This window comes from Nyctibius grandis, chromosome 8 (assembly GCF_013368605.1).
Source record: "Nyctibius grandis isolate bNycGra1 chromosome 8, bNycGra1.pri, whole genome shotgun sequence".
Taxonomy (NCBI): domain Eukaryota; kingdom Metazoa; phylum Chordata; class Aves; order Nyctibiiformes; family Nyctibiidae; genus Nyctibius; species Nyctibius grandis.
The window spans coordinates 11,016,044-11,578,061 of NC_090665.1; the positions used below are offsets into that span (position 1 = coordinate 11,016,044).

Below are 562,018 nucleotides of genomic sequence, written 5' to 3' on the forward strand. Positions count from 1 at the left end.
AGTGAACCAGTAAAGGTGCCAGCAACCAGTGTAAGATACTCCCACTGCAGACCCCATGATGAGTTTCCCTCTTTCTAGCCTACATCTCTATTTGCTGCCATACTTGTGTTTCAATCAGATGATGTTGTAGCTAGTTGTTTTTTTTTATGACTGGAAGGTTTGAACTTGACTTGGAGAGTGAGTCACTACATGGCAAATGGGATCCCATCACAGAGACTTTATTTCCTTGCCCAGTGTTCTTTGCAAGTGAGGTTTTGCAGAGCTTGAGCAGCTGCTTTTCCTTCTAGCTGAAACCTTCTTCCCAGTCCCATTTAAAGGCCTATGAATCAGGTGCTGAGAGCAATGTGCAGGCAGGGAATGTATATCTACCATGGGTCGGGTGGGAGAGCTAATAAAAGTCACGGCAATCAATCCTGGGAGACCCAGCAGGCACCTTAAATCAACTTGCAAGTGCAAAGCAGCTCTGAGCCAAAGGATGGGGAGAGAGGTTGTCCATGTGCTGTGCCATGTAGTTATCTGTCTTTGATAACTCCTGAAGGAGGAAGTTTGAAAGGGAATAAATAGAGACCATAAAATGACTCCTTCATGAGTGGAAAGGTGCCCTGGATCTGTGCTCCATTTAAACGTGCTCCAGAGAAGGTCTTGCTGTAGCTGAAGTGATCCCAAGCTCATTATGGGTTGGCTGGGATAATTTCAGCTGGTGAAATGCTCCTTTGGGTGTCCCCTGGCTTGGTTGCAGGTCTGGTTTGTCCAGGTGCCCAGACCCTCCTGCCCACCGAGTGTGTCGCAGCCTTTGCCATGGAGCAGCTTTCAGCCAGAACAAGGGATTTCCATCATGGCTTGTTTGCTCCTTGGGCCCGCAGAGCACCCTGCCACAGCCCTGGGACCCACCATGGGCTGCCTCTCATCCTCCCCAAGCTGGGATTTTCCAGGTTAAAGAAAATGTGGCAGTAGCTGTGCCCTCAGCATGGGGCTGGGGGCTGTGAGACCTCCCTCCTTGCAGCTGCAGCTCTTCTCCCCAGGGATGCTGGAAAGGGCTGCAAAATGCCATCTCCATTGCGGCTCCTGGTGCCAGCATCTGCTCCTCCACCTCTGCTGACCCTGCATGGAGCCGCGGGGCAGCGTCAGACAGGAGCTGAAGGAGGTGGTGAGGGGGAGGTAGGAAAACAGTGTGTTATTAGCAAAGCCCTGGCTGGCAGACACATCTGCAGCTCGGGGAGAAATAACCTGATGCTTTTTTTTTGATCTTGGGTGATTCATCCTGGCCTTGGTAAAAAAAATGGTCTCCAGCCTTGTGCTGGATGGGGGACACAGCACTGGGGCTGTGTGGCTTCTTGTCGGGGTGCCCTGGCTACAGCCAGCCCTCATCCTGCTCCATCACTGCGCAGGGGGCATGGCCAAGGCAGCACCTCCGGGCAGCTCTGCCTGATGGGGAACTGCAAAATCCCAGTGCTCCCATCAGGTGAAAAAGCATTTCAAGTCTGTGCTGGCCCTGATTAGCGAAATTATGGTTGCCATGGAGCCCGAATACCTGCTCTGAGAATGCCTGCCTTCCCTGTCCCCCCAGCAGACCTGGGGGACACATGCTGTGGAGCAGAGGCCAATTTTGCTGTTCCTTAGAAAGCTGATTGCTTTTATCCCAGTAAACATAAAAATGTTCTTTTTTTCCACACACACCCCCCCAACACTTCTTTCTCCTTTCAGCCCAGTTTGGGGTGGAGGAGAAATGCCCTTTCCCAGCAATTTCTCAGATGAGCTGTGGGGCTTCAGGTGCAGCGGTTGCTGCAGGGAGAAGCCCTGGGCTGTGAGCAGGGTACCCAGGGTACCAGCCCTGCATCCCACAGGGATGTGGTCAGCCATCCAACAGGAGCAAGGGCTCCTTGCTGGCTCCTTTGTCAGGTGCCTGTGCCCTGGAAAGGGTGCTGGCAAGTTATGACCAGCTCAGAAAAGGGGACTTGGAGATGTAGACAGAGCTGCAACTACTGGGAGAGGTTAAGATGTCACCTGCTTGGGCTGTGTGAGAGGGGATAAGGAGGTAACTATGCTGAGATGAGGTTTTTGGGAGTGGGTTCTGCTTTTACAAGGTGGAAAAAAGCCTCTGGAGAGTTAGTGACTGGAAATGCACTGGGCAGTGATGGCTAAAAAATTACTAGAGGAGGATGCCCCACACCAGGCAAGGCTGCATGGGTGGGCTCTGCTGGGTAAATGACAGCAGCACTGCTTTGGAAAGGCCACCCCACTCACCTGTGTTAACCTCCAGCTATGTTACTGCAAAATTACCCAGATCCAGGTCTGTTTGGTGCCTTGCGGGTCTGAGTGGCCCTTCCTGGCCTTGGGGACTGAATCCTCCTGCTCTGGGAGATGCATCCTCTGGACACGTCACCTCCAGGTGACCAAGGAGGAGCACCTTTGAGTAAGCAGCTCCCAGCACGCGAGAAGCCCCTTTTACATCCCTGTGGTCAAGAGATTTGCTTGTTCTCCAAGGGGAGAGGGTTCATTCTTGTCCCAAAGCTTCATAACCCTGTTCTATCTCTGCTGGCTATCCCTGCCCGAGAAGATTTTCTGCAGCAATACCGTGCGAAGGGGCTGTTCATCCGCTTGTCAGTGGCAGTGAGCAATGCACCCAAGGGGCTTTTGTCTGGTGCAGGATGGCTCGGAGGGGACAAGTGACTGTCCGTGCCTCTGTTTCCCTCTCAGATGCAGTGTTACTCTGTGGCTTGGTGGCTTTTTTGTGCTCAGGACCAGAGGGTGGTAATTAAAACTGCAAAGCAGGGGAAGAAATGGGGGGACAGAGTGCAGACAGCTCTGTAAAAGGCTGTGCTGGTCTGCCCTGCAATTACCATGAGTGATGTGCCCTTGAAGAGCCGGGAGTGGATGCAGTTGGTGATTAGGGCTGCAGCTCTCAAGTTTCGAAGCTGCTGTTTGTCTTCTCTTTCGGCCTTTTAATTCTCCCAGCAATGCTGCAGAGCTGGCCTTGCCCAGCCTCGGTGTGCCAGCCTTAACCTGCATGTGGAGGCACCCTGCTATGGGCAGGGACAACCTCCACACTGGCTGGCTCACTGGGAAGGATGCGTGCATGGCAGGGAGTGGGAGGAAGACTGGAGAGATCCCTCAGGCTGGAGTTACGTAGGGAGCCTCGTGGGTGCCTCTGGCTTGCCTACTTGCTGCTGAAATTTCCAGCCCAGCCCAGAGATGCTCTGGCCATGGAGGCGGCCAGGCTGTGGCCGATGGGTTGTGGCGAGGAGTGGGTTTTGGTGTGCTGCTGGGCAGGGTTAATATAATAAAGCACCCGATAAGGGGAGCAGGCTGAAGGGTTGTGCTCCCATGTGCAGTTCACCCTCTTCAAGCAGTGGGGGAGCAGTAGTGGAAGAGGGGTTGCCACCTCCTGGTTATTTGGTTTATCAGAAAATTGAAAACCAGAATGGGACACCCTGAAGCACTGTCAGGCATGTGGGGACTCAGGGACGGAGGGGTGTAGCAAGAAACAGAGCTGCCAAGGGAAAGAAGTGATGTGCAGTCCCTGAGAGCTACCAACTCTTCCCAAAGAGGTACGACAGCAGGTAGGGTGGGAGCAGCTGTTGAAGCCCCAGTTACGGGGGATGCTCCAGCAGGCTGATATGAACAGTGGAGGAAAAGGGGAGGCAAAGGGAGAAGGACCCCCGGTCCAGTGGTTCTGGTGTCCCAGCAAAACTGGGGCTGGGAGAGCTGGACTGTGGGAGAGCAGGACAGAGGTCTGTCACCACCTGGAAGCCAGGATCTGGCAACCTGGAGGGGATGGATGGACCCATGGTTCAGCTCTGAGTGAATCAGGCTCTGTCTGGTCCTTGCTCCTTGCAGACCATCCTTACTGTGTGCCTGTTGTCTTCAGCTGGGAAAGGAGACTTCAGGGAAACAGATGTTGAGGTTTGATAAGAGCTCAGCAGCATCTCCATTGCTTTGCTCCAACCCAAGCAACCTCCAAACACCCCAATCCCAGCAGACATCCCCTCATCCCCATGTGGGTACAGACAAATGAGCCATGGGAGTCCCTGCAGGGACAAGGACACAGGTGCAGCACTCGGGGCTCCCAGGGGCTGCCCAGCAGCAAAGCGTGGGCAGGGGCGAGGAACACGACAGGGGTGGGAGGCATCATGGCTGCATGCAGGGAACAGCCTCTGTCCCAAGGATGGGGAGATGGCTGTGCACCGAGCCTGGGGAGCAGCTGGGACTGTGTTGAGAGCCGGCTGTGTGTGTGTGCTCAGCAGGGTGGCCAGAAAATGGGGAGGCAGATGAGGGACAGAAGGGAGAGAGAAAGGATGGAGAATGAGAGAGAAATTTCCAGGAATACTTCAACCCCTGATGGGATCTCTCAGGTGGGCTTTTGCTCAGGCTCCTGGTGCCCCAGTGGTACAGCACAACCTACCTCTGCACCAGCATGGATCTGTCCCATGCCTTGGGCATCCCCTGGGGAAAAGGCAGCCTGTGCTCCATCTGGAGGCAGGGACAGAAATCTGTGCCCATCAGCTACTGTTTCTGGCTCTGCCACCCAGGAGCTGTGGCCTGCGATGTGCCAGCTCCCAGACACTGTTGCCCACCCCAGCACCTGCCAGCATTGCCCTGCTGCTGTCCCTGCTGTCACCAGCCCTGGGACACAAACCCCTGGGTTTTAGCACTGTAGGAGTGGGCAGCATCTCTTCTCCCTCCCAGTTTCAGACACTGTTTCCAGCTTGTTTTTTTCCCTTGCATAATGTCTTGTTTACACCCATTTACCCTCCAGCTCTTTGGCTTCAGTAGCTCCTCTCCTCTGCTGCGAGAGATGATGTTTTGAGGGAAGTCACATCTCGGGGCAGCCCTGGACCCCCTCCCTGCCCTCTGCATGTTTCCTCTGCCAGCTCCTCTATGTTTGCAGCCTGTTTGTTGCTGGGAGCAGAGGCAGGGCCAGCTTAGGGCCACCAAACCAGCCCAGAGCTTTGCTGGCCTTGCCCTATCATCCCTCACCTGCTCTGAAATCTCTTTGAGCATCGAGCTCTGCTCAGACAGACACACAGCCCTTTGGGGCTGGCACCGGCATGCCGTGCTGCACCAATGGCTCTGTTGGTGTCCCTGTGGCCTTTCCCCCCCCCAGTCATTGTCACCCGATGGGGACAGAGCTGGGCACAGATCCATCGCTGCAGCACAACGGGCCGCAGGCCAGGGAGACCATGGGCTAACTTTGCCTTTGCTGCCAGCCCATGCGGAGGGGCAGGGTGTTCAGGGGCCAGGCCAGGCACTCTCAAGGCTTTCAGCATCTTTGTGTCTTATTAAAATGGGGAGAAAGAATGTCCCTAGGGCTTTGGGGGATCAGTTCCCACTGTGTGCATCACCCCCTTGGGCTGGTCTGAGCACACTGTCCCCACCTGCCACTCCCTTCCCCTCCGGGTGCCATCCCCTGCTGCTCTCCTTTAGCTTTATTTCACCAGCCAGTGGGGAAATGGGGTACTGTGTCCCCTCAGCACGCAACTGGCACCTTGCAGCCCAAGGGTGCTCTGGAGCACCTTGGGGTGCGTGGTCAATGTGGGTGGCTCCCGAGAAGGGGCTGTGCTGGGTGCTCTGCGCCAGTGCCAGGCTGTGACCGGTAGCCCTGGGGACATTTGTGCCCACCTGTGTGCTGCCAACCATCTCTGGTTACAACCAGGCTCTATTTGCTTCCCTCCGCAACAGCAGTGAGGCAGAGTGCTCCTGCAGTCACCGAGCCTCCCGGGAAGGAGGGCACCAGTGGGAACTGGTGCCTCAGTTTCCCCCTTAGGCCATGGGAGGGAAGAGGGGTGAGCAGTGCTGCTCCTGTCTGCTGTGTGCTCTGGTGTCAGGAGGGGGATTTGGGGGTGCAGGACCCCAGGGTCAGTGTCCTGGTGCTGGAGGCCGCTGGATCCAGGCAGCTCCTCACAGCCCAGCTGCAGGCGCTGGGCTCAGCAGTGCAGTGAGCTGTGCTGGGGCTCAGCCTGGGTGGGAGCAGGGGGTGCAGGGCTGGAGGCAGGTCTCTCCCCGCAGGTCTCTCCAGGCTCCTTCTCCAAGATCCCTGTCCCGCCGGCTCGAATCCAGCCCCTCCGGAGGCTCTTCCAGCTCCATCCCACCCAGCTCAGCCGAACACTCTGTGCACAGTGAGGATGGTGCTGGGACAGGTTAAATCCAGGAGGGTCCCTGCGATGCCAGAGCCCTTCCAGGTGTCACCTCGGGGGGGCGGACCGGGTCCCCTGGGCCATGCCACCCTCGGAGGGGACGAAGGGGCCGATGCGCGTACCTGTGCCCACGGTGCATGCCCGTCCCGCGGGGTGCCGATGCCCTCTGCCATCGCACGGAGCCGCCTCCGACCCCCTCCCCGCCAGGCACAGCCCCCCCGGTGTCACCCCCTTACCCCGAACACCCTCCCTACCTCCGGGGGGCCGGGGAGCCCCCGCCCCGCAGCCGCCAGCCCTGCCGCTCCTCGGGCAGGAGCGGGAGGCGGCGGAGCCCAGCGCGGAGCCGGGGCGGGGCGGTGAGGAGGGGGCGGCCGCGGGGTGGGGGCTCGGGGGCGGGCCGGGGGCTCCGGGCTGGGCTCGGGCCGGTAAAACACGTGTTGGAGGAGAGAGGAGCGGCGGGTGGAGCGGGGACACGCAGCCCTGGGACGCGTGAGTGTGTGCGTGTGTGTACGTGTGTGTGTGCATATATGTGCATGTGTGTGTGTGTGCGACCGGGGGCTGTCAGCAGGACGGGGTGCCAGCGCAGAGGGCAGGCAGGAGTGCGGACAGACAGACAGACACTGGCCGCAGGGAGGGAGCTGACTCCGGCGCGGAGCGAGGGGTGATGTCCTCGCACCGAAGTGTGTCGGGAGCCAGCTGGAGCCACCTGCTCCATGGGGAAGTGGTTTGGGTGACCCAGGGGTTGCACATCTGGAAGCAGGGAGATCCCAGGGACCCACTGGGTCTGCCTGCATCTCCCCCAGATGACCCGGACAACTGGGGGCTGCGCGGGCCCCCGTGCCTGGCAGTGCCAGGACGGCAGCGGGGCTCATCGATGCCTTACTTGCCACGGCCACGCAAATGGCGAGCCCCTGCGTTGCGGAGGCTGCTGGTGGGGCTGGAGACAGCCGCGCCGCCCTCCCCTGGGACTCTCTTAGAGTCAATGGAGTTTATTACTTAATGTTATTTCCTCTCTCTTTCTGAAGAGCATCTTTTCGGCAGTGCTGCTTTCCAACGAGGAGCCAGCCCCCGGCAGAGGTAGGGTCTCAGCACCGGGCTTTACTTGCCCAGCGGTGGAAGAAGAAGCCCCCGGCACCCCCCAGCTTGCCCAGCAGCCTCTCCACTGACGGAGGACGAGAGGGAGAAGGTGGATAAGGGCAGGCGGCCTCTCCGAGCTGAGCTCTGAGGGGAGAGCAGCGGCAGGATTTCATTAGCCTGCCTCTTAAGGCAGTGAAGTCTCCATCCCCTCCCACACTCCCTTCCCAGCCCGACCCCATCCGGTGCCAGGGTGGTGGGACCTCAGCCTTCATCTGGAGCTTCCCAACAAGCTGTAAGTCCTTCTTGGGTTGGAAAATCAATTTTCCCTCTGGCTGTTTTATGGTCACCCCCTCTGAATGGCCGGTAGAGTTGGAGCCGGGATCGATTTTTGGGGTTGGCTTTGGGGCTATAACCTGCTCTGCTTCGGGAGCAGGGAGAGCGGACAGCCCTGCTGACATCCCCCTGACAACAGGGCGAAGGGGCCAAGGTGGGCTGGGGAACTGCCAGGGCTGTTTGTGGATGGGAAATGGGGCAAGGAGCACTTGGGAACCCTGGAGGGAGGTTGGGGGGAGATTTTGGATGGTTTCCCAAAGGAAAGGCTGTGGCTGGGGCAGGGTGTGTGCGAGGGTGCAGAGCCGTGGTGATCAGCAGCATCCTGGCACTGACATCGATGGGGAGAGGGGCAGGGGGAGCAGGGACAGCAGAGGGGTTGGGAAAACATCCCACAAACCTCCCTGTCTCCCCACAGCCATGAATCCCGACGTCAACTGCTCTGGCCTCGAGTTCCCCCTGCCCCAGCAAGACTTTCCTGTGGAGCCCATCAGCCCTGATTTCTGCAACAGGACTCACCCAGAGACCTTGTTCGACCCCAAGGATGCCAACCTGACGGAGGAGCAGCTACGGGATAAGTACCTGGGACCTCGACGGTCCAGCTTCTTTGTCCCTGTCTGTGTCATCTACCTGCTGATCTTCGTGGTGGGGGCTGTGGGCAACACACTCACCTGCATCGTCATCCTCCGGCACCGGTTCATGAGGACGCCCACCAACTACTACCTGTTCAGCCTGGCCGTGTCTGACCTGCTCGTGCTGCTGCTGGGGATGCCGCTGGAGCTCTACGACATGTGGAGCAACTACCCCTTCCTCCTGGGCGCCAGCGGCTGCTATTTCAAGACGCTGCTCTTCGAGGCCGTCTGCTTCGCCTCCATCCTCAATGTCATGGCCCTGAGTGTGGAGCGCTACATCGCCGTGGTGCACCCGCTCAAGGCCAAGTACGTGGTGACCAGGAATCATGCCAAGAGGGTCATCATCGCCATCTGGGTCTTGTCAGTCGTCTGCTCCATCCCCAACACCAGCCTCCATGGGCTGCAGCCTCTCTACGTGCCTGGCCGGGGGCGAGTGCCTGATTCGGAGATTTGCACCCTGGTAAAACCGCGCTTGACCTACAACCTTATCATCCAGATCACCACCATCGTCTTCTTCTTCCTGCCCATGGGGACCATCAGCGTCCTTTACCTGCTCATTGGCCTGCAGCTCAAGAAAGAAAAGATGCTGGAGGCCTTGGGAGCCAAGTCTGGTGGTGGGCATGAAGGCCACAGTGCCCGGGGGCAGAAGAAAGTCAAGAGGAGGCAGGTCACAAAGATGCTGTGTGAGTCCAATGCTGGGGAGTCCCATGCTGGGGATGGGCAGAGCTGGGGGTATCTGCCAAGGCTGTGTTGGGGAGTGCTGGGGGGAAACTGAGGCATGGCCAGTCCAGAGCACTGAGGCTGGGTTGTCCTGGAGGAAGGCTGTGGGGCTCACTCATGGGGTGTTGGGGCAAAGGCAGATCTGGTGGCTCCAGTCCAGTGGTGAGGACTGCTTGTGCCAGCTCCCTCCCAGCCATGAGACCTCCCCTCCTCAAGGAAAGTGCTGGGTGAGAAAGGGAAAGGAGGTGGGTTGGGATGGGGGAACCTGCTCCCTGGCCCCCAGCCCAGCCCTCACATGCTGGTGGTGGTGGTGGGATTTCCCAGAGAGGGACCATTCCTACCCAGCCCCGCAGCCTCTGCGACCGTCCCGGGGCAATGATGCACTGACCCAAGGCTGGACTGTAGCATCCCTCCGTCCCACTGCTCTGCGCCCTTGCTCCCCTCCCCAGCGTCATCCCCGCAGCCTCTGGCCCCCTTCCTGGCAGCGGGAGCTGGCTGCCCTGGGGTAGCTGTCTCTCCCCGGCACGCTGACCTCCGCATGCTCCCAGTCCCGTGACAGCACAGCGATGGCGAGCTGCCCAGCCCGGTCCTTCGGCGGGGCCAGGGCTGCTTCTCTGCTGCGTCCCAGACACGTGGTAACTCCGCTTCCCCCAGCACTGGGGCTGGGAGGGGGACAAAGAGGGACCTGTCCCCATGTGCCATGGAGATGCAGCGTGGCATGGATGTGGCAGGGCAGGGGACCTCTGGACGACCTATATATCACCCCCTTTCCTTCCCATCAGCAGAACTGGGTTATAAAAAAACCCCAAAACTAGAGCACAAGGAAAGGGCACAAACAGCTCTTGCTCCTTGGACTTTGCTGATGAAGGTGGCAGGGTTCCCGGAGGCTGGGTACCCACAGGGGCGTCCCCCAGCTGTGCTGCATGGCCCCGGGGCTGTGGCAGAGCCAGCCACCTGCCCATGAGGAGCAGAGACACGTGGCACAGCAGCACCTGGAGCAGCCCTGGCAGGAGATGGAGGGAGGGAGATCCTGTCCAGACCTTCAGCCCCTCCACAGCAAGTCAAAAAGGCACTGGGGAGGCCCTTCCCCTCTCCCCCTGGCTCTCTCCCATGCTTTTTTTGGGTGTTCTTTGCTATGGCCAAAGCCGAAATGTGGCAGTGCTTGGCCAGGGACTGGAGGTCCCTGGGGTGGTTGAGCCCTGTCCCCCCAGTAACACCGTCTCCTTGGCTCCTCACAGTCGTGCTGGTGGTGGTGTTTGGGATCTGCTGGGCCCCATTCCACACCGATCGCCTTGTCTGGAGCTTCGTCTCCACCTGGACCAGCCACATGCTCCACATGTTCCAGTATGTCCACATCATCTCGGGCGTCTTCTTCTACCTGAGCTCGGCCGCCAACCCCATCCTCTACAACCTGATGTCCACCCGCTTCCGGGAGATGTTCAAGGAGGTGATGTGCCACGCCAGCCAGCGCCCGCCATGGTCATGGAAATACTCGCCCAGTGTCACCCGCGCCACCACCCGCAGCACTGAGTGCGAGCCCATGCCTGGCACCAACGGGCTGCCCCTCTCTGATGCCGAGGAGTACAAGCTGGAGGAGGTGGAGGGGGGCCAGGCCACCACCCACACAATGTCCCCCTCCTGAAGAGTGGGAGGACGCAAGGGGGACTGGGACCAGCTTTGCCCACCGCCAGCATCCATCTGACTGTGGTGGAGAGTGAGACAGGAGCGATGGAGGGATCCCCGCCTCTCTGTGCTGTCCCGCTGGGATGTGGAGGCTGGTTTTCTTGGCAGTGCTGCTCCGGGGACAGAGCAGTGGTGGCCGTGCTGTGCCCTGGATGTGTTGCACCCGCTGCGCTCGGCACCGGGGCTGGCCAAGGCCAGGGCCTCCCTCGTGGTGTGAGGACAGCTGGCTTCTATGGCAGGGATGTGCCAGCAATCCCCAAAAACATCCCATCCCTCCCGGCCCAGCAGGGTGAGCCCACGGGTGCAGGTGTCAGGGGTGTTGGGCACCCTGGGCTGTTTCGGGACATCGTGCTGGATGGGTGCCCCTCTTCCTCAGCCCGCCGTGGCCCCTTGCACCCCCGGGGAATGTGGGGAGCCCTCCTCCAACCCTGCCCTGCACGGGCCGAGCCTCACTGACAATTAAAAAAAGCTGTTAGCCTGATTTGTGCCCTGATTGTGTCCCCCCAGGACCCAGCTCTGCTCGCGGCATGGGGCTGAACCCAGATCGTCCTCATGGGGGTAACAGGCAGGCCATGTGCCAGGGTCATGGGCACCAGGGGTGTCCCACCGGCTCTGCCTGTGGGCTCTGCTGCCGCGGTGGGTCTGCGGGGCTGGGCGGGCTCAGGGCATGGCAGGGAAGGCGTGAGCGGGATGGACGCATCCTTCCCGGTCCCTGGGATGCTTGGGCTGAGCTGGGGCTGGGGCCATTGCAGAGGGGGAGCTGCCGATCAATCTATCCCTAGACACGCGGCTTGGGAAATGTCACAAAATGCCAGAGAGCGTGGGCTGGCTGCGCTCCCCCAGGCTGGAAGGACCCATCGATTTACTGTCCGAGATCGATGCCGCTGACTTCCCGCTGTACGCCAGGTCCTCCCGCAGGATGAAGTATGGAGGCTCTGAAATGCCACCTGAGGGGCTGTCCTGGCAGCTGGAGCTCTTGCCTCGCACGACTTCCCCAGCCCTGGTTCCCCCCAGCCCAGCTGGGGAGGGTCCCCTGGCTCGGCGTCCCGCAGCCGTGCCTCTGGGCAGCCTGGACGTGCCAGTGGGGCTCGCCTGGGGACCCCACCACAAACACCAGAGGAGCGAGCCCCAGGCCGAGCACTGGTAGGGGCATTGCTGCCTGCTACTGCTCTGCTTCCAGCCCCTCCTAAGCACATCACATGGGGCTGCAGCCAGGCCAGCGACCAAGAATGGGCAGGATTTGGGGCTTGCAAATGCCATCCTGGCCCCATCGACCTGGTCCCTGGCTCGGGGGCAGTGTGGCCAGCTGCCCCCGCACTCCCCATCCCCACAGCAGGGGCAAAGCCCTTCCTCGGCCCCTGTGGGGTCCTGCTGTGTGCTGCTGGGTGAGGGGGGGCGTGGGGCTGCAGTAACTTTGCACTTCAGGGTCCTGCTGGCTGCTCACAGCCTTTCTCGGGAGGATGTCAGCATGGCCAAGGGCATCGAGATCCATCTATTTCCTTCCCTCTCTGGCTCCCATCGCTGATGGTCCTGGCAGGGGACAGCATCCTGGCAGCCGTGCGGGGCCCCTCGTCACTGCTGTGTGGGTGGACGTGACTGATGCCTCCTTGATGGATATTATTGCCCCATCTCACTTCACCCGGCCGCAAATCTCCGGGGAATGGCTTTTCAATAGGCAGTCAATAGCATTTTATTATGCAGTGACGGTTGCCTGCATGGAGCTTCAGGGTCTCTCTGCTGTGAGTCGGGAGGACTCGTCCCAGTGCTCATGAGCAGCCGAGTTGCGTGAGTGGCTGCTGCAGCTCAAGCTCCTTGGTCAGTGCCAGAGGACAGTGTGTGTACCCCTGGGTTTTCTTTGGGGGGTCCTGGGGCTCAGCACCGCTGGAGCGGAGTCCAGAGCAACCAGAAAGGTGAGGCACTGGCTTTGCCTTCGTCTAGCCTTGTGTCCCCAGCTGCCCTGCCGTCCCCTGATCTGGGACTCCCTGTCCTCCTCAGCCACCCCAGATTCCCCTCTCTGAGAGGCAGGAGGGGAATGTGCTGTTGAGGCCCCGGTGCGCGGGACAGCAATGCTGGGGGCTGCCCCACCACCCACCTCCCACGCACAGCGGGGCCAGGGATCGCCCTGAAAAGCATCCCGAAGGTTAGCCAGAGCCACAGCTGCGGCACGGCCAGTGGCACCTCCTGGGTGGAGATGTGCGAGCAAACTTTGCTCCCCTGGCCAGAGTTTTGTGACAGCAAGTGGAGACAGCCCCAAGTCCCCGGGTACCGTGTGCCAGCCAGGCTCACAAGAGATGCTGCAATCGAAGGCTCCCAGGCAAGTCCTTTAATCTCATAATTAATTTTAGTAAAAGCTGCAGTCAGGACATGAAACCTAATAAAAAAGGAACTGATCTCCTGGGGGAGAATGGTTTCACAGAGAGGGTTTTACACCTCTCCATCACCGGGATGGCAGTGGCTGCTGGCTCCTGCCTGCCTCAGGCTCGTTGCAGCGTGACGCATGTACTCGACCCCTGAACCAAACTAGTGTTGGTTTGGTACAGGCGCCAAAGGAGGTAAAGGCCTGAGCTGTAACCGGGCCAGGAACTCCTCTGGTTTCAATCTGTTCTCTGAAAACTCACCAAGGAGCAGAGTGACACAGTGAGCATCGATGCCTGTGAGCTTGTAACACCCATCACGCGATGAACACATGAATTGGGGGTGGCTTTTCCAAGCCTCATTTGTCAAGGAACAAAGTTGTGGGTAGAAGGAGTCTCATGCATACCTTTCCCATCGCATGTAATTTGACTATGAGCCAACCACTTTATCCCATAAATATGACAGCCTAAGTGAGCCTTCTGTGAGCTCTCCCTGGCAGGCAGTGTGGCTGCATGGCAGTGATCTCCCCTTGGGCTGGGACACCTCGCAAGGCTGCTCCTCGAGGCAGAGAGACCTTTTACCAACGGCAGATCTTTGGTAAGAGACAGATATTGCGCGTAACCTTGTAGTATGGTAACTTTGGTTCTGTCTGGGTAACTTTGATTTTTGGTAACTTTGATTTGTGCCTTGGTAACTTTGATTTTCTCTTGGTAACTTTGATTTGTGTAGTTTTGATTTTGGTAGTTTTGAATCATTATACAAATGATTGTGCCGTACAGTAACAGAGTGAACCTTGCCATCGAACTTTGTTACTTTTACAACATATCGAAACCACTTTTGGTAACACCTTTGACAGCGGTTCTTTAAGTGATCTAAATCACTCATCTGTGACATGCAGCCCCCAGGAAGGGAATTATGGAGCCTGTTTGCTCCAAGGACGATGCTCCCCACTGCTCTGTGCCCTCGGGGTCACCCTTATCCCCTGCCACCTTCCCAGTATAAATTAGAGGGATTATTCCTGCCAGGGAGCTGGTATAGAAGCAAAGAGCCCTGGGGAGGGCAGGCAGCAGAAGCCAAGGATGGGGCAAGTTGCTCCCACCCATGTAACTGGCTGGGGGCATCAACTAGTGCTTCAGGATGGCCATGGGGAAGGAGGATCCCAAAACACTGCCTGGGAGTTCTCACCAACTAAATGATCCTTTCAGGACGGGGGAAGCATCTCTGTCCCTGCAATATGGAGCACATGGCTGAGTCGGGCTCCATCCCACCATCTTCCCTCCAAATGCTTTTGTTTCCAAAGAGCCGTTCCCCAAAAGCTGTGCATCTGTCCTCCCAGATTTACAGTAGCGTCTGTCCAATGGCCAATTTCTCCCTAACCACCCACTCCCGGCCCCGGGGGGACCCTCCTGGCCCCCCATTCTGGCACAGCACCCCCACATCAAGCACCCATCACCTCCCGCCCCACTCCCAGGAGACTCCCTCTCTCCCAGCAGCTTGTGGAGCTGTTTTCCTCCTGCGCTGCCGCACACCCTGAATGACACGGTATCTCCAGAAGTTCCAATAAAAAGATTTATCACCGTAGCTTTGGGGATTAAAAAGCAATCCTTCTGTGAGGCTGCCCCAGCCTTGTAAGGCTTCTTTTTGTGCTGTGGTGGTTTGCAACAGGCATGGGGTGGGTTTTTTTTCCTTTACGGAGTCAAACTCAAGTTTTATAGTGATAGCCTTGTATATTTGGAGCCATGATAGATGGCTCCAGGGAGCGCCAGCGGATTTTTTGCCGCCCCTCTTCAATAAGCCAAGGGAAGGGTTGTTTTTTGCTTCCTTCGCACAGCCACGGTACGGGGAAAACTCATAGAGCGTGAATTTGGCAAAGCCCTTGCGTGCCTGGGAGCGAGTGGTCCCTGGCTGGGGCCGGGCGGCGGGGTGGATTCGGGCTGCCCAGCCATGGATGCGGCACGGCAGCCTTTGTCACCGAGATCCCAGCCTTTGTGAGGGGAGCAGGGAAGCAGGAAAATGTAACTGTCAGGAAAGCGCAGGGGTGTGCTGGGTTTGAGCTCAGCACTGATTTAGGCTGCCTTTTGAACCATATTTCAATTATTCCTCTTACTCCAGGATAGCAGTGGCAGTGAAAAGCTAACACCTAGTGCCTACAGACTGGTGATGGGCAGCATGGAGGTAGGCAGGAGGACAAACGGACAGCGAGAGAAATATACGTAGGGTTTGATTCTGCTCCCCAGGGACACCCATGGGCTCAGTTTTTAGACCCACGCCGAAGGCAGCCCATCTTCTTGCCTGGCTACTCTGTGGCTTCCCAAAGAGCCAGGACTCGCGTGGGAACCAGCTTCCCAGGCAGCCGCAGGCTGCGGGGAGGCGATGGGAAGGCTGGAAGAGGCAGCGTGGGGAGCACAGCCCACCCCAAGGGCCTGGATGGAGGAGCTCTGCCATGGCTCCGGATGCTCGGGCTGACTCAGCCGCGGCACGGTGTGACTGTCACCGGCGCTGGGGACAGTCTTCTCCATGTCACAGCAAACCCAACAGCCTTGGAGGGGCTGGGCCGCATGCAGGGAAGGTATGGGCTCCCCGTACCCCACCTCTCCCTGCCTTAGGGAGCGCAGGGAGGGGACACACTGGGGCTAGATGGGCAAAGGGCAGCTCCAAGAAGTGAAGGTCTGCGTGTTATTTAAGGACCTCCCTGCCTGAAATCTCGCCGCCCTCATGGCAGGGTGATGGGAAGGACAGTGCCCTTCCCCACAGCCTAGCAGCAATGTGCACGGACAATTTCAGGGGCAAAGTGGCCCATTAAAGCTACCAGGCACCTTCACAAGCATCACCTGGGGCAGGGTTAAAACCCCACCACAACTTAGAAGAGACAGACTGTCTGGTTAGCCCACGCCTTCTCCCATCGCAATGTCTTGTTGCTAAAGATGACAGAATCGATGTCAGAGGAGCCTGCGTGATGCTTAATTTGGTTCATGGGGACACTTTGGTTAAGAAATGAGAGTGATGCATAATTAGCACGGCAGTGAGTGGATTAAAGCTGGCTGGATGGCAGAGCTCTGGGGCAAGCAGGGACTGCTAACAACTGGCTGCGATTGCTGGCGGGGCTGTGGGGATCCGGCTCAGCCCAAGGCCCCTACATCATCCCTGAACATTGTCCCTGAGCAGGTCCCCAGGGCTTGGGGAATGCAAGTGGAGGACCCCAAGACTGACCTGGAGGCCAACAGTTTGCGAAGGGCTTCCCCACAGCCCACAAAAGCTGTGCTTAGGGTTCCCAGCACACATGTGCCAGGGGTCTGCCCTGGTCCCCTGTGTGGGATGCGGAGGATGAGGGGACACCACCTTTCCGGTCTGCATTGGGGTGTAACAAATTCCAGCACGAAGAGGAAGGCTGAGATGCGCAGACTGGAAAAAGCTAACTTTTATCTAGTTTTATATATATTTAGGACCAGTGAAACGTGAGCACAACTTCCCAAGGGCGGTGGTGGAGTCCCTCAAGGGGAAATGCCTCCCCATGGATCAGGTGCTTTTCTATAAGGTCAGCTCCTCTTCAAATGTGGTTTTGAGGGTATTTGCTTCTGCTAAGGACTCGGTCCATGTTACAGAGTCAGGAAGGGAACGACAGCCCTTGCTTCTCCTCTCCACCATGCCCAGATGGCACCTTCCCCTCCCTCCTGGCACCCAAAGCACCCAGCAGTACCTGGGCTGACCCCCTCCGAAATAAGTTTGCAATGAAAACAAGTAAAAACCCAAGACATGGACCTGTGCTTAGGGCTAGACCCCGGCTGTCTCTGCTGCAATGTTATTAAGCGGCAGACTTTAATTACAGGGTTTTATCACTCTTTGTGCTTATCACAGCAGCCAGGTTGAGTTTGTCTTCTCAGTTCAGGACTATTTAATGTGGCACACTGGAGAAAGCTGTCTGAGAGGCATCTGGAGGCCAAATATGTCTTTCTTGTTATCTTTCCTGGGCAGGTAGAATGACTGTCTTGCATTAATGACCATTTCAAGTTAATGCTGCTGAGACCAAGCATGAGACATCCCCTCCCGCCCCCCAGAGCTCACATCATGCACAGGATGGTCCCAGCTGGTCCTGGGGCTAAAAGCCAGACCAAAAGCTGTGTTTCACACAGGAATCAGCCTGGGGCTGCCAGGAGGGGAGGGCACAGGCCCCAGCGGGTATTTGGCAGAGACAGGATGGAGTGGCTTCCCCAGGCAAGCCCCTCTCCATGCCCTGGCAGGCAGGTACCTGCAGGCACAGGAGCTGCCAACAGGCAGCGGAAAAAGAAGACACAGAAATAAATCTGGTTTTCCTCAGCTCCTGTGCCTGACCTCTGCAGGGATGGCTGAAAAAAACCCTTTGCTTCCTGACACTTGCCTGCACAGGCTTGGAAAGCAGCTCAGCATCGCTGCCCTCCTTCATCCCCCAGCCAGGTCCTAGCCAGGGGGTATCCCCAGGGAACTGCAGGTTTATGGCAAGTGGTGGACACGGTCCTGCTTTCCTCAAGGCAGGCTTTTGGCTTGTTGGTCCAAGTTGTTTTCAGGCAACTTTCACCCCAAAAAGCATCCCCACAGGTTGCTTGTCTCTCTTGTCTGGGCCAGACCCCGTGACCCATCAGTCTCCACGTGTTCTCAGCACACACATGGGTGTCCCCTCCCCAGCCAGACCCTACCGTGGCAGGCACCTGCTTTTCATTGTCCTGCTTTCAGGGAGAAACGTAAGCCCTGACCCCACTTCTCCCTCCCTGGCAATCTCTCACTACCCACATTACTGCAGCCTTTGGGTTATCACTGACCCAAAGCACCCCCTGCACAACCAACCCAACCCCTCCAGCACTTTGGCTTCATTTAATTCCTTTTAATTTCTCATTCCGTGCTCAGAACAGCTGGGACCAATTCGGTGCTGCTGTCACCAGAAAGAAATCAAGTTAATGACAAGAAAGTCATTATAATTTAGGAGACCCATCAAGCCTCACTGGTGTATTAATGAGGAACAGGGGAGGGTATTGCTGCCGCCTGCCCCGCTCTTCTCTCCCACACCTCCAGCCCGCAGCCATCCTGGGAGCCCGTTAGCAATCCCAGGCTCAAGCTGCCTTTTTCCAGGCACTGCTTTGTATTCACACCATGGTCTGGGCCCCTCTGTTTAAGAGCTCTTTGCTCCTCCTGGTGTTTTCAAGTGATTTCTGCTCTGCTTAAAGGAAGATCTGCATCTCTCTCCAGCTCTTCAGTTGCCCAAACTCCTCCTGGCCCCAGCTCCAAACCTCTCTGCCGGGGCCGATTTAAACAACTGCCTTGCACAGATGGAAAAGCAAATGGTTTGAGCTGGGTTTCTTTCCTATTTTTTCTGCGGCAATCCCGGCTCGCAGGCGGTGAGTCCATCTGGCAAGAGCCCGAAACACAACAGCAGCCAGTGCTGTGCAAAAGCATCATCTGCGTGAGCTGGGAGCCCCCACAACGTGAGGGCTGGGTGAGGACTTCTTCAGCCCCCTGCCATGGAAGAAGGGAGAAAGATGAGAGTGATTTCTACTGACTGTGTGGAGGATGGTTGAATTAAATATATAGCTAAAGGATATGGTGATAACAGGACAGAAAATCACCTGTTTGCACCCAGTCAGGGTGGGTGAGTGTGGCGATTGAAGCAGTTAAAGATTTTTCCTCCTGGAAAGAGGATTTGTGTCTTTCTGCTGCTCATCCCTGTGCAGGTGTAACTGGGAGACGTAACGGAGTTTAACCCTGTTCCAGAAGCCACGGGTTGCAGTAGGAAACCACCCACCCTTGGAGCTGAGGTTGGTCTGACGGGTCATATCTGTGAGCATCTCTTCCCTTGCTGGGAGCACCAGCCTTTGAGAGGTTTCTGCGTCCACTTGCCATTCCTCCCAGCTCCTGTCCTGCCTCCTTGCCCCAAAAGTTTAACATGCCCCCAGTGTAACAGCTCCAGAGCTGAACAGGGCCTTTGGCCAACACTTGTGCAACTTTACTCTGCACGTGTGGGGTGGGAGAGGGTTTGGGGTCAGCAGTTTTCCCAAAAAACCTTCTAGAAACAGGTTTGGGGATGTCGAGCCCCATTCAGGGGGTCCCAATACCCATCTCTCTAGTGCCAGTGATAATTTTGGTCACAAAGCCTGACTGCGCTCAACAAATTGGGAGAGCAATTTACAACAACAGGAAAGACCAAGCCAAGCAATCTGGTATCCTTTGAATTTAGCACCCAGAGGGAGCCGGAGCATCTCCAAGCGCAAGGTGCAGGGAGATGCGGTCCCACCACAGCCCTGATCTGCTGAGGGGCCCATGTCAGCCACGTCCCCTCCTTGCCGGTGAGGACGGGTCCTCTCCTGTGCCACAGCACCGGCGGGTGCGAATTCATGGTCACACCAGGACAAGTTTTTGGCAGCTGGGGCGCTCATGGGTGTGATGTGGCCAACGGGCACTTGCCAGCATCTTCAGGACCTGCTGGTCTAATTCTCCCTCATCTGAGAGGCTGCCCTGTGCCTGGTGCCAGCCCTGCAAAAAGTCACGTCTGCCACGACAAGGATTTAGGATTTTGCAGAAAACAGCCAGGCACTTTGTCACGAGGCCCTGCATCGCTGCTGTCCCCTCGGTTCGCCGTCGCCCCTCCAGCCTCAGGAGGAGGATCTCCTTTCTGCAGGTGAGAGCAAGGGCAGAAGCAGAGGAAGAAAATTAGATCCTGATTTTGTACAAATATGAGGCACCAGGGTAAAAGAGAGGATTGAATACGAGTGAGCAAAGCGGGACTCTCCCTCCTTGGTGCGTTTTTGCACCCTCCAGTCCTTTCGGTGCTAAATGTACCTTTTAACACCTAGAGGGTGGAGGTTTAGGCTACGAAGCACTGCACAAATCCCGCACTAACGACAGCGGAAGTACAGCTCGGGGCTGTTTTAGACCCATCAAGGTTTGCCTTTCGCTGGTTTTGCAGGGGCGGGGACCTGGGATGCTCTCATCTCCCCTGCCTTTGCTGGGGGGTAGGAGCAGCTCTCAGCCCCCCATGCTTGGCCGATCTGCAGGATCATTTCATTAGCCCCAACGCTGCGGGACCTTCCTTCCTCCACCTCCTGTAAATGGGCCTTATCCAGCCTGTCTGGGCATGGAACAGAGACTCCTGCCACATGCTGGGCTCTGAAAGTCCTCACAGGTGAGATGCTGTGCAGTCACCACAGTAATCTCCATCCTTCACCAGGTGAGACCCCTCGGGGAGTGCACGGTACCATGCTCTGAGGGTTGGCATCACCTTTCCCAGAGAGCAAATCGCTCTCTCTGGCTTGGAGCAGTGCCTGCTTGGCCACCTTGTGATGCGGTTAATCCCAGGCAGTGTGCAGGCTCTGCCCTGTGCTCCACATCATCCGCAAAACAAATATGCTAAAGCAGCCAGCTAATTACTGGAAATACAGAGCCTGGCAGGAGGTGGGCAGACCCTGCTCATGCTTGTGCCGTGGCTTGTTATAAAAGGGTTGCTCTGCTCAGGTTTATCTTCCTGATCCCATGGCTGACCATCTCAGAGCTGTGCCAGGGGCAGTGCTGGTACTCGGAGCCCAGACCCCCATCCCCATCACCCATCTGTTGCATGGCCAGGGGGCTTCCCTGGGGTAGGGGCTACCTGACCCATCCGTGGTCCTTCTAGCCCTTCCCTGGCCCCAAGCTCCCTGGGAGAATCTCTCGCTCCTGCAGGTCATCACGGCACTAATTTGGGTCCTAAGGTCTTTCACTGCGAGCTCCCATCCCATGTAACTATCATGTGCCTCGGGAGCAGCTCGTGCCCTTTCCTCACCATAATATAAGCAATTATTAATGCATTAGTGTTGCACTGCTGAACCATGATGTCTTTATAGTCAATAGCATTAAGCATTTAATTACCCAGCGGGATGAATCGATGGGCTTCTTTCTTTGCTCTACAATTAAAACCGAGCAGGAGAGATGCCGTGTAATTTTCAATCTGCTTTAAGCTTCCTCTGCTGCTCTGTGCACAGGGAAATGAGCTGATGGCTTGTGAGGGATGGGAAGGAGAGGGCTTTTCCCCAAGAAACCATGTTCTCACCTCCTTCCCAGGACGCAGACGTCACGATCACACACTCGCCCAGCTTAATGAGACACCACTGGCTCGTTCAGTACCAGGTTTTGGGTCTGACAACACCGACAGTGGGAAAATTATTGTTCTGAGTCTTATTTTTAACTGCAGTCATAGGAAGTTTGAAAGCAGTGGTTGTAACTCGCACCCTGCCTGTGGGAATTTCTGCAGCGAGAGCTGGTAAGTGAAACAGCCCAATGTGCTGCTGGGACGAGGCACAAACAGCCTGAGAGTGAACCGCGCTGGGGAAGTACTTTCAGCCCTTATTTTTAACTTCCTTTTGATGGAGCTTGCTGCAGAGGCCGGGGCAGGTGGAGGGTGAAAGCTGGGTGGGCTCAGCATCCCTGGTACCGCGCTGGTGAGCCCCGAGCTCCGACCTTCCCCATGCTCTCGGGTGGTCTGTACAGCTTGACGCCAACCTGGGTCACTTGAGCTCTGCAGGTACAGTCAAGTGCAAAGTGACCCTTTCCAAAAAGCTCAGCTCGTGGCTGGACCTCCTGATGCAACCACGAAAGCCCTTGGGGTGGCTGGTCCCTCGTGCTGGCAAGTTGGGGCAGGAGCTTTGCAAACCTCGTGGATGGGGCTCAGGGGGCAACTTTTGCTGGGACAACACAGCGCGGCAGCTCCCAGGGGAAACATCAGACCATTTCCCACTAAGATAAAGAAGCCACCGGCACTAATTCCTGTTTCCCAGGGCAGTTTTGACCTGGCTCTGATGGCGGGGACATGCCAGCTCCGCTGGCAGAGGCTGGGACACGTTACGTTGGAGACGTGTGTGTGTGTGTGTGTGTGTGTGCCTGGGGGCTGCAAGGGGGGGCCCGAGAGCAGCATCACGCTGTGGGTCTGCTGTCCCCAGCTGCATTTAGCTCTGTCCTGGTTTTAGAGGTGAGACATGGGGAAGCCCCGGGTACGCCATGCCACTCTGAGCAGTGGGTGCACGCAGCTCCCAAGGCAGGGCTGAGCTCATGCCCTCACTCAGATACAAACTCAAAAAGGGGGGGGGGGAGGAGGGAGACTCCTGCTTTTCTAATTTGGACTCAACAAAGATTCATTTTTTTGTTTGAGAAGGAAAAAAAAGGAAAAACATTCCCCTGGTTTGGGTTTGCTCCAGGCAGAGCGTTTGCCTTCTGCTGGCCCCGCGCCCGGGAGCTGCCGTGAAAGGGAAACAGCCCGAAAAAAGGCTGTGAGCAGAGGGGGCTTCCAGCAGGTAAAACGAGAGCGAGCCGAGGCAAAGCCGCAGGTCACTGCACCGTGGGCCTGTGCCAAGGGGCAGATGTGCTGAGCCACAAGCGGTTTGCAGATGTTTCACTTGAACCTCTCGACAGTTTTCCCCAGGGACCTGGTGCTTGTCTGGACCCCGTTCCTTATTGCCCCGGCTCTGGGAGATGAACAGCATGCACAGAAACGCCCTGTGCAAAGAGGAGCTTCCCCCCCGGGCTGTCTCCACAGAAGTCCTGCAAAGCCTTCCCAAGCGCTGCGGGGCATTGCGTGGGGTCGTGACACGCGCTGGCTGCTGGCCCGGGATCGCTGAACTGGGATCACTTGTATCTTCTCCCCAGGTTGACTTCCCCGTGGGTTATAAAGGCATTTGCATGTATTACTTTGATACACCGCCCTGCTCCCATCTCACCGACTTTCCATCCTGATGGAGAGAGCAGGGCGCTCCCAAGCTCCCCTCTTGCTACATTGATTACTCCACATCTCTCTAGCCTCCTTCCTCTTCTTTATCTCACACCTAATGCAAGTCCACTTTGTTTCAGTCCCACTTCTCTCCCTCATACCATTTTTCCAGGGCTGCACTTGTTCCTCCTGCTGAGCAGAGCCGGAGGGGGGTCCCGCCTGGCCCAGAGGCTCTGGGTGGCTGCGTGGGCTTGCAGGGGGCTCACAAGCAGGCTGCAAGGTCCTGCTGACAGCTCCAGGCGAGGGGTATTAGGGAGAGGAACCTGGCTGCCAGAAGGGACGTCTCAGGGGAATTGCCTTCTTCTGGAAATAGAAAAGCCCGTTTTCTCTGCAGGGTACCGGGAATGATCACTTTGAGGAATACTCACAGGGAGACTAAATGCTGCATGTGTGAAACTCCTTGTGTAAGTCACCAGGACTTTTCCTTGTCACAAACCCCAGGAAATGGCACAGCCTCATCCAGGAGAGACATGCTGGGTTATCATACACCACCAGCCGGGGTGGCAAAGGGTGTGTCTGGCTCCAGGGGCCCGCTCCAATCCCTGCAGCATCCCACCCCAGGAAAGGATGCTCCCCAGAGAAAAAATCCTGTACTCTGCCAGGCCCCGTTGACTTCCATCCCTGCAGCCCTCTGTGTCCCAAGCTGACCGTTTCAAGGCACAGGACGTGAGCTGGCATGTGGCTGCTCGAATTAAATGCCATTTGTCACAGCAAGCCCTGCACCCCCTTCGTGCTCATCATCCTTGAGGGCTCTCCTCTTGGCACAGCCACGTGGGTAATGAAGAAAAGACTTATTAAAGTACCCACAGACCCATCTCATCTGAGACCTGCATTAATCAGGGCCTGGGAAGAGTTTTCTCCACCTGCTGGGTATTTGAAGCAAGCTGTGTGGCTGGCAAGAGAGAGGACAAGTCCTGTGTGCCTGGCCCTGCTGGGTTACCGTCCATCAGCCACTCTGCGGTTCCCACTGGGGCGGCTCTGGCTGGCCACAGGTGAGTGGCAGGGGAGCAGTGTGATGGGGTGAGGTGGGCACCAGTGGCAGGGAAAGGGACTTTGCCAGTGAGACATGGGGATGCTCAAGAGGTTTTAAGCAGCGCCTAGACCTGGGATGGATAAATTTGCTTTTTTTCACTGTCACCTTTGCCATGCCATGCTGGGCCACTGCTCGGACCACATAGCAGGTGAACCACGATGCCAGGGAAGCAAGGCTGGGGCTGGGGAACTCGGCGCCACATTTGATGGCTTTTCTAGCTCATTTCCCCCCTCTCTGAGCCCCCGTGGGGTGTTTGCTTGGAGGTCCCTGATGGTTTTCTGGCAGCAGATGCCTGCACATGCCACAGGGAAAACTTTCCTCTCCCAGCTGTGCTTAGCTGCTGCTTATATCTGGTGGCTATCAAATGTGGGGCTCGTCTCAGACCCACCTCCGTGTCCCAAGCTCTCCTGGGAGGGATGCAGCGGGCTGTCCTGCTCCGCTGCACCCCCGGAGGTGGGTCTGGGGGAGCCCCGCAGGCCCCACTCGGGACAGCCTTTTGTCACCATCTAGTGACGGAAACACGCAGCGGCGACCAGGCACAGCCTGAACAGGACGTTTGGGGACACTCACTCCCCCAGCTATGGGCCCTGTGGGGGGGGTCCCCCTTCCCTGGCTGGTCACCCATCTTGCCTGGCTCCCTCACAGTCCCGGGCACCGGCAGCCAGGCGAGGTGTCCCCAGCACTGCCAGGCTGAGGCAAAGCAGAGGGGACAAGTCTCTGCTGTGCCAGAAACTGCGAATCCTCAGCAAATCCCTCCTGGAGTCTCCATTAAACCAGCTAAATTCCCTCTAACTGGGGAATTAGATCAACACTCCCAAGCTGCAGACATGCTACAACAAGAGACAGCCGTAAAAGCACCTAAAAGACATTTACTCCACAAACAGGGCTGTTAAACCTGCTCTTTGGGCCAAATTACTCCTCACTGACGCTGCTCCGCAGAGCTCCCTTGGCCCTGAAATTTCTGGCAGTGCCTGCAGAGGAGCAGGGCTGTGCTGTGCCACCGGGACAGCCTTGTAACATCGTGTGTCCCCAGAATAAGGCTGGCCTTGCTGCTGCTCCAGCATCCTCCTGCCCACTGCTAGGGCTGCCCGGAGGTCCTGACCACAGGTGGGATACAGGGAACAGCCCAGCCTAAATGCCGGCATCTGCAGTGCCCTGGTACATTCCTCCCCGCGGCATCCCTGGCCGCTGATGGCCCCAGCAGCAGCTGGCAGGGTTGGGCTGTATCCGGAGCCCTGACCTGCGCAACGGTGCGTGGATTAACACGGTGCACGGACTAACGTGGTGCATGGATTAACGCAGCGTCAGTTCTCACTCCTCCGCACACGGGTCCAGCTGCAGCCTCAGGTGCCAGCGCCAAGGACAACCTGCCAGCGCTGAGCACGCTGCTGGAGAAGAGATGGAGCACAGGCCATACCGAGATGTCCCCTGCCAGGGCTGGGAACCGAGACTGGCCAGTGGCCAGCCCAGCCCTTTGCTGATCCCACCCCTGGCACTATATTATCAAACACACGCAGCGTCCCGTCTGCCAAAACTGCCCCTGGCTGAAGCAACAGTTGTCCCTTTCCCATGGCAAACCAGCCTTCCCGCAGCACGGAGAGGAACCAAGGCCAGCCCCAGCACTGGCAGCAGAGCCATACGAGCAGTGATAATACTGGATTTTGTTGCACCACATGCAGGCACAGTAAGGAGGGTGCAATCAACTCTTGCTTCAGTTAAAAATTCCTGCCAGGCTTCTACTTCCTCCATCTCCATCCCCCTGCATCCCCACGGGTCACCCTGAGTCTGTGTCACTGCTTCCCCTGGGCACTCGGGGATTGCTCCTGCAGCACGGTGGGACGTGAGCCAGTCATTGCTGTTTCATGTGCAGAGTCCAGCTGCCCTATGCAAGGGTTTTCCCCAGGTGGGATTCCCATCTGCCTGTGTAGGTGACCAGGGCTGGGACATGGGCAGTGTCCCTCTCGGTTCCAGCTCCCTCCCTCCCTGTACTGGCTGATGGTAGCAGTCTCCTCAGGCTGGCTCACTCCTGGAGAAGCTGACTGATCCCACCACCTCTCTGTGAGCGGGTGCCCTCAGCTATGGCTCTGCCTGCCTGGAAGCTGCCTCTCCTCACTCAGCAGAGGAGAAAGAGGCACCAGGACAGCCTAGGAGCCAGGCATATTGCCTCATCCACGGTGTGTCCCTTGCTTTCAGGTGGCACTGAGCACCCCAGGGATGTCCCATCAGGGCCCTGCAGGACTGCATTCATTGACGGTCTGTTTTTTTTTTCTTTAGGGCTCCCCAGGATCTCGTGTTCCCCAAGTTAGGGGCTTCTCTCAAGCAGACCTCAGAAGGGCAAATGAACTGCTACACACACGTGCGTGAGTCAGGAGCCCCCAGGAGCTGGCTGGACGCCCAGTTTGAAGTGGGAGGGGACATAAGGCAGTGGGGAATCCCCAGCAATAGACACTGCTCAGGTCCTTGGGAAACAATGGTGCCAGGCAGGGGCAAGGCAGCTCTCAGCCCTGCCAGCAGACTGGCGAGTTAAACAGGGGTGCTGCATTCTGCCCTGGGTCATTCCTACCCCAACTTTATAGCCACCGGGGTAAAACTCCACAGGGAGGAAGCTGGTGTCCTCTTTCAATGAAGGGAGCCAAAAGCATTCACCAGGCAAGCACAGGTTTATTTTTCTCCAGCCTTGGGCCTTTCCTCCCTGCCGGGAGCCAGTGGAGGGCGGCAGCTGCAAGCTGCTCCTGTGCCAACTGCGACCGCAGCGACCAGCACCTGGGGGTGCTTCAGGCTGCCCAAGGGCGCTTAGTGCCTGCTGGGGAGGGGATGCTGGGGGGAGCAGAGGGGGTGGCAGAGGCAGTGCTGGGGAGGCCCCAGCCCCGTCCCTTTGCCCAGGCCAAAGGAGGAGGGAAAAGCTCGGGCTCAGTTCCACCCCCGCAGGCCCGGCGAGGGAAGCCGGCCCCGGCTCCGGCCGCGGCGCCGCGTACCGCGGCTGCCAGGCGCATGCCCACCCCCGGCCCCAGGACCCCCGGGCCCCCCGCCCGGCCCGGTCCCACCACGTGGCCCGCCGATCGCCACGTGCTCTCCCACGGCCCAGGCCACGCCCACCCTCCGGTAAGCGCCGCCGCCCAATCAAGGCGCAAGCGCCGAGCTGCCGCCCTCTCATTGGCTGGCGCCGGTCCTTCTCATTGGCAGCGCGTCCCCCCGCTCTTGCCGCTCACCCACCGCTCAGTCTCGCGCTCGCCCGCGGATGTAACGCTCTTTCCCGTTGGCTGATCGCAAAGCGCCGGAGATTGGCGGAGGGGCTCGAGGGGCGGGGGCGGTGATTGGCCGGGCGTCGCGGCGCGCGCGGTGATTGGCTGAAGCGGGGGCGGAGGGGGCGTGGCGTAGCGTTGGGCTAGGCAAGCGAGCGGAAGGGGCCTGCGCTCGCTCTTTCGTTTCACTCCCCGGTCCGGGTCGCCAGCGCCTCGCCGCCGCTCCCGCCGACCGCCCGGGGCCCGCTCCGCTCCTCGCCTCTGCCCCGCCAGAGGTAGTTCCCCCCTCTCCTGACACATCTCGGCCGCCGCCCCTGCGCCGCCAGCCACCGCCGCCATCATGGTGAAGATCGCCAAGGTGAGGGCCGCCGGGCGGGGCCGCGCTCGGCCGCCAGGCGGGAAGCGAGCGGCCGCCGCCATGGCGGGGCGGACGGATCGTGATGGCGGAGGTGGGGGGGAGGCGAGCCGCCTTCCCGCCGCCGTCTCCTCAGGCCGCGCGGCGGTTTCTAGGCCTCCCCTCCCTCAGAGTGAAGATGGCGGCGAGGGGAGGGGCCGCGCGCTCGGGGGGAGAGGTTTCAAGCCTCCCCCCGGTCTCGTCCCGTCCCGTTCTCTTCCGTGACGTCGCACGCGGGGTCCCGGCCGCGAGAGGGGGAGCGGGGCGGGGGGGCCGCGGTGTTGGGGGGGGGCCGCACCTCGGCGCGCGCCGCCTGCGAGCGCGCGCGGCCCGGCAGGGGGCGGGGCTACGGCGCCGCGCGGCCACGTGGTGCGCCGGGGAGAGCGGCGAGCACGTGGGAGCCCCCCGGGAGCGCCCCGCGGTGAGGCGGGGGCGGCCGAGCACCCCCCCGGGCCCCCGCACCCCCGGGTTCCCCCCCCCTGGCGGCAGGGCTGCACCGGCCCGTTGGGCGCCGCGGGGGCAGGCGGGGCGGCCACGTGGTTGGGACAATTGTGCGCCGGTGCTGGCAGGGGGCTGGGGTGCCTCGGAGCGTAAACGTGCTGCTCGCTCCCGGGCGGGGAAGTGAACGCCGCCTAACAGCTCGATCTCTCTTTCAGACTCCCAAGAATCAGATCAAACAGAAAAAAATGGCTCCTCCTCCCAAAAAGGTCGAGGAAAGCGAGGAAGAAGAGTCCTCTGAGCTAGAGGAAAGCAGCGGAGACGAGGTGATCAAGCTAGAAATGAAGTCAAAAGGATGCGCGTGTTATAAACGTGTCGTGAGGGTTGGGGGGCGCATAGTATGTGTTAGAGTATCAGCATTCATCAACAATTGGCATCTGTCGATTAACTGTGGCTAAAGAATGAACTGGATTTCATATGAGGAAAGCGATGTGGGAGAAACGAGCTTAGCTGCTAACTCTGTACTTGCAGGTTTTGGAAGGACTGCTGGGATCTTAAAGCTGTTCCTAGTACTGATGAGCAAGTGAATGATTAACTACTCCAGTAGAGCATCAGCAATAAGTGGCTTGTCACATACAAATAATAGGCAAGACTAAGCATTTCAAGCTGCTGAATGCTACTAGAGAGGTCGCTGGTCTTGCTTCAGGACCAGGGAATTTGGAGATTCCTTAACGTTCCATACGTAGTCTGTTAAAAGCTAATTCAACAGAATGGGCAATTAAGGTCATTCGACAGAAGCTAAGTCTGTCAGAAGGATATGCTTTAGATTGCAGGTGCTGTATATTTGTCTGGCAGTGAAGTAATAGTAGTATAAAGGACAAGCATGAGCATCTTACACTAATATGTATTTCAGATGATCCCTCAGAAGAAACAACAAAAAGCGGCAGTTACCCCTGCCAAGAAGGCTGCTACCCCTGCAAAGAAGGCCGCTACTCCTGCGAAAAAGGCAGTTACCCCTGCCAAGAAGGCTGTGCCTACTCCAGCTAAAAAGGCTGTTGCTCCATCACCTAAAAAGGCTGCTGTCCTAACTAAAGGAGCGAAAAACGGAAAGAATGCCAAGAAGGAAGAGAGCGAGGAGGAGGATGAAGATGATGAGGAAGATGATGATGAGGAGGAGGAGGAGGAAGAAGAAGAGGAAGAAGATTCTGGTAAGTTACCTTTGAAATATGTGTTCATCCTTGTGTAAGTTGACTAAAGCTGGTCCAGTCAAGTCGCTGAATTGGTATACCTTTGGAATTGAAAGTTTAGTATGATATAATAGTCTTGAGAGGGCGATTCATTGACTAGAAGGTGGTGAGGAAGGAAAGGTGGCGAGTCAGTGAAGTTTGGAGAACTTGGGCTGCAGCTGCGTTGCCTGTGGCATGTGAAGCATCTTCTAGTCTCCTGGACTTTGCCAAAATCTTTTTGGGGAAAAAAGTACTTTACTAGTGAAGTCTGAAGGCTGAGTGGTTTGGGTAAATGCTTGCTGTACTGTTGTTGCAGATGAGGAAGAGGAACCAGCAATGCCTGTGAAGCCGGCAGCCAAAAAGCCTGTAGCAGTGCCAGCCAAAAAGCCTGCAGTTGTGCCAGCAAAGCAAGAATCTGAAGAAGATGAGGAGGAGGAGGAGGATGATGATGAGGAAGATGATGGTATGTGGGATTTAGGAAAACTTTGTCTGACTCTAAAAAAAAAAAAATTTAGAAGATGTTAAATGAATAAACGCTTATAGGGAGCTAGAGGAGGAGTAACTTAATGGATTAGTGAGAGTGATGCAAAATGTGTGTGTGTGTCTGTATTTAGTGTCCAGCTGATTTTAGCTGGCTACTAGTGTCCCATCAGATGCAGCTGGGGGGATATTTATTTCCCTATTGCTGGTAAAATTTCTTGGGTAACAGGTACTGTTTTTTAATGCAGTAAAACTTGAGGAAGAGGGTTTTATAAACACTATAAATATATTAAACTCATTTCCTGAGAACGTATAAACTTGAGGAGGCATGCAAAACGCTGTTTTACTGAACAACGTTTTCTTAATCTAAGGGGCTTAATCTCGAATGTGTCTGAAATCTTGTGATCAACTTGTTTCAGAGTCTGAAGATGAAGCCATGGACACAACCCCTGTTCAAGTGAAGAAACCTACTCCAGCAAAGGCAGCACCAGTGAAAGCCAAGGCAGACTCTGACGATGAAGAAGATGAAGAGGATGATGATGAAGATGAGGATGAAGAGGAGGAGGATGAAGAGGATGCCGAGGAAGAAAGTGAGGATGAAAGTGAGTTTAAATGTTTTTGAGACCAAAACTCATGTTATTAGATAACAGGAAAGATGCTTGAGCAAAATTTTTGTCCTGTCGTGGTCTTTCGGGCTGAGGAACAAAAAAAAGGGCTGTAGTGACAAAAGAAGGTCTTGAGTATGACTGGTGTAAAGATTAATGCTCCAGTATTGATACAGTGTAGAAAAGTTGGTTTGTACTTCTGTTTCAGTGGTGTTTGTTCTCTATCACAGAACCTGTCAAGGAAGCACCTGGGAAGAGGAAGAAAGAAATGGCCAACAAAAGTGCACCAGAGGCCAAGAAAAAGAAAACTGATGGTAGGTGGTGTGGGATCATCACATCCAACGATGCCTGTTTGAAGGACTGTTATTGGACTGTTGGGTGAGGCATGTAGCTGTGAAGGGACAGGATGCTGAGGGGGGATTTTTCCAGCACAGATGATGATTATAAGGGACTTAATACTGAAGTATGATGTCACTTTTGAGCAGAAACTGATGTGCTAAAGCTATCTGGAGTCTGGCTTCCGGTTCTTTTAACTGCCTTAAAAGAAAAACCAACCTTAATTATCTTTTCATTTAAAGGTCCCACTTCAGCTTTCTCCCTCTTTGTGGGAAATCTGGTCCCTGCCAAGGACTATGAAGAACTGAAGACTGGCATCAGAGAATTCTTTGGGAAGAAGAATATTGAAGTTTTGGATGTCAGAATTGGTGCTTCCAAGTGAGTTAATCAGTAGAATTTTGGTGATTATTTCTTTTAATTGGCAGTAATTTGTTTGGAGAGGTATAACTGTGCTGATGCTGGTTCCCTTCAAGATGCTGGGATGGCTGCTAGCGCATGGAAGCTAGAAGAGGCACGGTACTGATAAGGGTATAAGACTTGCCTGGCTTGCAGCTTTTTCAGACAGCATCTCCCTGAAGGAAGAGCTGCCACTTCAGTACAGAGCTATTCTCTACTGTTGTTTTGGTTATGTGGGCCAGTTAGCATTTATTTTATTAAAACACTATAACTTGACAAGTGGGGACCTCTCTGGTCCTGGGTTTCTGTTTGTGTTCACTGCTACTAGAGAGAGATCAGCTTAAATAGAAAGGGTACTCTTCTTTCAGACGATTTGGCTACGTAGACTTTTCATCTGCTGAAGATCTGGATAAAGCTCTCCAACTGAATGGGAAGAAGTTAATGGGCCTGGAAATCAAACTGGAAAAAGCAAAGAGCAAGGAAACGATGAAAGAAAATAAGAAAGGTACGGCCCATAGCTCTGAATACCTGTGCACATCAAAGAAGAGTTGTCTGAATCAGGGCTTGGAGCAAGCTTGCAGTATTACTGATGGCCACTCTTCTGCTTTTTAAGGCACATCTTCCTGGTTTGGGCTCTGTATCCTAAACAGCGTCTCAAATGCTAACATACAGATAGGCAGGTTCAGAGTAGTATATCTGGAAATACGATCCCAAGAAATAGTGCGTATTGCGGGGTCTAAGGAGGAGATGTGTCTCTTTCTGAAGCTTTTAGGATCTGTTTTCTGAACTTGATGCCCTTAAGAGAAGTACAATGACAGCCTAATTAACTGTCATAATAGTTGCATTTTCAGCTTTTGAAAATGGGAATGATTATTGTGATTTATTTTTTGCTGGATCAACTCACTTTGGTTCTCACTGGCAGTGTAGATGAGAAGGGATTTTTAGCTGATAATGTGAAAGTAACTGTTTCCTGTCTTTGCAGAGAGAGATGCTAGAACACTGTTTGTGAAGAATCTGCCCTACCGCTTAACTGAAGACGAAATGAGAGATGTGTTTGAAAACGCACTAGAAATCCGAATAGTAATGAACAAGGAGGGGAACAGCAAAGGGTATGTAGCTGAGAGGACTGTTGGATGTTTCCTGTTCCTCAAACTCTTGGCATATTTTGATAAGCTTGTGTCCTTAAGCTACTTTAAGGGACATGCTGCATTAGGTGTATACTGAAAATGATAATTTTTGAGGCATTTTTCTTCCACATCCTTTACCCCTCACTCATGAACTTAGTCGTTCCTGGAAGGAGACATTTGCTTATATTCTTTCCTGTGCTGTAGGATGGCCTATATTGAATTTAAAACAGAAGCTGAGGCAAACAAAGCTCTGGAGGAGAAGCAGGGCACAGAGATTGATGGTCGTGCCATGGTTATTGACTTCACTGGTGAGAAGAGCCATCAAGAACATCAGAAAGGTACTTTGCCAGACCAATAATGTGCATGCAAATGACGTTTAGGATTTGATTCCACTTGTTTCAGAAGTTTGCTAGTGATAGAGCAACTTGATAGAGCAACTTGAAGCACTGCAGGAAAACTAAGATATATCAGGAAGGGAGCTTTTGCCTCACTTGTTCTCCACATCCTATGCTTTTCATGTGTCTACTGCATGTTTCAGACAAGGGGCGACAACTAGTCTAGGTGACCAAAACAGTGTTGCACTTAGCCTTGTGCCTCACCTTGAGGTGAGGAGGGAGCAACAGCTACTCTCCCTCTAGAGAGGATGTTGTGCCTAAAGGAAGAGAGAGAGCTCTCCTCCTCCAAACTTGCGCTTACAGCACTGAGTTTTCTCCATAGGAGGTGGAGAGAGGGAGTCAAAGACCCTAATTGTCAACAACCTCTCATACGCTGCTTCCGAAGAGACACTCCAAGAGCTGTTTACGAAAGCTTCTTCCATCAAGATGCCACAGAACAACCAGGGCAGGCCTAAAGGGTATGTTGTGCCTTTCTTCTGACTTGGCATTGCAGATGACTTACCTCCACAGATCCCTCGTGCTGACTGAAATCTTCCTCTCCAAATAGGTATGCGTTTGTAGAATTTCCCACAACTGAGGATGCCAAAGAGGCATTGAATTCCTGTAATAACACAGAGATTGAAGGCAGAGCAATCAGACTGGAATTCAGTTCACCAGCGTGGCAGAAAGGGAACACGAATGCAAGAGGAGGATTTAATCGTAAGTGTTCCAATATTTGATCTTGAGACGGCTGTGGCAGGAGTGTGCCATTCAGGCAAACTTGGGGCTGCTTTAAAAAAAAAATGGAGTGAAAGACTTGCATCGTAAGGGAGTGTGCTGGATATGATGACTGATTATCTGAAATGCTGATGAAACTAATGCCGAAGTCCTCTAGATAGTCAAGTGCTGATCCAGCAGTGTCTGTACAGTTAGTGTCCCTATTGATAAGATGCAAGCATCTATTTAAAAAAGAAAAAGGAGGAAAAAAAAGAATTATTTTAATAGTACTTTGAGATACTTCGACATAAGGTTCTAACTGCAGCCCTGAGAAAGTTTTCAAGGACTTTTAAGTGTCTGAGCAGTTACTTCAGAACAAATCCCTTAGCCGTGTTCTAGGAGCCAGTAGTGCAAGTGGGATGCGATGTTAAGAAACTGATGGGTGCCTTGCTCAGACGTAACGATTTCTGAACGTATTCTCTTTCCGCAGAACAAAGCAAAACGTTGTTTGTCAGAGGCCTTTCTGAGGACACCACAGAGGAGACGCTAAGAGAGTCATTTGAAGGCTCTGTAAGTGCGAGAATAGTCACAGACCGAGACACTGGATCGTCTAAAGGGTATGTTAAACATCACCTGGGATTAGTTCAGTTGCTACAAAAAGCCTCACTAACTGGTTTCTGCAGTGCAGGGTGTTTCTAATGCTCATGAGGGTGGTTCTTTGGAGCTAGTAAATTGCATGGAACCGGAGAACAAGCTCACAGCTTCGGGTCTGTTCGTAGAGGGCAGCGCACGCTCACTTCTCAATGAGCTCCTTCCTGCCAACAAATCGTGGCAGCCTATGGATTCGCACGAGAAGGAAATTGACTGTTCAGTGCTGGCAGACTCACAATGGGGCTCCTATCGATTGTGATGAGCCACTGCTGTTCTACAAGTAACATAGTCCTGATCCCTGCGTGGTTGATTGCAGAAGTGCAGGTGTTTCCGAAGGGATTATGTTGAGTAACTGTAGGTGGTGCTGCAGCTTGTGGAGTTTGACTTTCTCTTAACTGTTCCCTAGGTTTGGGTTTGTGGACTTCAGCTCCCCAGAAGATGCCAAAGCAGCTAAAGAAGCCATGGAGGATGGAGAGATCGATGGAAACAAAGTGATCCTTGATTTTGCCAAGCCAAAGGGTGAATTTCAGCGTGGTGGTGGATTTGGTGGTCGTGGCGGCAGAGGAGGAGGAGGCCGAGGAGGAAGAGGTGGATTTGGTGGCAGAGGTGGTGGCAGAGGATTTGGAGGTGAGAAGAGACACATGCTGCTGTTCTAATGGGGCGTGCTCAAAAATTAGCCCGAAGCTGTTCTTGGGGTTATGGTGTGGCGCCACAGAGCGCTCGGTGTGAATCAGGATGGGTTTGGAAGGGCAGCGGTATCTGTGCGGGGATACCTGTAACTCTGCTTCTTGACCTGATTTTCTTTCTAGGTAGAGGAGGTGGCTTCCGAGGAGGCAGAGGAGGAGGTGGAGACCACAAGCCGCAAGGGAAGAAGATAAAGTTTGAATAAACTTCCCCTTTCCTTTCCCTTCTCCTCTGCTCGCTGAGACTATCTGAAAGGACTCCGGGGGTTTTTATTCTCCTTTTATCTTGGCGGAGCCTTCGGAGGACATTCCAAGATGCGAAGAAGTACTGTGAGCCACTTGGAAGACACAATTTTCATTTCAAGGAAGAGAGAGCAAGCCATTTTGACTGCTTGCCTATTCAAATGAACTTTTTAAAAAAAAATGAGCGATAGATGTGGGAATTTACCCCTTGTCTGTGAGTTGTCTTGAATTTATAATGTTTTACCCATGTACAAATTTTTTTTTTTCCTATAAACTTCTGTAGCATTTTTGCTGTAAAAATGCAGAATGTTTTATCATTTGTGCTTCAGCACCCTGTCTTGGACAGATTAAAGGACCTAAACTGGTTCGTGTTACTTCTGTGCCGTAAATGAAGCAGGGCTGTGAGAAATAGTCTGTCTTGAGCCTTCTCCTCTCTCAAGGTCATTAACGTCACCGGCAGCAGCTAGCGTCCTGCTTCGCTCTAGCCTGCGTCAGCTCCCAGCAGTGTACATGTGCTATGCTTAGAGTGCTTGCAGGAAGGAACGGGAGAGGAACACAGTGGCTGAGGTAAGCCCCGTGCCCACAACCATACTGTTTTATTTTTTTTACTGAAGATGTATGTGATGGTGCATGCTAGCCAATTGCTTTTTTTATTTTTTTTTTAACAAAGGAGTAAATCGGATCTTGTACCAAGGCCCTGCAGCTCAGTCACACTCTTACGGGCATTGCCTCTTTATTCCAAACTGTCTTCTCTTGACTCGTCCTTAAGTGTGAAGCAAATAGATGGAAACATGGGGTCAGGGGCAGTAGCTGTGCTTGCTACCTTGGCCAAACACCAGCCTTCTACTCCTTGGGCTGGGTGAGGGTGATTGCCTCTGCCAGTGTGGGGGTGAAGGTGCTGTGTCCCTCAGCAGTAGTTACTGGCCTCTTTTTTTTTTCCGGCCGGGCTCTTGGCTGGTGTCCTGCAGTGGCAGCTGCGAGGGGACAAGGCTGCTCTTGAGTGACTGCAGCAGGTGGGTGCAGAAAGCAGGGGGGCAGCTGCTGTTTTGGTTTGACTCAGGCAGCGTTGGCCGTGGGGCTGCGTAGCTGTTGGCACAAGCCTCCCCTGGGTACGGGTACCTGCAGGCTCAGATGTCAACGGCCTGTGTCCTGCTGAAAGGTCCTCTCTGCCACCCGCTGCAGAACTGCTTCCCAGCTCGCGGGCGATGATGTTCAGCCGCAGCTCTGGCTGTGGTCGCAGACGGCTGTTGTAGCGACACAGGGAACTTGCTGCCGTGCAAAGCCCTTGCAGCCCCTCAAACGCTGATGTGACCAGCTCTGCTTACGGATTCCTGACGTACAGCCCCCGGAGGAGACAAAGGCGTTCCCTGTGCGTTAATATTTTATATTAAACCGGGGGTTGCTCGTGGCTTGAGGGCGCCGCTCCAGCGGGAGCCCTGAGCAGGGGCGTGTGTGTCACCAGCCATTTTGGAGCCGGCTCCGCGCCCGGCGGGAAATGGGCGGAGGGCGGCGGCGAGGGCGGCCGCCAGGGGGCAGCACCGGCCCGCGCTGGTGCCGCTGCCGGGGCCGGGAGCGATGGCGGGGCCGGGGCCGGGGGCCTAGGCGGCCCCGCGGGCTCCGCTCCCGCCTCCGGGGACGTTGGTGTCCTGCGCAGAGCAGGCGGGCTCGGAGCCCTCCCTGGCTTATGTGTGAAGGAGGCAGAACAAAGGGCCTGGGGGGCTGCGCCATCCTTCCCACCCGCTGTCCCCGCGGCTTCCTCCTCCTGCAGTCAGCCCCATCCCCGCCCCGTGGGGCCCAGCCCCACTTCCACACCGGAACGTGGGCCCTGGTCCCACTCCAGGACCCTGGATCCCTGGCTGGGGCGTTCGCTGGTACCCTGGGGAGGAGTCCCACAGCAGGAGGAGGCAGCCCTGGGTCACGCTGGAGAGGGAAAGGGCAGGAGCAGCCACAACTGTGTCTGTTCAGCATTTGCCTTTTGACCCCACCTGTGAAATTTTTGGCGCCATGCAGAAGCTGGGCCCGGTGGCAGGTGGCCCAGCCTGCCAAGTCCAGCATAGGCTGTTCCCCATTGTTGACCTCTCTGTTCCCCATCACCGTATTGAGCCGCCATGCCAGGTGCCAGCCCGAGAAACTGAGCCCCCCGTGCCCAAACACTGAGGTGAGACCTATGGCCTCACCCATGGCTTTCCTCCTCTTTGCCCCTCCCAGGTTCAAGCCTAATGTGGGTTTGCCCCTGTGGATGCAGCTCGCTCTGCTCTGGGGTCGCTGCTGACCCATGGCATCTGTATCCCATTGCGCTATGTCCCCTGGCCATATGTCCCCGTGGTGGTGCTTTGGTTGTGGGGAAAAAAGACAGTGAGCAAGGTCCTGCCAGGGAGAGGGTGACAGGGACAGCGAGGTGGTGATCTTCAGCGTGAGGAGAGGGTGCTTGACCAAACAGGTGATGGTATGAAGATGAGTATGACTACTAACCACTTCAGCTGCTAACCAGTGATAATTTGCTGACAATATAGAATTTCTCAGATCTCACCATCAAAACAGCACACCTGGGAAAAATAGTATCCTCGCTGCAGGATACTGGGATGATCTTAAGTTTAGCTGGGTTTGAAATGCAGCTGGAGGAGTGCATGGATGAGAGAAAACACCATGCCAGGCGGCCACAGCCCCCAGATGCCCACTCCAAGCATCAGTTTTGCCACTGTAGCCCATTACCAGGTTTCATTCCCAACCAGCCAGGTTCTCTTGGCCAGAAGAAACCCATTAGCAATAACACGAGGTGAAGGCTTGGGGTTTGTTTTTTTTCCTTCTCCTTCTTTTAACCTTTATTTAGAAACTAGAATATTCACCAAATCTACAAGGTTTCTCTGTACAGGTCCCACCAGGTGAAGAGCAACACTGAGAGATTTCTGCACACAGCCCTGGCTCGCTGTATACATTGCTACAGAGAGCAAGAGCTGTCCCCTGCACACAGGATAAATATACAGCCTAATGTACTGTACCTGCCATAAATTACAGAGATGTCATTTTGGAAAGTGTTTCTGAACTCGCTCGTGTTGGAAGGAGGGAGGGGACGGGAAAGCAAAGGAGTGTTGTGTGCTGCCTAAGCCTGGTGGGCACCGAAAATGCCCTCAGGGCTCTACCCTGCGCTGCTTGCCCCAGGGACACGGCACAGCTGGGTGCATTGTAAATCAAATTTCACAGTATCACCGCCGGCCCCAGTACCAATGGCCAAGCCCAGGTCAGCAACAGGCTCTTTCTTTTCCTCCTCTTCAAATTTTGCAGCTCATCTGAGTAGACGAGGGGCATTTGCCGAGAAGTGGTGTGGCTTGGCATGAAGGTACCTTATTTTGGCAGGTTTATGCCCTTTTTTTGTTTGTTTTCTAACCTGGGGAACATACAGACTCAGAGTAAATGAAACGGGCCCCTTTCCAAGACACATTAAGAAAAGGAAAGAAAAAAAAAGGCACTGCACAGGGGGACCTTTGAGGTAGTCAAAAGTTTTTCCTTTCAATATCTGGCACCAGAGAGGGGGAGAGAGAGCGAACGAGTGCGCATGTGCCTGTGTTTCGCTGTGCGTGGCCAGGGTCATGTCTGTGGCTGTGCATGTCCACACGGGGACATCTGGGCATGCAAGCCGTGTGCACAGGGACGTCTGCGTGCTCAGAGCCTGTGCCCGGGAGCTGGCACAGCCTGTGGCTTTGCTCACGCCTGCAGTCGGTGGCTGGAGAGCATCTGTGGCCTCGTGCGTGGCCACATGTCTCTCCATGTTGGGTGTTTTCCATCATGGCAGCTGGCTCGGGGCTCCCCTTGACAGCTCCAGTGGCCCTTTCAGCCCAGAGAAGAAGGGCCATGTCTCGTGATACTGCTCCCTGTTGTTCTCCTTGACCTCATCCTATAGAATAAACACTGCAACAATCCTGAGAGGAGCAGATGTGCTGCAAGACACCATCCCTCCTTCACCTTGTCCCCTTGGACCCTGGTCTGTGTGCCAGGATGGGACCGATGCTCTCCAACCTGCCCTGGAGCATTATGCTCACTGCAAAACCAGGGCTGAGCCCAAAGCGGCCACGCATGGGGTCTTTGGGGGTTGTTGTCCCCCTCTGTCTCCCAGCAGCAAGCCCCGGGTACGCCTGCACCTGAGCCGGGGTCCTGGATGTGATCAGCCCCTGGGCTGCTCCAGCTGGGGCCGACCAAGTCTCTCTGACACTTCCTTGGCCATGGGCAGGGGCAGCCTGCCTCGTCCCTTCTCTGTCCTGCCAGGAGGAACAAATCCCTGAGGAATTTCAGCTGGGTGCATTCCTTTGAGTGCACGCACAGCGAGGCCAGGAGAGGGGCTGGGGAGCCAAGCACAGCCCAGGCTGGCGCTGGGAGCCACCATCGTCTGGGACCACTGTGGGAGAGACAAAGTCCCCAATCCCCTGACTGCCTGGCCGAAACCCAGCAGCCCAAATGGGGGCTCGGGGCTGGTGAGGTCTGGCCTTGGAGGAGAGCCCCTTTCCCCAGCTGCATAGTGGGGACACAGAGAGGACTTTGGTGGGGGTCAACTCAATACACACAGGGTCAATGTCATTAAAACTTTACGTGGTAGAAAAATTTGAGATAAATAAAGTCCCCTTGACTTTTGAGGGTGGGGTGGGGTGGCTCACACACTTGTAAACTACTCAGCGCCCTTGGAGTGGCTTCCCTGGCTAGCCAGGCCCTGAACATCTCCAAAAAATACCTGTGCCACATCCCTCCCTGCCTCCCCCCACCCTGCCGTTCATCATGCTCCGGTGGAGGTGGTACCTAAAGCAGAGCACAAAGCCCTCTGCCCTCTCTCTCACTCTTCATTTTGTGCTAGATTTCTTGGTTTGCTTTTTTCTCTCTCCTTTTTCAGCAACCCCCAACCCAGCTGGAGATAAGTGAACCGCATTACAGTACACGAACAAACACTATCGCAAACCCTGCCCACGAGCGCAGTGTCTCTGCCCTCCTCACCCCGGAGGGAGCTGCCCCCGAAGGACTTGCGTGTCACCCGCAGAGGCTCACCCCATCCCGGAGCAGGGATTGGTTGTCCCAGCCCCTCCAGTCCCAGCTCTCCAGAGAGACTGAGCTAAAGGACATTGAGTTTTCTCGAGCACGTCAAGTTACTATGGACCAAGTCCCACATTTGGAGCAACTCTGGAGGCAGCAGTTTATGAACCACCAACATACTCCGGAAAAAACATGGCTCCTTGTTCATCTTGCTGTTCTTGTTCTTCACAATGCCAAAAGTTTTGAAGCCCTCATGCCCAACAGGTGATACTTTAAGGACCTCCAAGCACATCCCTAGGAAGACATCATCAATGGGGTACAGCTCCAGTGTCTCCGAGGTCTTGTGCAACCTCTTGGCCAGGGGTCCATCCATGATGAAGCCCCCACCCCCTGCATAGGGTGGGTAGTTGCTTTTGTTGTAGAGGGCGCTGGGGATGTAGTACTTGTTCTCCTTCTTCCGGATCGGCTTGGCCTTGTAGAGGACATCCCCCACAAAGAGGTCCTCTCCCTCCTTCTTGTCCTCCAGGAACTCCAGGATGTTACTGGGACTCACAAACACATCATCGTCACCTTTGAAGATGAAGCGGACATTGTCGCAGTAGATGTTCAGCCACTTCAGGAAATGGACCTCTTTGAGGGTGAGGTTGAAGAAGCTGTCCAGGAAATCCCACTGCAAGATGTCCCCATAGATGTGGTTCTCGTAATCCAGCAGTTTCTGGTAGTTGGCTCTTTCCTCCTCCTTGGAGGCTGTGCCCAGCAAGAACAGCGTCCTGATGCTCTTGCCATTCACCTCCTTCTCCTGGCCCCAGGTCCTCCGGATGGCCTCGCGGCGGTCGTGCTGCGTGATGATAGACTTGACCACGATGAGCAGGTAGACGTCCCCGCTGCATTTCTCAGGGTGGTTGATCAGCATGGGGAAGTAGCGGCAGTGCCGATAGAGCAGGAACTGCTGGAAGTTGGGCTCCAGCCCTTTGAACCAGTCCACCTTGCTGAAGTTCTGGTTGGCTGAGCAGTTGGTAGTGGTGACATCCCAGGATTTTGCTTGCTTTGCCATCACGCTCTCCTCCTCCTTCAGAGGAGCTCTCTCCTTCTTGCTCTTCCAGAAAGTGCTGGTGATGGAGAAGGCGTTGTCTCTCTTCTGTGTTTTCAGGGATTCCGGAGGGGGCAGCTCTTTCTGCTGCTGGCCTTGCATGAACTGGCTGGGGGCCATTCCTCGTTGTAGCACCGTCACCGTGATCACCAGCAAGAAGGAGAGGCAAACCGTTTTGTAGATGGTCTTCTTCCTAAAGGGACAAGACAGAGGGGTTAAGGAGAGGAAACTGCAGTCTGCAAGAGGCTTGTCTGCAAAACCATCTCCTGGAGAGCTCATAATCTGTGTCCCATCATCACCTTCTGATGGGCAGCAGCCTTGCAGGAAGAGCTGTGGGACATCTCCACACATGCTCTTCCCACCTGTTTCCTGCTTGTGGGGCGGCTCTGGGGCCACACTTAACCACAGGAACCGGCACAAGGCACGTGGCAGGTGACTGCGGTGTCATCGGGTAACCCCGGGTCTGCACAAAGAGCTGGAAAGGGTTCACGGGAGAGAAGAAAATGGGTTGAGAGAGATGAAGTCAGGATGAGAGCTTCAGCAAAGCAGCTGTTTCGGAGGGAAGTCCCAAGGAAAACCCCTGTTTCAGCCATCTGAAAATTGCAGTTTAGGACAAGAGCATAAGGGATTTATCTTTTCCACACAAGCATTATCTCCAAAACACAGACGTACTGCCCATGGCCCTAGACTGGCATCACAGGTTACACAACACTGAGAAACCAGAACCAGGAAGACTACGGGAGTTGACACGAAACAGGCATCGCCATTTAATGTCAAAATGACAGATCAGGACAAAAAAATTGCCATTTGAGATGAACTTCAAGGTTCAGTGGGGAAAAGACATCCTTAACTCTGCATCCACCTCGGGAAGCAGCACTTCAGGGGGCACTGCTGGGCATTTTGGCCAGCTCTCGGGACCCATCACTTTGCTTTGCGGTGGTAAGGACCAGGATGGCAGATGTACCGCTGGGCATTTGCACCACTGCGGGTCTCCAGTTTGGGAGCAGATTTTCCCAGCCTGCAGCAAACCAGATATCTACATGCCCAGGGTGTGTGGGGGGATGGGGGTGGTAGATCAACCCCGGCCCCTTGTGGGGCCATCCCTCCTCCCTGCTGCAGACCCAGCACCCGGGAAGCCACTGGCTCCTGGGACAAACCCTGGAGCTCGGTGGGGGCTTGAGAGGGACCCTCCTGTGGTCGTTGGGACAGGGGGAAGGCTGCGCCCAGAGATTCATGATGCACCAAATGCCCCCCCCTCCCCCCCCAATCTGCTTTTCCATGCAGTTGAAGGTGGGTTTCTCACCCTACTGCCATGGAGGAGAGGAAATGCCCACTCTGCCCATCTGCACCATGTTGCCCCCGAGCGCCTGGCTCTCCTCCACAGCTGGCACATCTGCACCTAATTCCTCCTACCACTGTCCCTCTCCCTTCAGCTGCCTCAGGCTATGTCCCCGTGCAAATGAGCTCTGGGCACTGGGGCGGCAACTGGGCTCCACGTGCCCACCAGTATCCCAATGGCTTCCCGAGGGCAGCCCCGACTCCAGCTGCTCCTACACAGAAGGGACACATGAGGTGCTCGGTGGCCCCAGGAGCCCCTTTCCCTGACAATGGGTGAAAGGGACCTCAACTGGGGAGCTGAAGGAGATGGATGCAGAACCAGTCTCACAGCTCCCATGTGCCCATCCTCTTGGTGACAGATGGGTGTCCCAGCCCAGGTGCCACCCATCGGGGACAGCCCCTCAGCCTTCTGCTCCCTGTTAAAGCCAGAAAGATCCAAGATCATCTCCACCAGGCAGATGGCACCTCCACTTCGGGGGAGCTTGGGGCTGAAATCTGAAACATTTAACCCAAGTAATTTCCAGATAGCCAAAAAAAGAGAAAAAGTCCTGAAACTCTCCTGGCCCTGGGGCCGGATTGTGATCAGCGCTGCCGGGAAGCTGCTGGGGTTTTGGGGCAGAGGTGGCACCAAAGCACCTGCTTGGTGGGACACCCCGTAGCCCCTCAAGCTCCCCAGGGCAGGGGACAGCAATGTGCTTGGGGACTCCAGCCATCCTGAAATGCAGGAGCTGGGGGGGCAGGAGCTTTTGGGAGATCCTGTCTCTGGCTTCACCTCAAGTACAAAGAACTTTTCAGCCCTGTATTTACGTGGGAAAACTGTGATCGCCAGCGTGGGCTGCGAGAGCCAGCGTGGAAATAAGTAATTACGGGTAGATATTCCCCATCCGGTTTTATATGTGGCCACTCATCCAGGACTGATGAGGGAGCAGTTCTGATTAGATCTCACCATTCCCTTAACCCTCTCCAGCCCTGGCCACGCAGCTCTCAGGTTGTTCTTAGAAACCCTTCGGTCTGACACAGTGGCAACTTTAACTCCTGCACAGCCAAGCAATGTTTAAAACCCCTCATTAATACCTGGCGCTGCAGCAGAAATAACACTGGTCACCCCAGTGTAGTAACCCCCATTGGAGCAACCCCATCCTGACACCTCAGCCTTGCTCCCGCCTCATCCCATCCCATCCCATCCCATCCCATCCCATCCCATCCCATCCCATCCCATCCCATCCCATCCTATCCTTGCCTGCCCCACCACCCCAAGGACAACACGTGATAACATACCCAGCCTAAAGGATGGCCAGAGGTTCCCCAGAAGCCATAGGCAGGGAATTACTGATGTAATTTTAAAAAAATTTGCATAGGTAGGTCTGTCGCTAACTGGCACGGATGGGTCCCACCCTGGGCAGGTTCTGCCTGCCATGGACAGGAGCCCCATGGAGCCGCTCGCCCCCATTACCCATCTTGGGTCACTGCTGTTTGTTTGAGCCCAGGCAGAAGACATTGCCCTGGGGCTGAGGAGAGCTCCGGCTTTTAGTAAGAAGTGGAGGGTTGGGTAGCCCAGGTGTTGCACAACAGCACAGAAACTTATTCCTCCTTCCTTCCTTCAGCGGACACCATTTCCCAGCTCTCACTGGTGCAACGTGCAAGTGTCGCTTTGTTACAAAACCTATTTGGGGTTTTTCCTACAGGTGTGACTGTGCAAACCACAGGGACACCACCGGGTCCAGCAGCAGCGGGGAGCCCCCCGGCCGCCTTCTGCCTCGCAGAAATCCTGTCCCTGCACTGGCAGTAAAGCGATGGGGACTGGGGGACCCTGAGCCACAACCACAGGTGATTCCCACAACAAACCAAGGATTTTGGGGGGGAAAAGAGTGACAATCAGTCATGTGCACATCTTTTCTGATCTTGAGCCTTTTTTTGCTCTATGGTGTCCTCAGCTGGGAAGTACTTTGGGGCAGGGGGGAAATGAGGTCCTGCTCCCTGGAGACCCCAAGAACCACCACTCCGCAGGAGGTGAGGGTGAGGGAGGTGCTTCAGGTTCTCTGCTGTCACAGAGAAATCACCCTGCTGAGCCCCAGCGCCCTGCTCTGGGGCACAACCCCCAGCCAGTCTCTGGCAGCGTCCCCAAGAGCCTGGGGCACTCAGTGCTGTGGTGCCCAGGAATGGCAGCAACCCGTGCCCATCCCGGCTGGGCTCCCACCAGTGCCAACCGGGACTGGCTGTCCCAAGCGCCAGTGTCGGTGCCATCAAGAGGGGTTTGAAAGGGTCGCAGCTGGCTCCTCCGCTTCCCTTCTCTCCACCAGGAAAAGCCCCAAAGCCTCCCTCAGAGGCGGCCACGCCACCACCGGCTGCGCGCCGGGCGGTTAACTATAAATCCCCAAATTAGAGGTGGGCAGTTTCCCTTTCAGGTGGTGATGCTGTGGGGCAGGCGAGGCCCCAGGAGACGGGGGGTTCTCCATCCCCGGTCCCCGGAGAGGCACACAGCCACTTTTGATCCCCATGAAAACCTCTTTGATCGGCAGAGCTATCTATTTGTTTGGATTTTTCTGGCCCCTCAATGAGACCCAGTCACTGAGCCGGTGGAGGCACCGCCAGCATAGAGCTCTTTCTGTTGGCGGTGCCAAGGGCTTGGGAGAGGGGACCTTATCCAGGAGCAGCCGCTGGGCAGAAAGCACCCAAATGCCTCCAAAAAGCAGCTGGGTGCAAGCACCAAGCGGGGCCACAGCTCACGATGGCTGTCCCCAGTCCCGGGGTGTCCGGGGACACGTCCCCTTCTTACAAAAGGCGTCTGGTTTAAATACAAGGCAGTAAAACCACAGGGCTGGGGAAGAGGCAAGAGCCGAAACCCTGCGTGTTTCCCCCCTCCCGTGGGCATGTCCCCCCCCAGGCTGGCGCTGCCGTGGGACAGGGACCCCGCGGGGCAGGGCTGGCTGCCCGCACGGCCGCACCGCACAAACCAGCCCTTTGCAGGGAAGGGCTGGGAAAGGCATCCCCGGCGAAGCGGGGGGACCGACCGCCAGCCCCTGCCCGGTGCCGCCGTCCCGGTTCCCGCCGGGCCGGAGCTCCGGTGCCCCGGGGTGGGGAGAGGTTTGCGCTGGGAGCAGTTGCCCCCGAGAGCCTTCCCCGGGGTACCCCTGCCCGGGGGTGACGGGGGAGGGCCCCGCGTGGGAGCCCTCTGCAGAGCCGGGGCGAGGGGGAGCGTCGCTCCCGGGATGGGGACAGACGGACAGGGGACAGACGCCGTCCTTTGTCGCTTCCCCATCCGCAGCCTCCCCATCCAAGTTGTCCTTTCCCAGCCAGCCGCTCCCGGGGCATCCCTCGGAGGGGACACGGTGGGATGGGGACCGGGGTGCCCCTCGGAGGGGACCCGGTGGGGAGGGGAGCGGGGGGGACCCCTCGGAAGGACTCGGTGGGATGGGGGGACCTCGCAGCCCTCCAGGCTCCGGGCAGGGCGCAGCCCCGGGACGGCGGTGCCGGGCGGCGGGAGCGGAGGGCAGCAGGGGACAGCGGGTGTCAGACGGGGCAGGAGCGGGGCAGGAGCGGGGCTCGGGTGTCCCCGCTCCCCGGCAGTCACTCACCACTGGAACATGCTGGGAGTGGGACGGGGCGGCCGCTCCGCTACTGGCCGGGGCTGCCCGCGCTCCGGGCGCTTCTCTCTGCCCTCTTCCTCTTCCTCCTCCTCTTCTTTTTTTTCTTTCCCTACTTTTTCCCTTTTCCCTCCCCTCGCTCTCCGAGGTGGAGCCAAGAGGGATGGCAGAGCAGGTAGGTTAACTCTTGCCCTGCCCCTCTGCCCACCCCACCCCCAGCCGCACCAGTAGGCAGAGAGCTCCCCAGTGCTGCTAAGGGAAAGGGTCTAAGGGTGACACCCCACACCTCCCTCTGGGGACCCTCCTCACTGCTGATGGGACACCCACCAGGAGCTGGGAGCTCGGGGAGGGGCCACCCTGTCACCCCTCAGGGTCTTCTGCACCCAGTGCCCTCTCTGGGGTGCTTTAGCCCTGCCCCACAGCTGTTAACTGCAAAGGACCCCAGTTATGGGAAGAGGATCCCAGTGCTCACCAAGAGAGGTGCTTTTGGCCACTGGGATTTGATATCTAGAAAAGGGATATAGGTCTTTTCTGTCCCCCCGCCCCCAACACAGGCAGGTCACTTTGGGATGAACCCCAAAAGGGACCTGGGGCCCAACTGCAGTTTCTCATAGGGACACTGAGATCCCAGCTCTGCCTCTGTGTTCGGGGGCACAGCACAGTTTGGGATCCCTGGAGCAGTGGACCCCCCCCTCTCGTGGGACCCACACCTTACCCAGGACCCCCACTTCACCCAGGACCCCCACCTCACCAGGACCCACACACCTCCTGGGGCCCACACCTCTCCTGGGGGGGTCCAGAGGAAGGGCTGCTGCAGCAGGAAGGTGCCCTCTCCGCATGCCAGGACTTGTCTCATAGGTCAAATTTCTACCAGCACCACAGGCAGGCGGGGTGTCCTTCCAAACTCTTCCTTCAGCCCTGCTTAGGAGCAGTGTTTCTCCAGCATCCCTGCTGCAGCCATATCAGCATGGGACACCCATTGCCCACTGAGATGCAGATTTAAGACCTTCCTTTCTTCTTAAATGTAGCATTTCAGTTGAGGGTCTTTTTCAGTCATGAAAATCAGCCCCCATAATTTCTGATGTCTCCTTTTTTGTCATCGTCCCATCCCTACCTTGTATCAACCACGAAGCCAGGCTGGGAAGCCTGCAGGAAATCCTTTGGGATATTTCCTTTCCTGCCCAGCAGAGATAGCCCAGTCCCTTTGCCCCACAGCCCCTCTGCATTTTGCATGAGTGCTGAGGGTCAGGGTCTCCCACAGCTCTCACAACCCCCCTGGACACACTGTGCTTGTCATGGGAAAGGCTCTTCTGTTCTGAGGCTGGACACATGGTGGGACCCATGCAACCCCCTGGTACTCAAACAGCATTTGACCCTGCTCCAAGAAACCCCCAAGTCCAGCTCAATTTGGGGAGAAAAACAGCATTGCTTTCTCCAGACCCGCTTCTCCCTCCTTATCTCGGCTTATCACTTTCCCACCACAGGAGCTCATCAGATGCCCTGCAGCTCCGCATCCTGGGGGCTGTAAAAGATCCCCAGGAAACATTGCCCAAACAGGCTGCACCAGCTCTGCAGCACCCCACAACCTTATCAGCACCAAAGGTCCATAGGTACCTTCCCTGATTGCTTTTTAGTCTGTTTCCACTGCCCACAGCAAAATCTGTATCTGCTGAACACACGGCCCCAAGAAAATCATGGCCTTGAGATGCAGACAGAAAGGGTGTCAGGGGTATGATGAAGAGCCACACTACCAGCTTGGCCAGATTGGGATGAGAGAAGGATTCATCTCATCCCTGTAGCACAGGGATGGTGGGTGCACACCAGCCCATGGTTGCAAATTCACCCCACTCTGCACAGAGGGGCTCATGGTGGAGGGGGACCGCCCCCCCCTTCACAAACACACACAAAGGGATGTGAACAACAAAGCCCTGAAAATACAGCCACCATATCCTCCTTGCAACATGTCCTGGGGTCACGATGGGGACATGGACAGCAGCATCCTCACCATGGGGACCCAGATTAAAACCCAGAACACAGCCCTGGAGTGGCTGCTGCAGCCGCAGGGGATGCCCAGCTGCTGCGGGTGTGTGACCCGCTGCCGGGGCTCTCTGGATCCCCCATCGCCAGCACACCCAGCCAGGAGCCCAGGGCCGGCAGTGGTGCAGCATGTCCAAGGGCTGGGCTGCTCCGGCGCTGCGCAGGGCGAGGAGGGCTCCTGGCAGCCTGCGGCAGGGAGCTCTGCCAGCCATGCTCCCAGGCTCCCGCCTCTCCCACGGCTGCTTCCGTGCAGGAAAGCGGCCGGGCCGCGAGCACGGGGGCTTCCCGGATGCTCCCGTGCTGTTGCGCAGGGTTTTGGCTCAAATAACCTCTTCTGTGCAGGCAGACCCTGCTCCCACCGTCCCCTGTACCAGACAGATGCCAGGCAGTAAAACTGCCCCGGCTGGGGAATATGGGACCTGGCTGGGAATTAAAAAGATGAGGGCACCCCAGTGAGCCCGCTGTGGCACAGAGCAGCGGGAGCAGGGCAGGGTGCGGATGCGGCCGGAGCTGGCAGGGCTCCCGTGCTCGGGACTGTGCCTCGGCGTTGGGGACATGCGGGTCAACCCACACCCTCCTCCTCCCACGCACCCAGCTGCGAAGTCCCATGGGGCAGGAGTTGGGACATGGGGACACGGCCCACCGAGATGATGGGGATGAGATGCTGGGGCAAGAAGTGAAGCAGGAGACCCTGCCGGGGCAGGCAGGCGAGGGACGTGTCCTGTGCTGCTGCACGAGAGGGCTGCAGAGCGGGGCAGGATGGCTGGGCGAACTTTTACTCCTGATGTTAATTTAAGACTGAAATAATGTCAGGTCTGGGGCTACTAGTGACAGGGATAGGCACTGTCCCATGCACTCCTGGCACTGCCAGCTCCTGTTTGCACAGCTGAACCTTAAGATGAAACAGCATTTTTTTACATTTGTTTCATCATTACGTAGAAAAGTTCAGGAAAAAAACAAGTTTTCAAGCTCTCTGGATTCACCCTGGGAAAGCAGAAAGAGGCTAAAACCAAACTGAAAGTGCTTTTTTTTTAAAAAAAGTCTTCCTCCACAAACCTCCTCCTCACCTCTTTCCAGTGCCCAGCGAGAACAGGTTTTACCCAAGCAGCCACAACCCTCTGCTGAGCGCCAGACCTGAAAAAGCAAAACCTGAAAAAGAGAAACCTGGAATTTTTTCTTCACCCAGAAACGGAGCCAGGTGCAGCGGCGCTTCGCCGCGAGCACACCCAGCCACCAGCAGGTCCCTGCTGGTCCCGCCTGCCCCTGCCTTCAGCAAAGCGGCTGGATCCATCACCCTGCTCCTCCTTTGCTGCAGCACCCTTATTTCATAGGTCTGAGCCATTAGACCAACATTCGGGGGCACCAAGTGCCTGTTTAGCACCGTTGGCAGAGCTGCGGGTGTCTGGAGAAGGGCTCTTGGGTGGCGGGTGCTGCTCGGGCATGGGAAAGCCGAGCTCCTTCGCCTTGCACAATGCCGGTGACATTTCGAGGCATGCCGAGCCGCCAGGGTCCCGTGAGAGCTGTCAGGGGACCCGTGAGAAATAACCCTGGGGCACGTTATCGTTGCATTGTACGGAGAGGCAGAAGGGGAAGGTAACACACAGACCTCCCCGGGTGACACCCCCGTCACGGCCGGGGTGACATCGGCTTCCTCCCAACAGCAGCAACCTCTGTGGCCGCCGGCGCCCGGGACCCATTTAGGGACAGTCGCCACATGCTCCCCTCCCGCCCAAGCTTCCCTCCCGGCGTCACCACCAGAGATGGGGGCAAGCGACCTGTGGGGACACGAGGCTTTGGAGCTGGCATCTAACCAGGCTATGGGACACCCTTTGGGGCAAAGGGAAAGGGCGAGGACTGGGGCAATGCCAAAGTGGCTCTTTTAGATGTTCTCAAAGCAAACCACAATGTGTTTTTTTTGTTTCAAGAAGCCTCTTTTCATTTCAAAGTGGACCTGAATTAAAATGTTTTATAATAAAAAATAAGTACAAAGAAAGAAGTGAGCTTTTTTTGTGAAGTTTATGTAATCCCAGAAGACTGGCTTGTGGCAGGTTGACCCAGCCAATGTTTTCCCACTGACGGTTTGGGTTTTGTTTCACTGGGAAAAGCTGCCCTGGTTTCCTTGCTATGGGGTTCTTTTGCGTTGTTTTCTGATTTCTTTCCATTCCAGCAAATTATACGTACACAGAAAAAAGTCTCATCTCTTCTCCCGATGATTCTCACACCTCCTGGCCACTCGTGCCAGCACTGCGGTCCCTGGGCTGGGTTTCCCACACAAGCCAAGGTCCCGTTGCCCTGTGACCTGCGGGGATGCCCAAACCAGCCCTCTCCTCCCCAAACCTCCGAGTGCCTGGAGCAGGACCAAGGGTTCAGCCTGACCCAAGACCAGCAGCATGGGGTGGTCACACATTTAGGGTTTTTCCCATTAAAGGTGCTCACCTGCGATGTACCCAGGGCAGAGGCTGTGGCATCCCGCCGAGGTCTCTCTTTGTTTAGCTGAGCCAGACTCGCACCACGTCAGGACATTGCACACACTCGTGAGCAAACATCCTGGATGCGATAGGACAGGGAATGGCCCTTCCTCCTTGCACATTTGTTTTCTAAGCATCTTTCATGATGCTGCTTGGGCTGTGCCGGCAGGTAGAGAGTAAACCCTGGGACATTCACCCGTCACCACTGCTCCCACGTGGGATGCTCGGGGCTATGGCTGGGGACCGGCACTGTCTCTGTCCTGGCCCCTGCTCAGAGAAAGCCCCCCCAGGGCGGTTAGGATTAATTATTACCCTGGTTTATTGCTGAGTGAACACCACCAGCTTGGAAGCTGGGGCAGATGTCATGTACCGGCCGGGTCTGACGTGGGATGCAAGGAAAGGCAGCCATCCCCACAGAAAGCTCCTTCCACGTATGTCCGTCTGGCCATAACCCAGACCCCGAGCGCGGTGGGTTATTGCACACATTAACCCCAGGACCCCGTGGCCATTTCCATCCCAGTGCCCCTGCCAGAGCGGGGCCATGCTGGCTCCTGGGCGGAGGCGGGAGGAGGGTTTCTGCCTTCCCAAAGCCAGGCTTTCCCTCCCGCTCCATTGGCCTCGGCAGCTTGCACTGAAACACCAGAGGCTGCTAAAACACCTCGAGCCACAGCCAAAAGCAACGTCCGCTGCCCTGCTTGGAATCAAACCCCCCACCATGGGCACGATTTTTTCCGAAAACAGGGAAGGAGGGAAAGGTGCTTTGTGGGGCAATGGCCAGGCCAGGGTCCCCTGCTTGGGAGACCTCTGCAGCCCCAACCTGCCTCTGGGCCACCCCATGAGAGCGCAGTGCTCGGGGTGGGGGGACACAGACCCCACAGCTGCAATGTTGGGGAACAGGAGGATGGGGTGAGACCCAAGTGCCGTGGGCTCAGGGAAAGGCAGGGGACAGGGTGGTGGCACGGTGTCGGCAGAGGCGATGCTATTGCCGCCGTGTCCCCAGGTGGGACTTGAGCCGGGGCTGGCAGGGAAGCGCTGCCCCAGCCTTCGTGCCACGAGCCGCAGGAGCAGGGCGGGGGGGGGCACTCAGCAAACCTGGGGGTGCAAACCCCCGGGGCCAGATCCACCCAAGGGCTCGCCCCTTTGGGCTGCCCCTTCCTCAGTTTCCCCAGAGAAAAGGCCCCCCTCCAGCTTCGGGGCTGCTGCCTGGCAGGGATGCTGCCTCCTCTCCCGGGGGATTTGTGCCCCTGGGACGCCTGGGTCTCCTGGGGAGCCCGGCGTGGCCGTGCTGTTGCTTTAAATCAGCAGCTGGATCCAGCTGTGACTGTGAGTAACCCTCGCCACAGCCTTGCCCAGGCCTTTTATGCATTTTCCAGCGGTTCCAGAGGCGCTTGGCGGCAGCGCGCGGGGGAAACCGGACTCACGCTGGCGAGCAGGGAAGGGAGGGGAAAGGGAAAACATTTCCCTTCCCAAAGGAGCAGGGGGAGCCCGATGCTGCGGCTCCGGCAGTGGGCACGGGGGGAGTAGGGGGCTCATGGGGCTGCCTCTGCGGCGTGATGCCACCAGCCTCGTGGTTGGGCACAGCGAGCCAGAGGCCCTGCCTTGTTTCTCCCAGCCCAGCGTGACCCTGCGAGAAGTGCTTACCCCAGCGTGCCTCAGTTTCCCCCTCTGTACTCACTCAATTCAGCCTCACACAGAAAGCCCCGAGGTCTGGGTTTGTCCTGTGAACCCGTGGCAGGATGGCATCCAGGCACTGAAGAAAACAAGCCCATGAGGATGGAGGAAGGAGAAAGCCTAGAGGGATGGGACTGTGGGGTTGAGAAGGGAAACACGTTCATGCTGCCCAGATCCAGAAAGGAGGGAGGAGGATGTTGGTGCACTTGGCTCCAGGAGGGGAAGGGAAGGACCCATTCTGCTCACATCTCGGACTGTCCCGAAGAGCAAAGGTGGAGGAGAGGGAACCAGTAGAAGTGCCCAGGTTGGAGGGTTGGGAAAGCAATGTCACGCCGGCAGCCAGCGCCGAAGCCATCAGCCCTGCCCACAGGGACGCTCCTGCCCGCCCCAGGGACCACGGTCCCGTCCTGCTCAGCCTCACTGCCCCACCGCCCTGCGAAGCCGGCCATGGGCACAGGCTGAACGCGGCGCCGTGGCCAGGTGTGAGCCCCCAGAAGCCGCTCTCCCAGCTCCAGCCTGGGCAGGGCTGGGCTCGGGTGCCGGCACGCTGCGCTCACAGCCCCGGGAAGCCCTGCAGCCTGGCACGGGCCCAGGAGCCACGAGCTGCAGGCGCCGCGTTTTCCATCGCACAGGAGAGGAAAAGCTCTCCGTGAGTCAGACGGAAAGGGCGGCCCAGGAGTCACCTGAGCCTGGCGGCTGCCTGCCCCAGCCCCTCTCCAGCCCGAGTGGAAAAACATACGGCCCCGACACAGCGCATGCCTGCTGAGACCCCGAGCTCCATCCGGGACCCCTCCCGGGCCGGCAGGCGCAGAAACGCTCACGTTGGCCTTTTTTGGCCAAATGGGTTTAGGAGGGAGGCAGAGACGACTCAGACATCCCTGGCCCTGCCGCCCTGCTCGCCATTAATCATTCCTTCGCTGCTCCTCGTCTCCTGTGCCAAAACCTGGGCTCTGCTACAGCCACTGGTGGGTCCATCTCCAGCAAGAGATGGAGAGAGGGAGAAGGAGGGCATGCAGCTATGAAATTTTCCCCTCCTTGGCTGGGGCTACTGGATTAAGGCCACAGCAAACTCCTTGCTTTTGCGTGCGCAAGAAGGGAGGGCAGCACCCAGCACCCATGGTGCCACCCCCAGGCAGGCACCCAAGTGATGCAGGGGATGACCCTTGCATGGGCATCACTCCCCAGCCCAGCTCAGGGAGCTGGTGGGAGAGGTGGCAACAGCAATTTGCTAGTCTGGGAGTATTTTAGCCATGCGAGAGCCCTCGGGAGAGGAGAAGAGCCGGCACACCCAGCTGCATTCCTGAGGTTTGGTTTCCATGGTGGGATGTTCACCCGACGGTGAAGTCATGCTGTGGGCTGAGATGGACAGTGAGTTAATGCATGGATCCAGCTCTTCCCTGATTCACAGCAAGCGCAGCTACAGCCCCGTGCCATCCCGCGGGCTGACGGTTCTGCCGCGCTGCCACGGCTCTGCTGTTTCCAGCATCTTGGGCCGGGGAGGCTCCAGACACTGCTGCTGGGCCGATCCCTGCCTCACCGTGGGAAACCGAATCCTGCCACAGGGTGGAGGGACAAACTGATGGCTCTCATGGGTCCTTCCAGCCCATTTGTATCATCACGCTGTGCTCCCTGTAACGTTTTACTTCTCCATCCTACTGCTGCCACTGGTGACAACAGGACAGAAAAGCACCACCCTAAGAGGTCCCTCCTGTGGGGCCAAAGCCTTGAAGATCTGCCCAACACTAGGCAGAGGTGGGGAAGGACAGAGAGCTGGACAGCGTGGGAAGAGCAGGATGGAAAGCCCATCGTCCCTCGGGGTGAGGTGGCAGAAACACTCCCTGGCACCAGCAGCTCGCAGGGCCAACGCCTGGCGTGTGGCCATGGAGTTCAGCTGTGGGGCCCCATGGATCAATGAACCAGAGGTGTGGTGGAGGAACTGGCCCTGGGACAGCAGCCAGTAAGCCAATAAGATGATTACAGCCTCTGGAGTGGTTTTCTGTAGGTCTGGAGGCACAGGAATGTGGCTGGGCTGCCTAGGGCCATCAGCCGCCCTCCCCATTTCTCGTCTGAGGAGACCCAGTGCTTCAGGGCTGTGGTTATTTGTGCTAGAGGGAAATGTCTTAGCGAGGCTTTTCAGCAAAGATCAACTTCTGTGCAGTTCAGTCAGCTAAAACCCCATTAAAAAAGCATACCTGTGTATGACACAGCTCCTGATCAACCACCACTGGAGCACCTTCTGCACACACCCTCTCCGCATTGGTTCCAGTCTCCTGCCACCCCCAGCAGCCAAGGGCTTGGGGATGGGGGCCAGCTGAATGCCAAGGGGCCCTCTTCTCTCCTCCTGCACACACACTGGTGTCTTACATGAGCACGATGCCTCTGGAATACAGCAGGACACAGCTAAGGCTCAGACATGTCAGGGAGGATCTCTCCAGGGGCTGGCACCCCCGTGAGCAGGGCTCTTTGCTTTTGAGATGGACCTAGACCTTCCCACGCATGCTTGTGTTTAAGCTAAACCAGAAAACCCACCTTGCTTCTCATCTCACATGCAGCCAGATGCAGAGGTCTGAACTGGGATGTCCCCCAAGAAGCCAAGCTGCCTTTAGGGACTGGCACTGAGCCATCAGCAATGGCCCCTGCTCCAGGAGCGGACAAGCCACCTCCTGCGCCTGCCACAGCAGGTGACATCCCTGGGGACCAGGGAGATGATGCTCAAGATGCGTAAGGGGCTGGCACAGCCCGGCAGCTGCCTGGGTGTGTATCGGCCAGACCGGGAAGCGGGCAGCCAGACTGAGCCCGATTCACAGCCAAAGAACACCAGCAGCACCAGGGCTGTTTTGCACCAGTCGGGATGGAGCAGCAGCCCTGCAGGCTGGCGCTCGGGGCACTGAAGGGTGACACAAGGCAGCTCCCTGTCTTGAGGACCCCATGAAGCTTTTCGGGGCTCTCCCAGCTCTTCCCAGGCTTCATTTGTTTGACACCCAGAGCCACGTGAAGGTTAAGTGACATACATGGGGGGCAGACGGACCCATGCCTCCCCGTCCCATCCCTGACCCCACCCAGGTGTGACATAAGGGTCCCTCAAATCCCTCCGCCCTGGAAACGCCACCTCCCAGCCTCGCTCTTGCCTCCACTCCACGCTAATGATATTCATTTCGCCGCCTTTTCTCCTCCGCCGGCTCCCAGCCGCCCCCCAGCCCGGGTGACTCACACTCGGCACACACTGAGCCCTTTCAGCAGCCCTCGGCACCCCGAACACTGCCCCAGTCTTCCCAGTGCCGGCGAGCCGAGCCCCCCCCGGTGCGCGGGGCCGGCGCGGGCTCCCGGCCAAGGGCACACATCCGCACCCTCGCTCAGAGAGCAGCTTTCACGGCCAAGGAGCCGAAACCCTCCCCGGAGCAACCTGGGCCAGGAGGAGGCACAAGAAAGTGGTCGACTGGCTGGGATGGACTTAGCCCAGGTCCCTTTGAGCAACGGCCAGCAGTCAAAAACAAATAAATAGGTGTATTTGAAAAGAAAAAAAAGAAAAGGATCACAAGCTCCTAACGGGACCGTTCTTGGCTCCGACAGACGAAACCTGCCAGGAGCCTTTTCCTCCCTTCTGCCTTCACCAAACTTTCTCTGGCCAACAGTGGGGCTCTGTCTGCTGTGCAGGGACGGGGTGGAGAAGGGGCTCCTCTGTTCCTTGGCTCCCGGCTGGCAGCGGGGTGGGCACCGCCGTACAAACCTTGCAAAATCCTCCACAGAGGAGCCACTGGAAAACCCGTTTGCAGGAGTTCCTCGGGGCCAGGGCTGCGCAGGGAGCGGGCTGGAGGCACGCTGCATGCGGGACAGCACCAGCCCCTGCGCTGCACCACGTCCCGCTTGTGCAAGGGGACTTGTCGCCCTCCCCGGGGACTTGTGTCTCATGGCCTGAGGTGAAGTGCTGGAGCCTGGGAAAGTTCATGGGTGGTTTTGCAGGGGAGGCTGGGGCTTGGGTGTACCCCAAAAAGAGCCTTACCCGCCTGCCACGGCCTAGCACCAGGGCTTTTCAGCTGTCACAGCCTCCCCAGCAACGTGTGCACACCCCAAGGGACACAAAAAGAAAGGTGAACTCTTGTGACCATGGGTGACACAGCGGGGACACACAAACCCAGGGTAAACCTTCATGCATGAGGCTGAACGAGCATCTCCTGCCTCTTTCCTTCCCGCCTCTTGCTGCCTTTTTTGCCTGCGATTTTGTGTTCGATTTGTCAAAATAACCAAACTACCTGAATAAACAGTTGCAAACTCCTCTACGGCAGAGGCAGAAATGTGCGTGTATGTGTCCATCTGTCCGCCCATCCGTCCAGGGAGGTCATCGTTATCGCAGCTCTCAGCACAGACCCTCACACCTGGGCAGCATCGCAGCGGCACCAGGGGATGCTGAAGCTGCGCTGATTTACACCTGCGGAGCACATGGACCTGCATCAAGCCCAGCTCTGGGCTAGGGAACAGGGCTAAGAAAAAGGGGAAAAACCTACAACCTTGTGAAAAACCGCAAGCAGCAGGTCCTCAGGCTCGAGGGGAACCCCCGCCTGGGGTTTCCTACTGGCTCTCTGACGCGCCTCCGCTCTCGCCCAGGCACCCTCCTTGGAGGGGTCAGCAGAAGGATGCTGCCCTGGGGCCAGGCTTGTTTGTTCTCTTCCAGAAGTAGGGCCAGAGAGGTGAAATCTCGAAATCTTGGTTGGAGGAATGTGGTATCTGAAGGGCTGAGATGTGCACCGCAGCCGCCCTCCCCTCTGGGTGTTTGCCAGGTTTCGGTAGCAGTGAAGTCCCTCTTCAGCTCCCATCTCCAGCGAAACCACCACAACAAACCAAGCTGAGTATTAGAAGCCCAGAGAGAAGTATGAGGGTTTTGCAAGCTGTGCTTAACCTGGGAAAGGTCACCCAGAAGCTGTGCTCCTGGCCATGAGGTCAAGCCATCGGTGCGTGGACACCACTGCCAGCCCCCAGCAGCCACAGAGAGCCCTGTGACCGGTGGCAATGGCCCCATGGCCACAGTGCAGGGGAAGGACACGGCTCATCACCAGCCCCCTGCACGTTGCAGCGGCGAGCGCAGCCCGAGCAAGTGCTGCTGCATCAGGCTGTGGTGCAAACAACGCCTGGCAAAATGTTTTTCCACTCCCTCCGTCCCCGGTTGTCCTTCCCTCACCTGGTTTTGTTAAGGTGCAGGGGGATGGATCCTATTCACCCCCTTAGCACAGCCCAGGGAGTGCGTAGGGAGGACGAGATCCACCATTAAAGGGTTAATGGCAGCTGTGCCAGGTGTTATGATGCTGAAGGGCAGTGATGGCAGCCCCAGTGGAACAGCTGATGGATAAGGCTTAAATATATACAGACCCCTGGGAGGCCCAGAGGGACCCCATTTCCCAGGCCCAGCATTGCCCAAGCGGGGAAAGGGCTGGGGCACATTTCCCACGCCCCAGCCCTGCAAGGCACTAGGTGCTGGGGTGGGCAGGGAAGGAGGGGAGCCCTGCCCCTGCAGGTAGCTCCATCCTGGGCTGGTCCCGCACCCCAGGTGGGTCCCAATCCACTGGAGCAATCTGGAGGCACCCGCCACCCGCTCACAGGGCTGAGGCCAGTATCTCCACTGCTCGCATCCGCCTTGGGATCAGCCATCCAGCCGCAGAGCCTTGGGCCAAGCCGCAGCGCTGCCAGCAAAGTTATCTGCATTGCTTGCAAAGGGAGAACCAATACATTTCTCACCCAGGAAATACAGAGATTCTTTTCTCGATAATCTGGAAAAGAAACTGATATATGTGTGGAGGAAGGGGAGAGGCAGAAGAATGTACACTGTATTTATGGAGCTCTTATTTGTCACTGGTTCCTGCACGGCCAGGCCGGACAGCTCTATAACCTGCTCTAATCCAATCCCTCCTTTGTGCCAGAATAAATTGTCTGAGTAATACCCAGCAAAGGCACTGAAGCAACAGGAACCTGGTCAGATGCTGCCTGCATAAAACAGCGTGGCAGGAAAAAGCAAAATTCAGGCTGCGAGGAAAAGGGAGGTGCATCAGTCCATGCAAGGAGGAGCCGTGTTGCACTGTTACTTTGCACCCCATTAGCTGTGGGTGTACAACGAAGGAAAACCTGGGCTGGGTTTGTGCAGCCCCAATCTTCGGCGTGGGTTACATGTTCAGTGGGTGTGGAGGAAAAGCCAGATCCCGTAACAGCTCTTAGCTGATGCAGGTACAGCATGGGCTGGGTTCATGCCGATGCAGGATCAAAAGTTTTGTGATTTCACTGTGAAACCAATAGGATGTACAGGAGCTATCCCCCCCGCCCCGCTTCCCCCCGAACCGCACGAATGGGGGAGACACACGGTTGTCCGGACAAACAGAATCTATTTCTAGCCCTCAGGGTCACAAATACCAGCTACAAACTGTGCCTGGAAAAGAAAATAAGCATAAGCTAGTACTGCTCGTGTTAACATGGTAAGTTTTCCAGGCAATCTCCAGCTGCAGCCCCCCAGCACAACCTCGCAGGTGTCCCAGCGCAGCCGCTCTGGGGACCCCAGCTGCCCCCTCCCCACGCACAGAGCAACACTCGCACCTTCACCCTGCTGCAACAACACGTGTGACAACACTCAGGGATCACAAGAGTCAGCCCTACCAACAGCAAAGGGCAACCTCAGATTAAATAACAAGGATTAAAGCAGAACTACCCCTAAAACTCACTCTCCACATTTTTGCAGTGCTCCTACCCAGCACCCAGCCGCCTGCACTCCAGCGAGGCTCGGAGGCAGCCCCCATCTCCCCTGCCTGGTCTCTTGCAATCTCCCTGGCTACCCCGAGGCAGGTGCAAAGTGCTCTCAGGCTGGAAGGAGTTAAAATAAGGAGACACTTTTTAGTGACTATTTGCATTTGAGACAACCACCCCCACTGGAGCCACAAAGGTATTTCTCAACTGCTTTGTGATGTTCAAGGAGGTATGAAAGTGGGTGTGGTGGCAAAGTCTCCATTCCTGATTCTTACCTTGTCAGGAACAACCTCAAATTTCATATTCACTCAACCCTTACTGCACCTAAACTATCGTATGACCTTCTCCATGGTTAAGAGCCTAACAGAAACTAATTGGTGCATATACACCTACCAACATGCAGGTCAGACTCCGGATTTGAGCCGCTGTAAGAGAATCTGTGCATAAAAGTGGCACTGAGTAATAAAGCCAGCTGAAACACAGCTTTCGTGCAGATCTGGTGTTACATGAGCAAACCAAAGCTTTTAGCTTCTTTGCTTTCCCCTTCCTTGTGTTTCAGAGCACGACTCTGCACAGAAAGCCAGGTGTAGCAGCAGCGTGCTTGGGGCAGCTGCTGCTCTATCACATCAATTCATGACAAGATAGAGAAGAAAAGCTCTTCAGGATTAAAAAACTGATACCCTGCTCCTTCGGGCTGAAAAGGAGCCTGCAACAGCTCAGGCACAGTCAGGCAGTGACAGCCTGACATGGAAGAGCCTTTCCTGAACCGGTGAAAAGGGAGCATCACCTCCCAGCGTGGTTTTGCTCTCTTTGATCCAGCCCCAGCACACAAGGGAATGACCAACAAGGCAGAAACGCTGGGGGAAAAGCCTTCCCTGCAGTCCCTCACAGCTGGGAGCACAAGACCCGCCCCCCATCCCCAGTCCCCAGTACTGCAGGGCTTTTAGGTAACCTTCCCTCCTGTCCGAACTGGGGGTTCGAAGGTGCCTGGTGGGAACTCCCTGGAGATGGAGCAGATGAGCAACAGCCCTCAGCCCTTGCAGGGTAACCCCATCCTCTCAGCTCCCCCCACAAGTGTTAAGGAAACCCCAATTTCTCCTCTCTCTGTAACTGGCTGGTGTCCCGTGACTGGGTGCCAGCCCTACACCAGCCCCTGCTGCCATCCACCTAGTTCCCCCAGTGCGCAGCTGGGCTCAGAGGAGCCTCTCCTGAGTCTTACTGTGCTTCCGCCTGCGGCACGCTATGGCCTCACCACTTCCACGCAAACACACACACTTCCACCCTGTCCTGGTTTTGGCTGGGACAGAGTTAATTTTCTCAGTAGTAGCTGGTATGGTGCTATGTTTGGGATTTGGAACCACAACAGCACCAATAAGGCAGGGATGTTTTAGCTATTGCTTACACAGGGTGAAGGCCAACTCTGTTTCTCACGCTGCCCCACCAGCGAGCAGGCTGGGGGTGCACAAGGAGCTGGGAGGGGACAGAGCAGGGACAGCTGGCCCCAACTGACCAAAGGGATATCCCAGACTATGTGATGTTGTGCTCAGCAGTAAAAACTGGGGGAGAGATGGAGTGATGATGTCTGTCTTCCCAAGTAACAGTTATGCATGATGAAGTAAATGTTCCTTCTTCCTGGAAATGGCCGAACACCTGCCTGACCGTGGGAAGCAGGGAATGAATTCCTTTTTTTGCTTTGCTAGCACACACAGCTTTTGCTTTACCTGTTACACTGTTATTATCTCAATAAACAAGTTTTCTCACTTTTACCCTTCCACTTCTCTCCCCATCTCACTGGGGAGGATCGAACGAGCAGCTGTGTGGAGCTGAGCAGGGTTAACCCACAACACACTCCTGGGGGCGATAAGGCCCCCTCCATCATCTCCAACATGCCTAAGCAAGGACGTATTTCCCCAGGAGCTGATTTTCTAGCAAGGACAGGGTATTCCCAGTACAAACCACACTCACTGCCCAGAGGAAGGTCATTCAAAGAAACACGTGGGCAACACCAGTAACCGTGCCAGGCAGCGGGACCAGGCAGCTTCACAGAAGATAAGGCAGCCTGCAACCTGCTGCTTTGCCCAGTGCAACAGCCAGTGTTGGGATAAAGAGGCAAAATATGCTGCCAGCTCATCTAGCAACCCATTGCCCCATTCCCACTGCCCAGGCATGGGTAGAGAGGCATGTAATGAAGCACAGAGGTCTCAACATTGGACATGTAACACTTCAGTGGCTGACTTGCCCTAAACTGTTCTCAAAATGGTTTTGCATAAAGTACTGTCGTCAGAAGGTAAAGCTAATAAAAGATTTTAATCAGCCCCAGCACAAAAGGAAGGAGATTCCTGCATAATACCAGAGATTGAAAAGCTCCCCTTCGGGATCTCTTTGGGATCAGGTCTGTGCTGCAGGAAGAGGCTGTGGGAGACAGGTGAAGGGGCTACAGCCAGCAAGCACCAAGCATCCAGCCAATTTTCGGAGAGCTCCAGCCTGGGACGAGCACCTTTCAAAGCCTCCTTTGCCTCTGTAATGCACAAACACAATCCAGCCCTATGGAATAATTCCCATTGCAGGAAAAAATAAGGCAATCCCCCCAAACAAAACAAAAAGTTAGAGCGAGGAAAGGAAGCAGAGACAGGAAACTGCATGGACACTCTTCAGAGAGGCCACTGCTGTGGGATAAAGGGCCAGATTTTTATGCATGTGCTGAGGTTCCTTCTGAAACTCATTTCAGGCACCTGCACAAACCAATCGTCTTTCCATGAAGGCTCAAACCATCCCCTGCTGCCAGCGAGGACAGAGTGCCTGTAGAAAACTAGCTGCCTCCTCACAGCTGCTGGGGGGAAGCTGGACTGGGTTGAAATAAGGACATAGTTCCATCTCACCAGCAACAAGTAATGAAAATAATGATACTTACAGCAAGGGTATCTCTTTTATTCAGATTGGATTCCACAGACACAAATGTGTTCTTGTTACCAGAAACGTGTAAGATCACCTGGGTTGGTTTTGGTTAAAAGGCCTTGGTCTCTGCCGCATACACAGACACGATCCAGGAGCCAAGACACCCAGCTGGCACTCAAAATGAAATTGATTCTCATTGCTGCCATTTCTGGGTGACTTGGGAAGTGACATACAATTGCTGACACTGGCTTCTCCTTTAGTTACTGTAAAGGTGGTTTCAGAGAACCTCGGAAGCCCCAACAAGATTTGTCAAGGTTCACAATTTCTTAGACCAACGTCTTCCTGCAACACTCGGCATGGCTTTGTGAAAACCTGCGTCCTCACCACCTGCATCCTCAGAGTCACAAGGATAACAAGAATTAACAGAGAAACAGTCTTATAACGCCCTCTCCTTGCCTCTGCCCAAAGCACGCTCACATTTTAAACTATGGTACTGGAAACAGCCATTTAGCTACTCAAAGTTTTCAGTCCATGTGGAAAATGAATCAAACGTAAACTATTTCTCTCCCATTCTGCACAAATGGGGAACCACACTCTGCAACGGTCAGGTCCTGAATTTGCGTGAGAAGATGACACTAAACTTCAGGTCACCTCCATGTAAGCATGACTGAAAACTCAACCAGAGCAATTTTTAAGTTTTGGGAGAAGCAAGCCAAATTCTTCTTGCTGTTACTGCATATTGTGGTAGCACCTAAAAGCCTTAGTTATGGACCAAGCTGCTCATGTCCCCGTGTCACATAAGCACTGAGGTTGACTCTGAGCTATGGGACCAGTTGTGCTGGCTCACAATTCATGATTTGCCCCTTGTTGCAGTGTGGCTACACTGGCACAGCCACTCTGGACAGTCCCGATCCCTGGATTTTGGCAGAAACAGGACAGCAACAGCTGCCATAGCCAGTATTGCCAGGGCATGGCTGGAGTGATGTGACCCATGAGAACTGCCGTTGTACTTTGCCCGTGGATCTTCCCGAGGTGATGGCTCATGACTAGGAGCTCCCTGGCATGGAGCTTTTGGTACAATTAGTCAGGATGGAAATTCTGGCTGTTTCAAACAGCCCAGTTTCCACAGGGCTTGAGGATGGAAGGGGCTTAATTGAAACAGAACTGTTTTCCTCAAGTCCCAGAGCTGCCTCATTTCAGTTCCCAGATGCTCACTTGGAAGAGGAGGAAAAAGAAAGGAGCCAGTTTCATGGAAAATCATGGTAGGCCATGATCTGCCAAGCTGAAAAAAAACCACCCCAAATCCAAGTCATCTGCTTAATAGGAGCCAGGCCATTAGGATACAGCACATTTGATCCAGGGGGAAAGCAGCTGGAGAAAAGGGTAAAAATTTCAGTGAGACCTGCTGCTTGACAAAGAATTCATTTGGTGCTAATGGTCCTGCTTCTTGCTACCAACACAAACCGCGGTCCCAAAAGGCAGTGCATGAGCAGACATGAACAATATAGCGATTTGTTCTCAGGAAGCATTCAACCTCTGCCAACAGTCAACCGGATCCAGGCAAGGGCTAGGGCAGTCAGACCGGCACATGGCAGACCAAATGAGGAACCGTATCACTTGGCACAGAGCTGCTATTTCCAGCACTTACATCCCATCCTCACGTTAGCTCAACTTTTTCACTCTTCAGAGAAGGACTATGTGTCTGTAATGAAATCTGGATCTACAAAGGCCAGAATTTTTCCTTGAGAGCAGCAGAGGGAGGTGTCCTTCACCTCCTAAAATCCCTCAGTAGGTCTGATTTTCAGATGGCCTCTGCATTCAGAGCTGTCAGCTACAGCCTAATATATAATGCACCTTAAACATCTGCAGGATGAATGTTATTGTTTCAGGTATCCACCCCTCTTTATTTGTCCCGGTTTTTAGCTCTCAGCATCATTAAAAGAAAAACAAATAAAATGAAGTAACACTTTAAAGATTTTTAAAATTAAAACCAGCAAGACATACTGGAAATAATTTTTTAAATTAAATACAGTGCTAGGTCACTTAGAGTCAGAGTGACCAAAATAATGGACACTCCCCAAATCTGTGGACTTAAAATCATATCAGAGCAGCATTTCCCATATTTGAAGAAGATAGATAAGAACAAAACAAACATTTAAAGCTGTCACCTGGATTTCTTACCATTTGTGTGAAGCGTTTTCACTTTCACTGTAATAAATTGCTGCCCTAGTTTCTTGGAAACTTGGATCATATGCCAAGGACTGCTGAGAGAACTTGTAATAAAAGGAGGACATGTTGCAGAAAGTTATTAGATGTCCTGGGGTGTGCCACTCAGCCTGTTGTTTGGAGAGCATCAGATCCTTAAAGAGCGGAAATTTGGATCGTGAACCTGTAACTGTATACAATGCTCTTCCACTGCAGGGCAGAAAGCAGCCTGGAGTTGGGAAGAAACTTGCTCTGAAACATCAGATCTCAACCACTGACAAGATGCCACACTAGAAGAATTACTGGTCTGATAACACAGGAGAACAATGTTTTATGTTCTGCACCCAGAAGTTGGTTTCTTTTTAAAATCTATTAGCAGAAGATGCCCATACAGCTTGGTCAGAACAGTCTGGTCTTAAAGTCGGTTTGGTTTGCCTTGAAACGTCTCACCCATCAATAAATTCTCAAGAGTTCCACTCCGTTTGCAATTTATATGAAGAGCAGAGGTTAGGGAAGTGCAGCATCGCCTGGAGAAGCCCACATGGCTTCATCACAGAGGTATTTTGGTACTTAGATCCCACCAAGGTCAGTGGAGGTTTGCAAGGCTACAACTATAGCCTCTTTGCTAGCCATGCCCACACACCTCCTTGAGCGCAGCATGCTACAGGGCACAGCCAGGCGTGTCCAAGGTGGCCTGCAGGGCTCACACATTCTGCATTCCTTGGTTAGATTACGCTCCCTGGGGAAGGTGCACCTCCCAGCTCTCCAACATTCCCTGTCCTGGGTAAGGGCTTGTTCTAGTATTGAGCCAGATTTTGCGCAAGTGTGAGGATGGTCCAAACTGCCAAGAAGTTCTGGCTCAAAGATGAATTCAAGCCGCAAGGTAAAAGATAAGTCTGGATGTACTTAAATACCTGGGAGGAAGGTAGCCTCTGCTTTTCTGCTACCACTACTCCAAGATGTGCATGAATGCAACGCAGCACTTTTTATCTCTACACTGTAACCTCCACCATGATTTATAAAGACTAGTGGAACTTTTTCTAAAGGAAACAACTCAAAGCCAAACCAAGCAACCACTGTTCCCTCCCCATCACAGCAATATTTCTACTCCAGAGAACTTCCTTGCTTGTCTTCCCCTACATACTTAAATCCTCCAACAAATAATACTTCTGACACCAAACCAATGCCACTGGTGGCATCCCACATGCCTGGGCTCTCCTCATGAGAGACCACGAACAATGAGTGGTTCATGCCTGCTTTGCAACACCTCTGAGTAAACAATGCTACCTCTGCACAGGCAGGCCAGGCTGAACAGAAGGGAGCTGTGTTTCCAACTCAGGTGGAGACAAAACTGTTGGGGACAGAATTTGTCGATAATAAACCAGAGTGAAATGTAAACAAATGCACACCCTAAAAGTTCATGAAACCCCAAACAAACCTATCAAAGAGAGAAAGAAAGAAAAAAAAAAAACCACCTTTAGAAGCATTTTTACTCAGTCACTACCAGATAATCTTAAAGCACTTTAATGAGCCCTCCATGCAAATTTAAATAGATTTACGCAGTTTATGTCTCTCATAACACTGCGCATCATAAACAAAATTAGACCAAATTAAGAGAAGTTCTATCCCAAAGGCATGCTAGCACCACATAGCACTTTGGTCCCAGAAAAACTTCCTTGCAGATCTGTGTGTCATATGCAATAACTGTATTTGCTTATTGTAAACACAATCGCAGCCACTCGAAGTACAATCACACCCCTCGCATTCAGGCTGGCAATTTCCACTGCTCCCACTGTGAATTTACCAGGGTGGTGTTGTATCTAACAGCAGCCTTTACGTGGCACATACAAAAAATACCAAATAACTTTAAAGAGTAAGGTGCAGAATTTGCTATGTGTGTGTTACTGACCTCTATTCAGGGACCTTTCAACCCTGAACAGTGATGTCCTACTAACAAAGGCAGAATCAACCTTTTTCATTAGCTTCAAAACCTTCTGACTGGCATCAAAGAGGCTTTTTGTGAACAACATGGAGAAGAAGAGGACACATTACTTTGTTAGCCTCTCAAATTACTGCTCAGCTGATAATTTATTTCTATGAATAACCATAGTTTCTCTCAAGTATTTGGAAAACTAAGTTTCTCAAGCATTACTATTAAAAATAGTCATAGTTTTCCAACTCTATACTCACACTCACAGACTCACAGAATGTTAGGGATTGGAAGGGACCTCGAAAGACCATCCAGTCCAATCCCCCTGCCGGAGCAGGATTGCCTAGACCATATCACACAGGAACGCGTCCAGGCGGGTTTTGAATGTCTCCAGAGAAGGAGACTCCACAACCTCTCTGGGCAGCCTGTTCCAGTGTTCGGTCACACTCCAGAACATCAGAGTTGAACATGGATAAATGTACCTAGAGAGTTCTGCATTGCAATAGGCCTGAGTAAGAAACAAACAAACACACAAGCACGTACCCTTTCAGTCCAGTTCTGCAAGATGCATTTTGGTTTTCACTAATCTTGATCTGCTGGAGGGCACCTACCCACCTCCTTCAGCTGATATTTAAGGAGTGGTACAATTTTGGCCTCAACTAATGGTAAAGCCAGTGAGGTTTTGGGGTGGTTTCCCCCCCACCAAAAAAAATAGTCTGCGCTTTTCGAAAGCTGCTCTGCACCTCAGAGGATCAGGTCTGCTCCAACATGAAACCCAGCACTGCTGTAAAATAAATAAAACTCAACTGCTGGAGCATTCTGTGTTATCCGCATATGCAAATGAACATGCTTAGCACTTCAGTGTTAACAACTCGGCCATTGATATTACGTGCTGGAAAAAAGACAGCATTTCAGAGGAAAAAGAAAAGCTGCCTACCCTGGCAAACCACTGGGTGAGCTTTTATGGCTGTTTTCCATTACTGCCCTTTTGTGAACCAGAGGATGGTTTTCCATCAAAAGTGTTTATCAACTCTGAGAAGAGGTGGATGAATCTAAGCACAAGTCAGAGATTTTCTGTGATTTGTCTAGCATGGAGAGCTATGTGACGGGGGCTATCAAGTGTCTACAATCACTTTATGTCCTATGTAGTTTGGGCCTTAAAGCAACACCTGTACTCTGCCTGCTTTGTGTTAGGCCTGCGGGCACCCTGAAGTTACCAAGCGGTACATGGTAACTGCCACATGAATATGACTAGATCTTACACTGGGGGATGTCTTATCACATGTCTTACGAGGAGCAGCTGAGGGAACCAGGGTTGTTCAGCCTGGAAAAAAGGAGGCTCAGGGGAGACCTTATCACTCTCTACAACTACTTGAAAGGAGGCTGTAGCAAGGTGGGGGTCAGTCTCTTCTCCCAAGTAACAAATGATAGAACAAGAGGAAATGGCCTCAAGTTGCACCAGGGGAGGTTTAGATTGGATATCAGGAAAAATTTCTTCTCTACAACTACTTGAAAGGAAGCTGTAGCAATGTGGGGGTCGGTCTCTTCTCCCAGGTAACAAATGATAGAACAAGAGGAAATGGCCTCAAGTTGCACCAGGGGAGGTTTAGGTTGGATATCAGGAAAAATTTCTTCACTGAAAGGGTTGTCAAGCATTGGAACAGGCTGCCCAGGGAAGTGGTGGAGTCACCGTCCCTGGAGGTATTTAAAAGACGTGTAGATGTGGTGCTTAGGGACATGGTTTAGTGGTGGGCTTGGCAGTGCTGGGTTAACGGTTGCACTTGAGGATCTTGAAGGTCTTTTCCAACCAAAACAATTCTATGATTCTGCAAACATCTGATACAGTGTCACTGATCTTGCTGGGTCTCATGGCAACTACATCACATGAGGAAACGGCCTTGGCTCTTCAGTTGCCACCACATACCAAGAGACACAATTCAAGGTCTCAGCACAAGCATAAAGCTTTCTTCTGGTCCTATGGAAACGATTGGTGGCTTTACACCTCTTTACTCTATGGGAAGGTAGTGTCACTATCAGAGTTGCTTTACCTTTCAGGCCACATTCCACTTGTTTGTTTCTCAAAACAAATGCTTCTCCCTTTTCATACCTGTTGAAGCATTTCCTTTTGAAGTCTGCCTACAGCAAATACACTCCCTGCTTTTTGTGTGTCTCAGCCAAGTTCCAAGGTAAACTGCATTTCTGGAAATGTTGTTGCTGTTGTCCTAACAAACAGTTGTGTCACATGAGGGGATGTTACTGAAAAGCCAACCCCCAGTGAAGACTTCAGTGTTTCCTGGTCACTGTTACTGTTGAGAGAAAGAACAACAAACAGCACTAGCTTCACAATTCACTGGCAGAACTAACTGCTGTTTTTTTATTTAGTGGAGGGCTTCCTGATCTCTTGCCTAGCCAGCACTTCATATTCACTGAAGACCAGCACAAAGTCCATAAAGACACAACCAGTCATTGCTCAGAAGTGACAAACATAAAAAAGCAACAAAGGCCAAAGAAGATTGTCGACAGCCACATGTAAAGAGAAAGTTGCTTCTGCTCTGTTCACATTCTCATGATTTCTCCTATGAATGAAGAAAAAGTTCTTCATTCCAGTGGAAAAAATGGATTATTCATTCCACAAATTTTAAACAGCAAAATTAAGAAAAAAAAACATGTAGGAAGAAGGAATAGGACTAATTGCTGCAGATAAAGCTGCTGATCATAACCTCAGAGCTGAGCATGGATGCTGCTGAGGGCACTGGCACAGTGCTCTTCAACTGCCACAGGTCAATCACAAGTTGAAGAAATACTTTCAGTCACAGTCTCTGGTGACCAAACACAGATCTCACTCCACACAAGGCTGCTCCAGGCAGGGATGCTCTCCGCATATGGCATACATTTTCCCTCCTAGTGCAGATCCTTTGAACACAGATATCTCCCAACTCATTCACAAAGGCACAATTTTAAAAAAGCAAGTGGCAGGCTAGTTCAGCAAGCAATATGTAAACAAGACAGTTGCTTTGTCAGACTCTGTGCTGAGCCCTACACACTGTCTCCAAAGGCCATTTACTCTGACACAGAAGGCAGAGGACAAGAGTTTCTTCTCAAGGTGGCAATGTCACTTTTGAGTAAACTATCAGAGACATTGCGACTATATGCATCTCCCATATCAGTCCTGGGCTGCTGCTGAGACCTTGAATTGTAATAACAAGGCCCTTGTCTTAGCCAGCTTTAGAGACGACAACAGATGCATCCCATCAGATAATCCCTGAATCACCGTGCAAGGCGTACGCCGTGCAATGTCAATAACCTCACTCTCTTCTCAGTAGGTTGCCAGTAAAGCTCATTACAGGAAGCTGGCTCTGTCCTTCAACAATGTGACAGGTGATTCTCGAGGAAAGGAACTGTTCTCACTTCCTGTAGGACTGTCTGCCTGCAGAAAAACAGCAAGAAAGGGTCTGTCAGCTGAAAGCAGGATTTATTACAAGACAGGAGCTGCCTGAGGGCAACACTTGTTCAACCTGTACAGTGGCACAAACATCACAAAGAACATGCACAAAGGCACCTTAACCACTGATGTTGCAACTTAAAAATGTAGAATGTATTTATGGCAATCACTTGTCAGGGGACACCGAAAGAACTTGTGGAGGAACAGAAAGTCACTAGGGTTCAGTCCCACTTCTGACAAAAATCATTCCATTTTCTTCTGGTAGAGATTTTTGTACTACTCTAGCTCCACTGTGCTCCAGAAAGAACTTGGTACACTGCAAACAGCGTAAGCATGCCCATGCAGAGGAGCTGGGAATGGCTGCAGAGTAAGGAACAGGATAGAATAACCATTCAACCATGTCTGCATGGAGCACATAAGCACAACTGAAAAAGTCTAGATTTGCAAGTCCACCCTACGTTCTAGCCACACTGCCAGTGTCATCCCTGTACCAGCTAGGAAGTAGAAACCACAGAAAATCCCAGCATGGCTGGTTTTATTTGGAGGAGCTCGGTTTTGCTTTGAGGTACAGCTTTAGAGCTCGGCTAACAGCAACAGGCTACATCTTCAGGCAGGAATCTGGCCCCAGGCCTGTAGCTGCACTAAGTACCTGTGCTTCCTCTGCATTCCTCAGGCATTCCACACACTCCATGCTCCAAGAGCAGCCGTCCCGCTAGTTCAGCGAGGTTTATGTAAAAGCAACTTATTTCCAGAAAATACACCCATAATAAATATTAAAAGCAAGCTAAAAAAATGTGTCTCTAAAATAAGTGAGAACATCAAGTAAGTACAATCAGAAACTCATCTTTTTCTCATCATGCCCATCAGCTATAAAACCCTGTATTTCTCCAGCAATACCAAGAAATCCACAAACTAAAGACAGTCTTCCAGTGGGACAGAGACTCTTGATATGTAAAAACCTAAATACCTACGCAGCAGGCAAATGGGAGGCAGCAACTGCTGAAATCTACTGATTGCTGATATCTGTGCATCTGATACCATTATTGACTTACAGGTAAGTCCCACTGGGAAATTAAAGGAACAGTAGCACAGAGCTTTACTAGGGAAACATTAGGGGCTCACCTGCTTCAGATGCTTCCCTGCACCTTTAAGTGACAGCTGGGAATTTCATTACCTTTGAGAACCTCACATTTGGACGTAGGTGCTTAAAGCCCTTTTTAGTTCTTTAAAAATCTCGTCCTTATCACCTTCCTCTCACTTTTGCCAACCATAAAAACCTGTGTGAAATGCCCCGCAAGACGGACAATAACTAATAGGTGCTCTGTGACAGCAGACAACGCCACAGGATACATATACACAGAGTGAATGGAAGGTGATTTGTTTGCAAAATAATTTCTTTGCTATTTTTAGCAGGAAGATAGGAGTTTAACATTTAATTGCTGACACCAAGTCTATCTCATGGCACAGGTGGATAAATAGAAAACAATTACCCGGAACCCCAATAGAAAACTCTGGAGAAAAGATAAGTGGACACATAATAAGATGTGATGCCCACTATACATTCAGTTTTAGGATGCACAGACACAGCCAAGATAAGAGGTATATTGTAAGACAAATACTATCCAATAAAAGTTGAAAGAGGCCAAGAGTCTGGACTTACAAATTACATACACTGAATTGACAGAGAAACCCAAGTGATGTAGAACTCTGATCACACTCTGCTTTAATGCAATTTCAAAATAAGATACATTATACACTGGAAAAGGGACTCACTCCAGAGCCCTATGAGAGCAACACGTGTATGTTGCAGCTTTGATAGGACACGCACACCCAGGAGAGTAAAGCTGCCCTGGAGGAACTAGAACATGCGGAGGCGTTTTTGTGCACACGTACAGCGTGCTTTTCCCTTCTTCAGCAGGGCTCCTTTTCAATGGGCTAGTGCTTTTGTAAATGAAACGAAACAGGAACCAGGGAGAGACTCTCGGGTGTTAACACCACATTCAGGCAGGGCAGAACAGTGCTCCTATCACAGGAAACAGAAAGGACTGATACCAGAGGTAAAACACAGGTCACATGCAGCGAAAGTAAAGCCGAAAGAGCTGGCAGTATTACCTAAGGACAGGACTGTTGAAGCAAGTACTTTCTAGGTCAAAGCCTCCCTTAACCACCAAGGACTTTCCCTTCCATTGCCTCACCTGTACTCCCCGAATGAAACCACCCCATCTCCCTAGACGTGCAACTGCGTGGAACGACAGTGAGTGAGCAACACAGGCGGCTTCAGAAGCTCTTTCCAGCTCTCTTACTGATTTACTAGGTTATTTCAATTCCCTGCATTTCATTTTCCCTACTGGTAACGAGGAGCTAATGATATACACATATCTCAAATTTGAGAAGGTCTACAAAATATTATGAGCTACTGTGGTTTTGTGAAGTGTTTAAAGATAACAGTTACAGCTAAGGAGTAGAGCTGATGTTACCTTGAGATCAAATAATCATCGCTAAACTTCTTATGATACATTTGGAATAGGAATATAGAGCACGTAGCTCCTGTCATTTCCATAGATGCTGGCCCCAGAGGTGCATTTGAATTCAGCTAGTCCTACCTGCACTCCAGAGAAAAAGCTTACTTGTTACTGAAGAATGCACCTTTCTTCCCCTTCTCTCCCCCAAAATCCCCACAGTTTACACACCATACACATGTTGTGTGAGCAGCTGAGATCAACATTTCCACTTTACTGGGCTTGTGTTGGCTGGCTTAAAGCAAGCGTCCATCTTTTCCCTCCAACCTCAGGAGGCCTCCTCTCTTCAGAGCCCATTGCAAACTAGTACTGCTTCCACTTCTTCAGGTAACAACACATCCATGTGGTTCTTAAATACAAGTTTCCAGCAGAACGGCTGCCACAAGCAGCACAGCTGCCCTGAGCCCATCTTCTGAACTACCTGACATCTGGTCTACATTCAGCTGCAGTGTAAACACACCCAGATATCCAAATTCAAGAACACTGAACAAGTTACACAGCGGAGTGAACAAGTGTCTAAAGAAAGGGCAATAGTCTAATGACATCTAGAGAAAGTCTACTCTGGGACTAGAAGCTTTCCCCCAAACTTCTGAGAAACTGGGCCACTTTTCTCCACCCAACGACAGGAAAAAGCACGTCTCTTAACTGCTCACATGACAGCCTGGAAACAGGAGCAGTGTTCAGCAGGATACAATTACATAGTTGTACATCCTGCAGATGACAAGTACAATGTCATATACTCCTGGCACATTTGTAGCATACAACTTCATTCCTGGAGAGCTACTACAGTGCTCCCTCCTTTCCCACCCCAAGGCCTGACAAAAAGAATGATGACTTTTTCCACTTACTCTGTCTGCTCCTTGCAGATGATCCTGAGGAGCTGGGACGGCTTGTTTGCTGGGGTCCAGACTGAGAGAACTGGGGGGCAATGGTTGGGACTTTTTCCTTTCCAGGGCTGGCACTCTGCACTTCAGGAGTGCGAGGGATCTTGGGTTTGCTGGTGAAGGCTGAGGGAAACTCACTGTAGGGGGAGATGGAAAGGGTTAGCAATGCATGGAGAAATATGTATGCATAGTAAGTCTGCAGCCAAGTGAAACCTGCAGTACGTGCTGTGACAGCATGACTGCTCAAAATTCAGGGAGACTGCAAATGGAAAGGAACATGGCACCACAGGTACTGCCCTGGGGCATGTACTCACCGCACAGCCTCTAAACCTGGCTCTATCGACCTATCATACTCAAACCTGATTCTTTGCACAACAGGACTGAGCAGGTTCAGTTAAGTCCCCTGCAAACAACTTATAGATCTTTAGCTTGTTTTCCATTGTATTTATCACACACACAGACTCAATCTGATGTGCAAAAAACATATAGATATGCTACAGCCCAGGAATACATCCTTTTAGGGCACAAACACTATTCTTTCTCCCAGGTATAGGTCACAATCTTGGCAGATGCAGACAGCCTCCCTGGCTCCCAGCTGCGATAAGATTAGTAGAATCCCCTGAAGGCTTTGTCAAAAGGGCAAAAAGCTGCAATGGCATCTAAGAAATAAATTCCCTAAGCACATAGGTTTCTTGTTCATGCTGAGAACATAAAACAGCTGCTGATATTTCACAGTCTGCATGTGCTGCAAGAATACCATTCTTTAAAAACGTAGTCCATGACTGTGTGAGGATACACTGTCCTTCCCTGCCCCCAGCATCAATATATTTTTTCCCAGGTACAAAACTGGAGGCTACCAGGAAACAGCAAGTCCCTAAAATAATTCTGAATCTATATTCATGTTTGGTCTAGTGAGTCTATTTTCTCTTAAAAGGAGAAAAGGTTAAACTGAAGTAACAGCTACATGAAAAAGGAAATAAAAGCAGAGGCAAAGGCAGGAGATGAAGAAGGTGCCATCTAAAGACAGGCGCTTAAAATGGAAAGTGCCCGTGTTATTAGCTCCATCAAAAGAACCCTTTGTGACCATCAGAAAGGGTGATTAGGAGGATTTTGAAGACATTTAATCTCCCCTCCTCCCCTGGGAATGCTGCTGAGTCAGTGCTGATTAGCCCTTCCATACCCCTGCTTCACCTTGCAGGGAGATTTGAGCAAGTGTTTCTTTTGTATTTTAAATAGCATTAATTGTCTGTATTTTGCATACGTATATGCTAACTATTAAGGACAGAGACATGCTAACTGGTCTGCTAAGAGCCAGCTCTGCAGTCCTCTACCTATCTCTGAGTGTTACAAGCATTACACTTGTCTCATTTCCAAGGAGGAGGTGGCAGATGGCAGCAGAAACATACTAGCGAAACAAAACCAAAAGAGTAAGATTGGCTAGATAAAACCCCAAGCCGTGGATCCCAGACATATTTAAATATCTCTCTCCATAAAATAGTCTCATTGTTGTTGCTTTTTTTGTCATTTTATTCACTTTGGTTCAAGAGCTGGGTTTTCAGTTCACTGGTGCTCTTCGTGGTAATATTGTGTACTATGATATGCTAATAGAGAACAAAACCCTGCGTCTGTATTGCCATACACTAAAAAGCGTTTTTATAGCCATCAACAATATCCACAGAGTCTCACTGCAGTGACCGAGGCAGCTGGACTATAAGCACTTTGGAGACAAAGCAAAGTAACGCAACCAGAGTCACTCCACGTTACCAAAGAGAGATACACAGTGGTCACACAGGATGGTTCACATCTTTGCAAACTCTTCAGGAAAGGATTATATGAAATAAGCTGGTAGCAAACACTGTAAAGTTGAAAAAAACCTGCTGTTTCTGACAGGATGCAGAGCAGATCTCGGTCTCCATGTGCCCAGGTGTCACAGAACCTCATCTTTTATTACATCAATAAATAGGCCAAGATCAACAGAAAATAGTTAATCCTCAGAATAACACAGAAAACTGCTATTTGGCATCCTTTAGAACCTGATGAGATGAAGAAAGAAGCAGCAAAATCTACTGTGGGAAAATGTTCCGCAGTATTTGGTAAAGGAGTCATTTACGACAAGGTGTGGTAATTTGAAAGCAAGTGCTAGAAAACAAAAAAAAAACCCAAAAACTAAAACCCAACCAATCAAAAAATCAAATCCACAACAAACTCACACAGAAATCTACATTTGCATTGAGAAGAAAGAAAACTTTTTACTTGGAAAAATTGAAATAATTGTCTATAAAAAGTGCACAACAGACTGACACTGGGATCAGAATAATCAACCAGGAGGCGTGACAGGACTTGAACATACAAAGATGAGTTAGATCATTTTCTCCTAGAGAAATACACTTGGACTTTTGGCCATTTTTACCAGATTATCAGAAAAGTAAGACCATTAAAGACCTAAGACAGCCCTGCAGAGTTAAAGCTCTTTGTTATGATGATACTGGACATAATCACAATAAAAAAATAAGGGCTTTTTCAGCCAGCCACAGTTGTAAACTCAAGTCTATTACAAATTTATCCTTGATTAGCTAAAAAGCACAACAGATGTATATTCTTACATGACCAAGATGCAGCAGGGAATAGCAATGCAGGGGCAGCTGCCAGTCTGACATGCACCAGCTACAACAATCGTTTGTTTCTGTGAAAATAAAACAACTGCAACAGACATGTCACTACTAGGGCCTCATTCTCCTGTCAGACTGATTTAGCGCAATTTCACTGATCTTTGTGCAGCTAATTCCCAATTCATACTGCCTAGGAAGAGGGGAAATAGCAGTGACTGCTTCATCACCACAGCTCAGCCCTCCTTTTCTCTTACATAATTCTTCTAGGAAGGTCTTGGTATTCGCCTAGTAGGAAGGAGACATCTTGTACAGTGGTCAAAACTATGACCACAGCAGCGATTTATTCGCTCTGTTTTGCAAACAAACTGAAGTATGCTTCCAAGAACGAAAGAATGAAAAGGCAGGTCTGGCTATTGCAACACCAACATATTAACAAAAGACCCTTGACATAGGAAACCCTGTGTTCGCTTCGACTGTGAATGGCTACATTCCCATATCCGTAACTCGAGGCTGCATTTGTAAATACAAATTACTGTACGCATGCTAAGGAAGCACGCAATGAAAAGATATTATCTTCTTCTGCAGGATGCTGCACCTGTGCCTTCAGTTAGAGATCCATCTATTACTGAGATTTAGACATTTATGAAGAAAAATTAAAGATTACTGGGGACATGTCTTTTTAGTAACAGATAATGACTGTAGATAAGCAAAGCCTCTCACCAACGTGGGGGGCAAGATGCTGCCAATTTATAACTTGTTGAAAGCCAAAGCCTGAAAAATATCTCTCTCTCCATCACAAAGCAAGCAATTTGGCCATAAAATTCTCATGGTCCATTTGTATTTGTAGTATGTGCTTAGCTACTGTTAGGACAGGCAACAGAAATAAAACAAGTAATGCTGGGATAGGGGTATGACTACTAAGCACTTCAGCTGCTAACCAGTGATAATTTGTTGACAATATATAATTTCTCAGATCTCACCATCGAAACAGCACAACTGGGAAAAATAAAAAACAAAAAAACAAAACCACACCAAACCTCCCAAAACCCCCCAAACCACAGACATGCATCTGTAGGCCAGAAGGAAACAAAGCTCTAAGCAGAGAGTCCATTTTTCAGAAGTGCCAAAGCTTTAACTGACACAAATAACTAAGCACTTCTGAAAAATCATATCCATAAAGAGCTGGTAAAACCTTCCCTTTAACACATCTCCACCCTTTCTGTGTTTTACTTCTGGAATGTACTTGCTTTTAAAATTTCTCTACACTTACTGTTTAAAACTTGGCCCAATCAAATTAGCTATAGGAAAAAGCTGTTAATGTCTGAAGGACAAATGCAGGCCCTGCTAAACTGCAGTAAACCTTGGTCCAATTGCTAATGAATTCCTAGTTCTCATCCAAGATATAACATCACAGTCCTACATATGACAAAGGCTTCACAGAGGGCTCAAGGTATGAACAGGAGAAGGAGAGCAAGATCTTTCATCTTCTTTTGACAGAAATTGTTTCAAGGAAGAGTTGAAACTCATTGCTAGGAGAACTCGTAATATCACCTCCCTTGCTATACCTGGCTAGTGGATAAATCAGGGACTCTGGTCAGCAGTGCTAGCAACTCAGCATGTTTAAACGCTCTGAATCCACTTAAATGCTTACTTTTTCTTCCTTCTGCAAGTTAATTCCTGCCCTGTTCCCACAGTCCTACCTATTTCTTTACTAATAAATGATTTTTCATGGGTTAGAGTCAAGTCATCTAAGGAAGCAATCAGGAAGTTTTATTTGCAGAGGATGATCCCAGAGGTCTCTTCCAACCTGGTTGATTCTGTGATTCTGTGACTGCGTTGTGCATACATGTGAAGTTCATTAATGCCTTGCTTGAGATTTCTCCCATTCTGGACCAGATGCTTCGAAATTGAACAGCTGCCTCTGGCACAGCTAAGGGTATTTTGTTTGGCAAGCACCACCACAGTTGTCTCAGACCAGACTACATCATACATCAAATGACTTCACAGATTGTCTTTGCAGCAGCATGGAATTAGCTGGTAAGTCCCCTCAGACTCCTCTTGCACTTTCAGATGCTCCTCTGGATAAATCATACCTATGAGATTGCCCATTTACTTTGTCCTGGGTGAAGTCAGTAGATCGGGAAGAGACATCGTCACCAGCTGGGATGCTTCGGTCCATTCTATGGCCTGATGAGAATACTTTAGATGACTTCATTTCAATTGCTATTTAAAAAGAAACACAGTTCAGTGAGGAGTTGTCTCTCTACAATTTTACTGGAAACACAATCAAGTCGGTTCCTGCCATATGAAGGAAACCTTGAGATAATGGCAGGCTACTGAGTTAGTGTGGCAGAGTGCATTACAGCTCATCAGCTTAACCAAGCCAACTGCAAGTGTGGATACTTCCAGCCCTTTGCAGTTGGAAAGCAAAACATGCTTGGATCATTTTCAAAGCAGTTATACTCTGCATTTGCAACGGGCTAGGAGCGTGCAGACCATCAGTTAACATATATCAGCTAATGACTGATATCTCATTAAAGGCACAGGAATGCAACCACTTGCAGTTGTCTGTACATATCCATACTAACAGCCAGCCACTGCAGACAAAAAGAGTGTTTTACTCTTCTGTCAGACTTCAGGTCTATTACATTTGTTCAATATACCTCCCTTTCTGCCTTGCACTAATGGAGAAGGGAAGGACAGTCAGTTTGCTGAGAGTCACAAGGCACCAAGATGTGCAAGTTCAATAAGAGTTTAGGGAAAATCCCTAGCTCCTCTCCTCCCATGCTCAGGACAGGCTGCCGTCCTGATTTGCTCTCACATGCCGATATGGATGCAGATCAGGTCACTTTCAGACCGGCATTTGGCTGTCCAGCACATGTTGTCTGACATTCAGCATAATAAGCGTAATAAGATGACCAGAGTTCATCTTTAGTCCACAAGTTTTCTGCTCGCAGGAGACAAAAAGAAAAAAAAGAGCCAGGATTATTGATTCTTTACCAAAGTGACAAAAAGGGAGGATGGACCCAGACAAAATCAGATCGACTCAAGAACAGCTGAACAAATCCAGGCACGGAGGACATTAAGAACTGCTTTTATTTTTAGAAAACAAAAGAGGATCAAGGTTCCTTGAGGCTAAACTTAGCTTCCTTGAGATATGACCTTGATGATGCTAACTGTTCACATGAAGCTTTTATTCTAACAATTTTTTTACTCTTGGTCTCTTTCTATTCATTTCATGATTTGACTGCATGAAACTGAATCCCAAAGTATTAATGTGATGCTGGAAAACATATTCTGAAGTGAGCAGGTTCCTAGTACTGTATAATGACCATCAGATCAAGACCAGAACTCAAGAAACTGTGTATTTATTTCACAGCAATGATGTTTGGCAGGGCATGATGAGAGTCTCTAGAAGCAGTACAATTATTTTTACACCTTTCTGTTACGTAGTGTTCCCTGCTATATCTTAGAAGGCACTAGAAAAGAAAGGGCTTATTTTCCATTTCTAAAATACAAGCCTTTCCAATTTAAGAATTACAAAACCCACTGCCTTTTGGAAAGCAGGGGATGTCCAAAGACCCAGTCCAATTACCGTTATACAGAATGAAAGCCCTGTCACTGACATGAATAACCAAGGGATCCAGCAGTGCAGTCTCTCTTTTCTTTTCTCTTGATCCTCATTTGTAAATCCCAAAAGGTAAGAAAGACAAGCATGTATTTAACTGGCTACTTGCAAAAGCCTGAAACAAACCTCTGGCGATCCTTCAAGTAGCTCAGTGTTGTTTTACAGCCTGGGTTAGTGCAAGGAAGAATTGTTTCTGCCACACACAAAAATTATTTGTCTTTTTACATGTATAATGGATATAAACTTGCAATATGCTGTATATTCCAACCTTTCTACAAGAAAATAAGAGTATAATCTAGTTCTTTTATTAGTATCCACTTGCATATAATTTTGACTGAAAACAGCTAACAAATTGTTTTAGACAGAGGCTACAAGCAAAGTTCTGACAATATGAAACATAAAAGTTGTCAGGAATTCCTTCAGCATGAAGGCTTTAAATCAATATTCTCCATCAAAAACGAACATTTGCTTTGCTGACTTACGCAGGTTCCCTGTTTAAACCTCCACGCAAATGTCTACAAGCAAACCGTCAGACAGCATCAGCAGCATGGAAAAGGTGACAAAGGTGAGTGAATGCATTTCACTGGCAAGATATTATCAAAGTGTGGTTCAGAAGGCATGCTGGGCTCCTGGTGACTGCAGAACACCTTAGAAATCGCATCCCATTACACTTTAAAACAGCATATAGGAACAACTTGGACACCTGCTTGGTTTAATTTCTTTTAAGAAGAATGAATATGTAAAACTCCTTTTTTTTTTTTCTTTTATATAGGAAAACTGTCAAGTCAGAATGCTTTTGATTAGTTTACAGCCTCTGCTGCTCCGAGTTACTGCCCCTGGCCAGCTAACCTCCCCGTAGAACGGGCTCAGCTATACTCAAGGTGCTACTGCGCAAAGCGAGGCTTGGGGACAGCAGCTCTCATTCCTACACAACAGCGAGAACCCAAGTGCCCATCTTGAAGAGAAGTTTCATCTGCTCCTATCATACGCCTTTCCTTCAGCACGTTATATTTATCAGCTCTAGGCATTACGCAAGCAGATTCCTGTCTGCAAGACCTTGGTTACTTTCCTCAGAATCCTTTTCATTTCCTCTAGGAAATTTAAAAAAAAGACGAGAGAGAAAAAACTATGCTATTCCTTCACTGCTTCAAAGCATATTTTTCAGCAAAGTAAAGGCATGCTTTGTCTGAACTTATTAATAATTCTGTACCGCATATGCTGCAAGATCCTTTATCTAAGACTGCAGAACATTTTGCCTTAAATCACTAATTGGAAATGTTAATGAATCCCTGCAAGAAGGTTGAAACTCCCACAGCCAAAGTTCCATGATCCTGTGGATATTAGAAGTTCAGAAATGAAGTATTTCAGAAGCCGCATAACATTTTAAATTCCATCACGTGTTTCTGAGCTCTCAGGTCCAGCTGAGTTTGCATTTATTTCCGTTTAAGTTGCAAGGACAGAATCTTTAGCAGCATCACCCACAATGTAGCTATACAGCACAGGGCTTCCCATCCTCCACAACCTTTTATGGTTTGAATGTAGTTGCAAATCTAAGCAGATAACTGCAGCTGCCTTCAACTGTAATACAGAGGTCCAGCCAACGGAGCCTGCAGGTGCCAGCAGACAGTGATTCATTTAGATCCAAACAAGGGTATATTTGATCAAGCGAGGGGCTATGCCTGTTGGGAAGTGCACTGTCTCTGGGCTACAGCTCCTTCCCTCAGCAGAGGACATCACCGAGTGACATACACTATACTTCGCACATCGGAAGCCCTGGGTATGATGATCCTTGGCGCTTCCACAGGAAGCAAGATGGAGCAAGGCAAGTGAGACCATTGCTCTCTGCTGACCACATGTTACCTTCTGTAGCCGTTCATTCAGCTCCAGCCAAAATCCAACTGTGTACCCCAAAGTCTTGCATACTGCCCCAGGGTCTACAAATGGAAGGCCAGTTCCAAGGCTACATTTAAAAAAATAAAACAATCTACAACAATCTAGGCCCCAGACGCCTGCCCCAGTCAAGAAAGACAGCAACAGTTAACAACAGCATTCGCAGAATATCCTTACATGAAGGGGAAATGCAGAGGTCAGGAATGCTGGACCTGCTCCCACCACAAATGGGAGGATGACCACTCGGCAGAGACTGCAGCTTCTCATCCCTGTCGTGACACAAATTGCTATCATTTTCTGGCCTGGAGGAGAAAGGAGAATGCAGGGTGATGAATGCTTACAGTATAAAAAGTTGCATGAGAGTAAATTCTAATTTCTCCTAATTGCCTGTAATGACATAGAAGATATTGAAATTATTTTATATTTCATATTGCAAACTAGTGCTAAGGACATACTTTAACTGCATGACTGTAGCTCCCCCAAACCAGCTGATGTTAGATGTATTTGAAATTAACATTTTTTCCTACTGCAATAAAAGAGCCAAGGAACGGAAAGCGTAACTCCTTGTAGTCTGAAGACCCAAAATACCAGCAGGACACTCAAAGAAAAAGATTGTAGCAGTGGGCCTGAGAGGTCTTCAATACTTCTTCAAGGATTTAAGATTTGCTCCTGAATATTACAAGGATTTCACTTTACAGAGCAATATGCAATACAGACTTAAAGTAGACAAGAAGGACTGTTGATTTCCCAAGTGAGGTGGATCGACGAGAAACCGAAGTAGCTGAAGGACAGAACAGGGACAAGATTGCTTAGTAATAAGCAATAAAACACAGCAGAAGCAAAAGGGGTGTGAAAAGAAGTCGGCAGACACAGAAAGTTTCCCTGCCCAATATCAGGTTAAGGTAACTATACTGTATTTCTAGTTAGGAAGGAGGCAGTTAATGATTTCACAGCTAAATCAGTTTCTAAGGAAACAGTTAGCAGAATATTAAGTAGTTCAGTCCCCCTTGAGTGATCTCAGCCAGTGAGTCTTTAAAGGAGGCGGGGGGAAGGGGACAGGGGAGAAGCAGCTTTTCAGTATTTCCTGGCTCCCTCAGCCCCACACAGCAAGAGCTTGTCCATATAGGGATCCCACGACAATTCTTCTGGAGTATCTAGAGCCTTGTCTGCACTGGGAACTCATAGAAAAATTAGCATGGAATAGCTGCTACACATGCAGTGGCTATTCTGCATTAGTTTGCTGTGTGAATACTTCTATTCAGCACTAGAAATCCCCCCCCCCTTTTGGAGGTATAAACCAACAACTCACAAAGAGATATGTTATAGTATCTCCATCAACTGCTTCCTCTTTCACGATGTTTTTGAAATGGAATATGTTACCTCGAGTCTCACATGAGGAACTTCAAACAAGTTATATTTATTTCAATTCTGAATGCAAGCATTTACACAATTTTTTAATGTATTTTAACTACTCCGCTGAACCCAAAACTTCAGATAATTCAGATCAACTGTCCTGGATTGTCCCTGGGTAGACAAGCTGCATTCAAGGGTAAAAAGTCTGACATTTTTCATGCCATTTCATCTGATACAAGCACAAATTATTTAAAATATGAAAAACATCCAGTTCGGATATTGCTTTCAAATTAAGGCTCCTAAGATTTGGTCACTTTTATTGTCTTCCTCTTGCAAAGCTTCCTAATAGAGTATTTCCTCATTTTACTAAATGAATTCTTACTAAAATTAGAAGAGCATAAAAGCCATCAAAGCTTGCCGATTTCTGTTGTAAAATCTCATTCAAGAATGTCTTCATCTATTTACTGCAGTTTTCTTGCACTCAAATTAGATAGAAAATACAAACTTCTCATTCTGGGTGGTATCTCATGCTTCCTACTTAAAACATGGGAGCACCAAACACTCATATTATTTCTACCATTTGGCCAAAGCAGAAGGGAAATTCATTTTCATGTATTTTCACCATGTTACATTTTTCCTCCCTAGTTTGTACAGTGAGGCAATCTGTAAAGACTGCTTCACACCATCAAACTAACACTTCTCTTAGACCCAAAGCTACTAGAATCAATACGGTAGAAAGATGGTTTTAATTTGTATCCAGCAGTGACCTGAAGCTGTCTTGTGGAGGCATGAGCTGCACAGCTCTTCATAAGGAGATTCAAGTTTTGGCAAAATACGGGACCACCATCACTCTGGTATCCCAGAATACTGTTAAGTAAACGTACTGCCTGGGTAGATGGTGGCAAAGAGATCACTTCTAGAGATTATTTCTGATGCGTAAATTGCAGCGTGCTACATGGCACCAGGAAATAAAAGCCACTCCTCCAGGTTTGCCACCGTTTTTCTGACTTCCCATAGGAAAGTCACTTCATTTTCACAAGCTTGTTTTCCTCTCAACTGATAAAGCAGGAATGTAATGCTGAGACACTCCAGTGGTAACTAAGATTTATTCCTGAAAAAATACTTTCTAAATAGGCTCTAAGGCTGCTCTAACAGTCGATTCCACGGAATTGGTCCAGGTCTCCTAGCCCACCATTGGCAAAATACTGTGCAGGGAAAGTGGGATCTTGAACTCAGTAACACTGACCCCACAATAAAGTGGCACTGTATTTTTAGTCGTGTATGAGCCAGTTTAGGTTTTTAAGGCCTGCAGTTCTTTTGGAGGACTGCAGGAAAATGATTAGATATAATCACTATGCTACTAATATGAGCTTATATTAATTAGTTGCTGTTTTCTTCTTACACACAGAGACACATTTAATATATAGGGAGAGGGTTTGCAAAAGCTGTGGACATTGTGATAGTGCAAAAGTTAACCGCTGTGAGAAAGGACACAAAGTATAAACTCCAGATCTGCATCCAGGCTGTAGCAGGCAGAAGAAGTAGGCACCATACTCAAACAGATACCCTTTTTCCCAGGCTATTACTCCGAAGAGAAATCAAGACTGTGCAAGACAAAGTCTGCCCTGGGATAGCCAAAGGTTCTCTTTCTGCCTTGGAAACGTGTGTTTCATTCATCTTTCTTTTTTAAAAAAAAATAAATGTCTTCCAGGGCTTTTTCCATGCCCAGATCTGGTATGTTACACTTGTCCATTCTAAGGCCCTGGTAACATAATCAATATAATCCCATATGAATGGTACAGCTGCCAAAAAGACATATTTGGACAACTCAGGAGGGCTCCCAGTCAGATCACCTGCTTGTATGTATGCTAATGCCAGCACAAGACAGTGGTGGGGGAATATACATGGGTAAGGTAAAGCTGGGACCACTCTGTATCCACAACAGCAGACTTGGATCAGATTCAACTACACCTGTGTAACTACAACCTAAATCAGGCCTCACTGTTTTCTCTATGGATCTTCCACACTAAAATGGGGAAGAAATGTATTTTAAGAAATAGCAAATATGAACATGAAGGCAGAGTGGCAAGGGGGATGACACGAGACAGTCTTCAGACTTCAGGGCTGATATGTTCTTCTAAGAACAACCTCTACCTTCTAACTTCATTACACTGTTGTATTTCAGGTTACCCATTCATTTTAATGTATTTAGCTACACCAATACTGTGACTTTTGAGTACTATTATCTAGACTTTGTTAGAGTGACTTGTAGTCTCTCAGCTTAAGTATCTGCAGAAATGAAAACATTAAATCCTCATGATAAACTGCTGCCTGTATCATAGCTACCTGGATTTGATCAAATCCAATACTGTATGCGACTGAAAGTAAAAAATTATTTAAATTTGAGATCTCACTGGTATTTTGCTTCCTCAGTCAGTACAGTGAAAAGCAGAAGTCTCATCTCAGAAATTAAAAGATTAAGATATACTTGGTCTAACAGAAGGCACAGCATATTCAAGGAGCTCTATACTGTAAGATTTCTTTATTCCATTTACAATGCAGCCTTCTACTTCTGACCCCAGTCACACCAAGAGCAAGGTGTCACAGACCCTCCCGCTGGAAAAAGTATTTCTCCCAAAGCAGGAAATCTGATATACCAAGATTTTTGTCTTTCCCATTTTCTTTTTAATCTATTCTCTTACGGGTGGGTAGCGAATCTCCCCAGAGCAATATACTTTCTTGCTTATAAAGTGGAAGATCTCAGGCATTTTAGACACTCCATGCAACTTACCGATAGAATATATTATGAGAAGATGAAAGGACTATGAACACACAGGATATAACGCACATTTAAATCAAACTGATCAGTAAACATTTACTCAACTATTCCAAGTATGTGACCTCAGCCAATGGACCTTTTTCTGTCTACGCCATTCCTCTCCTTTCTTTTTTTTTGAAATTATCTTTAAGGAATGACAATGGCAATGCATTTTTAGGTAGGGAAGGTTTATTTATCAGGCATTGTTGGGGTTTTTTTTGTTGTTTTGTTTTTTAAAGGAGTTTAAAAAAATCCAACTTGGTCTCATTTGTTTGGACTTACATTAAGTACGCGGTTCTGTGGTAACCAGGCGTCACAGGTCTCTGGAGAGGCTCATCTATACTCTGATGCACACCAGGAAACAGCTTCTTCTTGGTTTTTGGAGTATGAGTCATTATCTGATACACAGGAAATAAAGAAATGAGGGGGAAAAAAAGAGAATGCAGTGGAAAAACAGGTAACTGGAGCCATTGAGAAAATTCTGTAGAAACTTTGCATCAGAAACCAAGTGGCATTCTGGTGTCACTACATAAAATTCCCTGGAATCACTGTAGGCTATTCCACGATACCTTATGTCAGCTCATGTTTCCATCATCAGCATTGCTAGACCTATGGACTCTGGTATGCAGAAGGCATAGAGTCACATTTATCTCAGATGAGTCACAGCACACTAAATGGCATTCATGCCAACTTTACACTTTTTTACTTAATGGCCTTTTGCTGCTTGAGGTAAAACATACAATGCTTGATCTGGCAGAATGCCTACAGGAGTAGTTAACTTTTCAACTTTTTTTTTTTTTTTTTCCAAAATAATTTCAGACCAGCAGTATTCCAGTATTAACTTGCTCAGCACTTTGCTTTGTGTGCCCACATAGTCACTGATGTAGCAACTAGCACCCTAAGGCTGCCTTTAGCTTAGTATTAAGCCACAGCCTGACCCCCTCCTGTGAAAGGGTAGCTCAAACTTACCTCACTTCTTCTGAACAGCAGCTAATAAAACAGACTGAAAGATTTGGACTGCTATGCAGGTAGAACCTGGCTCTTCAAGCAACAATTGAAGAAGATTTTAGAAAGTGATGAAACTGCTGAAATTTAACACTTAATCTAGCAAATTGATTTATTTCAAGATGATAGTGAGTAGTACTCACTCCCAAGTACTCAGTTGTTAGCAGCTTCTCTCCTGCAAGCTCTCCCAGTTGAGGCTGCAAAACCTCATCTTTGTCCAGATCAGCCTCCATGATGTGGTCCTCCTGCAACAGCAACACGCATGTTACTTGAGGCTGGGTTCCAAGAAGTTTTCACTTCAAATTTAGTTCTCGCTTCAGTAGTCACTTGGATCATATGTACTTTCCAGATAAATGACTGTTAGTACTGTACATGTAAGTGGTAATGTACAAGCATTTTCTATCAAAAAAGTAGATGCCTAAAGACAAACTCACCTAAACTTTTGATAAACCAGAAACTAAAGAATCTCAAGAGAAGAAAAAACCTACCCCTTTTTCCACAAACGCTTCGCCAGAAAGTACAGTATGCGTTTCAAAAGTTGTTCTCCTTCAAATTTCCAACACCAAATAATTATTCCTTGCTTGACCTAATAAAGGCTTAGGAAAAAATCTCAGTCATTAGTATCTTTGTAGAACACTGCATGCTAGTGTGAAGAGATGCAATGCTCTTCAGCATGCAATGCTTGACAAGCAGCTGGTATGAAGTCTGGAGTTTTAGTTTCTGCTCAAGTCAATCTAGTCATACAGTACAGACTGAAAAAAACAACCTGATGGCATTTCTCAGCCACACTGGAGGCTGAGAAACGGCTACTCTTGTTTTTTAAAAAAAAAAACAAAACAAACAAAGCACAAGACAGTTATCATTCAAGCAAGGAGGATGGTAGGAATCAACAGAAAACTTGTCTGGATCTTTTTATGAATCAGTATCCTCTAAGAATAAATTTAAGTTAGACTATAACAACTAGCAGTAAAAATAAAGTAAGCGCACCTGAAAACAATTCATAGTCTTTCCTGAACATAATGCTAGCATGCCATGAGATCAAAACACCCACACGTATATTCAGCCCTTTGGGGTACGTCCTTCTACCTTGACAGAAATACTGAAGTAATTTATTGCTGTTTATTCCCCAAGAAGGAAAAAAATCCCCAAAACATTTTATTACTCATTTTCAAGAAACAGAGGCAGAATTTTTAATCACTCAAGACAAAAAAAATCCTTATTGCCAGGCATTCAAAACGCCTCCTCAAGCAGTGGTTCCTGAAAGGTGAGACCATGGGTGTCCAACAGCAGCTGTTTTTAGAGCAATATGAAGCAGCTACTCAGGTTTGCAAAGAAGCTTTAAGCTGACAATATGGGGCTGGTACAAAATTCTTGGAATCAGTACTTTAGGAAACAAATATCATACAAGGCGGCAACAATCCTCTGTTGACTTTATTCCACAAAACCCAAATGTAATCAACTTCTCAAGTGAAAAGTACTCTCCCGTGCCTATTTCTAATACAACTATGGGTGATTCATCTTTCATGGAAGTTCTGCAGCTTCTACAGATCTATAAGCCAGGAAATTTTAAAGTTTGAGGGACTCCTCCAGCAAACCAAAAGTAGTCATACAAGAACAAGAGAGTATTTTTGCTTGTGTTCTGCTACGGAAAAAATTCTCCTCTGTGCTGCACAAGATACCCTAAATAAGACCCAGCCCAGATGAAGAAAATGTGCTTTGCTCTTGAAACAGGCTGTGACAGTAAATGTCAATGTTCGTCAGAAAAAGTAAATTAATCGTTCTAAAAAAGGTATATTGTAATAGTAATGTAGAGAGCCTGGCATAAACTCCATTAAAAACAATGACCACCAAACTTTGATAAACCCTGGAGCACAAAGAAAATGAAAAGTAGGTTTGCTTTAGTGAGATTTAGACTCAACTAGTTTTCAATGGCCAAAGTAAGAAATACCCTCTGCCACAGAGAGTAGCCAATAATATGGACAGTGTTCTACAAAAACAGCATGAGGAAAAAAACATTGGAATCATGTTCAATCTGCCTTTATCTCCAAGGCAAGGTAAGTCACAATCAGCTCCTAATTACCTGGGAAGCTGGATAGGTGTGAAAAATAACCCAGATAATGGAAAACCACAGATAAACACTCATAGACTAGGCAACAATCATCTGTATCAAGCAAACTGAAAAAACTCCGCACTTCAAAATATACTGTACTTTGAAAAAAAAATTAAAAGTTGAAAAGATGAGTTTTACAAATAGTCTGGTGGAAAATTTTTTTATATGGTATGTTAATGCAGCATCAAGAGCTAACAGTTTTCTTCAAGGATGCTTTATAGAAGACTCCCTACAGTGTGCCTGGGTAGAGTGTTACACGCTACAGTCAGAACATCACCCTGCTCTTTCATCCAGTTCTCTGCATGCATGATGTATTTAACTTCTCCTCACAGATTGCTTTGGTTTCCCCAGGTTCCACCTCTTCCAATATGCTGTTTGACATGTTTTTGTCACACAGAGAACTCTGGTTTCTGGTTCCTGGGAAGTACTTCTTCCTGCCAGCCTTGCTCCCTGAGTATGCAACATACCAGGTAACTGAGCCTGAATGCATCCCTCCTCTGCCTCCTCGTACAGAAAAAGCTTAGAAAGATGTGCCATCATTCCACTGCTGAAATAACACAATTGGTGCCCTGTTCACCATTGCTCACAGGCTGCAGCAGACTTTGGCAGCAAAGTCCTTTAATGTAATAGCTTGAAGTCCTGTGATTAAGTCTGTGATTAAATTCTCTTTTGATGTATTCTCTAGCTGAAGTGTATTTTCACACTGCAGTTTACTGATTTTATTGCCAGGTGCTGAGTGACGGGGGAATCAGAGGGTGTCTGATACATCATCACTGTACAGTTATCTAATATAGCTCAAGTTTGTAACTAAACTTTTGAATTAGAGCTACAATATCACATATTCACTTTTCAAGCAGCTTATAAAGATGGTCCAAGTCAAATAAAAAGCAAACATAAAGATCAAATACTGAAGATAAATTAAGTTAGTATTTAACAGAAGAGTCAAGAGAGTACTAAGCACCAGAAAATATGCATTGTGACTGTGGGTGTCAACACACCTCAGATGGCTGACATAATGAAGGTGGGTATGTACTCCAGAAGCCAGCGCATCCTGAGCTCTACACTAGTTAAAGTTCAGCAGACAAACCCGAAAGCCAACTTATTTCTGAATAACAATATACACATGGACATTTTTTATTCAGTTTATATGCTCCAGTGTCACACATTACAGATTCTTAAATTTCTGAGTGTATGATGCCCTTAGAAATCCCAGAACTGTCCTCCAACAGGCTCAACCACATCTTGGCGGCAGTGTTTAGGAGAAAGTAGTCATTACCACAAGATCTGCTCAAAGCCAAGAGAGAATTCAACAACTCTAAATTAAACACAGATAAAAGGAAAAAAAACATGAAAGGTAATAGTAACAGCGTGGGGAACCTTCACATGCTCTTGGAAACAATAAAAACTGGGGCAAAACGGGCAAACTAAGTCTGCATAAAAGAGTCTTCTTGTGATTTCTTAAATTGTGAAGGTATAAATATTGGTATTAAGTAGATCAGCAACAAATTATAATATCAGTAAGCAGTCTGAATACACGTCATTAAATTGTCAATATATGGAAATATTCTGAAATACGTTCAGTCTGTAGTAGTTTTTAAAAGTTACGTAAAAAAAAAAAAAAAGACTTCTGATAAAGTTTTCCAAAACTTTCTGTTGCCAGATCACAACATCTGATGTTATCACAGAACCCCAAAGAACAATAACTCACTGCATTTCCAAAATACAAAAGGGCTCCAAGCACTGAGTCAACAAATCTTTGCTTATTTAACAAAGTAACATTATGCATTTTGTGTAGCATTTTGCTGCCCTGCTATTTGTATACCATATTTTCTAAACTGAGGGACTAAGAAGCCAGGCCTCCTTGCAGCAGAAAGAATTACAATTCCCAGACGCAATAAGGATTTAGAACGTGCCACAACTAATGTTCCTGTAGAAAGAGTTTTAAAATTGACTTAATGAGACTTTTTAATATAACGGCAAAGCTAACGAAAAACTGGAATCAGACACTTCTCTGTTTCAAAAGCCTACTGTTATTTTTGAGTCAAATAGTAAGTGACAGAAGTCCGTTTTGATCACGATGGTTCACTGGTAAACATGCATTTCACAATGATTTGTCCTAGAGCCTTGGCTGGGATTGTAAGCAGCAGCAACTTGTCTCAGGGGTATGACTGAATAGGAGAATTCACCTTGCTTGCATTCCCAAGAGCAGGTGAAGTAATGAAAGTGTTCAACACTATCATGCAATTCGATGCCACACCTTTCATGAAGGAGTTCCTTAGCTCTGTGCTTTCCCTACAGAACACAGTATCCCTCAAAAAAGTATACCAGAGTTCAAGCAAAAATATCACTGCCTTGGGGTTCTGACGATACATCTAGGACACTCAAAGCCTTGGAACACCAGTTAAAGGGTGTTAAGCAGCATATTAAACAAAGGGAAGTTATAGTGATTAACCCCCAGAAAGCCCATATTGCACATCAAGCATTGATTTTGAGTGGGAGGAGTGGAAAGATTACTGAAAACTCACTTCAGGACTGCAGGAGGTGAAACAATTACAACAATCTAATCCTATTAGAACAAACCAGTTTATTGTACCCCATTAGAACAAAAGGGGGAGAGCCAATTGTTAAATAAAACCTCCTTGTAGCTCTAAACTTAGAAATTCCACATAGCTCTAAATTTAGGCAAAGTCACAAGGGTAATTAATTCACATGGTCACCACCTATTGTGCCACAACACAGAAACGAGCTACATAATGCAACCAGTGCAAAACTTCCCTGGACAGCACCAGGCAAAGGCGGGATCCTACAAGGTGCTGCACCTCATGGCAGCTGAGAGCATACCATACCTTCTACCACTGGGACGCTTACATATTTCTCTGCTTTCAAAACATAAAAGGCTCAACGTGCACTTGAAAATACACTCGGTCACCCTGCAGTGCCAAGGCAAGTTTTAGACTGTAGCATGGCTGTCCCTGTTCACTAGCATTTGTGTTAATGTGCAACAAGCTAACAGAACCTGGATGCAACTGACTTGGTAAGTTTTGTGTGTCTTATTCTTTGTTGGTTCAGTACAAAAAAACCCTTACTTTTTGTCTAAAAACCTGGTTTTCAACAAATATATGTTCTCCAGTAATATTTATAACACAAGAATGTTTTGCAGAGATCACTCTCAATGTCACTGACTTCTTCAGGGCAGATACATGATATAAATGTATGTGCACATATACACCCATCTAAATATGTTCAAACACTATTCCAAGGACATCTACCGTAGTTGTTCTTTAAATATTTCTCATGCAAGACTTTTTAATAAAAGAAAAGTGTTATGTGGTAGACTTCATTCAGATAAAACTCCCATGTAACTGCCTACACAGTATATTTTCAATCCCCTCCATGCACTTATGGCAACATAGCAATGGCATCATCACCAGTGAAGACTGTGTTTAACATTTTCCTCACATCATTTACACCTTGCTTTGCTTGTTAATTTAGATGATCAAATATGATGTGTTGTCTACACCTGGGATCCCATTATTCTATGCAGTCAGCTTCTTAAAAAATGCTGAACTATTGGTATAAAATGCATTTATTAGCAGAGCTAGAAATACACAGCTAACCAGTTTATATTTACTATGATATAGTTTCTCATGCTTATTTTCTGAATGTTTTTTTTTCTCTCTTTATGGGACTTATTTCTTAATTTGTAATTACTGTTTTTCTTCATTGCATACAGACAATTTATTAAATATATTTGAAAGTTTCTAAACAGCAAAGAAGTCACACCCTGAATAGATCATGATACCTTAAGAAAAAATAACAACCTGTTTATGAATTATTCTGGCAATATACTGGTTCATTTGCTTCCTTTATTTGTAACTGCTGAAATGGGTCTGCCTGAAAGCAAGATTTCTACTGCTACAGTAACTCCTCATCTCTTTACTTACTTCAAGCTATAAACCTTTATTTATCACAGAGGTGGTGACTTGCCAAAATAGGAGAGTAGAACTTCAAATGAAGATAAGGTAACAGAAACAGATCCAATTTTCCTGTTAATACACCCTGTTAATTAAAAAAAAGTAAAAAAAACGAACGAAAACAAAAAAACACACCACCCAAAAAAACAAAGCCTGGCTTATTGACACAAATATTTTCTGTCTAGAAGGTTAAGGATTTTTCTAAAAGGTGCCCAAAGGCCTTTAAACTTACTTTCTCATCATTCTCTTCCTCTTCATCGTCAGACACAATACCATCATTTAATGGTTCTTCTAGAAAGAAGCAAAACAAAATGGTATAAAAGTACCTGTGCAACTTAACAGAATCTCTAGTTATGGCCCCTCTTTTACAACAGTAAGATTTAGCTTGCTTCTCATACAGGCATCCCATTTTTTCAGGACAACCACTGCAATTATTTGCTCCTGTAAAGCATTCTAGAAATCACTGAACCAATTCATGTTTGGGAGAATGGCAGAAACAGAAACACCCTGGAATAGTTCTTTTCTCTTAAATCCCACTATGATGTCTCAGTGTATTAATCGACAAGACTTGAATGAAAGTGTGTGCACTTGCAAGTTTGTCTATTTTGTAATTAATTTTTAATAAAAGACTACTTCTCCCTGCAAACACTTCAATATTTTACTGCTTTTATACATAAAAAGATAGTACTCATGTAGAATACTTATAACTTTTGGACAAACTAATTGCCTTAAAAAAAAGTAGCCAGGCTTATACTGGAAATCTGTACGCTCAATTTATATTCACCAGACAAAATCTTTTAAAAATACCATTCACAGGTAGAAGAGGAGAGATTCTATAACCTTGACGAACAAATATTGCATAGTGTTAATATAGTGCTTAAATACTTTGTTCTTTTACAAGCTAGGGTCATAAGATATGCTGTCTTCTGCTCTTTCCAAAAGCCAAAGAAAGCGGTTCAAACTTGTTCTATTTTTACTATACAGAAAAGGAGATGAATTCTGATTAAATCTTTCATTATTTGCCTTCTCTTCAGCCTTCTTTTTAGCCACAGGGAACAGAAAATACAATAAATATTCCACCTCCTCATACTTGTCTGTATTCATACAGCATCTACAACTCCTAGGACCCATCAACATACTCTCCAAAAAGGATGGTCTCTGCCTCTGTTCAGGATAAGCCATTTCAGATCACAAAGCTACACTCCTCAACAGAGCAAGAGATGAGCAGAGACAGACCTAGTCCCTAAATCCTGCTTTACAATTTGTATCAACTGTTTATTTTTGCAGTTGACAGCAGTCTCTCATTACTGTAAGGCCACTAGCATGAAAGAAAACAGTCAAGGTCATTCTATTTACAGTCCCAAAACTTTGGAATTGAGACCTACCCAGTCTTTTATTGCTTCTTTATAATTGTAACATAAAAGGAAATTTTTAAATACATCTGACATTCAAATCCTGACATTCACTATTCACCCTCCCTCAGACCATCACACTATTGTTATTCTTTGAGAGTTTCAATGCCAAGTAAAAACAGGAGCTTTCTTATGGCTTTTGTGAAAGATTTACAGCTCAGATAACTGCATCTGTTCTTCTGACCTGAATTGAGCTGCTTGATAATAAATTCAATCTGTCGGATCATCTCTGCATTTCCTTCCTTGATAAAGCAGCGCAGAATTTCTTCCATTCCCTGGATGTAGTGGAAAACATTGCTAGATTAGTATTTCATGTGACCACAGTGACAGAGTTTTGTGAGATAAAATGTCATTGTTTTGTCAGGAAAAACAAAGGTAGTGGGAAACAAACCATTGTGTCCAGCTCTAAGCACTCCTTTTTGTCCATACTCCCAAAGACAAAAGAAATATGCTGTCTAGATTGCTTCTAGGTTTAAATACAGAAGTATCCATGATGAGCAGCAAATTTTTACAATAGATCTGCTGCTTCTGCCTTTTGAACTCAGTACACAGTAGTCAACAGAAAAGGGCAAATTTGCATTCACAGGTACAACAGCGCAAGGTTCAGGGAAGGAAAGCAAAAAGCAGGACCAACTTTGACTTTCTGTTAAACCCAGTTTCTCTCTTTGTGGCCCCTTATAAGGTTTGATGTTATGTCTTTAATCATTTAAGATGACTTCCAATCCTCTGTGCTTTGTGAGGTAAAACATCTAACAACAATTATGTCCGCATAACTCTCTAGGTTAATCCTTAAGATATAAAGATACACTGCTATCCCAGGAACGGCTTCCTCAAATCCAGAAGTCATAACACATTCATTACCATTACACTAACTTTCACAGGAGATCAGTTCCTAGTTCTGCTAAAACCTTCCTCCTGCTGCCTTCCCCAGCTAACCATGTCTTACCAGGCAGAAACAAAAGCAGCAAGAGGAACTCATCCTCTTAGTGGCTATTCACTGGTGCGGAATGAGTTAAGTAAGGGGAAGAAGTAGCAAGTCAGCTGAAAGCATCTCCTGTGCTACATCCAGGCTATGAAATGCTAGATGGACAACTCTAAAATAACACTTTTAATTTATAATTTAGATAGAATCCTTCACGCTGCTGGGGCTCCACTTCTGGGAAGTGATCAGCAAATATGGCAAAAGTGTGTGAGACATACATTAATACCTGCCTGAATACCAAAGGTGGAGGGCCTCTTGTGGATTCCCTTCTCAAAATGCCATGGCTTCTACCTCACAACCCTGCTACACACTGCTCAACAGCTACCTGCGTGCATGGCACCTTTGGCACATGCACTGATCTTTGTGCTATGCAAAGCAGCACTTCTTACCATTGCTCTGGCTTCTTCTCGGACAGATGGGATGGCAAGAAGGTGATACAGTGCTCCATTCACATAGGATTGTATCTAAGAGGAAGAAATAGTCATACCACTAAGAAAAACTCATACATTCACACCAGCTGACTATAAGCAAAATTTAAGAGTGAAGGTACAGAACAACTATGTTCAGAGAGTTTAATCAGGCTACCCTGCACTTGCAAAAATTCCCACTTGGGAAGCAGTGAATTTTTAGGATGCAAATATACTGTGATATGGTTGATCTAAATCAGTATGGCTGCATGCCGATTTCCCCACCTACCCCTTCTGAAAATGTATTCTTGCAAATTGACCTAGCCCTAAAAAAAAAAAAAAAGGAAAAAAAAAAGAAAAGCAGAAAAAGAAGGATTAGTTTCTGACAAACACTAGCGGCAGTACAAAAAATAGGACAAAGAACAGGGACAAGACTGTGTCAGCATGAACTCAAGACAGGCTTCAAGCATTGTAGCCTTAGGCAGTATGATACAAGCTGTAGCAGCTTAAAACATCCTCTCGCTCTGCTGCCTGTTACTGTCCTCCAGCAGAGGCAAAAAAAGGAAAAAAAGCTAGCATGAAAGCTCTGTGTTATGGCTAGTGAAAGCCACCAGATCTGTCAAACTGGTTTCATCAACACTTATGTGACCCTTTGTATTAGCCAGTTACTTTTGGAGTACTAAGATTTCCAGTCATCCTCTGTCTATACTCTTGGAAAAAGGAACAATGAGCTAGGCTGGGAGCAGGGGAAGCAAGGAAAGATAAGGGACTGGGATTTACACAAGGATTCCACAGCTACAAGAGCACTGCCTTCTGCCCTCGACTTTGATAACAAAACTTCTATCAGCTCCGCTGGTGCAAACTAGGTTGTAAGAGTGCACCCTCCGAGAGACATTTCAAGGTCATTCTAAGGTACAGAATTATGCAGTAGATAGCATTTCTAAATACGTCAGTCTAGGGACTGGGATGTTATTTTGTATTAGTATGTATTGTATTAACTCTCATCATTCATAAAAACAAAGCTCGTGAAAGAGTCCAATACAGGTATGCCAAGTTTCATCTTAATCCAAACAGTGCTAGTAAAGAACTGACCTACATCTTCTAATGAATTAATAAAATACGAACTAAACACTTCATTAAAATTTATTCTCTATTTTCAGTTTAAGTTATAAACAAAAAAACTGATGATACAATCATTGTATATAAAGATAGGACACCAGAGTTGATATTTCATTTTTACTAGAAGTCCCCAAACACCTTGCACAATCATGAAGGAATCATTCTAGAATTCCCTGGTAAAAATTCTGCCTTCCTATGATTTCAGCTTCATACAAAATTTGCCTGCATTTTCTCCTGCCTTGAATTTTACTTCATGGTTAAAGAAATGCCCCTCTGTAGGGACAGCTGAAGCAATGCTTTTGATATCTGCTGTCTGCTATACGAGTAATGTGCTGAAAAGTATTAGGTAGAAATAACTAATAATTTTGAGCATTTTCCCCTGAGGTAGTCTAATTTAGCATCTAAGATACAAGCGTGTCTAGAGACAGAAAAGAAATGAACCATAAAAGGGTTAAGTAGCAGGTTAAATGAAGCGGTAGATAAAAAGGTATTTGGGCTTGAATGTCACAGGTGTACTGCTTTCTTATAATATTCCTTAAAAACACTAGCAAATTTGCTTCTTTGCACCTGATGTTTTGCATAATGGGCTTGCAACACACATTTTTCATCTCATGAACTAGCTAAGCTTGAGATGATTTGGTGTGAGATGACATTTAAACAGCATCAGAAACTGCAATCAAGAAGGCACGTGGATTGCATGATAACTATGGATCTAAAAGATTTTCATTCTTAGCTGCCAACATTTGTTAAAGGAAGACATAATTATGTCTAGAAAGACCAGTGCCCAATGAAAAAAAATTACATAATTCTGAATTTTAGGAAAATGTAATGCAACTTAATTACATGAGGGTCTAACAAGAGAAACAAAACCAATTCACTTTTTTCCATTCTTCCTTTCTTGCTTTTTTAATCGTTAATTTTTCTTTCCACCTTTTCCTTAACCCAAAGTTTGCTGTACAAATACCTCATGATTCTCATGGCCAAGAAGATGAGAGAGAACTTTGAGCACACGGTTTGCGATCCTTGCACACATTTTCTTCCCTGCAAAGGGAGAAAACATAAATATGCTTGAAAAAGTACAACAGATCAGAGCAAGCTGCCTACTTCTTAAAATCAGTACTAAATATAATTTACATAGAGCAATACTGTTCCTTGTCCCTGCCAAATGCTGCTCAGCATAACTGAGCTGAAATCAGTGGAGTAACTCTGGATTTATACAGTTGTCATCTTGGACAGGATGCAACACAAAGGGATTTTTAAAAGTTTAACAAAGACATTATTTTGCTTATGGCAAGCAGTCGATTTTTCACCCTTACCTTACTTTCCTTTTTTAAAAGAAAACTTACTTTAAGCTTCTTTTAAGTCTCTTGGACATAGACAGGACCTTAATTTCTTGGGAAGAATCTCTGCATTGCAGAAGCCAAGCATGCAAGTATTTCACTCCACGAGGTCAAGGTTAAGCTCCTTGCCATTACTGATCAACTCAGTTCTGACTTTCTTTTATACAAACACATTTCTTACACAAGTAAAAAGTGTCCTTTGAAAAGGGGGCCTGGAACATAGGAATGGCAGTCCTCGCACGCAGATATGAAAAAAAGAATCAAATCTTAGAGGGTTCCATTGATTAACTGCTTTCTTAATTCTTCAGATTTTGGTCAAGCTAACCTCCATAGCTTGGGATTCTTGGGAAAGGGATCTGCTCAAAAGCATTGGTTATAACACTCAAATATCTCTGGTTACGTGAGTGCCTGCTACTAATTATAGCCACTTCAAAGAATCCAGGTATATCAGAAGAAAGGATCCACAATCTTCCCTATCCATTTCTTGCAGTAAGTTTGTAATTCAAAATGTAAGACACCTGCACTCCGCAGACAGAGATTCATGAGCAAGGCAACAGAACACTCCAGCGTGTAATCAGACAGGCAATCTGTATCTGTTAGAACATCAACCAGCCAGAAAATGAGCCCATCTTTGATCATTGCCGACTGCAGTGCACGCCTAGGATTAAAAAACAAAAAGCCAAAAAAAATTAGACCCCATCATAAATAGCTTTCAAATACATTTATAGCTAATATAAGCACATTAAAACCCTACTTCATCTACCTGCTATACACTGGCTGCCAACAAAAAAACCCCAAAACTACCCATTTTGGCAGAATCAATTGAACTAAGGAATTAACAAAGCCTGAAGAAATTGAAGATGCAGATTCCCATAGGGTTAAAGGACTAAAACATTGTTGGGTGGGTTGTTTTTTTTTGTGTTTTGTTTTCTTTTTTTAAACCTGCAAACTGCTGAGGTAAGTTTCTTCATTGTTTTCTAAGGCTTCTAACTCTACCTCAAATTGCATTTTCAATTGTCTTAAAATTGGTAAAAAAAGCCAGCTACACACAACGGACCCATAAAACAAATTAATTACTTCTTCTGCCATAGGTAGCCATAGCACTATAGTACTTTTGTACTGTTGATTTGACACATGAGATTTTTTTGCTTAAATCTATTTGCTCTTTTCTCTAGAGATTCTTAAATCACATATTCTTTTAACTCAACCTGTAGTTGCCCTCAAAAGTATACTGAATAAAGTGCCAGGTAGTCAACTGTGATCTCCTACAACAGAAATTCCTTGCTTTACAATACAAAAAAGAAGTATATACTGAAGAATACCATTTTTAATCACATTATTTCCAATGGGCAGTAAATCTAAATTACAAAGATCAAGGCAGGTATTTTCCTGGTCTTAGTACTTGGGATTTGGATTACTCCTGAAAGCTCCATACACTTTCTCAGTCCTGGATCTTGCATTAGGTCTATGGCATGGACTGAGCAATACAAGGGAACATCTGACCACACATGAAAAAAGAGTCCCTCATGTCAAGTATCTGGAATTAACCTTCTATAAGATTAACTATTATTTTTTAGAAAGTAAAACACTTCCAAACTTTAAGTAGCTTAGTGCCTAGGCCCCAAAATTCAACCTAACTTGTACTATCAACAACTTCTTTAATAGAAAAATAATTTTCTCTAAGATTGGCTTAGGATTTCAAGCAGTAGGGTATGAAGATTTATTCTCTTTCATCTCAAATATATATAAGGAACCAAACCAGGACACCATGTCAGGAAGCAGTCCAGAATTTTACCCAAAGCACATTTACATGTGCTTCATCCAGACAGGTTCTAAATGAGGCAAACCCAAAAGCAGCCCTCATTCTTCAACAAGCCCAAACAAACAAGTAAAAAAATACCCCAACACTTGCAGTCTTAATTTAGAAGAAACATGAATAAAAATAACAAGAGCTAAATACATCCATCTACCTCCCTACCTTTAGTTAACTATTCAGGGCTGAATATTTCTCCTGAGTACTGTGAAAACAAGAGTTCCCAGATCATATGTATTTGATAAATGGGAGCAACATCATGTCCTTTACTGCTTTTGCATGATATTTCTTTTGTGGTGGGCATTTGAGTCAGACTGCTAATGCAAAAGTAAGAAACAAGACAGCCCATGCATAGACAGCTCCAGGAAAGAGGATCAACAGGATGAGGATGAAATCCCTGAAAAATGTTTGCAGAAAGGATAATGAAAACCTTATGCTTTGGAACGTAACACAACTCTTTTTTTTCTATGTAGGATCTTCAGAACTTTCTACATTAGGATTTTCACTTTGTTCAATTAAAGAATACATATAAACCACACAAGGCTATGGCAGATGTACATTTACTTGGGTTTTGACAGCTGGTAGGAAGTCAGGTTAATTCAGTCAGCAAAACTAAGTTCTCCTCCGTAATAAATGACACTCTTTTCATCAGTCATCAGAGGTTCTGATGATTGTTATGGGAAAATCAAGTGCTCTCCTTTCCTCTCTGAACAGAGCCTAACTAGCCTGCATTTCCTCTCCTGCTGTCACCACTGCGTGCTGTGCTTTCATCACCTGAGGCTGAGTTTCTGCAGAGCCCCCAGGACGTTCTCGCATGTAAGGGAATCCTTGTCTTCAGCTTTCAGTCTCTCCTCCAGCATTCGCAGCAGCGTTGGGTTCTGAGAAAAGTAGACACGACCTGGTGCAAAAAGCGATGAAAGAACAGATGCTGAGATATCAGCTTATGACAGAAAAGCTCCCTCTCCTTGGAAAAGAAAGCAGGATTGACCTCAGTTTCTTCTTGACAAGCTGCAATCTTGTGCCAAGACTCAATCAACCTGCACAAATGAGTTGTCTAGCAGACCAGCTGTATTCAATCCAGCCACTTGGGGCATTAGAAGCCCCCACTTGCCAAGTTAGTATCACACAGAATCCACTATTCCTCTTTCAGTACATGCTTTCTGATCTATCACAGTTTTGTATACTCTAGAAAAAGAACAGAGATGTCCAAAGAGCCCAGGAAAGTTAGGTGTCCTACTGCTATTGACTTGAAATGGGATTTCAGTTCCTAGCAACACTTAGCTCCTTAAGTAGCACCAAACCAAGGACTAATTTGGGACAGGCAGAGATACACAGCTGCATATATATGCAACCAGACAGCAGTGATGCACAAAGATTTATTCAGGTGAGGACCAGGAAGATGCAAGAGCAGCTGCACTAACTACTGTTGCACAGCCTGGTAGCAGGCCTGACTACAGGACCTTTAATTAACAGGGATTTTTCTTCTTTTTTTTTATTTTTATTTTTTTTCTAAACCCTCATGAAGAGACTGAAGACTATATTAAAGGCAGCACCTGGCTAAGTTCCCACATAGACCACAAATCATCAAAAGAAGTCAGAAATGCTGAATGAAAACTGTCCAGATACTGAAAAACCATTTTGAATGCATTTAACAAAAGACAGTGAATCCCTAGAAAAAGGGTGCAAATAAAGGCTCTGAATTTCCACATGCAGTGACATGTACTTGTGAAGCACCTATAAGCCAGCCTTATATGAAAATGCTCTCCTTTTTTTTTTAGCAAATCTCTTACCTTTTGCCAGTGAAGCAAAAGCATTGATGAGCCTTGCTGTATACTGTCTGACTACCTCACTCTTAGAATGTAATAATTTGAGGACACTTCTCTGAAAAAGAAAGCAAATATTAATAAAAACTCACCAAAGCAGGAAAAAACAAAGTTAGTCTTCTATAATGTTTTAAAAGCTTCATTAAATTTTCACAGCAAACAAACTCTGAATGCATAACAGTATCTTAAATAATGTCAATATGATTTAAAATTTCCGTTTCTTTTTTTATTGGCAGGGGGCTGAGGGAGAGATGGAAAATGAACAAATAAGCAAATTAGAGACCCTCAACAGTCTGTTAAAACACCATTAAGCTCCATAGTGTAGCATGAGAATTATAATGAACCAACACAGTTAGCAGTTAAAGCTGATACCTAAAATTAATATTTAGTCAGTGACAAAAAGAAATATGTTAATTTTGTTGCTGAACTTAAATGTAGTAACATTACCTGAATAGGAATGCTTTTTTTTGACAACCAAGAGTGTGGGAAAGCAGCTCAGTACTTACCAAGAACACCACATTGCAAACTATTTTTGATCTGTTTTACTTCAGGCATTACTTATACATAACTTTCCTCTTACAGAAATTTACAGGGAGAAAAACAGATCGTTGATTTAATAATCGTTTAACTTTCTGAGTGAAGTTACTGTTGCAATGACAATGGGAGCCACAACGTAACAAGTAGGCCCATTGCTTCAAACAGCTGGGGAACTCAACTATGCACAAAATTCACTATTACAAATGAAGAGTAGAACTTTTGTTAGCAATAGTACTGGATTATCAGTGACTGAAGCAACCTTTCAAAATCAAAATACCAGCAATTCCCCTTTCTAAAGAAAGGTAACAATCCATTCAAATTCATGGAAATACTGTTGAACATGTTATTACAAGTGCATGATCAGATATTCCATAAAGGTATTGAGACTGAAGTCCTAAGTTAGTTCTTACCCTAGAGCAGTGAAATGGATTGAAAGTATTATGTAACAATACATAATCACTCAAAAAGGAGACATATCATCTGCTAAGCAAGAGCTAACTCCTAAGTAAGCGGTTCAGTAGGCTTCTGCTCAACTCACGGACATCAAGCACCAGGAGAAGTGACAAACCTCCACTTCTCTACAAGAACTGTATCTACACTGAGAGCTCTTGTAATGCAAAGCTTTGCCTATCACATTTTAAGACTGAGACGCAGAAGTTAAACGCATCACATGATTTTGGCACTACTATTTTTTTTTTTCCTTTCCAGAGAGCAACAAATTTTTCTGATCAGCACTTTATAGAAACAAATGAGCAATATCACATACAAGTCAGAGGAAAACCCTTTCCAGCTGACCTGACAGTTGTTGTGGCAGTCTAGGAGGTCATTACTGATGTAGGCTTGCAGGACAGTGTCTCTCTGTTCTCCAGGATATGAAGTTGTCAAGCGCTAAAATAAATAACAACATAAATAAACCAGTCAAATAAATAAATGGTAATGTGAATTGATGACCACTGAAGATTTTAAAGGTGCTGATACCCCATAGTTGAGAAACCTCTTCTCATGGGGAGAAGGAATTCAACCTCAGTGATCTAACGGAAAGAGATGAAAGGAACTGACCTGACCTCAGCTCAGTGATCCACTACAAAACTGTTACTTGGGAGCTGTCATCACTGTCCATACAGGAAGCATACAGCATTACTTCCCATAAAGTTAAAAAGCCCATCTAATGGCTACAGATGTGGTGCTTTTCTAAAATATCTGAGACAGAGTACTGGGCTGGAAGAACCCCTGGTCAGACCCAACGGATGTTTTTTTATGTGAAAATGGACATAGAAGCTTGATCAGAATTCCACTATTATCATCTTTCACGTCTGTCACTTCGACCCCATCAGCTTCCTTTTTAGCAGGAAAATGTAACTTCCTGTGTCACCTTTAATTTTTCTGAAATATCATCACATGATCTGAGTCAACCAAAATATAGGCTCTTGTAGAACACACTGATTATAAAGGTAAACTGGCAATTATTCTCTGATCCAGCAATATTTATATAAATCTAAAACAGGGCAATACATGGAAAAAGGAACTGCCTAAAACAACAGTTTCCTTGAAAACACATCAGGAATTACTTCCACTGAAGATCCCGGGAATTCCCATCTGGCTTTCCTCAGATGAGGAGAGTACTGCTACAAATACACACCTACTGCCTGAGCTTTCTTCATCATCTCAAGAGCCTCAGCAAGCTTCACTGACAAAGAGAAGTTGCCTATAATGCTGAACTGATCACCAGAACAATCTTGCTCACAAGATGGATTTTAGTTCTGGACGCCTCCAGAAGGGCCTATTTCTTTATTTCTGCGGAGGCCTTCTCCCTTACCCAGCGCAGAGCCTGCAGTAAGAAGGCCTTGAGACGATCATTCCCTGTAATCAAATCTTTCTTCAGCTTCTCATAATCCAAAGAGGGCAACAATGGCACATCCTGCATCTTCCTACAATGCAAACGGGAAAGGCATTAATCAAAACTCTCTCTTCTCATTCAGTGCAGCTGATGTTACTGAGGTGAGAAGAGCCAAAACAGGAAGCCTGCTTCAGGAAAAGAGCTTCCGCATTTTTACACCTTTGTTACTTTTATTACCGTGTTAGAACAACAGACTTTTTAAACTTGGACTTATTTTTTCACCATGCATGCAGCTCATTTACCATCATAACTTGCAGACACTACACTCTGACAACTAGCCAGTTGATGATCTGAGCATTTTAGTGGCACAGAACAGCCCAGCAACATCCTTTTTTTTGTGCTGTGCAGACCGCAAGGGCATGAGGGCAGCAGCTTGTGGCTCTTAGCACACGGTTATAAATAGACAGAGTAACAAGCTGCAGCTCCAACTTCACCTCTAAGCCCTCATGCGCACAGAATGTCTTCTCCAAGGCAAAGGTAGTAGGCTGAATGGATTTTTACAGGCTGGACTATGCTGGCTTAACATAAGACTTAATACAGGACCATTTTGCATGCACCAGTACTATCTTGCTATTTTGAGTTTTAATACTGCAATAGAAGTTTCACTTAACAAAATTGCTTCCAGTCAATGCTTTAATTTTAATATTTAAATATATTCCACTAAACAATTTTTACTCCTATCTTCCTATCCCACCACTTTTCAAAACAAATTTTATAATTGTCCCTTTAATTATCTTGTAAACAACAGAAGGATCAAAACAATGTCTCAAAAATTTAATAAAACCTTCACCTCAGATATACCATCTCTACTCAATCTTATAAGCCAAAGTTTATTAAGTCAGTCACAAAAAAAATAAACTTGGAGCACTCAAAAATCCACGTTACTGATTCCCCCTTTTCCTGGATTTGTGAGAAGCAAACCAATCACAACAACAGTACTGTACTGTGCGGAAACAGTAAAGAAAATACAGCAACTAATTCACAGGTGTGGAGCGGCAGATTTACTGGATTAGCAACATCCTGCCGAAATTAGGATGTTACTGAACCTAACCAACAGAAGAACACAGATCACACAGTATTTTCATGCAACGTTCACTGAGATCGGAGGAAGCACAGAGAGGACGAGTGATTCCCATTTGCAAACAACTGGCAATGCACTCGAGTTTACAAAGCCCTCCTCCTCTTCTCTACAGATATAAGTGAAGCTCAGCAATAAATACTTACACGGGGGCTAAAGATGCTCTTAACATTGTGGAAGCCTGGATCAGAAAAAGAAAAAAAAGAAAGAAATCACAACAGATTAGTCCAAATTTCACACGAACAGTGTTCACAGAATCACAGAATCACAGAATGTTAGGGATTGGAAGGGACCTCGAAAGATCATCTAGTCCAATCCCCCTGCCGGAGCAGGATTGCCTAGACCATATCACACAGGAACGTGTCCAGGCGGGTTTTGAATGTCTCCAGAGAAGGAGACCCCACAACCTCTCTGGGCAGCCTGTTCCAGTGTTCGGTCACCCTCACCGTAAAGAAGTTTTTCCTCATATTTATGTGGAACCTCCTGTGTTCCAGCTTGCACCCATTGCCCCTTGTCCTGTCAAGGGATGTCACTGAGAAGAGCCTGGCTCCATCCTCATGACACTTGCCCTTTACATATTTATAAACATTAATGAGGTCACCCCTCAGTCTCCTCTTCTCCAAGCTAAAGAGACCCAGCTCCCTCAGCCTCTCCTCATAAGGGAGATGTTCCACTCCCTTAATCATCTTCGTGGCTCTGCGCTGGACTCTCTCTAGCAGTTCCCTGTCCTTCTTGAACTGAGGCGCCCAGAACTGGACACAATATTCCAGATGCGGCCTCACCAGGGCAGAGTAGAGGGGGAGGAGAACCTCTCTCGACCTGCTGACCACACCCCTTCTAATACACCCCAGGATGCCATTGGCCTTCTTGGCCACAAGGGCACACTGCTGGCTCATGGTCATCCTGCTGTCCACTAGGACCCCCAGGTCCCTTTCCCCTATGCTGGTCTCCAACAGGTCTGCCCCCAACTTGTACTGGTACATGGGGTTGTTCTTGCCCAGATGCAGGACTCTACACTTGCCCTTGTTATATTTCATTAAGTTTCTCCCCGCCCAACTCTCCAGCCTGTCTAGGTCCCTCTGAATGGCTGCGCAGCCTTCCGTTGTGTCAGCCACTCCTCCCAGTTTTGTGTCATCAGCGAACTTGCTGACAGTGCACTCTATTCCCTCATCCAAGTCATTAATGAATATATTGAATAGTGCTGGTCCCAGTACCAACCCTTGAGGGACTCCGCTAGACACAGGCCTCCAACTGGACTCTGTCCCATTGACCACCACTCTCTGGCTTCTTTCCTTCAGCCAGTTCACAATCCACCTCACTACCCGATCATCCAGACCACACTTCCTCAGTTTAGCTGCAAGGATGCTGTGGGAGACCGTGTCAAACGCTTTACTGAAATCGAGATAGACCACATCCACAGCTTTACCATCATCTATCCACCGGGTTACGTCCTCATAAAAGGCTATCAAGTTGGTTAAGCATGACTTCCCGTTGGTGAAGCCATGCTGAGTGCCCCTAATGATCCCCCTATCCTTGATGTGTCTAGAGACAGCACCAAGGACAAGTTGCTCCATCACCTTTCCGGGGATGGAGGTGAGGCTGACCGGTCTATAGTTACCCGGGTCCTCCTTCTTGCCCTTTTTGAAGACTGGAGTGACATTCGCTTTCCTCCAGTCCTCAGGCACCTCTCCCGTTGCCCACGACTTAGCAAAGATGATGGAGAGTGGCCTAGCAATTACTTCCGCCAGCTCCCTCAGCACCCGCGGGTGCATCCCATCAGGGCCCATGGATTTATGGACGTCCAGATTGCTTAATTGGTCCCTGACCCAGCCTTCATCTACCAAGATAGATTCCTCCTCTATCCTGACTTCTTCTGGGGCCTCAGGGGTCCGGGGCTCCTCAGGACAGCCTCCAGCAGTATAGACAGAGGCAAAGAAGGCATTCAGTAACTCCGCCTTCTTTTTATCCTCTGTCTCCAGGGCCCCCATCTCATTCATCAGTGGGCCTACATTGCCTCTAGTGTTGGCTTTACCTGCAATGTATTTGAAGAAGCCCTTTCTGTTGTCCTTGACCTCTCTTGCAAGGTTTAACTCCAAGGAGGCCTTAGCTTTCCTAGTTGCCTCCCTACATCCTCTGACAACAGACTTATATTCCTCCCAAGTGGCCAGCCCCTCCTTCCATGATCTGTACACCCTCTTCTTCCACTTGAGTTTGCCCAGTAGTTCCCTGCTTAACCATGCAGGTCTCCTGGTACCCTTCCTTGACTTCCTACCTCCTGGGATGCTCTGATCTTGAGCTCGGAAGAAGCAGTCCTTGAATGCTAACCAACTATCTTGGGCCCCCTTACCTTCTAGTACCCTGTCCCATGGGATTTCCCCTAGCAATTGCTTGAAAAGGCCAAAGTTGGCCCTCCTGAAGTTCAGGGTTGTGATTCTGCTAGCTATTCTGTTCCTGCCACATGAGATCCTGAACTCTACCATCTCATGGTCACTACAACCAAGGCTGCCCTCAACCTTCACCTCTTAAACCAGACCCTCCTTGTTAGTGAGGATAAGATCCAGCAGTGCTCCAGTGATTAGTGTTACTAATGAGGTCCACAGTGAATTCTCTCACTGAGGTTCTGCCGTTCTTTTCCTATAAAACCTATGTTGCAACACAGAAACACAGCTAAAGAAAGAGAGGACTTCAGTTTTTATCTTTTATTTCTGTTAAAGTGTTTCACAGGTAAAAACCTCTTTTGTTATGATCTGGCTATGTTATCTTCACTGTCATACTCCAAAAATTACCTATACTTGAAGCATTTAAAAATACATAAATAAAAGGAAAAAAGTGAGTAGAAACTACCATCCGAAGCTCACTGAGGAAGTTGAAGAACTTGCTAAACACATTTAGTGACTTCAAAAATTTCAATACCTTAAAGTTGCAATAATATTCCACTGGAGACATACCATGTATTACAGCATATAAATTTGCTATAATTCTTTGTTTCGACACTAATGTTATCAGAGCGTCTGTTGCTACTAATATATACCCCTATATATAACTATTAATATGTAAAGAAAAGACCAGGTACAGCATATGGAACAGCATGCCTTTTCTCAGCGGTTCAGCGTAGGACAAGTTCAATTTAAGCCTGGATATTTCCTCCCTGATGCAGTGTGACACAGAGCATATGCAGCCACCACTGCTGCACAAGTCAAACCTTAACAATATCAACGCCATGTAAAAGTTGTCTGCTTCAGTAAATTTTTTTTTGCTAGAGCTAATTGTAGGTGAGCCAAGAATCGGCAATTCTGGCATAAAAGCACTTCATATCATACATTCTGATGTCAACCACATGCCATATTCGCAGAATATTCAGTGTCATCTCTTTGTGTTGATCTCACTCCTTGCTTTCTAAAAAATCTCTCATCACCACTTATGCCTTTAAAATCGGTCCTCTCTTCTAACCCAGTTTCTTTCAATGGGAGCTATATAATCGATGTCTATTGTCACATTTAAAACTGAGGGATTTAGGAGACAAAAAGCATGAAATACCATAGAGAATATTGAATTACACCAGCTGACATATTCTTGAACACACTACCTCGTGGGTATCCTCTGTAATACAAGGAACTGCTCTCTTAGATGTGAAATAAGCTTATATGTACATTGGAAAGTGTGTTATATTATGTTTAAGTCAATGAATGACTTCTACACAACAGACAATTAACAGGTCATGCACTTCAAAATTAACCTGTCTTGACAGCAGTTCTCAAATCAGTTTATTTTACACAATAGAAAAGTCTTTCAAAGTACGTCTACCTAAACTGTTTTCCCCTCCTTTATTTGTATTCATTTTCCTCAGCATTTTTGATAAATATCAAAAGTTAACTTTTGCTTAAACAAACTGTTTTCCCAGTCAAAACCTATCATCTTGTACCTGAGTGTGCAATGAAATCACAAATCATTTTCCTTGCCTTCCTCAGCACCCTTCTCCATTAAAGGAAATGGGGAGGAAAGTGGCTCTAGTACATTAAAGCAAAAGAAATGACAGAGCCCTTGAAGACGAGAAGGTGAGACAAAGAACAGTAGTGAGAATAGAAACAGAGCAGATCACTAAAAGTAAATAGATGTATATAAAAGCGCTCTGCTTCTCAGCAAAGTCCTTTTTACCTGCCACTTCTCTGCTGCCTTAGAAAGAAAAACACGTGCTCCAACGAAAATCTAACTAAAGGATATATAATTGGCAAAGATACATGCATCACCCTTCCACACAAATAAAACTTTTTGGCAAGTGTAAGATTTTGCAAGCTTTTATAAATTTCAAACTACAGAAAATTCAATTGGAAAAACATTTGGATTTTAAAAATTGGTCAGATCAAGCAGGATAAAGTCCCATTAATTCCCAAACTACTTTTTATGCTGGCAGATGGAGCACAGCAAAGCATTTAGTAGTTTGGTTCTGTAGTCTACCTACACCAAAAAGGCACCACACAGTGAGGCAGACCCTACACTGGAGCTCTGAGGGCAGGAGCACGGAGATGGAGAGCCTTCTTGTCCAGCACCCCCCTTCCTGATCAGACCCAAGTTTATCAGTCTAGAACCTGCACAGAAGGAAGGAAGCGCTCTCAGGCTTTTGGTGTTTCTGGGAAAGCAATAATGATGCAGTTCATATTACATGAGGTTCAACGAGGCAAAACAGAAACAGGAAAAGTTTTTCAGGGCTAGTTTCGCCTTCACTGCACCTTCATTTCTGAATCTGACTGACTATGGTCAGCACCATTGATAACCAGAAAGAATGCAACCATGTTACAGGGAGAGATTTCCTCTCTTCATCTTCGTCTACATGATTGCCATTAGTCATAAGTAAGCTAATCTGTATCCATCCAGGATGGCCCACTGAGTAAGAGACTCGCTCGGGTCTCCGGAGATATGCTTCTAGTCCCAATTCAGATATCGACTGCAGACAGAGTTTACACATGTCATTTCACATCTCTGGGCCTCAATTTTTCTCATCTGGAAAGCAGATACAGGCATCAATCTCTTGAATAAGCTGGGTTTTTTGAGATCTGCCAATGAACGGCAGTGTGCAAGAGCTAAAAATTATTATTTTACAATTAAACAATCGAAAGCTCATGGCACAACCACCATAAAGAGAAAGCCAACAGATTTAGTGTTTGATTATGACAGAATAATTCTGCAAATCAAGTTAATAACAGCTGATACAGTATAGTAGCAACTCTGGTACAAGTATTTTCCTGTTTTGGAATTTATTTAGGCCTCTATTTTAAGTAATTTTATGAGAAAATTGATTGTAGTAAAATATTGCTAGAGAATTGTATTTCTTCACTGGGCGTTTTTTGGCAGTTAGGCAACCCAGCAGCTCTCCTGTGGCTCGTAGGGCTACGATTTCAGGGTCCGCACAACTTCGGGTCAGACCGCTGAGGCACGCTGTGAAGCACACAGCCACGCAGCGCGCCGAGGGGCAGCATCACGTGCTCTCCATCTATTGCTAAATGCGTCTGAAGCGATTTTCAGTCAGTTTAATTTTCAAACAAGTGATCCAAATACAGTACTGCTGAGTGCTGCTCATGCAGTTTAACATCCAGGCTACCCTCCTACCCACCACAGACTCTTAACTTCTCATCTTTTTATCCTTGTTTTTAAAGGGGAAAGACATGTGGCACCCCAGACCCCCAGAGCTCCACTACCCTGCCAGCCTTTCTCCTCCTGGTACCGTGGCTTCTTCAGCTCTCACTCCTAGACCACTACCAGTCTGGCCAGCACCACCTCTGCACCCATTCCTTGGCTGCTTTTGCCGCCTCAAGGGGTGCCTGTCCCAGCACAGAGCTCAAGCCAATACCCCCGACAGGCCACAACAGTTTCTAGCAAGCCCCATGCCTCATCTTTAATGCTGGCAGATTTGACCAGTTGGAAGCAGCAGTCTCGGCAACAGGAAGCACTGGGTTATGGACTCAGGCAGAAATTAAGCCTGAGGAATATGACCCATACTCTACTGAAAATTTCATGGCTTCCTTCACAGTAATGTTTCTAATTCAAAGAGTGAAATACAGACCCGTCCTAACATTTAATTTTAACTTGGTTTAATACTCCTATTCCTTGAGCAGAGTGCTCTTCTCCACCTCACAGAGTGCCTTGCCCCACACAAGCAGGGAAGGGTAAATGTGCATGAGGAATTCCCTGGCAGGCAGCCCATCAAAGCAAATACACATCCGCTTCAGCAACTCCTTTCACATTTCACTAGGTAGTATTTGTTTGTTTCCATTTCTCCTCTTTGGTATGGATCAGAGATGTCCCAATCTCAGCATATTTACGAGTTAAGTACCTTTACATAACCTAACCCCAAAAAAGTTGTGTTAAGCTCTAGTTCTTGACTTGCGCATAAGCTCTAACAAAAGGAAAACCACACCTCAAATACAGCTGGGTCCTACAAATCAGCTCTTGGGCTTACTCACGTCAGCACACTTACTTAATTTAAGATATATAATCTAGCCAGTGGAAAAAGGTCATCGCCTTCACCATTATCTTTGTACACAGCAGATCAAAAGCAAAGCTTCCACGTGCATTACTTCTGGTGGGAGTGCCAGCTGAACTAGCCTTCACCCCTCTCAACACTTTGCTACCACAGAAAGCAAAAGCAAGAGATTTCTCTGGAACAAAAATCTGCCCTACCACCAAATTAATAACAAAAGTCTTTTTAAGTTCTTTGCAAAACTTTAGCCATGTGCTTTTAAAAATAGACTTCTATGTTGCAGATACATGTAAAAACACGAAGCCTTTTAAAATTCTTTTTTAGGAACAAAGGGATACATTTAACTGAGGAAAATGTTAATATTGAAGTCTGGAAGTGGGCAGAACAGAGCCCACTTTGGCCTTTTGTTTTTTTTGATCCTCACAGATCCGTTCTCTTTTCTGATGTTCATTCTCAAATCTAAATGCTGAACTCTGATACCTTGTCATTTCTGTGGCAATAGTACAAAAACTCCAACTGTACTGTGTTTTTGAGAGAGAGAGTATTTGGACGCTGGAAAGTTGGGATTTATTTATAACAGCTGCTTTTAAATAATTAGACAAGAGAAAGTAAAACTATCATCACTGTGCATTCATAGCCCTCGAAGCACTCTATAGAAAGTAAATTCTTAATATTCTCATAAGGTTAGTAGAAACATTAAGATCTTCATCTCCAGGTGATGAAACCAAGGCCACAGACTGAAAGACAAACAGAGTCAAAGGCACTGCTGACAGGTAACTTCCTCACTACACATCCATCATGTCAACCACCAGATGATGCCGCCATCAGCCAAGTTTACATAGCTCCTCTTTACTACCATTTCCTTAGATTAAAAAGCATTATTTCCTCAGCATTTTCTCCCAAGCCCTTTCCCCAGTCTTACCTTTCCTGGAACAGGTTAAATATTAACTCAAGCTTTTGAGTAACAGTATTGCTTAAATTGCCAGTCAATGAAAAGAGTGTGAAGAACATGGGGCGTACATGACTCATCTGCAATACACGACTCCCAACATTCACGGATTTAATCTTGAACAAAACCCTTTTCATGCAAAATCTAGCTTGAAGCAGAACCATTTGTCATATTTGAAACACATGCAGAAACTGGGTGTCTTAAGGAAAGGAAAAGAAACAAACACAAGAAAACAACAGCCCAAGCATAGCTCATTCTGGTAGGATCATGGGGTATGACTTATATTTGTGTTGGTTCTTGCCAAAGCCAAACCAGGTGCCATATTAAGTCAAGTAATTCTGTCACGATGCAGATTAGCCACAGATGGCAGCCCTTCATTTTTGAACCAAGCGAGGCATGAATACAAACAGCATGGAATAAAACAAAGAAGTTCAAAGGGGGAAAAAGAAATCAATATTTATAAAAGAAAACAGATGCATTTCATGTGCAAGCCAAAACCACAATTGATTTTATCAAATAGTGCAGCCCTGTATTCAAACCAACTCCACTATGCTATTTGATGTATATATTCATAACATGCTGAAGGCTAGAGCTGAAAGCCAGATTCTGTCCTTAGTTACCACTCTGAAAATGTGCTATAAGAATTCAGTGTAAATTCAATGGAGATTCAAAATTAATAATCAAAGTTATGTGATGACTATGTGAAGAGTAAAAACTGAAGTCTGAGCAAATTTGTACTTATCATTAGAACTCAGAAAGGTATGCTGAGCTCATTTGTCATACACTAATGACAGTAAGACTGCTACTTGCAGTCTGTGATGGGTCAAACTCCAAGCTTGTGTAACCTGGCAGGTCTACCGGGGCTATGCAAATTTATTTCATAAGAAGACCTGCAAATGTTTTTAATTAATTTTTTTTTCTTACTTAAACTAGAGATATGCTGTTATGGAAAGTTTCCACAGGTTCTCCAAGACATCTGAAGTATACATAAAAAAGTCACACTGTAATACTACATATAAACAGTGAGGGGGGGCTGAAAGCTATCTATGTATTCAAGACATAACTCAGGATTTGAGTCAGACAGCTTTACAAAAATTTTATAAACAACTCTGCATTGTAAGTTATTACATTCTATGTTGTATAAAGTTACTTTTAACTAAGGCTACCTGTATAAGAGCAAAACCTTTCTTTAGCAAAGATCATTTAATTAATCCTTTCTCATCTGTAATCAACTTTCCTCAATCTCAAAACAGACCATTATGAGAGGGAACAAAATGCTAAACATTAGGCAAAGGGTGTCCATTATGACCATTCACATCATCAACAGGAACAGGTTGATTGATGCAGGTGTTCTTTTAACACAGGTGAATGTGGACAGTATTATCTATGTCAAGATAAAAAGAAGCACGTAAGGAATAGTCCATTGCATTCAATAATTCTATGACCATTTCTCAAAACAAAATGTTGGTTTAAGCAGGAAGTTCAGTGCCCACAGGGGTTACTGAAATTCCAGGTGAGGAATATGTTTGAAAAAAAAGTACAGTTTTTATTGAAAGGCAAAATCTTGTTTCTTGTTTTACCCAAAGAAAGCAGAAAAATATAATAAATATGGATTATTTTAAAGTAGAATAATGACTGACATTTTTCAGAATTGGTGTCAATCACTTTTATGAATTGATTACATACAGAGTTACTTAGAGGTAGACTCATTTCCTCTCTTTGCAAAGAATGCACTGACTATGGGCAAAATTAGATACTTATGGTGTACTTGTAATATTGCCAGAATACAAACTTCCATCTGGGTTACAGAAGTCACAGGCAGTACACAGAATATTGTTTTGCTTTTTCAGTTTTCAGTGAAAGAAGATGCATTTTAATTGTACGAAACAATTCAATAATCTTTACTACAGAGAAGAAGTTTCACTTTACAGATTAAAAATTCAAATATGCAAAATAAGACGCACCTCTGAAGAGCACAAGTCAATTTGCTGTATTATCTTAAGCGATAACATTTATCTGCTTACTCAAAGGTGTTGTGGGATCAGCTGGTGTTGGCACACTTCAGAAACATCGTATGCTATAGACATGGATATTCATGTGGAAGACATAATTGCTTTCCGCATGATATAAACAAGTATAAACAAGCTGTGTTTCATGTAGAAGTTGTGGACAAAGCTGCTCTTTTGTTGACATGCTGTGTTACATATATTATGAAGCCATAAGGTTACTTAGAACTTCTGTTCTCCATGCAGAAATCCCAAGCCTTGCAAATTTTTTGGCTCTTTACAAACCATACAGTTAATGTCACCACAAGTTAAAATGCACAGAAAATTGTTACGCATTGTGAAATGAAGAGAAATATAGACTGTGACAGACTGCAGCAGGCAATGTGAAAGGATATAAAGATATAGACACTTACATATCCATCATCACAAGGGCTCATAGAGTAATATCCCTTTACAGGCAAACAGGCACACATTAAAACAAAGAAGATTAAAAAAACCAAGTGAACAGAAATAAATTGCAGAGAAATGCACAGTTATAAAAAACAAATCAAAACTAGCTAAAAATTAACAGACCATTAGCTTTAAAAAGAAAAGTATAAGCACCTTCTTCCAATCCATGCACTTCTATGTTTTAGGACCGAAATCAGTCTCTCTCTTGTGATATATTTACATTACAAGTTCTCCATTCAACACCTGGCAAACATACCTAGTCTGCACATTATTCCATTATAAATGTCAGTTAGAATAGCTATGTACCAAGCAGTGACACATTTATGTGAATATGACTTCTGTTGTTCACTACAATGAAGCAGCTAAGAGAGAGATACCAATGAACGTGATATCAATCAGAAGACCTCAGCTTCCGAGAAAGCAGCTGCAAGAGTTCTCCATACTTGCTTTGGTTGGAGTTCCTCACCAGCACATAATGAAAGCTGAGCGAGACAATTTAAGATTTTCACAGAATCACAGGATCACAGAATGTTAGGGATTGGAAGGGACCTCGAAAGATCATCTAGTCCAATCCCCCTGCCGGAGCAGGATTGCCTAGACCATATCACACAGGAACGCGTCCAGGCGGGTTTTGAATGTCTCCAGAGAAGGAGACTCCACAACCTCTCTGGGCAGCCTGAGATTTTTCAGCAATATTATCAGTTCCTCATCCCAGAAGGTTCCAAGGATACATTAAGAAAAAGTCTCTGGAAGGAAACTTAAGATTGAGTTACCAAAATTAAAAATGGTGATGATCCATGGTTTGAGTAGTTTAGTACAAAATATGCCATGTTCTCTTTAATTAGACTAAAACTTTTAACTTAGAACAGCTTTGTATCTAAAAAGAACAGTCAATTCAAAATAAAAGTACACAGTTCAACACAATGAAATAAGACCGACATTAATTATTCTGCATCTAGTCTTTTTGTGCAAACCTGCCAATACTTAGAGGACATATTTGTGCAGATGAATAAGCACATAAACACTGTATTTAGCAGGTTCCTCTTTAACAGACATATACAGAAGGTATAAGAAATTTGCCACTCTTCACTGCGAGCAGAAAATAAAGTTCTTTCTATTCTTTAACAAATTTTAAAATCTGACATTTTTTTTATTACCATCACACTCAGAATTCCCTGATGTGAATGAATCTTTTAATTTTCACGGTGCTATACACACACACAAACAGTTCCTGGTGAAGACATTTTAAAATTAAATTTAAGACAAAGGACAACATCGATAGAGACCAGTAAGTGAGCAAAAGAAACCAGGAGATAACCTGTATCGTGATGAGAGAGAATTTCAACACACGCATGACTTGAGCCAGTAAAAATGTACATAGGCATCAAGACAAAGATGACATTAAATAAAAGTTTTGACATTAAGGGAAAGTTTTAACATTAAAGGAAACCACAAAAGGTTGGACCAGATGACCTTTCAAGGTCCCTTCCAACCTGGGCTACTCTATGATTTGAGAACAATAACAGGAAAAGTTTGTGGAAATCCCCACCAGTGGCAGCACCTTACCTGGTGTAGAAGAGGAATTTATGCAAACAAAAAAACCTGCCCAGGTTGCTGCAGGTAGTTGTATCACCTGCAGCAAATTGTGAAAAAGGCATCATATACCATACCAGCAGAAAAAAAGAACTTCTCTTTGCTTACATAAAGAGGTAGGTTTGTATCTTCTTTACCATATATAAACGGTAACATATACGTATCATCCCATGGACATGGATGGAAAAGACCGATATATTTCATCCTAAGAAAAGCTTGCTTAGGGTAGATGCTGTTTGCTGTAATGTGCATATTATTTTTAAATAAAAGAGCGTACATCCACGTAATGCGTGGTGAATCCACTCTGAATGGTTCAGAGTAATAAAAAAAAGCAAAACAAAAAACTTCGTTACCCTGTCTCCTAGGTTTCATGCGACCTCCTGGTGCAGAAAACACTTTCACAAGTAAGAAACAGAATACCTGCCACCAACTATTACAACTTGATGGCATGTTCACATTTGCAGTAAAAAGCATGTTTGAGGAAAAAAGCACAAGAGTACAAGGAACAAAGGAGCCCATGCTGGTCTTTACAGCCATCCTAGAAAACTTAAAAAATTCTCCTTGTTTACAGTTTGTAAATGACAGCTTAACTTTACAGAAGAGCTGGTGCTTTTGTCCAGTGACAGAACTAAAAAAATTTTTCCACAGCTTCAAGAGTTGTGTCAAAAGAGACCTAAAACTTGCAAGGGACATTAATTCAACTAATTGTAGTTACAGGTAAATATAATCAGACTGAATCGCAGTAAAAACATAATGGGCATTTATTCTATTCCATGACACAGGAACAATATATGCAAGCAACTACACAGCTTTCTAGTCACTGAAAGATTTTCCAGTGGTTAACACACACCTTGACTACTGACAGAGACTGTGCATCTGAAGAAGCAGCTCCCGTTTTCCCTTTAATCCAAAGTTTAGAGAAGTTTATTATATTATCCCTAATCCAAGAAATTCCAGGAAGGTGTACATCTTACTTGAATTAGAAAATCTATTCATGGGTTTAAGACTTGAGCCTATGCTTAAGAGCTACTTTCGATGGGGAATGAATATACGATGCTTCAGTGACAAAGAACCAGGGCATCAAAAAGCTACAACCCATGCTTCTCACCCACAAAACAAATCACTATTAGAAAGAAAAAAAAGAAAAAGAAGTAAAATTCAAGTTATCTCAAGAGTATTAAAGGTATAAAAGACTATGATTGAACACTGTATTTAAAACTATTCTTTTCAAACTTATAATTACCCCTATCAGTTCCTTGTCTAAATGAACATTAGAAAGTCAGGAATCTGATTAGATCTTCAAATGAATGCTTCCTCAACTTGTCAGACCTGGTGCTCTGACCTCCTATTCTTAGATCCAGACCTTTTGCTTTGACAATTCTCTCAGGTTTCTTATCTCCCAATTCAGAACCACACATGTCAAATTATCATGATGGAAGACAGTGATAACATTCAACTGCAGCTAGAAAAAAACCCTTATGGTAAACCAGGGCTTTAGAGAAGCCTTGGAAACATCTCCCAACTGTAACACAGTAGTGTGGCCTCTCTCCTACTACATGCAGCAGATGCATCCTGTTAATGGATTGTAGATCAGGCTCTCAAGCTAACCTAGGAGGTCACAGAGCTGGCAAGAGGCATGAAGTTGCTCTGTGAAAGAATGAGATCCAAGCCAGCTTACTGGAGAGCACAAAGCAACAGCCAACACCAGAAGCCCTTGCTAAGTAAGATTTCGTGGGTATGATTACACTGGGAAAGTCTTTTGGTTAAGAGACGTCATTGCCTCAGGTCTTAAAGCCAGTTCAGTAAGAAAGACTCGTTCTGGGATTTGTCCTTCTGATATGAATTTCTTCCAGTATGACAGGACAGGCCTTCAGCCACGGGGAGGGGGGGTAAACCAGGAAGCTGATGTTTGTACAACAACAGCACATATTAGTAAGTGATATGTGCTACCTTTATTGTAATTTCAAAGCCTGAGACCTCGAGGCTTTATATTACACTTTCTGACAGGCTTTATATTACTACTTTCCTGACGTTAAAAATTGAGCCCAGAGTACAATGCACTGGGAACAAAATCAAGTTTGCAGACAAACAATCCTACCAAGGATATAATTCAAGGCATACTGTTTAATTTCCTTGGCCAATACTTCATTTTGGTTACTGCACTGGTATAGTCCTCCTTCCCAGTATAACTTAAAACTACCAGTGTAGCAGAGCAGATTTAACAAAATATTCTGTAGAGTTCAAGTACACATCTCAGAGAATGATGCACCTTTAGCATTTTCTGCTCTCAGAAAGTGCTCCCAAACCTGGATTGTCTCAAGTTGTGCCAGTATAACTGACTGTGAACTCAAGCACCTCCTTTTTCCAAACTACATAATGCACATCTACTCATCACCTAAGTAAAAGCGGTAGAAATTTAAGGCTGCATGTTAGTACAATAAAAAAAGTAATTTTCTTGCTAATTATTTTGTTTTCTGCTCATCTGTTTAGAGATACTGATCCACCAAAACTAATTTATTTAAGGGTCTTGTCCTGACATTGGCAATTTCAGTGAGACAGGGTCAAATCCTGAATACTCAAGGTGAAGTGGAGAAAAAAAAAAAACAAGTCACCATATTTAATGCCTGCCAAAACTCTTTAGACATTGCCTCTGGTTTTTTTTTTTTTTCAAGCTTCTCACTTATCGGGCCTACACAGTGACCTAATGGTAAGGATGAGCAAAGGAGCTGCCCCTCTGCTAGTCCCTTCCCTCTGCAATTATACAGATGACTGCCCCTTAAAGCAGGAGTTTTGTGAAATGGAGTAGCTGGAAAGACCACACTCTAGTGTCTCTAATTAGTTATGAGCAAAAAGTGAAGGGACCTTCCAACACAAATCCAGCACAGATGCTGCAAACTCATGCTACTACTTAGTCTGGATCATGATGCCTCCAGCTTTATTCGAACACTTATGCAAAAACCTGAAACCACTTAAGGATAGAACAATAACATCTACATGCATAACAATGAGGTATTTGAAATCCTTGACGAAAAAGTAATGGGATGCCTTAGTGGCCTAGTGGCAAACAGTCAGAATTTGGTTTTTAGTCCATCTCATCTGGCTTCCTGGATCAACAGAGTCAGGGAGTGGTTAGAAGTATTTTGGGACGATGAGGAAGGAGTCGCATTTTTCTTCTTAGAAGATAGGTTATACATATTTCTTTTTCTTACACTTATTTGTGTTTCTACATGTTTGCTATTCGTGCAAGAAAACAGAACTCTCTACATGGGAAATAAACAAGAAAATATGATCAAGTGTGGACAAAAGGACAAGATGAGGAAACCTGGTTATGATGCAGTGAAGGTCTACAAGCGAAGACTGATCAGCCCTCCAAAACTTGGCTAATGCCTCAGACAGCCTGAGTGTGTGGGTCTGCTTATAGAAACAACATTAGATTTCAACCACAGTAGCTACTATAACCTCACTGTCAAGGAGTGGCCTAAGCCAGTTGAGAAACCTTTAATCTAAACAGTCTCAGTGCTATAGCTGTCCTGGTCCTCCACTAGAGAACTTTGCTGGTACAGCAACTACCTTAAATAGGGTGGGTAAAGGAGCCATAAAGTCACACAGAAATAGTTATGCTGGTAAAGCCTAGTATAAAAATAGATACAGCTGTGCCAGAAGAACACAGCTTTACTCAGCTTAACCTGGCTAATTTGGGACAGAAGGGAGGCAAAAATTCACTTCCAGAAGGGAAAAAATCCACCACCAACAAATCCTCTTTCTCTGACCTATCTACGTAGCTGGAGACTGTGTTAAAGTGGCCATAGTGGCTTAAGCATAGTGGCAAAGGCGCTTCTGGAGCAGAAATGCTTTTAGAGACTCTTTTAGAGAAGCAGCAGTAAATAAACATTGTGCATAAGATCAACAATCATTTCACAGTTGAGCACCTTTTAGTAGAAGAAAACAGAAAGTATGGCTGCAAGAGATTTTGAGTGGTCACCTAATCTGTCCTGGAGGACCAACCAAGCATCAACCATTCCTGGTAAATGGTAACCGTTTGACTACCTTGTTCTTAAAAAACCACCAGTGACAGAGATTCTGGCTGAAATACTGTGCTTATACACTGCTGCTTACCCACTGCTGCTTACCTACTGCTTCAATGATCACTTATTGTTCTTAAAACTCTTTAAAGTCTTTTTTTAATAGAGAAGGAAACAGATGCTTATACCTAAAGGCTAAACCATACAAGGACAGATGTTTATGCTAAGATAGCATATGTGATAGGGGTACAGAAAGACATATGCATGTAAATCAACAAGGTGGCTTAGGTGTATCATCTAACTGCCCATCTAACAACTAGCTCTTACAAAAAAAGGGAAGTCCTCCCTTACCCCTTTTTTCCCCATTTGTTCTCATGATCCTGTCTGATGCTTCTCCTTTAGCTGGCTAAGCCAATTCACTCTAGGGTTATAGGAGCATCACTGACAGCAGAAAGGAACAGAGCATGTGTCTAGAGCTGAGCAACACCACCACCCCTTTTTACCTAAAGTAAATTGGCTAAGATGTGCCATCAAACTACACTCAGGACATGAGTTTTAGGGTCTGGGGTTTTTTTAAACATTCAGTTAGCATTTTAACAGATACACAGCTTACTGTTATCGTAACAACAGTATTAATCACACTTCTGCAGCTATGACTGCATAACCGTGTCATTCACCAGCATTTGAGATCAACAAAATCTTATGTATTGCCATACTCTTATACAAGCTTGGACACATTATATTTTGCCTTTACTATCTCATATGCATTGTTCAATATACAGCTTAAGTAGTATTGGCTTTTGAGACAGTTACTGTAAAAAAACCAAACATTAATACTTACAGTTCCAGGCCTTCTGAAGTCAGTACTATGTGCTACATTTTGTCTCATCTGATTGCTAAACAAGCGAACACAAACACTTTGAAGATACTCTGGTGTGATCTAAAAATCAGGAAACATACAGAGAGAACAGGATTATATAAAACTTACACTTTCTAGCAGACATGTTTCTACACTAAAGGTTGTTTGGTGTTTTGTTGGTTTTTTTTCCTAAGAGGGCAAGAAATCACACACTTGAGACTTATTGATGCAAGCACAAGTTACACACTGCAACTACAGTTCTGTTCAGAAATTAAGAAAACTGTAAACTCTCTTCATCTGGGAATAGTTTTACTATTCACAACACCAATGCTAAACACTTTCAGAGAGTCCAGAAGAAATACAGAATTTGTCACACCTGTGTTTGCATACAGATTTTCCTCAATCAAACGGTAAGTCCTCCAACAGTAAGTATGAAGCAGTTTTGTGCTTGATATGCTGATGTGTTGTCTAGCTAAACAGCAGAACTTATGTAACTGTCTTGTACAGCAGAGAGAATAAATACGAATTACACAGTATAGCACTTTGTGTTTCAACGCAAAACATCTCAGTGAGTTTAGGTTTTTGTTTTGGGAAATCTATACCACAATAGAACCCCCTAATTTCAGAAGAGTTATTAGCTTCCCCAGAACAGAGGTGAGAGGACTGAGATTATAGAAACGGGAATGGGGATACTTCTGTTATTCTCAAACCTATAGCGACACAACAAAACCCTTCAAATTCAGAATGCTGTAACTTCAACATGATTTTATTCAGCACTCAGCTCCGCTTTGGATTCAGAAATGACAGAAACCAAAATTCATAACGAAAGAGCACCCTCAGCTGGACACACTTGGGAAGGATCAAATGACTGCTCAGCACAAGGTTTACAAGGGAAATTAAAAAAGCATCTGCAACAAAAGATAACCAGTGCCTGGTTCCTCCACCGCAGAAGGCAAGAGGATATCATCTTGGAGAGCACTGAAGTGTGACACGGGAGGCAGCAAATGAATGACTATGTGTTTCTTATTGTTATCAAAGCTCATGTGAGCAGATACCTTTCCTAATCTGCTGTAAAGCAAATCTACACCTACAGGCAAATTCTTCCCTGCATGATGAGAGCAGACAGTGATCCAAGATGCAGAGTAACAAACTACAAGATGTTCACACCGATGACAGGAGGGAGGTACATACTGAGTTGTCAGCAGGTAGCACAGGAACTCCTAAGTCATTCTCCCAGCTAACAATTCACAGCTCCTTTAAAAGCATCTAGAGGCCATTAACATCCGCCATAAGAATAATCTTCAGGTTATACAGAAGTTATAGTATAGAGGCATGCTCACAAAGAAGAGGGCTCAAAAGATGAAGCATAAAATCAGGTCTGTCTAAAAACACCCATAAGAAAGTTGTACCTTCTCCAGTCACATACATGTGGCTCATTTCACACAGCGAATAACTCATTTGCTCCTACCCCAGTTCCCTTTACCAATTACATTAACAAGTTCAGCTTAGCAGAACAGAAAGCAAAGCTTTTCCTCACCAGAATTTTGGATGAGATGATTGTTTCCACAACAGTGTAACTTAAAACAGACCTGGCAGCAGTTTTAAATATACAACAACCTCTGATGGGCTGGACTGCAGTCAGTAATCACAGAAATGCCCTCTAATCACTGCTGATACCAAAGCTCAAAAGGAGACTCTCACAAGAGACCTGAGATGTCTTGTGAGATGGTGATAATTTCTTCAAGATTTCTGAGCCAGCACAATTCAACCCTTTTTCTGCACTACCTTTATCCTAGTACACGGGGGCAACAGAAGAATCTCTCATTCAAAGTGCTGTGTTTCATTAGCAGAGAGCCATGGTACTTACAGAAAAGCTCATAACTACAAAGTTTAATTCACATTTTAGTGACATTCTCTCTCCATTTTCTGGGGGGTGAGGGAAGCAAGTACATATCTGAGTCATCTCTTACCATCTTGCCATTGACTGTGGCCTCTAAGGCATCCACGAGCTCTGCAGTGACTCCAATGAGATTATGGTAGTCCGCCTGCATTTTGTTAAATCTTTTCAGGTAGATCATGGTCCTGTGCTCAGATTCCACTAACTGTTGATGAAGATGTTGCAACATTTCTGTCAAAAGAATTAAAGAAGAAATAATGTCACCTTTTCAACCAAAAGGACAAAAGAACCCACAAGCATTTTTACTGCTCTGAAGGGACAACTTCAACTGCTGCTGTGGAATTACTTTTATCCAAGGGGTGGAATTTCACTGCAAGGATAATTCCACACTACTAGTGTGATTTCATTTTATCACAACGGCTACAAGTATTTATTTTTTCTTTATAGCCAAAGAACCAATTGCTTCAGAGTTACAGCAGCAATACAATTATAAACAGTAAACATCAGTGAATACATTTGTGAAGACGATACTGTTTTAAAGGTCTGTTAATACAAGAAGTTCCATGCTATCAGAGACAAAACGAGGCTATGGGCATCGAACCGGAAGAATATATGACAAAATGCAGCTCAGACTTGCTTAACTGAACTTGCTACCTGCAGATGAGATTCATGCACTGTCTCCCACATTCACTAAAGTAACAGTGGGTAAAAAACATTATCACCCAGAGCAATTGGAAAGGTCAAGCTGCCACTTCAAAGATAAAATGACAGAACAGGAGAATGACAGTACCCAGAGACTCATGCCAGTGTTTGTTAGATTACACTGTGAGGCTGGGTGTTTTCTCCAGTTAATTTATAGAAATAGACCACTGATACTTAGGTTATGTAGTGCTTTGCTTATTTTAAAGTAAATACTAAGTCTTCTATCTTTTAAGGAAAATGGTACAATTCAGAGAAAAAAAAACCCCAACATTCAAGTTATCCAATTCTTCATCTGCTATTAAAATATGCACTGAATTCTTCAAAGTTGCAGGGAATTCTCTACTTCATTCTCTTCCTCTACACAAAATTTTTCAGGTGATTCCATCATTTACTGTTTGATGGTAAGCTATATTAGTTACGTTTAGTACCTTCAGTTTCTGAAAATAATTCAGATTTTTATTTTATTTCTGTCTAAACTAAAAAATCCCAAAATGTTCCACTCCTGATACATTTTGTTCCTTTGGGTTCAATTACTTTAGAGATAAAAGCAGCAAACTGAGCATCAAAATCTGTATCCTCCATCCCAGTCTCAGACCTAGCCAAATTAGCGTTCTACATGGAAGTCAGGCACGGAATCTGGAGCTGTGCACATCTTCATGACTGAACAAAACTATGAAGGAAGGCATAATAATTCTATTGTTACTGCTGATGTTTATGTATTTTGCTAGAACATTATGTTTTAAATTAGTTTGCTGAGAAGCCAGTATTGCTCTAGTGTTGTCAAAATGGCATTGTGCCCGTCTCCAAACAGACAATATTTACCATAGGACTTTCTTTAAACAATGGGCAGGAATCAGCTTGACTACAGGGTTTCAGACAGAAGTAGGATTCATTCTCACAGATTTATAAAATTTTGGGGTTAGAGTAGAGCATTCCAAACAGCCCAACATGACACAGTTTAGGTTCAAACACACCCAAAGGGAAGAAAAACAAAGTAAATTGCTAAGATGCAAATTTTGAAACTAGAAAAACTAGTTCCTGTTTGTGGCTTTGAACAGACTGTGCCCATGATCTCTGAAGAAACTATTATCCTCTTTCATGATTCACTATCACTTTCCATAAAGATGTAGCTCTCACATTCCTGTAACATAGAAGCATTGGGAAACAATTTATGTAAGTAGAAATCTTTGGGATCTTCATTTGGAGAATCCTATGCAGTACAAAGTTTCACCACACAGTTACGCTCTGTGTTTAAAAAAAGCTCAGCATATAATACCTTGCAGCTATGATAAACAAGCTCTGGAGAATTTAGGTGTAGTTCTTCAAAAACTGTCCCTTGCCATTTGCTCCCCTGCTCTCTGAACTCAGGCACGAACCTCTGCTGTCCATGGGAGCTGGCACAGGGGTGGTAATCTTCAGAAAGGATAAAACAGGGAGTGGACGTGCTGTATTAGCATCATGGTTTATCTGGTAGAGCCTTCACAAGTCATCTTCTACAATGGCAATCTAATTATATTGCAGGTAGTGATCTACTAATCATGCACCAATACCTGCCAAACAACTGACAAACTGCTTCAAAAGGCAATAAACACGTGAACATAAGAGATGCAAAACTGCCAGAAAAATACTATTCAAAGAGAATTGGTCATAAAGCTTTCATTACAAATGAAAAAGATCAAAGTCATTAGATAGAACTATGAATTCTAATGTTGGAAATGGCTTTAAAAATTTGTCACATCTTAAAGATTTTTAGGGTTTCTGAAATAGGCTGCTTTTATCCCATTTATATTAAAAATTGTAGATAACAGAACAGCTTATTTTTACTTTCAGAAAATTTAGCAAAACAATCTTTTTAATGGGATCTTTTAGAGAAAATGTGCATTAATAGATTTTAGCTATAAACTTTACTACAAATTGACAGTCAAAATAAAGCATGGAATACAGGGAAGGTATATTTTCTTACTTCTAATCTGTATTTTTTTCAAAATCTACAAGTTAAGGAAAAAAAGACAGTTATTTTACTCTCACAGCCTCCTCCCCTCTAAGAATGGCTGCTTTCTGAGAACCATTCATGAACCACAGCATTCTGCACCGGCAGGATTTGTGATTGACATCTGATATCAAACTGCAAATCAAGCCACCCTAATGATATTTTTCTTATACTTTCTAGGAGGGAGCCAAAACTGGTGTGAAATAACAACAGAAGCTGTGACAAGCCACAGATCCTGTTCAAATCCAGCAAAATGCACTTGGAAAAAAAAAAAAAACCACTAGAACAGCTCCCAGTAACATTAAGTAATCTTGCTGAGAGTGCCAAACTTTTTACAATTCTTTAAGCCATTAAAACCATCTCAGCTGCAATCAATACTCATCAACTTAAAAATCACAAGAGTTAAGATAGGTTCCAAAGACAACCCAAATTATTCTTCCTTGATAATAATCATTCAACTTTGGTTTTATTTTTATTCCACAGCCATCACTGCGAAACTGCTACCACAGCTTAAATACAATACAGGTCCAAAACAAGAATATTTTTCTAAACTAATAAAGAGTCTGAGAGCAACCATTGCATAAAACTGACCCCTCTTCAGCACCTTATTCCTTTGCCTAGATGAGCAAACTGCAATAAATTTTTATTTAACTGTGATACAACACATTTGATTCAGAAATTTCCACTGGATATATCTACAGCATGACTTTCACTCAGAGGAAAGTTGGAAGCACCAAGTCATGAAACATAAACCTACTCATAACTTACTTGCTTTTCATAGCGCAGTGGGGGAAATTTCCAGTGATGACAATCCATCTTCCAACTACAGTCAGCAGGAAAAACTACATAACCAAAACACAGTGCAGCTCATGAAAGCTAGTCTTGGCAATTAAGAAACAGGGTCCAATTTACCCTCTGCCTGTTAAATCCAGGGTTTATCAATTACAAACACTGATCTTTATTAAGAAAAGGGAGTCGAAGAGAGGAATCACAAAGTCTTGACATATCTTGCATTTTTTTATATCACTATCTTCTCACACATAAGTAATTTTACTAAAAAAGGAAAAGTATTTCATGAAAGTTTCTCATACTGGAAGAGTAGGAAGCTTTTATCATTGATGTGTAGCTGACCCAAGTACAGATGGCTGCTGGAAGAGCTGGTCGTGCACTGCCCCGTTCCCCCCTTGCCTTCCTGCCATATCCCAATAACCCATAACAGCATTCATGCAGACAGATCAGGGAGCTACCAGTCTAGGTAAAAATCAATATTTAGTTGTTTCTTTAAAAAGTTAAATCATTTCCATCTGAGTCAGGATTGAGGAAAAGGAAGGAGTGACTTTCAAAGGCAGTTCACATTTACATCACCTTGCAGCAGTGATCAAACTGCACCTGTAACACCTGCGGTGTTCCCCAGGGCTCAGTTCTGGGGCCGGTGCTGTTCAATATCTTTATTGATGATCTAGACGTAGGGATTGAGTGCATCCTCAGTAAATTTGCAGATGACACCAAGCTGGGTGGGAGTGTCGATCTGCTGGAGGGTAGGAAGGCCCTACAGAGGGATCTGGACAGGTTAGATAGATGGGCCGAGACCAACGGCATGAGGTTCAACAAGAACAAGTGCCGGGTCTTACACTTCGGCCACAACAACCCCATGCAGCTCTATAGGCTGGGGGAAGAGTGGTTAGAAAGCGGCCCGGTGGAAAGAGACCTGAGGGTGCTGATTGACAGCCGGCTAAACATGAGCCAGCAGCATGCCCAGGTGGCCAAGAAGGCCAATGGCATCCTGGCCTCTATTAGGAATAGTGTAGCCAGCCGGTCTAGGGAAGTGATCGCCCCTCTGTACTCGGCACTGGTGAGGCCGCACCTTGAGTACTGTGTCCAGTTCTGGGCCCCGCACTTCAAGAAAGACGTTGAGGTGTTGGAGCGAGTCCAGAGGAGGGCGACCAAGCTGGTGAAGGGTCTGGAGGGTCTGACCTATGAGGAACGGCTGAGGGAGCTGGGGTTGTTTAGCCTGGAGAAGAGGAGGCTCAGAGGTGACCTTATTGCAGTCTACAACTACCTGAAGGGAGGTTGTAGCGGAGTGGGAGTCAGCCTCTTCTCCCAGGCAACTAGCGAGAGGACAAGAGGACATAGCCTCAAGCTTCGCCAGGGGAGGTTCAGGTTGGACATTAGGAAGCATTTCTTCTCAGAAAGGGTCTTTAGACATTGGAAGGGGCTGCCCAGGGAGGTGGTAGAGTCACCATCTCTGGATGTGTTTAAGAAAAGACTGGACATGGCACTTAGTGCCATGGTCTAGTTGACATGGTAGTGTCAGGGCAATGGTTGGGCTCGATGATCCCAGAGGTCTCTTCCAACCTGATTGATTCTGTGATTCTGTAACAGGAATCAGAGTAACACAACACATTTGGCTTCTCTCTTTCCCTTTCCCAGACACAACTCCTGACACTGACAAATGCTTTCTACATATGATAAGCATATAGAGGGGGAAAAATACCCCTCTGAACCTAATACCTACCAGAACCATTATTCATTTGTGGAGGAAAAGAGGAGAAAATAAAGCATAGAGGACTAAACTCCTGGTTTAGGAAAATACAGTGTACAGTAAAGCTTGTGACCCTGCCAAATGAAGATGCTGACATTAGGCATCATCTGAACTACTGCATGTTTCTACCAGTATTCTTGCCTGCTCTCTCACGTGTGTAATTATCAAGCCTTTTTAATATTCTGGCTTCAGTTCCTATGAGCAGCCAAGGAGGTACACATGCACATAATTCCACGATAAGCTTTTCTCTCTGAGAGATGGGTTATCCTTTACGACACCTTACCTAGACTTCAAACATGCTTCCTGAACTTGTGCTTGCTCTCTCTGTCTCTCTAATCTCAGCCCACCCTCACATACCTTGCTAGAAGAGGTAACTGACCAGGTTGAGTTCCTGCATACAATGCAGCAGAGCTCTCAGCAGAGGAATTGCAGGTCTCAAAAGCTGCTACCAGACACCAGGGCTCCTTAGGTGACACCGAAACCTTGCCCTTAGTTGCCTTGTCTCCTTCTTGCTTACCTCATTTCCATAAAAATTATTATCCACATTCTAAACTGACATCTTTCCACATTAATAGTCATTCAGACTATAGCAAATCTTGACAGACAGGTAGCTCACACTTCACCTCTTTCTAGCCAAACTGCAAACATATGGGAGAGCTGTAAGTTAAGCACAACTACCACATAGATAGCTTGGAAAGTCATACGGGTATTAAAGTTTTTTAGCAAATGGGTAAAAAGCCAGACTGTAGCAGGTTAATCAGGCAAGGTAAACACAATTAACTCTCCAGGACACCCTCAAGAACACAGGCACCACGCCACCCAAACCTAAAGTGCTTCAGGTATGTCAGACTAATGACTGGCAACTATTTACAAAAGGCTGTTTTCAGGACTCTTTGCAATACTATTCTTCATCCATGCATTGCCTGTTAATTTTCTTTGCGTTTCTCCTTCACTGATAAAGCAAACATTCTCCAACAGTGAGTATGTACCGTGGATCCCATGTGATCTGAGCAGCATACTGCAAAAACAACCTCTCAGATCCAAAACTTGCATACAAGACAGGCCTCAAGTAACCTTTATGAAAAATCCAAACCAACTCAACCTCCAAGGCACATAACAGACCTACAAATTAAGGCTGACCTGCATGGATTCAACACCATGACAGTTCCGGTACTTGTACAAAGCACAGAAGCTGCCCAAATAAAAAATAATTAGGCCCAAAATTATTCAGGCCAATAATGTAGTTATTTCTTTTTAATCAAGAGTATGGAATTATTGCCTTCAGGAAAGTCCACCACAAGGAAAAAGGGTAACTTCTGGAAAATAAAAATCCACAAAGATCTTTCTATTATTCAATGAAAGTCTAATGCAACACAAAGCACAAAATAAATACCTGGAACTCACACTGGGAGATGAGCCTAACTTTTTCTTTAATTCAATCTACAAATAGTAAATCCTCAGTATAAAACTACAAATTAAAATAGCTCAAGAGGAAAAGTCTTTTTAGGAAACCAGCTGGGCTCATACAAATCCCCACTGATAAAGTGAACACAAAGTCAAGTGAAAAAATGAAAGCAAGGGAGCTGGGAACCTCAGTTCTATTTATTGAACTGATTTTTAAAAGGTACATATTTCAACTGGCATCAGCATCTAACAGGATTCAGTGCTGAAATTATTATTTTTAAAGAGGCCAGAATATCCTTACCACATCTCAGCATTTACCTTTGTTGCACTGTCCATTCTCCTGTTGTACGAGTAGGAGCAGTTCAGGAAAATGTGCATCCTTTCAGTATGTGTTTGTTCCAGAGTCACAGAATGAGAAACTCACCCAACTGGCAAACCCAACTAAGGCAAATATTCCTACTGTCCCAGGCAACAGCCATGCCTGATGCTCCACAGGAAAGCAAGAAGAAATGAATCAATAATAAATTCATAAAAATCTCATAAGTGCACAATGTACAATGTCGCATGGAGAGTTGAGACTTTTTGCTGGCCTTTAAAGATACTAGATCCAGCCTTGAAGTATAAGATTGGTAACTCCAGTCTAAATGTATTAACACCAAAATCAAAAGTCAAATTGCCGATTTTTACATAAAATATATGCAAATGTTTTAGGGCAAGTGACGTTTTATACACAAAAAATATTCAGGACTCAATTAGGATCCAGTCCATTACTCCATAAAGAGGAATAAGCAGAGAGAAAATTTTCTTCAACTGTTCTATGCCAGACTCCCCCACAAGCATCCATAACATGGGAGTGAAAGCAGTGTTTTGATCACTGCTCCCCATCCTGGCAAACGGGCAGGTTAGAACAGAAGGAATATAATTTCCAGCTCATCATTCAATACCACCATGGCAAGATGCTGCTGTAGAATAAAGCAAGATATAGCAGGAAAATGACTTTCAACTTTTCCTGTTAAAAAAAAAAAAAGCCAAAAAAAGATTCCAGTTCAGTTCTCTCTACCTTGGCCTTAACTGAACTGACCAAAAATGGACAAGATAATTTGTCATATAGTTAGGCCTGACAAAATAGCTTAAACAATATTGTTAGAAAAACTATACAGTCTGAAGCACAAGCCATTTAGTAAAATGATAATTTCTGGAACCCTTAAAAGCCCTGGAAAACTTTCAGCTAGTCCCTGAAATGGCTGATTTAAAAGACTAATAGCTTTACAAATGCTAAGAAAGAAGTCAGGTGAGGCCAGTGCCTTGGGGTATCCTGTACTTTATACATGGAAGCAAAGAATGGTAAATGATAAATATGCAGGTTCATATGCATCTATACATCGCCTCTACATAACTTTTTCAAAAGGTTTTTTTTGAATGTGGCCTATAAACAATGTTTCCTATCATAAAAACACTGAACTGCAATGTCACTGCAATTCTGCAATAAATCTTGGCAGCACACGCTTCCAATAAATTACACAGCCTCTTTGCAGTAATTCTAATTATCTTCAGTGTTTTCTCAAAAGGATACAAATAAAGTGAGAAGCCGGGGATTCTGTCTGGCTTTGAGAGTCACAGACAGGAACTTTTCCAATCTTGTCCTTAAATCCAATGTCCAAGAATCCTTGAAAAGAAAAACAAACGATGACAGTTGTTCACCAAATATGTACACTCTGCTGAAAGTACTGTTTGGATCACAGCAACTTTCCACTAGTAAACAAGCACAAGAAAATAACAGTTAAGGAAATCACACCTAAGAATTCACTGAATACTCATTTCTTCTGTGGTTAAACTAATTTCTGCCTGACGAAAAGCTAGCCAACAGATGAAAAAGCAGCATCTTCCAACAAGTAGCAAGAGCTTCCTAAATTTACTGCTGTATATGTGTACGTTGCAAGCTGTTCTCACAGCTCAGATTTGCCCTTAGTTCACCATGCTGGAGAGTGTACAGAATTTATTTGCTGCATTTACCAATTCAGTATCCAGACAGTGGTGCACCACAGTACGCTGTATATTACCAAAGGAACCATGTCTCCTACAGAGAGGAGTGTATATTATTTTTCAAGATGTATTACACAAACAGCCAGGAACTCCAGCTATATAAAGCATCAGACGCCTGAGAAAAAAAAATATGCTGTAAGAACACTGCTTAGTAGACATGTGACTCACTGCTGTTCTTTCTCAAACGTAAAACAATCTGTGTTTCAACACGAACATGGAATGAGCTGTACAATTCCCACAAGAAAATATGAGTGACTGTGGACTGAGAGCTTGGACACTGGGTTACTATGAATAAACCTGAGGATCTCGTCTTAGCTAAGGCATTCAAAAAAAAAAAGCTGCTAAGTATAATTAAAAAAAGAGTAGTCACATCCCATCTCTGAGGTCAACCAGTACATCTCATTATTTATAGCTAGTCCCAAAGGAAAATGGCAGTGTATGCCTTTTTTTTGGTGTTAAACTGCAGCTCCTCATCAGCTGGTACATCCAAAGTCAGCCCTAGGGCAAGTACCACTTAAGCTTTGATTTGATATCAAAAAGGGCGTGGCAGCAATGCAGGCTGAAGATATCTCCCCCCACCACAATATGTGCCCGCAGCTCCTTAGGTAAGCCAGCACAACTGTCCATGTGTTAGGACGCTGAAGCATTTCAAGCATATAACCTGCAAAATATTATACATATTGTACAAACAAATTTGTGTATGCACGTGTGTGTGTGCATGGGAGCTGTATACACACACATTCACAGGCAATAAAGCAGATCAGTTCCTGGATCCAGTTCAAGTACAACCACATAACCAGCCATTTCCGGCATAACCAAGAAGTTAAGGCGCAGTTTTGCATCACAGGAACAAGCCATCAGCCGGTGGAATGGTGGCTGTACCCTCCCCACAGGAATTGCCACCAATGCTTTGGAACATCAAACCACAGCTCTGGACGTCATCTTCTAACCATCTACCTACATGGTGCCCAGAAAGCAGTCAATGTAAAGGTGTTTTATTAACCCTACATCAACAGAATAACTGTAGATCATCATAACATTGAAAGCGCACCTGCAAATGACATCTATTTTAAAGTTCAAGCACACTAACTTTTACACTCTCTTCTCACCTTGAAAGCCTAAGAACTGAACGCTGAAGCAGCCATTCAAAGACAAAGGCTAAAACATAGTTAATGAAAAAATTAACCAGGAAAAAATGCCTGTGGCAAGAGTCACCAAACCACTAAGAACAGCTATGCTTGTCCAGCATTTTTTTTTGGGGGGGTGGGGAAGAATCTCAGAACATAGACAACACTGACTCATTTTCCGTTACAGGAGGATTACTTATAAACTTGACTTTCTCTTTTCCACATTAAATGAAACAGCTTCAGTCTCCTTATGCCTAGCTTTCATGTTTTAAATCCAGCTATGTACACACACAGTTAGTGGGGTTGGGCAACAACCTCAAAGCAAGTACATGGACTTAAACTACTATATAGTGATTTCTAGAAGCATGTGTATTTCAGGGTTGTGTGGAAAGGAAGGAGAGGCAGCAATTCTTATTTATGTACACAAAGCTGGCACACCATTTAGGACTGAAGCAAATATAAAATATATTTACGATGGTACTCTGTTATTGATAGCACTCTCACAACCCTTCCTCCAACAAATATATGTTCTTTTATAACTGTACAGTTTCTGTTATAGGAAACAATAAAAGCGATTACCAAACTAAACATCATTCAATATCTATCACCCCATGAGAAAAATCATCATAAATACCATCTCTGCAAAATAGATACTTACCTGGAAAAGTTCTTTAAATGAAGGATGTACCATGGGGTTCGGAACAAAAGGCAAAGCATAGAAGGGAAGAAACTCTGTAGTCTGGCTCAGTGCAGCTCCTTTTGTTTCCAGGTACGCCTTAAAATGAGAAATCCTTTCCTCAAGTTCAGCTTTGTCCTAGGAAATAAAGCAGCATATTTATTTAGAAAACTACCACTCTGAATGCACTGTAAAATTGGCAAATATAAGCAGAGACCTAAATACACTAATATCGAGTTTGAAATCCCAGATTATTTGTTATCTAAAAAGCAACACTTATTTAACTAGAGAGCATTATATCTAGTTTTCACCACCCAAAAAAGAAAATGTAAACCGATGTTATTTGTGTCGTCCAGGTCCAACAAAACAAGAAAGTGACAATTGCTTTTTGAACGTAAGCTATTCCTGCCCACTTCAGGCTAGATTTCTACAGCAGAGTGCCATTTCCACAATCAGGGCCGGGAGGAAACACCTATTTTAGACATGCTTTATTTCAGTGATAGATGCAGAATAGTAAAGTCCACTCACACAGCACCAGGAAGGGGAGCTGGCACACCGAACAGACCAAAAGCTCCTTAGAGGCTGGAAAACACACTGATGGCATCCAAATACTCCTGTAGCAGCTGACAGGTGTAAGGCAGGAGCTATTAAGCCCTGGCTGATCTGGCTAACTCCAGGTTACTTAAATGTCTCTTCATCGTAAAAGTCCCATGTAACAAACATTTTCTTTTATGACAGCTTAGAATTATAGTTTTCAACACAATATATTGAGCTGGTCAAGATCCAGCTTTCCCATTTTATCAGAAAAGTTTATATTTCAACACACAGCTTCAGTCCAAACCGGAAGCAAAATAAGTGTTTTAAGAATCTCCTATGGACTACAATTAGAGGTGTGAGAGTATCAGTACACTGGTATTTTCCAAGTTAAAATACTTCATGAGCTCTGAGATAAGGACATCTCCAAATTCCATCTCCGTACTTCACAATACCAGAGGTCTGGTTCAACTAAAATGCAGACTGTGGCCCAAAAACTGGATACATATTCTGGTAATTCTGGTAATTCTTCTTGCTAAACAGCCCATTCTCATCCACACCGAAAACAAATAAATGAAGTAAACCAAACAAAAGCAATTTGAAGTTTGAACTGTGAAGTAAACTTACAGGCTTTCCCATAGAGTGTTTTAAGAGGTAGGTGGCAAAGTGGATGTGAAGATAGAACTCCAGCTTCTGAGCAACTGGGTCGTTGTCCCGGAGTGAAGATGAAATATGCTCCTCCCAGAGCTGGAAGAAAACTTTCTGCTCACCATTTTCAAATGCTGTCAGCAGATCTTTCTGCAAAGGGGAAAAGCATTCAGTGAAAAACCAAACACAGAAGAGCTACATTTTTTCAACAGTAGGTTAGTGAATGAAGAATTCAAGTACCATCTGAACACTTTGAATGAAAAGTTTTATCCAAAATCTCTCACCATTCAATGACCACCTAAACATTCTTTTTCCACCTGTCTTTAATATCTTTAAGAGCCTGAATCAACCATCAATACAAGACATAAAGCCCAAATTTTCAAGAATGTCAATCTGGGGACCCACCTTTACCATAAGGGAAAAATACATGCCTACAGCGTGTGAAAATCAGTCTTATCAAAGTATGGCAAGCTAAAAACCTAAAATAGCGTGATCCAAAACCACTGTCTCAGGTTCAAAAGGACTGAAGTTCTACAAAAAAACCCAAACTTGAAGGTTCCTGCACTCAAAAATGACCACTAGCAGACTTCTTCAAATAATCAAGAATCTGTTCAGACAGTTCAGATAATCTCACTGCTGTAATAATTCACACAGTGGTTAGTGGCCTTTAACTGTTTTTAGTATTACTCAAAGTAAGTGTGAATGATGCATTACCTGAACAGGCAAAGCTTTTGAATCTCTTGAGGAAACACCTGCTGGTTCAGGTAGTGGCTTCCCTTTTATTTTACATTCCTTTGTAAATACTTTCACTGTTTCTTCAAATTCAGCAAAATCCAAATACTACAAGACAAAAACATACAGGAACAATATTTTTTTTTAGATTATTAATGCTTCAATGAGTGACCCATCTCAGGAGTCTTAGTTATTGGTTGCTGAGGCAAGACATCACATTTCATTTTGCAAACTTGATCTGGATGCCCAACATTGCTACAGAGAACAAGAATTGTTTACTTTCTTCACTGTTAACATAAATAGTAGTAATGATTAAGTACTTAAACCTCTTTTTAGATTTGTTTTCCGAGATCCACAAAAAGATTTAAGAAGTCGTGTATGATTTTGCCATTTGGTAGAGTCTTAGGCAGGAAGTAACTGTCCAGGCTTTCAACAGACAGCCTGGTGAAAGCTCGGCACAGTGACCACTGACTGCTGCTCCCGATTGCCCCTCCACAGCACTTGCATCTGTGGAACCCTGCAACATGTTGGGGCACACAAGCACACAAGGCAAGGGTGCTAGGTTGTTGGTCTGGTGTTCACTGAGGGCCCTAAAGTAGGCTACCAGCACAGTGTCGATCAAAGGAAGGAGGCAGTAACAAGCAGCAGAGATCACAGTTCGCATTCTTGTTCCAAATCATAAATATTCCATTTCAGCCAATTTATCCAGAAGGCTGAAGCACAGACTACCAGAGAGGCATTTGCCCTTTAAAGTTTGTCTCTCATTGTCTTTTTCATGGGACTGTTTCATACTAGAATATCTTCTGATTACCTCTTATGGGCAATATGGGTAGAGGAGTGCCTAGCTGGAAAATCCTGCTTAGGCATTAAACCATGGAGACCAGTGGTCTCAGGACTCCAGCCTGGGCTTTGTCAGCTCTAGGGTTTTTATATGCCTTTGCGATTTTATACACATATGGAATGAGGTAGCAGCTAAGCAATGTTTTAAAGAGCTCATCATTATCTCAGGTTGGACCTGAGCCCCAAAGTTGTCTGTGGATCTAATCAACTTAACTGTTTCTTTAATGAAAGCCTCATTTGCAATGAAGAATAGATAATTCTAGATTGATTTGAAGTTTGACTGCTGGCATTTAATGGACATTTAGCCCTTTGAATCTACAGAGCATGACAGGAGTCAGTATGATTTCAGGGTGCAGCAAACACTTTGCCAGTTAAGTAACTCCAGAATTTAGACCACAGTTACAATGCCTGGCTCTGAATACAAGCATTATGAAATTTTGCCTTGCTCATTTCAACTGGGGAAAAAAAAAAAAGGAAAAGAGAGAAAAACCAACCTCTCTCACTAGTCCGAGTAACTCAGCTTCATAAGCTAAAACGCCACCCATTGCTAAACGTTACTGCTACGTCTCATCGTTGATAAACCTAGAAAATTGTAAAGAAGGGGGACGTTAGCAGCCAGCACAGCGGTTCCCGCAGTCCCGCCACGCACAGCCCGTTAGCCACCTCATCTCCAAACAAACCGCATGAGGAAGACATCCCCCCCCCCCACACACACCGTAAGGCACGTCTAAAGAAGTTCCGAAGCCGGTCCTCACCGACCCAAACCGCTGCTCTCGCCAGGCCACGGGCCGGTCACACCGGCTCCTCACACAGCAGCCCCGCTACCCAGGCCGGGGCGCTGCGGCCGCCCCCTCAGGGCCGAGAGCACACGGCCCTAGCAGCTCCCGAGCCAGCCGGAGGGGAGGGAAGCGAGCGAACCCCGAGTGCCGCCGGCAGCACCGCGGCGCGGCCCACCTGCCCCGCGGCCCCGCGCCGCCGCCTCCCGTCTCCTTGGCAACCGCGGCCTCGCTCCCTGCCACGCCCCCTCCCTCCCCACATGATCCCTCTCAGCCGACCGCAGACCGGAAAGGCGCGTCACGTGACGAGAGGGGCTGTTCCCCGGCGGGCAGCGCCCCCTGGAGCACAAGGCGGGAGCTGCAGCTTCCCGCGCGTTGCGGTGAAGAGTCGCCTCTTCCCCGTCTCTGACGCGCCTTAGAGAGAGCTCGGGGTTAAATTCATTTTTAAAAAGGACCTGCTGTCTTAGCACACGCTTTTGTACCCCCTTGCCATCCTGGGCAGGCCAGAAGCCTTCTAAAAGCGCACCAGGCTGTATGCTTGTCTGTAGGCCCATCGCTTTCAATTGCACAATAACACAATTCCTTAATTACAGCCATTACAGCCACCGGGCAGCGTTTGCCCTCGCCGCACCTGCCACCCAGCGCCGCACCCTCTGAGGGGATGGAAATGCGGGGAGCAATTCCTGCCCTGGTTAAACTAGCCTGTGGCCAAGGCCACCAGCTCCACTTACCTCACAGCTTGGAAGGCTCATCTGAAAAAGGTGTCGGGCAGAAAAAGGCCTGGCCTTGCCCTGACTGAGTGCTGCACGATGAGCCTGAATCACAGCCCCAACGCAGCCGGGGTGAGGGACGCCAAGACTGTCCCCATGGGTCGTGCACGCACGGCTCCGGTGGGCACATGTCCGGCATGTCGTTACCTCACGGAAGCCCGACCAAAACAAACAGGAGGATTGGCCAAGCCCCTTATCGAGGCTTTGTCCCATTTTTAATTAACAGCGGTGTTCATGAACCTTTTGCCATTAACACCATGTTTTCCAGCAAGCATTTGCTAAACACAGCAAAAACGATGTTGTATCATCACCAGTGATGTCCTGCCCTGGGTTTCGGTCTCACCCCGTGCAGCCCTGTTTTCCACCATGAACACCTAAGAAGACCCATGTCCTCCGCACGTCCCACAACCAGACAGAGCACGGCACCATCTTTCTCCCTTTCAAAGTCTCCTAAAGCCGGCAGCCGAAACTGCGCGCAGAGGTTTGCATCGGCCCCACACACATGGATTTTGACCCTTAATAACCTCACAAAACCCAAAAGCTAAACTCACCAGCCAGTGCAGAGGCACTGCTCTCCACTGAGACCATTTCTCAGCCAAACCTTAACTTTCCAACACCAGCGTGGGTGAACGCAGTTCAGCCTTCCCTTGGCTTGTGATCTAAGGGTATTCTCCTCCTTATGGAATTAAAAAAAAAAAAAAGGAACAGGGGAAAAAAAAATCACCCTTGGACATTCTTGCCAGATCTAAAATTATCAGCTTGGTAGGTGAAATGGTTGGAAAGAGCGAGGTGGTGGGAAGCAGAGTTATGACAGATGGTGAGCGGGCGCTAGCGCTCCATCCATAACCTGTGGGAGTTACTTCACCACTGCTCCATGGCCAGCCAGCCGTGGGTTGGTATTTGTGAGTAAAGCACTGAGGCAGACTGCTGCTCTTTGGGAAAGGAAAGGAAGATGTTAAACATCTTATAAAGGGTAGAAGCAGCCCTGACAAATCTATACCCCCTCTCATGCCTTGCTTCTTCAAATTATGGTTGTCCCAGTAAGGACAGAGCAACAGTTTTGAGCCAGGTTTGTGCCAAACCACCCAGTTTTTACTTACTTGCATTTCATGTGATGGATGAAAAGTGTGCCAGGAAGGGTCACTTCATCCATCACCTCTGCCTGTGCCAGAGGCCCTTGAAAACATACCATTCCCCAACCCAGCATGCTTGGGAGACGTTCTCAGTTAAAGAAATCCTGCAAGGGAAGAAGCTTCTCCAGGAAACCAGGAGAAGCCTCACCAGTGTTCTTCAGGCTCCCTCCTTCCCCCAGCGCTCCCAGCAAGCACATAACAACAGGTAAGGACAAAAGGACAGAAGAGCATATTCCTTAAACCCCAGAGAGAGCCCCATCATTCTCAGCGCATAGCAGAGAAGTCTGCAGGGCACTGTGTGGTGCACTGCCATGTGTTGTTCAAACATGATACAAGCCTGGGACAGAGTCGGTGGGGTGGTGTGGTACCTGTCAGTGTGTCCTGCTGCAAGCCAGAAGGACCCAGGTGGAGGAGGCTGGCTGCTTGTCCGGAGTTGCTGCAAGCAGGAAGGGAACACGTTGGCTGAATTTGGGCAGAAGAGCCCCAGAGCGAATAATCTAGCAATGCTAAAATAAGGTGTGAGTTTTCCCAATGCAGGAATTGGTCAGCATTTGTTCTGGAAGGGAAGATGAGCATTGGCACCTTGTGCAATGCCTGCCTTTGCCATCTTCCCTTGAGCAGGTGCATTGCTATAGCAAACCTCAGCTTCACTCACAGGGACATCTTCTCCTGCTCAAGTGCTCTAGATACTCTCCACTTTGTCATATCCCTGGATTTATTTGTATTGAGAATTACAGATGGTGCAAAAACATATGGACCATGGTAAAACCATGGCAGCTTAAAGAACTGCTATGCTTCCAGGGTTTGCGCCTGCATCACGGTTCAAAGATAAAGATAGGCAAGGTCCCTTCTATTTATTTTAAAAAACAGATGCTGCATCTGCAGAGGAATTTTTGTAGCCCTGTGGCTTTCTTGAAGATGTTGACAGCCTGGAGTTTGGATCAAAGATATTCCGCCAGCTGCAGGTCCCAGACTGGATCGTAACCTGTTGCTTGATTAAAAAACAGAAGGCCATTCTCTGTGCCAGGTGGAAGATTTTTGCAGGAAATGTCTTCTTGCAGTAGCCTTTTCCAAGTAGTTGGCATTAAAATAAAAGTAAGCAGGCAAGAGGGGAACATTTTTCAAAGCTTAAACACCCTGGTATTTTCTGAGTCAAACTTCAGCTTTTAGTTGGCAAAACAAGATTTTGGTTTGGATTTTCAATGAATACTTTAAAGGAGCATTTAGTCAATAAATAAATAATAAGTCATTAGAGTTTGTAGTTGATGACATGTTATTGTTTGTTTGGGTTGGAGCATGGACTGCTCTTACTGAGATTGTTTGGGGGCAGAGGGGTTTGCTTGGACTAATGTCCTGCGCGCAGGCAGGGTGTTTGCCCAGCAGTTCAGGCGCTACTCACATACCGAGTTATGCAGCAACGCTTCCCCCGGGTCCTCTGCAAGGAAAACCGAGGCAATAGAATTGCAAAACCTCTCTGCTCTCCCCAGCATCAGGCTGTCATAAAGCTGTTCTGTCTCCCTTGGATGGGGCCTGCTTAGCTGCTGCCGAGCCTCGAGTTTCACCTCTCCCCAGGAGGACCACGGTCCAGCCCCGTGCCAGGCTATTTATATGCAGACCCTTCTCCAGTAATTTCCTGTAACCAGAGTCCCTGACCAGAAGCGGCACAACAGAGACTTTGATTTTGTGCCACAGGATGCATGAAGGAGGCGACAGGGTGAACCCAACTTTTCTTGAGATCCAGAAGCCTCTTGGCTTGCTCAGCGCAGAGTGGGGAGGAGGATGGGACTGGCTGGTCGGGTCCCCAAAAAGCTCCTTTCAGCTCCATTGCAAAATGGTGAAGGAGGCTCCCAGGCGCCCTTGCAGCCCAGTGCAGAAGGAGCCAGAGTTTCTTCTCCCAGCAAGGACTCTTGCAGATGAGGACCAGGGAGCATCCAGTCTATTGCCCTGCCATGTCACCCCCCCCATGTCCCTCAAGTGTCTGCCTGGAGAGGAGATGCTGCTCCACAAAACCTTCTTGCTGTTGCCACCCACCCTGGTGCAGGCTGGCCAAAGCCCAGCGCAGGCTGGAGGAAGGAGGGAGTTCACTAGTGCTCCCTCTGCTCCTCTGTCCTGAAAGATCAGCCCATGGTGCCTTTCCAGCCGTGGCAGAGATCACCCTTCAGAGATCCCTACAGGGACAGAGCTGATACCCAGGAGAGACCAGGTGCCTTTGCGGGGCTGGGGGTGCCTCCGTGGGGGATGACAGCAGCTCAGAGCCGTGGGCCTGAAGGGAGCCCCAGCTGGGCTTTCTGACATGTGCTCATCTAAGACGTGAGTCATTAAGCCCCCAACCAAGGTGAACACCAACGCGTGAGAGGGCTTGGCTTGCACTAACAGGAAAGCTTCCCAGCCAAAAGGGCAGGGGGCTGGGAGGAGGGAAATGCTCCTTTAAAAAAAAAAATAATACAGAGAAAATAGTCTGGGAAACTGGGTGCACAGAAACAGCAGGACAGAGAGCTTCATCATCAGGAGAAAACATTCCCAGTTCCAGTGACAGCTCCAGGGAGCCTCTACTGCCTTCATCACATGGGCACAGCTTTGATGCTGCCACCAACATAGATCGATGGCCATCTGTCCCACACCACTGACACAGACCGATGGCCACTTCCCTGATCACTCGGGGACAAATTGCAAAACCTCTGGTCTCACAAGAGGAGCAAGTAGCAGGTTTCATCTATGAATGAGCCCATGAACTCTGCTGTCCAATGCAGAAGTTTCCAGCAAATTGTCTTCAGCTGCTTCTTGTTCACCCCTGAACCCCAGATTTCATGCTTAAGCTAAAAATAAAAAAGATCTCTGTGCAAAGTTAAAGTAAACAGATAATTTGCCCAGCCCTACGGGAGCTATCTCAGCTTCTCCTCTGGGAGGTCATGGTGGGGAAACAAAAAGTTAATCCATCTTGGTTCTCATTGACAAGGAATGGAGAAAAACAATTAAATGGGAGAGCCAGCCTGAGGCTGAGAACAAAGACACTGCACCAATATTTCAGGTCTTTTTTCTTCAATCTGAAGGGGAAAAAATTGCTCCATGCTTCATCCCTTGCAGGTTATCTTTGGAGGAACAATGTCCCCATAATTTCTGCTGACAATTAACCTCGCCTGTGCAGCAATTCTTCCCTGGGTCACTAGAGCAGCTATTTATACGTTTGGCCAGGGACATTGTTGCCACTGAATGACTGCCTTCCCCTTGGCCAACCCCAGAGCTAGCCCTGTACCAGGGCTGTGGCAGCGAGCCCCAGGGTGACCCCCCCACGCACCCTGCCCTGCTGCCAGGACCTGCTTCACCTGGACCCTTAAGGTATAGACCCTCCACTGTCAATTTTCTGTACACACTTTGTGAACACATTGAAAAAACAGTCGTGTGTTGCTTAAACACACACACAGGTGTGGGGCAGCAGGGTCCACAAGCCCACAGGGTTGGGATGTCTGGAGTTCATGGTCTCCAAAGGACTTAGGCCGAAACAGGATTTGCCTCGAGTCACCTCTCTGCAATGCATGGGTGATGCCAATTCCCCCATGTGCTGGAGTGCTGGAAGAGGCACTGATGGCTCACCTGAGTACCTGCACCATATTTCTTCTGAGCAAAAACCAGAGCTTTGGTTGTGCAGCCAATGCCAGGAACTGGAGTACGGACCTCAGAACAAAACTCCAGACCTGGGCTGCTGCCAGCTGGACCATTTGCCCACACAGAGCAGGATTGCAGAGGCCAAGTCAAGCCGGTCCTGAGCTGGAGCCCAGCAGCAGGGGCTGGGGCAGCTTTTCCTCCCAAGGCAAAGAGTGCAGGCCAACCCAGTCCTACCAGTGCTGGAGAAACACATTGAACTGGGTCTGCCAAAACCAGTTACCTTCACTGAGGGAGCAAAGAGCCTTGGTCTCATGTGAAGCCACTCTGGGGAAAGATCACCACCCTTGGGTGAAGGCCTTCAGGCTTGTCCTATCAGAGGCTGCAAGCGAATACCACAAGCCTTGCGTGGTCCTGTGATGTCTGTGTTCCCCATCTCCCCCATCCCGCCACTGCTGCAGGGTTAAGGTGCCCCCAGACCTGGGCTGAAAACCCAACCCATCACCAATGCTGAGAGCAGCAGGCAGGGGAACAGCCCAGGGCAGGCTGGGGTCTGGCAGGGGTGAGGGTGGGGGACGCTTCAGCCTCCAGGATGCAAGGAGATAAATGGCCGTCGTCATCGTTATCAGCGGCGCCCAACCTTTGCATTGAGCAGTGAGGAGGAAGAGCTTCGTCTGGCCTTGGAAGGAAGGGGAGAGATAGGGAGGGCAGCACTGCTGTGATAGGGCGAGGTGGTAGGACAAGATCTGCTGAGTGCCCATCACTGTCAGCCTCCTCCTTGAAGACCCTGTGCCCTAGGAGCATTGCCTCCAACATCTCCATCCTTGCTTCTGTCCCCAGCGTGGTGCCAAGCAGGGGGCTTGTACCTCAGTTAATGAGTGGAAAGGGGAGACTGACATGTCCAGGGCCTCCTGGAGGGACCCTGGCACCTGTCAGAAGCAGCGTGCTTTTGAAGTGATTTATTTCTCACCAGGGTTAAGGGCGATGAGGCTCATTAGCCAGGAGGAACAGCAGCATGCTTCCTGCCACCTCAGCCTCTCCCTCCGGCAAACCCAGGAGCTTTAGGTCCAATTAGCCCCTGGCAAACACCCCAGGGGTGGGTCCCCCCCACAGCATCCCCAGACAGGCCCAGGAGAGCAGCACTTCCTAAGAAACCAGTGCTAGTGAGTCACTGTGGCTCAATGGCGTTATTTAAAGGAGCAGTAGTAGTCCCCAAAGGGAAACCATGTCTACTGATACCAAATCAACAAGCAACAATGAGGTGTTCCCTGCACGCACAACCTTCTCTCCTGAGAGGTGCAAACAGGCTGAAAGCCCTGGAAGCCACTTACCGTGCATACTCCTGTATGCGAAGAGGAGCCACTTCGCAGTCATCAGCCCTCCAGCGGAAGGTCAATTTGCACTTCCTAGAAACACTCCTCATGGTTGTTCCTCCCCCTGAGCACCATCCCACCGAGCTGCCCCTTCCTGCTCCCCCCTCAGCTCACAGCAACTCAGATTTGCAGTGTGGCCATCGCTTCTGCTCCTTCTCACTGCTAATCCCTTCGCGTCACCCTTTAACCAGCAGCCACCTCTGCCAACGCTCCTCCAGCTCCTCTTCCCCCCTCCCCTGGACTCCTGTCCAGGACACTCTCCGGAGCAGGAAAATATGGAGCAGCAAAACATGGAGCAGCCGTGGGGGAAAAGACAGGACAGTGGATGCTTTTCTGTGCGCGCTCTCAATCCTAAACCATGCGGTTCCCATGTGCATTTACACAGCAGAGGCACAACACAATGAGAGGCAGAGCCAGGGAAGCGAGGACAGGCCAATTCCCAGATGTCCCTCCTGGTGTCCCCAGCCTGGCACACATGGCCTTTTTCTTCCACAGCCACTGAAAGCTCCTCTCAAAATCTGACTGCCCGAGTGTAACCTTACCACGTGGCCCTTGAGTGGCAGCTGAGAAAACAGTTTGGGGCTATGTGAGGTTTTTACATTTGCTTGTGCCAACGGAGCTCCAGGAAACACCACTGCCAGAGGCAGGAGTGGTCTTACAGGCACAAGAAAATCATTTAGCACAAGACTCAAGTCTCCTGGGTGGTGCCCCAGGCAGTACACGGCTCAGTGGGAACTGCTCTGTGCGCAGAGATTTACACAGCCACACTGAGAACCAAACCTGTAGCAAGAGCCAGGAATATACTGGCTACCCTGAAACATCTGTTGTAGTATGAAAGGCTCAGCAAAAAGTCCTGTGAATAGAAGCAGACTGCTCACAGCTCGGCCAAGGCATCAACATAGGACTTCAGGTCTAAACCCGTTATTCCCAGCATTTCTACTCGGACTCTAATCTCCCAGAAATATCTGTCTGTCCAGCATGTTCCCGAATGATCTGAAATGAGGTTTTTTCTCCTCCCAATATCCTCCCCTCCACATGGTATTTTGTAAGATGACACAAGGCATTACTAACAAATTACCTGAAAACCACCACATACCTCACCGGCTGGCATCAGCAGAACATGCAGGAGTAAGGGATACAGGTGCCCATTCCAAGGGAAAAGATTCCAGCACTAGAGAGACTCACATAATGTACATTTGTCCAGCTTCCTTTTATTGCACCACAATACCAGGTCTCACTTTGAATGACCATGGGTTTGGAGCAATGATTCCCTCTTTGTCTCCAGTTTTTCCGACAGTAACGTTGTCTGTAGCCATTTCAGGTTCATTCTTGGCTCTGCTTCACAGGAGAACAGATCTGGGTCATGCTGAGAACAGCAAGCTCTGACCAGCACCCTTACTGAGACAGCATTTCAACTTCAGGGACTTCTGAATGAAGCCTAGGACTCATAATTGGCTTTCAGTCCCATACCTCTGCTCTGTACTGCTTTAGCTGTGCCGAGAACAAAGGCAGACTATTCTACTGCTATAGTAACATTCACCAAAATAAACCATCTGCTGGAAAAGCTCCCAGGCACTACATGCAAGATTTGTCTTCCATTATTACCGATGCACACGAGCTTGTGGTATGTTCACATGGAGCAAAATATTCCCAACATACATACAATGAAAACCTCTTTCTGTTTAAGTGCTGTTTCAAATGACGGAGATTCGCCCAGCATTTGGCTTACAGCTGACCAGGGCCGCAGTCTCTGGCTCACCAGTGACGCTCTGGTGAAGCGTTACAGCCCAACAGGTGAAGGGCTGGCGGGGCTGACAGCGAACAGGCGAGCTGCATTCTTTCCTTCTGACTGCTGCTCATTCCATACCCCTGACTGCAAATCCCCCCTTGGCTAATGATGCACATCAGTGTAACAACTTGCATGTCTGGATTCACCCCATCTGGGCCTGTAATATGTTTCTAGCTGCCTGCTCACATCAGCTATTATGCTCATATTTGGCGAAAGCAGTGAAAGCACACAGGGGAAAAAAAAAAAGGGATTCTGTGAAACGGAGAGAAACATGCCCCATTTCCCCATTGCTAACACCCAGAGCCCTGCTGTCAGCCTCACACTGTCAAGACAAATACCAGGATAAGCAAAGGGGGAAGATCAGTGCAAAGTCAGTATCACAGAGGTAATCTGGAAGCAGACCTCATCTGGACAGCTGCTGGCAAGTACAGACCTGTATCATCAGAGCTACGGCTGGGCCAGACTGGAGTGGGTGACCTTGCTCAGCCTAAACGGGTGCTAGAGAAAGCAGACGTGCACAGATCCCAATGACTCCACAAAGGAGCAGAGTCAGTCAAGCTGTGCTGGAGGAAGATGCACAACTTGGGTCTAGTTTTTAAGCAGAAAAGAAGGTTGTTAGGCTTCCTTTTTTTTTTTTTTTCTTTTTAAAGCAGCAAGTTTTCCATCAAAAGTTTTTAATATATTTATTTGAAAACAAGGTTTTGTGAAAGAGTACACTAAATAGCATATATCTGTTCTTCAGCCATAAAACACGGACTATCAGCTTTAGCTCAGCACAGATTGGGGTTGCATGCACTGAACAGCAGTATCTTGATAGGAAGGTCTTCATGTCTGTCTTTCTGATATCAAGCATAGTGTCTTCTTTAGAGGACATGATCCTGGAGGAGGGGGAGAGAGAAACCAGAAAAGCAAACATATTTAACTAAGGCTTCTTGTGGTTGGCCCCACACACTCAGCCAAGCCTGTCACTGACGCAACATTTACGGTTTTTAGCAAGGAGTTGTTTTCCTGCCCATCCACCAATTCAAGTGCATAATCTTTGGTCTTGGGAGCACTGGGACATGCCAGCCCATATTTGGAAATAAAGCAACTAGGTTTCTGCCTCTCAGTGAGAAACTTGCACATCAATTCAGGCACTTTAACCAAGGAACCTGAGAACTGCACCATCCATTGCCTGGAACAGATCTACAAGGATCGCTAAGGTGGGCTCAGAGAGCACCACAGAGCCCATGACTGGAGCGTCTTTAAATTCTGCTAAGAACCGCTGGGAAGACAAGACAACCCCAGAAAGCAGAGTAGTTCTCTTTTGACCAATCCTGCCACACTGAGGTCAAGTACATGACAGCTTTGTGACATAAACCACTTGCCCCTCTGGGACCATCTTTCATGAGCTGATTATTTCCAGCTCAGCTGTTGCCCGTGACCCCACGCACTGCTCTACTCTGCCCAGTGAGGCTCTACTCAAGAGTAGCCAAGCCTGCAATATCAGAGACCAGATCCAGTATGACTGGGTCAGGCCTGATCCAGAAGAGTGGATTTCTCTTTTACTGCTGCCAAACTCTTCAAATTGGGACAAAGCGTATGTCTCTGAATCTGATACAGAAGCAGTCAAATGGGTAAAACAAGAGTGCAGGGTGCTGGTAACTGCTTTAGTTGATCCAAAGAGGCTTTTCCTTCATTTGGATTAATAAAGGTGACTCTGCACACTACACTGTACCTCACATCTTAATCATCAATGTACTCGAAGGGCTCTGGTGGTTCAGGTTCCTGCTCCTCTTCCTCAATCTTCGGACCGTGAGCTGCCACAGGTTCAACCAGCTCCTCCATATCCTCACTGGTGTCCTTCAGAATGATGATGCCTCCAATAGAAAGCTGCAAGACAAGTGCAGTAAGCATCAGAGCTGCTCACCTCTGCCTTTTGGTGCAGTGTTTGTGACCACAGTGTTTATCCTAAGCCATATGAGACACCTCAGCAGGAGTAAGTTTCAGAGAGCAAAGCGTCTGACACCCACCCGGATCCCTGCCTGGTAAGGGGATGGAACAGACAGAGCCTATCCAGGCTACCTTTTGTATTTCCACTAAGTCTCAGTTCAATAGAAAACGGCATCTGGATTCACAGCTTTACCCCAGCTCCAGTCTGGGGCTTTCCACATGAAAACTAATTGAACCATAATTGCTTTAGAAGGTTCATCTTTTCAAGGCAACAAAGCTTAGTGAAGCCTCGCTGTGTAGACACCTCCCAGGGGGCTATCTGAAACAGAGACTAATCTGATCACCAGCTTCCACCAACTGAGGAATCCTATTAGCAAAACCTCATAAAACAAAGGGGAATTAATTACAAAGATCACAACCAAACATCCTGGCAAGCTAAAGCAAATCGGTGTCTCCAGGACCGAAACACGAGGTGTGAAGAGGCAGTGCTGTGCCATGCCTGGCTGGGATCAGAGTTTTGACCACAGCAGGATTCCAGGCTATAAAAAGCATTTCAAAAGAAACCCTTTTACTCTGGCATTCCCCAAAGCAGAGCAAAGCTCCAGAACAGCTCCGTTTCAAGAGCTTCCTTGGTCACATGCCCTAATCCCAGAAAAAACCCTGCACTGTTCTGTTCTCTTCAAAACCTACTTATGGGGAGTTAATGCAGGAAACTGCACTCGCCTCACCGAGGACTCTGGTTCTTTTGAAACTGAAGTAAACACCTACCTACGTCCACATTTCAGCTGCATGAGTGGACATTTACTGGACAACAGAGCAGATCTTCCCAATCTAAATACCAGTTGGGTCATCTCCTCTCTTTAAGGGGTAGAAATTGAAAAAATCCTTCCACAGCTATGCTAAAGGAGCTGTTTCAAAAGGGGGCGATGCACAGAGAATTCCAATGTGCTGATGGTATTCCAGGAAATCCACTTATTAAAAACATGACTATTTTCCTGGAAAAAATATTACTTGTTCTGAACACCGTTTTTCCATGCATAATCCTGCAAAAGGGGGAAGTCAAGGGTGTTATTTCTTGAGCAAAAATAAAGGCCAGAAGAATTTGACTCAGGAGATTTAGAGGTCAGGAGCAAGCTTATTAACTCTGCAATATATTTGAGCATCTCACAAAAGATAGATACCCCTTGGGCTAATGCTAAAAGGTCTTTTTTATTCTCCATCTGACAATTGCATGCTATCTCTATGTTAACAGGAGATGAAAGCACTTTTCTAAGGTCAGATGTAACTGAATGAGAAATCTGTTTAATGAAAAAAAATACTCCATTTAGGTATAAACTCCACTGCAGAATAATAAAGCCCCAGCACAAGTCCTAATGTATTTCATTGCTTTGACAATGAGCCTGTACAACTTCTCAGCCCATTGTAAAGATAACGGCTCCGTCTTTATGTCTCCAACAATGTCATTAATACAAAGAGTATGTCTGATTGATATCCATGCTACAGCATTTGACGTACATAGAAGAAAGGAAAAGAAAGCAGTGTTAGCACGGTGAAAAGGTTTGCAGCAGCTCTGGCTTTCCCCCACTAGAACTGCACATGATCATTTGGAGAGAGGGACATTAAAAAGCACACACGACAACCGTGAAGTTGCAAATCTCTAAAGCACATTGCAGTGATGCACCAGCTGTGAGGTGGCATTCTCATGTACACACAGAGCCCCTGGGTCCTTACGCACAAGCCCAGCACTGGGAACGCCCTGTCAAGCACACAGACTAGGAAGGTGACACTTACTGGTTTGAAAGGCTGGTATCGGCAGCTCTCTGTCATAGTGAGAACTTTGAGCTGAGCAGGCATGACCCTGGCTGGGTTGTCCAGAAGCTGGAAGCTGGGTTCAGGCTCTTTTTTCTTTTCTTTTTCATCCTTCTTTTCAGTCTCATCCTGTCGAAGGGGAGTAGAACATCAACATGATTATAACATTAGTCTCTACCCCTTTCACAATTGAGGAGGGTAAGGTACAACCTGCTATTCTTAACACAGGCAGCAATTCCAGAGCATGGTGAGAAGCCATCCTCCTGCTGACAAACAAGCTAACATGTATCTGTCAGCTGGCACACGCAATGCCAGTGTGGATCTAAGTACTCTCATCGTGGCAATGGCTCGCTCTCAACTGCAGGTGAAAATAAGTTCAAAAAGAGGTGGCGGCGGAACAGTTTACCTCTGGCTTCCCTTTCTAATACTTCCTCTATAAACTCAACACTTTTCGTTCACAACTGAAGATTCTTTAATATCATTACTAAGCACATGTAAATTGCCAAAAGCTGCCCTTGTATTTTTGCAGCTCTACAGCCATCCCTGACAGCAGCTGAACCAAAATGACTCGACCTCCGTGACGCCCCAGGGAATTGCAGTTAAACCCTCCTTTACCAATGACTCAGCAGCTGGAGGCAAAAGCTCAGAAGGAAAAAAACACAGCATCCTTTACATACGTAAGAACATGGATCATGTTCTCCCTCTTGCTCGGCAACATTGGAGTTGCGAACAAACAAGACTGCAGAAAAGATGGAAACAACCAAGAGGAATGATCAGGGACACCTCCAAATCCACAGCACGTCCTGTAACAGCAGACAGGACTTTCTCTGGCTCAGTGACTGCTTGTCGCTGTGCAGGTCTCTGGGAAGCTAGGATTACTAGTCATATAACAGGCATAACAGAAAAACAGGAAAGCAGTTATACCTCTAAAACATGAGGACAATGGCAAAACACTCGACTCAAACACAGCAGGTGGCAGCAAGCTCCCTTTTTACTATCCTCATTTTTCTGCTCAATTCAGCCAAGAAAACTTTGCAGACATCTGGAGTGTACACACACAGAGACACGACACGTGAATCCCTTCTAATATATTGCTTCCTCTCAACACCTGCACTTAACTGTAAGTTGTAGCAATTTTAAAAGAAACAGGCATCTGTTCAGCACATTTTGCTTAGTATATAGTGCTGTAAGAATAACTCAAAGAAAAGGCAATGTTTGATAACAAGGAAACATTGATAAAGGAGAAAAAAGACAAAAACCAGATTCTACCTTGCACGCATGAGATGGTTCTTTTTCTGAGCCAACTGTATAAAGTTCAGTGCCTACAAGACGGCCACATTTAAGTAGGTCTCAGAAGGTTATTTTACATACACCTTTGACCTTATGCCACACTCCCTTCACATACCATTTTGTGTGTTTCTTTTTAAAATCAGAGAGGCAAAAAATTCTGTGACCACGTTGCTTTTCTCACATAGATGTTAAAGTGGAATCAGAAAGGTTTCTACAGAGCTTGTCAGCATAACATTTTCAGCTTACAGTTGTTCTTGGCATATTTGCATCTGTTAGCAGAGCACAAAAGGAAGGGTCCTTTGTCAGGGTACAGCAAGAATTTTAGCTGCCAAATGTTTTCCAGATTATAGCAACCACCAAGAATTCATTATCCAGCCATCTCTCTATCCCTCAGCTTGCTCCAGGATGACACAGTATTGACAGATGCCGATGACAAGTTCCAATGTCAGGTCTATGAGCTGAAAGAAATCATCAGAGGACCAAAGCAATCACCATAGCTACTGAGCAGCATATGGATCCTATGCTCAAAGCTCAACTGGTCCCAAGGTGGGTGTGAATAAACGTTTGGCATTTTGATAGATGGACAAAGCACATAAGAAATTGCTCCCAAAAAGGTGAACATTTCAGAATGGGGGGTTAAGCATGTGTGAAACCAGAAAGTTTAAACTCTTCAGTGCTTGTAACTGAATTAGACACCATCAAGGAACTACTACAACATTGAGTTCTTTTTAAAAGGTCAGAGGTACCAACGATGTGAAATTATTAAGACTTTTTCCACATTAATAAGAAAAGTACATGGATAAGAGATAACATTCCCTTGGTCTAGAAACAGCAGGCAATAAAATAATGCACAAAAGGTTCATGCAGTTAAAGGCACATAAATTTGTCAAAACAAGCTTCTGCCTTTAAGGAAGTCAGTTACTTAATATTGAGTAAGATTTGTTTCTCAGAAATAACAGATTCATAAATAACATCACTTCTTGCCTTTAACAGTGCACACACAAAGATGCTAACCAGTGTATGCAGTACACCAAAATGTGTGTTAATGATTTGCTCAGAACTAACACAGGTGGCAGGGGGGACAGCATTAAGTGGGTGCCAGTTTTCATGACACCTTCCACATTTATAAGAGGGGGAAGAAGACATTTAGGTTTCAACGTTTGCACCCACCACTTCCATCTTCTCCTCTTCCTTCTTCTCTTTCTCCTTCTCCTTTTCCTTCTTCTTGGCTTTTGCGGTGATGGACAGCACAGCAGTGGAAACCTGGATATGTCAACAGAGGCGGCATTCAGCATGACCCCAACATTTGACACTGTGCTTCACCTCCCCAGGCAAGGGAACAAAGGGAAATCAGTGTTAGGTCAGTTCTCAGGGCAGGTGTCAATAAGATCAATGCCACTTCCTACTTACTGCTCTGTTTAAGAGACAAATACACCACCGTCAAAGCAAATAAATGGCATAGATGGGACAAAAAAATGCCATGAATGCAGACTGGGTCCAGCAACATATGCAGAAGGAGACCAAACTTCCTATTTTAGAGATTAATCATTACTGTCTGGGTCTCTACACGAGAGGTTTGTTTATTTTTCACAGAGCAACAAACGGAATTCTTGTTATAGGAAAAGCCATTGCCAGAGTCTCCAAGGTAAAGAAACATGTATATAGCTACTCTTTAGAATGACCTAAAGCTGTTCCACTGTCCTAATCAGACCGCTGTGTTTCTCATTGATCTGAAGACATGGATATGCAAAATGCCCTATGGAGGAGCCCTCAGGAGACTGTGGCATTCCTGAGCCAGAAAGTACCCAGAAGCAATCCTCGAATACAAGAATTCAGCATGTTTCTCTTCCAGTGAGCACACTTCTCTATCCACAGTAACTGTAAGGCAGTAACTTGCTCAGAGGGACAGGGAGCAACTGCATTTGTCACGTTGCTGGTGAGGCTTTCTAGGCTAAATGTAGGCTCTTGGCACATTTTAGTTTTGGCCACAGAAGTTTAAAAGAGAAAGGATTTGTCCAACTCCCATCCTATTCCAAAGGTGAGAAAGCAGCTTTGCCTTTCATCAGAGTTCATTTCTGTGTTCCTTGGTGGCTCGGAAATCCGTTCTGCCCAGCATTCAATTCTGGTAAAACGTTTTACGGTTTTCACGCAATGTCATTCATCAGCATGACATGCCTGAGGTCTCCACTGCTGCAATTGCTCCCTAAGGGCTGCTCTGCCTGCTGCGGTGGTCTGCTCAACCGCTTTTACCATCCTGCGCCAGGAGACAAATTGCTTCCACTATTGTCCCGCTTGTCATCCCACAGGTCTCATCTCTTCCTTTTCAATACCTAGATATTCTCAGTTCCACACTTACCTTTTTGCAATCCATGGGCCTGACAGCTATTGTTCTAGCACACAGGCCCACTGCCCTGAGCCCCGGTACACTTCTGTCCTTCCATATGGGACTATTTGAGAAGTGTCCCACTTAATATTCTCAATGTTTGTACTGCAGTAGCATTTTGAAGCCTAAGTCATGAACAAGGACACCATTTTGCTTGGTGCTGCACAAAGATGCTACAGACATACAAATCAGGATGGCATGGAAAACAGTTCTATTAATGAATGCTTCTGCTTGACCACTGGAGACAAGGGAGGTTCCAGTGACTTAGTAGCACGGCAGTTGTATGCCATGATCAGCAACAGTCCCAGGCGCAGCAGGAAAAAATAGCTAGAATTCTCTTTCAGAGACAATAGCGCCTGCCAATTTTTCTTTCGCTCTTTAGATTCCCTGTTAATGCCACCAAAGTCAATGTTTATACTAGGAGGGAAAAGGGGTTAGTCTTTACAACACAGAAAGCTAGCCCAAATACCTTTTCTTTCTCCTTTTCCTTTGGTACCTCAAGAGGTGGGGGGTAGGCAAATGTGGACGGCTTACAGTTGGACTTGTACTGGACTTTTGGCATCTAAGACAAACAGTTAAAAAAAAAAGTTAGAGATGAGAAAAGCAGGGGAAAAAAAATCCACAGCAGAATAATTATTTTAGCTTAATTTTCCTTCCAGCAGAGACAAACACAGATCCTCTAAAGAATACAAGCTTCCCCTTCTCCCCCTCCGGAAGCCGAGAAACTGTTATCAGTGGCAACAGTTCAACTAGAACAATGTTATTTAATTATTCTATAATTCGACTCTGGCAAGCTCTCCTAGCCTTCTCCATACCCTCCACGCTATTCACACCATGCTTTGTTTTCATTGTTTCGAAGCTTTTGTGGTTTTGATGTCGTTGCTGTGCCTGCTTTTATTAACACAAAATTGGTTTAAGATCTAAGTGAAGATCTGCTCTGTCAACGCACGCTAGGGCAAACCAAGCACTGCCTGACATTCACCTCTTGCAAAAGGACAGTACATTGCTGGGGTGGGTTACCAATGTCACATATTCTCTTACCCTCAGCTACTTAAGCAAGGGCAGAAAGCATCTTTTGACAGCCAATCCAAATTCTTAAACGGAATTAATTTCTGCAGTATCTCAGCTCTCTTCCTTTATGACACATCACAGGGCAACAACAGAACAGGGACTGCTCTGAGGAAGCAAGGCGGGTGTGGTGCAGCCCATAACATACATCCAGTTTGTAGCTGGCTTTAGTATGCAAGCCAGGTTCTACAACATAACCCCACCTACAGCTGTTTGGGCTCTCTGGAAGCATTAAGGGATGGGGAGAAGGAGTCAAAATGGCAGTATGATCAAGCAGCCAAAAAGGTGCTGAGCCTATCACCGCCAGGGAGGCACAGAGACAAGCAGCAATGCAACATCTGTGAAGTATTCAGGACAGAGGGACTCTGAGAGCAGCCCAGCCCTATGCATGTTCTGTGCGTCGCAGAATAAGGCTGCAGCAAGGACAGGAGGGGGCTGCACACCCCTGCACTGCCACATTCAGAAGCTTTTTTGTGGAAGTTACTAGCTCAGCTCTTCAGCACAGGAGACCCAGCATGGTACACAGCTTGCAGGGGCCATTCCACGCCTGATCCGCTGGAAGAACAGATGCATAAGGAAAGTGCAGTACCCATGACTGCTCGCTTTAATGTTTACTCGCCAAGGAATCCAAACAGATCCTGTTTTCCCACTGCTAGCTTTCCTAGGGGAGAATATCACATAATTTATATGGAAGGGCAGGGGAGCGACACACTTATTTTTTTAGAAAATAACCTTGACCTTCTGGAGTGATAATGGCGTGGTGTCTGCCCACATATATGGACTACAGCTCCTTTCTTTGTAAGCTACTTTGAAGTAAAGGGGTCAAAGTCTGCTCTCTACATTTTTCTTGTCCCTATTCCCAGCACTAGCTCTGCAGTTTAAGCCTGCTTTTCAGACTTCTTCCAGTTAGCACTTTTTCTGGCACAAACAAGCTGGAGACATGCAAAGAAAACCAACGAATTCATGCACACACCTCCCAGACCACTCCAGTCTTCCAAGTAGCTATCAGCACCTCTTCTCCTCTCTGCTCATTACATACCTTAAGATCCTTGTTAAGGCCAATGACACAGGTTGGGGTGAAAGCCAGCGACAAGAAGTGTGACAGGGGGAACCAGAACCAGAACTGGGTGAAGACCAGAACCCCCACCACGGAAGGCATGTGAGTATGTCCTGTCCTCGACTGCAGTGAAATAGTTACGTTATGGCCCCCTGTAAGGAATCATAAATGAAATAAGTTAATGAATGCATTCCTGGGTACTCCACAAAGACACCTGAGTGATGCATCTCTAAAACAGCTGCTGTGAAGGGGGCTACACAGGGCAAGCCAGGCCACCAGGCTATCGGCTTTCTCCTCTGGAACACACCTCCCTCCTTTGCTTGCAATATCAGCATACAGTAAAACAGACAGTAACAACCAAACTGCTCTATCTGCTAGGTATTACCCCAAAACAACCCACGAATCCAGCCCTTCCACGCTCATTTTGCCAGGATACAGGTTAAACAAAAGTACAATGCAGAAGGCAGGGAGAAGGGGAGAAAACGCAAACCTTTGCCATAAAGACTTTTAAAACATAGAACATAGATGATCCACAAGGCAAGATCACAAGGAAAACAGTGCATACAAAGCAGTGCATACAGAAACTTTTCTTTCTGAGGCTGCCTCCCCGAACTGCCAGTTATTTGGAAGAAATATGCCAAGGTTTTTATCCTACACCATCTCAGTAGAAAAAAATGTAAACAGCAGCAACTTCAGAAGTTGCTTCTAGAGGTTATCAATCTAAGCAGCAAAGAGACAAGCTCCTGCAGTCTTTGCAGCAAAATTACTTCTCTGCCAGACAACCAAGCCTTAGCTTTGTACTTGCAAAGCAGAGACCAAAACAACTCCATATGTTGATGTAGTGCAGAAACATCCAGCTAGAAACCAAATTGAAAGATTGGGCTTGCAGACTGAGTGAGAAAGTGTTAATCTGATCTTCAGTCTTCTGATGAACACAGTGAATCGAGTTGAAGAGGGCACCAGGCAAGTCCATTACCGTTGACAAGACCAGGTGCACAGAGGTTAATTTTGTTAAAATACAAACACCCATTTGTTGCAAACTCCGGGCACTTTGTAGCTGAAAATCCTGAACTGGAGTAGCATTCCCCTGCCTCGCACAAACAGCCACCTCGACAGGGCCAGGCAGCAATGGAGCTATCTCAGTTTAAAGACAAGCAAAATTAATTTTTGCTGTCAAAACTAATGAAAGCCCTGAATGAAGCAGTGATCTCATCTTAGGTATCTGTCAGTGCTAGTCCCAGGAGCAGCAGTGGAAGATGGAGGATTTTGATGCCCTCCCGTAGGACACTCTGCATATGTACAATCTCCTTGCTTTTGCGGTAGTAGACTACAGAACTCCTTCCAGCTGCCTCTGAAGAAAGTCAATGATACGGTCTCATCTTTTACCACTGCTAGGTCTGCTCTGCTTCTCGTTATTTTCTCCGATACCAGTCTCTCACCCTTATACTTGAATTTGCCACAGCATTAAGGATGGATTGCCTGAGGTCTTGTGCTATCCTCAAACATGTCAAACACTGCACACTCAAATTTCTGATCTTCTCCCCCATCTTCCCTTTGAACTTTTTTTCACTGCATCACTGTATAAGGGTCAGGTCAGTAATCTGCAGATATTCCGGATCAAGCAGCCCACTGAATGTTGCACAAGCAGCTTAACTAGACTTTATCAAACTTTTGGACTTTAATTTTCAGAATTTGTTTTAACCTTTAGAATTGTATCATCCAATCTCTGGAATTTCCTGGATGAGTAACAGATTTCATATTCAAAAGATGCTGTCATGCTACTCCTTACTGCTGTTTTACAACCACACGGAGCCCACCCTCACTCCCAGGGTTTTTCAGGGAGCAGGAAAGGTGGGGAGACATGATATTGCACAACTGTGATTTATCTTTGTGATTAAGTAGCAGCCCTGACAACCTGGAAGGGAACACATTCCAGATCTTTGGCTGGATGGACGAAAGCTGTGACATGATGCCTGGAAAAGAAAAATTCAAAAAACACAAGAAAAAATTTTCAGGGCTCCTTGGGTAGTACTGTAAGGTCCATCTCCCAGAATTCACCCTGCCACTGTGGCAAGGTTTGCTGGAGTTAAAAATGGCTGTTCTGAAGACTGGGAGGATTTGCTGATTCAAAGTTTAATGTCAGTTAACAGGAGGGGGAGTGCAACAAGCAGATGCTAATGATTTATGTACTTTGATGAACTTACTCTTTACATAGTCATGGTGGCATTTGGTAATACTCTGTCAGCGTAGCCCAGGACAGCACATCACCACAGTAGTCATTAGATAAAGATGCTTCATGGACCTTGGAAATTAGTTTCCAACCCTGGCCTAGGCAGCATCCCATTTTCAAACAATATCATACTGTTTTTCTTTCTCTATCAGCAAAGACTTATTATCTGCTTCATCTATGTAGTGAATGAAGACAACCTGAACTGCTAGCAGCAGCACAGAAAAGTCAAAATCTCACAGGATGAGCCATCAAAACCACGGCAGAGTTGATTTCAACGTGTGCCAGCGACCTGATTCACACTGGCAATGAAGCACAAGGTAGCTCTAATCTGATGGACAAAACTATTAGCACAAGATAATAGCTTTTTTCCTAACTACCAGAGAGTTAGACCCAACTTTACATGAAGAGCTCATGAACAGGGACAGGCAGGAGAAAGGTGGGAAACAGTAACACTGAATTCAACATTATGCATCAGAGTTTATTTTTGTACTACAGTCTTTAATATCCAAAATCTAACACATCATGAGAGATGCATATTTAGAGACAGCAATGAGGAGATAGGCAACTCTTCCCTCTGTAATTTGGATGATACTTTCACCACTCAGTACAAACGTCTCCAAACTGTGGAGAATCCAGTACATTCACCATCAGGCTGTCAACAGCTTCGGTCTGTACTGCCCAGTGCTGCACCCCGTCCCCAACCCATTGCACTGCTGACACCACCCAAACCTTTCCTATGTATCGAGAAAAAAGATTTTCCAGATACGCTACATAGATATTTGTGTAGTGACTGCCGCTCCTCTTTTCTCAGTGACTGAGAAATGTGGCATTAAGAACCAGAGAAGATACCTAGAGTCCAGAGGGCAAAATAGTTTTCAAGCAGGTAAAATTCTGACATTTAATTAGATCAGTATATCCCTTTTGTAGCTCACATTTACAAATACATACTCCAGAAAATAAAGCATATTGATTTTACAAAGAACAGAAAGGGAGTCATCAGCCTGGAACAAGAGAGCATGTTTGTACGTGAAGGGGAGCATTATAAAAGTTTAGAGGCTTTGGGGGCAAAAAAAAAATAAAATCTCTAAGCTACATTTAGAGTGTCCACATTTTTCTTATTTTATTAAAGAAGTAAAAATGTAGCTACTGGGGCCTAACAATTAGACAATGACCAAATTCTTCATTTCCACTTCAGTGCTCCCAAGGTACCTTGCTCCTTCCATGAGACCACCAGTCTAACAACTGCTTCAAAAAACCCACCTCCCGTGCATCATTTTCCCACTTACACTGGAAATCTTGCACTTTTAATCAAAGCTTATCATTGGAAGAGAATTATACTTTTCTTCTACAAACTCAGTTGCCCCAGGTGTGGTAGATGACACAAAGAACCTTTTCTTCCTGGTAGTGATAATTAAATTCTATAGCTCATTGTTTCAGATAAGCACTTGTAGTTGTATGGGAGAGATAAAAAGAATTTATTCTTTTAAGAGGCTCTAATGAAAGTGGCAATAGGTCAAGAAAGGGTAGTTCACAGCCTTCCCCTAGCAGCGCAGCAAGAAATAAAGAGGTTAAAGTTGGCACAAATTCACATGTAGTTTATTAAAATTGGATGCTTCTGGTTTCCAAGTCATTATACATGAGTGACACAGGAAGCAAATAAGGTTTTAGCTGCATTTTTATGATTTAATCATAAAGGTAGGAATTTGAAGCAGGTCTGTACTGCTGAGAGAAAAATCTCTTTGAGCTGGGATGTGGCTTCCCAGCAACACAATATGAGTACGGGAATGACCAAAATTATTCTAACAGTCTTGTGCCAAGACTATTGCTCATTCTGAGCTCCAGGATGGGCACCTGGGAGGCAAGATAGATAAAGAAGTTCGTTCCTGTTGCGTCCTTCTCTGGGTAGTCCTGGTGATAAAGCACAGAGCAGCCTGATTGCCACATGCCCACCAGGAAGAGAGCTTTTTATGCTCAGTTCCACACAGACAGGTGCAGGCAGCGCTAGTTCTTCTTCCCCCACCACATGGCCTGGAGATGTAGTAATTTCATGCAGATACTGTGTAACCATAGTGCACAGTGCTGTGCTTAAAGCCATGCCACAGACAAATATACGAGACTCCTTTGCTTATGTGACTTCAGGACTAACGTTGATCTCAGAGTACAGGGAACATCAGCTTGTTTCTGCCTACCACCGGGAATAAGGAGGTGCATGGCAAGAAAAGGCCACAGCACGAGACCAGATGGGAGAAACTGTGTTTGGAAACTTGGAAAGGGGATGCTAGTGACACACACAGCACTGCACAAGTCTTCACTCCGGCAGAAGGAAAAATTCAAAACAAAACACTGTCCGCTGCTTACAGAAACCTTCCTTAATAGGCCCTGCAATTCAGTCCTTGTGAAATGCTAATGCCCTTAGAGAATCCTACCCCTGGCTCAACATTTAGTCATTAACACTCATGAGATGATGTTTCCTCCCTAGAAAAGGGTAGTAGTCTGTGAAACTAACTGGGTCTTCTGAAATAACACTGATGCAGTTAACTATGCTTTGCTCTTTGTGCAACACCTCTCTTAATAATCAGGAGAGGCAAAACCCAGTTATTAAAAACATATTTAATACATATATATATTTTTTAAACTGGTTATGTCAGGTTTTGACAGAAAAAGCAAAATATGAGGACTGGATACCACAAGGTTTCCAAATTTCTGGAGCAGTTGCTTACTTTGAAAAATAAAAAAGGAACCTATCGTGCTATAAACCAGTATTTAGGGTGATGAAACAGACTTAAAGCAAAAAGATCATATTTGTCCAGACTTCTGGACAAGAATTCTGCCCCAATGACTGGGTTGAGTCTCTCCTAGCAGAAGCTCACTTGATACAAGCTGAAATTACAAAACAGGGTTTATTTCTTTAATTAGATAAAATTACTTGAAATTAGAGATTTCTTGCTACTATTACACAACAGGATAAAGCCACACCGCAACTCCCAAATGAAATTTGCCATTACAGCTATTGTAGCCAAAGAAGTTTAAGAAATTTTGACTGCTTTAAATGGTTGAGGAATTACCTGCATCCAAAACGCCTTGTGCCAGGATTGCTCCAAACTTTGCCATAACATCATCATGCTTATCATTGATCACTTTGGAATAGAGCTGTCTGAACTGGCTGACCTAGATAACAAAATAAAAAGGAAAAAAAAAAAAAAGAGAGAGATTATAAAACTGTGTGAGTCAAATATTCTGTCTTTACTGGAAGCATCCTAGATTTCTGCATCCTAGGACGACTTTTGTCTTTTCAATGGCTTTAGTCACTGGTGTAACAAGTCATCCACTAATAATTAATTACAAAGGTTTTCCCCACTTGAAGATACCCATATTGCGATTTTACAATACTCAGGATGGACGTGCATTTCCAAACCACATTTTGCAGGCCTTACAGGAATAGCGTGAGAATCTCTGGAGTGTCACGGGAATAAAAGACCAACTGATGAGTTTGCAGCAAGAACTACTATATGTTCTTAGGTGCGCAACACTGCACTTTATTAAATTTCCTCCAATTCCTACTGCTGAAAACCTCAAACCTATTCTGTTTTTCCTGTACAATATTTCTGCTGTATTGATAATGTCCCTATGATGCGTCATCAGCAAATTTTGCTACTGCACTCCTACCTTTTAAGTGAAAATCATTAATGAAAATATTTAATAAAGTAATAGTTTATGCCATGGTATGTTCACCACAATATCTTAAGCACACATTAGCAAGGGAAATTGCTAAACCTTTGCTTATATTATCGTCATTGCTTCAAACAGCTTCATCTTTCACCGGTTCACCAAGCGTTGAAGAGAGAGAACAGTATCACATCCAGCAATATCGAAGGTTTTATCACAAATTAATAACTTATGTCTTTTAATATATACAGTGGAGCAACAATACAGCTCAAGTAGTTTTTATAACTGAAAAAGCAGACCAGGAAATCTCAATCTGCAACCCAGTCAAATCCTGGGAAACTGCATCCCATCCACAGCATGTCTGGAAGAATCTTTTATACCTCTTCCCTAAATGAATTTTAATCCATATATCCATGTGACATTTCATTTTCATTTTCTTTGTTTTCATACTAAGCCTTCACTTGAAATTTCTTCACTGAAAGGTTTGTCAAGCATTGGAACAGGCTGTCCAAGGAACTGGTTGAGTTGCCATCCCTGGAGGTATTTAAAAGATGTGTAGATGTGGCACTTAGGGACATGGTTTAGTGGTGGATTTGGCCATGTTAGTTTTATGGTCTGACTTGATCTTAAAGGTCTTTTCCAACCTAAATGATTCTATGCTCAAAAGCAAAGGAGGTCTTTTCAAAAACGCTCCTTCCAACGTGTCTGGAACAAACTTCTCCCCACTACTGGTCGACTTTGTTGCTGATATGCCAAGTTCTATTCCTACATCTGCAGGCACAGATGAGAAAACAAACTTCTAGCTCAAGGCAGTAGGGCCAGACACAGCCACCAGAGACACTGAGCGGTTCCTAGTACTGCAAACGCAGTGAAAGTTTCCAAGTATAAAACCCTGACACCAAACAACCCCCTAGCCACTTTTCACATCCAAAGAGCATGTGCCTCTCCAGGGACACCAGCGATATTTTTTCAGTGACAAGCATCTGAAGAAAAGTCCTACCTTTCAGTTGTGAAACACACTTAGTGCCTTCTGTAGGCAAAGAGGAACGTACTCTTGCACAGCCTCTGATGCTCCCAGCACCTAATTGTACCAGTGAAGGAAGTTTAAACACTAACTATGACACTCAGGAGGTCTTTCTGGTTGATAACAGCAACCAGCAAACATCTGGCACCCTGTCCATGCAGGACACCACAAGCTCCAGAGCTGTGCTAAGGGTGGGCAGCACTGAGCACCAGGAGCAGCCATCAGGCATCACTCCTAGCTCACGTGGCCTGTCTTGGGGTGCACTGGGGAATCTCAAAGCGCTTACAGAAAGAGTTTTCACACCCGGGAAGAAAACAACCATTCATACGACTGAGTTGCTGACGTGAGAACTGTGCTGGGAATAACATTTTGTTAAACTGGGATTCATCAAGGTAAAAAAAAAAGATCAAAACAGAACGAAGAGCTGACTGCTGGGATAAATCAAACTCCAGGGGTTTCTCAGCAAAGCACGAGATCAGATTCCCCAGTAAAAGCACATCAGAGCCATGAGGTAATCCTGCAGCCGAGGTAATGCTAGCAATAAATTTCAACACCTTTCACGAGTGATTTTTTGACCAGAGGCAGTAAGAAGTTAAGACTCTACCTTTGAGAGATTACGTCCAATGCCTGGGATGGAAAGAAGACAGACGTTGCCTCTCCAACCCATGAGCATTATACCCAAGAGCTGCAATGCTGCTTGGCAGCCCTACGCACTTAGTGAACGCTTCAGTTTAAGACCGCACGTCTGCTGCAAAACAGTTCTCAATGCACTTAACTCATCACACTGCTTAGAACAGGTGCCAAAGGAAGAGGCACTCTCTGGTTGATACCTTTCCTGCCTTCACTCTTTCAGCCACTAACCCAGCAGTACTACTTGTCACTTCAACTCCTTCAGTGCTGATGGCATCTAACCTGATGAGATTTAAACCAGCCTGTGACAGTGAAAGACTAACATTCATGAGAGTAAATCATGACCTCCTGAACACAACTGTATTCAAATTATTTGATTTGTTTCACACAAATGGACAGTTTCTCGACCGCGAATCACCAGAGCAGCCACTTTTAAACAGGAGCAGCGAAGCTGAACAAAACGACACTTCTGTGGTAGAGCTGGAGGCATTTATTAAAACTGACAAGGGAAAAAGAGCAGCTTTTTCCATTTTTCAGTCTAAGTAAGTCCAACGATTTGTGTGCTAATATTAGTTCTCTATTCACCAATTCTCCTTCGCATTAAAAAGTTTTTAGCTACTAGTCCCTGTCCCCAAAAGGAGGTGACTTACATCTCCTTGAATCTATTAAAGCTAAGAAAAAGGAGCAACGTGCATTTTCAGGGCAGCCCCACAGACAGATGTGTGGCAGGGAGATACTGCACACACAATACAGGGTTTATTCTGGATAAACTGACCAAACTCTGCTCTTGCTTCACTCCATTTATGCTTTTTCATGCTCTCGTGATTTTTATTTATAAAAGCTTACACTGAGGTTTACACGTTTAATATAAATAATTTGTTTCTTATGCCTGACCTCTTGTACACTGGAAAAATACCTTAGTTTGCATTTGCAACCAGGAACAGGGCCTTGTGCAGTATCAATGGCAACCACATGCAGCCTAGGTGACCCAAAGCCTTCAGATATTATTTGGGACAGACACACAGAGACACAGAAGCAACATGTAAAACTTCCTCTGGTTGAGCTGAACAGTAGGATTCCAGTACCTCTGTTTAGAGCACATCATTCCTGTGACTCTGGGCTCAGCTTCTGGATTTGAAATATTTATAAAAGCAGACGGGTGTTACAAAGCTCGTTTGGTGGACTGTAATCTGGAATTTACACCGTAATCAAATCTTCAGAGAACGAAACCCTGGGTGAAGGGAGAAGACGTTCAGCAGAACTGCTAATGTTCATGCTGGCGTCTGAAGTCTGATGGAGCAGCACCTTGGAACAGAGGGCAGAAATGCCCTTGTGAGCACCCTTTCCCTAATATGCCTTCCACAGCTCCTACTCACATGTACATTAGTCCAGAGCAGATGAACAAAACACCTGAGCAACAAGCCCACCAGGAACCCACCAGCCGTGGCACCAGGACACCGTGCAGGGCAGTGAGCTAAGCAGGACACTGACAACTGCAAGGGACAGAAAGCTGGCTGCTAAACCTGAGCGGATCAATTGCCACCTCTCCAGGCAACACGGACACGTCACAGCAGGGAATCAGCTGAGAGCAGGTGTTCAGTGAATAAGTGCTGAACAGCTACAATAAGAAATAGTCCTTATACCCTCTACTTATAAAAATACAAAATAGGTAGTGCCATATCAAGAGCGTTCTGCTTTCAGATAAATTCTGCATACCTGTGCTTCGTGAGCCGTGGATCATTGCCAGCCCTGGAAAGTGTATTGAGCAAGCATGCCCTTTCCAAAGTTTTACTTTAACATCAGTGGAAGCAGAATTGTTCTATGAAAGGGTGGGAGACCACCCCACCTGGCCTTAGGGACCAGGCAACCCCAGAGTGAAGGACTGCCTCAACACTCGAATGCACGGTAGGCCTGCATGCTTATTCAGGCTGTTCCTACAAAGCAAGTGCTTCACACGAACGGGATTTTTGACTGGATGAGGACCCCCTGAAAACCTTCCTTGTTGCTGGGGAAAGCCTGCTTTGGCAGCTAGCTGTAGCAGTTCAGGAAGGTATTGTCCTCACATGGAGCCATTGCTTCATCTCTTTGGAGAAAGCAAGAGCAGTACAGAGAAAAGCTCAGTTCTGCCTTTGCTGTTGGGGCACTCACCTCCTACAGAATGAAGCAAGATGTCAACAGACAGTAATTTCTTAAGATGTTGAAGTAAAATCTGCTGGAGTTTGTCTAGTAGAGACGTTTAATCTGCTACTATCGTTCCTTCAAACCACAGCAACAAGCACATCTCAAACTACTGAACAGGTTTATTTAATACACTATGAAACCCACAAGCTCTGTTTCTCTGCTGAAATCTTCAAGCCCTTTAAAAATTTTACAGCATTTGGAAATGCTATCAAGAAATTTATTTGAGCGACTTCCAGGAGGAACACTAAAACGTAGGCAGTGACTCATTTCGTCTTTACTAACAATACACACACACCATTCTGATAATTAGTGCTGGCCAAAACGACATGCCACTGATTTCAAATAAAGCCAAACGTGCAGCCTTGGAAACACTGAGGAAACAACACAGGCTTTAAGACACGAGAACGATGCAGCACCATTTCCTACCACAAACCCAAGTGGCTGCCATTTATCAGGTTGTTTACCACTTCTCCCTCCACCAGTCAACATTCATGCACATGAAGCCCATAAGATTGTTAAGAATAAGACTTAATAAACAGTTAACTAAGGGAAACAGTGGCAGGTGATGTGCATGATGCTTTTTGCAAATTCAAGTTCTTACGAACAAGTATTTAGGAATTTGTTTTTAATAAAACAGGTTTTAAACTGTTTGCATGTTCTACCTATCTTATTCAAAAGTTGAAGTTATTCTGCGTACACTTGTGATCTTGAAAGGGCACATAGTATGCAGAAGCATCTAACAATAACAGGCTTACATAAAGGAATGTGAAAGTGCTACTAGAATATTGCAAAAATCATTCTTGCATCCTAGTAAGACCTAGCATGTCATCTAAATGGGGAAAACAAAAAGAGAGCAATCTGGTCCTGGTTTCTTCACAACATCTTAAAGATAATAGGCCAAGATGATAGAAGGAACATGGAGGAAAAGCCTTGACCTTGCTTATTATCTTCTCATTTTGCCAAGATGACTATCCTAACACAAAACCAGGAAAAAGTAAATTCAATTCAAGATGTTAGACACATAGTTTGTCTCCAAAATTGCTGTCTTAATTGCCCTGCAGGTCACAAATACATAATGAAGTTGTCATTGATTTCTGTTACAATGATCTCATCACATCTATAATTTAGGATTCCATTTCACAAAATAAACTTGTTATTGTTCTATATCCTGCACTAATATGGTTCTTAAATGTATCAACAGAGGTCAGGAAAAATCATGCTGGCTGCACAGGGAGGAATTGTGTTTCAACTCCAAAGAGGCGAATTCAGCTTTACACAAGATTCGCTACCCCTTTTGGCACTTAAGCAACTTGCAAGCTCAAGGGACTTCCATATAACGACAATTCTTTATTTAAACTCTTTATTTAAATTTTTATTTAAATTAATAATTTTAAAAGTGTAGAGTGAGCACAACAAAGAGGAAGACAAATACAAAGCAAAGAGGACAGCAAAGGTGATTCAAAGGTGTACGTCTACATTATCTCACAACACAAATGGTTTCATTTAAACCAAAAAACTTTGATTCTTACATCTCTGTTTATTGCTGGCATTTCAACATTGCAATGCTCAGGTCTCAAAACTGAAGTTATTTTATACCTGAAAAATCTAAATCTACTCAAGGAAGATTGTTTGCTACCATCTTTATCCCAAATCACCAGAGAATGTAAAGTCCTTCTAACCCTAAGCTTACAAACAAGAAGTTTACAAAAAAAATTAATCCCAGAACAGTCAAAACTTAAAAGTAATGACAGGAAGCTGGTCAGATTATACATCACAATCTTTAGTAAAATCACTATCTCTCACATGCAAAGTGTCACGAAGTATTTAGCAGCAGTGAGATGATAATCTGTAATATTTAGCTTCTCTGTAACCCCATCAAGACCACACGTTCAGCTTGTGGGATACGAAATCCATCATGCTCCTCTTACTAGCTGTTTATCCAGCAATGCAAATGCTCACATATATCAGGTTAGACACTTTGGCACACAGTGCCCCAGCGTGCCACTTAGGAATCTAATCAGATCCAAACATGTCACTGTAATCCAAAAATGGCTAGTTTTCTGAACTCCACCCTTTCACATCAGAATAAAATAATTTTTCTTCAGACTGGCAGAGCGCTCCAAAAAGTTTCCCATGGATAATAAATAACTTCATCAGCAGCATATTCCTCAAAATATTCCTTTTACTTTTGAGCAAGAAACTATGATGGTTACAACTAACTTTTGAGGTGTTCAAAACAAGTAAAATTTATATATTTTGTGTTTAGTTCCTAAATTAGCAGAATATTTCAGGGTTTATTTATTATTTTATAATCTGTAGGATTTGGGGTTTTGTTTGTTAGTTTTTTTAGTATCTGCAGTGCTTCTATGACTGGGTTATGAATTGCCTTCTGTATCTACATTATGTAACACCACACAAATTTTGGCTCAAACAAGGCTCTGGCATAAAGATTTTTCAGTTCCCCTCCCCATTTTTAAGAAAGCCACTGAACCCCAGACTATACATCTCATCCTGTATTTGCTAGCCAACTATTTTAATCACCCATTTAACAAGCCTAGGTATTACATGCACCTCTGAAGTCAAGGTTACCAGGCCTCTTTAGGGAAAGAGATCTGACTTACTACACACCTCAAATAATCTAGCTGTTTTCCTGTCCGCACTTTTCTTTAGGACACAGACTCTTTCACCTATCACCTCAAAAAGACTGAAACTCCAGTAGACAGACTCAGCAAGTAATCTACAACAGCCTTGGATGTCTGACTGATTCGGAGCAGTGTGCAATTCCCATCCCAAGAGGATTAGGGTGCTTTGCAAACTAAAATGAATTTATTCTCATAATGTCCTTTCATAAAAGGAAGTATCATCGTTATTTCTTTCAGGTGGGAAACTGAGGCACAGGAGAGCTATACAATTTGCCCAACATCAGAGGGACACACAATGATTAAACCTGATCTCCTATACTGAGGGCTGGCATTCCAAGCACCTGACCAAGGAAGAAACAATAAAAACAACAAGCAGTTTCTTTCCATAGAAAGATAATTCAACTTTATGTTACAGAAACTTTGTATCTTGGAAGATGAGGGGATCCAACAGAACTCCAGTGTTCTCCACTGGCTTATTCAGTTGAACTACAGTTCTGATATTGTCCTGGTTTGGCTCAAACCAGGCCAAATAGTCTTAGAGAACCCAAGGTCACTGCTTACGAGTAAAGAGCCGAAGGGGGTTGTACCTGCAGGGAGTAGTGGACAGGGCAGGTGACCCAGGATTGACCAGCAAGGTATTCCATCCCATACATGTCATTCTCACTTTCCTGTTTATCACTAACCCACTGCCTCCTGGAGGTGGGGCCCAGGAGGGAGGGGCCCTCCTGTCTCCCACTGATTGGTACCAGCTTTGCCAAATCTCCAGTTAAAAGCCTGCAGGTGTGATGGCAGTGGAGCTTTTGCATTTTGCCCTCTGCCCGTGCTGGGTGGAGCTACTGCATTTTCCCCTCTGCCCGTGCTGGGTGGAGGTACTGCCTTTTCCCCTCTGCCTGTACTGGGGGGAGCAATTCTGCCTGAGGAGGATTTCCAAGCTCTTGATCTTGGTTTTGTACATATTTGTATATATTTGGTTATTTCTATTATTATTGTTATTATATTCTTTTTCATTATTATAGTTTATTAAAACTGTTTTAACTTTCCAACCCATAAGTCTCTCTCCTTTTTCCCTTTCCCTTTCCCTTGGCGGGGGGGGGAGAGGGTTAACAGAGAGCATCTGCCACCTGGTTAATAGCTGGCCCAGCTTTAAACCGTGACAGATTTATTGGCGCCCAACGTGGGGCAAGAGAGAAGCTCCAACAGGTTGTTCTGATAAGTTGAATCCTGGCTCTGGTGGGAGGAGACCCGGAGAGCTCAGCTGAGAGAATATCAGATTTCTTCCTTTGAGATTTACAAGGGGTTGGAAAGTTAAAACAGATAGTGAAGATGGTGATGTCATTTTTGAATGCTGTGTTATCTCATCTTTTTATGGAGTTTCTTTCACAATTGAGTATTGCAATGATGCCTTACCTGCCATGGGCACTGTGTTATTGCTTGCTTCTTATGAATGTTTACATGCAGTTTAGCAGTGGGCGCTGGTCGAAATGTATTGTTTTGGTATGGGGTTTGATACTGATTTATGCTGTGATAAACTGGGCAGTTAATATTCCGATCTCTTATCTCTATGACACAATGATGGGCAGCTTTAATCGCGAATCAGTAGCAGCGACTTCATCTGCACGCTCCAGGCGTCCCTTAGCTGATTCTGTTAATGATTACACTTCCAGTTTTACTTTGGGAAATAGTACCTTCTCCTTTTCTGCCAAGCTGATTCCACTAGATTTTGCGAAATTAGGATGGTGCTGTCTAGGTGGCATGTTTTTATTTTTGGTTGTCCTGAATGTGTTTCTGATGTGGGATAAGATTAAATATCGGTGCAGGGACAGTTGTAAGTGTTATGCAGCCACCTCAGATCCTACAGTGTGTACTGCCGCTACAGCCTCAGATCCTACAGTGTGTACTGCCGCTACAGCCACTAAACCCACTGAAACCTCGGCACCCTGTACCACAGCTGCTACACCCCCCAAGATGGCCACTGTAGCTACTCAGACTCTCAGCACTCCCAAGACAGCCACTGCATCTACTCAGACTCCAGCATCTATCGAATCTCTGCCAATTGCTCCTGTAACCAGGAAGAAATACCAAAAGAAATCAGCTCGTGAAGAGAAGGATGATGACTCAGAGCCTTCTAAGACAGAGCCATCATATAACCCAGGTGAGGGCCCTTCTCAGGCAGAGTTAGGGCCCGACACAGATGGGGGTTCCCTTGATTGTCCTTTTAAAGCAGACCCATCACAGAAGAAAGGTCCTTCTAAAGCAGAACTATCACAAGAGGACTCGGACGTAGAGGTAACCTACCACTCCTTATCCCTGAAGGACCTGAGAAATATAAGGAAAGACTTCAGCCGTTATGACAGTGAACCTATTATTACCTGGCTGCTCCGATGCTGGGATAATGGGGCAGACAGCATGCAATTAGATGGCAGAGAAGCCAGACAGTTGGGATCCCTGTCCAGAGATGGTGGTATTGATAAAGCGCTCGCAAGAAAGTCAAACACTGTCAGTCTCTGGAGGCGACTCTTGTCAGCTGTAAAGAGCAGGTATCCCTATAAAGATGATGTTATGAGCCACCTAAGCAAATGGACCACTATAGAAAAAGGTATTAACTACCTTAGAGAACTGGCTGTGCAAGAGATCATTTATAGACACCCACGGGACATTGTAGATCCTGTAGATCCTGATGAAGTGGAATGCAACCGATCCATGTTCCGGAAGGTTGTGAAGAATGCTCCACCGACATATACCCATACTTTGTCAATATTAGTATGGGGAGAAGATGATATGGCACATTCTACTGTGGGCGAAATGGCTAACTGTATGCGACAGTATGAAGACAGTATTTCTTCCCCACTGCAGGCACGCATCTCGGCTGTGGAAAAACTGACTAAGGAGAACAAGGACTCATTTAAACAACTGTCAGACAAACTGTCCATGATCGAGAATAAACTTGACTCTCTACCTACACAGGCGCGCGTTGCAGCTGTTAGGAGAAAACGCTCTCCTACAGGACCAGCTCAAAGGAAACAGAACACATCACGAGGTATCCTGTGGTTTGCCCTGCGTGGTTACGGGGAGGATATGAGCAGATGGCATGGACAACCTACCAGTACCCTACAGGCACGAGTACGTGAGTTGCAAGCTAAAAGAAATACCAGAGAGAATTTTTCTAGAAGGATGGCTGCTCCAGTTACCAGTGAGCAGGACCCCAGTCAGGGGAGATGGGCCTCAAATCACTTTTTCCCAAGTGTGAATAGGAGAAATGAAGGTCCAGTCCCTGTGAGCAGCACGAATCCATTTCTTGATTAGGGGGGCCCTGCCTCCAGCCAGGTGGAGGAGAGGGACAACCGGATTTATTGGACTGTGTGGATTCGATGGCCTGGCACATTAAAACCACAAAGGTATCGAGCCCTGGTAGACACTGGTGCACAGTGTACCCTAATGCCATCGGATCATAAAGGGGCAGAATCTATCAGCATTTCAGGAGTAACAGGAGGATCTCAAGTGTTATCTGTATTGGAGGCCGAAGTGAGCCTAACTAAAAATGAATGGAAAAAGCACCCCATTGTGACTGGCCCAGATGCTCCGTGCATCCTTGGCATAGACTACCTCAAGAGAGGGTATTTTAAGGACCCAAAAGGGTACAGGTGGGCCTTTGGTATAGCAGCTGTAGAGACTGAGGACATTAAACAGCTGTCTACCTTGCCTGGCCTCTCAGAAGATCCTTCTGTTGTGGGGTTGCTGAAGGTTGAAGAACAACAGGTGCCAATTGCTACTACCACGGTGCACCGACGACAATATCGCACCAATCGAGACTCCCTGATCCCCATTCATAAACTGATTAGACAATTAGAAAATCAAGGAGTGATTACCAAGACTCGCTCACCCTTTAATAGTCCTATATGGCCAGTGCGAAAGTCTGATGGAGAATGGAGATTAACTGTGGACTATCGTGGCCTAAATGAAGTTACGCCACCGCTGAGTGCTGCTGTGCCAGACATGCTAGAACTTCAATACGAACTGGAGTCAAAGGCAGCCAAGTGGTACGCCACCATAGACATTGCTAATGCCTTTTTCTCTATTCCTTTGGCACCAAAGTGCAGGCCACAGTTTGCTTTTACCTGGAGAGGTATCCAGTACACCTGGAATCGACTGCCCCAGGGGTGGAAACACAGTCCTACTATTTGCCATGGACTGATCCAGACTGCACTAGAAAAGGGTGGAGCTCCAGAACATTTGCAATACATTGATGACATCATTGTGTGGGGTGATACAGCAGCAGAAGTTTTTGACAAAGGGGAGAAAATAATCCAAATTCTTCTGAAAGCTGGTTTTGCCATAAAAAGGGGCAAGGTCAAGGGACCTGCCCGGGAGATCCAGTTTTTAGGGATTAAATGGCAAGATGGGCGTCGCCAGATCCCGATAGAGGTGATCAACAAAATAACAGCAATGTCCGCACCAACTAACAAAAAGGAAACACAAGCCTTCTTAGGCGTTGTGGGTTTCTGGAGAATGCATATTCCAGATTACAGCCAGATTGTACGCCCTCTTTATCAAGTGACCAGAAAGAAGAATGATTTTCAGTGGGGCCCTGAACAACGACAGGCTTTTGAACAGATTAAACAAGAGATTGTGCATGCAGTAGCCCTTGGACCAGTCCGTACGGGACAAGATGTTAAAAATGTGCTCTACACCGCAGCTGGGGACAATGGTCCTACCTGGAGCCTCTGGCAGAAAGTGCCAGGGGAGACTCGAGGTCGACCCCTAGGATTTTGGAGTCGAGGATACAAGGGCTCCGAGGCCAATTACACTCCAACTGAAAAAGAGATACTGGCAGCATATGAAGGAGTTAGAGCTGCTTCAGAGGTAATTGGTACTGAAGCACAACTTCTCCTAGCACCTCGACTACCAGTACTAGGCTGGATGTTCAAGGGTAAGGTTCCCACTACCCATCATGCAACTGATGCGACGTGGAGTAAATGGATTGCATTAATTACGCAGAGGGCTCGAATAGGAAACCCTAATCGCCCAGGAATCTTAGAAGTAATCATGGACTGGCCAGAAGGCAAAGACTTCGGAATGCCACCAGAAAAGGAGGTGACACGTGCTGAAGAAGCCCCACCATATAATGAACTACCAGAGGATGAGAAGCAGTATGCGCTGTTCACCGATGGATCCTGCCGTCTTGTAGGAAAGCATCGGAAGTGGAAAGCTGCTGTATGGAGTCCTATACGACGAGTCACAGAAGCTACAGAAGGACAAGGTGAATCAAGTCAATTTGCAGAAGTAAAAGCCATCCAGCTGGCTTTAGACATTGCTAAACGAGAAAAGTGGCCAAGGCTGTATCTTTATACTGACTCATGGATGGTGGCAAATGCCTTGTGGGGGTGGTTAAAGCAGTGGAAGCAAAGCAACTGGCAGCGCAAAGGGAAACCTATTTGGGCTGCTAAATTGTGGCAAGATATTGCTGCTCGGCTAGAGAAACTAGTCGTGAAGGCACGTCATGTAGATGCTCACGTACCTAAAAGTCGGGCAACTGAGGAACATCGAAACAACCAACAAGCGGATCAAGCTGCTAAAGTGTTCCAAATAGATTTGGACTGGGAACACAAAGGTGAACTATTTTTAGCTCGGTGGGCTCATGACACTTCAGGTCATCAAGGGAGAGATGCAACATACAGATGGGCTCGTGACCGAGGGGTGGACTTAACCATGGACTCTATTGCACAGGTTATCCATGATTGTGAAACATGCGCCGCAATTAAGCAAGCCAAACGGTTAAAACCTTTGTGGTATGGGGGACGGTGGTTGAAATATAAATATGGGGAGGCCTGGCAAATTGACTATATCACACTCCCTCAAACCCGCCAGGGTAAACGCTATGTGCTTACCATGGTGGAGGCGACCACCGGATGGTTGGAAACATACTCTGTGCCCCATGCCACTGCCCGGAACACTATTCTGGGCCTCGAAAAGCAAATCTTGTGGCGACATGGCACACCAGAGAGAATTGAGTCGGACAACGGGACTCATTTCAAAAACAGTCTCATAGACAACTGGGCCAAAGAGCATGGCATTGAATGGGTATATCACATCCCCTATCATGCACCAGCCTCTGGGAAAATTGAACGGTACAATGGGCTGTTAAAAACTACCCTGAAAGCAATGGGGGGTGGAACCTTTAAAAACTGGGATAAACATCTGGCACAAGCTACCTGGTTAGTTAACACCAGAGGATCTATCAATCGAGCTGGCCCTGCTCAGTCAGACCTTCTACATACAGTAGAAGGAGATAAAGTCCCTGTGGTGCATGAAAGGAATCTATTGGGAAAAACTGTCTGGATTCTTCCTGTAATGGGCAAAGGTAAACCCATTCGTGGGATTGCTTTTGCTCAGGGACCTGGATGTACTTGGTGGGTGATGTTGCAAGATGGTGAAGTCCGATGTGTCCCTGAAGGTGATCTGATTCTGGGTGAGACTACTTAAGTCTGAACTGCATGTTGTTGCTGCATAAGTGTCTTTCAGGTTAAGACAGTGGTGATGAGACCGGAGCTAGCTTCATCAAGTGGCGTCCAGTAACCTCCTCGAGTCTGACACCTTTACCCTGCAACCCGTGGGCACGAACCATGACGAAAGAGAGACTGCTAGCCAGAGAGACTGCTGAGAGACTGCTAACCAGATGGAAACCCACAATCTTGAACCAAATGAACTTGATGGACTTTTCGCATAAAGATGAATCATAGACTAGTGATATGTATATATATATTTGAAAATGAAAAGGTAGTGGTGATCTGAGTATGACATGAATGGTATGGAATAAGGGGTGGAATGTCCTGGTTTGGCTCAAACCAGGCCAAATAGTCTTAGAGAACCCAAGGTCACTGCTTACGAGTAAAGAGCCGAAGGGGGTTGTACCTGCAGGGAGTAGTGGACAGGGCAGGTGACCCAGGATTGACCAGCAAGGTATTCCATCCCATACATGTCATTCTCACTTTCCTGTTTATCACTAACCCACTGCCTCCTGGAGGTGGGGCCCAGGAGGGAGGGGCCCTCCTGTCTCCCACTGATTGGTACCAGCTTTGCCAAATCTCCAGTTAAAAGCCTGCAGGTGTGATGGCAGTGGAGCTTTTGCATTTTGCCCTCTGCCCGTGCTGGGTGGAGCTACTGCATTTTCCCCTCTGCCCGTGCTGGGTGGAGGTACTGCCTTTTCCCCTCTGCCTGTACTGGGGGGAGCAATTCTGCCTGAGGAGGATTTCCAAGCTCTTGATCTTGGTTTTGTACATATTTGTATATATTTGGTTATTTCTATTATTATTGTTATTATATTCTTTTTCATTATTATAGTTTATTAAAACTGTTTTAACTTTCCAACCCATAAGTCTCTCTCCTTTTTCCCTTTCCCTTTCCCTTGGCGGGGGGGGGAGAGGGTTAACAGAGAGCATCTGCCACCTGGTTAATAGCTGGCCCAGCTTTAAACCGTGACAGATATATAAACAACGCTCCCAGATTCTGCTCAGTGAGAACTAACTGGTTCTTTTTTTTTTTTTTTTTTTTTTAATAATTCAAAGGAACAAACTGTCTGCCAGCAAATCTTCATGTTCCGTGACTTGGAAATACCCAAACACCTGTATTTGTAGATTTCCTTTGCTGACTTTCCCAAGTAAAATTTTCCACTGGACAAAGAGGTTTTTTTCTTTCTCCCCATCCAAACGCAGTAAAGAAGTGGCTGTTTTTATCATAGGTCCATTTCTAAAATGGCATCAATAAAAGCAACCCATATATGACAGACGAGTAGCAAAGTACTAGTTACTGCTCTGCCTCAGCACTCACCAGAGCAGATGAAATGTGGAACCTCAGAGCTTCTATTAATGTGGACTTTTAGTCTGTACAAATGTTTGCATATCATCATCTGTCATATATTCACAGGGCAATCTATTTTTAAAAGCTAAACACAGCATATGTAATCCTTTTTGCCTTCTGGCAGAAAGAAAAACTCCATTTTAAAAAAAATGTATTAGCTATAAAGCCACTAAGCCAGTTCTGACAGCAGAAACCGTTTCACTGAAAAGTGTAAGACCAGCTACAAAAGAAACGTAGTATATACACTTCCCTGCAGGGTGACCACATCCAAAACTAAGTTTACTATTATGAAAAACAATTTCTTTACTAAATAACAGTGTTCACATAAATCACGAGCATACAGGCCTCAGTGCATGTTAGCGGAAGACAGTCACTTTCATATCATTACAAGATGCTTTTAGATCTTTTAAGGAAGAGCATTTATTCTTGTAAAGCCTATACCTTGTAAGGTATGTCACATTACCTTTGGGCAGGTAATCTCAGTCTGCTGGATCATGATAAGGGCAGACGCAATCAGAGCTCCTTGACGTACATAGTTCACAGGATCATTTGTCATTGGCTCAAGCAAATTAATTGCTTCCTAAAAAAAACCAAGAAATAAGCAGTCACAAAGTTAATACTATTATTTTTAGTATCCCAGGATTCAGTACTCTAATGGAAGGTTATCAGATTGATGCTATCAGATATACTTTTTAATGTATTTTGCCTGTTCTTGGTAAATGAAGCAGAAATCTGTATTTCTGTGGTTTTTAATCTAAAAATTGGGAGGAAAAAAAACCCCACAAAACCCCAAGTGATGGATGGAACAAAATCTACCTGCGGAAATAGGGCAACAGATAAACGACAGTTGTTGTAAGCAACAGATGCATTCATCACATCAGAACTACTGACATGCCTTAAATAGTACACATAAATTATTTGTACACTTTCTTTGCCATTCTTTCCAACAAAACACATCAGCATTACCTTCATTTTCAGTGTAAGGAACAAATGAACCAGAGATATCAAACAATGTGTTGGAGGTTATAAAACGAGATGGTAAAACAACCCAGGTCCCAAATTCTTGGCCTTACACTTTATTGTTAGAACCTGTAATGTTTAGCATCACGTGAAAACATTCATTTCAAACTTACATCGAGTGGGGCTGCCTCTGAGCACCCATATAGTAAATCTAGGTTTTTAAAGTATTTCAAAACACACTATCGCTTCTTCAAATTCAGTAACTTCCCAGCTAAGCGCAACAGGAACATCACCCACAATGATCTATCAATAAGCATTCCTTTCAATGCAGTCATTGATTATGAAAAGCTATAAGAGGGTCTATTGTAATAAATGCTCCTCAGATGTACCCAAGACCAGCATGGGCAATTTGCAGGCATCTGAGACTAAATCTCTCTGTAGGCACATTTTTTCATCTCCATTTATAGTTCTGTCACTTTGCAAGCCATGACTTAAATATATATAGAATTATTACAGACACAAGTTCATTTCTAACCATGCAAGGTCCTCAGCACACATCACACAGGACAACTGAGCTCATCTAAACTCACTGCTACCAAAATGAGATCTCTCTCCTTCCTCAATTTCCCTTCAGCTATCCAGTCCCTCCCCTTTCCCTATGCTAGTTGTAGCCCTTGTCTCACCTCTCAGTGAGGTTTTCCAGCTTGATAATTCAACAGAGAACCGTTCCCTTTTTTGTTGCTGTTACCTGGGTCAGTTTTCTGTGAGGTTCTGTCTGAATCAGCTCACTAGGGAAGTGGACATGAGACAGAGCAAAAGATGGCAAGAGGGACCAAGACTACCCGTTTCAATAGCAGCAAGTTGTTAGCGGGCTCAGCCAGCCTTCAGCAATCACGGTCTTCAGATCTAAGCAGAATAAACCTAAGACAGCAGTTTGTACAGCCATGGGCAGCACAGATAAATTTGGTCTGTGGCAACACGGGGGTTTTCTCAAAGCACTCTGAAATGGCAAGTGAAGTAAGCTGTTAAGATACTCTTTGGAACAGGAGAGAGAACAGTTAGACATCTACCCTGAGAAGCTCAAAGAGCTCTTTTAATCTATTTTGTGATCTTCCGATTACTCAAGTTGGACAGAATCACTTGCCAATCTTGTACGGAGCTCTCTGCTGTCCATACTTAAACTGAGGATATGAGCAAATGCAGCTGAGTGCACGAGTCTCCCAGCACAGACCCCTCTCAGTGTTAGTTCTGCCAGGATGAGGCTTTTAAAAACAAGCTGATTTTATACAAAACACTATTTCTAAGAACCACTTCTAGAACACGATCATGTGTTCACTTAGACTACTTTCGCCAATTGAGCTATCTTGGAGGCTGCGCTTCTCCACCTGACAGTGACTCATTCATTCTTTGGCACCCACTCAATATCACATATGGAACGTCCACTGTGACAAAAAGCTGAACTTTCCGATCTCCAAAGCTGAATATATTTGGGCCTTCAAAACACCCAAATATAAGCTCTGGAAGACATGTCTGCATGCAATCAGATGGTTTAGGTCTTTATCACACAATGTATCCGGAAATAAAATAGACTTATTTGTGCGAAAAAAAATGCTAAAAGCATTTTCACTTAAATCAACTTGTCAGACACAGCATGTTAAAAATAATTAGCTCCTTGATTCCACCTCCACTTGAGGAAAAACCAACCTGGATAAATAGGACTTGCAGTTTGCTTTCAAGTCCGCATGCTTTAGGTACTAAAGAATGGCAGGCAGCGCATGCCGTGCATTTCACAACACAAGTGACATGCTGGCAAGCACTCGCACTCGACCAAGTGTTTAATACCAGCTGAGGAAGGGATGATACAAATAAGCATGAGATCTATCAGAGACTTGGAAGCATGAAATATTAATTCCACATGGACAGTCTGTGCACCTGTTTTGAAACTGTGATTCAGTACCAGTACAGATTATATACACATAATATGTCAGTGAAGTAGAGGAAGCTTATCCCCAGGTTTACTTGCTGCTTGTCCCAATGAGCACTCACTTCCCACAGCAGAAGTGGGAATCCTTTTACTCTAAAAGATCCCTGCTATCATCCGTGAGAATTATCCTTCACTGACACTTACAAAGTGAGAACAAAATTTACTGGCTGTGAATTGCACACCTGAAACTACAGTAAATTTCAGCAAGTTTCATTGCACTTGGCTTTACTACGTGGATCTTCCATGAAATGCCCATCACAGGAAAGAAGAAAGGAGCTAGAAGTTATGCAAAACACCTGCTGTTTTCCTGTCACTGGCACCCCCTTGTTCCCCCTAAAGCAATCTGTAAAAGATCAGCTCCAAGGACAAAGGAGTATTGATTTTGGAGTACTGAACATACATTTAAAGTTCAGTGGCAACTTGACAGTAAGAAAACTCTTAAGAAAAGTTTTGAAGACAAAATTCCAAGAATGGGGAAATAATGTATAAAAACATTCTTCTACTTTATCTGTTCTGTACAAGCAGGAAAAGAATCTCTATGCCCAAGACAGTTAGAGAATTTAAAGAAGTACTGCTCTACTCCAGCTGGCTAGCAGTGTACGTGCACGAGAAATCTGAGCTGCGGGTGTGACGATTCTGCACAAATGTCTCTGTGGCAGGAGAGAGCAGAAACAGTCTTGGCAACGGATGCTTCTGGTCCTCACCTTGTTTCCAGTGCCTGCACAGCAGATACCCAAAGCCATGGCAGCCCCATAACGCACATGGGGATTGTAGCTCTCTGACAGCAAAGAAACCACACTCGGACACTGCTCAGGAGTCCTAAAGAAAGGCAAAAGAAGAATGTTGTTTATTATTATTGGTCTTCAAAATATGGAGACTTCACCGTGTTCATACTGGAAAATTTTAAATTGTCCTTCCACACTGTATGTTTTGCATTTCTCAAAACATAACCACAGGGGTGGAACAAAGGACTAAGAGGAGAACAGGGAAGTGCAAAAATGAATAAACTTCTCTGTCATTGCAGATATCACGCACAGTTCTCACTACTAAAATCTTGCTTTTTAGTGCATATTTTCTGCCTTTAAAAGATTACCCAGGAGAATGACATATCTATTGAGATGGAGGTCTTCATCTCTAGAAATCATGCTGTTGTGACAGACTTTCCACTAGCAGAGGTTTACTCCCCATGAGACACACAGTACTAAATCTGCCACTAGCAAACACAAAACCCAACTCCAGTATTCAATCAACCTTCAAGGTTGGTGGGTCCCAAACTCCCTCTCGCAGTCATTGCTTCTGCTGACTCCTCCTCACCCCCACCCACTGCTGCAAATCAAAGTATGTGAGGAAACACTGATACAACACACACTTCCAATCAGTTTATCAACCATGTCCACTGTTGCCTCCTTGCAATATCATGCTGTGATGTTGCCGCCTTTTAAGAGATCTGAAATGGGAGTATACGCTTCATGCCTCGCCAGCTGTGAACCAGTGTCCTGTTGGTCATTAAGGCAACAGAATTTCTAGCCTGGTGCTGGGGGAGATGAAAGGGAACCCTTAATATCCTACAGCAAGAAGCACATGTTGCTAATGCAAACAGTCTTATGATGTTGCTAATGCAAACAGTCTTGTGAATATTGAGTATTTCTGAAGTAGCACAGAACTCACTTACAGGGGTGGATATATTAATTTCCCTCCTGTCTCTGTAGTCATATTTATCACTCCATTGATTTTGATGCCACACAAACCACTTCATAACACCTACGCTGCCAATTTCAGCATCTCTAATGCAGCAAAGGCAAAACTGTTTGCAAAATAAGCACCTCTGCATCAAACAAGTCTGCATTCTGAACCCACAGGCATCGCAAAGCACATCCATCACAGCTAATCTGTTAAATTTACCCAGTCTCATGACACCACGAACACAAGAACGATGCAGGAATGCAGTTGGCAAGTATATGCTCATGAAAAAGAAAGATGAGAAACTATAAATTGCAAGTGATTTAATTATGTCCTTTTTCAAAGTGCACATCATCTGGTTATCCACTCCATCTCACTGTGTCTTTCAGCCCAGACTAGCTTTTTAATTGTCACATTCACAATCCTAAAAGCAGTCTTGCAAACCATTTACTTTAACTATAAACTGATTTCAGACTGAAGCATACAAAGGAAGGGCCAAGAACACCTTAGTTTTAGCTTCCCATCTCACGTTTGCTATACTGAAAGATGGAGTTTGGAGGGTGGCAGCAGTACCTGTTGTACACAGGAATTACAGCATCATTTAGGATCATTAAGTGTCTATCAAAGCACTCAACAACTGAAGAGGGAGTAAAATCATTATAGAGTATGCTTCAGCATTGGTTTTATTTAACTGAATACCCAAATCACAGAAAACAGAAGACCTTAAGCAATAATCTAGTTCATTCTCTTCTCTCATTGTGACTGAGGACAGAAGACATGCTCATATAACCACACACTCATACTTCAGTTATACTCTACACACAAAATCAGTTAATTTCTACTCCAGCTATTATCTCTTCCCATTTCAACACTTTCCCATAGTCTTCTCTGATAACTAGTCCTAAACTCCTCTTTACACTCTTCTCTCCTGCTCCAGTTAATTGCAGACAGGTAGCACCACCACCCAGGTTTCAGAGGCTACTCAACCCCCTCAGCAGTAGTGGCAGCAAGTATGCAGATCTCCTACCTCACCCCTGCTTCCAACAGTCTGTTTCTTTATGGGTTTTCCTAAAACATCTGCATGGGGAAAGAATCCCATCTACCACCACCACCTTACAAACCTCCCCCCTCTAAACAGCAGCAAAAAAAACCCACATAAAAGAGAGGAACAAACACAAAGTTGCTGGAAACTCTGCTGCCTCTGAGATGCAGCCACGATGACAAATGTTAAGAGAGGGGGAAGAGCTGGGAAATGGAACAATTCTGTCCTGCAAGCAAGCAGTAGAAGTGAAGACCATAAACTAAAAGACATATTTAAAACTACCCGTCAGTCTCTTACTCAAATAACAGCTTGGATGCTGACAATGTTTTTTTTAAAACAAGCTGATGTGGAGACCAGGACGCACAAATCCTATAACAAATGAGCTCAAGCATTCAGCTGCACAGAAGACTTCAGCTCTTGCACAAAGGCTCTTAACACCTTTGTGTTTGCTTTACTTTGGCAAATGTTAAACAGGCAGATTGTGAGGCAAAGAAGAGAAAAACATCTTCTGGCAAAGATGTGATTATGCACTTTGAAGCATTAATCATTACATTCCTGTTCAGAAAGCTGGATTTTACAGAATCATTCACTTGGACACATATTTGTGTCTGCAGGCTCAGAAGTACCAACACAGTTTTTATTATAAAATCAGGATTAATGTACACTAATTGATTATGGAATTCTTAGCCAGATTTGCATTACTTGTGGCCATTATTTTAAATGCTTTTATCTCAAATCTATCCATAAAACGATCAAACATTTTGACAGGGGGCCTTCTGTAAATCCACTTTGGGAACTAAAGCTACTTAACGGGTCCCGCCACTTTCCTCAGTAACGCAGTCTTCTTGAACCCACAATCTTCAAAAGGTGTCTTCCCATGTAATAGAGAACTAGAAGGCAGAACCACAAGTGGCTTGAGGAAGCAAAAGTCTTGTAAAAATGCTTAGCAGAGGGACAGGACTTCAGTACACAAGAGCACTGTTGGCATCAGTGCTTAAGCAATAACATTTGCTTGCTTGCTTTATTGCTGAGATGCTTTACAAAGTCCTACACACTGTTGCCAAAGGTCAGCCTATATAAACCAAACCCACACTTAATAAAATTCATAAAACGCAAAACAATTCTGTCAAGTGATCAGAAGAAAAATTAAAAAGCCCTCATAAGCAGTTACAGGCTGCAATCGTGCTCCTGTGGCATTACTTTCAAACGGTAATCCAGTTGGGGAATATGTTTAAAACATGACCACGTTCTCCTTCCCCTGACCCGAGGCTTTCCCCCTCCCCTTAGAGCACAGCCACATGAGCTGCTGGCTGGACATATACCACAATGAAGGGGCAGTCCTGCTGCTGATGGGAGAAGTTCCCACTTTGCTGGTACCAAGCCTCAGGTGTGTTCCGAGACCAAGTCCACCCCTCTGTTGTGCTGATGGCTGAATCAATGCGGTTACTGAGTAGAAACCTCTGGTGGGAGAGGGAAAGTAGTAACAAAGACTGTGAGAAAACTTAAAAACAGTACTAAAAAAAAGATAAATGGTTTATCAGAAGTCACACTCCATACCAGACTACTCTTAGTCAGCCCTAATACAGACATCTGTCGTTACTACAAGTTAAACACCGAAGATAACATCACATGAAACACCAGGATAACATCTGGAGATTTAATGGGCAGAAGTCCATCTCCAGACACAACTTTTTTCCCCCCTCTTAAAAGCCATAATAAAAATTCTAAACCTGGAGTGTATTTAATATATTTTGAGGGCAGAAGCAATGTACCGTAGTCCTCTAGTCTGACCTTCCCATAATACAGTCCAGTAATTTCATCTAAAATTTCCTACATTAAAGCCTAAGGCATGTCTCTAAATAGGGCTGTATATTTTAGAAAGATAGGCAATGTCTATTTTTAAATACCAAATTATCTTTAATGCACTGATTCCTTCCTTTTTTTCTAACACTGGTTTTACTCAAGCAGTTTGTTTTTGCAATTACATTTTACTACAACAGCAAAACGATGACAAAAGAATGGCCTGATTATTTCCTTCATTTTCATCTGAAAATTGCTCAGCTGCTCCTACATAAGCCTTCAAAACACAGACATCAGTGAACCCAGACCATATATAAAAAAACAACACCACAAGTAGCTTCAACTTTGTTCTGTTACCAGGAAACTAAATGAATCAAGAAGCCAAAAAAGCCTAAAAGTTTCTTCTGTAGGGCTTCAATACAGTAGTCAGCTACAGCTTTGTTTCCACCCTACACCAGGATGAGTTTTACTGTTGTGATATACAGGCTGCAGATGAAGGACTTCCGCCAAGATCCAGTTCGGTTTGTTTTACAAGTCATAAACAAAACTGTAAACAAAAATAAAGATGCACCAAGACAGTAATGAGGGATTCTCAGTAAAACATAATAACTAGCATTTTGTTAGTTTTACCTGGTTGCTCTCAAAACCTCCACAAGAAACAAACACCCTGTGCAGCTAAGGATTTTGAATCTTCATGGAAACCAGAACCAGAGAGAACACAAAGGAGCTGCCTAACTCCTGCCCAACTGCCCTAGAGTTTCTGAGAAACCAAATAAAGTTTTGGATTCTTCATTACTTCTGAAGAGAGAGGAAAGAAAGTTTTTCTTAAGCCTCCAATAAAAAAATTCACAAAATAAAACCCAGGATGTTGATTGTTACTAACACAGACTAATAGAACCAAACCACCCAGATCAGCTGGACACAGAAGGTGGTCAGTTTTCCTTTCAATCAATGATGTTGACCATAGAAGGTTCTCCACAGTTTGCAGAGAACCCTGAAATAGTATTTCCTTTTCACCACAAGACATTTCTTACAGCAGCATTATTGGGAATCTGTAAGGAACCTGAACTGGGCTTTTTTCTGAATGTAATTACAGCTGCAACATCTGCAGATACTGTAATTCTTAGTAGGCTTTGCCTACAAGAGCCTTATTGGGCTACTGAAAGTTGAGGAACACTGTTGGGTATGTCGACTCTGTTTAACAATTCACTTTAATCTTTTTTTTTTCCCAGAGGCATGCAACACCATCACAAGACAAATTAAAAACTCGGATTGCCAGATCTTGAAGCATATTCCACTTAGTTTCTTAGATCACAGTCCAGTTAGAATCACATCCAAATACCTTCACGCAGTTTATCTCCAATTCTGTAAGTTGCACATCTTGGAGATTAAAGGACTATTGCCATTTCTTTTTATATTTCAGCAATATTTAAACATGAAACCCTGTATATGTATATAAGGTAGCATCAATAAGTAAATAAACAGAATACTGAAAATGAACCATCACACTGGTCTTGTGATTAAGACTAAAAATGGAAGTGTCTGAAGCGTCACTGACATACACTTATTTTTTAGTCTAAATATTTAAGGACTTTACAACTCATTGAAAAATGAAATGTCAGAAAATTAAAGAACAATGTCAAATATATCTTTTAAATTCCTCATTAAGTCTCCTCAGTCATATTTCAAAAGATTCTAAATATTTATGACTTTCTAAACTATTGGACATGAATTAATCATTTGACACAGAACTATTTCCACAAGTTGCTTTGGTAGTGCAGTGACAGATTAAAAAAAAAGAAAAAGCTTAACAGAAGTTTCATTTCATCCCTGAAAGAGTTAATAAAGCAGGAACGCAGACATCTAATCGCACTATTTTCAGTCATTTCTGAAGGGGGTATGTGTAGCAGAGGGGGGAAAACATAGAAGATGGAAAACCTGCAGAGAAAAATGCAACAAATGGACATATTTCAGTGTAGACTAAGCACGAGTGTAAACCCAGTCTCTTTTTCTCCTGACAAAAAGGATCCGAGCTATTCCCGTGCGAGGAATTTCCTGCAACTCTCTCATGTGCAACACAGCCTCCTTCTCCACAATGTTTTTCTCTGAAATGCCTCCTGGTTGCCTAAGCGAGACTCACTAAAGAATGAGAACTTCTCGGAGGCCTCCCACCGTCAGGAGGATGAGGCTGAGTGCTGCCAACAGGCGCAGCACATGAACTTGAGGGATAAGCATCGACTGAACAACACTGTCACCAGCGTCAGCTCACATCTAATGTGGACGTGGCTCCATTCAAATAAAACAGTACTGGCAATCTGAAAACAGAAATAACAGCAAGGGGTGGGCAAAAAAATACCTATGCATGGTTCAAATATTTGGTTATGGTGGACCAAGAGTGGGATCTAGCAAGGTTTAGGGTTTAACACTCACTAACACAGGAGAGGAACTGGACATGGGGGCAGGGCAGTGGCCTGCACAAAAAGCCTGGCCAGAAGCATGTAGTGAAGAACCTGCTGCAGATCTGTAATAGATATACAGGAGGATGTGTTTCTCAGAAATGATTCAAACCTAGGAAAGTTCAAAAAACATCACAAGAGGTAGATAAGTTTTCTAGCCATGTGAAATGAAACAATGCACCAAGCAGGTATATATGCTCTGTAAGTCTACATGCAACTAAACTCATATCATCTTCCTTTATGAGTTCCTAAGAAAACTCTTGTTTTCATCTTTAAAAAAATCATTTCCTTTTCAATTAGATATGAATGCATTTATACGGCTTTCATCAAAGCAATCTGCAGGCAACAGTACAGCCTTCAGCTAGTGCTTCATCAAGGTGCCTCCCCCCCTCCCGATTTATTTAATTTAGCCTTTCTAGTCGCTAGTGATGATTCTGTCATATAAATTACGTTATAACATCCACTGAGGCATTCCAGAGAAGTGGGAACGCTTGATTTTCACTTTGACCAAAACAGCTCTTTACTGCAGTAACCAACAGTGATGCTTCTCAAATAGCAAGATCTGTGAAGAAAATTTATAAAGAGGTAACACAGACCTCAAGTTGACAAAATTACGCTTCTATAACTCTTATACTTCTCCCACACTGAAGTGATTGAGGTATAGTGTCTACTGTGCTGTGAAACGAGAAAATGTGAAAAGTAAAAAAAAAAAATAAACCTCTTTCCAGATAATGCTTCAGCTCCAACAGAAACTTGATCAGTAACTGATGCTGATGATTAGCAGATGGTTCTGATAGATGCATTGTCTATTTTTTTTCTCCCAGAAGTTTTAATTCTGTTCTTTAAATTCAGAGATGTGACATTAAGATCTGCATGTGGCATATACCCACAAGTAGACAACTGAAGTTAAAGGATTAATCTATCTTTTACCATACTTTGGTGGTTTTACTCCGGAACACCTTTTTTTTTTTTTCCATTTATGATCAGACATACTGCCCATAGCTCCATCTCCAGAAAGCGGTAATAATTCTAGCCGCCTTTCAACAAGGAAAAGAATAGCTCAAGTGTCAATGATGGAGGAAAACAAGCTTCATCTGTACAATCAGAAAGAGTGAACACTGGCTGTGTTTAATCCAATGGAAATTTTGGTAAAGACTTCAAGTACAGTTAGATTAATGCCAGGAGAGCTTTCAAGATTTATAAAATAAAACAGAAGTTGATTAGACATAGTTGAGCTTAAGGAAAACTGAATCCAAATGCTCATTAGTCCCATACAGTATTGTCCTCTCTTGATTTCTGCTTTTTGTATATTTTAATGTGCTGCACTCTCTCAGTACTCTCAGGGGTGACAATGGGGAGGTGGTCAGATAAGCAAACAGAATTACCATAGCTGGATTAATTTTCATTTCCTGATATATACTTTTCTGAAGAATAAAGATATCAAAAGTCAACTGCAAATAAATACAGCATGGAATCTCACTGAAGGTTTCCTTTAAACAGGAAAAATAAGGAACAAGGGAAAACTACTTTGCTGGAAATTCTATTGTATGATCTGAACATACTTTAGGTCAAGTATTTATATTCATTTCTGGCAGCAGCTTTCTCTCTTTGCCCCCAAAGTAGCTGTATCCTAAAGATATGAATGCTTTTTTAATTTTTTAAAACAAATATAAATCGATTCACAATTCATTGAGGACCCGATTCCCAGCTCAAGCCTGGTGAGCACTAGCAATCCATGGAATGTGATGGCCAGTGACATACAGGGGGTCAGACCATGATGTCTCATCATCTTATCTCTTCTGGCCTTAAACTGAAGGACTCTGTTATACACTTGTCCAGCTCATGTCCTTGGACGTGAACGCTATTTCCATTGTAATGTGGAACTATAAGACATACACTCATCTGACTGAAAGTTGGAAGGTAACAAAAGAGAACACTCATGATAATAAAAAGCAGCTACATGAAGAAAGTTTTAAAGTAACAGTGCACACACTTAAAATAGTGTGCTAGGCAATACTTTTATAAAATTAATCAAGAAAAAACTTGGAGCGTTTACAGGGCAGCAGAACTTTTTAGGGTTAACTGTGCTTCCGTCCAGAGAGCGAGCGAGAGCGCCAGCGTGCAGGCATACACACACTATGGTGCTTATAGCTACAATACTGTAGCGTGAAGAGTCATTTACAGGATCTGCACATCCTGACACAGCTACAAGGAGCACATATGACAGTACTGGAGCACTGAATCAATTAACTCTCTCCGGCTCTTTTCCAGCCAACCCCCCACTCATTTACTTCCCTGCTTTTCAAGCACTGGAGCTGGATACACTGGAATGAGTCAATCAAGAAACAAGGGCAGCAGCAGCCTGTAAGCTTTGCTAATGAACAAAGAGAAAACTGCACATAGATTCTGCTAATCACTTAAGTAAAATCATCAAAAGAATGGAAGAGAAAGGACAGCAAAAAAAGAATACAACCTTATTTCTATCTTTTTGAAATGTGGCAAGAATGATTCTTCTCCTCCATTGAAGAGTTGTAGAAAATATTCTTCTGGGTAAGAAACATAGTTTTCTCAAAATAGAAAATCTTAATTTTAGTTTTAGAAGAAATATAAGTGCTAAACAAAGGCAACTTTAGAAAAACTATAAAATACAAAACCAAGTGAACAACTTGTTTTCCAGAAAGTAGTGAAAAATCTTATCTTAAAATCGAGCATGTGATGAAAAAGAAAATGACAAAGGATCTTCCTGGATGCAAAGTGAACTCTACCAAATTGCAAGAGAAAGAGGTAAGGCTTTCTTCACCTGAAAACTGCAACACATCAAATCTTCTCAGTAACTGAGCATTCGTTCAGCTTAATGTCATGACAGCTGTTTTAGTCTCTGCTTGAAGGGGGAAATGTAAGTGTTAAGTCTTCAGTAGAGTTGAGACAGAGACAGGGAGAGAAAGAGAGGGAGAGAAAAGGCTGTGCCTTAATAAAAGCCCTGCTCAGATTACAAAAAACAAGCGGTTTACTTACCCCCCCTCCAAGTAATGCGTAAATTTAGATGTCCCAGTTCCATAAATCTTTACGGTCCCCTTGAGACTGTCACCAGTGTTTTATTGTCTACAGCTTCCTGACCCTCACCTGATAAATCAGGAACTGTAGACATTAAAACGGAAACCTCATACATCATTTCTGAAGATATTTTTGGGGTCACCCTCTGTGGAGAAATAGGATTCTTAATAAGGGGAAATATGGGAACTGCCGTCTGCCTACGCAGACGCTGCTGGAGACCAGACTCTTGGGAGAGGAGGAGTTGCATGTACACAACGCGAGCATCTGCCTTCGCATCAGTTTGTACTTACAAAGAGAAAATCTACGTACACTGTATGTAAAGGGAACCATTAGGCATTCAAATTCATCTATCACTTTTTACTGCTGTAGAAAGGAAAAAAAAAAAAAAAAAGGAAGCTAATGCACTGCTTACTTTTCACAGCTATTGAATTGTCTCCTATAATCTTCTGAAGCCTGAACCTCGCTATAAAGGGGAGACCAGAGCACTGAACCCTACCAACCAGAGATGGACACAAGACAGGACTTTCATTTTTAAGACCTAATTGCACCCAGCAAAGCACAGGATAAAAAAATTGGATACCAGATCGGACATGGTTACTGTATCTCAAAATAGCAGATGACCGGTTTACCATACTGACCATGCTGGCCTTTCTTCAGGACCATCCTGGACCAGAGAGAAACAGTGAACTCTTACACCGTACACAATTCCTGCTCAAAATACAGCTCCTGAATACATTCTGCTGGACACAAAAATGTCCTATCCTTTACATTTCTTGAATGAGTCTGGAGTTGGCAATGGATCTTTGTCGCCTCTCTCAGTAACAGGAGAGCCCAAGCAGGACTATCCAAGAGACGAACAAGGAAACAAAGTGCGTTGGGCAGCTCTACTGTTCCTCCTGGTGATAATCCCCACCATTGGGGGGAACATACTTGTCATACTGGCAGTGTCTCTGGAGAAAAAGTTGCAATATGCTACCAACTACTTTTTGACGTCCTTGGCTGTGGCAGATTTGCTCGTGGGTCTGTTTGTGATGCCGATTGCCCTTCTCATAATATTATTTGGTAAGTACAGTGTGTTTGTTTCATCAGGCTAGCATATTGGTTACAATTTGGGGAGGTCTAATTTAAACAAAGAAACTGTTTGCTTTCCACCATTACAATTTTAAAAATCACTTGGATGAGGGCTGCTAAATCTACTCTCCCTCTCACTTTACATAGCTTAATGTCTTTATGGGAAGTATACTCACTGTGGGTATTATTTCCTTTGAAACAAACCATTCAAAAATCACCTGAGACTTAGAACTGATACTAAATTAGATACTAAATACACGGGAAATTACATTTTGTACAGTGTAATATTGTTTTTAACAATATCAGCACAAAGTTGGCATCTGTTCTATTGGATATTACACTAATTGCAGGCATTCTACTCTTAAAAAACGTGAAATGAAGACTAGGTATCTGGTCAGTACACTGAAAAGGTTTTGAACTTTCTAGGAGTCAGGCACCTGATTTTTACCTTAGTATTGACTCCAACCTCCATGAGCAGTCAGGGATGGTCCCTGGCACCACCAGTGACAACAAGCTTTACCAGTACTATCTTCAGAGAAACCGATTTTCTCCCACCCTGGGGAAAGCGGCAGGTTCGTAAAGCGTCCCAAAGAATTAACTCATCAGTCAAGCCAAGGAAGCCTCAATCCGTGTACCTCATGTTTGAGACTCGGATTTATAGTTTAGTCTGGTTCATATGGAATAAAATAGGTATTTTTCACATGAACATACAGGGGGTGTGACTTTTTTTTTCTGATCAGTCATTACAGAACAAGCATGACTTTTTCATACTCTCTCATGCCCAGCTTTATTTCAGATATTGCTTTTGACAACTAATCAGAGGCAGCTCTGGGAAAGTCTCTCTCTTTTACTCCTAAAGTTTCTTTAAGAATACATTTTAAATGGTCTATTTTCATATCAAAAAAATCAATGAGGTGAGTTTTTCAATAAACTTACGGACTTACACAATTATCTTTAAAGTATATGTACCAATGGGACCTAGATAATGAAAGGCTGCAGGAATTCATTTTTCCTATGCTAGATCTCTAAGAGTTGCCCGAGCAACAAGCAAACATAACCATAAACTTTATTTCAGAAAGACCATCAGTAGCTTTTGTTTGCTGCAGAATACTGGTATCGCTACATTAACAAATGTGTTTATTCACTGAATGCCTTGAGACTGAATTTCTGTATATTACAGACTGCTTCTCTCTAAACAGAAGTATGAATTGGAGGTCAGAATTCAGTGTTAGATCATAAAATAGTCTTTTTTCAAGCAACAGTTTCTAAAAAGAAATATGAATGTACATGACCAGGACAGTGATTTCTGACTTGAAAACAACAGTCACCTATAAAAAAACCTTGGTATGTCATATATGTGCACATGTGTGCGCAGAGGCAAGAAACAGATATGTATGTACATAATCACACACATATACTGTAATTGCTTAGTTCTTGCCAAAGGCATCACTAATAATAAAAATAAAACTGCTAACCATAAAAAGGAGTAGAATTGGACTAGTAATTCATACAAATGGAAGGCAAGTTCTGGATTTTGTGCAGATGTGTTTTGGTGGTGGTGAAGTTTATTTGTTTTGAATTTTTTTATTATTTTAATTTTGCTAGACTAAGAAACCTTTTCTTTTTAACTTTATAAAGAGATTATTGCTCCTTAATCTCTCAATTAATCCAGTGCTAAGCCCTGGTTACAGCAGTTTAAAGCATGCTAGGAATCTTAATTTAAAAGGCAAACAAAAGCATCTTTCATGTTGCAGGAAATTTACAAGAAAGTAGCAAAATTAGTTATAATTAACTAAGTAAGACTGCAACCAGGCTTTCACATAGCAGTGGTTAAAACTGAAATTTCTTGCATACAAGTCTCTTTGGCAGCCAACCAAAAAAACCACTTTGCCCCTTCACCAACAGGGAGAAGATGCTGAGGTGTTTATAGAAGTTCAAAGCCAGAGCAAAACACAAGGAATTACTGGAATGAAGCTAGAACAGACATTGAAATACATAACAAGTCTAAATCTTGAAGCTACATTAGCCAGATAACTACTTGAACACAGAATAATCATTGATAGCCAGAGAGCCAATTAAATCCAGCCTCCTGGCACTTCCACACAGGAATGTTTCCATAATCATGAAATAACTGCATGTGCAGCTTCTAGATACAGAATACAAATATTATGCTTCCGATTTGGGACTGATACCTAATTATGTGGAGAATATTTGAGGGAAAAGGTGTGAACGAATATGCAGTCACATTAAATGATCCTGACTGTAAAAACTAATGTGTCACGGAGTGCTCAAAATCAAAACCTGCCAGAGATACTGGCTCCGTGCCCTGATGGCACGCTTGGAGAAAAATCTTCAGAAATAGACTGTCTCTGGAATAAAGAGCTGCTCCTTTTAAAAACAAATAAATAAATAAATCTGTAACTCACTCGCAGGTGTAATACCATGAGTAGAAGATTATTTATTCTCAGCAGAGCAACCAAAATGTACTCTGGTACAAATACACACTGCAATTTTAATTTAGGAGTACGAGTGTCAGAATATACAAACAGTTCATTGCTTTTATTGCTTGCTAAATTCTTCTCACTTCTTCCAAAAAAAATGAGGGCATGTTAGGAAATAATTGCATTCTCTGAAATCCAGCTTTCAAAAGAGTTATCCAAATTTCTAACACTCAGAACTACTGAAGGAAAACAGAAATGTTGCTATTCATCAGCAAGAGAAATTAGCAAATAAACTTGAGAGATCCTTTCATTTGCAAAGCCTGCAGCGGGAAGATGTTGGCCATGTACCATCTTTTAAAATACATTCTCTATTCCTGATACTCATTCACTTAAAAATCAGAAGGTAATGCTGATCATCCTAGGCTGCAAACCATTATTTTTAAAATCTATCACAAGCAATCACCGTCTTAATCTTCCCCCGTTACTGATGACGAACCACAGCAAATCTTCCCTTCTTGCTTGTGCAAACTACCAGAGAAAACTGCTTTGAGGGCTACTTTCCAAAATTCCATATCTTAAGTAAGAAAACAAAGGTTTATTCCTCACAAAGCAACCCTAATAAAAAAAAAAAAATTACTTTAGCTAAATTAAAAAAACCCTACACCTTTGAACACCTACTGTTGAAGCTATAATTGTAGCAGAGAAGTAAAGGCAGGCAGCCACGGGGGTGAAACAGCGAGACAGCAGCCTGGAAATGCCAGGCCTGTGCAGTCCACGAAGGTGAATACTGACACGAGGGTGAACACCACACACACACAGGCTATAGACACATGCACACCAATCTGAAGACTGAAGTCTAGGCTTAAGTCAGCTAGTGATTAAAAATACCCAGTTTCCATCTCAGTAAAAGCATCATTATCTAAGAGCAACAAAATCCTTTACAGGCAACATGTTTCAGCAGCCTATGACAAAATCCTATAACAAAATCCTTTACAGGCAACACATTTCAGCAGCCCTTATAGCAGAAGAACAAACAGTTTCCAAGTCTATTTAAAGATCTCTCTCAATCATGCTTATACATGTACACAAGCAGTGCTTGCTCCCAAGCTTTCAAAAAACTTTTTGGCTTATAGCAAGGGCAGCTCTTCCATACTGTACTTTGTTTTAAGGATTACACATTTCCAAGGTATTTCCTATAAATTAAGCTTTTCTTAAATAAAGATTAGTCAAGGGTAGACAGCTGTGGTAAAAGCTCATCTTCTCTTAAGGTGCAAGACAAATCTTAAAACATGTACTTTATCTTGTACCGACTCAAAATAAGGAAAATAATTGGCAACAGCAGCACTGCTGCAGTGCTGGGATGATCCAAAGCAAGGTTTGTAGGAAGGAGGAGTATCTTTTTATCTTATACCACCTGACAGCTGGAGAAACCAGACAAGTTTTCAGGCAGGCACATTTGTCAGGTAACCTAGGCGTTTTAAAAAAATTCTTAAAAATCCAATCCACTAGCTTGTTTAAATCAGCATTTCAACTCCCAAGGAAAAAGAAGGTGGAAAATCTCAGTCAGCCCAGTAAATGCTCTGGTCTGCTCCAACAGGGTGGATCTACACTAGGAGAATCAGAACTTGTAACAATCCAAACTAAGCATTACCTGCTAAAGGCTTCGTATCACTGCTTGGCAGAACATACTCATTTTACCTTCAGGCTGAATTATAAAGCAGGACAACAAACAGGCAGGTCACTGTCATGTTCAAGGGTCAGAGGTGCTTTCTGAGTCCTCAGGGGAAATAAATATTCCATCTTTTCCCTACTCCCAAACTAACACAATAGGCCAACAGTGACACACACCACCACCACCACCAGGAAAGCACAAAATCTCAGCCCAGAGCATTTCCTCAAGCACTAGGCACAGAGCTTCTAACACAGGTGTAACCAACAAACCAAAATAAGTAAAAGCAAATACACCACAGTATGAATCCTAGACAACTATGTGACTCTTCTGGACTTGAAGGTATCAGTTTCACAATATTTGGTTTGTTTAAGTAATAACCATATTCTTCAATTCTAATCAGCTACTGCATTTAAAGTCTACTCTGATTTTTTTTTGATAAAAAATATCATCTCATACACACAAACACAGTAGTATATAATGCTATAACCATGAATGCGATAACTTACTGCCTTCTGCACCCAGTTCAAAACAAGACAAAAATAAAGACAAAGCTTTCCCCGCTCAGTTGCACTTATTAACCAACGAAAGCTCTTACAACTCAAAAACGTACATTGTTGCTTTGCATCAGATAGCTGTTCAAATGCATCTATACATAAAAGCAGGAAAAGAGCTTTTTGTTGCAAAATATTTGAGGGCTTTCTTCTGCAAAGAGTAAATTAACTACAAAAGAAAAGAATGTATCACACCACAATTCTCCAGAAAGTAAAGCGTTCATAATCCAGGGGGCAGCATGTAAGGACTCTCTAACAGAATATTAGTTGCTCACTTGAAATCCAGCTGTGTTACCTGCCATCCTTCAAGATGTCGAATACACTTTTCATTGTTCACATTTTATCTGAACTAAACCTTCACCACAGAGTCAAAAGTAAGTAGTCTTATTTTTCTGGAGTGAGCAAAAACATTTAAAGCTCACCAAATCAATCAAATCAATTATTTCTTTTAACTGTTTTCTTTTTCTCACTTTTTTTTTTTTTTTTTTTTTTTTTTTTTTTTTACAGCTGGTTACATGAGCCACAAGACATTTTGGTTTTCCTTTATTTTTTAATTCAGAAAGGCACCATACCTTACTGCCAGCTGAAAGTGTAGCTAGAGAAATTAAATATGAATAAGCATTTCACAATATACTAACTACAGCTTTCTCATACCTGCCTGACAGAATAATTTTTTGAAGCATCATTTCAACCATGATATCTATTTTAGGAAATATGCAGCTAGATACTAAAATTTACTGGTTATTGATCTGAAAATAGACTGCCTCCTTTCCTTCTGCCTCACTACCTACATCATCCTCACCTGGAGTCCACCGCTTTGGGGATGGCCGAGGTTCAGTTCAGGGCTCCATCCATCCGTTCTCTAACAGGTGAGGTTTTCTTAACGTAGGTAAGAGTGAAGACAAGTACGTGCTGTGTCTGACTTTGTAAGTCTTCCATCCTCTGGAGTTTCTAATTCAAGTCAAGGTAGCACCATTATCTTTTCCATCTATCAGTCACATTATGAAAAAATGTTTTAATCTCAAACTACTGCAACATTACCACATTGGTAAGACTGGGCATTACAATAGTCCAGCTCACTTGGCATTCTCAGCACGCAGACCTATTTATTCAGAGCAAGGAGATTAAAACCCATCTGACTTGTTAGAAGTGTCTTTTTTTTTTCCCCCCTTAATCATCATTCAACGAAGAACTGATTTCTCTGGCAGTACCATTAATGTGCCTACTGATTGAGTACAGCTGAATTTTATAAGGAAGGAGAATATATTTAGTAGTCAACTTCATCACTAGAAATAGAAAAAATTTCTGTATTCACACATTCTTCCCTAGGACTACAGTACATTCTTATAGACACACAACACTAAGGTGCATCCCAAATTGAACACCACTAGCATTGGATTACAATACAAACTACTTGTGAGTGAAAATAAAGCCATTAGAAAAAATAATCAGTTTCACTAAAGTTCATTCAGTTTGGCATTGTAAACATTGATAGGGGAGACCCAGGTCTCAAAAACACAAGCCTTTTGGAAAGTTGAACACTACAAAACCTTTACCTTGGACACAATGCAGTTGACAGACCCTATGTTTGCTATAAAGATTAACATTAAAGACAGATAACTACTGTAAGAAACAGGATGCCAGACTTAAAGTCCAAGCCAACGTTCTTGGAAAAAAAAAAAAAAAGATGCGCATGAAAGCCCTTCAATTTTTATACAATCATTACTGAGACAGAAGAGCTCGGCTTTGCCACATTAGTGCTCAACTGTATCTGGTCAAGTGACACAGTAAACTCATTTTAAAACTGTGTGAACTAGATTCTTCAAGATCACCACTAAGATTCAACCATGGTTCTGCAATGATTGACTACATTGGTTATGACCCATTATCTCCTCCATTTAATACAACATTGAATCATAGCACTACCAAGGAGACATGGCTGAAAATAATAATTTGCAGGGCACAAGGACCAAGCACAGTCATGGCCCATTTTTTAAAAACTTTTTTATCCAGAGTCCTTGCCACAAAGAGCTTATGATCTAAAAAGGACAAAAAGACAAGGAAAGGCTTATAATACACAAACAGCCTGATCAATACGATGGGAGCAACCATGCCAGTTAGGAGCTCACTAAAACATAAGACAGAATCCAGCTGAAGCACTGGCAAAACTCGGTTCCTGTAGTATTATGAACTTCTCAAAGGCACTGATGTCAAGGGAAAACCACACACTGAAAACTCTCAAAAAGCTTAGATTCTAATGAGTTTTCTGTTCTCTTTCAGATAATGCCTGGCCTTTTCCAACTGCCTTGTGTCCTATCTGGCTGTTCCTTGACGTCCTCTTTTCCACAGCTTCCATCATGCACCTGTGTGCCATCTCACTAGACCGCTACATTGCAATTAAAAAGCCAATACAGGCTAGTCAGTACAATTCATGGGCTACAACAATCATCAAAATCATCGTGGTTTGGCTCATTTCAATAGGTATGTGAGACTCAGAGACTGGAAAAGGAATGCAGAAGCTTTTCATGGCCAAAACAATAGGTGAAAGCTGGGCAAAGTGGAAAATTTGGGCAAGTACTATTGATTAGCAGACCCTAACACCTGGGCTGGCCTAAATCCACCTCTTGGATCATACACAGCTCCATCATAAAAATCTGCCTGAACCGCAGCTCCGTAGCAGGCTTACCAGAAAGGGCAAGGATTGAGTAGGGATAATCATCACTCTTCTTCATGGTCCTAAAAGTCCAAAAATCAGAAGACAACATCTGCATGCATAGCATGTCTCCTGGGAAAGCAAGATTTCATGTTCCTGTGGTAGTATTTTCTGTCCCAAACAGAATTTTAAGCCTTGCATAGATGCTGCTAAAATCTGTGCTTTACAATTATACCATGAAGCAAGTAAAAAAATGTTAATTACTTACATCAAAGATTGAAAGATAAGTGAGTGGCTGCTAATATTCACACCAAAGACTGAGATGCACTGGCAATATAGCATATAGAAAGGCCAACTTCTAAGAAAAAAAAAAAAAACCAAACCAACAAAAAAAACCACCAAGCCTCAAACAGTTTATATGAAGGATGCCAATGTATAAACTTTTATGATATTAGCACCTCTGTGGTGTGCATTTGCACTTCACCTGTCTTTAATGCTTAAAAAAAAAAAATCTGTTAACTGAGCTAAGAAGGTGAAAATATTTAATTCAAATAACTTGATGCATGCTGCAGACAGCCATAGGCATAGTGCTGTATGCTCTGCGTGCAAGAGAAAGAACAAAATTATTCTGGATTATTAAGGCCAATGATGCATAGGAGAATGGGTACAACCACCTTCTTGGCTAAGTCATAAATGCCTAAAACCAAAAATTCCAACTTAAAAAAAGTTCTGGAAGAGCTGTGATGATAGGAGAAAAGATGCTATATCTATTTTATCACAAAAAAGGGAAACTGTTAGCATGACAAGACACTTACAAGTTGACCTTTTAATGCCTTATTGTTATTAATCAGTGCTGTACTTTTTCATTTCTTTTTTATTCAACACAAACGTACTCTGCAGCTGAGTCATGGTTCTCCAAATCAAAGGTTAATTTGGTTCAATCTTCATTTTAAATGTTTTCTATATCTGAAGGTGTGCCTCTTCTTAAGAAAGGGATCAAGTGGCTGAAGGGTAAACCATTTTGCTCTTCCTGCCTTCAACCAACTTCAGTAAGCAGAATAGCAGAGGAATACAGTAAATCCCTAGATCTCATTAAGTGGTATCAGGAAACATAGCACAAATAACCTCCACCAGACAGCAAGGAACCTGTTGTTTTCATTGTAATGTCAGACTGCTGGCAAACGAAGTGCTGACTGTAATTTAGTGGTTATAAAAAATTCATTTAAAAGACAAGATTGCTAACATTTTTTTATAAACGAGTGGTGAATTACAGAGCTAGCTAGCCTCATTTAAAACACTCTTAAATATGCAAGAGACTTTAAACAACAAATCCATCTCAAACACACACTGCATAATTCTGGCCTCTATTTAACTACTTGTATATATGAAAGAGTCAAAGCAGGGTGAAAAAAATCAGCTGTCTGTGTCCAGTTACTTGATGTGGTTACGATAAGAGGAAAGACAAGTTTTATGTATTTACAGAACTGCCCTTCAAAAACTGCAAAGGTTACCCCAGGGGGAAAAAAAAAAAAGCAGATGGCATTAAGGAAACACATTTCACTGGAGGAAAAGCCATACTAATTCTAACAACTAGAGTCAAAGCAATTCATGTGTTTTACACTTGAGAAGTTGGCAACTTTATACTGCTTCCTCAATCACTAAGGGTTAGGCCCAATCTCCTTAGAAAGGGCACTCTGTTAAAGCTGAGCTTGCCAAGTCTCACAAAGTACTATTTGCCCATTTACCCACGTGATGCTCTCAACAATTCACATTCTCTCCATCACCCTGTGCCTGCTCCAGAGCTCAGGAACTATCTTTCTTTAGAGACCTTGAGGCTTCAGGCCCAAAAGAGAGATTGACCAGACGCAAGCAATTACCGTATGTTGAAGTACTTGGTTTTTCTCCTGTAGGCATTGCTATTCCGATCCCTATCAGAGGCATTGAAGATGGAAACGGTGACTCTACAAACATCACGTGTGTCCTGATGCCTGATCGTTTTCATGACTTCATTCTGTACGGATCAGTGGCTGCGTTCTTCATTCCCCTCGCTATCATGATAGTCACTTATTTTCTGACAATCCAAGTGCTACGCAAGAAGGCCTACTTGATCAACAAGCCACCTCAGCGTTTCACTTGGTCAACAGTGTCCACAGTATTTCAGCGTGACACAACACCTGCCTCCTCGCCAGAAAAGGTGGCCATGCTAAACGGCTCCAGAAAGGACAAGACTTTGTCCAATGACATGCCTATCTGCAGAATGTCTACGATTGGGAGGAAGTCCATGCAAACGATAACCAACGAACAAAGGGCGTCAAAAGTTCTGGGGATAGTATTTTTTCTTTTCTTGTTGATGTGGTGCCCGTTCTTCATAACAAACATAAGTTCAGTTCTGTGCAACTCCTGCAACAAGGAGGTTTTTCAAAAGCTTATGGAGATATTTGTTTGGATAGGATATTTATCCTCAGGAGTGAACCCTCTTGTCTACACACTTTTCAACAAAACATTTAGGGAGGCTTTCAGCAGGTATATCACTTGCAACTATCGGACCACAAAGCCTATCAAGGCCCTTCGGAAGTGCTCCAGCAGGATCTCTTTTAGAAGCTCTGTGGCAGAAAATTCCAAGCTCTTTGTCATGCATGGGATGAGAAATGGGATTAACCCCATTATGTACCAGAGCCCAATGAGGCTGAGGAGCTCACCCATTCAAGCATCATCAGCCATTCTGCTGGATACATTGCTGCTCACAGAGAATGAAGTTGATAAAACAGAAGAACAAGTCAGCTACGTATAGTGGAGTGGCAGCCATGTCCATACCATAGTATTACTGTGTGTATTACTCTAGGTAACTGTGCTATAAGAGGGTATAAATACTATTGTTTTCTGTTATTTATGCAAGCAATATCTTATAAATTTATATTAATTCCTCTCCTCCAAAGTCTCCTCTACTTTAACCCCAATCCCACAGTGGCAACCACAGCTTCATTCCATGATAAATGACTCATGCAGAACTGTAGCCTACAGGAGGAGGGAAATAAATAAAAGCTAAATCAGTCTGACTATCTGACTTCAGTTCTCATCATCTTCAGTCTCTTCAAAATACATTTTTATAAGAAAAGTATCTCTGTACAAACACTACTTTAACATTCACTCTGGCAAGAAGACAGAACACTCTGCAGGTTGATCCTCTACGATGAAATTAGCAGGGGGATATAAGCTTGTTGGTTTTCATCAAAATCCACCTTTACTCTGTGGAAACAAAACAGCAAACAAGCTCACTGCATTGCCTCCTACAGATACGTTCCTCACTGCGTATCCAAGTATGAGCTTTTCTTGTTCCCCGAGGATATGTATATCACAAGCAAAATCACTTGCTCCAGAGACCAAAAGGTGTATGTGCCCATTCCACATGGGGTAAAACTGGTTCTTAGCAGGGTGAAAAAAAATTCCGTGCACTGAAATTATCCCTTTGTGGTTTTACTGTAGGGGTGGGCGGAATCTCCTATCCACCTGAATTCCATCTCCATTACTCTCACATACACATTAGCCTGGTATTTTCAGATTTTTCACAGAAAACTGCCCTTTGTTCTTTTCATACTAAGAAAATGAGAACATTTAACCAAAATATGACGATATCACATCAATGACCATGAGTAAAACAGGACAGGCAGGGCTTGGAGCATCCATTTAATTTATATGAACAAACTTCCTTTTTTATGACCATTGGAACTTCAGTGAAAGCCTTCCCTCATCCAATACAGTTCACACAAAGTAGAAAAATCACAGACAGAATAGATATTTCACTTGAAAACAAAGAGTAAGTGTTTAAGAGGCAGCAGAGACAGAAGTACTATCTAGACCTGCACACATTCACAGTTTATCTTAGCTCAAAATAATTTCATTGGACTAATGGCATGAGATTACAGGTCCCAGTCTGCACTCTCTCAAACATGCTCAAGTCTTCCATCAGAGCATGAAATTCATAGAAAGAATTGCTCATCACAATCAGTAAAAGCTACCAGAGTCTATCATATGGGAAATAGGGAGCTTCTGACAGTTCCAGATCACCTCTCTTTGGGAAAAGAAATCAGATTTCCTCAAAGTTCTGGAGTTCTTACAGTAAGCAGCCAGCTCACCATTTTTTTCAACCGTTTCCATTTACAGTAAAATTTTCAGCTTGGGTTTTGTTTTCATTTTTAATATTTTCAGAACCCTTTAGTTACACACTAAAATTATGTACAGCAAAAGGCTTAGGTTTTTTTCATCTGCAGAACAGAAAGTACTAAAGATAACAAGTCCTTCCAACATTTATTTATATATATTTAATTTAAAACATATGCAAGTTCGAAACAGAGCCTAATGTAACAACTGCCAGAGAGTTCCAGGAGAAAGTATTAAAAATACTTCTGTGGTACGTACAGTAATTTGTGTCCTTCCTCCCCTTTTTGGTGACAGTCACTAGTCACTTAAGGTAGAATAAGCTCTAACTGCTCTTACTGCTCTTTTGTTATCAAAATTTGTTTAAGGGGATCCTGTAGTTAAAAGCTGGAACTGACAGATTGCTATAGCTGTGAAAAATGCCTATATCTAAAAACATTTGAGAACCAAAAGCCTTTAATAAGACCTAGATTACTCTGAAGCTCAAGGGAGGAAGGAGTAGGAATAAAACCCCAAAACCCCCCAAACTTCCAGGTACATAGTTGAAAACATCACAGACTAGTGTCTCATTTAACCTGAAGCAGGTATTCTGGAACCAGGTAAAAGTGCAATCACATCCATGCACAGAGTGATCCAGTAAAAAAAACTAAAAGCCTCATTTGCAATGCAGGAACCAGCCTTCATGAGGAATAACACCAAGAGGCAAATGGGCACAGCACTGTTCTTGAGGGGTTATTTCCCAGCAGCCAGAGAGCAAGAAGCAGTCATCCTTGAAAACTCTCTTGGTACTTAAATAAATCCACTCTGATTAAACAAAAACCATTCATAAAGCAGGCAGCAATCATCTACTTTCAGCAACAACTTAAATATTCCCTTTCCAGTAGGAATACCACAGCTGGCTCGCAGCATCTGGAAAGAGCAAGAAGTAATTTAGCTCTCTTCTGTCTGACCTCATTCTTGTCAGTCTGCCATGAGCAATGACACGAGGAGTCATTTGCCGTAAGTGTCCTACAGAGAACAATTCCAAGGCCTCTTCGTAATCAGTGGTTAGACTCCACCAACAGGAAACAATCCTTGAAAAAGTCGCACCCAGCAAAGATGTATTTTGTCAAGCCAGCATATAGATTTCTCAATTTTAGTAACCATAAATAGAAGCTCAATGAGTTCCAGCTACCGAATTTAGTCAGCAACAACAAACCTCAATCAAAAGGACTAGTGACTAATCAAAAATCCAGCCTTCCTACAGAGAAAGGAAAATTCTCCATAGACAGAAACACATCATCAAGAAAACATGCACATTCCATTTAACACTCTAAGTGTAAAAAGAAATTGCTTGTCTGCTGACAAAGCAAACAAGCTAAGAATTCAGGTTACAGTCTTGGAAAGCATAAGGACAGAGAGAGGAGAAAGATGAAGAGAAGATGCAGAACTGTGAAATAAAAAGACAACATAACAGATGGCAGAGTTCTTGTTTTAGCAACTGTATCTATAAGAACAGATTTGAACAAAGACATTACCTTCATTAGCAAGACATGATTGAAAATAAGAGAGTCACTGCAAGCTACTGTAAGGAAGCACAAGTCTGTTGTATGGTAACTAAGGACAACACTGCTCGTGTGGTACCGACAAGCGAGATAGGATGCTCAGGACTATATCCACAAGCATCATCTTTAAGTATCACAAATATATAAAATAAATTTTTACATGCTGGCTGTGAAGCGAGAGTATTTTTATAGCTTCCAGCTTCCTTCATGAAGATAGCAGCCTAAATAATAATTGACAGAGGTTTGCAGTCACTTGCTAGCAGAACACAGGATCTTTTTACAGAAGAGAGGGGTCATGCACTTCCCATTTAAAAAAAAAAAAAAAAAAAAACACCACCACAAAAACAAACCCAAAAAAACCCCATTCCTTTCTCTGGAGTGAAAGGCTCTCAATTCTTTCAGAATCTGACCCATGCCAAACCAACCACCTGGCCAGCTCTACGGCCTCTATATACTACATAAAATAATAACTTACACAGTCACCTAGTTCAACTTTCCACATTATCACAGAAACTTTTATCTGGCATGTTTCATTTCTTTTTAAACTACTAGAGAAGCAAGACAGACAAAAGTCAAAACTGATCTGCAACATACAAGCACTATGGGAAGAAAGACATTTTAAAAGAAGAATGGACAAGTACTGTTTTTTTGTTGTTTAATTATTTAAAATACATTAGGAGGTATTTAGTCAATGTTCTGGCTGCCTATCTAATTAAAAATTACAGCATAGACATAGGCAGAAGGACTACCTATAAATATATCCACCTCGGCAGTCTTGCAGACAGGAAAATAATGGAGTTTGAAGCATAACAGAATGAGTGCCTTGAAATGCAAATAAAGGGAATACCTTAAAAAAAAAACACAAACAGAACAACAACAACAAAACAACAAATCAAAACAAGCAAAACTAAAAAAAATCCCAACCTTTAAGCGACCCTAAAAAAATAGAGAAGCAAGAAATCCAGCCCATCTCACCTGTGGTGACATAAAACACGTTTCACAAAGCCCGTCCCAAACTATCTGGGGTTCTATAAGCCGCAAGCCTTTACTTTAGATTCTATCAGAAAACTTTTAGGCAGCTAGAAAAATTTATTCATCACTTATCTTGTATTCTCTAAGTGTAAAACTCTTCCTAACCACATCACACCTGGCCATACTAGTATCAATTTTCAAATGCATCAAAATAGTTAAAAACTCCAGTGTTAAGCAGAAATCAATAATACACGGAGGAGACTGATGCTGTAAGCTGTTCACCAGCATACATGAGGCACACTGATTTCTTACGGTGCTTCACAGAAGATGTCATTTTCCTACACCATTTTCTTATTATGGAAAAATCCACAGCACTGCAAGCTGGTATGAGAAAGCAAAAGCGTTACTCCCTAAATCTTTTTCTAGGCTGTCATACGTAATATCAGCCTTAAAAGGTAAAGTAATACAAGCACAGTAAACCTAGTAAAGGCATATGAACAACCTGCGACACTGGAGCTAAAAAGAGGCAGGACACTCGCCAGAGCTCCTCTGGCTTTTTGCCTTCCAAGCTGGAGCCAGGAGTCCCAGAGTTCTGGCCATTTCTCAGGACTGACTTATATTACCATGAAGCATTAGATTTCTTTCATCATATTGATAAAGATGCCTACGTACAACTTTTAAGAAGCACTCTTTTGTTTTGCTTCCCCTTTGGCTCTCAAGGTAACCATCAACATGGCAAAAACCATAGTTGGGAGAGAAGTAACTTCCATATTTTTGCTTTGGCATTTGACACCACGGTGTTTACTGTTAGTGTCCATTCCCATGTGAGACACAGTGTTTTCTCCAGTTTCAAAGAAAGGCTTTTGCCCTGCAGAAAAGGAGAGGAAGCTTTTTCATTTTCAAATGGGAAGCTAGTTACAAAAATAGGAAAGATGGTTTGCTGAAATATCAATTTTTACTCTTATTTTTAATAATTCATGGCAAACCCTCTTTGTCTAGCCACATCTAAGATTCCTTGCATCCAGGTACTAAGGTCCTTTCCAACCTCTGAAAAACATCATGCTCTCAGAAATGAAGCGCTTTTTGCTCTCTGAAGGAGTCTCTTTACAAATGCTCTAGACAGGTGACAGCAACTAATTTTCAAATTCATTAATCCCTGCACAACACTGCAAGGGAGCCTCATTCTCCTTCCCCAGGAAGACTGAATAAGACAAAGATAAAATGGGTTGGAGGGTAAACAAAACCCTTTTAATCTTTCCTACGCAAGAATTAACAAGCAGGTATGTTTCACTAAATTCCTCTTCTCCACAATGAACACACTGAAAAACTCACGTGTACAGATTACGTTAGAGTGACTGTCAGCCTCATACTCAATTACGCAGAAGATCTGCCATCTGCCTACTGGATAAAGGCACGTTGTAGGAATTAAAGAAAACAAACTGTCCAAGTCTTCCTGGAACAAAATCTAAGTATCAGATCTGTGTTCGCTTTAAAACAAATATATAGCCTTAAAATATCAAAGGCTATGTAAACACAAAGAATACAAAAGCAGGAAACATTACTATTTCACTTGCATCATCCTAAAATGAAGAACTGAACGTAAGCCATGCAGAGTTCTCCAAGTTTGGACAGCCTACCCTTATCAGCCGAGACTACATCTTCCTTTCGGGACTCTCTAGAGGCTGCATTGTTCCCTCTCCTGCCCTTTGCCTTTTCCCAACAATATTGCACCCAGGCAGAAGCAGCATCCCACAGCCCTGTGCCTTAAGTCCTACTTCTCCAGGGCTCTCATTCTCCTGGACTTAACAATTGCTACGAGAGCATTAAACCTTTTTGGTTCATGCTTTCAGGCACTGCTGCATCCCACATTGAAGCCTTCTCCCTAACCAGATTTGCTATATCTGTAAAACTTATACCTCCTCATTTCATATATAAACTGAAGTGTTTAGATACACTGCAGCACTGCTCTAATATATAATAATATAAAAATAAAGCTGACTACATAAACCAATCACACCTCACTCTGTGATATAAACAAAGATCAACTCATGATCTAAAGTAGTAAAAATTAAGATTAGAATAATTCTTTCCATTTTTAAAAAGTAAAACACTAAATTTATTGCTTTTTCCATCTCTTCATAATAGTCTTAAAAAAGAAAAAGGCTGACTAGAAATCACAAGCTCCTTAAATGCTGTTTTCTAACAGCCATGATAAATATTTCATAAACCACTTTAGTAGAAAGGACTAATATATAAACATCAACAATGAGGTAAATTTGCTATGATCACTGGCAAAAGCATCAGGACTGGGAGAATAGAAGCACATTACAGTAGCCACGTCAATACATCACTTCTTTTCTTGCTATTTCACAACACAGCTTCTTGTACAGCCCTGCATCCACACCGCAATCTCCAAACATCTCAAGCTTTATTCATGCCTCTGCACCATTTTACAGTAGTATTTTACTTAAAAGCATCTCCTGTAGGAGGTGGTCATTTTTAAAAAGAGAGAAGATGTAAAAAGTCTCAGGTTTTTATGCCATACTACTTTGTCTGTCTTCCTAATTGTGAGGAGGAAGAAAGGAAGAGATAGTTTTGAAACAATTCTCTTTCACCAGAGCATTTTCTGATAATTTAATATAGTGGCATGAAAATGATCAGTTGCAAAATACATAACTAGTGCCTAATTTTTGTAAGGCACTAAGCTGAGAGGGGAAAAAAAGCCATACCAAGTCCTATAGCCAGCAAGTTGTGCTTTCGATCCCCACTCTGCAGACCTGTGGACTGCTTCTAAACAGTCAGTAAAGCAGAATTAACAGCAGCAACACTGCTGGTCAACAAGCTTCAATTCTACATACGTGGCCCCTTGGAAAGCTTTAGGGAGTCCAACAATAGAACAAGGAAGTCAGTTTTGTGCTATATGAACAGGACACCACGACGTATTCTGCAGCGCAAGCAGCATGATTGCTACTGCTTTGCTCCCTAGAGCGACTTGCCTGCAGACATCCACACAGCCAGGCAAACATGCATCCAACATCCAAGTGTAACTGCTAGAGCAGCATTAATCCCTGCTCCCCTAATCCCTTCAAAACTCTTTCACCACAGCTGATGTTTTGAGCAATGCGGAGTCCATTCAAGCGTTCCTTACATGGCTTACGCACAAAGTACCACAGGACTTGCTGAGCAAATACAGCCAGTGATTCTGTTGCAGAAGCGAGAATTTCACCAACTTTTCACCATTGCTCCAGGCAACAAAGATGACTTTGGAAAAGAATGTAGGAAGAAAACTCGTGAACACTGCTGAAAGTGCATTTTAACATTTTTTTTAAGTTATCTGAGAAGATAAAAGGTATTGCAGTGACCAAAAAACCCCAACTGATACTAATTTAAAGAGAGCCATAACTACAGACTGTTTTCACTTGCTGTGTTAAGGAATATAGAAATTCCCTTAAGGAATTATACGCTAAGGAAAGTACTGAATGTCGTAACTGGGTAATTTGATATCTTTCATAACACACTGGCAAATTTAATCTTGCAATTCTTAGGCAAAATTTAATAACCTAGACTAGAACATCCTATCTAAAACTTGATTCATGAATTCTGAACAATGAAGTAGCTACACACACTTTTTTTTAGATTTTTCCCATAATTAAAAAGTGCAAAAAAAAAAACCCTAAAAAAATCTGTGCTTAAAAAAAAATTAATCTTCAAGTTAAAGCAAAACCTTGTTGTTTTAAAAATTAAATGTCACGTTTTATTACATTATGTTCTATCATATTTTACTCTGTTACTGTGCTGTTTTCATTAACTCTATCCATAAAAGCCAAGCTGTGCTCTTGAATGTACACAGGGCTGCATGTATGTGCTAGCAAGGAAGACTCGCAGCGGTAACCAAGGGCAGAAAAGCCTTACAGAATGTTCTGCTATGCAAACGTATTACCTAAAAATAGCTGGCTTTGTGACGTTTATGACACTTTTAGTTCAAATCCAAGAAGAACATTTATTCACAGATAGCTGTAACAAAAGGAGAAAATAAACCAGGTATTTATGACACAAAGTAAATTTGTGGGCTCTGGGTCTGTCAGGAGATCTATCACATTCACCAATGGTGCTTTTAAGGAAATCACCACCCTCTGACTGTGTCAACTCCGCCCTTACATGGATTTTACTATTCCTATAGCAGGAACAGACAGAAGCACAATGTGTGCGTATTCCTGCTGCTGTAGTGTGCAACCCAGCAGATGAACTTACACCTCCAGCATGCTCAACCCTACAGTAATGGCATGAATCCCCAAGAAAAATGTAGACCAGGTTAAACAAATTTACTCTCGTATTTCAATCCTGACTTCACAGTTCCCTTTCTGGAACCACATACAAAGAATTCCACAAGACCTCTTCTCACAGGAGCTTCAGTCATGCTCCTTCACCTAAAACGAGATTAATTTCTGGGGCTTAGCTCACTGTGTTACAGACCTGCTCACCTCCCATCACAAACCACTTCATTCAAAAGCTCTGTATACCTAGCAGCTGACAGATCACTGACTCTTGCCAGTATTCAATGCCGTATTAGTGGCCTTTAAGACAAGTAAATCCAGTTAGACTTCAACAAACAACAATCCTAAGAAAGAGATGTCATTTTAGTCATGAAATCTGACAAACTCACAGCCCACTTGCTCTTCATGTCTCTGCATGCTTGCAGTGTTGAGATGGGCCAGAGCACACAATTAGCACTCACTAGCAGTTTCAGCAAACAGGAAAGGTAAATGTAAAACCAGCTTCTAGATCCCTACACTGATGAACAGTTATTTCTTTGCAGGAATTGAAACACAGCTTTTGCTTTATAATGAGAGAGATTAATGCACGGGGCAATCTGTGGGGCCCTCTAAGCAGAAAATCCTTTCCATCACTGCATGTGAATGCAGGGGTCCGGGCTAGACAAACCAAGGGCTCCCTCCAGAACCGTGTCCCTAAAGCAAAACAACCGATCATGTATTTTGCTAAAGTTATCAGGTGAAAAGTGTTAGCAACTACAACAGCCTAACGTAAGCCTTTTGCCTCCAGAAGCCAGTGATAATCAGCTAAAAAGTTATCCTAAAAAGCAAGGAAAAGTTCCTCTCTATTGCAAAAGCAGGTTTTGGACTGTACCCCTCCAGAAAGGGAAAGGAAGAGGCAGGGTAAGATCTGAACCACTGAAGAGCAGGTGAAAGAGTTAAAAGGTGATGTCACTTATTTCCTCACTGCCGGATATGCGGAGAACAAGCCCAGAACTATCTTGCTCCAACAAGACGCCAGCACACGGTAAATGCTCAGAGCCTTAAAAGCATCTCATTTTGGTAGGAGCTATCAATGTCCAGTTACGTTTTGCATTTGTTGAAAAGAAAAACGACATTGAAATCAGAGATCAAAAGTGCTTTGTCACAACCTGTTTGGAAAAAAGATGCCTGAAACTATGGAAGGCCTGCGTGGAATTTTTCTTCTGTACACAGATGCAGAAGCCAGTTAAACAGGCCCTTTGCCTTCAGGAGAGACACAGATCGCTATGCAATGAGGAAAGATACGTGCTCACGAAAGCAAAAGAGCAGAAGCTCTTGGGAGACGCCTGCTGCCCACAAAGGGAATTAGTTCTGTTTGTAAACGACATTTAATTGCAGCCAGAATGGGCTTCAGATAGAATGGAATGGAGCAGAGTAATGTCTACATGAGGAACAACTTGGTTAATGACAAATTGACTGGTCATATCAGTAACCCAGTTTTTTAATACCAGCTCTAAGCACCTCTTATCATGCTTTTTAGGATGAAATTACAGACTTCCACTAACCCAAAGAAGATGCAAACAAAGATTTTAAAATTACAGTCCTGGACCCAAGTATGCACTACCTCCTCTTAGACACACAGGCTTGGCTCAGTGCTTGGATTACACAGATTACTGTATTAACAGATGAAGGTGTAGGCCTTGGGGAGCCTTCTAATTCTCCAATCGAATAAAAGAAAAAAAAACCCCAAACACCTCTTACCTAGCGAGCTATAGAGCACTACAAAACACCATTTCAGCAACAGATTTCACTGTATAGAACCAAAGCAAACATCATGACTATTTTCTGATGGGTTTACATTGTGGTAATGTAATCTGTCAGGGTTTAACAGTGGATACTTAAAAAACAAAGACTATTTTGACATCCATCTTCAGCTTGTTTTTACCAAAGTCACAACTTCCAGGAACGTTTTAGATAGCAATTAGGCAGACATACTTGTCTGAGTACTCCTGCCTTTAAGAGGCTTGGCACAAGCACTGTATATTTAATTTTTAATTAACTCTCAATCCTGCAAATATTAATTTTTCATTCTATTTGTCAACTTCATCTAACTCTATTCAGACAATTAAGCTGTACATCCAGAAACCTACAGAAAGGCTCATTAAGCATCTGCTGAACATCAAGGAAGGCTTCTAATTCTGAACCAAGTGTTACTCTCTCTCCATTTTTTGACTTTTCAACATCCATTCAGTTAACAATCAAATAATTTTGTGAAAGCAATAGCGTACACATTTCCTGAAAATGTAACAGACATCAAACTGAAGGCTTGTAGAAGTGACCAAGGAAGATATTGTACCTGAACAGAATGAAACCAAGTGACTCAACAGCTGCCCGCCTCACGTCATCATTCACATCACTCACCTACAAAAGGGAAAACAGGACATTCAGAATATAGTGAAAACACTTGAGGACTCTGCAACGTTTCAGGCACACAAGTTAACCAAGAAGACAGAATTATAAAGTAAGTTAATAATCATGTGCATCCTTAGCTGAAACAGCCTCACCCTTGCTCATACACTGTGACCACAAGCCTATCAAAGAGCAGACAGACCGCATCTTTTATAGCTTAAACTGTTTTCTCCCCAGCCCGTTATTACACACACTATTCACTGCAAACCCATTACCAACTACTTTAGGATCATGTTTTATTTTTTAATAGGTTCCTTTTTTGTGGTACCAGGTTGAATATTCTCTTGCTGAAAGTCTACTTATCCTAATGTCAGAAGACCCTGTTATTTCTACTCATAGCACTAAGGAAAGCTTTCATCACTTTACTCTCCAATTTGGACCAGAACATTAACACTGTAGACACAAAGCCTCTCAAAGTGACACGCTTATTCTCTCACCACAAATTCCTTGCTGTGTGCTCCTAAGCCCACAGTACTTACAGCCACATGCAGTAGACGTCTGATAGCCTTGTTGTTCCCTGAGCCACAGTATGCCATAGCAACAGTGTACATGCCAGAACGACGGAGAATTGGATCCTGGAAGAGAAAGCATCAATATTTAACATCCATCCAAACGACGACTCGGTAATTCTGACGTTAAATCTGCTCCACTCTTGGGGCCGGAATCTGCAAACAGGTAGCCTCAGTGCTTAATTGTTTATTTGGGATGAGTAACAGGACAACCACCAAAGCAGGGTTGTCATTATCAATTTCAGGGAGACAGAAAGTTGGTATGCCCCAGGGTGCCAAAGAGAGTATCTAGCAGATGTGTCATTCTGTTGCTTATTCACTATCTGCTATTGACCACCACTAGATCCTTGAGAATGACCCACCTACAGCAAGCCTCATCTGTTTTTAACCATTACACCCTGTTCTGCTCCTTGTTGTTGCTCACAGGACTGCGGAGACTGAGTATGAGGCTAAAGAAATACACAACTAAGCACTGTTGTTCTCATATTTTTGATCAGAGTGAAGCAACCTGTGAAACTGCCCCACTTCAGACCTATGTAGGAACTTCCCTGGTTCAAAACAGCCAACCCACCGTAGCTGGAGATTTCACAGAAGGACAGGAAGACCTGTGTTCAAAAGGGCCAGGGATTAAGTTACAGCTCAACTTACCTTATCTCTGCAGAGACTCTCAATGAGAGCATCTGCCTCCTCCATCCTCCCGTACATGACCAGAGCAATTCCAACTGCAAGGCCTCGCAAAATCTTTTCATGCTGGGTTTCCTGTGCGTAGCCAACCATGTCCTCAATAGCCTGAGCATTTTTAGATCCCAACATAACCAATCCCAGTGCCAGTCCAGCTGCCTCACCTGCATGGTGCAGAAAGGAAAAAAAAAAAAAAAAAAAAAAAAAAAAATCAAGCAAACTCTGCTCCCAAAAGCTGTAAATATTATATCCAGAGAATCACAGAATCAATCAGGTTGGAAGAGACCTCTGGGATCATCGAGTCCAATCATTTCCCTGACACCACCATGTCAACTAGACCATGGCACTAAGTGCCATGTCCAGTCTTTTCTTAAACACATCCAGAGATAGTGACTCCATCACCTCCCTGGGCAGCCCCTTCCAATGTCTAATGACCCTTGCTGAGAAGAAATGCTTCCTAATGTCCAACCTGAACCTCCGCTGGCAAAGCCTGAGGCTATGTCCTCTTGTCCTGTCGCTAGTTGCCTGGGAGAAGAGGCCGACTCCCACTCCACTACAACCTCCCTTCAGGTAGGTGTAGACTGCAATAAGGTCACCTCGGAGCCTCCTCTTCTCCAGGCTAAACAACCCCAGCTCCCTCAGCCGTTCCTCATAGGTCAGACCCTCCAGACCCTTCACCAGCTTGGTCGCCCTCCTCTGGACTCGCTCCAACACCTCAACATCACAAGATGTAGGGCAATCACACAGAAGACGTAGGGCAACAGATCACTTCTGGACACCACCATGCCCAGCAACCCCATTATCCATGGCCAAATGTGCTTGTAATGATAACCTACCAGGCACAACTTAGTGCTCTTCCCTACCAAATTCAATTTTCTCCTCCTTCGTCCAAGAGCTGCTGAGATGATTTTCCTGTCAACTCCTGCCAAAGCAGTAGTCCCCACAAGCTTCTCCAAGTCTGCCTCTCAGCCAAAAAGGGCATAGGGCTCTAGAGATCAACCACACTAAATAAAAAGTGTATGACAAAGGAAAGAATAGAACAAAGTAAGGGACTGTTTAAAGACCTAGCATGTCTTACCAATATTTGGCAGAGTGCCACAGACCAGTCCTGACAGGACCTCTGAACATTACTGCCACATAACTAAAGAACCGTGCTGATCAGGAAAAGGTCAGTAAATAAAATGCAGCTAAGGCAACCTAGAAGCAATCTATGCTGCTAACAGAACACCTGGAAAAAAAAAACAAAAACCCAGATGCCTGATAAGGCCTCAGATGGTTATTTGCTTTGAAAGCAGAACATTTACCTGTCACTGCATCATCCTGGTATAGGTTTGTTTTCAGCAAATCGTACACATCTTGACGTGCTGTCCCCATGGCAGCCAGACCCAAACCCAGGCTGCCACCATGTCGGACAATCTAGAGAAGCATGTGCAAGTTTAGTCATCATAAAACAGGGAACAATATGGCTTCAGCTGAAGTCGACATCCTTCCATCAATACAAAGCCGCAAACTTTTAGCTCCAAACCACCCAAAATTATCTCCTGACCTGTTAGAAAAATCACTCTTACATTCTCAGACAGTAACTCTGATGAAAGAGGCAGAAGGTAGAATAAAAACAGCAGTTCAAAAGCCCAAAAACAACAACTATCAGAAGCTTTCCACATAGTGCAAGAGACTTTCTAGTACCTTTAAGGTCTTTTTCCCCAATGATTTATGTAGTCGCACAAATCTGCACTATGTGTAAAAATTGCTGCCTGGAAATAGCTTTTGAATGGAAAAGTAAATCAGTACCTATGTAAACAGTCTACATCCCCTTTCGTTCTAACAACGGATACAGGAAAGGCAGTAGTACATTTGCAACGAGTGGGATCTGCTCACAGAATTTTTAAAGCTGTAGTCTGAAATTACCCAAAGAGAAGGGAACATGCTAGGAAAATATTAACCTATTCCAAACTTTAAAAAAGACTTTTTGGAGAGGTCTACAAACAGTAAGTGGTGAAGTAAAACACTTTTTGTATAAAGATGCATTAAACCTACAGGGCAGCAGAAGCATGTTGTGGCTTATTCCTTTGACAGCTACGCTGTAAGCTGTAACAGTGTCTGAATACTGCAGGTCCATTAGCAAAACAAAGTAGATACACAAACAGTAAGAAAAATGAAGCTAGATTCACTGCCAAATACATAAGAATTTCCTAAAATTCTTACCTAAACTTTGAGCAATAGATTGTTAAAATGAAACTTAATACTTGAGGCCCACAGGAGGTGTAAGTATCACACCACTGCCACAGTCTTAGTTACCTCTAACCTCCACTTCCACACCAGCTAGCACCCTTCTGGATATTCCCAACAAAACAAAGGTTCATTACTGGACCCAGTACATACATCATTACTGGCATTCTTCAGCTGGTTCAGCAAATAGTCAATGATGTCCCCACCGTGGTTAGCATGAATGAGACCCAAGGCATAGAGACCTCCACCTTCCTGGTAGGCTGACCCTGGAGAGGTGTCCTTGGGTAGGTACGTTGCCATTAGCTGTAATGCTTCTTTCTCATGACCCTGTATGTCCAGTGTCCAGCAGGAAAGGAAGACAGTGGGAAGCAAAAGGTGAAAAAACAGTGGCTGCAAACACTTCACAATAATACTTAAACAAGTCAGAAGAAAACATGTTATAGACATTACTTTCTCCACAAAAATCAACCTTTCAGTGCTGTACAATCAGCAAAGAATCCTTCTGTACTGGGGTTTTATTAACCCCAGTACACAAGTATTCATCAATCACCTGGTCACTGATCTAAACCAGGACAAATTTGGCCTGAAGCTGCACCAATTCATTCATTAGAGCACTTTAATGAGGGTTGAGGCACAGAAAACAACTACAAAGACTTCTTGCTACTTCAAAACAGCTTTAAATATAACCTCCCTGTGAATGAATTGGAAAAAAAATACTGCTACTTAGGTCACTATTAAAACTTACTAAAACTTACTACAGTAAGGACTTTGGTACTGTCCCAAAACCACTTCAGAAAAATACACCTGCAACTTTCATAGCTAGAAACTTATCGACTCTGTTCAACTCACAAAGCAAGAGAAGAGCTAGGAAGAAGACTCTCTCCCCAAGCCATGTTATCCTATCACCTTTTTGATGATCAGCAGACCATGATATAAACTACATCGGATATCAGACAACATGGACTTGATAAAGCACAGCTTTTCTTGACACAAACTATGTTACAGCTGTGCCTTGCAATAGACTAGGTAAACTGGAGTGCAGGCATCATTTAGAATCCCTGCTTCAAATGCTGTCAGTGTTCACAAGGATTTCTATTGAACAGAGGGGAATGAATGCAGTGTTACCTTGTGTATAACACCCAAGCTGGCGGTAGCAGTAAACTTAGCCCAGTTAGTGGCCCTGGCCAACCACTCCAAATTGTCTCTGGAAGGCAAAAAGTCAAAGGTTATACAAAGTTTTCCATACAGCCCGTTCTTCACCTTGCAAGCACGGTTTCACAGCACTAAAGACTGCTTTCAAACCAGAAAGCAGCTGTGGAAGGCAAGAAGGCTAACCACATTTCTACTTTATACCTCTTCCCCCTTCATCAGCCCTGATTTTTGGCTGGTTGTAGTCAAGCTTCTAGATACTGGTGATCTCAGTGAAAGATGGAGAACAACTGTTCAATATGCAGCCTGCCCATCAACTCTCTGGGGGAAACTCAAGCAGGGTTTTTGGAGCTTTCCTCGAGTCCCTGGTAAGGTCAGCCCTGACATTTCCCTTCCAAGAGTCATTCAGCACTGTCAGTCTCTACCAAAAAGATACATCATTTCAGAAATTCTCCAACTAGTAAACAAGGAGAACAGAAATTTCAGATCTCCACCCTCCAACCTGCTCATACAGTTTGCAGTCAAATAAAGCCAGTTTGTGAGGACAGAGAAAAGGAAATAATTCCAGCTTCTTCCCTCTGCCTCCACATTAGTATTCAGACCCTTTGTTTATTCTTCTCTAAGGCCATCAGAATTCTGCAGCCACCCTTTTGGAAGTATCAAGCCAAGTAGGGCAACTGTTATTCAACAGTTATGACACTGAGCTTCCTTGCCATAGATTTACCTAAGGAACTGGTCACTGGTTGTACCACAGTGCATAAAGGAGTTTGCTATAACCGTTGCTGTGTGACACACGGAATTCCGTACTGCATCCTGAAAGAACAAGAACAATCAGTATCACCAGACAGCAAAAGACATGCCCTAGGTCACTTAACATGCTTGTCAGTACACTAGAAAAATGGATTGTAATTAGGCTCAATTTAACCAGCAATTTCCCTTTAGTCAAAGTTAATAGATTGATAATACATGCTAATATATCCTCAACCCATCTTTCCAGTGCAAACCAATCCTTTCTATGAGTTCCTGTCAGAGACACGATTCCTTCAATTGCAGCCTCACTGAAGAACCCCTCTTCTGGTTCCCAGAACTGAGCACTGCAGAGCGTGCGCTGCTGACGTTTTCAAGCCATTCTTGGAACGCTATAAAGGATCACTCCTAAGCACTTAACCTACAGACGTAAAAGATTTTCCAATACACTTGAACTACCTCCTGAAACAGATGAACCCATGGACAATCGTCCCCTACCATTTTTGCTGATAACATGCATCTCATCTCACACACAAAAAACTTCTCCTATGGTTTCTAATAATTATTTAGCTTAAGAGAATCTAATTTACCTGTAAGTTTTTATTTGCCCACCCTTGAGTAACACCTTCCAAAACAAATACAGTTACTCAATTTACCAGCACTTGCTTACATTACAATATCTGATCACTTCTGTCTTCAATGTGGAAATATTAGTCTCTGAGCACATATCAGGATTTCTTCAGTCAAGCTGAAGGTGTGGTCTGACATAACACCTCAACCAAGATACCAACATACTGTAACCTGCAGTCCTGGCTGACTCCTTCCCTCCCCAACCAGTGGCATTTGCACTGGATCAGTCACGAAGCTGGAGTGTGAGCATGTCCATCTTACTGACCACATGGAAAACAAACCCACAAAAAACGGGGGAGAAAAGGATTAGTTTCTATAACCAAATAGAAAAAAAAATCACCACGCTAACAGCAGCCTGTCATTAGGTCACACTAGCTGTAAGTTGAAACAATCTGATTATATGGCTTTTTTTGTGTGCAACCAGCTCTTCTTCAGCCTCGCAGGTTCAAGTTTTAAACGTTAATTTATCATGACCAGAACACAGATTTGTATCCCCAAAACCCAGCGAGGCCATGCTAAAACATCAGATGATGTAAAATAACAGCAACGTGGTCAAAACACAAAGGATGAATCAGATAAATCCAAGACAGCCATATCTAACAAAGCCTCTTACCTTTGTGTTTTTGAGGATCATGAGGTCTGTATTGTTGTTTCGTATTAAAAACTGCAGATGTAACTCAATGGCCATTTCCCCACTTAAAATTTTAATCATTTTTGAAATCTGGTCCTTAGGCTCCGGGTTCTTCACATACAAACAAGAAGAAGAAAAAACATGAGAACTCAGCTACGGCTCTGTTAAAATACAGTTCATGAGAAGCCACTCTGGTATGTTCCCATCACCATATTCCAAAATCTATCAGGTTTTAGGACTAAAAGGACATTGTTTCTGACCTTGCTGCACAAGCCCAAACCTCCCAAATAATCACGTCCTTTTGTGCACAACAGTGCAGGTGGGAGAAGAGACTCGTTGAAAAGTTACTCTTTCATTGAAAGCAGAAGGATATGAGTGACATCTGATATTCTGCAAGCTGCTACCTTTGGCCTCACAGATACAATGAGTCTCCTGCAAGAGGCAACCACTTTTATAAATGTGAACCTTTCCGTGGAAGTTTTAATGGAGAGGACCACAAAACCACAACGCTTTGCATGACCCTGCCACCCTGCATCATTCTTCTTGTGAGCTAAAGGCTTTATTTAGAACAATGGCTAGTAGAGCTAGGAATCTCCAATACATTCATCTTCCAGAGCTCTTTGAGAAAGCCTCCTTCTTCCCCACCATGGAACAGTTTCCACAGTTTAAGTCCCAACTGAAGTCCCTTCTGAGTAGGGTGAAAAGTACACTGCAGCTCTTGTACTGGCATTGTCAGCTGGTCAGAGACCAGTCAAGCATGAGTAGTTCAGCCCTTAAACTAATCCCCTCCATTGCTCCTTTGTAGTCAGCATTCTGACTTGTGGAAGATTAAGCTCAAGAACATTTCTGGCCACAAAGATAATTTTTAGGGACTTGTGCCTTGGCACAATCAGCAATGCCAAGGCGGCAGAAATTGATTCAAGACACCTTCCCTGCACAAAAGCACTGTTTACAAGTTCCTTGATGTGGCAAGAAACTCCACTCGTTTTTTTTTCCTTGTGGAATACAATTTCAAGAAAACACTTCTCTTTGTCCTTGATTAATTAAAATGTTGTCTTTTTTAAATGATCTGCAACAATCTCTCAAAGATTGCCAAGTCTAGTTCAAACACGCACCATACGGAAAAAGAAAACCACCCTTGTCTTGGGTTTTACTTTCCTCTCTAGTAGCATTTCCTTTCCTCAGCGATAGGAGTGTCAGAATTGCATCAGCTATTCTGCACGCTGAAATGCAATTGTAAGTGCATGTTAGAAGTGAACTTGCTGTCTCCAATACTTGGGAAATGAAAGTAAACAAAAATATTCTAACCAGCTGGCCCAGCAACATAGCCACGATCCTAGACAGAGGTAATACCTTCCTCCTACATGGAAAAGAAACTATATTATATCAGCATCCCCTCCTGCCATTCCTGCAGAACAGCATCCGTTCTCTCCAGCCAGATTTCAGAACAACAAAAAAAAAAAGCTAATTCATCAGTTAAGGTTCTCAACAGCAGTCAAATTTCAGGCCCTTTCCTCTGGAATGAGTTAATTATTTCAACATCAACAAAAAGCGAACACATGTGCCAGATCCTTCTGGTTTTCCCTTCTTCTGGGCTCAGTAATTACTGACAAAATTCCCACTCTTCTCCAGCTTTCAATATCTGAACTGCTAGACTTTCAGACTGTCAGATATTTGATTCTCAGAGATCATCTGTCACCTTTTCTCCAAGCAAGACAGAAGTGGAACTCCATTAGCCACACTCCAGAGAGTCAAAGAGAACACATCAGAAAAACTAAGGCAGGCGTATTTTGGAAAAGGCACTCACGATTTCTGCAGACTTCCCTGCACAAGTGCTTCCTGGTTTCTCTTCTGCTTCCATAGCATCACTGAAACAAAATGAAAATGAAAAATGCAACCCAGTTCACTGCTCATAACTAGCCAAGCACTGTAATCATGGCTAACACTGTCCTGAAAGGGTAGCCTGGGATTTGGAGATGGTGACTGGAAACAGGACTTTGATAGAACAAGGGTTGACTATCTGGAGGTCACTGCTGAGAAGCAAACTCCTCCCCAGTTTAATTGTCAGGGAAATTGAAGACAAAGCCTGGAAAACCCCACCCTCATTCCATCTAGAGAGATCTTTTTTTAAAAAAAAAAAAAAAAAAGAGAGAGAGATGCTTGTAGGGAATGAACAGGCAGAGACAGGTGAGAAAACAAGGTCAACAACTAGGCAGCAAGGATAATTATACCCTCACCCAGAGGCCTTGAGCTCATCACTATTAGGATTGATGCTAGAGTGTTGAAATGGAAACAAAAGCTATTAAACTGTTGTCACCACCTTGTCCTAATGCTTCACAGCCTGGCTTATAAATTATGCTGTGCCTTTCCTTTTATTTCACTGGAAAAGAAGAGAGGAGAATGCTTGCTATGCCCATACCACTGATTCAAATACATTTAGACCCAGTTCCTCACAGCTGCACAAGCACTTATATTTAACCAGCCTTGATCTAGGCAGCTTTCTCCATCGCACACTATCAAAGACAGTGCCAGGATCAGGTTGTGTACAGACACGACAGCTCTGGCGATTAAAGAGCAGCTAGAACACAAACTTCTTCCACGCTGCTCCTGAGCTGGGCAGCAGCCTTAGCCTGGATTGGCCAATCCTCTAAAAACAAAAGTTTAAAGCAAAACTATCTATGTCGATTACCCGTAAGCCATCAAAAGAAAAAATAAGGAAGATGGAATGGTTAATGCCAACTTTGGTTTTCTTAACATAGGCTTCCTGCAGCTAAGATCCAGTGATGCTGACCACTGAATAAATTTGAAGTGTTAGGACTTTAACAAAACTCAGACTAGATTTGAACTAGCACTCTCTAACTGCACGTACAAAAGGGTCTGTAACACTACAGTATCATCTGAGTCACTCTTCGCACAAGCAGGTAGCAGACCACAAGCTACGATGTGAAACCAAACTTGCACATAGCTCCAATGAGCTTTTTGCTTGAACCCTCCCCTTCCTTAGCTTTACCAGTTGCTGCAAAGACCACACATCAGTGCTCCCGAGCAACTCACACTACGGCTTAATGAAATACTGCTCATTAGCTGAGCAACAGCAACTCCACCATGCTTATCTCAATTGCAAAGGAAAATGCATTCTTTCAAACAGTGGATTCTGGTAATATACAATTTTTCCCCGAGCAAATAATGTGTCTTTTCTACTACCCTAGCTTAAATTAAGGGGAGCAACTCAATTGCTTGTAATGGGCATCCATACACAGAACAGGAGGCTCCCTCAAAGCATGACTGTAACTGAACTATTACACCTCTTCTCAAGCCAACCTCCCCACCTGTCTTTCTCCGATCCAGGGACGGTGCCGGTGTTGGTGGATCCAGGCACGGAGGTGATGGGAGTGCCAACCGTGCGGAGATTCTGGATCACAGAAGACAAGAACTGCTGGCTAGCACTTTCATACAGATCAAAGCAAATCTGGTATGCCATAAGAAGGTTATCTTCCTTCACCAGTTTTTCCAAGATGTCACTCACAGCCTGTGGGTCATCCAGGAATATCAGGCACTGAGCAGAAGGAAGGGAAGAACAGGAAAAAAAAAAAAAATCAGGAGAAGACATTATATACTTCAGAACGAAAAAGCAACACTACCCAAGGCCACACTCCATTTTCCCCATTCCCTCATCTGCTGCTTCCACAGAACACCCCTTCAAAGAAAGAAAAATTCCCTTTCTCATAGGAGATACTAGAAATCTTCAAAGAGTTTTCATAGGTCACTTTAAAAACAAGACCAAGTATTACAAATTCAAGTCACAACAGTCAAGCCTCCCTATTTCTGCAGCTTTATCTTTGGAAACTGACAATGTTGTCCTACTAAACACAGAAATTTCAAAAGCACATTAAAGAAGCATCAGTCATTTTGTAGGGATGTCTCAACTGAAATGGAACAGGCATAATACTCCTGAGTCACATGTACCTGGCATACCTAGACTGGCAAAGGCCTGAGAACATCTGAGTAACTTCATAACTGGTTGTCTAAACACTTTCAGACAATGGCTTACCAAAAACCAAAGCACTGTAAATGTTCTTTCAAGGAATAAAAAAAATTCCAAGCTGTGAACGTACCCTCCGATACTCCCTACACAGGCTTGAAGTATTGTCAGAGTTGTCTACATCCCCAAACCGCCTCTGAACGTGTTTCTTTCTCTATAAATTGACCAAAGGTGCAATATTTGCATCTCTTTTTCAAGTTGATCTCACTTTGATATATAATTCAAGCACACAATCAGGAAAAGATACTTCATTTAACTGAATAAAAAACAGAGGATCAGGCAGATCTCAAGTCAAATACATCTAAAAAAGATGAACTTTTGATTGATCTTTAAACAGCACTCTGAGAGTTTTACCTGGCACACGTTGATGAAGTCTGGCTTCTCCAGATTCATGTAGATTTTAACTAGAACTCTCAAGACTTTATTACGGAACTGTTTATTCTGCATCAAAGACATACAGAGCTTCAAGCTGTAGGCTAGCATCCCAGGAACATCATTCTGAAATTAAATTCAAGGATATCAAGTCTGAGTTTGGACTGACAAGCAGGACTTAGAAATTAAAATAAAACTACCTCCTTTCCCTTTTAAAAAGTAAAGACATGCACATATAAACCTTCACAGTTTCCTTTCCCATTTTCAGAAAAGCTTATATGCAGGTGTATTGCAGATTAAAGAAAAGGTACTACCAAAAATGTACAGGATCAATATTTAATTCAGTAGTTAAAACATGCAAAATATTAATTTAAAAGTTCAATAGCCGTTTCCCCTTCTTCATCTTTCTTGTTTGAATAATCAGCCTTGGATGCAGTGAAATTCACTGCACTAACATAAAATGTCATCAAAACAAACCATGCATCAAGAAAAGATCCTCAACACACCTATATCCTGATAGAGACTGAGAAACAGATTTGGTTACTAGACCTCAGAAAGGTAATTTGAAATGAGGGATTTATAATAGGCAATAAAGCTAGTAAATGCATAGGACAGGACTCCCAAGAAATGGGAGACATCCAAAAATATGGGAAAGCTGTAAACTGAAAAGTGGGAAAATTTGAAGGATTTAAACCACGTGTTCTGGCATATGATTGAAATACTGCAGCATAACAAGATTACACACAACTGCTGAGCAGCTGCAAATGACTACAGGCATGTTTCTCTTACTGCCATTACTAGGTAACATGACTTACCTTAAACCCTCAGTGAAAGATGTTAAAATCAGACTGTACTGCCTTGCAGTCAGGGAAGGCCAAGACTGCACATAGCCACTTACTGAAAATTAAAGCAGCTCACCCAACTACTGCATTTTTTTTGTTTAACTGCCATAAACAAATCACTTACCTAACCCTAAGGATCCCTTCCCACAGTGAATTACAACAGATGACAGGCACAACAAAATAAAAGAGCTGTTCTTATATTACATCAGACTTAAGGTCTGCCTAGTCCAGTACCATATCTCTGCTGGTAGCTGACATGGATCACCTGAAGAAGAAGGCACACAGCCAGGCTTCCTGGGAATATTCTCCCAGCAACCTGCAGCTCAGGGATTTCTCAAAGGTAGGTTCTCTCTACACTCGATAGCCCTGAGTGGCTCTGCCTTCCATGAATGCGTTGAACCAAATACACCCACACCCGCCCCCATCTTTGCATAAACTGCATAAACTCATCCCTCCGAATTTCAGTCTTTTATTCTGTTCGTACAAAACAGGGCAAGTTCCACAGCAACATGGATCTTGCACTTCACTTCTGGATCCACACCTGGAAGAGACTAGCTACATGCACCTCCTGTCTCTCGCACATACCGATTCGAGGATGGTTTTCTCAAAGATGTCCAGCCTGCGCGTCTCTAGAGCAATGCCGATGGCCTGTTTGTACTTGTGGTCATCCAAGCACCGCTGGAACATTTTGTTCACTATCCCTTCTAGCCTTTCATCAACAGGTTTCTTTTCTCCTTCTGGCAGCTCCGCGTTCTCCACACACTGCTTGGTATAGTGGTCGATACATTTTGCTGAAAAGATATTGAATAAATACGGGGGGGAAAAAGTCAACTTCCTGTATGTTCGCAGTTTTTTACAGATGAAGAGACCAGTATGTGCACACACACATTCTACTAGCAAATACGGCATATGGAAAACTACACAAAGGTGAGGCACATGAACTATTTGTGCAGTCATATACAGATAGTAGTGGAAGATACTTACACTCTCTCCTAACAAACTGATTTTAGTGCTGAAACCAAGTAGATATTTTTAAAATGGAACCAAGGACACGCTCTTTGTTTAAGTGGCACAATATTTTAAATAAATGAGGAAACAGCACCAGGAGACTTCCTAGCTGCACTGTAAGCACTAGCTGGGGAGATTGAAAGCCAGCCCTGGTCCATCACATCCTGTACAGGGTTAGTGATACCAACAGGCAAGACTTTTAAAAGACATTCAAATTATACATGCATTCAACATCTGACTTGCTATCTTGTTAAGGGTAGATAAAAAAATGGTACCCCTCAGTCAGGTGTGCAGCTACACTTATCAGCTGATTATTTCCAAAGTTATGCTGACATCAGCAATAACATTAGCACACAAATGAGAGCAGTGACAACAAACAAAGCAATTTTGCTTTGGAACTCACAACAGAATAATCGTTAAGAATAGGAAAAAATTGCCAGAATTCCCAAGTCAGTTTTATTACAGAATCCCAAAGCAGGGGGAACAAAGCAAAAATAAATTGGGTAAAAACAGCTGCAGCATCAGTTTAAATTAATACAATGAGAGGAAGACAACCATGGAGAAAAGCAGCTAAATCTAGTAAAATCTAAAAGTTAACAGTAGTTTTGACAAGAGCTTTTCTTTTGCAGCAACTGTTGTTTACCAATGATCGTCTCCACATATTCTGAGTTGTCGTTGACATTGAAGAGGTCACCTGCTCCCAGGGCATAGTTCAGCGATTCCTCAAAAGCTCCCAGGTGGTAAAAAACTTTAGAAGCAACTAAAGCAGCAAACTGCCGGCTCCGAAAGCCCTCGTCTTCATAGAGAACTTCACTGCAAAGAAGAGAGAGAAGAGCATCAGCTCTGTGTGCTCAGTTCTCCTTAAGGCCATATGACAGCTTGATCAAACTTGCATCTTTGGGACTACAGCTCCAACCCCATATCCACTTTTATTAGTGCTTTCTGGAAAATATGGAGCTAGATGCTGTACTAGCCAGTATCAAGCAACCAGAACCACAGCTACTTCATATCTCATGTTCTTTTTAAGCAGCACACCCTGAAGCAATAAGTGTCTTCTCTTACATTTTGTCCACTGACTCAGAGATTTCTGCCCAGAAGTCATTGACAACAGCGTTCAACTTGTGAAGAGCAAACTCCTACAAAAAATAATAAAAAGTTATATTACACAAAAAATGCATTTATTACCATTCCCCAGTAAAAATGAAGTACCACCTAAGATGGATATCATAAACACTGACCCATTTCAACAGCAAATTCTACTTTAAAAGATCTTTGCAAGCATTCACTAATCTTTGCAAGTCCTTTGCAAATAAAGGGCTGTTCATTTCACAGGTAAGACAACCCTGATGTTCCTTCCCATCCCTCTGTGATGAATGAATGACTGGCTAAAATGACTGACAGGTGAAATTCCCTAAAATACAAAGTTTTCAAAGTCTTTGTGGCAACCTTTGCGTAGCACATAGAACTCTTTGGCCTGTGGTCTATGCCAGCCAGCTCTATTTATTTATTTGGACACAGTACTTTAGCAGATGAACAATATCCAGACTAGAATCAGCCCACTTGTAATCAGAGCAAAAGCAGGGCTCATTTGGATCTATCACCACCTATGCCTGTTTCCAAGAAAAATATTTAGGAATTTACCAATATTATAAGATATACCCCTCCCCCCCAAAAGGGGCTGTGTTAACTGTTCAAGTAACTAGCACGCACCATCAAAACACCACCACTTTAAGTGTTTGGTGTAGTCCTGTGGATTCATATACTCTGCGGATTGCAAAGTTTCTGTTGCTGTTTTCTTCTCCTAATGTGATTTTTTTCCAAGTGAAAGCTGTAACTGTGATTTTGTTTTACATTGCTTAAAACTATGCCAAAAACTTCTTCAGCTTTGAATTTTACGTAGTCAAAATGCAGTCTCTGGAACACTTTTAAGTAATAAAGCTCCATTATCATAAGAGAGCTGGGAGCTTTGGTGAGTAGAGATCTTTGCATGTGAAGCTCCAGTTTGATTCATGTTTTAAACAAGGAAGTTTGCCATCTGTTATGTTATTTAAGCCCTTCCTTTCAGCTTTCAGGCTACATACGATTTGGGGCCCAGCTGTTGCTGTCCAGCTATTAATTATTGAGATCCATTAATTTCTGATTTTAAGCTCTCAACATAATGGATGTGCTGCTCCTAGATGTAAGAGCTTACCTTGAGCTGTGGCTCTTCTTCATCCAGAAGAGAGATAATTCCAGCTACAAAACAAGATCATAGTCAGTTTTGGACTCTGTTTCAAAAGTGAACATGTTATTTAATTCAAAACCAACACAACAGGAAAGAAGGCTGCCTCTGGAATGCTGGTTTAAAATCTTCAGTATTAAAAGGTCAGACCAAGTTTGTATTAAACATTATATAAAATAGTTCAGAATTTACAACTGAAAAGGTACACTGTTTATAAAAGATGATCCTTCTGAGAGGAAAGTGTATTAGACAGAAACTCAGAGAATCTGGGATTTACTTTCAGCTCCACCACTAGTTGCTGACTGCTTTGTAGCAAGTCACCTCCCACTTCCCTGAGTGCCATAAAGATCATGTCAAAATATCCAAACTCTTTTCATGCCAGGGAAACAGGCCTCATGGCTAAGAGAAGATGTCATATCTCACAGCTTTGGCAAGACTCCTGACGCTGTCCCAGAACATTTGCACAAACAGCTACAGAAATATTGTTTAACTGAGAACTGAAAGAGAGGTTCACAGTTATTTGGGGAGCTCAATCTGAAGAATGCTTACAGATGGTTTCACTGCCAGACTGCAAGGATGCAACTGAAAGGGCTGGAATAGAATCTGATCAAAGTCCGACACAATTCACTGCTTTTAATCTTTCATCTGTTGTATAGATTGATCACCTTTTTAAATCTGAATAAGACAATCAAATTGGAAAGGCCAGCAAGCCTTGGAGGGCAGAACTGAGTTTTCAAAAGATCTTGACAAATCTAAAAGGAGAGTGTGCAAGTCAAAACTAAAATGTACAAATATAGAAAGGAATCTGAATAGTACAGTGGATTAAGATGAAACATGATCATTAATACCATATGGCTGCAGTGGGAGGCAGAGAACCCCAACTTCACACCGAGATGTGTAAGTGAATGTGTTTCTCAGCAGATCTATGAGGCAATCCTTCCCTCTGCTTGGCATCAACCCGCCTGAGCCAGACCGCTGTGTCCAGTGTTGGGCACCGTGTTTCAAGAGATATGAGCAAAACAGGGTGTTCAGAACCGAGCAACGAGAACAAAGAGGTCTAACAATCAGGACTTAGGAAGGTTGACTGGACGTCTGTAGCTGGTTAGCCTGCGGAAACCTGAGAAGGGTATACGGAGTTCATACATGTACAGGGCAGCTGCCCGCAGAGAATAACCTGATCTTTGTGTCAGGTATGAACAGGAATAGTAAGACCAAGCTTTATTTGGAGTTTAAAGATTGAGTTTCATGATAAGAAAAGTTTTCTGACAGTAAGACAGTTCACTTTGCCTAACAAGGCTGTAGAACCTCCATTATCAGAGACTTTTTAAAAACAGGTTAGACACACGTCTGTCGGTAACAACTGAAGGAGCACTGACGTGGCCCTTAGGCAAGGCAGGCAGGTGCAGTAGCCCACCCCACAGTGCTCCTTCCAGCTGTTTTCAGCAACTCTAAATACAAGTTTATTTTTTTAAAAATAAGGTCCCGCATTTACCTGATCAATCAGGAGGAAGCAATCTCACTCCTATTCAACGCATCATTTCTATCTTTTTAAAATCCCTTTGAAATTAATCCCTACTTCTCATCAATTAAAATAAGACTTAAACATAAAGCGAAGGGTTCAGAAAGAGAAAGCTACTTGCAGACTATTATCCTCTGCACTGTTCCTCTCACAAAGCCACAATCAGACACATATTAATTTCCAGCCTGAGTACTTTTGGAAATATTTCTCATATTTTCTTACACTATGAAGTTCTCAGTAGATCCAGAAAGTGTTTAACATCTAATTCCTCACACACTTCATAGTCTGCACTCTTTAGGCTGGCTTTTCCTCTGCAAGGCGTTTCTGACCTCCTCCAAAGTCCCCGTCTGCCTCTTCCCCTTTCTCATTCCTGCTGTACCTCCCACAGACCCACACTAGCAGCTCAAGGGTTTTACACCCCCTACGCGTTATTCACTTTAAGCAAGTGAACACCTTCAGTTCGCAACCGCGGCGCAGGAGCACCCCAGGGCCTGCCGGGGCTCGCAAAGCCACCCCGTGCCCTCATGAAGCACCGGCAGGAGGTGGACGCGGCGCCGGGACGGGCGGGCAGGCAGCGCCTCTGCCTCCCCCGCGTCCCCACCGAGCCCGCCGGAAAGCCGGCCCCGCTCAGGCCGCCGCAGCACGCGGGGGACGGCGGGAGGCCGCCCCGGGGCACAGGCGGGCACCGGGCATGGGGCAGCCCCCGCGCTTCCCGCCGCTCAGGCTCAAAGCGCCGGTCGTGCCGAGCCGCCGGGCACCGGGGAGGCCTTCCGCTCCCGCCGGGGCGCACGGCGGTTACCGGCCAGGGGTGAGCGGGGTGAGGGGAGCCCCCCGTGACGGGCGGCCCCACGGAGCGCTGCGGCCGGCGTCGCCGCGGCCTGCGGCGGTGCCCAGTCACGGCCCTGACTCAGCGAAACCCCGGCGGGCAGCGCTGCCCCGCGCCGCTCCCTCACCGGCCGAGGTGATCATGGTGCCGCCCGCCCGGCCCGCGGAGGGAGGTGGGGTCCAGTCCGGCCCGCTCGGGCCCAGGTGCGGTGGTGCCGGTGCCGCCGCCCGGGGTCCGCGCCGCACCACTGCCGCTCCGCCGCCGCCCGGCCCGGAAGTGCCGCGAAGGGCCCCTTCCGGCAGGACCCCGCAGCTCCCGGGGAAGGTGTCCGTGGTGATCGCCTGCACAGAGCGCCGGAGAAACAGCCAGGCGCGACCTGGACAGCTCTGCCTGCGGGGACCTCGCACTTCCGCTGCGCCCCGACAGACACCCCGGGACCCCCCGGACCCGCCACCGACCACACGCGCTGCCCCGCCAAGGCCGCACGCCCCCCGGGCCCCACTCCGGCCCCCCAGGGCAGCCACCTCATGGTTGGCCTGGGAAACGGCCCTCCCCAGCCTGGGGGTGGCAAGGGGAGCTGCGGGGCCAAGGGCTGTGGGATCCCCACCGGTGCCCGTGTTTGTGCTGTACCCAAACCGCTGCCCCCTTCTGCCAGGCTGCACCGCCCAGGTGGCAGCTCCCCCCTGACAGCACAGGCTGCCTGCAATGGGTGGCATCTTTTGGGGCACAGGCGGGTCCCGCAGCATTGCAGGGATCGGGGATTTTACCCCACAGATTTAGCACCTCTTGCAGGCCGCCTCTGTGGGCCCTGACTGCTCTCCCACACCTGTAGCTGTGGGGAAATGCCTCACCTGAACCCATTTCTCCCTTAAAAAGGGAAGCACAGGTACACATGCATCAGACAGCCCCTCATCAAATCCTTTTCCCCATCTGTCCCTTTGTGGGCACAGGGCAGTGCCCAGATCCTCCCACACCCGTGTGTACCTGAAAGTGCCCCAGTTGTGGACAAAGCGTGACATCATTTAGGCTCCTGCTTCGGTTCTGGTACGGACAGATGGGAAATTCAGGCTCGTGGATCTGCACCAAGGAAAGTCCAGCTCACCAGCAACGGCACTGCACAAGAGATCAAAGTGCTCAGACTTCAGCGGCATTGGTTTCTACCTGTTTCTACCAAATAGGAAAAAATACTTTCTGGAGGGCTTGAGTTCCTCCAGGAAACATAATGGCCTCAGGTAGTGAATGTTATTAATGAAAGTTACCAGAGTCCTACCACGATGCCAAGAGGGTCAGCCCTGTTCTTCCCAGACAACAGAGAAGGTCTCCAGCCTTCCCCACTGCCCACAGGTGAGCAGCCTAACTGAGCTGCACACAGACCAATTCTGCTGACCTTCTGGATACCATATACTGGGGTCACTTCCATTCCCTCCCAATATACCTTTTATTTAAGTCAAGAGAAATAGCAGTTAAACCACGCATAGTGCTACTTTAAGGATAACACCACGGCAAACAAAAAACAAACTGAAGTGTGTTCCAATTCAGAAATTAAATGTCTTTATTCTTTACAGCAAGCACATAAGATAACAGTGCCCTTAAATTATTAAATCAATTAAACATGTAAAACTATCTGCTGCACCTCTGCATGCCCAGATAGTGGAAAAAAGAAAAAAAGAATTCAAGTCACTTTTATTCCTCAGTCAAAGGAAAACAATACTTTTGGTCAAATGTATTCCCACTCACACCTCCTAAAGCCCAGGCAGTTCATCCACTTCCACAAAAGTCTCACTGCAAGAGTAAACTTGCATGGTTTACTTTAAAATTACCAGTAAATAAATCCATTGGATTTGTAGCACTGATAGGTTTAACTGCAAATCTGTGCTCTTGGGCCATGTCTGCATTGGTAAATTCTAGGTGGCAAAGGCCAAATAACTGCAAGAAAATAAAGATTCACCTGATCTTAGTGTCAAGTCCTACTGGACTCACCTAACCAAGGGCTCTATCGGGAAGGCACGTAACTGCCCAGTGACCCGGGCTCTGCTGTGAAGCTGAGCAGGGGGACTCCACTGCACAGCAGACCCATGGGCTCATGCCAGTGACAGAGCACGAGGATACCTTCATCCTGCTAAGATGCACTTACTCCTCAGTGCTGAAGCCCCGGGTCATGAATACAGCCACTCACACCAAGTGACTTTATTAAGTCACTTTATTAAGTCACTTGGTTACATTTGTATTTTCCACCTGGTCATAAGCAAAGAAAACCTACAGAAATCCTGCCAGCTGGAAGGAGAGCGGGTCTGGTGCCTTCTGCAGAGCAACGTGCTCTGCCAATGTCAGCTGCCTCCTAAGTTCACTCTCCCCAGCCCACACCCACACAGGAAAGCGTTTCTGCTGTGAAGAGATGCAACACGCGCTCCCCCAAATGCTGCTCACAGGGACTTGGCATCCACCTACCCCCTCCCTCCCACCTTCTTATGGAGAATCTACAGCACCTTACAGCTGCATTTCAGGTGAAGCTTTCCTACATAGACCAAGCCTAACTATCCCAACACATTCAAACGAACAGCGTGATAACACAGAGACTTGCTGAGCACACATGGAAACACTCCCCATCTCTCCCACTCGACCCCACCAGCATGCCCCAGGCACCCTCAGCTGCTCTCTCCCAGCCAAAAGGGCAAAGCACCATCACAAAAGGGACTGACTCTAAACCCAAGAGCTGCTAAGCTTTACTTTGGCATTACTATAATTACTCCAGCGAGGTAGGTAGGTGTTGCTGCCCCCATCCTACTTTTGGGGAAACTGAGGCACAGAAAAACGGTTTGTTGAAGAATGATGATCATGATCATGAGCAGAGCTGGGTAAAAAACCCATCCCCTCCTCCAGGTAAGAGCTAGAGAGATGCTGAAGGCACACGGCTGGGAGAGAGTACTGGCTGGAGCTGGCAGGACTGCAGACACTTCAGCTGCCACTGGGAAAAAGGAGTGAGAGAAAGGACAGACGTGCACGGAGGACGTACCGCCATAGTTCAGCAGCCAACCCTGAGAAGAGGTAGGCAGGACATGATGAGCTGAATTTTCTGGCCTGAAACTCCAAAAAGACACCCATCCCAAACAAAACCCAGCTTATGCTAAAAATAAAACAAGACCTGTTTTATGTTGCATTAAAGTAAAAATAAAAAAGGTATTCCTATCATTATAGTAATATTCCTCATAAACCAAGGATTTGTAATTAATTGTGTTGCCCCACAGGCTACAGGCAGCCCTTTGGAACTACTTAAATAGATTATTTTTTTATTTTTATATTTATTTATGAAGCAGCCACATCTTGTTGAGAGCAATGCTGCAGGCCACCTCCAAGACCTGCCACCACATGGCTGTGAAGATGTCACGGGTAAGACGGGCCTCTCCCATAACCCCATCCAGCATCAGCCACACCATAGTGTCCGTCTGCCACCCTCTCCAACCCAGGCAGTCCATCAGTCAGTCTATGAGCACCAGGACAAGCCAGAGGGATGGATCCTGCTCCCAAACCACACTCTGCTCCAGCTGCCAGTATTCTCAGTATCTTTTGCATTATTCTTGCTACCCACAGTGGGCTGTTATTGCATTTCTTCACATTACACAGTTACATTCAAGCCTTTTCAGTAGCTGGTAGATCCGAGACCTCCCTATTTAGTCCCACTGCAGTCTCCACGCCACTGTGTTACTTGTCTTTTTTTTTTTTCTTTTGCCTGATCAGAGAGAGGGTGGGAACTTCAAAGCAGCAATAAAGCAGGAAAACAAGGCAGCAGAATCTCTTTGCCAGGGAGGCCATCCCTGGCAATCTCAGCAGGGAATTTTGCTCAGAATTAGAAAGCATTCCTCTTTCTTCAAGCCTGTGGCTGCATTTCACGCCCAAAGTCCCCACATCATCTCACCCAGGACGTGAGATACATCCCCAAAGGGCTTCTCAGAAGCCCAGCATACATCGGCAGCTCCAGGCACCCCCGGGCAGCAGGGCACAGCAGGGCATGGCTCTCTGGCACGGACCTCAGAGGCCGTTGGCAGCTACAGAAGACCCTGGCGAGTTAAGCCAAGCGGCTTCTCCCCAGAGCGGTGGGTCCTCAGAGGAGAAGGTGAGTGGGCATGCACCAGCTCCTCCTCCCACTGCTCCAAATCCACCAGGCAGATCCGGGACACGGCCTGTGCTGGGCGCCAGCAGCTCTATGTGTCTCCAGCAGCTTCTTCATAGTTTCCATTGGGAGAGAGGCTGGTCAGAGCCAGTTCTTCCTCAGGGTCCTGCAGGTCACCTGCAAAGAGCAGAGAGAGGCCAAGGGAGAGCTGAACGGGAAACCCTTCTTGATGCAAAATGCAGCTTAAAACAACATGAAAATAAAATGTGGGGACGAAGCAATTGATATATACTCACAACCTAAGCCAACAAACAGGGGTGATCTATGACCAAAGGACCATGGGGCCCAGCTCCGCGGCCTCCTGAGGTCTCAGCAATCTCAGACCAAGCTGTGTGCCACTGTGTGGCAGTGACCTGCCTGGCACTGACTGCAAGATCAGACACTTAAATTTTCTGACCCTAGAGGACATGTCTCCAAGCTGCACAAACATTTCAGTTGTTTTCTCAGACTCTTATGCTTTTTACAGTGGAAGAGCTTCCCCTCCTCTACACGCTCCACAGAGCAGTCTGGATCTCTACACCATGCATCTCGTAGCCTCCTGCATGGAGGCTCTCTGCAAAAAGACAATCACTGCTGGGAAAGGCGAGTAGTACAGCAAAGACTAAATGAACGCGAGGCTATTCAGTACCTTTTGAACCAGGGAGCCCAAGGCTGACTGCCCTCTTCATTCCCCCCCTCCCCAGCCCCAAACGCAAGTGGTTTGGGAACACTCCTTCCAGCTGTGTTTGCAGAAAAAATCATGTAAGATCAGGGTGATGCTTCCAATTCATTGTGTGGATGGACAGCAGTTCTGCTGCCAAGAACTCCTGCAAAGCGCAGCTGAGTTCAGCAGTGCTCCCAGGGCTGTCGTTGGGCACCGGACCCACCGTGTTTTCATTTAGCCAAGCGAAAGGTCAGAAAACACGAAGACAGCAACACAGCAGCCAGGTGTGCACTGTTTGTCTTCAGCTTCTGGCCAAGCCACAGCTAGGGAAGAGACGTCAGCTGCGGAGCTGGAAATAGGAGGCCACCAGCAAGGGCTTTGGGCACCAGGACCACCAGGGAGTCAGTGAGGAACCTCTGACAGTCACAGCAGGAGCACAAGGGAGGGAGCTGGGCATACCTTCATGAACGTTGTTTGCAGCTTCTACTTCGTGACCTTTTCTCCGGCTTCTCTGGCTCCTCCGGCTCCAAGAAATGCACCGCAGGAAGGATGGGAGCCTCCGCCTCTCTCTGTCTTTCCCCTCTTCTGCACAAACCAGAAAAGACAAGTTCAGAGTGGCAGCGGGTCAGCCTTGCTGCTCCCCACCTCCCCGCTGCTGACTCACGTCTCCCCTCCACGAGCCCAACCTCACAGCAAAACCAGGTGCACTCCAAAGAGCCCACCCCTGGAAAGCACAGAGCAGCTCCTGGCAATCCTTATTTCAGGCTGAAAACTCTCTGCTGCCCTGGAAATTTGTCCCTGGTGTCCGTTTCCACTTTGTCAGCTTGCTGCCAAAACCATCCTGGATGCAGCAGCCCAGAGTGAGCGAGAAACGTGGCAGGAGCTCAGCGGCGCACGTGGTGAGGCTGGGGACTGACACCGTTAGGGCACTCCTGCAGAAGGAAGTTTGTCTTTGGTATTATCACACAGCTTCTACCACATCAACCTATTTACTGCTCCCCGCTTTACTGAGCAATTCCTCCCTCCCAGGGAGACCTGCTGGACACGCAGACTCGCAGCACACTGAAAACTACAGCTGTAACTGCTTGCAAAATGCAGAGAGCACGTGGCCTCCATCGATGTATAGTATTTATTCTGGAGGACAATGGTCACAGCAAGTTACTCCAGGCTTTCAAGCCATTATAGTAAAACACTACAGCAGCTTGTGAAACACTACACCAGCGTATTTTATATGGTCTCCAACAGCAGCAGTTCAGCATCTCCATTGAAATATCGTCCAGCCTTTCACCTCCTAATCAGATAACAAATGATAAACCACCTCAGTGTCCTTCAGCTTATCAAACCATTGCGACACTAAAGGGTTCACACTGGCTGTGTTTCCTGTCAGTCAACAAACCAAAACCTCCAGCCGTAAACACGTCCCCTCCTTGCAGGGCATGGGTACTCTGGACACCACTGAGGCATGACAGGATAGCAGCCCAGCACATTCCTGCTTAGACCCAAGAGATGCAGGAACCCCATTGTGATTCCTGTCCCAGTTCCACCACATGAATAACAGTGTCCAGGACCTTCCCAGCACAGGGGGACTGCAGCTCCAGAGCAACTGTCATGGGCAGAGCTGAGCGGCCATGTGTGTGGAAGAAGCTTTGAGGCTGGGCTGAAACAAAAAGGGCACAAGCACACATACACAGAGCCTTACACTCTGTACACCTCCCAGCATCCTTATCCAGATGCAAGAGCATCTTTTGTCAGCTTAGCACAAGTCCCTTTCAAAGTCAAGAGGGGACACAAGACAAGTTCAGCCCCTACTGAGGGCATCTTTATGGTGGCATCCCTAGAACCTGCTTTGCAGGGTGCTCTGCAGCCACACACCCCTCATTCTCACAGTCCTCCCTCACATTACATTGAAGATATTATTCCCCTTGTGCGTTGCTTGTGGGGAAAGCCACGGGGTGAAGGAGACCAGGTTGCAACGGAGCTGGCTCCTGGCACTGCCGGGTCCCCAGCTCTCCAGAGGCATGGCTACGCCTGGGATCCCTCCAGCCACATGGAGATTTTGGAACGTAGAGCTCACAGGGGCATGGAAAGAAGCTGCCCCTGCCCAAGGTTGAATCCTGCAGCTGATGAGCATCCTCATTACAGACGCAGGTCCTGGGCCACTTACATGACTAAGAGCACCAGGCAGCGCATCAGAGGTGAATTAGAGCAACGCGCTGAGTCCTCCTACCCACCACGCTTCTAAAGCACATACCCACAGGCTGCAACACCCACTCTGGCTCCTTCTGCTCCTCTTTCTCTACTGCTGGCTGCTATGCTGCTTCCATGTCTGCACGAAGGACAAAGCCACAGCTACCCACAAAAACACGTGTACTGAGCCAAGCACCAGCAATGTGCAGAGGCAGGAAAAGGTCACGTACACAGTGATGTTTTTCTGCCTCTGCAACTGCCGTCCCACCAGGCTGCTGCGACCAGAACTGGGGGGCTCACTGGTGTCCACAAGCACACCAGAAGTTCTTGCAGCAGGAACAATGTGAGGAAGGCAAAAGCCCACAAAAGGAGAGAAGCTGGAAAGGGGATCATGCATGCCTCAGTGCAAAGGGTTGGCAGAAGACAGTCCTGCACCCTCACTGTGGGTCCTGTCCATCTCAAAGCTCAACATCCAGATCCAGGATTCTGGACTGAGCTGATGGAAAGAAGCACCTGAGCTGCAGTAGCTCTGGGATCCCAGAGGACCTTGTCAATGTGGTGCTGCAGGCAAGTGCCAGGATCCCTCAGGGTAAAGGCAGCGAGAGAGCAGAACACCAGAGCCCCTGGAATGATGGGGAGCAAGGGAAAAGCAGGGAAAAAAATGAAAGAAGGGGGGAGGGAAGGGAAACAGCACAAGTCAAGCAGTGACGAAGATTAAAGTGAGCCCGGGCTGGTTTGTGTGGCTGCTGTGAGGGCAGAGCCTGCCCAGCTGCCCATCACCCATGCTGCTCCTCAAGGCCTGTGTAACACCCAGCTTTCATCCTGCCATCCTCACCTTGCTTAAACTGGCCACCAACAGACACGTGGTTTTAAACCCAAACACCCACTTGCTGTTGCTCTTACTCATGCAAAGCCAGCACAAGCACCTTCCTCCCGCAGGAAGGTCAGGTCCTGCCTGCACCCTACAGCAAGGGCTGCGCCCCAATCCTGCGTCCCCAAGAACACACATCCATAAGCGTGGATGGCCACCACGTCACAGCCGTCAGCTGCCACATGCCTGCTCTCCGTGAGCTGCCCTAGTGCTTCCCAACCTGCTGGGAAGCTTGTCCTTCCCAGATACCAGGACTGGAAACCCCACTAGAAAGCAGCAGGTCCCATTGCGAATGTTCTGATCCCACCAGCATGAGAGATCCCATTGGGGAAAGCCAGATCTGATTGGAGGCGGGGAAGATCCTATCAGGAGTGGTCAGATCCCATTGGGGTGGGGGGAAGATCCCATCAGGAGTGGTCAGATCCCACTGGGATGGGGTAGATCCCACCGAGGAGGGGAAGATCCAACGGGAAAACGGGGCAAATCCCATTGTAAAAGCCCCCGGCGCCCGAGTGAGGGAGGGCACGGCCCGGCCACCCGCTGCCCCCCGGCCCCGGTACCTGCGGGGTGCTGCAGGGCGGCCCGCAGGGCGCGGGCGGCGGCGGCGCGGCAGTCGCGCAGGGCGGCGGGGCTGCCGGGGCTGTACCGGGCCGCCTGCACCGTGCCGGGCGCCGGGAAGTGCCGCCGCAGCGTGGCGTCCAGCACCGCCGCGTCTTCCCCGTCCCCGCCGGGCAGGAGGACGCCGACGACGGCGGGCGGCGGTGCCGGGGGCAGGCGGCCGCGCACGTCCCGCACCACCTCCCGCAGGCGGGCCCGGGCCCCCCGCGGCCCCGCGCCGCCCCGCCGCGGCACAGCACCAGCAGCAGCCGCGCTCCCAGCGCCCGCCGCCCGCCGCTAACCCGCCGCCGGGACCGGCACCCCGGCACCGGCCCCGGCCCCGGCGGCGCCTCGTCGCCCAGGAGGTCGCGGGCGAAGGCGGCCAGCGTGGCCGCCGCCGGGGCCCCCTCCGCCACCTCGGCCACCAGCAGCACGGCCCGCCGCCCGCCCGCCCGCTCCACCAGAGCCCGCAGCTCCTCCAGCTCCGCCGCCGCCATCCCCCGCCGCCGCGCACCCTGCCCGGCCCCGCGCCGCCCCCGCCGCTCCGCACCGCCCACTGGCCCCTCCACCCGCCCCCGCGCACCCTGCATCATCCCCGGCCCCGCACCCGGGCACCAGCTCCAACACCGGCCCCCCCGCCCCGAGCACCACCCCGTGCGCCGAGCCCGGTGCAGCACGGCGGGTGGGGGGTGTCAAGCAGAAGCCCCAGCCCCAGCCAGGGACCGGCACTCCCCAGCTCCTGCTGGTGAGCAGCCCCTGCCTGCTGCCAGCCAGGTGTGCACAGCAGAGAGGGTGCTAGAGGGCACCTGGGGACCCCAGATCTGCCACACAACCAGCCTCCGAGCTCTTCCACGGGCCTCCTGTGAGGCTGGTCTTGTTTCCAGTGAGGTGATAAATTTCAGGCAAAACCCATGCGCTGTGGAGAGACTGGGAAGCTGAGAGAGGGCTGAGCAGAGGCTGTGGTGACTGCAAAGTGGGGCACATGCAAGGCTGCAATAGAAGCAGCAGCTGATCATGCACCCCTAAGGGTACGAGGAACGGCTGAGGGAGCTGGGGTTGTTTAGCCTGGAGAAGAGGAGGCTCAGAGGTGACCTTATTGCAGTCTACAACTACCTGAAGGGAGGTTGTAGCGCAGTGGGAGTCGGCCTCTTCTCCCAGGCAACTAGCGACAGGACAAGAGGACATAGCCTCAAGCTTCGCCAGGGGAAGTTCAGGTTGGACATTAGGAAGCATTTCTTCTCAGAAAGGGTCGTTAGACATTGGAATGGGCTGGCCAGGGAGGTGATGGAGTCACCATCTCTGGATGTGTTTAAGAAAACACTGGACATGGCACTTAGTGCCATGGTCTAGTTGACATGGTGGTGTCAGGGAAATGGTTGGACTCGATGATCCCTGAGGTCTCTTCCAATCTGATTGATTTTGCGATTTTGTAACACGCCACACCCCAGGGCAGCGATGGAGTGGCCTCCATGGCATCATGTGCCATAGGAGGCACTATGCTGCTGCACAGCCTGGCCAGGCTATAGCCACATCTGGGAAACAATTCCCCCCCCAAAAGCCATACGCACCCCGCTGGTCACAAGTTCCCCAATTCGTGTGCAAGTACACAGCTGAGCTGCAGCCCCCATGCCACACACTGGACCTCCGAGTCCCTTCCCAAGCCAGTGCCCTTTGGCTTCCCCTCTGCAAACACTACATCCATCCCCCTCCACGCAAAACACAGCCCGTAGTCACAGCCCCACCAGCATCGGCAGTGCTCTGCGGTGACACCACATCCTGTCAAAGCACAAAATGTTTGCAGGGATAAGCACGGAGCTGTGATCAGGGCTTTGGTGCTGGCACACGTCGTGCACATCCCCAGTGTGGAGAAAGGTCCGTAGCCCCTGAGCTGGCTCTGCCAGCCAATGATGAATGAAAGCCACATGACAGCAGCTGCCGTGCCCAGCCCTGGCACTTGCATGGTGTCAGTGTGTCTGTCAGATGAACCAGAAAGCTCCGATCCACAGCATGTGGTAAATACTTCCCCCATGCCATATCAGAACAGGCTTCTCCAAACAGGTAATATCTTATTGCAAGAAGCCAGGAGGGGATAAACAGCTCAAAGGTACAAATGGCCGGAGTCACCTTGGCCAGTCACTCTCTGAGGCTGTTCGGAGCCAAACCATCTCTGCAGGATGAGTGGAGGAGGCTCCGAGAGCACTAGGGGTGAAAGCAGAGCCGGAATACATGTTCCTGCCCTGGATCAGTGATTCCCAACATGTGTGTTGGGGCACACTTGTGCCGTGAACATGGCTGAGCCAGCGTGCTTGCTCCCTGCCCATCCTCATGGCCACCCGCCCCCAGAGCCCAGCAGCCACCACTGGGAAGGGATGTGCCACAGGCTGTTCCCCAGGCACAATGGAGGTGTGACAGCTCAGAAAGGTCACTGTGTGCCACCAATTTTAAGCCAGGAAAACATTTGCCCCAGCTGTGACAGGCTTAGCAAACACTGCCCCACACCAGCATCGAGGGGGCTGGATGGCCTGGGTGAGGGTTTCAGAGAGACTGTCTGCCCTGGGCCCTGGCAAAAGTAACTTACTCATTCACAAGTGCTGATAAGCAAATCGGTGGGAGATAAAACAGAAGGATTAGGCTCCTCTTCCAAAGATCAGGGCCTGTTGTTGCAAGAGCCCATGCTTCCATGCCAGTGTGGCAGCCCTGAGAGCAGCTGTCGACAAAACAGAGCTACAAAGTCAGACATAATTCAACAACCAGGTCTGGCCTTAGTGTTGCCCAGATTTTGTATTTACAAGGAATTTTTTCTCGGCTGTTCAGAATCCTGCTCATGGTCCCGTGGAGAAAAGCCCTGGGTGTAATCAGCACCATGAGCTGTGCCAGCAGCAGCAGGAGGGGACAGGAGTGGGTGCTGGTCCCAGGAACTCTCACCTTGGGGTTTCTCTGCTCATATTTTCTCCCACTACAGAATTTCAGGTACAACCCTCACTAAAATTTGTTCATAAGTCAATCACAAGCAGAAGGTCTCTGGGAAGAGGGACCAGCAGCTTTGGCTGCTCCCTGCAAGGAACAAGTCAAAGACAGACTTGCTTCGGCCCGTTTGACTGGGGAAGTCCAGGTCTCTTGAAGTTGACTCTAGGGAGGCAGCACGGTCCCTGCAAACTGCCACAAGACCCACAGTGCGTTTAAACTCTACATGAGCTGCCAACACAGCCTGTGGTGTGGTGGTGCCAGTTATACCCTGTCTGATATGCAAAGACCATTATGGCACAGGTCTCGCAGGGCTCTTTTCAAGCAGCGCTGTGCCAGTGACTGACATAGAGACCACAAAGTGCCTTGGGAAGTGGGCTTTCAAGCAGGTGATTCCCCAAATTTATGAAGAGGATTCCTGCAGAGAAAGTATAGAAAAAATTGAAACCATCTTCCTAATTCAGCTCAGAAGGAGCACCCCTGGCTACTCCTCTGCAGTGGCCCTGATGTTTAAACTGCTGGTACAGCCTCTCAAAACTAATATTTGGGACCAGATAGAGCTGTTCTTCGTGGCCACTGCAATTCTCTAGTTAGTTTTGGGTACACACATACCTTGCCAGCAGAGGCTGGTTGGAAAGGTGAATGTCACCCATGATGCCCAAACAACCTTGTTTACATTTCCTTACTCATTAACAGAGGTAAGATCTAATGGCAAATACAACTTTATATTCCTTTGTGTTACTTAAAGAGGTACAGCTCAAACAGTTCAGAGGCAGTTATGAGCTCAGCAGTATTCGTGGTCCCCAGCAAAGTGACTTCAGAGCTCTGGCAGGCATCTGAGTGAAAACACAGATGTATTTACAAGGTCTGACACTCCTTCAAACATCCATCTGACAGTCATATTTGTAGAAAATCTCTACAGATAGCCCTAAATGAGGGTAACCACATCTCTTGCATATGCCCATCGCTGTTCAGAGCAGACACAACATCTGCTCATTTTGGACTTCAAAGGAGGAAGAGAAGATGCTTTGTTCAGAGAAATCAATTTATCATGTGTATTACTAGTGCCTTGAAGTCTAAACAAAATCAAAGGTCCATTGGATTAGGCCCTTTAAGAAATGCATTTACCAAGATTAACCTCTCTTCTGAAGAGAGTAGAGAGTGGAGAAAAAGGATTCTCATGCCAGTTTTGGTAACAGGAGTGCAGAGAGGCTAAACGAGCAAGAGGGAACATGCGGGAGCAGCTCTGAGCCCCCGTGTCCGGTGACCCAGCCCAGCTCCTTTAACTCTTCCTCTCAGCAGCCTCGGTGCTCATGGCAGCACTTGGAAAAGCCTCTGAGCCAGCTAGGAGCAGGAGCTGGCTGCTGACAAGCTAAGCCTTAGCAAACCTTTGCACAAGTGCTCTTTCACAGACCTGTTCTCCAAACCTGCTTCCTCTTGCTGCTTTGGAAAAACACATCGTCATTACGAGATGCTGGAAAGCATCTGCTTTACTTGTGCACCGCTACCAGCTGCCACCAGGAGCATTGCTGCGGGGCACCAGCACTTGCTGAGCTCTTCATCCATGGAGATCTTCTTGGGTGTCCCAAAGAAGTAGCAGAGGAGGTAATTGCAAGTGAAGAAAATACCCCAAACCCCACCTATCCTCTTGCCCTGAACATCCCAGTCTGACTGATCCCCTTCTAGCCCGTCTCCTGTTCACTCTTACACGGCTCTTCCCATCTCCTCCACTGACCTTCCCCAAAACTCCCCTCAACTTTTCTAGCCCCTGAACCCAGACCCCTCCCCACTTTTCACCCACTGAAACTTGAACTGTATCAAACCAGACATGGACCCTTCCTGGGACAAGTTCAGTCACAACTGAATCCAAACTGGATGGTCACTTTGTTCTGTCCCAGCTCCCCATGTCCCAGACCCAGCCACTTCCAGGGACTGCCTGTTTTGGTCCCCTGGCAGCCTGTGCCAACTCAGTCCTGGCCTGGATCCACCCAGTCACGCCCCTCTGAGCTCCGCTCACTGGAGGTTACATCCCATAAGCAAATAAAGCTGGGAAGTCCCTGGCTGCCCCACAGCTCGGACACAGCCTGGCTTCCTGACGGGGAATCACAAACCTTTCCCTGCCTCTCTTCTCCAAAACCCCATTCCCTTTGAAAGCCATGCCTCATCCTGCCCATCTCTGCCATTGTCCTAACTCCAGCTGATTCTCAGCCCTATACATACTGCGGGTTCAGCCCACACTGCGCCCAGTCCTCCCACAAGAGCTGTGCTGACACCGCTGTAAGCCACCCTGATCCACAGATCTCAGTGGAGTTTGGGTCAAGACACAGCAAGTTTCTTTCACCCATCGTACTGAAGGGATGAGACATTCATGGGCTGCTCAGGCAGCAAGCATGAAAACCCAGCATGAATGACAGCAAGGTGTCACCAGCCCAAAGACACCACACTGAGCTACCAAGCACGCCTGGAACAGCTGCCTGTGAAATAGTGAGTTGCAGAGCATACCATGCACACAAACCTTCCCCAGGTCCTTCCATCAGGGCAGGTGGGAAGGATCCCATGAATCAGTGTAACAAGTTTAGACAGCTCTTCCCAGACCCTTCGACTATTCTGGTGTAAGGACAGTATCTCGGGAAAGGCCAACGTGCTAATGGCAAATAGCAGCACAACAGGAGACAGACCTTCATCTTGTTTGCAGCATCTTGTTCAATAAGCAAGAGGGGGCAGCAAGCTTTGCTCTCTCACCATCCTGTGACGACAAAGAACCCTTGTGAATTTCAGGAGCTTTGTGCTGATGGGAACTATGTACCAAAGACCCCCACATCCAGGCTCTCCTGGTACAACGTGCTCTTAGGTCTTACCTCTAAGTTTCTTTCACTATCTCGGTTTTGGGACAGTTTAAAATCCAGAGGCCGCTGGCCTGCTCTGCCTCTCTGTTGACAGCTGGTTTCTTGGGGACAGTCCAGCAGGTTTCTTGGGGACATTTGGATATTCAAGCAAGGCATTTCATGCAAAGCAGAAACTCAGTGATTTTTGATAGAAGTTTCCTGGGGTAGATTGTTCAGCCAAAGCAGCAAAGGAATCTGAGATTTGCAGCAAGGACAGCGTGATGCTGAGGGTGCAGTGTCCCCTTCTGGCAGCAGCCACATCGTGTCCATGCAGAAGGACTGGGCAGACAAGCGAGGCACCAGTAGGGAAGTATTTCTACAAAGGGACATCCAGGTGAACAGCACTAAAACCAACCTGCCAGATTCTGCTGCCCAAGGGAATTCATTCTCCAGCTGTCTTCGATACCTTGTGTCTCGTATGTTCAGGCAGGGCACAGCAGTTACTGAACCCTGGGAGTGAAACAATAAACGGACGCTGACTTCTAGGGGAGGAAATGCATATGACAAGAACTCCAGACATCACACTGGTCAAAGCTTTGGCCCATGGCTCACCCAAAAAAGTTGGCACATCCCTCCAATGAAGAACGCAGGGTCAGTGAAACCGTGGAGCTGTTAACATAATCACGGAAAGCCCCACCAGCACAGTCAGGACTGCAGCTCTTATGGTGAGCAGCATCTCCAGAGCCATGTGTGTTTTGGGGCAAGCAGCAAGAGCCACCACCCTCCAACTTGGAAGAGGACACACAGTTAGCTCAGACTCATTGTCCATTCCTATCCCAAAACTTCAGCGCTCATTCTCATTTCCAGCTCACATTGCCTGCAAGGAACAGTTTATCTTCCCTCCTGTATCTGAACCCAGCCACCATCACTTTGGTCGACACTGTCCCTCAGAGCATTCCACGCCCCACCCCGAGCATGTTTTTGTTTCCGAAAAGCCTCTTTGTCCCTCGCCCCTGTGTTCAGCTATGTCCCAGGATACCTTCATGGCAGTTTAAGACTTCTCTCAGTGCTCTACACACAGCTCTCTTTGCCTCCAGGACACGACCAGGCCGGCCTGGGCTGTAGATCGCTGTCTCCACCACCAGTTCCCAGGCCATCCAGCAGACACTGCATTCTCCTAAGTGCTCCCACTGCCTGGGCCAGCTGCTCCGGGGAGTCTGGATGGATCATCACAAGCACCAGCACATCCGGCAGGCAGGGGAGGAGGTTCTTGTTCAACAAACCTTAAAGAACTCATGAAAGTGGTACACTAGTCTGATGTAAGGATCCTTGCCATCCCACATTACACACTGTGGTTAAGGCTACACCTGCTACGATTTTGTGTCCCATTACACAGTGTTGTCTCAACAGCAGTCACTGCCAAGTACAGGAGAAACTGGAACAAGAGGTCTCCCTCTACTAAGCAGGCAAGGAAATACTTCTCATGTTCTACATAAAGCTTCTGTGCACAGTTTATGAGGTTGTAAACATTTATTGTTTAGCCCTGCAAACCACTCAGATTCCATGATGGGAGGCACAGACAGGCCACAGTAAAGGCTGCCAGTTATTTGTCTTTCGAAAATAGTCTGCTCTACAAATGCCTTGCCAAGCACGGGTCGAATCTCCCTCATCTAGCTTAGAGTCACTACTCCATCCCTGTGCTGTGAACTCTGATATAGTACTGAAAAAGAACACAGTCCCTCAGAATAGGTGGAGGGGATAAAAACAGAAATGTACAAAAATTAAACAGATTCTCCATTTTATTTCCAATAAAAATTTAGATCCTAGATGGATACAGCATCTGTAAAAAACAAGAACATAATCATGTTAGAAATCCTGTTACTCGACTGTACTACTTTAAACACGGTTTACAGTTACAATCTACATCATTGATCTCTTCAACTACCACAAAAGTGACCCCCCCATTTATACAGAAGAGGTGCAAGAACAGAAAAGCGTAACAACCAGTGACTTGAAGTAGCACTTTGCTGGTGTACAAGCTCCCCTGGCCATCAGCCCTCCTGCACACTGACAGGAAGAGTCCTCACGGGCCCAGTGTCAGGATTTAACTCTGCCGCTCCTACTGCGCTTTTTCTAAGGCACAGGAGAAAGACAGGAAGGCAGGACGACACCCCTCTGATACTCCTTTTGACAACACTAGAGAGATATTGCATCAAAACGCTGGGTGAGGGACCTAAAACATCGACTGTGGAGCAGGTACTAGTAGTAGACAGGTCAGGGCAGCACAACCCTCAGTTAAAGCATTTGGGAGGTAGCAGAAAAGTCTATCAATGGGTAGGAACTGGAGCAGAAGGGTGCAAAAATACATGTACAAGATCTGGGGAAAAGAAATCAAGACAGTTTTAGAAAAGAGCTGAGGAAGAGTGCTGGAACTGAAAGAACCTTTCCAGAGAACCTGAGCGAGCATACGAAACCCTTGACAAGGAGACAAACCCCCACAGCACAAGCAGTCAGCTATAAACCTCTCCTAGCTCCAAAAGGAGCACTTATCAAAGAGCCATGTTGAAGACACAACAGCAACAAAAAAAAACATAGTTCAAGTTTTCCCTCATACTATGTGTGATAAAAAGGCACCCCAAAAACTTCCAATAAATATTTTGTTGCTAAAATAAATCCACTTACTACCCGGATTCTGTGTCCAATGGCCTTGGCAGGAAGGTTGGAGCGGAACTTGGCACGAACCATGCCGCTGTTCCCGTGGGCGCGGGTTACCTTCCCCCAGATCACTCGTGTCCTGTTGGGCTTGCCACCAGGGGTTACAGTGTTGCTGAGGAAAGAGAGGAAAAGAACTGCTGAGCACACCAGTCACAGTTCCCTACAGGACTGATCAGTGATGAGGCAGACAATGCAGCCTCTCAGGCACTCCCATAACTTTATTCCACAGCCATCTTTAATCGGAACACCTTCCACTTTTAATTACCTGTGAAATTTGCGAGGCCTGGGAATTTCACTATACCTTCCAAAGGGGTAAATATTGCAGCTTGTAATTTATCAGAAGCTCCACTGGAGAACTATTAACAAGTTACAAAGCTTAAAAATGTGGAAAAGACTGACACTAAGATGATTGAACCAAAAACTCATCAATTTCAACTCCAAAGAAAATGCAACACCTTATTTGTAAGATTTCTCCAGACACACCAAAGGCAAGAGAGGCTTAAGCCATCGGGATAGACTGCAAAAAACTGCTTTAGAAGAAAAGCCATATGCTATCTTGGAAATGGTGGCTAACAGTCTGATCTATTTTATTCAAGGCAGAACTCCCATATCTGAACTCTACACAGCCCTCCCATATCTGAACTCTACACAGCCACACTCTAAGAAAAAAGTGGAAGGTAGTAAGTAACTGTTCTTAAGGCGTCCACCAACGTCAGCACAGCAGAAGTGACAGTGCTCTGACATGGATGCACAAAAGCCAGGACACAAATTCCTCCAGGCTTCACGAAACAATTCTGCTGTTTAAGTAACTCAATAGCTCATAGTACTCAACACAAATCCACTTCAATTTACTCTATCAACCCGCCTTCAGTTTTTGCCAGTCTCAGGCAAAATTTGTTTCTCATCCCATTTGCTCTCTATCATTTATAACAACAAACGATTATCTCGCATAATTTCATGGTCTAAATTAAGAACACACAGGCAATTAAAGCAAAAATAACCAAGGACTTCAAAAATGAAACCAACACAGGAAACTGGTCTACACAGTTCTCCATGGACATTCCATTGATAAATTGAGCCCAATTTATCTTTGTTCTAATAAAAGCTCTGTAAACAGACTGCTCACATCCTGGCATTTGCAAAAGCTGATACAGGAGTTGGCTAATTTAGCGAAACAATAAAAAGTGACTTACTTTTTAGCTTTGTACACATAGGCACACCTCTTGCCCAAGTAGAAGTCTGTTTCCTGACGGGCATAAACACCTTCAATTTTCAGAAGGGCAGTGTGTTCCCGCTGGTTTCGGAGGCCACGTTTGTAGCCAGCAAAGATGGCCTTGCACCACAGCCTAAAGGCATTGAAAACATTCACAAATTATAATTGACTCCAAAATTTCAAATGTAAAAACAAATAATGTGCTGTTTCAGTAGAAACTACTTCCACACCAGTAGAAATTTAGCTGAGGAAAAACCCCACTGCTTTTGCTTTTACTAATTACTGCCAATCTTCACATTCAGTCAATAGAGGAAAAATAAGTAACTGGGACATAAGTATTTATGAGAACTTTGTATCTTTCTCCTTGTTATAAACTTCTAACACTACATGCTTCAGATGAAAACCAAAGTGCTTCAACATTAGTAGGTGTTATGTTTTCTACAAGCACCCTGTGATAAGTAAATTATCACTTTTTTTCTACACAGCACATCAACCAAGTCTCAGCGTTGCAGTAACTGCTATAGAAGATATTAACAGCTATTAATTTGTAGCCTTAAAGGAATTAACTGTGGTCTATGGGGACAGTCAGTAAGGCAGCCCCCAAAACACTGGACAAGTGACATTATACAAACTTCTCAACAATGCTTCATGACAAAGACCTGTTTGCACTACGCACGTAAAGCAATTATAAGGCTCATTCCACACATCATGTACACATCACAACTGTCTCAACTGCATCCAGCAACTGTTCCGTAAACCAGCAGCATTAAACTAAGCTATCCAGTTCTACCTTCCACACATGCACAACAGAAAATAAACTCCACAGATGTACATTAAGACAAAACGCTGTGATTCAGATTCAATCCATCCATCTTTTACAACCTCTTCCCCTATATCCGTACAAAAACTCAACAACATAGTAGCTCCCTTACTCAATGAAACAATGTCAAAGCCTTTACTGTATGCTGAAGGTTCACAAACACTGTGCCAACAAAACTACCATTAATATCCCACATCTACCGACAGGCCAGGGAAAGTGTGGCACACCGTATGAACAGCTACAACCTGCTTAAGGCAGAGGCTTCAGAAGAGGGAGACACAACTGCGGGCGTTTAACAGAGTGCCCAGCAGGATACTCTGTCCTGGAAAATGAGAGCAGCCACAGGAAAACGGATCATTGCCCGCAGCTTTAACAAAACACTCTCCGAAATCCTCAGATTGCAATTAGATCTGTCAAAAGTGCACTGTAACAGCGAGCCGAGAACCATCTCGGCGGGGCAGGTCACTCACCTCCCGGTCATGGTGTCCTCCTGAAGCCCTGGTCCCAGCAGGCCTAGAAACGACACACAAGCCGTGAGCCCCCCAGGCCGGCAGCTCTGCCCAGCCGAGTGAGCGGGAGCTGCCGCAGGCCCGCTCCGGGGGCCAGAACATCCTGCCGGCCCGGAGCCACCCAGAGCAAGGTGACGAGGGCCACCAGCCTCCCCAGGACGCGCTCCGTCTCACGGGGGAGGGAAGGGGACCCCTCCGCTTCCCCACACAACGGGACTCTCCAGGCGCCTCTGTCCCCCTTCAGCTCCGGCCGGGACCATCCGCCGCATATCGGCGGCATCCCGCCCTCTACCCGCCCCGCACGGCGCCAGCCGCAACGCCCCGGGAGCCCCGCGCCTACTGCCGGTCCAATGGCGGGGGAAACTCCCCCTCGCCCTTCTCCCCGCGCCGCCGTTCCCTGGCTCACCCCCACGGCGCCGAACCAAGATGGCGACAAAAGGGCGAGCTGGCGCGCTGCCTCCCGGGATATGGGCCGGGAAGGGCCCCCGCGGGCGGCCACCAGCACCGCCTGAGCGGGCAACGCCGACGCGGCCCCGGCGGGGTGGGTGCCTCGGCCCCCAGCGCCCTCCCCCGCCCCGACCCCCGCATCCCCTTTCTCCTCCGGATGGCGAGCCGCGGAGGGGCGGCCCCAGCCCCGCCGTGCAGGCACCCGCCTGGGCAGCCCCGCGAGGCCCCCGCAGCGTGGTGGTCGCCATGGAGACGGGCGGCACTGCCGCCGCGTACTGGTGAGCGCCGCGGCGGGCCGGGCCCGGGCGGGGCCCAGCACCGGCAGCGGGCGGGCAGGGGGTTCCCGGGCCGGTATCGCCGGCCCAGCCGCTGTGGGCCCTGCGGCCGTTCGGGGTGCGACCGAGGGGGTAAATCCCGGCGCGGAGGTTGAGGGGAGGCCTGACAGGGCGAGCGGGGCCGCGGCCCGGCGGCGGGAACCGGGTGCGGCGGTGGAACAAGCCGAGAAGCCCTGCGAGGGGGCAGCGGGGAGGTGAAGGGCAGCGCTGGGCGCTTCTGGGGTGGGCAGGGCTCTGGCGCCCTCTTCTGAAGGCTGCTCTCCACGCCCTGCCTGTCTTCCTCCCTCGATTTAGTGAATAATCTCCAAATTTATTTTAGTCCCGATATCGCCGCGGTGACAGAAAATCTGTATTTCTATGCTCAAATCCCTGTAATGAAGTCTCACAGTCCTGTGTTTTCCTAAGAGTAGGTGGAAGCATGTACTTACCCATTTTCCCAAGTCAGGGTCGTTCGCTCCTGATTTTGGTCACTTCCCTCACATAGCCAGAAATTCAGATGCATTTTTCAGAGTGCTTTAAGTGATTTAGGAACTTCCTCCAATGCAAAATGTGCCCTGGACTTTCACTGTGACTTTGTTCCTAAGTGTCTTAAGCTGCATCTGAACATGTGCCCTGAGTGATTTTATGAAAAATTTGATCTCAGGAATGAAATCTCCTGTCACCAGCTGGGCTTGGAGAGCTTCAGCCTGGACTGAGGAATTAGATCCCAATCCAGGAGGAGAATTAAGTCTATCTGTACTTTGCTGTGCCAGGGTAGAATCATTCAATACCTTGTAAGCAAGTATAAGAAGAGGTTTTTCTTAGATGAAATGATTAGGAAGTAGGAGCAGAAAAGGGATGGAATATTATGAATTCTCCAAGTTATTCTGTTGGCTTCTACTTCAAGGAAGAGGTAGAAAGCAAAGCAACACTCAGTAGTCTACCCAGTTAACAGTATCAAATGTGTGCTAGGAACCTCTCTGGTCAGAGAAAGGACACAATCCCTGCTTTCAAGAGAATAAACTATCTGCTAAAACACTCGGTTTTCCAGCAGTAGAGATGCCACAGCCAACAAATGCTCCCTAAATCCTACCTTTTCCTGTCCCATACAGATTTAGTCCCATATGGGACATACAGCTAAAAGTATCACCACGTCTTTCATTCCTGCACTCAGTTCTCCTGGGTTCTCATCAGCACAGCCTCAGAGAGCAGGAGCGGAAAGTGTTCCCTGCAGTCAGGATGAAACCTAAATTACATCTATAACCAAAACCAAGATTAACTCAGCTTTTCACCCTTTTCTTTTCTTTTCTTTTCTTTTCTTTTCTTTTCTTTTCTTTTCTTTTCTTTTCTTTTCTTTTCTTTTCTTTTCTTTCTTTTCTTTTCTTTTCTTTTCTCTTTTCTTTTCTGCAACTGATGTTCTAACACTTGTAGTGGTAGGCAGAGTTTTGTAAGGCCACAACTATTTTTCTTGCCTAAGAGACATTTTTTTGGTAAAAACTAAGGTATTTCTGATTTATGGCCCAGCCACTGCCACTGTGGATATTCAGAATCTCTCTTTGCCAATCATTTGCAAAACAGAGCTAAAGGAAATGGGACATTCTCAGCTTTGAATTTTCTCACTGGAATTCATCTTCTTAATTGACTAAAAGGAATGCTGCAAAAAAATGCTGCCTTTGAAGCCATTTTAGTTTATCAGGCAGCAGGATGGGAGAACTGTGCATCCAGGACTCTCACACAGCAGAGGCAGTTGCAATCCCCAAAGGAGCAGGAGGCCAGACCTTTTATACAGTTGTTTTAAAAATTATTTCTTTATATGTTTTTCTTTCCCTTTAGATCAGCAGGGAGAGAATGTCAACCTAAACTCTTGGGGGAAGCTGAATCCTTCACATACCTCTTTCTTTTATTAATAGAGTTTAATGAAGGAGCTCAGCAAAGCGCAGTGATTAAGGCTGATGCCAGTGGCTGAATCAGGATGGTCTGTGGGCCCTATGTTAATGCTAAAATCCAGGAAGAGCAGCTTGCTATTTGTAGTGTTTCTTAATGCCCCAGACAGTGGTTTCCTTCTCAATTCCAAGTCAACATAAGCCCAGAGCGTACTGGCTTGGCACATGCATCTGCTGAGTGAGTATGTGGTTGTAAGAGGAGATATATAGGAGGAACAAACCAGCAGGCTTTAGAGAAACATTCCAGCTGTGAGCTTTCTTAACACACATTAATATCTTGAGTTAATTCTCTCCTGGACAGAAGCTGCTGCTGGGATAGAGAAAAAGCTATTGCATCCTCCTTTGTGTCCAATAAGTCACTTTTTCCTATGAGAGCTGCAAGTGTTATTTCTTCTTTCAAGAATGTGGTTGTAATCATCTGTCACAGCTCTCTCACAGCAAGTCTTTTTTCACTATTTTTTAGCATTAGGACTCCACATGTAATAGATTATTTTCGTGTTGTTTAGACTCAAAGTATGGATCATAGATTTCTTAAAAAGATAAAGATGAGTAAAACATTTTAAAAATATTTTATTAGTGCCTGTTGACTATAAAGAGACTTTGTCTGACTTTCACTATATAAAAATACTTAATTTGTGCATTTCCACTTCTATCATTGATGCCAACTTTGAAAAGAAAGGAAAAGCGATGCTTTTAGTTTATTGTACAGATTATTAGTTATTTATGTGTTAATTATATTATCAGATTCTTATCTGAAGCTGTAGCAATTTTTTTTTATAATTAAGAGAAAGGAGAGAAAAAGTCTCAGAAGCAAAGGGAGGAAATCAATTCCTTCTTAGTCACAGGTGACCATCAAAAGCCCTGAACAGTGGCATTAATTAGGTAAGTCAGTATAAAGAGTACAAGAAGGATAGTAAACATAATGATAATATGCAGAATCACTCCTTTGCTGTTATCTTTTCTGGCCATGATTTAAGCAAGCTTCTTCTTGAAATAACTTCGGGTGCCTCTGCCATTATCTGGTCTGAAAGGCTGTTCCTTATCTTCATCCATCCAGAAGTTAGAAACCTTATCATAATTCCTTGTCTTAGAGGAAATTACACTCCTTTGACCCTGGACCAGTATTATCCTTTAACTGAAATAGCTCTGTCTCTCCCTGGTATCTACATTTCATATGTATTTACAGAGAGTAATCACAGTCTTCAATTCTTTTAACCTCTTGTAAAACAGAATTTCTATTCCCATGATCACCCGACTAGTCATCTTCTGTACCTGTGCATGTTTTTTAACACAAATGACTAGAAACATGCACTATGCCTTATCTGAGGTTTACTGATGCCTTATGCAGCGGCACTAATACTTCTTTATATCTGCTAAAAATACCGGGCCTGCTACATCATATAGCTTTGCATTATTCATGGCTCATAACACTGGAGTCATGCCATCCCTGAACCCTCTCTTCCACCCTGTGCTCCCAACCTCATAGCAGAAATTCTTGTGAAAATCCTTAATGCAAGACTGTGCCCCTGGTAGTCCTGCATTCTGAGTTACTATTCAGTTAATCGAAGAAAGGAGCTGAAAGGAGCGATATTCCAGTCTCCTTGACTACACATGGAGCTGTCATGAGAAAGACTGCCACTCGCACAAGGCTTTCTAGTTGTAGTGTTATGCACAAGGAGAGCCATGTCCTGTTACAAAGGACAGTATGTGTCAATACATGTTGCGTTAAACAACTTACTGCAAGAGACAGGGACATTAAGAAACAAATACATAACATCTAAGTTATTTTTGTTTGTTTTACTTATTATGGTACTAATAGACACCTAATAAACCTGCACTGAAGAGTGACTCTCATCTTTCTGCCCAAGTGAAATTAATTTAATCTTCCTACTGTAAATTACTATATTTTCTTCAACAAAAACAACAAAAAAAGGATGAGGACAAATGGTAACAGTTTCAGAGAGGTTATAGTAAGTATGCATTTTTTTAAACAGTTCTAAAGTTGCTTATGAAAAATCATAGATTTCCAGTGATCCAGCATACCTGCATCTAAACCTCTTTAATTTTTATAGAACGTGGCCATGTCTTATCCTGTTAATCATGCTAACAGGCATTGTCTGATGTATTTCCTTGGCATGCTTACAGATTGGACTGTAATATTCTGCAGGCCTAGAATATGTTTATTCAAGGGTTGTACAGATGGCACAAACCCAGACATAGGTATAGCAGCCAAATGAAGATTTTGTTAGTGGATGTTGATGCTGCCGTTGCCATGACATTCAGGAGCTCAGTCGTCTCAGACTCCAGTAGTGCTAGGGGTTATACAAGAAATACCTGTTTTATGAGTATAGGATTTGGAGGGATTGTCTAATGGCTTACCACAACATTAAAAATCTCAAGAGAATTTCTCCATTGTTATACAGGTGTTTTCTTATGCATTTTTCTAAATGGACCAATTTCACTTGGATTAATAGCAAATTTCCACTGTTCCCTAGATGTGCTTCCACAATATTCCATCTGTAAGCAAGGCAAAGGGATGCTTAAGTGTACATCAGAGCAGTTTCACATTTGAAATGCAATCTAAAATAAAACAACACAGAATGTTAAAGATAGTTTACTTAGTCCAGGTATTGGGTTCTTGTTTGACATTCAACATCTTAAGGTGGTAACAGTTCCCGCTGAGGGGATTGGGATCATAAAAATGTTAAGGCTACACAGTAATAATAAGAAATGATTATAGCATGAAGGTTTACCATTTGAGAATTTATAAGAGGTGTGAAATTTGTTTTTCATTTTAAAAAGGGACCTTCATTCTGTTGTTTCTCAAAGAACAAAGTCTGTCATGAAGCACTGCTCCCCCTTGAACTGAAGGGTTCACTCAGTTCATTCCCTCCTCAGCCTGTCTACCCAGATCTGCTCTAGGAGGGACCAGGACCTACTTTGTTTTGTGAAAGCTAAACATTCCCACTGTCCCTGTGTGCAGCCATTAGCAGAGCATGGCTCCTCTTATAAACACTGCATGAAAGGCTATAAACAAAGCTAGGGAAGTATATGAAAGGCTGCAAATAAGACTATTCCAGGTCTACCTTTAGTTTAACTACTGTTACTAATACCATACTGTCTTTCTCATTGGTATCTTTTGTCTTTGTTCCTCTTAGCAAGAGCACAGAGACTAAAGAAGTGGAAAAACTCACCCATCTGGAAGCTCTGCTGTTTACTGCTGTGCTGGAGAATTGTGTTGATCAGCTCTCAATTCTTGGATATATCATGCCGGTTCCATACGAGGGCAAGACAGACATCAGCCATGTATGTGCCTCTATCCTTGCTCTTTAAAGAAATCTCTCTCGGTATTCTTCTTGTCTTGGTTTTATGTCTTCTAGCAGCAGTTTTTAAAAATCCACACAGATATTTTTTCTGCAAAGTGCTCTGTGACCCATGGGTGAAGAAACACAATAAAAGTGCATGGATGATGAATTTTAATATTTATACTGCAACATTGTTGAGAAGCTTTTGTCAAGACTTTGTGCAAAGGACCCTACTGACCCAACATGAGGTTCCTGGGCTTAAAATGTAAAAATCATGGTGGTTAGATGACAAGCAAAGGATTAGGGAGAAGTAAACAAAACATATCTGGGTTCTTATACAGATACACAGCTATTTTAAAAATGCAAAATAATAGGATACTTGAAAGTACTCAAACCGAGGTTAATTCTGTTCCTTTCTAAGTCCATGATAAAGTTCCTTTAGTCCCCACAGACAATGAATTAAGAAATATTCCACTTCAAAATATATTAGTAACTACCCATTTACAATGACCACTATCAATTAGTTGATTTCTAATAGGCATCAAAACTAAGAGGGTTTGGGCGGAGATATGAAGAACAGAGAAACAGCCCTAATGCTCAGGCAGAGGTTTGTTACTGTGGAGGAAGGTGATGTGATATTTCTGATAGCTGATAGACACAGGAAACAGGATGGGACCATCCCAAGGGGTAAATAGTTCTAAGTTCTGTTGTCATATATTTTACGTGACATAGCAGGCTGTTTCCAGTTTAAGCAGGTTTGAAACTCTTTTTTTAAGAGGAACTCAAAGAAGAAAAAAGTGTGCGACCAGGATGGAAATAAAAACTGGGATCCGAGTTTTCAGATCTAACGCTGTTCACTCTGTCTAATGCACCACTTAGGAATGCAAGAGGAAGATAAATCAATATGTTGTTTTCTACGTGTTTCCTTTCCATACTACCTTCTTTTTCAAAAATCCATTGCAAAGCAGCAGAAGCTGGTGGTACAGTAAATTTCAGGGCGTGAACAATGCTTAGACTGTGCAATAGAGGGCACTCCTCCCCTTGAGAGAGTCCTGTGAGCCAGCCTCACCTCTTTCCAGAGGATGCTTCTCCTTCACAGAGCTGGGTGGGAAAACTTCTGATGTGCCAGCAGCAAAAACACAGAGAAAGAGCGTATCTCTAGGGCGGTGGGAGTTGTTCTTCAGACACACAGACTCAGGATAGACCTACTAAAGGTACACTTAAATTATAGAGAAAACACCTTAGCTTTTCAATCACAGCTGCTCATTTTACCCAAGTCACTTCTTAAAACACAATTTTCTCACAGACTATAAACCCTACTTGTATTCTTAAAGATGCCAAAACAAATTGAGAAGGAAACAATTTAGAAACAAGAAAATGGCTTAGGGAAGCTCCTTGCTAACTTTGGTGCTCTGTAATTTGCTACTGCTCCCCGTTTCTCAGTTTACATTTGGCTGTTACTGTATTTGTAGAAGACCTGTATTTGCAAAGCACCCTGGAGCTCTGTCAGTCAAACAAATCAATGACATTTTCAAAGACTGACAACTAAATTTCAGTTGATGACATTTTTGAGAGGATTCATCAAAGTGTTGGCCAGCACCTCATTGATTTTCCAAATTGGGGACTCCTGTACATTGCTTCACGCAGTCATCTCCCAGAGGAAGGCAGCCTTTCTATTTACTGAATTTTGGGCAAAAGACTAGCAAAAGATAAATAGCTAGGAGACTACACAGATGGTAACACATGCTCCTTGCTCTGATATAGTTATTTGGTAATTATTAGTGTGTAAGTCCCTACTGTTTACAGGCAATCCAGTTATAGCCTGTCTTGAACTTTCCTAGACATTAAAAAACATCTGTCAGAGCATTAATAAAATCTACATGATATTAAAGCAGTTTATTTGCCAAAATTAGTTCTTTCTGAAATACAGCCATCACCAGCAAACTAAACATTTTTTTTTTCTAATTAACTATGTAATTTTCATTGGCTTGTGTATACTTTGCATGGGATTCATTTAACATAAGTTTAACTGTCCAAAAATTAAGCATGTAGTCACCTAGACTCCTTCTGTAGTCAGTGGTGAGTCGGGCACTGCCAGAGGCTCATTCATGCCATCTGGAGATGTCCAAGATACTCAGAATGAAGCAGACCCTTGCAGTGCCCTGCCCACTGCCCCCGTGGACCATGGCAGCATTGCAGACCACTAACGGAGCCTCATTTGACAAGTAACTTCTTTGGAAGTACTACTGGCATACACAGTTGCTGCCCTGACTGCTTGTTTTTACTCTGCCCTCTGTGCTGTTTTGGCACAAATGTGTGTGTGGTTGTGGAGGGATCTGAACTGAGAACTGGTGCTGCTAAAAAGAACCTATTTTTTTCCCTCCTTTTTTTGCTCGAAAATGTTTCAGCTCTGTGAGTTCTCTAATCCATTTCCCCAAGCAGCCAGGGTGGGGAGCAGGCAGCTACAGACTAGGATGGGGCTGGCAGTGACTGCGTTAGCTGGCTTCAGCTAGTAAGTGTTCAGCCACAGAGATGCCAGTAGGTGGGCAGGAAAATTTTCTCTTTTAATGTCTCAGTGTATACACCTCCATTCCTACCCATAGCACATAAAGCAGAGAAATTCCTAGAAGCAAGGTCTCAGCTGATTTTATACTGTGCTTTTGCTTTTCTGGGGCTTTTTCTTTTTTAGTAAAACTGTATACAGCCACAAGATACCTTTCCATGAAGGAAAGAGCTGCCAATATTTTGAATTTCTTCTTTCAATTCATGTTATACTTCCTCTGCTGTCACTCTCAAAAAAACCCAACTAAGCAGATAGCTGATGTCTATCACTTATTTCCACACATCTCAGCTCTTGTTATAAAAGTAATACTCTAGGGAAAGGTTGTGGTGACAGGCAGCGGGAAATGGCTATGATGGAGAAAAGGTGGAGGAGCGAACAGGCTTCCAGTACATAAAAGCTGCTGCAAAGAAGGAAGGAATGATTTGTTCTCTGTGCCTACAAAGACTAGGACAAGAAGCCAGGGGCTCAACTGCAGCTGAGGAGAAAAAACTTTCTAACAGTAAAGACTGTTGTGACACGCTGGCACTGGCAAGAGGGTGCGTAGTCTCCGTTGATGTAGGTCATTAAGAACATGTCAGACAAATGTCTGTCAGGAATGGCACAGTCTGGACCGTCATCTCTTGGGGCAGATGAATTGCTCTTTTGAGGCCTTTTCTAGTTGTGTCACTTCAGGACTTTTGATCCCATAAATTTTAATAAGCCTACAGTATGTGCTCAAATCTAACCAAGATAAATGTTTCTGGTTTTCTAGTCTTTGCAGAATGTAACATGCGCTGTGAACTGCTTTTAGTATAGCTTCATTCTAGTTTATTATTAATTTCTCTTCTTCTCACACAGTGTTGCAGAGGGTTTATTTCTACTGCCCAATGTGCAATCAGGTCTCTCTTATTCCCTTTTAGACTGTCAGCCAGGAAATGAAAGAAATCATAGAGACTCAGAAAGAGCTGGACATTAACTACCAAGAGCTTATGTCAGCAAGGCAAGGGAGTGATGAAACAGGTACTTCCATGTCTCTGAAAAGCATCGAACACAAGCAGCAGCTGGGGGAAACTGAAGAACTAAAAAATATCCATCATCTTTCCAATAGGGCCATGAAACACAGTGCTCTGTCCATAGAGACTCTCCGAAAAATTCAGGCTGACAGGTGAGTGAAGCACAAATATGATGGCGATGGGGGATGCTCAGAGCTGTAAAGTTCTCAGTCTATCTCCTGAAAGCAAAAACACAGGCTTCCCACTCTCCCACTGCTGGTGTACCTCACGCTTGGTCCAGAAGGAGTATCTCTACGGAGCACAGTGAGGTCTAGCTTCATAGGCCATTTAGTTCTGGCCTTTGCTTGCCTCTGGATGCCAAGTAATGACAATCAGATTATTTTGAATGGAGTTGCAAAATATTACCCCATTATCAACCAGTTGATAATGGTTGCTTGGGTGGAATTCACGCCAGGATCTAGCCAGTGCTGATGTTCTGGTATCTGGAGTCAGCTTCCCCTAACAGATATGTACAGGCAAACCGGGATCTGAGCATTGCCTTGTGAACTCGGTTATTCTGCAGGGCACACAGGGCCTCTATGGCAGCTACAGCCATTCTCCTTTATAGAACAGATAATGCATATAAAGACCAAAGAGTTTCTTTCTTTTTTAAAATAAATTTTATTCCTGCACCTAATCAAGTGACTTGATTTGCAAAAATGCTAACAACCTTTGGTTTAAGAGACAGACTGGGGAGCTGAGCATTCAATACGCATTCTTCTGCATCCTGGCTTCTGTCCTTTAATGTTATTTCAACAAAGGGCTTGAAGAACATCCGAACACAAATGAGGAAAATGCAGCTAAAATACAAATACCATATGCACCATGAAATTCAATAAACTGGGCAAGCCCATGTATTTGTCAAGATCAGTTTAGGACTGTACTGGGATATTTTGGCACCTAGATATCTCTTCATAGACACACTTGTCTGCATCCCCAGGTCTCATTGTCCAAGATCTACCTAGCTGTCATCTTTACTGCTGGCCAGCAGCCTTCTTCCTGATGGCAGCAGCCTGGCACAGCATGGATATGTTTGTGCCTCTCTGCTATTTCCTACAGTAGCATTCGGGGCAGCATTTTTAAATTATAAACTTCAACCAACTCCTAATACAGAGTTCTCCAGATGTACAAGAAGCAGGTACCATGGCAGAAGCACTCCTGGGTTTGACAGACATAAGAACAGAAATGGAACCTTATATTTCCTTACCTTTTTAGCTGTAAACAATAATGGATAAAGGTGCCAGACACTGTAGTACCAGCACCTGTAAATTACTGTTGTGTTCCTTTTCTTCCTGGCAGGCAGTACGCAAGTGATGTAATTACAGTCACTATGAAAAAGATGCAGGAATCGGGAACATTTAATAGCCTAACAGAAGCTAATGAGAGAGAGAAGGCAAAAAAGAGCAAGTTTCAAGACTTCCTCATCAGGTCAGTGTTGGGTTCAGTACTTTCCTGGTTAACTGCTGAAAGCCAAAGTCCATTCCCCCTCAGTACATGCTAAAAAGGGAAAAAAAAAAAGACCAAGATACAAAAGGATTCTGCTTTTTCAACTTGAATTATGCTGTCTGCTTTACAAATTGTGCTTCTTTCCCTTTCAGAAAGAAAGAACTGATGGTTCTGATACTGATCTGAGCTTGGAATCGCCTGAGCTTTCACCACAGTGGACACCAGTGTCTGCATTAATGCAAATGCTGCTCCATATCAATTAAAACATAATGTGATGTAGGAGCTCCCTGATCTTTAACTCCTTGTCCCCAGTGAAAGCCAGAGCAGCAGAGAATCTGTTCAAACCAGGGCCAGCAACATATGGTCTTTAGGTTATGTGATGCCCAGGAGGATCTGCTCTGACCCATATGCTAATATGCTCCCTTTTCCCAGCAGCAGCGAGGGGCTAGCACAGATGGTGACAGAGGCAGTTGTCTTATTTAAAGCTAATCCACCAGCCACTGCATTATAGATCCTCTTCTGTCCCAGATCTGAAAGCGTACGGATTTGTTATCCTCTCAACTCAAACTGGTGATTCCTTACCTCAAACTTTTATGCACTAGAGGTTTGGAGTTCTTTTAGCACGGGAAGCTCTGGTTCAATCCCCAGCCTGTCAGAGAGAACAGCAGTCATCAGAGAAGTATTTGATCATTTTAAAGCTACTTTGTTCTGTGTAGCAGCTCAGGCCCAAAGCTGCTGTACGTCATGGTTTGCATGAGCCAACCTACTGGAACAGCTCTGGTGGTGGCTCAGGAGTCTGCCTCCAGGGCAATGCCCCAGCTTCCAGTGAAATGTGCGATTTCAAGCACGAAACCCAACTCTTCCGCCGTCTAAAACTAAGGGATTTATTGTTTATCCATGGAAGGGAGAGAAAGCAAAAATGAAAGCAGCAATTGCTTGTGGAATAGCTATCCAATACTGCAAGGTAGAAAGGAGCAGGCAAATTCTAATCAGAAAGGACATAATCCTTTTTATTCCATTCTGTCAATCATATTTAGCCACTATATTGTCTGTTCTACTGTACAGTCTTTTCATGGAATGAACTTGATCTGTCTTTCAATATAATATATACTTGTCTGGTTTTGTGTCAATATACTAGTCTGAAAGCAGTCTGCAGTAAGACTGGAACTCCTTATCAGGAGCTTTTGTTCATCACAGTCACCCAGCTAAGGGCTCTGAAAACGAAATGCATATTTGATTGTAAGGTTGGGATAGGGTACGAAGTGTCAGGTACCAACTGCAGTATTTACTGGCTTTAAATCAAATCATAATCATAAAAACTTAGAAAAGCACTCAGAGTGAAATGAGATAATAAGACCTAGAACGTTACTGCATCTGCTTTTTTTTAGACACGTAAACACCTCTCTAGCTTTTGGCCTTCACTCATATCCCTTCATGGATCTCAGAATCTGAGGCAGCGTTTTTTGACAGATTTTAAGTCTGATAGGAAAAAACATATTACATGATATAATGAAACTTAAACAATTTGGCACTGTCTGCTGATTAGGCATGCTGCTGCACAGCAACAGGGAGATTTTTGCCTGAAATGCAGAAACTGTCACTCAACGATAGGCATCTTCCCTCTCTGCTGCAGGAGTCGCATCATCCTCAAGTGCACTCCAGGCTTTCAACAAGAGCATCCCCTGGTTTTTGGTTCAGTCTCCCTTTCATTCCCATCCTCCTTGCTCAGTCTGTGCACCTCTTTTTCAGGATTTACTTATCAAGTCACTAGCTTTGGTGAGAAGTCTCTGTTCCTGACTTCCAGATGTGCTGCCTCCCCCAGGCTCAGAGTGAAGAGACGAATGCCTTTTTCGCTACTCAGCCATGGGAAGGGGCTTGCCTTGTGCTGTTCTGAAGAAGCAGGCCAAGCTTTTGTGTGCACTTCTAGTTCAGCTGTTAGAAACTCATTGAATGAGCAGGATAAGCGGGGCCATGCTCAGCTAGGTGCTGCAAAGTATCAGGAGACAGGAAGTTCCCCTTCTAGGTAAACAACTCTTGTCTTTTTTTGATTTATTCAAGTGATTGCATTTTCCCATTTTTCTTCAGGGAAGAGGAAGGAAAGAAGGAGATAAAGGCACTTGAGAAACAGCTGCAAGATGTCAAGAAAGAAACTGAAATAGAACTTCAGGTGAGATCACTTAACACTGGGCATCATGCCAGGGGGGAAGCCTGTTAGCAAGCTTGCCTCTGCTGCCCAGGAACTAGCACTCAGATGAGAGGATGTGGCATATTTAACAATCCATCATTTAGGAATATAGAGCAGAATAATTGCAATAAAGATTTGTATTCTGAATATGCCTGCTAATGGCTTTAAGAACAATGTCCAATGGTTTTCAAATGGGAGCTCAAAATGCTCATAATCATGAAAGACCATGATCAAATTAGAATACCCCAAAACCACTGCTGGGAGTGGCAAAGCACGGACAGTGCAGTCACTAAGACAGAGGTTATCTGCAGATAGCAGTATCTAAGGTTCTGTCATACTTACTCATGCAGATGTGACACCTGCACAGAAGAAAGTGCGACAATGAGGGAGTGAGAAAGCAAGGAAGCTGGCATAGGGGCATGTCATTTTTCTACCTACAGTTTTCTCTGGGGAAAATTTCATGTTTTTAATGAATGTCCTGGCACTGTGCAGTCAGGCTGGGTACTTCTCTCTGTCCTGCCCTGCACCTCACCTACCTCTTGCAGTCATAGGAAGGTGTGTAGCTCCCATGCTGAGAGGGTGCTCCTCTCTGTGGTCTTTTAGTACCTTCTGCTAATTTGGTTCTTGCTTTTTGCCTCATGGAGTGGGATCTGCACTCATCTGGGATTTTGTTTTTGTGTTTCCAGCTTAAAAGTCCTTTTCTGGGCTTCCTTATAGTTTCAGCTTTGATAACAAATCAAAGACAAGACTACTTTCAAGTACTGCTTTCCTCCTGTGCCAAAAATAATGGTGTCTCACTGTGTCTCCCAAGGGAGAATAATTTCTGTTTGCTTCATATGGGATTTTCCCATAGGCAGTTTTACAAACACTTGCATGATTTGTCACCTTGCCAACTAATTAAAAACAAAAATACAGCTTGCTGATTTCGGAGTACTTTGAACAACAATAATGCACAGACCTGTAGACAAAAGCCTACATGGTTTTCTCCAGTCTAGTGGATGAGAAAACAAAAGTGAGCAAATCCAATCATGGAACCAGAAAAACACGGTCTTTGCTTCACGCATGTTGCCTGTGTGTTTGTATTTTCAGCCTTGCTAGTTCTTAATGACATGTTAATTAATGCTGTATTAGCCTGCTCAGCTCATTTTTCTTTCTAATGTCACACAAATCAAATGCTAAATGTTCTTATTTTTTTGTTTTCTTTCCTCTTGGAAAGCGCTGATGTCTCTAAAGGAGCTGAAATGAACAGTCTGGTTTTGCTCTTACCCCTCCACGTAGGAGCATCACCGATAGCTCTAGTTTGGTTGCAGGAGCTGTGTTTGCTGCTGCCATGTCCATTTTCTAGCTTGTATAAAAATACCCACTTGCCAGGACAAGTGATGGCAGTCTGCACAGATTTTGAAACAAGTTAATATTGTATAGGGTTATATAGTTTAACAAAAAAATTTAGGAAATGTAAACTTTAGAATTCCCGCATTGCTATTCACCCAGAGACATTTTATGTCCTGTTGGTTTTGGGGTATACTTATGCCCTACATGTGTGCAAGTCATGGTACAATTTTATAACAAGCAGTAATATTGCAGGCTACCTACCAGACAGAAATCCAAGACATTGCACCACAGTACCAGTGAAAACAGGTCTGTAAATTTTATTCTGTGTGGGCTCTGTAACTTACCCAGATCTGCTCTACCAGTGTGCTGCTCGGCAGTGCTTTTAGTAGTGTGACTAAAATCCATCATGTTTCTTCCCTTATCCTCTCCCAGGAGGACAAATGCATCAATGAAGCGCCCTGAGGGAATGTTTTACACACATATACCCACACACTGGTGCGTGTTTACACTGGACAAATGCACCAGGCGATTACAGCAGAAGGCACAAGGGTTTGTGATGGCCTTGAGCTCCTGGGTGACTTCATTTCACTGCTGGCAGAGCCCCAGGACAGCTCAGCAGGACCCGGAGCTGGTGCACTAGAGCCAGACCTGGTTCCAGAGGGACAGGACTTTCGACAAGAGTGCTGCTACCAACAGGTCTGCTCCCTCTGCCAGCAAATTGCCCCTCACACAGCTCGCTCCCGTGGTTGCTGGGATCGGAGGTGAGCTAGCGGGGGGCTGCAGGAGCCATTATGTTGAGGCTGGGTGACCTTCCAGGCCTGTTGTCCCTTCGGCTGAGGCATTTCTTGGGGGCGTGCAGCATGGGGATGTTCTGGCAGCTGGGACAGAGATGTGGGCTATGGCCTTACTGAAGTGTCTGTAGGGCTGCACGTTGTGGTTTCACGGGGAGAAAGTCCAGGCTGCAGCAGGTGTGCAGATCTAAGCATATCTTCAGGCTTTGCAAGCTGAGATAGTGCAGCTGCCAGTGGAAAGACTTGAGCTCATACGCACTCGGTGTGGAAGCAAGGAGGCAGGCAGCCGGGCTGTCCGCCGGCACGCTCGCTGCCTGCACGTAGCACAGCGCCTGTCCCCTGCCCGCTCCGAGTGCCTGCCAAATGGCGGGTGCTGGGTGAGATGCTGGCTGCAGGGGATTTATTCGACTGCTGGAGGAATCCCTCAGACCGTTTACTCCTGTTTGCTATTTTTGTAACCAGCTGTATTTTAAGTGACTGTAAACACTAATTGCTGTGGAAGAGCTGAGAAAGCTAGGTGGCACTTGCAAGAGAGATAAATCAAAGTAAATGAAAACACAGGAGTGTGCATGCCCTCTCCAGCTACGTGCAGTTGCTTTTGCAGCCAAACAGCATCTGTGGGGCAGACTCCTATGGCACCAGATAACAGCAGCAGACAGGCCTCTGAGCTGATGTCTATGAGCTGAGAGATGAGAGAAAAACAGCTTGTTTACCTGCTTGCGAAGCAGACTGGCTCTTGACAACTATTTCCTGGGTTTTGATCTTGGTCTCTGCCGGTTTTGTGATAGTTTTGGACACACGAGGTATGATTTTGCATCTTTGGTTTGGCAGATTCAGCGCTGAAGTCATCCCAAATAAGCAGCCCAGAGGTTTACTGCATTAACTATGAAAGCGCACCGAGTCCTGGCTGGGACCTTTGCTATGATAAATCAGAATGAATAAATATTATTTCATTTTCCCAGTGCCTGTCCCTGAAGTTCAGGGAACAGCATAATCCACAGATGGTGCCCACAGCCTGTGGGCATTTACTACCTGAAGCCTAATACCGAACGTGCCCCAGTTCTGCCACACTGGGTCCGTCAGCTGGCCTGCAGTGGCTGCCCACACGCCTACAGCCGACCTTCCCTCTCCAAGCGAACGCGTTGCTGTAAACCACCCGTGGGGTTTTGCATTTCACTTCCCGTCTGCTTTGGATTGTGTAACCAAGCCCCCAGACTCCCCACCTCTACCGAAGATGTTTTACACCACCACAGACCAAATCCAAACCACAAACATGCCATACAACAAAGAAAACAAACAGAGCAGATGGGCCCCCATCCCGGCTGAGACCTGGGGAGCTGGAATCAAAAGTGCTTTTTCCTCTGCTTTACTAAAAAATGACATGAAAAAGAAAATATTGTGGTGAAGTGTTCATGCTCTGCCCCACCTCTCTGAGTACTTTGTGACGTAGGCCTAACCCTGCTTTTCTGACCTGTTTGCAGATCCTAGCAGGTAGCAGTAACACACCGGCAGCAGCAGCGCTTGGCTTTGCTGAGCCTCAGCACCACAAAAAATGGGTGTTTTTTATTAGCATCTCCCCAGTCTCTCTGCCAACCCCTCAATCTAGACATGATTCCACTACGATACAGGACGACAATCTCAAAATAAAGTGGTACGCTCACCTCCCATGCTTACTGACCAGGAACACAACCCCTCCCAATGCCCACCAAAATTTCACACCAGGGAAAATAAAGGCCATTACCAGAAACCATAATAGGGCACAAATAGATCATGTGTGTAGCTGCCTGCAGTCATATGATGATACGGCCGTAAAATAGTATCTGATGTTGGAAACCTTCAAAAGAATGTGAACACATGACTTTAAAACCCACAAAACAACATCAGCTGAGGCCCCTAATTGTCCTGAGCCTTATAAATATACTTCTTTCTTCCTAACTATGTCCGACAAGGGGTGCAGAGGGAAGGATTTTCCTTTTAACTGTTCCAAACGCTTTTTATAAGGAAACCTTTTCCAAATGACTCACGCAGCATAGGCTTTTAAACACAGCACTGTCGAGCTGGCTTCTTCCTGTGGCGTTTTGCCATGTTTACACAGCTAAGGAATGCGAGGGTGCTCCAGAGACAAGATATGTGGGCTTCAAAACATTTAAATGCCAGCACTTTGGTATTTCATCTTCAGCTGCAATGTTTGGCTGATGAATGTCAAATCCGTCATAGCGTGGCAGGAAAGCAAAGAGAAAGGCTGTAATGGAGCGATCGGACGCCAAACCAGAGGCATTAAGCTTCATCTTTCATAATTGCACAGAAAACTTTGATGACCTTTTTAACTGTTAATACAAAAGTTTTTCATTTTACAGGTGGTTCTTCCGAGTTCTAACCCCAGATTAATGAACTTTGATCTGTTACTTAAAGAAATTAATTAAAAAGGAGTACACAACAATCCCAAGTCAAGCCAATGCACTTTGCTGCCTGAGCACGCTCCAAGAGCTGGACAAATGGGGCACGTTGACTCAGGGTTCTTGCCCATGGGGGAGCTCCAGGGGACACAATTCCCCCAGGAAAGCTCGGCTCCATTGCGAAACGAGGCACGGGGAGAGGTTGGGAGCTCATAGCCAGCTTTTCCTTGGCACTTCTTCCTCGCCCTGGCTGTATGTATAGCAAAGTGGGCACCATCTACCTGGTAAGACATCAAGAAAGAACTGTTTAAACAGATGAGCGAGACAAGATTAGATTCTCACCTGTTCCTACGATTGTATTTATACAGTTACTGCATAACTAGAAAAAATGAATCCAAGGAATAGAGTATACTTTAGGAAATCAAACTTTAGCTTATGTAGGGCTGAGGCATTATCCTCCTCTTACAGATGCTCACTCACTGAGATGGCCTAATCCAAGAGGTTAGTAAAGCCTAACTTTAAGCAGTTGAAATTATTGGGTTTCTTTCATGCTTATAATAAGCATGACTGAATCCATTCCTGGACCAGAGGCCAGAAGGTCTGGCTTCTTGTCCCACTCTGTTCATCACTCCGCCCTCTCCAGAGGTAATCACTCCTCGTTGATAGGTTTATTGCCTTCTGTATGGGTTACAAATCAAAGTTCCCTTTGAAGCAGAGGTCAAAATGGAGCAACATTCAGGGAAAGTGTGAAGCCTACTATAGCCTCGTCTCTTCTGAGTTTATCAGGGAGTGGAGAGATTAAGAAACAGTGAGCTGACCTCAGTCTCCAGACTTGCTTTTGTGCTTCATCTGTCTCCTCCACTAGAACCGAGATAATATGATTGCCTACCTCAAAGATGAGTTCCGAGAGATGAAGGCCAAAACAGACATGGAGAGATGCTACATGAAGAAAAGCACAGACCTCCAGGTCCACCAAACCCAGAAGAAGTGCAGCAATACAGAGAATGTCCTGGACAAGAAAATTCAGGTAAGCCCTTCCCCACAGCCCCTACTGGAAGGCATCTCCAGCTGGTAAGGAGAGAGTCCTCCCTCTCTCTCCAGATGCCCTTTCTGTTCTCCATCACAGTCACCAACACGACTGTTTGAACTAGATCAGGAAACTCATCCAGGTTAGAAATCTTTCTCTCTTCTATTGCTTCTCTGTGTGGTCCTGCAAACAGCAACAGCATGAATGGCATGGCTGCAGGAGGCAGCGGTTCTGGTTTTGCAAGCTTTTTTTTTGCCTGATCAAGGTCTGATCAAGTCTGATCTAGTTGTCCCTTTCTAATGGACAGCCCAGGGGCAAGGACTGCCTTGGTTAGTTTTGTCACTGGAAAAAATGCCTGTGGACTACACAGAGAGCTCCTGCACTCTTGCTCATCAGCTCGGCTTTCAGCAGCACATGTGTGTACATGCATATGCACTAACCTCGTCTCTCATGTTTTCTGGTTGCAGAAGTTGAGGAGCAACACTGATGAGGAGATTCGAGTCCACACGGAGACTGAAAATTTCCTCAGGCAACACCAGAAGGTACGTGTGACTTTCTGCTAATGCTTAAAATAGCAACTGATAAGCATTATATTATCAGTTAGTGCCTAAAGAAAACCAGTTATTGCTCCATCAAATTTACAAGGTTCATGATCGCTGCTGTTTGAATGACTATTTATCCTCAAGTCTTAATGAACCCAGCTCTCCCAGACTTGGGATTTGCTACATTTGGATATATTTCCTTAAAATTAGAGTTCATGTAATGACTGGCATTGTTTATTCAGGTGTTATGGATTTTTTCTCTCTCAGATAGTTGTATTCAGCTAATTGGGATTTTGTTTAGACCTTCCTTGGCAGTAGCTGGGGCTCCCAGCAACTCAGCGAAGAGTGCTACTGCACAAAGTGAGGGCAACAGTTTCTAGACCCAAATGTTGCACAGCGGAGGCACCAAGAAGGAAATGACACAAACTGCCAGCCCAGTTTTGTCCTGTTTTAATCTGAGGAAGAATCAGGGTTGGATAATTGCTAACTCACAATTATTCTACCCATTTTCAGCAGCAACCAACCATGAATGTCCTTGTGCTGTTGATCCAGAGGTTCAGAGCTTTCCTATCATCAACAGCAGTGCCCATTACAGTGAATAACACTGGAAAGCATCTCAGAAGCTGTGTGACTGGAAGAAAACCTGTACTACTGCAGGGTACCTAACATCACTGCCAGCACAAAATTTAATAGAAGATAATAAATTTTTAAAAATGTAATTTGAGTGCAAAAAAGTGCTGTGCCTTGTGAGCAATTAAATAGCGCCCTCCATACCCCAGAGCCTTATTCTGATCAACACTTCACGCTGAGAGGACTTTCCAAGTACAAGCTGCAGCCTATTTGACCTCTACCAGAAGGCAAAGCACAAGCCTCTCTGTACTCAGCAGCTGGTGGCCTTACAGGGGCCCACAGAGAAGAGGCTGACCATGCCCTCCGTCTCCCTTGTGTGGCCAGCTGTGACGCCGTAATGAGACTGATGCTTTTCCTCAGATTATTTTTCCATGCAAGCAATCATGGTTGTTGCTATGGCGAAGTTATTCGTGAATGGGAGGAAGTCATCTGGGTGACTGTTTCAGCAATACCTGCCCTCCTATTCATGAGCAAGACAAAGCCAAGTCCACAGCCTGAAATAGTGTGAAGTGCTGTCCCCTGGGCCCTTGTTCCTGGTGCACCGAGTTTAATCCAGAAAGCGGGCAGGGAGTCAGGCAGAAGATAAAAGCTTTCTCACTGTCAAATTCTCTTTCTTAACCCCCGCTCCCTCTGTACAGACACAAAGAATGGCTTCTGGTTGTCATTTACCTCACCAGGATCGACTGTCCACAAAACTAACCCCCAGTGCTTCTCCATTCTTCATGCACCTCTGAAAGCGCAACCCAGTCTCTCTTCACCTCCCAGTCCAGTGCTGTGGCTTCCATGGTGAACCCCCAGCGAGGGGCCTGCAAGCCACCAGTTATTTATCGCTAGCCCTAAGCGTTTGATCCTTTCCAGGCTTAGATGAGAAGGAAACACTGACCATGCAAAATTTATGGGACTCTCACCACCATCCTGAAAGCAGGCCAGATAACAGTAGCAAACGTTTCCCCTGTACGCTCTTTGTCCTATGCTAAGCATCCATCTCTCCCCATGCAGATGGTGGAAGAGAAGCTAGAATACTGGATGGACAAGTATGAAAAAGACACAGACGCTAAAGATGAAGAACTGGATGCCCTAAAAGCATCAAAGGCAAACAACTTGGAAATGCTGCAGAGGCTTGCCAAGGAGGTAAGACATCAGCAGCATCTCAGTGCTCAGCCATGCAAAACTGCATCCTGGCTTTTTCCTACTCTTGTTCAGATAAGGAACCAGGACCATGGAAAAAAAATCAGTAATCTTGAGGTGTAGGGTGCAATTATAAGCACTGGTCCTGGGGAGGCAGGGACCGAGTAGTCATCTTCTATTTGCCACCTGTGACATCAAGGAGGGATGATGATGTTTCACCTACAGCTATTTTCAAATACCAGCAAGTAATCAGAGAGCTATTGACACCTTTGTGAGGGGCAAAGACACTGTTCCATTCCATCAATATACCTCACCTTTGTTTGTTGCCTTAGTCTGAACAAATGTGCTCCTTCTAGCACCGTCTGGGTGTGCCAGGCTGGGACTGGAAAAGGCAGCTCCATCCCTTCCTGCAGACGCACATTCACAGCTGCACAGTGCTATTACAAGGGAACTGATTCCAGTTGAAACACTGGTTTCTTGGTTAGTTGCCAGGCTCTGATCACAGCTATGCGGGCACAGCGAAGCAGGCAACACAGGGCAGAGAGAAGTGTCTAGAAAAAGGGGTGTTTTAAAGCCAGAAGGAATTAACTTGTAATCATTCCTTACCGTCACTGAGGCTGAGTTAGATGTTTCCCTGCTTGTGGGCTCATTTTTCACTCTGTATGCTGTCATCTCAGTGTCCCGAGTGTGTTTGTACATCATCTGCTGCCTAGCCTGGGGGAGCACGGGTCCTTCCCACCACCATCTGTTGCCTGAGACGCCATCAGACAGCCATTTTACAGCACAGGATCAGAGGGTTAATTACACCCAGGCCGTGAGAGGCTTCACTTTGGCAGCAGCTCTCAGTGCCTTAGGCTCGACGCTGGTAATGAGCAACATCTGCCATCTAGATTTAGGAAAGATCAAATACAGGAGGTGGAGGAGGAAGGTCCACGCTTACACATGACCCTGGGGCTGCCAGGGAGCTCGGTGGTGCACGGGGTGGGGACCCGCACCGCGACCCTCAGGCCAGAGCAGCCCCAGCTGGGCTGTGGAAAGCAGAGAGTGGGGATGGGACCAGTAGGCAACCAGAGGAGAAGACTCCTTGCACCAGGGTCCAGGTGAGCCCTGCCCTGCCCTGGCAAGTTGCTGGGCAGAGTAAGCCTAGAAGATTTGCCCTACAGTTTAGGGCATGTTTTTTTTCATGTGGCTGTTGCCACCCCTGTGCTGTCTTGCAGTGCCAGACATTCGAGGAAACCATCATCAGTGACCGGGCGGAAAAGGAGGCTAAAAGGAGACAACTAGAGCAGGATGCCCTGGAGTTGAAGAGCATCCTGAAGGTAAAGGGGAGCAAAGCTGAGGCAGCGCTGCTCCAGCAGCAGTTGGGAGTTAATAATTTGCGCCACAGGCTCTGTTCAGGCAGAAAACAGCTCAAGAAAGTTGGCTGGTGTGGGGTGGCACAAGCAAAGGACAGATGAAACCTGTCCCCTTCTTCTGGGGCAGATGCAAAGCCAGCAGCTTGCTGCAGGTTTGAGAAGGGAGTGGAAGGGGAGAAGCCCTTTTTAGTGGTGGGCTTGGCAGTGTTAGGTTAACGGTTGGACTCGATGATCTTAAAGGTCCTTTCCAACCAAAACAGTTCTATGACTTCTATAAGCCAGTCTCCTCAAATGATTTGGGCCATGATAATCACACCAGCCCCACTGCATGGGCAATATGGGGAGGGTCATGGGGCAGTTCCCCGGCTCGTCCCCTTGCTGCCAGCAACAGATGCCCTCGGCCCAGATGTGGATACCTTCAGTGTAACCAGCACAGCCCAACTGCTGCTGCCTGGGCCAGGGGCTCCCTCCTGCAGCTGGGGAGCGCAGGAGAGATGCTCTGGCCATTGAACTGTATCAGGTACCCCAGCAAGTGATTTCCCCTAAGACCTACCTCTCTCTCTCTCTCTCTCTCTCTCTTTTTTCCAGCTGCAGGCCTGGTGGAAAGGTACAATGGTCCGCAGAAACCTTGGCCCCTACCAGGCCCTCAAGAAGATTTGGGACAAACAGCTATCAAAGCAGAAAGAAAAAGGGAAGGTGGAAAAATATGGAGCAAAGAAAAAGACACGATAAGTAAAGACGCCTGGCCACAGATGTGCTCCGGAGCCGCTGCTGGGCAGGGCACTGCGGTCTGTCTGTCTGACAGGACAAAATAAACCACGTAACAGAGCTCAGGCTATTCTGGAGAACACAGTTCATGACAGACACAGCTAAGGTAAAGCTGCAGTAACCCTTAAGATCTTGAAGCTGCCTTTGTACAGCAGAGACACAGTTTCTCCCACAGAAAGAGGATTCAGATCAAATCAGTGAGAAACACTATATCCCCCAAAGTGCTTTATGGAAACATGACAGCCAGCGGGAGGTAATCCTGTTAACAGCCCAGTAACTCACCTGCATGGGACACTCTGCAGTGAGGACCTCCTCTGCAGCCCCAAAGCACTGGCCATGGCTGAAGCACTGGGTAAGGCAGGGGCCAAGTCACCCACATCTGGGCTCCAGCAGCACTCGCCCTGCTGCCAGTGCCGGCATTAGGACCGCAGGGGGAAAACTGCTGACAGTTTGCAGTGTAAACACAAGGGCAGTCAAAGCACACAGGTTTCCATCCCCACCGTCCTGCAAACTGTCAGCGCACAGACAGAACAGCTCCAAATATCCTCTGACCGAGGGAAGGAACAACGGAAAGAGACAGACAGCCTGCAGGAGCTGGCCTGTCACAGCCATACCCACCACCCTGGCCGCCATCTGCGCAGCGAGGTGAGGCAGCAGGCAGGGAGTAAAGCTGCTGGGGAGCAGCGTGCTGCTTTTTTAACCAAGAGGAGCCCTCTCTCCTGACACGACTCTCAGTTGCATGCAGGTCTGTGCACAAAGCAAAACGAGCCCTGTGGTTGAGCTGGCTCGTTTCTGACACTCCCACGCAGGAGCGTGAGCTCAAACCACACGAAATCTGCTGTGCTTTGTGACCAGCCCGTGCTGGCCCCATCCAAACGTCCTCGTGTCCAAGCTGAACTCTGCCAAAAGCTTGAAAGTTCAAGTGAGATGACTGAAATCGCGAGCAGAAAGCTTTTGGCTCAGAACTCTTGCCGAATGGGAGGAGAGGGGCCGGTGCTTGAGTATCAGGCAGAGTCGATTGTCAAGGGAGCACTTAAATTTCAGACGCTCCAGACAAACGTGCGTTAGCAGGATCGGTATTAGCGCTGGAGCACTGCTGGTTATTGAAACCAGCCCGCGCTCCCGCTCCAGCACTGGCACCAAGGCCACGGCCACATTCGTTCCCTTTCCGTGGTGAGAGCAGGGGTCACTCCAAGCCGACGCAGCCAGGGCTGCGCTTACACCCCAGTCTGCACCGTGGCTCCTTATTGCAGGAGGCACCTCCAAGCAACCACGGGAGTTGTGTTCCTAATTTTAACTCTTTCTAATTTTCATGTGCTGCTGACTTGGTGCATTTCATTTAGGACTCGTATTTTCCATAGGTGGTGGGTGTTAACAGGTGAGCTGTTTGGGTGAAGGGAATGAAGTTTGATCATAAACTCTTCAGAGGTTTTGAGCTAAGGAAAAAGTGGTACAGGAAGCAGGGGCAGTAGATCTCCACTGGTTATATCAAACTCTAGGCACACCTTAGTAATACAACCAAACAACTGAAATCTGAAGCACGGCATTGGCTGGGCTTTGCTCGCTTTTCAGCGGAGAACAAAATACAGTTCTGGGGGAAAAAAAAAAATCCACAGTAGAACAGGGCTTGCTATTGCAGTGAGGTGGGGGGTGCTGAAATCTCAAGTCCCAACACGAGTGTCCTGGCCACCAGGTGACAGTGTGATGGGGGCAGAAGTTTGTAACCTGACCAAACCCCTGTGAGCTCATGCCTCCCAGGTGAGAACAGGCTCTTGCCTGGGGACTGTGGCCACGCTGCCATCCATCGGCCCAGCCCCTCCGGGCCTCCCCCGCTGCACCAGCCCATCCCAGACGCGCCTGCCCTCCTTACGAGCCTTACCTTGCTTGGTCAGGAACCGCAGGGACTTCTGCTCCTTGGCTGTACAGCTGCCAAGTACACAGGCTGCGCACATCCAGGGACAGGAGCAGGGAGCAGTGTCCCGAAACCCGGGAGCTGTGAGGAACTTTGCCAGGGTTGGCACTCTCCTGGCTATGGAGAGACAGGATCTTTTTTTTTTTTTTGAATAGTAAAAATGAGCTACGAGGAGGGAAGAAAAGAGGAGGGAACATTTTGGCTAATAAGAACAAACCTTTCAAATGCTGCAGGGGCATGAAGCAGGGGTGCAAGTTTTACAGATCAAACCCAAGATAGAATAAAACTAAGCAAAAGACGAGAACAGCAAGGAACACCAGTACTGGAAGCAGCAAACTCCCCAAACCTAGAGGATACGTTTTATTTTGAGATGAAAAAAAAAGGGGGGGAGTGGGGAAGGAGGAGCAAAGGAGTCTGTACAAAATTGCTGCTTCTCAGCATCTGGGGAAGGTCACAAATATCCCCAAGAAAAAGCTTCTGATGCGGCTGCAGAACATCTGTAAAAATGCTGGAATTATTCTCCTCTGGTTAACTATGAAAACTAGAGAGACAAACCAGGTCCATTAACTACCAACTGTGACGATGGGGAAAGGGAATAAACACCCGGCACAGAGGATGTGACATTCATTGATGCAACAGAAAAAACGCAGGAAGAAATACTGTAATTCATGTAAGTTTTACAACTTTATTTCAAATTACCCATGATTTCCTTTTATATTATCAATGTGCTAGAGGTTCACACTACTGGCAGAATACAGGCAATTTAAAATAAAGTATACAATATTCAGACACATTTATATGTAACAGACTTAGAAATTATGGAGTGTATTTACATACAGCATGGGATGAAGCTTTAAAATCCTTTACTCTATTAATTACACGTTTACACTGTTTTTGGAAATAACAAAATTAGATCGCTTTGTAAAACACCACGATATCTATACAAAAGATTTTTTTTAGATGTCCAAATTCACCTTAAAAGTCCTCTGTTTCTAAAACATTTCTTCAAAGAACCATTTATAGCCATAAAAGGGTAAAAATACCATTTGCCATTGTGCCACTACCAAAAACAACAGAGGTTCTCAGCACTGTAAAAAGTTGTCTCTGATTTATTTTAAGCTGGCCACCGAGGTCGGGGCCTTTCCACAAGGGGGAAGCCCCACAGCTGTTCTGCCCCGACCACCGCAATGCCATCCGGGCCTCCCGAGTGCCCGTGCCGCTTGGTCTCGAGCGGGTGACGTTGCTGAGCCTCAAGCGCTGCTCAGCGCTCGACACGGCGTGAGGACGGTGACACAATGGAGTCAGTGTATAAACACCAGCAAGCACGAAACACTCCGATGGATTCCTCCCACATCCTCCAACACAAATGCCCCAGAGAGGAAAGACAATCGCCTCTTTGCTTTAGCACACAACATAAAATTTTATACGTTTTCTTTAAAATATTCTTTTCATGGGATACAACAAAAATTGCACATAAATACAGCAAAAAAATCCCAACCCATTTTGCAAAAGAGAACTGAAGCTGGTTTTGGTATATTAAATAAGCCGTATGATGAAACTTCAGCTTTGGATTTTTGTCCTAAACATCTGGTCAAGATTTAGCGTTTGCCAGCACGAAAACACAGAATTATAAACGTCAAACTGACATGATCACATACATTGAAACTGCCAGAGTGAACCGTTGCGTAGAGCAAAGTGAGCGATCCTGGGGACCCGCCGCCCGCCCAGCCGGGCACCCACTGCTCCTCGCGTGACCGCGGCCGTGCGCACGCACCGCTCGTACAGAAGAGTCGCCATGTTAACCAGGCACGATAGGAAATAGCCATTTCGTGCAGTTCAGGCTCAACTCCCCACCCCGTTAATTCCTAAAAACTACTATTAATGAAATGTCAAACTTCCACCAACCTGAACACTGTTAAGTTTCATTTTCCCCAAGTGCTGGAAGCGGGGCTGGAGCAAACACCGCACCCTCACAGCCCCAGGAAGGGAATGGTTTTCTTAAAATGGGAATATTTAAATAGTCCACGAAGGCTTTGCTATTAGAAAGTAACATGCGCCTGTAACAATACAAGTAACCTAATGTTGAAACCTAAGATGAAGTCAGTGCCCCTTCTCTTTCAAATTATGTGCAGAGACAAACAGACGAGAAACACTTGTGGTCTGTACTGTCGGCTGCGAGTGGCAGAACCTTCCACTCAACAAACTACAGCAGAGACTTCGAACACTTTTATGTAACCCTTTAAGAATTACCAACGCTCCTTGCAAGTGAAATGAAGTGAAACACAAGACCTACTGAAGGAGGAAGGTCTGTCTGTGTGGAGCTGCTCTCTTCCTCTGTGCATTGCAAGTTACTGGCATTTTCACGTCTTGCAGGGCTCAGGGCAATGCGCTTACCCGGTATGAAAAGGTTTCTCTTTTCAGCTGTGCAGTTTTAAATACCCTCCAGGCGTTGTTCTCCACTTGCAAAGTGATCAGCCAATGCCAATAAGAAGCAACTGGAATAATTATGTGAAATAAAGGATTCAACAGCCACCACAATGGACCTTGAAAGAAATACACAAAGCAAAACAGAGCAGGAACAAAACTGCAAACCAAAAGGGGAAAAACCCAGCTATGACCAGTCCTTCCCAGGGTTCCCATGGCCAGTTTACTTCAGCAAAAATGCCTTTTAGCTAGCCTGTTCCCATTTCTTCTCCTTCCTTTATCCCCATTAAATCCTCTTGGTGTACTGCGCTACAAATATATCCCCAGGTGCAATACCTCCGATGCCCAAAGTTGGTCTCAGACCCCGTGCACCGTGTATTAGTAGCAAAACGTTCTGGGATGCTTTAAATTGGCCAAAAGCTAACAAAGGAACTGCATGGGTGCAGAACTGGATTTTGCAAGGTCTTTTTGGGGAAAAAAAACAAAATTATTGTAACTGATCTGGTAGTGAGCTTGGCCTCGTCACTAGGATCAGAGCACACAGAGCTTGTCTTTGTTTTGCAGGTCAACTTTCCAGCAAAACGCAAAGCTTGTTGGCTGCCCCTCCATTCCTGTATATTGAATTTCCATTTTTATGTTAACGAAAGAGGAAGGAAGTAATGGTACTTCTGTAAAACCAGTGCATCTCTACATAAATTCCAATGATAAAAGGCTTTATTTATTAAAGCCTTGTTAAACCCACAAACAGAAGCTACCTTTTCCAACAGATCGCTGCTTTGGCAACGTGATCCCACCTGTGGGAATTCAGTAATTGTATTCTTAAAACGACAAATTTCTTAGTGTCTGGGACAATCACCAGTGTTGGCATGTCTGCATGGGATGCCTCAGCCCCTCATAAATGTATTATTTGCTAATGGGTTTCTAACGATGAGCATGGCAGGCTGTAACTCTTCACAGTGCAGTGAAAATACATACGCGGTTCTTGATGACATCGAGTCATCATCTGACAAAACCACTGAGTAACCAAACGCATCCCTACGTGACCAGAAGGGGAGGCGAGAGGAGGGAGGAGAACTCCCTCCACTGATGTTGGAAAAATTTTCAGATAAAGACATGTTAAAACCCAAACAGAAAGTGAACCCAGCAGGAATGCTGATGTGATTAATACAATTTGAACAGTTCTGGTTTGGTATGTTTTACTAAGATGTTTCTTGTGCAGAAAACATGCAGTATTTTTTCCCTTGGGAAAAAAAAAATAATTTTTTTTCTTCCTTCAAATTTTAAGTAATGAGGACATGCCAACGTAAGTTACAGTTGCATGAGGTTCAACCCTGTTATCAAACGCTGCAGGTTACGATTGTGTGTTGCAATTTTTTAAATATATAATAGAAATAGCTGTTGTTCTTTGGAGGCAAAGAAATTCCCTTTCTTTGAACTCTGCGGGAAAGGAAAGAAATGTCATTCCCCTGTGCCCACTGCAGCAACATCCTTTTTTTATGAACAAATTCCCCTAGGAATCACTTTCCAAACTCTACACCCGTGTCTTCAGTCTACCAGGTCAGTTTCTACAGCTGGCTCCAACAGCCAGCCACTGGAATTCCCTGTCCTCCTCCCAATGAACTCTTATTTTTTTTTAAATAAGGGGCAAAAATATGGATAATAAAAATGTTATTGGAAACTGTTGTGATCTCCAAAAAAATGGAGAAATGAAGTAAAACATTCCTGTCAGGAATCACGGAAACTCATTTCCTTAGAACAGAGCTCTGTGTGTTTGGATGCACTGCATGGGCAGTAAAGTCTTCACGTCCTTCTGCTTAGCCAAGGTAACCCAAAAGGTCCCGGAGGTCTTTACACAGCAGACAAGTGGTGAAGTTGCTGCTGCTTTGGGGGTGCCAGCTCCAGGAGCGCCTGGACAGTCACAGCTACCTGTGTCAAACCCTTCTCTTCTAAAATATGTAGAGGCAAACATAATTGCTCCTGAATGGGGAACAAAACAAAGACAAAAACAAAATGGATGAAAAACACTCAACTGAAAAGATAAAAAAAATTAATCAAAAGGTGACTGAAATATGAAATGTTATGGACAGCTAGCACACACACACACAGAGGTATGACATGAAATTTCTGCTTGTGACTAACACACCATGAACTTGACTACTCAAAGGAGGAGGCCTTGGGGTAATCCTTGCGTTCGTTTATTAGAAAAATGTACAAATAAGAATTTGAAAAAGGATAGTGGGAGAAGTGGGGAATAGCAAATTGTCCTCTGTCTCTGCCCACACTGAAATGGCAGCAGTTCATGAAACCAAAAGTAGATGAACTTCCAGAGGGGAAAGCTTTGCTGTAACATGATGAATCTGCTACAACACAGAGCAGGAAAGGAACCATGGCTTCCTTCCCAAAACACAACTGCCTTTTTGACGGAGTCCTCATGTAGCAAGCCTGTTTAGCGATCAAACGTGAGGAAAGACCTGCTTTAAAGCAGAGAACAAAATCCTAGTGTGCGCTACAGAAACACCGTGCAACAAGCCTAAGAGGAAATGTCATACTTAAAAGCAATTCTCGTCTCGTGAGACACGCTGCCCATCTGAAGTCCTTCTGTCTGTGTGCATGTGCTGATCTCTATCATTACAAATTCCTTGGAAGGCATGAAAAAGCAGAAAGCACAAGTTGTTTTATGGAAGAAAAAAAAAAAACAGACTTGCTTCTATGTATGACTGAAATAACCTTGATCATAAATGTAGAAAATGCCATTTCTCCTGTTCAAGGCAATGAGAAATCGACAGTATATTTACAGGCAAATATCCATCCTACGTTACGTGTGAGTCACTACCACTGTTTATCTTCCAGAAGTACACCCGCTTAGCAGGTTACCTCCAGTGTCATTCTAAGGAATAAGAGTAATACGCAAAATGCAGAAGGAGGTTTCAAAGTGTTTATTAATAATTGTGCTAGTCTCAGTCTAAGATGAATTTAAAGCCTCATCCTACTAAGCCCTTGGCACACCCTGGCCATCCTCACTCCACAACAGTCAGGATACATGTCCAACAGTTCTCTGTGTCTGTAGAAAATAACCACAGTGTGTCATTCCTATAGAGCTACAGAGATTATTTTTCACGTGTTATTTCCACAGCAACCTCCGTTTCTCCACTCTTTGAATCTTTGCTGACTTTTGATGTTAAAGAAATCCTTCAGCATGAACAGTGGCAGCCAACACTTCTCCCGCAAAGCTCAGAGCAGAGAGAAAACAAATGAACCCAGACTGAAATTCTCCCAGTAAGCCATATGATCAGGCTGAAATACGTTTTTCTTCCAGCAAACTTATGTTATTTTGAAAAAACTGTGCTTTTTGAGAAAACACTTGTAAACTTGAGGCAAATATGTCTTATCTTTTTTCTTATGTATGCAAACAGATAAGGGGAAAAGCTTTGGAATGACTCCATACCACAGACAGTCATGACAAACAAAATTTAAAAACTGGAAGGCACTGTTAGTGTAAAACCCCTCGCAGTTTTTAATCACAGTGTTCATTAGAAGAAGTTAAGAAACATAGGAACAGAGTTCATTTTAGTTCATACCAGTAAGCAGTGCAAAAATAGCTTATTTAAAAATAAAACAATCTCCCCCTGTCAAAGGTCCCCTCTTTTCTCAAAAATGTTTTGCTTGGACAGAACACTGTGTGTGGCTTGGAAAGAGGGCATCAACTCCTCTACTTGCTCCTTTGTTAAATACTCACTTTGTGTTACAAGAGCTTGTGAGATCCGTGTACACATAACACATTTTTACTGGGAGCAACCACATTTGCAACTAAACTCCTGGGTATCTTGAACTGTGCTTCAGAGTTGTTGCCAGGTTAACGTTGGAATGCTAATACCAGTTAAACTGGGCTGACAAGCCATTTACTGCACTTTCAGATACAACAGAAATTTATTGAAAACACATTTGGAACAGCCATTTTACTGAACACTTACCTGTCACTGGTCTCTGAGCAGAGTTTCCTGAATCAATCTACACTCTGAGGAGACATGGTCTTTCACACATCACATGGGGAGTGCCCTGAAGTTCTGAGGTGTCCCTGAGACATTAAAGCATTAAAGCACCAGGAAGCTTTTCCTGGGGAGGGAAAAGCTTTGAAGCTTTACGGAAGACTACCTGAGTTTTGTAAAACAGTATTGAGTGATGGTGCAGCTGGGACTTGTATTTCTGCAGCTGTATGTTACAAAGGTTTCTGAAAATGACGGGGTGACAGGAAGAAGGGAATAACCATGGAACAAGCATGGGTTGGGGTGCCTGCAATCGAGTGGCAACTCTAGAAGTTTTTGTTAAGTTTTATCCAGAGCACAGTAAAATGCTATGACATTCTGTGGCATCTGATAGAATCTTAAGGATTTTTCCTTCTGTGCCAGAAAACTTTTCTCTCAAAGCTGTTAAAGAGCTCAATTTCTCTGAAAATTTCCTGCTTGATCTGTTACAAAGCTCAAGTGACAGTTATTTTAAAAATCCTGACTCAAAGTAATACACCAGAGTCTACAAATATGAGAAATCAAATGCTCTCAGAAGCAGGATAAGGGACTGGGGGTAAGAAGAAAAATAGCAGTTAAAGTCCTGTGGGCAAAACTTACCAGACCATGTCTCCTAAGACTGAGATCTCTCATCAAGAACACTGACGTTGAAAAAAATACTTTGCATTCTTTAATGTTTTTCATCAGATAATCCTCAAGCAATTTACCAAAGTGGGTGCAATGCCCATTCTACAGATAGGGAAACTGAGGCACAAAATGACAACACAGTTTTCCCAGTACTACATCACTCATCAGCAGACTACAGCAAGCACCCACATGTCCTAACCTCAAGTCCCTCGCTCTAGCCCACAGACAGCACTTCCTCCCTTGTAAAAGCATTATATCTGCTCAATATGACACAGCAAATACACATGTGAATTATGTCACAGATGGTTGGGTGCGTGCACCAATGTGTTTACACATCGTACTTGTCACGTCTGTCTCATCGGTGGGAAAGCAAGCACTTCATACACACAGTCTTGACAAAAACCAAAATCCTTTCCCAGCACTGGAGTGATGGAGGGAGGAAGCAGCAACACTATCCTTCAGCTAGAGAAAAAAGACCCAGCGATAGAACATACAGAGCGTTAGCATTAGAGTACAGTAAAACACCACAAAGCCCCAGAGCTGAATGGAAAGGGAGACAAGACTGGATTCTTCTGAATCTGTCCCCAGGGAAAGAAGAGTCTCAACTGTTCTTTTAACGCTGAGGTTTAGCTGAAGAATGTCAGAAGGGGAACAAAGATTGTCCTGTCCAGAGTGTGTGAGCAGGAAGGGAAAACAGACAGAAAAAAAAGGTCAGTCAGTTAGCCATAGCAACATCCACGAAGCAGTCAGTCATCAGACATCTCAGATATAACCTACACGTTCGAGAAGCGTATCACAGCTGGTTAATTCTCACAAAGGAATCTGCAAGACTCCCCTTGCAAATAACTCACTTAATGCAAATATTTAGTGTTAAATAAGGTGCCTGTCACCTGTACAGCTTAAACATTTAACAGTCTTTGTTGTTAAAAATACAACAGTTTATACATGTCTTAGTGAAAACCATTTTCCTCCAGGTTTCTGAGATGCTGTTGGCACTGAGTACTCACCACAGTTAAGTCCCTCCAAGTATTTTAGTTAATGAAAAAGTAGGACAAGGGATTGTTTATGTGTAACTGATGCTTGAATGCAGTATCCTGCAGAAATATCTATTACTAATTAGAGTTTAAGTGTTCTGTACCTATTCCCACTGTGTACTTTTTCCCTCCCTTTCACACAGGTGACTGCTGTAAATCAGTGAAACCTAGATGCACATATCAATCTGTTCAGCTGTCGGTTTCTTTTGATGCAAGGGCTTTAACTAGCAAAGTCCTATAGAAATAGCTGCTCCACTGTGGTGCCTGTAATTAACATTTTCTAAAAGCAGCCTTCCTCTTAGAAGGTAAGTATTTCTACATAGATCCATACTTTCAGAAAGCCTTTTATTTTTGTAATTAGAATTTAAATGAAAGGAAATACCTGCAGGCATCTTCTCAAGAAAAATATACTAAGCTGCCATGCCATTCTTGCCTACAGATATCTTAGGTTCACATCTCAGTAGATATGTAATGTAGACATGTGAGAGCAACTTTAGAGTTCAGGTGGGGGTATTTCAGTAAGTTTCCCCAGAGACACTCTCCTTGAACTCTTCCACATTAAAGTAAGAAATATGAGAAAAACAGGAGGGTCCTAGGCAGCAGGTGTAACAGATGTAGCAGTCTGGGTCTACAGGGGACTTTTTCTTTGGTTGCTTTTTTGTTTGTTTTTAAATGTGGGTCATTTCAGTGATCTGCTCTGTACTGCAATCCCCCATAAAAATTACATCTTCATATTTGAGGGAGCTATAAATAGGGAAGCTGGGATGGAATTGAACAATGTTGCCTCAGATGAATTTATATTGTGCAGTTCTGCTGGAAGTAAAAGTCTGAAGTTTCTTAGGGGGGCAAAATAGTGCAGGATCTCAAAGTCCTAACAATCACTCTTAACTCCCTACCACATTCCAACACGATTCACCGCTGAGTCACGTGAAATTGCCAAGCAGCTCAACAAATATGCTATCCTAAAATCCCAATGGCTCAAATGCCTGCAAGTGAAGCCATCTGAAAACACCAGAAAATACTGCATGACTGACTTGAGAACACTGCTTTTAGAAATAGCTGGGAAATGAGTCACTAGGTCTACTTTCCTCTTTCACAATACATAAGAAAGAAAACAGCACCTACAACAGAAACACTAATGCTTAGCAGTATAAGAAACCAAATAAATTAATGCACTAGAAGAAAAATTAAGGAAAACATGACGTATCAAAACTATTTGTACTGAGACAGCTGCTGAGTAAGACAAGGTGGAAAAGACAGGACAGCATAGAACAGGATAACTGGACTCGGATGGACTGTTTCATACGTTCCCACCTTCTAGCTCTTCCAGATTTCAGAAGGGGACAAGGAATACCAGAAGACAGACTTCTACCACTGGTACATAACAAAAGAATTAGGATCTATACAAAGATAGCTACCATTAGAGAAAGGCCAACAGCACTGTGACTTGTTGATAAGACAGTAAAGACGTTCACGTAAGAGAATTATTCTGAAGGAACATGAAAAGCTTTGGGATAAAAATAACACATGCAAAACATAATCCAAGTTTTATCCCACTTTTAAGCTGTCAAATAGCTAATCTTGAGAAAATGTAACTGTTTTTATAGAAATACCTTGCAATTCTAAAGGCAGACTTGAACTGCATCAGCTATTATGAATATGAGGCACAGCAGCAAGTGAATCAAACCTCTCATAAACTGTATCTGACTTCATTTTGCTCTGGAAGACAATGCAAGGTAAGTCTGATCTATACTGCAAGACACAGCTTATACCTGAACCTTCTAAACTTTTAATCATTTTGTTTTCATCAAGTATTTCAAAGAAGGTTTTATTTTCTGAAGCATCATACAGAACTACACCCGAAACACTGTATCAGGATAGTAGAAATACGTACCTGAGGCACTCCAATCCTTCTGCAAGCTTCCAAGAAATTCTCCACATTTCGTCTGCATTTTGCCATTGTAAGTTTAGGCTGCAAAGAAGTAGAGGAGACAGGCATACAGTGTTCTTAATTGGCAGGATTTTAAAAGATCTTTATTTTTATTTAAATAAAACTCTTAATAAATCTCTTCGCCAAAAAAATACTCCGCTGACATAAGCTTGTCTAATTCAAAGCAGGCTCTGTCGAAGTTTGCTTTTCTTTAGAAAAACAAGCCCCAAATTTCAAAGCTATTTTATGAAAAGCTAATTCCTCAATGCTGGATGTTTTTAAAACAAGACAGTTCTAAGCTGTGCAATATTTACATACAAGGTGTTATATAAAACTGGCTAATACTTTTGGTGACTATAGTATGATAATTTTAAAAACATATTTTGAATGAAACACACATGCATAGCTTCCATGCTGTGATTTCAGAGCAATTTCATGATACAAATCAATCTGGAGTCTGTTCTGGATTACTACAATACAAAAATACGTAAATATCAAACCATATTTCAATTAGCAAAGAGATAATAAAAATGAAAGCTAGACAAAACCAGAAAATAATGGAAGAAAACTGGAACTGAAGCTTGCTGCTTGTAAGCCTCTTGTAGATGTGTTTGATGTAGCTGTTTGAATTGCACTCACTGGCATTTTTTCAAGCAAGCTTTTTTCTCCAGTTAGCTTTCACACCTCTACACAGACATACCACAGCACAGGCTCTGTCTTGTTTCTATTCTTGAAGCTTATTCTTTTCTGGTTAAAGAGACACAAGCTTCCTGCTCCTTTGAACAAGCTACCCACATTCTACGTAGCAGCAGGCAGTGGCCTCTGTGAGTTCAATGCTTTTCCATAGGTGGTGGGGTTTGTGCTCTATCCCCTCAGTGTGCTGTATTTCCCCACCAAGAAAGCAGGTTAAAGGCTAGTGCTGATTTCTTTCTCCCGAAGGACGAAGGGAATACAAAGATCACATTGTGACTGAGGAATGACATGATGCCTCTTCTGCTCCTGGAGCCGTGCGGCTAAAGGCTGCCTCTTCCTTGGGACTTATATATGACAAAGCCATGATTTAACTCCTAACACAGAATATTCAACAGCACATAAAACCAGGCCATTGAAAAGATATTCTCAATGACGCAAGTCTTCTGAATAGGGGCTGTATGCCTCTTCTCTTAATGATTCCACAATCTGCCTAAAATGTTGGCGTGTCCAGTTTAATCGTTCTCAAAATAACGAAGACATCTGCTTGTTTGCATTAAGTCCAAGGGAGAGGAACCACAATGATATAGCAGGCAGCCCTGTTAAGTGCCAGCTCAAATTCCAACCAACACAAAGACTGACTCCAAAACAAGGAAAAGCAAACACAACACACATGTTTCAACTTCTTCCCCCAGGAACAATCTTCAGGTTTTTTCCCTTATTCATACAATTTAAAAGGTGCATAACAAGCAATCTGCCTGCCCATACTACTTTTAAGTAGCTGACCCTAAATATTTTCACTGAACTTCCACAAATACAGATTAGGTAAATTATCTATTGTTATTTCACAGTTCTTGACTGTTCTTTAATTCTGTGCTTTCCTGACATGATACACAGCAATGCACCCGGAAACACATAATCTTAATTGCTTTCTAGAAACACTGCAGTTAGGCAGGGTAAGGGAAACAACTTCAGACATTTTCAAACTTCTCTGTGCGCTTCCTTCCTTGCTCTGAACAGTCTCCAGATACAACCACCTTTTTTCCTGTTATCACAAAGGTACGACTGGATTCGTTTTGTTCCAGGAGATGCTGTTCTCGTGTGCTCTGCTAAAATGCCTAAGCAGAGGAATTTGTAGCACTGTAAAGTGGACACAGGAATTAACTTGGCTTCTCTGCCTGTTTTCACTGTCTTGTGTAGTGGGATCCTAAATGTTGTAGAGAATGTTGTATCTCCCTACTATCCGTTTTCCTGAACTTCTCGGACCTTTCGATCTTTTGAAATATCTTATTTCAGTTTTCATGTTGAACTGTCTCTTATTTCACTAGTTTTCAAGTTAACACAGGGAGGACTTGAAAACTTTACCATTTTCTTACAATCTGTGTTAGAAGTAACTTCCTTTAAACGAAACAAATCCAAATATAATTTCTTTTAATGACACTATAGACCTTTTTTACACAGAACAGATGGTTATTTTTTGTGTCATGTACGTTCACAGAGGAGAATGCTGAATCTAGCATTTGTCTGGATTACAGGACTTTCTTGGATGTTATTTTGGACACCTGTAAAATACTATCATTATTACATACTTACAACAGCAGGTGAGGGGACATGAATGCTGGGAACAGAGCGGGGACGCACGTGGTTAGCTAAATGGCACAGAACAACTCCATCGGTGAGAGCTGCTCCAAGATCACTGGGCAATGACACTTTCAACCGTGATTCTATATTCTGTAGAAAAATGAACACGGACACAGAAAAAGTAAGAGCTGGTTTCTTCCAACTGTTTCATTCTGCAGAACATTTTATAAGAGGCAGAATGCTTGCATTACAACTCTGTCCATCCTCACGACATTTCCAAACAGCTTTCTGAATAACATCAAGGAAAGCTCTGCGCACTGCTGTGGTCCATTGCTGACCACAATCTGGGAGCAATTGAGTTCAATGGTGAACAGTTCTCACTGTGCAGCATAGGGGACTAATACAACCATTATTCAAAAATCATGGAAATCAGGGTCTAGGAAGAGTATTCCTAATCCCACATATTCTCAAAGAATGGTTCTGCCAAGGGAAGTGAAAATAATTGTCTTTATGGGTCAGAGGACAACACAGTTAACAAAAGTCAAGACAACATTTTTGCCTATAAAGAAAAACCTGAACTACTTGGCATAAATAGTTTTTAAAAAAAATGAGGTAGTTATCATTTGTGTAAGGGAATGAGTAACAATTCAATCCAGGCTTTTAATTCTTATTTCAAACGCTGTGTGAATTTCACTGAGTTGTTATGCTGTATCTAATTTTTTTTAAGTATTAAAAAAAAAAATATTTAAGCTTACCTGGGAAGCAGAACAAGAGACAGGCTACATACAAAGCATTCTGAGATAACAGAAGAGAGGCTCTGCAAACAGCACCGTGTTTTGTTTTGTTTACTTAAGATAACTTTCTCCTTTTAGAGACAGAAGATTGTCCTTACTTTAAAATTTAAAAATAGAAGTAATTCTCTCTGTCCATGTGGGACACTTGTGGCTTTTAAAATCAGCTTTAACAACTAGGAATTCTTATTCCTTGGGAAAGTTCAAACAATTAATGAGAGCACCTCAAGGAGTCCCTTCATGCTCTCCAGAAACAAGTCTGGGGAAAAGCAGAGCAGTACCTTAATGCCATGTGGCATTTTCAATATCCATGTGTATTGTCATTGTACCTGGGCACAATGCAGGAGTGCAGTGGGCCTGAATAGACAAGAAGCACAAGTATAAGGAATATTTGTGCCTCAGATGTTCTGCATTTAAGTAAGGATAAGGCAAGAATCAATAGATGGATCCAGAGCACACAAGGGTGCTGTCAGCATGACTGGCAGTAGTCTCTGCACTCCATCTGCTTTTCTGTGGGCTTTACAGCAAAGAGGAGTTTTAAAAAACAGATTAAAAGGAAGACACAGTGAGGCATCTTCAGGGAGTTCCTTACAAGTGTGAAGGCTGATAAGGAAGAAAGCAAGCACACATTCATTTTAAAAGCAGAGATCGCCGGACACTCAGAAGCAGGAGTTTATTTTACAGAATTTGAAGCTGACTTTATCCACCACAAAAACCAAAGTGAACACCACCGCATCCATCTGAAAGAACCACTTTAGACTGTGCAATGCAATTTAACTTTCGTCAACTGTGCACCATATTGGTTCAGTGAAATTGGTCCAAAACACAAGGACAGACTTAGCACGGTGCACGCAATGCATTTACTAAGATGTCCACACACTGGCTCCTGGCAGCACTTACCTTACGTAGCTGCTCTATTAGCTCCAGCTCCTCTTCTCGCTGTTTGGAGTTCTGTCTTGCTCTAGGGTCTGCAGAATCATTAGCAGGAGACAAGGCACGGGCAGAAGATGAAGTAACAGCTAAAAAAGCAGCACGAAGGAAAGAAAATCACTAAGCACAGTTTGGCTGACTGTCCTTCCCTGCTGTACTATACATGGCACGCACAAGGTTCCAGAATGGGTACAGCGCATTCCTTTTCAAAAATCTGTTTCTTCCGTTTGATTATTAATCAAACTAATGATCTACTAAACCTAAATTAGGTGTTCTTTAACACATTTTCCTTTCTGTTTAGATTCCGTTCTTTCTGTTGGCTAATAATCATTCACAAAAGCAGGACAAAGTTTTGCTGGGTGAAGTATGTTGAAACAGTTCAGTGTTTCTACAGAAATTGCAATTTTGTTATGTGCTACTTGTGCAATGCAAAATTTATCAAGCTGCTTTCATCAGTTTAGGGCTTTTGTGGCATTTCCTTAGTATCTTTTTAGGTGTAAGCACAGACCAGAAAGAACAAATTCCCACATGTCCACAAATAAGACAAAAGAATATTTGACAGCTCTAAATAAAAATTTGCTTATTCACAAAGTATTTAATGCCACGTGTCTACAAATGGAACTCTAAAAGTAGTTTGATGATAATGACCTAAAGTAAGAGAACAGTGCAAAACCTAGGTAATGCAGGTGTTAATATTATGTAGCAAACCCAGCTAATTTCTGAGCTATATAACCTACCTTTGTTTGCTTCATCCCTGACAGCTGCTCGGAAAAGGAAACTCTCAGGTCGCTGGGAAGGGTTTCTATAGGAAGGCGGGGCTGCATGGCCAGGATATGGAGGGGAAAGGTGGACTAAACAAATGTGGAAAGGCACAGGAAAGGAAAGGAGGAAGAAGGAAATGGTTAGAGTTTAAATAGGAAATGGGTTCAGCGATGTGGTAATTAAAAAGAACAAACCAAAAATTTTAATATAATAATGACAAAATAAATTACAGCCATGCATGGTAAAAGCGCAGAGCAGGAAAAGGCCCTTCCAAGGACACTTGCATGCAAAGCACATTCCACATACCAATTCCAACAACTGTTCTGACTGTTGCTGAATGCGTCTGTGTGCCAAAGCCTGTATGAAGGCTTAAAAGAGCCAAACCCTATGCTCTGCCTAAGAACATGCTCCACCCCTGCTGCCTCTTTCCTCACGTGTTTCTAAGGGGACCCAAATAACTGGGTAAATTCTCAAACACAGCAGTGCCACATACAGAGATTTGTACTCTTCACAGTACAAAAAATAAGCAAGCAGGCATTTTGATGTTATTTTTCAGAAATTTTTCTTCCTTTCCCTGTTACCTGTCTGAGTGGTAGGTGCGCCGAGCGAGATGGCAGATCTGTCATCACTCTGTGGACGAAAAAGCAGAAGAGTATAAATGGTCCTAATCTGGAGAAGCTGTGACTACATTTTAATTTGCTGTGTTTTAAAAAAGGCTCCATCCATCTAACTGTGTTTCAGAAAAAAAAAGAAACGTGAAATAACACAGTATGTTGTTCCCCAAGTCTCATCTCTGCAGAAAGTGACAAAATTTTTTCTTTTGCAGAAATGACACAATCGCTTTTTTCTGAGAAAAAAGAATGATGAAACAGCACTGACTGTGCAATGACAGCTCTTTGTTTACTCTTCCTTCCAACCAAAACTTTCAAAGTATTCTTTGCAAAGGGAACACACAAAAACAGATAATTAAATAACATGCAGAACTTGCATTACAGCAGCACCGATAAGGATACACCTCTTCGACACCTTTGCTAATGCAAAACTGCTGTTTACTGAACACCACTCTGCCCAGTGAACACACTGTGGTTGTATTACAGTGCTTACACAGACTAATGATTTCTTGTGATGAATGTATTCAATATAGCAGTTTCCACAGAAGAGAAAGAAATATAGGTTATCTGTACTCAAAAGTAAGCTGGTAAAGAATACAAGAGTACTTCTGGTGAACTCAACTCGGTCAAGAGTAAATAATCTTGTACAGAAAAAGCAACATCAAAGACAACCAAGAACCCCTTGGAGCAGAGCCTAGTTACCATGTTTTCATAGCTTAGGCCTCCGGTAGACACAGCCTAAAGCTAAGATGAGGTAATATCTGCTACAGTTTAATCAGGTAAATCAGATTCATACCCTACCTGAACTTTTGATTAGAAGCTGACAGACTAACACCTGTTAAAACAGATGTGTGGATCCAAGAGTTTTTTGTTGCCTTTACTGGTGAATGATAATAGCAAGAGATACCTTGACAGGACTGAAGGTAGAGGCATTAGGCAGGGTAGTAGCACAGCTTTCTTGGTTCAACCCTGAGAGTGACTGAACGCAGAAAGAAAGAGAAGGCAGTAGCAGTGTTAGCAAATGGCTGATAGGTCATGCACAAAGGTGGAATGCAGAAGACAAGTTAAAAAGAAAGAGGTGATCATGATCACATTCTCAGAAACACTCAACAGGCAACAGATACGTACTCGCTGAACTACAGTTAGCGCCTTCCTACCCTCCTGAACTTCCTGGCTAATAAGCTTGGGAGGTGCAATGTTTCATTTACACACAACACAGTGACACCAAAAGCAGAACTAAGAACATTAAGTGGGGTAAAAGCTTCTTTAGTAACACCTAACGTAACACCTATGCCATCAGACAAAAGGAAATCTTACCCTACAACAGTTCATTCTGAGCCACTATTCAAAACAAATAGCTTTCTTTTTCATGCTTCAAGTATGTTATGCATTTTTAGTAAGTTATTTTCCTATTAACTTTGTAAAATCAGAGAAACCGACATCTAGGGGGCTCAAGAATACACACTTTGTGTCTGCCACAAACACTTAATGCTCATCCTTGTGAATTACACACAAAGTAAATAAGATTCCGTGGGTGGAATCTAGATCTCGGGGAAGATGTCAGTGTGAAGATGTACAGTGTTGTCACAAATAAAGTGCAGCCAAATTGCAATTATAATCAATATCAAAACCAACAAAATAAACAACTTTTCATGTTTACAGAACAGGAGCTCCAGTACGCCAATCTGGCACTGACAGGTGGATCTAGAAGGCCAAATTCTGTGTCTTGTTGAAAGCACAATCAAAACGTTAACATTTGAGGACTGAATGGCTCAAGAATGAAATTACACTTTCTGAAACAGCATTCAAATAGCAAAGTGGCAGTTCAGCACAGGAAAAGAACACCAAATGACACCTAGAAACTCCACAGATGAATGACACACTTGGGATTGTTAGTATTTAAAATGATTTGCAACTATTCTGCCACTTCAGAAGAGAACAGCCAGGAAGGACTAGAAGGAGAGGTTATACTCAGGGCAAGCCTTAAACACAAACATCTTTAGGCCCTATGCAGACTTAACAGCTGATCCTCAAGACAGCGTCTTTCTCTACAGCAGTACAGAGCAAAAATTGTGGGTTTCTTTTTTCTGTTGTTGTTTTAAAGAGTTTCAAAACATCACTTAAGCAAAACATTACCTAGTATATGAGAACAGTAAAATAAAACAGAAGTAGGTGGGTCTGTAACATTAACATAACTGTTTATTCCTGGATGAAAAGAGCAAGACAACCTTGACGCAGACTCACAAGAAGTCGTCACAGCCCACGTACCCAGCGGTGGGTGAAGGGAAAGGGAACACGGCACACGACAGGGTAGGACAATCACAACAGCAACACACCGCATGCTCTTCACCTGTTTGCGAGTCCCTGGCCTTCTTTTAATGGTATTGGTGTTATTGTCAATCTCAAACACAGAGAGGCTCAAAGCCATTCTGTCAGGGACAGCAAGGAAAGAAAGAGAGGGAAGAAGGGAAGAAATGAGGCACAGAACAACTGTAAGAAAAGGCAGCCGCAATACCAAAGGAACGAGGATGCTGCAATTTAGACTTACAACACCCCTACTGCACACGCCGCACTCGGCCTCTAGGTCTAGCACCGAAGTCAGAGAAATCTCCCTGTGCCAGAAACAACTGTAGATACAGCGACTGCCAAAGCAGAGCCCTACCAGAACTCTGCACCAACCAAATAAGGATATTTTAAGGGAATTTGATTATCAAACTTTTGAATACACAAATGGATGCCAATGGTCTGAGAGAAAACTCCACGGTACAAGTTAGCATAACTCATGTCCTGCTTACTTTACTCATACCATTATTATTTGTAACACACTGGTGCCTAAAAGCCTTAACTTAGAATGTTTCAGAGATCCTATGTGCCAACAGTAATCTGATGGCCTTGGGCCATGTTTGGGACAACAAGAAAACACAACACAATGAAGGGAGCACAAGGCAGCAATGACACAAAGGTTATGAAAGGAATAGGTCACACAGGCTGCCTGATGCTGACCAAGTATTTCACGGGCTTCACGACACAGAAATTGAGCACCAGTTTGAGAGGATGTTTTGAGATTTTTTTTCCCTTCCATAGTACTCGCCTTGTAAGAGACAGTATGAGAGAAAACAAGAAGATATTTGGGGAAAAATGAGATTAATAAGCAATCAAGGCTGAAATCATTAGCCAAGTCTGAAGCCTTGATACTATATCAACAAGTAATCTCAATTGTAATGAATGGGACTACCCTTGTGAGAATAGCAAGCAGGTGTGTAGAAGAAACATACAACTAAACTGAACTATTAACATTCATAGAAAGTATGGGCAGTCATTTTGTGAGTTCAGACTATCCTGAAATTGTTTACAAACAGAAGGAAATGGTCAGAATAACCTGTGCAATGTGAATACATTTTAATTTTAATTACTGATAAAAGACAACAAGGAGAAGACCAAAAAACACCACTATTTAAGATTTAAAAAAGTACATTAACAGCTTAAATTTTGGTTTTAAGAAAATTTTTGTTAAAGCAGTAACAATACCAGAAGAGGGAAGTAGTAAAATAAAAGAAAACTCACTTGTTTTCTAGTTACATATTAGACTCACTACTTTTTAATATTTTCCTTACATCTGAGCTGAAAATATTGTTTGGAGCAAAAGAAAAGCAACTGCTCATTTTAGAGAGCTCTGATGTAACGAGGGAAATGTTGAAGAAAAGATCTTTTACTATACCTCTATGTAATACTCTCCTCTTTTGCCACAAATTGTTATTCCCACATCATAAAGCTACAACAATCAGTGGAAAATCTAGCAGAACTAGTTCTTTAAAAAAATTTTTAAATTTTTTTTTTAAATAATCTATCTGCAAGTTTCAATGTCCAGCAGTCTTGTAAGGTAAAGTTTACACTACTTCATGCAGTCTTTATGCAGAGGGAAAGAGAGAGGAAGCTATAAAACAGAAAATGTGTACTGAGAACTGCCATTAGCAAATAGAATTTTGATATGAAATGCCTCTGTATGTTCGTGGAGGAAAAAGCCATCCTCAGAAATTAGGCCTAGCTAAATTTCAAATCCATAAGGACAGGGAAAATGTCAAATGAATATAAGAAGGTAAAAGTAATTTCAACTCTTACGACAGACATTTTTTTTTTTAAGCAAACTAATGAACATTTCCTTGTTGTTGAACAAGTTTTTACCATACAAAATACATTTGTGGAAACAAAAATGCTACAAATTCATGCTAGCCTGGGCTTAATGTTCCCGTTACAATGATTGCCAGAAACAGCTGCCGTGGCATATGTCATCATTAGACACAGTGTGTATTTCCACTACAAAATAGAGCAGCAGATCATACTTCAGCAGTTCAGAAAACCCAGTATTTCATATACTATTATAGCTCAGTGCAGCTGAAAAGAGCAAGGAATCGAAAGGAAAATGAACAGAGAAATGAACAGAGTTCAATCTTTCCCTACCAGCCTGTCCATTTTTTTGTGAAGTGCAAGGATGTAACTTGGTTGAAGACACAAAGGAAACAAACAGCAATGGAAGCCAGTTTCAAAATAATTTCTGAAAATTCCATGTCACGTAATGTAAAATACTATATATTAATTTACAACAAAAGTCATAGGATCACACAATCAAATAGAAATGGAGTCCTTAAAGGTATCTTTAAAATACATTCCAAAGATGAATTCACTGACAACAGAGTATCAACACTTAACCCAAACCACTGCTATTCTCCTGTTTCTTATTATCTAAATATGAAAGCACACTTTTATATGCTAATTGATTGTGATTTCTCTAAACAGGCACATGCATGATTGCAACTATCTCTCTCTCTAAAATGATGAGCTTTCTTGTCTCACACAGTGCTAGTGATGTGATAGCAGGAAAACCAAAAAGTCTGAATAAAGAGAGAGTAAATATCTTGACCAACTTGTTCTGGAGAGAGACATTCTAACTAAGAGCACTGCCTAAAGAAAATTTAGGCAGATAATGGAAGTATATGAATTCAGAAAATAAATCCCAGGCATGCAGTCATGCAACAGCAGGCAAATCAGGTGTATTTTTCTTTTATAGACATGGATTATGGCATTAATTATATTCTTTAATTATGCTACATCGCTAAGATGCCATAAAGGAAGAAATAGCATAAAACATGAAGTACGTACATAAATGTTTTGATTTTTGCTAAGTGTTCAAAACAGATTATTTTTAAGACATCTTCATCAATAAACAGTAAAAAGGTATAAGGAATATTTCATGATTTGTAGCATTCAAATGTAGAGCAGTTTTTCCCTGTGCTATGATATGGTTACCAAGATACTAAGTTTCTAAGCACCACGTGCAGGATACAAACAAGTTAAAGCAGAAGGCTGTACTTGAAGCATTAAAATTGCTTACTTGACACTGAAGAGCACATCAATTAGGAAGCAAGCTAAATGGAGAAGGAATCAAACCAGAACAACTAGAGGCGAATTTTGAATTTTAGAAGCTGTTCTTTATTACCAGTAATTTTCTTCTGCTCTCAGCAGAAGATAAGCTTTAATTATTTTGTGGAAAAACATCACTATATGATTAATAAACAGCTGACAGTACAACTATCAACATATTCATGCTATTGAAGTTCACAGCTAAGCTACTTTTCAAAGATGCTCATGTTTTATGCTATTTAGATTAGCTCTAAAATGGTTGATCTAATCTGAGACAATCATAACGTTGTTATTTCTATGCTTTAGAATCTGCCACATAAAAAGGCCATTACGTGCAGGATCTTACCACTAACAAGGCACTATCATCAGTATGCTGAGACCTTCTGGATGGAAAGGGACACTGGGAGGTGGGAGAGATGGGAGTAATGTCAGAAACACACAGAATGTCAGAAACACATGTGAACAGACAGACATTTCAGAACATGTATTGTTTATAGCATTGTGAGGCTTTTTTTAAAAATCCATGAAGTATGTGTAACTCTGTAGGAATATATAGCCACACTACCCCATGAATTATAGTGTATTCATATTACTTAAGGAACCAATTACTCTGCTTTCTGTGTTGTCTCAAGCCACTACAGACAACTATGTATTCACAGTTCTTACTGTGGTAGAACAAAGGACTCTTAAAAAGAAAAAAATAAGAATAGAGGAACATTAAGAATGAAAAGGAGCAAAACCTATTTCAATTACCCATGTTTCGGTAATTTTCCAAGAAAAAAGTTAGTTGGAAAATGCTCCTAAAAACTATTTATATTCATTATATTATTAAAGTTTTGATCTGATTAACACTGCCAAGTGATTTATCTTCCCCTGGAGGAAAGTGGGGATGGCAAGCAGTGGAAGAGCTATTACTATACAGAAATCTGATGCAGAGAGTGAACAGATGTCATTGGCTCAGCTCTGTATATTCTAGAAGACTGAGCCTTGTATGATTTTGTTCCCTACTGACTTACTGTTCCTGATTATAAAACTACACTAGAATAAAACTTTTTAAAAATTTTATTTATTTTTCTAATAGCCCTCAAAATTCTAATGCCTAATCTTTCTGGGATAACTGGTGATCTAGTGACAGGAAACTGGGAGAAAACTGATCGATGAAGGATGACTGCAACACAATAACTTGTCTGAATACTCCTGTTAGAAACTAAACTGTACTGCTCGCAAGGAGCATCTTAAAATGGACTATGAAATGTATTTTCTGTATACAACATAGAAAACATACAAGAAACAATAAAACAACACACTCAGACAGGCAATCTACATGAACAGAAGGAAATATTAGACTAGTCCTATAAGCAAAAAAACCCAATCCAAGGCTTAATAAGTGTGAAAAAACTATGCTATAACTCAGTCCTGAAGAGTTTTCCATAATCAGGAAAATACCTCTGATGGAGAGAGCTAAGAAATCAGGTGCTGACATCCCTAGTAATACTCTTTTTGGACTCTTACCTCACTATCCAGAGGACTTTGCTTCTGAGGACTTAAGGATGCTTTTTGCTATAGAGAAAAAGGAAAAAAGAAAGACCAATTTAAACTAATGTGACAGAGAAACAAAAGCTCAGAACAAACCAGCATAATTTAGAAATGTTTTAGAACATAAGAAGTCTTAGTTTTTAAATAAAACATGCATTGGGGAAATTTCAAGTTTCCACTGAGCTGAAACTTCACTGATATTACTCGTAAAAAAGCAGCCTTTATTCCATATGAAAAAAAAAACAACCAAATTGTTTTTGCATATTAAAGATGCATAATAAACCCATAATACAACCCAAGGGAGGAATTTCATTGCTGAGAATAAAGTGCTCATGAATAACAAAGGCAACAGAAGAAAAACAAAAATCCCAAAAGGCTCATCAATGAACAAAATGCATCTTAAATATCTAAAGTCTTTAACGAAAAGACTGAGCTGAATCTTTAATAAAAGCAGCTTTTCTACAAAACATTGCCAGGGGCCTGAGATTAGTTGGTGCTAATGAAAAGCCTAGTTTCAGGCAGCTAAAAACCTTTTTCTAAACTAACTTGATACATTGCATAAATGCAATATAACATTCTTTTCCTCTCTGCAGACCACCCTAAGCCCAAAATATTAACTGTAACATTTATTAAATTTGTGATGGTGAAATTAGGGTAGATTACCAGAGCAGTAAACAGTAAAATAAATTTAAAACAACTAGCACATAAACACGTTGGCACGTTATGCAGCAGACTACTTTGTATTGACTGCAGTGAAAAAGAAAGCGAAGACACAGTATCCACAGAGTATCTCATGTACCATAAATTTGCACCCGTGCTTTAACTGGAGCTAACGCATTTATGCATCATAAAATACCAAAACAGATCAGGCAACATTATCTTCTTGTCTATACGATTGATCTCTTCTCTGCCAAATTTGTATTCAAAATTAAATTGCCTCTATGTCTTCTCAGATAAAGACCCCTTCTTTCTCATATCAATCCTGTCACATCTATGCAAATCAAAAATAGAGAATGCGGTGGACTACGTAAAAACACAATTTTTTATAACAATCATATTTTGGCAATTAATTTTCATTAAGGGATTCAGAAAAGATAAAGTATCAAGTAGGTACTAAAAAGAGGTACCTTAACAAAGTCAAGGACAGCTTCCCTCTGGATCTGCTTTGTTCTCATCCTCTCCTCCTCGTACTGAAGCGCTGCTAGCTGGGCCTCCCGACGGGTACGCTCTATGTGCCTGCCGTGCAGCTCGGGATCTGTGTTAGGCACCTGGAACAAAACAGTGCACCAGGCTGTAAAGACAGAGCTACACAGGGTAAAACACATGGGTTATGGAGAAACAGTCCATGTCTTGTAGCTACCATGTTTTGTTTTTGCATCAAAGTCATCCAAAAGAATAAAATAGTAGAGTTTAATGTGTTACCTGACTGTGGTGACTTGATAGAAAGTAAGGTGAATCAGCTGGGGGTCTGACAAATGGAAAAAACAGAAAGTAAGTATACTTTTTATCTTAAATATAAACAAATTTTCATACATGAGTTGTCAGTGACACACAAGTATCTCATCAAATCACAAGAGTAACTGCTTAGTAAGCAAAGCTGTTAAACCAACTGCTGTGATAACAATTTAACTCATTGCTCATGACAGATTTTGTGCAGTCATTTCTATCTCTTCTCCTGAATTGCGATAAAATTTTTCTGCAGCTCAAGATGTACCAATGGAATTGTACATTTGGCCTGTTACACTCAGGTACCCAGTACTTTATACCCATTCTCTAAGAGCTGGTTAATTAACCAATACAGGAACTTTTCAGACAGTCCTCATTTAGAGGAGCAACTGGCTACTATGGTTATTGGGGGTGTGTGGGTGTGTGTGTGGGTGTGTGTAAAATTAATCAGTAGAAACTATATGTTTCTTTTCCCTACCTCTCTGTCCTGTCCACATAACTCCTTAGTACTTGGTGATGCTCTCTGTCCTGCATCAAATTTAGAGTTTCAGGTCTTCGTAATTCATCAGCATCCCTGTGAGTAAACACCATGTGGAAGGGGGATTGGCCACTGATGCATATAAACTATTGTCAGTTGAATTCTCCTCTAGATTACAGCTGGTTTTGTAAGAGTAATTGCCTAGACAATTACCTTCAGATAACCACAAAGGTGAAATTTAGGATGACTAAAGAAATTATATTGTGATACCAAGTCAGATCACAATTACTGCAGTTCATAATCAAGTAAATGTAACTTGCTTAACAATCATTTCAAAATACACAAAGACAGAATCTCTCTTTCAAGGTTATGTTCTAGTTATTGTGGCCCTTATTTTGCTCTGGAAAGAACAGCATTCTTTTTAAACGTTAGCATCCTCTGATATTTGCAGAACAAATCTGCTCACTTCACTAATCAAGCGATGACTTTCTAACTGTCAGTGATAGGAGCCATCAAAGTCACAAGGTAAACAATAACCGATCTGTCTCTTATCCATCATATCAACAATAACAGAGAAATTCTGCAGTCAGTTCTTTGCTAGAAGGCAGCTGCTAGCACTGAAACAATTCCCAAGGTCCACGGCCTACAGCATGTTCCCTGCCATGCGGCTTCCTAGAAAGAAAGTTGATGGAAACCGAGTAGCTTACTCTTGACAGCCCAGACTCTGCAACCTGCACTCCTGGGGCAACTATGGAATAGACAGACACTTTCCAATGCATTTCCAAAAGTTGTCAATCATGCTGCCTGTGTGTAGACATATTACCTATTCTGTGTGGATAAGCTTAAGAGATGTGGAAGACCCATGCGCTACGGGTCTTCTCTATTACTTAAATTAGCACTGATGCACATGACAAATCCATGATATTTATTCTGAACAGACAGGACTGGGTTCAACTGAGTGCCAAGAAGCGTATTCAGACCAGAATACACACAGCTTTGCTGCATCAGGAATGCACCACAGTCTGTCCAGAGGCACAAACTGTATTTACAGAATTGAATCAACTAACGTAAGTACTCTCGAGACGAAGTCTGCATTACATCCAACTCTGAAAGAGTTTTAATGGCTCCAGCATGCTGAAGAAAAAAAGACAGGCTGCCTGCCAAGGCGTTTGCACAGAATTATTGTGGAAGTACTTTACAGCTTGTGGTTGCCACAAATGAAATATTTGACTAATACAAGCTTAAAATATAAAAAAATTACTCATTGTCATATGGCTGTTTTTCCACAATTTTGAAGGCAACAATATGACCTGTTTTTAGTGTCTCATTAAGAATTTCAATCTGCTGCAGCATAATATGAATAAGCTGCAATTCATTCAGATCGTTGATTAACTCCTTCTGCATGAAGATCCACTGCCATCCTTAAGTCAAATTTTGAGAACCCTGGATACCCTAGTGAACTACCATTTCCTTTATCGTTAACATCTGTCTATGTAAACAGCAGCTCTCTCCTAGCTAACTAGCCTTCTCTTGTCTTATTTCCTTAAGATATGTCATGGAATCCAGTGTTTGTAAAGTCTTAACTATTTCCATGCTGACCACAAATGTTCAAATAGAAAAATAAAGAAAGAAACAAACAAAAAAAAAAAATCAGTCTTTCAAACCAAGAGCACTCTATTTGGGGAGAAGGCGTCAGACTGCTGTATTATTTTATGCCTTACCTGTAGACACTACAGGATAAGGAACGCTGACATATGCTGAAGGAGTTACCCTCCTTTATATCAGTACAGTGACTGTATCTGCACATTGACTGCACATTTCAAAATTCCTATTAAAATGTTGCCATAACTCTGGAAAAATTTACGCAATATTCTTGATTTCATCTTCTCTTTCAATACCATTTTAGAATGCCATTAAAAAGTAATTTCTATTGACAGCGTAAGTAATGACATACTTATGGCTAGCAGTTACCTTTTTTTTTTTTTAACATTCCTAGTACAATTCAACTAGTTTTCTGCTGAGTCCTCACACATGCACTTTCACTCCACAGAATGCTGAAATGCTTCAATGGCATATTAAAGGTTCTATCAATTTTGATTTTAGTTCCATTAGTGAGAAGCTATATATTTGCTTATCTCCTGTTCTTTTAATTAGACACCCAAAGTCTCTTCTCAAACCTATCCACCTCATTTATATGCTGTCCAGCTCTGACCCATATTTTATGGATAAGCATTCCCTCCAATAAGCCAAGCAATCATTACAGAGTATATACATAATTCAAAAAGTCTACTTCATTAAACTAAGCAACCTGTTTTCAGCATTGACTCCCTTTCTATCCCTTCTTCCCCTGATGACAGCTCATGATTATGGCACAGAAAAGCACATTTTAAACTAAACTAGACCCCCACAGTACTACAGCTACCAAGAGTCAACCAAGAATGTGACCTCATAGCACATCAGATACTCCACAGTAACCCTCTTTATGCTTCCCATAAATCTGCAGTACGTTTATCCCTTCTCTCCATTACGTAATATATCTTAAGTCAACTATTTAATCAAATTAAAGCACAAATTAAATAATGAAAAGCAGATATTAAATCAGTTTGAGAGTATACATTTTAATTTGACAGATTTCTTTAACCAACCGATTTAAAACTGAGCGCTGGCCTAGAACAGCCAAGCCTTTTGGTCACTGCCATTATTAGAATACAAATTCCTAACCTGGAGCAATAGCTTATAAATAAAATGCCATGCACATTTCTGGCGAAGCAAGAGAAAACAATGTCATTTTCTAAACACATTAAGTAAATATGCACTCTGCATTCATCATGAAACTTTGCATAAAATTACTGTTACCACATATTCTTACCTGTTTTGATGTAAATGTCGTCTTGTATCCTCTGTTCTCTGAAATTCTCTGATGGATACAGGCTTTACTGGTGAACCCTAAGCAAAGTAACACATAAGACTGTTAGTAACTTGTTCAGAATACTGCACATTAATGTCAAAGAATCTCTTTGTAGAGGAACATTTGTAACTACTGGTATTCAAAATACCTGACAAAGTACCACAAAACACAACTCAAGGATGTTCATTTCCAACTAGGCAAGCTCACTCATTTTTTTCCTGTGATTTAAATAAACTCTAGTTTCACAATTAAATGTGCCTACTGATAAGTTTAAGAGTTTAAAAACCTCCACTATTAAGAATCATGCACAGAAGTAAATGTAGGTAAAAAATAATTAATGTCACGTAGAAGAAATGTAGAGTTAAGCTCTGAAGAATGCATATACAAGTGTACAGCAATGCAGTCTGGACTCTCAGAAACACAGGATACAATAGCTGATGCTCTCTTATGATGCCCTAAAGACGGATCCTAAGAAAACAAGACATGGGATGAGTGAGAACACCTTAGGCTTAATTTGAGCTATGAAATCATTTATCCCATTGGGAACAGAAGTATATTACCCTTGGCATTATTTTAAAACTTTTACTGATACCCATTAATGTAGGAAAATGGAAACTTTTCAAGATTAACTTGCCAATTTTCACTCATGCCTGTATGTATGTTGCTATATTGCATACAGTTAGCCTTCCTAAGTAGTAATTTGGATTGTCTTTTTAGAGAAAGCACTGCTTCAGTTAAAAGTAAATAGTTTAATTTTTATGAATAGATAGATCTCTACGAGTAGCTTTTTGGATGTTGATCAATGCCTTTTCACTATCTACAGCAAAGAGTCCTTGGGGTTGTATTGCCAATAGTTGCCTTTTCCGAGTTTTACTCTTGTGTCTATGCTTCCAAGTGGCATCAGCTTTTGTGATTTGATATTGAATTTATGAGATTTGCAAAATGAATGCACCTCTCAGATATCTGTGTCAATGATTTTAAACACAGTAAACAGTAATATAAAGTGGACAAAATAGGGACCAGGCTCCTACTTGAATACTAAAGAGCCATGATTTTTTTTTCTTTCCTCAAAGAGCAAATACCTTTCTGCTTCAAAACACAAAAAACTTTGAAAGGACACATTTGAATCGCAGCACAATAGGTACTGTTTAAGCATGTCAACCACAAAGGTTTTCTCAGACAGGTTATTCATGTAGTATGTACAGTGAGCCACTGAACTGTGTAGCTGTGTATGTAGGTATTAATTAAGACTGACAGAACACAGAAGGAAATATTATGTGGCTGAAAATCTGTTTCTATAGGTTCGATTTCTGAGGACACTCTCAGAAAGTGTACTGTCCAAATGACTTAAGAGGGAACAGTTTTCTCCATGTGTTCACAGCAGTGGCTGCTACAACTGGAACAAAGGCATCTTCCAGCTGGGCAATTCATACAATTTCAAAGCAACTCTAGTGAATTTTATTAAAGTGCACACTAACCTTCATGCAGCTAGAAAGCAATGAAATGACATGAGCTAAAGAGAAGTGACTGTAACTTTACTGGAATCATTGCCCCTGTCTGTACCAGGACATCATTTGGATATAGTAAACAATCAATAAAAGCAGCTATTATTAGCAGAGTCTATTGTGAATGCTGTCAAAAAATAGCAAAACCATACTTCTTCCACATGTTGCAGGGAAACGGGTGCACACATCCTGACTCTCGGGAGTTACACTGCAGGTACTGTTACTGAGCTTTCTAAAATGCAGCATTCCTGTGCAAGAATTACATAGCAACTCAAACAGAAAGATACTCGAGAACAAAAATGAAAAAGATACTGTTTAGACAGAAGAAGAGAGATGCTACTTGGCCCTTTTTTTAACTTCTTTTTTTTTCTTTTTCCTGTGAGAGAAAACAGGGCAATGTCCAGAGTTACTCACACCTGTTTCTAGACATTGTAAAAAGCTGTCCAAAGAACTTTCTACCCTGTCTAGCAATAATTTTACTTATTGTTCATTTAACTGTACACTTTTACTGACTGAGAACAGTTTCATGCCAGGTTTATCTGAAACTACAGATGGTGTTCTTTGTTCAGAAAGGTGACTATCCACATATCCAAGTCTGCACCCGTGGGTTCAGAGCCTTGCTCAACAGTAAGAAAGAAATCGTTCTCTGCAAAGAGTAGGCTTTCTGAAAAGTCTGAGTATTTAAGTTAGTCTAAACTTAAAATGAATGCTCAAGACATTTAGTTTACTGGCAAATAACTTATAATCAACATGAAGAGCCAAATTAATGGAGTCGCAAAATTGCTGTACTAAATCTTTATGCTGATAACAATCAACATTTTTCCCTTGAGAAAGCCAGTATATATTCAGTACTACCAAGTAAATGTTAACAATTTTCTAGATATCACCAATTACCAGCTGGAAGCATCAACTTCAATGTTTTTTGAAAGACAGCACTCCTTTGGAAAAACCGTTTACTTCACACAGGCCTAAAGCACAAGCTTGCAAGAACCCGTAAGACAGGAAAACAGTGTGCCTGCTTTAGACTTATTCCACATACTCAAAGGGCACTTGGAGGCAGCTTAACACTCTAGCTCTGACCCTCCAACAAAGCACAACACTCTGTTCTTCCTCCAGATCAGACCTAATTTTTTTTCTTTGTAAATAAAAAAGAAAAACAAGCCAAAGAAAATCTCTGAGGACAAGAAGCATTAATACCATCACAAAAGCTTTCCTAGGACATATGAATTTAACTAATTTAAGTAAAAGCACCACCTCATTAGAGATTCGCCGCTGGTCAATATATGCCATGAATTGTGAGCTGAGGCTGTCTGAGTCCATGCCCTTGGGTTGCCTCACCTCTTCCTCCTCCTCTTCTGTGGCACAGCTATCAATATAGTCGATCTGATCGAGATCATGTTCCACTTGACATACATACACAAAGGAAACACCCATAATTAGATAACCAACAGGAGAGGAAAAAAAACAACAAAAAAGCAATGTCAGGAACTAAGGCTCTACTGTTTTTCTTCCGTCTGGGAAAGCTCAGCCTAAAAGCTCTTGAATTTCGCCAGGCCCACTAACATTTGTTAAACAGCAAATTTTGAAATAATGATAAAATTAATGTTTTTTAAAAAGCAATGAGAAACATATATCAAGCACATAGTTTTAAATTGCTGGCCGCAGATGATTTTGCAGTGACTGAAAAAGTAAAATAAATACTGTGTTTTTTTTCCCAATACCAAAAACTATCTATCAAAATCTATCAACTAACATCAAGACCGTACAATGATTTGTGTATATTTGGAATCATTTCTCTTGGTTCTAATTTATCTCCTTCAGACAAATTAGAATGGATATGACAGATACTTCCACTATTTTAACTACTACAACAACAAACAGAAGACAGCATGTCAGAGTTATCCAGATGCAAATACAATGAATACAAAAAGTGTACATGGAAATAATGAGGGACAGCACAGAAAGCAACAAAACCCCTCTAAAACAATATTAAAGCATCTGCAGTTTAATTTTAAAAAGAGGAATAAAAAAAGAAATTAGAAACCACTGAAATGAGAGCAAGAAACAGCACAGTTTGGCTAGTATTGATTTTCCCTTGTGTAGGCGATATTATGTAGGGCAATTTTTTCACTTGTCACTGCTTTTACACATTCTGCCCAGGGATTCTGAGAGTCATGACATTGAGCAAACTACCCTGGTGAAAAATACTGTGCTGGGGATGCAGGGGAAAGCATAAGCTCCCTTTCTGAGCACTAGAGCTTTCTTTTTCTTAAAACTCTCCTCAAATTTGCTCCAGACTGTCTTGTAGACATTCTTTTTCTACTCCTCCGCCCCTTTCCTGCTTGTCTAAAACAGACTTCTCTTTGCCTCACCACACAATCTAGCAACTGTTAACTGCCAAAGCCACCTCCTCTGCTACTACAACCATCCAAAACAGCATTCCTATATACTTTGGCTTCATTAAATCTCCATCTCAGTCTCAAATCTTAAAAAAACCCCAACAAAACAAATCAAAACAAAACCCCCATTCTTTCTAGCCTTTCTTATTAAACAATAAAAATAACAACAATAATAATAATACAGTAGAGGGCGAAAGACATTAGTATCTGTGTTAGGAACACAAAATTAGAAAGGATTTCCTGGATCACTGACAGCCACAAGCTATGGCTTGTGCCCCTCTGATACTCCTACTCATGAACTGACTGTGCTCCATCTTAGAAGACTAGTGAGGCATTTTGAAATCCCTGGTGTACAAAACTCAAAGAACAAAATAAAGTTAGTCTTAGAGGTGGAGCTGGCAGCATTACCTGTTACTAAGGCTGCCCATAGCTTCCCATAACACCATGTCTTCAATTTTCCTAACTTTGCCAGAATTTAACTAAACTGATTTTTCTGTCTGTTAATGTGTAAAACTGTGAGTCAAACAAAAAGTTTCAGATATTTCTAGAAGGTGGCAAAGAAAACAAAACATTGTGACACAAAAGAATAAGACCAAGAAAAGAACATGGCAAAAGATGAAGAGTGGGATGAGGAGGGAAGAAAGAAGAAAGTGGGAGTTGGGCATGGAAGATTGAAACTAGCTGCAAAGAGTGACACTCAGATGGGGAATACAAACTGGAGCCATTAGGGGAAACGGAAAACAGGGAGCAGCTGACAGAGAGAAAAATTAATCAAAGTATATGGGGGTGAGATCTAATAATCAGTAGTGCAAAAAAACGGAGAAGAGAGAATGACTGAAATACACAAACCTGGAAGAATGCTAAAATTGGGACACATAAACGAGAAGAGAACTGTGAGCCAGTGGTAGCAGCAGATCATTGGAAGTTACAATTGTGAAGGACTACAGAGATCAAGAAACACGGGAAGCGCTATCACCTCTTGAACAAATATGAGGGTGCTACTGTAAGACTGCCAGCACAACAAATTGAGACGGTGCAAAAAAGCAATGTCACTCACAAATACCTGTCCCTCCTCGATGGCTTGCATGTTGGGATTAAAACCCAAGACTGCTGAATGAGGCACTTTTGCTACTTGGAAATATGAAATTCCCTGACAAAACTGCTCATCCCGTTCCAACAGCAGTCGGCACAGAGCACTGACAATTTACTACTGCTGTAAGTTTTCCCCAGTAGCTCAAGCAGCAAAACTCCATGCACAGAAATTCAAGATTCCAAAATACTGTTTGAAGCATTTGGAGACTTTAACAAAGCACCTATGTAGAAGCTGACAATGCTTCCCAGATAATCCTAATCCTGATGCTAATTGATTTTGCCTTGTAACATCCTTAATGCAACAGTGTTTTTACACTGCTTACACAACTGTGTTTTTGTGTAATTCCACCTAGACTTTTATCTTTTTCCTCTTTAGACAACCTATGATTTGTAGCAAATATTCTGGAACTTTATTAACAATGACAATAAATACTGTTAGCCAAAGACCACTATTTACCTCCACCATTAGTTACAACTGTGCTCCCTCGGTTTTCTTGATACTGACTTTCTCTTCGCAGTCGCTGTTCTTTAGTGATCTCTGCCACACGTAAAGGGAGATCTGAGAACTCATCTGTTGGCTTTAGAAAATGAACAGTAAAGTCAAGAAACACTTTTCTTCAGAAAATTCATCTTGTAAGCTACTACCTCTTGATTTGTGTTTATACTTCAACTGTCCTGTTTTGCACCTACAAAACACTAACTTAAAGCAAAATACAGCTATAGAGTATTGTTTTTAAAAAAACATGTATTTAAGCATTCTTAAAAAAACAGCTTGCCTACAGTTTTGCTCTGCAATACCTGCAAGTGCTTGAAAACATCCCAGGATAGAAACTCCTAGATCCCTCTCAAAAACCAAGCTAGAGTGCAAGTAGGCATACGGAGTATAGCTCACTGAAGCCCTTTAGGTGTTGGCTGCTGCCTTTTCTAGTTGTCCCAAGAGGAAAAGGGAGCTTCTTCCTTGGAAGAATAATTGACAGTGTCCTTGTTAAGACATCCATTTTTTCTGCTTCTAAGTGGCAAATAGATTTTATTTTTATCATTTGAAACAAGCTGCAAAGAAAGATGATGAAATTTCTACCTCATTCTTGAAGCTTAATTTTAATGTTCAGTTTTATTTTATTGAAACAACTGCTCATGAGTAACTGCAGTTGACTCAACATTGTAATATGATACAGTTATAGGCTTTTTTAAAAATCAGGAACCCCCTTTTTCTCATCTTTTATGCTCCAGTAAATTAATCTGTCATGCACTGTTTTTATACATTTCTCTTATTACTTCCAACTTCGTGTCCATCCCATATAAAATGATGCTTCTTTTTCTCCAATAAAACAACAAATAATTTTGGCTCAAGGCAACCTGCACACTAGCATATACACGTTACCTATTGAATATGCTTCTAGACATATATTAGTTAGTTGTCTTTCCTGTACAATACTGCACTCAACAAAAACAAAGCTGCAACACTTACTTCATTCCCTGACCATCTTTTGTCTCCACTGTCCACACTATTGAAGCCAGAATCAAGTGCTCCATACGGCCGTCCGGAATAGAGTTCCTCATGGCTGTCAAACACATAGTTTTAGTTACTGTAATATAAACACCACCAAAAGCTCCTCAGCTATTATAGAACAAAAGCAGAATAAGCTACTAAGCACAGTTGCAGCGTGTTCACAAGCTCAGCATATTAGAAAGCATCACACTGCATTTGCCACATAGAACAAGAGGCATGTGCTTACAACTACAAACATACTCGTCAGTCAGCTGTCCACCTGCCACTGCCTAGTGTTTTAAGGGCTAATCTGATCCAAAGCATATATCCATACTTCAAACATTTCCCATGCAGAAATTATAACAAAGAAAACTGCAAAGTGGTCTCTTATTTCACTGTTTAACAAGTCAAACTTTCGTTTTCTGCTACACATAGTTTTGGTTGAAAAATGCTGCTCCACAAACTTTTTCATAAGTAAGCATAAACCCATGCAAAATTACTAAAAATACAGGTATGTCAGAACATACTTCTACAGGAAAGTACACAGAATATATTATACAACTATCTTCTGTATCATAATTATCTACCTAAGAAACTGTGCAGCAAGCTGGACAGTATTTCAAATACTTCATAATATAATAAATACAGAAGTACAGTTTTAATCTACAAAGCCTAACTTTGTCAATGACATGTCTAGACAAAGGCATGAGACATGTGCCTAGTGTTACAATACACATAACCAAACAGCCATACAGTTCTTCTCTAAATTTCTGGGCTCAGAAACTACGTAATTCAGCAGTACAGCCATCACAGATGTCAAGTCTGGCAACTGCTGCAGATAGCTACAGTAAAAGAGACAATGGGACTTGTCTGATCCACTGCAGATGGCATTTCACAATGGCTCAACTGTCCTACTGGCGCTCGATGCCCCAGGGAGAACTGCAGCAGTAATTACTACATAATACACAAAGAAGAATGAATTTCAGGAAGCTAATTGCTTCACCCCATCATAACTAAATTGCAGGTCATTTTCTCACTGGTATTGCTCTCAAGTTGCTGCTCCCTCTAAAATTCCTCTTTCAGGAAATATTTATTTTCAGATTACTATTTATTATTATTATTATTTATGCAGCATCGTGTGCGTGCATGGGACTTTGTAGAACAGTGACAGACTATTTATTATCCTGGGCTATTTTAATTTTCAGATAGACATAAAATAGCAAAAAAATAAGAAGGATGGAGGGCTACAGATGAGAAACATCTGTAGAGAAACATAGGCTATACATCTGCTTCTATGCAGATCTAGATTCTGCAAATGTACACCAAAAGACAAGCTCTTGTACCCTCATGGAGTTTTGATTAACTCAAGCGAGTTCCACCTTCGTAGCCCCTGTATTTGAAGGGAAAGATCATCTGCATAATAAACCCCTAGCAAGAAATAAGGGGAAAGGAAAAACGCATCCCTTATTTTGGGTGGGGAAGAAAAAAGACAGACCGTGAAATCGCCCAGTGCAGTTAAAGAACTATTAACTTGAATCACTGACAACAGAACCATACTTATGCTAACAGTTCACAGCATTTAAATACTGGATTTAAAACATAGGTCAGAGAAAAGAAAATCCTTCTGCAGTATAATTCCATTTTAAATTCACCAATATTTTGAGAATCTCCTGAGAACCCTGTTCTAAGTTGAACAATTGTTCCTAATTGAAGAGCATCAAAATTACTATTTGGCTACATCTCTAAAATAGAGAAGTATTGTGATACAAATTTTCTTCTTTTAGCCCTCTATACATCTAACACTAACGTTATCTGGAAGCTCAAAAATTCATAGTCACTGTTCCCAGAACTCTCTTCTTTTTAACGTGAAAGCTACTTTCTGTCTCCCCAACTCTTGCATCTAAAACAACTGTTCAACGTTGCATGTTTTACAGGATTATAATCATACGGCAGCCATCCTGAAATCAGTTAAGATTTTTATTCCTCCCTGACCAACAGGCTACAAGGAACAACAACTAAGCATTTAGATCAAAGCATCTTGGGGCAACTATGGCTTACCTGGGAAACTACATACAGCTTGAAATCAAAGGAAGAGAAGCTAAATGCCTGGTAAGATCAACAGCCAAAGGAAAGACTTGCCAACATTTCAAAGACTAAAACACAGCTCCAAAGCCACAATGAAACATATATTTTTAACTCCTGTAAGAAAGAACAGTTGCCCAAGTCCCAGAATATCCTCTACGCTTGTTTATGCATGAGTACTTCAAATTTTAAACCTTCTAACTCCAGACTATACCAGCTTGCCTCAGTGCCAAAGGAATTGCTACACAGCTTTGACAGTTCTGCCTCCTCTCAATCACATTCACTCCAGCACCAGTCTGAGCTGCTCTGAAATTCAGTGTTGCAAACGAGAGACTGGTTGCAGCAGATGAAAACTTGCTGCAAGATAAATTTTCACATAGCTTATGCTTAGAAAAGGACTGTAACACACAAGACTTCACTTCGGTAAGCCAGTTTGATACAATGTGACAAGGCTAAACCAAACAATTAGCTACACTAGAACCTCCAAACCACACTTTCTGCCATAATGTTTCAGAGTATCTTGCTCTACTAGCAGTATTAACAATGTTGTTATTAAAAAAAGTTTGATCAAGAGTGAACTGATAGCACAACTCAAACTTCTTTAAACTTTTAAGGATCTCTACCACTCAGTTTCAGATTCTTTACCTCCATGGTATTTCACTTAGCTTATCAGATAAAGCAGCGACAACGTCCAGGTGTATTGACTGATACCTTATTTCTGTCGGTCACCTTTGAAGGTAACAAACATAAAGCTCTTGTGACTTGCCTGGAAATACTAACTGTATCGTAGTTGAGTGCTTTTATTTTTCTCATCTCAAGTTCCAGAAGAACATAATAATTTGAGATCCTCTTCCACTGGATCATTCTACCATTTTCTCCTAACATGTACTCTGATCCATGGACAGTTCTTCCACAGGTACATGAAGACAGGAGGAATTGGACATTGAATTGAACACTGGACGCATTCCTGTGTGATATGGTCTAGGCAATCCTGCTCCAGCAGGGGGATTGGACTAGATGATCTTTCAAGGTCCCTTCCAATCCCTAACATTCTGTGATTCTGTGAATCACCTGCAAGGCTAAACGCCCTAAACAGCACGGTAACAACAAATAATTCTATCACCAACTCTTATCTCCTCTTGGGGATGGAAATACAGCTAAAGGAAAGCCAGCTGAAGCTCATTTCATACAGCTGAATCTCGAAGCAACTCTAGAGAAAGCATTCTCAAGCAGTTCTGCACTTGTTTTTACATCCATAATTCCAAGCTACGATTAAAATACATTGATTCTTCTCATTTCACAAAAGCAATTAATGAAAACTTCCATACTAATATACAACTACAGACAACAATAAATCAGTGAACACACAGCCCACTGATTTTGTTGGAATTTCTCTTAAAAAATAAACAAACAGTGCTAGAGACAAATAGATCACGACAGTTTATCATTTAGAGCCTTTTCAGTAACACGACAGTATCCTCAGTATTATGCAGAAACCTTCTGCAACAGCTTATATTCTAGGAAACCAAGCAACACTCATAAAATGCTCATATGTTGACCTCATCTAGAAAAATAATTTAAGACATTCAGTGCTGATGAGGAATCACTCTGTCAGTCCCTCATGCAAATTCTTCTTCACAAATCTGACTCATGATGATTTACTGTGAGGCCCTCTGATCTGTGTTCTATTGCTGCTAAGACATCCTTTAGCAACTTATTCCTCCACACCTTATTACCACCTTCCAAGATGACTGAGGTAATTTTTATATATATTTAGTTTCATACTTCACTGACTCCCTTTCTTCTGTATCATGTAACAGAAATAAATCTTAACTCCTGCTTTTCTCTAGACAACTTAATTTAGCAGCTGATACGGCTGACAGTTCCAATATTTGTGTTACAATGCTAAGCAGCAGTGCCAAGTGAAAGCTTGCCAAAAATAACAGTTTACTAATGGGGTGGAGATCAGCATTTACACCTGCAGTTTGAGCACAGCGGTTATAAAAATCTGTACAAAAGGTTAAAAATCACAGCTGGGATATACTTCAGTAAGTATGTGGAAAACATTAAGATCTTATAAACTGAACACACTTGTTAACAACATGAAGCATGCGCCCTGTACTACGAAGATACCAACACTCTCTTCTTACTGTACATCAGCTCTAACACTGCCTTTCATATGATATTGCCCAGGTATTCTTCTGAACTGCTCCTCACTTCTTATGTAGTGGTACCTTGTTAGAATGCACCATGAGATAACAAAAATTATATTCTTCAAGGCCACCTCCATCAATGCACTTACCACAGAACAATCCTTGGATCTATTTTTTGTTAAAAACTCAGATGACTGACAAAATTTTCCCAAATGTCATCAAAACTAGGAACGTGGAATGTGTCAAACGTACCAAGATCCAAATCCTATGGGTCTCCTGTCATAATCAGGCAAGTCTGGAGCTATCTTGCATGCTTCTATGTTCAGGTATTTAAATATGTGAATTTTTCCTTTTATACATATCTTAAAAAAAAAAAAAAATTACGTAAGTGTAATTAGACAATACATTTTTAAAGTACTCTACAGATATTTAACCTGTAGTTGAGAGTAATAAATGATCAGGTTTATGTCAACCAACACATCTTTCCTTCTAATCTCACTGCATTCAGAGAAACTATAGTGAAGCTACAGTGAAGCATCATGAAATGGAAGCTGTCCTCCAAGTACATCTGGCCTGCATGCAGCTTTGTCAGCTGGATGCTGAAACTTCATCATGCAAACAAGACATAAGCATTTACAAGTACTAGAATTTATACCCTTGGCATCAGAACAGATGCATCCCACCCATGCCCAGCTTTGAATGGCAGTGGCAGACCGCCAAAGCAAGCTCAAATTTAAAGTGAATGAAGCCAGTAACAGCAGTCGTTGCTTTCAAAGGGGAGGCAAAACCCTATTGAAACTACAGGTCTTAGCAAGTGCCACTCTTGATTCAGAAGCAGCAGCTCACAGTAAAACCTGTACTACTCAAGGGTTTATACACCCACATTAAAAAATCAAATTGTTCACTAACCATATTGCAGTTTCTACCTCAAAGGCCAATTTGAGCACTCTGCTGCAAAGTAAACCAGCACGCAGCAGCCCTGAGGCCTCAGTCAAAGTTTTGACACGTGAGTGGCACAAAATCAGCCTTGCCTAACAGAGCTTCCTCTCTCCTACACTGAAAGCAGAAATCTTCAGCTAACATTAGTGCAGTGATAACCATGCAATTCTTAGGAATAACCCATAGATGAAACTATTAATATAGTAAAGTAAGAGGAGAAAAAGGGATTTTTCAAGCTGTGCTGCACTTTTAGACAATACAATTTATTTGAAGTCCTCTTGTTCTTAAATCAAGTTTGTAATATAATCCTTCAGCTTTTAACTTCGTTCTGCCCTTTTTAGTTGAACTAGTCATCTGAATTTCTAGCTGCAGTTTACCTGTGCAGGGGGTGACTGGAGAGGGTTGTTCTCTAACATGATGGCCTGCAGATGTCTGAGGTTCCTATAGCAAACTGGTATTGTTGTTATTTTATTGCAGGAGAAATCTAATCGAATCAAAGGTAACTCAGCAAGTTCTGGAGATAGAAAATAAACACAATTCAGCAGATTAAAAAGCAAGAGTATAAAAATATGTGTTTTACAAAAATAATTAAGTACACTGCTTCTAGCTCTCAGGGGAAGAAAAAGGCATTGAAAAGAAAGCAGCGCTTGAAGTTTCTGCTGTTATGACTGGCAGCCTTTATCTCACCTTCAGGTAAACGCACCAAATTATTTCTTCTGACATTTAGGTCCCGCAAGGATTCCAAATTGCCAATCTGTGGAGGTATCGTCTGTATTTCATTACAGCTCACATCCTACACAGCAAGAGTAAAGAAAGGAGTAAATGGTTTTGACATTACTATCACTGACTGGTAAGCCTCTGTTAATTACAACACGTAGTGTTTTATTTAGGGACTGAAAGAAAAAGACAACTATTTACATAACACCTCAGATCCTTATATTCGTTAAATCTCATTGCTAATGTGAAGCATTATTCTCATTTTAAATATATGGGGAAACAAAAGCTTAAAAGATTAAGCTTTCAGATGTAGAAATTTATTTCAAGTTATCTCATTCAAGTTATTCCATATTATTTGAGACAGTGCAACTTGCTATATAAAAGCGTTTTCCCAGAAACAAATGCACCAACAGCTCTAATTCCATCCAGTCTTCCTTTCAAAAATAGGGAAGACTCTTAGTTAAATGGACACGGATCATTTGCTTTCCAGTGCAAGGCATCTTTCCCCCACATAACAATTTTTTAATATCTCAGAGTACTTCAAAATCCTTTCTAACACCTCTATACAAAGTCAAAACATAGTTGGAGATACTATGGCAGATAGAAATCTTCCTTAGGCTAAGAGCAGATTTAAGTGATGTGCAATTGCACACAAGTGACTGGTTTACAATCACAAAGTTCTCATCAGAATGAGAAACAGGATGTCGATCTTGCACATGCCCAGATAGCATCTTAATTACTGCATTACTTTCATCAGTTTAAAAAATTATTTAGTCTGAAGCACCTCTGAACCTATTAAACACATCAACTAAAAATTAAAGACTGAACAGTAATAGTTAAAAAATAACTGTATACTCACAAGCTCTGTCAGCTGTCTGAGCTGTCCAATTTCTTCAGGTATTGAAACCAGCTTATTATTACTTGCTATCAAAACCTTTAGCGGTAGACTACAGAGGTGCACTGGCAATGTTGAAAGCTGGTTTCGACTTTTTGGACAAAAAGAAAACAAAATCATCAGAACTCTAATGAGAAATCACCTCACATCTTAATGCAATGAAAGACACACACAAAAAGCACACTCCATTTAGATGATCAACTCAGTTTTTATATAATTACTGTAAAAGTAGTTCCATGAAGTCTTTCTTCATTACTTTATCCAGTTATGTGTGAACAAACTCTGAATGTCAAGTACCAAGCCTGATCAGGTGCTTCTGAATGCAGTGCTGGGGAATATGATATTTTCGTGCCCTTTCGGGTTCTTCTGATAATTGACCATCCTCTGTCACAAATGAGGATGTTGAACAGAGTGCAAAACCCTTTCTGATAAGTAGCATTGCAAGTCAGCATATATAAAATGCCACAGAGAAAGTAATTACTTACTCAATCAGAAATATACTTTAAATATTCAGTAAGTCACATGGATCAAGAATCTTGGTGTGATGGATTTCACTATTCCAGAACAGAGTCTTGGACATTTCATAATAAACTACTATTAAAGTAAATATGAGGTCATATGACTGGACCATAACCTCAGATGAGAATGGGTTGTAAAAGAGAAAGATTCCCTCTAAAAACAAAGCAAGGAGCTGTGACTGGATGAAAGTAAGTTATTAGGATCTTAACTAAGCTTTTGATCAGGTGTTGACATTTACCAAAATATGCTGCTGGATTATTTCATGCTTGAAACCAGATTTCCCTACTATTAAAGGAAAAAAAAAAGTTCTGAGCAGTAGGTGAACCAACAGCAGCTTTTAAAAGCATAATAATTGGACTGCACCTACTAGAGATCACAGCAATAGGAAACCCATACCTGATTCATAACCTATTCCTAAAATTCTCACCGTCAATAAAAAAATAAAGAAACATAAGCATACTAAATTGGCAAAAGTATAACAGCTGAAGGAAATAGCTTGAAATTTTTCTTGATTGATATCACTGCCAATTTGTGATGAGGAACTTTCCACACCTCTTAAAAGACCTTCTACAAATGGAGGATGCTGTACACAGTTGAATTTCATCAACAGGCTAAGTTGCAGCAATTAGTTCTTAATGCTGACAGAGAAGTGTTAATGCTTGAGAAAGATCTTTAAAAGCCACCAGTACAGTGAAGGTAAAGGGAAATTGCATAAGCCTTATTCAGCTGCCGAGAGCTGAATTGTAAAGACTACTTAAAAGCTCTATCATTTCAGTCTGCAGGCCTGTATTTCATACGAAAACTACTGGAATTTATTTTGTGAGTCCTTTAAGTTGGAATTAGCTTTCTTCTTCATACTCCTACAAGCAGCTGCTTAATCCTCTTGTTCCCTGATCCACCTAGGTGGGTAAGACTGGTTCAGGTTGCTTTGGTTCAATGACATACAATAGAACAACGTGATGATTACCCACCATGTTAGTGTTACTTACGGATGCATCAAAATTTATAAACCTAGACGACTGATGCTAAAACAAAATTTCTAAGACAATCGTTACCTGATATTTAGAAATGTTAAAGACTGTAAGTTCAAAACAGCCTCTGGGATGTACCGAATGCAGTTCTGGTACAAATTAAGACTCTCAAGGGAGACAAAGTGACACGCTTCTGCTGGAAGTTCTGACAGTCTGTTCCGTGACAAATCTGAAGGGAGGGAAAAAAGAAGCATTCAGTAAAGCTACCTCAGGACTTCATGAGGACAAGAATTGTCTGTATATTCGCTGTCACACAGTGGAAACAGTTGGACAGCAATCAGTTTCACTGTCCTGTCTGAAAAATTTTTGAGATTATGAAGTGACTCTCACTTCACACACAAAATAAATCAACATCTTTTAAAATCTTACAGCCACAATGAGGAAGAGAGAGACAGATGCAACATTCCTTTCATAGTCAGCTTTCATATTCCAAACTGCCTTATGCTTAGAAGAAGCTAGTTTAAGATGCTGAAAGCCCAGCTTCAAATCTCTCTTCCAAGACCACCTTTAGATTATGGAGTTGGTATTGGGTAGGCAATGCTGTAATGAAAAGAAATCAGAAAGTACTTTTCTCCCAGCCCCCTGCTAAGGTGCCCTCTGCTACACGGAAATCTCAGCTTCAAGTTTCTGGTCTAAAATACATACTTTATATAGATACACGTATATTTACAGGGGGAACATGAGGCACACACCTTGGACAAGCCTTCTATACTCTAGCCAAAGTGTTCCCTCCTTCAGAGACACACCAGTTCAAGCCTGTAATCTCAACAAGGCAATGGAAGGATTTTCAATAAAGGGTTTTCCCAGCTGCAGAGAAATGCTCTGCTTGCTGCCAGCAGTAAGGCTTACTGTTTCTTTGTGATCATACATTCCTTGCCTGGCAGGAGACAAAAGTTTAACCAAAACTACTACCAAATGTTTGTATTTGAAGAACCAATATTTTTCCTGAGCCAGTTCCAATTATGATTCTGTATGTATAAAATACCCATCAGTATTACTCTCCTTCAAGAGTAAAAGCTGCATTGTGACAAATAATGCAGCTGCAAAGGGTTCTTTTTCCTTTAAAGGTCAAGGAAAGCTCTTGCTTATAAATGCCAAAGGACAGTTCTCACAAACACACACTTACAGCTTCCTAACATACCCAGCTCTTAATTCTGACAGGAGTTATGCTCACATCAAGAGCACCTTGCGTCAGCAGGGAGCTCCTATAGAGATACTGCCTGTTTAATAAACTGATGCTTCACATTTTTAAGGGAGGGCAGACATTCATTGTAAAAACCCACCTAACCTGAACTGGTGTCGTCAATGATTAAAAAAACCACCAAATGTAATAGCTATTTTCTTTACTTATTTTGAATTTCAATTTCTGATCATCAGCATAAGAGGATAGAAGCTCCCACTCTAAAACATATACAATAAACTGACACAGTACTTTCTGTATCTTTATTCTGTGAAGGAACCATCCAATACAGACAGGTCTTGTGTCTCTTGACATTTTTTATTCCTTTTTAAAAAAGCCCTAATCAGAGAGATCCTGCCTACCACCATTCCAATGTATGCTGCTCTAGGTTGCCCCAGGAAAAGAGTTCACTCCAAGTGCAGCTGGAACACATGTTCAATGCTTAGAACAAGCCATGAGCTACTACTGATAAACAATCGGTAGTTAAAAATCTCAGTAGAAAGAAGCACTATGAAAAACTTTGTAGAGAAAAACCTCCAGATGCACTTTAATGCATAAAAAAAGACTAAGCTATACTGTAAAACAAGAGTACCTCGAGAATTAGATAGAAGCAATACATGATAAAACACAGTGTGAATTCTGAACCTGCAAATGAAGAACTGCTTTTAGTTATTTGCAGTCCCCGCATTGCACCCCTGCAAACCTCCAACAAGTATTTATATTTCCCAAAGTCCAGAACACAGCATCCCTAGGATTTGGTGGCATTTTTGATCTTGGCCAGTTTCTCTGGAACCTTCCCCCCATCCCGAAAGCAGACCTTAAACAGGACCAGAAACGGGGCAGAGTACAGCAGTCATTGTACAAAACAATTCGACAACGCCATCCTCTTCCCCACCTTCCTCCTAAAAACATCTGAATGAAAGGAACAGCTCTAACAAAACCAGGAGGGAACAAAAAAAGCACTCCAGTGACTGGCTATGTATTTACATATATGCTATCCTTCAGTACAGCAGTAGCTGGTGCTTTTCCAAAAGAGAACGTGGGAGTGAGGTTAAGGAACAAAAACTAAGGTATTTTATTGAAAATATCTTGTCAATTAAGACTTGTTTTAGTGATATTCTTCTGCTACTGTATCCACATAATAACTGCTCAACAACAACCAGAAAATAAAAAGGTGTTATAGTACAAATTATTGTGCAAACTAAAATTTGTGCAAAGATTTCTCTCAATTTCTCAGAAAAATGTCAGAATATTGCTGTGAGATAATCATTATTAATTTTTACAAATATTGTATCATGAATTAAGAAGCAATTGATAACTGTCAAATAAACCAAGGAGTAATCAGCATGATGCAGATTAGTTGCCTTAATATGTATGTGCACACCCTTGCTGCTTGACATACCACAAAATGCAAAGAGCAAATGATTAATCCCCCCCAAAAAGCACAAATGCTGAATTTCACTATGAATAAGCATATGAGTGAAATACGGCTATCATGATTTGAACTAGGATTCACTTGTTTGTGTTCACATTTCATGGGTTAAAATTACTGTTACCAGAAATCTGCTTTAAAAAAAGATCCTTCTAGCCTGCTAAAAATGGATGCGTTTCCTTGAAGGCAAGATCATGTGGAATTTTGGCAAAGGGGAAGCGTTCTTTGGAACTAAGCTCTTTGTGAAAGACAAAAAAGCCAACAGTACAAATACGAAGTGAAATCTCAGAGCAGAGTCAGAGCGCTGACCTTTTCCATCTTAATTGGGATTCCGTTCAGAAAGCCAGCAAGTCCGATGCTAAATGTGACTGGAGAATACACTACGTTTAAAATTGCATCATTTGGCTTTAAATGTAAACTCTTCCTGCTCAAAGAAGAATGTTCCTCTAAGGTCAAACATTAGCAGGGCTGTGTTCACACATCTTTAACTTAAGCTGTAACACAAATTTTGTCTCCAAAGGAAAATCACTGATGCATAAAGATGCACTGTTTAAGGTACTTTAACCCACTATAAAGAGAGGGAGTTGCAGCTCAACTGTTGCTGGCACTCAAACTAGCTGGGCGGTGGTGAATTCCAATTCATCACGAGATGCTAATGTGATCAGTCCACTAATCCTGTTGCGATGGGAATACAGCTTCGGCTCTCATTCCAATTAACTATGACAACGAGGGCCAGTTCTAGGTCTGGTCTGTGCTACAAAATTTTCGTGATAAAAATCTGCCTTTTTTCACCAGAGATCTGCATGTGGTCCCCACACACATTTAAAATTTTATGGTTTTCTTTTTTTTTTTTTTTAAATGTAAACCAGCAAAGCCTTGATTTTTGGCCGTCTGTTCAAAACCAAAAGTCAGCAACCACCATAACACCCGCTGGCAAAACGCTAATGTAAGAGAGATTGTGACATTATGTCAGCAGTTGTAAACTATGGGCTCCCACCCATGATGTCTTCTATAACAACCCAGTTGCAGCTGGGTGACATCAGCCATGAATGTGCTGCAGTGATGCAACAATACTGGTATCTGTGAATTGATTTGAATCCTGATGGTGACACTGGCTGCTATACACTGCCCTCAACGAGGATGACTTCATCTGAAGGTCAAGAAAATGTTCCGTTTTCCCTAAAACTATGCAGCATGTGCTGTAACTTAAAAGCACACTCACAGTTTTCCTTTTATACCAGACAAATATGATATATTAGCTTGCAGCTTACAGACAAAAATGTATTTTCATATAAATAATCAGATAAGCCAATCAATGACCAGGAGGCTGACAACCACTATAGAGACAGAAGGAAAAAGGCTGAGTGAACTGCTGTAAGAGGACAAAGTACAGCTGTTCAAGAAGAAATATGTTCAAAATCTGCAACTGTGTAAACAGACTTTTTTTTTCCCCCCACATACACAACTTAAAGACCAGAAGCAAACTCCACAGTTTCACAACGATAACAACAAAACCACAACAACCAGCTTCTCATAAAACACTGAAGTAGGTGATGTAATCTCACAGATACAGAAAGCAGCTCACCTGAACAACTCATTTCCAGCTACTGCTCTGAAAGAGTCAGGCTGATCCCTGGAAATTAACTGCTTAGGTTACAGGCATCTTTCAGATAACGTCACTGAACAGATCTTTTGAGGAATGTGACGCCATTTGATTGCTCAATTATGACATTTAGAATCTATTAGAACGATTACTTACATTTCCAAATGCATTTGAAGCACGTTGTTATAGAAACCTCAACTCCACTTTTTGTTCGTCATTCATTCTCTTAGCCAAATAAATTCATGCATATTGATCCCAATTTTATGAATTGATTTGTTTCACCTCCCAAACATTTCAGAACTTGAAATGAAAATCTGAGAAGAGCAATGCTTGTGATCCTATTGATTTTTAGGAAACATTCCCATAAAGCTACTAAAGAAAATGAATAAAATGAAAGCATAGCCCCCAGCAGATGAGCTACTGGTATTACTGTACTGACTTTTCTTGCACAAGAAAACTAGAAATCATTGTAAAAGAATACCTCTGTGATATAATTCTGATGCTGCTGTTCTCTGTACTCAGTACCTGGGAATGTTTTCCTTTCTAAGCACTGAAAATGCTGGCATCCTTAGAGCTTCATTTCACACCTGGAGGATTTCCTGACACAGGAGGGTTGATTTTACCTCTTCCTGCCTGCTGTGATATAACACTACCACTTTTGTCATACCCTAATTTAAAACAAACCTCAGAAACGTCATCTCCTGACTCACCTTCTCCCTGGCAGTCCTGTCAAACTTGAACTTTTCCCAGCTATTCCCCCATGTATCTATGATACACTTCTTGTAAACCTATTAAGTTAAGGTTAAAGAAGGTGACATCTGCTGAACCAAAATGAAGCTGTTCCTTCTTTGTTTTAATTAGGTAACACACACTGCCAATGCGATAGCACCATCGCCCAAGCTGGAATACCTGAGTAACAGGCATAATGAAGACTGTTTTCACCTACATTATTTTTGTAGCCCTGTAATGAAACACATCCCTCCAATTTCTAGTTTCGATTTCCAATATTTCATGAAGGAAAATTAGATTCAGACACACAATCCATCCTTGATACTTATCACATTTCAATTCTCAGCAGATCCATTCCTGATACGCACGACCACATTCCTACTTAGCAGCAGTACCAGCAGCATTAAACCATGTTTTAACCATTTCCATGGACTAACATTTTGCAACCAAGAATCTCCAACCCGCTGGTTTTTGCAACATGAACAGGCTATGACTTCTGCAGTTACAGAAAGCAAGGCAAAGGTTAGTGGTCTCTTCCAAATGTCAACTTGGCGGTGCTACGCCTGGAACACAGAGGTGCTTACCACCAACCTGAGAATATACTGCATAACATGCAAAACAAATTGTAAGATTACACTTCACACTGAAATCAGCCCTCTAGATTTCCTGCCTCGTGTGGTAAAGACAAGGTTTGTAGCATGCTTTTAACCAAAGCTGCTTAACACTGTCCTTTATAAAACCTGTTTCAAATCATTGTCTAGTTTCAGACGTGTGGATCAAAGTTTCACATACGCTATTTCCTCTGGCTATTGAACAGTCAATACAAGTAACAAAGCTTCTTGCCAAAGGTTTTAAAAACCAAGAAAACCCCTCACTTCTCTCAAGAACTCTGACAAATCCCTTGCTTGAAGCAATTTTAGTGAGTGGGAACTATGTCCAAAGCATCTACCTTTTCCTTCAACACCTAGATTACCAAATGAAACCTGGCTAGCTTTTTTGTTTTTTAACTCAGGAGCATCTTAAGAACAGTCACACATGGAAGTTTTGCAGAATCTGTCTTCCAAATGACTTGAACTGTAGTAGGTTTTCTTAGCAGTAAGTTGCCCCTTCAACTCTTCTCCATTAAAACATACCACATAAACCCAAGAAATTATTCAAGTACAACTCTCTTACTGAGCTTAGTCTCTGCAACATTGACCATCCTCTGTCAAGACTAGAAAAATCTTTGTACAAAGATCTGTAAGACCTTTAATTATATTAAATAAGAAAATCCAGTCACACCTGGGATCAAAGAGGAAAACAAGATTCTAAGCACCAACTCCCATTCTCCCTCCCTTTTTTCTCTCCGCATGATTTTAATGCATATTTGCTGTAGTTTAGCTTTCTCTTTTACACATGAATGAAAACCTCACAGATGTCACCACAAAAAAACACTGACTAAACACAACACAGTTTTTACTGTCCTGCACTTAATGTCAGCTGCTGTACGCCCTCTGACAAGAAAGCACATTCCCAATGAAAGCATGATTTTCTCACAGGAACAGACCACATGAGTACTGCAAGAAGAGAATAAATATTTTAATCAGAGTAACAACTTGGAATACAATGCCACTTCCTCTGAAAATAATTTCATTTTCTTTTTGCAAGGAATAACATTGCTTGTTTATTAAAAACAAATGAAAAAAAACCCAAACCAAAAACCAGTGGAAACTATAGAACACCATTATACAGTTGTTCTTGTGTGGTTACTGCAGAACAGGCAAGAGTGACAAGCTCCAGTCCCTGCAAAGACCCAAGAACTCCTAATACTCCGTCAACTCCACTTGCTCTTCCTCTAGTTGGCTCTAGAGCAAGAAAATCAGTAGTCTACATGAATCAAACTGTTACGTCAAGTATTATTTCTTCATTTTTCAAAGTAGACCCTGGCTTCACAGTCAGCCACTCTAAGCCAGTGAAGGGAACAATTTCTTACTGGCCATGTGTTATCATCTCCTCCCTTGCGCCAGCACTCCGGATTGTGCAGCCACACAGCCAGTTGGGTCTCATTACTGAGAACAAATCCTGCAAAAAAACAATGCCACAAATAGTTTTCAGCCCTTCTGAGGCATGATCTGGTTCATGCTGCAGTTGTGTAATCTCTAACATCAATATAACGGAGAGGATGAGAATGTGTGGCTGCATGTGTAGGGAAGAAAGGGACCATGACTTTTGGCAGTAGCTGGGATTTGGACTAGCTGGTTAATAATAACCACGAAACTGCATTCATTTTTGTTCCTCAACACACACACTTCTAATAAAACACACAGTTCTTTTCAGAGTAGCAAATACAGGGTTGTGATCAGGGATTTATTCCCAAGTTTTGCTCATTACAGATATGTACCTGTGTACACAGCATGGTATGTCAAGGATGGCACATGGTGGAGCAAAGCAAACACTTCAGGAATGAGATGCAACCGCTTTTCAGATGAGCAGGGAGCGGAATTCAGTGGCTTTAAAAGGGAGGCAGATGAAGGAAGTCAGATGACCTAACAGCTGGGCCTTATGACTGGTCAGTAAGCAACGGGACAGACTACAGACAGAATACAAACTGCACCAGCATGCACTGCTACAGCAGACACGATGCAAAGTGGAACTGCTTATCCGTGTTTGAAAATAAAGATTAATTATAACCCCCTCCTGTGGGGTTTGGGGTTAAAGAAGTTTTTGCATGCGCTCTACTTCCAGCTTCTGGTAGATACCACCACACTGCCCCCAGCCCCCTCCCCAGTCTTCTCTCTTCCAGCAATTTCATTCCCTTTCCTCACTAAACTTGGGCATCCAGCCAACAGCATAATCATGCTTCTCTTTCAAACAACCCTAAAACATAAAGCCAAACAAACTAAAATAAGTGAAAGCAATGTTGCAAGAGATCTGACACTGAGGAAATGAACCAGAGTCTCCAGCTCACCAAGTCTGGTTAAATTGGGGAAGTTCAGTTCCTCACCGGCCAGCTGCGTTGCAGGTCCCTCTGTTTTTTTTTCGTGCAAAACATACAGTATTTATCTCCAAGGACAACAGCCTTTGGACTACACTCACAAAGCTGGTAAGGCAGCATACACCCCTTCATTGATAAACCTGGTTTAAAGGAGGTTATTTTGGTTTGACCCAAACCTACTCCTTGTTGACTTTAAACTAAAAAAGAAAAAGAAAAAAAAAAAAAGAAAAAAAAAAGAAAAAAGTCAAATCATAGCATGAAAGCTGTATGCCTAGCCTTTTATACTAGTTTAACCACGACAGTTTAAAATGTTATCTGAAAGCCTTGGAGATACACTCTCTGGGATCCTACTGTACTGGTACAAAATTACCACCTCTACAGGATACTCCTCACCAGCCCTTTGCTGTGAGCTACTGATTCTGCAACGCTTGTGTGAGCATTTCCCAATTCACATCAGGCAGAAAAACAGTCAAGTTAGCTCACATGATTTTTTAAGTTATTTAAAGTACTCTTGCACATTTTGCCTGACGCTAACTTGGGGAGGACTTACGTGAACTGTATCTTTAGCGGATACATAAGGGCAGTGACTTCCTTTGGCAGCACAGGCTCCTTAAAGTCGCTGTTATCTGCACATTGACAAACAAGTTGAAGCCTCGCCTTTACAAAAAGGTTTAGAAAAAGACGGGGGAAGAAAGAAAACAACTTTTGAAGGGAAATCTTTAATCAGGATTTTCTAAGCAGACACCACTTGGAACTGAATCACATCAAAGTCTTCACTGCTTCAGCATTCTATTTTCTTCTAGCATTTAGCAACCATCTTGGCTAAAACAAAGGAGACTAAGCTCGTTTTGTAAATGTTTTGCTGCAACACTGCTGCATAGAATCATTACACGCTTCAGATTTGCTGCTTTGATTCACACCCTCAATCCCAGCAAACACAACACAAAACTTACCTCTCCTCCTGTATTTCTTCCTCATCTGTTTTTATTTTAATTTAAGACCTCTGCTTTTCTCAGTTCTCACCCTCAGGATCATGGAGAATGAATACCAGTAAAAGGGCATACTCCCACCAAAAGTGCTTTCCAGAATTTTTGCTTCCCATAGACCTGAACTGGTCTTGTCCCACATTATTCAGGAAAGACATACCTCCCTTCTATGGGCTCTCTTCCCCAATCGGGAAACAATTTCTCATTTTCTTTTACATCTCTTCACTTTCTCTTGAAGACTTGAAGACGACTGACCACTCAAGACTTAAGTATAACTTCTCACTTTCACAGGGGCAGAACTAACCTGGTTGTCACTTCATAACTTACAGCAACTTGTTCTTAGTGATCTGGTTTACAGGGTGGAGGAGAGATGAACTGCTGCACAGACACAGGAATGAACGTGGCAAAGGGCCACAACTTCTTCAATCTGCTGTGTCTCCTAAAACTATACTCAAGCTTCACTAAACTTCAGTTGAAGACGTTCTTTTGCAGGCTTGAGTTGGAATGCTGAATCTAAAAGACAAGTCACTTAATAATACATATTTTTTACTTTGTTTTTACTGAAAAAGCTTGCTATTGTAATTATAAAACTTGTCCTCACATCATGGTATTCAAAAATACACTTCAGTGCAGGACACAATGCAAGCTGCCACCTCTAGAACAGAGGGCTGAGCTAGTGTTGGAATGGGAAGGCATTTGCTCACTAAGAGAGGAGAGAAGGCTGTGTGTTCTACATGGGAACTTTTCATTTCCTTACTTCTCTAACTTTAAAGAAACACATTTTTCTCACAGTCCAGAGACCAGCCAGTAAGCACTCAGAGAGCTTCAAGGTCTTCACACACATCGTCATCTCCTTCAATTCCATTTCTCTCACCTTTCCATTTTTACACGGAAAACTTGTAGCGTGAAGTATGTGCATAAGGTACCGCACACACTAGAAGTTATATAAAGCAGAAAAGACTCTTGCCAAGAAACTATACTGCACATACAACTTCTCCTCACAAAAAGGACAGGAAAATAAAAATATGATAAATGTTATTTCCTCCATTTCATGACTAGGCTCTAAGATACTACGCTATATACCACAGTGTATAGCATAAAATCCATAGTTAAGTTTCAATTATTCAGAGAAGGAGGGTCAGATAACATGGATAAAGCAATACCATAGGTTAATATAAAACATAATGCAGACGGTGTGCAATGATAAGTAACGACACTGCTGACAGAAGAGTATCAAGACCTCCAATGCAGCACTAAGCCAGGCTAGAAAACCCCTATAAGGAAGCACAGTGCCTTTTAAATGAATTTATGCTGTCCAAGCTGGTGCTCCCACAACCAGTTTAGGCACTCCAAGTATACCTACTATGCTGTTAAGCCACCCTGAACAATCTGTTCATAGCTATGGGGAGTTTTACCTGAAGAGACTATCAGCGAGGAAGATTGTATTTTACTGTCACTTTGCTTAACGCTCTGCTCTGGCTTTCATCTGTATCAGTGAAAAATCTCATATATTCAGCAATTTCAACAGCTTTGTGACTAAACTTGGGGAAGGAGACCTGGCATGGAATAAAGGCAGGAACAGGTTAGTCAGGAGGGCTGGAAACATAAACTGCAATCAACAAAGACTTCTTGTTTCCACCATTCATCTATTTTATAAATTCTAGCAATGACTTAAATTCATCTTAATATTGTACATAAAATTCTCCATCTACAAGTATTTTCACATGTAAATATCAATTAATATAACAACAATAATAATAGTAACAGCTACAATTTACCTAGTATCACATTACTTTTGCATATTCTCCCTATATATTTCACCAATCAGTTAAAATTCATATATGTTACCTTACTCCCTTTTTTCCACAGTTTAAGTAGAATGATACATTGAAGTCATCAATAGATGGGCAGATCATAAAGAAAAATGTTTTAGCTGGGAATACATTTCAGAGTGTCTTAAGTGGAGAATTAGAAACAAACCAGCTCAAACCAGAACTGAAAATTCAAAGGTCCTAAAAAGCAAAGTGAGTAATTTCACATAAAAAGGCCAATTACTCTCAGAAAAAGGCAAGCACTTCTATAAAATTTTATGCCTGTTCCTACTGCATTTCTCTGAAGCTCTTAATAGAGTGCCTCCGTATTTATGGCACTTAGATACAGCTTCATCAGACTACGCAGTAAGGTCACCAAATATGTCTCATACCACTGCAGACACTAATCTGTCTTCAGCAGGACGGTATTTTATTGAGGAGAAAAGTCAATAAAGTCTAACAGTCAAAAGTCCTATGTTCTTCTAATGACTCCTTGAGGCCATCTCTCATGCTGACATCATCCCTAACAAAAAAAGTCTGTTACACTTTACACAAGCAGCGTTGCAATTTTCAATAGGACAATTATTGCCAGAATTCTAGAGAAAGAGCTGGAGTCCTACCAAGTCATCTGTGCAGTACAAGCCATTTTAGTGTCAAGAAATAAAACAACAGTATAGGAGATGTATGGAAAATATCCCGTATCAAACAGAGAGAACAGCCAAATGAGGAGATAAATGACAGCAATTGCCAAAACATATGTTCATAATATGAAATAAATTTTGAATCTGGAAACCATAAAAGTCACCTTCAGTCAAAAACACACCATACAGACATTAGCAGGGATCAAGGACTACAGAACTGGTGGTCACAATTTCATACATCTTCACTTTTTTAAAAGCTAAGCTTGCTAAAAACTAGTAGCAAGGCTATCAAAATGATTGTTACATTCTCAAGTTAATATTTGAGGTGAATTGTATACATCTTTTCACAAAAAAATAAACATCACGAGTCCTTGGCAGCAAACACACAAAACAAAATCCAAACTGATCCGACTACAACTGAAAACAGATTTTTTTTTTTCAAAACCAAACCAAACCCATCGCTGTTCAGGAAAATGCTTAAGTCAAGGTTTAACAGTAGACGTTGCTCTTAAGAGGCCACGACGGAAATTAATCTCAAACTGCAGTAGTCACTTTGAAAGTTTTTGGCTGGTTGGCCCTACCCCTCCAGCTCCTTCTGAGAAACATCAGTTTTGTGCATGTGACAGCTCTGTCTATACCAGCTCAGTACAAACTGCATGGAGCAGGAGAAAAAGGAGAACAAAGGCTTTTTGCCTTGCTAGAAGAATTCTTGACAAACACCGAGCCACAGAAGAAAAGCTGCGTGGTGACTGCCCACACTGCACAGCAACAACGATGAGAATTCCACTTTCAGAGATCTCCGTTATTCCATTTCATAATGACAATTTTAACTGCTAGTATTTTTAGAGCTCTACATATAGTAAAAAAAAAAAAAGTATTTAAAAAATCGTCCATTCGCAAATGTGTAAAAAGTCCAAATGGAAAAATCTCAAAGTTACAGAGAAACTGCTTCATACATGCTAACACATGGACGCAAGCACAAGACTGGAAATGTATAAAAGCTCCTCAGCAACATGACACGCTGCCTTCTGCCCGCTGCTTATGAAATACTTGACTGTGTTCCAGCAGAGCAGGGTTTCATTTTACAAGAGCGCTTCACAAAGTTAGCAGTGAGGGGAAGTGTGCAGTACACGAACTCATTCCCCCCACCCCCCCCAGATAAAAGTTCCTTCAGGTACAAAAGGAATCACCCAACTAAAGAAATCGACTTAAAAACAATTCATTTTAAAGCAAAAGACGTAAAAAAAGCTTTGAAAACAGAGCTAGAACTATTGCCAGATTGTAAATCCACGTGCAAACCTCTGGATCCATCTATTATTTTTTCCTATAAAAATTACGAGCATTATTAAAAACATTTAATATTTATTCAATCCATTTATCTTTCCCCAAACCTCTCTAGGGTAACAGGCTTGGGTAAAAAGAGGGTCAACAGTCTTCAACTTAGATGAAAAAGCAGATAAACTAGTAGTTTCAGTACTGCAAAAAAGTCCCAAACAAATCCAACTCCAAACCACAGAAAACAGTCTCACTTCAACAATCACTCCCCGGATTTTAAATCAAGAGACTTAATGGAAATAATTCAACTTTAACAACTTTCAAAAGTCTGCAGAGAGGAGTGAGGAGAGAAGGGCTTTGATGCAGCAAAGGTACTGGATAGTTTAAGAGTTCTGAAATTACAAATTTCATTTTCGCTGAACAGCAAAGAATACGCCAATGAATCATACACAGCAAAATGGAAGGGTTATACGTTGAAAAGTAATTGGCCCTGATACACAATTTTTAAAAGACATTATAGAAATGGCACAGCATTAAAGGATTAATTTAGCTTTAGTATAAATATGGAAGTGATCAGCAAAAAGAAAGCAGAAGCGGTAGGAAAATGTGAGTCAAGCAGGATATTTGAAGTTTATACAAAAAGAAAAATGATGATAAAGCGCTAACAATAGTGACAGTACTGAATATTTCTCTTGCCCTGAAAGTAATATTGATCTCGTTACTGTAAGTACAAGATGATGAAGAAAATCTATCCTGAGATCACTAGAAGCACAGAAATGCATCTATACTCCTAACAGAAGTAAAATAAAACTCTTCAGGCTACTATAAAGCAAGAATGAGAAACTTGTGAAAAGTCTCATCATAAAATATACAAACTAATATGGTTTTATTTTCAAATATGTCACATGATAATATTTAATATTCTTTACAAACAAGAATTTCACCATCTCTATTAAACTGCAACTACAGACAAAGAAGAAACAGCTATTTAATTGTGACAAGTAATGCTACATAAAAGAAATACAGAGTACTGCATTTCACTGATGCTGAGTAAGACAGTAAGAGTGGCAGCGATCGTATGACAAGATGCCATAAACTGATTAAAAATTTGGTAAATGAAAATTTGCCACTGGAGTTTGACATCCCCTGAAAAAGTTAACACCAACAATACAGCAGGAATGACTCTTCTGTCACAAGAGCTACGTGGAAAAGTTGTCACGTGGAAAGTAACATGAAGAAAGCTCTTGAACAGCTGGAGTGAAACAAAGTTTATTACAGTGAAATTATACTGATGCTAGAGGTGTGAAGAAAAATTAAAGTTACATTTACAAATTAATATGCACACACACGTATTAAACTCTTGTTCATTAATCTTCTTTCTCATCAGGGAAGTTGCTACCTGTCAGAGGTAGGCTGAATCTGTTTTATGAATCAAGATCTCCACAACACCACAAACTATTTTTGCTTATCAAAAAGGATGTCTCCAGCTTCACAACTGTTAACATCCCCAGTTCCTCCTAAGTATGTCATCCCTGCACAACAGGCAATTTTATGAGACTACATAATGTAGTAATATAGTTTCAAATCAACTGTCATGGAAATAAAATACCAAAGCATTTAAAAAAGCTCTTTCAACAAATTTAGCCTATAGAGTGTGTGTTTGTCACCCCTCACATTCTTCATATCTTAAAGCACAGCCCTGGGAAAAAGTTAATTCTTCAAATTATAACAAGCCAAGTCAGAGAGAAACTATGGCTTTATCTTCATCTTAAAGTTTGTTTGTGGCTTGCTTTTTTTTTAACAAACACATTAATACTCTTAAAAGTATATTTCTGGTAATATAAATAAATCTTTAGGTAAACAGTAAGAGATTGTAAAAAGAATGTTTTTGAATATAAAACTAGCCTCCTCCTTACTCTACGCAAACTCAGAATAAATCTCTTTATGGTCAGTAACATTCACCACGTCAATTAGCCAAGAGAAAGAAGGATGTAATACTTCAGGAAGATTTTGAATAGTTGTTGTGCATTTGGGCACTAACAAAATAAAACAAATTCTCCCACCTCTTATTCTGAATTACAAGTTAATGCTTTTTTCCCTTCAGGGAAAATTAAAAACCAGCAGGGATAAAAATTGTGAGTATCTTAAAACCAAAAAAATACAAAAAATGTTATGTTGATCATAGTAAGAAATTTGCAGTTAAACATTGTCTCACGATAAATGATGACAGCACCTTTAAATAGAAAATTCAGTTCGAAAAGCTGATTTAAAAAAAAATGTGTTTTCAAGGAGAACAGGAACTACAAGACAGACTGAACAGTATCAGCTATGGGGGGGGGTGTAGTATTCTCCATGAAAATTTCCTTCACCCCACTCAGAATGAAAAGCTAGCATTTAATCCTCAGTGAAGGGTATCAACAGTGAAGCTTCTAGGCTTTCCTTCTTACACTATAACTTCTAACAGTAATTATAACAATCTTCTGACATATAGCTATCCCTGAATGACAGGATACGATTTGCACAGCAGCAGAACAGAGTCATGCAGTATATAACACTTGAATATTTTGCGACACAATTACAGCTTAAATGATCAATCTGCTGTTTTAGCATAGATGGGTTCCAAAGATAATTTTTTTACCCTGCTAAGCACAAATCTACCCACCCCTTGGCAAGTCAGCAGAATAAAAGGAAGTAGCAGATATTTTATGGCTCATAACCACATTCAGTCGTGGCCCTCTACAAAAACATTTGTTCCACAGCTGAGCTTGGAGTCAATGTAATGACAAGCACCTAATTGTCCTGCTATTATTGTGCTCAATGACTCTCTTACTCCTAGAGAACTGCGTGTATGACATCAACTCAAAGACCAGTAAAAGCCTTGGGCTATGACTGAACTAAGAGGTAACATATATGGCCATATATAACAGAAATAATGAATTAAGTAGGTTTAAATCACTACTTGTCTCATCAGCACCCTACAATTAATGTTCTCCTTGGATTTAACAGTAATTTTCTACCAAACGTTAAGATACCGATTGTTCCTCTTTTGATCGTGCTAACAACTTGGATGAGAAGACTGGAGTTGGCAGTCATAGAGGCATTTGAGATAGGGCAAGATTAACAATGAAAGAAGAAAAGGTTAAGACACGGAAGCTGCGATGAAGGACATGTAAAAAAAAAAATGAGGGCTGAAGAGACAGAAACGAGATAACAATGTATTGCTGGGGATAAGACCTGTGAGATGAACACACAGAGGAACCCCAACCTGCTAGAGCACAATCCCCTCCAGTACCAAGTACAGAACCCAAGACCTGCACATCCCATCACTGCTCTGCTCTCAACCATCTACACAACTCAGAGGCAGAGCATCCCACTGTACAAACAGGTCCCAGGGAATGACAACCTACTGCTGTCTCATTGGCTCAGGTAAGAGAGACCCGATGGACGTAAAAGTTTGAACTGTGCTGATGAGTCACGTGGATGCCAGCATGATTCCACATGACTGAAGACAGGAATTCAGCCTGAATCTCTGACTGAAATTCAGCCTGAATTTAGAATTTAGCGCTAGAAAAGTAATCTGAAAAGGGCACTGATATTTTGTACAGAGAAAACTCAGTTAAAACTTATGTAAGACTGCAAAATCAAGCACACAGACAGTATAGTCTCTAATCAAAGATGCCCAAGTAACTTTAATTGCTCATTTCCTGTGCGTATCTACTGTCCACGGGTCTTTAATTAACAACCACATACTACTTTTCGTTCCTCTTCAAGATTTTTCTGTTCAAGTAGATTTCTTCAAACAAGACGAAATTACTGTAGAATCAGGACTGATCACAGTAACTGTCTTATGCAAGAGACTGATATTGAAAAACCATTCGGGAACAAAGCATGGAATTACAGAAAGAAAAAGGGACGGCTAATCTGAAATGTGGTGAATGCTGCTCTGGAAAAATGGATTAGCATCCTGTCAGTGCCATATATTACCTTCATAATACTAAGCAAATCTTTTAAACTGATTTTTCCAAAGGTAGTAATTAATCACATATTTCTGTTTTTCTAGATGTTGGGCTTGATTTCCAGTACTCCTGAGGAGTCACCAAGGCATCTGAAGTTAATAAGAACTGCACTTTAAAAAAATTTAAAAATTAACCTCTAATAGCTGAGTTGCCTAAAAGTTCAGGCACTAAGTGTTTTGAATATGGTACCCCAAATCAGCAAATGCTTTCAAACTTTATACAATCCCAAGCTTCATATATGTAAAATGCAGTAACATCACCTTGCCTCACTTCAGAGATTACACAAAAAACAGTGTTTGAAACCTTTTCAATAGTAGGGAGCGCTACCCAGAAGCTCAAGGCAACAGTCACATATTTCCGTATTCAGAGCTAAGTTTCAACAATAAGCAGAATAAAGAGACTAAAATTCACATGGGTCATTGAACAATGGGGGAAAATAATTGAATAGATGCTCGCTAATCCCACTGCCCTCTGCACAGAGGTTAAAAACGATACGTTCCAGCAGCCAACACCTGGGCTGCACAGCAAGTGGGTTTTTTTAGGCATATCCTCATTTTGGAGTGCTTGAACTACATTTAAAGAAGACTATGACACAAATACTTTAACTTTCAAGTCAGTAACATTACCAGCTGGAAAAGCACAAAGACTCTCCTCACTCTAAAGAGACTTCTGGGCTCTGTCAGTAAAAGCAGTGGTTTGTAGTGTGGAATCGTAAGTGAGGCTGAAGTAAAGGACTATGGGGACAGTTTGGGGGACTTCAAAGTGAAAAATAAAGCCCTCTTCCTGCATATATACAGAAGTACTAACTCAGGCAAAACAATCCTATGAAGAAAAGACCACAATGTATTACCCTTTGCATCTTCTCTAAATATCTATAATTCAGAGAACTAAAGCAGTATTTTAACTCTAATGCATTGACAAAGTCTAACCGCCAAGAAGCTTTTAACACGAATGGGTTTTCACCCCTCCACTTTGGAGAGGTGGAGATAGCAGATAAAGAAGAAAGCATACTGCATAGCCCATGACTTCAGCTAAATACACAACTGCAATTCATTCAAGCTGTTTGGCTAACATCAGAAACCATGGGATCCAAGCCTGATTAGTTACTAAAGAGAGAAAAGCCCTTGAATTGAGTTATAGCGTTTTTGTTAGCTACCATGTAATTTTATTTTTGACACACGCTATATAATTTGCAGTGTTTGTTGTAACTAATTCTTTACTGCTGGTTCTTCTACTGAAGAAAATAATTATGCCTACTGCAGTCTAAAGCTAAACCTAAACCATCAGTTTAAAATTACTTGCATAAAATAATGTATTTTGCCAAATGAAAGCATGAGATCCAAATCCGTCAGCAGTAGAGTTTCACTGAATGCATTCAGCTCTATGAGCCCATGCTCTAAAAGAAAAGAGTTCCTAGGCCCACTGACTCAAAGGCTAGCACATTCTTTTACAAAAAAACAATTAGCAAATTTACAAGAAGTCAGTGGTAAAAGGTTACAAAATAGAGTTATGGTGTGATTTCACAATCGACGCTCGTCAATTTAAGCTTACATATCTGCCAAAACAGGCCCTCTCATTCTCATCACCCCCTATGGTCTTTCCACCCTTCCTGTTCGCTGGCACTCAGGCACACGTGAAAATGTAGCGAGATGTCCAAGGATTTGATCCAACTGCACACTAGTTACTGGCTGAGTTTTCAGCCAGATAAATATGAAACAGCTTGCTGGAAGGCAGTAAGGACTGCTGGTGTTGACTGTGCAGCAGGAAGTGAAAACAGAACTTCCCCTTTTGGCATCAACATAGAACTCAGATCACATCAGGCTGTGCATTTACGACTGACTTTAGGGAGTACATAAGAATATAAATTTGCTACCTCCAAGCACAGGTACAGCCACAGGAGAAGAGGGCTGGAAACACCGTGAGAGAAAACAAAGACATTTCCTTTTTCCTAAACTAATTTGTCCTTTGTGTGACTGCAGGACTCAATATATTCACCTATCAATCCCTCTCCTGTTCACTTTTTACATAGTCAGCTCCAAAAATATAACTAAGAGTTGTCTTGCAGACAAGACAGTACTAAAAAAAAAGTCTGATCACAATGGAGGCAGGGAAGTGGAAGACTACTAGGGAACTAACTAGAAACACATGCAATCCTGAACACCACTTAGAAGAGTTTACTGGTAGTAAAAGTTTGATTGTGGGACTTTTTATTTTGTTTTAAAAGATCAACTCGCTAAACAAAGGCATTCCAAATGTCAAGTATTACTTTTATTGCAACAAGGCTTAGAAACTACAAGCTCAGACTCCACTTTCCCGGTTGCTATAAAACATCAGGCAAAAAGACTGCCTGTGTGCCAAGAGCCTTTGAGCATTACTGCAGGCCTCAGCTCTCCATCAGAGCCCAACACGACCCACTCAACAAAAACAAACTATAAACTATGACAGTCAACTGCTCTCCACATTTTGAGGGTAACAAAAAAAGCAAGAGAACTGACCTCAATTTAGTAACTTACCAAAGCACCACTTTCAGCTAATTCCATTAGCCTAGAGTAAGAATTGCCAGTATTTATGACAGAACACACATGAGATCCAGACTTTTTAATAACAGAAACATAACAAGAAAGAAAACAAGAGGGAGCAATAGTCGAATTATAACAGGACTGACAGAAGTAGGAGGCAAAAAAAATGGAACTGAATGCAACTAGCTAGATTACTATCTGAGGTTTGGGGAAAGATTGTCATCCTCCCTCCTTCTTGCCCCTACAGCTGCTAGAACCTCTGGACAGTGTAGTTCTGTTTGGGTTTTGATAAGGGTAGAAGCAAGTATACAAGTCTGAGCACAAGACTCTGAACTACCCTAATGAGATGTTAGGTTTTGATTTTTAATATTGAAACTTTAGATAATCTAAGTGCCAACACTGTAAACTCTTCTGACAAACAGCCTGCAATTTGAACAAAGAACAAGCCGACTTCCTTCCAAGTTATCTGAAGGATCATAACAACATTACATTCAAGATACAGTAGCCCAAAGAGGTTTTTGTTTTCAAACAAATATTTAATTTTAGGATTGTTTAGATTCTGCTGCTGTGGCTTTAAGAACAAATGTTTGTGAAATACGGCCACTGCTGTATGAGCCATATTGTACTTCTCAAGCTGTTTTACATTTCAACAGGTAATACCAACTACATTTTTGGCAGGAAAGAAAAATACCAGTGAGAACCCTTACTGCAGAACACTCATATAGTCACTGTAATCCTTCTAAATGCATGCAAGCACTTAGCATATAGAAATTTCATTGACACTATGGTCATATTTTACCATTTCTATGGAGAACTGCTACGAACAAAACTATAGAGATACCTTATTGGCAAAGTCATTCAAAAGGTAGTAGCAGACAACGTTTTTCTTCCTTTTCAGAGTCTTGCTAACCTTTTTCATTATTAATATATTCCAGAAACAAGACATAGTACTCTGCATGTAAATACTCACTAGTTGATTTCCATACAACAGCCATTTCTTTTATTGCATAAGCCCACATATTCCCATCTTCTCCTTTAAAAATGGAGACAGTGAGTGGTTTAGGCAATTACAGCTGTCATGGAGGGTTTGACAAATAACTTTTCTGCTCAATGTATGCTTTGGGCCACTGGGAAAACCATCAAATAATGACATCAGAATCTACATTAACACTGGCAAAATGCAACTGTGCTTCCTTTCATATTTAACTCAGATGGTTTATAGCCCTTCCTTATCCTATTCCCTGGTCGAGAACAAGCGGTGAATGAACAAATGGGTTGTAATTCAACCCAGATAAAATGGGGATAGATAATGCAGGTTCAATGAAAGAGTATGAAAGAAAAAAAGCACATCCTTGCTTTGTTAATGAAGAAGCTTGCTCATTCTTCATCATCAATGAGTTTTCTAAGCTTGAGTCACTTCCTAAAATTAAGATTAAGTTGTAAGGAATGAGCATAAAGGACAGCTGCCTCCTCCTCTTTCAGTACCTAAGTTATTATTACAGTGCATTTCTTGTACATGAGCCATCCCACATGTACAAGAACATTAGATGGACTACTGCATCACACACTGTGGGGAGCTACCTTCCCCCTAATCCATTCCAAAGCTCTCAAGCATAGACCATCCCATCTTCAATTTGATTTTATATTATGAGATCTTAATTCCAGACAAAGTACAAACTAACCAGAAACTCCCTATTACTCCAATGCCTGCTGAAGTTACCTGCTCAGTTCTGAGAACAACCGTAAGCACTGATCTTGGTTTAAAAAGTTCTGTGGGTCTTCACCATCTGGAAGACAGCAGTGCCCAGAAGCAGCTGAGGCTCTGACATTACTAGAGAATTCACTTCCCAGTGAAAAGTTTAGTAATTGAGGCAAATTATTAATGAGGAACTTAATTTTTCCACCGATGCTTAACGTACTATTATATTACATTAACTTCCAGAATAAAAATGCAGCAAACCTGATCTGGTCACATGGTTTAGTTTTAGGTAGTCCTCTGAGGAGGGAGTTGGACTTGATGATCCTTGTGGGTCCCTTCCAACTTGAGATATTCTATGATTCTATGATTTGTTTATCAAATATTTATCCAAAGTTAAGTTAGACCTGCCAGAAACAGCTCTGATGATTGTTTAGTGAGCGGGTTAAGAATTGTACCTAGAAGCTATTACAGCTTGAGCACCAGGGTTAGTATTACTGTCAACTCTGAACCCATACAAGATCCAAAGAAATGTGATCTTCCCATTGATTTGTTTGAAAACGTGCTCTGTGGCTGACATCTACTTAAAGGGATTCTCCCCTCACTCATCATCAACCTCAAGATCTGCACAGAGCACCCAACTAAACTTGATCTAGCATCTAATCTCTAACGCCCTGTTCCTACTGACCCGCTTTGCTAGTTCATCTGCGTTAACAACAGCTTCCAGGCAAGGCCAGTGATTCTGTTAAGGCTTACGGCTACGCTAGGTGCTGGTTTTCCAGCAGTGTAGTTACATTAATGAGGGATGTGACTCATTCCCACCTCTTCAGCATCGATGCAGTTACAGTGACATGCAGTTATTTTTATTACTACAAGAACAGGAATGAGCTATACCAGTATAATGTGATCCACGCTAGAGGTATCTATTCTGGCCTATAAAAAGGAGTAAGATTTGCATACACATTGTTTTGTCTTCAGTTTTATAGTTTGGGAGTAATTCCAATGATTTTTATGAAACTCCATACATACGCGCCCCACCTGATGTGCTCTGAGTCTCTGCAGCACAGCATGTGGGAAGGCACTCAGAGTCTACAGTCTAGGTTTTTTTTTTAAAGTGTTTATTTTAAGTGTTTATAACACCTAACATACAATATACACTATACCATATTATTTGTGGCTACTCCCATACAAAAGAATTGGAAGTTACACAAGAAAGAAATTGATGTGGAGAAAGAAGTGGATTAAATTTGTAGCTGAGCGCTCAGCCAAAAACTGGGGGTCAGAAACACTTGCATGGATTTTTCTCCACTGCCCAGCCTTATTCAAAACAAAAAAGTTATAGAACAGACTGCACTGAAAAAGGCACAAGATGAAGTTATTCACAGCAGCCTTCAAAACAGAGAATATAAACAGAATGTGTCTCCTCAATAAGCTTTGCTTCTTACAACTTAAGAACAGTTCTAGCTTTTTTCTAAGGTTCATTGTGATGATAAATGCACAAAAGTGTATGGTATGCACTGCTGCTTATTAGCATTTAATGCTTCTTGAACAACTACAATGCAAATATTCATCACAATAGATGGGAACCTTGGTGGAAACAAGAATTCCCACAAATTGTTTAAGAGTACAGTAAGTGAATAGTATTATAAACAAAAAACCCAAGTCCCTCACAAACGTGTATGCTGCTTTTGCTTATAGATTAGCCCACTACGCATTCATTGTGCAACTCCATTTGTAGAAAACCGTTTGAACAAAAAAAATTTTATACCCCAACAAGAAGCATTTTCTATTTGTAGATGTGTTCAAGTCAAACCACAGTTGTCTCCACGTTTGCTTGGGTGTTTTGGTTTTGGGTGGCTTTTTTTTTTTTTATGAGTGACAGATTTTTTGCATAAACAGGATGTTACAGGACAGAGTATGAAGTCAGACAATTTTAAAGGAGATTCCATTTTGAATTACTTAACTGACAGTGTTATCAACACATTAACAAACATGCTAACTTTCAAAAAGTGATGTCTGGAGTTTATTTCTAAGCTTCTAAGCTACAATTCAACACAAACCACTAGAAAACCTAAACAACTACATAGGAAGTAATCAAAGCTACAAACAAATGGCATGCTGACACCTTTTAAGACCACTTTTACTTCACTTACACAACTAGACAATCAAAATAAACATAAACTAGATTTGTTCTATATAATGCATTAAGAAAACTTCTACATCCTGCACAAACGCTCATCGTTTCCCAAGTCTCATCTCTCTATTCAACACACTAACACGTAAACATACTCTGCAAATGTGTTTTTGCTTATGATCAAGGTGCTTATAGGGAAAGCATATATTTTTAGTCTACTCCTATAAATTTGAAGAGCAGAGGCAAAACCAGCGCTGTTGCTTACTGTACCTTGTAAAGTATTTCTTTAAAATCCTTAATATTTTTATCCATATAATACAGGAGAAAACAACAAGAGAGTCATGATTCTGTTCACAGCACCTTTCATATCCTGCTTATGGCTGTCAGAAATAGCAATAATAGGAGCATAAGAGCACAAGAAACAGTTGTCTTTAGTGTATGCACACCTGACAGCCCTTCTTGGAAAGCTGGTTTCCCCTGTCAACAGCAGGAGATGAGAGATGGCGAGGGTGTGCATATATGTGTATATACACACACCCTCACATATACATACGTCCGAACAAGAACATGCCTGGCTAAAACCACATCAGTAAGCAGCAGTACCGTGAAGAGCCTCGTAACTCTTTTTAAACAGCCTCCAACAAGGGAAACACCTCTAGATTAGAGATGAGGAAGAACAAACCCCAACAAATCGAGAGATCTCATCGGCCAGACCCACGACGGGCAGAGGAAGGAGGAGTACCCTGCAACAGCTCCTCCATCCTGCCTCTCAGCCGAGGAGAGGAAGGGCGGAGAGCGAAGGGAGGAGGTGAAAGCGTGAAGCAGAAACGGCCCAACTGGAGAAATACGCCGAGCACCGCCGCCGGTGGGGGGGAACCCCCCTCTACACCCCCACACACACGAAGAGAAATGGCGGGGACCCCCCCCCAAACATCCACTGAGGAAATTTCTCCTCCTCATGCACCCAGCGTCAATTTATTGAAGAGACAGCAAATTGGTCACCTCAGCCTCACTCTTAGCGGGGGGCTGGCTGTCTTCCCCCCCGCAACGAGGACAGCCGGCCCCCTCAAGTCCTCTCTGAGAGGGAGTCGCCTGGTCCCGCCACACCGGCTACCCCCAGCCCTGAGGCGCTTGCGAGGGCAGAGTAAGGCGTTTCCCCTACCCCCTTTCCCCGTTGTCTCGCCCCCCTCAACGCCGCATCTCTCACCGGCCTGGGTGGTGTCGCTGAGGTCGTGGTTGGCGGCGCTGGCTCGCGGGTAGTCACGGAGCTTCCTGCCGCTCAAACTGAGGGTACCGCTGGTCGCCGCTTCTTCTAAGGCTCGGTCCAAAGAGCGGCTCCAAGAACCTGGGCCTGAGGGACCAGCTGGTGGTGCACAAGCAGCCGCGTTCCCCGCCGGCATCACGGCAGAGCCGCCCTCCGGCGCCGCCAGCACCGCGGCCGCCATTTCCCCCCCACCGCAGCCCGCCTTCGCTGCTGCCGCCGCCGCTCCGGCTTCGCGCGCACTGCGCATGCGCGGGAGAGCCCAGTGACCGTCCGGGAAGGCGCATGCGCCAGCCGTGACAGGGCGCGGAGTGCGCATGCGCACCCGCCCGCCTGCGGGTGCAGCAGGAGCCCAGAGCGTGTCATTAAGATAACCCGAAACACCCTTTTCCACCCGCCCGGGGTAATCCGGCGTGCGAGGGTGCTACACCTCCCCTTGAACACGGCTATAGTGCCCGTACATCTTCTGAAATTCAGAAGAATTCTAGCTTACCCGGCAGGGTGGGATGCCCCAGCGGCTGCTCAGCACAGGTCGGCTCTTGGGCGAGAACTGCTCACGGCTGCTGGGTGCGTTGTCAGACCCATTCCAGCAGCAAACCACCGAGAAAACGCACATATCTGAACTAGGTGGAAAAAGTACCAGCTGCTTCATGGTTTTTTTTTCCTTGATGTCATCAGGCCTTAAATGGTCGCACTCTTTACGATGTCCGAATAAACGCCAGTCGTGCTCTGGGAAAGCCCCGATCTGCCGCTGATGCCGGGACTGCTGCGTGTCTGCACGCTGCCCGAAGCTGGCAACCATACAGGCTTGAGCTGGCAATGAAGCACAAAGCCTGTAGACAGTCAGGTGCCAAGGCACTCACCATGCTCAACACCTTATCAGATATAGGTCCAGGCAGTATTTTTCTCCTGCACCACCAATTAATAGCAGCACTTCCACTGCTTACACAGCCTGCTGCCAGCATTGCGCTGGAAAACACGACCACGGCCATTTATCAGGGTGTTCACGCTGATCCTGTAACACAAGGTGTAGATTATAGTGACTTCTCGCCAGCAAGACATGTCACAGCAACATGAAAACCAGTGCTTGGGCTGACAGATTAAGGGATCTGGTACTATAATCACACCAAACCTCTAAATTAGATGGTGCTACTGAAAGATACATTAATGGCTGACACATTTAAATGCAAGTGAGCTTATACAGTGCCACTCCAAGCAGTGCTTAATCTTCAGGATATTAAGCTGGGCAACGAATACAAGCGGTGTCTAAATTAGGCTGTTTTTTGGTATATTCTTCAGAACATTTAATAAGAATTTAATCATTAAGAACCCCTTGAAGGATATCAGAAAATTCATATAACCAATATATTGCCCAGGTGGTTATAACAGGAACAAGACAGTATGAAACCTGTAAGTTTTTATTTAAAAAAAAAATTAACAGCTTCAGAATAGATCAAATGTAATAACTTCTCCAAAAAATACCAAAAGGTACAGTGTAAAGCGTCTTCTCATTAAATACAAACTAGCATTTTTTGATGCATTGCATCAATGTTTTGCATCTATGTTGATGCAAAGGAATTTTTTTTGTTGCATCCTGGCACATGGAAAATGTATACACTGAAACAGGATGACTGACAACACTTTTATCTATTCAAATTCTAACAGTGGGATATTCTTTCAAAAAAAAAAATCCTACTAGTAATAAAGGAAAAAAACCTTAACACCATTACATTTAGTTTGCTTCTGCTAAGGTATATTTTTCAACATTAAAAATAAGGGTTTAAGTACTATATAGTAGTACTCAAGGATGCACTCTGACTTTAAAACTGCTATACGAGCAAAAGGCCTTCTACTGTCAAATGCTCTTCAATGTTGAAGTTCCCAGTAAATGCTAGTTAACTGGGAATTTGAGATAAAAAGGCAAGGAAACCAACTCTGTAAGAAGTCAAATGTAAATTCTTCAAGAACAATAAAAGGAATTAAATCCACTTCAAACACCATAAACATTTCTGGATGCAGCAAGCCAATTATTCTTTTACCTGACTGTACCTAAATCTCATTGCTATAGAACAGTGTTAAGTTCATCAGTTCCTGGTGTGGAAGCAATTCTGAACACATGCCTCATTTTTAGGGATCATATAAATTCACATTGAGGATGCCCCAGTTATTACCATCCTGTAGATGCTGATGCACAAAGCTAACCTTAAAGCAAGTGACTACATGCTCCTACTTAATGCCTTACATATGCTGGCAAACTGAGGGCTTTCCTCCAGCAACGTTCCCCAGTTTCAGCCAATTTCAAGGTGTCTGACCACTTCTGATCAGCTTCACATCTCACCTCTCTTTGGTATATACAAACAAGTGCCATTAGATTGCTCGCCTCCGGCTATTTTAAGAGCCAGAGAAAACCCTCTGGGGCAAGGTATGCAAGAGGAGGATCCTATGTCTGGGAGGGTAAGGAACTCTACCATACTACTGACTTCCTTGTGAACTCTTGTACTTATTCCTATGAAATTATTCCAAAATGTGAAGTTATTGCATTAAATTTGTGAAAAAAAACTTACAAAAAGAAATAGAAAGCAAAAGTTTAAGAAAAAATAGGACAGACATACTCCACGTACAGAGGTGGATGATGAACTTGAGCTATTTGTAATATAAATTACTCTCATATTGCCTGTGCAGTATTCCTCCAATATAAACTGGACCACTTTTAAGGATAAGAGTAGAATAGTCTCCATCCCAATTACATATTTTGGGTCTCAGCTAACAGCTTTATTTGTGAAAGTGAGGATGCAAAACATTTAGTTTTCAAGAAAGGAAAAAAACTGAACTTCAAAAGCACAAAGAAGTACAATCAATGCTCCCATGAAAAATGCTGCTACATCACTACCAAAGTATTCATGGACTGAGGCTCTGTGCCAAACTGCAGTCCAAAGGAAAGTTCATAGGCAGTCCCTAAAGAACCCTAAAATGGGGTTTGTAATGAAACACTTACACAATCTTTACCTTAACAGAGGGGTCAAAGAACAGGTACTGAGCGCACTCAGAGAAAAAAAAACAACTTTAAAATTTGTGTTTGTGTTTTGGTTGCAAGATGAACCAGAATCAGTGTTTGTCATCAGCTGGGCAACAGAATCTTTTCCAACCAGGTGATGGTGTCATTCCAGTGGATCAGTTTCCCCACTTTCCCCCCCTCAGGGCATCATGTCTTTTAGCATTCAAAGTAAAAATAATAAAGATAGATAGGTCTGCCACCATCTTAGCAAGAAGTCTGGCGAATTTCAGTGACGTATACTGTATTCTTCTGCCCACTTTTATTTCAGTTTCTTAGGTAGGTGGGATCAGTGCTCACGTTCATCTGTCAGGTTAGCCCACTGTTACAAACCGGCTTCCTTTGTTCTGAGACAGCGCTGTTCTTTGCTCCTTCAGGATCCCAAAACGTTCGTTCAACGTCATCCCTGTCTGAAAAATAATTTCATCACAAACGTAAAAGATGTTAGGTTAATTTAATCAAAGTAATGGAGACAAGAATATTTTTTCCCTTATACTGTGCCATCACTTGACCTCACTTAGATTAAAAAAAAAGGCAGGTTTAATTTGATGTCATGATTTCCCACACCATTTAAAAATTAGATGGGACTACACATCAAGAGCTAGCATTTCTCAGAATTCATTAAGAATACACAGTACACAAGGTCAAGACTGAAAGTCTACTCAAAATACCCTAAGTTAAACTGAGGACAGACAGACTGAAAACGGGAACTTTCACCACACTCATTTCCCCAGACAGACTCTACGCAACTTCAACAAATGCAGCATTTTAACCATGGTAACGCAGGTTTCTTTCCAGTCCATCCAGTTGAGGCAGTAGACTGGAGTCCAAAAGTTCAATTAATTTTACAATATAGTAGTAGACTATTTTTGACATACTGCTTATTCATGGAAGGAATAAATCCAGACCGATGCACTGATCCCATGTAGTGTTCTACAGCTGGCAGTAAGAAGCTGATTACAAGAACAGCATCTAACTTTGTCACCCTGTAAGAATTCCTTCAATGATAGCACTAAGATGCCTGCATCATGTCCCCTGTCTTCATGAAACTTGTGAAAAATTGCTCATCTTTCAAGCCTTTACGTCATCACATTTGATTTTTTTTTTCCTAGATGCATAGCAAAAGTTGCCTTATAAATTCAGCTGTCAAGAGTTCCGTGCAGGTTACACAACTGAAAGCAGCTCATCCCTGAATTACACACAGTTGCTGATTCAAGCACAGCAGGAACACCAGAAGGCTTTTAGAAACATTCAACATTTTAAATCCCATTTAAAGCGTGTGGGCATGCAAGACATGAACTAGAGGAACAGGAACAGTGAGTTTAGTTACTTGCTTGAAGTTACATAGCAAGCTAGTGGAAGAACTGGAAGTGGAAACAAGAAGTAGTCACTAGTTCCCTCTTTCTGTCACTAGTGAGTCTAGGAGGAAAGTGCCTGCCTCACTGACTTTTATCTGCCTTGAAATTACTTGCACAGTTAAGGGAAGAAACTGCATTTACCTGTTTTCCAACACTATTAATATCAAACTGCAATGGAACCCCTTTGGGAATCTTCTTCTCTTCAGACTGGTCCCTCTTCATCAAGAATGGTGGCACAGGAGTACGAGTTAATCGTAATTTCTGGGAACTGTGAAAGAAGAATGTTACAAAGGACACAGTGAATATGTGTTTTATGCAATAAAGCCTTAATGATGATAGAGGCATGAATTTTTCATCAAGCCATTTAATCAGGCTGGCTGAATAGCTGGAGGGCACAAATTCAAGAAGGTAAAAGTCAGGCAGAACTATAAAAGGGTAGCATTTGTTATCAGACAGCAAGTGCCCCAGCAGGAAGCGATCTTATCTTTTATATCTCAGTCCTACTGAAAAACACATAATTCGTGGTTAATTATTCCCATAAATACAAAAAATAAAAATTGGTACAGTCTTCCTTACAGATAAAATGCTGCTAATGAAGAAAGCTACTCAAGAGATTTCTGAAGTAAAACACCTCATGAAACAACAGCACCATCAACTTCCCAAAGACAAATACAGCAATGCTTTCTTTCAGCACAACTCTAGCAGTATCTTTATGAATCAAGGAGGAACTATTACCATCACTCATCAACTAGATGCTCATTCATTTTCATTCAGATAGGGGAGGAAAACAGCTGCAATACAGTCTGATTTGGAAGAGTCAGACAAGGTGAAAATCTACCAGCCCACCACTCTTCAACTTTGTACACCACATCAAGCTCCTAACTGGCAGATGTCTTGTGAAATCCAGCTGTGGTATTATTCAAACACAGCTCAGAAGCACTCAGAAAGGGGCCAGATTTAAAAGTCTTCACAAGAAGCTGTGACCTTGAGGTCACCTGAAATACTACCTGCAAGGAACTTGCTAAATGTCTCAGAACAGTGATTTCAGTTATGTTAAGAACATTTCAGAACTTTTTTGAAAACTCACATTGGAGTTATGATTGCTCCTGGATTATCAATGGACACAGTCAGAATCCCTCCACTTGTGGTGGAAGTTCGCCATCTAGTTTGAAAAAACATAAATTACTTACAAAAACATAGCAGAAATTTCAGTACGTCCAAAACACTGGTTAGTAAAGAACGTACAAGCTTTCACAATACAGGCCAGTACAAAGACCACATGCAATCAAACAATCTACAAGAAGCTTCGCTATTGATTCTTGTACCTTTTACATCATCTAAACCTATTCAGGTGAGCGCTACATCCCATGCTGGCAAGGTGTACCAAGACTACAGCACTGACTGAAATGTTCACTTCTTTAAAACATTCCGTTTCCTTGCCACAGGTGCGGCCAAAATGGTCCTCACAGCAAATCAGAGAGGTGACAGACTGCAGGTCTGCGGCATACGCTGCTTACTCAGCCTGTTGTGTTAGCAACAAACAAGTTGCAAAGAGCCTAGCAGGCAGAGAATGATATGAGAAGAATACATAGGGGGAGAGCTGAGTGCCCACCTTGTGACCTGCCTTGCTTACTTCCAAACTGCTTTGTAGGCTTATATGTATATTAAATAAAATGGAAATCACATCAAGAGCTCAGGAGAACATGACATTTGAATTTTTCTTCCAGTCTTATGCAGTATTCATGACTGGTAGAGATTAGTCTGATCCTTTGTAGCTACCACCTTCCCCCTCATTCCTGCAAGCGTCTTATGCAAACAAACTCCTCCTGGTTAAATTAGAAGGTAATGTAGGAAATAACTGAGAATAGGGGGAGGATCACTGTCACTAGGCTGATATACCTACAGAGGAAAAAAACCCCATTCAATTGTCACAGCCAGGAAGCCAGAACTAAACAGAGAATCATACGAGTAACCAAACTGAAGTTTTTCAAATTAAATACTTACTGACGAGTTCTCTTTACTGTCTGATTATCAAGATCATCTGTTGACTGCACTTGGGCCTGCACCTGAAAACACACCGATACAGACATTGGATCTGAATACTGTTTCAATTCCTGTTGTAGCAGATGGCAATACAGAAGTTCAGAAACATAAGTTTAAAGCTGTTTGTACACTGTGGACAAACAAGGTTGTACTTTTAGAGGGACTTCAAAGATAACTATCCTATTACCTTTGTAAGACATTGGAAAGAAATTACTTTAAGAGCACAAAATGATTTAAACAAAGTTGTCAGTGACGGTAACTTAACCAATAAAGAGATGGAAACATTTTTGAGGCCTATGTCGACAAACACACACTACCAAGATACACCAAACTGTTACCAGGCCAGCCAGAAAAACCTGGCTAGTTCCTAACGTGATAAATGTTAACATACATAATATCCAATAAGCCACTAAATCCCACTGCTGTTTTAAAGGACTTCGGTTTTGTTTTTCTTCCTCCTGATCCTGTCTGTAATTCTGCAATACATGTGGATGGAAGACAGCAGCTACCTACAGTCACAACGATGGCAGATGTAGAATGAAGGCACAAAAGAAAACTGAGAACACCACTATCATTCCCTGCACACTCTCTATCTCTTGATCTTACTCAAAATAACTAAAAAATCCTTAAGTAACTAAAATAACTTAAATAACTGAAATAAATAACCCCAAAATAGAAAAAAACACCCCATAATCAGTTTCTAAAACATGTTTCTGCTCTATCCTTCACCCAAAGGCAACTTCTGAAAGCTGCACAGTGCTTTCTAGCATTTACTCTTAAAAGGAAAAATTAATACCTTGCAACTACCCTCAAACACTCTGACAAGTTCCATGCCCCTGCTCTGAACAGCCCAGCTACACTGGAACAGGAAACGAGACTCAATGGGTTACAGTAACTGGAAGAGGACAAGCACATTTCCCTAGAAGAACCCATGCCTATTTCCCAGTTCACATGAAGTTTCTACTCAGATCGGATATTTGAAGTTGAGTCATTAATATCAGTGTTATAGGCTAGCTTAAAACCCGTGGCAAAATTTTGTTGCTGTTTTGAGCAATTTTTATTACCTTCAGGCCCCTTCTAAACAAGAAAGTTGCTTGACGAGTGTCTTTCTGCTGATTTAGTTTGTTCCCAATTCTGGCAAAAGTTGATGGCATGTTATTCCTGTAATATTTATTAAAATATAGTTGTCAAAGGCTCCACAAATAACATCTTAGAGAGACCACTATGAAAGTCAGGAAAGTGCCCAATACATCCCTAATCCCAACACATCCCTCCAATGCTGCCTCTTTGAGGCTGGACATTTCAGTTGCTTCTCATCTACTAGGAACAAAATACATTACCTATAAATGGAGAAATCACTTCTGTTACATAGAAGCTTAGCAATCCTACGTCACAGGACAGCATGGTTATTACTTTTGCTTTTTTACTTTGCTCAGTATCCTCCAGCACTTTAAACATCACTGATTAGATGAAAAAAAAGGATCAGCCTTGATATGTATAAAGACAGTTTGTCTACGGCTTCCACAATAGAGTCACATAGTGAAAATTTTCATCATGGAGACCAATTAAGATGCAGTTCTTAACAGACATGTTAATTCCAGCACAAATAAAACATGCAATAGCTTGCATGAAACTGAAGATGGCACTAGCTTCCACAAAGGCATTTTATTCAGAAGCTCACTAAACCATGGCTGTCACTTCAAAACTACTGAAATCCACATTGTCCATTTCCATATAGGCTGCCTGTGATTTAAATGAAGGCAGAATACCAGGTGCTCACAAACGAGGTACTTCCCAAGTGCTCCACAGAGTAATAAATATCTGGCTTTGTATCAAGACCACGTTTGTCTCATGCTTGGCTTCCAGATTTGTAGAACTTCATACACGATAGTCCTGACCGTATTACTACAGCCAGTACCTACCGTCTTCTTTTGGGCTCAGTCCTGTCAAACAAGACTCACTATGGGAAGTTGTCAAGAGGAGTTCAGAAAGCTGGCTTAGCATTTTACCTTCTGTTTAGCAGGGCAGGCCTCCTGAGGGCTGGAGCTTGTTTTCTCTGTATTTCAGATTGTCTTTGCAGGTTTGTCTTCTTTTTCAGAACTGGGTAATTCCGCTGTGCATTCTTAAGAAACAATAAATATATATAGCATATGCATACTGTATACACAAACATGTTTCCTTCAATTTCTGTTTACAAACTGCATATAGAATACAGTTGGCTTTGCCTACCTGTCCCAGTCTAGTATAATTTGAAAATATCTTCCACACTTTCATGAATTCTATATTCCCCTCATTACCAGGCAAAAAAAAAAAAGCAGATCTTAGCAGTTATTTTTTGATTACTGTATCTCCCTGAACTGACAAAATTACTGTTCTTCACAAATCCAAAAGTAATCCCCATTCTACAATACTTAATGAGATGGAGCAGGTAACAACACACTGGAGGAGTGCAGAAGAGGAAGCCTTAAGTAGGACTTAAGTATTTTGCAAAAACTTCCATTTTTGTAACAGGCACATGTTTCACACCTGCATGTCGGCTGAATCACTGGTTTGTAACAAAGCAATGCAAAGACAAGAAATCCCAGTAGGTGAGCTTTTATTGTAAAAATACAGTAACTACCCCCATACTTGCACAGAACATACTTCTGTACTTCAATTTTCATGACTTGCCACCCAATTAAGTGATAAAAAACCTTTCAAACCTAGTTATTAACCACGCCCCTCAAAACAAACAAGAACTCAGCTAACAGATCCCCAAATTAACAAAAGGACAGATGTCTCCATTTTATATTTCAGCAGCACTGTTCTGAAGTCATTGTGTTTCATTTTTTAAATCTGTTCTTACCTGAACCTTGCAATTGGTTCTTCTTACCTGAAAAACTGCATTAATTACCTTCTCGCTAAGCGGCTGTCTGTTCAGAGGACTAATTCCTTTGCGTGAAGCCATTGCTTTCTTGGCTGCCAAGCCAGTTATAACTCCATAAGAACGCTTCTTCCCTGCTATCTTCTTTCTGCGTCCCAAATGATTTTTACCATAACCTGGAACAAGCATGAAGAGTTCAACAGTTCTTAGCTTCTCATACAGATCACAGTTTTGCTCTAGTTCACTGCACTAATTTCTGTTGAAAGTTTGTTATTTGACATGTCTACAGGGACAACTTAAGAGTCATTCTGGCATAGAGAACTAGCAAAATGCTCCAAAATGGAACTTCATCAAGTGCTGAATAATACAAAACCAAACCAAAATGATGACAAAAAAAGAAAGAAAAACAGCTCCCCACCCATTCAGCAAACTTTAAATTATCAGTTTAATTTAAAGGAAAAAAAAACAGAAAAAAACAACTTCAAAGCTCATTTATTTAGATCAGTGGTTCCCAAGACATGACTTAAAAAAAAAGAATAAACCAATTGGCTTACAAAACCATATTAAACAGTGTATGAATTACATCACATTTAAAGTGTTTTCAATTAGAAGTCTGCATGGCAGTCTGGATGAAACTGAGAATTGAAAACAGCCTTTGAATATAAAAGGCTTGTACGTCTGAGGTCTGTAGTATAAACATCTGAAATCTCCAGTTACAAGGGTTTGGTTAACCCTGTCTGGAGCCATTTAGCTTCATGCTATGAATACAGACCATGCTTCAGTTTTATCCCCAAGTATCATCTCTTTAGAACCTCAGACTGCAGGATAAATTTAAGACTAAGGAGTCTGCTCTACAGCAACAGACACATCTAGCTTTGACATATCTGACTTCATAGGGTCGATAATAAATCTCTGCTTCTTCATGAGACACGAGCCATCACATGAGGTAAGCCATCAATCAGAACCCAGCTTACATAAATTTGCTATGGAGAAACTGCTATATACCCACATTTTGGGATGGTTAACAAATGCTCTTCTTTTCAAGTAGAAAAGCTGAGAAACAGGGTTACTTGGGCTGAAAGGGACCTCATGAGCTCTCTGTACAACCTCAAAGTTAGCTCAGGCTGCACAGTTGCATTCTGTGTATCACCAAGGACAACTTTTATTTAAATGAACAATGTTCTTCTCTCTATTTCTCCCCTCAAAAGCTGAAAACAGTCCCAGCTCAAGTTCCGCACTTCTTTCTAAAGAGTTTGGCAGCCACTTCTAAAACCACAAGGAAATGATGCTGTTGATCATTTGTGGTTTCTGTAGCCGTCCACAAACAACAGAGGATTTGCTACTTATCAGAATAACTTCAATGGCAATAATAGAGAAGCAATAAATCTATTGGTCATAAGCTACCAATAACTAGAACGCTCAGAAGAACTATTTAATGATACCTTCTGCTCAAAAAACAATATAAAAGAGGTTTGCTTTCAATGGGAGAAAATATGTGGAGCTGTATAGGAGGGAGCAGTTAAAGCTATTCACAATGTTTCGACGTGTCATGAATCTGGCAATTCTGGGAAAAAAAAAAGTTTGCTTTCTCCTAGAACAAGGGCAGGCAAGGAGGCAAAGTTCCAAGAGAGAAAAGTAACTGCCAAGATGGTTATTTGGAGTTTTATATTTGCAGCTCAAGTTCCTCCTAAAATTCTAGATTCTAATACTTGCTTCTTTTGTGCCCTTTGGATCATAAACCATCGCATTTGACAACTGCGGTCATAAACAGAAGCCTACATGTTTGATAATCTACAACAAATTCACTTACTCTTTCACCTACACAAATATTTTTACACTTGGGCTGACTGATGTAAAATATTTTCCTGCACTGTCACCAATTTCCTAAAGACGCACAAATTAAGTAACACTGCTATGCTGGCCTGTATAAAAAGCAAAACTCCCCTGAGTCCTGAGCAACACAACATTCCACTGATCCCCAAAGGCATTTCTGTCTACAAGCTGCTGCTACAACAAATATTAAGCAATGACAAAGATAAAATGGGGATTGCTGTGAATACACCAGACAGATGTGTATTTGTTTTAAATGAATGCTACTAAACAAGAAATTGCATGTATTACCTTAAATACTTCATTAGCTTGGACTGAGGTGGTAAGCGTTCTGATTAGACAGTATTTTTCCATATTTTGATAATCCAGTGCTAAAAAGGTACTTTTCAAAATTAAACATAAGCAAAACCAGTCTATACTTCAAGCAGGTGCTAGGCCACATACTAGACTAAAACCTGGGAATCATTTTAGAATATGACTCCCATTTATGAAAAAAAAACCTGACAGTTACTCAGGGCATCTACAGTAAAGCTGTTATTGTGCATTCTTCCTCTCTTCACTCCCTGTCTATATGACTTTTTTTTTTCCACTTTTGTATTCCACTGTAAAAACATTGGCTTAAGAAGGCTGACAGGGTGCTTCCTTTGCATCCCAAGGTCTTAACAAGAAAAGCTGACTCAGACACTCTGCACTATCCATTTCTATATCCCAGAGGCAGCATTACAGTCTGCAGTAACAGCTGTTTTGGGGAGGGCTACTAGGAGAATTCTACCTAGCAAATATAAATATGCTGGCTCTTTTGCACAAAGCTCTGAGCTCTGGCAAGGCCTCCACATTTCCCAATATACAGGCTTTGGCATAAGCACTCTTTCTATCCATGTCTGAGAAGGGATAAAGTATGAACACAATTTCCAAAATTAAAATAAATTTAAAAAATCAGAAAGCAAGCCAATCCTTCCTTGAGTCAAATAGAGTCCATCAAGCACCTAAGCTCCTTGTTGGCCAAACGTGTCAATGACTTTCTCACACTGAATCAAAACCACACATAAATGGATCACAAAGAACTGAATTATAATCAAAACTGTATATGACACTATTTGAAAGACACCTGAATTGACCATACATTTTCATTAGGTTACATTTCAGCTCAAAAAAAAAATATTGCACAACCCACATTGTGTTTGACTTACACACCTTTCTGCTGTTGGATTCCCCACTTGGAGCCTGGTGTCCTGAACTGTCGAGTTCGATTCTGCTGAAGCCCTCTTTTCATTTTGGGGGAATACTGTTTTCTCTCTTCTTTCTTGTTCAGTTTAATTATATCATCTGTAAGCAGAAAATAAAAAAGAAAGATTTGACACATTGCAGACAGATTCTACTCCTGAAGAAAACACCCTGCCAGGCTGGAGTCATGAGAAACAGACCAGTCGATCTTGCAAAGCCAGAACATAAAAATTAAGGTTCCAGAAATATCTCTAAAAAACATCCAGTCCCTGTTAGTCTTACAGTACTTTCTTTATAATATAATGCCCTAGACAAAGAGAAGCAGTTGCATACATCCAGAACATCCAAGAGACTTGAAAGATCGTGGCATTCAGCCCAGCATGAAATCTTAAATTGAATGACTACATTAGTTTTTGTATACCATTAGAGAGAAGGTAATCCCACCACCAACAGGCTCTGCAGATTCCAGACAAAATGTCAATTCAAGCCTTAGTTCTTTCATCCTAAGTTGCTTAAGAAAAATCACACAGGAAGAACTCAGTCTATCAATTATCTTCACGCGTTCACTGAGGTTGAGATGATGGGGAAAAAAGCAAGCAAGACTTCTCTCCCCAGGTATCTGCAATCCAAACCAATCATCTTATCTATTGTCCAGGGAAACAAATTATTAATTGGTTTAAGAACATGCATAAGATAATAAACTCATGAAAAGCAAACAGCAGGTCTGTCAAGTGCAAATCATGCCACACCACTTTGGTTTCCTTCACTGATCTGGTAGCTGGCTCAGGAGATAAGAGTAAAGCAATAGATGTGGCATTCTTTTGACTGTTAGCTTGTTTCCAAAAACACCATAAAGGAAAACCTCAGATTATGTTTACTGCATCTGGATCAGGAGAGTACAACTGATAAAAATGGTATGTTTCAACAGGGAGCTACCACAAACACACAGACATCCTTTTTTGAGTCGGGGAGAAATAGGAACGGGGTTACTGTGTTTAACAGAGTTCAAATAGACTTGGATGAGGCAGAACAGAGAAAACCGCATAAAAAAAAAGAAAATTAAAAACCCACAAGATTATTATCCAATGTTTTGTACCCTGCTGAAGTTAAAGCTAAGAGAAAATCAGCTTATTTTGCTGCAAAAATGACTGAATATTCAGAAAAAATCTACTAGGATAAGGAATACAGATAGAGGTCACTCAGGGTTTGATTTCTTCAGAATATTCTTTACCAAAGGGATCATTCCTAGAGCAAGGATTCCCAAACTACCCTTTTTACATGACGAAGGAAACCAAAGCCACTTCAAATGGCAACAGCAGTACTCAATCAGGAGCATTATTTGAACTTAGGACCACTAAAAAAATCGATGTTCAACAAAAAGTAAAACTTCCAAAACTGTTAGAGCAGAATATGTAGTTCTGTGTAATGGCTGCTGCCATTCCTACGTACCTGTGATACAAAACCACCATGTTCAAAGAGCACGGATTCGTGCTTCACAGTTCATCTGCTCTGCCTTAAATGCCATTTTTGCAAGTTAGTTGTTGCTGCACACAGGGTTACAAGTTTTTAAATATAAGAATGTACACGTCAGCTATTCTCTTACTTGGGCAAAGGATATCTTGCACTTTATACGTGTTAGATGAGACACGCTGAAACATTCTCCTATCTTGGCCTGAGATCAGAGATCAAAACTATAGCCAGAACAGCAGAATAATCTGGGAACATTATCAAACTGGAAGTTTAGCTTTACGTTAGTTGCACATAACACACTAGCAACAACAAGTTTAATCTTTATTACTACATGAGAAAATACTCAACATTAAGATCTAGATCTTGAGATTTCCTAGATTAATGTTGTGTCACTTTTTTTGATATCACGACAGATATGGGATTGAATCTTATCTTTGTTTTCACCAGACCAGAACTTTGACTTAGCGACTGTAGGTGTGGATGACACTGTTCTCAGGCAAATTACCCTTGAGAGGAAACAAGCTGAGGGGCACACCCACTCACAACAGCTTCTTAAACAAAACGTCACTGTGACACCACAACAGTCCTTTGCAATCTGCTATTACTCAATGTCCACGACACGTAGCAGTGTCTAACTGAAAGGTTAATTTGGTCAAGTGAGAAACATTAGAATATATGAAAGTAGAACTAGCCACTCAGAATCAATAACTATTAATCTCAGTAACCTTGGAAATAAAAATTCAGTGTGCTATAAGTAAAAATAGATTTATAGATTTATATGAATGCTGTAATGCTACTCCACATTCAGACAAACTCTAAACATCAGTTCACTAGTTATCTCCATTGCCAAAACAAAGAACTCCACTGGATCATTTACAGAAGGAAAAATTGTACAAATCATCTTATTTTAAGGCAGTCCACAAAGGCCGAGTCTACCGTTAACATTCTAGTTCAGATCGTGATTTAACTTTTTAAAGCAAGTCTCCTGATAGTACCTATCTACCATGCTCTGGTAGCGTCATGAAGCAGTCTTGGAGTGTACAAAACCAATTTTTTTTAATAAAACTAAACTGGAAGATGCACTTCGAGAACACCCCAAATGTGTCCCAAGCTGTTAAGGGGACTCTGCATAGGACGAGAACTACTCTGAGATACCTCTTTGAAACACATATAGTGTGGACATCAGGTTCTCAGATACACTCGAGACACAGCTCTACAGATGTTGCTGTGCGACTTTCTAACACACACCCAATGGGAGGGCAGGGGAGAAAGGGGTAGATTGTCACAGGAAACTACGTGGTAGAGACAACCATCACGCTGGATCTGACTGGGAAGTGCTGCAGAGGGGTTACAAAGGAGACTTGCCATGACCGACTTCCAAACCTGGGAAGGAAAAAAGGCAAGGCCGGCCGAGCTGCAACCTAACCGCCCCCGCCCCTGCAATTACGAGCCCTGGGACGCTCCCCCAGGGCCACCCACAAAGGCCCCGGGCACCGCAGGCCTGACTGGTGCCAAAGGCACGCAGCGCCCCGGTCGTCGGCCTGCTCCGGACACCCAGATGGAACAAAGGGGACCCACCCCGCTGAACCCGGCCCCCCCTAGCTAGGGACAGCGACCGCCCGGGCCCAGAGCCCTGGGAGCCCCGCTGCCCCCGGGGATACAACCGGGCCTCCCCTCCCCGCCACGACGGGCCCGCAGGCCCCCGAAGCCCTCGCATCCCGCCCCCCGCCGCGCTCTAGCTGTGGTAGGGTCCTGCCCCCCCGCCCCGCGAGACTTGGCGCAGGCCGCCTCCCTACGCCCCGCGTTGGTTCCGCCCGCGCCGGTGCCCGGCAAAGCCCGTTGGTTCGTTCCGCGCCTCCCCCCCGGCCCTAGCACTTGGTTCAGCCCGCGCCCCTCCACCCTGTCCCCCACAGCGGCGGGCCCGAGGCGCTCTCCTCACCGAGGGACATGTCGATCTTCTCCAGGCTGTCGCTGCTGCCGTTCCGGGCCCCCGCCGTAGCCGAAGAACCCGAAAGCGGCACCGCAGCCCCAAACCCGCTCATGGCTGCCCGCAGGACCACCGCCGCCTCCCCTCACCGCCTCAGCTAGCGGCCAGCGCGCATGCGCTGGGCGCGGCCGCGCATGCGCCGCAGCCGTCCCCACCCCGGCACCTTGCGCATGCGCAGTAACCTCTCCTCGCCCCTGGAGCAGACGCCTGCGCCGAGGAGAGGAGCTGCGTCCCCTCTGCCACCCCCTCCCGCTCGGGAACTGGCGCGCTGCCCCCTGCCGGCCGGGAGGAGCAGGTACAGCGGGGGCGGGAGGGGTCCGGGCGGGGGGCGTCCCGGCCCTGTCCCCCCGCGTCGCCTTTGGAGCTGCCGCCCCCGGCACCTGCACTGCCGCGGGGACAGCGGGTGTCCTTGGGAAGGGTGAGGGCCGTCCTGCCACATGGGCCTGGGGCGAGGGGGGCCGGGGAGCGGCGGGCGGCGCTGGGAAGCAAGGCTGGTGGTGGCGGGGCGCCGGTGCGGCCGGGGGCTGGGGGGACAGGGCGGTTGTGCCGCAGGGCGCGGAGCCAGGGGCTGGCCGAGAGCTGAGTGACTGCGGAGGGGCTGCGGGGTAGGGGAAGGGTGCTCGGCTGAGCAGCTGAACGCGAGATGGCTTTGCCTGCGACCCCCGTGCAATGAAGAGAAAGAACCTGTTCTGTAAACAGCCGAACCAACGCAGGGTGGTTTCCAACAGAATTATGCCTCCAGACGTCAAACAGCAGGGTTCAAACTAGGTTCCTATTTCAAAATATCATGTTAGGCTTAAAATTGCTATTTAAAAACAAAACAGTATTACCACTGACGTTCTGTTTTCTTTGGGTTCTTTTCAGAGTTGTTATCTTCTCCAGCTCTTGGTCAGAATCCCATGATTCAGAAATTCAGAAGAGAAATTAACAATTTGGTTTTTGAACAAGGAATCTAGTGAAGCCTTTTCCCCCGCCCCCGTGCATTTGCATTCTTTGGAGCTGTGTGTATTGTTGGTGGGTCAACAGTACACACGTACCTAGTGGTCAGCCTGCTGCTGCTGCAGGAGTTGTAACAGGGCTGGGATATACCTCTGTTTTACACAGCGGCACTTCCTTCATTTGCCACTCTCTTTATTAAGTTTCAGAGATGATAATTATCTTTGAAATCTCTACATTTTGCTCACAGTTGGTTGAAATTGGTCAGTGAATTCCAGAGGTAGTAAAGGAAGGAGCAGATGGGCAGATGTGATCGCAGAGGCTGGACTTCCTTCAGAAACCAGGCAGTAAATGCTGAAAGGAAAACCCGTACCAATTTCTCCCGCTCACAATGGTCACCAGGCATTACGGTCCACATCCCCCGAGGGTTCTCTGGGAGCTGTGCTGAAGCTGCCATTCAAAAGTTGACCTGCCTTGGCCTTCAGTAGGCTTTGCAATGTGACCAAAGGATAGCTTGTTTTAGGGTTTGACTGACTGCCTCCAGAGAGGGGGAGCTCCGTACCAAGACTCCAGGGACTATGTTGCAAACACACTTGGGCAGGAATAAATATTTCCATACGCACAACCTCCTCCTTGCAGTAGGAACACTCCCACGTTTCACTAACTGCGCACATACTCCGTATGCTCGTTTGCTAAAATAAATACTCTGTGGCAAACGCAGTATCCTCAGCACCCAACACACAACTAACTCTGCATGTGTGTAATCCCTGGCACAGCTCTGTCCTCCTGTGCTGGGAGGCACCTGCACCTAAATATCACCCAGGCCTTTGCCCCCTTCCCGCAGAACTGGAGAGCTTGCTAGGAGTATTATCGTGAAAAGCAAGAAAGAGGAGAGAGTTGAGGCTTTCTGGCCTCTGTCCGCTACTACCCATTGTTGACAAGGCCTTGTTCTCTCCATTTATGCTCTTTATGCATCCCTTGCCTTTTAAAATAAAGCTGATAACGTGCTCCTGGATGTTCCTCTTGCTGCTTTCTACTGGCTAGAAAAGAATGGATCACTTGCTGTCATAGGACATCTTCAGCTAGTCAGAGATTTTCCCTTCGAGCAGGAGGAGCTCATGACCATGGTGCTGGAGGCTGTGAGTTCCACCCCATTTTCTGCTCTGTGTTCTCCATGTGCTGCATAACTTCGGACATGGAGTCGTGGAGCCACAGATCTGATAATTTATGCATTTTCCTCCAGATGACAAGTGGGATTTGATGACAAGTGGGACTTGAGGTTCTTAAAGTCAGGCTACATTTCTAAAGGGAAGATGCTATTGCCAGACGACCAATAAATACTAATAATAGAGGTGTCAAATAAAAGATGTATTTTTAAAAAAAAATTAAAACCAAATTCTGTGATGCTATAGGGTGCAGCTCCATCTGGTGACTGTGTCACACTGATAAACAAATGCTCTGTTTACCCAAAACAAATATGCTACCTGCAAAGGTGGCAGATGCTGCCTGCCCTCGTGACAGGTGGAAATCAGACAAAATCCAGATTGTACCACATCCATGGGTTGCATTTATTATCCAAACAGGACACCAGCTGTCTGCTCCTCAGCACAACAGAAAACCAAGCACAAGTTCTGATCCTGCAGAGTATTTTTCTGCTGTCTTCAAAATGGATGAAATGCTGTGGGGATCATGGAGGCAACTGTGCAAACATCAGCTCTTGGTTTTCTGTCTGGCTCTTGGGATTGTGTCAGCATCTAGCCAAGTGACAAAGCTTCCCTGTGGCATTGACAGTTATAAAGAACTAGTCCTTTAACTGTATAAAGTACTGTATGACTGCAGCCCTGCTGAGTTTGTATGCACTGTAAGAAGACAGTGTGTTTAAAGCATCCACAGGCTGTAGTAAATGTTGGGGCTGGTTCTTTCTTGGGCCTTTCCCAGACTCTTCCTGAGCACCAGTTGTCTCGGTACACTGTGGAGGAATTGCAGACCAGCTGTTACTTGCTGAACATCCTAGCTGAAATTCCTGGGAGGAGATGTTAAAATTACCAAGCAGAAACCACACCCAAAGAATTGGGTACTAAATGCACTCATAGATTTAAAGGCAGAGGGGACCATCTAGTCCAAGCTCTATGTCGTGAGTTGTGGCATATCACACCTCCATTGATCCCAGAAACAGCTGAGCTATCCAAGTGCATCTTCCAAATGAGGTCTCTGCTTCCCCAGGGGCACAGGCACTATCCCTATTAAAAACAGCTTCCTATTCCTCACATGAAATTGTCTGTCATCTACCAATAACTTCCAATTCTGCTTTCTCTGTGAGGTACTTTCAATAAGTAAAGAACATTGAGTGGATACCTGACTTCATGTCACCCAAAGCTTCCCCAAACAGCAATCAGGTCTGTGAGATTCCAAATTCTGCTACTGTACAGCAAAAGGGTACATATACGCTCTCATATGTTTACAATTGTTGACCTCTGTTGGCACTCCTCAAATTTACACTGGAGGATTAATCTCCAGTTCAGCCTCAGCACGGTCCCAGAAGCTAACACATCTGTGTCTGACTACAGGCTCTGTGTGATCAGGCTTATTTTTGATGGAATGATTTTTTATATGCTCTCTAAACCGACATGGGCATTGACAATAGTTAAGTAAACAGTGTCTGTAAGTAACACATGCAAAACAACATAATGAAGCAGGGGAAAAGGAAAGATTTTTCTGAAGAAAAGAAATTAAAAAAACTCACTGTTAAGCAACATCCAGGCTATTTCTGACTTCTGGAGCTAGAAGAATCTTGTAATTCCTGATTTAGGAGCTAAATTACATCTGTCAGCTTCATCTGCATGCTCCATTTCACCAGGCATGGTCATCTAATGATGATCACAATAGTCTTGATGACTTGATTTTCTCCAATATTTTTACTGTGAGAGTTGACACAGTCTGATGCCCCGATACCAAACATGCTGTGTACAGCCAGTGTTTTCAACCTGTGTGATCAGTGCAGTAGGCTCTATGCAAGAAAATTTCCGCCTGACTGACAAGCACACTGGAAGTTGTTGTTCCACACTTGTATACAATTACTATGTATGGGGAGTCCTAGTCTCTTAATTAAGTGCCTTCTGAAAAACATTTTGTTGTTGTTATTGCTTTAAGAATAGCAGTATAGAACCCTGTTCCGCCAATGCTGCTTAAGTACTGTACTGGTAAAATAAGCCACATAGAAAGTGTCATGTCAAGGGGTGTGTGTGTCTTCATGTACGCGGCGTCAGTGAGCAGCGTATATTTATCATTAAAAGTAACAGTTATAGGACATTTCCACTGTGCAAACAAGTACCTTTGGTTTCTGACGCATCAAACAACTCCAGAGACATAGCTGGGTTTTGTCTCCTGTAATAATTTGTCATTGACTCCTCTCAATCTGATGGCAGCAACATCACTTTTTCCTTTTTCAAGTTTTGTTTCACTGCTTTTTAGTGGAAAGTACCTAAAATTTGCAGAATTTTTCACATCCTCTTTACTGTGGGCAACAGAACAGAAACCTCTTTCCATTTCTGTGTCTCTGCTGGTACGTTCAGTGAGCTGTCCCTCACGGATGCATTGTTTATTTGGTTTTTTCCTTGCCATCACAATTGTCTCATCACCTCTGATGCTGGGTTTGGTGAGCGGTTATCTCAGCAATTACTGTGGTTTTACACTGTGGTGCAGCTAAACCCCAGCGCAAACACTTTACTCAGAGCGCTGGCAGTAACCCGGTTAGCAGCTCAACTTTTAGACGTTTTGTATCGCGTAGGGGCCCTACAGCAGCCAAAGCCACACACCTGTGCGTATGTGCCCAGAGGGGTGACGGCCGGCTGGAGGAGCCCGCAGCGGGGCCCGCCGGCCTCGCCCGCCCCGCTGGCAGCCATGCCTGACAGGAAACCTGAGGGCCTGTTGCTCCCTGCTCACGCAGGGCGTTGACTCACGGGGCATTAGCGCTGTGCAGGCGGCAGCAGGGCTGTCGAGAAGGCGGGAGGCACCGAGGGCAGCGCAAGGCTCAGACGTGGGAAACTAACGTGAAACGCCCGCCATGGCGGCCGGCCCCCGCCTCAGCGCGGGCGCGCGCGGGGCATGCCGGGAGCCGTAGTTCTCCCGCCGCGCGATGCATGTCGGGAGCTGTAGTTCGCGGCGGCCGGGCGGGGCGGGCGCTCGCTCCCACGTGACGGTGGCGCGGCGGCAGCGGGCGGCGGCGGGGCCGCGGCCGCGCGCGCCCGGGATGGAGGTCGGGCCCCGGGAGGGGCGCGCGGAGAGCAGGTGGGGCGGCGCGCGGGGGGCACGGCGTGACACGGCGGGGGGCGCGTGCGTGGGGGCAGGACACGCCGGGGAGGTGCGAGTGTACCGGCGGACAGGGCCGGCGGGGAAGGCGTGACACGGGGGGGTGCGGGGGCACGGCACGCTGCTCCGCCTGCGTGTCCGTGCCGGGGGCGTGGGGGAGCGTGTGCGCTGGCACCAGGGGCGAGACACGCGTGGGGCAGGGTCCGGTGTGTGCACAGAGGGTGCACGCGTGGGGTAACGGGGTGTGTGTGCAAGTTACCGAGGACACGGCGGGGAGCACGGGGTCTGCGTGCAAGAACACGCGTGGCAGCGGTGCTGGTGTGCGCCTGGTGCCTGGGAAGCGCTGGGGGTGCCCCTGGGGAGCCCGTGTCCTGTGTGTGTGGGAGTGCGTGGCGGGGGTGTGCACACGCATCACCAGGGCACGGACGGGGGTACCTGGGGGCAATCTGGGAGGAAGCAAACCCCCCGTGCCGGGGGGATCGGTGCTTGCAGAGCGTGCCGGCTGCCACGGTCCCTCGTGGGGACACAGCACGCGGTGAGGTGGGCTGTTGGAGAGGTGTCACCCACCCGGGGCCAGCGCATCGCTCTGCTCCCTGCCCTGGGCAAGTGTCTCGGCCACTGGAGGGGTAGTGGTGGCCACAGACGTGTGCCCTCCGCACCCGATGCTCTGCCTCCGCTGTGGTGGAGACAGCAACTCTGCATCGGCCGTGGCGGGGATGGCGGCTGCCCAGCCTCTGCCTCACACACGTCATGCTTAGGGGTGAAACCGTCCCACCCCGATGCTACGCTGCCTTTCCAGTGGCTCTGCAGCTTTCGGGTTGTGTCCCCTTACCGTCCTGGCAGTTGGGTGCATCGCCCCTTCTAGGTGCTGAAAAGAAATCTTCAGCTTCTCTTTATTTCTGAAGGCGAGGCCCTGTGCCTGCACGTGGCTGGCGGTGAGGACAGCCATGCTGCGGTGGCTTCGTCTGCGTGGTCTTCGTTTGCACTTTAGGCATGGTTTTTCTTGTTAGCCTTTACAAATGCAGCGGAGGCTGTTCCCTGGAGGTGTTGTGATGACGAGTTCTGTTTACTTCAGGGTTTTGCATGTCTTCAGCCTATGCTTTGTGCTTCGGTGTTGCCCTGGTGCTCACGAGCGCAGGGTGGATGTCGGATGGAAATGGGAGTGTTGGCTGGGGAGGAGGGAGCAGCTGAAACTGGATATGGGAGATTCCTTATCTGAGGGGCTCGGCTGGCCGCTCTGTTCCTGCCAGCAATATCAGCCGGGAAAATGCTACCGGTGCTTTTAAAGCTATAGTGCAGGTTTGGGGTGCCTTTTGATTTGCATGGTTCAAGCTGTTCTCTCTCTTTAGCTAACGTTTCAGATCCAGCAGGTTCTGAAGGGTAATAGGAATTGACTGCATTCACTTCTTTTTCTTTCCAGAATCATCTTTGTGCATTTTCTTGCCTTTGCAAGTGCAGCTCCTGCACTACCAGACTCTACCGTTGTGTGACTAATAGGGCTGACATGGTGCCACCCCCAGCACTCCCCCGGGAATGAGGAGGGCACCGTCCCCTCCGGTGCTGGCACACGAGGGAGGCTGTTTGTTCTCCTGGCTGTCACTGGTGCGCTGGGGAGGATCCTGGCATGGGCCTTGCACAGCCTCGTTGTCCTTTGTGCAAATGGTTTAGCGTTTTAATTCCCAGTGAGGTGCCATTTCACTATAGATTGTGGCTGTGACTGATAGCGATAGGATAGAGGTCACTGGATCCATCTTCCAGGGCATCACGGGAAGCACGGGAGCAAAAGTTATTTTGCTGAAGTCCATCCTTCTTCCAGGGCGGGAGAGGAAAACGAGGATCTCGTGCTGCCTTTTGCTGTCTCTCCTCTGAAGCACCAGGTCTGAACTGCATGGGGGAGCAGGGGCTGTAACGCTGACGTCCATCGAGGCACGGCAGGGAGGATAGTGCTGTCCTGCTGCGCTCTCCGTGCCTCGGAGCGATGGGCGGGTGGTGTGGAATGTGTGCTGGGAGCGATGGAGGAAGGTGAGCGACTGGGCCTGGGGAGGTGGGCTGCCGTGGGGTCTGGTCTGCCTGTCACTGCCTCTGCTTGTCGCAGGCAGGTCCTGTGCAGCTCGAAGCCCGACAGAAGGTATACTGGGTCCACAGGTTGTGGTCATCTGCTTGTGGGAGGCTTTGCCAGGACGAGCCCACAAAACTTATTTACCGTGCTGGGGGGAAGGCTATAAACCACCTTTAATCCCTATTTTCTTCCCTTGTGCAGAGCAAGGTTGCCCCGGCGAGCAGCAGGTCTGGGCTGCGTTTGCTGGGGGAGCCTTTTGTGGCGGTGCCCCCCGGGCTTAGTACAGGTCCAGCCTTTTAGTACCGGCTCACGCAGCCCTGCATTTCGGTTTCCCAGCCAGCCTGCTTGGCTCTCCCCGCCTGGACGCTGCAGGGCTGACCTGCTGGGCTGGCAGAGCTCTGCTGGCTTCCTCTGCCTCGTCAGCCGCTCCCTGTGGCTGCAGAGGGATTGCAGAAGCCAGCCGTTCTTTTAATCCTATTTCCCAGCAGTGCCGAGCCTGCTGGAGGAGCGGGCGCGGGAGCCCAGGGAAGGGGCTGCTGGTTGTCTGGGAGACCCGGGGACGGCGAGGCAGGAGCAGGCTGTGTGCGGCGGCGAGTTACACGGCCCCTTCGGGATCTGCAGGAGGAACAGACAGCCGGCACAGGAGTGTCCTTGGAGATCTGGCAGAAGTCCCTCCATGACCTCGGCATCCTCAGCCCAACCTCTTTAGCATGCTGAGAAGGATCGAGAGACTCCTCCAGGTAGAGGACAGGGTTCAAGCGGCCACTTCTAGATGCCTCCTGCAGAGCACAAGGAGACACACAGCAGATTGTTTGCAGGAAATATGAGCTCCATTTATACTTTTTTTTTTTGAATACTAGCTACCTGTGTGATTCTGTTTTGGAAAGTAACTAGGGTTTGGTTTTATTTTAAATGAAGAAGGTCACCTGAGTCAGCAGCATGGCTCCCTGCCTCTGCTGTGAGTCACTTTTGCTGGCTTGGACCAAGAGAAGGCATGGAGGGGCTGAGAAAGTCTTGGGTGAGCAAGAAGCATTGCCCTGTCGTCATCATCAGCAGTGGCATCAAGAAATTTCTTGTTCCAAGACTGGATTCTGTCTTTTATTGCTGCAGTGCAAAAGCTTCAGCTATATTTGGAACAGTTCCTGACCATGGGTTGATGTCCCTGTACCTGGAGATAGAGTTTATGGTGGTAAAGGAAGGAGACCCAGCACCCAGGCTGAGTTTATGGAGCTGGTGGTTAAAATTGGAGGCTGAATCAGAACTGGAGGTCATTTTTAAGGAAGGAGAGGGATGCGTCTGAGGTCTCACTGGTGATCCACCAGCGATGGCCCCTGCAGACACCCTCGGCCCTTCTGGCTGCGGGACCAGGCTCTGCTAGAGCAGGAGAGGAGAAGCACGCGTGGTTCTTGCAGGGGAAGCCTCACTTGTGTACTGTGACCTCTCTGGGGTGTGTTGCTCACTTTGCCCTTCCTGTAAGTCAGGGTGTTTTCATGATGGGGTTCGAATTGGCCTTGCCCTGTCTCAGGCCTTCTTTAGCACTAGCAAAGGAGAATTCTCTTTATTCAGGAAAACCCAAGCAGATTTCTCTCCAAACACCTGCTGAAATGGGGAACTTGAGGGCAGCTGGGACTCAGGCTTTCTCCATCCCTCCTGGCAGCCCAGGCTCTGTCAATGGGAAGGGAGCAAACCCTGCTGCTAATTCAGGGTTAATCCACGAGTCCAGTTCAAGCTGAAATGTTGAACAGCACAGACAGCTGTGCTGTCTCTCGACTTCCCTGCCACCTGCAACCCAAGTACATGGGTCTTCGTTTCTTCAACCGTGTGTCACTGTGTGCTTTTCATCATGCATCATGTTCCAGCCCAGACACAGCTGCGTTTTGGATGTCAGCAGGGTCCTTACATCCAACTTGTGAACTGCTTTGGGCCCACAACTCCCCTGGGATCCTCACTGTCTTACTGGGGTTTAATTCTCTTTTGGTAGCTTCTGCATCACCTCTGCAAAGGTGCTTTCATTGTGCTGCTTGTTCCCTGTGTGCTTCTGAGTTCAATGTTTTAACATTTTGAGGTTATTTTGTTTGAGGGTTACTTAAGCTGTGACTCCATTCTGTTGGATCCTGGTTTCCTGCCTCCGGGGAGATGCGCAGCTCCTCCTTTAATGAGGCAGGTTGTTCGGTAAGGCACGACTCTGCGTGTCCTACCCCCACATCCTTGTGCGCATTGCCTGCTTTTTATAGCATGAAATAACATGGGAGGGAGTTTCCCTGACTCACTGACTTGGAAGATCAGCAGCGTGGCTGAGCTTTCACTTGCATTTCCTAACTCTGAGTGTTAGAAATACCTTGGGGAGGAGCTGGTGAACTTTTGAGCTCAGTGGCTGCAGATGCTCTTTGACTGGGGACCGGCGATGCCGCCCAGAGTGGCATCACCTGTCCCTGGTCAAAGAGTATCTGCATCCCTCAGGGCAGGGATGGGAAAAGCCCATAAGTTCAGGGGAATGGCTGGATCGGTTTTCTGTGTCTCCCCAAGTCAGATCACCTTCAGGAAGCTGCTTTTGCTTTATATCCATGCTTTCTTCTTCAGTCTGTCCTGAGATAAAGCCTTGACCATGCGTGTTAGTCTAAGTACATCATAAACACATACGTACTTCTTTGTGCATTGCAGCTCTGGTTTAGAGCTCCTGTGCTGTCAGGGTGACAGGCTTTGCTTTGCTGATGGAATGGGTTGGCTTCTGTGTGGTTTAAGCTTCAGTGAGCCTTGAAAGTGGTGAGGTTTCCCTGGGGAGACCTCATGAAGGCGGTGGTTGGGGAGCTGGAAGTAGAGCCAGTATTTGATGATCTGCTTGTTCACTTAATCAGTTTGGCAACAGCAAACAAGTTTCGAAAAGAGAATATTGGCAAGAAAAGCTTGTTTTTAAGTATCAGGATTATGTTACTTTTTAGTGTCCTTCTCTGTGCAGCAGGAGGTGTGCAGCTCACACTTTCATTCACAAGGGATGAAAATGAGAGCAGTTTTAAATAATGTTGTTTATTTTAAATTTGTTTTCATTTTTTTTGTTTGCTTTGGAAATCCGACTTGTTCTGGGCAGTGAGAGGAATTAACAGCTGAAGCCCTGGCTTGTTTCTTGCCAGTTGAAAGGTTGGACTTTGATTCCAAACTGTTACCCCCAGTGCTTTTGTTAACAAACCCTGCAGGTGCACGTTGTTTTGGCATTTACACCCCCAAATATACCTTGCAACATTCCTGTTGCTTCCGAGAGAGTGGCTTCTGTCTGAATACATGTTTCTGATAGCTGCTGTTCCTCTGGCAACACTGTCAAGCAGCTTGAGTGGGGACCTCAGTCATCCAAAGCTTCCTTCCCCAAAGTTGCTTTTGCATAGGCAAATGATGTTACCTCTCTGCGCCATTGCTCCCGCTTTATGGCAGATAATGGTGACTTCTTGCTGTATGCAGGGCAGCCGAGGGGGTTGGTATTGGTAAGAAATGCTGTGCAAGCTCTAGAGTACACCTGCAGTCTGCAGTTTGCTAACCTCTGTCCAGAACATGATGAATGCTTTTGCAAGAAAGTCAACTTGTGCCTACAGCAGCTTGGGGTCCGGAGAGCAGCTGTACGGAGGGAGATGCAGATGAGGAGCTGCGGAACTCGGAGTGGAGCACCTCTGCGTCCTGGCAGTGCTGGAGTGCTCAACGCGGTGCGTGTTGCTCGGGGAGTGCTGCTCTCTGTAAATGCAGATGGTGTCTGTTAGATGTGGTGGACATCGTGCCGTTGCCTTACAGCTGCTGTACTCCTGACGTGCTGCTGCGCTGAACGGTCTCTGATGCAGGGTGTGGGTGAAGCAAGCAAGAGGCTGGCTGGAAAGGTGTCCTCCAGCTCTGTTGGCCTGTACTAAGCAAGTGGTGTATTGCAGGAGCCATCAGTCTTTGTTCTGGCTGTCTCCTGAGACCACGTCTGTGGTGGCTGTCAGTCATCACAGGCATTGTTATGATAGGGCCTCTTGTCCACAAACCATGCATAGGAGACTAGAGGAAGGTGTAAAGTCCTTTAGTTCACCTTTGCTAGCTTCTGGACCACTGAAGGTTTCAGCCTGACCCGAGTCTACTTGAAGAGAGTGTGATACCGTGGTCCTGTTGTGAAGCTCCTCTTGCTGTGTATCTGATGCAACTTGCTGTGTTCCTCTCCAGGAAGGATCATTGGAAGCTGCTAGGCAACCTGAAGACCACAGTGGAAGGTTTGGTGTCCACCAGCAACCCGAATGTCTGGTCCAAGTATGGCGGCTTGGAACGGCTCTGCAGAGACATGCACAGCATCCTCTACCATGGGCTCATCCACGACAAGGTAGGGCTCTGTCCGGCCAGCACTGCTGTCTGTCTGTAGCTGCTTTGGTGCCTGTCCCGAGCAGCTGGGACGGTCCTGTCTGCTGCAGCTTGCTTCAGTGCTTGTAGCACGGAGCAGGTACAACGCTTGTAGCAGTGTGAGAAATGATTGAAGCAGGGACTGAGCTTGCCTGGCGAGCGCTGTGGTTGTCAGAGGGACCTGGGCACGTGTTCTTTCTATCTCATCCACCTTCGATGTGTTTTTTCTAAGTACCTGTGCCACTCGCGCTGAGGCCAGCCCCTCTCTTCTTTCTTCCTGCTGGAGCCAAGCGATAAAGCTGCATTTACAATGAGTCAGCCCTGTATCGTGTGCGCTTGGACAACTCCCCAGTGAGGTCTGGCAAGAGAAACCTCGCATCTTTACTGTTTCTGGTTAGCTGTGTTAGTAACAGGAGCTGGCAGCCAAACCCATGCTCTGCGTGGATGGGATCTCTTTCCAGACTCTCATCATACCTTGCAGTTGCTCATCCAGCTGTTCCCCCTTCCATGATTACCTGGAAGAATTTCTCTTTCCCACTTGTGTGCAGAGGCCTGAAGATCTCCCCTTCAGCTTGTAATTATTGGCATAATTAATTTAAAATGGAAAGTTGAAGCAAGTCTGCAGGGTGTGCCTGAGGGCAGGCTTCCCATCGATGGCTCTGCCACCCAGAGAGCGAGGCAGAGGAGCCCAAGGCAGCTTGCACGGGCCAGCTGGGATCCAGGAGCAGGAAAACCACACGTATGCAATGCTGCACCCGAGCTAATAAGCCTCCAGGAAGAGCCAGGCTGGCAGCTCATCCCAGCAGGGTGCTTTGCTCCCTGTATTTATTAAGTTTGCTGTCAGCACTCGTTGCGGTGCTGCTCTGTTCCCGTTAGTCCCCAGTGGCGTGGACGAGGGACCTTCTTTGAGAGATCTGCTGAGAGAGAAGCCACCTTTGACACGTGAGGAGTGCAGTGCTCCCTTCAGATAAACGTGCTATTAATAGGCTTCAGGAAGAGAGATTGACATGATTTATGCTCATCTGTCTATTAGTAACAGTTCGTGCCAGACCTGCAAAGCAGGACAGTGTGTTGCCTTCCTCGATGCTTTTACTGTGGGAAAAGGCAGCTCTTTTAGCTAGAATTGTCTCCCCTGCTTAGGCACGTGTGACATGGGTCAAGCTAGAATAGCTGCAAAGGGAGGCCTGTAAAAATACAGTGTCCTAACAGAAGTTTTCTCATGGTCACTTGCGCAAAGCGCTTCCTTTTACTTATTATTTTCTCATCAACTTTTTTCCTATAACTGGGAATAAATAAAAAAAGGTGAAAAAATCCATACACACACATGAAGAGAACTAGAGTAAGAGGTTTTTAAACTTTTGAGTGAATTTTATTTATTTGTCCAGAAAACCCCAATTCAGTCTAGAGGACTAAAATTGCCATGTTAGTTCTCTAGTCTTAAAAAAAACAAATCAACCCTCCCAAACAAATAAAGCACAGACCAGAAGCCATTCCTCTGACACTTGTGAAAGAGGAAATAGAGACGGAAGAAAAAAAAATCAGCCTTTTGGTGAAGAGAGACATTTTGGGGCTGTGTTTACAGCCGATAGGGTGGTGAGGAAAACAGCAACTCTGCTGCAGTTCCTCTTTAATGGGAAGAATAACTAAGAACAAAATAACTCATTGTCTGAATAAAGCTGAGGCAGACAGCAGCAAAGAGCTGATAGAAATGCAGTGCCAAATTTCTTACCTGGGGTGCTGAGCCGTGCTGGTGTCCTCGGTGGTGGCTTGCATCAGAAGACAGCAATGGTTGCTGGTTTTACTGGGATGTGTTTCCATGTTGCCCTTCGTGTCCCCTCGCTGAGGTCTGACTCTCTGCGGTGCTGAGGCGTCAGGGCTCCCTTCCAGGTCCCGCTCCAGCAGGAAAGGGAACGGTGATGTGGGAACGTGGCCAACCTTGAACTTGGCAGACCTTCAAAGGACCAGGGGTGCATATGTGACGCTGCCATGCATGGAGTGATTGGGGGGACTCGGGCAGAGCTGAGCCCCCAAACACGCTTTTCCATAGGTGCAGGTGGCACCTGAGGTCTGTTCCCGTCTCCTGTCTGCCTGCCCTTGCCTCCCTGGCAGCAGAGGTGCTGGCCCTGCTCTACCACGCACTGATGAGCTGCAGTTGATCTTTGGGATCCTTATTGCATTGCAGCAGGTGTGTGAGCGCTTCAGTGCCACATCCCATCCCTATCCCAAGACCTCTGTGTCTCCATGGTATGATGGACTGGGATCTTACCTGATGGAAGAAGAGAAGCTCGTGGGATCTGTTGTCTGGTCACCTGTGGGCTGACCACAACTGAGAGGTCACTGTGGGAGGGGCAGGAGACAACTTATCTACATCCCACCAGTATTTGACTTGATCCCTTGGTCTACAAAACTGTGTTATACGCTTGGGTTGTGTTTCCTCTGTAAAGCAGTTTGTCTGCCTGTTTTCTGACCCATCTTGCTAGGTTTAGGGGCTGTCCTCTCCTGGTAGCAAGGGGCTAAGAGGGGATGTTGTCGTTTAACTGGGACTTGGGTGGTGGTATCTAACTGCGCCTGTCCTGGGCAGGTGTGCTGCAGACAGAAGGATTACTGGCAGTTTGTGAAGGACATTCGCTGGCTGAGTCCCGGCTCTGCTTATCACCTGGAGAAGGTGGGTGCTGGTGGGGTGGCCTTGTGTGCCCAGCGGGGAGGGGAGAGGGCAGCTGGGCTGCGAGCCTCACCGGTGGGATAGCGGCACCTTGGCTGTCAGCCTGCTGTGGGTAAAGCGGCTCCGCGGCTTGGGGAGGCTGAAGCAGCCGTGTGTTTGTGTACAAGCCACGTCCCGGGAACTCGGCGTGGCTTGGGCTGAGACAATCAGCTGCTTATTTCTCCCAGACCAGTCTCCAGCTCGGCTCGGCTGGGTGCAGCGGGCATCACCAAGGGAACCGGCACAAGCAGCGCTTGTGTGTGCTCAGGGGTGATTCATGCGTCTGTGCAAATTTCTGAAGGTCTGGGCTGTCCCGTTTCTGGGTTGTGCCTTCACCATGTATTTGATTCTCCTGTTCCTGGCTTGTGCCCACTGCTGGCATACGGGGATGCTCCTGGTCCTTGGCTGCCCCATGCTGACATCCGTGGTCCCTGCCATGGCTGGCTGCAAGGGGCTGACCACTGGTGCACCCTATGTCCAGCCTGCTGCTGGGGGGAAGTGGGGTGTGACTCCAGCCCAGCTCTTCAAGCTGCAGCAGCTCAGGTGTTGCTGTAACCTTCCCCAGTTAATGTGTCAGCAAGAACGTGACTGTCATCACCAGGGACGGGTTGGATTTGGGTCCGTGGGGTCCCTCCGGGTCAGGGGCAAGACACACGGGTGTGAGAACATGCAGAAGTTCACAGCGCCGGTGGCAGTCAGAGGACTTTGGTCGCTGGCTGCCCTTTGAAGTGTTGTTCCTCCTTGGTGCTTTTGTCTCTGTGGTGGCTGGGGAGCTGCTGGGACGTGTCCTCCTTCCTGCTGACGGTGACGAGCACTGGAAAGCTGCCTTTATCAGGGGGACCAAAGCCGTGCGTTGGAGCAACCCCTGCTCCCCTGCTTGCCTCTGCATGCCTTAACCTGTGCCTGGCATCCCTTTCCAGTTCATCAGCCTGCAGGAGAGCGGCCAGCCTGACCCAGAGGGCCCGAGGGACCAGGCCATCGCGCAGCTGTGGCTGCAGCACAGCCTGCAGTGCCACTGCCTGTCGGCGCAGCTGAAGCCGCTCCTGCAGAACCGGCAGTACATCAGGAAATTCTACGCAGGTAAAGAGAAACGGGCCTTTTCCTTCTTACTGGGAAAATACCTAGCTGGTGGCGCTTCCAAGCCACGTGGGAGTGGGGGAGGATGGCAGAAAAGGTGGTTTGTGTGCCAGCAACCGGCGCTGTCAAACCATGGAGGTGAGAGGGCCCCCCCCCGAGCAGCAGTTTTCTCTCCCCAGACACTGCCTTCCTGCTCAGTGACGCCCACGTCACGGCCATGCTGCAGTGCCTGGAGGCTGTCGAGCAGAACAACCCCAGGCTTCTGGCTCAGATCGACACCTCCATGGTGAGTTGAGGTCCCGGCTTTTACATCTGGCTCTTCCCAGATGCCGGCTGGCTGCAGCTGCTCGTGCGAGATCTCATTCAGGACATGCAGAGCCTTTGGATGAGGGGGTGGACTTGGAAGTAGCAAAAGAAGCTCCAAAAGAGGAGAGTGATGAACTGGTCCCCACGCTGCCTGCACGAGCCTGGCAGGGGTCGGGGTGGGGGAGATGGCTGTGTGGAGCCTGTAGTGGGGCACCTTGGTTCTGGCTGGCATTGGGGATTTGAGTATGAGGACCTGAGGACCAGTTCCTTGTAAGAGACACCTCTAAAGCCCTCTCCAACAGTCCCAGTCCTCAGGGCCAGCAGGCAGAGCTGCCGGGTTGTGAGGGACAGCGACTCTCAGAAGGGACGGGCAGCACCCCAGGACACTTGGGTGCCCAATCCTGCTGGTGATGCCAGTGGCCCCCTCCCCATAGCAGGGGAACAGTGACAGCTTTCTTCGCACAGAGCTTCCCCAGAGGAAGGCAATTAATGAGCCTTCATTAAATGGGGGCTGTGTTCTTCCAGCTGGCTGGCACGTCACTGCCATCTCTGTGCGCATCGGGTCCTTCTGCTGGGCCAAGAGAGATGTGTGACCGCGATGCTGAAGGACACGAGGGCCATCTGCCTGGGGCGCTGGGCTGCCTGGATCATCTCACTGAGAGCCTGGTAATTTCCCGACGGGAGCCTGCCGCGTGTCTGTGAACAAAGAGCCGCTTCCCTTCTGCACCGCGGCATCTTTCCCTCCCCACCCTCCTGCCCCCAGGGCTGCCACATCCTTTGCTGGCTGGTGACCTGGCGCTCGCAGGTTGATTCCTTTCTGTTGCTGCTCCTTTGACGTGTAACCTCGTAAATGCTGATTTATTAATGCTGCCACCTCTCTTCAGCTTACCAGGAAGAGTGACGATCCGCCTCCAGTGACCAAGAGTCAGAGCCTGACTGCCCTCCCCGCATCCCCATGCGTCCCCGCTGCAGGTTGCATGCAGCAGCGCTGCTATGGGTCCTTCTCCAGCCTCTACCCTCCAGCCTCCTCTGGCCTCTCAGGTAACGAGGGTGGGCTGGGAAGCTCAGGATAGACCCAGAAAACACTTTGCCTTTTTTTTCTGCTCTTGGATTTGCTGTGGTGGATGGGTATGAGAAGATATCTGCCCGTGTTGGGAGGGAGATCCCTGGCTTTTGCCCATGGTGGGTGGGCATGATGGTGTGAAGCCACAAGCTTATTGCCGTAGGGTGGTCTGCTTGTGCCAGGGTGTGTGACATCCTGCTCCTGCCTCTGTCCAGACAGGAGACCAGCAAGCTCTGTCAGCTCCAGCACCAGCCAGCCCCAGGAGTGCTGCCCGTCCACCCGGTCCTCCTCCTTCAGCGAGGGCAGGTCCCCTCTGGAGCAGCCCAGCTCTGTCACCCGCTTCCACGTCCCGTCACCCAAAGACCCCTTCTCTCCGGGCAGTGAGATGAGCTCCAGCACCACCAGCCAGAGCGAGGACACATGGACGGGGAGTCAGGATGATCCGCAGAGCGATGCTAATGATGGACCGGAGTACCTGGCCATAGGGAACTTGGGGCGCCGGGGCCGGGCGTGCAACAGCGCCAGCACCAACAGCAGCAAGAGCAGTAGCTCCAAACTCTTCTCCTCCAGCAGCTCCCAGAAGCTGGACTCGGTCTCATCCCTGGGGGAGCAGGGAGCAAGTGGAGGTGGAAGCAGGGGCCTGAGTTTGTTGCGCCGGTCCAGCTTCTCAGAGGGACAGTCCTCAGCTCCACAGGGCATCCTCAAGAAGAGCCATGTGCGCTCACACTCTGACACCAACGTGGCTTCGGGGAAGTTGCATGGTAATGGGATGACTTTTCTGGGATGGCTTTGGGGTGTGGTAGTCTCCAGTACTGGGAGGCTGATGCTGGCCGCCCCTTTGACTCCATGGATCAGGTCGGTGAGGGTGGGTGAGCGGTTGGGAAATTTGGTGTTTGTCCTTTCCTGCTCTGCACTGGAGTGATGGGCTGACATCTTGCTTCCCAGAATGCCCTGGGCCAGTCTGTTATTGATATTGGCCAAAAACTTCTACCAAAAACTTAGAAAATGGCAGCGGTGCCATGGCATTAGCCGTCCTGCTTCCCCACTGGTCTTGCCCGGCTGAGGCATGGGGCCGTGGCAGGGCACTGGGCTGGGGCTTGGGCTCATCCTACTGGTAAGATGTCATCCTACTAGTAACCTGCTGGGTCCTCCTGTGCTATTAAGTGGGTGAGTGCATGGTGGGGGGGAGTGGGATGTGAGGAGACAACGAGTTTGTGGGAGGCTGCCCCACTGATACTGCTTTCATGGAGAAGTGGAGGTCCTTGCTGAGTAGTAACCAGCCTCTCTCTGTTTTTTCTCCCTTAATGCTGCCCTCCTCCTCTGTCTGTCCAGGAGGCCTCAGGGATATCACCATTATAATAGAAGATCCAGTGGCAGGTTTGGGAGCCAGTATAATGGCCCTTCATTAGTGATCATTGCATTAAGTTCAGGATTTCCATCAAACCCATTATTGTCCATTTAGAAAACCAAAAAAATTCTTTCTTCCCTGTGTCCCAGCTGGTGCTTTGAAGGGTGGTCAGGTTTATGCATGTGACCTGACTGAAGATCCCAGCTTGGTTTTTGGGAGCAGTGAACCAGGCCCAGAAGGGTGCCCAGCTCCCCTGCGTGGCGTTAGGGAGCGCGGGCCACCGAGTCCCCGAGCTGCATGCCCTGCCCTTCCGTCCACCCCGCTGCCTCGGGAGCCAGGAGAGGTTTCGTCTCTCACCTAGTGAACAGGGGCTGGCAGCTAAGCAGGCATGGGCTTGAACATCCTGTTCTTCCTTTCATTTAGTGGATCTGTGGCACGGGGAGGTTTGATGTTGGCTGAGTTCAGCTGCGTCCCAGCCAGCTGTGCTTGCACCTACAGCCAGGACTCCCGCTTACTCTCCTGGGCAGGTTTCCCCCTGAGCGGAGGTGCTAGGGTGCTGCCATCCTTTTGCCCCAGACACAGAAGGAGTCAGCAGCTCAAAAAAAATGGTCTGTTCTCTTTTGCATCCATTGAACAGCGGCACTGGGTTTGTCCAGCTCACATCTGGGTGCTGAGGGCTCTGCGGCTGGGAAGGCTCTTCCTGGAGGTGGTGGGCATTCAGACAGACGTGTCCAGCCCTGTGTCCTGCTCCAGCAGAGGATGCCAGGCACTGCCTTGCTTTAGCCTTCAGCAGTAGGCTCTGTTGTACGTGGCATCCCCCAGGCTGGTGATTGTGAGATGGTTTCCATGGTGGTTTTCAGCAGGGTTGAGGTGGCTGTGGGAGACACTGCCAGGCTACAGCGATTACCTGTGAGAGCCTCCCACCCCGATGGATCTCCTCTGTCATCCAGCCTGTGGGGTGGGTTGGTCCCAAGCCCCATCCTGGTGGCTGCTGCTTCATAGTCTTGGCAAGGAGATGCTGGTGTTGGTGGGCTCAGGAGCCTCCAGCCACATCAGGGTGATGGCATGAAGCTGGGAGCGATGAGGAGTAGGAGGTGGAGAGGACAGGGTTGCCCTTCTGTTGTGATGGGGATGTCAGCTGCTGCCTGCCCTATGTCCACACCCGTACACTCCAGTCAGGGTGCTTTCAGTCTCCTTGAGCAGTCCTCTGCCACCCAGCCACTCCATCCACTCCCTGGGGCCGTGGTTCTCTGTAGAGCACCAGCCGTTGTTGGTCCCTGGTCAGGTCAGCTCCTGGCAGTCCCTGCCAGCTCAGCCCGGCAAGGTGCTGCACCACAGTGCGTGCGTGGGGCAGAGCCCTGCCCACAGCCTGTGTAGGTCACCTTGAGAACTGCAGCCCAGGCTCCGGGGTTGTGTGCAGGGAACCCTGGCTTCTGCCTGAGCAAGAGCATGTCCTTCAGATGCCTCCTTCCACTGTTGTCCAAGTGTTTGCAGGGCTGGGAGCCCCACAGATCCCTCGGCTGCTCAGGTTTCCCCTTGTCTCGTGACTGCGCTATGGGATAACTCTTCCCTTGGAGATCCTGGCAGAGATGCTTGCTGGAGCCTGTTGTGTCCCCTGGCTCTGATAGGGCCTAAAGAGAGGAAGGCTCAGGACTCAACTGCTCCATGGATCTCATGAGCTTCTCTCCTTCTTCCTCCTCCTCCTCTCCTGCCTGAAACACCCCTCTAGCTTTGTCCCCTCCCCAGCTTGCCCTCAGCTGTGGCACAGAGCAGGCCAGCCAAGCAGAGGATGTCCCTCCTTGCTTCACATCCATTTGTACCTGCCTGTGTGATGTTGAGCCCCTTCCATTTCACCCCGTGCAATGGCTGGATTGCCTCCGGGACACTGATGTGTGCCTGGTGTCATCTTCCCTTCCAGAGTCCCACGGCGATCCGGGTTCAGGGCAAGGGCTGGTCTCTGCCTCCACCCAGAGCAGCGAACTGAGCACACCCAGCTCCTTCTACATGGAGTATGGTGAGTCCAGCCAGCCTCAGCAGGGACGCTCGCTCCTGGTCAGGCTTCTTCGTTGGCTGCAGTGGCCTCAGTTTCTGGCACCTGCTTGTGGGGTGTTGGTTGGGCTCGTTAGCGTGGGGAGAGCCACAGGTCCCTCCCTCATATGTTTGTCTCTTGCTTTTCTAGACTCCGGCCAGTACCTGAGCTCGGGGGAAGGAATGTTCAGAAGACCCTCAGAAGGGCAGTCCCTCATCAGCTACCTCTCTGAGCAGGACTTCGGCAGCTGTGCAGACCTGGAGAAGGTGAGGGAGGCGGCAGCAGCCTGTGTGCATTGGAGAACTTATCTCACTGCAGGTCCAGTGATAATTCCCTCTGTGGGGCAGACAATCCCATAGTATTTCCTGCTGTAGAGCTGTGCACAGAGCTTCAATCTTGAATTGCTCGGTGGTGTCTGGCAGCCAGGATCTGCCCATCCAGCATATGCACAGCAGATTTGCAACATGTGAGGGCTCCTCAGGGACGTGTGCTGACTCCGCAGAGTGGATGTGTTTGTTACACATCCTCTTTGTAGGATGCCCCTTGTGTTTTGTGAGTATTCTAGTACCCAAAAAGGCTGTAGTTTCTAGGTTCTCATAGAAGAGTCACATTTCATGAGGTTGGCAGGGAATAAGGTCTTTCTACCACCCTCCATGAGTAATAAGCACTTTCCTGTCACAGGTAGGGAACGTTTTACCAAGACTTCCTAGTTTCTCCGTGGTACCCCCTTGAAAGCTTTTGCTTTTGCCTCACAGGAGAATGCCCACTTCAGCATCTCGGAGTCCCTGATTGCTGCCATTGAGCTGATGAAATGCAACATGATGAGCCGGCAGCTGGAGGAGGAGGAGGAAGACAGTGACAAGGAGATTCAGGAGCTGAAACAAAAGATTCGCATTCGGCGCCAGCAAATCCGCACCAGGCACCTCTTCCCTGCCTGCCAGGAGATGGGCTCAGACAGTGGGTGATGTCTTTTGGGCTCATCAGCTGGTGGGATGTGGGTTTTCTGTCTGTTGCCTGTCCTTATAGCATCCTGCCTTCCTGCCCATTCATGGGAAACAATCATATGGCTACCAAGGTACTGCAGAGATTTGTGAAACTCTGCTGCTATTGAAGACCATAATGGGACTGATACTGTACATTGATCACACTTGTGCGCTGCTGCCGCTGAGTTATGGAATGTAATTTCATTTTGAACCCATAGTGTTTTCCATCCTTGACCTCCATCCCTCCCTGCCCTGGCCAGACATGGCTATCAGCTTCTCCCTTAGCTGTCAGTGACCCTTCAGACCACTTCTGTTGACGGCCTGGCTGTGTTGCATTTCTCCCAGGTCTTGTGGCGACAGACAGCGGGTCCCAGTTCAGCTCTCACGGCTCCATGCGGTTCTCTGACTCTGGCTCCGCGGAGGATGTGGAAGAGTATGAGATCCAAGGTAGGAAGGAATGGCTGCATTGGCTTCTTGTGTAGAGACAGACTTCTCCTGGGTGTGGTTGTGTTGAGGTCAGTCCTGCTGAAGAAGAGCATGTCCCTTTGGCCTTCAGGATGGCTTTTCCCAAACAAATGGCTGAATTCTGAGCATGAGCAGAGCAACCAGTTTCCCTCATATGGTGGCATGACTTTCCTTTGAAATCCTCTGTAACCCTTTCAGTGCCTCTGGCTGGCAGGTGGTTTCCATTTCATTGCCTGGTCCACAGAGCAGCTGTCACAGCTAAAGAGAGATGGGAGAGCTGCCATCCTGCTCTCCTCCTCCCCAGGCAGAAGAAGCCATAGCTCTAACCGCTTACCTCTTGGGTGGCAATGGTGGGCGCTGGTCACATCCTGACCTGTAATATCTGTAGTCTGCTTCTGGCAGCTTTGGTGGCTGAGCTTATTGCCCACAGGAGACCTGTCTGGGTCCCTGAGTGTCCCTTTCCTTCAGAGCCTTGTTCATCCTCCGAGGTGGATGACTTACTACTCAGCAGTTCCTCCATCTCACTGACTTGAAAAGAAGATGGAGCAGTCCAGTCTCCAGCTATAAACTCGTCTCATGACTTTTGACAGCAAAGCCCTCATTTCAGTCCCTGAGGGCTAGATTTTGGGCTCAGTTTTGAAGCCCACAGAGGGGTGTGTGAATTCAGTTCTGGGCTTCTCTCGTGTGAGTGCTGCTCTTGTGTTATGCCCTTTCTCTTTGGCCTGGCTGAAGCACTGAAGTCAACTGTTTTGTCATCACCGTGTCATACAGATGGTAACGATGGATCTAACCTGATTCAAATGTCCAAGAACGGCCTCTCAGTGTCAATGGCTTCCTTGTTCTCAGGTACCCCGCAGTGCTCCCCTGCAGCACGCGTGCGTGTGTGTGCAGTGTGTGTGTGTGTGTGCACGTGCACACTTCTCAGAAACCTCCCTGATTTGGGCACTGTGAACAGTATCACCCAGATGTCAGCAAGGAAAGCCGTGGCAGGATGGTATGGCAGGATGGAGCAGAGGAGGCAGAGGAGCTCTGCCATGGGCTCCATGCCCTGGGGTGTTTTGCCATGCAGTATTTTGGATATACCAAATGTGCCTGCTGTGGTGAAGACCTGTCTTGCCTGGGTAGGCCTTGGCAGGTCAATGGCACAGCTTTGTGGCACTGTAGCTGCTGAAGGCTGAGCCTGGGCTAGATGAGAGCAGAGTCCTCTACGATGTGGGACCAGGTCTGCATCCCAGGTGCCTTGGGGAGTGTTATCCTGCTTGGCTTGGCAGAGCTGGCTTGCCATAGCTGTGATCTGAACCATGGCCAGCCCTTCCCGTCGTGCTCAGACTTGACTTGGAGAAGAATCCTTCCAGAAAGAAGTCCTGGAGAGAGAAATAGTGAGAGCAGGCAGGGCACAGGCAGTTTGTTCACCCTGGAGGCCCTGGGCACTGGGATCACATGCAGCCAGGTCTTGCTTAGGGTTTTTATTGTCTATGGTACTACTAGGTAATCCTTCTGGTCTGCTGGCCACATTTAAGTAACCTTCATGTGCTCCCTGTTTGCTTTAGCAAGGGAACAGCCTATATGGGCTGCTGCTGATCTCCTGTCAGGGGTTTGGCACCAGAGCTGCTGGTGCTCAAAGCATCCCCATCAGCCCTGCTGTCCTGTATTTACAGCCCAGGGATTTAATCCGGGGGGGCTCATCCTGGCCTGAAGCCGGCATACGGGGGCTGGGTTGACATCCTTGGGTTTGGGGGCTATTCACGAGCCTCCTGGGGACTATCCCACCTGGTGAAAGCATTGGCAGCAGAGGCGTTTTGGGCAGCTAACTGGAAGCTTTTGGCGAGTGTCCGCAGTTAAGGCTGGGGGGGGAGCGGTGGCCAGATCCCAGTGCTAGCCCTTGCAGGAGCCTGGGGTTAGATTTTGGGTCCCTCTGCCATCCCTGAGACGATGCCAGTGCCTGAGCGTGCTGGCTCTGCCTCCCCGCAACGCTTGGCCCACACTGCGCTGCGTGTGCCCCGCTGTTCGCTCGTGTTCGTCGTAGTGTAGGACCGTGCGGCGCCTTCCTGCACAGAACTGAAGGCACCAGGGCACGGCAGGTGTGCCTGGCCCGTGCTGTATGTGGTCGGGAGGGTGCGTTTGCCTGAATTCCGTTTTCTGCAGCTAGAAGTCTGTTCGCATGATGTAGATATGCGGATTCCTTAGCATTAGGATCCTTTCCTGTGCCTGTTCTAGCAATGGATGTCAAACAAGGAGGGTCAAGCATCCATGCTGAACTCCATTAGCATGAGTCTGTGTATTTACAGGCAGGACTGGGACTTGCTGCCCTTGCTGCTAGGGCTGCCCTGCTCTTCCAAGGGGAGCTGACGGCTCGGGGGACGGCACTCTTTGCTCAGCTGGGCTGGTGCCTGGCCGAGATCAGGTGGGCTCTGTGTGGGTCTGCGTAGCCAGGCTGCTTGCAGTGGAGGAGCAGGGACCCCGAGCTGTGCCTCCCCTAGCCAGGCACTGGGCCACTGGGTCGGGGGAGCTGCAAGCCTGTGTTTGGGGCTGGTGTGGTCACTGCAGACCCCATTCCTAGAGCTCCCCAGAGGTACAAAACAGGAGACCTGCTGGGCTGAAGGTTGTGGCATTGGCCGCCCTTCTGTCCTGACCTGTAGTACTTTCCCCTTGCATGCCCTCCTTCCCTTTTCTGGGAGTCTGTCTGCAATGAAGCAGGGTTTCTGCCTGCTTCTGCCTGCCTTCTGCTGCTGGAAGAGTCTCTTGTCCCAGGGTCCTTCCACTGTTGAGATGAATTCCCTGTCAGGGTTTAACCTGCCAGAGTGAAAGAAAGATGAATGATGAAGGTATTGCTGGGTACTGCCTGGTACCCGAGCCTGGCACCGAGGAGGGATGTGGGGCAGCCCAGGGCTGTTTGGGAGCTGATGGAGGGGTGGAGGGAGCAGGACCCCAGTGTCCTACACCTTATCTTGGACTTCTCCCTCCTCAGGAGATGGGTGTGCAGCCTCTGCAGAAGGCTGGCCCCGTGGCTGCTGGCCCGCTCTCTGCATGGATGCTGATGTGTCCCTGGAGTGCTGGGCTTAGGCTGCCAGCCCTGGCTGTGCAGTTGCTGACAAGCTGTGGCACGGCCACTGTCTGATCTAACAGAGGCGGTCAACTAGAGAGAAAAGCCCTGCATCCCATTGCTAATCCCCTGCAGCATCTGCACTGCGTGTAGAGAGCTAGTAAACCTTCTTGCTAACCTTGCTGTCCTGCCCTCCTAGCTCCTGTGTGCGTACTGTTTCAGGCCATGTCACTGCTAGGACTTGGTGTGTGACCCGTACCAGCAGCCACTTGTCTTCCCCCAAACCCCAGGCTCACTGTTTTCACAGCATCCCACCACGTCCTTCCCTTGTAAGTCTGGCAGGTGACTGATTAGACTGCACCTCTCCTTGCTGCTCGGTGCCACTGGTAGAAGTTGATGCTGCAGTTCACGTGCTTTTGAACAGCTTGATGAGTTTTACAGCGAAGCTTTGGTTTGAAATGAGTGTATCCCCCTGCCCTGCCCCATCTGCTTCACCTTGTCTGTTTGTGATTCAGATGCAGACATCAAGAGGAACCCAGAGTCCAGCAGGAAGTCCTTTGTCTCCTCGGAGTCCATGTACGTCTTCGACTTGTGGCGAGACATCTTGGTACCAAGTTCCCCTTCCTGCCCAACTCTGCTCTTCCATGTGCATCAGCTGCTGTTTTGCACTGGAGCGGACATCCCTCCTTCCCTCCCTCCATCCCTTTACTTAGTGGTGGGGCACTGGGTCCTAGTCTTAAATTTGGGAAACAGCACCTGGGATGATCAGGACATTCACGACGTAGATGAGATATGGACTGGTGTCAGGAGAGATGCCCATACCTCCTAGTAAGTAAGAGGCTGCTGAGGAGAGGACCTGGCACAACCTGGAGCATGTGGACTGGCTGCTGGCTTGCTGCTGGCTCTGAGCCTCCCCTGCCTCCCCCTTCTCAGCTGGGATGGCCTGTTAGACTACGAGATGCTGCCACCTTCTCTGCAACCCTCGCTGCTGTGCTGTGACCCAGCGGTGGAACCGCTGGCATACAGCGATGCTCACAAACTCTCTGTGCAGTGCAGCGGCAGCTTAAACGTGAAGTGCTCGGTCCTTTCCTGGTACAGCCCTGGGGTGGAGAGGTGGCGGCTGTGGGCAGGTGAATCACAACCTGTTTGAAGCGCAGCTGCTGTGTTAATGCTCTGAAAGCAAAACCCCTTTGGGATGCAGGGACCCCTCTGCTTGTTGGGTGAGATACAAAGCTGTGTCCATGCTTGGCAGCTTCTTAGGTAGGTTTGCACTGGGAGAGCAGTTACTTCGGGCTTGTACAGACACTGGTTCTCACTTTGCAGCTTCCTCTGCAAACAGGCACAGGTTTCATTAGGTAAGATATGTTTTGCTGGCCTTTCTGAACAGTTGTGTCGTTAGCCAGCTTTGCTGGGGGCAGCTGCAAAACCAGAAATCAATCACGTATATCAATTTTAAGCCTGTGTAGCAGTGCAGAAATAAGGTACCAGAGTTGAAGGGAGCATTTTGGGGTTGAGCTGGGGCTGTCATCAGGGGTTGTGAGGAGGGCACAGCTGTGAGACCCGGTACTAACCACTGCCTTCGCTGTCTAGATCCCACTCCTTTCTCAATTCCAACTCGGCGGAGGCCGTGGCCATGGGCTTGCTGAAGCAGTTTGAGGGCATGCAGCTCCCAGCTGCCTCTGAACTGGAGTGGCTGGTCCCCGAGCACGACGCCCCACAGAAGGTAGGGGTATGAGTCCCCAGTGACCGATTGCATTTGATCGCTCTTCCCCGAACCCCTGGCTTCAGCCCACTACCCAGGGGCTTTGCTAGTCCTGTGATCCCTTTGTGGAGCTGGAAGAGGGGTTTTGTCTGGGCTCGTGAGATGTGTGCAGCTGAGCAGGGCTCTGCCACCGCAGCCTCCTACAGCAGAGTGCCCAGATCCCTGGGGACATCCCTTCTCCAGCCCCGAAACCTGCGGTTGCAGGTTTCCAGCCAGTCAGCCGCTGCATTGTCTTTGCGGTACCAGGCAGGGATCTGACCCTCTTACCTGCCTCTCCTAGCTCCTGCCCATCCCTGACTCTCTGCCCATCTCTCCTGACGATGGAGAACATGCCGACATCTACAAGCTGAGAATTCGGGTGCGCGGAAACCTGGAGTGGGCCCCACCACGACCGCAGATCATCTTCAATGTTCACCCAGCCCCAACGTAAGGACCTGTGTGGCTGAGGTCTCTCTGGGACCTAGCCTTTCCAACCCTTTTCCATCAACACCAAGGCTGATTGTCCTCTCCTTCCTGCTTGACTGCTGGGCCTTCCCTGCTCTGAGCCTGGTAAATCCATGGTAGTCACTACTGGCAGCTGGTGCTGTGAGATGGAGCCAGTGCCTGCAGTCGGTGGCTTTGGTGTGCACCAGGGCACAACAGGGCTTTTCCCCTTGGATTTGTTGTCCACACTTAAGTGGCAAAGCATGTGACCATCTCTGCCATCCAGACCTGTGCCAATGCCCGTCCTCTGGTGCCAGGTGCTGCCAGTGCTGGACTCATGCATGTTGTCTTCTGTCTCTGGGCAGGAGGAAGGTGGCCGTGGCCAAGCAGAATTACCGGTGTGCAGGCTGTGGCATCCGGACTGATCCTGGTGAGTGCTGGGACCCTGACCCATAGCTGGAGAGTGGGGAAGAACCTGTGAACAAGTGGGAAGACGCAGAGTAGGCGGGTGGCAGCAGAGCTCAACACAACACTGGGGAAATGGTACGCTGCCTTTGCCAGCTCTGCCTGCACATTGGTATGCACCACCCACAGAGGAGCCTCCTTCTCCAGAAGGTCATGGGGCTGGTGGAGTCAAAGAGCAGCCAGCCAGCCCTTCAGAGGGTGTTTCAGGTGTTGACGGTTCTAAGGCAAAGTCATCTGTTGGGGTCCTAAAGCTACCAGCAGGTTCTGCTATGGGTACAGCTGCAGACTTCTTTGACCAGCTGTCTTTTCTGAATGTGTAGGTAGATGTGGCTGCATGAGACTGGACTGTGGTCCCAAATGCCTTTGCAGTCAGCAGGGGTGCTTGCAGACCCCAGTGTTAAGCACTCTGGGGCTGGAGGAGGTACCGGCAAGGCAGACTACCTTGCTTGTTGGAAATGCTGAGCAACATTGGGAGTCCAGTATGTGGTTGGGCAGAGCCCGTGCCTCGGCTGACCTCCCTGTCGTCTGACCTCCCTGTCTGCCTGGGTTTGGCCAGATTACATCAAGCGGCTGCGGTACTGTGAGTACTTGGGGAAGTATTTCTGCCAGTGCTGCCACGAGAACGCCCAGACGGTCATCCCCAGCCGCATCCTGCGCAAGTGGGACTTCAGCAAGTACTACGTGAGCAACTTCTCCAAAGACCTGCTGAGCAAGATCTGGAGCGACCCGCTCTTCAATGTGCAGGATATCAATCCTGCCCTGTACCGGAAAGTGAAGTCCCTCAACCAAGTGTGGGTAAGACCCTTTCCATGCCTTCCTGAGTAGGGTTTGGGTGAGGTGGGTGGCTGCCAATTGTAAACCATATTCCAGGGAAGCTGGGGAGAAGCAGATATTTCAGGTTTTGAGGCTTAAGACCCCAGCACCATGAGGTTTCCATTCACATCTTGCTCTTTGTATGGTAATGTAGGAATTTCAGAGGGCATTTCTGCCTGGCATCCAGCTGTGCTTCGGTTTATCTCCTGGAGCACGTGAGGATGGTTGTGCTCGCTTTGCCCTGCGTGGTGCAAACACTTTGGTAGCAGGGGAGCAGCAGCTGAGGAGCAGTGGTCGTTTCACCAGCACAGGAAACGGGGCAGACCTGCTTGGCCAAGGACCGTGCTCTGTTTACTGATTCTTGTGTCCCCCCTTCCTCTCCAGCTGCTACGAATCCAGCTTTTCCACATGAAGAACATGTTTAAGACGTGCCGGCTAGCTAAAGAGTGAGTCCCGGCCTGTGAGATGAAGATGTTTTGCTGTCCTGAATCTGTCCCGTGGCAATTTGCACTGGGGATCTGTGCAGCCTGTGCAGTGAGCAGCGGGGGGAGAGGGGAGTGGAGGGAGAGAGAAAGCAGAAGCAGTGGAGAGGGAGGCCTTAGTGGAGTCGCTTTGCTCTGAGCTCTGGTTTCTTTGTCCTTGCAGCCTCCTAGACTCCTTCGATGCGGTGCCTGGCCACTTGACGGAGGATTTGCACCTCTACTCGCTGAGCGACCTCAGCGCCACGAAGAAAGGGGACCTGGTGCCTCGCCTGACGGAGCTCCTGAAGGCAGGCAGCCTGCACGTTGAGAAGTGCATGGTAAGGCCTCCTCGCCCGCCTCCTGCACAGCTCTGCTCCCTCGGGAGCACCCTTGGGAGCAGGCTTGGCTGCAAAGATAACCAATGGGGAGGCCTTTGATGGGCAGGGCAGCCACCAAATTAACTGATTCCATGCTAACTGCTCCTGCCTGCTCCACAGAGCTCCTACCCAGCACCTATGGGATGTGTGTTACCCCATTTCGGCTCTCCCCCACTCCTGACACGTTGATTCTGCCCTGCTGGGGCAAGAATTGCCCTGTGCTGGGGAAGGGCTGTCCCACGTGGTTAGAGCAGGGCACTGTGTCCCACTGACCTGCTCCGCTCTACCTCCTGCCCTGCTTGCCAGGGAGATGAGCAGCGTTTGACTGCTTTTTCCTCACCTTTTCTCCTTCCAGCTGTGCCAAGCCAAAGGCTTCATCTGCGAGTTCTGCCAGAATGAGAGCGACATCATCTTCCCCTTTGAGCTCAACAAGTGCAGGACATGTGAAGGTGAGATGCTGGGGAGAAACAGGGAGGGCACAGACCCTGGGGCCACCCTGGTCTGCCTCCAGTTTGAGTGGCATTTCTGCTAGCGAGAGGTACAGAGCCAGAGCCAGCCAGACCAGAGTGCCTCTGTGCATGGCCTGTGTCTCTGCACCGTGTTATCACAGCAGCAGATCAGCATTGTAACGGTGTTTGGCCGGAGCTGCTGGCACGGTGGAGCGGGTAGGTCCCTTCCTGACCACGCTGTGTGATCCTGCCCCGGCGGCAGCGGGCAGTCGGGTTGTGACTGCAGCGAGCGGGTAGCTGGGACCTCTGGCTTCCCTCCTGCTGTGGTTATGGGACAGGCTGCAGCCTGCATGCAGCTCCCCTACCCCTGCTTCAATGGGGATAGCTGTGTGGAGCTTGTAGAGCAGAGAGAGCCTGAAGGCTTTGTCTCCGTGCCCTTCCTGCCTGCCAGGAAATCCCTGGGCCCCTTCAGGAGTCATCCTCGATAATGCCCAGTACTAATGGCCAAGCAGAGCTTGGCCCTCCAGCTTGGGACCAACCTCTGAACCGGCTTGAAATGGCTCCTGACAGCATGCAAGCCTTGGTTTGGCAGGCGCAGTGCCAAAGAAAACTTGGGGCAGGGTCACTGTTTCCTTGGAGAATGAGGAAAGTTTGGGGAGGGACCTTGTGAGGAGCAGAAGACCTCCCACCTGTGCTCCCAAAGGGTTTGCAAGCTGGTGCAGGGACCCTGCAGCATGACTTCTTGCTGCTTCCGGAATGGTACTTGACCCCCGCTTCTGGTGCTTTTTCTGCCATGGCTTTGGTTTGAAATGTCCTCCTGGACAAGACTAGAGCATCCCTCCCCAGGGTGCAGAGTGTCAGGCAGTCTGTGTCAGCCTCCACCAGCTCTCACCATGTTCTCCCCTGCAGAGTGCAAAGCCTGCTACCACAAATCCTGCTTCAAATCCACCCACTGTCCCCGCTGCGAGCGGCTTCAAGCCCGGAGAGAGCTGCTGGCCAAGCAGAGCATGGAGTCCTACGTCTCGGACTACGAAGACGAGCTGGAGCAGCCGGAGGCGGTGGCAGCCACATGAGTGTGTTGCAGCGGAGGAGCAGATCATGGGTTTATTTACTTGTGTGGCCTTTGTCACCAGAGACTGAGCCACGTGGACTGGAGATGAGGAGGACTGGCAGGAGGCCTGGAGCACTGTCTTGAAGGGATCCGTTTTCCCCTGTGCAGTAGTGATGGGGTGGGGAAGGGGCATCTTCGATCGTCCGAGTGTGCTCCAGGTATCGCTCGTGCTCCCTGATGCCTTTGCTTGGGGAAAGGCGGCTGCTCCTGCCTGTCCCACGGGCAGAACAGGGGCCTGTTCTGAACAGTTGTTCATGCTGGACCGGGCAGGGCTGTGCTGCCAGCCCCCGTGCCCTGCTCCCGGGCAGGGTCCCCTAGGGGTCAGCACTTTCTGCTCATCAGCTGTGTACTAGGAAGCTCTGGCCACATCTGCTCCTTGGAGGGGGGAATCAGCTCTCCGAGTCCTCCGATCCCCTGTCCTGCTGCTGGGGGTCGTGTGCATGGACGGGGGGTGGGGGTTTGGGGTTGGTTGTACATTTGACAGCTCCCTTTCTCAGATCTGGCTTGGGACACTGGGAGAGCAGTTACTGTCCAGGATCAGAGCAGAGGAGGTGGCAGTGGTGAAAATGCCAGATTTCTGCCTCGCCTCTCTGTGCTGAGCTGCTTTCCCTGCCCTCTGCCCCTGGCGTTGCCCCTGGAGCAGCCGCACAAGGGGACTGATGCTGCCGGGTTTTTGGTGGAGGCAGGTCCCCGTGGCTGGAGGGTGCAGTAAGCGAGGCTTCCAACCCCATTTCCTCCTCATGCTGCCAATCTGTCCTCCCAGGGGCACATATACTCCTCTAAGGGTGACACGGGACCTCACTTTGGTAACACCAGGACCTGCCTTGCGTGCAGCTTGCTTCTGCCTGAGACCTGCTGGGATGCAGGTGAAGGCTCAGCCCTTCGGCTGCATCCCCCAACCTGTCTCGGTTTGTTCTTTTAGGTTGGGTTTCTGTTTTTTTAATCTGCTGGATTTGGTTTTATTTTTTTAATGTGGTTGGTTGTATTTTTAACTGTGTGTTCCCCCCCGGGAGGTGCTGCTTGAAATGCCTCTTTAGGGGACATGCGATCGGCTTGGGACTCACTGGTATAAAACCTCCAGGGCTGTCCTGCTCCTGGATCTTCACCCCTGGATGGGGCTGGCATTTGCCAGGTGTCCCCTCTCTCAGCAGACCTCCTGCTCCCCTTGGGAGAGGGGTCCCTGAGCCAGGCAAAGCCTCAAGCCTTCCTGGCCGTGGTGCAGCGGGGTGGCCAGGCAGCCTGCTTGCAATGGGGGGTGCACGGGGGAGTGGGATTTGGCACTGGGGTGCTGCAAAGGGTCGGTCCCTCGCTGATGCAGAGTTGCCTGCAACGACTGATGGCTCTGCGGGGTCGGACCTGGCGGTACAAGGTGAGCTCTGCGCTCTGGGGCTAGCGCTCAGTCGAGGAGGTGCCTCTGCATCACAGGGGGATGCTTTAGCCCGTGGCACGGGTGAGTGTCCCGCACCACCTTAGCATGGGTGGGATGTGGGGTGGCAGTGGGGTGTTTGGAAAGACAGTGTGGCCTGTGTATGTGCGAGAAGGGTGTTGAGGGATCGAGGAGCAATACACTGGCAGAAGGCATCTAGGGGCAATGGCTCTTGCAGCATGTGCCCTGGCTTGAGGCTGGGATGTGACCCCTCGTGCACTGTCCCTTGGGGGTGGCAGGGTTGAGTGGGACCGAGACTGGGACCAGGAGAGGTGGCTGCAGGAGTTGGTTGGGGAGGGTGGCTGCAAGCCTCGCTGCTGGGGGCCAGGCTGCTGCATGGCAGCATCTCCCCTGCCCTGCGGCAGCCTGACAAAGCCAGGTCTAGCCCTGGAAAGGGGGTTCAGCTCCCCGCTTGCTCCCCTGGGGTTTTTGCCTCCTTCTGTCTTGCTCCTGCTTGTTTTCCCTAGGGGAGCAGCTGCTCTCCTGCTCGCTCTCCATCTCTGCAAGCCCTGGGGCTGCCAGGTGCTGACCCACCTTGGTCATGCCCGTTCCCAGCCCCAAGCCGAGCCCTCCCGTTGCTGCCCGGAGCTGGCAGCCCCTTCCCTCCATCCACCCTGTTTTGTTTGAAGCACTTTAATGTCATGGGACAGCAGCTCAGAGGCTGCCTGCGTCCGTTTCTAGAAGCACTGAGGACATTTAGAGAAGAGGGAAGGGATTTTGGCTTATCTGTGGTTTCCCCCCTCCGCTGTGGACTGTGTCTGGAAGCAGCGGGACTTGCAGACCTGACGGAGGTCTCCAGGGCAGGGTAGTGCCCAGCACTGACCCTGCTGCCCAGCACTGACGACTACGAGTAACACTGGAACTGGCCAAGGGAGAGCGAGGGGCTGCCCCGGCCGTCAACTGGAGCCCTCCCCGCAGGACTATTGCACAGCGTAGCAACGAAAATGCCGTCCCTAATAAACTAATTTAATAAGGGGCCTGGTTGTGTTGTGGCATTGTTTCAGGTGGGGTAATGGTGTGTCCCTCCTTGGGGTCAGTGCTGCAAGGGGCCTGTGGGCCCCTGGGACAGGGAGGGAGGGGGATGCACTGGCTGATGGCGAGGGGCAGCGGGGGGGACAACTTGTGCAACTGGTGATGCATCACCAGATGTCACTGGGAGGGGGTTATTGTCACCACTCCTTGACTAATCCATCTGGTTTGTGGCGTCCCCCTGCAAACTGCCCACTGGACTCGGGGAAGGAAGTACAAGCCATGGAGTAAGGGGCTCTGTAACGCCTGTCCCCTGCCCGAGCCTGCCTTTGCCGCTGGCAGAGGGGCCCAGGGGCATGGCCGTGGCTGCCCCGTCCCTGCTGGCATCCCTGACCCACGCAGCCCGGCTCTCCCCTCGCAGCACTATCGTGCATCGCCCCATAAACACAGGAGATAGGTGGACAGATAGATACAAACTGTAAACTTTAAAACAACTGTTGCAGGACACATGTGCAAGCCCAGCCCAGTGCTGGCTCCGCGTGGAGCAAAGCAGGGCTTCCCTGGGGGCAGCAGGGCGTGAGAAGGCACTTTCTGGGGGCTTTTCCTCGGAAAAGCCCTGCTCAGCCTAAATCTCAGCTGTGGTTAGCAGCAACAAGGGCGACTTGGGCTTACTCCTGAGCGCGGTGGCTGTAGAGGAGGTTTCTGGCAGGCGCAGACACGCTGAGGCTGGGCTCTCGCGGCTGCCAGCAAACCCGTGGCAGCAGGAGGGCCCTGCATGGCCCCGCGGGGCTCCGGCAGCTGCCCTGGCACGGCACCTCGAGCAGGGGGTGATGGCAGAGAAAAGAGACCTGCCGCACCCAGAGGCTTGCCGCTGTTACAGCGAGCGCCCCGACAGCGCCTGGGGCGATCCCTGGCCAGGGTGGGAGGTGCGAGGAGCTGGCGCCTTGGCAAGGGCCCGTCTGCCCCAGCACAGAGGGGCACGAGCAATCCCCAGGCTCTGCCCATCACTGCGAGGGCACGCGGGGCGCGTAGCGACGCTCGAACTGGCCCACATCGAACTTGCGCTTGCAGCCGGCATAGTTCATGTAGCGGATCTTCCCGAAGACGGCCCGCTCTGCCCAGCCCTGGTCGTGTATGCCGCAGATGGACCAGAGGCAGCCTGCCAGGCATGGGGACGAGGCATCAGCTCTGCCCCTTTCTTGGAGGCATCCCCAGAGTGGGTGGGATGTGCGTGCAAAGCAGGATGGGCTGGAGCATGGGTTGGGTTGTCTGCAGAGAGCCGCCCCCCCCCTCCACCACAGCCTTGGCCATCAGAGATAAGGGTGGTGGAGCACTGGAACAGGCTGCCCAGGGAGGGTGTGGAGTCTCCTTCTCTGGAGATACTCAAAACCTGCCTGCACGTGACCCATGCAATGTGCTCTAGGGGAATCTGCTTTGGCAGGGCGTTGGACTAGATGATCTCCAGAGGTCCCTTCCAACCCCAACCATTCTGTGATAAGACCCCCCCACCCCATGCCCCCGTCCTGCAGCTTGCCTACGTATCCGTTGGGGTCCCTCCCGTCCAGCTCGTAGCGGTCGTTGAGGTAGATGGCAAACCGTAGGGCCTCCTCGGGGGAGCGGGTCCACTCCAAGATCTTCTTGGCCCAGTACATCCGCAGGAAGCCGTGCATCTTGCCCTCCAGGACCATTTGGAGCTGGGGGAAAGGGGCAGCCGCAGGGGTCAGCCCGTGCCAACTCACTTCTGCCCCTTGGGGAAAGGCTCAGCATTTGTGAGGGAGATGTGGGGCACTACCTGGGCAGCGTTCCAGAGCGGGTCATGCGTGGTCCCCTGCTCCAGCTCCTGCAGCTCATAGAGAAAAGGCCTCTTGTCTTTGGCGTGGAGCTTCAGGGTGGTTTGCGCCCAGTCGTAGGCACCTGTGAGCAAGAGAGATGAGGAGCAACACTGAGCAACCCGCTTGTGCAGGGTCCCGAGGAAGGGATGGGAAATCGAGCTACTGAGGGCACCATGCCCTGGAGGCACCAGCCTTGAAGAGGGCATCTGCCAGCTCCTGTCCTACCTCCAGAAAGCACTGGATGATGGCACATTAGTGCCCCCGCAGCCCCTCTCCTAGCAGAAATGGGATTGCCAAGTGGGGTTGAGCAGTTGGGTACCCGCCCGGCCCCCAGCATTGCCCACCCGACCCGGGATGCTACCTTGCACGCTGTCATAGTTCTCATTGTAGTAGCAAAAGTTTTCAGCCAGCTCCCGCCGCACCACGGCCTCCTCCACGAACACATCCACCGACTCCTTGTACTTGCCCCGGTGCTTCTGCACCTCCAGGATGGCTCGTTGGGTGGAAACCTGGCCTGGGGACATGGGGAGGGAGCAAGTCAGGCTGCTGCTCCGAGCCACCATGCTTGGTCCTGCTGCAGAGCGGGAAGCCTGGGCCGCTCACCGAAGTGGAACCACGGGGACAGGTTGCTGAGCGCTGCCTTGTTGGGGTCATTCCGGTGGGAGCCAAAGGATTTCAGCCGCTCTGCGATGAAGGACTGCAGCACAGCCAGCCCTGCAGCCGTGCCGGGGGTCGCCCACTCCACCTCCTTCACGGTGCGGTCCACCTGCAAGCTGGAATAACAGGCCTCCCAAGCGATGGGCTGGGCGGCCACCGAACAGTGTGAGTGCATTTGCAGATGCTCTTCAGCCAGGGCTGCCCTGACTGTTATGTCCCCTTGATGTCCCCAAGCAGCAAGTCCCCAGATCATGCCAGCCTTCTCCTCATAATCTCTGCACAGCAGAGATGTGGGAATTGAATGAATGAGGTGGGAACCTCCCTTCCCTAGGGCATCCACATCTCCACACCACCTTTGTGTGACCTCAGGCAGGTCACTGTCCCCATCCCCTGCCATCCCCTCCCAGGATCACAAAGCAGCTGTGAAACTCTGTGACTGGCTGTGAGCAGGGTGTGGAGGTGTCTTCTGCTGGTACCTCTGGCAGACAGGACGGGGGATACGGGTGACAAATGACAGGGGGGAACTCGGTGAGGAACTCGGGGAGCTGAGAGTGGATCTTGCCCCGGATGGTCCTGGCGCTGTACTCCTGCTTGGGGGAGGCGACCCAGCAGGGCACGATGTTGTGGGCATCAACCTGGGAAGTAAAGCCATGGAGGAGGGTGTGAGCAGGAGAAGCAAACAGTCCTGATGACATAACACACGCGCTCCCTGCTCAGGTCACTCCAGCACACCTCTGCAGGCACGAAACGCAGGAGACAAAGTTTCTCTCATGTATCACCAACCAGAGCTTTCCCCTCCCAGAGTGCGGGCACCCACCTGTGCAAACGGCACATCCTCTGGTAACTGCTCCCTGACGTCCTCCACCCACTGCCGGGGCAGGCGGAGGGGGCAGAAGTCTGTCACCAGCCCGCCCACGCCATGTTCCACCACGAATGCGGGCAGCACGTCCTTGGCGTAGCCCAGCAGCAAGTGGAAGGGGATGTTCAGCTCTGCGCACTCCTGCAGCAAGGGGGAAAGGCCTATGGGGTGGTTCATGCCCTTGCAGACCCCATCCCACTACCATCCGCTGAAGGGATGGATCTGCCTCCCCCCTTCCTCTGTCCCACCCAGCGTGAACATCCCCACAGTGGCTGTACCTCGGCCACCTCCTGCAGGCCCCTCAGCATGAAACCATAGTGGCGGATGGTGGCATCCAGGAATTTGGGCACCAGGCAGAAGCAGACGTGCAGAGGCAGCTCCTGTTTGAGGGCCAGGCGCTGGGCGTAGAGGAAAGCCCAGTTATCTGGGGAGAAAGTGCACAGGGCTGCGTCAGGGGGACACTCTGCCACAGGGAAGGAGATGGGGTTTCCCAAGAGGGTCCCCCCCCCCAAGTTGTCCCTCCTCAGCAGAGGGGGACACCAGCTCCAAGGGCTACCGTGGGGAGGGTCCAAGGCTTTCACCACCCAGAAGCTCCACTTCCCGGCCCCCTCCACCAGCTGGTTCCCACCTTGCACTCGCTGATCCCGGGACATCCAGTAAAGGATGCACCGAGCATCATCCTTCAGATCCGAGCCCTGTGAGATGAGGCGAACCCGCTTTTTGTTGTACTTAAACTCTCGCACGGACGGAGCCACACTCCGCCGGGCCTCCTGCATCGCCTCCTCTTCCTCCTTGCTCCTCTTCCGAGACACGCGTGGCAGCTCCGCGGCCTCGGCTTTTCGCTTCCCTTGCCCCCGTCGCATCCTTAGGACAGCCCAGACCGGTAACCGGAGCAGCGTGGTTGCGTGTGGCCGCTGTGAGGGCGGGGGGAACGGGACCGTACTGACCTCCCGGTGTCCTGCTCATCCCCATCACGGTCCCCGGGGTCGCGTCCCGGATCCCGCAGCCCGGGGATCGGGATCGGGATCGGGATCGGTCCCGGTCCCGGTCCCGGTCCCGGTCCCGGTCCCGGTCCCGGTCCCTACCTGGTAGCCACGCGGTCCCCCGGGTGTTATACAAGCAGTGGGCGTGGTTAAATGGCGGCGTGGGGGCGTGGTCTTTGCGTAAGGGGCGTGGCTACAGCACCTGGTACCGCCCCCCCCTTCCTGGGGGCCGGTGCTGCGCCCATGGGCGCGCCGGGGACATCGGCGCAGCACCGGCCCCCAGGAAGGGGGGGACAATACCCTCCGGTGCCTCCCCTCCCTGCCCCTGGGAACGAGGAAGTGGCTCTGGCCACCTTCAGCCATCACTCGGCAGCGTAGCTCCGCACTGGCACCGTCCCCTCGCCCTGTGTCGCCGGGTGCGGGGAGTTGTCCCCACGCAGGGAGTAGAGGTGCTGGCTCTGGCCATGGCTGGGCAGAGAGGAGGGCTGTCCCTGCCCCTGCTGCTGCTGAGCCTTGTCGTGCCGGATCTCCTGCTGGGTAAGGGCTGAGTGGGATGCGATGCTCTGCGTGGGGTGGTGAGCGGGGAGCATCGTTCCCCAGGGTGGTGGGGGGCCCCGGGGTGGCTTCACTCATAGAGGTGAAACACTGTGGGTGCTGTTTGCTCTCCGACATCTCAGCCCCATCCCAGCGAGTGAGAGGGCTGTGCTTTGCAGCGCGGGAGCAACAAGCTTGGCTTGATTTCTTTCGCCTCTCACATGTGCCTCTGTCCGGGCAGAGCAGACCTTGGTCCCAGCTGGACCCCTGTGCTGAACCTTGGGCCCTGCTGGGCTCGTTGCCTTTGCTGCCACCTGCCCAGTGGCACCAAACGGCCCCGCCCGGATGGCAGCATCACCGGGGTGTCGTGGGCCTGGAAAACTGCAAATGGCGTCCCGATGTTTGCCCTTGACACAAAGTAAGAGCAGTGTTGAATCGAGCACAGGGAATAAACCAGAGGCTTGTTCCCCCTGCAAGCCTTGACCTGAAGCCATAGGTCCCCTTCTCCTGCATCCCTCAACCCCCCTGCAGAGCTTTCGTGGGTCACTGCACGACTCTAAGGACTCGCCCTGAGCCACAAGCTGGGATTTGTTCCTCCATGCCCCCCTCTGTGGGGCTGCTTCCCCGCTTCCATTATTTACGCCCGGCACTATCAGTTCCTGACTATCAGCAGCAGAGAGGTTTGTATAAACTGCTGCTGCTGCCGTTCCAGCCTGTCTCACGGTCACCAGTTCCTGCACGGCTCTTCCCGTCCGACGGGTTTGTCTGATTTCCTCCAGGGACTGGTGAAGGTGGTGGAACAGGTCTTAGTGCTGGTGCCTACAGGAGTTTCTGGCCCGAGACCGGCGATGCCCACGGCTTGTTCCTGCTTTTTGGGGCTGGGGGGTTTACGTGGCCTGCCTTGTTGATGCCCACTCAGGGATCCACGTGTGATCCATGCAGGATGATGAATCCTTGCTCCTGACGCTCCACGGCTGATGTGTAGCTCTGGGTCCCTCGGGGAGCTCGTGCTGGTGGTGATGCTGCACTGTCCTGGCACAGCCGTGGCCTCAGCCTTTCACCACCAGCCCTTGTGTGCCTCACTCTCCCACCTCTTTGCAGGGACCACTGACAGAGATGTGACAGCGACCGTGTCCCCAACTCTCCCTACCTCCTCGACACCCACAGAGACCGTGGCACTGCTGCCCACCACTGCCTCCACCACCGCGGGCACTGTCCCTTCCTCCATCCCTGAAACCTCCACCCCAGAGGTGCTGATGGATGCCTCCAAAGCCAGCACTGCAATGCCTTGGGGAATCAGCCCGGCAGCCTCCAGCCTCACCACACCACAGGCAAGGGGCATCACAGCCCACAGCACTCCAGGGTCACCTGATGGCACCACGGTGCAGCCTGACCCCACCCCAACAGGGCTGGTGCTCACCACTGGCACCCCAACTCCAACCTCCATGGCCACGACACCCAACTGTGCTGAGATGACCGTGGTCACGTTTGTGGGAACCAGCACAGCCCTGGCTGACAGTCCGTTTGGAGACGAAACAAGCATGCTGCCTCCTTCCACCTCTGCTCCTCCCTCCTCCACCTGGGTGGGCACCACGCTTGGCCCCAGCACCCACCAAGGGCCAGCTGTCACCACGCGGCTTGGCAGCACACCCCCAGGGACAAGCAGTGCCTCTTCTCCCACCGCACCAGCACCAACAGCCACTTCAGACGAGCCCTTGATGACCCCATTGGACACCGCGACCGCCCCCGTTACCAGCACGGGGGTCCCCGGGAGCACCCCTCCCCCCAGCCAGCCGGCCGGGACCACCCCTGGTACCTCCACCCCGGCAGCACCTGAGACCCCCAGTGCCGCCGCGGGTGAGCGGAGCCGCGGGGCACCCGGGGGGCGGGGCGGGGCTTCGGGGGGGGGGCGGGGCTTTCCCAGCCCCGACCTGGTGGCGCTGCGGTGCGGCTGTACCCGGGCGGTGTGACTGTACCCCAGTGATGTGACTGTACCCCGGCTGTGCCACGGCTGTGTGGCTGTGCCCCCAGCAGTGCGCCTGTACCCCGGCAGTGAGACTGTACCCCTGCACTCCCCCCAGGCAGCCTTTACCCTGGCAGTGCCCCGGCCTGGGCAGCTGTGTCCCAGCAGTGTGACTGTATCCTGGTGGCTCTGTCAGGAGCCTTTACCCTGGGGCTGCACCTGTATCCTGGTGACACCCCCCTCTGTGGGTCACACCTGAACCAGGCAGGGAGACTGTACCCTGCCCCAGTGCCCCTGCTGTGCACATGCCTCCAGTGTCCCTGCACCCCAGTACAGAGTACCAGTACCCTGGCTTAATGCCTACAGTGTGAGGGCACCCCAGCAGAGTGCCTGTACCCCGGTGATGCCCTCCCCGCAGTGCCCCAGTGTCCCTGTACAGCAGCAGGGCGGCTGTGCCCTGGCAGCCCTCCAGCATGCCTGTATGTCTGTGGAGCGCCTGTACCCTGGCCCAGTGCCCGCAGACGCCTCCAACTGGTCTTGTCCCTGACCCCAAGAAGAAGGAAGCAGCTCCGGCTGTCAGCAGCACTCTTCAGCCGTGACATGCTGTGACATGGGGAAGTGATGCCTGTACAGACAGCCCAGGGGACAAACCCTCAGCCTGGAGCACGCCCTTCCTGAGCGCCGCCTGTTCTCTCGGCCAGTTCCTTGTGCTCAGACGGAGCGGGCTGTTGTCTTCTGAGGGCGTCGGTGCTGGGAACCACCAAACATCACCCCTGTGGCGGAGCGCATTGACGGTCCCAGGCAGCCCGGCTGCTTCCCTGGGCTTTTTTCCGTTGTCACCATCCCTCAGCAGGCAGAAGACAGCACAGTCCCTGGCTGCAGGGACCTGGTCTGCTGCAGTGGTGGCCTTGCCGGCCTTCCCGGCCTGCTGCTGGTGGCTGCTCTGGGTCCAGCCAAGCAGCTGATGTCTGCTCGGCATCGCGCCCGTCCCTGGGAGTGTCCGTGTCAGGTGGAAACCCCCGGTCCGCTGCCAGCACCTGGGGAGTAAAAGGACCCACCTGGATGCTCCTTCTCTGCTGGGCAAAGGAGGCCCAGAAACTCCAGTGCTGGGGCTGCGGGGAGTGCTTGGTGCCTGCGGAGGGGCATCAGCTCCCACCCACCCGGACATGGCCGGGCAGAGAGGGGGGCTGCCCCTGCCCCTGCTGCTGCTGAGCCTCGCCGGCCTCGCTGTGCTGCACCTCGCGCTGGGTAAGGGCTGACCGGGATGCGATGCTCTCCACGGGGCGGGTGGCGAGTGGCAGCATCGTTCTCCGGGGTGGTGGGGTGCTTCGTCTGCAGCCGGTGCCTGTGGGGTGTGGGGGGGTGAAATGCTGTGGGTGCTGTTTGCTGTTTGCTGAGTGGGAAGCCGAGGTGGACTTACAGCTCCTCCTTTGTGTGAGGATGAGGCCCTTCAGTGCAGACACCCACCGGGCACCGGCTGGGATCAGACCTTTGCCCTTCATGCATTATTATTTAACCAGCTGATGCCTGCAGCAGTCAGGGAGGGAGCGGGTGCTCAAGCTTTGGGAGTTTCTGGTGGGGTTGGCTGAAAGCAGATGGCGGCTTGTGGCTCGGTTCCCATCCCCGTGTGAGCAGAGCCCCGGACTCATCGGGTTTGTGCTGAGATCATGGGGGAATCCAGCCTGGCATCTCAAAGCTGCCACCTCGCACGCACCCCTCCACAGAGGCCTGGGCAGCCAGGCTGTTCTGTGCATCCTTCTGGAGAGGGTGACAGATGCCTGGGCATCCCCCAGGGACAGCAGGCTGCCCTGGCACGGGTCCGTGCAGACAGAGAGGATGGCCCTCCCGCATCCCTTAACCCCCCCGCAGAGCTTTCGTGGGTCGCTGCACGACTCTAAGGGCTCGCCCTGAGCCACAAGCTGGGATTTGTTCCTCCATTTCCCCCTCTGTGGGGCTGCTTCCCCGCTGCCATTATTTACGCCCGGCACTATCAGTTCCTGACTATCAGCAGCAGAGAGGTTTGTGTAAACTGCTGCTGCTGCCGTTCCAGCCTGTCTCACGGTCACCAGTTCCTGCACGGCTCTTCCCGTCCGACGGGTTTGTCTGATTTCCTCCAGGGACTGGTGAAGGTGGTGGAACAGGTCTTAGTGCTGGTGCCTACAGGAGTTTCTGGCCCGAGACCGGCGATGCCCACGGCTTGTTCCTGCTTTTTGGGGCTGGGGGGTTTACGTGGCCTGCCTTGCTGATGCCCACTCAGGGATCCACGTGTGATCCATGCAGGATGATGAATCCTTGCTCCTGACGCTCCACGGCTGATGTGTAGCTCTGGGTCCCTCGGGGAGCTCGTGCTGGTGGTGATGCTGCACCGTCCTGGCACAGCCATGGCCTCAGCCTTTCACCACCAGCCCTTGTGTGCCTCACTCTCCCACCTCTTTGCAGGGACCACTGACAGAGATGTGACAGCGACCGTGCCCCTGACTCTCCCTACCTCCCTGGCACCCATGGAGACCTCGGCACTGCTGCCCACCACTGCCTCCACCACCACAGGCACCATCCCTCCCTCCAGCCCTGAAACAGGAACCTCCACCCCGGAGAGGTCCAGCACATCCCTGGGGACCGGCAGCGCCTCTTCTCCCACCGCACCAACACCAACAGCCGCTTCGGCCGAGCCCTCGACAGCCCCAGCAGAGACCACTGCCACCTCTGATACCAGCACAGGGCTATCCCACACTCCCAGCCAGCCAGTCGGGACCATGTCCAGGACCACCCCTGGCATCTCCACTGTGACTGTGGGGCCAGCCCTGGGCACCTCAACAGTACCCGAGACCTCCAGTGCAGCCACGGGTGAGTGCAGCTGCAGGGTGCCCGGAGGGCAGTGTCAGGGGGACAAATCCCTGCAGGGATCCGGGGTACATACTTGGGTGGCTTCATGTAGATGGCTTCATTTAGGGTCCGTCTGTCCCCAGCTGTAGCAGCATCCTGCACCTCTCTGCAGACAGCACTAACGTAACATTGCTTTGCCCAGGCATGGAGCCCTCTTCCCTCAGCGCCGACTCAGCCCAGACCCCAGAGGTTACCCTCAGCACCCCTGCGGACCTGCCTGTGACACTGCCTGTCTGCCCCACTGCCACGTCCAACACCAGTAAGTGCAGTGCCCCATGGGCATCACCACCCCGCAGCACCGGTGGCTTTGGGCTTCCAGGAGCCGGTGCAGAGGGTCCTGGAGCTCCACTGCTTTTGCTGCGCTCTCAATACGGGGGCATTGATTCTCTCTGGGACATATGTTTCGCTGTACAGGCGGAGGGTTGTTCTCATGACCGTGTAGGGTGTCCATGACATGGTTAACCTGAGAGGATGTCCCGTCTCTGTGCCAATGGTCCTGGGCAGAGAACCCCAGGTCTTTTGGCACAGCCCATAACCAGAGCCATGTCTTCTGTCCCTAGGTGCATCTCACCTCTTTCTGTCACTGCGGTTAACTGTTCCCCTGGACCTGGGGAACACCACGGTGCAGGAGCTGGTGTTGTCCAAGGTGAGGTGTGCTGGGAGGGGGGTCCCACTTTGCATCTGCCAGCCACGGTCCAGCCAGCCGGGGAGGGGGGCTGTCAGCGAGCAGGAGGGGAACGGCTGGGTGTCACATTGTCCCCCGGAGCCCTTTTACATGAAGGGGAGACATTCCTTTAGCTGCTGTGGTCGAGGATCAGGCCCTTCCTAGGTGGAAAGCAGGGGTAGGAGACCCCCTCCAATGTGGTTTGATGGCTTTCCTCTCCCCTAGCTCCATGGGCACCTGCAGACGAAGTTCCCATGTGCTGGCCTGGCGCTGGAGTGGCGAGGGAAGAGGAGGACCTGACCTCTGCTCCTCACCCGGCCGGGACCCCCGTGGACTGGCAAGACCTTCTGCTCCCAGCTCCTTACTCTATGGCGCTGCAGCCCTTGGGGTAACCTGCACAGCTCCCCTTGAACCTGGGACCCCTCGTCCTTCACTGAACACCCCCAGAGGACCCCCAGTGCCCCCCCTGGTCTGGGGTGCCCCTGCCCCTTCCCGCAGCCTGTCTGTAGAGCCGGAGCCCTCCCACCACCCTGCACCAGACCCGGCTCCCACAGTGGGACCCCCGCAGTGCTGCTGGGGGGCTGGGAGGAGGGGACCCTGCAGGGACTGGGCTTTTACAGCTGGGACTGAGCTGGCTCAGCCACAAAAGCTACCCTGGGGACTGGTGGGTGAGAGAAAGGAGACCTGGAGCCCCCGGTACTGCTGTGCCCAGGGCACTCAGGGGCTCAGTGCTGGAGACCTCTGAGGTTTGCAACCTGGGGAGGCTGCGATGCCCGAGGTCTTCAAGAGATGCTCCATGTCTGCTTCACACCCAGAGTGGGCCAAGATGGAGCCTGGGGTGGCTGTGGGAAGGAGGCAGGAGAGATAACCCGCCCTCTCCCACCTGAGCCCCTGGGCCAGCGGCACACCGGCTCTCCCCAGCTCGCCTGCGGTAGCGCTGACAGAGGAGCACACCCACCCATGCCAACAAAGGCCGGGCAGTAAAGGGAAATCCCACATTTTCCGTCGCAAAGGTGATGACTTCATTTTTTCCAAGTTGCCTTCCCCCATTCTCAGTTTCACCGTCTAGCAGAGGTACGGGCGAGGAAAAGCAGCTGAGTCCCAAAACTTTGCAGCAGAGAGACAGGCTCAGGGCTGTCCCCTCCTGGCAGGGGCCACTGCAGACATTCCTGAGGACGGTTCAGCACTCCGACAGGCTGGGCTGTCCCCGCTTTGGTGCTCTTCACCCCATGACACCCCGCAGCTGTGCTCACCGTGGGGCCGTGGAAATCCCGTGGGCTGTGCTCCTTCCCTGTGTTTTTCCAGTCCCAAGCTAAGGAGACAGCCGCAGCGTCTGTCCCCCTGCAGCGAAGTCATTTATTAACTGATTAATTAGCCAGATAAAATCCAACCGAAGCAATTATTAGCCTAAGCAAGTCATCTCGCCGGGAGATTGAAAAGTGAAATAATTAGCCAAATCGCCATGTTGCTCGTTGGGGGTTATTTTCGGCTGATCCCTGCTCCTCGCTGGCAGCCTGCGCTGGGAGAGGGCTGGGAGGCCGTGCATGGGGCTGTGGGGTGCCAAACCCAGGGATGGCTCCTGGGCTCTCCAGGTTGTTACCCATCTGGGAAGGAGCCAGCAGCCGGACAGGACGGGGAAAGGCGCCTTGGGATCACCCAGCTGTCTGCCGGCTCACAGGGGCTGGGGCAGGCTGGGCTGGGGCTGGAGGCTGAGCCCAGGCAGCTCATCCGGATGCTCCCATTTGGGATGCTCTTTGCATCCCAGGGTTGCCCCTTTGCTCTCTAGGGTGCTGCCTGGCTTTTGGGGGCTTGTTGGAGCTGCCAGCACCAAGAGAGTTCCCATAGCACCCGGGCAGGGAGCTGGGAAGCAGGGCAAAACCTGCTCGAAGGGATCCCCACGCCGGATGCCTGGTGGGGCGCTGGGAAAGAAATCCTCGTGCTCTGCCTACGCCATGGAGCCGGGCCAAGAGTCCTCCCACGCCACGTCCCACTAGGCTGATTTCTCTGGCTGTTGAATCCATAACATCAGACCCCAGGACATGGCCGGGGGCCAAGGCCAGGGTAATGGAGCCAAACTGCGTCACAAAGGCAGGAAAAGGTCCTGCAGAGCTGGAAAGGTGACCGGGGCACTCGTTGTCCCCCGCCAGCACAGCTGCCTTCCACTGTTATCGTGGTCGAGGGGCGGTGGGGGGAGACGATGCTCCGGTCCCGCTGAGCCCCTCTGCCCCGCAGCCTGGGGGGGAGAAGAGGGGCACGGTGGGGTGACATGGCTTCCACAGGGATTCTGGGCACTGCCCCGGTGTGGGGGACACAGAGCTCTGACAAGCTCCTGACGCTGCCCATGCTTTCTGTACCTGCCATCCTTGGGGATGCTGGCCACCACCTTCACCCCGCGGCTGCTTGTCTGCCATGGACCCCTGACCAGAGGGGCCTCGAGAGGTCAGATCCGGGTCCTGCTGCTTTCCCAGCTCGTAAATCATTTCTCGGTGTCTTCGCTGTAACCTGCTCCCATCTGCCAGCATTGTCCAAAGGAGCAGACCCTGCACCCAGCAGGACTGTCACCTTTGGAGGGCCCAGCAGCATCACAGGGCACATGCCTTCGGTCCCTTGTGACTCAAGTGTCCCTTCCAATGTCCCCCTCTCCTTTGCCCCCGCCGGTGGCTGTAGCCCGGCTCCTGCTGTCCGACAGGAGGGTGTTGCAACACGCCTGGCTTACCAAGTCACCCAGAACCTGTGGGGTTGATGGATAACCTGGTTCCTCCCACCACCACCCCTGAGCCCTCTCCAAATGCCCTTGCCAGGAGGCTGGAGTGGTGCTGGTAGGAGATGCCAGGATCTCCGCAGGGCTGGAACAACCAGCCCATTAATTCCAGGAAGGCTGATAAGGCACCGTGCTGGGCCATGCTGTGCTGGGCCATGCCATGCTGTGCTGGAAGGTGCAGAGCCCCTGGGCACTGGGATTCACAGCATTGCCCCCCAGCTGTGGGCTCCTGAGGGGCTCCAGTGCCCATACAATGCTGTGGTCCTTGATGACTGCCGATGATGGTTATCCTTACAGGAGCTTGTGGCTTGCTGGGACCTTGGTTTCGGGCGTAGCAGAAGAATCAATGAAAAGCCCCTTCCCAGTGTGGGAACAGGGCACCATCCTCGAGACATGGGATGACCCATGGTGGCTGCAGGCTTTCCTGGGAGGGTGTGCCAATGCCAGAGCAGAGGGACAAGCTTGGTTTGTCAGCCCCGTGACTCTGCTGGAGAAGCAGCAGGGAGACGGGGCTTTTTGGGGACAGTGTGAGCAGGAGACACAGGCACAGGGGTCTCCGGACGGTGCTGGTCCCAGTGCACACAGGCAGGAGCTTGCAGGCGGGCTGAGGGTGAGGTGGGCTGGAAGCGCCTCGCTTCAGCTGAGTTACTTTCCCCTGTGCTGAGCAGCACGTTTGCAACAACCCCTGTGGTTCCCACCATGTTTTGCACCTCAAACACCAGCTGGAGCAACTCTCTCCGGTGTCAGCACATATTCCCCGTCGGGGCGGCTTTCTAAAGCAATACGGCATCGTCAGCACGGGCACGAGCAACTCTCCCACGGCAGGTTTGCGTCCCTCCGAGCCTCCACCGGCCCAGGTGCGGCCGCCGCTCGGGTGGTCACCAGCCGGGTGGTCACGCCACGATCCGCAGCGCTGGTTGCAGGGGCCTCTGACGCACCGTCCCCTCGCGGCTTCGCCCCCGCGCTGGCACGGTTGGCGGTGGGCATTCGTTCCGGCTGAGCGGTCCTCTCCCCTGGTTTACTGTCTGTGCCCTGGTCCCGCTGCTGGGGATCATGCGTGGGTTTACAGGACAGGCTCTTGTCGGCCGTGACTTGGCCTCCCCTGGCATTTCCCCACCGACGCTGCTCGGCTGGTGGGCCGGGGTGTTGCTGGGCCTGCCCTGCCTCTGCCTCTGCCCATGGAGGCCGGCTCCAGCCGGACGCTCTGTACTGCCCAACACCCCTAATGACACTTTGCAGGAGTCTCCCGGAGGCATTTCTGGTTAAGAAGTGTTTAATTGATTACAAAACCATGTAGTGGTGGGGGTTTGCATAATGCTGCTCATGGAGGCGGGGGAGGGAGCTGGCAGCAGTTTTCAAGGGGGGGAGCGGGAATTGCTGCTGCAAGGGAAGGGGGGAAGGGGAGCCATAGGGGTGAAGTGACCCAGGGGATCTCCGTAGCAGAGGTGGGGTCCAGGGCTGCGCCTTTTCCTGCTCCAGCCTCTGCGGGTACTGATCCCACCAGCAGAAATGGGCTTCCCTGGCCCATTGACCCCCTCCCAGCACCCTGGCACTGCTGTGTCCATACTGAGGTGCAGGTGTAAAACCCCGCTGGGGCTCTGGATGGGGATGCCCAGTGCTCCCAGTTGCAGCTGAGCGCTGGGGGCTCGGCTGACACCCCAGGGCTCGCCCCCAGCCCCTGCTTTATAACCTGCCTCTGCTCCTGGGGAAACCTTGAGCCAAGTGGGGACTTGCGTCCTGCCTTGCCCCAGGCTGAGACACGGCTCAGACACTGATTCTGGTGCCCATGGTGTCCATACAGGCATGGTGGCACCAGCTAGCATTGTCCCATCACTGTCACCTGCTGTTCTGTGGCCCCCTCCCCTGCATGGGGAGCAGGTCCCATGGGGTCTGTGGGGAGGCTGATGTGGGGAGGAGGTCCCATGGTGTCCGTGGGGAGGCTGATGTGGGGAGCAGGTCCCATGGGGTCTGTGGGGAGGCTGCCATGGGGAAAGGTTCCATGGGATACATGGGGAGGCTGTCATGGGTAGCAGGTCCCACAGGGACCATGAGGAGACTGCTCTGCCACTCTTGGCAGTGCCACACGCTGCTCCAGGCTCGGCTTCCCCAGCTGGTGCTGGTGGCCCAGGGAGTTGCAATGGGCTGTGCCTAGGTCCCTGGGGACACTGTGTCCCTGCAGGGTGGCCTTTGGGTGACCCCCAACTCATGCCCCAGCTGAAGGGGCAGCCGGCCCTTGGGAAGGGGAGGGCTCAGCAGGAGAGGAATGGTGACAGGGACATTGGAGGGAAAGCAGCGGGGGCGGGAGGGGACGGCGGCTGCAACCTGCCTCCCTCTGCCACCCCTATAAATAGGAGGGAGCAGGAGCAGGATTGCACCTGCAGGACTCCAGCTCTGCAGGAGAGGCAGGCAGGGAGGGACGGACGGACGGACGGAGCTGCTCCTCGCGGCTCTCACCTCCCTTTGAGCTTCCCAGCACCCTGCCTGCGTGAAGGCCCGAGGCATGGGGACCAGGAGATGGACGCTTTCCACCTTCGTGGGATGCTGCATATGGATTCTGCATGGTATGTCCTCTATTTTTCTGCTAGCACACACGCTACCTGAGCCCTTGCAAGGCACAGCAGGGACACTTGAGATGCTTTTCCCTCCCGGTTGCACTGGAAACTTATGACCAGTCCTTGCAACACATTGCATCCAAAGAGCTAGAAAAGTGTTTTATGGGGCAGGCATCACCCTGAAGGGCTGGTTGCAGGCGTGGACCCGTGGGAGAGGCGAGAGCCTGGCCCGGGAGCGTGTACGCAGCCACGTACCCCTCCAGCAAGGGAGCCAAGGGCGGCCAGCTGGCAGAGCGGGGCTCCTGGGATGCTCCCATCCCTCCCATGTCCCGGGGAAGAGCAAACACGGGTGCTCCATGCTGGGGCCCCTCTTGCACAAGCTTCCTGTGAATGGGCGGCGCAGGGTAGATGGCATTTCCTGCTCTGCGTGGAAGAATTAAGATAAAACACGGATTTGCTGGGGTGCAGTGTGCCAAACTAACCTGGGGGGACTTGATTGATGTGCTTTGTTTTCCCTGAGGTGAGGAGGGAAGCAGCTGAGCTCCTCTGGCTGAGGGGGGTTGGTGCAAAGAGCTTATTTATTTCAGCTGGGGAAGATGGGGAGGGAGCAGCCTGCAAGGAGGGGAACAGGGAGATGGAGGAGGATGGACCCCTCAAGGACCGGTCTGGCACAGGAGATAATGTTCGTTAATGACTCTGGCACAAGCTACCCGCAAGCTAACGAGCTGAGCGGGTGGTGAGGTTAGAGGCACCTCCGCTGCGGGGGGATCTGGCTGCCTGGCAGGAGGAAACCTGATGGACCGGAGCATCGGGCTGGGGAACAGGCTCGGGCTGTTGGGCTGCGGCAAAACCCTGCTGGCTCTTGCCCTCAGGGTGCCCTTCGTCTCCCCTAATTGCAGCTGCCTAAAGCCAAGCGTCAGCAGATCTGCCTGGCTCCTCCTGGAGCCAACAGCAGCAGCTTGGGCTCCCCAGAGTCCTCATCCCTGTCCTAAAAATAAGACTGGGCGAGACGTCTCCCAGGGGTGTTGGTGGGTGCTGGGAGAAACGCCTGGGATGTGGGGGGGTGTCTCGATTCTCTTTCAGGGCAGCTCCTGGATGTGGGGCAGGATTTTGGCAGCGGGAGGAGGGAGCTGTAAGCAGGGCTTGGTCCTGGGAGCTGCTGAATATTCCCTCCCTGGGCAGGGAACACCCTGGTGCCTGCGCCCAGCTGGGGGCAAGCGGGACGGGAACAGGAGCAGGCAGGATGCGACCCCAGGAGAGGTTTAACGAACCTGCTTTAACTGCAGTGGGTCAGGAGCCATGTGCAGTCAGGGAATGTTTCAATAAGCCCTGGATGTCCTGTCTGCCAAAGGGCTTTGGGTGAGGTGTATTTAAATGTCTCTCAGACACCTGGAAGGTGAAAAAACACAGGAACCCCCTGGGCTCTGCAGAAGCGACTGTGCTCAGGGCTGTCCCTGCAGCCGGGCAAAGAGAGCTGAGGGCTGTCCTCAGGGGGCAGAGCTCCGCAGACACCCCAGGGCCACGAACCACACTCACTGGGTCTCAGCTCTTCCCAGTGGCCCGGCGGCACCATCCCCAGTGGATCTGGGCTGGGTTACAGCAGCTGCCTTTGCCTCCGTGCTTGCACCCGTGTCTCTCCCTGACCTGTGATGAGTTGTCCTGTCTCAGCCGGCAGCTGCTGATGCTGGGGATGGAAAAAGGTGCTGTGCAGTGCTGTGCAGCCCAGGCTGTGCTCATTGGCTCTTAAATCAGAGCCTCATAAGGCTGGGGGATGAGGCAGTAGGGTTTAAGAAGGGGCGGGAGCTTCCTGATGCTCAGCTGGAGGAGACACACAGCTGAGCCTGGCAGGCTGCCGGCTCTGGCACCTGGCATAACGCTCTGCTTTGTGCTTCTCTGCAGGGCTCAGGGCTGCCGCTGCCGTCCCTGTCACTACCGAGGGGCCGTTTGCTGCGGGCACAGCTTCTCCCATTGCAGCGGACAGCGAGGGGCCCCATGCCCTGGTGATGGGCACTGTGGAGACGAGCACCGCGACGGTCGGTGCTGAGGTAACTGAGAGCATCCTCGTCGGGAGCCCGGAGAGCCCGTCCTTCCCTCCCGGGGCTGAGGCGGTGACAGCAGCGAGCAGCTATGGCTTTACAGTGCCAACACTGACGAACGTGACCAAGCCTCTTAACGCGTCTCAGGATAATGAGGGGGGTTCGGCTGCTCTCGCTGCAGCCACGACCGCTGCTGCCATCTCCGCACAGCACCCCGCTGTCACCCCAGAGGCAGAGCTTGACGTAATGGGGGCCGCTCCCAATGCGCCCCTGGGGACCACCCCTCTCTCTGCAGATGCGAAGGAGAATGTCCTTGCGGCCGTGACCAGAGAAGGAGCAGAAGATCTAGACCCCACTGATGGTGCTGTGTCCCCCCCCGCCACCCTTCTGACGGCAGCTACCTGGGGGGCACAGCCAACTGCTGGCAGCCCCGTGGGTGCTGGTGTCACCGGTGTCACCACACTGCTGAGCCAAAGGCTGACCACAGCCACGGGAGCAGTCAAGGAAGGTGTAGCCCTGCCTGTGGATATCCAAAGCGAAGCCAGTGCCAACTCCTTGAGCCCCAGCCCTGGCGCCGGCGGGCTGCTCACCACCCAGCAGGATGGGGCGGTGAGCGGGGCCATGGGCATCACCCCAGAGCCAGCGGGAGAAACGGCCCTGGCTCCTGAGGAAAGTCCCTCGGCCGCAGCACCTGGCGATGCAGGAGATGCAGTAAATGATGCATTCAGCACAGCCAGCTCATCCCACCTGCCTCTGGAGAGTGCGACGGTGTCGGACACAGTGGGGAACCCAGGGGAGCCCTCCCTCCTCCCCGGCCAGGCAGCGCTGAGCCCGGGCGCTTCACTGGCACCGGCTGGCAGTGGGGATGGGGATGGTCAGGGAGCTCTTGGCATGGCATTGGACACTCCTGGTTCAGGCCCGTTGCTTGCAGCCAGTGAGGGACCCACAGTGAGAGGGGACACGGCCACCTCGCTGCTGGCCCCGAGGGTTCCCACTGATGCCCAGAGTGACACAAATCCCCCAGTCCTGGCCACTGTGCTGACCACAGGGGATGTGGGGGCTGCGGGTCTGGCTGAGCTGTCCCTGCAGCCTGCCCCACAGCAAAGCCCCGCCAGAGAAGAGCCACCACTGCTTGCTGCTGCACCGCCGTCCCCCACGGACACCTCCAGTGCTCCTGGGGCTGCTAACCCACCCCTGGGTGCTGCTAACCCACCCTTGGGGGCTGCTTACTCACCCCCAGGCACTGAGGCTGGCACCCTGCCTGCAGCTGACGATGGGACAGAGACACTAGTGAGCCCTGACATTGGTGCTGCCCCAGGAGCATCTGTGTCTCCATCCCTTGGAGGGTCGCAGCCATGGGGGACGGCAGCTGGTGCTCCCCAGGGAGACGATGGATCCAGCACTGGCTTGAATTCAGCTTTGGATGCCCTCAACCCAGCGTCTTTTTTACCTGATGGACTGGCATGGCCCACCACAGGGGTCCTGGCACAGGGGGCCGAGGGTTCAGGGGACATGGCACAGGCAGGAGGTCCAGATGATGGCAGTCCCTATGCAGATACTCAGAGTGACACGAGTCCTTCAGCCTTCAGCACTCAGCAGGACACCACTAACACTGGAGAGCTGCCGGCTGGAGGTTTGGCAAATGCCGAACTGTCCCCTCTGTCAGCTCTTGGGGACGGAGCAGGAGCAGCCCCAGCACGGGGACAAATGTCCCCACCTGGTCCTGCACCTCCTGGCAGTGCTGGGCTGGAGCCCGACCTCTCGGTGGCCAAAGGACCAGGGGACCTGCCCGGTGAATCCCCCAGTGCTCCTGGGGCTGCTTACCCACCCCTGGGGGCTGCGGCTGGCCCCGTGTCTGTGGCAGAGACACCGGTGAGCCCCGACCTCAGTGCTGCCCAGGGAGCACCCGTGCCTCCATCCCTCGGGGGGTCACAGCCATGGGGGATGGCAGCTGGTGCTCCCCAGGGAGCAGGTCTGCCTGGAGCTGAGGGACCAGGCACTGGCTTGACTTCGGCGTGGGATGCCCCCAGCTCAGCATCTTACGGACCAGCAGGACCCCCATCGCCTGCCCTTGGGGAGCAGCTTGGCACAAACCTGGGGCTGCCGGGAGAAGAGGGGCTTAGAGCCGGCACGGCTGAGCAGGCTCTGGGAGAAGTGGGCAGCGGGACTGGGTTTGAGCCATCCCTGATCTCTGCAGCAGGCAGCGGGACAGTGGCTGGGACAGATCAACTGCCCAGTACAGGTTCCTCGTCTGGTCCTGCCTCTCCTAGTGATCTGGTCGCAACATCCTCCATTTCGAGGGGTGATGAAGCAGGACCCATCCCAGCCACAGCCCCTGGCCCTGACAGCCTGTCTCTGGCCTCTCCAGACAGTGAAACTGGCCCAGAGCTCGCTCCAGCACAGGGGAGTGGGAGCGCAGGGGACACAGCACAGGCAGGAAACCCAGAGAGTGAAAGTCCCTACATGGAGACGAGTCCTTCAGCCTTCAGCACTCAGCAGGACCCCGCTAACACTGGAGAGCTGCCAGCTGGAGGAACAGGAGCTTTGGCAAACACTGAACTGTCCCCTCTGTCAGCTCTTGGGGATGGAGAAGGAGCAGGAGCAGCCCCAGCACTGGGACAAGTGTCCCCGCCTGGTCCTGCCCCTCCTGGCAGTTCTGGGCTGGAGCCTGACCTCTCGGTGGCCGAAGGACCAGGGGACCTGCCCGGTGAATCCCCCAGTGCTCCTGGGGCTGCTTACCCACCCCTGGGGGCTGCTGCTGGCCCCGTGTCTGCGGCAGAGACACCGGTGAGCCCCGACCTCAGTGCTGCCCAGGGAGCACCCGTGCCTCCATCCCTCGGGGGGTCACAGCCATGGGGGATGGCAGCTGGTGCTCCCCAGGGAGCAGGTCTGCCCGGAGCTGAGGGACCAGGCACCGGCTTGACTTTGGCGTGGAATGCCCCCAGCTCAGCATCTTACGGACCAGCAGGACCCCCATCGCCTGCCCTTGGGGAGCAGCTTGGCACAAACCTGGGGCTGCCGGCAGCAGGGGGACACGGAGCTGGCCCAACAGAGCCCGTGCTGGGAGGAGCAGGAAGTGGGACTGGGTTTGAGCCATCCCTGATCTCTGCTGCAGGCAGTGGGATGGCAGCTGGGATGGATCAATTGCCTGGTGCAGGTTCCTCATCCAGTCCTGCCTCTCCCAGTGGTGTGGTCGCAGCATCCTCCGTTTCAGATCCAGCCAGCCCAAGTGCCCTTGGAGGAGCGGGTGGTGCTCCTGGAGCTCTGCAGCCTTCCCTGGGCACTGGGCCTGGGGTCCCTCCTGCTGCGGGAGAAGTGGCAGGTGAAGCAGCTGGTGATGGAGGGTCCCTGGGGCAGTCCCAAGCCCCTGCCAGAGGGGGACCATCTGGTTCAGGAGCCCCTGATGGAGAAACGGGAGCCGTACTGCAGTCTGCATCTTCTTCCACATCTACGGAGGGGTCTTCATCACCTGGGACAGCTGGTGAGGCTGCTACCAGAGCAAGCCTTCCTGGAGCTGGTGAAGCCAGGGGTGGCTTGAGCACAGGCTTGGAGGCTGCTGGCCCTGAGGAACCCCCTGTGTCTGCCCCCGGCATCCAGAGTGGTGCCGATCTTGGACTTTCTGATGCAAAACCAAGCCAAGTCAATGTGGTGGAGCTGCCTGGAGGAGTCTCAGTGAATGGGGGACCTTCCCCTGGTGCCAGTCTGGGAGAGGGCACAGGACCCACCATACAGATTGTGTCAGGAGCGCTGGCCCCGTCTGCCCTTGCCTCCCCCCAGGAGACACAGCCCCTGGTCCCGGTGGCTTCAGATGGCAGCAGTGTCTCTGACAGCGTGGCCACCTCGCCGGCTGCTTCTCTGCTTCCTCCTGGGCATGGGCTGAGCTCGGGGCTGGCACCCAACGGGGACCCCCACTCTGCCCCCGGCACCCAGAGTTGGAGCAGCCCCCTGATGCCAGGGGCACTGGGTGGGCTGGCAGGAGATGCTGGAGGTGCTCAGACGTGGTCTCTTGAAGATGAGGCAGCCTCAGGGATGCTGGCACCTTCAGGAGAAGCATCACCCCATGCCCCTGCATCCCCCAACGCTGCCCCGGCGCTGCCTGCTGCTCCACAGAGAGACAACGCTGCGGAGGGGCCGTCCGCCAGCCCCGGGCTTTCCGCTCCGCTTTCGGCATGTGAGTCGATAGCGGGGTCCTCTGCAGGGGGAAGGGGAGAGCTGGGGGCTGCTGCACCAGGGGCACTTCCCCTGCTCCTGCCTCCCCACCAGCCAGGAAGCCCCGGAGCCCCCTCCGAGGGTGCTGACAGCCCCGTGCCCGGGGAAGCGAGCGCTGTGCTCCCTGGAGCAATGGCAAGGCGAGGGGACATGTCTCGGCTCCTTCCCAGCGCGACTGGAGCCGGGGCAGGTGTGGAGACCCCCACTCGCTCCCCGCTGGGGGGGAGCCCAGGGCTCCCCGGCCTTCCTCCCACCAGGATCACTGCTGGCAGCCCCGGATCAAAGACCCCCGGGCCAGGACCTGCTGGTGGCTCGTCACCCGCTGCCTTGCAGCCGTTCTTGGGCGGTGAGCTGACCACCAGCCCGGAAAACAGAGCCCCTGCCGCTGGTGGGTCGAGCCTCCCCACAGCCTTCCCAGACCAGGGGGGAGCCCAGGGCGGGTCCCCAGCCACCGTGTGCCCAGCCATGTCCTGTAGCCCGGCTGCTGCCAGCCCGACCACTCCAGCCCCCCTCCCCAGGGGCAGAGAGGTGCTCCTCAGGCCAGGAGCAGCCGCTGTCACCTCCCGTACATCGTCCCCCATGTCTCCAGCTCTGCCAAGAGGGCCGGTGGCCGCCCCGACCCCGCTGACCGGCCCCGCAGGTACGTGATGCTTGTGGGGCAGCCCAGGAGGGAGGAGCACGTGTGGCCTCCTGAAGGACCATCCTGGGGGACTTTTGGTGCCCAGAGACCAAGGGGGTTATTTGGAGCCAGGACCCCTGGGGGAGACCCACCATGAGGAGCTCCTGTGCAAGAGCTTGCATTTTTGGCAGGCTGAGCCTGCCTTCAAGTATGGGCCGGTCAGCTGGAAAACCCATCCCCTCCAAATGCTTTGTTCTATTTAACGGACATAGATACGGAGCTGGAGGCTGTAAACATCTCTAGAAAGAGCTGTGGGTGTTTAATTCCCTGCCATCCCCCTACCACAGTCCTGTACAATGTTTTTCCCCTCTTAACAACAGTCCTTCAGTGTAGTGCCCCAGTGGGGTTGGAGCAGGAGGGGACAGTGAGCACAAAGGCCATCATGGTGGGTTTGGGGCAGCTGTGTGTGTGTAAGGCAGCGAAAGGGGTGGGAGCAAGCTCCTGCAACGGGAGGTGACATGCAGAGTGTCCCAGGCAGCTTTTGGCAGTGTCCCCCCATCCTCCTCCTGCACAGGCTATGTCCCTTTTGAAGCAAAATCATTTCAGACCTTTGAGTTTTTGGCACAGACCAAAAGCTTTGCTGTAAGTGTGTTTTGGGTTTTTTTTTTTTTGTTTTTCTTTTCCAGTTCCAGCTGTGCCCCTCTACAGTTACGGACCAAGGGAAAATGATCGGGAGTACGTGGAAAGGAGGGTGGATTTTAATTCTCCACTTTTCAAGCCCGAGACTGGATTTCCGTTTGGGAAAACCCTGCGCAGCTCTCTCTACGTGAGTCTACCTTGGCTTGACTTGCTGTTGGGCAAGGGCCGTCCCCCAAAAACCTGGGGGAGGCACCAGGGGCCAGGTGCCTGGGATGGGACCCTTGTGGAGGCAAATCAATTGGGATGCTGCCAGGGTCTGTTTGCAGCAGGAGGTGACTTTGTGGCCATTTCAGCGGTGGCTGGTGGTGGCCTTCCTTGGGCATTGCTCAAATTGGACTTGGAGATGGGAGGGCTGCCACCCCATGCTGAGGGGTCCCACCAGTCCTAACCTCACCTGATGGAGGGATCCCTCTGCTCAGTTTACAGACAACGGACAAATCATTTTCCCAGCCTCGGACAACAATATCTTCACCTACCCCAACCCTCCTCCAGGTGGCTTCAATGGCCACGAGGAGGTTCCCATGATCGCCGTGTTTTGGGACAACGCTGATTTCTCCAGAGGTGTCGGCACCACCTTTTACCAGGTGAGCGAAGCCACCCAGGTGCATGGTTGCATGAAACATCCTTTGATGATAAACTCGTCACCTGTTCTGTGGTTGCCCCTTGAGTTGTGTAACTGATGGAGCCCGTGAGCAGCATTTCCCTTTTCTGGGCCAAATCCAAGAGCTGTTGGGCCTCTGTGTGTCACTGCTTGAACCGTCCAACCCAGACCCTTAGTTGCAGTACTCCATGCATGACCCCAGCCTAGACCTGTCTTTGCCCTACTTGGAGCTAACACAGATGTGGGTGTACCTAACCTGCAGGAGTTCCTCACCCTCAACACAGCCAAGCCTCCGTTTGTCCGCGACGTGGAAGCGAAGGTTCGGCGGTACCTGAGGTCCTCCTACTCCGCTGCCTGGACCTTGAAGATCACCTGGGAGAAGGCACCTGCCTATGCAGCACGGACTGACACCCGGAAGGTAAGGTGCTGATGGAGCTCAAGGGCTTGTTGAGTTGTCAAAAAACACCAAGAGCTGTGGGCAATCACCTTCTCTGTGCCTGAAAATAAGAACCAGTTTTGTAAAAATGGTCAGGCTTGAAGATTTTTGCTGAAAAGAACAGGGCTGCGCCCATGTTTTGGTGGTTTTCAGGTTTTTTGGGGGGCATCTTTAGCTGAACTCTCCCTGCTCTGTAAAATCTTTCACTTTAAACATGGTGTAAGTTTATTGTGCACCAGAAACACCTCTTCAGTAGCACAAAACTGTGTGACTTTGAGGCTTCTCATGGAGCGGCATCAAAGTAAAAACATCACATTTTCCAGGCAAAGTGCGAACCAGCCCAGGCTGCATTTGCTTTGCACATCAGGACCTCAGCCCTGCCGTCCCGCAGCGAGCACTGACTCACACCCCTAATTTTAAATCCAGTAGCTCTGCTCGGTTTCTTACCTGTCTGCAACGCTTCTCCCCAGACGAGCACATACCAGGCTGTCCTGACCACCGATGGCTTCAGGTCCTACATCCTGATACTGTACCAGGAGGGAGGCATGCGATGGGATTACACCAGGCTCGCTGCCACCAACGTGCTCATCGGCTACACCAGGTACAGCAGGCTCAGCACCCTGCCCCTGCCTCCTCCGAGCATTGGGCTGTGTCCCACCCCGGGCTCCGGCTGGTTTAGTCCCATGAAGTGCCCTGCAAGGATGAGGGCAGCCCAGCTGGGGTCTGCGCATCCCTATATCCTAACATATAGGGGTCTCACAACCAAATTTGCCCCACTAGTGGCTGCAGCCCGCTGCCTTGCCAGGCTGTGCTTGTTGTAAGACCCACACATCCCTTTGGGGTCCCAGGCCTGCAGCATCCTGGTGGTTTGGGTGGAAGGAGTGGGGAATAGGGGACGTTTGCTGAAGTTTGCACCAGTCAAGGGAAGGGATTTCCGCTGCTTGGCTGGAGCGGTCGCTTCCTGCCTCCTCGCATTACGGCTTGCCCGTGCACGCTGTCCCCGGGGTTTGCTCATTAGCTGCTCGCTGCAGCTGGGTAAGGAAAAGGTGACTGGGACGGGAAGCGTGGGTGGCACTGGTGTGTGTGTGTGTACATGCTTGTGCACGACCGCTCGTAGGTGAAACCATGGAAGCTGCTTGTGGGGGTCTTGAGGTGTCCGCGGGTTCTGCCCATGGTGCAGCAGGAGAGTTTGCAGCACTCAAAACTAACTGTACCCTGCAGAGAGGAGACAGCGTGCTGGGGGATCTGCTGCCTTTGCCCTCCTGTCCCTGGAGCTGTGATTTGGGTGCTGTGGGGTCCCACCGGCTCAGGATCAGGGCTGCTGAAGGGCAGGCTGGGGCTGGGGCTGGGGCTGGGATAACCCCACCTGGGCAGAGCAACCCCTGATTTTTCCCCTTTCCTCTGCACGCAGTGGGGATGGCTTTTACCGCAACGATGACCTGACTCGGGGACCTCCAGCTGCTAAATACCGCCCTGACCAGTTCAGGGGCTACAACACAGGTAGTGCCGCAGAGCTGGGGTGGGTTCACATGGCCACTTGAGGGGTCAGAGAAGGGCTGCGTGGCGAGGGGGAAGTTCCCAGGGGATGAAATCCAGCCTGCCACTGTGGCAAGGCTCTCAGGGAGTTCACCGAGGTGAGGCTTTCCCCCCAAGCACATAAAATGCTTCCCCTGGGTACCAGCTGTGCCCTGAGGCTGAAACATCCTTGATGTGTCCGTGGACCCTTTTTGTTGCAATGGCTCTGTCTCAAGGCTTTCTTCTTTGGCAAGAGCCTCTCCCCCTCTTTCCCTGCCGCTGGGTGGTTGTTAAGCATGGGATTCCATGGCTGGGGGTCAACGTGGGCTTAGCTTCCAGCATCAGCATCACTTGGCTCTTGCCTCAAGCCAAAACTGCCCCTGTGGTGGTCCTGCCCAGAGGTGACAGCTCATGGTTTCTCTCCCCGCTCAGACCTCCGCGGGCTGTGGATTTACAAGCTGGAGAGCCGCGTGGGCGTCAACTACCGGCTGAAGTGCCTGGCGTGGACGGGGCGTCAGCAGGAGCCACGAGCGTGGAGCCAGGGCCTGCCCGCCTGCCCCTGCTCCCTGCAGCAAGGGCAGCAGGACCCACGCTTCAAGAGCAGCCGTGGAGGCAAGTGGACATACTGCTTCCTCACCCTCCTCATCCCTGAGCTGTCCCTCCTCATCTCCTCTGCAAGGGTGGCTGAGGTCCCTCCTGGCCAGACGGGCAGGGGACCCCAAGGAAATGAGGAGGGGGCTGCCCTTCCCTACAGAGAAAGGGGAAACAGGGAGGAACAAGAGCTGACCTGTCCCTGTCTTGTTACACTGGACAGAGCTGGTCTAAGCTGCATGGGGACAGTGGGGATGGACCCTCCCCAGCACTGGGGTCTCACCTTGGGGGACCACTTGGATGGTCTCCATCAGCCTCTCCAAATCACCTGTAGCACCACGGGTGATGTGGTGGGAGTGATGGATACCAAGGAGCCAGCCCCAGCCCCGGCCCCGCTCCGTGCCCTGATGCTGGCCAGGGAGAGCTGTGCTGAGGCTCACTGCTGTCCCGTTGCAGGCCGGTGGGCTGCCCGTGTCTCCATGCTGCACTCTGCCTCCCCCAACCAGCACGGTGCTGGCATCCGCTGCCTGTACGACAGCCAGAGCCAGCTCATCGAGGGGCGGCAGGAGAGGTACTGGAGGTCCTCCAGGCAGGCGTCCCCCTTCCGTGGTAAGCACAGCCAGCTCTGGCGTCACCCCGCTGAGGCTGGCATCGCTGTAGCCTGTAAATCTTTTTAATCTCTGTGCCAACCTGTTTCCTGACATGCTTTTGCCCTTGGAGGGAGCATGGTCCTGCCAAAAGCCGAGGCGAGCGTCCTTCCTGCCCGGAGCCAGCCCTTCTCCCTCTGCTCTCCCCTTCAGCCCCTTACTCTAATTTTTGTCTCCAGACCAGGAGCTGAAGTTGTACGACTGGTGCTGTAACCAGGCGGGCAGTGCCCGCCTCTGCGCCCATTACAGCGAGAAGAGACCGAAGATTGGCTGTGATGGATATCAGTTACCCAGCATGGGTGGGTTTGCAGCTCGTGTGTGTTGGGTGATGCCATCTTGGTGCCCAGGGCTGGGGGGAACATCCCAGTCACCCCATAGTTAAGGCAGCAACAGCCCTGGGTAAACGAGGGATGGATTCTGGGGTGCTCATGTGTGGGTTGTGCTGTGCCCTGGGCTGTGCGGGGTTAGGGGTGGACATCTCCCTTAGCACATAACCACCCATGTAGTCTGGGGGTGACAGCACCGGGAGGGGAGAAGGATGGCAGCCAACATTGTTGTTGGTGTGAGCTGATGTGGGGCTTGCTTGCAGGTTCCTCAGAGGAGGCAGAGAGTGACTCGGAGGAGCAGAGAGGTGAGTGGGCTTGGGGGTCTCCTCTCTGCCATCTGCTTCCCACTGCCCCCATTCCCCCTCCCACGTGGAAACTGCTCCGGGGCTCGCAGCTTGCCCCAGGCCCCCGGAGAGGAGGTGGATGGGCAATCCTTGTTTCTTCTTCTTTGCAGATGAAGAGGACAAGTAACTGGGGGGGGTTGCACATCTGCAACACGGTCCAGGCCATGGCTGATCCTCCGAGTCCTTTGCTCCTGCTCATCCCGTGTGTCCCCCCACTCCCCCCAGCACCCATCACCCCTGCCCGCCGCACAGGGCAGCTCACTCAGCTGGTACCTGCGGTTGCCTTCGCTGGTCCGAGTTTATTTTTCTAACCCAGACTTGTCCCAAGGAGTCAGTTGCTTTAGTTGCCCTTCCCCAGCTGCAGCTGAGCGGGTGCCCACGGGCACCTCCTTGTTGGTGGGGAGGTGGGCAGGTACACCCCACCATGTCTGCCACCCCGTGTCCTCCCTGCATCCTGCTGTGCCTCCACACCGCAGGGTGAGGTTGGTCCCCAGCACCCGGGAATGGGTTTTTGCACCTTGTGTGGGTCAGCTGTGGCCAAGGCCCCAAGTGCCGCAGTGTGCCAGGCTTGCCCCATGAGCCGGTCCTGTCTTGTCCCCCATTCCTGTCTGCCAGCCATCCCTCCCTGGGCTGTCCCCAGGCCCTGTGCCCAGGATAAGGGGTGATTCTCTAGATCAAGCCAGAGTCTTCTTGATGCCTCTGCTGTGTGTGCGAGGGCAAAATTCAACCCCATGATCAGAAACATCAGGATAAAAATAATTTTTTTTGTGCGTAAGAGAGTATCTGCATCTCTTAAAAAAAAAATCCTTGTCAAATCTTGTTTGGTCAATAAAACCTCTGAGGAGTCTGAGCATCACTGATCTTGCGTCAGCCACGTCCTCTGCTGAGCAGGGGTGGGAGGTGGTGGTGGGGACAGGCTGGGGACAGCGGCATTGCGGGATGCTGCTGCCCTCCGGGCTGGTGCTGGGGATGTGAGCGTCAGGGCTGCGGCTGAGCTGGGCTCTGGGGCAGCGGGGCTGGAGCTGGGCTCTGCCGGGGTCTGATGCACCCTCCTTGGGTGCAGCATCTTCCCCTCTGCAGGGGCAAAGGCTGTGGGGGGTTTACGGGGACCACAGCCCGATGTGTGTGAGCTGAGACACTGCGAGCAGTGCCTGCGGAGAGCAGCGAGGGGGACTTGCGGCTTTGCAGGGGGAACGAGGGGATGGGGCAACAAAAAAAACAACACCCATCTTCTCTTTGGCCCTGCAGGTGGGACCAGCAGAAAACAGGGACTCGAGAGCTTGGGACAGGGAAGCAGGGCTGGCGCATGGGCACCGCAGGGTGCAGGCAACTTAGCAGCATGTCATCATTTTTGGTTTATTCTATTTTATTCCTAATGAGCTATAATCACTGCATTACCCGACCTGAGTCTGCTATCAGCGGCTCTGCCGGGTCCAGTTACATTGCACTGGGGCATACCCCTGTGCAGACACACTCAAGGACTATCCCGGTTGCCTCTGCAGGTCCTCAAGGGAAGGTGACATCCTCTCGCTTTGGCCACCCAACATAAAACCACATTTTTCATTCAAAAAAAGCACCTCCTCCAGAGTGAATCCTCCCACAAAGCCCAGACCCCAAAAGGCAGCTGCCCATCCTCTGCCTCCGTGCAGGCACCATTACTGGAGACCCTGAGAGCGGGTGGTGGGGCCAGCAGCAGCGACTGGCTCCTCCACAAGCCCAGAGGTGCTGGGGCAGGACACGTGGCAGGCTAGGGTTGCTGGTGGGGCTCGCTCAGAGGCCTGACGTGGGGTCTCTGGATCCTTATCTGTAAAGGAGGGACAGGCCACGCCGCGCTGTCGGTGCTGCACGGGCTCTACTCTTTGCTACGGGCTCAGGCAGCGGCGCAGACCCCAACGCCAGCCAAAGCATCCCTGGTGCTCTGGGACAAGGCACAGCTCCCAGGCATCTTTGAGGCACAGGGCCAGGATATCAGTCCCCAGCCCACAGCCCCCCACCCTGACCTCCCATGAGGACAATAACCTCTTAGCAGACCTGGACTGAGGGGTCGATGGCCTGGAGCTGCAGTTCCCAACACCTTTCTGGGGAGTGGGAGCGGATGGGCTCTGCTCGCTCTGCTGCCATCGTCAGAGCTGGAGTGGGGAAGATGATGAGCAGAGCATGAAGAAGACTGGGATGAAGCAGAGCTGGGGTGGGGGCGTTTTGCAGGGATGTACTCACAGGAGAAGGACCGTGGCCTCCAGAAGATCTCCTTGGCCCTAGGAGGGGGGGTAGCAGAAAGGGGACAAGATGTCAGGGAGGGGCAGGAGAGCCCCTGCGTGGTCCTGGCACCTTCGTCGGATGGCAGAGGGGAGCAGTGGCTGAGTGTGGAGGCAAGACGGAGCTACGAGAGGAGGAAAAGTCCCCAGTTGTTGTGCACACACAATTTCTCGCCTTGCCACAAGTGCAAATGAACAGAGGCGCTTCCCAGAGAGCCCTGGCTCCAGGGCTGGCAGGGAGCCGGCAGCAGGGGCAGGACACAGCTCCGACCAGTGCGAGGGCTCAGGGTGCTGAGCTCCCCCTGAGCATGGATGCTACACCAGGACCAAGGGCTGGGGTGGAGGGAAGGAGGTGCTGGTGCCACCACAGCCTTGCACCTCGTCAGATGTCTGCTCGCTCCCTGCTCTGCAGGAGAGCAAGGTCCAGTCCTTAACTGCCTTTTTCTTGCTGCAGACCAACTCTTTCCAGAGCAAAGTGAATTGCAGTGGAAATCATTTGGATGGTATTCAAATTAAAATTAAATAGAAGGTCGTCTGTAACCAAGCACTGGGTGGGATGAGGAAGAAATACAAATATTCCCTGATATGGGGGAAAAGGGAAGTGAATGTTCAACTCACTGATGTTATGGCACCCCGGAGCAGCAGATGTCTGGGAAAGGGGCTGGAAGATGCTAAAAGATCACCCAGCCCAGCCCCTTCCCCAGGGCAGGCTCCCTCTACTCAGGCCAGATGGGTCCCACTGGTGGCGGACCTTCTGGAGATGGGTTTTCCACAAGTTTTTTGGGCTGGCAAAGCTCTTCCTGACACTCAACCTCCATTCCCTGCCACACCCACAGCACCCACCCCAGCCCACAGCTCACCTCCGGTGCCGGCGGCGGTGCCCACGGAAGAGGTGCAAGGCCAGGCAGGCAGTGGCGAGCAGGAGGCAGAGCAGAGCCAGGGCTCCCAGCAAGATGCCGAGGAAGGCGGCGAGACTGATGGCCAGCCGCTCACAGTGGGCACCGGTGGGGGAGAAGATGGAGAAGGGGAGGCAGCTGTGGATGAGGAGAGAGGAGCGGTGATGCCGTGGGGAGATGTGGCCATGCCCGGTGGCCTTGTCCGTCCCCAGCACCACTGCTACCTGCACGTGGGACCCTTGGGCAGGTGCTGGCACTGGCCGCCATGCTGGCAGTAGCCCATCTTGCAAGGGGAGACGCAGACGAAGCCGATGGTCCCCGCGTAGTGGAGCTGGTAGCCTTTGTAGCCGTACAGACCGCAGGGGAAATAGCGCCTCAGCTCAGCCACCGTCACTGGGGAGGGACGGCATGGGTTCAGCCATGCGGCAGCATCACCCCTTGATGCTTCCCCAGGTCTCCCTGAGCTGGGTCTGTGCCCAGGGTGGGGACTGTCTACCACCCACCTCCCCCGCGGGCGTTACCCAAACCCCAGGGCATGCAGGGCGATGGGGGTGGACCGTGGGGACATTGGGGTGCTCCTCCCCAGCTCCCCAGCTTGGCGCCGGGGGTTACTCACGCTTCACCAGGTCGGTGACGTTGTCCCGGTGCAGGCGCTGGAAGAGGAGGTGAGCACCTGCCTCCCGCCACCCCCGCCGCCCGTTGAAGGCACCGATGATGGCCCCTGGCAGCTCCTCGTTCAGGAACCGGATAATGGTGCCACGACTGTCATAGGTGAACTCGGACACCACCGCGAAGGTGAAGCCATCGCCGTCTGTCCTGTGGGGAAAGGATGGGGGTGCCAGTGGAGCTGCTGCCACCTCGCAGAGCAGCAGAGCCTCACCGTGCCTCAGTTTCCCCATTTGGGAGGGGGGGTAAGGAAGGGAAGAGGCATGAGGGCATCGTTGCTGAAAGGTGCCATGGGGCTCATGTGTCTCCAAGGTTTTATCAGCATTGGGACTGGAAAAACAGACCCTGGGTCTGAGGGAAAATGCCCTTTCTGTCCCAAATCCTGCGGCGCTGCGCCCAGCCCTGCCATGTCTGCTCCCCGGGGTGGGCACAGGGCCGCTCCATGGCCGACTCACGTCTGGATGATGTCGGTGTTGGTCTGGAAAGCGTTTACCTCCAGGGAGCCCAGAATGGCCGAGACCTGTGGTGGAGGGAGCAGGCAGGTGTTAGGGGAGGGCAGGATGGCACCAGTGCGGGGAGAGGCTGAAGGGCGACGCGGGCACCGTGGCTGAGCCCCGAGGGCTGCTCTGGCCTTTCATTCATGCTCCGGGGACCTGGCACGTGGCCATGGCCACAGCCGGCATCATGTGGCTGGCACTGCCTCCCTCCGGGTCTGAGGATTCCCCGGGTCCCCGGGGATCTCATGGGAGGGGGACACGTGGAGGCACAGGCACCCCACGCTGCCCGGTGTGCCGGCGCGTCCCCCTCCCCTAGCCTGACCCCTCTGATGACGTACGGTGCCGTTCACTTCCCCGGCAGTGGCGTTTTGCAGTGTCCTGACCCGCAGCCGGACGCTTCTCCGTGGGAGATCTGCCGGGGGGAAGGCGCAGCAGTGGCTCTGACATTCCAGCACCGAGGCGAGCGGGGTGGGGGTTCACCCCCGTAATGCACAGGCACCCACCTGCGCTGGCCGGCGGCCGAAAATCCCCCCCAGCCACCAGGCAGCGGTGGTCGGTGAAAGCCGGGGGGCAGTTGCAGGCGGGGGCGCAGGTGATGGGGTGCAGGTGGCATTGGCCCCCGTTGCTGCAGTAGCCCTCGGGGCAGGAGCGGGAGCCACAGCCCGAGCTGCAGCCCGGCCCCTCGCCTGCAGGACGGGGAGCCTGGGTCAGGCGGAGGCACGAGCCCGGCTGCCGAGGCAGAGCCCCAGCACTGATCCATCCCCAACCCATCCTCGGCGTGTAACGCCTTTCTTCCAGGTTTTGGGGTTTTTTTTGTGCCTTAGGACTTTAGTATAAATTCAGATCCTCAAGGAGCCTTTGCCCTTGTGAAATCCCAGCCTGTCGCATTAGGAGCAAAGACCATCACCCCAACCTCACCAAAACCACCTGAAAACAGGATTTGGTTTTAGCCCCTCAACCGCCACACGTGCATTTTAACTTTGACGGGATGAGATATTTTTTTTTCCTCAAAGAGAAAAATTGCAGGGAAAAAGTTTCTCCTCCCAGCAGAGCAGCGAGATCTGCAGCCCGGGAGCATGGGGCAGCTGGAGTCTGGTGCCTTCTGTTAACGAGGGCTTGGGTATAGAGCTCAGCCAGCTCCCCCTCCTCTCCTTTCCAGCCAATTTGGGTCCCATAGGAGCCCTTTTCCATTGAGGCCACGGGGGTGATGGGGTTGAGGACCATGCCCACCAAGGATCATGCCTGCTGGGCTCCCGTACTCACCCTCCTCGCCGGCTGGGCAGGAGCAGACGTAGCTGCCCACCGTGTTGGTGCAGGTGGTGTTCCCCGGGCACGCCGTCCCCTCTGCGCACTCGTTGATATCTGCCAAGGCAACGCAGCGTGGCACCGGGAGATATACCTCTGCCGGGGTCCCGCGGGCACCCTGGGCTCTTGGTGGCCATGGTGAGCCCTCATCACCTGAGCAGTGCCGCCCATCGCCGGTCAGGCCGGCCGGGCAGGGTCCACAGCCGGTGTGTGAGTCGCAGCCCACGCCGGGGAAGCATCCCTGGGCGCAGGGGTCCGGTGGTTCCTGGCAGAAGGGACCTGAGTAGCCGCCCTTGCACCTGCAGGCTGCCAGCTGGGAAGGGGACGGTGACACAGGCTTAGGGGACGTGAGAAGGATGGGTGGGCAGAGAAGACAAGTGTGCCCGGTGCGATGCTGGCAGAGCTTTCCGGCGCACCACCTGCAGGGAGGAGCCCCCGAGGGTGACGGTGTCGGTGTAGTCGCACTCCTGGCTCCTGCTGCAGCTGCAAAGGGTGAAGCGGAGCTGGAGGAGGGCGGAGAGGTTGTTGGCCCCGACAGCCTCCAGGCTGATGGTGAGCGGGGCTGTCCCATGGGGCTCCCATGTCAGGGTGCCGCTCTCTGCCGGGGGGAGAGGTGGGAGTTAGAGGAGCTGGCAGAGGAAAGGGGACGGGTGGCTGGTGTTCCCCCATCCCACCCCAGCTGTCCCGTTTCTCCTTCCTACCCGATACGTTGAGCTCTGGTGAGTGGTGGGGGACGAAGCGTGCACCCACCCCAGTGGCGCGGTACTGCCTCCTGACCCTTTCTGTCCTGAAGGCCATGAGCGACGTGTCACCAGTGATGACGGGAGGGAAGGCGCCTGAGGAAAGAACAGCCCAGCACACAGACGGGTGTTTGCTGCGTAGCCTTGGCACCCCTTGGCTCTGAGTCCCTCTTGGCAAGGATGGGACCCCAGGAAGATGCCACCATGACTGCCCACCAACAAAGCCCTCGTGGTGCATGGCATGGTGGCATCTTCCAAGCTTGGAGACCAGCCAGACGGGCAATGCAACTCAGAGACTTTGGTGGCATCTATCGTGCTGGTGGCATCTATCGTGCTGGTGGCATCTCCCAGGCTTGGAGACCAGCCAGTTAGGTGATGCAACTCCAAGACCTTGGTGACTTTTCTTCTGCCTTACACAGAGCAAGAGGGCCCAGGGAGGGAGCAGGGCACTGCCCGGTTACCCAAGCTGTGCCCTCTCAGAGGTGAAGATCTGCTCCACTTACTGAGTACCGTCTTCTTCTGCTGGAAGTCAGCCATGAGGCTCTGAGTGGCCAGGCCCAGTGCCACGTCCCCCGTGCTCAGCACATCATAGATGCACTCCTTACTGCCGCGGCACTGAGAGGCTGCCAGCTGGTAATGGCTTTCATTCTCCTGCCGCAGCTGAGACAAGAAGATGGGTGTGAAGTTCATTACCGGTGAGTCCAGAGGCTGAGCAAACAGGCTGTGCTCTCCAACAGCCCCTGCAAGAGAGCACACCATGGGTGTGGCCTTAGGATTTTTATATTTTAGGGCTCGTTTCCGTGGAGCTGTGAGGAGACCAAAGGGCTTCCCTGGCACCACTTTTGCTCAGGCAAGGGACTGAATGTCTCCAGCCAAAGCATGACCAGAAGGTGCAAGTACAGAGGGATCGCCAAGGTGGATTCCGAGCCTGGACTTACAGGTCATGCCATAGCTGTAGATCTCCTCCTCGCTGCTGTTCACAGGGATGCTGGTACCATTCGGCATCTGGAAGTCGTCTGCAGGGTCATGGTCCCACACACCTGGTGGAGCATCACCAGAGGACTGGAGTCCCCCGTGATGGGGCTGACCCCTCTCTGGTGCTGGTTGGAGTTTAGTTCAGCCCCCTGGGGAGACCCAGGGGTCCCTGCCCTCACAAGCACACTCCCACAGCGTTTGACAGCCTGCTTTGGGATGGGAAGGGGACTTTGCACCCCAGCTCTCTGCAGCGGTGCCAGAGGTCCTCACCCAGGAGGCCGTTGGTGCCATTGCGGTACTGATCAGGCAGGCTGCAGACCATGCTGAGGATCCTGGAGGTGGCCGAGATGGAGACGGAGATGGCCCCATCAAAGACGGCCGTGATGGAAGACTCGTTGACCAGTAGAACACCGGGGCTGTAGTACACCTCGGCACCCGTGTCTGCAAGAGAAGGAGAGCACAGAGGGGGAGTCTGGGGCTGTGGTCTGGAATGATGCCTCTGAATTCGGGGAGGGGAGCGCTCCCCATCCACCCTGTCTGAGTCAGAGACAGGGTGCAGGTGGGAGACGTTTGATGGAGCTCAGGATGGCTGCCCTCATGCTGGGCAGGGCTGATCTCTGTGGGACAGGGACACCCTTGCCCCCCCACCAGGTACATTTAACTTCTAACAGCACATCCTGCTCACCTTGGGAATAGGAAAACTGGATGGTTTCATCATTCAGGAGGACTTGGATGTCACCCTGGCTCCTCAAGGTCCACTCAACCTGCAAATCATGGCGGATGTCACAGTCAGTCCCTCTGCTCATCCCTCCCTGCCGTCCCTGCTGGGACACTTGAGCTACACCCCGTCCTCCTCCAGCCCCGGCAGAGAGGCTCAGCCCTGGGGGCCATGTTGGTGTGCTCTTCAGCCCAGCAAACGCATGATGAAGCAGCTTTGATGGTTGCACAGAAGAGGACAGAAAGCTGTCCCCTGTCACTGCTGGCACGGGGCCTGCACAGGCCACCACTGCTGCTCATCTGACCGTGGCAGCATGGAGAACTGAGCTGGAGGGCTCCAGGCTCTGAGTCCCCTCCTCACGCTGCTCAGCAGCTGCTTCTGGTGACACCAGGAGATTTTGCTTACTGAAATGGGTGTGGGGAGCAATTCTGCAAAGCAAGGAAGAGTACACGCTTGTGCTAACGTGTCTGGAGGAGGCCTGTGGTCAGGGCGAAGGGTGTGCAACGAAGCGGGTGGAGCAGACCATGTTCCTGCAGAGCTCCAGGCCCTTGCTGACCAGCTTGCAAGAGGTGTTAGGGCTGTGGCTCGTTAGTCTTAGTCCAACTCACTGCTATTAGCACTTTGTTGGGGTCGTGGGAGGTGGCAGGGAGAGGAGCAGGGATGCTCCTCAGGTCCTGGCCACTTGTAGGTGATGCAGAGGCAATGCCCCAACCTGCCAGAGGACTCTGTCCTGTTAGAAGCTCTAACTGATACCGAGGTCACTCCTACTCACTGTTGTGGTGGTGGTGGAGATGTACTGGGCAGCGAAGGCCACGAAGTTGGTGGCCTGGGCTGTGCCGGTCCGGGCTGTGCGCCTGTGCAGTGTGAAGCTGGTCCGGGCATCGCTGGCCAGCAGCAGGACAAAGTCCCCGAGCCCATTGAAGGTGTAGGTGAGTCCATCCAGGGTGGTGATGTGGGGGTCACCAAAGGCACCAGCTGGGGTCCAAAGGAGATGGAGATGTATTGGGGGGAGGAAGAAAAGCAAATGCAGGTGTCATTGCACGGAGGAGAGCAGCACCCGGTGCTGTGCTGGGCTCAGCGGTGCCCTCCGGGGTGCTGCAAAGTGTGGTTACTGCGTGGGGTCTGTGACTGGCTGTGCCACCCGCGCAGAACCCCAGCTCAGAGGAGCGAGAGCCCCAGGGACTCACCGGGGGCGGGCGGCGCGTATCCCTTGCAGCCCACCCTGGGCCTCTTCTCAGCAAACCTGGCGCAGAACGAGGGCTTCGCCACGCGCCGGCAGCACCAGTCAAACGCCTCCAGCTCCTCGTCTGCGGAGGAAGGTGGCTGGGTGCTGGGGGGTGTCGGGGTCCCCGCTGCGCCCGCAGAGCGCTGGGTGCTCAGGGTGTTTGAGGGCGAGGAAGAACTGGTGCCCACCTACCCGCAGCGGGGCGGACGGGGAGGCTCCACTCTCTCTCCTGCCAGCCTTCGAGCAAGCTCCCGTCTTGGTACAAGCATCGCACCCCGGCCCCGGCCGGGCTGGGGGACGCAGAGCGCAGCATCCTCACGGAGGTGTCCGCCAGGCCTGAAACGGTGCAGGGGGATCATGGTCACCCCCAGAGCAGGAGGGGACCCCTCGCCGTCCCCCATCCCGTGGCTGGCCCCGGGGGGGCCACATTCAGCACCTGTGCTCCGGCGGTAGCGGGGGTCCAGCTCTGCCTGGGGCTGGGAGCAGGGGCACGGCAGCAGCTCGCCATTCCAGGCAGCCGGCACCGGCTGTGCCTCCAGCCACGCCAGGCACCGCAGCCTGTAGTTCACCCGGGAGCGACTGTCCAGCCTGTATATCCACAGCCCGCGCACACCTGGGGGAGCAACCGGGGAACAGCACAGCTTGGCCGGGGTCTCGCCTTGTGCCGAGGGATATCCCATGGGACAACCGTCCCTGGCCATTGACCTCACACGAGGTCTCCAGGCTCCCTCTAGAGCCAGCGTGGCCATGGCAAGCCACAGCAGGACATGGGACACCCATGCTCTCTTGGTGGCTAGCCCTTGCCGGATGTCTTTGCTGGTCCATCACCTCATAGGGACGTGTGCTGAGGACACGCTCCCGGCACAGAGCGCTCCCTCCATCCCCACCTGCCCTGAGGGCTCCCCCAGTGCCGTACCGGTGCTGGCACTGCTGTGCTGGTCGGGTCGGTACTTGACAGCTGGTGGCTTTTGAGTCAGCTCGTTATTTTGGGCATAGCCATCGCCGCTGTGCAGAGAGAGGAGGTTTGGGGTCACTGTTCTGATACAACCCTCCTCCGCTCCCCATGGAGGAGTTGGGGTGGGAACTGCTGTGGTTTGCAGGAGAGGGGGTTTAAACAGGACAGGGTTGCTCTGGGGGTGAGAGCTGGGCTCTCCTGAGGATAACACCTCTGATGGCCCCAACATAGTGCTGGGAGAAATCCCTGCCATCCCAAAATGCAGCCACGTGTGCACAGCACCTGGAGAAGCCGATCAGCACATTGCCCGCTGCCAGCTTGGTGTAGTCCCACCGCATCCCACCGTCCTGGTAGAGCAGCAGGGCGAAGGAGCGGTTCCCATCGGTGGTGAGAACTGCCTGGTAGGTGCTCGTCTGGAGAAACCCAAGGCACCCCCTTAGCACCCCCAAAGCCTCCCCTGCTCTCCCCGCAGTGCAGACTGGGGCGGTGAGACCTGAAATACCTGCATCAAGCCATGGGAGACCAGTAGCCCAGTCCTGCCCCTGCCATCGCTGGTGACAGTCCCCTCTGTTACCTGAGTCCCCCACTGCTCACCTGAGTGTCATCCCGCCGGGACGGGTACGCTGGAGCCTTCTCCCATGTGACCTTCAAGGTCCATTTCGCTACATAGGCAGTTTTCAGGTATTTCTCAATCTTTGCTTCCACGTCACGGACAAGGGGGTCTCGGATAGAGCTGAGGGTAGAGTATTCCTGCCGGTTGGCAAGAGAGAAAGTTTAATGGGCAAGCTAGGAGCTGGGGTGTGCCAGGAGAACATCTTTGGTGGCCCCGACCTGGTACCAGGTGGTGCCAACACCCTGGGAGAAGTCCGCATCGTCCCAAAAGGTGGCCACCATCGGCAAACCCTCCCAGCCGCTGAAGCCCTGGGCAGGCGGGTTGGGGTTGGAGGGGACGTAGTTGTCCGTGGGTGGGAAAATGATCTGTCCATTGTCTGTAAACTAACCAAAATAACTCATTATTTACCAACACCCCAGGCAGCTCCTGCCCAGCCCATGTGGCTTTTAGCCTCCATGGACGAGCAGAAACCTGCCATTTTAAATTGCAAAAAAATTAACATTCGGATTAAATTCAGTTTCTGCTCTATTTTCATGGGACTTTTTCTACCAAAGAGGCTGCACATCCCTTATGTGCTTGGTGAGGGGACAACTCACGTAGAGAGCATCCTGCAGCGACTTCCCGAAGGGGAACCCGATCTCTGGCTTGAACAGGGGGGAGTTAAAATCCACTGTCCTCTGGATGCACTCTTGGTCCCCACTCTCTGCACCGAAAGGGTAGAGCGAGGCCACCGGCACTGACATGGGCAGGAGATTAATCAAAAAGATGAAAAAAACCATTAAAGTCTGCTCCATCCTCCCTGTGGCCACGGCAAACTCACTGCCTTGCCACTGGGATGCTGTGTCTGTGCTGCTCCTGGCTGGACCAGCACTCTGATGGCTTGTAACCCAATTTTTAACCCAGTTTTTAACTCGGGATAGTATGCTCTCAGATGGCCTATTTCACCTTCCTTCGTGAATCTGGCAGCCCAACATGCAATGTGGACAAGTCACCACGGGACAGGCCATTACCTCAGCCATCATGGTGCTCAGTTGGCTGGCAACCCCTTCCTGCTCTTTGCTTTGGGAAGAAGAAAATCTACTTACTGATAAGCCCACGGGTGGGTGAGGGCTCAGGGGCAGGATATCTGTGGCTAGCAGTGCTATGGGCAGATGTCCTTGGTGCTGTGGCCAGTCTTCTCTGTGTCCCAAAAGCAGGAGCCACAGTGGTGGCAGGACTGGTGGTGATGGTTGGTGGTCTCCATGGTGCTGTGGTGCCTGGGGCCGGGAGACCTCCCACCTCCTTGGCTAGGCTCACTGATGCTGTGGGTGCAACAGCCATGGTGCTGCCTGCAGACATGGCCACAGCACTGCTTGCTGCAATGGCCGCAGTACTGCCTGCAGGGATGGCCATGGTGCTGCCTGCGGTGATGGCCACAGTGCTGCCTGCGGCGATGGCCACAGTGCTGCCTGTGGTGCTGCCTGCGGGGATGGCCACGGTGCTGCCTGCAGGGATGGCCGTGGTGCTGCCTGTGGTGCTGCCTGCGGCGATGGTCGTGGTGCTGCCTGTGGTGCTGCCTGCGGCGATGGTCGTGGTGCTGCCTGTGGTGCTGCCTGCGGCGATAGCCACGGTGCTGCCTGTGGTGCTGCCTGTGGTGCTGCCTGCAGGGATGGCCGCGGTGCTGCCTGTGGGGATGGCCATGGTGCTGCCTGCAGGGATGGCCGTGGTGCTGCCTGTGGTGCTGCCTGTGGTGATGGCTGCGGTGCTGCCTTCAGGGATGGCTCTTTTCTCCCCCCAGGCAGGTGCCCCCAGGAATGCCCTGGTGCCGGGAGGTGACAGGCTTGCTGCCTGTCCCAGGGCACGGTTGGTGTCAGCCGTGGGAGAAGCAGTGCCTGTTCCCGGCTCAGAGGGTGTCCATCCTGCTGCCGGCTCCCCTGCTGCACCAACGCCGAGTGCGGACGAGGCTGTTGCCGTCTCCTCCGCTGGTGTCTGCGGGCTGGGCAGGGGTGAACCGGGCACCGCGACAGCAGGGCTGGGACCAAGGACACCCCAGGACCCGGCGGTTGTCTCCATGGTGGGGGTTTGTGCTGCTGGGGATAGGACAGGTTGCCCACCTCTGCCTGCCTCATCACCTGTGACAGTGGGGGACGGGGCCCTGCTGGTGCTGGTGGCCTTCGCCATGGGAGATGGCACAGCTGCGGTGGCCTCGGTCACCACAAAGGCCTCCTCGCTGGCTGAGGTGGCTGGCAGGATGATGCTAATGGGAGACATGCTGGTGGCTGGCACGGTGGCCGGGCTTGTGCCAGCGGCATTGGAGACAGGCCCATGGGTGCTGTTGGTGCTGGCTGGGGGTGCTGTGCCCTCAGTGCCGCTCTCCGAAGGGGTGGTGTCCACTTGGGTGGTGGTACCCCCAGCACCTGACTGGGACATGACTGTAGTGTCCCATGGGTGTGTGTGGCCAACAGCCAGTGAAGAGACCCCAGCTGAGGGCTCGTCCTTCTCAACAGAGGATGCCACCACTGCCGGATGAGTGTTCCGGGGGACAGGAGGGGACACGCTCACATCTGGCTCAGCATTGCTGTGAACGAGGCCAGGGGAAGGTGCTGTAACCGGCTCTGGAGCTGTGGGTGACACTGTGCCCACAATGTCCACTGCCATGGGGCTTTTGCTGCCCAGGGCAGAGCGTGCCGCTAGGGTGCCATCGCTGGTGCCTGGCTCAGCAGCCCCAGCCATAGGGGTGGGCAAACCCAGGGGCAGCCATGTAGCCCCAATCCCCATGGTGGGAGGAGCCATGTCCATGTCTGTGTCCATGTCCATGGTGGGCTCAGCAGTGCGATAACTGTGGTCCGACGCAGCTGTGCTTGGCCAAGCAGTGACACTGCCTGTGGCGTGGGGTGACACCGTCGGGGGTGTCCCTGCAGCGATGTCACTGCTGTGGGGGGTACCTGTCGCAGCACTCGCCCTTGTGTTTTCAACCCAGATTGAGCCCGGAGCCGCCTGCGTGGTGCTGCCATCTCCGGCCCGTGGGGACTTGCCCCCTCCTCCCTCCACAGCTGCATTTTTGGGGAGCAGCGGTGTAGCTGGCTGGGGTGTCTTGCTGGTGGTGCTGGGGAGGGACCTGGCCATGGCTGGTGCTGGGCTGAGGCCAGATGTGGCTGATGGGGCTGAGTGACTGCCTCTGGGAGCCAGGAGAGGCAGATCTGCCAGGGACCGGGTTTTGGGAGCATCAGTACCTTGGGTGGGAGGCTCTGGTGATGGCCTGGTGGTGACAATCGCACGGCTGGGAGCTGGCCCCGCTGCACCAGTCCTCGGGAGAGGAGCTGCACTGGCACCCGGGTCCTCCTCTGTGCCCACCTCTGGGGACGCCGTCCCCACCACTCTCCCTGCGGTGCTGCCATCAGGGCGGGGGTCACCAGAAGCTCCCATGGCTGGTAGTGGGGTAGCCAGGAACAGTGGGGACATGCCTGCTGCCATCTCTGGGGGGATGCTGGATGGGGACACCCCTGGACCCATGCCTGCAGTGGGACTGCCTTCCTGGAGAGGAGGGACACTTTCTTGCGATGCCACAGGGGCAGCGGCTGCTCTGGGTACCTCCGAGGTGCCTGGCACAGCCGTGCCCATGCCTGGTGCAGCACTGGGTGACCATGTCTCTGTCCCCAGAGCTGTCCCACGTTGGGGCCCAGCCTGGAGCAGTGGGGCTGGTGCAGGTCCAGGTGTGACACCAGTTCCCAGTGATGCTGAGCCCGCAGTGGGACCAGGCTGGCTGCGGCTGGGAGATGCATCAGGCACAGTTGGGGTGGCTCCAGCGTCCCACAGCCTTGCAGTGGCATTGCCACTGACTGCTGATGCTGTTCCCATCTCTGCTTCGCTAACTGGAGTGTTGCTAATGAGGGAGGATGGATGGGTGGCTGGCTCGGTCCCGATGCTGTACCCACGGAGGGAAGATGTTGGTGCAGCAGCGGCTCGAGGGGCCCCATCTGGCTTTGCTCCACCAGTGCCCATGAGGGACAAGGACGTGGCCAAGCTGGGTCTGTCTGGAGAGGATCTGCCTGCAGCTGCCTCTGCCATGGTGGCCCCAGGACCTGCTGAGGGAGTTGGAGGGAGCAGAGACCCCATGGAGTGCGCAAAGGGTCCTGGAGAAGGACCACCAGGGCTGTCGGGAGCTGTGTGGGGGGACGGCCCCATGCTAAGCCCCACTGGGGTGGCCTTAGTCTCCGGGGAAGTGGTGCCTGCTGTGGCTCTGGCGCTGGGCTCAATCCTGACAGACACCAGCTCAGCACCGGCGCTTCCCATAGCTGGGAACGACGCAGTGGGGACATGCTCTGCAGCGGTGCCATTCATCGCCATAGCTGGTGTGACCGGAGCTGGTGCGGTGGCCTGCGGGTGGGTGACAGCGTTGGCTCCTGGCAGTCCATCTCTAGCAGCGCCGGGAGCCGTGCCATGGCTGGGGGGAAGCGGCTCTCCTGCGCCTGGCAGAGCGTCACCGGGGGGCCGGGAGGAAAGGGCTGGAGGCAGCGGAGTGGGGGGCACAGGGGTGTCCTGCGAGGCGTTGCGGCTGGCGTTGGATAAGGCACGTGTCCCCGTCTCTGTAGCCTCGCTGATGCCAATGGTGGCAGAAGAAAAGACAACCTTTGCTGAGGATGCTCTTGGAGGGACTGCAGATGGTGGGGCCGCTGTCCTGGCTCCCTCTGTGGCTGCCTGGGGGGGACCCCTAGGTAGGCCAGGGGCAGGGCTGGCTGAGGCTGCTGCTGGCTTCATAGGACTGCCCGTGTCCCCAGAGATGCTGGCTGCTGTGCCCGGAGTCGAGGTGGCCTCGTCTAGCCCTGGCGTGACCTCCTGGGACGGGAGCACGATGGTTGCATGTGGCTCAGCAGAGCTCTTGCTGATGCTGGGGGGTGACATCCCTGTGCTGTGTTCGTCCTGGGGCAGCGATGGCACCGTGGTCCATGCTGTCCCCGGCGTCCCCTCCGCAGTGACAGCATCGCCCGGCTGCACCAACTCGTTGGCATCAGTCAATTTGCCAGTGACTGAGGAAGATGCCTGTGTCCCTGGCCCGGGTTGCGCAGCCGGGATGTGTGCCACTGGCGGGGACAGACCTCCACCCTGTGCTGGGGGGGCACCTCTCAGTGCACCGGCAGCACCCATGGGCGGCGTGGCTGCAGTGCCCTCTTGCACGGGGACAGTTGTTCCCAGGGCTGGCTCTCCAGGAACACTGTCCAGGGCCACTCTGGACACTTGCACAGCCTGCTCGGGAGCGGGGCTGCTGTTTGGTGGTGGTTTGCTTGTCCCCATTACAGAGGGGACACCTGGAGCTGGGGACAACATGGCTGTGGCTGTCCCAGTACCGTTGCTGCCTGTGGCAAGAGCCACCGTGTGCCCCATTGGCGCGAGGGATGGAAGCTGCCCGTGCCGAGCGGTGGTGGGAGCCGGAGGGATGCTGGTCAGGTGGCTGGCAGCACCTGGAGAGGAGACCCCAGCCCCTGCCCCTACCTGGGGGCTGCCTCGCGTTGCTGGACCCCTGGAGAGAGCTGCCATGCTGGGAGGCCTCCCCTGCTCCCCCATGCTCCTGGCTGGGAGCAGCGCTCTCGCTGTCACCTGCGGCACCAGGCTGCCTGCGGGGCGAGACAGGGTGGCCCTGGCTGAATCAGCCCTGCCGCGGCCCCAGCAGGCAGGAACCTGCCCGCAGCCAGCTGCCCACCGGCCCTACCTGAGCCATGGCTGCCCGCCGGTGCAGGGGTCCTGCCAGTGGGAGAGGGGTGCTCGGTCTGGGCGGACGCGGTGCTGGGGAACGCCTGGCATGTGCCCAGGTCTGGAGGCAGCTTGGCACTGGTGCTGTTGGCTGCAGGCGAGATGCTGCCCAGCTCTGCCAGGGCTGGCGTGGGGGCAAGGAGCTGCTCCCCCATGTCCTTGGCTTGTGCTGGCAGCAGAGCAGGTTGGAGAGGGCAAGACAAGGAAAAAAAGAGCCCGGGGTCCCCATTGCCCCCATCCCTCCTCCCTTCTGCAGGAGGAAGGTGCCCCTGGGCCACACATAGCCCTGGGGCTGGTCCCCACCCCAGCACACGCAGCTGGACTGATGCCGAGAGCAAGACAGGCACCTTCCCCATGGGCGAGAGCCTCCATTTGGCCCACAACCCCCGCCCCTTCCCCTGCCACGGTGGGGGGGCCACGCCGAGGCTGTGGCACCAGCGGGCAGAGATGGGGGCAAACCCTGGCTGGGCACTCGGGCTTGAACTCGCAGGGTTCGAGCAGCCAGAGGGTCGTTTGCAGCCCATCACCCAGGTGGTACCGGGCACCTGGTCAGAGCAGCAGCGGTGTGGGCGACCCCGGCACTTACCTGGCAGCACCCAGAGCCCCCACAGCACCCAGCTCCAGAGCGGCCACTGTCCCCGGCACCCCATGGCACTTCCTCGGCAGCAGGGACAGGGCTGCAGCTCTCCCGGTCCCAGGGGAGCGACGCAACAGGGTGGCTGGGTCGGAGAGCACTCCCCTGGGCGGGGGGGGCGAGGGTGCCACGTGCCCTGCCTGGGGCACTGACGGCTCTGTGTCCTCACAGCTTGCCAGTGAGGTGGCCGCATCCCAGTCGTGGGGACCCACTGATGCTGGGGGACACCTCTTCTGCCATGGGAGGTTTTAGGGCCCTTCCCAGGGTGACCCCATGGTTGACATCCCAAGGTTGGGGTCCCCAACCCCCAGGGACCACCCGATGGGCTGCAAAGTCACCTTGCCCAAAGGCTCTGCTATGGCACGTGGGGACAGGGGTCCCCAGCACCTCTGGGGGCGGTGGGTCAGCCCTGGGCCCTGCACCCCCCGTCCATCCCCCCCATTTGCTGCCGGGTCCCTGCCACGCTCGGCCGCACGGCTGGTAACCCCTGGCAGGGTGGGCTCACCGCCAAGGAGGAAGAAGGAAGGAGCAGCCTCCCACTGCCGCCTCAGGGTCCCGCGTGCTAACCCGGCTCCGGCCCCACTCCCGGCACCACTGGCACTGCCGGCGGGCACCTGCATGCCGGGGTTATCTGTGCCATCGCGGCAAACGCCCACGCAAGCCCGGTCGGGGGGGTTCTTCCTGCACAGGCTGTGGGGCTGGGCCTTGCCCTGGGTTGTAGGTCACCTTCCACCGGGGACAGAGGCCAGGCGCACCCGGCCGTGCAAGGGGACCCAGCGGGGCTGCTGCAGCAACACCACCTTTGCTTCTTCATGGGGCCTAGTCCAGCTCCAGGATCATTTTAAGGGGAGAACATAAGGTGGTGAAGACGTGCCTTCCTTGCTTCATTGACAGCCATGGCACCCGGCTGCTATGCCATGGTAGCTGCACCTTAGAAGGGGAAACTGAGGCACAGAGAGCCCAAAGCACCTACAAGTGACCATGCTCACAGCAGCACCGGCAAACCTGCCCGTCCCCACGCTCAGGGAGGGCTGGGGGACTGGAGATGAACGGAGCTGTGTGTGAACACGGCACACAGACGACGTTGCTGGGGACCCACGGCCCTACCAGGGCAGCCCTTCCTGCCAGGGGACTCACCGTGTGTGGCAGGGTCTCTCCTCCGAAGCCACGAAGCTATGGAGCAGAGGACATCCTGGGCACCAGGTACCACCAATGCCCATGGACCCGGTGGGTTTAGGCACAGAGCTCCTCCTCCTCCACCTGCACGAAGACCCCTTCCTGATGCTGCCGCAAGGCATCACCTCAGGGAACCCAGCTAAGGGGCTCTGACACCCACATGGGGTGGGGTAGCACTGCCACCTGGCCTGGGACCCCACGGGTGCCAGCCCCCCATCCTCCCACCAGCACCTGGCTGCGGTTGCACGGTGGCGTCTGGTTGCACAACGTCCCTCACGGCCCCACGCGTGGGTGGGGGCACGACGCAGGTCCTGCCACTCCCTGCCTGGGCATGAGTCAGGCAGCGCCAGGAGTCGAGTCCCACAGGGCACCGGGACAAGATGGGGGCCTGCTGCGGGGGGCTCCCCTGGACGGGGGCATCCCTGTGGGCAAGCACTGCCTGCTCGGAGCGGGCAAAACCCTGCCCAGCCTTCAGGCTTTGGTCCTGGGGGTAGGACGGCATGCGACCAACTCCAGCAGCCCTAGACGGTGAGACTTTTGCACCCCAAAACAGTCTGGGAGCCATCACCAGAGGGTCTCATGGTTGCCTGTGGGGTCCCCAGCACCTGCCAGGCACCACAGCACACGTGTGTCCCCTCCCGGGTACCCCGCACCCCGCTCCAGCCCTGCGGGGTCCTGTGGGTCACAGTCCCGGCTGCCTGCAGGGAGGAACTGGCACAAGTGGAGACAGGGCCTGTCCCGGTGCGTGGGCAGGGGGGAAGCTGGGAGACGGCCACAGGCACCCTCCTCCTCTCCACAGAATATTTTTTATATATATATAATATATATATTAAAATTACATTTCTCTTTACAAAAACAATTCAACAAGGGGCCAGGGGACAGAGGCCATCGCCGAGGCCAGGGCACAGGCACCCCGTTAAGTCTGGGGTGCTGGGCAGGCTCCCTTTCGGGGCGTCCCCATCCCCCAAGCGGGGGCTCAGTCCAGAGTCCAGCAGCAGGTTGCATGGAGGGGGGTTGGCACCGGGGGGGGTGGCCCCGCAGCAAGATGCCTGCTCCAGATCCGACGCAGCTTGCCCCATCCCTGCTGTCACCGCCTGTAAGGAGAGAGACACAAGCTCAGGAGGGGGTGACAGTGCCAGCTGGTCAAGAGCCATGTGGCACGGAGACCACCCCCAAAAAAATACATCCGTGCCCCTACTTCTGGCGGGCGGTGCTGTAGGGATCAAGGAGGTGGGAGCTGGCCTGGGCCAGGTTCCAGTCAAACATCTCCAGCACCCGGTGGCACTCGACGCGGGACTTCAGCCCCAGGCAGAAGAGCTGCTCCACCTGCAAGGGGACAGGGCATGGTGAGGTGGGTGACAGGGGTTCTGCCACCCTCGTGGGAGCCGGGACAGGGGGACAGGGGCATGTGGTACCTTCAGGTACTGGATGGCCCGTTGGACACTCCAGCCGTGGTTCTGCAGGGCTGCCTGGCACTCCTCAGTGGTCACGCCATGCACCGTGTCCTGCACCTGAGGGGAGCCTGTGGTCAGCGCCTGCCACCCTCCCTGGGCAGTGAGGAGCCCGTGGCTGGAGCAGGGAGCACCAGGCTGGCCCCCACTCCAGCTCTGTCCCCAGAGAGCACCATCAGCTCGGAGCTGGGACCATCCTCATCCCTGGGATCTTCAGCCTCTCCTGGGCTCGGGTGCAGACTCCCGGCCACCATGGCCCCAGCCCGGAGAGCCCAAGGGGACCGCAGGGACAGCCACCTTCCTCCCCGGCTCCCTGGGCCCGTGGGTAGGGCTAATTGGGGTTAAAAGGGCCTGCGGTTCCCACTTTGGAGCTGCAGTGACACTTATGTCCCACAGCACATCTGGGGACCACTTGTAGCCAACCCCTCCCAGGGTCGAACTTAGAGAAACTGAGGCACGGGTGGGCACGGCTCTTGCTCAAGCGAGCCCATGACCACTGTGTCCTCTCTTGCCTGTGGATACCAGGGATGCTGCTTACCAGCCGGATCTTGTCAGCGGGGCGGCAGCCATCGGGCCCGTCGTAGATGATCTTCTGGAGGCTACAGGAGGCTTTCACCAAGCACTTGGGCCCAGGGTTGCTGTTGTTGGAGGAGAAGTTGGCCTTGCAGTCCAGTGGTGGCTGCTGCACCATGGGACGGACGGTGGCTGTGGTGACCAGGCGGGATGCTGGCATCTCCTCGGGGCTTTTGGCCTCCTTGAAAAACTTCTCGTACTTGTCCAGGTAGGCAGGGCGCTCAGGCAGCAGGTAGTAGTGGGTGCTGCTGACCTTCTGCCCGTCCTTCACAATGGGCAGGATGCAGGGTCCTTTGGAGCAGTCCTTGCCCTGCGCCTGGATGACCTTGGGGGTGGCGTATTTGGGGTCGAGGGCGAAGCTCTGCGTGGTGGGCATGGGCTTCCCCGGCGAGGTGGAAAGGCAGGAGCAGAGGGCGGCACGTTGCTGGGGAGAGCCCACCTGCAGGGCCATGGGGCTGGGTGTCCGGGAGGTGGGCTGCGACAGGGGGTCTCGGGGGGGAATCTGGGGTGGCCGGTCTTCCTCACCCCCTGAAGCCGGGGAAAGGTCCCCCGACCAGCGCCCGGGTTCGTTGCGGCGTAGGGGTCGGGGTGGGATGGGGATGCGGGGGGGGATTTGGGGCTTATCGTCAGCAGGGGCGGCCGGTCCCATGGGGACGTTGAGCCTCTTCATGCACTCCTGCTGCAGCTCCTCAAAGAGCTCGGTGGTCTGCATCAGGCTGGGCTGTTTGGTCTCCTTGGGGGGCAGGAAGAGGTTGTCCTCCAATGCTGGTCCCCGCTCGCCCTCATCCACGAAGCCGTAGTTGGTCTTGCCCCGTCGGCTCTGGGGGCTGGTGATGGAGCAGACCTCAAAGTCGTCCTCGTCCTGTGCTACATCGTCGTAGGCAGGCGGTGGGGGCAAGGGTCGGGCATCCCAGTCCACCACCGGCGTGGGGTGGAGGGGCCGGGGTAGAGCCCGCGTGGGGCTCTGTGGTGGGGTCTTGTCCAGCAACGAGAAGGCCTCCATGGCCAGCTTGGCCAATGACGGGGCAGTCAGCTCCCCCACCGGCGACGGGCTACCTTGAGGCACCTCCTCCCCGAAATCGATGAGGGTCACCTCGCCGCCTGCTGTTTCCTCGCTCAGTGGCCGGCCGGGTTGCCGCTCGCCCACCTTGGTTCCTGGCACCCGTGCCGATGGCTTGACCGGTCGCAGACCCTTCCCCGTGCCTGGCTTCTTCAGGCAGAGCTTCCGGAGACCCCCTGGCAGACCCTCCTCCTCCTCGCTCACCGGGTCGTAGCAGGGCTCTACAAGGGGACCGAGAGGGACAATGAGGATCCCAGCACCCATCCCTGGGGGCGCAAGGGGAATGCACCTACATCCCCAAGCCCCCAGACTGCCCCATAGCTTCAGCCACCTTTGCTCCCTGCTTGGGCACAGCGATGCACACCAGGGCAGGGGGCCTGGGGGGCTGCAGGGTGGGGAAGGGCAGGGGTACCCTGGGCAGCCCTCCCGGCCCCCTGCCCCAGGCTGGCCACCCTGTTCTGCATCTGTGTCCCCACAGTAGATGCCGTCACCCATAGGTGCATGGCAGTACCCGGAGGGGCAGAGGAGGCGAAAGGAGCTAAAGAGAGAAAAGAAGGGGGGCATGAAAGAGGGAGAGCAGCACCCGAAAAAGCCCGACTTACTGGTGAGCAGGACGGTAGGCTGAGGCGGGCGCGGAGGTGGCTGCCCTGCAGGAGAAGAGAGAGCCCGAGAAGCGGAGAGGCACGGGGTGAGCGCACGGAGCAAGCGGTAGCTGGGGTGCTCGTTAGCAGGGTACATGCTTCATCGTGTCCCCCGTCAACAGTGGGGTGCGGGAGGATGCCGGTGGGAAGCCCCCCAAAGGGAAAAGTGCAGGTTTAGGGGGGCTGTGGCACACGCACAGTGTCTAAGCTCCCTCCCAGTGGTGGCTCCGCTGAGATCCCCCGTACTGGGGAGCCCAGCCACGGGAGGTTGGGAGGGGATGAGGGACCCGGACGAAGGGCAGAGGGGCAGAGTCCAGCTGGGCAGAGCCACTGGCCGCCCACGCTGCTGGTAGTGGCACATCGCCAGGTGACAACGTGCCCCGTCACCCCAGCTCCCCCCTGGGTCTGCAAAAAGCAAGTGGTAGCACAGCGATGGAAAGGAGAGGGTCCAGCCCATCACCCCGGCAGCAGGGCATGGGGACGGGGGCTTTGCACAGCTGATGGGCAGGGGGAGGGGGAAAAGCCGCTCACTTTTAGCCCTGCCTGGAAGCTGGGTGGGTCTGGCAGTGCTCGGGTCCACACCTAGAATGTCAGGAGGGTCCATGGGATTTCCCAGGTACAACCTGTGGGGAGAGAGGAGAGAGTTGAGGGGTCAGCAGAGGCCACGTAAGACCCCTCGCTCCCACACCATGTCCCTCAGGACACCCCACGGCCCCTCTACCACGCACCATGCCCCAGCGAGTGCCGCCCCCACAAGCATCGGGGCACCCCACCCCAGAGGCTGTCAGTGCCATGGCACAGAGCCCGGTGCTGTCCCGGTGTCACCCACCCCTCTCCAGCTCCACGTGCACGATGTACCGTACCCAAGGGACTGCGAACGGGGTGCTGTGCCCAGGGTACTCACGCAGGGCGCGGTGCCCGGGACACCCCCCAGCACCGGGGTGCCGCAGTGCGGTGCTGCGCCCCGGTACGGTGCGCCGGTGGGGTGCCGGGAAGCCCGGGCGAGCCGTCGCAAGCCGGGCGCGGTGAGGCAGGGAGCCGGTGGGAGCCGGCGCAGCCCGAAGGCCTGGGCGTGTGCCGAGCTCGGTGCGTTCTCGGCGGCCCGGGCGGCACGTACCCAGCGCCCGTGCCCACGCAGCGGGGTGCGGGGAGGCCTGCCGGGGCACGAGCCGGGGCCGTGTGCGCGGCGCCTCGGTTCAACCCTCCGAGGGCTGCCGGCACGGCCCGCGGCGCCACGGGGGCGTCGGGCCGGGACCAAGGGCACCGGCAGAGCTGTCCCGGGGCTGGGGTGACGAACAGCAGCGGGATCACGATCCCAGGGGACGGGCTGCACCGAGCCCAGCGCAGGAGCTGCCTCTACCCAAGGGAGCTCTCCAGGCTTTGGATTCCTACCCTGCCCCCCTTCCAGACAGCCCTCCCTTGTGGCCCCAGCCCAGTGCTGGCAGACACCCCCCCATGCCCACTGCCCCGAGCCAAGGCACCCCTGCCCAGTGCCCCCAGTACCCATGCTGGGCACGGCCAGTCCCACCTGGCAGGGGAGCGTGAGGCACGGGCACCTGATGCCCCCCCCCACCATCACAGACCAGCCTGATGGAGCGGAGGGGGTGCTCCCCCCAAGACAGCCCCCCACAAGCACAGCAGCCCCCCGCAAGCACAGCAGCCCCCCGCATCCCCGACCCCGTTAGTGAGAAGAGGCGAGGGAGTTAGTCCAGCCGCGGGGACCCTACCCAGAGCCACCGTCCCCAGCACAGCGCGGGGGGGAAGAGATGCTTCAAGGTGGGGGCGGCCAAGCTGTGGCTCGCTCCCGTGCCCCGGCGGGCAGCAGGGAAGGCAGGGAGCAGGCAGGGGGATGCAGAGAAGACAGAAAGTTTCTTACTCATCAATTTTATCGGGAAACCCCCAGCAGTGCTGCGGGTTGGTGTCTCCATGGCCTGTGTGGATGAAGCTGTTTTTAAGCGGCTGGCTGATGTCGTGGGCCGACAGCCCCGCCACTGAGGTCACCGTGTTTCGGGGGAACTGGCCCACTTTTAGGGTTCGCTTATTCTGACCCCGCCACCAGTAATTCTCGGCCCTAAGGAATAAAAAGGACCTCGTTACCGATGAGGGGATGGGAGGGGGACACAAGCCTGCCCCGCTGACGGGGAGGAGGTGAAGTGACTCGCCCAAGGCCACGCAGCCAGGCGATGGCACAACCGGGACGGGAACCGGGCACCCGGGATCCCAACCCTACACCAGCAGCGCGCTCTGCCTCCCACCCACCGGGAGGTGCCGGGGATGCAGGCGGTGGGGAACAAAGCTCCCCGCTTGCACCCAAAAAGAAAAGATGTGCCCCTTCCTCCTCCTCCCAGCTGCCCCAAATTATGCAGGAGCCTTGGGGTGATGCCTGCACCCAGCTGCTCACCGCTGGTCCCCCTGAGCCCCATGCAGCTGTGAACGGCACAAGGGATGTGGATGGGGTCTGCTGATGAACCCTCAAATATCCCAGTCCCGTAGGGGAAACAAGGGGGGCCATGGTGGGCAACAGGGTGCTGTGGGGTCTCCCTCGGTCCCTTCCTATGTTATCAGCAAGACCCGTGCAGGCTGGCATGGGCAGGGGGAGATGGGCAGGCAGGCAGGGGGACTCCAGCTGCAAAACTGCCTGTGGCCAGGGGAGTAGGGTGGCCAGGGTGCTGGTCCCCAGGAGAGCCCAGCGTGCCCCAAGATGCGGACACCTCCAGGGTGAGACAGGGCAGTTGCCCAGCTTGGGGGGCCAGGGCGGGGATAGGGACAGGTAGGATGCAGGGAAGGGCATCCCCAAGCGGTGCCCCCCACCCCGCCTGGGCAGCGGGTGGCAGGCGGTGTGCGGTGCCAGCCCACGAGGCTGGCATGGGCCCCACGGTTTCCTGGAGTCACCTGTGAGTCACCCCCGGCCACCAGCTCAGCCCTTTTCCTGTTTACCTTCCCCGCTCGCAGCCAGCCGCCTTACTCAGCACCAGGACCCCTCACCAGAGCCCAGCCGGTACCGGGCACCTTCCCTCACCCACGGCAGGCTGGGGGAGGAGATGGTTCCCATCCCCGGGAGGTCCCCTCCACTCGCCCTCCCTGCACCCCAACACCACCGCATCCCGCTGGAGGGATGCTGCAGCCGGGCTGGCCCCTCTGCTCCCCCCATCTCCTAGCCTCGTCCCACTGGCTCCGGGCTGGGACCCCCGGCACAAACCCGCTCCGGCTCTGCCCTGGCTCCCCCCCGAAAGCCCCCTCCCGCGGCCGGCTCCCCGGGGGGCTTTCAGGTAGGTCCCTGCCCCTGCCCACACACACGTACGCACGCCCGGCGCCCGCCGAACGACAGGCAGGGGCTTGAAAAGGGGTGGGGGGTGTTTATGGTGCCCCGGGCAGCCTCGGTGGGGCCGGATGCGGCCCCCGGGAGAAGCCCCCCCCGCCCAGGCACGCCCGTGGCGGGCAGCCGCCCCGGGGGAAACTGAGGCACGGGGAGGGGGGAGGGCGTCCCCTCCGGCCCCTCGGGAGCACCAGCACCCGCTGGGGCTCCTGCCCCCCGCGGGCTGCAGAGCCCATCCCGCCTGCCCAGACCCTGCACCCCCAAAACGTGCCTATCGGGGGACACCGAGCACCGGCGTCCTCCGGGGAAACTGAGGCAGGGGAGGCTGCGCCCGGGCTCCCCCGCGCTCCCGGCCCTCCCCGGCCCATCGGCACCCCCGAGCGCGGCCACGTCCTCCCCCGACCCCCCCCCCTCCCCCTCCGTGGTTCACCTGTGGCCGGCGGAGCGGGACCCCCGGCCCGGCCGGGATGCGGCGGCGGGGCCGATGCAGGCGCACTGCCGCGCCGCTCCCTCCGTCCCTCCTCCCTCCCTCCCTCCGCCGACGCCGCTTCCCCTCCCTTTCTCTCCCCTCCCCTCCCCTCCCTGCAATTACACCGCCAGACCCTGGGCAAGAGTCATCCCCGGCGGCGGCCCGGGAGAGCGCCGGTCCCCGCAGACACACAAATCCGGCCTGATTCACCTCCGGGCCGTGACTCAGGGCGGGGAGCCGGCCCCGGGGCGGGGGGGAAGGACAGAGCCTTCCTCCTCATCCCCCCGGGGCCGGGGGCGGCGGGCTCCCGTCTGCCAGGGTGGGCAAAGGGACACTGAGCTCCTCTGGGGGGTCCCTGCTGTCCCCAAGGTGCAGGGGGACGGGCACGTCCTGCGATGGGGATGGAGGGACCAAAGGTCCCCCCAGCCCGCGGGACCCCAGGGCAGGGATGGCCGTGCCCCAGGGTGGCTGGCAGGGACCGAGGAGCACAGCCCATGGCACGGGGGGTGGCAGGTCACACCACCACGGTACCTAGTCCCCTGGTGCTTCTCCTGGCTGGGTGACAGTGGCACGTCCCCAGGTGCTGGTGGCACGTCCTCGCTGCTATCAGCAGGGAGCGGCCCCGGGGCATGCAGTTTCCCGGGGCAAACCCACGGGCGCAGCGGGGTGAGTCAGCGGGGATGGACGGTGCGGGCAGGGCCATGTCCCCACACCCGGGTGGCCCTGCGGTGCTGTGCCACCCAGGGAACCGCACACCTGCCCGCCTGTGGGGTATGCACCCAGGTGTGCTGGGGGGCAGAGCCCCCCCATCCCTGCTCCCCACAGCTCTGCCAGTGCCCATGGCCCCCCCATTCCTGGGGTCCCCCATCCCCACGCAGGCTGGCAGCTGGCCTGTGACGCCCCCGCAATACATGCCCCCCCACCCTGTGCAATACCTGCCCTCGATGACCGTGATGATGTCGTTCATCTGGATGTGCAGCTTGTCCGGCTCCTCGAAGTCCTGCAGTGCCCTCATGTCGGTGGGCTGGGCCTGGGGGGAGAGGGGAGGTGAGGACAGAGGACGTAGCTCCCCATCATGTCCATCCCCGCCAGCTTCAGTGCCAGGCCCAGCCCCACGCTGGGCACGGGAGCCCCAAAAACGGGCAGGAGACAGCACCACTGCTCCCAGCCCTTCCCGAGCTGAAACATCCCTGGGGTGGGCAAGGGCACCGGGAGCACCTGGATGCTGCACGAGGAGAAGGTGGCACCCAGGGGTTCTCCTGCTTCGACCATGTCACCACCTCCCAGCAAGAGAGATGCCTGGCCCAAGCCCCCCAACATCACTTCCCACCTTGATGACACCCATAACTCTGCTCACGCCTGGGCAGAGCCTGCAGGAGGGGGGCACTGGGGACCCTATCCCCTTCCCCGCCTGCTCACCCACCTCCACCAAGAAGTCCCGCAGGGCCACAAAGGTGGGTCGGTCCTCGGGCTTGTGTGCCCAGCACTGCAGCATGACGTTGTAGACGTCCTGGGGACAGTCCTCGGGCCGCGGCAGCCGCTCGCCCTCCTTGTCTATCTTGTGCAGGATCTGCGGGGCAGGGGGTGCCGTCAGGGGGTCCCAGGTCCTCCCCCAGCACTGCTGGCACGAGGTGGTGGGGGGCAGGTCCCTGCTGTGCACCCACCTGGCTGCCGTTGAGGCCGATCCAGGGCTCCTGCCCGTAGGTGAACATCTCCCAGAGGGTCACCCCGAACATCCAGGTGTCACTGGCGTGGGAGAAGGTGCGCGTCTTCAGGCTCTCGGGAGCACACCTGCGTGAGGAAGGACGTGAGCATCAGGAGGTCATGGGTGCTGCAGCCCCAGGTCCCCCCACCTCCCCGGGGCTCACCAGGCAAAGGGGACCTTGCGATGCTCCTGCATCACGTAGTGGTCGTCATTTTTGGGCAGGGCCCGCATCAGCCCAAAGTCCCCGATCTTGACCAGCTCATTGGAGGCCAGCAGGATGTTGCGGGCGGCCAGGTCGCGGTGGATGAAGCGCTTGGACTCCAGGTAGGCCATGCCCTTGGCCACCTGGATGGCGTACTGGCAGAGAGTGGAGATGAGGAAATGGCCCTGGTTCTTTCGCAGGCGGTCCAGGAGGGAGCCCAGCGGGGCCAGCTCTGTCACCTGGGCCATCGGGAGGGGACAACAGGGGGTCAGGCCAGGGGCACCCTGGTTGGGCTGGTTTCCAGCCTTCTTGTTCCCCCCTGGGGATGCCAGCAGAGGACTTGGGGTACGGACCCAGCCTGGCTTTGCTCACCCCATCACACGGGACCCCCACGGGGTGGCATCAAGGTCGGCCCCATCCCCCCACACTCACCATCTTCATGGGGTGGGAGAGTACCACGCCGTAGAGGCGGATGAGGTTCCTGTGGTCCAGGGAGTGCATGGCGTTCACCTCCCGGATGAAGTCGTCCAGTGCCTCTGGCTGGCTCAGCACATCTGTCTTGAGGCACTTCACTGCCACGTTCAGCTACGGGCAAAGCAGGGATGAGCCCCGAAGCATCTTTCCCCCCGAGGTGGCCCTGCCGCCCGGCTTACCCCCAGAGCCCCCTCACCGTCTTGCCAGCCGGCGTGCACCACTCGCCGCGACGCACGACGCCGAAGGAGCCGTCGCCCAGCTTCTCGAAGAGCGAGAGGTCCCGCTCCCGCACGAGGCAGGTGAGGGAGTGCTGGCCTCCGGCTTCGGGAGGCGGTGGCGTGGGGGGCTTGCGGAAGGTGCTCTGGGGCTGGGGTGGCAGCTCTGACTCAGGGCGCTTCCCACTGAACACCTGTGGGACACGGAGGAGGGTGAGACATGGGCACAGAGATACCCCAGGTCCTTGTGTCCGCGAGGGAGCAGTGCCGGGAGGAGCCCCTGCCTGGGCTGTACACTCTGGAACCTAATGATGACGCCTAACTGGTGATTACCCAGGGCAGGCTGGCTGCGGGACCAGGCCCTTCTCCAGCTGCCTGCACAGTGAGCTGCGATCCGGGCAGAGGGAAAGGGCCATGCCTCTCACCACGGCCCTGCAGTGCATCCCCAGCAGCCCCGGCAAAACAGGCTGGTAGCCGGAGGGCCCTGGGTACTCCTTGGCCAAGCTGCAGCCATATGATGTGCCCAGGCATGAAGCCAAAAGAAACCTCCAGCTTGGTCTGAGCGCGGTGACACAACCCCACAGCAAAGTGGGCCTTGCAATACGCGCTGCCCAGAGGGGACGGGCTCTCCCTGCCTCTTCCCCAGCCAGGACTGATGATGTGCCCTGTGGGACCGGGTCTACCCCAGCCCTGGCAGCTGGGACCCATGTGGGGTGCGCGGGGGCCGGGCCCAACATGTGGCCAGGGTGGGAGGTGGCATTTCTGTACCCGGTGCGAGGCTGAGTCGCCTTCTATTAAAAGCTCATCCCAGCCTGGGTGAGTCACACAGGGAGAGGCCACGACCCAGCGCCCAGCTGGCAAGCACCCCACTCTTTTAGGGGTGCAAGGTGCCGGGGTGGCAACAGCACCGGCTTGTGGATGGCATCGGGGGGCACATGCGTGCATCCTGGGGTCCCCTGCCCTGCTGCACTCCCAGCCCCTGCAGGCACAAGGCTGTGCCCCTTGCCACAAGGCGGGCAGGTGTCTGGGCAGGGCTGCTGCCCACGGAGCTGGCGGGGGTGAGATGCACGGGCTGTGTGGCTCGTTAGCTGCAAATGAGTTTCCTGGTGAAGAGGCAAATCAGGCGATGGGAATGAATGTCCTTTGCCGGGAAGTGACCCAGGAGCCTGCGCGGGACCGGGGCGCACACTGGCAGGGCCGCACCGCAGGCAGGACACGCGGCAGAGGCTTCTGCCCATCTCCCTGCCAGCCCCCAGGGACCGGCAGCGTGGGCAGAGCCGGGCACCGGGAAAGAGCATGGGGAGAGGTCCAGCTCCTCCTGCCTGCCTCAGTTTCCCTGCCACACCTGCCCCTCTCCCATCCCTACCTTGCTCATCCAGGATTTCCGCTTGCACATGGCTTTCCTCCGCTTCACCGCCTCCCACAGCCGCCGCTGGCCTGCAGGACACAGGGACCATCACCGACCCAGCACAGGGTGGGGGGCCCCTCCAGCCCCATGGACTGCATGCTCCTCTGGGCTCCCCAAAAGATGCTGCACAGCCAGTGGCGGGTACGGGGGGAGGTTTGAGGGGGACGTACGCACCGGGGCGCCCCATGCCGATCTTCTCCAGGTCCTCATTTTTGACGTACTCGAAGTGGGAGAGGCGGGTGACGTTGAGCTCGTCCCGGATGCGCAGGAAGTACTGCTGCAGCTGCAGCTCGGTGAGCAGCTCCAGCAGCCAGTCCGTGCCCTCCTCTGCCTGCATGCTACAGCTCAGCCTCTGCCGGGACACCGCGCCGGGTTAGGGGGGACCCTGCCCTGCTCCCCTCTGCCCTGTCCCCCCAGGGGGAGACACGTGGAGGGGACGAGAGCCGAGGCTGGGGTGCTGCCTGGGTGGGGCGTGAGGAATGCCAGCAGGACTCATCTCCTGAGCCTGTCCCCAGCTCCCTGGGGGGCCAGGAGAGGCACCCCACCAGCAGGACACCCAGGGATGGGCAGGAACCCCCCTAGAAACAGCAGCCCACCCCTCTGCTCCAGCACAAGCTGTCCCCAGGCAGCAGTGCCAGGGACACAGGACGAGGCAGAGCCCGGGCGCATGGGATGGATGCGCCTGGCAGCAGCCCCCAGCAGAGGGGCACCCCAAAACCTGGCACTGCGCCCGCACAAGGGGCATGCCACGCCTGGCACCATGTCTGCCAGGCTCCCTTCGCCCAGCTGGAGGGGCTGCTTGGAGAGATGGCAGCTGTGCCCAGCAAGGACAGCCACCTCGGCACTGCCTCTCGGCCCCCCAGCATCCCCGCACAGCCAGCTGGGCTGGCACACAGACCCACTGTGGGTCTCCTCTGCCACGAGTGGTGGCACCTCGCTGGGCAGCCACAGGGAGGGGGCAGGCAGGGACGTCAGGGCCCCTGGGGGGTCCTGGTGCCCCAAGACTGCAGCACAGGGCACCCCAGTGCTGCTGGTGTCACCCCCCAAGCCGTGCCAGGGCACAGGGAGGGAGGGGATGGGGCCAGGTCTCACCTAGGGTTCCCCATGCCCCCTGCCGTTCCCCATCCCTACCCGCTGTCCCAGCTCCCCTCTTTCATCGCTGCCGTTCTGGGAAGGGACACAGCTCTGCCTCCTGCTGTCTAGAGCCAGAAGGGAGGTGGGACCCCACATTCCAGCCCCACAGCGGCGCAGCCCCCTCCATCCTCTCTTCTCCCCTAAGAGACGACGTGGCCCCTGGCACCTTTGCCCCCAGCGCCCGGGTCCTGCGGCCGCATCACCACAACTACAGCCCTCGGCACCGAGCTAAAAATACGGCGGGTGCGGCGAGCAGCTGGGCACGGGGACGCGTGGGGGCACACGGGGCGAAAGCAGCCGCCGGCCTTCGGCTTGTGCCCGCGGCTGGCCGGGGACGGCCGGTCCCCTTCCCGCGGGCACCGGGGGCCGGGTGACAGCCAGCGCGGGGTCGGCACTTACTCGGTAGAGGCGGAAGCGGGTGAGGAAGGGGAAGGATCGGTGCAAAGCCTGGAAGCGTCGCATCCTGCCTGGCCGCTGGTCCCTGGCACCGCCGATATCCCTGCCCCGGCGCAGGGGTCCCCCGGCAGAGCCCGCTCAGCGCAGCCGGGGCACCCGCAGCAGCATCAGCTCGGCTACAGAGGTGCCCCCCGCGCTTGGCCGCCCCATATATCCCCCGGAGCGGGCAGGGGGGCTCGGGGTGTCCCTCAGCCGGACGCGGGCTGTGGCTCTCCCCCTCCTTCCGTCCAACTCTCAGCCCTCCCGGCCGGCCCTCCCCTTCCCCAACGCAACAGGGCTGGGGCGGGGGGGACAGCGGCGGGCAGGGCTGGGGATCACCCCCTCGGCCGGAGCCGCTTCCCGGGGACCCCCGGCCGGCGGCGGGGCTCGGTCCCGGCCGGCTGCCTGCGCAGCGCTCCCCGGGAGGGGTTATTTTCGGCCGGGGCTGGGACGCGCGCCCAGGGGGCCGGGCTCCCGTCAATGTGCCGCTTTCTCCCTTGTTTGGCGGGCGCCGGCAGCTGGGAGCCCGGACCCCCGCTCCCATTGCCATGGAAACTCGCCCCGGCCTTGGGAAACGCTCCCGGGCCTCAGTTTCCCCCCCAGGAAGGGAAAAGGGAGGGAGGGAGAGGAGACATCCGGCCCTCGGCTCCCCAGCCGAGGCCGCAGGCACGACGCCAGGGTGATGGGCACTGCGGGGGAGGCTTCTGGCTTGGCAAACGGACCAGCTGCCTGGCTGCCAGCCCCAGCGCGGCTCTGCCGTGGGGTGCCACCAGCACCCCGGGGCTCGCTCCCCTTCTCCGGCGGGGCTGGCACCCCACCCCGGTGCTGCTGTCCGCCCGCGGGCTCCCCGAGGAGAACAGCTGGCCGGGCCGGCAGCCGCGGCGTGAGAGAGGAAAGACCTGCGGCAACCTCGTGCCGTGGCTCCCGCCTGCCCAGCACCCCCAAACCGCAGCCATCGCCGTGCCGGGGGGCAGCCGGGAGGGGGTTAAGCGCATCCCCAGGCACGAAGGAGCCTCCGCTGCAGCTTTCACCGCGGGATCCCGGCTGGCACCCGGCGGCACAGGCGCCCGGCACAACAAGCCCATTGACCGGGGACAGCCGGGCACGGTGCCCTCGGCACCAACCTCTGCCACGCGCCAGCTCCCCCCTCCCCGGCCCAGGGGACACCGGGGACGCAGCGGGGTTCCCTGCCCTGCAACAGTGCATCACCCCCATCAGCTGGGAGTGGCATCCACCAGTACTGGCACCCACTGGGACCAGCACGCTGCCTCCTGCGCCCCCGAATACCAGGTGAGGCTGCCCAGTTCAGCACATGCACTGGTATTACTGGTCTTCAAAAGGAAGCAGGGGGGATCCAGCCTTCCCACTGTGCTAGGGGAGGCTCCGTGCCTCAGTTTCCCTCTCTGCAATAGACCCACGGGCGCAGGGGGGAACGCTGCAACCTCGACTCTGAGCTGGGCAAGCAGAGTCCTGCCATCAAGCCCCCGTCCTGGGGGGGGTCACAGGTGCCCGTCCAGCCCCCACGACCCGGTGGGTGGCAAAGACCCCCCGGCGCAGGTGCCGCTCGGCTCCCGCCGTGCCCCACACACATGCCGTGCTGTGCACACCCACCCCTGCAGCCCCGGGGACGCACCCTACGTGCACCCAGGCTCATGCACGGGCGGTGACGACTCTCACGTGCGCCCCGGGACCACACAGGCGCAACCCCCGGCACCCCGCGTGCCTCCCGCCACCTGCACGACCGCAGCCGCCCCCCACGCACGCGTCGCCTCCGCGCACCCCCCCAGCTACCGCCCTGCCCGGCCGCACGTGCACAAACACACCGGCGCCGCGCAGCCGGCGGCAGCGCCCCAGCCTGCTCCCCCGCCTCCGCCTGATGCACACCTGGAGCCGCCCGCACCCCTGCGCGCCCATGGGTGCCCGGCCCCCGGTGTGACCCGCCGGCGGGGCACGGGTGACACCGCGCTTGCCTGGCATCGGGCACAGCCACGCACACCCGCCCGAGCTCGCACACGGGTGTCCAACCCACCCCCCCAATTACTCCTACCCCAACACCTCCCCTACACCCTGACGGAGGTACACCCTCCACATGCACCTACACACTCCCTACACACCCCGTAACAGCCCCACGCAGAGCCCGACACCCCCCTAAGCTACAGCCCCCCAGTGACACCCCCAAATGCAGATGGCAGCCTGCAGGGCCACCGTCTGGACGCAGCGCTGTGCCGGGCACCGTGCTCCCCCCGAGCTGTGCCAGGCCTGGCCGAGCTGCGCTGCTGCACACCATTGCCCTGTGCCTCAGTTTCCCCAGCAAGAAGGGATGAGCAGCTCCCATGGGTCGGGAGGGGAGCGCAGCCATGTGGGGAGGTGCCGTCCCCACGCCACCCCGGATGCTGCAGGGTACCACGAGTGCTGGAGAGGGGAGATGCCATGCAGGGACCCCTCAGTGCCCCATGCCAGCTGCCAACCCGCGCCCCACAGCAGGATCCTGCCCCTCTTGGGGGACATCTAACCTGGCCGGGTGCCCCCCGCTGCTCCCCCCCGCCGCCTCCCGCAGCACTGACCCGCCGGCACAGCACGCCCGGGGCGACATCCTGCCGGGGGGACGGCGTGGGGTGCCCGCTGCCCGGCCGCAAGGCCCGCTGCCCGGTGCTGTCCGAGAAGCTGTGGGGCAGGGGGCCGAGCATCTCCTCCTCCTCCTCGGCGCTGCTCAGGCGCTGGTAGTCGCATCTCTCGCCCATGGCCGGCGCGGCGGCAGCGGCTGCGGCGCAGCGGCGAGCGGGGGGCTCTGCGGAGACGCCCGCGCCTGCCTGGGGGTGGCGAGGGCTGGAGCCGGGCTCGGGATCACATGGCAGAAAGTTGCTGCAGTTCCGGAAAACAGCGAGAGGGTGAAGGTGACCGCGACGGTGATGGAGGGGAGGGGGGATGGATGGAGGGATGCAGAGGAGATAGGGAAAGAGAAAGGGGGGGCAGCCCCTCAGGCGCCCATCCTCACCCCGATCCCAGCCTGGCACCGCCGTCCTCCTCCCAGCTCCGCAGCCCAACTGCCCACCTGCTGTCCCCCCTCTGCCACCTGAGCGGAGAGGCGGTGGCATCTCTGCCAGCCCCAGCACCGCGCTCGCAGCCCCCTTCTCCCCCCACCCCAGCACGGTGCAGCCCACCAGCGGGGATGCGGTGCAGGCAGCCGGGTGGAGGAGGAGGAGGAGGGGTGAGCATTGTCCAGCAGCCGGGTGGCAAGCAGGGTGGGTGCGGAGGCACCGTACCCCCCTCCTGGGTGCCTGCGGAGGGGTGGGGGGCTCTGGGGCTGGCAGCATCCCCAGCATCCCTCCCGCTCCCCTGCGCCAGCGGAGGGGGATGGGATGCGCTGGGAAGATGGCTGCTCCGCAGCCACCCGGCAGCGTTGGCGCAAGCACGGCAGGGCCAGGAGAGCGGCCAGGCCCCGGCGGGTGCTGCCAGGATGGGGGCCGGGGGGCCATGCCTGGAGGACTCCTCCCAGGATCAATCCTCTCCCCCCAGCCCCCTCACTGGGGGTCTCCTAGACCTCTGCCAGGCACTGCACCAGGCACAGACCCCGGCAGGGGCAGGTGGCCCTGGGAAGCCACCCCCCGGATGGGGAACACCCCACCTGCCCATCGGGACTGGCCCGTACCCCAACTCTGCCTGGCACAGCCCCTCTCTGAGCCCCCTGGGCCAGAGCCAGAGCCACAAGCCTGCAAGGAGGCTGAAACCGAGGGGGGGTCTGCAGCCCCCCCACAGTCCCCTGGGACCTGCCTGTCCCTTGGGGCACGGCACAGCCCCACGGACCAATCTGCTCCTCATGCCAACGCCATGGGGCACGATGCCCCATCCCAACCCCCTGAAGTGCCCCCACAACCCCCCCAACTGCTCCCCCACACCTCCCGAGACCCTGGTGTACCCAGGGCAGTGACACCAGGGTGTCACCGTGCCAGGCCTGCTCCCCCCCTTCCCAAGAGAAAGACCCCCAGTCCAGGGGGGCACCCGCCCCGGCTCGGGGGGCTTGGGTGGGGGCAGCCCCTCGGCGGCTCCTCCTGCCATACCACGGAGGTGAGCTCAGCGTGGAGCCGAGGCGGGCCGAGCCCGCGGCATGGGAGCAGCGAGCCGCCCCCGCGCGCAGCCCGCTGGCGTCACCACGCTGGCACGCCGCAGGACGGTGACTGATGCACGTGCTATGCCACCTTCCCTCCGGCCCCAGCCGCCCCACACTGCCCTGAAACCCTCGCCAGCCTGCCCAGCGAGAGGCGATGCTGCGGGGTCCCCAAGCCGAGGGGGGACAACCCCTGTCCCCACAGCCCTGAGCACGGATTCGGGTCACCCCACCCCACACGCCGGGTCCTCCTGGCCTGCCCAGGCTCAGTGGAAACCCAAACAACAAGGTCCCCTGCAAGGGGACAGATGGCATCGCGCCACCCCGACCCACCTGCCTGCGGTGCCCACCCCGAGGGGGCTCTCACCACAGTGACAGCCACCAGACAGGGTGCACAGTCCCCTGCCCCCGGCGTGGTGACAGCCACACTGACCACAGGGCGTCCCTCCCCTCCGTGGGAACACCAGACCTCCCAGCCTTCTAGGACACCACGCTTGGCCCCACATCCCTTCCAGCATCCCTGGGGACTGGGGCCACAGTATCCTACGTGTTCTGCACCCACCACCCCACACAGAGGACCCCAGGAAGTGGCGGGTCCCCAAAACAAGCTCCCAGAGGGGGACAGGGTGCCCCACTCACCTCCGGCACATCACCCCGCTCGCTGTCACAGCCACCTGCCACCTTCCTGGTGGCCGCGTCACGTGGAAGTGATCTCACCGGCTGCGGCCGTGGCAGGGCCCCGGGCTGGCTCGCTCAGCCCTGGCATAGCCCCGGGGGCGGCCCCAAATTGTGGTGACACACTTCCCTGCCACGATGCAGGCATGCAGGCACGCACATCCCCACGGTACACGCGCACCCTGCTCCCACCGGGGACGGGGCTGCCGGCCGCATCCTGCCCGCCTCCGGGACGCTGCTGCCACCCGCCTCCCCGGGGACCATCCCCAGCCCCTCGCTGGATTGCACCACCCCACATCCCCCCCGTACCGGTGGGTGTTTTCCCTCCCTCGGCGCTGGCACCTGATGCTGCTTGCTTGGCTGGCTTGGGCAAGCAGGTGGTCTTGGGGGGCCAGCACAGAGGGCTGGTGACCCCCGCGGCGGGGGCGGACGGGCAGGCTGGGGTGCCAGGTTCCCCCTCGCTGCCATCCCTGGGCTCCCAGAGCCTGGCCCCATGGCCTGATCCTGCCCCCCGGCACAGAGCGTCCCCCGCTCCAAGCCCCTGCCTGCAGCAGCTGCTGCCTGGGGAGGAGAGACGCAAGCGGGTGGGGGGGCCCCACCCCGACACAACCCCAATCCCCTCCCTAAGCCTCTTTCCTCCATCAAATCCCCTCCGCAGGTCGAGCCAGGGCAGGCTGAGCCCGTCCTCTGCCTCCCCGCTCCCCGGTGCAGGCAGGGGACAGGCAGGAACAGCCGACCCCACAGCTGATCCCCACCTCGGCCCCGAGCTCTCCCACCAAGGCAGGGACACAGCGCGGTGTTTTGGGGGACAAGTAGGCAAAGCAATCACCCCCTGGCACCCACAGCACCCTGCCCACACTGCCCACCCTCGGCTCCGTGCCTGCGGGCAGTGCTGGGGAGGGGGACAGGGCAGTGTGCTGCCATGGCGGGGACGCTGCCACCCTGCTCCAGCACAAGGCCGTTTCGCACTCACTGGCCCCCGCGCTTGTCTCACCTGGGCCGCGGTGGCAGTGCTGGGGGGGTCCCTCGGCAGTGCCAGCCCCAGTGTCGCAGCGAGCCGGGCGGTGGGCGTGGGGGCACGGTGTCAGGGCTCAGCCATGGGGCTGGCAGGGCTGCGGTGACGCTGGCCGCGGGGTCCCCCTGGGGCAAAGCGGGACGGAGAGGTCAGGATGGGTCCCCCAGCCCAGCACCCCCTGTCTGGCCACCCCGGGCCCTCCAGACCCCCCCAGGACATGGGTGGGCTTTGTCCCCAGTCCTGCTGGGGAAGGGGGGTACTGGCACGAGCCCCAGGTCCAACCAGCCCCTCTCCCCTGGGGGTGCTGCCACCGGTACTCCCATTCCCATGCCGCTGCAGGACGTGCCCTCGGGGTGGGCTGCATCTGGCATGAAATGAGTTTGCCAGGTGTCAGGCCAGACGGGCACAAAGCCACGTCCACACTACAGCATATCCCCTCCGTGCTGGGTGCCAGGAACAGGGGAGGCTGAACCCCCCCTTCCTCAGCAGGGCAGCACCCTGGCCAGACCATGCAGCATCTGCTGGTCATTCGTGCTGATTGACAGCAGCCTAATTAGCCAGGCTGCAGCGTGGGCAGTGTCCTCCCGGGCCGATCAGCAAAGGGCTGGAGGGAGACATTCTCCTTAAAGCCTTCCCCACAGTGGGGTCTGTACGTGGGGTAGAGCCCCCTCTTGCCCCCAAAACCCATGTGAGTGGGTAATGCCCCCCAGGATGCTTTGCCCCAGCCGGCTGCCATCCCTCGTAGGTGCGACCGGAGTCAAAACCCTCGTGCTCCAGGGGCAGGATGGGGCCTTGAGCTTCCTTCTCAGGGGGAAACCGAGGCACAGAGTGAAGTCTGATCCGTGGGGTGGCTGGGACAGGGCTTGGCTACAAGCCCACAGTGGCTCCCAGTCCTGTGGGGGCTGCTTCTCTGCCCACAGTGGCCCTGGGGGAGGCTGAGTCGCGGTGGGCACAGTAGGCTGGCAGCCACTGGAGAAGGAGGAGGAGGAAGAGGAGGGAGGCATCGCCAGCCCCCCCCAGCCATAACCACAATACCTGCCAGCAGGGCTGGCCCACACCCTGCACTAACGAATACCGGGCTAATGAGGGCTGGGTAGCTCCAGGGGTTGGTAACAGGTTGCACAACCCCCACCCCCGGGGCTCTGGCACGGTGGGATGGGGGGGCAGAGGCTGCTCTGGGCTCAGGGCCAGCAGAGGGACTAGGGCTGCAGCTAAGGGGGGGCCCGCAGCACCTGGGGTCCGTCCTGGCCCCTGTCCCTACAGAGGGGCCCGGCCCACTCAGAGATACCCCTCCAGGCACATCCTGGGTTTGGGAGAGTTTTGCCCGGCACTGAAAAACTTTGTTCAAGGACTTTGCCCTGAACCAGCTCAGCAAAGGGCTGAGTAAGGGGAGATGCTTGGCCCCCAGAGCTCACAGCACCTGACAAGGGGTGACCCACCCTGGGGGGCAGCGAGCCGACACCAGAGCCCAGCGGCACCAGGGTAGCTGGGGTAACGCCACGCCAAGGTGGCCCCAGGGAGGCAAGCGTGTGGGGAAGCACCAGCGCCGGGCTCTGCCCCGGCCTGCCCTGCCCAGACGGCCCAGCCCAGCACGGCCCCTGGCAGCTCTGTGGGCAGAGACGCTGCCCCTGCCCCAGCTCCTCCAGCCGCCCACAAACCCCCCTCCCAGCTGCCGCTTGCAGGGCGGGTGAGGGGTCCCACTGTGCCGGGAGAAGCCGAGCAGGGTCCTCCTGGGGAGGTGGGATCCTCGCCTGGGCTGTCAGCACCACCTCACTAGGTTTAACATAAAGGTTTTATTAAGAAAAACAAAACCAACAAAGACCAAAAGTACCCAAAGGGTCCTGAGTGTTTAGAGAGAAACCCGCCGCAACGTGGCCAGACACAGCCACGGCGCTGCCCGCTGGGCAGGGGCTCCCCGCGCCTCACCGCTGCTCCGGGTTTTGGCAGCACTGCGACACCCTGACGCATGGGGCCGGCCCCGGAGGACAAGGATCCTCTGTTCAGTGCCGGAGCTCCCACGAGCCTGGGGAAGAGCAGAGCAAAGCTGCCCTTTCTCCAGGAAAAAAACCTTCCCACGGCTTCCGCTGCAGTTTGGGAGAACTCAAGGGCACCAGCACCCACTCGCACCAGACCCCGCTGCCTGCTCTGCCCCGGCAGGCAGGAGCTGGGGGGTCGGGCATGCCGCCGGCTGGGGTTCAGCGGCCCCGCAGCACCTGGGCGCGACGGCAGCCCCGGCAGCCCGCAGTGCAGCAGGACGCGGTGCCAGCAGTGCCCGGCGAGGCGCAGGGGCCGTACGCAGACGCCGACCTGGGCCGTGCCGCAGTGCCAAGCCCTGCACCCCTCGCGTCGCCCCCCAGCACGGGGCCTCGCCTCCCTCCTTACCTCTGTGCTCACCGCCGCTGCCGTGCATCCTGCGCCGGGGCTGCAGCGTCACCGCAGGGAGAGGACGGGCACGGCGGCGCTCGGGACAGCCGGCATGCCGGGGCGGGGTGCGCCGGTCGACGCCGGCGGGGTCCCGGGGGGATCCCCCACGGGGCGGCAGGCTCCGGGTGCCGGCTCCGGCCTCACACCCGGGCGGCCCTCCTGCGGCTCTGGCGGGGCGCCGGGGTCCGGGTGCCGCCGCGGTGCTCCTGCTCCCCCGGGTAGAGCTCGCCCTCCTCCTGCACCCCTCCCTGCGCCTCCCCCTCCTCCTGCCGGCCCCGCCGCACCCACCAGCGGGCGCGGGCCGGGGGGGTCACCTCCCGCCGCCCCCCGCCCCGCTCCTGCTGCGCCCGCCGGCTCAGGCCCTGCTCCTGCCCGGCTTTGGGGCCGTGCTCCTGCACCCCCCGCACCGTTCCCCGTGCCCGCCGCGGCGGCTGCGCCCCGGGGCTGCCCCCCGCTTCCCCCGCCGCCGCTTCCTCCGCGCTCCGCGCCCGCCGCCGCGCCCGGGGCCGCCGCGGCTCCGCGCCCGGCTTGGGGCTGCCGATGGCGGTGACCGGCCCGGGCCGCTCGCCCCACTCCTGCAGGCCCGTCCGCTCCCCCAGCGGCACCCAGTGCCACCGGCCCGCCGCCCTCCCCCCGCCGCCGCCGCCCGGCTCCCCGCCGCCGCCGGCCACCAGCTCCTGCCCGCGGGGCAGCGCCCCCAGCCCCGCCTCCTGCACCCCCCGGGAGAAGCCCCCCTCCTCCTGCACCCCCGGGGTCACCCCCCCGCCCTCCGGCACCCCCGGGCTCAGCCCCCCGCCCTCCGCCACCCCCGGGGCCCCGCTCGCCCCCTGCCCCCGGATGGTGCACGCGGTCCCGGCCCGGCCCCGCACGCTGGGGGAGCCCCCCCAGGGCCGCCCCCCACCGCGGCGCTGCTGGAGCCCCGGCCCCGCCGCCGCCTCCTGTCGCCGCCGCGAGCTCCCGGGGCGGCGCGCGCCGCCCGGCCCCCGGCCCCGCTCTTAAAGGCGCCGCGTCGCCGCTTTACGTAACGGCGGGGGGGCGGGGGGGGCACGGGACGGCGGGGCCGGCCGGGCAGGCGGGTGGGTGAGGAGTGCGGCCGGACAGCCGGGTACCCGCGCGACCGGACGCGGACAGACTCACCGCAGAGCAGCGCCGGGCCCCGGGACCGCTCCGCTGCAGGGACCGGTGGCAGCCGGGGCGGAGGGCAGGGGCTGCCCGAAGCCTTGCTCCCAGGTGCGCGGGGAGGGGCTGCGCCCCCGCTCCCTGCAGCCCCGTCGGGGCTGGCTCTGCCCGGCTGCGGCAGCGCTCCGGGCAGCCCCGGCCCTGCCCCTCGGGACGCACGCACGGCGCCGCAGGGAGAGGAGCCCTGCCAGGGCCGGGCAGGGAGATGCGGGAAACGACGTGTTTCCAACGAGTCAATCACCCCCGGGGAAGAGGAGGGACCAGAGCGATGGCGGGACAGCCCGTAAGGGGCGAGCAGGGCTCCTGGAGAGGCTGCCTCCCACCCCCAGTGCGGCATCTGCACAGGGTACGGGGTTTGTAAAGCAGAAGGTGAGAGTGGCACTGGGGATGGGGGCAGGCAGTGGAGAAAAGCTGAGCGTAGTGGAAGGGCAAAGCCCCAGCTCAGCCTCACCTCAGCAGGCCTCCGGGGCTGGGGGTGCAGCTCCCACCCTGCCAGAGCTCTCTGGGGCATGAAGCAGTAACCAAATACCCATCTGCACCTTGACCCCAGGGAGCTCCAGGGTGGTGATGAGGGGCAGGGGACATCTCTGGCTTCCTGGGGCACAGGCACGACCACCCACAGCCCTGCCCAGCCCCCTTCTCACCCACAGAGACCTGCAAAGCCATGGCCAGGGGGATGTCTGACAATTCATCCTCCTCCAGCCATCCACCCCAACACTGTGGGCTCCTCGGGGTCAACACAGTGACTCAGAGGCAGCAGGGAAGACACAGACATGAAAGGAGTGGGGTGGCTGGGGGGCTTGCAGACCCTGTTCCTCCATATCGTTGCCAGAGTCCTCATCCCAGGCGCCTGCAGTGAGGCAGGCCTGAGCAGCATTGCTATTGCACATCAACAAGGTGGCAGTTACGACGAGTGCAGCCTCCCTTCAGCTGCCCAAGCTCACCCATGGTCACAACAGCATCATGGCTTTGCAAGAACCCACACGAGGAGCTGAGTATTCAAGCTTTGAAACTTTATTTGAGCAGACAGCAGGTAACCCAGAAACAGAGTCAACACCCCACACCAGTTAGATGCCAGCACTGAGCAAGGCATCCCAACACCCCAGTAGTCAGGGTTGTGCTGCCTAGCCAGGAGACACGCTTCATCTTTCTCTGCTGGCTCTAAAGCGCGTGATTAAGTCTGACATCAAGATGCATGCAAGCACTACCATGAGGACTCCCAGACAGCAGCTCTTAAATGCCATCCAGAGAAGTGTCACTAGGAAACAGTAACACAGACAGGGCTGGACACATGCCTCAGAGACAGCAGGGTAGTTCAGGAAGAGCAAGGAGTTGCACACACCTGCGCATCAGGCTTCCAGATGAAAATCCAGCCCTCCGAGTTGGTGAGCGCTGAGCTCAGGAACTAGGCTGGGGGCTCGTCCTTGCCTGTTCCTTGTGGAGGCCCAGGTTTCTGCTCCAGCTGAACAATGATCTTTCCCTCAAGGACTACTGCCGGGGCTCAGGTCACTTGCTTGGTTTAGGTTTAAATGCCAAATCAAACTGTTTGCAGAGCAGAGGGCTGGCAACAGCAGCAATGTTCAGCTTCAGGTCAGGGAGCAGAGGGGCACCATGAGAAAGGTGCTACTGATTTTCCCCCATAACACAACACTCAGGAGGCACGACTGGAGTTTCCAGCAAGACCTGGGGAGTGAGCAGCTGCCCATGCACACACACCAGCATCACCCCAGCGCCAAAGCGGGCCCAGCCTCTTCCCTAGCACACACCCCAATCCAGAGCAGTGACCAGAGTCCTCCAGGCAGCAGTCAGCCCCAAGCCCTACATTCACCTTTAATTCCTCAAGTCTTTATAACTGATTTGAAGGAAGGTTACTACATCACAGAGCACACAGCCTAACTAGCCTAGTTTCCACTAAACACTGAAGCACCAGTCCTGTGACTGGAGGCAGGAAGCCACTTCAAGACAGCACAGCTATTTGAAACAGTTCAGCCTACGGAGAAGGTAGAGTCTAGGGAAGTACATAACAGACCGAAGTTTGTATCTGCAACACCACAGGAGAGTGAAAAAATAGGACTGCAGGAAATTGATCCGTGTTAGATACTAACCATCAAGCTTCGCAGATGACATTGCATGATAAGCATAGAACAATTATGGGAAACACTGTCCCCGATAATTACGTACACCCATAGTGCAACATATGGAGGTCACTGCCTCCGATATAACACCGTGGTAGGCAAAAACTACCTTGTTCTTTACACATTATGGAAGACACTGCCCCCGATAATGTCAGGTTTCATGATACATAAGGTACTGGAAGTTTGCAGGAAGCTGCCATTTAAAAATCGGGCCAACGCCTAATCTGAGAAGTTTGTGTGTGTGTTGCCACGGGTGGAGCCAGGGCTACACAGTGAGCCTCTCCACTGGGGCCAGGAAGGAAGCTCTGCTCCCCCTGCGAGCACATGGCATCCAGAAAGGGGGGCAAAGAGGGAGTCCAAAACCCACAGAGGGGCACAGACACCACAGGGAAGCCAAATTTTTAGTATTTGAGTTTCCACTCAGGTTTTCAGCGTTTCAAAGATCACTTTGGAGTGCAACCCGGAGACTTGCTACCAGGTTTACACCTTCAAGTTTCTTCCAGAGGGGTGTTTTTGCCACAGAAAGCTTAATTGCTAGCTTTTGAAAACTTTTTTTTATTTTGAGGGGCCTGTTTAGATTATTTTAAATGCAAAGTTCCAGTATCATATTTGATTGTAATAGCAGATGCTGCTTTATTCAAAAACGACAGTATAACTGTCATAATTATGGAAGGCACTGCTTCCGATAATTATCTTCTATAAAAAAACACACCATTTATAGTGAACACTGTCACTGATAAATAAACAAATAAATAAATATCTCAGTGCCAAACAAGAGCCATCCTGCAAAATGGCGTCAGTCAAACAGGATTTGGCCAGCAAGAGACTCGATTTCACAAAAGGCCCCAGAGCTGCAAGGTCTGAAGTGCCCGACTAGAGCCATTTCTCAATGCTGCAGGATTTGCCAAGGTGCCAGCTAAGGATATAAAGGGGGCATTAGATAATCTTTGGGTCATTCTCCCTGGGTATTGAGACCTGCCTCAGCAGAAGCAAGCCTCCAAGATGTCGTTGGGATCCTGCTGTTGAGTGAAGGCAGGCCGGGCGCTTCAGAGCTTGCTGATAATCCAGCACTTGTGGGGCTATTACTCGGTTGTTTTATTTTTGAACTACAGGTTGGTCTCTGCAGCTCCCTCCCAGAGAAGGGATCCTCCTTACAAGCGTTAAGAGGAATCCATTCCCCATTTTGTCACTAGATTTAGGGGGCCAACAATTAAAACCCTAAATAGACGAGGTACCTCCCCACTCAAGGTACCGGTTCAGGAGTCACCTGAGCTGTTAGTTCTCAAGTACACTGGAGAGCAAGCCCCACAAGCAGCTGTACGTGACCGGTTTGGACTGTGGTCAGATGGGAGCCTGGTCAGAGGAGATTTCATGGTCATCTTAGTACCTGCTTTAAAACTGCCTCCTGTGAATTTGTCAAGGTGAGATTTAAATTTTGTGCTCAACTTTGGTCAAAAAAAGATTTGTTGCTGGAAAATCTACAGAAAAATAATGCCATATTAGGGAGTGGGTTTCCCTAACCCTGTACCTTAACCAGTTGTTTGCCGTGTCTAGACTTCGTTGTCCGTATTCCAGATGTCACCCACTAAGGCATTGGCAGCCCCTTTAATGGTCCAGGTCGCCAGGGCCAGCTGCTCTTTCAGCATGTTCACATTCACGCTGTCCCTGCTGGTTTTCAGTAGCTGCAGGTTCTCCAGCAGACTCATCAGGGTGTGGGGGCCTTTGCCGAAGAAGATGTGGCGAAAGGGAGCTTCTTTTGGCGAGAGGTAGGGGGAGAGGAAGTCATACTCCACCTGGAGTAGAGGTGCAAATTCAGGGTTATACTCTCACCTCCCAAGTTTTTCCTTCCTGCCCCATCACGAGCTCCCCACCTCCGATCCCCACCCAGCCCTTTCCCGCAGCAGCTCTGCAAGGGCCAGACCCTCTCCCGATAGCTAGCGCAGAAGCCAATTACGTTGACACTAAGCAAGTGGAAGAGGCACCTGTCTGCACAGTGCCCACAGCTCCTAAGGGAGAGGCCCATCCCAGCCAGCACTCCCTTCCTGCGTGAAGAAAGTAAAACCAGTTGCAGGTACCCACCTTCATGATCCTGTCATTCAGGGCTCTGCGGACAACCTCGTTTTCCCTGTCACTGTTCGTGATGTCTTTTCTCAGTGCATCTATAGCACGCTGGAAGTCACCACGGGCAAAAAACAGCCAGTTCAAGGTCAGCCCCAGTGCCTGTGAGGGAGGAGCTGTTTAGCAAACCTGATTTTCTTCTTTTGCTGCTCTCTTACCGAAAGAAAGTGTTGGGGTTTTTTTTTTTGGCTAGTTTAACCAAGTAGCAGAACAAGTTCCTGGCAGGCTCTTCTGAGGTCACTGAGCTCAGTGACGTCTCTCCCCACCCACAGTTTCTTGTAGGCTTTCAGCAGAGGTGCAAATGAGATGCAAAGCTGCACTGTGCTGTGAATGATAACCAGACGAGAAACCATCCACATTCATTTCCTCAGGAGCTCACCACAGCCAGATTAGCTAAATCTGTCTGCCACAGCTACTCTGCCTGCACTGCTCTGTAAGGAACATTGACTGAGGTCACATCTTGCTACGCTCTCATGCCCACATGATGAATATGTCCGCCCTGTTGTATCCAATGGCAGCAGAGCCTCATTAGCACACGGCCCCATAATAGTCCACGGGGATTCAGTGCACTGAGCCTTTCTTACCTTCACATCCCGATCGTAGGGCAAAAACTTCTCCTGGAACGTTAGCAATTCTTCCCCGTATCTCTCAAAGTCCAGGAAGAGCTCATGATCATGGGTCAGCCTGAGAGCTATCTGTCCAGCAACTTCTGCAGCAGCACGCATAAGAGCATACAACTTGTCAGTCACCTTCAGGTTCTCCACAGTGTCCTCAGTAGTGCCCAAGAAGGGATATTCCTCATCTTTCTGCAAGAAAGAAGGCATTGAAGTTAGGCAAGAGTGCTTCTCCACCGAGGATTTTTCACCTCCCACTACAGTTTGCTTGCTACTTCCACCACATCCCATCTCCTTGTGCTGCTAAGTAGTGAGACTTGAGTAGCAAAACTTCAAAGCACAGTGGAAGGGAATGGAGCTCCTGCATCTCATCCCTCACAGTTTCCAGCTATCAGCAGGATGCTCTGCTAGTGTGTTAGACCTAAAGACATACAGGCCTTTTCCCCTTAAGACTTCACTGCTGAAGTGCAGGCAGGCAAACCCTGGCACCCAGTTTGGTATGTGCTGGCAGCACCCTCCAACCCTTCTTGGCAGGATAACTCAAGGTTTTTTGTGGAACAAGTCTGACACTAACAAAATCCAAGCATTCATAAGCAGAGGAAGCTGTTACCAGAAAGGCTCCCAGCTGCACGCCTGCAGTAACAGAGCAGGCTGCTTGGCTGATACCATTTTTGCCAGCCCCAAGTTGCAGCAGCAGACCTGAGCAGTCTGAGTTAGTACTTGCTCCGGCCAACAGTACCGCTTCCCCAGTGCACTTTGCTTGCTGACCAGCAGGCCGTAGTACAGTCTTTCATTGAAGCAACAGCTTGACATCTTTTTAGTGCTTTTAGCTTCTGAATCATTGACATCTGAACCTCCAGAAGGGCAAGTGCCCCCTCTCCCAACAAAAAACGAGTGTTCAGGACTCTGGAACAGAGACCATAGGCCAACTGTGTCCCAGGAGCAGCCTTCATAGCAAGTACTGTCACAACCACCAGGTCCAGAGGCCGCATCTCCTCCCCCAGAGAGGCTCCTGCATGGACAATGAGCTTGGGACAGCACCATGTGCTCTGCCATCCTAGAGCGCAGATATCCTTATAGCACCTTCCATGGAACGAGTACAGCAAGCAGGCAGACAATACTTACATTGCAGAAACCAAAGGAAACCACCGGGATTCCCGAATAGGCCAGGAAAGGGAACGCTGCATTATCCAGACCAAGGGGAACACTGCAAAAAAAAAAACAACAAGTATTGAGTAGTTACCAACTGGTTTGGACATCCCGGGGGAAAAGCTACAAGCCCTAGAGTTGAAGCTCTGAGCCAACTGGACTACCCGGTCTAGGCAAGACTCGTTTCGGCAAGGAGTCCCAGCCAAGTGCCGAGGGCTGCTCGTCCAATTCCGGCCACTGGTCTTTGTACAAGGCTGTTCTTGCCCTACAAAAAGGTGTCTGAGCTGCCTACAGGCAGCTTGGGGCAGCACTAAGTACAGCTAGTGTTGTGCTGTTCACACTTGCCTGATCCTATCGCAGCAGGTAGAACCCGCCCCAGACAGCGGGCTCTGAAGTCAGCTGGGCTGACTTCAGCACAAAGAGCAGAAGCCATTTAGTATGTTTCTTTATAGAGATTTCCTTTCCCGAACAGGAGGATGACAATACTTACACTGTTTTTACCCAGTCAGAGCCAACCCTGTCATACAGGCTTCCCGAATCCTTTGTTGGGTCCTTCACCTGCACAGAGATGACAGTCAGTGCACTTGTTCTAACCTCTGCTTGGGCTTCCAGGTCCATCCTGGAGCTTGCGTTGCTGTGCAGATGCCAGAGTCAGGTGTGCTCCCCTGACCTTTCTCCACAAAGGCACGGTTCATGCCGGGCAGGCATTCACCTCCCACCGAACTGTGGCATTTGCTGATTTTAGATTCTGCACGTGTGAACTGCGATTCCCAGAGCCCAGCTGACTTCAGGCAGGGCCCTCCAGAGTATGTCAGCCCCTTCTCCTAAATGGGGCTTTCTCCTCAGAAGGTGCCAGCTGGGGAAAGTAACCCAGCACAGCTCTGGCTGCTTTCAGTTCCTCCTTAAAACCACAATCACCTCGATTAGCCCAAGACCCTTCAACTCACCCCCTTCAGAGTTCTCTCCAGCAATGTGTACAGCAATGGGCTAGCAGAAATCTTCATGTGGTTGAAGCCTGCAAAAAAGAAAGGCTGTTTGACATGCTGGCACAATTAACCACTACTGCTAGAGGTGCTCAGCTCCATGACTGAGCAACAACTGATCTACAGCTTGTTGCCAAAGGATCCTCAACAGACACAGGACAGTCTACCGGGACCTAGCAGAGCTGCCTCCTTCTGGCTCAGGCTGCAGCAACTTCCCAGCATCAATGACAACAGGAGAATAAATGGAGTCATGCCAGCCTTCAGCCAAACACCCAGCATCAACCTCTGGCACAGCCCCCACTCCTGGAGGTTAAGGGACATCTATCAAGCTATTCTGGTCCCACTCAGTTTCCAGAAACTTAAGAGTAGCACGTTACCTAGGACTGCAGCATCCAAGTTGATGTAAGTGAAGGCTTTGGCATGCAGTGTGGCAGAGTACCCCTAGAACAAAACAAGCATTTTAAGATGAGCAGTAGCAGTACAACACCACAATGTTTAATCCACAGGAACAGGAAATCACAACTGTGCAGCCATCACGCAGAAGTCTATCAAAGAAACAGTACCTCCAGCCATTCAGTAGCACCCACAGCTCCGTACTCCCCCGCACTCCAGCTAGCGAAGATGATGCTGCGCCTTGGTTTGTAGCCACCTGCGAAGAGAGAGAGACTGAGATGTCTGCCCTTCCCCCATGGAGATATAGATTAGCACTGAGGGCCTGCATTGATGAATCGCCTGCTCCTCAGAGCTGAAGCATTCTGGCTGCTGCAGACAAATGTGCACACTAGCGGCTGCACAGACTCTGTACCCTGCCCTGCCGCGCAGCAGAGCTGTGTAGGAAAACCATGCTGTCTGCATTTCCCCCCTTTTTTTGTTTAGCTGCCTGAGCCCAAAATTAACCCTGGAGGCAGGAGCACTCACACTAAGTGCCACCATGCAGCCCCCACCGCTCCAGCTGGTCAGCTACTTCAGCGTTTCCCACCTTCAGGCTTGGCGGTCCAATAGACAGCTCAAGTTTGAGGTTTGCACTGTGTGTTATCCAAGGACATTCTTGCATTCAAGCCATACCAGATAGAAGCAGGCAGGCCCTTGGGAGCGAGTGCTCACTGCAGACAAGTTGTCTATGTTGGACAAGTAATAGCTTCTCAGGAAGCTTTGGCAGATTCCCCACACCTTTCCAAAGGATTATTTTCCAACTGGGCTCTCCAATGTTAACACATGCAGAGCTAAACCTGCATCACCTCCCACCCCCATATGCCTTTGTATGCAAATATTTACCATTTTTCACTATGTCCGAGATCACACGGGCAAGTTCCAACAACATGGCAGTTCCAACGCCGGCCTTGGCCGCTCCTGGGCCCCAGGAGTCTCTCTGGGCTCCGATCACAACATACCGATCTATAAAGGAGACATCAAGATCTGAGCTGCAAGCTTCAGGTTGCAAACGCTATTTATCAGAAAAGCGGCTTTGAGCTTCCGTACTAGGAATAGAGTATGGAGCCTGACCCCTGAATCTGGCACCCTGCTTGCTTTCGTTTAGCCTTCCCCTGGCACCGTGGTTCAGCTTTTTCCTTGACCCTTGGGGAAGGGTCTTGGTTCTACCGAGGAAGTGGTTGTCTCTGTCTGGGAGCAGCTGTCATGTTCTGATGATGACAGAAGAGGAAGGGTTCCCCTCAAGACTGAGCCACAAGGCAGTTGCTGTTACCTGGTTCTTCAAATCCTTTGATAGCACCAAAGATGTTCAAAATCTTTCTGTCCACCATAGTGTTGTTCACGACCAGTTTCACTGTCATCTTGCTCGTGCTGCTCAGCATCACCTTACATCTCATGACACCACCTTTCCACTCCGGAAGGCACTCCTCTCCATTCATTTTGCTGAGGGAAAAGAGAGATCCTTTGAACTCATTATCCAGCTCTGACCTCATTTAGCTATCCCGTGAAAAAAGCAAGCCTGCCACTGCAGGTGCAGTCTTGTTCAGGGCCTGCTCAGGAAATAGCTTGTAGTCCTGTCCCACTAATGATGAAGGGAGAGGTAGGACACAGAGGCCAAGAGGAATCCAACATTAGATTAAGATCAGTCTTTAAGACATGAGACATGGACACAAGTGACATTTCTCCAGCCAGCCCCAGTAAGTGCTCCCTGCGATACACAGCAGAGACCAGCAGAGAGCTCCCTGGACTCACAGCACCTCAACACCGTCCTCACCCGTACAAGAGGGCCACAGCAGGCTAGCCTGCAAGCCGGGAGAAAGTTACCTGAACAGCTTGCCTACTGCTTGGCTAGAGATAGTCTGAACAGCAATGCGAGGCAGTCCAGAAGATTCCACTGGTGGGAACTGGGTGTGGTTGAAAGAAGGGAAGCCTGGGGTGAAAGGGTCTCCAGTTCCAAGGTGGGCCTGTGAAAAGCAAGAGGAGTCCTCAAGCCTCAGAGGAGCCCAACAGTTTCCATCTACACAAGGGCATGAAGCACTGCTGAGCCAGAGGCCTGCAGAAGGACTGCTGCAGTCTGCAGTCCACAGTAAGAAGGGTTCACGAGAACAGCAAACAGGGGAGCCATCTGCATACTCACATGTCCGAAGGGGACAAGTGTATCTGTGTTCTTGTAATCATAGGGGTCCAGGTACATCAGGGCACCAACTGCTCCTGCCTCTTTGGCATTTGCAACCTGAAGCAAAGAGTAACATGAACTGCACATCTGCACTGCAAGCCAGGGAGTTAAGGCAAGCACATGGAGTAATGGTGTGAAGGGCTGTGCTCCTCAGTGCCCAACTCCACAACAGATTTTAACAGCTACCAGACAGTGACAAATACACAAGGAAGTTGAATACTAGCATCTCAGTCCTACTCCAGGCAGAGCGTGTCTAACACCCTTTTGAACAGTTAAGACACTCCATGGTTAGTGTCTCACCCTACGATTCCTTCAGCTCAGATTTGCTCCTCAGAGCAGCTTAGAAGAAAGATGTTATTTAATTTTGATTATGCTCCACTTGTTTTCCCAAGATTAGGTTAGTCTCGAGACAAGATAAGCAGCCACTGGAGGCTCACCTTCACATGGAAAACAGAGGCAGAGTGGCCTAGTCAGGTTCCTGTTTAATACACCTACAACCCAGCTGCCTCCAATATGCCACCAGTACAAACTCTTGCAAGGCTAGACACCAGTCAGAAAAGTGAGAAGGGGATTGGAGAACCAGTGAGCACCCCTTGTGGAAGCACTTTTCAGGTCTGCCTGTGTCTGTGATGAAGACAGATAGGCAGAGTCTGACTGGAAAGTCCTATGTGCCAGCCTTCCCAGCAGCAGCCATCTGAGGGGCAGCTCTGGGTCCAGACCTAGAACAGGCTTGTGTACAGAAGCACTTGGATCCTTTAGGCTGCTTGGCTATTCAATTCTACTTGCTACGGAGTGAACATTAGAGGAACACGCATGGCAACTGACTGGGCATGCAGTGCCAGCATCTTCAACTTGGTCCGAGTGAACAGTCAGCAAGGGCCCAAGTGAGGCACTGCAGCCAAGCTCTGAAGGGATCTGGCTGCGGCAGCAAGAGGTGCTCTGGAGACAAGGCTGTTCTACTTCTAGCAGCCCTGTTGCTGCATCTAGCAGTACCAGTCAGATTTGCACCCTGTGGCCCTCAGGCTGCCTCCCTCTGCCTCCCAGCCCCATCACTCCAGATGCTTGGCTGTCCCAGCAAGACTGCCAGAGGCCAAGAAGAATGCCACCATGAATGGTAAGCAGCTCTGTTCAGTCTTGGTGTCCAGACCTGCATGTGGAGGCTTAATGCAAACAAGCAAGACCAGACCTGCAGGGACAAGACTACAAACATGAGTTCTAGAGACCTGAACTGAGGCACAGAGGTGTGTCTTCAAGAGGAGGAAGCATAGCTTCCTGCTGCCAAGTTTGGCCAAGCTTTGGGGCACAGACTGCTCACCTTCTCAGCAAGGGTTATTTTTCCAGCTCTGAAGATGACTATAGTTTCATTCAGTGAAACACCCAACTTCTGTATCTTCTGAAAATCAGCTTTCAGTCCATAGTTCACATAGACTGGTTTGCCCTGGAACAGAAACACTGGTTATAAATGCAGCAATCCTACGTCAGTAAGATACTTGGAAGAGCCCCCAGAGTCACAGTAACAGTGACTCCCGTTAACAGCAGGGAGTTCAAGGTCAGTAATGTCAACTCTGATCACATGCAACGTGCCTGTTGGAGTAGCACTTCTGTCAAGGTTCCTGTCTGGATCCTAGCAGAGAAGTTTAAACAGTTACTTCAGCAAGATGCAGAAGTAATAAAACTATGGGGGTCCACTCCTCACCCCACTCTCCCCACCACCACCCCCAGCTCTCTAACTAGGGAGGGCTTTATACACTGCGTATCCTGAAGGGACAGATTTTGGACATTGCCACCTGGTAAGTACGCAAGCACATTTCCAGGATCTTCTTGGAGTCACTTACAACAGCTAAGCCACTCTTGCTGTATGCCACATATGCATCGGGACTCTCCAGTTCCTCCTCTTCACCATCTTCCAGAATAGACACTTTGTTGTTGCTACTGTTAAATGTAAAGAGACAGCGTTGTGTTCTTTCATACGTAAATGCCATATTTAACTAGCGCCCGTATTTCAGTCTGCACCCTAGCAATTCTGATCAAGTCAATGCAGAGCCTGAAGCAGGTAGACTCGTCCCAGTACTTCCGTACAAGAACCTCTAGGGTTGTTCAGAGACATTAACGAAGGCTAATTTCTAAGACAAGCAGCAGAAACAATCTGTGCTTCCAAGTCTCTTCATCCCCTCCTAAGAGGAGCTAAACAAACTCATTTCCCCCTGACATGAAGGGGGAAGTAATACACAAGGGTATGAGCTGTCAGCCAACACAATGCCTGTTTATACCCTCCTGAGCTACTATAGGAGCCACTTCCAGGTCTGCAAAACCTGTCTGTGTGACAGGACAGAGTTGCCCATGCTATCAGTTTTAGAGTTTTTATTCAGGTTTGTTTTCTCACCGCTTCCTAAGCATGCTTTGAGAAAACAGCTGTCCCAGGAGAAAATCCAGAGGGCTGCTACCTGACCCTCTGGATTTAGAAAGCCTGAGAAAAGACAGGAGCAGCTACTGCTTGGCTAGATTGAGGTGTCCTTTGGAGAGGGGTAACTGGCTCACAATTTTAGCACTGCTTTCAGCAGAAATCACGTGTTTGCTCAAGACTACAGATATCCATGTTGTAAGGAAGAGATCTGCACTTCTTCATTAACGTACCTGCCTTTGACCTGCAGCTTAACGTAGTGCTCATCATTCCACACTTCATCCAAGAGGAAGCTGGTGAACTGGTCGTGAATGTAGCCGGCAATGTTCTCATCTTCACTCTGGCCAGCTTCAAAAGAGTGCTTAACTGCTCTTTGCCTGTAGGTAACATATGTATAGCTTAGGCTACAGCACCAGGTTGCACTGCAGTGTTCCCGCCTGCAAACCCAAGTTGGATGGGCCATTTAGGCCCATGTTTACCTGCATGCCACCCCCCAACATCTTTAAGGCCCTTGTTCTCCAAAAGAGCTTAAGTTCTGCTCAGAGGCTGTGCCTCTCTCATAGCTGCAGCTAAGCTTTCTGGAACTGTTACCTCAAGCTGTCCTCAAGACGTCTTGCTGACAGCTTATTTGACAACAGGGTTCTGAGCTCAGGCCAGTAGAAGACAGGTGGTCCAGGAACCTCCTCTTCCTCAGTTTCCTCATCATCCACTAAGTAAGATGTGGTAGGAGTAATCTCACACTTGCCACTTCCATCCAGACACCTGCTAGCCTTCTGCATTCGTCCACGATAACTCAAGTAGCCGATCAGAAACCCTATGGACAGAACAGGTATTTCCTTGTGCTGCAGAAAGATGACTAAACCAGCCCCACACCAGGCAAGTGCATTCAAAGCAGCTTCAGGGTTAAGATGCATCTCTGCTCTCACACCATTTTTGACAAGCTGGCATACCTAAGGACAGACAGGAATATGCAGCCTGACATTTTGCCCGAGCTGGCATGTTTTAAGGTACACTGTAAATCTGATCTTGTGCTTGGCAGAGTCCCTCCAGCACCACTTGGGAAGGAGAATGCTTACTTTAGGTCAGTGGCAGTGTTAAAACCCTTGAGAGATGAGCACCAGAGGCTCTACTGATACACTGACCCACATCCCTAGAGAATTGTTAAGAGTTAATCGAGGGAAAACCAGTAAACTTGTCACATGGTCCAGTTTGCCCTTTAGCTAAGTCACAGTTCCACCGTCAAAGTTCACACTTCTTTGTGCCAATTCTGTACCATAAGTCTGAGCCAGACATACTTAGAGTTAGTGACAGGAAGCTGCAGCCTGGATCCAGGCTCTTTAATTATCTCCTGAAACAATACAGATTAAAATGTTAACAGCCTCAGAAATGCTCAATACCACAGTTCACTTCATGCAGTTGCCTCCCACCGTTCCTTACCAATCAAAAGAAGGAGGAGAGCTGCGATGACTGGGAAGCAGAGGTTCTTGACACTCCTCCGCGGATGAGGCATGCTGGCGTGCAGGTGCTCTGGTCTCCCAGTTTCCCCTCCTTCCTCATCATCAGCAGCCAGCTTCATCTCCACATGGCTGTTGTCTCCATCCGTTTGCCGGGCAACGCTGAAGCGCGTGTACGACATCGGCTCGCCACCGCACTGTGTTGAAAGACAGTCATGTGATGGAAGAGTTTACTACACCAGCCTGCAGTCCTTGCAGCCAGCTGCACCTACGCTCCAAACCAAATACAGCTCGTTCACCTGAAACCGCTCCAGCGCAGCCTGTCAGTAAGTCAGGCTGGCTGCTTTGAACAGACAAGTTAGACTCAGACCCACTCAGGGCCTTCAGAGGCTATTTAGCATCTGTTTGCCTTGCACAAGTTCAAGCTAGACTCTGACCAGCGTGGCTCTGGAGTCCGTTACAGATATGACACGGCCAATGGCAGCTGCATTTCCCACATCACCCCACAGCAAAGGCTGACTGAAGCTGATACTCCTGGTCTTAATCAGGAGTGCACTGATCTGACCTGAACACGTGCAACTTGCACAGGAGGGAACTTTGATCAGGGCAGAGGAAAGGGAAGGCAACCCCTCCATGGCTGTGCCTTTGAGCCACATCCACTTTGACATAAATACTCTCATCCAGTATCTAGATAATCTTGTATTAAACTGCCCCAGGCTACTCTTAAATTACACTATTGATGAGTATTATAAAGCAGCTAGGCTGAAAAGAGATGACCCATGGGAATCCTGCTACCTCAGCTAACATGAAAGCTGAGGATACACCTCCTGCATCCACCAGCGACTGGAACCATTTGACAGGTGTTTATCAGTGCCCAAGCAGAGCAGCTTCCAGTCTGGAGCCCACTTTTTTAAACAGCTGCAACGCACAGTCCAACCGCCCACAGAGCAGCAGCCTGTGCGCAAGGCAGTCGCTCAGATTAACAGACAGTTAAACTCAATTCCAGACGTAGCCAGGCACTGAGCAGAACCACTCAGCTTCCATTAGAGCTGCTGAACTTGCCTGCAGCCACAATTGTGCTGGAGACAGGCAGAAGACTGGCTAAAAGGCCAGAGGAATAGCTTTGGGAGCAACAGTCCTGCAGCCCCTCTTCACTGTACTGGAGAAGCAGGTGGTGGCAAGCGCCAAAGCCCTGTCACAGTCTCAGCAGTTCATCTACAGTTCTTGGCTCATTCTCAACCTACAAGTCAGCAGCTGGAGGTGAAGAGACCAGACATCAGCTTGGTTGGTCAAAACTAAACCAATGTCATTTCAGACCTGCGGTTTCATTCTGGCCCACACTACCCGCAATGAAGTGGTTGGCTACTCATAGTTTGGAAAGGGCAACCGCAGTCTATCCTAGCGATCTCCCTGCTCAGCCTCTTGGTAGCTTGGCTTCCCTCACACTTTGCAGAGGACATGCCTCAGCCCCCCATATCCTCCATGCTTGTTCAGAGACGAAATGACCACATTTGCAGTCCTAGCCTAGGGTCATTTCACAGTCCAAGCTCTCTAGGACCGGTGGGCTTGGCTGAGCTAGCTCAGAGCTACCTCCTCCTGCACATTTGTTTCTAAGTACAGGTCACATTCAAAGGCTGGACTTGTAGTTGAATTACCACCCCCAAAGTAACATAACAGAACACATGTTGATTGTCCTGATAGGCATTTAATCAGCTTCCTCAGCAGCACTTCCTCCTGGAACATTGTTCAAGGCTTGCCCCCCCCCTCCTTATCAGCTTCCTGAGAGACCCAAGACATCGTGGCAGTTAACGATAACCCCACCAGCACTGAACCGCTTAAGCCACCTCCTTATCATGGCCAGCTAGCTACAGCGACATTTGGCTCACAACCCACACAGTAGCACCTAACACTGCTTTGGATTTGTCATCTTCTCCAATACCAACATGGATGTTGTTGAACCTTTCTTCTGCAGGATCATCAGTCTACCAAGGGAAAAATGGCACAGGGGGACTGTGTCTTACCAAGTTAGAGATCACCGCTCTGGCATGGTCCATTGCCTTCTGGAGGAGTGCCTGCCAACTTGACCAAAGCCCTAGAAGTTCAGAACACAAGTCAAGTCAAGCTGTTCCGCTACCACTAGATAAGACACCCAAGGTCAGTCACTGCCACTAGTGCAATGCTTGCCCATGGATTCTATGTGCAAGCTTATACGCAAGTCACAATGTTGGTGAACCTACACCAACCTTGAATGCAACCTAGAAGTTCACATGCTCCCACTGCAAATATAAGTTCTGATGAACAAACCAACTCTTTCTATTGAACTTTGGGGACGGGAGGGGGCATGTATAAATGAGGAATACAGTCTCAAATGGCTAATTTCAGCCAGGGGTCTTATTAATGGTAGGGCCACCACCACTCAGAGAGTGCTGGCAAGAGGCACTTGCTCAACTGTGACAACGGACACCACATATCTAAGGTTCCTGGGGTCTGTCTCAATGACAGGATGGAGAAGAGAGTACGATTGGTAGCCAGAAATTACACAACACTGTAAGGCAAAGAAGCACAAACTCCTGCCCTGACAAAACACTTCCAATCGCAAAGCCCGTTCTAGATGGCTATATTCTTTATCAAGGCAATTTCAGTTTTGAACAGTCTCCCAGAACAGCCAAGAGCAACTCTCCAAAAGCATTTCAGTAACTTTTATAGCTTGGGTTTCTCTAGACAGCAAACTTATCTGAAAGGTAAACTGTAACTGATTTACTTCAGCATCTTCCTGAAAAGATGCTTCAAAAAGCTTTGTAAGTTGGTGACCAGACAGCTTGGGTTGGGACAGGCATTTAGGCTGGGAGCATGCAACTTGAGTGTGCCCTCAAGCAGAACCGGCTTTGAACTGGTCTTCAGGTGCACGTGGATTAATTTTACACCTGTAAGCTCTGCAATATAAGCAGGTTTTATTTGGAGATCAAAGTTTAATAGTGGCCATCCGCTCATTTCACCTTTTGCTTAGGGCAAGAGTACAGGGAGATGAATCCCCGCCAGCTCTGAGAAGCCTTTTCCGAGTGACAATCTGGGGCTCAGGCGGGGCACAATGCGGGGTGCGTATGGAGGGTCTCCTAAAAGCCAGACCAGCTACCCCGGGGGAAGAGTCAGGGATGCGCAAAGGGCCTGTGGGCATCGAGCCTGCCGGGGATGCTCCCGGGGATGCCCCCCCGAGCCCCGAACCCCTCCCGGCCCAAACGCCCTCCGCCTGCCGGGGGTGGGGGGAGAGCCCGCGCTCCGGGCGCCTCACGGGGTAGGGACCTTCCCTCTCCCCGCCGACCGGGCCGGGAGGCGGCCAGCAACCCCCGAGCCCTCAAAAATAAGGTAAAGAGGGAGGAGAACACAGGAGCAGCCTCCCGCGAGGGGCTGGGCGGCCCCGGTATCGCGGGCAGGGCCCGGCTGCGGGCCGCCAGATAAGCGGGCCGGGCGATACGTCTCCCGCCGAGGGCACGTCTCCCCTCGGCCCGGGACTGCAGCCGCATCCTCGCCCGGGCCGGGGGGCTGCCCCGGCAGCGGGGCCCTACCCGCCTTCAAGGTCAGGCGGCCATGCCAGCCTGCGCGGAGGCCACGTGCGTGCGGGCCCGCCAACCGGTGCGGCCCCTGCGGCCCCGTCCCCCCCCGGCGCCTCAGCCGCGCCGCGTCGCGTCGCCGCGCCACCTCGCCTCAGGCGGCGGCGGCCGCCCCTCTCCTCCCGCCCGCCCCGCTGCCGCTCCCTCCCCGCCGCTCACCCTCCGGTCGCCGCGCCGGGGCCCAAAGTACCGCAACGGCCGCCGCGGCGCCCTTGTACCTCCCCTCTCCGCGTCCCGCCCCCACCGCCCGCAGCCAATCAGCGCGCCCGGCGGCACCGCCCGCTCCTCCCCCTTCCCGTCGGCGCCCCGCGCGCCCGCCCCGGCGGGAGCGCGCCCTGCAGCCCCTGCGGGTGCCTGCGGGGCCCGGCCGAAGGGCCTGGGCCTGGGCCGGGGGCTGCGGCGGTGGGCCCTGCCTAGGGAGGGGGGGCGGCTTGCGATGGAGGGGAACCTCCTTCCGCCGGCTTTGCACGTTGGCCCGTTGCTGCTGCCCTCCCCGAGCCCCCCCGCGCTGCGGGGAAGGGATGTGAAGGAGCCGCGTTCGCTTTAAATTGCCTTCGGATGCCCTCGGGACGGCAGAGGAGCTGCTCGTGTTTGGGTGGGAGCTCCAGCTTGGCCCTCGGGAAAAGCTGGAAGCGGGGCAGCCGCCTGTCAGCAGGGAGGTGGATCCAGCACCTCCGCACGGTGCAGCCGGGCTGTGACCACAGGACGCGGCGGCCACAAGAAGGAGCAGGTCACGGATCTGTTATTCCCACACTCAGCATTTTGAAGGAAGAGGGCAGGAAAAATATTTTCCTCCCTGGGTGGTGCAAACCAGACGCAGGACTCGCTGTGGCTTGGGAAGCGCTCGGCATCTTCAGGCCCCAGCCAGTCACGCGTGCTCAGGGCTGCCTTTGTAGGTCTGAGCGAGCAGAGGCACCCAGGGCGCCTTTCCTTCGTGTCGTGCTGTCTGAGGTAGATGATAGCTGTTTTATTTGCACAATGAGAAGCATGGCAGACCTTTATGAGAGCCAAGTGTGTGAACACAAGAAGTACGGACAGCCCATGTCAGGCCACAGGCGGCTTGTGGCCTGCAGAGCAGTTTCTGTGGCCACCCAGGCTGTGCAGGTGAAAGCATCCATTTGGTGGTCACCATAGGATCACTCCAGCTGTGAATTAATGGGTCCTTACCTCAACCATCTCCCTGGGGCAGGCAAAGTGAGCCCAGAGCTCCCTGGCGTGCAGAGCTCACTCTCTAAAAGCCATCATGTGCAGAGCAATGAGGTTCCCTGTTTTGTTTCTAAGGAACTCGAAGGAGAAGCAGAATGTATCGGTTGTTTCATGAAACAAAGTTCTAGCACACATCTCCTTTCAGTATGCTTCATAAGCTGAAGCAATGGGTAAGGAGGCAGCTCAGTGGGTTTAGAGTGAAAATGGTAAATAACATACTGAGGGGTATCTAGGGAACCCATAAGCCCCCCATGCCCTTGGCAAGCGTATCTCCAGTTGTCAGTGCGATGCAGGGCTGAGGCTTGCAGCTCAGCCAGGCACCAGCTGGGGCTGCAAAGGGAGCTTCCCCTGCCAGAGCTCTCTCTGCTGTGGCTTCCCGAGGACTACCAGGGCTGTGATATTTACTCTGCTTCCTTTCAGCTGATGGCTAATCTCATAAAGAACCTGCAGAACATCTCACCCTCCTTGAGCACACACTGATGTTTGCTGTCTCCAGAATTGCCCATGGTCGTGAGTGGAACCTGGCTGTGGGCACAGCCTCCCCTGCCCTGTCTGTCTGGGCTCCGGCATGAGTGGATGTCACTGCTTCCAGCCTCAGTCCTTCAGCTCAGGACATCCCTCAAAGGTGTGCTGGAACCAGGGAACGCTTCAAGGTTTGGGTGTGCATGTGTTCTGCAATGCTGTGCTCATTTGTCCCTTTCTCATTAAAGAAATAAATTGGTAGGCCTGGATTATTGCCTCAAATCCTCTCCCAGGAAAGAAGGACAGGAGCAGAAAGTTTGTCGTTTGACAGAACACATGACTGCAAAAGAGGATTATGTTTTGTGAAAAGCAATACATTCCTGCACTGATAAAGGAGGGATTAACTAGATCTGAAACTCGATGCGGCTGTCTGGAGACAAGCCTCCTGTGAAGTGGCTCCCAGGCAAGATGTGCTGGTGGGCCCACCGGCTCCGTTTGCTGGAGAAGGTTTGAGCCAGGCTCCAGTGCCAAGGCTCTCCAGTTCCATCCATCACTGGGTATGGTGATGCCAGTCATGGAGGGGACACTGCTGTCACTCGGCGGTGCCTGGTGTGAGAGGTTTCAGAAAGGGATTAGATCGGTCCTGCAGGCTGGATCCTCCGATCATTTCTCAACGTAACAGTCTAGATGCAGCCTGCTGCTCAGGATAGTATAACCTGGGGAAAACAGCCCCAGCCCTGCCCTGTTTGTTATGTTCCTCCTGGGCTCCCCTCTCCAAGCCTTCACCTGGCACTGGTGCCGGTACTGGTGCCTGCTGGCTGGGCACACCGTGCCAGGCGCAGGGCTGTGATCTGGGCAGAGCAGCGTTTCCGCACCGAGGTCCTGCCAGAGGTGGGACACCTGCAGCGGAGCTCAGACTCGGGAGGTTCCTGGGAGCGATGCCGAACTGCAAGCCAGGAAAGGGGCAGCCTGATTTATTTCTCCCCATGGCCTCCGTCCACTGTGTCTCTGCCCCAGCTAGCAGGGGAGGTGCCGTGTGCCCCACCGTGCCAGCCCCAAGCTGCCCTGACAGATGCATGCTGCAGGTGTTTTTTGTTCCCTCTCATGGTATGTTTGACCGTGTGCTGAGCAGTTCCCCATTTCTACACCTGCCAGGAAATGAGAAGAAAGCTGACCTTCTAAACTCAGATATTTTTGCACCGTAACCAGCATTGTCAGTGAAATACCTTAAAATGAGGGTTCTTCAAATGCAACGTGGTACCCGAGAGCAGTTGAGCTCCCTTTACCTTGCATTGGGTGCAGGCAGGGAGTGGGAATTGGCTGGCTACCGGCCGTCAGTGGCTGGTGCCACCTCCCTTGGGCCTGGAACTCACCTTGTTTGCAAAGTGGTGCCTGTCCTGCGGGTGATGCTGAGCCCAGGTGCTCAGGCTGGCCAGCTCGGCCAAAATTTTTTGCAAGGAGCAGAGAGAGACAAAGCTGGGAAATGGCCAAAGGGCGATGGGGATGTGGGATTGGTGACTTCTGATCCCTCATCCCAGCGAGATGCATGGCCTCTGCATGCATCATTTTAGCACCGTTGAGGCTCATAAATATCAAAAGTCATCGCCATCCACCTGGAGATCTCTGTCCGGTTCCCAAAGACCAGGAGCATTTAAACTCTGAAGCTGGCTGCCGCAGACTGTTGTTCGAGCCCAGCTGCGCCACGCCATAGGTATCAGCAGCTTGCACCAAGCTCCTGCTTGCTTCTGCCTGCTCTGCTCCCTGCCTGGCCCAGCTCCTGCCCGCAGTTAAGTGCAGGAGCCTCCGTGCTTGTCCTGACACCTCGCTTGAGCCTAGCTTCCATCAGGGCGTTCCTCCTTGTTGCAGCTTGACCCTGGTATTTTAGGAGATGTTTGTCCCTCTGAACTCCTGAGGGGCTTGTGAGTCCCCTGACTCCAACTCAAATGACTCCACGTTCCTTTATGCAATACCCCGTGATGTGACAGGGTCCCTCCTGCAGGGTTAATGCTGAAACATGGGACCAAAATGTGGGAAGGAAAATACAGTTTCACTTCAGTTTTGCAGCATGCTGACCCTCGTGTGACCAGCTGTCCTACCCACATTTTGGGAGGGCAGTTAAAAAACAGAGGGAAAACAAGAGCCACAGAGATAAACAGACTGGACAGAATGCCCTGTGCTTTGTGAGCAGCTTATCAAAAACAACATTGGGAGGTGACTTGAGCACTTTTATGGCAAGAAATACTGGGACTAACATGGCTCTTCGGTCTGGGAGGGATGGAAAAGCCAAGAATGAAGCGCTGGAGTGTGGTGCCAAGTCGGAGGTGCTGCAGCCAAGTGCATGCTGCTGGGCTGAGGCCAAGGGACACAGGAGATGCGATGGCCCATGGGGTGGGAGGTAGTCAAAGGGCTCCTATGGGCTGTGCGCTCTGCAAAACAGAGGGTGTGAAGCACCTCAGGCACCCCAGGGTGCAGGGCCAGGCAGACAACAGGCACCTGGGGACAAACGAAAGGCTTTGATCTTCTGCCCCGTGTGTCAGCCGCTTCCTCTGCATCACAGCCGCTCGGAGAAACGGCAGTGCCGGTTCCTGCCTTCCTGGGAGCAGATTTGAGCGACGCATTGCCTGTGCTCCCTGCTCAACCCGCAGGCTGCACTGAGGTGCCATCAGCTATTGTAGGTCCCGGAAGGGAGCTGGGAAATCCAGGTTTTTTCAACCTTGGGAATCGCTGCAACCCCGCTCCATGTTGGGGCTGGCAGGCATGGCTCGCGGGACAGCCTGTCCTCTCTGCTCCTGTCTCCCCCAGCCAGCAGTGCGATATCCAAGAATTTCACAACACCATGAGTATCCCCATCCTCTAGAAGACCTGGTGTTTTTGACCTTTGCTACTGCATTTCTCAATTGCCCTGATTGAAAGAGGGATGAGGTAGTTGGATCTGACCCTTGCAGGAAAAGCCATCGTGCTGCCTTGGGCAAGGTCACCTCATCCTGCTCGCTCCTCGCAATCTAGGCACACACGGCCGTGCTCAGGAGCTCTGGGTCTTCAGCCACAGTCCTGGCATGAGCTGCAGTGCAGCCTGAGGAGGTAGAGGGATCATGGCAGGTACTGGCATCTGGGAGAGGATCTGCTGCCTCTTCGCCTGGTGCAAAAGCACTGCAGAGGAGGCAAGGGGTGGGCCCCGCGCAGCCAGGAGAAGGCACTTGAGAGAGTGGAAATGCTGCAGGTAATGCTGAGAGCTGGCCACAGCTCTGTCTTCCCTTGGAAATAACACCCGTCTTTGCATCCTTCCTGGGGAAGCACCTGGGCCTGGCCTGGCTCTCCGCATTGCTGCACGCCCATGTGTCAGCCAGAAAGCCCCGAGCACCCGGGGGAGAAGCACTGGGGTGAGGGTCATGCGGTCCTTTGTTCCTATGAACATGCAGACGTGGGGTATCCCATGGACCCCCTCCTCAGACATCTCTGGGCTTTTTTTTGCCTCCTTGCCGTAAGGAGGCTCATCTCCCCGTCTTTCCCACCGCACAAGGAGGGAAGTGGACGTGGTGGTGCTCATTACCATTGCCCTGCTTGCCAGGGGCTGGCACAGAGGCCCAGCAGAGAAGCTCATGCTTGGACACTGCCCCAGTGGGGTTAAAACAGCCTGGCTCCTTTAACAGGGCTTCCTTGCTTGCAAAGACTGGGTTTTGCTGCGGTTTTTATCCCCAAAGTCCTGCGGACCCCCCAGTGCTCCTTGCGCTACCCAACCCTGCCTACAGGGAGGAGGGTGGGCTGTCAGCCCCGCTTCATCCCTGTGTTACCCCTGCTCAGAATCCACAGGGACATGAGGCAATTAGCAAAGAGCAAAGCCTTGGCGTCCTTCCTGCCCATCGGTTATGCCTTTGGCAAGAAGCTGTCCCTCCCCGGGTGCAGCCGAAGGGGACAGCGGCAGCACGAGGACAGATCCTCGGCGTGCGCGGGGCTGATACGGCTCCTGCCAACAGCCGAGGCGCGCGGGCAGCCCTGCGGCGGGCAGCCGGGCCCGGGGCAGGTCTAGCAGGGGCTGTTGGTGACCTGGAGCCTGTAGCGGTGCGGGGTCAGCCTGGCAAAGCTCCTGCTATCTCGGCAGCTGCATGGCGGGACTGTGCCGCTTGCTGTTGCTCTGATAGCAGCTCTGCCCGGTGAGCCCGGCTGCTTTTATCTGGCAGTGAGAGCGGCTGCTGCTGCGGCAGCGGGGCTGTGGGGCTGGGGGCCTCGGGCGGGTGTACAAACAAGCTCAGGATGTGAGCACAATAGCCAAGGACGGACCTTTGAAAAGCAAAGGGATGCAGCACGGCCGCCCTGGGGCACATCAAAGGTCCATCTTGCTCTGCACCGCCACAAAAGTCCATGTGTTTGATGGCTACCCATGGGCCTGGCCTCAGCACCGCATCGGCCCATGGGGCAGAGGGTTTGAGCGGTGGGAAGTGGAAAGGGAAAAGATGGCAGTGGGGAGAGGACCCACAGGGGAGCTGGGACACAGCCCTGAGGGTCTCTGCCTCCAGGTCATGGGTTGCTCACAAGTTCCCTCCGTCCTGCTTTGCTCCTCGCTGATCTGTACCTGGGGCGCAACACACAGCCCCTCTTTCCTCCTCCAGCGCACCTCCGGGCAGGCATTTCAGATCATTTTTGCAAAGTGCCTCATGCAATTACACAAGCACTTTTCTTGAATCAGCGATTGCCACAGCTAGGGGCTGTTGGGGTTCTTCCCTTCCACACTTGGTGGTTTGAATCCTAGAAAGCCAGGGATGCCATCCACAACTTGCAGCATTTCGCCCAAGAAGCCCAGGTAGTCAGAAGAAAAGTGACTGTTACCCATCAGCCTTGGAAAGACGAGCTCTGAGAGATGTCTGGGTGGAGACATGAAAGGACACGAAGCTATGATGAGAGGGGTCTGCTTTGTACGCTGGACATGCGCCTGCCCTGCGGGGTCCTGCAGTACCTGCTGTACCTCTCTAGCAGGATCAGTCCCGCAAGAGTCCCTCTCTGCTCACTCCCATGCTCCCAAAAGGGCCTGGGAAGGGGCAGGAACACCCGGGAAAGTTTTGCCTCTGATTTGCTCTGCAATGCACGCACACGCTGCTGCCTTCAGATAAAGGACAGCCCGAGCCTGCTCGGTGGGAACCACCCTCTGCGATAAGGGCACATGTTGACTCAGGAGATTAGACCTGTCCACTGCTTTGTGTTTTTATAAAGTGCATTTATTGGCAAAAGAGCAGCCTGAAGGACAAAGAAAAGAAACAACACAAAGAGGCAGCCAGCGCCCTGTGCAGCATTGCAGGCTCTGCAGGGAAAACGTGTCCCCAAAAGGGCTGGATGATGGTTCTGCTCTTGGGAAATGGTTGAAACCTGCAGGCACTGGCCCCAGGCACCCAGGAGCAGCAGGCTGAGCCAGTGCCACCTCTGTGGGTTTTTGATTGCAGGGCTCTCCTGCCCTCTGTGGCTTTTCTGCTTTTGAAGCCATTGTCAGAGTAATTAAATGCTCCCAGGCAGGTGCTGGAGCCTTTTGCAACCCGAGATTGGGCTTTGTCTTGTCTGCCTGCTGGAAATGCCTTGTTTTAGGGTGGATTAATCTCTCACAGCAATATCTGAAAACAAAGAGGGGGCTTTAATTGGGGTGGGATTAGTTCGGGGCTGAGGGGCTGAGCAGGGAGAGGGGGAGCTTTCTCCCTACCTGCTAATTGCCCCTTATCTGTGCTGGCAGCGGCTGCGACACCTGCCCCTGGCTGCCTGCGTGCCAGCTTTGTGCCATGGGGGCCCACACGATACCGTGTGCATGCCAGCTTTGTGCCATGGGGGCCCACACGATACCGTGTGCATGCCAGCTTTGTGCCATGGGGGCCCAGGCGATGCCATGTGCCTTGTAGGTTTATTTACAGAGCGGCGGGTGCGATGCGGTGCTCAGACCAGGGGAGCTCACTCCGACTCCGGCAGCCACAGGGCTCGGGATGCTGCTGGCACTCAGGTGCCTGGCACGGCCCTGCAGGGCTCATGCCTTTCCCTGGGCTGTTGTGGGGTCCCAGGGGCTGAGCTGAAACCCGTGGGCTGCAGTTTGCAGCCAGCCCCTGCCCTGGGCACAGGCAGGGAGCAGGCACGGTTGATTTAAACGTGAGCCCAGGGTATCGTTTCCCCTGGGGCATGTGAAGCAGGTCAGCGCCTCAAGGGCAGATCTCCCGGGAGGTGCGTGCCTGGAGAGGGGCTGTGACTCTCCCAGTTCTTGGAAACAAGAGATAAGCAGCCTCGTGCCTCGGCCAAATTGCTGACCTTCCCATCCCTGCTGGTCTGCCCTGCGACAGCCTCCGGCCCCGGGCAGGCACCGACCCCACCATGTCCCCTTCCAAGGGATGGGGTGCCAAAGGCAAATGTCCACAGCAGGCTACGTCGAGGCACAACCTTGTGCGTCCCCCCCTATTTCGGCAGGCGTCCTTTGGGATGCACACATGGCAGGGCCGGGCCCCTACTTGATGGGAAAAGCTGACTTTACCCTAGGGGAAAAAATAACATCAGTTTGTATTTTTGTCTTGTGTGGCCTGAAAGTCAGAGTCTTGCAGCTAAAAAAACTTTCTGGTCAAGCCAATGGACACAACCTTTCCTGCTCCCTTCCCCGCTTCCCCAGTGAAGAGCAGGCTGGTATTTGTTCTTACCTCCTGACTTTTAGTCATCCTTGGCCTGTAAAGGAACGATCAGCAGGGACTGTTTCCAGCACCAGCCTCTCCTTTAGCTCTGCTTGGCTCAGCCTGTCCACAAGAACTGCCCGGGGGCTGCTGAGCCCGCTGTGCCCGTGCAGGCACCCGCCCCAGCTCCCTCCTCAGCCGGCCGCACTTGTGGGTTTCGTTGGGCGTGATTACCCCTCTCTGGAGAAGGAGCCTTTCTTTGCCTGTGCATGTCCCAGCGGCTTTTACGGCTTCCTCCAGATGTGAATTCGGAGGTTTTATTTATTACCGCATGATGCAAGAGGGGCAAAGGGGCGCGTGGCGATGTACACCTCACCTGAGGAACTGGTGCTGCCCCAGCCCGCCCTGCCCTCCTCCTCCTCACCATTGGAGCCTGGGGTGAAACACCTCATCCCTTCGCTTTATCCGTCAGCAGGGACTTGGGGGAAGAAGTGAGACCGAGGGGAGAGGCTTGGCCAGGGCTGAGCATTGCTTTGCTGTCAGCAAGCCAGAGCTGGTGACGCTGGGCCCCCGCCACACTCTGCCTCGGCTCCCTGCACCCCTGAGGGTGCCGTAGGGTGCTGTGCTCGCAGGCGTGGACGCTAGCCAGGTGGACAAAACCACATGCACCCGCACATCTGTGGCTCAAGTATGGGCACACACGCACGTACATCCACACGTACGCCCCTATCCACGCGCGCACCCGACACAGGCACCCACGTGTGTGCCCACACCTCTCTGGGCATGTCCACCCGCTCCCGCCCCTGCCTGCCAAAGCGAGAGGGAGCAGGCAGCGGGGCTGGAGCACTCGCCCGGCACCCTGGCGTGGATCTGGCACCGGTGGAGGCGACAGGAGGGGAAGGGAGGTGTATCTCTTGGCTCTCACTGAGCTGCACTCAGGATGCTTTCCACCTCCCACCTGCAGCATCACTCAGGGACAGCCTTGACCTGCTGAAGAAGACCCACCAAGGGCCAAAGGCTTTCCCCCCACGAGCGGGACTGCTCCCCATGCCCAACCCATGGGCATTGCAGGTGTCCCTCTGGGGTGGCCGAGGATGGCGGGTGGGTGTCATAGAGCTGGGAGGGCTCGGGGCCATCAGGGGAGCAGCACCCCCCTTCCACAAACACGCCACGTCTCTGCGGGCTCTCTGTGGAAATATTTGTCAGCCTGAGGCAGGGCTTTTTAAAAGCCTCAGCGCTTTCACCTGCGAGCTTCTTGCAGGAGACAGACGAGTATGAAAATAAATCTCCCAACCAAAGTAAATGCCCGCAGCCCACGCCGAGTGTGTTTTTACCTCGTCATTCTCAAAAAGCAAACACCAGTGGTGACGCGCAGTATTTTAGGTGGCCGTGGCAGAAAAAAGCCCCTCTGTTTTTCAAACAAGGTGCCTTTTCATTCCGAGGTTGGCGGCGGCTCTAAGGAACCGGTGGCGTTACACCGGGACGCCCGCTGGAAATGCAAACGTTGCCTTAAGGCAGCAAAACGCTGCTTTGCCTTGGAAGCCTCGGAGTGGGGAGGAAGCGGCACCTGGGGGTGCTGGCTGCGGTATTTCCGCAGGATCCCCCCGGCCGGGTTGGGGACCGCCGGGCGTTTGTTCGTTCCCTTTGAAGGAGACAAAGCCCCCACCATGCTGAACCCCACAGCTCGGTCGCTTCCGCTCCGGCCGAGCGCGGCACCGTGGGACGTGGGGCTGCTGGGAGGGAAAGCAAACAGAAAGGAGGCCAGAAGGGCCGGGCAGAGGACGGGGTGTTATCGGGTGCCCCATCTGCGCGGCTCTGTTCAAAAGGGAGGAGAAGGCTGGAGCCATCAAAGCTGCTCCGATGGCCTCGGTCCAGATGGGAGAAGGGTTTCATCCATCTTCTGCCGGGCTTCTGCCCCGCTCACGGTGGGCTCCCCTTCCTCCCATGCCAGGGACAAGTCCCACCATCCTCCTCCTCTCCTCTGGCTGGGACACAGACCCTCGGAGTGACAGTAATGGGATGCTGGGCACTGCTAAGGGCAGCCCCCTGCCCTGGGCATCCCCTTCAGTCACCTTTGGGGCTGGGGGACCCTTGGGCCGGAGCAGCAGGGCCAGTTCCCCGGGAGCACTGGTTTGGAAGTGTGATTGAGGCCACAGCTCGGGTGATAAGCAAGCCCGTAAGGACGAGCTGTTCCACTCTCGAGGGAACACCCATCCCAGCTCACTGCAGTTTGTATTATAGTATATAAAGTCATATACTTATTTATAGATGTGTGTGTATATGTTATGTATGGCTTTTCCATGGAAAAAAAAAATATATATGATCAAACCGTCTCAGCAGTTTCGGGAAGAGGCATTTTGCTGACATGAATTGCAGACCTGGGCTGCCAGGGGCCTTCAAGCAGGTTCCCTGCGGGGTGACCCCTCTGGGTGCTCTGGGATGGACACGGTGATGCCCCTGGTTGTGCCAACATCCCAGTTCTCTCCTCAGCCTGGCCCTGCAGCACAGGAGCCTGGTCAGCGTGGCAGCATCCATGGTGGCACCCAGACCTGCCCGGGGAGAGGGCAGGAGGGTCCCTGGGGGTGTCACCGGGGCTGTGTGCAGGAGCTGGCCCCATGGCTGTGTCTAGGCAGTATTTCTGAGAGCCGGGGCTGGCGGAGAGTGGGGCCATGGGAGCATTTTGCCCGTGCACCCTCTGCATCACTTCTGCCTCCCGAGAGGGCGAGGGAGGGGATAATGAGGCATCCGGGGGCTGGCTTTTCCGTGAAGTGGCGTGCTGCTCTGGTTAGCAAAAATCCCCAGCTCTCCCTTGCGCTCCCACGCAGAGGGGACGGGTGACACAGCCCTCACTGGGGTGACACCCTCAGCGTGCTGCGCGCCTCCGATCTCGCCCCACCATCGCTGCCCCACAGCCACCCCACTGCTGTGTCCCATCGCTCACAGCCGGGCAGGGGGCTCGGGGCTGAGGAGGGGGCTCACCTGGTTTGTCTGGTGGGAATGATCCTACCCCCTCGTGCTGGGAGAGGGGGTTTTCCCTGCCCAGGAGGGGCGGCTGAGGCCAGTGGGACTCCTACCCCACCGAGCCCCTCCAAGGCCGGCGTTTCTCCCTCTTCTCTGACCACGAGGCGGAGGCCAGAGGCAGCTGTCTGGCTCCGAGGGCAGTGTGTGCCCATCCGAAATGTCAGCTCGGTCTACAAATAACACCTGGCACGGGTCTCCCTGGGCATCAGAGTGATGAGAGACTGAGCCGTCTCTGCCCTCCTGCCACAGGGTTCTTGTGCCATTTTACAGATGGGGAAATTGAGGCATGCTGGGGACCTTGACCCTGCCTTGCAGCAAGCCCCTGATGAAGCCCTGTGGGTTTGCAGGGCACTGGGAGGTGTTTTCCAGTGGCAGAGGGACTGCTCCTCGCTGGGAAGGGGAGGATTTGAGGGGGGCTATTGCTCTGCTGGGGGGTCCACACCTTGTGCCACCCAGCTGTGCTCTCAGGTGAGCCAGGGAGCCTTCCCCTGCCAAGAGAAGGGGACCCGCAGGGGCCCGGTGTCTCACACCCCTGCAGCAGCCCCCCTCACTCGCTGCTCCCTCCTGGCCGTATCTCCCAGGGATGGCGGCTCCCGCCCCCCCAGCTGCCCCCCGGGGCAATCGGTGCGGAGCACCCAGGCCTTATCTGTGGGCCAGCTACGGGCAGGGCTCCCTGCCACCCCTATCAGCGGGGCGGCTCCAGAGCTGGGGCCGAGGGGAGCCAGCCCCATCCCTGCCGTATTGGGGCCGGGGCTGGGGCATCACCACGGCCCCACGCTGACCGTCGCAGGGGGATGCTCGAGGGGCCATGGGACCTCTCTACAGCTCGGCAGTGAGAGGGATGCTGACAGGTTCGCAGGGGTCCAGCCGAGGCCATGGCGCTGGGCAGCTGTGGGTTGTGGTGGGGCACACGAAGGCAGGTGGTGGCAGCAGCCTCAGTGACCGCCAGCAGGATCTGGCCCCCCCATCCACTTCCACCAAACTCTCAGCGGTGGTTTCCTCACTGGAGTGATGTTTGTGGGGGCTGGGGAGGGCCAGACGGGGCCAGCGCCCTGGGAAAGGCTTTCCTGTCCCTTTCACAAGTCTGGTTGACCTCCACGTTTTATTTGTTTCTCTTGGGTCGCACCCACCCTCCTGCTTCCAGCGGCTCAGTGGGGTGCTGCCGGGACACCGGCGGGTTGGGGACACTGCCTCTCCCCTAAACCCCTGGGGTGGGGGGTACTAGGGTCATCTGTGGTCATGCAGAGTGTTGGCATCCCTACGATGAGGTGCCCGTGGAGCGTGTTTTCCCCTAGAGGTGGGTGCCAGGCATCCCCCCGCACCATGGGGTCCCATTGCTCTCAGGGTGCTGGTCCTGCCTGGCACGGGGGGCCAGGCAGAGTGAGGGATGTCCCTTGGAAGAGGGACCATCATGGTCCCTCTGTCCTGCTGAGCAGGGTCCGTCCCTCTGTGTCCTGGGACAGCAGTGACACAGATCACCAAAAGCTCGGGGTGAAGAACTTTATTGTCTGCTTGTCCGGCTGGACCACAGCCTGAGCTGGGTGTGAGGTTCTCACTCCTCGGCATCCCCGCTGTCCACCGCGGCCCCAGGCTCTGGGAAGGAGAGGAGAGCGTGGGGAAGAACATATCTTAGCCTCCTACCAGCTCCTACCAGGGCTCTGAAGGAGGATTTTCCTTCCCCATGGTCCTGGCCAAGGGGAAGGTGGTGATGGTCGGCTGGGAGCCCACCGTGCCTGCTGGGGTCAGCCCCTCTGGTCATAACTGTGGGGAATTAGAGACGAGTGGAAAACTATCTAAAAACCCGTGCAAATATTTGCATTTCAAGGGCTTTTCCAAGTATTGGGGAACGCTGACAAAGCAGCAGCGTGGGCGACGCAGGCACGTCGAGAGGGTCTACTTGGTGCTTTTTTTTTGGGCAGGATTTCAATGGTCAAACAGTTTTGCTTAAAATAAAAAAGCTAACCAAGCAAATGGAGAGATTTGCCAGTGCTGCCGCTGGCCCCCCCGCCAGCTCCTCGGGACAAAACAGCCACCCCGATGCCGGGGGGGCCACGAGCCTTCAAACCACCCCTGCCCTGGGCCGCTGGGTGCATGGATCCTGTCTCAGTGCTCCGTTTTCCCCTGCTGAAGGGGTTTTTGGCAGGAAAGGGGCTCCCTGTGCCCAGTGCTGCTCTGCCCTGGAGCATCCCAGGGGTCTGGGGCTGAGGTTGAGCTGGTGGGGCTTGTCTGGAGCCTTTCATGGCCCCCCAATCCTGCCCATGCCAGGGGACGCTCACCTGCCCTTGGCTCCTGCCCGTCCTGCCAGCTTTTGGCCGTGGTAGCAGCCTGTGTGGAGAAGGGTGACTGGGGGAGAAGGGTGGCCATGGACCCTTGTGGTCTCAGGACCGCCCATCCCAAGCGTGGACAGGGGCTGGAATAAGGGGAGAAGTTGGGGGGACCCTGGGCTCCCCCATCCCGCTGCATTTCCCCTCTCCACACCCATCTCCGCCAGCTCCCGGGGCAGGTCGGAGCAGGCAAGTCACAGGCACGTCCTGTCCTGCTGGCACAGGGAGGGCTCAGGGCCATGGGCTGCAGGGGCAAGAGCCTTCCTTGTCCCCAGGAGGCAGCCCTGGGGTGGTGACACCCAGTCCCACAGTGTGCTGTCCACAGCAGACCGGTGTGACAGACATGTCCTGGCCCCATGCGGGGTGGGACGGGGTGGGCTTGGGCACGGTGGTGGGGCTGGGGGCTCAGTGCAGGTGGGTTGGTGCTGCCGGGTGTCACCGGTGCATCCGGCACCAAGAGGGGATGGAGAGGGGAGTGTGTGCAGCGATGGAGCTTCCCGTGCATGTGTGCATGCATGGTGGGACCAACTCATGCAGAGCACTGGGACGTGGGGCTGCCCCCCTGCTCTGTGCTCGGGGTCCAGCCATGTCCTGTATCCCCCTCCCGGGCTAGTGTGATGCTCCATGCCCTGCAGCCGTACCTGGCACCTTGGGGTGTGCTGTGCTCGGGGAACGCAGGGGACCCAGGACTCAATCAGGCTCAGGCAGACAGTGGCGAGGAGGGTTATCATGATGCTGGAGCAGTGAGTCAGGGGCAAACAGACACAGGTGTGCTGGGCAAGGGGACCACCGCGCAGCCCTGTGCAGTGGCACCCATGGGTGCTGCTGGCCCCCGGGCTACATGCAGGCAGGGGAACAGGCTCCTGCACGTGACCGCCTGGGCGGTGCAGCACGTGTTCGTGCGTGCTGGGGCAGGGCTCTGCCTCCCTGGGCCGAGGATACGTGCAGATCATCGCCGTGGTGATGGACCACAGCGGGATGAGCAGCAGGTAGATGAGGCAGGACAGCAGGACTGCCATGACATAGCCAGCGGTGACCATCACGAAGAGGCAGATGCAGCAGATGTCGCAGCTGACGTGTTTCTTCAGCTGTAGGCAACGCTGGTGAAACTGGTGTGGCACAGGGGTGCTGGGCAGGGGTCCCCCATAGGTCCCATGCACCCCATGGGGCCAGGAGCACCCAGAGCTGTGGCCACCCTCTGCACAGTGCTGCACGCAGGGGCTGCATGTGCATAGGGGGGGTGTGCTTGTGCAAGGCGGGGGTGAGCGTGTCTGGGTGTGCAAGGGGTGTCTGAGTGCACAGGGCTGGTGTGCGGTGTGCAGGACGTATGGACGGGGTATAGGGGGCGACACGGAAAGCTGTGTGTGCCGGGCACGATGTATAGGGCTGGGTGTAGGGTATGGTGTGTAGGGGCTGCGGGGGGTGTGCAAGGTGTAACAGGGGTGTATATGGGATGGAGCGTGTATATGGGATGGGTTTATATGGGATGCAGCGTGTAGGGCTGAGCATGCAAGTTACAGACAGGGTTTATGAGGTGCAGCGTGCCAGGTTAGGTGTGGGGGTACAGTATATAGGGCAGGATGGGGTGGGGATATACAGTGTGTAGGGACAGGGGTACAGGGCTTGGTTAATGGGGCTGAGGGGTGGGTAGGACTGGGTCTACGTGGCACCTCGGACACGCGCAGAGCCCCCAGGCTTCCGGGGTGCCCTGTGTCCCTCACCTCCACGGAGCGGTTGCAGTGGCAGCAGCGGAGGACGTGTGGCCAGCCGTGCTGGTGGCACCCGTGCAGGCAGCGCCGTCTCGTTGTGCCGCAGAGCCCCGGCTTCAGCCTGTCCTCCCAGGCCACCGCTGCAGGAGACACGTGGGGAGACTGTGTCTCCCCAGCCCCTGGGGCCACTCCGCCATGGAGCAGCCCCTGCCCCCCCCGTCACCCCACTTGGCTGGAGGAGCCCCAGGTTGACTACACTGAGCAGGACCAAGCTGGTGAGAGCCAGGAGGAAGACGACGGTGGTGGAGCTGGGGACCACCAGCACGACGTGCAGAGCCAGGGAGCCGCACCTGCAGCAGGGCCGGGGAGGACAGGACCAGGGTCAGGCCCTGGGGCTGCTGTGGGAGAGGTGGGGAGTGGGCAGAGATCCTTGGTGTGCTCAGCCCCAGGGGCTGCGGGAGCTGGGAGGTGGTGGGGAAGAGGATGCAGATCCAGGCCCTTTGAGCTGACGCCTGGCTCTACCATCTCGAGGACACTGGTGTGAAACAGCAGCTCTGCTGCCCTGTGTCCCGAGATAGGGCTCGGCCTGCGGCCATGGGGTGACTTACAGGAAGGAGATCAGCGAGCTCAGGTAAATGAGGGTGCTGAAAGGAAGGGGGGTGAGAAGCTCCATGGTGGGCCGGGCAGCTGCAGGGCCCTGGCCTCGAAGGGTGGATGGCATCCTGCTCTCACCGCAGTGAAACAAACCCCCCATTCCCATGGCAACCCCAGCTTCCCCCCATCCCATTCCCACAGCAACTGCAGCATTGCCCCCCACCCTGTATCCCATTCCCGTGACAACTGCAGCATCCTGCTCCCTCAGCAGGGTGCAGGGGACCCCCTCGGGGTGCTGGTGCCACCCTGGCTTCAGCAGGAGCCCACTGGCAGAGGGGCAAAGGGTGGGGGCTCGAAGGTCCGTGGGGACCCAGTACAAACCAGTGCTCATCTTCCGTGGGGTGCTGGGAGGACACCAGGAGCCGTGGGCACCCCTGGGACCGATGAGGATGCTGGGACCCATCTAGGATGAGGACACATAGCTCCCCATGCCTCACGCGCCCGCTCCCCACTCCATGTGCCCCCTCCAGCCCGCTGTCCCCCTCCCCAGGCCTGGGCTCTGCTCCTGCCCCCGGGGTGCTGAGCGCTGGGCCAGCCCTGCCCTCTAGTGTCGTGGGAGCCGCTCTGAGTAGGGCTCAGCCCCAGGGCTCTGCGGGGAGCTGAGCCGTTGCCAACCCCTCCCGGTGCCCGCAGAGCCAGGCAGGCTGCCCACGGCACACGAGGAGGATCCTGCGTGGCACCACGGGGACCCCTGGCACCACAAGCCCATCTCCGGGTGGCCCCAGGGGGTGCGTAGGCAGCATCACCCCAGCATAGGTGCCCTGTTCCCCAAGCTTTGGGGACCTGCAGACGTGCCGGCATGGGTGATAAACGCCTCCCCCAGCACCCCGGGTCGATAACCGGGCGGCCGAGGTGCTCAGCGGGGCCGGGACGGCGTGGGGGCACACCAATGGGCGCCTGCGGCAGTGGGACAGGGAGGGGAGCGCTGGAGGCTGCTGGTTAAACTGGAATGAGGCGTGGTGGCCTCCCCGCGGTCCCTGCCCTGGGGACTCTGACCCCATGGGCTGGCGCAGGGAGCCGAGGCACGCGGTGCCGAGCAGCCCCGTGGCCGCTGGGACGGAGCCGGAGAGGAGCAGAGCAGGATGGACCCCACCATGGAGCTGGCAGAAGACCCCAGGTGGGTGCCGGGGACCCCCGTGCCACTTTGCAGCTGGGCAAATCCAACTTTTTGGAGCAGGATTCCCTCTGTAAAGGAAGGGAGGCACTCAGGGGTGAGGCGAGCCAGCCAGGGGACCCCAGGGACCCCGCGGGGCTGGGTGCCCCCCTGTCCCTGCCAGCCCCATGCAGTGCTCCCCTTCTCCTCCGCAGGTTCCCCCGCCCATTGGTGGAGATGCTGATCAGGAACTTCAGCGTGCCTGTGGCCTGCTTCTCCCTGCCACCCACCTCCCGTCAGCTGCTGCAGCGTAGGTGGGGGGACTGGGTGGGGGGACCCTCCTCTTGCCGCTGGCGGGAGCAGGACAGGGATGAAGGGGGTAGGATGGCTGCGGCGGGTGCAGGTGGGGAGCAGCCCTGAGGAAGGGGGAGGCAGTGGGGTGCTGCCGGGGTCTCAGCCTCTCACCCCATAGCCCTGCCTAGAGGGATGGGGGTGGCCAGGAGGGCCAGCACAGGGGCAGGTGACATGGGACATGGGAGCACTGGGGCAGAAGCACCAGCTCTGGCATGGCCAGACATGCCAAGGATGTAGCAAGGGGCTTCCCAAACCTGTGGGGTGGTGGGTTGGGTGGCAGCTCCCTGCTGTGGTGGCCCCAGAAGGGATGGAAAGGGATGAAGCCAGTTCCTCATCCCTCCCCGGCAGAGCTGGACATGGCCGAACTCGTCATCATGGGCCTTGCCACCATCATGACACTGCTCTCGGTCGCGATCTTCGTGGAAGAGGTTTTCTACCTCACCCGCAAGATCCGCTGCCCCATCAAGATGAAGACACTCTGCTGGAGCAGCTCGGCCCCTACGGTGAGCTGGGGTGTGGGTGTAGAGGTGGTGGGGGGCATCATCCCAGGGGCCAGGGCCACCCAAGAGGTGCCAGCCTGTGGGAGGGGGTTGCGGCAGCATGCCAAGCTTGCGTCTCCCCCAGGTTGTCTCCGTGGTCAGCTGCTTTGGGCTGTGGATCCCACGCTCCATGATGGTGGTGGAGTTGGCTACCACGGCGTGAGTATCACCTGCCCCAGGGCAGGGGCACTGGGGAGCCCACGGGGCCTGACCTGCCTTCCTCCTTCTCAGGTACTTCACCATCTGCTTCTACCTTCTGATGCTGGTCATGGTGGAAGGTTTTGGGGGGAAGGAGGCGGTGCTCAGCACCCTGAAGGATGTGCCCATGGTGGTCAGTACCGGGCCCTGCTGCTGCTGCTGCCCCTGCCTGCCCCGCATCACCATGAGCAGGTGAGGGAGAGCCGGGGTAACCCCCTGCCTCTGGAGAGAGCTTTCACCCCCTGCTTCTGCTGGGGTGGAAGAGAGGTGCGTGGGCAGGGGCTCGGGGACCTCAGGGTGCTACTGGTCTCTCTTGCTGTGCCAGGAGAAAGCTTCAACTGATGATACTGGGGACTTTCCAGTACGCCTTCTGCAAGGCAGTCGCCGTCTTCCTGGGGCTGGTCCTGGCCACCGATGGGAACTACAACCCTGCTGACGTGAGTGCCAGGGCACAAGGATGGGCAGGGTGACGTCCTGGACGGAGAGCCTCCACCAGCCCCTGCCTTGCCCAGCAGCTTTGTCAGCCCAGGCGTGTTTTCTGCATGTCCCCCCCAGATCTCGGCGGAGAGCGTGGCCCTCTGGATCAACACTGTGGTCGGCGTCTCCACCCTCTTTGGGCTCTGGGCCCTAGGCATCCTCTTCCGGCAGGCCCAGCTGCACCTGACCGAGCAGAACATCAAGGCCAAGTTCTTCTGCTTCCAGGTGAGCCCCTGTCCTGCCTCCCCCCTAGGTGAGGGCCTCCTCTGGCACGAACGGGATGAGGGGGCACGGGGGGAGATGGTGGGGCAGGAGCCGTGGGCAGGCTGTGGGAGAGGGGGGAAGGGCAGGAGCCTGGCAGCGGCACAGCCCCCATCACCTCAGGTGTTGGTGGTTGCAGGTCCTCCTCCTCCTGACGGCACTGCAGCCGGCCATCTTCAGCATCCTGGCCAACAATGGCAACATCGCCTGCTCGCCGCCCTTCTCCTCCAAGGCCAGGTCGCAGCGTAAGTTGGGAGATGGGGGAGCGGCATTGCCCGCTCCCGGCCGAGCCCCTCCATCGCATGGTCAGGCTTGGGGAATGGGCATGGTGGATTAAGGCAGCTTCAAATGACCCTTTTCCTCTTCCAGAGATGAACACGCAGCTGTTGATCCCACAAACCTTCATCTTGGCGGTGGTGACGCGGATGTATTACCGCAAGCAGGACGACAAGCCGGGCTACCAGCCTGTCGGCTTCACACCCGGAGGCACCGACACCAAGGCGTGAGCAGGAGGGAGCAAAGGGGCTGCCGAGGGGCAGAGCGAGGCGAGGGGCTGGTCTGCCCTGTACAACCATCTCCTCCTCCTCCAGCCCTGGGGAGCTGCCGCAACAGAGGAGGCAGAGGGGGAAAGGGCACCCCGGCATGGGGTGAAAGGGTCTGAAACCTGAAGGCCACAAGCCAAAGGGATGTGTGAAGCTGCCTCCAGCCCAGGGGGCTCTTGTCTGGCACTGAATAAAGATAAATTTGTACCTGAGTCTTGCGTTGGTGACTGGGCTCAGATCATCTCCTGCCCAGGCTGGGTGGGAGCTGACTCCACACAGGGGGAGGAAGATGGAGCCCAGACCAGCACAGCCATGGCATGAGGCTGTCACGGGGCGTCCAACACCCCGCCATGACACTGACCTCCGGGTGCTGCTGGCCAGGGTCCAACAGCCAAGGCAACGCCAGGGCAGTGTCATTTTCTTTGGAGACCTCGGGATGGGTCTGACTCGTCCCTGGGGCAAGTCCTCCGCAGCAGTGGCTGCCCCTGAGAGAGCAGTGGGAGCATCCACACCTGCCAGCCTGGGGCCAGGCAAAGGAAGGAGCCTTGAAGCACCTTCCTAACACAGGCGATTAGTTAACACTGCCTTAACCAGCCTGGCCCAGGATCTGCTCTGGTAGCAGTATCTATTCTACACCTACAACAGAGGTGGGGACAGACATCAGGAGTGATGATGACTTGCAGAAACCTCTGGCTTATCTTTTTCCCCCCCCTGAAGCATCTCCTCACTCAAACCACTGCTGAGATGGCAGGTGAGGAGACGACGACAGGAGCTGGCTGTGCTAGAATGGCGGAAGGGATCTGGCACACACTGAGCAAAATGACTTTGCAGAACAAGCCAGTAAGACACACAGTGTGCACAGAGGCCCATATAGAAAAACCAGCACAGCAAACATGGACCAGGAACAGCCAGCTTGAAGCGGCTGCTGCTGCGGCGCTGGAGGTGACAGCAGGACTGGGTGATGCCATGGCTGGAGATGGGCAGCAGATGCCAGACCATCAGTGCTAAGACCAGAGCCTGCTGCCGGGCACCACCAAAGCCTCCCCTGACCTGCACGCTGGGGCCCTCCCACCACAATACCTCTGGCCAGTGAGACACGTTGGGGAAGCAAAGAGTCAGAAAGCCAAATCTTCCAGCTTTCATTGATTTAATTGATTCATTTTGGGGAAAAAGCAAGTTTTCTGCCCTGCGAGGAAGGGGGAAAAGTGACTCAGAGCTTTTTGCAGGTGGCTCTGCTCAAACTGAAACCACTGTCAGAAGATGCAGTGGCGATTAGTTGTGAGATTGCCAAATTTGACAGACTCCTGGCAACAGTACACAGCCATTACTGCTACAGCTTTCTGGGCACCAGCAGAAGCGCTGGGACCCAGCAATCTTATGGTTTTGCCAGGAAGCAACACCCAGGCAAGCAGCAAAATATGGGACTCGTCCCCCATCCTGTCAGACAACCAGACCCAGCTCCTTACCTGTGGCAGGCTGGAAACCCACACCTTTATACCAGGGAGCCCTTGGCAGCGAGAAGCCCTCCCCGAGGGCAGGGGGCAAGACGCAGGACCTGTCCCACCAAAGTCACCGCTACTGCCAAGCGTATTCGCTGCTCCAGCACCTGCATCTGGTTACAAGAACTGCATCCCATAATAAAGCCCCGACTCTCTATAAAATGCACAAACTTGTGTCAGTGCAGGCGTGTGCCATGATTTCCTCAAGAGATTAAAACCTCCTCCTGCAGCTCTAACCAGCACGCTGCTGAAGTGCCACGCTCTTCATGTCATGCTTCCACCAGCATCCTTGGCACCTTTCAGCTTTGCCCTGCTGCTGCTGTTCTCTGCCATCAGAAATCGTCTCCGAGGGGCTGGCTGCTGATGCCAGCAGCCTCACACCCCAGATCTACAGACAGCCTGAGGTAGGGCTGTCTTGCAGGAGTCGATGCCTCTTGATTTAGCAGCACCAAGTTCCACACATTCTTCAATGCAAGTTAGTCAAGTTTTATTTTCCTGCTCTACCTCTTACTTCATACTTAATTCAGGCCTGTCTCTTCCGGATGCTTCTTTTGAAGAGTGTGGGATGGGTGAGGGGTGTGCAGGACAGCCGTGAAGCAGCAGCACCAGGTATATCTGCAGGTAACAAGATGTTCCTGGAGAACTTGGCTCATGTTTTGCCCAGAGATTAAGCTCTGTCCTATTCCAGATAGGACAGGGCAGTGCTGGAGATGAGGCTGGTCCAGAAATGGAGGAGGAAAGAAAAAAACAAAGAGAGGAAAAAAACCAGACTAGTCTGGGATTCGAGTGTCCAATTTAATTTAAGTGGAAGGAGGAAGCAGGGATTATTTGCTACAAGAAACAGCTCTGTTATTCCAAGCTACATGTAAAAACCATGGCTGGCTTCTTACCAAGCACCCCAGGTTTTCCAGAGACACCAAGAAATACATTAAGGTCTCTGCAGAACAAACGACCATCCAACACACCACTGTTATCCAAATTTACAGAACACTGTTGCATAACTTGTGTTTAAAACAGTAATAAGGCTCTAAAGCAGCCTGGCCTTTGTGACCCGGCTCGGGAAAGCAACGCAACACCCATACTGAGGGAAGGGTGAGGAAGGGAAGGTGGGGAAGATGAGGGAAGAGAGAATGTGAGTGATATCAAGTAAGTGCTCTACTACTCATAAACCAGAGGATTAACAACCAGCTTGTACCAAGTGACCATTATTTGCTCCTTACAGCTTAAAATCCACAGCAGCCAGCCACACTCCCAGAGCTGTGCACATCCCTGATGAGAGAGGTCCAAGAGGCAGAAGAGGAATCCCCAAAACACCCCTTTTCCCACGTTGGCTCTGTCCTCAACAGAAGCACAGTCTCTGTCAAGCCCTTTGGGCAGTGTGACAAAGGATCAGCAAGATAAAAGCTGGAAAGCAGCAGCAGCCTGCTCCTACCACAGGGCCCGGGTGTCCCCTGGCAGCACCGCACCAGAGCCCGTGCCAGCACTTGACGATTTGCCTTCTTGCACCCGCTGTTCCCCGAGCCCTGCGTCCCACTCTGAAGACCTCCCTGCACTATTGCTGACGGGGCTCTGAGCCTTCCTCCTCTGCTCCCAGCATTGCAGGAGGATACAGGCAACTCAGCCCATCAGCTCCACCCAGAGACAACAGATATCACAGGCAAACCGAACAGAAAAGCAAGCGGGAGCCTCACAGCTACACGACAGCAAGTCCAGTCCCTCCAGCGCTGGCTGCCAGGACAGAGTGCACCGACATGCTCTGTACACAGGCATGCAGCACGGGGAGGGCAACGGGGAGGCCACAAAGCTCAGTGTTGATTACAGACACGACAGCAGGCACAACCTGGACCATGGTTTCAAACGAGCAGATTACGTGTTTAAAATCTTAAAAAGCTGCAGCGCTCTCTGATGCTCTTTCCGGCCTGCCTCACGGAGCGGAGTAAGTGGGCACCCATTTGTACATTTATTGCGCAAGCCGGGTAAGTGTCACACGTGACCAGGACCCTTCACTGGGGTAAAACATGCCCTTCATCTGTCCAGCTGCACACACCAACACCAACAGCAAACTGGCTGTACGAGTTCATGTTTTGTCCTTATAGAAGCGACTTCACGGCACCAGTGTAAAGGACTGCTCCAGCCCTGAGAGCACAGCAACTGAAACATAGACAAACACGCAGAGAGCACAGTGTTGAGGGGCCATTTGACAGACAGTAAAACTTATTACACACCAGAGACTGGGACAAGGAACTTCTCAAAGGAGTACACACATTCATTTCCTACCTGGGCTCTCACATGCCCAAGGAAACACACAGACAGCAAGTGCCCCGAAGCAAAGGTTCATTCTCTTCTCTCCAACAGCAAATGAGGGCTGAATTTTAGCTCAAGGTTTAACAGTCTTGCTAAGATTAGGTGGAAAGGCCTTTCCTCTGCAGCCCCCGTACAATTTGGAGCCGCGAATGCTGCGCGCTTACAGGGTATGTGACTCTATGGCGCTGCGAGTTCTTCCAGGGTGTAACTCCTGCGTGCTAAGCTGGTAGCCCCCTGCCCAGCATGTCCTCACTGCGGCACGCTGGGAGCTCAGCTAAGAGGCACGTGAGCACTTACAGGGTCTGCTGGATAGATTCCTATCAGCTCCAGTGCAGGAGAGAAGTCTCTATTTCCTATTTTCCTCTTTACACCACCGCTTCCTGCGTGCTCTCGAGGTCACTCTGGTTGAGGAATCGAGGCGTTTTTCATTTGGCAGTGGCACGGATACTGCCTGGGGGTGGGAGGAATAAGACAGAGGAGCTGAAGGAAAGAAGAGACAGATGGGTCTTCCCATTCTCCCTCTTGCCTGGAGGTTTAACAAGGGAAAAGAAACCAAAACAAAAGCCACGCTTGCATGTTATTCTTTGCGCTTTAAAAGAGTATTTTCTTAAAATATAAAAACCATCTTGCCCCTGGAAACCAGTAGAACGTAAACAATAAAAAGGGGATTTGGGGAGGAGAAGGGAGAGGAGGTTTGAATGTACTTCCAGGCAGCAGCCCTTGCTAAGAGCAACGGGTGCCTCCAAGGCCCTGTGCTCACCGTCAGCCCTGTTCCTATGGCTCTCTTGCTCATTTAGAGTTCCCCGGAGGGTCTGGACTTAGGATTCAGCGATTAGTGATTCACAGCAAATCCCAGCTGGTAGCTTAATCCTCTTCGTCCTCACTGATGTCGTAGGTGACTGCAGGCTCGTTCCTGGAGCGGTTGGCCGGTGAGGAAGGAGGAGTCTTAGTGGAAAAGGGCCAGCGGAAGGAGGGAGATGGGGAGCGGTCGTGCGTGGGGCTACTGCTGGGACTCTGCTTCGGGCTGATGGCCTGCAGCATCCGGCCCTTGCCCTCCTTCAGCATGTGTTTCTAGCGATGAAAGCAGGAAGACAGTTAGCATGGCTCAAACGGCGATGGAAATGGACACTACTTACAGCTTGTGCAGCATTTGAGTTGTTGTGTCCCTTCAATGTTTCATGCAATGTAAGAGCAGAAAAAGCCCAAGCATTGGCCTAGGCTTTGGAAACTGCATGCAGTGCAATCATCACCCATTTTCAAGCAAAAACAAGTAGCTTCAGACCCATCCCAGGCCAGTGACAAAGTGACGGCCAATCTCTTGGCTGCTCAGTGGCCTGCAGGACACAAGCTGGAGTTTACTGGCCAGCTTGTGGGACATTGGGTCTTTTCACGCTACAACCGTTAACTGGCGTTATCCAGTTGGCCAGGGTGAGAGCTCCCTGTAAACAGGCTGCCCAAGCCTGGGACAACTTGTCTGGAGACTGGTAGCACATCGAGCACTGCAACAAACTGTAAACCTTTGCTCTGCGGACCGTGGGCTCCGGAAGCCCTACAATGACTGCTGAGCTCTCCAAAATCCCCCTTCCCCTTTTCCCAGAGTGGCTCCTTACCAACGCGCCTTCTGGGCCAAACATCTCCAGGAAATTGCCGATGAACTCCCGGGACTTCTCTTCCCACTTCTGAATGAGATCGATACTCTTCTCCTCCACTTTCTGGACAAATTCCTTTGACTTCTCCTCTACATCCTTCACCCTCTTTTTCACCTTATCCACGCGCTCCTGGAGGTGATATTTCTTCTCCTGTACATTAAGCGGTGGATCAGAATACAGCTCAGCAGATCTGAGTGGCGACCACCTCTGCTCTGTGTTATTACACTGAACTGCTGCTTAAGACTCAGCATCTCCATTAGCCTTGTGACACTTCTCCTTCACTTCAGTGACACTTCTTCCCTAGACTAAATGGCAGACATAGTGGGGCTGTAAGATGCTTTGTGGCAGGCACTGGCACAGTACACAGAGCGAGACTAAACCCAGAGATAAGCACTATCTAATAGGAGTGCATGGAAGAGGGAAATATTTATACAATATACAGATTAGATTTGAGAGACCTGCTGTAGGTCCCTCTGCATATCATGACAGCACAAGTCTTTTTGCCGGGTGTTTTTAAACAGAGGCAGAGTTACAGGCCAAAGAGAGGCCAAGCAGCCATTACCTCTCCTGTTTCATTTTTGTATTTGATTGTATTTTAAAAAATAGGCAAAGTATCCGAGTGATAAAAAAATAATGTTTACTACTTCAGTTCCAACATCAGAATTGCCTTCTGTCATGTATTCTGCTTGTGGGCTAGAGCCGCTCAGCACAGGATCAGAGCATGTCCTTCTCTCTTACCCAAGCACTGCTGCTCCTGCAGCCCCAGGAAGGGAATAGTACAGTGAGAACAGGATCAGATTTTATCCTAACAAATGACTTTACCTTAACAAGGTGGCTGAGGGAAGAGAAGAGAGATGAGACATGGCAGCTGCTGCCAAAAACAACCCACACTTCATTCAATTCAAGAACACACACATTTCGCGACACACCCTGTCTACAGCTCTTTCAACACGTAAAACGTCACGAAGACATTTCTGACAATAGAGCAGTATTAGCAAAACCCCAGTTCCTCTGGGTGGGTCCCAGAGGCAGTTTCAGGGGCAGAAGTAGTCTAATTTCTACTCCAAGGACACTGGTTTGGCACAACTGCTTAGCTCTGCAGACCAGCCTTTTACTGGTGTACGGCAGGACTGTGCTACCACTAGACAAGACTCTACAGCTCCACACTCTGTTACATTCTGCTTCACGCAGCTTGTGGCGAGACACACTTCAACTCACGTTTATGAAGCTGACGTTGAGCTCTTTAGCTGTGTAGCCCCGCTGCAGGTTCCGTCTGGCATAAACATCGTAGTCCCGCACGATCCGGGTGATGATATCTGATGTTGAGATCCCCTCAGTCCTCTGAGTTGGTGCAAACATGCCTAAAGTTGGGAACAGGACCCAGGACAGCTGTAGCAAGACACATGGCAAAAAGCTGCTGCCACCTCTATTAGGAAACAATCTCTCCTATCAAGAGCTCATTTCCTAACTGTCCTCACACCACCACATCTTTGACCTTGAATGTACAATACCAGGGTCCTCCTTTCTGGGACTATAAGGAAGACCTAAGTAAGACCAAAGCATGTCAAAACCACATCAAAATACCATGTCTTCTAAGGAAAAGCTCTTCTCTTTAGCTGGTTTAAAGAGTGTGGTGACAAGGACAGGACAAGGGGTCCCACAATTTAGTGGGTGGAAATATAACAAGCTCTGATGGCTGGGTTTGGATAGATTTAAATAAGCTGTACCCCCACTGAATTTTACAGCAAACAGCTAGAGGAGCCACTTTGCTAAGTTCATGAGATTCTCCACTTGTGAGAATTTGTAAGCCAAACTGTAGTATTTTTTCAAAAGGTGGATGTTAATTCAATCACAATAACTATATTGGAAGTAGGAATTAATGCTGGGCAATGCTTGGCCTGGGACATGGAACAGTCCTAGCCTTATGAATTAGGGCCCAAAGCTGGGCTTCTTCCTGCCCTCAGAGCCTCCTGCGCAGACCTTGTTCCCAGAGGGGCACAGCCACTTCCCCAGGCATGATCCTGCCATGCAGGGGCACAGGAGAAACTACAGCAGATGTTTGACAGGAAGCCCTGGAGAGTCTGACCCAGACCCACCTGCTTCTTTTATATGCTTATAAACATCATCGCTGCCAGCAGAAGAATAGGGGATGTCATCGTGTGCAACAAAATCGATCTGAAAATTAAGCAAGCAATGCAAATCAGCACTTTATCTTGAACGTGCAGGTCTCCTGCTTTCTGTCAAAGGATGGTAACTTTTTGCTCAACACCTCCACGGAGGTATGCAACAAAGAACAGCAAGACACTTTCCTCTGTTAAAAAGCAACACCGAGCAGTACCAAGTTCCCACTGGCAATTGCATATCAATTGTAAGCACACACCAGAGAGGAAAGGCTGGAACTAAGGACACAGCTGTTTTAAGCTCCACAGAGAAATGGCTTGTTAATGGCAACAAGGGTAAACTAAGCAAACTCCCCTGGAGACTCCTTCACCTCCCAAAGCAGTTCAACAGATGTTAAGAGCCTCCTTTCACTTTATCTTACCAATTGATAAAAGACTCTCAAGATAGCTTGCCTGGTCTCCTGCTGCAGGGAAGCTGACAGAGATCTAAGCTGCTCCTGCTGTAAGCAGGGAGTTGGACCAGACACCATCCAGAAATCCCTTCCAGCCCATGTTATCCTCTCCCTACTGTGCTTCACATCAATCTGTAACCAGCATCAACTTCTCCTGGAACAGCAAGAACCCTCTCAAGCTTTTTCACCGTGTCACAATCTCTACCTTATTTTAACATTACCTGCCAGCTCAGCAAATGTTTCTAGTCTCCCAAGAAACCCACTCGATTCCCACAACCCAGTTCATTCTATATTTAAGTAGTTTCAACATAAACGGGTTGCTCAGGCAGAGGTCACCCCCATGGATGAATTCTTGCTGTAAATAGCAAGCACAGACAGAGGCTAATCAAAATTCAAAACAGATCAGATGTCACAAATTACCCTGTGCTCTGCCAGGAACTCGGGGGTGAGTGTCCACGGTGCATTTCTCACCACTTCATCCACATAGCGACAGTGCTGCACAGCGTCATACCGCTCATTTTCATTCATTACCGTGAAGCCTTTGAAGTTATGGGTTAGCTCATCACTGCAGACTGAAGAAACAGGCAGAGAAGAGTGAGCCTGAGGTACTTACCCCAACGCTTTACAGTAAAAGGACCTTGCGCACACCCCTGCTAAGCCAGGCAGTTCCAGCTGCTGATGGGAGTCTGGCGCTGGCACTTTCAAACCCAGCTCTTCCACCCACAAAGCACCAGGCAGCAGTGCAGGGCACTAAACTCCTGAGCAATTCTAGGCAGGCTGTTTGGGGCATTTCTGCCCAAGCTGGGGACCTATACCCCAAGCCCTCGAGGTCTCTAGAGCCTACAAGGCTTATCAAGAAAACCAGCCAATAGAGAAGACAACCCTCCTGTATGAAGTGGCACCTGGGGGTCTATCGGGCAGAATGCTTTTAAACCTATGGATGTCTCAGGCTTGGAAACTGAAGCCCACAAAAACCCTCACTGCCTAAGCTTCAGATTTCATAAAACGCCATACCACAGTCTTGTTCTTGGAAAGTTCTATTAAAACAAAGAGTGAGTTCACAGCAAAGCAAGTTATCTTAATTATTATGTTCTATGAGAAAGTAAATGAAAACTTCATCATCTGCAATGTAAGACATTGAGAGGAGGGAGTTTTATTTGGTTATCAGACTCAAAAGTAAACAAGGCATTACCAGTCTCACTGGTACTGGACGTATTTATGTTCTAGACAAACAGATCATAAAGAGTGGGTGAGATTGCTCCCAGCTTGGAGCTAACGTTCGCTTGGGCTGTGGCCTCTTACCTCAGTTCCTGGTGCAAGGGAAGCAGTTCATTGCCCTCCACCTCCTCACCAGTCTCCCAGAGGCAGAGAGCGTGGTTACACACCTTGCTACATTAACACGTTAATAGTTGGACCTGAAGTTATTTTCCTGTTTGATGTACAACATTTACGTACATGGGGATGTCTTTCTGCCTGCAAGATTTCTAAGCTTGGTGCATTTTGTAGGTTGGAGCAACAATTTCAGCTCTCCTCCCTCCCTTCCCCTTCCAGACACTACTGTAGCACACACAAAAAATGCCAAAGTACCGCTATAAAAATGCCCTCAGCAGCAAGGAAAACTGTGATAAAGAAACAAGCCACACAAAAACGTTATGATCGCTCTATCGCAGGATCAGAGTTTCATTTTGCTTCGGGAAGCTAATGGTAGTTGAGAAAACTAGTTAAAGGTATTCTCAGCTCTGACACTTTAACATCGTTATGCAGCCTGACCAAAGGTCAGCTCCTGATTGATAACATGCACAGCCTGACGTGTCCTTAAGGTGGGTGAAGGTACGGTCACAGAGGCACTGCCTGGACAGAGGCCAGCGTATTAGAGCAGCCAGAAGAAAGGGTTTCTTTTTTTCCCTGTTATATTCTTGAAGGAGGCCTGGCTGAAACACCTCTGCTAGATCTCCTCAGGCAGCCAGCAGGATATTCCTGGCACCATCTAAAGACTTTTGAACCTAACAGACAAAATGGGGAACTTTTATTTGGAGAAATGGGGCCTCATGGACTTCCATGTGGTCAGGCACATGCCCAGGGAACCACTGTGATCTCCACGGTCCTACCAGGACCTGTTTGGAATTAGCCGTAAGCAATCCCCAGCAGAGAGCTGGAGCGGTGGAGTGACTTGCAGGGTGACACAGGTGACACAAAGCTCAACCAGCCATGGAGGGACCGTTACTCATTCTTTAACTGTCTCATTCAAGAGGCAGATGCTCAATTGCCCCTAATATATTTTCATACTCAGATGTGCAACTCACTGGTATCTGTCACAAAATAGAGAGGTCAAATTAGAACAGCGCGATCAAAAATCTTTCCCTTAAGCACTCCTTTGGTACAGGATATCTTTCTGCAGACGTATCCAACTGTCAACATATTGCAATAAGACTCCAGCAACATTTAGGACAACTGGCTGCAGTGAGAGCCACTGAGGCCATAAAGAGACAAAACCCCTGCTATGCTGTCTGTATGCACAACCACGGACGGAGGTAAACTGTACTGCTACGACAGCCAAAGTCAACAAGGTCACTCCTTACCTCCGACAATGAGGTATGTGTTTGGGAAGAGGTTCTTCGCTTGCATCAAGGCCCGGGCATGTCCAGAGTGAAATAAATCAAATATTCCATCGGCATAAACTCTGACGGGGCGATCCACTGTGCCAAAGGGACAGAGAGACATTTGTGAAGATGTCTGCCTGGAGAAGCAGCTGCTGCTCATGTCTGCATTTGGGGACCTTCTGAAGTTCATGGAGGTGTTACAGAGAACTGGCAGAATGCAGAGCCATAGCCAGGAAAGATTTGTGAAGAGGAATGGCTGGCTCTCTGCCTCCCCACATGGAAACAAATGCTGCTGAGCACAGAGCTGAAATAAAACCATGTTCAAAGACAGACTCAAAGCCCACCACACACCCACCGAAACAAGGTGAAAGGAGACCAAGCGGAAAGCAGACCCTGAATATCTCCCTCTTACGGAAATCCAAATGCACCATTAACTTTTTGCACAGCAGTGAGCTACCAGAGGGGAACTGGCCCAAATGTTTCATAGATGCCAAATTTCCCCCTGCCAGCCAGGATGGCATCTCAAGACCTTTTCGGCATCCTCCTCTGCAGCCTGCTGCCACAGCTGCCAGTCTGGCTGAGGGACCAGATTGTTCTGATTCCCCACACGCATCATTGGCTCCCCCAGACTCATGAAGTGTATGGCTCTATCCAAAAACCCAGCCAGACTACTCAAAGAAAAGCAGATACAATGCTCCTGAACTGCTGACGCTATCAGCTAAATCCATAGATAAATAAGGAGGAACAAGACTTTCCTCAGGCCACTTCAGCAGAGGAAATTGTCCATCTTCTCTTTGAGGTCAGCACAGAGGTAAAGTGAGATAGTCTAGCACTGCCATGTAACAGCAGGAGGCTCCTTGACTTCTGGTCTCCTGGGACCACACAGGACTGCAGTCCTCCTGCCGCTGGTAACAGAAAGCCACACATTCTTGCTATCTGACACACTTGGGAACGGCCTGCTGCTCTCTGGCCCAATTCAGGCCGACAGACTCAGAGGAGTGGTATGAGCAGAGGCACACCAAAGCTGCAGCAAGGAAAGGGCAGAGAGAAGACCTAGCAGCAGAGCTGAAACCCCATGGGTCCGGGCAGGGCCCTGAAGGTACCTAGAGACAGAGCCTGGGAGGCAGCAAGAGGCAGAGTTGATGCAAAGATAGGGTGGTTAAATTCCAGCTAAGCAGAGAGGTCAGTTTGAGGACAGCCTCTTACAATCAGTTTTCAGCAAAACCATCTCAGTCTGAGGATGCCAGGAGGCTCCAGAGAGCCAAAGATCTGGAGATCTGAGACTGCAAAAGCTTTCTGTATGCCAGAAGAGGGCTGGTCCTGGCAGGCCTTTATTAAAGTGCAATCATGTTCTGGAAATTGGCTGGGACACCCTTCCCTTTTCCTCCACACCTGCAGCAGCTAGAGTTCCTGAGCACAGGCATAAACAGTAACAAGGAAGCATGCAGTGTATTTTAGTCTTAGCAGGCAGGACAGCCATCACTGTTGAAATCAGGGACCTTTGTGCAAGCTCTGGAGACTTTCAGCTGGAAATTAATGTGGACTGTGAAAAGCATTGGATTTCCAGAACCTCCTGCAGAAAACCACTGCTAGGTCTCAGTGTGAGCTGGCGCAACTCTCAACTCGCCCATTTCAAGTTTCAGAAAAGGTGACTTTTAAAGTGCTTAACTTTAAGCTGCCTCAAACAAAGTAGTACAGAAAAATGTTCAGCTCTGATACTACTCTATAGCTGTCAGTGGCACAGGAAGAGCTAAAACACAAATACCTATTTGCTTCAAATAGTCTTACTGGTGAAGGTATGGCTTCACACACACAAGCTCCAATTTCAGTTTTACTGGCAGGCCCAATTTCACATGGGAACAGTTATCTAATCACCAAAGTGTTAACTAAGTCATTGGCTGCAAACCTGGCCTGACACACAAGGCTGGTTCGGTCTCAAAGATATCACAATCATACCCACCCCCCCCAAACCCCAACATTTATACAATCCCCTTCCAGTCTGTTTTTTTTACTTACAAGGGGTCCCTCTCATTGCTTCTTCGTATGTTACTCTGATGTATGGCTTGCTGTAATCGATTTCCACTTCATCTGAAAATGGAGCCGGTTCCCTCAGCCCCTAAACAGCCAGAGAAGGTTAGCTGGGAGGCGCAAAGGTGAGTGCAGTATGTAGCGGCAGCACTGCCACTGCAGTGTCCTAGTCACCGAGTGACTCACTGTGTCTCTGCATGATTCAAACACATGTACTAAAAGACTAATAAGTGTTAAACCTCAAAACAGCCCTGCATGGTGATTAGCCTGAGTTTAGAGAGAAAGAGAGAGAGAAAAGTAGAGTTAAGAAGATGGTAGTCATACTGGACCCAAGAAAACTGGAGGCTCAGATCTGCAGCTGGTAAAACCAGACTTTTGACAAACAGCAGTTCACAGCAGCACGAGCCAAACTTCATCAAACGTCACTGTCGTCGCAGCTCCAGCTATGCCCATCCAGGCAAGACCATCACTTTGCTGTGTCTGAGTGCTTGTGCTGTGATGCACAAATTGTAACAGCTCCTCGATCTGATTATACGAACGAGCAGAAGAGCAATACCAACAGCAGCACAAATTTCCAGGGAACGTGTGTATCGTCACCCATTTCTGAGCCATACACAGTGAGAGACTGACCTCGATCTGTGGCAGAATATCTCCAACTGCTGCAGGAAAACCCCTCTAATCTGCCAGCTTGACCTCAGCAGTTATGTTTAATCAGCAGCTGAAGTCCAGGTATCGTTTCTGGTCTCCTCTGAACGGAAAAAAACCACCTGCCCTTCCCATAACAGAACAAAGGGCTCAATTTCCTTCTAGCTGGAAGGTGTGGGTCAGCAATGGATGTCTCTTTCCTGAGCCAGAAGACTAGGAAACAAGCTTGCAGATCATTACAATACACCTTCAAGCTGCAAAAAGCTAATCAGCAGTTTCCTCTCTGGCTTCCTGTCCCATTACAGCATCCTGCCACAGTGCCCAGCACCACTGCAACCAGAAAGACCGCTGCTATTATTGCTAATGTCGTTCCTTATTAGAGTGCTCAAAGTGAAGTGCACAGGAGAGCAACCACTGACCACTGCATTCAAGCAAACCAATACTGCTGAAAATCTCCTTTAATTTACTGAGGCTCCAATACCTTCGTCTTGCACACCACCTCCTCTACCAGGATCCTTACTGTTAGGTAAGGCCTGCAGGTCTCTCCTTTCATCACTGCCATTATATCTGGGACTTGTGAATGAAACCAGATTCTTTGCAGTGTGGTTGGCACACACTTGATAGGAAGCTAGGAATAAAAGCATAAAAAAAACCCTATCAAAATTATCAGAGGATCACAGAGAAAGGTCCTCAAAAGCTCCTGCCAGAGACTTGTTCTTCCTCTGCAGTGCCTACAAGGGTCAGACTCAACCTGATGCGCACAATACAACAGGCTTACACGTCAGCAAGCTTGTTACCACCATCTGCTGCTGAACCCCGCTACTTCAGGGGAACGCTCTGCCAGCCAGCTGTATAGCTGGGAGCGGTAAAGGCTTCAAGGTAACGTCACAGTTAGGCAACACTATTACTCTTGCTATAATAAATAAATCATTCACAAAAGGAAGAAAAAAAATCTTTCATCAGAAGGTCCACGTTAGCCCTGGGGCTAAAAAACAGACAGGAAGTTTAGAAAGTGGCTAGATATTACTTGTCTTGTGCTGTTCATAGAGAGATGCTTTATTTCTAACACAGGACAGACACGAACTTGAAGAGCAAGTGATTCCCATGGAATAACACACACACTTCTCTTTCCTTGCTGAAATAACGTGCGGTCTTTAAGAGGGACATGGCAGGTTTTGACAACAGTCAAGGATATAAAGGCTCAGTGGAATAAGTCACGCAACAGCACAAGCCTCCATTCCCAACGCTTGCCTCCCCAGTTCTCGCTGCTGGTGCTGCTTTTACTTCGTTACCATCTGTCAAATGCCCTGGGACAGGACTGAAGTACTGCTGAAGAGCAAAACGTTGTTAGCAAAGAGAAAAGCTGCAACACATCACTGTATTTTGCCAAGGACTATGACCCCAGTATGACGCAGCAGGGACGGTAGCTGGCTTTTGACAGAGATAAGGAAAGAGCAACTAGAGCACATGTGATACGCAGGACAGCTCCAGGAAGAGGGGAGAGAAGAGCTGTAGAAAGCCCATCATTGCAATATTGCCGCAAGGACAAGTTAAAGTCAGCCCTTTACACCAGCACTAACTGGCACAGACCCCTATAGAAGAGACTCCCAAGGTTGATCTAGAAGGAGAAATCCTTTCGGATGTTTTTTTTTTTTAATTCCTGAACACTCCTGAAGTACCAGCAACACAAATGTAGTCTCTTGCCAGACCAAGAGAATCAAACAGTCATCTTCCCAGTGTTTCACAGCATGGATTCAATAGATTGCTTCTGCAGGTGCTTAGAGACTTCAGACTCTCCTGCAGTTCCCCTGACTCGAACAAGACTGCTTTCTGTGAGGAGCATGAGCTGTTACATGCTTGTTCCGAGTACTTCTCCCTCCCGCTGGGTCACTTAAGAAAACCACCTGTGACAAATGAATGCTTACTTCTCCATGGATATCTATATGCGTGCCTGTCTGGGTTCAGCTTAAGTGACTAGAAACAAGCCGGACACACCACAAAAGCAGCTTAGCGACACTTGCCTCACACCTAATTTAAGCCCATGTTGTAAGTATGTTATTAGTATGAACAAAGGAAGATTTTAAACTAGCTTTGCAAGAAGGATAGCTACTGTCATTTGCTTCTCCCCACCCCCGATTTGTTTTCTGTGTCCACAGAAAATCCATCATGGTTCAATGTCCTAATCTCGCAGGCACCTAAAGCTCCTATCTCTGCTTACTTACGAGAGAGCGTCGGGACATTTTTGGAGGGATTCCATCCAGCTCTGCCGCCCCATTGGGGCCAGATCCATCTTTTCGTCTCTTTCGGGTATTCAGCCTGGAGGAGGTCGGCAGCTCCATCTTGCCAAGCACGTCTAGTAAGAACTGGAACAAAATGAAGGAGAGGGAAGGAAGGGGAAAAAAAAAAAAAAAAAAAAAAAAAAAAAAGAAGAGAGATATTTCTCAGCTCTTCCAAAGCAGAATCAGTCAACAGCAGGCACAGTGTACAGAAGGTCAGCGCAAAGACACAGCCACCTAACAAGGGGCTTAGCCAGTTGTATTTGGCATCAGCTGCCAAGGCTTGACAAACAGTGTCTGGTGGGAATACTGAATCGTTTAATGCAACTCGGAGCTGTTCTGCAGAAAGAAGCGTGCAGCAGTCAGCTGCAGGCTGGAGAGAACTCACACAAGAGTTGCAATGCAAGTTATAAATCATTACTACAAGGCTAATTATGCTATTTTAGCATCTGAAAAGCAACCTAAGGATTAAGGCATGCCCAGTCCACATTCAGCCCTCTCTCAGCTCTCATTTTGATGAATGCAAACACTCTTCTACCCTCTGTGCCCCCTCTCCCCACTCACCAAGACAGCTGGTGGATGTGCTGCATCCCTGTACAATCCTGAAGAGAGGAACCAGCAGGTTTAAGCAGAAGAATAAGGGTGAAGGACAGGGTGCAGCCCATGGACACAACTTAAATAACTAGCTGGCTTGCTGCTTGCTTTGCTGTTTGTGTAAGACCAAGCTGCAGCTTCCCAGTGGGGACAGCTCACCTTGGGATGGCTGCCACCATGCTCCCCTCTTGTCCCGTGTCCCCACCGCAGTGGTGACTCAGCCGATGGTGAAGCAGCTGCTGATACCACACTAGGGCACACTGCTGGTACTTTATGTACCAGGTTGTAATTAGTGGTGGTTCAGCTGAACTGCTTCTGTGATGAACAGACAGACAGACAACTAGTTTGGGACAGAAATCGTGACAGCTATCTGGAAGTAAGCTATCTGTGTTTTTGAGCTGGAGTCACTGTACTGTCCCAAAAGGGCCCTGGAGCATCAGGAAGCCCAGCAGTTCAGACAGCTGAAGCAAAGTTAGGGATTTATAGAAAGGCATGGCAGCAAACACTCCCTTTTCAGCTGCTGCCGGAGTTAGAAATGGGTGCTAGATTTGCAAAGTTTATAACTAAAGAGCAGCATTATCTCTCTTGCTCTCTTGAAGTGTGCAGCTCTCCAGTGCAGCAAATGGCACTTCTGACCTGCCATTCCTGAGAACAGCGTGATCCCTCCACCCAGGAATGATGCTTACATGCGTGCCTCAACACTCTAATAATAAGAGCTGTGTGGAATTTAAAACCTCACCCCACCCACATGCAGTGGGTGTGCTGGAACACGTTAGTTGGGGCAAGTGCGAGGTATGAGAAAGGGCAGATGTCCCTCTGAATGCCACCCCTCTCCTCGGCGGAGGGTCTCTGCTGAGCGTTCCTGCTTGGGATGAGCTGGGAATGTCCTCAGTAAGGGCCACTGGGAAAAGCCCTGCTGTTCACCAGCCCAGAAGTGTGGGCTTTGTGGAAGAGAGCTGTTAAGAAGCAGATTTAGTGATCGGATTTACTCAAGCACAAATGACTCCAGGTTAAGGAATGTTCCAAAGTAAGGAGTCAAACACAGTTTAATAACATGCGAACATACCGATCTCCCCACCTAGCATCAACGAGATGATACCTTATGAACAGTGTTAGGGCCAAACACAGCTGAACTGGTTTTGGGCTACATGCATATAAGTATCTCAGACTGCTCTGCTGGACCTAACACAACGCATTAAGAACAGGAAAAGAGAATCTTAGGTGAGCGGGAAGCCAAAAAAATATTGTGGAGAAGACAAAAGTGACAGTGAAGAGCAGCCACAAGGACATTTCAGAACCACATTAGCCATCCAGCACTTACTCCATAATGCCTGTGAGTCAAGTTTGCCAAGTTTCCCCTATTCTAGTAATTAGTTTATTGTTTCCTAAAACCAGACAAACATATGGGAGTGTGCAAAAGCAATCTCAGGCAAAAAGAGTTTGCAACCCTGAGCTCCGAGTCTTCAAACACTTAAGCAAACATTTAACTTTCAGGCAAGATCTGTGCTATAAATGCAGCAGCTTCCAGAGTGCCTCTGTGAAAACGCAGAGTATGACACAAGTAATTCTTAGGTTTTGCAAGGTGCCATCTCGCAAGAACACTTTGTGTCAGTTATTTACTTCACCACTATGGTCCTAGCAGAAACCATCCAGTTCACAAAAAACAGCAGACCTCTTGTCTCTGGCTCAAGTAGCCCCAGCGTTGATGGGAACAGCGAGGGGAAACAGCAGCAGATTTTCTTGTTATTGGGTCAAAATAATTTCACTGTGCTTCGGGTCACCTGTTGGTCTCTGACCACTCACCTTCCTTCCCTTTGGAGAGAACTAAAAGGTCCATTAATGTGCTGAATGCAGTCATTCTGAACCACTGCCCAGCAAAACATTAAAAAGCACTGGCAGAGGCTTTGGTGCTGAAGTACGGACACAGAAGCCTCCACGCACAAGCAGGTGAAGCCCTCCCCATGATAGCTTGGCCCATCAGAGCAACCAGACTTCTCTGCACACAAGTACACTCTCTGCTGAGTTATCGCCAGCATCTTGCTGCTGGGTGCAGAGTTCACGGCCAGCCAAAGAACTGCAGGTTACAGCACAGGGCAACACTGTGCTCCAGGCTGATGTACAGCAGCACTGTCCGAAGCCCAGAAGACATCTCCAACTCCTTCCAACCCCTCCCACACCCAACCACCCACTTTCCTCCACCCTAACTCACTTTTCCACTTCTCAGGGTATACGTAGTTAAATGATGGCAAACAATAGCTTAAGTGAATGCATTTGCTTTGCATTCTATAAGCAGCAGTGGTCAGACAGCACCAGCCACCCAGCGGCAGCTCTACCTGTCGTACCAAGGGAGAAACCTGTTTCGAGGATGGCGTAAATATGCTCTATCTGCTCTGATCTCACAGACTAGATGGTGCTGAAGGAGCCTCTGCAGTGTCCGGAGAGCTGGGCTGGGCACCTCATGAGTGACGCAGCTCTGCTAATTACTGAAATTAATGCAGAAATTAAACAATAATTTTGCCACTCTTCAGAGCTTTAAAACCTCTATCCTGTGGCTAGTGCGTTTCTGGGAAGTCCTCCCAGCACCAAACTTGCCTTCATTAAAAACTGGAAACACATTGTTTTTAAAAACAAACCATACCTTACTGCGATAAAGCTACTAATCTTAGAATGTTTCATTTTGACCCAAATGACTAAAATAGCATCCCAAACAATTACTTACTAACAATGGGATCCAGCATCTGTAGCTGACCTTAACACATGAGCACACAGCTTTGCTTCCCCAAATGCACAAAACACTGACTGTTCTAAAATTAATTACATTTGCAGCAGATGGGGAAGGGGAAAGAGAAGATAACTCTCAAAGCTCATTCTGAAAAACTCCAAGATAAAAACCAGGCATAACCAGAAGAAAGAGCCCTGCTGTAAAATATTAACATGGTTCTATTTTGTTTAAGGCGTCACCCACCCTACTGAGTCCGTGCTGAACATGAGAAACTACTTGGTAGGAGCAAAGTTAAGAAGTGCCCCACTCGGGAAAGCCATCAGCAGATCACAGTCTCGGTGTCACTTTACAAAACACCTGGGGCTTTGCTTCTGAAACTTGTTTCTTTGGTGCACATCCTATATTAAAGCAGCACCTTGCATCACCTGCCAACTACCTCACCTCGAGAGAGAACGTTGTACGGGCTCTGCGAGGAGCAGCCGATTGCCAGATGGGAGAAGAGTTGCTCTCCCCGTTAGGAAATCACTCCTCTCAGTCCCCAAGTGCAGATGTTGAATGAAGGAGAAGAAGCTGTTGAAGGGAGAAGTAGGTATTTTCTTTGAACTGTGGCAGTAATAGCCTTCAGAAATCATCCAGCACTTTGCTGAGAGTAATACTACAAAGCCCAAGTCATTTCCCACTGAAACGCAGCCAGTTCTGGGAGGGAAGAAGGTCAAGCATTGATTACCACAAAGAAAAAAAACATATAGGCAGGGAAGGAATATAAGACTTTTCCCTTAGCATGAGTTAACTATACCATCATCTGAGCTGGAATTTAACCACAACACCAAAGCTCACATCTCTGGCAGATGGAGAAGGTCAGAACAGGCACGGCAAATCTTGCTTAGCCAAAGCCTTATCTCACTGTCTGCATCTTCATGGACAGTACCGATGTCTTGTTTAGCCTTGGTGGTGTCAGAGAACTGCTGCCTCACACTACACCAGAGAAGCAGATGAGATATTTCTGCACCCTAAGCACGCTGATGGCACGAGGACCTGGCCCATCTGCATTCTTTGTGTTTTATGTCCCAAGGAATTTCTTGAAAAATATTATTATCAGCAAATCTACATGCAGCAGCAGGATTCCTCCTGCCACTTCCACTGCTTTTTACTTGCAGATTTACACGCCAAGGCAAAATAAATCCTGCTACTTAAACTCGAAGTCTGTGCAAAACAAGAGTTGACTGCAACAACTCAGTACATGCTCCAGCCCAAAGCTGCTGCATTTCCCACCAGGGATCCGAGTCAGCATGAGATGAGCACGCTGGACCAGTGAGGCACCTCCAACACCCACAGTCCCCAAGGTCCCCGGGTGGCACTGCCTGCTCCCAGGCTCCCCTATCACCCCACTGAACTTGGAAGGCCTTGGCACAGTCAGATGTGACTGTCATGTGCTGCTTTGCCTACAAGATCATTCCACTTTACAGGAGCAAGCTATTTCTCTTCTGCTGACTCATCTGCAGGCAAAGACTAGTAAACTTTGCACTCTGCCAGCTGTCTGCAGAGAAGAATTGCCTTGACACATGGACAGCATGTAAGTGAGAGCCTCAGGGAAAAGGAAGAAGTCCCGTCACTTCAGACAATTCCCCTGTCAGGCTGTAAAATACCCAAACGACCCCACAATCCTCTGTCATGGGGAGAAGACAATCCTTTTCCACGTGTTCTCCCCAACCTCCAACCCCCAGTTTACAATTAACCTTACTGGTGTGTATCCCTGTAGAGATCTTTTGTAGACAGACAGACTCGGAAGAGGTTAATGACAGGAGACTCATCACAGTGAGAAACTGATGAAAGCCTGTTTACAAGATGAGGGTTAACCTGTACATAATTACTGGGAGAGATCAGGATCTCTCTTCAATCCCTTCTTAAAACTCTTGCCCAATCTCCAAGGCAACTTCATTCTCAGCCCAGGCTTGCCAGGCCCAGCTCTGCCCCAATCTCCAGACTGAGAACATCTGCTTAAAAAGCGAGTGCTGATGGCTGCGACCCAGCCTGCTCGCCTCCAGAGAAGACTGCGACCCTCCCCAGCACAGCTGCTGTCCCCACAGTCAGCATCTGCTCAATCTAGATGGTCTAAGCCCTCAAGGCCCTGATAAAGGTTCCTGCAGGATCTGGCAGGCAAAGTCCTGTCTACACTTAAAACATAGGCTGCTTCAGCTACTCCGGATGACCAAAAGCAGCTATCCTGCAGCATACTGATAGCCACATGAAGGTATTAAAGGGATTCTGGTTCAACCAGTGCCACACACTGGTCCAACAGCATCCAGACCCGGACCTTTGCTATACCAGCTAAAACAAACACCCAAGCCCCACATCTCTTACTGCTACAGCCAGGCTGATAACATTTCCTCAAGCAGAGCCCGAGCATGCTGAAGATCTGGTACCCGTGTCCTGCAGTCAATTAAAAGATGCTGCTTTTCACCAACAAAGTCCCAAATGGCTCAAGATAATTCTCTTTACCACCACCACAACGGCAAACGGCACAGCATGATCACCTCGGCAGCGCTGCTATGAAATACACACAAAAAAAACCCTGCTGGCAAGATCTTCTCCGTGAATTCATGGCCCTTCTGGGTACACCATAACCCCGAGGCACTGAGTGTCCTGGCATGCGACAAAGTCTGCTGCAGTTAGCAAAGCAGCAATAGTTTATGCAGAATATCAGAGAAGATTTGCAGCCTGCCTAGCGACAATGAAGTACAAGGATGGGCGGTCGTTCTGTCCTGACTTCTGTGTTGCCTTGTTTTGTTTTTAGGGCTCAACAACAGAGCCTTGTGAGGCTTCAGGAGGCAACCTCCTTTAGTAGGTTTACACCTAAGTACCAAATCCTCGCTCCAACAATTATTGTTTGTGCTTCATTTTACAGTAATATCAAGACAATTACAAACCAGATCTTGAACCAAGATCTTCCAAGTCACAAATTTTAATCATTCTGTATATACAGAAAATTTCTTCAGGAAATAAAGCGCATACATATATTTGCCATCTGAAGTTCAGAAGCAAATACAGCGCCTGTCATCAGTCCCTGGAGTCCTGCGGATAGAACCCCCACCAGTACCTGCTTCTGACCACACCAGTCTTTGCCAGCCGCAGGCTGGGGGACCTGGTGCTGCAATGGCATGGAGGGGGGGACAGAGGAGGGAAGGCCACCTGCAGCATCCTGCACCTCCCTCCACAGTGAGCAAGGGATACCGAGAAGCATTGCAGCTCTCAGAATTCCTGCAGACTTTAACTCTAATTACAAAACCATTAAGCAGCGCAGCCAGGACCTTGGTGGACACAGAAAGCGGGTTACAGAGGAGGTGTGCCTGCACAGCAGCTAGGTCACACCTTCCTTCTCCACAGTCAGGGCCACCTCCTCGTTGTTCTGCTCCTCTCTCCCCAGGCCTCGGCTGCGTTCCCCAGGTGGGGGGAGGACTCCCAAAGCCTCCATGCTCCAAGCCCTGGGGGTGTACTCCAAAAGCTTCCCAAAGCATCTGCTGCTGTCTCCTCTCAGCCTGCCCCCATCACAGACGGTCCTGCCATCCTGAGCATTGTGCCCGAGCCCCAGCCTCTCCCCAAGACCCCACAAAGGGAAAGCAGCACACCGTACCCCCCCCAGTAGACATTGCCCCCTTGCCTGAAGCCAAGTGCCCCACGTCCTTACCTGCCATTACCTCCCAGAGCTCCCCGGCCCCACAGCGAGTCCATCGCACCCAGGCGGGGCTGCCCCCGTGCCTGTGCCTCTGGGGAGGGACCCCTGCCTGACCCCACAGGGCCAGTGAGAGGTGCCCCTCGTGTGCCTCCAGCCGAAACCCACCCACCTGCCTCCAGCCCCCATGACGGGCACCCCGCCGGCCCCACAGCGAGTGCCCTGTCCCCCACTGTACCCTTCCCAGATGGCACCCTGGGGGGAAACCTGTCCCTAGAGCTGCCCCACAGGGGCAGCCCCCACAGCCACCCCAGTGTCCCCTCCATTCCCCAGTCACAGCCCCCACAGCCACCCCAGTGCCCCCCCCATTCTCCAGTCACAGCCCCCACAGCCACCCCAGTGCCCCCCCATTCTCCAGTGACAGCCCCCACAGCCAGCCCGGTGCCCGCCCATGCCAGCCCCCCGGTGCCCCCACGCCCCCCTACCAGCGCGCCGCCGCCCGCACGCCCCGCCGCAGCCCGGCCCGGCCCGGCCCCGCCGCCGCTGCTGCCGCCGCTCCCGGCGCCGGCCCCGCCCCGCTCCCGCCAACGCCAACGGGGCGGTGGGCGGAGCCGGGGCGTGTCGGGCCGGGGCGGCAGGAAGGGACCGGCAGCGCCCCGGGAAACCGCGCCCCGAACCTCCGTTCCGGCTCGCAGGGGGTCCCCCTGCCCCGGGGCACCCGCGACCCCACAGGACCAGCCCCCGGCCTCCGCGCTCGGACCGGGGGTCCAGCAGCGGGGAGCGGCGCGGGGGGTGTTTGCTGCCCCGGCCCACAGCCCCGCCCTGCAGCCCTTCACGTGTCAACTGTAGGTGCTGGGGGCTATGGAAGGAGGGAGCCAGGCTCCCCGAGGGCAGACCCGGCTGCCCCGGGCCATGGCAGCTTCGCGGCGGCCCTGCCCGCTCTGCCCGGCCGCTCTCCTGCCCACGGTGCTGCAGGAACACCGGCCCGCGTTGCTCCGGCAGCTGCTCGGTGTTTCTCCAGGGAAAACATAGCAGCCCTTGCCCAGGCCAGGCCACGGCCGAGGGTGGCCGGAGCTGAACGATCACAGACTCAAAAGCTGCTTCGTACAACACCTTTGTGAAGCAGCTGTGAAAAACCTCCAAAACAGAGTGAGTGCGAGGTGGAAAAGTGTGATTTAGTCATGGTGACTTGATAAAAGTGTCAAAACAAGAGTCTGAGGGCATGGATCATCTCCAGGCAAGTATCTTTGCATGGAGGGTTTCACTGTTCCCCAAAACTTGCGCTCCCAGGTTCACACGCAAACCAAGCAGTGCCATTGCATCCTGCGCAGCTCCCTTAACGATCGACAGCCACAGGCAGCAGCAGAGCAATCAGGGAAGTCACCCTCTATTTCCCATCAGAGGAAAATGAGAGGAAACCACTTTCAAACAAACATAATAAACAGGAGGGTGCTGCCTCCAGCATGGTAGCCAAAAGACTGATTCTAGAAGCCACATCGTAATTTGTTACTTTCCCGCCTTCCAAGAGCTGTGTGGGCTGAGCGCGTTCTTCTCTAACGCTCAGTGAGGGTAGGATTCGGGATTCACCTCACGCAGCTTCAGCACTCTAAAAGCCGTTCATGCCACTGAAATTATTCAGCTGTGCTTCCTCCTCAGTCAGCACAGAGAGAACAGGCATCACCACAGAGCAACACACCCCATCTTCTGATGGGCACCCAACATGCACTCTGGTGGCACCCAGTCTCTCAGGACCCAACCCAGTCCTCTAACTTTTGGGGAGATGAGAGACTTCAGCACTCCTTTTCAAATCTACAGCAGCCTTTTCTGCTGCTCCTTTGTGAGGCTGGAGTCCTAACAAATTTGGGCTCCAAGCATCCACCCTCATATCCCAAAAAAATTAGAGGCAAAGATGGAGAAAGCACTGCAGTATCTACTGAGAGGGCAACAAGCAGCAATTACTCACAGCACCCATGGGTGCCAAATTGCACCAAACCAATGAGGAGTTACAGCAGGGAGGAGTTTCAGCAGTCAGTGGGGTGTGGAGACCGCTGGCCTGACCCAACGTCCTAAATACCTTGTCTTCCTATCAGTTAATATCATCTCGTGTGACACTTAGCTGGGATTCACAGCCCAAATCTTATGGGAGTCACAGGAACAAATCTGGATAACCAGAATATGAGGTTGGTTTTATAGGTTAATTTACAAAGAATCCTCAGAAAATGCTCATCTGAGAAACACAGACGAGCAGTCAAGGCTGGTGCATCTTGTACAGTGGAGGAAAAGGACAAGCGGTGGAAATGGCAAGGGTCAACCCACGGAAGAGGAAATATTAAGTACGTAGATTTATTATGTTACATTTCTTATAAATATTTCATTAATTTCAGAAAACAAAAATAAAAGCAACAGAACCCTTTCAAGATGAAAGTTGAGTTTGCCTTAGAAACAATGGCTATTGGCAATACACTTTTTTAGGACAAAACCAACACGCTATATAAAAACAAAAGGTGATTTAAATAAGGGACATAATAACATTGTGCTTAAAGCTATATCGATATCCACAAGGAAGAAGGAATGTTGTAGTGTGTAGAATAGGGGTAGGACATGCTTTGTAGAGCTGTTATTTTGTTAGGTCCTGAAGGAAGAATATGATGCTTTTGTGCACGTTCACAATAAATACCCTGAAGCGTTCTCCCCCACCTCTGTCCTGCTGTGCAGTGTTGACCATCGTCAATAGTAGAAGCAGCCAAACGCAGCTACCACACAAAACAGGCTGTCCTGGGGAAAACAGAGAAAGGCTCCGTGTTAGTAAAGGCAAGCTTTTTGCTAGCCTAATGGTAAAGGCTGACCTAAGGGAACATTTAGATCAGAGCATAACCTTATATATGCAAACCATATTGCAATTTTCTGTCTTTTAGTTAGTTTCTTATTGATCTTGCTTGTGGTATAGCCCAGGTCAGTGTGTCTGAATGCCAGAAATGCCTCAGTTTACTCCATCCACACACCCACAGGTGTCTAGGTGTCAGTTTAAAATTAAATAAAAATAAAATAATAATGAAATAAAACCTTGACTTTTGCTCAGTCCTGGATTCCAGCCATACTCCATGACAGCATTTCAGCAAAGCATATAAGAAAAGACTTTCTCTCTTGTGTTTCCTCTCCCCACCTGTAAAATGGTGTGGCTATATAGACCTGTGTACAGTACTGTATGACCTACTCAGTAAATAAGTTTTACTATGTTGGCTATTATATCAAAGTATGTTTTGTGAATAAAGGTGTAAATCATACTGTTTCAATAGAGTCTTGGCTCCTTCCTTCTAGTGGTTGTTTTTTTTTCTGCTCTATGTGTAAGGTCACTCTGCCTCTCGTACAAAAGCAAGTAGATTTACACTTTCCCATGGTAAAACAGCCAATACTTACATTCATGAACACATCGTGAGCATAGCTGTCAGTGTCATCGTCCCAGAAACATCGTGCAGCCATACTAGACAAAGGAGACAAAGTGGAGCCATTACGCACAGCGTTCACACATAAAGACCTAAGTGATCACAGATACTTTCCTCAAAAAGCAAACGGAGCTTCCTTTAAAGCTAAAGGAAACAGGAAGCATCTTCCTGAATCCTGAGCCTAGACCATCACTGCTGAATTCCACCACGTGCTGTAACCCCCTCTGTATGTGGATCAAGCTCCATGTTTAAACTCATCAGCTACCAACCCTGCCACCTCCACTGTGCAGCAGGGCTTGAAACCTCATTGCTATGGTGCTTAAGAATCCTTGACTTCTGGCCTACTCATTATCGGTGGCTAATTTAGCTTATTTGTTCTTGTCCTTCACCTCCTGCACCCTTGTGTTACATACTCCCAACTTATTTATGGGGAGCGATCGTATTCCTTGGCAGATGTCGTGTTACTAGACCACGAGCTAAGCTCTTCTAGTCATTTCGTATCTATACTCTGTTCCCCGTCCATCCTGCTGGCCTTTTTCTACACCTGCTTCAGTCTAAGCCTTACTGTGAAGGCAAGCAACTGGACTATAACAGGATATTACAGACAAGACCTCGCTGCTGCCTTGTTTCATGTCATTGATACTCCCCTTTCTTTGCTGCAAATGCCCAGCTCCCTGCCTGCCCCAGTCAGTCTCAGCTGACAGGACCCTTGTTTGTGGCACAGCATGTTGTTCCTAGTCCCTACATGTACGACTTATTGTCCTAAGACTGTTGAATTTCTTTTTTCCATTACCTTAGCCCTCAGTGTCATTCTGCTTGTTTTTCAGTCCAATATTCCACTCTGCCTGTGGAATATTCTGGTTACTCAGTATTTTGGATTAAGGATCTTAGTGACCATGCTTCTTTTGCCTCCTGCCTATTGCAAACCAGAGAATTTCCCCAATTGCTCTATGAGTCTGTGTTGCCAGGCTTCACATTTCAAATCAGACCACCTCATTGAACTGTTCACCCTGGTACGGTGCTTCTGGAGCAGTCTGCCTGCAGACAGACATTCCCAACAAAAGCCTGAGCAGCAGGTACAGGTATTCCTTCCTGTCCTCCAAAACATTGAGGCAGCAGATCTGATTACAGCTCTGCTGCACTTACCTTCTGCTGGAGTACCAGGCACAATAATAAAGATAAACCAAACAGATAAAGCACATGAATCTTGTGAGCTGTTCTCTTTTGTCTTCTTCTCCCTGCTCACTAGTAATGGAAAGCTACAGCCCACTACTGCAGCCAAGAGGATTCTTTTGTCTGATTGCAGGCATCTGGATGTGCTCAGTACCCACAGTCTAGGCTCCATTCCCATGACAGTATTGCATGGGGATTATAGAAATTTAAACTTCTGAAAGATGCCTACCTGGGGGGTTAAATGTAAATGAAATACTTATAGAAATCTGGCTTTAGACAGAAGTGAGTTACCATGGCTCCTGTGCTGCAGCAGGATCTTGAGAATGGACTCTGTGTGTGCTCTAGTTCATCACGAATACAACATAAAATGCCTTTCTGCAACACTCCTCACAAATGCTTTTCAGCATTTCAGCTTGCTAAGAACCACCGTACAGCCAGTTATCTAATTCAATCAATCAGTCACAATCCAAGCTCTCACTTGCCACTTAAAGAGAAAAGAAAGTGCTTTACACTTATAATCTGCAGAGAGATCTTTGTACCTAGGAAAGTTGGAAGCAGCTTCCAAATGGAAAAAAACCCACCCCACCCAAACCAAACAAAAATTACAGAAATACAATTACAAGATGCAAAACTTACTTCACTCCTTCTCCTCTCTGCTCTCCAATCACAACCTGCACCACCATTTTGTACCTGTCAAATCCCTCCTCTGGAGAGAGAGGAAAAAAATAATAGTGAGAGCAACAACTTGTTTAAAATATGAGCCCAAAACAGGACCCAGAGAGCTAAAGATTTCTCGTTACAAAGCGAGCATCCTATACAAGTCCATGAGGACAGTGGACAGACCGCCTTGCGGCTTCATTTTCCTAGGTACAGAGTACCACAGTCTTACTGGAGTTAAAGGGTGAACAGGGTATTTGGCATCTGTCAAAAGATGCATCTAAGGCAGAAGACACCCCTGAACGGCCACACTATGTGTAAGCATTCTACTTTGACCACTTTCAAGAACTGAACACATGGAAAGAATGTAAATAAGGCTGATGGTGGACAAAATCCAATTTGAAAAAAATCGGCTTATTTTAAAACTGTTCTGATGCAAAGGTATTGTAGAGATTCTTCTGCCACCTAAGTGTTTCCTTTGCTTCTGAGCTGGGATAAAAGGCCACATAAAATCATATATGGGTCTACGTTATGTGTCTGCAAAGATACACTGTTGTTTTACAATTGTAAATAAATACCTTTGGGGCACAGGCCAGATCCACTCAGGCCACGGCAATGTTCCAGAAGCCAAACCAGAACAAGCATGTTTAAAATAAAATATAGATCCTAATGTGTGTCTTCAACAAAGCAGTGTCCTGGGAAGACTCCGGCGCACGGTTTCCACTGAAGGATTGAACACAGCATGCTGGGTCTGGTATCATCCACTATGTCAATGCTTTTCAGAGGTGCCAGCTGACACAATGGCCACACCAGGCCAGTCTCGCTTCAGGCTACTGCGAGTCTATTTACAGATTACTGAAGCCAAGCCCTGTGCCTGTTAGCTCGGCATCGACACGTGCTGGGAGTACAGCTGCTGCTGGTCTGGGAGAAGCGTAAATCCTGCCAAGGGTGACGGTCTGTCTGTCACTGTGTGAGGCCAGCCCAGCAGATGGAGCACCAGCCTGTCCCCAGGAAGAGGGCAAAGAACAAGTGACCGTGCCAACTCACATCTATGTTCTTGTTCCAGCACTGAAGACAGGAAACACCTGCTGGAGCCTCAAGTTTAGCTCTTGAACTCAAAAGTGTTGGAGGGCATCCTGCGCAGCACCACCACGACCTTTTTCCAGTGCTGTAAGGCTGCAGTCATGCCCCTCCTTGGCTGACTGTGCTCCTAACTCTCTCCCCCCTTCGCTGCTCCCACTGGGCCTTCTTCTGATCTCCCTGCTATTCCACACTGACACAACTCTGATCTAACTTGCAGCAGAAAAAAAGCAGGAATGGTTCTCTTTATTGAAGCAAGAAGCAATGAAGCATCACTTCTTCCTTCTCTCTAATGCAGCTTCTTTCCCCCTGCAACCCCTCCAAGGCTGACATCCCACACCAGCCAGCCTTTACGAAAACAAATCTTGTCTGCTTGAATTAGGTTTCTAGTTCCGCAGGCGAGGAGCGTGTGTATATAGGCCAGAATGTTTCATAACGGTAGACTTGAGTCAGTCAACGGGGAAGAAAGAGATTTCAAGAATAAAGGAGGAAAGAGGGATTTTGCCAAAGGGAGAGGACACAGTAAGAAAAGAACCTACTTCCCCAGCAAACCTCCTTACCTTTCAGTCTGTCTTTTATTATCTCTGATAAAGACTTTGTAAGCTGAGGCATTTCTTCTGGAACGTACTGTATGTTGGCCAGCTTCTCCTTCAGTATCGCATGGATGCATTCTTTTACTGTGGATGATTTAAATCTATCAGGGCAAAAAAACAGCAACAGAAGGCCCAGATTGTTCACACACCATGTAGAAACATTCATAACCCCACCTGGGAAAATTTAGCTTTCACATATTGAAGAGAAATAACAAATGAAAAACCGCAGGGAAAAAGAGCCCAGCCAAAAGCCAAACGCCCATAAACAGATGCGAAAACAGCCCCATTGGAGGGTGCCCCTTCAGCAGCGTCCCCCACCCGTGCTCCCCTCGCCTCCCCACCCACATCCCCCTACATCTCACTTCAAAGTCGCTCTGGGAGCCCAGTGCCCCCACCAGACCCCAAACCCCAGGGGCTCCCCTATTCCCAACACCCCCACCCAGCCCCCATCGCCCCATACCAGCCCCTCCATGCGCAGGGATCCCCTCCCCGACCGTCCCACCGCAGCTCCCACATCCCCAGGGCTGTCACCCCCAGACCCAGAGCCCCCAGGGCACCCCCAGCATCCCCCCCTCCCTCCCCGGAGCCCCCAGCACCAGGACCCCCCCGCAGCACCCCAGGCCCCCCCGGCTCACCGGCGCTGGAGGCCGGGCCGCAGGCTGTACGTGTTGCCAGCCCCACTGCCCACGCTCAGCTCGCCCATGGCCGCAGGCCGCCCCGGCGTCGGTTACCCCGGCAACCCCCGCCACTTCCGCCTCCGCCGCGTCGCGGGGCACCGCCTTACGTCATGCCGCCGTACGTCATGCACCGCGTCTCGCGTGGAGGGGGACTTGCATGTGGCCGTGGCGGCACCCACCGCCGCGGCACGGGGGGGTGCGGACACACGGGGGGGGGTCCCGGAGAGGGGGCGCGGGTCCCGGGGGCGGAATTTTTTATTTGTCAAAATATTTTTAATTTTGACCTTTTTTACTATAAAAATCTTTATACAATGAAACAAATGGTGAAGAAACCGTAAATAATTGCAATAATAATTATAATTATTGAGGTTCAACAGGGCTCAGTGTAAGGCCCTGCACTGGGGGCACAACAACCCCACACCCCGCTACAGGCTGGGGGAAGAGCAGCTGGAAAGGACGCGGGGGCGTTGGTCAATGGCGGCTGAGTATGAGCCAGCAGCGTGCCCAGGTGGCCAAGGAGGCCAACAGCGTCCTGGCTTGTATCAGCTCTAGTGTGGCCAGCAGGCCTAGGGCAGGGATCGTCCCCCTGTACTCGGCACTGGTGAGGCCGCACCTCGAATCCTGTGTTCAGTTTTGGGCCCCTCACTGCAAGAAAGACATTGAGGTCTTGGAGCGAGTCTAGAGAAGGGCAATGAAGCTGGTGAAGGGTCTGGAGCACAAGTCTGATGAGGAGCGGCTGAGGGAACTGGGGGTGTTTAGTGTGGAGAAAAGGAGGCTGAGGGGAGACCTTATTGGTGTCTACAACTACCTGAAGGGAGGCTGTAGCGAGGTGGGGGTTGGTCTCTTCTCCCAAGTAACAAGTGGTGGGATGTGAGGAAACGGCCTTAAGTTGCACCAGGGGAGTTTTAGGTTGGATATCAGGAAAAATTTCTTCAGAGAAAGGGTTGTCAAGCATTGGAACAGGCTGCCCAGGGAAGTGGTGGAGTCACCATCCCTGGAGGTATTTAAAAGCCATGGAGGTGTGGTGCTTAGGGACATGGTTTAGTGGTGGACTTGGCAGTGCTGGGTTAATGGTTGGACTGGATGATCTTAAAGGTCCTTTCCAACCTAAATGATTCCAGGGGAAAGGGAACTGGGGGTCCTGGTAGACAGCAGGATGACCATGAGCCAGCAACGTGCCCTTGTGGCCGAGAAGGCCAATGGCATCCTGGGGTGTATTAGAAGGGGTATGATTAGTAGGTCAAGAGAGGTTCTCCTCCCCCCCTACTCTGCCCTGGTGAGGCCACATCTGGAATATTGTGTCCAGTTCTGGTCCCCTCAGTTCAAGAAGGACAGGGAACTGCTAGAGAGAGTCCAGCGCAGAGCCACAAAGATGATTAAGGGAGTGGAACATCTCCCTTATGAGGAGAGGCTGAGGGAGCTGGGTCTCTTTAGCTTGGAGAAGAGGAGACTGAGGGGTGACCTCATTAATGTTTATAAATATGTAAAGGGCAAGTGTCATGAGGATGGAGCCAGGCTCTTCTCAGTGACATCCCTTGACAGGACAAGGGGCAACGGGTGCAAGCTGGAACACAGGAGGTTCCACATAAATATGAGGAAAAACTTCTTTACAGTGAAGGTAACAACACTGGAACAGGCTGCCCAGAGAGGTTGTGGGGTCTCCTTCTCTGGAGACACTCAAAACCCACCTGGACATGTTCCTGTGTGATATGGTCTAGGTAATCCTGCTTCAGCAGGGGGATTGGACTAGATGATCTTTTGAGGTCCCTTCCAATCCCTAACCTTCTGTGATTCTGTGATTCTAATTGTAAATAAAGGGTTTGATGAGTCCGTCGTGGGGGAGGTGAGCATGGCGGGAGGTCTGATGGGGAGAGAGCGGCTCGTCAGTGGGGCGGATGGCCTCGCATCACTGAGTGCTTCCCCAGCACCCCCATCCCACCCGAAATCACTGGCAGCCGTGGCCCAAGCCCCTGCCCGCTCCCTCGCCCAGGGCTTGGTGGGCTGGCGTGGCTGCAGACGTGGCGCCCACGTGCTCTGGGTGCCAGCAGGGCAGAGATGTTTGTGCATGGCCTCAGCTGGAGTGGGGCTGTGTTGGTGACCCGTCCCCAGGAACCATGCTGGGAGCGCCGGGCTGCTGCAGGGGCAGCGGGTGCAGGCGGAGCAGAGCGCAGCCTGAGATCGTTGCCGTTACAAAGCCTGTTCCCCCAGTTCCTGCCCATGAGTTGCTGCCAGACCCTGTGCTCCCTTCCTGCCTCGGAGCCATGCATCCCAACCATCAGCACGGGGATCCAAGCCTCGCTCAGGGCTCTTCCTCCAGGAACTTCTTAAATCTTCCAGAAAGGCATAAAATTGTCGCTCCGCAATATCCTCCCCGCTGTCATGCACTTGTGCTGTTTTCCCTGTCCGCAGCTGCTGTCTGTCCCAAGGAAGGGTGGCCAACGACAGCCTGCGTATGACACAGCCCTCCTGAGAAGCTGACATCCTGCTTCCTCCGCTGTTTATCTCGATGCAGCAATCTCTGCGATCGCACTTCCTATGTGCAGCGGGTCACACCGCCGAGAAAGGTCCCCGGGGTGCTTCACCCAGCTTCGAATGGAAACAGCGTGAAGGCGCAGCCGGTGCTGGGGCGGAGCGTGCTGCTGCTGGTGGTGATGAGGGTCTGGGGGGGGCCATCATGTGCGGCAGGGCTGGCGGTGCCTGGGGTTGGGGCTCTGCAGGCACGGTGCTCCCTGGAGGTGCCCCTCGGGTGCTGGGAGGGTGTGAGGCTGTACCAGGAGGTGTTTCTGATGGAGTTTTTTGCTTGGGATGCACAGATGCATCCCAGCTGGTGCCAGGTCTTACCCCCAACCCTCTCTGAGCACAGGCGGGTTGCTGAGACCCTGAGCAGCAGCAGCAGCTCCTGATTTCCACAGGCTTTAGCAGCACTGCTCGCTAGAGATGGTCCATCAGATCCCATAGTACCGCTGGGCTGGGGATCAGCTGTGCCCGCAGGCAGGAACAGCACCCCGATGCCATGCTGAAGGTGGTGGTGGCCCCATGCCATACCCGTGTGGCACCTTCACATCGCAGTTACCATTGCCCTGCCTAGGCCCTGCAGATTTCCGCTCGCTAAAGGAACACTTTCGTGCCTCTGCTCCATCCCTCCGCTTACTCGCTGCTTACTCACCCTGCGGGGCCACTGCCTTTCCCCGCAGCAGTGTCGGGTGTTGTTGCTCATGCAAATCATTTGCAGGGGCCTTCCTAATTTCCGAGAAGTGTCTGAAAGACCTCCACGCTCTCCGTGTTTATTTGCAAACACTATTAACCGTTTCCTCTTCTTGCCCCAGCGACATCGCCTCCTGCCTGCGTGAGACCCAGAGATGTGAATTCAGTTAAACCAGCGGGGGAGGGATCTTTGGGAGCCCGTGGGTTTCTCTTCCTCATCATCTTTTTGTGGTAATTTGTGTTCCCCATCTCATTTGGGAAGCTTTGCTTTCCCTGGGCTTTGAGGACATTCAGCTCTGGGCTTCAGTTGGCTCCATCTGAGGTGTTTGGTCATTGCTTTCTTCTTCATCTTCCAAATTTTCAGTGCTCCTTAAATACTCCAGGTGCTTTTAAGCCATTTTGGCACTGACCCTCGATCCTGTGAGGTGACTGCTCAGGGTGATAGCTGTGTGCCCCAACAGTGATGGCTGCAGGAGACCAGGGCTTCATCTGGGTCCCAGCCACATCGGTGGGACCCTTGCCGACACATTGGGCCAGCTTCTTGTTACGGGAAAAAGGGACATTTGTGCTTCAGTGAAGTGGTGTGACGCTGAAGTTCCTGTCTCTTAGTTTTGAAGAACAAACTGTTTTCTCACTTATTCCTCATTCTGCTTTCTTTTTAGCCCTTTTTTTTCTCTTTCAGTGGCCAAATAGAAGAGGTCTGTCCCGTGCAATTCACCATATTCCAGCTCAGAGAAAGAGAATTTATTTTTTTAAGCATCAAAGGACCTTTTTTGTGCCTCCTCAGCTAATCCCAAGATGTACCATCCACCCCATGGGGTTGGAGGGGATTTACCAGCATGGGCAGGGAGCTGCAACATGGCTGGAGCCAGGCTGTTTTCCTTAGTGCTGGAGAAGATGGAGCAAGAGCCAGCGGGAGCTGTGTTGGTCTGGCAGGGTGCAGGGAGCGTGCAAAGCCTGCCTGAAGCCTGGGGGCTGCTGTGGGGCCGAAGGAACCTGGGCATCCACAAACATTGCTGTACAATCTGCATCTGGCCGCTGTTGGTTTCTCATGGACATGGCAGCCTCCCCGCCCCGGGTACCAACTTACACCACATTCTGAGCGTGCGTTGGAAAGTCTGAGCAATTCATGCTATGATTTTAATCAGAGCCCTCTGCTGCTGCGCAGGGCGGAGGGAGGATGAGCCAGTTTTTCCTGCTGATCCCTGGCTCGGTGAGTTGCGATCTCGGCAGTGATACCCGTCACATCTTCCGCCTCTAGAAACCAAAACATGCTGCAAGTGCCAAACAAGCCTCCCCACACCTGGCCCGGATGCCTGGTGTCACCATCGGGGGATGCAAAGCCTTGAGGTGGAAAAGCCTCCTTGCTGTGAGCTTCCATCCTTTCTGGTGTTCAGCTTAGTTTAGTTTAGTTAGGGTTTTTTTTTAATGGGAATGCAGGAAATTGTGAAGGAAGAGGCGATGTCCACCTCGAAGCCCACCAGCACCATTGCACATGGTGGAGAGCGATCCCCTTGCCACCCTGCCAGGCAGTGCGGTGGCCTCTGGCCAGAAGGCATGGAAAGGTAACAAGGAGAGGACAGCCCCCCAGGCTTGCTCTGTGGCCCAAGCAGGGCCAAAAGCTCATGAGATGCAATACCAGGAGGAAGCTGGGAAAGAGGATCCAGGACAGGCTGGATCAAGCTCCTGACCCAGGGAGAGCCCTGCCTGCCCCAGCTCAGAACCCCCTCCTTGGCCATCCCGAGTCAGGGGTGGCTCCCCTCGCCCGCTCGCCTGCCAGGGCAATGTCTGAAAGTGAGAGGTGAGCAAACCCCAGCCCTGCAGCTCGTTTCTGAAAGCCCAGAAAATGATGAAATCATCATGAGAATTGTGTCCTTCACCCCAATTATTAATTTTCCCCTGACACTTTCCAAAATTGTGAGGCACCGAGGCTGTGTTCGAGAGAAGCGGAGGAGCCAGCCACCAGCGTGCTTTCACCGCTGGTTATTTCCTATGCAAGTATTAGTCAGTGTGGCGAGCGGGGAACATTGCCGGTGGAGAAATCAAAGTCTGCTGCAAAGGTCACCCCAATAACAGCACCCCAGCACCGAGCACCTGTCCCTGCTCTCTGCAAATCTGTCTGTGGAGAAGCACAATGAAGGAGGCAAAACTTCTCCTACTCCTCCTTCTCCATCTCCTCCTTTTCCTTCTCCTTTTCCTTTTTTCTCCTCCTTCTCCTTCTCCTTCTCCTTCTCCTCCTCCTTCTTCTCATTCTCCCTCCTCTACCATCCTTTCCCAATAGGTGCCCTATGGCTGCTCAGTCCCTGCCTGGCTGCCCAGTGCCACATGTCCCCCAACACCCTACTGCCATGGGTGCCCAGTGGGAGCACTGGGAACCCAAGACAGCCCTTTTACTTATGGGCCAGGCTTGGAGCTGAGGATGTCCCTTGTGGTCCCTGCCTGCTCCATCCCCAGGAGCTTCCCCCAAAAAGGCTGTGGGCTCAGAGGTGCCCGTCCCTGCTGCTCTGCAGCTGGGTGCCTGCGTGGGAGCACGCCGGGAACGCGCGGGGAGGGGAAGGGGCCGGGCCCCGCTCAGCTGATCCCTACCTCCGCGAGGAGGAAGCCGGGGGTGGGAGGTAGCCTGGGTTTCCCTCTGGGGCAGAGATGGGCACGTTTCATTTCCACCCCAGCCCCTGCCACGCACGCTGGAGAACAAGCTGCCACTGCAGGGGAGGAAGCACGGAGAGAGCCGAGGGTGGCACGGCACAGCGCGGCACGGTACGGCACAGCACGGCACACCACGCCTGCCTGGGCAGGGGACTGACTGGCTCGCCATGGCTCCAGATGCCTCGAAGATGACTTGGGGCAGCGTGGAGGTGGCCCTGACCAGCCTCTGCACCGTCCTGCTCTGCTGTGGCCCCATGATGGCCGGCTGCCGCCGGGGTAGGTACTGGAGCACGGCACACTTGCTGGCACGGTCCGTGCCATTCGCAGGCGGTGGAAAATGTCTAAGGGCTGGGAGCTTTGTAGTTAAAAATAGCTCCGGCATCAAGAAGGCAGAAAACCTGAAGTTTTTGGGTACATGCAGCTGAAGCAAGGGAAATGGGGATGCTCGGGGCAGAAACGGGGTTAAAGGATGGAGAAGGGGACAGGTCCCCAGCCCACCGTGTTGTGGGCACACTGGCTGTGGTCGGGGTTTGGTGTTGGGCCTCTGGGTTTGCCAGCACCACGCGGGGTCTGGGGTTTTCTGCTCTGGGTCTCACGGCTTTGGGCTGCGCCCTTGGGCTGCGCCTCCTGGTTTGCACTTGACCTTGAGGGAGCCAGGGTTCTGCACGTGGTTTTGCTCAAGGTGAAATTTGGGGGAGAAGGGGAGGTGGAGGGGAAGGGGTGAGTCTGGGCAGAGCGAGTGAGAGCCCTGATGAAGCTGTGTCCCCCCTTCCTCCCAGCCCAGCTCTTTCTTTGGTGGCTTTGTGTGTTTTCTGCCCCGAGGGTGGGCGCAGGGCTGGGCATCCCTTGGGGCAGTTGTTACCTTTGGTGCTGGGAAGATGCAGGGAAACATGTAAACCCAACCTCTGCTTTCGGAAGCCCTCCCAGTGCTTCATTCATTGCTGGCAGTGGCACTGGGTAGGAAGCAAAGCCCTGAGCCTGCCGAATATTTCCTGTTAAACACAAGAAACCCAAAACACTGCAAAAATTACATTTCTTGGTGTGGGCTCTGCCGCAGCCAGTGCTGCCCATGGGAGCTGGGACACTTCCCTCCCTCCGTCCTTCTGTTCGGTCTCATCCCTCATTTCTCAGCTGAGTTTTCCATCTAATGCTGTATCTGTTCAAGGAATTGTCCCAGTTCCTTTTCTGGTTGGTGATGCTGAGGTCTCGGTTCTACGGCCTCAGACCAGTGCTGGAGGGACAGGAGGGACTTTCTAACTCTGCAGGCAAGCCCTGGGGCTGCTATCGGTGGAGGCAATTTCTGAAAAGGGAAGATAAATTTCTTAACGGCAGGGACTTTTCAAAGCATTGGCGGTTTGAATTGCTTGGTCAGATAACCCGTGGGAAAAATGCTGCTTCCTGCTTTTTATTGCCCCCAACAAAAGTTAATGCAGCAACCGCCTGGTCCTGCTGGATGGGGTGGCTGAGCCAGGACATTGGGAGCCCGGCAGGGATGAACCCACCGGGATCAAGGGCAGGGAAATGTGGCGAAGCAGCAGGGCTGGTGCTAATGGCCGGGGGGCCGTGGCTGTGGTCGACTGCCCTCTGTGCTGGGAGCAGCCTGGCAAGTGCGGCCGGGACCCCCCCAGGGTGAGTGCCTGGCTGCCCACGTACACGCGAGGAGGGGACAGGCGGCTGGACAGGAATGGCTTTGTAAGCTCCTGGTCACTCTGCCCTGTCAGGCGGCCTCAGGCTGGGCATGGCAGATGCCGTGCCCCGGGCAGCCCCTGCCCGCTCTGTGCTCCCGTTGGGGTTGCAGGGAGCGGTGGGCAGAGCTGGAGCAACCCGGCAGGCAGCAGGCACTGCACTGTGGGGTGCTGCCCCGGCCCGGGACTTGGTCCCTCTGCTCGCTTTCGGAGGCAATATCAGCTGGAGGAAGGATGACTATGACATTAAAATACAGCATAGATTTAAAAATAATACAACCCCGAAGTCTGTTTTCCCCAGTGCAGGTGTTCTGGGTAGCCCGGAGCACAATTTGCTCTGCTGAAACCACGTCATGGTAGAGTTACTATCCCGAGCATCCCCCTCCGGCTGGCAGGTACACACTCGGGAGGGGAGATGGGCTGATGTACTTCCCCATGATCCAGGGTGATGCTGAGGACGGGCCAAGCGTCAGGCTGCCCGTGTCGCTGGCAAACCTCAGAGCCTGGCCGCGAGTGAGCTGGGTGCCGGCGATGGCAGAGGGCTGGGCTTGCCAGTGCTCGCTGGCAGGTTTCTGTAAATCCCCTTAGGGGCCTTCAGGAGCTGAGGGCGAAACAGCTGAGGAACATGTGGAGCCTCTGCGTTTGGGGCATAGGAGCCCATCACCTCTCCATGGGATGGGGTGCTAGCAGGGGTGATGGCAGGCTCTCACCCTCTTTGCATCCCTGGTTCCTGCACAGGGGGTATGGCTGTGTCTGAGACCTGTACCCGCTGTAACCGTGTCTGTTCCTTGTTTCCTCTCTCCCAAACAGTGACCTTCTTCCCAGCCACGTTAACTCTCCCTGCAGGAGGCTCAGCCACCTTCTTCTGCAATATCTCCATGGAGAAGGACTCTGGCTCGGAGTACAGCCTCAATTGGTACAAAGAGACCAACCACAGCCAAGCCCAAAAAATCGCTGAGATCAGCCGGAACAACCCCCAGACGAAGACAGAGAAGTACCTGCTCACCAACCACACTCCTGCCTTCAAGATTGAGATCCTGAACCTTCACCAGAACGACTCGGGGTCCTACTACTGTGGGGTGATCGCCTTCTTTGAACCTGATAAAGTGATGGAGAGCAACCGGTCCCACCTGGTTGTCACAGGTCAGCCTGGGGGCTGAGCTGATGGGGACAGGTCATCGGTGTTGTCCTGTGGTGCTATGGCCCCCAGGCACGCTGCAGCTGCAGGACACAAGGCAGGCGGGGGAGAACCTGGTGTGGGTCAGGAGAGCATGTCTCTGCTCTCTTCCCTCTCCTTTGCATGCCTGGTTGAGGCCCAGGGACACAGGCTGTCCTTCCCCACCTGTACTGCAGCTGGATATGCTCCTGAGGCAGGAGGTTTCCATCCTGCTGGGACTGTGTCCTCAGCAATGCTGTGGAGAGGAGTGAGTCCTTACCCATGGATGAAGGCAGGAGACCAGTGTAGGGAGCTGCCTTCACCCCTGAGCAGCTCCTTTGGCAACAGGGATTGTGTTTGGGGTGACGATCAGGGCTCGGACCCCTCAAACAGCCAGTGTTGGTGTAGATAGATACTGTTGTTGCAAAACCATGCCCTAGGAGGGTCTCGTAGCCCCATGGCATGGGAGACGGAGGTCTTGCAGCAAGATCTGCCTGCTCTTGCTTGGCAGCATGGAGGCTTTGTGGGGATGAAGGTGGCCTTTTATAAAAAGGAAAAACACTGCAGAAGTCACTGTCTTTCACAACATCTCCTCCCAACATGAGATGACGGTGTGCTGGCTCCAGGACATGGAAGCGATGGGGAGGCTTGGGGAAGCCGTGTCCTCCATGGGGCTCTGCTGGACATGGTCATGCCGCAGGACTGCCTGTGGGTGCAGAGCGGTGCCCTGGCCCCCTGCACCCCGGCACTCAGCAGTGTGGGATCATCCTCACCACTTGCAATGGGAAGGAATGGAACATGGTCAAAACATCCCCCGTCAGCCCAAATTCAGGGCCCCTGGAGGGATGGTGGGGCTGTGGCTGCCTACCTGGGACCAAGCCCTTTCTGGGGACAGCCCCTGTGTTTCCCTGTTGACTTTCCCAGGGACTATAGAGGCCATTTTACACTCCTGACCTGCTGTTTTGTTCCCCCTTTTTTTGGATGGCTATTACAGCAGCCCCTGAGAAGACAAACACTACTGACGAGCCTGAGATGGAGGAAGGCAATCCCCCAGACCATGTCAAGGCCATGCTCCTGGGCATCCTGCTGCTGGCCGGGGCAGTCGTGCTGCTGATCTTTGGCTACCTCACCGTCACGTACAGGAGAGGAGGTACGATCCCCCACGGGGGCCATGCTGCACCGAGGGGCTGGGGTCTCCCAGGGGACCTGATGGGGTGATGCTTATCCAGCAAACCCAGCTTGAACCCAGGGGCAGCCGGATGCCTGCAGCTCCCTGGAGTACACAGGCAGGTTCAATGATGTGCTAAACTCAGCTGTGTCATGTCCCCGTGGGACAGGTATCTCCATGCCAAGGGGAGAATCATAGAATAGTTTAGGTTGAAAAAGACCTTTAAGATCATCAGGTCCAACCATTAACCCAGCACTGCCAAGTCCACCACTAAACCATGTCCCTAAGCACCACATCTCCATGGCTTTTAAATACCTCCAGGGATGGTGACTCCACCACTTCCCTGGGCAGCCTGTTCCAATGCTTGACAACCCTTTCTCTGAAGAAATTGTTCCTGATCTCCAATCTAAACCTCCCCTGGCACAACTTGAGGCTGTTTCCTCTTGACCTGTCACTTGTTATTTGGGAGAAGAGACCGACCCCCACCTCGCTATAACCTCCCTTCAGGTAGTTGTAGAGAGCAATAAGGTCTCCCCTCAGCCTCCTTTCCTCCAGACTAAACACCCCCAGTTCCCTCAGCCACTCCTCATCAGCCCATTCACCACCTATGTTGCCCTTCTTTGGACTCGCTCCAGCACCTCAACATCTTTCTTGTAGTGAGGGGCCCAAAACTGAACACAGGATTCGAGGTGTGGCCTCACCAGTGCTGAGTACAGGGGGATGATCCCTGCCCTAGTCCTGCTGGCCACACTAGTGCTGATCCAAGCCAGGATGCTGTTGGCCTTCTTGGCTTCCTGGGCACACTGCTGCTTTGAAGGGTGCTTTGGGCCATGTTCGCCCTTCATAGAGCTCCCAGGCCATGTGCTGTGGCTCTGTGCCACTCATTAGCGCAGTATTTTAATGCTGCACTTGAGTCCCTCCCACACACCTTGTCTGGGCACCATAGGGGCACCTCGTCATCTCCACACCACAGCAACGGGCATCACCTTGACCATGCTGTGGGCACCGGGATGGCTGTCTCAGAGGGGACCCCTGAGGATTTGCACCCCACTAATCCCAATTAAACCCTGGACCGTGGGCTGGTATCTCACTTGTCCTTGTCATGCTCAGGGTGTTAGACCCTGAGTGGAGAAGGAGGAAGCATGGTGCCATGGTTGTGGTGTCCAGTGCTCTCCTAGGATGTGGGGGCTGGGTCAGCTCCAGATGCTCACGCTGTCTTGGCACACAAGCATCTTCTAACCAAATGTGTTACTTTGCAGATGTGCAGAAACCACCAAGTGAAAATGCGCCAGCGGTGAGTTTTCCATCTCTGACAACCTGCTCTGCTGCAGGGGAGCATCGTGGCATCGCTGGGGTGTGGAGGGTGCAGGGCCTCCCTTTATCAGCCCTGCACAGTCTTCTTGCTTCTCCTGTCTTCTCTGATGCTGCTTGATCTTTTCTGTACGGCTACAACTGCTTTTTTGCACCTGAAGCACAGCCTCATCACAATCAAAAAACTGCCTAAGATAGGATGGGACCTCTGTAGTCCAACCTGTGCTCAAAGCAGGGTTATCTTTGACAGTGGATTGTGTTGCTGTAGAAAATGGGAGAAAATGCTTTCCCCCTCAATATATTAAGCTAAAATTTCTCTTGCTGCAGCTAGTCCCTGTTTCCTCTCTTCCTTTTGCCGGGCACTGCTGGGAGGAGTCTGGCTCCATCTTCTCTCCAACCCCATTAGGTAGCTGAAGGCAGTGAGTAGGTCCCCCCTTGCTCTCCTCTCTCTGTGATGAGCAAACTCAGCCCCAGGCTCTCCTCTTGCACCCTGTGCCAGCTCGGAGCCCAATGGAGAGGTGGGAAAAGGGCTCCTAGCATGACCCTGCCTTCAGTGGCTGGGCAGGCACAGAGCCCCACCTGCTTGCAAAGGCAGAGAGCTGAGACCCATGTGGCCTCAGCGATGACCCCAAGGCTCGTGATCTGGTTTCTCTGGGCAAATGCTATCTGTGTCTTTCTGCTTTGTATCACTCTTGCCCTCTTGGGATGCTTTAGAGCTGGTTTCAGCACTTGCTGTAAAAAGGGGGCTTGTGCTGGGGATGGTGGGTACCACTGGATGATGAATCTCCCTGACGGGGTTTCCTTGCAGAAGGAAGAGAAGCCCCCTGTGGTGTCCGTGTCCACTGTGGACTATGGCGTGCTGGAGTTTCAGTGGGACCCGTGCCCCCATGTGCTCCCTGACAACCGTCCAGCTGACCAGACTGAATATGCCACCATCATTTTCCCAGAGGAGAAACCGGTCACACCAGAGCCTGGGAAGAAATACCAGGATGAGAGGACTTGGCATCTGCAGTTGCAGCCCTGCTGAGGGCTGGGGTCCCTCCTCATTGTGGGGTGCAGGCAGGGACAGGCTGCCCTGGCCCCTCTTTCCCATCACAGTTTGCACTTGGGAAAAATCCAGTGTGCAAGGACTGGAGTGACAGAGGCGCCGCTGCTGGAGTGGGTACCAGACAGTCCTGGCCACAGTGGGATTGTGGCTGTGGGGTGGGTACCACGGGACGAGGAAGGTCCCTGCTGGGCTCCACGTGCTGCCTCTTTGCTCAGGGCAGGGAGGACGGGCTGGGGCAGAGCAGCGATGCCAACAGGGCCGTGCCAAAGGCGATTTACATCATGCCTCTGTTTTCTACCTCCACCTGGGTCTCTCTCGGGTGGCCACACTGCTTCCCTCGCCCGGGTCTGACCCAACCAGTGAAGCACAACTGTGGGAGGAAATGCTGGAGGCCAGAGCTGGAGAGGATCCTGGGAGATGCTGCTCGCAGGAGCCCGGGGCTGGGTGCTTCTTCTCGCCCAGGGCAGAGACTGCCTTGTGTACCGCCAGTTAAAGAAACCCCTGGGAAGCAGGCAGCTAGTTTTTCTCCTCTCTCCGGGCACTTTCCTCCTCTACAACAGGGGAAATCTACCCCCACGTCCCTCCCTCTGCAGATGGGAGATGGATCTGGCCCTGGGGGGTGAATAAAGGGTTTCACGTCCGGGGAGTTTGTTGACTCACGATGGCAAGTGCGTGGGCAGGCAAATAACGGCTCTCGGCAGCATGCAGGCGAGAGCCGGGAGGCGGTGGCGTCTGTTGTGGTTCCTGGGCCTCTCCGTGCAATACGCAAGCCGCTCTTCCACAAAGCTGCTCTTAATAATTTAGAGAAGCAGCTGCTCTTTTTCCTCTCACCCCTGTCTGGGCTGGCCCCGGGATGCAGCTACAAACCAAGCCTCCCCCTTCCCAGGCTGGTTCTCGGGGTGCTCGCCCAGCCAGGGATGAGCATCCCTGGTCAGCCAGGCAGAGGTCACAGCACGGTGCTGGGTGCACCTTTCTGGCTCCAAACCTCCATTTTCCCATCTTGAAAGTGATCTTGGGGCCGTGCACTTGCCAGAAACCGGAATCGAAAGAAGCGACAACTGCTCAAGAGGGGAGAAACCCCATTAAGGAGTGACTTTGGAGGCAGCAGAGACCTGCCAGGAGACCGTGAAACCCAGCGGAAACAGAGAGTAGTCACTTGCATCTCACACTTCGGCAGCACCGTCAGCAGGTTTCTTTTTCCCTTACCCCCAGTAAAACCAGCACAGCCTCACGGGAGCCAGCCCAGGCGCTGCATGAAGGGGTGAGGCATGCCAGGTACCGCAGCTTGTCCCCCGTGGGGGCTGAAAAGTCCCTGAGAAACCTCCAGAGGGGAACAGAAGGGATGAACATCCGTCTGGGATGGCTTTTACCCTTCCTCAGGGCAGGACAGTGGGTGTGGTGGCCCCCCTCGGTCCCTGGTGCCGCTGAAGGCTCCCAGTAGCCACCATGAGCAGTGCCATGACTCCCACAACAGGCACTCACGCCAATGCACAGCTCAGCCCGTCGGGGCTTTTTGCAAGCAGTAGCCCCGGTCCTTGCCACAGCGGCTCCAGCAGAGACCTGCTGTGGCCGGCTGAGCTTGGCTCGCCCAGAAAGCCAAGGCAGGAGGCAGGGTCTCAGTCAGCAGTTTTGCCTTTGGCTTTCCAGGTGAGAGGGTGGGCCCTGTTTCATATTTACCACCCTGCCTCTCAGGCAGCAGAGGTGCTGGGTCTTCAGCCCTTCCTGCACCCCTAGGCTGCAGCCATGGCTCCTCTAGGAGCGGTCAGGGCCAAGTCCCTTCCCCTCTCGGTGGATGGTGGTCTGCAGCCAACCCGAGGCTCCCAAGCCATTTGGTGGGGTCAGAGGTGTAACAAAAGCTTCTGCTGCTGTGTGGGATGGGAGGGCACCCAGCCTGCAGCAGTGCCTGTGCCCCTCTGGCCCCACAGCAGCCTGGCTGCAATCCTGCCCCATGCAGGGAGCAAGGCTGGGGCCTGGGGATGCGTGGGGTGAGCGGTGGGGATGCTCCAGGCTGCCAGGCACCATCTCCCATCCCTGTTTGGAGGACAGGGTGCCCAGCACTGGCTGTGCCGACCAGAGCAGGAGCAGGGCTGGGATGAGCTCTGGGCAGGATGCAGGTTTCAAGCCCCCAGCTGAGCATCCGCAAACCAAGCAGTGCCCTGAGATGGGTGTCAACCCCCACACCCCAGCACCCTGCTCGGGGATGGGGAGACGAGGGGGTTTGTGTGCAGGAGCTGCTCTTGTCTTCCCATGCAGGCCAGGAGAGCAGCCACCCATGGTTTTGACTCTGCCTCCAGCGTGGTGATAGTAGTTCAGTCTTCCTGGAGTCACTGCACAGGATCTGGGGGAAGCTGTTTTACCTCCCGTCCTGAGAAGTCCCCAGTTCTGGCTTCCCAGCTCCCCCATCCCACATCCCTCCTTCCCTTGCCCCTCACTCCATATCACAGCCCTCCTGCTTTTGCCCACCGCTGCACCCATCCCAGCTGGCTGCCCACTATTTGTGCCAACTGACAGGTTTATGCCCCTTTTTCTCCACTCCAAATTAAGCGGGGACCCAAGCAAGCTCATTTCCACCTACGATGCTAAAGTTTGACTCAGCATTTCTGGGGGGGCTGAGCAGACACCCTCGCGTCCCTTGGCTTCCCCTGCTTGCGCTAAGAAGAGGCTGTGCTGCGATGGGCCAGGTATGGTTTTGGGTTACATCCTTTCTGCCACAGCTGCTTTGCTGGCTCTGGAGGGGCGTGGGTGGCAGGGTTTCAGTGGTCTTTGGTTTAGGCTACGGAGAGGAGATTTGCTGCAGAGCGGTTAGGCAGACCCTACCACCTGCCTTTGTTTTTTGGCATTGCTCCCTGCAGCAATCGCAGCCACTGGAGCTAGGCCCTGTGCTGCAGGGCCACCAGCCACCGTCAGAGCAGGGCCCTAGGCTGGTCCTCAGCATCCTATTTTGGGAAAATTAAGGCTTACAGCAGTGCAAGGAGGAGAAGAACAAGACCTTATAAAATCAAATAGCACCTGGACCTGACTTTTCCCTACTCTCAGGATGTGCCAGCATTGGGAACGACCCCTGAAAGGCCAGAGGGGACAGGGTGTAGGTTTGGGTCTGCCCACATCATTCCTACTGGCGTCATGACCATGAGTGACAGAGGATGCTCTTGACAGCCCCTTCTCCCATGCTTTGTGATCACAAGTGCACAGCACATAAACTGGGGTTGTAGGGGGGTGTGTTTCCAATTTTTTTCCCCTGTATTACCCCAGAGCACATATCCCCAGCCTGACCACACGCCCTTTATGCGAGCACACACAAATGCTCATGAATGCACAAATGTGGACACAGCTCCCCATGCAAACCTCTTGCGCACACCCCCAGATTTACACAGCTACTGTGTGCCAGATACATCCCCACACCCCTTACCTGTGAGGGCACGCACACGCCTGCAGACACACAGCCCCCCAGCCACCCCATCCATGTGCCGCAGCTCCTCCCATGCCAGGACCTGGGTGCAGCCAAGGGGGTGGCTGCAGGCACCGAAGCTGCCGTGTTTCCTGCACGCCCTGGTCTGGCAGTCAGGGCAACCTCTGGATAGCAGAGCCCATCCCCAGTCCCACACTGGGGTCTTGCTGGTGGGGAATGGCCAGACACCGCTGGGAGACCCTAGAGAGCAGGGGCCAATCCCTGTCTGCAGCTGCAGGAAGCTGGAGGTGTGACTTCAGCATGCCCAAGCTATACCTAAGCAAGCAAAACCCTCTATACAGGTGCTTGAGAGCCAGCCTGGCTCCTTAAATACCCCAGTCTTGATTAAAGGTGATTGGGAACCACATATGAGCAAGCATCCCTTAAAGAAACCCGAGCCCAAAAACCAGGTCTTAAGAAAACTGAGCAGGCAGATGAAGATGGAGGGGAAGTCCTCTCCTGCTGCTTGCAGCAGTGTCTTCAAGGAGAGCCATACCATGGAGCAGCGAAGCACCATTACTGCAGACTGGGACATTGCAGGTGCTGGGGGGAGAAGGGGTGGTTAGGTTGTGTGGCAGTATGATCGCTTACAAGTGAGCACTGTCCTGATCACTGGGAGGTCTCAGAGCTGTTTTGGTTTGGGAGAGGTTGGGCTGGAGGTGCTCCAGTGGGGTGTGTGGGTTATTTGGCCCCTGGGTTAATGGGGTGATCAAAGGGTGGGGCTGGTCTGTTGGGCACTACGGTGCGGGAGCATTGCCATGGCCTTGTCTCGCTGGGGAAGCAGCTGTCGGTCCTGGAGGGGACAGGCTGGGGTGAGCTGGTGGGTGCCGTGGTTGGTGGTGGGAGGGAAGGGCTGCTGGGCAGGTTGCCTGGACCCCTAACCACGGCCAGCTTGCACAGCCCTGGTGTGTCCTGAGGGGTCCAGGCCCACAGCATCTTCTGCGTCCCATCCCACCGAGCGCCTCGCCCTGCCTGTCGCCAAGCCTGCTGTAGGCTTACAGAACACCTGCGTTTCCTCCCACCGCCCTCGTTTTGCTTTCTCTAGTTTTGCTTTGAGTCGGCTCCAAGGTTTCTCCTTCTCTGTCTTCCTCCCTTTGGTGGGATGTGCTGCTCGAGCAGGATGCCGGCAGGCCAGATCCATGTGCACAGGGGCTCAGAGGGCCAGGCATGAGCCTTGGGCTTGCCTGCTCCACCATCCCCAAGACCAAACCCACTGCCCATGGCACCGGGACAGAGCCTTGTCAGAGGGGACTGAGCTCTCTCCTTATGCCTGAAGAGACCATCACGAGGCCCACTAGATGAACAGGGAACCCAGACCCATTTTGGGGGGTACCTGCTCGCATCTTCACAGCCATCTCTTCCCTTAAATCTCTCCCCATAGCTCAGCATCCCTCTCCACCCCAGAAGTCCAGGGTGATGGAGCAATGTCCCCTCTCTACCGTCCAGCTTGGGCACATCCCCATTTCCCTTTGCCTCAAATCCACCCTGGGACACGTGGACTCCTCTAGTCCAAGGACTTGACTATGAAGACAGTCCAGCCTGGAAGGTTGTCCCTAGAGGAGATGGGTTTCACTGTGACGGGGTGACAGGCATTCACCATCAACAGTGGCAAGGCAGCAAGCTTGGAGAGGGGACAGGGACGCAGAGAGCTGGCATGGAGCTGTGTCCCAGGAGGATACAGATGTCCAATTCACCATCTGCTTCAAGGAAGGGGAAAAAAGAGAATCCAGGAAACTCTAGATGAGTCAGCCTGCCTCGGTACCCAGAAAACTGCTGGAACAAATTAGTAAGGCCACCAAGCGGTAAACACCGAGAGGGCAGTGCTGGGGCTGAGAACACAGATTTAGCAGGAACACGCTGTGTCAAACCAAGCTTGTTTTCTCTTCGTTAGGGTGATGGGCTGGGTACTGCAGGGAAAGCGGGAGCGATGCTATCTTTGTGCTGCCTTACATGACATTCTTATAAGCAAATTAGGGAAATGGGAAATTCTGCCACTGTGGGTGGACAGCTACCCAAGAAGCTCTATCCCATCAGCAGTTATCAATAGCTTGTGATAGCAGACACATCAAACAGGGGTTTTCTGGGGAAGCATGGCTCAAATGGAGGCAATGTGGTATTGAGGGAAGGTGTGGGGGCCGTCTAGGAGGAGGGTTAGAAATCAAATTCACCCTGATGAGCTGGAGAAAAGAGCAAAAGTGCCCTGAAAGAATGACTGATGGAAGAGAATTGGGTGTGTTTAGTGCAGGAAAAGATGAGGGGAGTCTTCAGATCAGGAAAAAGGCCCCTGTATGAAGCAAGCAGTGGAAGACAGAGAAGTGTTTAGGGTTATGTCCATCTGTCTTGCAAGCCTTGCTGTGCCCACGGACATGGCATCCCTGCTGCTGAGGGGATGTCCCACTCTGTGATCCTGCCTGGGGACCGGGGTTGAATGCCCCTTTCTGCCCTTCCTGGGGACTGCTGGCAGGATGGAGCCACCTGGATGTGGGGTGACCCCAAAGGGAAGGGGTGTCCCAACTAAGGATGGGGTGCATGTGGGCCAAGCAGGGTCCTCATGGGTGGTCTGGGCACTTTGTCCCTGGGCTGGAGAGGTGGGGGACAGGGAGGCTGACACGCAGCGAGAGATGGAGAGGATAAGGAGCCTTGTGAAACCTTCCTCCTCTCACCTGGGTGAGCGAGCTGAAGGCAAAAATAATTTCAGGCTGTGTGAAAGCAGCAGGGAAATTACCGCCCAGGCTGTGTTTGCCTCCTTCATGCATCCCATGCAGAAGCCACGACTGGCGTGTCAGTATGGCGATCACTGGCAGGGTCTGTCCCTGGCAGGGATTCTCCAGTTGAGCGGGGTCATACTGGGGCTGGGTCAGGGCTCATCCCTGGTCCCTGCCAAGGCCGGGCTGCGGGGGGGACCTGCAGGAGCATCTTTTGTTTCCAGGCGGGTGCTGGTAAGCAGCAAGGTGCTTGGGCAGCTCCGGGAGGTGTGTGTGAAGTGGAACAGGACATCAAAGCAGTTTCGGCTCTGTGGGTAGTTCTGGGAAAGTCCCTTTAGTAAAAGCAAGTCAAAGGCTTTAATAGAGGGACCAGCACCGGGCTCCTCAGAGATGACTGCGAGGGCTCGGCGCATCGCGAGTCGTGATTTGAGTTGTGTTGCCGTGACGTAACGGGGGGCTGGTTTCCATCACAGCCGGGTTTTGGAGGCTGGGGCCCGTCCCCGTGCCAGAGGTGCCACCTGACCCCGGTTGAGCCATGTGTTTGAGGGGCAGCGCTCTGCCCCCCCGGGGTGGGCAGCATGGGGAGCAGTGTCTGCTCTGGTGGGGAGCATCCCTCCGCCCTGCGGCAGCAGCCTCGGGAAGGAAGGGTTGGGCTGAAACCACGGATCCCCCAGATGAAGCGATCGGTTTGTATGGGTGAAGATGAGAGTGCCAGGAGAGAGGGCTGCCTCCGTGGGGGCTCCTCATCCTCCACACAGCTTGAGATGTTTAACACAAGCGCAGCTGCCCTCAAAGTAAAAGGGAGATGTCAAAACCTTTAGGTTTTTCCTGTGTTCAACTCCTCCAGGTAAATCTCAGTCCCTAACACAGAGGGATCCAAGGGGACGGGCAGAGGCCGCAGGTCAGGTGGTCCCATTCTGATCACCCTGCTGCTGGTGGCTCCCCACGCCACACTGTGGCACGGCGATGCCAGGCACTGCACAGTGCCAGCTTTCTGCACTAGGAGGTTTGCAGCCCTGGAGACCATGCTGTGACGGAGTGCACGAAGGGGTCTTCTACAGTGATCCTATAGAAATGAGGGCCCAGTGCTCTGGGAAAGGAGTGGGATGGGGGCCAGGGAGATCTGCTCCTCCCTCTCTTCCTCCCCACACACCAGACCTGAACCAGGAATGTCACCTGGTCCCCAACTGCAAGCATTGGAAACGCTGGTGGGACGACCCCTCCTTCACTGTCCTGCTTGTAGGGTGCTGCCCCAGCCCAAGAGGGACCCCATGTCCCCATGGCAAGGGGGTGACTTGGGCCCTAGCTTTGCTGCCTCTCCATAAGGATCCTGAAAACCTTGGCTTGACTCTGCTTCCAGGAAACCTCCTTTTCTTTCTTCTAACCCTGCTCCAGATCATAGCATCGAGGCGTAATTGAGGGTGGAAAGACCTCAAAGCAGGGAAGAACTTTGAAGCTGAAGATGGGCTCTGCCCCGAGACCTCATCACCTCCCTCTGCTCTCACAGCGTGGGCAGCGTGTGTTGTGAAGGTGCTGGAGAAGCATTGTGAAGGTGCTGTGTTGTGGGTGCTGTGTTGTGAAGGTGTTGGAGGGGACTTGCTGGCTTTTTCCTTCCAGCAGCAAATATTGGAGTCTCCCTGCCAACCTGTGGTTATCAGGACTTATCTGCATTGCCTGTCTTGCTTTTGGGATCCGGAGGATGAACCTGATGTGCTGGTGCCTCTCAACACCTCCTTACAACTGCTGTCACCTGCTGCTGGCAGCCACCATGCCACTCTTATGAGGACACAGGTGCCATCACCAACATCTTCATCAATCCCACTCTCCCAGCTGGCTCCAGGGCAGGGCCAGCCACTGTCACTGCTGCTTGGGGCACCCAGGCTTTTGGGGTGTCAAGCCAGAAGAGCTGCCATGGGGACATACTTCGTTTGAAGCCAATGTGAAGTGTTTTAAGCCTGATTCCTAGATCCTTTTGCTCTTTTTTTAACCAGAGGTCTGTCCTGTTGCAGGCTTTAATAGCCTACAGTCTTTCTGTCAAACCTTGCCTGGTTCTGGGAACCTGAGTGCTGCTCCGGGCACTCACCATGAGGAGCTGCCGTAATTTTCCATGGTGGCTTCATCCTCAGCAGCAACCCAGCACATTTCCCCCGAGGCCGGGTTTTTTGGGGCATTTTGTGCCCTCTGTGTGCACAGGATGGTCTCCTATGAAAGCTTCATGCTAGATGAGATGGTTTTATTTCCATGGCAAGCTGAGCTTGCTTCATCAAGCTGCAGATCTTCCCCTAACTCAAGACCAGTTATCATTTGGCATCTTATCTAACCTGCTCCCCGTCCTGCATTGCTCTCCATGGGAGGTCCTGGGGGACCTGCGCACCAGAGAGGGGTGAGCTGGGGCACAGAGGGCTGCAGACAGCCCCGACCCCGCTGTTTGTACCTTCCCTGGGTGCTCTCGGCTCGGAGCACACCTCACCTCTTTCAGTTTTACGTGCAGTGCCATCCTCCCCGACTTTCCACCCTGCGGTTTCACGTCAGGCCTTTTTCTGCTCGAGTTGGCTGAAAGTTATTAAAAACAGCCCGTGCTTGGTGGCAGCTATTGAGAGAGATAAGGCTGCCTGGGGCTTTATCAGCTGCTGAGCCCTGCATTTTCTGTGGGTTTCGCTTCTGTTATTCATACGCTGGGCACAATCTGCTGGTTTGTCCCCGCTGCCATGACAGCGATGGGCACAGGCAGCCTGGCAGGGGGTTGCTTTTCCAACCTCTCTGCCTATGGGCAGAGCAGCATCATGAGAGCACGGCTTCAGCAGAATTGGGGGTTCATGTGTGGGGCTTGGGGAAACTCACCTTGTCCTTGCTTTGGGGGACATTTTACCCGGCCAGGACCTGGTGCAGCGTCAGCAGAGCCTGTTGACACAGGGATCGTGTGGGGTGGTGCTGCTCACGTGGGAGCAAAGGTTCCCCTCTCCAAGCACAAAGCCGTTGTGCAAAGAGGAAGAGTTTTGGGAAAAGGAAGTTATACACACCAACACCCAGAAGCCACAAGCTTGACCCTGGTCACTACCTCTTCCCCAGCTCCAGGTGGGATCATGGGTACCTGGAAGGACATTTTTGCAATGAAGATTGCAGACATGCACTTAACAGAGCCATGGACGCTTCAGGAGGATGAAACCCTGAAGGTCCATGTCCTCAGGCCTAGCTGGAAGGAGTTTGTGCAGCGTCGTGCGCTTGGGAGGTAGGGGGCTGCCGACTCGGTCCTCGTCGGAACGGGACCAGGGATGATGGGCTGCCACACGGATCTTCCCCTTTCTCAAAGTGTGCTTGTAGGAAACAGCTTTTGACATGAAAGGGGCAGTTTGGAGGTGGGTGAGGCTGGGAGGGATTTTCCCATTTTGTTCCAAGCTTGGTGGGTTATTGCCAAACTGGAAAAAAATCATGATAATTGGAGGGGACGGGAGTGTGGCAGCTCCACAGGGCAGCTGGTGCTTGGCCAGAGTTTCTCCATGTTGGTGTCAAGATGCAAAGAGCTCCTCCAGAAAGCAGGGGTTAGTTACACCACACCAGAGGCAAATCTGCTGGATTTGTGCTCAGAGGATGAGGAGAGGGAGAGCCGCTGTCTGCTGGGACACAGGGCAATGCCTGAGCAGTCCCTGCATCTGCACCAGGCTGCGGGGTCCTGGAGCAGAGAGAGGCCGTGGGTCTGCATTGCCAGTGACAGGTCCCATACCAACCATTTCCACCCTGGGCAGGACCCTGGGCATTGACCAGAGACCTTGCCCGGGTGGCAGCAAATGTAGACCTTGGCTGCCAGCCCCCACGGAGATAGTGCAAGATGCAGAGCTGTGGGTTACACACCTTTCGACTCCTCAAGATACCTCACCTGCCCTGCAGCCTCCACCCACACCTTCCTTCTATTTTTCTTCTTTTTATTTTTTTTTGACTTCCCTGGCCCTGGGCTTGATGCTGGCTTTCCGCTGAGCTGTGATGAGCTGGCATGGGTGAGGGGCTGGAGCCTCAAATAGACCTGGGGCCTGATGCTTCCCTCCCCAAGGACCCCTGCTCCTGGCAGCGGGGCCACGATGAGCTAGGAGAGGGGACCAGTCTGGTCCCAGCAGGCAGCCTGGCTCCTAAAATCTTTAATGCTGGTGCCAGCCCTGAGCTCACCTCTGTGTTGAACTACCCAGATTGGCATCATGCTGTTAGCGGGAGGACAGTTTGGTGTAAAGCTTGCATGAGTGAAGTTAATCCATCCGCCCTAGCTGCTCTGGTCCCTACTAACTGCATGGAAAGCCGCCGGCTCAGCACGGGGAGCTTGCGATGAGCTGATCTCCTCTGTGCCCTGGCAGGTTTCGGTGCTCCCAGTGCTTTCATGAGTGGTCTTCGGCCAAAGCGCACGTCCTGTTCCACGCGCGCCGGTGGCAGGGCTGGGGCATGGTGTGGATGCGAGCCTTTCGCCAGGCGTGCAGGCGGTGCCCCGACCCCCAGCTGGAGGAACCCGAATTCAGCCAGGAGACCATGCACCAGGCTTCTGCACAACCTGGTGGTAAAGATACTCAAGTACTTCTACCATGTATCTGTCCAGCCCTCCGACCTCCTGGAAGTTGTGTTGGATGCGCCGGTGATGGGGCCGCACAACAGCACCCGCTGCAAGGGCTGCCAGCTCGGTATTTGCCGTGAGTTGAGGCTGGCCCCGGCGTCAGATCCCTGGGAGCCCTTGATGGATGCAGACAAGGCCAGGACCCATCGTGCTCTGAAACACCAGGACATGAGGCACTCTGCAACCCCAACCCACCGCCCCTGTCCCTTCACTAGCAACTTCCCCTGGAAACACTGCTGCTGCATCAGCATCACTTTGCTCTGCATTTTGGCCGTGTTCCTCTTTGTCCTGCTTTATTTCATCGAGAAGTAATGGGAGCTGCAGCTCACAAAGAGGAACAGCTTGTGGGGGCTGATGGAGTGCCTGGAGAATTGAGTGCGCAGGGTGAGACCTCGCTCGTGGCACTGTGAGGCTTCCTCAGCTCGTGGGGGCACGGGGACCCATTGGGGTGCCTCAGCCGTGCACCTTGTCCCACAGCTGGGTCTGACGGTTTCTTACAGAAAATCATAGAATCATAGAGTGTTCTGCACGGGGACAACCTTCAGCTGCCCCACACGACGGCTGGAGTGTACTTGCAAGAATAAAACAAGCCCTTTCTCCTGAGCCCAAGGATGCATTTGTGCTTTTTAATTTCTCCAAAGCCTTTTCTAGATACATGTGAGCAGCTCGGTGGGAAGCTGGGGGGTGCCTTTATCCACCAGCTGGGCTCAGCTTCCAGGGACGCACATCCCCGGTGCTCTCCTGCCTTTGGCCTTGGTGGAACTGGGCACCCACAGACTCTGAGGGGCACCTAGAGCTGGAGGTTTGCAGCAAAGTCACGGGGAGCTGGTGCCATTGGACACTGACACTACCTCCTGTGAGCTGTGTAGAGCAGCATCTGCTCTGGCCCCATGCAGTGGTGGATGTCCCTTGTGTCACCAGGGGTCTGGAGATTGTGTCATCCTGCAGAAACATCTGGGTGCTGTGCTGTCACAGGGGGACTCTTTATCAGGGAGTGTAGTGATAGGAAGAGGGCCCTGGCTGCGCAGCTTCCCAGGTGCTCTCCTCCCTGCTGTGTCCTGCAGGGCCTTTCTCACTGCTCACCCTGGCTTTGCTTTTTTTGCTGGTGTAGGGCTCTCCTGTATTTTCATATATGCAACCTGCAGGCTATTGGTTAAAAAAATCGAAATAACAAGAAAGCCCTGTGTGATCCAGGGGCCACGTGGATTTTGTTTCTGAAGCGCTCTGCCCTGCTCACCCTCCCGGCTCTCCCCCTTCCCCAGCGCCTTCCCTGCTCCGCAGCCTCTGCAGCCCTGGCCATGGAGCCAGCAGATGGAGCTGCGAGATCTCCCAGTGGCACGGCACTGGGACCAGTGAACCGCCAGCACTGGGAAGGGCGAGCCCTCCCCAGATGGGTGTACCCTCCTTCCCATCCCTGTGCCCAGCTGTTTCCCTGTAGCTTGGTCCCCCCAAACCGTATCCTACGTGGATATGGTACTGGTCTGTGGATGAGCCAATCTCTCGCTGTGATTTCCCAGTCTCAGAGCACTAGAGGTGCACACACGATGCGAAGCGTGGGGCCTCAAACCCTTCCTGGCCCCAAATTTACATGAGGGACAGTGGTGCCACAGCAGCAGGGCTGGGGACCAGCGTGGTGCCACCAGCAGGGACTTCCCCAGGAAGGAGAGCCAGCATGACCTGTCCCCCTTGAAGTGAATATCGGTGATGTCCTGAGCACTTTAGGCAGGGGAACAGTGGCTGAGGGAGTGCTTGGGACCCAAAGGGTCTTGTATCTGAACGGACCTGTCTTTCTGGAGGAGGTTTCTCCTAGCTGGGCTGGCTGGGGTGAGTGGCTTTGCTAGGGAGGCAGCTGATCCTGCAGCCTGGACCAGCTCCCCTCCCTCCCGCGTAGCTCTCTCCATGCTGGGAGCAGCCTGCCCTCTCCCCGCTGGCGTTATGTCGTGAAGCAGAGACATGGCCAAGTTTCTTGCTGCCGTTGCCCGTAGCCCTCTTCTTTCCATGCTGAGGTTTTCCCAGCCCCAGTCATCATGTCTGGCTGGCTGTAGCCTCCCCAACCACCCAGCTGCTGAGAGGGAACTCCCTTGCCTTTGCCTGGGAAGCCAACTCTGGTGGAGACCACATCGCTGTGGGGGTCCTTATTTTCTTGCTTGTGTCTCTCTGCTCTTTCACAAGGACAGAGCCACCCCTTGCTCCCCTGCAATGCCCTCTGCACACACCCCGTGCCCTCCCAGCTATGGCCTTGCATGCATATGCTTCTTTTTCCCTGGTCCCCTCCCCAATGCTGTCTGCTTGTCTGCCTGTCTCTTCATACTGTGTGCATGTCTGGGGGTCCTCTGGCCCCTCCATCATGCAGCCCCTTCATCCCCTCCCCATTACTTAGAGACACCCGTGCATACGTGGGCTTCTCAGCCACAGCCTCATTTCTGGGCTCCTTCCAGGATACCCCGCTCCAATGTGCAGTTGTGCCCATCTCCCACTTGTTTCTTAGAAAACTCCTAAAGTTCTGCTTTTCATGACTTTTGGTAATTTTGGAGCCCAGAACAAGCCCCCATGGCTCAGCTCAGCTCAGCCCCTGGGGATGGTGAGCAGTGGCCAGCCCCTCAGCTGGCATGGGAACAAGGAGCCCATCCCAGGGAAGGTGGCTGAGGGATGAAGGATGCTCTGTCTACCTGTGGGTCCCAGGCAGATCCTGGCTGTCCCCCCTGGTCCATCCGGGGCTGAGCTCTGCCACAGCCGACTCTCAGCTCACACCTGGCACTCACACGCAGCCAGGGACGGGCAAACCTCACCCAGGGACATTTTGCTGGCCTTTCGCCACAGCCAGACTGATAAATTGCTGTCTCTGTGCCTGTCTGCCTGGAGAGAAGCTCTCACCACGCTGGCAGGTCACAAGGTACCAACAAATGCAAAGCCCCTTCTCGTTGCTCTCACTTTTCTCCTCTGCTGCCCTTTGCCAGCCCTCCCTGCAGCCAGCCGCAGAGGCCACGGGGCACGAGGGGTTGGCACCCGGCAGCAGGCAGCCTGGTGAGCAGGGGCGAGGGCTGGGTGGCGTCAGGGGTTTCCCGGCAGAGCTTTCGACGGGAGGCGGAGGAGAGTCTGTATTTATGACTGATCTGTTACAGGGCAGCAATATTTTTTAACTTGCCCTGGAGCTGTCTAGGCTCAAATCCTACAGATGATGGTTTAGTGCTCAGGGGACCATGCCCTGGTTTGGCTTTTTCTCTCTCCTCCCCTTCATCCCTCTGATGTCTCTGGACATGTTAGCAGACCTGTGAGTGAGTGAGACAGACCCGCTGCCCTTCTCCCTGCTGTCAGTCCAGAGGAGCCCAGCACCATTATCTCAGTTCTGTGCCACAGGGAAATAGGGATCAATAACCCAGCTCTCAGCCCTGGATCCAGGGACTTGGTAGGAAATAGTGCCCATGATTTTAAGCTCTCTCCAAAGGCTGGATTTTCACAGCCTGGGGTGCAGAGTAGAGGTGCCCAGCAGAGCTGTGTCCCTGCCTCCGCTTGCATCTGTTCTTGCTGCAGAGCCTCTGCTGTGAAGACACGCTCTTTCAGTCCAACAGCTAGAGGGGACAGGCTGATTTTTCACCCTTTTTAAAGCAGAAGTCACATGCCTGTTATTTTTTCCACATGTCAATTGAAAGCAGATTTAACTGCTGTTCTCAGCATACAGGTTGCTGCACTCTCCTCCTGCCGCCACCCCCCATCTTCAGTGATGTGCTAAGGCTATAAATAATTGAAGGGCAACGTCTCATCTGTTACTGTTTTTTGCCATTTGTATTTATGGCTGGTCAGGGTCTGTCTCAGCCCATGAAGCTGCTTGGGCCATGGCTGAGCAGCCGTCGGGGTGAGGGACAGTGTGAGAATCCCCCTGGGACCGCAGGTGTGTGTGGCAGCGACTAGCGACCAGCCTTGACGATGTTCCTCTTGGAATAAAAGCCTCAGGGCACAAAATCAGTACATATCGAAGTTTTATTATTAAGGAAGATTACCCAGAACCATCCTTACATGACATCGGATACTTTACAGAATGTAGTATCAAAAAAGAAACATATATATATGTATAAAAATAAGTTGCAGTTATATGACATAGCCAATACAGTTCTTAGCGTGTCTGCAAGTTTGACCTTCCTTAGACCTTCTCCTCCTCTACGTGCTCTACAAATGGCTTTTTGGACAATAGCAAAATGGCAGAGTGGCTCATTGACTGTTGACTCCTTCCTTGCACGGCAAAAGCAAAGGAGGAGGAGGACAGGCCCAGAGGAGACTACAGGCATGCAGAGAGGACAGCAGGCAATTTCTGCATGTTGCTTACAGCTATAGGAGGGCTTTGCTGGAAAGTGAAGGAGATGATGTCCCCACTGAAGGAAGATAAGCTCACCTGACCTTGTTCCTTGGTGGGGCTTACTTGTCTGCATGGGCCATGGAGGGAGGCTGGGGAGATATGAATAATTCTGGTGTGTTAGGTGAGTTTGGGTCAGTCTAGAGTGACTTGGACACCTGCAATAGGCCAGAAGAGCCATGAACAAACACTGAACACCATCAGTAACCTGTAAATCAGCCAAATCAATGGCCTTAAAAGCAGTTAAAAGGGACTAGGTTGTTGCAGGAATGAATGCACTGCCATGCAGGACTACCCAGGCCCCTAAAGAAGAGGTGAAATCTCAAGGAAGGGAATTTTATCTGAAATGATTCTGCTGAAAACAAGTATTGCTTAGGTACAACAGATGTGATGCTGTCTCGTGTGTAGGAAGATTTTCCTTGGGAGGTCTGCTGTGGCTGGAAACCATTCCAAGAGCTAGTCTGGGGGGAGGATGGAGAGGGCTTGAGGCGATAAAGGGTCGGAGAAGTTCTGGTGGCTGGAGGTGAGGGTGACACTGAGTCCAAACCCCGCTCCCTGTCCTTGCGTCCTGTGTGGGGCACCCATCCCACATAGTGGGGTAAGGGTAGCCCATTTGAATTGGTGTTGTCTTGGCAGCCATTAACTTTCCAGCCATGGCTGAATTTTAGGGCTAATGTTGATGCATCCTCACATCCCTGTGGCCAGGTGGACATCGTCTGAGATGCCATCAGGCAGGGACGTTTGTTTGCAAATAAAAATAATAGCAAACCCCAGGGCGCTCTCATTACTCCTTGCACAGAAAAAGTGTTCCACAGCGTGGGGGACTTGTGAGGTCCAGGCCTGCCCAGCTGGGTTTCCTGCACTGTCCGTAGCCTCTGTAGCTCCTGCAGTTGCATCGTCTGATGGGAAGACCTGGCTGGAGAGCACCAGGGGCAGGGGCAATTCTCTGTGCTCGGCCCAAAGCTTTGGCATCAGGGAAATGCTGCCTCCATCGCTGTGCCTTTGTCCTGGGTTGGAGGGAGGCTTCCTGGGAGTGTAGGTGAGGTTTGAAGATGGACAGCACAAGCTGAGGACACTGGCTGAGATGAGATCTTGCTCTTCGCTCCCTTCCCCAGCTCCCTCGCAAGCATTTCCTAAGAGCACAAGCGAAGGGATGGGGGACCAAGCAAAACAAATGACATGGAGGGCTGGCAAAGGCCTGGCGTGCGCTGAGTGTTGTGGCTACTGCTTGCGAAAGATCAGAGTCTGGAGCACATTAAACAACAACAACAACAAGAAAGGGAGCTGCGGCAGCAGGCTGCTTAGTCACTCATCTCTCCAGCTCTGGGTCCAGAAATGTCCACCTCTCTGAGGAGCCTGTTTTCTTCTCCACCCAGTCCACATAATTAGAGACTTTGGTGTACACACCGTACACCTGTTTGCTGCCGCACTCCTCCGGGCCACCCCATGAGACCAGCCCTTGGGCCACCCACCTCCGGGTTCCCGGGTCCTGGATGACGAAGGCTCCCCCGCTGTCTCCCAGGCAAGTGTCCTTCCCACCTTCATAGTAGCCGGCACAGAACATGTTCTCAGTCACGCTGTAGTTCCCTGACCGCGACTCGTAGCTGGTCTTGCACTCCGCGTGCAGCACCACTGGCAGTTTGACGTACTGCAGGATATCGGACAGTGTCCTCATGCCTGAGCTGATGATCTCGTCCACCGTGATGTTGGGGTTGGAGATACCCCAGCCAGCCACCAGCCCCAGCGTGTTGGGGTGAGGTCCCTCCAGCTCATGCTCAAACTGGGGCAGGCAGACAGGCATGACGTAGTTCCCCATGGTCACCTTCTCCTTCAGTTTGACCAGAGCAATGTCGTGGTTGTAGTTCTGGATGTCAAACTCCTCGTGGAGGATTATCCTTTCCACCGTCCGGTTGACAGCCTCCATCTTATTCCTCACATCATGAAGGGCCAGGTAGACAGTGACGTGCTCCTTGGAGACGGGGATGACAGTCTTGTCTCGCCGCTGGGAGCGGAGCACGTGGGCAGCCGTCAGCACCCAGGAGTCTGAGAGCAGGGCCCCGCTACCAAACCATTTGTCGTTGGGCACCCGGGACATGTCCTCCACCACAATCAGGGCCTGCCAGGGGAAGAAGCCGGGCTCTGCGTTTCGCCCACCAATGATGCGCTTGATGATCCCAGGCAGAGGATGAGCTGGTCGGCCGCACACTGGGGACAAAAAGGACAGAACAGTTACTCCCAGCACTTATCTAGGGAAGAAATGAAAAGGGACATCCCTGTAGATTATGCCACATGGCTGGTTATCTTCAAACCAACCACTCGTGTCTTTTTTTTCCATAGGGGGCAACTCTCCTCCTTTTCTCAGTGGATAAAGCCCATCCTCCCTGCCGTCTTTACCTTCTCCTGGCTGCATGTGCTTCAGAGCTTGGAGCAGGCTGGGCATTACACCCCATCCCCTATGCTAACAGGTCTTTGGATGGGTAGGATTTACCCTGCAAAGAACGGGCTCATCTGGCATAAAGACTGAGTTGTTGCCCACCGGGCATGAATATGGACAGTCAGAATTGTGTATAGCACACTATGGGGGCCGTGGAGGCTTTCATCCAGGGTTAGCTATCCCAAAGCTGTACTAGATCTCCTGACACCAAAGTCAGGCATGGATTCAGCAAAACACGTGAGCCAGGGTGGGACTGCAAACACTCTAAATAGTATCAGACCTTAGTTTCGGTTTACATCTACGTGATCTGTGCTCCAGATGGGGACCATGGTGCTACCAGATTCTTTAGGGAAGGGCAAGTGGAGGGATCCTTCTGCTATCTCGAAGACCTGGCAGATGCTATGATTTCTGCCAAGCCTGGACTACAGTAAAACAGGGCTGTGACTTAAAGGGTTGTCGTACAGTTGATCTGGTAGGTGGGAGAAGGAGGCAGCTTGAGGGCCAGCCTGCACTTTTCAGTTCCTTACTTTGCAGTTCGGTTTCTGGAGTGGTTTGGCTGGATCCACACCACTTCAGAATCAGAAAGGCCAAATGAGTAATCGTGCAGCCTCACTGTACCCTGTGAGCTCACTCAGCCCTTCCCAGACCATCCAGCCACTTGCCTGGCTCCTGCTCAGTATGCCAAGAAACCCAGGGGAACGCTGGTCGGAGGACTGGAGCTTGACATCAGCCCAGCCTCACCCCTCGCTCCGAGACCCGTCACGAGGTCTGTGGTCTCATGGCCATGGCATTTGCCCTCCTGGAGGAGTTGTGGCTGGAGAAGGCTCAGCTGTGGGATGTTGCCTAGCACCATGGACTTTACTCCTGCATCTCAAATCCTCACCACAATTCTGGCAGCCAAACCAGCATCCCTTTGCTCAGCTCCTCAACAGACCCAGAGTTAATGTCTGAAGAGCCCTGATGTGCTGCCTGGTTTGCCTCCAGCAGCTTTATCCAGGTCCTGTGACCCGGTGTGAGGAAGAGAAGGGACTCAGCATGCTGAAGGTGACTCTGAGAGTGCTGGACAGGGTGGACAGGGGCAATCCCTCCACTGGGGAACTTAAGCCTTGGGACAAGGGTGGTGGTGGTGGGGCTGGTTCATGCCTGTGGCAGCACTGTGGAGGGGGACTCCCAGGGTGGTCAATGCTCGGGGCTGCCAATGCCACTGGGAGGTTGTGGGAGCCGATTTGGGCTTGCCCTTCCACAGCTGGAAGAGTGCTGAATCACAGCAGCGCAGGTGCTGGTCTCATCCCTGAGTCTGCAAGGAGAATCCATGTCCTCCACAGAAAGTGCCAGGACTCTGCCCCAGTGCCTGTGTGCTGGGAGGGGAGGATGCAGAGCCTCATAGAAAGAGGGTTGGTCTGACCCCTCAGGGCGATGGGATAGGGGCTGAGAGTCAACCTTGCAGCCAGGACAGGAGCACCAGGAGCTGCTAACGCGGATTTGTTGTGGCTGCTGTCTGCTCCCAGGACGGGAGGGAGCACGGCGCGTGTCTCTGCCTGTGCTCCGCTCCCCTGCCTTTCCCTGTGCTGCAAGGAATAGAAAATGTGCTCAGGCAAATAATTCCTGTGTCACAGCCCAGCCCAGCTGGTGTGCTGCACCAAAGCTAACAGCCATCCCAGGGAGATGGTTTTAGAGGAAGCGCATCCAGCCAAATATTTATTCTATTAAATTACATATCAAAAATGCTGACCAGGCTGCAAACGCTCCCACTAATGGCAGAGGCAGGCGCGGAGTGGCCTGGAAGAGGAATTTCTATTGATGGGGAGGTGGCGTGAGACACAGGGGAAGATCTGAGGAGCAGCTGGCCAGCTGCTGCCTGCAGATCCCAATCTCAGGAGAGCGTCACCCTCTATCTGGGATTTTCCATTTTCCTGAAGTCTCTGACTTCTGTCACTAATCGGGACGCCTGGAAATGGCCCATGAAAGCAGCTATGGCCCCAAAAGATGTCCCTGAATGCTCCCAGCTCAAATTAGTTCAGGCTGAAACATCAAGGAGAGATGCAGGGAGCAGTCACCGCAACAAGAGCAGCCCCAGCCCTGGTCTTGAAGCTCCGTGGGGTGCAGGGAATCACAGGGGGTCCCTCCTCTGGCCTTGCAGTTGCTCAGTGTGGCTGGAGAGCAGGTACCCTCCATGGGGCTGAGCCAGCCCCCGAACCCCGGGGTGGTTGCAGCTGCAGCTGCTGCACGGCAGCCGGATCCCTGCACCTCTCCAGAGCAGTCCCTGCACATCCGACCACAGCCAGCAGCTGGGGCTGCCTCCAGCTCTCCCTGCCTGGCAGCCAGACCTGGCCCCACACTTGGCTATGGCCAGCCAACATCCCAAGGACTTTTGTTTAATCCCAACTGGGCACCTGGCCTGGAAACTTGCTGGCTGCAAACATTTCTGCCACTGCTCAAAGGCTTAGGACTTTTCCTTCCCTGCGAAGTGGCTGGGTTTTTCTGCAAGGCTTGGAGAGGTGCTAATTGCTCCTGCATGTGGACACACTGCTAATGGGAGCTGACAGCCAGCAGCGCTGGACAGGTGATGCTCTGCCCTTGGCTGGAGCCGTCCCTGGTAAGGCTGGGGGCTGAACACGGCCAGTGGGCTCTACCGTGGGGCTGCTGGTTTCCTGGGCTGCTGGAGCTCGGAGCTCAGGGAGCCCTGAGAGCTGGGATGGCTGTGACTCCGCTGCTGCCCTATACTGCCAGGGAGACGTGCCCTCACCACTGCTGCCCAGTGCCACCGCTGCACCATGACCATCTGGGCCAGCTGGGACAGCAGGGAGCTCTGTCCCCATCACCCTCCTGGCCATACATTGCGGCAGCTGGATACATATAGTCAAGGCATATGGCATTGTCACCAGGGAGCAGGGTCCCTGCCAAGGAAAGCAGCAGGTCAGGTCAGGCGTGGAGGCGTCCCCCTGCCCAGCATGTTCCTGTCCTGCACACCTCACCCCAGCAGTCATACCTGGTCGGCAGGATGGCAGCTTAGTCCCCAGCTCTTCGCTCCTCCATACCCCCGATGCGTCACACGTGTAGGTGGCTGGAGAGAGAGCAAAGCATTAGCTGGACTGTGGCCCTGGCATGAGGGGGTGTCTTTTGCAGCGAGCAGATGTTGCCCAGCTGTCAGGACCCTTTGAACCTTTTTCCAGAGGAGGAGGTGACCTCCCTTTTATGCTCTCTGTGCTCCATTCCCTGGGGGGTCCTGGCAGCCCTGTCCCATGCAGGGGACATGCCACCACCCTTGGTTTCATTGCCTTGACTTGTCCCGTCTGGGAGATGCTGCCGTATGAATTCTGCCAGTGCCTGTTCTGCTAACGCATGCTGGCCACTGGGACCAGATGCACGGGGCCAGTGGGTGTGCAGGGGGATATGAGCAGGGAGGCAAGAATGTGAGGAAATCCGTTGGCTTTGCTTGCTGAGGGAGGAGGAGGAAGGAGGGCTGGGGTGTGTGTGCACACCCCTTCTGCTGCCCAGAGCTGGGTCTGAAGGGGGCAAAGACCTGTGGTGCTTGGCAAAGCACCTTGTGGTGTCTCTGTGGTTATGGACCAGGGGGATAAGGTGGAAACCCAGTCTGCCATGATCCCACTGCTGTCTGTTCAGCTTTGGCTACTCGGGACATTTGGGTGCTGAGATGGGGAGCCTTGCAGAGCCCTTTCTGGGGCTGCCGGACCTGGTGTTCTCTCCAGCAGCAGCTCCTTTCATGGAGACACAGAAAATTTCATATGCTGCGGGGAGCAGATGGCAGGGTGAGAAGGCAGAGTGCAGGAGCGCAGCCACGCTGCTCTGTCGAGGCTGCAAAATACATGGACAAAGCACCAGGCAGTGCTGACTCCATGCTACCTCGTTGCGGAGCAGGATGTAGCCAGTCTGACAATCCAGGCAGGGCAGATGCTGGGTATGATGTGTGTAGGCTACCTCCACAGCCTGCTGCTTGCAGAGCACCCCAAGCTCCCCCCGCTTGCAAACGCACGCACGCATGGCCACGCGCCCACCCGCACCGTGCCGTGGGGATGCCACCCAGCCCCACTGCTCACCAGTGCTGTTGGGGGCCATGTGGTAGTAGGGGTGCTGGCAGTGGTACTGGATGGCTGCTCGGTAGGTCGTGAGGTTGTTCCTGGAGGAGAAGGTGACAAAGCTGTGCTCCAGCTCCGGTGGTGCTTTGCAGTCAGCAACTGGAAGCCAACACAGAAGCGGGGGTTGAGCTCTGTTTCTTGGGGTGTACAGCCAGCCAGCAGGCAGGTAATTCCGGGCTTTGGCATGTGATGATGGTCCCATGGGGCACAGCAAGGGCCTATATGGTCCTGTGTCCCCTTTCTCTAGGGCACTGCAGGGGGGACAGCCTGACATGGCCTCAGATGGCAGTGGGAGGCTGCCCACAGGCAGGGCAGCCTGGTCCCGTGAAACCCCACCACGGCCATCCTGCAAAGACAGGGCACATGGGCAGCACCGCTGACCACCAGCAGCACGGCTCGCCTGCAGGCTCTATGGCCAACACCACTTACGCTGGTGGAGACCCGGGTCTTGGGAGCCCCTCCTGTGCACTTCATTTAGTGCAAGATCTCTCTGCTGTATCTTTGAGAGGAGAAGAAACCTGCTCTGGCAGGTGAGATCCAGTGAGAGACTGTCCCAGAGTACGTCTTTGCATCCCTTAGGAACAGGCAGGGAAAAGCAGGCAGTGCTGCACTAACCTACACCATGCATCAGGGGAGCTCCTCTGTGCGCAAGGCTTTGCTGAGAGCATGGCCCCATCCCTCCTGACCTGGGTCTTGCTCACCAAACAGTGCTGATAAGCATTTATAGATCAGGCTGAACGACCCTAGGTCCTGAACGACCCTTCGTCCTGCGACGGCAGGATGAAGGACACCAAGAGTGCGGCTTGGCTGGTCTGCAGGCAGGGGGAAGGCCAGCAGATGTGGGTGAGACCTCACCTGCTCCATCCCCCAGGACATGGGCAGGTTTAGCTCTGCTTCACCCATCCCTGGTGTGGGCTCAGAGTCTGATGGAGGGAGAAGGATTCACAGTGTGCTGTTGCCCTTCCCCATGGCCTGTCCATGGTCCCCTTTCTCCCCCAGGTCCCTCACAGCACCCTGCCCAGCCTCTCCTCCCACCTTGTCCCCTGGACTGGGCTTCTGCCACCCACCCCAGGAAGGACCCCAAGCTGCCAGGAGTCACCCCATGGGAGCTGCAGCTCTGGACAGTTCCCAGCACACTCAGGTGATGCTGTGCAGCCTCCCCCTGCCTTGTCCTGGGGGACCTGCCCCAAGGGAGGGCAAGAACTGGGGTCTGATCCTGACGGGAAATGCAGTGCTGCGGAGCTGGGTTCTGCCACATTTAATATGCGGGGTTGAGTAGGGGATGGGTGACTGTGCAGAAAGCGAGTCCTGTGGATCAGGGATGACGTGAGCTGTGTGGGTCTCCATGTGCACCAGGATGGGAAGGGGCGAGGACAGGAGCCCTAACTCCTCACACAGTGATCCAGGCTAACAAAGAGAGAATTCACTAGGAGCAGTAGCTGGCACCAGGGACATGTACAGGCTCAGGGTTGCCTAACCGCTTGGGTGAAAAAAGCCTCGTTTATGGCAAAACGCTGCAGCTCACTGTTCACCAGGGTCCCCTCCATGCCTCCTGTAGGGACAGCAGGTGATGGCATGGGTGTGTGGGTGCAGCCATGGTGGGTGGGGGCTCTGGGTACCTGTGCCTTGCAGAGGGACAGAGGAGGGGACACAGACCACTCTCACCAGACCTGGGGGTCCCCGGCTGGCCTGAGCTTTTCTGCTCTCTTCCCACGGTGCTTGGGCACGCAGTGCTCCTTTGCCATGGTGCCAGCAACTGTGGGACCTTTATAAGGTGCTGGGGGATGCTCGGGCTTGCAGGAAGGAGGGAATAGATGTTGGGGGACCAGCCTGGCTTGCACAGCTGCTCTGGCGTTGTTTATGGCTGCAGGGCAGCACCCACTGGCCCACACAGCCTGTCCACTCCTTGTGTGTTGTGTGTCCCACAGGCCTGGGGCAGGCCTGATGCTTGGAGAATGGGCTTTTGCACAGAGGTGTTGCCCCACCAGTGTCCTGGGTCCTGCTGAAAGGGTGAGGGGACAGAGTTTGTGCCATGAGCCTTTGCAGACTTTTCGCTCAGGAAAGGGGCCATTTAGTATCTCCATCTTTGCAGGACCAGAGCTGGACTGAGCTTACCAACATGCACCTCCTCCACCTCTCCCAGCCTCTGATCCACATCCCAGCATCCTCCCAGTGAAGCCCCCAGTGCCTCAGGGACCCCGGGGTGGATGCCTGGGGCTCTGGAGGACATGGATGGGGCCAGACACCAGGCTCCAACCTCCTTTGGCTGCAGCCAGCCTGAGACGAGCCTGTCCTCACCTCTGCTGGGCCAGCGGTGGGGAGCAAAGGGGAGGTGAAGGAGCATCCATTCCCCTGCGCCGGTGTCAGGGCTCAGTGCCTGCAGGAAAGGGCTGGCGATGCCAACCTGTCCTCTGGGCCTCCTTGCCTGAAGGCTCTGAAAGGCACCAGGATGCTTGGAGAGAGGAGAGGAAGGAGTGTTTCTTATTTGTGATGTTGGGCCAGGGAGGAAGGGCAGCGGGAGGCTGAACCAACCAACCAACCAGGCAGCCATGCCACGCTCCTTGCGCAACCGCCGCCTTGGAGCGGGAGCCGAGCCGGGCTGAGGCATCGAGTGGAGAGGGAGGGATGTGGAGGACGTGCTGGGAGCCGGCGGCAGCACGCGGTCCCCAGGCAGGCACCCTTCCCATGGGGCGGCACGGCAGCGGGAGAGGGCGGCTCGACTTCACATTTCCTTCCCCCTTCTCGAGACGGAGTTAAGAAAGCACCAGGCGCAGAGGGGTTAAGAGTGCCATGCCGGTTAGACAAGCCACGGAGGTGGATTTGGCAGCTGGGCCAGGGGCAAAGGAGACCTGCCTTGGGTACCGGACAGATCAGAGAGGGGCATCGAGACAGGCTGCCCGTCGGGGCGGCGTGGCCGGCACCAGCATCACGCGGCCGCTCGCTCCGAGCCGGCTCTTCCCTCTGTCTGGTTGTCGGCTCTATCTGCAGCTGCACCGAAAGCAGAGGAGAAGGAGGAGAGCAGAGAGAGAAAGCCCAATTAGCAGATGAGCGGAGAGAGGCATGCAGGAAACCCAGCCCCCCAAACACCAGAAATCGTTAATGAGCGCCCAGCGAGCCATGCCAGGGTGCCACGGCCATGCCGGGGACGCTCGGCTGGGGCAACCTGGGGACAGCGGCTGGGAGAAGCCGTCTCGGGGTTGTGTTCAGCCTCGCCAGGCTACGGAGCTGGATTTTGTCCACCTTGGCCGAGAAGTTTTCTATTTTCTGCGTTGCTTTCTAAAACCATTTTTACTCATGCCCTGCCTCTCCCAGACATCCCGGGGAGGTGGGAGGCATTGCAGTTTGGAGGCCTGAATTGCCCATTTAGGGGCTTCTTGGCTTTCCAAAAAAAGTCTTAGAAATTTAGTATAGTGAGTCATATCACACAAGAAGGGACCAGTTCCAGCCTGGCTGAAATAATGCAGGTAATCATTTCAGTTTTCTCCAGAAAATAATACCTTTTGAGGTTAAAAATATTTATGGAGATTTTTGTTCCTTTTTTATTAGGCCACCCCAATTTTTATCTGATCTCTGCTCAAGCTGGATAAAATCAATGGGATACTGTGGTAGTGAGAGTGGCAGGAGTGGGAAGTTCCTTGGTAGGGTAGAGGCATCACTGACCCCACACTTTCTAAGGAGCCCTTTCAGATATGAATCAATTTAGCAGGTCTGAGAGCCTCCTGTTTTCCATTTTGAGTGAGAAAACATGAATTAAAACTCCAGAAATACTCTCCTAAGGTAAGATCCAGAGTATCATTAAAAGAAAAAGGATCTGCCTGGATGGGGAGAGCCTGGATCCTAACATCCCTTGAGAGTATCTCGTCCTGCCTCTCCTGGAAGATCTTGGGACCTTCTCTGAGTGTGTTTGCTGCTTTTTGCCTCTCTGGGCAAGCCTTACAGCAGACTGAGCAGCAGTGAGAGCCTCCCCAAGGGCTGAGGGTGTTTGGGGGAAAGGAAGAAGGTGTTATGAAGTACATCTCTCAAGCCTGATCTGAGAGAGAAGCTGGGTTAGATGAAAAAAGAGATGATACAAATCATCACCCATCCTTTCAAGTGGCATCTCCTTTCTTCTCCCCTTTTCTCCTGTTTTGAGGTTTGTAAATATTTGGGCAACTTTTCTCTCCCCTTTCACTTAGCTGAGCAGTGCCCAGTTTAGGCTAGTACCTGGGACCTCTCTAGTGCTCTGGGTCTTAGTAGCCTTACCATTGGGAAGGAAATTTGGACCAGGAACCAGATTGTCCCAGATTGTCTCAGATTTATCCAATGGAGCCAGTTCTCAAGAGCCAGGGTTGCTCTTTCTTTGACAGGGAGACAGCAAAGCAGCTCACAAATCAAGTTATATGAGTAATCTAAATAAAAGCACCAGCCTCCTGCTTGTGGCATTTGGAGCAAGCCCCATTATGTTATCCAAGAACAAGCCAAAAGAGCTTTGCGGAGTTACGTAGCCTCTCTGGCTGGGTTTGTTCCTCTGAGTAAGGAACTCTGCTCTGGCAGGGCAGCTTCCTTTAACATGAAATTATTTCATCAGGCAAAGGACATTGGCAGGGTGGGGAAGGGTGTCCTTACTTTTGCAGATAGGGATCTTGTTGCTCCAGGTCCCGTCCTTTAGACACTCGATCTGGAAGGAGTCGCTTTCCAGGTTATCCTGTGCAGAAGGTGACAGCAAAAATGCACCATCATTGTACAAAGCACGGAAATTTGTCTCTCCATAAAAAGTCAATTTCTTGGTGATTTAGTCAAGATACAGCCAGGCCCCCCTGGAAGAGGACTCTTCTAGCTAAAAAAATGCAATAAATTCATAATTGAAAACTTGCAGAGTTTTCTTGTTGCCAGCAACTCAGTGGCATGCTGAATGCAAAAGAACTGGAGACATTTATTCCTGTTCTAGGTGCTGGGTTCGGTAAGGAGGCAGCTCTGCATGAAGGATGAGTCTGGGAAGAGATCACAGAAATACTCAGCTCCATTTCAGAAGTCAAATTGGGCTACTGGTTTGGAGGGAAGACAGCCACCCCGTGAGTCACCCGCGCTCCCCGTGGTTCTCAGCTGTTTCCTGGAGAGGGTTTGCCAAAATCCCGTCCCTCCTGACTTGCCGAAGCTGCCCCAAAGTCCCAGAGGACTGCCTGGTCTGTGGAGGCTGGCCTCTGCGGGGCTGCCTGGGAAGCTGAGCCAGTGCCTGCCGAGGTGGAGAGCAGGCAGAGCCCTGGCAGCTCCCCCTGGGGCTTTTGCTGATTTTTTCTCTGGCAGAGGTGCCAAGTCTGGCATCCTGTGAGGGATGATGAGAGAGTGGCTTGGGAAAGTGCCATCTCCTCTCTTCCTCTGCATCTTTGGGAAGGAAAGTTGGTGGCTCTTGCAGGAGGCTTTGTCCTTGCCCCTGGGAAGGGGGGAAGGGTGGTATATGGATTGCGTTCACTCTCCCAAACAGAGATGCAATGGCTTTGGGAGGAAGGATCCCCTCTTTCCTATCCAGGTGCCCAGCCCCACACTGTCACCCCATACCTTCAGTACTTTGTATCCAGTGTTGCAGCTGATGACAACCTGGTCTTTGAAGGTGTACTTGGCTTGGGAAGGCTCGATTTTCCCATTGATTGGTGGTTGCACCAGTGGGCATGGGTTTCCTTTGAATAAGGAGGAAATGAAGAAAAACAAAACTCAGCTGAATAAATGGAGGAAATTGAGAGTCCCAGCTCTGCCACCCAATCCCTGTAGCAGGGTCTGAGCATCCTTGCCCTGCTCTTGCTATTAACCCATACTAACATCGCTCAGACAGGCTCTTCTCCTACGAGTGGAGGATCCAGGTTTTTCCCCGAATCCTGGGCTGCTCCTGGCTTTGGGCATTACAAGGCTGGGAGCTAATAACAGTAGCTTTTGCAATTGTCATGCCCAAAACTGCACTGCTTTGCACTGTGGTCTTGTTTCAGGGCCCATCTGGCATAGGAAAAAAAAAAGCACCCTTTGATGGAAGGGCTCCATGTTATTTTATTCCTCTTTTGTGATTTCTGGGATGGACACTTTCTGGAGACGGGATCATGGACCACCAAACTCATGGTCTCCACCTGCAGGGTTTATAAAGCCCTTCCCATTGCCCAAGCCCAGCAAATGGAGGAAAGCAGCAGAAGTTACCAATT

The 562,018-nt window shown here is 49.3% G+C and overlaps 24 protein-coding genes and 2 non-coding genes across 54 annotated transcripts in view; 12 read left to right on the plus strand and 14 right to left on the minus strand.

Annotated features, from left to right (window-relative positions):
* The first annotated feature begins 7,423 nt into the window (after positions 1-7,423).
* On the plus strand, positions 7,424-10,535 carry NMUR1 (neuromedin U receptor 1). Its single transcript, XM_068406528.1, has 3 exons — positions 7,424-7,503; positions 7,960-8,856; positions 10,132-10,535. The coding sequence occupies exons 2-3, from the start codon at positions 7,962-7,964 to the stop codon at positions 10,533-10,535; spliced, it is 1,299 nt and encodes a 432-aa protein (XP_068262629.1). The 5' UTR covers positions 7,424-7,503; positions 7,960-7,961.
* A 16,552-nt stretch (positions 10,536-27,087) lies between these two features.
* On the plus strand, positions 27,088-34,998 carry NCL (nucleolin). The gene is made up of 15 exons (XM_068406003.1): positions 27,088-27,321; positions 28,014-28,121; positions 28,709-29,003; positions 29,338-29,484; positions 29,921-30,103; positions 30,337-30,420; positions 30,685-30,820; positions 31,207-31,343; positions 31,821-31,947; positions 32,170-32,303; positions 32,683-32,818; positions 32,908-33,059; positions 33,547-33,673; positions 34,114-34,334; positions 34,517-34,998. Exons 1-15 carry the CDS (start codon positions 27,304-27,306, stop codon positions 34,594-34,596), a joined length of 2,085 nt encoding a protein of 694 aa, XP_068262104.1. The 5' UTR covers positions 27,088-27,303; the 3' UTR covers positions 34,597-34,998.
* LOC137666895 (small nucleolar RNA SNORD82) lies at positions 30,534-30,603 on the plus strand. The gene has a single exon (XR_011048712.1). It is a non-coding gene; the product is annotated as a small nucleolar RNA SNORD82 (small nucleolar RNA).
* On the plus strand, positions 33,178-33,254 carry LOC137666899 (small nucleolar RNA SNORD20). The gene has a single exon (XR_011048715.1). It is a non-coding gene; the product is annotated as a small nucleolar RNA SNORD20 (small nucleolar RNA).
* A 4,727-nt stretch (positions 34,999-39,725) lies between the features above and the next one.
* B3GNT7 (UDP-GlcNAc:betaGal beta-1,3-N-acetylglucosaminyltransferase 7) lies at positions 39,726-41,087 on the minus strand. The gene has a single exon (XM_068406529.1). The coding sequence runs from the start codon at positions 41,085-41,087 to the stop codon at positions 39,726-39,728; it is 1,362 nt and encodes a 453-aa protein (XP_068262630.1).
* A 15,112-nt stretch (positions 41,088-56,199) lies between these two features.
* ARMC9 (armadillo repeat containing 9) lies at positions 56,200-136,725 on the minus strand. 5 transcript variants are annotated; one of them, XM_068406199.1, is made up of 26 exons: positions 136,668-136,725; positions 136,208-136,295; positions 134,856-134,981; positions 134,121-134,291; positions 132,942-133,097; positions 130,687-130,779; positions 129,432-129,453; positions 122,549-122,706; positions 120,561-120,659; positions 114,068-114,103; positions 104,371-104,405; positions 103,066-103,177; positions 102,045-102,137; positions 100,680-100,770; positions 99,664-99,787; positions 97,595-97,734; positions 96,701-96,777; positions 94,600-94,674; positions 93,413-93,503; positions 92,049-92,107; positions 85,876-85,977; positions 85,010-85,125; positions 80,734-80,858; positions 77,132-77,261; positions 72,394-72,566; positions 68,897-69,011 (listed from the first exon to the last, which is right to left on the minus strand). In XM_068406199.1, exons 2-26 carry the CDS (start codon positions 136,256-136,258, stop codon positions 68,989-68,991), a joined length of 2,478 nt encoding a protein of 825 aa, XP_068262300.1. In that variant the 5' UTR covers positions 136,259-136,295; positions 136,668-136,725; the 3' UTR covers positions 68,897-68,988. The 5 variants fall into 5 exon arrangements, with proteins under 5 accessions (XP_068262303.1, XP_068262302.1, XP_068262300.1 ...); XM_068406200.1 differs by lacking the exon at positions 68,897-69,011 and adding an exon at positions 70,968-71,049; XM_068406202.1 differs by lacking the exons at positions 68,897-69,011; positions 77,132-77,261 and adding an exon at positions 56,200-56,260.
* Positions 136,726-145,821: 9,096 nt separating this feature from the next.
* Positions 145,822-227,343, minus strand: PSMD1 (proteasome 26S subunit, non-ATPase 1). The gene is made up of 25 exons (XM_068406369.1): positions 227,211-227,343; positions 224,709-224,752; positions 223,580-223,653; positions 223,161-223,330; positions 222,095-222,300; positions 220,650-220,793; positions 219,583-219,809; positions 218,061-218,121; positions 216,236-216,364; positions 214,970-215,058; positions 214,222-214,300; positions 213,250-213,423; positions 212,172-212,283; positions 210,835-211,031; positions 210,157-210,252; positions 209,565-209,629; positions 178,569-178,683; positions 175,384-175,500; positions 159,989-160,091; positions 154,676-154,845; positions 153,038-153,130; positions 151,356-151,448; positions 148,878-149,024; positions 146,872-147,026; positions 145,822-146,032 (listed from the first exon to the last, which is right to left on the minus strand). Exons 1-24 carry the CDS (start codon positions 227,224-227,226, stop codon positions 146,880-146,882), a joined length of 2,868 nt encoding a protein of 955 aa, XP_068262470.1. The 5' UTR covers positions 227,227-227,343; the 3' UTR covers positions 145,822-146,032; positions 146,872-146,879.
* HTR2B (5-hydroxytryptamine receptor 2B) lies at positions 188,605-199,267 on the plus strand. The gene is made up of 3 exons (XM_068406775.1): positions 188,605-188,958; positions 195,912-196,112; positions 198,195-199,267. The coding sequence occupies exons 1-3, from the start codon at positions 188,649-188,651 to the stop codon at positions 199,073-199,075; spliced, it is 1,392 nt and encodes a 463-aa protein (XP_068262876.1). The 5' UTR covers positions 188,605-188,648; the 3' UTR covers positions 199,076-199,267.
* A 3,939-nt stretch (positions 227,344-231,282) lies between the features above and the next one.
* C8H2orf72 (chromosome 8 C2orf72 homolog) lies at positions 231,283-236,046 on the minus strand. The gene is given in 4 exon segments (XM_068406530.1): positions 231,283-231,368; positions 232,354-232,479; positions 235,513-235,777; positions 235,780-236,046. Coding segments are annotated over 4 exon segments (744 nt in total).
* Positions 236,047-243,119: 7,073 nt separating this feature from the next.
* On the minus strand, positions 243,120-373,876 carry RPL35A (ribosomal protein L35a). 3 transcript variants are annotated; one of them, XM_068405705.1, is made up of 5 exons: positions 373,873-373,876; positions 246,557-246,600; positions 245,247-245,399; positions 244,021-244,165; positions 243,120-243,178 (listed from the first exon to the last, which is right to left on the minus strand). In XM_068405705.1, the coding sequence occupies exons 2-5, from the start codon at positions 246,565-246,567 to the stop codon at positions 243,155-243,157; spliced, it is 333 nt and encodes a 110-aa protein (XP_068261806.1). In that variant the 5' UTR covers positions 246,568-246,600; positions 373,873-373,876; the 3' UTR covers positions 243,120-243,154. The 3 variants fall into 3 exon arrangements, with proteins under 3 accessions (XP_068261806.1, XP_068261803.1, XP_068261805.1); XM_068405702.1 differs by lacking the exon at positions 373,873-373,876 and adding an exon at positions 247,002-247,066 and having other exon boundaries at positions 246,557-246,599; XM_068405704.1 differs by lacking the exon at positions 373,873-373,876 and adding an exon at positions 246,936-246,955 and having other exon boundaries at positions 246,557-246,599.
* Positions 246,566-269,762, plus strand: IQCG (IQ motif containing G). Its single transcript, XM_068406531.1, has 12 exons — positions 246,566-246,570; positions 246,641-247,136; positions 247,208-247,320; positions 252,458-252,605; positions 256,067-256,311; positions 257,498-257,626; positions 259,730-259,811; positions 265,214-265,375; positions 265,843-265,917; positions 267,547-267,678; positions 268,893-268,994; positions 269,619-269,762. The coding sequence occupies exons 1-12, from the start codon at positions 246,566-246,568 to the stop codon at positions 269,760-269,762; spliced, it is 1,833 nt and encodes a 610-aa protein (XP_068262632.1).
* LRCH3 (leucine rich repeats and calponin homology domain containing 3) lies at positions 272,382-338,199 on the minus strand. 9 transcript variants are annotated; one of them, XM_068405953.1, is made up of 21 exons: positions 337,923-338,199; positions 313,744-313,888; positions 312,134-312,260; positions 311,245-311,350; positions 310,935-311,071; positions 309,871-309,980; positions 305,363-305,456; positions 304,352-304,472; positions 301,742-301,806; positions 298,860-298,936; positions 295,991-296,086; positions 295,489-295,534; positions 295,194-295,334; positions 294,043-294,090; positions 292,877-292,930; positions 287,083-287,131; positions 286,477-286,590; positions 285,710-285,828; positions 284,031-284,168; positions 281,712-281,789; positions 276,122-279,446 (listed from the first exon to the last, which is right to left on the minus strand). In XM_068405953.1, exons 1-21 carry the CDS (start codon positions 338,158-338,160, stop codon positions 279,246-279,248), a joined length of 2,304 nt encoding a protein of 767 aa, XP_068262054.1. In that variant the 5' UTR covers positions 338,161-338,199; the 3' UTR covers positions 276,122-279,245. The 9 variants fall into 9 exon arrangements, with proteins under 9 accessions (XP_068262057.1, XP_068262060.1, XP_068262054.1 ...); XM_068405951.1 differs by having other exon boundaries at positions 301,658-301,806; XM_068405956.1 differs by lacking the exons at positions 276,122-279,446; positions 295,991-296,086 and adding an exon at positions 272,382-276,111 and having other exon boundaries at positions 301,658-301,806.
* On the minus strand, positions 339,379-353,927 carry FYTTD1 (forty-two-three domain containing 1). Its single transcript, XM_068406391.1, has 9 exons — positions 353,756-353,927; positions 350,317-350,448; positions 347,323-347,468; positions 346,439-346,551; positions 345,494-345,590; positions 344,391-344,452; positions 343,474-343,548; positions 342,528-342,654; positions 339,379-341,438 (listed from the first exon to the last, which is right to left on the minus strand). Exons 1-9 carry the CDS (start codon positions 353,856-353,858, stop codon positions 341,343-341,345), a joined length of 951 nt encoding a protein of 316 aa, XP_068262492.1. The 5' UTR covers positions 353,859-353,927; the 3' UTR covers positions 339,379-341,342.
* On the plus strand, positions 354,043-386,729 carry RUBCN (rubicon autophagy regulator). Of its 8 annotated transcripts, XM_068405696.1 has the most exons (25): positions 358,947-359,026; positions 360,864-360,924; positions 361,728-361,846; positions 364,688-364,795; positions 365,286-365,439; positions 368,038-368,121; positions 369,078-369,237; positions 369,414-369,520; positions 370,066-370,206; positions 370,425-370,581; positions 370,819-371,364; positions 373,870-373,965; positions 374,131-374,246; positions 374,736-374,937; positions 375,309-375,410; positions 376,200-376,274; positions 378,987-379,047; positions 380,062-380,194; positions 380,514-380,659; positions 381,022-381,086; positions 381,678-381,916; positions 382,319-382,380; positions 382,580-382,733; positions 383,128-383,221; positions 384,131-386,729. In XM_068405696.1, exons 5-25 carry the CDS (start codon positions 365,401-365,403, stop codon positions 384,292-384,294), a joined length of 2,943 nt encoding a protein of 980 aa, XP_068261797.1. In that variant the 5' UTR covers positions 358,947-359,026; positions 360,864-360,924; positions 361,728-361,846; positions 364,688-364,795; positions 365,286-365,400; the 3' UTR covers positions 384,295-386,729. The 8 variants fall into 8 exon arrangements, with proteins under 8 accessions (XP_068261801.1, XP_068261800.1, XP_068261797.1 ...); XM_068405699.1 differs by lacking the exons at positions 360,864-360,924; positions 361,728-361,846 and having other exon boundaries at positions 358,946-359,026; positions 364,691-364,795; XM_068405698.1 differs by lacking the exons at positions 361,728-361,846; positions 364,688-364,795.
* Positions 386,730-386,995: 266 nt separating this feature from the next.
* Positions 386,996-391,208, minus strand: LOC137666516 (deoxyribodipyrimidine photo-lyase-like). Of its 3 annotated transcripts, none has more exons than XM_068406591.1 (10): positions 391,161-391,208; positions 390,704-390,989; positions 390,354-390,499; positions 390,034-390,216; positions 389,693-389,851; positions 389,163-389,361; positions 388,921-389,073; positions 388,520-388,641; positions 388,262-388,421; positions 386,998-387,886 (listed from the first exon to the last, which is right to left on the minus strand). In XM_068406591.1, the coding sequence occupies exons 2-10, from the start codon at positions 390,936-390,938 to the stop codon at positions 387,732-387,734; spliced, it is 1,512 nt and encodes a 503-aa protein (XP_068262692.1). In that variant the 5' UTR covers positions 390,939-390,989; positions 391,161-391,208; the 3' UTR covers positions 386,998-387,731. The 3 variants fall into 3 exon arrangements, with proteins under 3 accessions (XP_068262694.1, XP_068262692.1, XP_068262693.1); XM_068406592.1 differs by having other exon boundaries at positions 390,704-390,939; positions 391,023-391,191; XM_068406593.1 differs by lacking the exon at positions 389,693-389,851 and having other exon boundaries at positions 386,996-387,886; positions 390,704-391,191.
* Positions 391,209-391,407: 199 nt separating this feature from the next.
* LOC137666588 (uncharacterized) lies at positions 391,408-398,114 on the plus strand. Of its 2 annotated transcripts, XM_068406697.1 has the most exons (6): positions 391,408-391,595; positions 392,694-393,449; positions 395,995-396,399; positions 396,581-396,697; positions 396,999-397,084; positions 397,328-398,114. In XM_068406697.1, exons 1-6 carry the CDS (start codon positions 391,523-391,525, stop codon positions 397,400-397,402), a joined length of 1,512 nt encoding a protein of 503 aa, XP_068262798.1. In that variant the 5' UTR covers positions 391,408-391,522; the 3' UTR covers positions 397,403-398,114. The 2 variants fall into 2 exon arrangements, with proteins under 2 accessions (XP_068262798.1, XP_068262799.1); XM_068406698.1 differs by lacking the exons at positions 391,408-391,595; positions 392,694-393,449 and adding an exon at positions 393,960-394,803.
* Positions 398,115-413,585: 15,471 nt separating this feature from the next.
* Positions 413,586-415,274, plus strand: LOC137666789 (mucin-4-like). The gene is made up of 4 exons (XM_068407027.1): positions 413,586-413,730; positions 413,948-414,067; positions 414,358-414,399; positions 414,549-415,274. The coding sequence occupies exons 1-4, from the start codon at positions 413,601-413,603 to the stop codon at positions 414,563-414,565; spliced, it is 309 nt and encodes a 102-aa protein (XP_068263128.1). The 5' UTR covers positions 413,586-413,600; the 3' UTR covers positions 414,566-415,274.
* Positions 415,275-416,460: 1,186 nt separating this feature from the next.
* Positions 416,461-426,077, minus strand: MUC4 (mucin 4, cell surface associated). Its single transcript, XM_068406532.1, has 24 exons — positions 425,880-426,077; positions 425,502-425,666; positions 425,265-425,420; positions 424,953-425,083; positions 424,632-424,720; positions 424,152-424,328; positions 423,908-424,051; positions 423,678-423,797; positions 423,263-423,465; positions 422,458-422,536; positions 422,043-422,213; positions 421,736-421,837; positions 421,301-421,537; positions 420,759-420,893; positions 420,474-420,655; positions 420,211-420,370; positions 420,016-420,114; positions 419,256-419,438; positions 419,091-419,164; positions 418,711-418,775; positions 418,206-418,405; positions 417,814-417,982; positions 417,554-417,727; positions 416,461-416,605 (listed from the first exon to the last, which is right to left on the minus strand). Exons 1-24 carry the CDS (start codon positions 426,075-426,077, stop codon positions 416,461-416,463), a joined length of 3,558 nt encoding a protein of 1,185 aa, XP_068262633.1.
* Positions 426,078-433,612: 7,535 nt separating this feature from the next.
* Positions 433,613-454,538, minus strand: TNK2 (tyrosine kinase non receptor 2). Of its 4 annotated transcripts, XM_068405776.1 has the most exons (17): positions 454,081-454,538; positions 451,678-451,823; positions 444,509-444,686; positions 444,293-444,363; positions 442,908-443,120; positions 442,670-442,822; positions 442,199-442,476; positions 441,995-442,121; positions 441,754-441,900; positions 441,266-441,360; positions 438,422-438,616; positions 437,077-437,168; positions 436,507-436,551; positions 434,810-436,125; positions 434,236-434,331; positions 434,019-434,146; positions 433,613-433,914 (listed from the first exon to the last, which is right to left on the minus strand). In XM_068405776.1, the coding sequence occupies exons 3-17, from the start codon at positions 444,669-444,671 to the stop codon at positions 433,908-433,910; spliced, it is 3,126 nt and encodes a 1,041-aa protein (XP_068261877.1). In that variant the 5' UTR covers positions 444,672-444,686; positions 451,678-451,823; positions 454,081-454,538; the 3' UTR covers positions 433,613-433,907. The 4 variants fall into 4 exon arrangements, with proteins under 4 accessions (XP_068261877.1, XP_068261878.1, XP_068261875.1 ...); XM_068405777.1 differs by lacking the exon at positions 451,678-451,823; XM_068405774.1 differs by lacking the exons at positions 451,678-451,823; positions 454,081-454,538 and adding an exon at positions 445,868-446,336.
* A 1,761-nt stretch (positions 454,539-456,299) lies between these two features.
* Positions 456,300-472,581, minus strand: TFRC (transferrin receptor). The gene is made up of 19 exons (XM_068406395.1): positions 472,528-472,581; positions 470,782-470,852; positions 468,744-468,957; positions 467,898-468,120; positions 467,540-467,683; positions 466,741-466,837; positions 466,221-466,343; positions 464,867-464,962; positions 464,554-464,693; positions 464,003-464,172; positions 463,576-463,695; positions 462,864-462,949; positions 462,678-462,741; positions 462,265-462,332; positions 461,808-461,875; positions 461,294-461,375; positions 460,139-460,360; positions 459,516-459,656; positions 456,300-459,229 (listed from the first exon to the last, which is right to left on the minus strand). The coding sequence occupies exons 2-19, from the start codon at positions 470,812-470,814 to the stop codon at positions 458,987-458,989; spliced, it is 2,334 nt and encodes a 777-aa protein (XP_068262496.1). The 5' UTR covers positions 470,815-470,852; positions 472,528-472,581; the 3' UTR covers positions 456,300-458,986.
* A 16,868-nt stretch (positions 472,582-489,449) lies between these two features.
* On the plus strand, positions 489,450-491,795 carry SLC51A (solute carrier family 51 member A). The gene is made up of 9 exons (XM_068407032.1): positions 489,450-489,484; positions 489,676-489,770; positions 490,163-490,317; positions 490,439-490,512; positions 490,585-490,743; positions 490,877-490,988; positions 491,107-491,253; positions 491,429-491,534; positions 491,659-491,795. Exons 1-9 carry the CDS (start codon positions 489,450-489,452, stop codon positions 491,793-491,795), a joined length of 1,020 nt encoding a protein of 339 aa, XP_068263133.1.
* A 2,309-nt stretch (positions 491,796-494,104) lies between these two features.
* PCYT1A (phosphate cytidylyltransferase 1A, choline) lies at positions 494,105-514,937 on the minus strand. Of its 2 annotated transcripts, none has more exons than XM_068406822.1 (9): positions 514,876-514,937; positions 507,351-507,491; positions 504,472-504,571; positions 502,435-502,551; positions 500,276-500,427; positions 499,380-499,458; positions 498,502-498,644; positions 497,245-497,433; positions 494,105-496,705 (listed from the first exon to the last, which is right to left on the minus strand). In XM_068406822.1, the coding sequence occupies exons 2-9, from the start codon at positions 507,465-507,467 to the stop codon at positions 496,499-496,501; spliced, it is 1,104 nt and encodes a 367-aa protein (XP_068262923.1). In that variant the 5' UTR covers positions 507,468-507,491; positions 514,876-514,937; the 3' UTR covers positions 494,105-496,498. The 2 variants fall into 2 exon arrangements, with proteins under 2 accessions (XP_068262923.1, XP_068262924.1); XM_068406823.1 differs by lacking the exon at positions 514,876-514,937 and adding an exon at positions 514,406-514,507.
* Positions 514,938-516,913: 1,976 nt separating this feature from the next.
* Positions 516,914-522,055, minus strand: DYNLT2B (dynein light chain Tctex-type 2B). Its single transcript, XM_068406937.1, has 5 exons — positions 521,972-522,055; positions 521,304-521,437; positions 519,643-519,712; positions 517,808-517,871; positions 516,914-517,165 (listed from the first exon to the last, which is right to left on the minus strand). Exons 1-5 carry the CDS (start codon positions 522,037-522,039, stop codon positions 517,118-517,120), a joined length of 384 nt encoding a protein of 127 aa, XP_068263038.1. The 5' UTR covers positions 522,040-522,055; the 3' UTR covers positions 516,914-517,117.
* A 5,975-nt stretch (positions 522,056-528,030) lies between these two features.
* On the plus strand, positions 528,031-534,210 carry PDCD1 (programmed cell death 1). The gene is made up of 5 exons (XM_068407105.1): positions 528,031-528,139; positions 530,359-530,691; positions 531,699-531,854; positions 533,132-533,166; positions 533,992-534,210. Exons 1-5 carry the CDS (start codon positions 528,031-528,033, stop codon positions 534,208-534,210), a joined length of 852 nt encoding a protein of 283 aa, XP_068263206.1.
* Positions 534,211-543,467: 9,257 nt separating this feature from the next.
* RTP2 (receptor transporter protein 2) lies at positions 543,468-545,287 on the plus strand. Its single transcript, XM_068406540.1, is given in 3 exon segments — positions 543,468-543,613; positions 544,725-544,896; positions 544,898-545,287. Coding segments are annotated over 3 exon segments (708 nt in total).
* A 5,345-nt stretch (positions 545,288-550,632) lies between these two features.
* The window catches only part of MASP1 (MBL associated serine protease 1), a 23,719-nt gene continuing 12,333 nt past the window's right edge, over positions 550,633-562,018 (minus strand). Inside the window, exons 6-11 of the mRNA XM_068406629.1 lie at positions 562,014-562,018; positions 561,390-561,508; positions 560,460-560,538; positions 555,816-555,953; positions 554,747-554,821; positions 550,633-551,528 (exon numbers count right to left, since the gene is read on the minus strand). The exon at positions 562,014-562,018 is cut by the window's right edge and continues 143 nt beyond it. Coding sequence (XP_068262730.1) covers positions 550,633-551,528; positions 554,747-554,821; positions 555,816-555,953; positions 560,460-560,538; positions 561,390-561,508; positions 562,014-562,018 — 1,312 coding nt within the window. The remainder of the gene's footprint in view (positions 551,529-554,746; positions 554,822-555,815; positions 555,954-560,459; positions 560,539-561,389; positions 561,509-562,013) is intronic.

What these genes read in the sequence shown, in the direction of transcription:
- DYNLT2B (XM_068406937.1), bottom strand. Translation starts at nt 522,039, where the DNA reads ATGGGCGAGCTGAGCGTGGGCAGTGGGGCTGGCAACACGTACAGCCTG. An exon ending in AATAAAAGACAGACTGAAAG is followed by an intron (nt 519,713 to 521,303) that starts GTAAGGAGGTTT and finishes CTCTCTCTCCAG; the next exon opens with AGGAGGGATTTGACAGGTAC. An exon ending in CTCACGATGTGTTCATGAAT is followed by an intron (nt 517,166 to 517,807) that starts GTAAGTATTGGC and finishes TGTTTTCCCCAG; the next exon opens with GACAGCCTGTTTTGTGTGGT.
- TNK2 (XM_068405774.1), bottom strand. Translation starts at nt 445,930, where the DNA reads ATGCGACGCTTCCAGGCTTTGCACCGATCCTTCCCCTTCCTCACCCGC. An exon ending in CCCGCTTCCGCCTCTACCGA is followed by an intron (nt 444,687 to 445,867) that starts GTAAGTGCCGAC and finishes GTGTCCCGGCAG; the next exon opens with AGGCTGAGCTGTAGCATGCA. An exon ending in ATCACGGTCATCGAGGGCAG is followed by an intron (nt 438,617 to 441,265) that starts GTATTGCACAGG and finishes TTTATTCCTTAG; the next exon opens with GGCCGAGAATTACTGGTGGC.
- HTR2B (XM_068406775.1), top strand. Translation starts at nt 188,649, where the DNA reads ATGTCCTATCCTTTACATTTCTTGAATGAGTCTGGAGTTGGCAATGGA. An exon ending in CCTTCTCATAATATTATTTG is followed by an intron (nt 188,959 to 195,911) that starts GTAAGTACAGTG and finishes GTTCTCTTTCAG; the next exon opens with ATAATGCCTGGCCTTTTCCA. An exon ending in GGTTTGGCTCATTTCAATAG is followed by an intron (nt 196,113 to 198,194) that starts GTATGTGAGACT and finishes TTTCTCCTGTAG; the next exon opens with GCATTGCTATTCCGATCCCT.
- SLC51A (XM_068407032.1), top strand. Translation starts at nt 489,450, where the DNA reads ATGGACCCCACCATGGAGCTGGCAGAAGACCCCAG. An exon ending in CCAAGTTCTTCTGCTTCCAG is followed by an intron (nt 491,254 to 491,428) that starts GTGAGCCCCTGT and finishes TGGTGGTTGCAG; the next exon opens with GTCCTCCTCCTCCTGACGGC. An exon ending in CTCCAAGGCCAGGTCGCAGC is followed by an intron (nt 491,535 to 491,658) that starts GTAAGTTGGGAG and finishes TTCCTCTTCCAG; the next exon opens with AGATGAACACGCAGCTGTTG.
- LOC137666789 (XM_068407027.1), top strand. Translation starts at nt 413,601, where the DNA reads ATGCTGCACTCTGCCTCCCCCAACCAGCACGGTGCTGGCATCCGCTGC. An exon ending in GCAGGCGTCCCCCTTCCGTG is followed by an intron (nt 413,731 to 413,947) that starts GTAAGCACAGCC and finishes TTTTGTCTCCAG; the next exon opens with ACCAGGAGCTGAAGTTGTAC. An exon ending in ATATCAGTTACCCAGCATGG is followed by an intron (nt 414,068 to 414,357) that starts GTGGGTTTGCAG and finishes GCTTGCTTGCAG; the next exon opens with GTTCCTCAGAGGAGGCAGAG.
- NMUR1 (XM_068406528.1), top strand. Translation starts at nt 7,962, where the DNA reads ATGAATCCCGACGTCAACTGCTCTGGCCTCGAGTTCCCCCTGCCCCAG. An exon ending in GCAGGTCACAAAGATGCTGT is followed by an intron (nt 8,857 to 10,131) that starts GTGAGTCCAATG and finishes GGCTCCTCACAG; the next exon opens with TCGTGCTGGTGGTGGTGTTT.
- LOC137666588 (XM_068406697.1), top strand. Translation starts at nt 391,523, where the DNA reads ATGGCTGGGCAGAGAGGAGGGCTGTCCCTGCCCCTGCTGCTGCTGAGC. An exon ending in CACTGCCACGTCCAACACCA is followed by an intron (nt 396,698 to 396,998) that starts GTAAGTGCAGTG and finishes TTCTGTCCCTAG; the next exon opens with GTGCATCTCACCTCTTTCTG. An exon ending in AGGAGCTGGTGTTGTCCAAG is followed by an intron (nt 397,085 to 397,327) that starts GTGAGGTGTGCT and finishes CCTCTCCCCTAG; the next exon opens with CTCCATGGGCACCTGCAGAC.
- RPL35A (XM_068405705.1), bottom strand. An exon ending in TATGTGTACAAAGCTAAAAA is followed by an intron (nt 244,166 to 245,246) that starts GTAAGTCACTTT and finishes CTCTTTCCTCAG; the next exon opens with CAACACTGTAACCCCTGGTG. An exon ending in TTGGACACAGAATCCGGGTA is followed by an intron (nt 243,179 to 244,020) that starts GTAAGTGGATTT and finishes TGTTTTTTACAG; the next exon opens with ATGCTGTATCCATCTAGGAT.
- PSMD1 (XM_068406369.1), bottom strand. An exon ending in AGAAAACCATCCTCGAATCG is followed by an intron (nt 220,794 to 222,094) that starts GTATGTGCGAGA and finishes ATTTAATTTCAG; the next exon opens with AATGATGTTCCTGGGATGCT. An exon ending in CCAGGATGATGCAGTGACAG is followed by an intron (nt 211,032 to 212,171) that starts GTAAATGTTCTG and finishes TGCACCATGCAG; the next exon opens with GTGAGGCAGCTGGACTGGCA.
- MUC4 (XM_068406532.1), bottom strand. Translation starts at nt 426,077, where the DNA reads ATGGAGCAGACTTTAATGGTTTTTTTCATCTTTTTGATTAATCTCCTG. An exon ending in GCACAGCAGTGCCAGCACCG is followed by an intron (nt 424,329 to 424,631) that starts GTACGGCACTGG and finishes TTGCTCCCCCAG; the next exon opens with GTGTGCGCGGGCTGTGGATA. An exon ending in CCGCTACCGCCGGAGCACAG is followed by an intron (nt 424,052 to 424,151) that starts GTGCTGAATGTG and finishes GCACCGTTTCAG; the next exon opens with GCCTGGCGGACACCTCCGTG.
- LOC137666516 (XM_068406591.1), bottom strand. Translation starts at nt 390,938, where the DNA reads ATGCGACGGGGGCAAGGGAAGCGAAAAGCCGAGGCCGCGGAGCTGCCA. An exon ending in AGGATGTGCCGTTTGCACAG is followed by an intron (nt 389,852 to 390,033) that starts GTGGGTGCCCGC and finishes TTTACTTCCCAG; the next exon opens with GTTGATGCCCACAACATCGT. An exon ending in GGACCCCAACGGATACGTAG is followed by an intron (nt 387,887 to 388,261) that starts GCAAGCTGCAGG and finishes CATGCCTGGCAG; the next exon opens with GCTGCCTCTGGTCCATCTGC.
- PCYT1A (XM_068406822.1), bottom strand. Translation starts at nt 507,467, where the DNA reads ATGGAGCTGCCGACCTCCTCCAGGCTGAATACCCGAAAGAGACGAAAA. An exon ending in AAATGTCCCGACGCTCTCTC is followed by an intron (nt 504,572 to 507,350) that starts GTAAGTAAGCAG and finishes CTGGCTGTTTAG; the next exon opens with GGGCTGAGGGAACCGGCTCC. An exon ending in AGTTCCTGGCAGAGCACAGG is followed by an intron (nt 499,459 to 500,275) that starts GTAATTTGTGAC and finishes CTTAATTTTCAG; the next exon opens with ATCGATTTTGTTGCACACGA.
- RUBCN (XM_068405694.1), top strand. Translation starts at nt 358,989, where the DNA reads ATGGAGGTCGGGCCCCGGGAGGGGCGCGCGGAGAGCAG. An exon ending in TTTGTCTCCTCGGAGTCCAT is followed by an intron (nt 379,048 to 380,061) that starts GTACGTCTTCGA and finishes TTCGCTGTCTAG; the next exon opens with ATCCCACTCCTTTCTCAATT. An exon ending in AGCACGACGCCCCACAGAAG is followed by an intron (nt 380,195 to 380,513) that starts GTAGGGGTATGA and finishes TGCCTCTCCTAG; the next exon opens with CTCCTGCCCATCCCTGACTC.
- FYTTD1 (XM_068406391.1), bottom strand. Translation starts at nt 353,858, where the DNA reads ATGAGCGGGTTTGGGGCTGCGGTGCCGCTTTCGGGTTCTTCGGCTACG. An exon ending in GGGAATCCAACAGCAGAAAG is followed by an intron (nt 347,469 to 350,316) that starts GTGTGTAAGTCA and finishes TGCTTGTTCCAG; the next exon opens with GTTATGGTAAAAATCATTTG. An exon ending in GACAGCCGCTTAGCGAGAAG is followed by an intron (nt 346,552 to 347,322) that starts GTAATTAATGCA and finishes TTGTTTCTTAAG; the next exon opens with AATGCACAGCGGAATTACCC.
- NCL (XM_068406003.1), top strand. An exon ending in CCATCAAGAACATCAGAAAG is followed by an intron (nt 32,304 to 32,682) that starts GTACTTTGCCAG and finishes TTTTCTCCATAG; the next exon opens with GAGGTGGAGAGAGGGAGTCA. An exon ending in AACCAGGGCAGGCCTAAAGG is followed by an intron (nt 32,819 to 32,907) that starts GTATGTTGTGCC and finishes CTCTCCAAATAG; the next exon opens with GTATGCGTTTGTAGAATTTC.
- LRCH3 (XM_068405951.1), bottom strand. Translation starts at nt 338,160, where the DNA reads ATGGCGGCCGCGGTGCTGGCGGCGCCGGAGGGCGGCTCTGCCGTGATG. An exon ending in AGCGGCGAATCTCTAATGAG is followed by an intron (nt 298,937 to 301,657) that starts GTGGTGCTTTTA and finishes TACTTTGCTTAG; the next exon opens with GGTTCACCAGTAAAGCCTGT. An exon ending in CGACATTTACATCAAAACAG is followed by an intron (nt 296,087 to 298,859) that starts GTAAGAATATGT and finishes GTTTACTCACAG; the next exon opens with GGATGCTGATGAATTACGAA.
- IQCG (XM_068406531.1), top strand. An exon ending in GGCACTGCCGCCGCGTACTG is followed by an intron (nt 247,321 to 252,457) that starts GTGAGCGCCGCG and finishes TGTTCCTCTTAG; the next exon opens with CAAGAGCACAGAGACTAAAG. An exon ending in TTTCAAGACTTCCTCATCAG is followed by an intron (nt 257,627 to 259,729) that starts GTCAGTGTTGGG and finishes ATTTTTCTTCAG; the next exon opens with GGAAGAGGAAGGAAAGAAGG.
- ARMC9 (XM_068406199.1), bottom strand. Translation starts at nt 136,258, where the DNA reads ATGGGTGGCGTTTTAGCTTATGAAGCTGAGTTACTCGGACTAGTGAGA. An exon ending in CCCGGCTTCTCACTTTATTT is followed by an intron (nt 129,454 to 130,686) that starts GTATCCTTTTGA and finishes CTCGTACAACAG; the next exon opens with GAGAATGGACAGTGCAACAA. An exon ending in TACTGCAGGCTCTGCGCTGG is followed by an intron (nt 102,138 to 103,065) that starts GTAAGGGAGAAG and finishes TATTTATTTTAG; the next exon opens with CGCTTGACAACTTCATATCC.
- TFRC (XM_068406395.1), bottom strand. Translation starts at nt 470,814, where the DNA reads ATGGACCATGCCAGAGCGGTGATCTCTAACTTG. An exon ending in GCAGTAGGCAAGCTGTTCAG is followed by an intron (nt 464,173 to 464,553) that starts GTAACTTTCTCC and finishes CTTTTCCCTCAG; the next exon opens with CAAAATGAATGGAGAGGAGT. An exon ending in TTTCCTTTGGTTTCTGCAAT is followed by an intron (nt 460,361 to 461,293) that starts GTAAGTATTGTC and finishes TCTTTCTTGCAG; the next exon opens with AAAGATGAGGAATATCCCTT.
- PDCD1 (XM_068407105.1), top strand. Translation starts at nt 528,031, where the DNA reads ATGGCTCCAGATGCCTCGAAGATGACTTGGGGCAGCGTGGAGGTGGCC. An exon ending in CGTCACGTACAGGAGAGGAG is followed by an intron (nt 531,855 to 533,131) that starts GTACGATCCCCC and finishes GTTACTTTGCAG; the next exon opens with ATGTGCAGAAACCACCAAGT. An exon ending in CAAGTGAAAATGCGCCAGCG is followed by an intron (nt 533,167 to 533,991) that starts GTGAGTTTTCCA and finishes GTTTCCTTGCAG; the next exon opens with AAGGAAGAGAAGCCCCCTGT.
- B3GNT7 (XM_068406529.1), bottom strand. Translation starts at nt 41,087, where the DNA reads ATGTGTGGAGATGTCCCACAGCTCTTCCTGCAAGGCTGCTGCCCATCA.